At 43.7% G+C, this 576,716-nt stretch overlaps 3 protein-coding genes and 3 long non-coding RNA genes across 22 annotated transcripts in view; 1 reads left to right on the top strand and 5 right to left on the bottom strand.

The window, feature by feature from the left end:
- Positions 1 to 92,981: 92,981 nt before the first annotated feature.
- MAP3K21 (mitogen-activated protein kinase kinase kinase 21) lies at positions 92,982 to 155,330 on the bottom strand. Of its 2 annotated transcripts, none has more exons than XM_015079783.3 (10): positions 154,244 to 155,330; positions 136,800 to 136,980; positions 130,855 to 131,003; positions 129,820 to 129,995; positions 120,503 to 120,743; positions 112,852 to 112,974; positions 100,179 to 100,329; positions 99,716 to 99,813; positions 94,955 to 95,740; positions 92,982 to 93,658 (listed from the first exon to the last, which is right to left on the bottom strand). In XM_015079783.3, the coding sequence occupies exons 1-10, from the start codon at positions 155,064 to 155,066 to the stop codon at positions 93,258 to 93,260; spliced, it is 3,129 nt and encodes a 1,042-aa protein (XP_014935269.2). In that variant the 5' UTR covers positions 155,067 to 155,330; the 3' UTR covers positions 92,982 to 93,257. The 2 variants fall into 2 exon arrangements, with proteins under 2 accessions (XP_014935269.2, XP_014935270.2); XM_015079784.3 differs by having other exon boundaries at positions 92,982 to 93,655; positions 154,244 to 155,329.
- On the top strand, positions 154,219 to 481,092 carry PCNX2 (pecanex 2). 7 transcript variants are annotated; one of them, XM_053207265.1, is made up of 34 exons: positions 154,219 to 154,298; positions 208,907 to 209,112; positions 209,941 to 210,061; positions 211,032 to 211,068; positions 219,891 to 221,177; positions 225,690 to 225,837; positions 225,971 to 226,116; positions 228,160 to 228,253; positions 241,704 to 241,839; positions 254,484 to 254,629; positions 262,719 to 262,872; positions 262,959 to 262,991; positions 271,334 to 271,505; positions 279,623 to 279,733; positions 280,536 to 280,627; positions 315,224 to 315,333; positions 316,676 to 316,772; positions 330,335 to 330,427; positions 331,238 to 331,388; positions 353,611 to 353,752; positions 357,954 to 358,131; positions 389,123 to 389,231; positions 394,770 to 394,899; positions 418,494 to 418,552; positions 422,771 to 422,986; positions 443,427 to 443,680; positions 450,277 to 450,510; positions 451,954 to 452,066; positions 466,061 to 466,205; positions 466,714 to 466,944; positions 467,475 to 467,749; positions 468,613 to 468,797; positions 478,265 to 478,713; positions 480,164 to 481,092. In XM_053207265.1, the coding sequence occupies exons 2-34, from the start codon at positions 209,003 to 209,005 to the stop codon at positions 480,338 to 480,340; spliced, it is 6,135 nt and encodes a 2,044-aa protein (XP_053063240.1). In that variant the 5' UTR covers positions 154,219 to 154,298; positions 208,907 to 209,002; the 3' UTR covers positions 480,341 to 481,092. The 7 variants fall into 7 exon arrangements, with proteins under 7 accessions (XP_053063240.1, XP_053063241.1, XP_026902710.2 ...); XM_027046909.2 differs by lacking the exon at positions 154,219 to 154,298 and adding an exon at positions 180,944 to 181,331 and having other exon boundaries at positions 209,944 to 210,061; XM_027046910.2 differs by lacking the exon at positions 154,219 to 154,298 and adding an exon at positions 180,944 to 181,331 and having other exon boundaries at positions 357,954 to 358,035.
- LOC113595813 (uncharacterized) lies at positions 278,682 to 280,510 on the bottom strand. Of its 2 annotated transcripts, none has more exons than XR_008292142.1 (3): positions 280,205 to 280,510; positions 279,960 to 280,049; positions 278,682 to 279,696 (listed from the first exon to the last, which is right to left on the bottom strand). It is a non-coding gene; the product is annotated as an uncharacterized LOC113595813 (long non-coding RNA). The 2 variants fall into 2 exon arrangements; XR_008292143.1 differs by having other exon boundaries at positions 279,960 to 280,040.
- On the bottom strand, positions 480,232 to 517,873 carry NTPCR (nucleoside-triphosphatase, cancer-related). Of its 9 annotated transcripts, XR_008292139.1 has the most exons (9): positions 517,716 to 517,873; positions 513,082 to 513,244; positions 512,461 to 512,557; positions 494,789 to 494,998; positions 494,180 to 494,242; positions 486,199 to 486,303; positions 485,407 to 485,545; positions 484,726 to 484,994; positions 481,226 to 481,288 (listed from the first exon to the last, which is right to left on the bottom strand). XR_008292139.1 is itself a non-coding variant. In XM_027046913.2 (7 exons), the coding sequence occupies exons 1-6, from the start codon at positions 517,747 to 517,749 to the stop codon at positions 486,235 to 486,237; spliced, it is 636 nt and encodes a 211-aa protein (XP_026902714.1). In that variant the 5' UTR covers positions 517,750 to 517,873; the 3' UTR covers positions 480,232 to 480,367; positions 486,199 to 486,234. The 9 variants fall into 9 exon arrangements, 5 of the variants coding, with proteins under 5 accessions (XP_026902714.1, XP_053063243.1, XP_053063242.1 ...); XR_008292138.1 differs by lacking the exon at positions 485,407 to 485,545; XR_008292141.1 differs by lacking the exon at positions 494,180 to 494,242 and having other exon boundaries at positions 517,716 to 517,872.
- LOC128312626 (uncharacterized) lies at positions 508,509 to 512,448 on the bottom strand. The gene is made up of 2 exons (XR_008292145.1): positions 510,766 to 512,448; positions 508,509 to 509,115 (listed from the first exon to the last, which is right to left on the bottom strand). It is a non-coding gene; the product is annotated as an uncharacterized LOC128312626 (long non-coding RNA).
- Positions 517,874 to 560,445: 42,572 nt separating the features above from the next.
- The window catches only part of LOC128312636 (uncharacterized), a 16,587-nt gene continuing 316 nt past the window's right edge, over positions 560,446 to 576,716 (bottom strand). Inside the window, exons 1-3 of the long non-coding RNA XR_008292179.1 lie at positions 576,436 to 576,716; positions 570,297 to 570,466; positions 560,446 to 561,206 (exon numbers count right to left, since the gene is read on the bottom strand). The exon at positions 576,436 to 576,716 is cut by the window's right edge and continues 316 nt beyond it. This is a non-coding gene — a long non-coding RNA (uncharacterized LOC128312636). The remainder of the gene's footprint in view (positions 561,207 to 570,296; positions 570,467 to 576,435) is intronic.

Genomic DNA, 576,716 nt, shown 5'->3' with positions numbered 1-576,716 from the left:
TGTTTTATTGTTCATTCAAAACATGAAAATGTTTAGATTACTGTAAGAGGTTGTAAAGTATGGCAGGGACAGAAGATAATGATAGTTCTTACTGTTCATTATTTTCAATGTAACTGAGCTTTGAATAAGCCTATTGGGATTTTAAGATTTTATTTTTAAGTCATCTCTACATCCAACATGGGGCTCAAACTTACAACCCAGAGATCAAGAGTTGCATGCTTTACTGGAGGAGCCAGCCAGGTGCCCCAACCTATTGGGAATTTTTAATTTTTTTTAATTATTTTTTTATTTGAGAGAGAGAGAGAAAGAGAGAGAGAGAGAGAGAATGAGCAGGGGAGAGGGGCAGAGGGAGAGAGAGAGAATCCTAAGCAGGCTCTATACTCAGCACAAAGCCTGACCTGAGGCTCCATCTCATGACTTGAGCTGAAATCAAGAGTTGGACACTCAATTGACTGAGCCACCCAGGCGCCCCAACCTATTGGGATTTAAAAAAATTCTTTTCCACCCAAAATCTTACTTCATTACCTACCCCCTGCAGGGCACTATAAAAATCTCAGCGTGACTTTTAATACTCCATGAAGTGAATTGATACTTGTCTCTCCGGAGCAAAAATTAAAAGCAAGCTTAAAGAAAGCTATTTTTCTGGCACAGTTACAACCAAAATTAATGCACGGTTTTGCTTATACAAACCAAGTTTTTGTGGCAAATTCCATGCAAGATAATGAAAAAAAGAACGATGATAAAGATAGTGCAAAAAAGGAAAAGAGATAGCTGTGAGAAAACCTTAAGAGCATCTGACAGACAAATGTAATTTTCTAAATGCTGAGGATGGCTAGATTAAGGAAGTTTTAGGTTTACATTAATCTTGAGGAAATTTTTAGAGTGAAATTTTAAATACACAGATTGTGACCCACTAGAAAAGAAGTGTTTTCCTGGACTCTGTTCTGGGTCCAGTGAACAAGATGTTCTAAAATAACTGTATCTAAAAAAAAATAATAAAATAGAATAATTGTATTTCATTTTTTTAAGATTTATTTCTTTATTTTGAGAGAGAGAGCGAGAGATCAGGGAAGGGGCAGAGAGAGAGGGAGAGAAAAGAATCCCAAGCACATTTAGCACAGAGCCTGATACGGAGCTCGATCTCACAAACTATGAGATCACGACCTGAGCCACCCAGACGCCCCAACTGTATTTCTTTGTCATTAGAGTCAGGATAAATTAGACGTGTATCAAGGCTATCATGACTCGATTTCAATAAACTATTTGACAAAAAGCCTTGGGTTATCCCTCTGGGTAAGAAGTTGATAGGCACATGGAGGTCCCTTAGGTAGGGACACAGGCAGCTGTGTCCCTTAGGTAAACCACAAGTTAAAGAAACCTACCATCAGAGATGTTGTTTCATGGCTCCTTATTAGCCTGTCAGAAGTCTCCAGCAAAGCTTCTCTAGACTCCTTTCTAGGTCCTGTGCTCTTTACTATTTTTTTTTTGACCGAAGGCAAAGCAAAGTTAATAAATTTTCACATACATCAGTGTTTGATTGGGTATCTCCTAGGTTAAGTGCTACATTCAAAAGCCAAAATCAGGGCGCCTGGGTGGCTCAGTCGGTTAAGCATCTGACTTCAGCTCAGGTCATGAGCTCACCGCTTGTGGGATCAAGCCCTGCATTGGTCTCTGTGCTGACAGCTCGGAGCCTGGAGCCTGCTTTGGATTCTGTGTCTCCCTCTCTCTCTTCCCCTCCACTGCTCATGCTATGTCTTGCTCTGACTCTCAAAAATGAATAAATGTTAAAAAAATTTTTTTAAGCCAAAATCATCACAAGAAGAAGACTGAGGCCAATAATGTATTGTATAGAGAAGGTGAATCACTATGTTGTATGTATATACATATGTCACCTATACTCTGAAATACATACATACATACATACATATATACAGAAAATTAATACTTTGTACAAGCAGGTAAAGAACAAAATGAAAGCAATCAGTGTAGTCTACCATATCAAGAAACTGTGAATAAAAATTACATGATCAGATTAAAAAAAGAAGACCTATCCAAGGGACAAAAATTGAGACTATAGATCAACATCCTGGGCTCATAAACCTTAGCTGTAGCATTTTCCATTTTAAAGCTGGGTTTTTTTTTTTAAGAATTTATTTTTTCCTTTCTTAAAATTAAATGTAGTTAGTTAACATACCGTGCAATATTGGTTTTAGAAGTAGAATTCAGTGATTGATCACTTACATACAAGACCCAGTACTCATCACAAGTACCCGCCTTATTACCCATCACCCATCTAGCCCATCCCCCACCCACCTTCCTCCACCAACCCTCAGTTTGTTCTCTATCGCTACGAGTTTCTTGTGGTTTGTTTCCCTTTCTTTTCTTCCACCCCCAACTCCCTATATGTTCATATGTTTTGTTTCTTCAATTCCACATATGAGTGAAATCATATGGTATTTGTCTTTCTCTGACTTATTTCACTTAGCATAATACATCCTATCTCCATTCATTTCATTGCAAATGGTAATATAAATATATTTTTTCTTCTTTTTTTTTTACTGTCATTGTGTCCTTAGAATTTCCAGAATTTCACTATGAGATGCTCTAATGCCATTTATGGAGCATTATTTATAATGGCTGCTCTATCTCAGTCAATAAGATTCTGGTAAATTCACAATAAAATGCACTTAAAAGCTTGATTGCTAATGTAATCATATTTTAAAAACTCAAGAATTATGTAAGAGAGGGGTGAAAGGATAATTTGCATGAGAAGTCAAGATTAAGCATATTTTGCTTTATTCATTTTCTCTGGGTTTCTTAACAACTGTGGCAAGGGGAAAATTCATGGATTATATAGATGTTAATATCAATTTTTATGGGCACATGTATTTTTCAGGATAAGACAAACATTTTTATTTTTGGCACCAAACTCAGAGAGCAGCAATATATTGTATTAATTTCATTTAAAAGTTTTTAAGCAATATAACAGACCATGTGCATTCTTCTATTGAGATAAAATTGACATATGACATATTAGTTTTAGGCATACAACACAGTGATCCAATATTTGCCTATATTGCAAAGTGATCACCACAAGAAGTCTGGTTAGCATGCATCACCACACATAGTTACAAAATTTTTCTCTTGTTATGAGAACTTTTTTTTTTGTATCGTTTCTTTATTTTTGAGAGAGAGAGACAGACAGAGCATGAGCAGGGGAGGGGCAGAGAGAGAGGCAGACATAGAATCCAAAGCAGGCTCCAGGCTCTGAGCTGTCAGCACAGACACCAATGTGCAGTTCCAACCCACAAACGATGAGATCATGACCTGAGCTGAAGTCAGACGCTTGACCGACTGAGCCACCCAGGTGCCCCTGTTATGAGAACTTTTAAGATCTATTCTCTTACAACCTTGAGACATACAACACAGTATTATAAACTATACCCACAATGCTGTCCATTACATCCCCAGGACTTACTTATTTTATAACTAGAAGTTTGTATGCTTGACCCCCTTCACCCATTTTGCCACCGATCTGTTCGCCGTAGCTGTTAGTTTGTTTTTTTTGTTTTTTTAGATTCCATCTATAAGTGAGATCAAACGGTACTTGCCTTTCTCTGACTTAGTTCCCCTAGCATAATACTCTTAAAGTCATCCATATTGGCACAAATGGCAAGGTCTCTTTCAAAGGGACTTGGTTCTCTGTAATCAGCCTGTGCTATGTAGAGCGGCTATCTAAATTTTGCTATGATAAATTCTGGATACACATTCTTTTCTCCCCTGTTCTTTTCTTCCCAAAGACCATTTATCTTCTTTACTGTTATTTTGATTCTTTTTTTTTAAATGTTTACTTATTTTGAGAGAGAGAGGGAGAGAGAGAGAGAGAGAGAGAGAGAGAGAGAGAGAGAGAGAGAGAGAGAGGACATGAGCAGGGGAGGGGCAGAGAGGAAGAGAGAGAATCCCAAGCAGACTCCATGCTGTCTGTGCAGAGCCCAATGCCGAGCTAGAACCCACGAACCTGGAGATCATGACCCAAGCCGAGATCGAGAGCTGGACCCCTCCTACCCCGCCCATTATTTTTATTCTTAACAATACACTTCAATTATGGCATCCTTTTGGGAATCATATTTTAAAAGGCCGAAGAGGTACTTTATTTAAAAGAGTTATTGTTTTTGTTGTGTGCAGGAAGGATGAGAACTTTATATCTGAAAAAGAAACCTCTCTTTTTTTTGTTATTCCCTTGCCTCTGGGCACTTTGGGGTTTATTGTGCGCAGTGAGAGGGGCTTTGACTTTCCTGCCATGCCAATCGTCAGGTTAATGTTCAGTTCAGTGTTTCCCTCTCTGTCCAGAAAGGTATGTAGCCCGGGTATAAGAGCTTAATCTTTTTGGTTTTACTCTAAAGCCTTCTCTTTTTCATCCAAATTTATTTTCCTAACCAGCTGGGAAAAGCCGCAGGCTCTGTCCTTGAGAAACGCGTGGCCATATGCTGCTCATCTGCTCGTTGGAAGGGGGAGCGAGCTGCCACCATTGGGGGCTGGGATTCTGGCATCCTGCACGGGCCAAGAGAAAGCCACCTGGTATGAGCAGGAAAGGCCCCGTCCCCATGAGAGTTCACAGAAGGATCCCGGTCACTGCCTACTTGGGAGTCGTCCTTAGAACGGAGAACTTCTGAAATTCTTTTACTGACATCTGAACCTGATCCCCTTACTGTCTCTGCAGTGGCACTTCCCACTGTCAAATGAGGCCACTGTTCATGCACGCCCCTGATTTCTGAAACGACATCGCCACTGATGTGTAAGCGATGCCTTTGTGACCACGAAAAGGAGTGAAGAGATACACAGGTGACGGCTTATTCGTTTCATATTCTTTTCTCACCCGATGTTGAAATCATGTTTATTGAGTGCTTAGCATAGACTAGTTTCCTGCTAAATAGTTGTTTCCAGGGACACTTTATCCCCACAGCTGACACAACATGCCATGAACCTGAGGCGGGTCGAGCATCTTTTCTCATTTCCCTCTCTGGAGTAACAGAATCCTGGCTTTGGGAAGCAGCAGAAAGAAACTGAGCAGTTTTGAATACAAAATGCCTCCCAGGGATGTCTTTATTTCAATTTTCCCCTAATGAAGCCACTGGTAATGTTATAATATGTCACCCTTGAAAGAATCAATGAAGTTTCCTTTTCCTTCTGGAGCCTTAGGAATATGGAGATTTTTCAAAAGTCAGAGCACACTGTGGGATCTTAAAAGTAAGTCATTAGGCTTGCACCGGCTCACTTAATCAGACTGCCCCCTCCTGAATTATAGTCTGCGATTGACTAGAAAATGAAACTGGGCACTTTGAACAAGAAGGGCAGGATCAATACACTCATTTGTGTACCAAGCACTGAAATCAATATTTGCTTGCTCGAGTCTTTCAGTCCTGAAAATTATACCTATTTACCCTCTGCTTTCTTATTTCTCCTTCAATTGGATCTAGGCTTTACTAAGACTTGGACCCTACCATGTCATCACTGAAGAGAAGTTGGACCATATGCCCACAGCAGAACCACGAGATGCACAATCCAAATGACATCTCGGTCTTCAGTCCCTGATAATGCAGTGTGCACTTGCTTTGGCTATAATATCATGTTTTTTTATTTACCGTTTGGGGAAAGTTTTAATTAAGCAGTGGAAGAGTTATCTAGAATATCTACCGAACTGCCCAACATTTCAAGGGGATTGCTTGAAAATAAGAAAAGTAAGTCTTTGTCTCTTTAAACTTCCCACCCCCCAATTCCAAACATACAGTAATTTGAAAAGAAATATTTGTGCTTCTGCACACGTGCACGCACAAGCACATGTGCATGTGTGTTTCAAGGCATTATGGCTGGCTGGTTGCATGATCGACTCCCCTAGCATAAACAACCCATCCTGCTAAGCACCACATCTGTGGCATCTACTTTTGTTTGCAAGGGGAAAGAAGGAAGAGTTAGTGATGGGGACTCTCTGGGGACAAGGAACAGGGACAATGGAGGAGATAAGACTCATCGCATCTGTTCCCTTCTGCCCTTGGACTAGTTTCAGTGACTACAATTAGAAGGCTTGAGCCACTGGGGCACCTGGGTGGCTCAGTTGGGTAAGCATCTGACTCTTGATTTTGGCTCAGATCATGATCTCATGGTTCATGAGCTCGAGCCCCACATTGGTCTCTGGGCAGACAGCGTGGAACCTGCTTGGGATTTTCTCTCTCCCTCTCTCTGCCCCTCCCCTGCTTGTGCGCGCTCTCTCTCTCTCTCTCTCTCTGCCTGTCTCTCTCTCTCAAAATAAATAAATAAACATTAGGGGAAAAAAGAAGGCATGAGTCACTATGGTGAGCCAGCTCTTTTCATGGTAGATTCTTAGAAATTCTAGGGGCACCTGCGTGGCTCCAATTAAGGAGCTCTGGTTAAGTATCCGACTTCGGCATGGGTCATGATCTCAGAGTTTGTGGGTTCAAGCCCTGTGTCAGGCTCTGTGCTGACAGCTCAGAGCCTGGAGCCAACTTCAGATTCTGTGTCTCCCTCTCTGCTTTTCCCCCACTCGTATTCTCTTTCTCTCTCTCAAAAATTAATAAGCATTAAAAACTTAAAAAAAAAAAAAGAAATTCTGGGCAAGTCAGAGACTGAAGGAGCCACTTTCTCGTGTAGTGTATTTAAGACCAGGCATAAGCAGAGGTGGTTTGGGGCCTGTATGACATCAAGTATGGACATCAAGTATGGCAGGGAGATGGGAAGAGGGCGAACCCGGAAGTGGTCCAGCATCCCAAGGGGTGATATCATTCTCTTGGACTCTCTTAATTGGAACTGTGAAAAAACAAAACGGAGTAAATGTGAAGATCTACTTGGCTTTATGAAATGACTCATGAATCCCATCCAGCAAGTAGAGAGGGAGAGCTCCAATGAACTAAAGAACAGGTTTTTAAAGGCAAAGAGAGGGTATTAAAATAAAGAGGAAAGGAATTTATTAGCGAGGAGTGCATTGTTTAGGCAAGGTTGCTCTCCTAAGGGGAACGAAAGGAGTCTATGAGTAAATTTTCTAGTATCCACCATGGAGAAAATTCCATGTTGCCTGGGGCAAGGGTACATTCCCGGGGGGTTGCAACTGCGGTTAGGTTAGGTGTTAAGTCTTGATTTGCTGGCACCATTTGGGGCCCGTTGTTTTCTTTTTAACATCACCATGCACAGGAGCCCTGATGAGAAATTGTTAAGTGCATTCGTGGCCACTGACAGAGAAGAGAATCAACTTGCATACTTTATGAAGAGGCTGTAGGAGACCATCTAGTTTCCAGAACATATCAAATGTAACCCTGAAATCCTGGAAACAGTTAACTAGGAGTCACTGTAAAAAATTTTTCATGTGTATTTATTTATTTTGAGAGAGAGACAGAGTGTGCACAGGGAAGGGCAGAGAGAGAGAGAGGATCCCAAGCAGACCCCACACTGTCAGCGCGGAGCCCAACCCAGGGCTCAGTCCCACGAACCGTGAAATCATGACCTGAGCCAAGATCAGCCTGACTGACTCAGCCACCCAGGTGCCCCAGGATCTTATTTATTTATTTATTTATTTATTTATTTATTTAAATTGTATTTTAAAAATCTATATCCAAATTAGCATATAGTACAACAATTATTTCAGGAGTAGATTTCTCACTGCCCCTTATGCATTTAGCCCATCCCCCACTGACAATTCCTCCAGTAACCCTGATAGTTCTCCATATTTAAGAGACTCTATATTTTGTCCCCTTCCCTGTTTTTATATTATTTTTACTTCCCTTCCTTTATGTTCATCTGTTCTGTGTCTTAAAGTCCTCATATGAATGAAGTCATATGATATTTGTCTTTCTCTGACTAATTTTGCTTAGCATAATACCTGATAGTTCTATCCACGTAGTTGCAAATGGCAAGATTTCATTCTTTTTGATAGCTGAGTATATATACATTCATTCACTGTATATATAAATATACCACATCTTCTTTATCTATTCATCCATCGATGGACATTTGGGCTCTTTCCATGCTTTGGCTATTGTTGATAGTGCTGCTATAAACATGGGGGTGCATGGGCCCCTAGAAACAGCATACCTGTATCCCTTGGATAAATACTTAGTAGTGCAATTACTGGGTTGTAGGGTAGTTCTGTTTTTAATTTTTTGAGGAACCTCCATACTGTTTTCCAGAGTGGCTGCACCAGTTTGCATTCCCACCAGCAAGCAAAAGAGATCCTCTTTCTCTGCATCCTCGTCAAAATCTGTTGTTGCCTGAGTTGTTAATATTAGTCATTCTGACAGGTGTAAGGTGGTAACTAATTGTGGTTATGACTTGTATTTCCCAGATTATGAGTGATGTTGTTTCATGTGTTGGTTGGCCATCTGGATGTCTTCTTTAGAGAAGTGTCTATTCATGTCTTTTGCTCATTTCTTCACTGGATTATTTGTTTTTTGGGTGTTGAGTTTGATATTCTTCATAGATTTTGGATACCCTTTATCTGATATGTCGTTTGCAAATATTTTCTCCCATTCTGTTGGTTGCCTTTTAGTTTTGCTGATTGTTTCCTTTGCTGTGCAGAAGCTTTTTATTTTGATGAGGTCCCAATAGTTCATTTTTTCTTTTGTTTTCCTTGCCTCTGGAGATGTGTTGAATAAGAAGTTGCTGCGGCCAAGATCAAAGAGGTTTTTGCCTGCTTTCTCCTCGAGGATTTTGATGGCTTCCTGTCTTACGTTTAGGTCTTTCATCCATTTTGAGTTTATTTTTGTGTATGGTGTAAGAAAGTGGTCCAGGTTGATTCTTCTGCATGTCGCTGTCCAGTTTTCCCAGCACCATTTGCTGAAGAGAGTGTCTTTATTTCATTGGAGATTCTTTCCTGCTTTGTCAAAGATTAGTAGGTCCATTTCTGGGTTCTCTATTTTGTTCCATTAATCTGAGTGTCTGTTCTTATGCCAATACCATACTGTCTTAATGATTACAGCTTTGTAGTATAGCTTGAAGTCTGGGATTGTGAAGCTTCCTGCCTTGGTTTTCTTTTTCAAGATTGCCTTGTCTATTTAGGGTCTTTTCTGGTTCCATACAAATCTTAGGATTATTTGTTCTAGCTCTGTGAAGAATGCTGGTGTTATTTTGATAGGGATTGCATTGAATATGTAGACTGCTTTGGGTACTATCGACACTTTAACAATATTTGTTCTTCCTATCCAGGAGCATGCAATCTTTTTCCATTTTTTTTGTGTCTTCACCAATTTCTTTCATAAGCTTTCTGTAGTTTTCAGCGTATAGATTTTTCACCTCTTTGGTTAGATGTATTCCTAGGTATTTTATGGGTTTTGGTACAATTGTAAATGGGGTCAATTCCTTGATTTCTCTTTCTGTCGCTTCATTGTTGGTGTAGAGGAATGCAACCGATTTCTGTGCATGTGTTGATTTTATATCCTGCCACTTTGCTGAATTCATGAATCAATTCTAGCAGTTTTTTGGTGGAATCTTTTGGGTTTTCCATATAGAGTATCATGTCATCTGCGAAGAGTGAAAGTTTGACTGGCTGATTTGGATGACTTTTATTTCTTTGTGTTGTGGGATTGCAGAGGCTAAGACTTCCAATACTATGCTGACTAACAGTGGCAAGAGTGGATATCCCTGTCTTGTTCCTGACCTTAGGGGGAAAGCTCTCAGTTTTTCCCCATTGAGGATGATATTAGTGTTGGGTCCTTCATATATGGCTTTTATGATCTCGAGGTATGCTCCTTCTATCCCTACCTTCTTGAGGGTTTTTATCAAGAAAGGACGCTGTATTTTGTCAAATGCTTTCTCTGCATCAATTGAGAGGATCATATGGTTCTTGTCCTTTCTTTTATTGATGTGATGAATCACGTTAATTGTTTTGCAGATATTGAACCAACCCTGCATCCCAGGTATAAATCCCACTTGGTCGTGGTGAATAATTCGTTTGATGTATTGTTGGATCCGGTTGGCTAATATCTTGTTGAGGATTTTTGCATCCATGTTCATCAGGGAAATTGGTCTATAGTTCTCCTTTTTAGTGGGGTCTCTGTCTGGTTTTGGAATCAAGGTAATGCTGGCTTCATAGAAAGAGTTTGGAAGTTGTCCTTCCATTTCTACTTTTTGGAACAGTTTCAAGAGAATAGGTGTTAACTCTTCCTTAAATGTTTGGTAGAATTCCCCTGGAATGCCATCCGGCCCTGGACTCTTGTTTTTTGGCAGATTTTTGATTACTAATTCGATTTCCTTACTGGTTGTGGGTCTGTTCAAATTTTCTATTTCTTCCTGTTTCAGTTTCACTAGTTATATGTTTCTAGGAATTTGCCCACTTCTTCCCAATTGCCCATTTTATTGGCACATAATTGCTCATAATATTCTCTTATTATTGTTTTTATTTCTGCTGTGTTGGTTGTGATCTCTCCTCCTTCATTCTTGATTTTATTTATTTGGGTCCTTTCCTTTTTCGTTTTGATCCAACTGGCTAGTGGTTTCTCAATTTTGTTAATTCTTTCAAAGAACCAGCTTCTGGTTTCATTGATCTGTTCTATGTTTTATTGTGGTGGTGGTTTTTTGTTTTTTGTTTTGTTTTGTTTTGTTTTACTTTTGATAGCATTAATTTCTGCTCTAATCTTTATTATTTCCTGTCTTCTTCTGGTTTTGGGTTTTATGTGCTGTTCTTTTTCCAGCTCCTTAAGGCGTAAGGTTAGGTTGTGTATCTGAGATCTTTCTTCCTTGTTTAGGAAGGCCTGGATTGCTATATACTTTCCTCTTATGACCGCCTTTGCTGCGTCCCAGAGGTTTTGGGTTGTGGTGTTATCATTGTCATTGACTTCCATATACTTTTTAATTTCCTCTTTCACTTCCTGGTTAGCCCATTCATTCTTTGGTAGGATGTTCTTCATTCTCCAAGTATTTGTTACCTTTCCAAATTTTTTCTTGTGGTTGATTTCGAGGTTCATAGCATTGTGGTCTGAAAATATGCACGGTATGATCTTGATCTTTTTGTACTTGCTGAGGGCTGATTTGTGTCCCAGTATATGGTCTATTCTGGAGAACGTTCCATGTGCACTGGAGAAGAATGTATATTCTGCTGCTTTAGGATGAAATGTTCTGAATATATCTGTTAAGTCCATCTGGTCCAGTTTGTCATTCAAAGCCATTGTCTCCTTGTTGATTTCTTGATTAGATGATCTGTCCATAAGTGAGTGGGGTGTTGAAGTCTCCTACTATTATGGTATTACTATCGATGAGTTTCTTTATGTTTGTGATTGATTTATATATTTGGGTGCTCTCACATTTGGCACATAAATGTTTACAATTATTAGGTCTTCTTGGTCTATAGACCCCTTGATTATGATATAATGCCCTTCTGCATCTCTTGATACAGTGTTTATTTTAAAGTCTAGATTGTCTGATATAAGAATGGCTACATCGGCTTTCTTTTGTTGACCATTAGCATGCTCGATGGTTCTCCATCCCCTTAGTTTCAATCTGAAGGTGTCTTTAGGTCTAAAGTGGGTCTCTTGTAAACAGCATATAGATGGATCTTGTTTTCTTACCCATTCTGTTACCCTGTGTCTTTTGATTGGAGCATTGAGTCCATTGCCGTTTAGAGTGAGTACTGAAAGCTATGAATTTATTGCCATTATGATGTTTGTAGAGGTGGACTTTCTGTTGGTGTTCTGTGGTCCTTTCTAGTCTTTCTTGCTTTTGGTCTTTATCATTAGTTTTTTTTTTTTTCAACTTTTCTCCCCTCAGAGAGTCCCCTTTAAAATTTCTTGCAGGGCTGGTTTAGTGGTCACAAACTCCTTTAATTTTTGTTTGTCGGGAAACTTTTTAGCTCTCCTTCTATTTTGAATGACAGCCTTGCTGGATAAAGAATTCTTGGCTGCATGTTTTTCTGATTCAGCACCCTGGATATATCCCACCACTCCTTTCTGGCCTGCCACGTTTCCGTGGACAGGTCTGCTGCAAACCTGATCTGTCTTCCCTTGTAGGTTAGGGACTTTTTTTTCCCTTGTGCTTTCATGATTCTCTCCTGGCCTGAGTATTTTGTAAATTTGACTATGATATGCCTTGTTGATGGTCGGTTTTTGTTGAATCTAATGGGAATCCCCTGTGCTTCCTGGATCTTGATGTCTGTGTCTTTCCCCAGGTTAGGAAAGTTTTCTGCTATGATTTGCTCCCATAACCCTTCTACCCCTATTTCTCTCTCTTTCTCTTCTGGGACCCCTATGATTCTGATGTTGTTCCTTTTTAATGAGTCACTGATTTCTCTAATTCTTAAATTGTGCTGTTTTGCCTTAATCTCCCTCTTTTTTTTTTCTTGCTTCATTATTCTCCATAAGTTTGTGTTCTATATCGCTGATTCTCTGTTCTGCCTCACCCATCCTTGCCGCCGCAGAATGCATTTGAGATTGCAACTCTGTTATAGCAATTTTTATTTCATCCTGACTAGCTTTTACTTCTTTTATCTCTGCAGAAAGGGATTCTAATCTATTTATGACTCCAGCTAGTATTTTTATTATCATGATTCTAAATTCTGGTTCAGACATCTTGCTTGTATCTGTGTTGGTTAATTCCCAGCTATTGTTTCTTCCTGCTCTTTCTTTTGGGGTGAATTCCTTCCTTTTGTCATTTTGAAGTGAGATAAGGAATTAATGAGGTGAAAAAAATTAACATTAAAAATATTAAAATTTTAAAAATATAAAAATTAAAATTTAAAAATCAACACACACACACAAAATCAAATAAATGATGCTAGATCCTAGGTGTGTTTTGGTCTGGGTTTATAGATTAGCGAAAAAAAGGGAAAGATAAAAAAGGAAATTGTTGGAAAATTTGAAAAAATGAATACACTGAAGTAGACCAAAATGAAATGATGGAAGTAAAACGGAATTTGTAAAAAATGTAGTAGAAAACAATTAAAGAAAAATATTTTTGAGAAAAATTGAAAATAAAGATGAATTTTTTGTTTCTGTATTCAAGAAAAAGAAAAGAAACAAAAAAGAGAAAAAGAAAAAAGAAAATTGAATAGATGGACCAGGAACAGACTGAAAGGCGATTCAAATTACTTCTTTTTTTCTCCTAGACGTCAAACTATGAAGCGCTTTATCGTCCATAAACTAAGCAGGCGGCGAGATCTGTGTTCCTGAAGAGCAAGGTTGGCCCCGTTGGGCGGGGCTCAGTGTAAGGGCTCCGTTCTCCACTAGATGGCGTTGCTTAGCCTACTGGGGTGGGTGGTTGTGGCGCTTGTAGGCGCGCATGCGCCCCAGCGGGGAAAATGGCATCACCCGGCGACCCAGCGTCCAGTGTCAGAGTTTGTTCTCCCCGATCAGCAATCGCGCACCTGTCCTTTGTCTTGTGCTTCCGTCCACTCCCCGTCTTTATGCTGTCCGTGACCAAGCCCCAGGCAGCACCTCCCTCCTCAGTTTTATCTCAGATGCGGCTCCTTTGCCTGACCTCGTACCTCTGAGGGACTGCGGCTTTGACCCGTTCCGCCCCTCTGCGGGAGGGTCTCACCGAGCAATGGCCAGGCGCCGGCCACACCCAGGAACGTTTGCGGGTCCCTGCTGCTACCGACACCCAGAGACTGTGGCCGGGTGCCAGCCCGCCCCAGAAAAAGCTCGCGAGATAGTGGAGCAGCAGCGCCTCCGGGACTGTGGAAAATCACAACACACATCTGGCACCAGGCTTCACCCTCAGGGACCTTGTTCCAGCACCAGCGAATGTGCCTGTTCTCCCAGGTCCACTGGGGCCTTGCCTTTGGGGGACCCCCACAGCCTCGACCAGGAGTCCTCCCAGCGGGGGAACCGCCTCTCCCCGTGTGGCCCGAAGACGCCAGGACTTCACTCGGCTCCTGGGGATTCGCCCTTCCCACCAGAGCACCGCCAGGTATGGAGCTGCGGAGTTTCTGACTCTGCGCTCCCCCTCTTTAGAGTCTTAATGGAATTAAAAACCTCTCTTTCTCCCTTTTTAGCTCAGTCCCTGTGGCTGTTTCCACTTTTCCACTTTCTCTCCAGCTGCTTTTGGGGAGGGGTGCTTTTCCCATATTCCACCCCCCCCATCTCCGTCCTCTCTCTGCCTGCAAAAGCCCTGCCCTCAGCAGCTTCTCTCCCCCCAAGTTCACCTCTCCGCACCGCGTACCTGCTGAGTTCTGTGGTTCAGGTTGTGCAGATTGTTGTGTTCATCCTCAGATCGGTTTTCTCGGTGTGTAGGATGGTTTAGCGTCGGTCTGGCCGTCTTTCACGGACGCGAGACACACAACAAACTTCCATGCTGTTCCGCCATCTTGGCTCCTCCTCCCCCTCGGAGTCACTCTAAAAATGAGGGCGTCAGGGGCACGTGGGTGGCTTAGTCGCTGGAGTGCGTGAGGCTTGATGTCAGGGTTGCAAGTTCGAGCCCTGTGCTGGGGCAGAGATTATTGTTACAAAATTAAAAACCTTAAAGAAAAGAAGGGAAATGAGTGAGTTGCCTAAACAGAAGAAAGTTTGCAGTCATTGTGATTTTCCCATACATATGCATGGCCCGGGGAGACCAGGCAATCTTAGGAGACCAGGCAATACCTTCACGCAAACGTACATGTCCACTCACAGTTAAACACACAAAAATGCACGCATACCTGTAGGAATAGATTCATTTTTTTCATGTCTGCATTCATGGGCAAGTTTATTCTGAGTGGTTATTTTTATGTACATCGTTGCACTAGGAATTTCAGAGAATATGTGTAAAGTTGAAAATTGACTTCTGGTGCAATATGGCAAACAGACCACAGATGTTTATCTCCTTTCTCTACCAAAGCCCTGCTAACATGAAGGGAGCCAAACTTTCCAGGGTTGTTATCCCAAAAGAGTACCAATAACAGGAGGGGTAACAAAAGCCGAGGAAAGACTTGAACTTGGCTTTGGAATCCAGAGGGAGCACGGATGACTGGAGGTAGAGGAGGTTATATGGCAGTCCTTTTGGAGGGTGGCCCACTGGGGGAGAGGAGGTGAGCCCCCCACAGTGCTCATCAACTGGAGGGTCATGCAGGGAGCTTGGACTTACAGGGAGCTGTTGACTCTCACCAGGCCCTCACTGTAAGGAATCCTCTTTCTTCTCTGCACAGGATGAGTGCTGAATTTCTAGGAAAATTGCATTAGAGACACCAGGGACTCTGATGCCACGCAGAGAGGGATGCAGGTGAGACCACAGGCAGAACACAGAGGGGTCCAGTCAGAGTCTCCATGTGACTCTGTAAGAGTCTCACTGTCCTGCAAGAACCTCATGCCTTCCTCTCACTCTGCTCCCTAATGAGCAGCAGGCCAGAATATGCTGAGTGGCCCCTTGTGGGGAGAAAGTCTCCAGCCACTGTGACTTAACAGTCCCCCATGTGAGCTCCAGATCACCACCTGTCCTCCCCTAGGAAGCCCACCAGTTGAGAAGCGCCCCAAACACCTGGGGCTCCCAGTCAGCTTTTCGGGTCTCGCGCTTGAATGGGAGTGCAAACTTAAGGACCATGAACATTTGGGGGAGAAAAAGCCTCAAAGATAAAGGACAAAAACCCAACCACCAGCATAAACGAAGAAACTTGGAGAAGGCAGAGGCAGGATTGGCACAAAGAAAACAGAAACAAATTCTTCTGAGCACCCAGAGAAAATCATCAAAAGATGTGGTACCCCAGAAGATAAAAACAGTCTGCTAGGAAAACTCAGAGAACAATGAAGGAAAAGGCCTGTAGAAATGAATGCTCTAATGTCAAAAATGTCCTGCCAGCATGAGCCCGCAGGCCCCACAACTCCACATTAACTTGTTCTTGGTTACTGTCTCAGTTCCAAGTTCGACCTCTGGACCAAACACCATGCCACTGGGTGGGGGGCGGGGAGCCCACGCTGGGGCAGGGGAGCTTGGAAGGCGGTGCTTAATCTGGGGCCACTAGGGTTTCCGATTGGAGACTGATATTGCTATGCCTCTTCTTTTGCTGGTAATTCCAAAACACAGACATTCCAGATGCTTTATATAAGCTCCTGGGCCACTGTTTGAAAGTGTTAGATCTCTATAATAATGCTACCCCAGCTGAAATTAAAGCCACTCATCAAAAAATATCAATCAATCAATCAATCAATAAATAAAAGCTTTGATCTCATACCCTTACTTGTATTATTTACCTATTGCCACAATAATGCAGCCTAACAAATTCCTCAAAACAAATTCCTCAGGGTCACCTGGGTGGCTCAGTCGGTTAAGCATCCGACTTCGGCTCAGGTCATGATCTCACTGTCCGTGAGTTCGATCCCCACGTCGGGCTCTGTGCTGACAGCTCAGAGCCTGGAGCCTGTTTCAGATTCTGTGTCTCCCTCTCTCTCTGCTTCTCCCCTGTTCATGCTCTGTCTCTCTCTGTCTCAAAAATAAACAAACATTAAAAAAAAATTTTTTTTTTAATGTAGTGGCTTCAAACAACCCTCGTTCATTCTTGTGTTCAGCGGGCAGTGGTCGGGCTGGGCTGGCTCGGGGCTCCGGGTTCCAAGCTCTTCTGGGCTCAGGTCTGTTCCCTTGGCGTCTGAAACTCCTTTGAGCAGCCGACATCCGGGACAGAGGATCTGCTCCCCACCCTGCATTCTTGGCCCCAGGCTGAGGACACGGCTGAAGAATCCACTATGGGAGCACTCTTTATTGGAGCGCCAGAGTGGAAATCCAATGGAGCAGGCACATTTCATGTGTCTGCTCACATCTTTCCAACTAACTAACGCCTCACTGGAAAAGCAAGTGACAGGGCAACATCCAAACGCAGAGCGAATCCACTCACCTAGAGGCCATGGCAATGGCAAACATATGGATTTCAACGCTACTGCTACAAAGAATTGGGATCAAGGGTTTAATTTACTGCCATCGGCTCTATTGGCCCCAATTATTCACATACACCCCCCACATGGAAAATACCCTCACCTGCGTCACGGAGACCCACAAACGTCTCATCCAATCTCAGCATCTGATGCCACATATGGAGTCCAGGTACATACATGGGTCCCTCACACATGCCATATACCAACCATGATAGGACAGAAAGACCCCTGCAGTCAACACGTCCTTCTGAGGAGGGGAGGTTGGGGTGGGAGTGGGAAAAGCAGAGCAGTAACCAGCTTGCAGCCATTTAAATATCCGACTAGGGGGACACCGCCAGGGTCCGCAGCAGGGACTGCACCTCCTTTGACCAGCTTCTGTCCTTCGGGAGTGGCCCTTGAGGGCCACTGCTCCCCACGGCTCTTGGTTCTGTCTCTGAGCCTCCATTCGTTTCCACCGAGCACTTCGACTGCTGCAAAGACAGCTGGAGACTTTGCCTTTGTTTCTCCGTCTCAGTCACTTTCTGCCTGTGTGAAAGCTCTCCAGAGAAGCCGAATCAATGGTGCATATACATTATACTGCATGTAGTATAGTGTAGCATAAGATAGAGAGTATCTATATATACTAGAGTATACATAATGGTAAATTATATGTGTTATATGCTGTATGTGTGTGTGTAAGTATACATATATAGATGGAGATAGATTTTGTATAAGGGATTGGCTCACATGATCATGGAGGCTGATAAGTCCTAAGATCTGCAGTCAGCAAGCCAGAGACCCAGCACAGTCCATGGTGCAGCTCCATTTCAAATGTTGGCAGGCTTGAGACCCAGGAAAAGCCAATGTTTCAGTTCCAATCTGAAGGCAGAAAAAACCCCAATGACTTGGAGGTCCCAGATTGAAGGCAGTGAGGCAGGAGGAGTTTCCTTCTATTCATGGAGGATCAGTCGTTGGGGCCATTCAAGCCTTCAACTGATTGGATGAGGCCCACCCACATGGGGGTACGGGGTGGGAGGAGCAATCTGCTTTAGCGAGTCTACTCATTCAAATGTTGATCTCATCCAGAAAAAGATCACAGACACACCCAGAATAATGTGTTTGACCAAATGTGTGAACACCTCTTGACCCAGTCAAATTGATGCATAAATTTAATCATCACACTGCCTAGAGAAAGTTAGGGGTCACGAGGTCTTTTTGTATCTTTCTCAGCCTCAGTCTCTTTTTGTCCAGGCTGGCAGGATTTTTGCCAATGTGGCTCTTTCAAAATGTGGGTTTTCTGTGAAAGGGATTCCAGTCAACTACGTGTGGCAAAAGGCACACCCATAATGCTTTTCAACATATGCCTCTTTCCAGCCTTAATTACAGGTACTTTCAAGAAATCAGACTTCTGTGGAACCTTGTCTATAATCTTCCCACTCTTTCTAATCTTTCCTTTTGTCCAGTTGAAGGGACCTACTAGTGGCCGTTTTATTTTTATTTTTATTTATTTTTTTTAATGTTTATTTATTTCGGAGACAGAGCATGATTGGGGGAGGGGCAGAGAGAGAGAGGGAGACACGTATCAGAAGCAGGCTCCAGGCTCTGAGCTGTCAGCCCAGAGCCTGACACGGGGCTCCAACTCACAAACCGTGAGATCATGACCTGAGCTGAAGTTGGTCGCTCAACCGACTGAGCCACCCAGACGCCCCTACTAGTGGCCATTTTAAACCTCTCAGATGTCTTACCAAAGAGTCCCTCAGGCTGACTTTGAGTCACTCCAAAGCTGTGTCACATTAGTAGCACCCTAGATTTGGTCTTTGCCTTAAGGCTCTGTTATGATGGCCCCAGCCTTGACTTTGTGAGAAATTGTTTCATTTCATAACTCTGCCGCATGAGTCTAGACTCCCTAACATGCCTTTCACTTCTATTTGCAACTGAGAAGCTATTTTCCAAACACGTCTTCTCTTTCCTGTAGCGCCTTCCCATGTGCGTCCAATAGCAACCAATTCCTGCTTCCAATTTTACTTCCTGCAGACTTTCTCACCCAAGACTAAAAGTTCTGTAGGGACATTTTCTACTTTCCAAATTAACCACAAAGTAGTTTTATCGCATGCTTTCCCACTACATAATGTGAGTTACTATTTGGTCAGCCTCCTGTATAGTTGCCTTGGTTTTTACCATTCATTACCATTTTAATTCCACAAATTTTAGGTTCTTGTCAGGGCAACACCCCCTTTTTGGTATTGGTCAGAAATTACTGCAATAGCAAAATGTGAAAAGATCTCAAAAGTCACTGCAAAAGCAGTAATTTGCTTTTCTGGTGTCAGCTCTGTGGATTGGCTGGACCCCGGGCTCTGAGGCGTTCAAGTCCACGCCACACGTGTCTTGCAGTGACTTGCAGCCACCAGACATGTGGTCTGCTTCCTGTGTCACATTCTCAGATGCAGGCTGAGGGCAGGTGGGTACTTGAGGTGTAGTCTGCCCATGGCGGGCCACCCAAGTGCATGAATGCAAGTCCAAAGACACAAGCATATTTTATGCCTGTTTGAGCCATGTTCACTAGCATCTCCTTGGCCAAAGCAAGTCATGTGGCAAAATTCAGAGTTAGGGGCAGGGAAGTACACTCTGCCAACCTTGAAACCAGGGTGGATGTGACTGGATAATATTAACACGGGTGCCTGGAAAGGTGGGGCAAATAACTCAATCTACCTCAGTGCTGGAGAGATTTCCTCTCTCTGTCTCTGTCTGTGTGTCTCTCTCTGACTCTTTCTCTTTGGTAAGATTGTGAACTTAGGAGGTCCCGGACGACTGAATTTCAGCCCCCGGGGTTCCTGAGACAACCTTGCTGTTTTGTTTTGTTTGAAGTGTGATTATGCCAGACCAACTGAAATTTCCTCCCCCTATCACCACGGCTTCTCTTCCACCACGAATGGACCTTCAGGGCATGTGAACAAAAAACCAAGGAGTTTAATTCTATAATATTAAAAAATAACTTCTAATTGATAACATCCACCTGGTAAGCCCCTACTTTTCTTACGTCAGCCAAGATTCTAAACCCCACATTTTTAACCCTATTGATTGTTTCCAGGTGGTTCTGCCCTCATTCATGTTCATTCCATTGCGTTCCACAGGCTTCTCTGATGGACCCACAAGTGTCCCTCCTAGAGCCTCGGGCCATCCCAGCTTCTGAGTTATCTGTGTCCCATCCCGTGGGATGTGCGAGTTTGGCATTCTCTCAGACTGGGGACACTGTGGTTCCAATCCATCTGCTAGGTTCCTGAAAACCAGGAATCTTGTGTCCACAGGAATTGATGCTGGACAGTCATGTTGCCCCAAGTCACAGCTATCTGCCTCTGCTTCTGTCTGTCCACAAAACAACCCAGGCTAGATAGAAGAGTGCTCACCTATCACATTCTACTCAGTTCCGTGCAGGTGCCCCTCGAGGCCGGCTGCTCTTCTTTGGTTGTTTTTGTGCCTTGCCTTTGATAGACAATTATTCTGCTGGACGCTTGATGGCTAGGCCCGTCTCCCACCACTACCTTTAGTGGAGCCTTGATGTTGTCTCTGGATCCCAGGCCAGCTGCCTGGAATTTTACTGTATGCAGACAGATCTTAAAAAATCAAAATGGCTATCTAACTGAACCTCTAATATTTGACGCAACATATTTCGCAACTGTTCCTGAAATTCACCACACCCACTTTACCCCTGCCCTCTGGGTGGCCCACCTTCCATCCCTGTCAGTTTCCCAATAAGCCACACCTAGATCTCATTTTTCAAGTCCAATAGGTCCACAGTTGTTGACTCACTGCTTAAGGAAAGTCACTATTTACCTAGTGAAGGTCATAGTTTGCTTTCAACACTTCATGTCAGTTTTCAGAAATTTATTGAATTTCTTCAGTTGTTCTAGCTAAGGATTTTGGATTTTCTAAAGAGAAGGAGTTTGAAGACCCCCTTTTCCTGGAAACTAGCTAATTATGGCCCTAGAGCATTCAAGAACAAGCTTATAAACACAGTGTGTGGACTGAGGCAAACAGTGATAAGATCGTTACAGGAATGAAGACAGGCAGCCATCTGTACATCCCCAGTGGGAATGGAACAGTGACCTGAGTGGAGAAGAATAGATATTGCTTGGATGGTATTCAAATATTGTTTTGTGTCCAGAAGGCAAGCGTAGCTGGTGTCAGGTTAATTAAGCTCTGGGCTTTCCTGATTAGTAGGATGAGAATCAACGCATCAGCCCATTCTATTTTCCCCATTGAGTTCAGCATAGCAATTGACTTAGGTATCGTGGAACCAGAAGCTAATGCCATTTGGGCCATCTTGTTAAGAAAACAATTACAAAATTAAGTACAAAAGTGAATTTTTTTTTAATGCACAAAATTCGTAACAAATTACTGAGCCTAGAAAATTCAGGCCTTTTTCTTCTGAGCTCTCTTTATGAGAAACTTTTATAAAGAAATGCTTTCTCATTGCAACCTGGCTTTTCCTTCCCACCTAGAACATTCTGGGGCTCCCATCAGCTCCCATGAGTCATCAGCCTGGGCAAGGACAATCTCTGAAGCTTAAGATTCATAAATTTCACAGTAAATCTGCTTTTCGTCCAGAACACAAACATGATCAAGATACACCCACCGGGGTCCATGCCTTAACATCAGGGCTGGCTTTATGAGTGTACAACCTGCACAGCAACCCAGGGCTGGTGTTCAGAAGGATCCATGCTTTGGTTTAATGCTCTGCTGTCTATTACCATCTAGAAACTCTTAATTTTTTTCTTTCCATCAGTATTTGTAGGAGAAGTCGATGGGACAATGGAGCCTGCATGTAAGCAGGAGATAGATGTGTCCACCTGCCTCATGATGCCCCATGAGCACATAATTCCAGTGGACCTGTGCTCCTTGGGGGTTTAATGAGTCCCAAAATGAGTACAAGGGAAGGATGTTATGTTTATACCCAATAGAGCAAATAAGGACTCTGCCAGCCACAGAAGGCCATGTTTTCTGTTCAAATCAGAACCTCCTTTGAACATGGAGAAAATGCAATGGCATTCTAAGAAACACAAGTGATCAAGAAACATAATCCTTCTTAACGGTGTCATAGCTCCCCTGTATTAGCCAACCACTCATGCCAAAAAATGACAAAGAAGGAAAGGGAGAGATGGGGTAGATATAGTCCCTTTTCCTTTCTGTCTTAACTTACTCATCCATAAGCAATGTAGCGAGTGTTGGTAGAAAGTATGCTTACCAAGAAGTGAAAGAGAAAGAGTTGGGTGAATTTCCTGCATTGTTTCCACTGTTCTGGTAAGAAAAAAATACATATGTATATATGAGCTACAAAATATAAACTGTGTAATTTTGGTGATCTGCATTTAAAGCTGGCATTGCACAATGGACAGATGAAGGGTAAAATTCATGCTAATAACTCAAACTGAATTTTTATTACCTAGAATACCATTAAATAGCAAATAAAAAAATACTTTGAGAAAGACTAGAGGAGGAAGGAAAAAGCTTTATAATCTTACTACCTCTGGTGGCACTTTTTCCCTTTGGTTTTTGAACACAGGATCCCACATTTTTATTTTGCCCTACACCTTATAAATTTTATAGCCAGCCTGTTTCAAGTGGATGGGTACTGTTCATACAAAGACTTGTGAGTAAGATTCTGCATTTTTCCTTTTCAAATGCTTTGTCTATAGCAGTCAATAGGACAGCAGAAAGATTGTGATTTGCAATGAATTGGAAGAAATTGCCTTTTAGATCAAAGATAGTAAGAAAAATATGAAGACATGTTGGCATGTAATGTAGGGCTAATATTTATTGACTGCCAAGCTGGTTTATTTCTACCTCAATTTTCTAATGTTTTTTTTAAAGAGTTTATTTATTTATTTTGAGAGAGAGAGAGAGAGAGAGAGCAAGCAGGAGAGGGGCAGAGAAGGAGGGAGAGAACCCTAAGGAGGCTCCGTGCTGTCAGCGCAGAACCTGACATGGGACTTGAACACATGAAGCGTGAGGTCATGACCTGAGCTGAAATCAAGAACTGGATGCTTAACCAACTGAGCCACCCAGGCGCCCCATTTTTACCTCAGTTTTCTAACTCCTACTTTCCACGGAGTATTAGAACATAAATCCCTAAATTCGAATTTAAGTAGGTTTTATTTCTTTTACTAAGCTCATGCTTACTAAATAAATTACAGTGCATCTATATGATGCATAATTATCTAGAAATTAAACTGAAATTTCCAAAAATAGGTAATGACATGGAGGGCAAATTAGGATGGAAATTTCTAAATATAATGGGGGCAACTGGCTTGCTCAGTCAGAAGAGCATGTGACTCTTGATCTCAGGGTTGTAAAAGCCCCATGTTAGGTATAGAGATTAAATTAAAAAAAGAAATTTCGAAGTATAATGTCATCCTACCAAGAGAAAAATGTGTTTGCATAAAAAATATTGGAAGAAAAATATCAGAGTATTTTGCCTTCTGTAGCTTTCTATGTTTTAATGTACTCCCTAACGATCACCCATTCATTTTATAATCGGAAAGTATTTCAGCAGCTTCTTATACATTTCTGTGTTCTTGGTACTCAGCATACTACCTAAAACAAAGTGAGCATTCGATAATTAGCTGATGCACTTGAATCACCCTTAATTCATGAGTGAGAAGGCTCGAGCTCACCAAACTCTTGTAGATACTGGTAAAGTAGTGTCTTAATAGTGAGTCTCTATGTAAATATTCAAATACTCTCCCCATCTTTATAGAGTCTTTTGGTGGAAAATCTTGCCTTGATTTACATCTGAAAAAATGGATCCTATCAACTTTCTACTCTGTACCCCTAGAAAAAATTTCTCTCTATTGACCATCCCTCCTTCTTGCCCCTCTATCGCCAGCCTGCAGCCAGCTGGATTCATCTGGGATGTTATTCTATCAGGTGACCCCCTCTTTCCTGCACCGACTTCTCCACCATCTCCTCCTCAGGATATCCAACTTCTAGTATCTTTGCAAAATGGTACCTCTCCCCAGCCACTCCCTCACATTACTCCTTCCCACTAGGGGGAAACGTTCAGAAAGGAAGCATAGTCCGTATTTGGTGTCTCTACTTGCTCACCTCACTTTTCGCTCCTCGACTCGCTGCAATGTGACTTATGCTCCAACTTTCCATGGAAACAATTCTTGAAAAAGTCACCAGTGAGCCCATGGCTGCCCAAACTGAGAACTATGGGGAGAACCACATATCTTCTCCTGTCTTGCTCTTAGCACCTGCTGGGATGTTCTTCAAGTTCTCTGTCAGCATTGCCTGCTCTTCAGCTATCTCTGGTCTCATGCCTCTCAGTCTCCTTCACAAGCTGCCTTTTCTCTACCCACATGTTACATTACCAACTACATTTAAATTATACCACTAATACAGGCTTATAAACATACATGTTAAACAATGCAGATCAAGCTGATGTTCCTTCTAACAAACCACTTCAGTATCCCAGCCCGAGCCACCATCACTTTCTATGCCTCCCAGCTAGGGGAGGGAAGAGAGTCCATGGTTTTGAGGGACTCCCCTAGAGCTATTTCCAGAAATGAAACAACTATGAAAACATAAAATTAAGGGGTTAATAAGCATTTTCTCTTGTCTGGTCCTTCATCTCAAAATCTAACTCATCACTCTCTTGATTGCTGGATTGAGCCACAGACATATGGGTATGGTTCCCACTCCATTTATGTCACCTGGTTTTTAACAAGATGATTCTGTTCCTTTACAGTGGGTTTAAACACATCCATGCTAAGCCAAAAGATCTGTACCGGGTCTTTGGTGTTCAGGTTCTCTGTGAATTCATCATTCCTCTTAAAGCATTGTCCATTATCCACCCCTGGCCAACAGACAAATAACTAAAATAATCAAAAAGGAAACAGGGAACAGGTTTCTCCCATAATTGGAAGAATGCTGTGAGCAAGATGAATGATCTGGAGGGCCCGCTGCTGAGATTTATAGCAGGGAGACTGCAATTATTTAGAGAGAGAAATTGCATGTTTATAAAATCTGGGCAGACAGAGGTACAGAAGGTAGATGGCCCCCGCCTTTCACCCTGCATGCCCTGTGCACCCCTGCACTTTCCCTGGGGGCCCTCCTGCTTCTAATTACCACTGTGATGCTCAGCCTGCAATGACAGAGAACCACACAGTGACCTGTGTGACCGTTAATACCATGGTCACAGTGCCTCTTCTTTAGTAGTGGATTGCCTGGGTGGCTCAGTCGGTTAAGGTTCCGACAGCGGCTTAGGTCATGATCTCGCAGTTCATGGGTTCAAGTCCCGTGTTGGGCTCTGTGCTAACAGCTCAGAGCCTGGAGCCTGCTTCAGATTCTGTGTTTCTCTGCTCCCCACTCACGTTCTGTCTCTCTCTCTCTCTCTCTCTCTCTTTCTCAAAAAATGAATAAACATTAAAAAAAGGAAAAGATTGTTACAGTTCCCAAGATGGGGGGCAGGCCATGCCAGGGGGGAGGGGTGGGGAGGAGTCACACAGGGAAGCACCAGAATCCCTCAGGAGGCAGAAGGCAAGGGAGGCCTGTGGGCAAGAGTCTTTACTCTGGTTCCCATGGGAAGGAACAGGTGCAGCAGGGGGTGGGCGGGCCGGTTTGCATACTTTCAGGGCTCTGGGGCACAGGGGGTGTCCCCACGTGTCTGGTACCTGGCCCTGGGTGATGGGGGCAGGGGGATAGCGGTCCCACCTGTAGTGTGAAAGCCCAAAAGGGAGGTAGTTGGTGGCGTGGGGTCCAGATTGGTTACTTTGTATTTGAAAGACACATTCTCCCGTGATTTATTTACTATCTTTAGGAACTGGCTAATGCTGGGAGGGATGGTCTTTCCAGCATCGGCAAGTCCCCAGATGCCAAAGCATCAGAAAACAGAAAATTAAAGACATGGTTAATATACATCTCTTTCCTCAGGATGGTTTTACATCCAGCACCTTATTTTATTTCCCTGTCACTGGACATAGTTCAGGACTTTTCTGTACACTGCCCCCGACTCTGAAACTCAAAAATGAGCTTGAGCTCATCCCCACTCACAAAGGCCCCAGATTCCTTAATTTCTTAAAGGATCAGCTCTCATACCAAAGGGTGAGCTAGCTTTTTTTTTTTTAATCTTCATTTTTTTTTTGAGAGAGAGGGAGACAAAGTGCAGGCAGAGGAGGAACAGAGAGAGAAAGGGGGACACAGAATCCGAAGCAGGCTCCAGGCTCTGAGCTGTCAGCACAGAGCCTGACACGGGGCTCGAACTCATGAACCCTGAGTTCATGACCTGAGCCAAAGTTGGACCCTCAACTGACTGAGCCACCCAGGTGCCCCATAGCTAACTTTTGCTAATACACTCAAGAAATAAAATTCCTGGATATACCTTTACTATGGTCCAAATCAAGAAAAGATTTAATTCTTTGAGCTACCGTTTTGTTTTGTTTTGTTTTGAGCACCTACCAAGCTCTGCCCCAGGATATTTGTTTCTCTTTATAATACTGGACCAGATACAGATCTGAACTCTTTTGTTCCTTTTGTGCAGCTAAGCTAGGCAAACACTTAAAAGAAACTCTGCTAAATACGGAGGGAAAATATTTAGACACAGCTTAATCTTCCTTACACTTTAAAAAGCATCATTGTACACATTGTCTAATTTTATCTATCCTCACAAAACTTGGTGAAATAAACAGTTTCGTTATCTAAGCTTTACAGAAAAGGAAACTGCCCTTTAAGAGGTAAAGCGACATGCCAAAGATCACCCTCCTTAGCTGGTCAATATCACGATACGGGCACAAACCCAAGTGCTCATGAAATCCAGCCTTCTTTTGCAAAGAGGGCAAAAACAGTTGTTTTGGAGAATATTTCTGATTGACTCTTGTGTATCTCTAAGGAGAAAAGAGCATAAGAATTGGAAAAAGGGTTTTGAATCCAGAGAGACAAGGGTTCCAGTCCCAACCCCACCACTTGCTAAATGGGTGACTGACTGAGTTGCTTGTTCTGAGCCTCAGTTTCTTCATCTATAAAATGGAGATGCTGATGTGGTATTATCTAGTAGCATTGCTTTGAAGGTAATGTGCCCACAAAGATGTCTGGTACAAAATAAATGTGTGGTGAGGCTATTAAGGAATATTATTATTATTATTATACACAGAGAGGGTATAATTTCACAGGTGTTCATTTCAGTCTTCAACAGATATTTATTGAACTCCAACTATATGTGAGGAACAGAGAAAGGTTAAAGACAGACCATCTAGTAGATGGAGACTGACATTGAAACAAGCAAATACAATAAAGTGTCCTGGGTGTCCATGCCAGAGTGGTGATGGCCGTGGAGAGCCCACGGGACCTCAAGAGTGTCAGGAAAGCTTCTATAGAGGATGCGTACAGCTTTCAACCAGAGGACAAGGGCAGTAACTACTTTATAAATTTCCTTCCCTTAGTTTGATACATCATTGCTTAAAAGATAATAAAGTTGAGGGGTGCTTGGGTGACTTAATTGGTTGAGCGCCTGACTCTTGATCTCAGAGTCGTGAGTTCAAGCCCTGCATTGGGCTCTGTGCTGAGCATGAAGCCTACTTAAAAAAAAAAAAAAAAAAAAAAGATAAAGTTGAGGGCTGAAAGTGAATTTTTAAACAGCAAAATTAATTTGAAAAGAGACAAATTCACTGAGTTGTCACAGAATTGCCAAGGGCCCACATGAGTTATCAGTGCTGGAACTAGTGGTTGGAAACATGCATTTTTCAACCAATTTATTTTTGTTCCAAAGATAAAAATTCATGAAGATTTTGCCAGAGGCACATCGAGGAACATCTGAAAGCAAAACAATGCCAAAGTGAAGAAAGCCACTCTGTGGTAAATCTTCCCCAAATTAGCAACATCCCTTAGAAAATTCCAGAATTTGGACAAAAGCTACAAAAGCATAAGTTACTTGAGGAAAACTGCATAAAAGTTAGCAAGGAATAAAAAAAATGAATGCCTGAAGATATTTATTTTTACTGATTAATCCGTTTAGCCAACAGGTTTTTATTACTTATTGTTTTTTTTTTTTTAACTAAATTCTGTTCTCTGTCCATTGTGTACTGAGGAGAAAGGCAAGAAATGGCAAAGGCAGGGCAGAGGGATGGGAGAGCCAGAGATTGAGGAGAAGGGGGGAGGAGAGCAAGAAATTAGAAGAGGAACAGGAAAAAGCAGAAGGATGTATGCGATCCAGACAGTGAAGCAAAACTTATGGGAAATCCCACGTGCACACACCAACATACACACACTGACTAGTTGTACAATAGAAGCCAGGTGTCCTGTGGCCTGCAGATGTATTTCTCTTTGCACGTTTCACCTGGCATTTAAGTGGACACAGCTGTCCTCCCTGCCGCCTGGGCCTCCTGGCAGCTCTCACATAAAGTCCTGGGCACCTGTTGTCCTCACACAGTGTGGCCTAAGGCAGTGGGAGGACCATGGGGGGGGCAGTGGGGGGCAGCATGCTGTGTCCCCGGGCAGTAGGGGGCCATGGGGCCAATGGGGGGTAGTGTGCTGTGGCCTGGGGCAGTAGGAGGCCATGGGGGGCAGTGGGAGGCACTGAAGGGCAGTGGGGGACAGTGGAGGGCATCATGCTGACTCCCGCAGGCCAGGCCTCAGAACCAAATAAGGAGCAGCTCACTACTGACTCAAGAGTGCCCCAAGGACTTAGTCTCAAAAATTTCTCCTTGCCCCGTTTTACACACGGCAATTCCTGCTGACAGAAAAAGTATGCTAACAGAGCGAGCAAAACGCAGCAGGGTCGTATTTCTCCTTCCTTGCCTTTTGTGAACGGATGACAATCTGCAAACAAGGCCTCTGGCAAACGCGGGCGTGGCTGTCCGGATCCCTCACAGCATGGCAGGCCCGGTGGTGAGAGCCAAGCTTAGCTTGTGCATGTGGCCATCAAGTCCGTGTTGAGCCCTGCCACGAGCCAATTGCCAGAGCAAGAGCCGGAAGACTGGCCTCTTCACAAAAGTCAACGCGCCCATGGGGTGGATATGCGCTGAGGGTCAGCGGGTACAGGCGGGGTGGTGAGGGGAGGCTTCTCCCAGGACTGGGGAGCGGGGAGGCTGGTTTGGAGCTGGAAGGTGTGTTGTGAGTGCTCCCTGTGGGAGACCACAAGGGACTCGGCCATGGCCATGGCGGTGCCCCTGGGGGAGAGACTGGAAACGCATTAACGGTGGGGAAAGGAGCAGAGCTGTGACCACAAACCGAAAAGAAAGTTCAGATACTTAGGGTATCAGGTACCTCTTGCTGCGTAACAAGCCACCCCAGAATTGAGCGGCTGAGAACAGCGGGCCCTGACGTGCTCCTGGTTTGAGCTGGGCCCCTGTGTTCACTTGGGCGCTCAGCTAGGATGGGTTTGCATCTGCGCACTGTTTCTCTTCCCCGAGGTGGCCAGGCTGGTCTCGTTCCGATGGCGACGGCTTTGCCAGCACGGGGAGGGGAAGACCATCTTGGCGTCACTTCTGCTGTGTCCTAGCAGTTACAGTGAGTCACTGGGCCACCCAGACTGGACAGGTAGGCCAAGAGATTCATCAGTTCATGGCGGGAATGGCAAAGAATTTGGGATCGTTTCTAATCTACCACCAGGAGAAGGCTCACTTTCTCCCCTTGGGAGCAGCCTTCTTTCCTCAGGACGCAGCCTCCCACTTTTGAGAAGAGGAGAGGGGTCACGTCACATGTGAGGGGGGTTGCGGACCAGCCAGGACAGGCTCGACCACTGACCTTGGAGCCGCCAGCGTGCTCGAGAGCAGACGCCCTGGCCAGAGACTCTTCTGTGCTCCCTGGACCTGTAGGTCCTAAGCCAACTACTCTGTGAGCTGTTCAGCCCTCAAGGCTCTGGTCTGCTGTGACCCTTACTGGATTAGGTTGCCTGACTTCCTCATTGCTGAGCCCAGCTCAAAACTCCCCCAGGCCTCAAAGTGACTGATCTCCAGCCACAGGTGACTCCAACACCATCCCTGGCAAGCTGGCCAGGAGAACAGAACCTTGGTTTCTGTCTGTCTGCCCATCCAAGGCCCAACCTGCTTGATTTGCTTGTGGCCTCTTATCTATTCATGGATCCCCTCTGCTCCACACCAGTGTCCCCTACCCACACTCCTCCACTATTTCCCGTGCCTGCTGGGAACCCCAACTTCCAGCCCCCCATGTACACCTAACTCTCGTCTGTGGATTCCTCTCAGTCACAGCCTTCATCAGGCTGCTCCTTCTGTGAACACTTGTGATGCTTTTTACCATAACAGAGAAGAGCTTGAAGATGAAGGGAATTTCTTGTACAGGTGCTATAAAGAGAGCCCATTTTAAAACACCCCCCAGAGTAGAGGATGATCCATTTTCTAGAGCCAGAGTCCTTACATCATGCAAGATTTGATTGCCATTACTGATTTTTTTTTTTTTTTAAATTATTCAACTCTTTCTTCTGTGAGGATGAAGTTTAAAAGTGCATGGGGAGATTTTGAAAATTCTATTAAACTTAAAAGAGAAAACAAAAGAAAATTCAAAGTAGGATGAGTTCAAAGAGACATTTAGAGTCAAGGGATAAGGAGGGAGTTTTCTTCTGCTTTTTTTCAGCAACTCAGAAATAAGCTGTGTAATTTAAATGAATTTGGCAGTGAATGGAAATATAATCCTTTAAGTACTTATTTAAAACATTTCTAATCACTGGAGGCAAGTTAGTTTTTGAACCCAGCCTTTGAATAGGGAGATGAGGTGTAGTAATCATAGTGAATGTGTATTTTTCCTGAGTCAGGATCACGAGTATGAGTGTCAACTCACACTTGTGGCTGTGATGTAATCTATGTGTCCCTAAACTAGTTCATGAAATTTGATTAAACATGTGTATTCAGTAAATGGGCAAAATCAGGACTCATTTCAGGGAGAACATGAAGACTCTTCTGTTGAATCAAGTGCGTGGGTCCTTTCTCCCCCTTCTTGGGGATTGTTTTATTGCTCAAATGTCTGCCCTACCTCTTTCCTTTTATTTATGTATTTTGGTGTTTCTCCTGGGACTCAAAGAGGACAGGTTGGTGAAGACCGAGGCCTGGACATTACTCTACGTGGTGCCTCTCTAGCCTCTCTCTGAAATTAAATTACAAGTGTAAGCCAGTCCTCTTGTACCCTGCACTCTTGAGCCACAAGAAGGCACCAAATTATGCGTGTGTCTCATCCAGAGGTGGAGAGAATAAGGCATCACCATGGGTGTGGGTTTGCCACGAACGTGGGCCAACAAAAACAGGAACAGAATTCTGTCGTGTATTTGAAACATTTGCAAAAGAAGCTTATAGAAACAATGTCTCCCCCCCATCCCGCAGCTATATCCCCTTGAGGCCAGCAATCGGGGTTTATATTCACTTTGGATCCCCAGATGAACAGGGCCTAAGTCACTGATTCCATTGGGTACAAGTCCGGTCTCCTGCAGGGGGCGCTGCTCAGAGGTGTTTTGGTCCCATGAGCCGCTGCTCCCAGCAGGAGGCCGATGCTCAGGCTGGCTCAGCGGGATGCCACGGGATCCTGGATTCATCAGAGCCCATCACCCTGACCTCACCCACCTCGTATCAGCCATCTCATCTTGAGACATCTCCACACTCAATGCTTGGAAAATTCACTGGTCACATAAATGGGGGGTGCGGCAGCTTCTTAATTATAATTTCTCAAATGAATTAATTGGCTTTCAGGTTTTCGATATCAGTTTTTTGGGCTTAGTCGGTACGCGTCTGCGTCTAGAAAGAAGAGTGGCAAAATGAACTTTCTAAGCCTGCAGGCTGAAGGCAGGGTTTGGCAAGATTGCCAAGGAATGGAGGGCCACCGTGTGGAGCGTCTGGGGAAAGGCCAGGCAGTCTTTCTTCTCCGGTGACAAGGCTCACCAACGACCCAGGCAGAAGGGCAGAGTACATTTTTCTCCATGCTTCTGCTTCCCGTTCACGCGTGTGTGTGTTTTCCTATCCACTGTGCAGATTCCCCAAAGGCTTCAGTCACTCCTGACCGACCTTGTTAAATCTTGCACAACGCTCAGTGCAAAACGTGGGCTTCCGTCCTCGCGGAAGGAGAGCTCTTTTTCACCGGAAGCTAAATTTTTTATTTCTAGCTGTACTGATTTGAGAAATAAAATGTTCATACGCCTGGTAAATACAGTTAACAACAAACAGGAGCTGTGGTACACTTCCTGGGCGCACAGCTCAAAGTTAGGCACCAGCGGAGGCGAGGGTATGGGTACTGATGGTAGGCTCCTTGGTGGGAACTGGCTAGCAAGGTGGTACCCACTGCCCAGCTCCGCAGCAGCCAGACAGCCATCACACGGTCAAGTGTGATACTGGAAGCAACACCCTCAGGGCCTTTTTTTCCCCCTCTCAATTTGGGGAACTCCATGTATGTATGTATTTTTCATTTAAAAAGTTGAGTAATACGTGATTATTATGAACACATTAGTAATAGGAAACGTCTTCGGGCACCTGGGTGGCTCAGCCGATTGATTGAGCCTCCGACTTCAGCTCAGGTCATGATCTCGTGGTTCGTGGGTTTAGCCCCGTGTCGGGCTCTGTGCTGACAGCTCAGAGTCTGGGGTCTGCATTGGATTCTGTGTCTCCCTCCCTCGGTCCCTCCCCTGCTTGTGCTGTGTCTGTCTCTCTCTCAAAATAAATACACACCAAAAAAAAATTTTTTTAACTAAAAAATAATAGGAAACATCTAAACAAGATGAACATGGTCACCTGTCTCTCATGAAGAAACTTCCAGGTTAGGACAGAGAGACCTGCTTGTTCTTTTTGACAGCTGCATGGCACTCCCCGGGGGATCCTTGTTGTAAGGCACTGTGGAATCTTCTATCCAGAGCTCTGTTCCCTTCCCTTCATCACTGATCATGCCCCGCCCACCGTGGGAAGATGTCAGGGTACAGACCCACATGTGTGGATGGGACTGTGTGGCTTTGCCTGCAGGTTATGGGTTCACAGAACTCCTGTTCAGGGGTTCCTGCTGCTTCTGGCTGAAGTGGCCAAAGTCCTGCCCACAGTGACAGCTGAATTCATGGTTGGGGACCCCTAATTTTCCCCTTATCCTTCCCATTTTCCTTTCTTTCATTTTCACCTGTTTTTGTTTTGGTTTCTTATTCCTGCTTCCCACCAGCCCCATGGATCCTTACCAAGTCCTGAGGCCTCGAAGGCCGATGAAGGAGAGTCTTGTTTTTATCTCTACTGCCCTTTTAGGGGTCAGGTCTAGCTTCTGCCCAAAACTAATTTTGAAATCTTCCTAGGGTTGGGGTATGAGTAATTTAAACACAAAGGGAGACAAAAGATTTTATCTTGATCTGTTTTCAGTAAATGCATATAAAACACTCAGAATTTAGACATTTGGACACAGAGGAGGGCATAGCTTGGGCAAGTACAACGATAAGCAATTTTCAGATGTTAATTATAATTAAGTTTCCTCTTTACTGAAACCTTTACAAGCAACTTCTGTGAGATGAGATCAAATTTTCAGTAGACTTTTCAGGCCAAGTTTTTTTCATGTAAAAACATAATATTTTTCAGCTTACGTTATAGCTCCAGGGAAATAATTACCTTCAGCCAACAAGGTTAATGGACATCTCAAGATCTATTCATTTAATTCGAAGAAGATTTCAGCTGCTAATGCTGAGCTCTGTAGCCAATTATAACAAAGGGATATCGTTTACAATGGAAGTTCAGGTTTCTTTCAGTGTGATTAAATCTCCACTGCCATGACCTCCATCCTTACCCCAACTGTTGAACTCATCTCGTAGCCTAGAGGCAAATGACAGTTGGAAGAAGTTGTTTGTCACATTGCATTATCTTTGACGTTGGAGGAAAAGGAAGGCTCCTCAGATGGTGCCACTGTGGACTTGACCTTGCTCAGTGCAGGTGTTCAGACCTACATCCAGAGAGCTGATTAGGCAGTGGAAGAAGCAGGCATGTCAGAGGCCACTAGGACCCTGCCCTTGCAGACTGAGGAAGTCACTTTCTCTGCACCCACCCTGACTGACTGGGGACGAGAAACAGGTTGTGATAATCTCTCATGAATATAACATTCACTCCTTCTTTGGCTCAGGGGAGCTTTCGGAGGCCACAAACATGGGGGAAGATGCCAGAATATGGGGTCAGAATATGTGACGTGGAGTCCCAATTTGTCACTCACTGTCTGTGTGATTTGGGGGTGAAATATCTTTGAGTCTCATATTCCTCATTCTTGAAACTGATGAAAATGTGTGTTGTTTTGAAAGGAGCAAGAGAGATGAGCAAAATGAAAGTACTTGCTGCATTTTAAAAACACTTTGCAAATGTCAGATTTGTATAATTATTGCTAATGAAAACCTCCTCTGCCAACCATTCAAAGGCTGCTGACAACCTAGTGATATTTTTGTTTTTAATCGGGATCTTTCTGGCTGGAAGGCTGATTCCAAAGGGAAGCTAGTTTCCTCCCAGGAACAGGAGGTAGAAAATTAAGCTCATTGAATCTGTTGTGTCATGGGGAGTCAGATGCCATCCAGCTAGCACCTGTCTCATGAGGTACCCATCTCAAGGTTTCTTGTGGTGAATTTGATCTCAAGTATGTGTCTACTCATCAGGGTTAGGGATAAGGAGGCTTGACTTAAAAAAAGTTTCTAGCTGTTCCTAGAATGTTTACTTGAAACATTCAGACAGACACACACACACACACACACACACACACACACACACACACACACGCCCTAAATGTAAGAGAAATATACACATCAGGGAGAAAGAAATGAGCAATCAGATTTGTGCCAAAAGGCAGGGGCTCAGGTGACTGATTTAACCATCTCTTCCTTATATCCATTTCCCCCACCGGGGGAGTTTTCTATTTCTCTCACACATTTTATTTTTGGTGGAAAGATACTGCGTTGCCTCGGTGGGTGGCGGGCACGTTACCATTCTCGAACTTGGGGCTCTCAGTAGCCTATTATTTAGCAGAGGGAAGTTTTATTATGAGCGAAAGATGCAAAGCATGGGGAAAAACAAACACACGACCTAAATGGCAGCTTCTGGCAAGCTGTAGCTACACCTCTGTGTCCCATGGCCCCCCAGAACTTAAGTATTTGTTTAAGGAAACTTGGGCTTCAGTGAGAAAGAAGGAGAATTCTTGGATGCACTAGAGGGGGTAAGACCTCTGGGCACCCTCTGTCCCTCTGGGCACCCTCTGTCCCCCCACAGCTCCCGGCAAGGGATCACGGTGTGGGGAGAAGTCATAAGTAAGATGGCCAGAAGATTCCAGAGTGGAAACAGGCAGAGAGATGGAGAACTTGGACGTGAGATCTGAACATCTTGAACGCCACAGTCTACCATATTTACAATTTACGATGATGGTAATAAATGGGTGGTTCACATTTGCATGAACACGATTGAACTTAGTTCCAGTTCCTGTGTGTGATATTTGTGAAAAGGGTAATTTATTTGAAAGACTAAACCTATTTATTCTATCTCTGAAAATCCTAGTGAAGGCTTAAAATAAGAGGAAGATAGGAAGTATGATATCCCAAACTGCATAAACCGGCAATTAAAAATTGTCACCCAAATGGATAACTATACAAAAGGAACGATCAGTATTGAAAATATCAAAATAGCCTCCATTGGCTCCTTCAACGCATATTTCCCAAGCCCCCATTATGTGTCAAGGTCCAGGTATTTAAAGATGCTTACAAACTAGTTGGGGAAGACAGACAATTACGAGAGAATTCACAGGGTGTTCTGAGACGGGCAGGTCAGGGTTGGGAGACGAAGTGGGCTTGCAGGAGCAGTGGAAGCTTTCCAGAGGGGGAGGTTATCAATCCCATACTAAGGCAGATCTATTCAAGAGCCAGATTGTGATGGAGAAAGGAGCTCATGTCAGAAGGTAAGTCAACAACCATCCCCCTTCGGCAAGGAAGGCTTGCTAAGAAAGAGAAAGAACTGTGTGCTCAGTGAGTCAGCCAATTTACTTTCTGACTCAAGCTCCCTATCTTGTCCCAAAGCCATAACAGACTGTCCTAGACCAGCAGCTGCTCTGTGGGGCGTACTTTGAGCACCAGGCTAAAGGACAATTAAGAGTTATTCAGGGAGAAGGGAAGGAGCGGTGTCTTGGCAGAATGCAGCTCAGCAAGCGCCAAGCTCATTTTAAGGGAAGGAGGCATCAACAGAAAGAAATCTCATTCCCACCTCCATTGCCAACTCACACCAACCTCCTGTGAAAATCTTCCCCAGGAAACATTGTGCAGAACTCTGAGAGAAAAGAAGGCTTCTTCCTTAGCCTCTGAGGCCGAAAGGCTCAGTTCCTTCCAGGGAAACCTTGAGATAAAGAAGCACAGGACACCTTGCATTGGAAGAGAAACTTGACAAACCGAGCCCAACAGCGACACCTATGGGCGGCGCCCGGGTTTTGCACTTGGGAAAACTAGGTTCCTCTTATGTGTCCTCTGTTGAAGGAACAGAGAGGCAAGAAAGGTTTAGCTACTTTAGAAAGAAAGAGTAAGAAAAGAGGAGGATTGGAGTTGCCTTTGTCCACAGCCCTTATCTCTGAGACTAGACAGCTGCCGGGGGGTGGGGGGTGGGGGAGGGGTGGGGGTGAAGGAGGGGATTCCTGGAGGGGCTGCCCCACACCATCCTCACTGTGGCCGGAAATGCCCCCTGAGTGCTTTCCTTTGAATTAAGCAGGTTCTCTCTAATAATCACCTTTTAAAATCCAAATCTCCCTGCAAAAGGATAAAGCTAAGCTTGACTTAGTTTTCAATCAAAAGACTGAATGCACTCACTTTTGAGCTGTTTTCCTTGAGGAATAAAGAGATTTGCTCAAGGTGGGTTCACAGGCTCACTGAGACAAAAAGGGAAAGTCAGGAAGAAAAAACACAGCTAAAACAAACTTCATACACCCTGCATTGTGCCCAGAGCCAGTCCCAAGACGGTCGCCTGTGAACTCATCCTTATGAAGACTTAGCTATTTGCTTCTTTTTGCCTCTATAGAACCTGGGCATCCTTGGGATTCACAGAATACTTCTTCTCCAGATGTCAATAGGACTCACTTATGCCTTTTCCAAGAACATGTAGCTTCCAGTAATCTTTCTATTGTTTAGAGTTGTAAGAAACAGGACAAGTTACTTCCCTTTTCACTCCCCTGTTGGGATCATGCTCAGGAGGGAAAGGTTGGGCTCTGTGATGTTTTTGGGGCATGTGAGTGGTTGGAAAAAGCTTCTGCCTCCCTGGGCGATGGACACTTCCCACTTAGGTTTGGCAAGCAGTGGATGGAATATCAACCATTTTAAAAAAAATGTCGGGGCGCCTGGGTGGCTCAGTCGGTTAAGTGGCCGACTTCGGCTCAGGTCATGATTTCGTGGTCCGTGAGTTCAAGCCCCGCATCGGGCTCTGTGCTGACATCTCAGAGCCTGGAGCCTGTTTCAGATTCTGTGTATCCCTCTCTCTGACCCTCCCCGGTTCATGCTTTGTCTCTCTCTGTCTCAAAAATAAACGTTAAAAAAAAAAAAAAAAAAAAAAGAAATGTCAACTAGAGTAGAATGAACTGAGCTTTAAAGATAGCCCTGCTTCCCAGCCAGGAGGGTGCTTGGAAAATGCAGATACAGATACAGAAATGCCAGAATTCCACAAGGGAGTGAGACCTTCTTATCCCAGTGGGGTGAAGGAGGGCTCCTGGCAGATCAGGTGTTTGTACACATTAAGCTCTACCCAGGCTATAAAGAGACTTGCCTGGATGGTCCAACTAAGGAGCTGGATTTGTCCCCCAGGCCACAGAAATGAATGGCAGAGTTTTGTGGAAGAAGAAACACGTGGCATTGGTCGTTGTCCTTGGGTCTCCTGCTGTGTGCTCAGCACTGGCTGAACAATCTAAATATAGAAGGTCAGAGCGTCCAAGACCCCTTCCTCTGCCTTCAGTCAGGCATGGTTCTGACAGTTAGTTGCTGCTGCATGGAGCTTGGCTTCACTGAGTTGATCTTTCCCTAGAATATTTTACAGCTAAGGGTTTTCAATAATTTATCCTCCCTAAGTGCTAGGGGCTGTGGCAAACGCCTCATATACATTAACAAGTTAGGAAATTCAAGCTTTTGAAAATTTTCAATGTTGCCCAAGATAAATGAAGAAGTGATAGAGCTAGAATTCAGACGCCAGTCTTTCCTTCCGGAAACCCCACTGCTTAATCACCCTGCTCTGCCTCCAAAAGGCATAATTTTGGACATGCTGCCTCCTCTGCCTTTGGCCTAGCTCTCCCCTACAGAGGCTTCTCCTGACCCTTTGAGGACCATTTCCCTTTCCTACCTGTAGACGAGGCTCTGTGCTCTCCTACAATTCTTGCACCTCTGACCCTCTTGTGGATCCGCAAAGAAAAGTAATGATTCTAGGGTCCCAGCTGACACCCAGCACGTCAGAACCTTCTGGAGTTCGGGCTTCAGTATCTCTAACTGTAAATACTGTAGTCTGTAAACACATGAGGAATTACAAAATTCAACATAGGTTGATCACACAGCTATCTTCTTCCTCAACTTTCCCTCACTGGAGAATTTTTTTTCCTTTAATTTAGAAATAATGGCTTTTCTGGGGAAAAAAATCTCTAGATGAGAATCACTTACAGATGATAAGTTGGAAGTTCTAAGATTTTTCTTCTAATGGATACAAGTTATTATTAGGCCAATCTGCTATAATGGAAAAGGCTCCAGATAAGGAGATGGGAGGGGTTCTGAATCTCACCCCCTGCCCAGCTACCAACACACCTTTGGGCTCATGGCCAATTGCTTAAATCTTGTGAGGCTCCATTTTCTCAGCTGTATAATTTGAGGGATGTGTAGATGGTGTCTCAGGGTCTCTACCATTCTATTATCATAAACATCACAAATCAATAAGCATTTCAAAGCTCGGATAAGCGCATTTCTACTAGGTAAAGATTGTCCTATTTGCTCAATGGTAGCCATATTTCTTCTGAGAGTCTGTGGTATGCTAATAAGGGGGGAGTATTTTTTTCTCCACCTGGACACCTCAGTGTGTTTTTTAAAGCCGACAAGAAGAAAAAGGCACACATCGTGAGTAGCAAATGGATACCAGGCACTGTGTTAGGCACATAGCATTGTTTTCTCACTTCTAAGGAGAGGGGTGGAGAGGCCCATCTCTAATATAGTTGTTTACTGGGGGAGTAATTCCTGAGAGCGTGCAACATTATTTATGTTATTCGAGGTGCTAGAGAAACAACAGTAAATGAGAGACACAAAACCATGACATTTTATAAATACCGAGTGACTCCACAAATATTTATTGAATACCTCTCATATTCCAAACACTGCACTAGTTGTTGTAGATACCAGAGTGAACAGATTTCTTTTTTTTTTAATGTTTATTTATTTTTGACAGAGAGAGACAGAGCATGAGTGGGGGAGGGGCAGAGAGAGAGGGAGACACAGAATCTGAAGTAGGCTCCAGGCTCTGAGCTGCCAGCACTGAGCCGACGACATGGGGCTCGAACTCACGAATCACGAGACCATGACCTGAGCCGAAGTCAGACACCCAACCAACTGAGCCACGCAGGCATCCCCAGAATGAACAAATTTTTGACCTCATCACTTGCTTAGCTCAGCCAAGTAAAACAATGAATGGGCACTGTTTATAACATAAAAGTGCTCTGGAAATATCAAAGGCATCTATACTAGAGGGACCTTTACCCTCACCTGGTAAAATGTGAGTTAACCAAGATGCTCAAATCTGAAGTGATAGCTTTGCTTATTTATGTACAGGATTCTGCTATTGACCTGGCTACTCTTTAAACATAAATTTAGGTAAGTAATAATATCTATAGCGTCCCTATCTGTATATCCTCATTTTCTCCCTCTTCTTCTGTTACACATGAATTTCTTTTTTTTTTTTTAATTTTTTTTTTAACATTTTATTTATTTTGGAGACAGGGAGAGACAGAGCATGAACAGGGGAGGGTCAGAGAGAGGGAGACACAGAATCTGAAACAGGCTCCAGGCTCTGAGCTGTCAGCACAGAGCCTGACGTGGGGCTCGAACTCACGGACTGTGAGATACATGAATTTCTTTTTTAGATATCAATACACTTTGTCTTTTTTTGGTGAGAGATCACTGATACACTCAAGCCTAATTCTTTGAGATATAGGATTCCAAATAACTTTGGGTCGTCACTAGCAAAGTGTATTATAAGTTACCTGTAGGCAGAAAGGTCGAGAGAAGGCCATCATCCTACTTGATTCAGCTCAATTTGAAACTGTTGGAGAGTGATCGCACTTTATATTCTCCTCAATCTTTGCAAGAGTCTGGAAATGGACACAATCCAGTCAGATGGTTGATACGCCTGGAAACTTTCCAAGCTCAGACAGGTCTAGATATAAGCAATTACTGTTAAAAAAAAGAATGTCTTAGTCAGTTGTGAGAAAGCCATAGGTTCAGAGTGTTTCAGTAAATCACAGGAGTCTTAGTATCCTGACTTTCCCCAATCAACAAAAGAAAACAGTTAAAGGGGTTTGGTGTGGAAAATTCAAATAAGTACTGAAAACATAACATTAAGTTATATTTATTTCATTGCTTTTTTTTAAAGTTTATTTATTTTGAGAGAGAGGGAGAGGCAGCGAGAGGGAGAGAAAGAATCCCAAGCAGGCTCTGCACTGTCAGCACGGAGCCCAATGAGGGACTTGGTCTCACAAACTGCAAGACCATGACCTGAGCCTAAATGAAGAGTTGGATGGTCAACCGACTTAGCCACCCAGGCGTCCCTATTTATCTCATTACTTTTTATTGGAGGTTCTAAATTATAATTCATATTAAAATAACCAGTTATGAGAATTCTAAATTCAGGAGTAAGAGAGTTTGTACAGTTATCCTAATTAATCAGGTTGTGTCTCTTTTTACATTTGTCCAACAAACATTTACTGAGTGTCTGCTAAGAGACAGCCTCTCAGTCCCAGCTACAATGATGGATCAGATATGGGAAGAGAGTTAAAGCTTCACAGAGAAATGAATCCTTAAGCTGGATCTTGAGGGATGTGTAGGAGTTCATCAGAAGGGCAAGGTGTATTTGGGCAGCTGGAGAGGGGGGAGACAGAGGCAGGGGATGAAGGGGAGGTAGGGAAGGAGTCCAGGCAGAGGTAAGAGCCTGAACAGTGGCAACAACAATGAAACCACATTGTGTATCAAGGGAGCCACAAATCCCAGAGTTCAGGAGTGAGAAACCAGCAGGAGGCAAGGCTCAATACTCCTGGTGCCACTGGTAATGAAGGAGCCCCCACCAAATTCTGTACCTGAAGGGAGCCACTGACAAGTTTTAAACCAAAGGGATACAGGATAAGGTTATGTTTTCGGAAGGCTAATTGTATTAGACTATCACTATGAGCACTTCATTGTACCTGTGTATTAGCAGTTCACCGTATTAGCATTTCAGACCTCTCGTATCTCATGTTGAGTAATTTTCCCGTGGCGGTAACTTCTCTAACTCCCAACACCTGTGAGTGTAGGGCCTTATGCATTCCTTTCAAGTGGTTCACATCTTTAAGGTGCCCCAGAAAAAAACAAAACAAAACTGAACTTCACTATTTTAAACAACTCTGAGGCTAGGGGCACCTGGGTGGCTCAGTCGGTTGAGTGTCTGACTTCGACTCGGGTCATGATCTCACTGCTGGTGAGTTAGAGCCCTGCATCGGGCTCTGTGCTGACAGCTCAGAGCCTGGAGCCTGCTTTGGATTCTGTGTCTTCCTCTCTCTGCCCCTCCCCTGCTCGTGTGCTCTCTCTCTTCATATATATATATATAATATATATAATATATATATATATATTATATATTATATAATATAGATTATATATATGATATATAGAATATAATATATTTTATAATTATATATATAATATATACTATATATATTATATATATTTATATATTATATTATATATAATATATACATAGTATAATAGTATAATATATAATATTATATATAGTATAGTATAGTATATATAGTATAGTATAATATATAATATTATATATAATATAATATATATAATATAAATAATATATAATATATATTATAATATATTATATATTATAATATATGTAAATATATAATATAATATATAGTATATATAATATATATAGTATATATATAATATATACAGTATATATATTATATATATATAATATAAAGCATTTTAAAAATGTAAATAACTCTGAGACTTAATGTTTTTTGTGAAGGCAGAAGAGTCACCCACTTGATTTTTATCCACCTTATGAATATTGATTTGTTGAATGTGAATTAAAAAACAATGGAGTCATGTTTTCTGGTTTGAAAAGTTAATTACACATGTAAAATCTGTGCTAAACCATTGAGCGGACTTTACTCTAGCACGTGCTTTTAGCAAGTGAATTGATCTTTATTTTAAGTGGCATGGCCTGAGCTTGAAAAGTTTCTTTGGGGTAAGGGAATTAATTAGTCCAGACTGATAAATGAAATTGCTTAGGTCTGTCTCACTCTGGTGGATTTCGCTTCTGAGACACTGAAACTTGGGTTGGACCATGGCCATTTACTACATTTGTTTTTTGCTTTCAAAAGCCCAGTGATTCCCAAATGAGTGGATCTTGGCAACTAGTAAATGCCTTATCTATCTGGGGAAAATGCTGATAGCAAATTTCAGGCAATTTAAAATGATCTAATAAAAGGTTTTTCAGATGATCTGGCAAGGTGGTGCTCAGCATTGACAAACAAGGGCTTTCTTGTTCCACCAGGAGCCAGTGGGAACCTGGCCAACAAGAGATGCTCACTGGTGCCTGTTGGGTGAGCACAGATTGTCAGGAATCTGTATTTGGGCTCTGACAGTCTTTTGCTAACAGTGAAAGAATGTAGTATAATTCGGTAATTAAAGAAAGGAAATACTGTGAAATGAGACAAGAAAATACCGTGTTATCTTGGTTCTCAGCTAAAATTTGGGTTTTGATATTCTGTCAAACATGAGAACATTCCTGCTCCCAAATATTACTGGACAATGAAATTCCATGGATGGCCCTGATAACAAAAGATCTAACACTCATGTCATTGGCATTTGGAAGACAAGAAAGAGGGGGAGGCTGAACAAGTACTCAAAGAAATAATGGCTGCAAACTTCCCAAATTTTGCAATAGATGTGAGCCTCTGGATGCAAGAAGCCGAGCTGACACCAACAGGATAAACCCAGAGAAATGTGAGTCCAGACACATCATAAGGAAACTTCGAGAACAAAGATACAACATCTTGAAAGTGGTCAGAGAAAAAGCACACCTTCTCTAAAGAAGAAAACAATTCAAAAAGCCAATTTCTCACCAAATACCTGGAGGGCAGGAGGAAGTGATCCAGGCTTTGGCAAGTTCCAGAATCCTATATCCAGTGAAAACATCCTTTAGTAAGGAAGGGAAAATCAAGACATCCTCAAATGAAAGAATACTCAGAGAATGTGCCCAGTTGACCTCCCCTAGGAGAGGAGCTTCCCTAAGTAGAAAGGAAATGATAAAAGAAGGAAAGAAGGAGGCCAGCCAGCCAGGGCATTTTAACCAGTAACCAGACAAGCACAACACAAAATACTGTGCCCCACATCAGGCACATCAAGAAGGAAGAAAGAACATGGTAAGCCAAAATATAGATAAGTACAGTACACTTTCCTTCTCCTCTTTAGTTTTCCAGATTATGTTCGATGGTGTAAGGAAAAATTATAACACTATCTGATGTGGTTCTAAATGTATATGGGGCAATGTTTATAGCAATTATATCTAGGGGCACATAAGGAGATATAAAAGGTGGTGAGATTTCTATACCATGCTGAAATTGGTAAAATGACCATGCCAGTAGACTGTGATATATTATACCTGGAGGAAAAACTTAAAAAGTTATGCAAAGAGATATACTCAAAACACCATAAATATATAAAAAAATGGAGTTATAAAAAATATTTGATTAATACTCAAGAAGGCAGGAAAAAGAAAACTAGGGATACAAAAAACAGAGTACCGGGGTGCCTGGGTGGCTCAGTTGGTTAAACGTTCGACTCTTGATTTTGGCTCAGGTCATGATCTCAGGGTTCATGAGTTCAAGTCCTGCATTGGACTCTTTGCTGGCGGTGTGGAGCCTGCTTGGGATTCTCTTTATCCCTCCCTCTCTCTGCGCCTCTCCCACTCATGCTATCTCTTTCTCCCAAAATAAATAAACTTAAAAAAAAAATAACAGCATACAAAGATAATTATTATCAAAAAATAGACAATAACCAGTGTTGGTGAGCGTGAGGAAAAAAACTGGAACACTTTTGCTTTGCTGGTGGGAATGTAAAATGGTGCAGCCACTGTGCCAATGGTATGGCAGTTCCTCAGAAAATTAAACATAGAATTCTCTTACTTCTTGGTACATACCCCAAATTATTGAAATCAGGGGCTTGAGCAGATACTCCTACACCCAAGCATTATTCACAGCAGCCAAGAGGGGGAAGCAACCCAAGTGTCCATTGATGGATGGCTGAACGGATAAACAACACGGGATCCACACAAACAATGGGATATTAGCCCTAAGAAAGAAGGGAATTCTGACACAGGCTACAACATCAATGAGCCTTGAGGACATTACATGAAATGAAATAAGTCAACCACGAAAAGAAAAATACTGTATGATTCCACTTATAGGAGCTATCTAGAGTAATCGAGTTCATACAGATAGAGAGTAGAATGATGGTTTCCAGGGGCTAGAAGGAGAGGAGAAAGGGGGAGTTAGTCTTTAATGGATACAGAGTTTCAGTTGGGAAAGATGAAGAATTTCTGGAGATGGATGGGGATGATGGTTGCACAATAATGTGAATGTACTTAAAGCCACAGAACTGTATGCTTAAACATACAACATTTGAAGACAGATTGGCAGTGTGGATGAAAAACCATGACCAACTGTGTGCTGAAGTGAAGAAACGCACTTCAAATACAGTGATATAGGCAGGTTGAAAGCAAAAGGATGCAAACATAAATCAAAAGAAAGCAGGAGTGGCTACATAAATGTCAGATAAAGTAGACTTCCAAGCAAAGAAATTTACTGGAGACAGAGAGGGACATTTTATAATGATACAAGGATCGATGCACCAAGAAGACATAGCAGCCTTAAATGTATATGCACCAAATAACAGAACTAGAAAATACGTGAAGCTAATGCTGGTAGAAATGAAAGGAGGGGCACTTGGGTGGCTCAGCTCAGGTCATGATCTCACGGTCCAGTCTGTCAGTTCAAGTCCTGCCTCAGGCTCTGAGCTGACAGTTCAGAACCTGGAGGTGCTTCAAGTTCTGTCTCCCACTCTCTCTGTCCTTTCCTCTTCACACTCTGTCTTTCTCTCTCAAAAATAAATGAACATTAAAAAAATTTTTTAAAAGAAATGAAAGGAGAAATAGGCACATTTACAATCATAGTTACACACTTCAATGCCTTTCTCTCTACAGTTTATAGGAGGACAACACAGTAAGTCAGCAATAATGTAGCAGAGCTCAACAAAACCATCAGCAAACAGGAGCTATTTGGCATTTATAGAGCATTCCAATCAATAACAACAGAATACACATTCTTTATAAGTGGCCATGACATGTATACCAGTATATATCAATCACATCTGGGGCCATAAGACAGACTTCAAAAAATTTAAAAGAGTTTGAAATTTTACAGACTATATTGCCTGACCACAATGGAATCAAATTAGATATCTATTGACTTGTTTTTGATCAGCACATCAATTGATGCATTGATCTATTATTATACAGAAAGATGATGGGAAATTCCCAAAACTTGGCAACTAAATTTCATGCTTATATATAATTCATGGGTGATGAGTTATTGGAAGTTTCAAAGGAAATTAAAAAAAAACAAAAAGCAGTTGAGGGGCCCTGGGTGACTCAGTCAGTTAAGTGTCGGACTTTGGCTCAGGTCATGATCTCACAGTTCGTGAGTTTGAGCCCTATATCAGGCTCTGTGCTGACAGCTCAGAGCCTGGAGCCTGCTTCAGATTCTGTGTCTCCCTCTCTCTGCCCCTCCTGTGCTCATGCTCTGTCTCTCTCTCTTTCTCTCTCTCTATCAAAAAGAAATAAACATTAAAAAAAAAAAGTGGGAGAGTAGCCACAGACTACTCACCTGAGACACAGAGTGAAATAAGTAAATAAAGATGATTGCTAGAGGCACCATCATGATCAAATAAAGTGATAAATTTATTTTATTTCTCTAAGAGGCAGCAACTTTCACTCAAACATTTTTCTTTTATTTTTTCCCCTTAGGATAATGTATAAGCATTCTTCAAAGAAACAGAACCAATATGATATATAAAGTATAGATACAGATTTATAGAGAGAAATAGAGGAAGAGATTTATTATAGGGCATTTGAGGACACGATTATAGAAGCTGACAAGTCCTGAAGTCTACAGCTGGTACATTGAGAGACCCAGGAGGGCAGGTGTATAATTGCAGGTTGGGGCAGAAGGCCTGAGACCCAGCCGAGCTGATGTTACAAGCTTCAGGGCAAAGCAGGCTGGCCAGAGACCTAGGAAGAGCCCATGTTGCTGTTTGAATCCAAAGGCAGGAAAAACAATCTGTTCCAGCCTAAGGTGGGCGGGCAGGCAGGTGCGCCCTGTTACTTGGCATGAGGGTGAGCCTTTTTGTTCTATTCAGGCCTTAAGGGATTGGATGGGGACCACGCCCGTTAGTAGGGAGTCCACTTTACTCAGTTCACTGATTCCAATGGCTTACACATAAAAACAGCCTCACAGCAACACTCAGGCCAATATCTTGGCATTCCGAGGTCCTGCCAGGGTGAGAAAAGTGAACCATCATAGACCTGATAGATGGAAACTGAATATGGAAAGAGGGCCTGGCTGATGGAGCAAAGTCCTGAGAGAGGGGGGTCATAGTGGGGGGGTCAGTCTGTGAGGAGCAGGGCTGGTATGTCACCTGGGTGTGGGATGTGTGTAACATAGGGGTGGCGAGCCTAGCTTCAAGGACAATTAAGATCTCTTCATGTTTCAAAATGAATAACGTTACTACTTTTCGGGACGAAAACTCACTATGTTCATTCCTTTCTAGTGAAAAAGAAATGAAACTTTTTACCACTCACTTGCAGAATGACTACCACAATCACAAGTGAACTGTTAAATTTCGTAATTTTGTTCAGTCTCTGACAACTAAAGAAGAATCAACAAATTATCAGTCTCCCTGAGGCTGTGTCTTACATGCAGTCCTTTTCATTCAATGTGATTTAATTAAAATAAAAGTATTTATTTAATGAAATATTAAAATTTTTTTTAACGTTTATTTATTTTTGAGACAGAGAGAGACAGAGCATGAACAGGGGAGGGGCAGAGAGAGAGGGAGACACAGAATCCGAAGCAGGCTCCAGGCTCTGAGCTGTCAGCACAGAGCCCGACGCGGGGCTCGAACTCACGGACTGTGAGATCATGACCTGAGCCGAAGTCGGACGCTTAACCGACCAAGCCACCCAGACACCCCTATTTAATGAAATATTTAAAAGTGAAGCCTGAGTGTTCTACTGAAATTCATCCCTGAAGCAGACCCAGAGTTCATTGCTACCTTGGAGAAAGTTACTAACAAGAATTTGCAAAGTTCTTTACTTTTAAGGGTTTTTTTTAAGTTTATTTATTTATTTTGAGAGAGAGAGAGAGAGAGAGAGAGAGAAAGTGGGGGAGGGGCAGATAGGGAGAGGGAGAGAGAGAATTCCAAGCAGGCTTTGCACTGTCAGCACAGAGCCTGACGTGGGGCTCAAACTCATGAACTCACTGAGCTGAGTCGGACGCCGAACCAACTGAGCCACCCAGGTGCCCCAAAAGTTCTTTATTTTAAAGAAGCAACTCTGAAGCCTGCCTGTACAGGAGAGAAAGTTCATAAGAAAGATGACTTTATAAAATCCTCTCCAGGTATCCACATGGAATATGGCAGAACATTTTACTTTAAAATGGAGGACTCTTTCTAGCAATTAATCTTATGGTCTACTATCCTTTAAATATCTAGACTCACTTTTGAGCTCTATGCTGCAGTTAAGGGCATAATTATTCTGAGCATATTTTTTCTGAAGAGAATAATTTTAAGTTTGTCACATTTGAACACTTGACCTAGGTCATAAACATAAGCATCCAACACTCCTGTGTGTCTATTTGTTCTGTGTGGTTTGGTCTCCACTCATCCTATTTCATCAGATGCAGCAAGGGAATTTATTTGCAGGTGTCAGAATAACACACACTTGCTGGGTTAAGTAAAAGGGGAATGTATTGGATCACACAAACTGAAAATTCTGGAAGTAGTGCTACTTTTGGACATGGTTAGATTCAGAGCACCGATGATACACAATCAGGTCTCTGTTATGTTCATACCATGGCTCTGCCTTTCACTTTGGGCTTCATTTTGCACACAGGAGTAGCAGATGGCTCAGAAGTTCCAGCCCTGACATTGACTTTATTTTCAAGGCCAACAGGAAAAAGGAAACATCTCTCTCCTTGGGACTTTAGCAAGTCTCATGTCCCTTGGCCAGATTAGGTCACATGGCCATCTAGAGGTCATCACTGTGCCAGGAAAACGTGATGACCTCAGCCTGGGGGCAGTTTTACAGAGTCATGTGGATAGAAATGCCAAAGGGATCAAGTACAGAAGGCAGCTAAGTGGAAGGTGGGAAATAAAAGCAACAGATAAGTGCTTTGCCTGTGAACATCTGCCCCACCCCACCCCCACCCCCACTCCCCGTGAGGCTGGACCAGTTCACTGAAACTCACTCATGGTATCATTTCCTTTTAGCCTTATTATTCCAGGATAGTAGAAATTGAGAAACGCTTCTTAAAATCAAAATGATTTCATTTGTAAAGGGTGGTAGGTATGAGCCAGTGTCACCAAATCTTTAGTGGGGAATTTCAGAGAGCCTCCTTCCTTCCTCCTCTAACGGCCACCCTTCTGACTCAATGCCGGTGTCGCTGTGCCTTTGCCCTATTTTGTAAATAATATTATTTCATACCAGGGCACCTGGGTGGCTCAGTTGGTTAAGTGTCTGACTTTCGGTTTCAGCTCAGGTCATGATCTCATGGTCAAGCCCTGTGTGGAGCTCTGCACAGGCAGTGAAAAGCCTGCTGGGGATTCTTTCTCTCTCTCCCCCTCTCTCTGCCCCTTCCCCACTCTCACTGTCTCTCTCAAAATAAATAAACTTAAAAAAAATTCACACCTTGCCTCTTTTATTCTGATCTTCTATTGTACTAGTTTTTCCTAAACTTGTTATTGTATGTGTTTGTATGTGAAACTTTCTGCCCTTTTCCTGGATTATATATCACCCCTCCCTAGATCTGCTGAACCCTTCTCGAGGTCTGAATGGACAGTCAGGAGAAAATAAATCATTGTTCACCTATCTTAAGTCCTTCCAGCTTATCAAACAATAGCTCATCTGAGGGTTTTTGGTAAATGTCTACTAAAAGGTCTTACAGCACCTCGTGACGTAGGTAACATTCATGCCTGAAAGTCTGCCATAAAGCAATTATCCTGATTTTTACTTCCCTTCTCTATCTAGCTGTTTGGTATAAACAACAGTAACAAAGAGGTAATGAAGATCATTCAGGTCAATTTAGTAAATTAAAAACCTACAAGATTTGATTTTTAAAAAAAAATGCTTATTTGAGAGAGAGAGAGAGAGAGAGAGAGAGAGAGAGAGAGAGAGGAGAGGGGGACAGAGGATCTGAAGTGGGCTCTGCACTGATAGCAGAGAGCCCGATGTGAAGCTTGAACTCACATACTGCGAGATCATGATCAGAGCCAAAGTTGGACATTTAACAGACTGAGCCACCCAGGCACCTCAAGATTAAAATATTAAAAAAAAAAAGGTAATCAGGGTTTAGCTACTAATGCCCTAATGAAGAAATTTTAATTATTCTGAAAATCCTGAAATTGTCAGGATTTGTTCAGTCTTTCGACATCTCCCCACTCTCCACCACCCTTCCAAAATATGCCAAGGGATTTATTTACTTAATGCACTTAAAAATTTTTTATTTATCTTCTTCACATTCTTGTGGATTCTTACAATCCTTGAAATGAATGAGAATGTGTCAGGTTTTAAAAAAAACAAACAAGGACAGAAGGAATGCTAGATCAAACTTCCTTTTTATTCTTTTTTAGCATTTTGTTTTTTACCAATCCATTGTCCATTGTTTATCAAAGAAATTTTGAGTCATCAAATTTATTAAAGGTACGAATAGCTATGGACACAGTAGATAGCCATAACTATAAGAGTGTGCCCATCAATATAATAGCAATAAGTAGACAATTTGAGAGAATCTTCTCATGAGTGTGTATTATTTACTTATTAGTTTCATTATTTATTACACCAGCTCTCTTTATATAGAAAGGCACAATGGAAATGCCCCCTTTTCTCTTAAAATTCCACTTGAGGGACAGAGGCAAGCCTTGCTCATGCTCTTCTGTCAGCACCACTTTTCAAAGACTTTTCATTTTAAATGCTTTTCTTCTGTGCTTAATAGTTTTCCCTTTTCCACAACATTTTGAGTAGGGAAAAAATAGAGACAACCTCAACCTTAGTATCTAGCTTCGTTTTTCTAGAAGTGGTCAAACAGCTGGAGGAAAATAGAGGGAATTGGTGTTTTAAAAACTAACCCCAAAGCTTGGTAATCACACTTTGCAGTGTGATGGAGATAGCCCCAGAGCTCATTTTTTTCCATTATGATTGCTTCTGGAAGAGTCTTCTGTATCCTAAGTGTCTTCAGCCACTGGGGACTCTCTGAAGCTTTGATAAAGGGAATACTTTGCATACTAATTTGCTCAAGAGGGAAATTTTTGCTGGAAGCTAAGAAGTCGGGACTGAAGTTTCAGGGATCCAGGTTTGGTGTGGTTTTGTTTTCAATGGTGGCAAATTTCACATAACATAACATTTACCATCTTAACCATTCCGAAGTGTAGAATTCCGTAGTCTAAGTATACTGACAGCACTGTGCAATGATCGCCGTCATCCATTTTCAAAACTCATCACCCCAAACAGAAACTCTATACTCATTAAAAACTAACCCCCACTCCCTCACTCCCCCCAGCCCCTGCAGTCACCATTCTACTTTCTGTCTCTATGAGTTTGACTGTTCTAGGGACCTCATATAAGTGGAATTGTACAATCTTTGTCCTTCTGTGATGGGCTTATTTCCCTTAGCATCATGTCCTCCATGTTAATCCATGGTGTGGAATATATCAGAATTTCATTCCTTTTCAAAGCAAAATAATATTCCATTGTATGGATACACACATTTTGCTTATCCATTCACCTGTCAGTGCGTATTCGGGTTGCTTCTACCCATTGGCTCTTGTGAATTATGTTGCTATGAACACGAGTGTACAAATACCTCTTTCAGCCCCTGCTTTCATTCTTTTTCAATTCTTTTGGGCATCTGCCCAGAAGTGGGATTAACTGATGGATCATATCACAATTCCATTTGTAATTTTTGAGGCACCACCATACTGTTTTCCGTAACGGTTGCATCACATGCCCACTAGCAGTGCACAAGTGTGTCAATTTCTCCACATCAGTGCTCTTCTCATCAATGTTTATTATCTTCTGGGTTTGTTTGGTGGTGGTAGCTTTTTGTTGTTTTGTTTGTTTTTTAAAGTTTATTTATTTGGGGGGGAGGGGAGCACACACGTGTGTGCGCATGTGAGGGGAGGGACAGAGAAAGAGAGAGAGAGAGAGAGTCCTAAGCAGGGGATGTGGGGCTCAAACTCACATGAGATCATGACCCGAGCTGAAGTCTGGCTCTTAACCGACTGAGCCACCCAGGTGCCCTGTCTTCTATACTATAAGTAGTAATCCTAATGGGTATGAGATGTCAGCCTCACATATTGTACTATCAAATTTTGTATTGGGATTTTATGTATCACTCTTGTTTAAATATCCTATATTGTGATTATGATAGTAAAAGCTTAAAAGTCCAAATATTCTTTATGAAGTCAAAAGTATTCTGGAATGGCTATCACATAAAGAATAGGATCTCATAATCCATGCAAATTTGAATTATTCCATCACTGTCTGCATTGGACCACATTTGAGTAGAAATTTCTCTTAAATAACCTTACTTTTGAAAATTTCCTTAGAAATACAATAATCTATTTTTGTAACAAGTTCCAATTTTTAACAAGTATTTCCACCGGGAAAATTTGCAAAACGGCCATGTTAAATTTCAGTTCATTTAAAAATTATGCTCATCTAAAAATAAGATTATTAGTAGTACCAGTATAAATTTATTTAATATTACCTATTTTTTCAAAGCACCCTCACAAATATTATCAGAGTAAACCTCACAGCATCTTGTGAGTAAATTAGTGAAAGAATCATAATTTCCTTTTGTGATAAGGAATTCAAGACACTAGAATGGAAAGAGATTCATACAGATGGCCCTGCTAGTCAAGGTCAAAGCCTAAATTAGACCTAGAACTCACTTCTGTAATTATTTCATTCTTGGTTTTGTAATTTGTGAAATACAGTAAAACTGGTATATATGTCCAGTGGACTCAGCATAATGAGAAAATTTATATGAAGTTTTTAGAATGTGCATATTACTTGTGCTGTGTGCCTCACAAACAACGACTTAATAAATATAATTACAGTAATAATAATTATTATTACTTCAGCCTTATTTATACTACATGTATAATGCTATCACACGTAATTCTCTATACTAGTGTTGAAAAACATTATTTGACAAAAACCTCTAGAAGAAATGTATTTTACTTTATGATGCAATACACAATATATTTATATACCCCCGAAACATCTACATGAGAAAATACTAACTTTGCTACGTGAAATCACTCTGATACATTCTAGTCTATTCCATTCTTTTAAGGGCCAATGTAGACCCATAATGTAGGGGTTGCTGGAAAGCATTCTATACAGTGTCACACCATAAGTTTTGGATTGGTAGTCTTCTAACAAATATCAGGTGTTATAGAGTGCTCCCTCCCAAAGGTCCCAACTCAGTACCTTTTTTGGTTCTTCTTGAAATCGTTTCCAATGTCTCAAGTTCCAACTGAGTCCGGCGCCTTTTCCTGGGATGGTTTACCAATGGTGATTTCAAATGGTAAAGAACAGAGCAGAAAAACTCCAGAGGCCCCTTCCAGATGTGATGCCATGTAAGTTCCCACTTTTTCACAGTGAAGGAAAGCAGGAGGCTAAGTTTAGATTCAGACAAGGAAGGCTGGCTGGCATGCTTCATGGTCTCGATTGAAATTTAGCCTGTGTCTGGGTTGCTGTATTGGGAAAATGAAATGCTACTTGGAGTACATTCCATCTAAAAACCGTTAAAGCAAGGGGCGCCTGGGTGGCTCAGCTGGTTAAGTGTCTGACCCTTGATATCAGCTCAGGTCATGATCTCATGGTTTGTGGGTTTGAGCCCCCACAGTGAGCCCCACTCGGACTCCATGCTGGCAGTGTGGAGACTGTTTGGGATTCTCCCTCTCTCACTCTCTCTCTGTCCCTCCTCTGATCTCCCTCTCTCTCTCTCTCTCTCTCTCTCTCTCTCTCTCTCTCAAAATAAATAAACCTAAAAAACTTTTTTAAAAGTTATTAAATCAAGAGAACCTGAAAGAGCTCCTCCCTCAGTGATAAGTATTTTTTGGTTTTCTTTTTCTTACTTAGCCCCTACTCAACCTCCTAATGTTAGGATAGTACTTGTTCTTTGAGAAGTAACTGAGGGACCAAGATGTCTATTTCAGATATAGGAAAGCTGATGTCTGAGAATCTGCAAGTCTCCAGTGGGGCAGGAAGTAAAACTCTGAATTTGCACACAATTGGATGAATTTTGCAGTATATCCTATGCTAAGGCAACATGGTGCTACCTGATATCACCAAAAATAGATTTTTTAATTAAAAAAATTTTTTAAGTTTATTTATTTTGAGATAGAGTGAGTGGGGGAGGGGCAGAAAGAGAGAGAGAGAGAGAGAGAGAGAGAGAGAGAGGGAGAGAGAGAATCTTAAGCAGGCACTGCGCCATCATCACAGAGCCCAATGCGGGGCTCAAACTCACTAACTGTGAGATCATGACCTGAGCCAAAACCAAGAGTCAGACGCTTAACTGACTGAGCCACCCAGGTAACCCCATCAAAAATAGATTTTTAGACCTTTTGGAATACTGACAATGTTGGGGTTTTTTTTAAATTTTTTTTTCAACGTTTATTTATTTTTGGGACAGAAAGAGACAGAGCATGAACGGGGGAGGGGCAGAGAGAGAGGGAGACACAGAATCGGAAACAGGCTCCAGGCTCTAAGCCATCAGCCCAGAGCCCGACGCGGGGCTCGAACTCACGGACCGCGAGATCGTGACCTGGCTGAAGTAGGAAGCTTAACCGACTGCGCCACCCAGGCGCCCCGCCAATGTTGGTTTTGATGGGATTGTCTGAGAACCTAAAATAAACCCAAGTCCCGTTCTCTAACACCTGTGCCCCTCCCCTATATCTGCTCCTCTCATCTTGTGAGAAGAGAAGACATATTTTGTAAGAAAATAAATACTAAGCAACCACTAAGATAATTTCATACACCTAGATAAAATTGGGGCCCAAATGGTTGTATGCTATGTAGAATTTAAAAATGTTTTAAAACTACTACTTCTAACCTGACGTCGTCCAACAGGACATGGCTATGTGGTGATTTTATCTTCCAAAAACCATCTGGCATTTGTCCAAACTGTTTGTGTTCACAAGCAGAGTCTAACACTGAAAATTATGGCCAATTCTTTCTAGGAGATAGCTGTGATGCCAGTGGGCTTTTGAAGGAGAAAACATTATGCCTGATCTTAAGTGTCTGTGTTCAGAGAAGCAGTTAGGAATGATAGGGAAAAGAGGGAGTTTTGTTTCATTAGTGAAAATATAAATGGAATCCACCCATAGATTGGGTGTGTGTGTGTGGGTGTGTGTGTGTGTGTGTGTGTGTGTGGCATTTACTGCCACCTAACTAGTATTGAAGGTTCAAAGCATGCTCCCTGAAGTCCACTTAAGTCTTTCCAGGACAAAATTTAACTGTGTGGGTTCACAAACAGGTTGCACAGGAATCACCAGGGGATGTGGTATTTAGTTAAAAATGCAGATTCCCCATCGTAGCTGTAATCTTACTGAATTAGACTCTTGTGGGTAAAGTTACTGAATTTGCTTTTTTCCTCAAGGTCCTAAATAATTCTTATGAACCTTGAACTTGGAAAAATCCTGCTCTGGACACAATGACAGTAGTTTGGCCATCTGCCATCAGATACTGCTCTCATGAAGGTACCATAAGCTCATTTTCCACTACCTGGAGACACAACTCCCGGTGTCTCACAACACCTGTATGTAACACATACAGACACATTTGTACTTTTCCTAAAAATATATAACAGTTAGGGTGATAATATAAAAATCAGTTATTTTCTGAGATGGATACACTCAAGAGTTTTTATCACTTGTGATCCAGAAAGTCTAAGTTTTTCAGGCTGAACCTTAACTTTTTTGAATTTATGTGCTTAAACAGACTTTCAAAAATATTTTAAACTGTTGGAGCTCAGTTGGTTGAGTGTTGGACTCTGGATTTTGACTTAGATCATGATCTCATGGTTGTGGAGCCTGCTAAAGATTCTCTCTTTCCCTTTATAAAAAGAAGGAGGAAGAGGAGGAGGAGGAGGAGGAGGAGGAGGAGGAGGAAGAGGAGGAAGAGGAGAAGAAAGAAAGAAAGAAAGAAAGAAAGAAAGAAAGAAAGAAAGAAAGAAAGAAAGAAAGAAAGAAAAAGAATCTTTCTTTCCCTTTCCTTCTGCCCCTCCCCTTTTCATGTGCATGCTGGCATGCTCTCTCTCTCGCTCTCTCTCTCAAAAAATAAATAAATAAACAAGATCATTGTTATCCAGTACTGCTGTGATTTCTCCTTGTGTAAAGATACATAAAGGCGTGTATGGCAGAGAAAGCTTTGTACATGGTGGCATTCAAAAGTTATTAGTGCCTTCATTGCTGGTGACCAAGAAATACAGAGCGGTGGCTGCTTTGTATGAGCAAAATATTGTTGGTGCATACTGTACTGAATGATTTTAGAGCAATAAGAAACTCTGTTCCACTTTTTCTATTGCATTAATAAGGAAGGCATATTAATAAATTATTTTGTGAGAAGCAGACAAAACAAAAAAGTCTGTCCTACCTCCCATTTTCCCTTTATGCATTAAAATGGCACATGAAGGAAATAAAACTCCAACCTTCTTCATTCTTCTAATTGGGAAAAGGGCCAAGAACAGTTTACATGGCCCTTGGTACTTTGGGTAAAGAGTTTTTAGGAAGCTAAATTTAAAAATAAAATTGGAAGCATTTTTTTCAAAAGAAAACCTTTTTTTTAATTTTTTTTTCAACGTTTATTTATTTTTGGGACAGAGAGAGACAGAGCATGAACGGGGGAGGGGCAGAGAGAGGGAGACACAGAATCGGAAACAGGCTCCAGGCTCCGAGCCATCAGCCCAGAGCCTGACGCGGGGCTCGAACTCACGGACCGCGAGATCGTGACCTGGCTGAAGTCGGACGCTTAACCGACTGCGCCACCCAGGCGCCCCAGAAAACCTTTTTTTTAAATTTAAATCTGAGTTAGGGGTGCCTGGGTGGCGCAGTTGGTTAAGCATCTGACTTTGGATCAGGTCACTATCTCACAAGTGGTGAGTTGGAGCCCTGCACTGGGCTCTGTGCTGACAGCTTGGAGCCTGGAGCCTGCTTTGGATTCTGTGTCTCCCTCTCTCTCTGCCCCTCCCCCACTCACACTCTGTCTCTCTCTCTCTCTCAAAAACAAATCAACATTAAAAAAAATTTTTTTTTAAATCCAAGTTAGTTAACATATAGTGTAATAATGACTTCAGGAATAGAAATTAGTGATTCATCACTTACATATAACACCCAGTGCTCTCATCCCAACAAGTGCCCTCCTTAATGCCCATCACCCACTTAGCCCATCCCCCAACACAACACCCCACCAGCACCCCTCAGTTTGTTCTCTGTATTTAAGAGTCTCTTATGGTTTGTCTCCTCTGTTTTTATCTTATTTTTGCTTCACTTCCCCTATGTTCATCTATTTTGTTTCTTATTTAGAAAAAAAATTTTTTAATGTTTACTTATTTTTTGAGACAGAGAGAGACAGATCATGAGCAGGATAGGGGCAGAGACAGAGGGAGACACAGAATCTGAAACAAGCTCCAGGCTCCAAGCCGTCAGCACAGAGCCTGACTTGGGGCTCAAACTCACAAACCATGAGATTGTAACCTGAGCGGAAGCTGGACTCTTAACCAACTGAGCCACCCAGGCGCCCTTATTTTGTTCCTTAAATTTCACAGATGAGTGAAATCATATGATATTTGTCTTTCTCTGACTTATTTTGCTTAGCATAATACACTCTAGTTTCATCTATGTTGTTGCAAATGGCAAGATTTCATTCTTTTTGATCACCGAGTAATTAATATATATATATATATATATATATATATATATATATATATATATAAAATGCAATATGTATATATATATATATATATGTACACCACATCTTCTTTACCCATTCATTAGTCGATGGACATTCGGGCTCTTTCCATACTGTGGCTATTGTTGATAGTGCTGCTATAAACATCAGGGTGCATGTGCCCCTTTCAATGAGCACTCCTGTATCCTTTGGATAAATATCTTGTAGTGCAATTGCTGGGTCATAGGGTAGTTCTATTTTTAATTTTTTGAGGGACCTCAATACTGTTTTCCAGAATGGCTGCCTCAGTTTGCATTCCCACCAGGAGTGCAAAAGAGATCCTGTTTCTCTGCATCCTTGCCAGCATCTGTTGTTGCCTGAGTTGTTGATTTTAGCCATTCTGACAGGTGTGAGGTGGTATCGCATTGTTGTTTTGGTTTGTATTTCCCTGATGATGAGTGATGTTGAGTACCTTTTCATGTGTCAGTTAGCCATCTGGATGTCTTTGGAAAAGTGTCTATTCATGTCTTTTGCCCTATTCTTCCCTGGATTACTTGTTTTTTGGGTGTTGAGTCTGATAAGTTCTTTATAGATTTTGGATACTAACACTTTATCTGATATGTTATTTGCAAATATCCTCTCCCATTCTGTCAGTTGCCTTTTAGTTTTGATGATTGATTCCTTCACTGTGCAGCAGAAGCTTTTTATCTTGATGAGGTCCCAATAGTTCATTTTTGCCTTTGTTTCCCTTGCCTCTGGAGACATGTCAAGTAGGAAGTTGCTGTGGCTGAGGTCGAAGAGATTGTTGCCTCTTTTCTCCTCTAGGATTTTGATGGCTTCCTGTCTTATGTTTAAGTCTTTCATCCATTTTGAGTTTATTTTTGTGTAGGATATAAGAAAGTGGTCCAGGTTCAGTCTTCTGCAGGTGGCAGTCCAGTTTTCCCAACACTATTTGCTGAAGAGACTGTCTTTTTTCCATTGGATATTCTTTCCTATTTTGTCAAAGATAGGGGTGCCTGAGTGGCTCAGTCAGTTAAGCATCCAACTTCAGCTCAGGTCATGGGTTTGAGCCCCACATCAGGCTCTGTGCTGACAACTCAGAGCCTGGAGCCTGCTTCAAATTGTGTGTCTCCCTCTCCCTCTGCCCCTCCCCTGTTCACACTCTGTCTCTCTCAGAAATAAATAAACATTAAAAAAATATTAAAAAAAAAGATAGTTGGCCATATGTTTGTGGGTCCATTTCTGGGTCCTCTATTCTGTTCCATTGATCTCTGTGTCTGTTTTTCTGCCAGTACCATATTGTCATGATGAGCACAGCTTTGCAATACAGCCTGGAAGTCTGGAAATGTGATGCCTCCAGCTTTGGTTTTCTTTTTCAGGATTTCTTTGGCTATTCAGGGTCTTTTCTGGTTCCATACAAATTTTAGGATTGTTTGTTCTAGCTTTGTGAAGAATGCTGGTGTTATTTTAACAGGGATTGCATTGAATATGTAGATTGCTTTGGGTAGTATCAATATTTTAATGATACTTGTTCTTCTAATCCACGAGCATGGAATATTTTTCCATTTTTGGTATTTTCTTCTATTTCTTTCATAAGTTTTCTAAAGTCTTCAGTATATAGATTTTTCACCTCCTGGGTTAGGTTTATTCCTAGGTATTTTGTGTGTTTTGGTGCAATTATAAATGGGATCGATTCCTTGATTTCTCTTTCTGCTGCTTCATTATTGGTGTATAGAAATGGAACCGATTTCTCTACATTTATTTTATATCCTGGGACTTTGCTGAATTCATGGATCAGTTCTAGAAGGTTTTTTGTGGAGTATTTTGGGTTTTCCATAAAGAGTATCATATCGTCTGTGAAGAGTGAAAGTTTGACTTCCTCCTTGTTGATTTGGATGACTTTTATTTCTTTGTGTTGTCTGATTGCTGAGGCTAGGACTTCCAACACTATGTTGAATAACGATGGTGAGAGTGGGAATCCCTGTCTTGTTCCTGAACTTATGGGGAAAGCTCTCAGTTTTTCCTCACTGAGGATGACATTAGCAGTGGGACTTTCATTTATGGCCTTTATGATCTTGAGGTATGATCCTTCTGTCTCTACTTTCTTGAGGGTTTTTATCAAGAAAGGATGCTGTATTTTGTCAAATGCTTTCTCTGCATCTATTGAGAGGATGATGTGGTTCTTATCCTATCTTTTATTAATGTGATGTATCACATTGATTGATTAGTGGATATTGAACCAGCCCTGCATCCCAGGAATAAATCCCACTTGATCGTGGTGAATAATTTTTTTAATGTATTGTTGGATCTGATTTGCTAGTTTCTTGTTTAGAATTTTTGTATCCATGTTTATCAGGGAAATTGGTCTGTCATTCACCTTTTTAGTCAGGTCTTTGTCTGGTTTTGGAATCAAGGTAATTCTGGCCTTGTAGAATGAGTTTGGAAGTTTTCCTTCCATTTCTATTTTTTGAAACAGCTTCAAAGGAATAGGTGTTAATTCTTCTTTAAATGTTTGGTAGAATTCCCCTGGAAAGTCATCTGGCCCTAGACTCTTGTTTGTTGGGAGATTTTTATTACTAATTTAATTTCTTTACTGGTTATGGGTCTGTTCAAATTTTCAATTTCTTCCTGTTTCAGTTTTGGCACTTTATATGTTTCTAGGAATATGTCCATTTCTTCCAGACTGTGCAATTTGTTGGCATATAATTGCTCATAATATTCTCTTACTGTTTGTGTTTCTGTGGTGTTGGTTGTGATCTTTCCTCTTTCATTCATGATTTTATCTATTTGGGCCCTTTCCTTTTCTTTTTGATCAATCTGGCAGGGGGTTATCAATTTTGTTAATTCTTTCAAAGAACCAGCTCCTGGTGTCATTAATCTGTTCTACTGTTTGTTTTTATTTTATTTTAATATCATTGATTTCTTCCCTAATCTTTATTATTTCCCATATTCTTCTGGCTTGGGGCTTTATTTGCTGTTCTTTTTCCAGCTCTTTTAGTTGTAAAGTTAGGTTGTGTAATTGAGACCTTTATTCCTTCTTTAGGAAGGCATGGATTGCTATTTACTTCCCTCTTATGACTGCCTTTGTTGCATCTCAGAGGTTTTTGGCTGTCGTGTTTTCATTTTCATTGGCTTTCATGTACTTTTAAATTTCCTCTTTAATTTCTTGGGTAACCCATTAATTCTTCAGTAGGATGTTCTTGAGTCTCCAAGTATTCATGGTCTTTCCAAATTTTTTCTTGTGGTTGATTTCAAGTTTCATAGCGTTGTGGTCTGGAAATATGCAAGGCATTATCTTGATCTTTTTGTATTTGTTGAGGGTTGATTTGTGTCTCAGTGTGTGATCTATTCTGGATAACGTTCTATATGCACTAAGAGGAATGTGTATTTTGCTGCTTTAGTATGAAGTTTTTGAAATATATCTGTTAAGTCCATCCAGTCCAGTGTGTCATTTAAAGTCATTGTTTCCTTATTGATTTTCTGCTTACATGATCTGTCCATTGCTGTAAGGGGGTGTTCAAATCCCCTACTACTGTGGTATTATTATCAATGAGTTTCTTTATGTTTGTGATTAATTGATTTATATATTTGGATATTTCGCATTGGAGGCATAAATATTTATAATTGTTAGATCTTCATGGTGGATAGACTCCTTAATTATGATATAATGTCCTTCATCTCTTCTTACAGTCTTTATTTTAAAATATAGTTTATCTGATGTAAGTATGGCTATTCCTGCTCTCTTGAAGACCATTAACATGATAGATGGTTCTTTATCCTTTTACTTTCAGTCTGCAGTTGTCTTTAGGTCTAAAATGCATCTCTTGTAAGTAGTACATAGATGGGTCTTGTTTTCTTATCCATTCTAATACCCTATGTCTTATGATTGGAGCATTTAGTCCATTTACATTTACAGCGAGCACTGAAAGATAGGAATTTAATACCACTGTGTTGCCTGTAGAGTTGGGGTTTCTGGTGATGTTCTCTGGTCCTTTCTAGTCTTTGTTGCTTTTGCTCTGTTTTGTCTTTTCTCCACTAAAAGTGTCCCCCTTAAGATTTCTTGCAGGGCTGGTTTAGTTTTTGTTTGTCTAGGAAACTCTTTATCTTTCCTTCTTTTTTGAATGACAGTCTCGCTGATAAAGAATTCTTGGCTGCATATTTTTCCAATTCAGCACATTGAATATATCCTGAAACTCCTTTCCAGCCTGCCATGTTTCTGTGGATAGGCCTGTTGCAAACCTGATCTGTCTTTCTTTATAGGTTAAGTGTTTTTTTCCCCTTGCTGCTTTCATAATTCTTTCCTTGTCTATGTATTTTGTGAACTTGGCTATGATGTGCCTTGGTGATGGTCAGTTTTTGTTGAATCTAATGGGAGTTCTCTGTGCTTCTTGAATTTTGATGTCTGTGTCCTTCCCCAGATTAGGAAAGTTTTCTGCTATAATTTGCTCACATAAAACTTCTGCCCCTTTTTCTCTCTCTTCATCTTCTGGTACTCCTATGATTCAGATGTTATTCCTTTTTAATAAGTCACTGAGTTGTGTAAGTCTTATATCATGCTCTTTTGCCTTTGTTTCCCTTTTTTTCTCTGCTTCATTATTCTCCATAATTTTATCTTCTATATCGCTGGTGCACTGCTTCATCCATCCTTGCCATTGTGGCAACCATTTGAGATTACATCTGTGTCATAGCATTTTAAATTTTGGCTTGACTACAGGCCACAGAAAGGGATTATCTCTACAGAAAGGGATTCTCTGGTGTCTTCTATGCTTTGTTCAACCTCAGCTAGTTATTTTTATTATCATGGTTCTAAATTCTAGTTCAGACATCTTATTTATATCTGCGTTGATTAAATCTCTGGTGTTATTTCTTTCCGTTCTTTCTTCTGGGGTGAATTCCTTCATTTTGTCATTTTGGAGGAAGAAAAAGAATTAATAAAATAAAAAATTAAAATTAAAAAATTATAAACCAAACAAAAAATCAAATAAAGAAAGCTAGATCCTCAGTGTGTTTCAGTCTGCTGGTTGAAAGAAGCTTGATAGACAAGAGAAAAAAGGGAAAGGAAAGAAAAAAAGGTAAGAAAAATTAAAATTAAAAAAATATATAGAATCGAATAAAGAAGATGAAATATAACAAAAATTTAAAAAAATAAAAAATAAACTAAGAAAAATAAGATTTTCTCTTTCTGTATCCAAGAGAAAGATAAGAAAGAAAGAGAAAATAATTTAAGCAAAAACAGAAGAAAAGAAAACAAATAAATGGACCAGAAAACAGAATGAAACCCAAATGAAGTTACACCCAGTTTACCCTAGAAGTGAAACTATGAAAGCTTGTCTAGTCCGGACACTAAGCAGGTGGAGTGGTTTGTGCTGGTATTCTGGAAGATGTGCCTGGAGGGAGCGGTTGCGTGGAACTTGGTATAACAACTCTACTCTCCACTAGGTGGCGCTGCTTAGCTTATCGGGGTGGTGCGCATGCTCATGTGGCGCACATGTGGGAGAGGTGAAAATGGCTTCACACTAGTCTCTGGCGCAGGAACTACCTTCTCCCATAGACCCGTGATCAAGCACACCTCCTTTGTCTGAAGTCTCCATCCACTCCCCACCTCTTCCCTGTCCATGTCCAAGCTGTCCGCCTGTCAGGTGTCACCTCCCTTCAGTTTTATCTCAGATGGGGTTATGTTTCAAAACCCCACACTTCAGAGACCCCCATGTCTTGGACCTGTGCCAACTCTCTGGTGGAGGCTCCTGCTGAGCAATGGCCCGGTGCTGGCTTGCCCCAGAAAATATTCATTTGATCACACAGCGGCAGTGGTTTGAGATTATGGCAAATCATAACACATAGCCAGCACCATGTTTCATTGCACTCTGACACCTTTGTCCCAATACCAGCAAACATGGCTGCTCTCCAGGGTCCACTGGAACCTCTGCTTGTGGGGAGGATTATGGTCTCTACCAAATGCACTCCCAGCAGAGGAACCGCTTCTCCCCGTGTGGCACGTGGACCCCTCAGACCCTGCTGCGTGCTCCTGGGGATTCTCCTTATATCCTCACTGGAGCACCACCAGGCACTGAGCTCCAGAACTTCAAACTGTACTCCACTGTTTATAGAGTCCTGGTGGTATTGGAACCCTCTTCTTTCTCCCCATCAATAGTTTGGGGTAACAGATATTTTGTTCAGTCCCCTGCGAGTGTTTTCACTCTTGCTCTTTCTGTCCGCTACTTTCAGGGGGAATGCTTTTCTTGCATGATCCCAATGTGCCACAGTCTCCCCCCACCCCATCCTCTCTCTGCAAAAATGGCTCCCTACCCTCCGCATCTTTTCTCTCACCCAGTCCACCTCTCTGCACCATGTACCTGCTGAGTTCTGTGGCTCAAGTTATGCAGATTGTTGTGTTAATCCTCAGATCAATTCCTAGGTGTTCAAAATGGTTTGTTGCTGATATAGCTGGATTTCAGGGATGAGACAAACTCAGGGTCTCTATGCGGCTCCACTATCTTAACTCCTCCCAATATTGACTCACTTTTGGGTTTTTAATTGCCCGATAAATCCCCCAAGAGTTTTAAACAAGCAGTAGTTGATAGTATGAAAAATACTAGAAAGGAAACACCCAGGAGTGAATTTTTCTTGGTAACTTTTCATTATAATACACACACACACCTGCACACACATGTTTTTATATGAGGGAAATGCCATTTAGAGCAGTTGTTGTGAATGGGTCTGTTCTAATCACTAGTTTCTCTCAAGCATTATTTCAGAATGGCTACATACTATCTGATAAAAACATGTGCTGTGTGCTTCTATATAGGAATATTATTATTAAAGGGTAAATAAGTGAGATTAAGTAGAAACTTTTTTAGTGAAAAGTCCTTTTGATTAGGTTAAGGATCCAAGTAGTATGTCATAGTAGTTAGAATGAAGTGTCTTCAACAAAGCAATTTGCTTTCACTTCAAATTAAATAACACAGTTAAACCTTGAACAATGTGTGGGTTAGGAATGCTGAACTGACCCCCTCCATACAGTGGAAAATCCATGTATAACTTTTGGTCTCCCCAAAACTTAACTACTAATAGCCTACTGTTGACTGGAAGTCTTCCTGATAACCTGAACAGTTGCTTAACACATATTTTGTCTGTGGTATGTATTACATGCTGTATTCTTACAATAAAGTGAGCTTAAAAAAAAGAAAATGTTATTAAGAAAATCATAAGGAAGAGAAAATACATTTACAGTATAGTACTGTATTCATATAAAAAAATCCACGTGTAACTGAATCCAGTACAGTTCAAAACCGTCTTGTTCAAGGGTCAGCTGTATTTGTTTGGGATGCTGTTGTTTGAAGATCCTTGTGGATCTTTTATTTCATTGACATTCATATGTACAATGAGTAATGACTGGGAAGATATTATTATTCTGTCCTCAATAGTGTGTTGCTCAATAAATATTTGTTCAGTGAGTAAATAAAAAATACGTTGTTGGTACAACATGGGAGGTATAGTGGATAAAGTTGGGTACTGGTAGTGAGCTAAATCGCTGAGACAGATTATGAAATAATATTTTGTAAGTAAATTTAAAAATTAAAAACATCTTGTATCTTGAGTTTTATTTCCTCCAAACCTCACCATATTAACAGGGTGGAAAATGGGACTTTCACTCTTTGGGTAAGTTTCTTATATATTTAAAGAGTAATTTCATAGGCAATTAGAGAATGACCCAGATCTTGTTACTCACAGTCTGGTTCCCAGAACAGCAGCATTGGCTTCACCTGGGAGCTAGTTAACATGCAGAATCCCAGAATCCACCACTGACCTACTGAATTGAAATTTGCATTTTAATAAGATCTCCGGTGATTTATCTGCACATTAAAGCTGCATATAAAGAACGGCTGGCCTTAAAGTTTGGCATTGAAGAAGAAAGGAGATTAAAAACGGGGAGACCAATAATGAATATGTGAAAATAATACAGGTGCTATACATGTAGATTCAGAAGGCATAAGCCTAAAATGTCTTTGATTCAGCTTTTATTAAAATGAAGTTGAAGTCAAAGGCAGCAAGCTTCAAAAACAGGAATCTCGAAAGAATGAGATGCTTTGAAATATTGGAAAATATTGTGAGACCACAAAAGAATGAGAAGACCTTTAATATCTAAAATATTTGGAAAATACAGTTATGTAAAAAAAAAAATTACACACACACACACACACACACACACACACACACACACACACATTGCTGTGCTTCCAACCATGATGGGACAACAGGAACCTAATTTACCCTCCCGACGCGCACTTGAAATGTCCTCAAATATGAAACTCCTGTTTGTAGATATTGACCAATAAGTGGTATTGGTCTGTGATCCCTGACAGAAGGGAAATAAATTAAAGAAGTCTGTGATCCCTTGGGATTTTGCCTGGAGGTACACCCAAGACTGTAGAGCAGAAAGGTAGATCCCTATCATGACATAGTAATCTTTTTGAGTTTCAGAGGTGAAGAAAGGAGTTCATGGAGGCTGAGGTGGCAGGAAGTTGGAGGGCATTAAGCTAAAGAGGAGGGGGCTGTGCAAAAAAATAATAAAAGAGCTCCCAAATCACTTGAATCTTTGCTGAATACTAAGATATGCATGTTTGGGATGAAAATTCACCAAACCAGGCCAAGAGCAACCAGAGAAATGTGAAGCAGACTGTGGTGAGGAGTAGAAGAGATACAGAAATCAAGATGCTCCTCTCATACCTCGTTCCCCAAGTTTCTTAAATGGGGCACTAGAGAGGTATGAGAGAATGACCAGATCTGCTCATCTCTAGGGTCTCAAGCTACCTTGACTTCAAAATACATTCCTGAAAGTTAAATGGACTTTTCTTCTTGTCTCAGGCTTGGCTGGGGCCCAAAGGCAAATTACTGGCAGATTATTGGTCTATCAATTGCCAAAAGATGACCCCCTAAAAGAGTCTGTGAGTGGTGACCCCATTCCATACTTTAAGGGTATGTAAGGAGAAGCCTGGAGATGGTTGAGGTGAAGAGTTTATGGGGTGAGGCTTCCTTGGAAAGAGTTGAGGGTATTCTCTTCATCTTTTTTACCTGTCTTCTGTTGAGATCGGGATGGGGATGCTCCCCATTTTAAATGAGGGGGCGTTCAAAGATGTATGCAGCTTGACATGCATCCTTGAAGTTTGGGGACTGTGGGAAATAGTACTTATCTAAACACCAAATAATGGGAACCTGGCTGGAGCACTGTGCCTGGCTACAGGAGACAAAGTTTCATGTTCCATGAACCAGATATGAAACCTATAAATGAAACCTTCTGGAGCCATCTTGAAAGAGACTCTCCAAATGGATTCTTGGAGAGTTGGGAGTCCATAGCTGGAAACCAGGGATAGGCAGCAGTGCTCAGTCAAAGGAAGCTTCTCTGCTGCCAGCTGAATGCCATCAAAGGTCCAGCAGGGCTATCTCAGAGGAAGCCACAAGAGACTCCTATGATGAGAAGGTCAGCTTTAAATACTGCTATTCTAACCAGACAACCAGCGCTAATTACAAATGTGCCTATGGAGGAAACTGTCTCCTCCCTCCCCACTTGCCAGTCCTGTGGGGCCAGCAGGGGAATAGAGTGGGAGAAGTAAGCAAGGCTGGGGCAAGAGGAGGAAGCCATGCAGATCTCCCGCCTGGCGCGGTGCTGATCCGGGGGAAGGGCAAAACAGGTAATTGGTGAGAAATTTCAGAAAGACATTTTAATACTTAAAAAATAACAGCACAAGCATATGATAGGCACGAGATCCCACTGAGGGCTGGAAAAATGAGTTGAGAGAGGAGGCTGAAATGGTAAACTCTAAGAAAGAATGAAGTTGCTTCCTACTTACACTCCGGTTACTAATACACTAGAATTATCTTTGAGTTTCAAGTGAGGAATATGCTAAGAATAAGGATATTCATAAGATTTCAACAAAAGTAATGGAAAGCATCCAAAAATGCATGATCTATTGAAAATAACTTGCACACACACACATACATATATGTATGTGTGCATATATATACACATACATATATATATGTATGTATGTATGTCTGTGCGTGTGTATATATACATATATATGTGTGTATGTGTGTGTGTGTGTGTGTGTGTGTATATACATTTTTTTTGCTGCATAAAGGTGATTTTATTAAAGCACAGGGACAGAACCCATGGGCAGAAAGAGCTGCCCCACATAGCTTATATTTTCCACTACATTGTGCATTATCAAATTCTGTCCCCTCAAAGAAATTTATCTTTTGCTTCTAAACAATTAAAAGAAATATTTTTAAGACAAAAGTTCACATATTATTTACTAAACTCTCTGAAACTACAGATTAGACATGATAATAAAAATTATTTTCATATCAGCTTTGAAATGGAAATTGATACAGACTTTCAAATAAATTTTTTTCCTGAAACCTATTACCAATTACCATGTTTTCCCCCAGGGAAATGAACAAAATGTTCAAGACCCTGACTTCAATATAAAAAAATGTGGACAAGACTCTATCCATACATGACAATGGGAGGATTTTAAATATTTTATCTAAAGAATGAGAATTCTAGCAATTAGCCAAAATCAAAGTATTTGGAACCCATTGTAGTGAAATTTCAAAGAACAACATCCCAGATATCTGCAGGCTCTTATATACACATTTAGCTATTCAGCAGGAAACTTATGGTTGCATGAACTCTCAAAGATTCCTTCTGTAAAAAGAATATAAATTGCATGCCAGAAAACAATATTTCCCCTTAAGGGTCTGAGAAATGAAATTAAATACATTTTGGCCTTCAAAAACTTCCAGGAGTTATGTTACAGGCAAAAACTAGACAAAGGATGAGTTACCCACAGTGTGTGCATTTATTTTGTTATTATTATTATTTTTAATTTTTTAATGTTTATTTATTTTTGACAGAGAGAGAGAGAGAGAGAGACAGAGCATGAGCAGGGGAGGGGCAGAGAGAGAGGGAGACACAGAATCTGAAGCAGGTTCCAGGCTCCGAGCTGTCGAACTCACAGACCGCGAGATCATGACCTGAGCTAAAGTCGGACGCTCAACTGACTGAGCCACCCAGGTGCCCCAATTTTATTATTTTAATGTTTATTTATTTTTGAGAGAGAGAGAGAGAGAAAGAGCACGAGTGGGGGAGAGACAGAGACTGAGAGGGAGACACAGAATCTGAAGCAGGCTCCAGCCTCTGAGCTGTCAGTACAGAGCCCGAAGCAGGGCTGGAACTCACCAGCTGTGAGATCATGACCTGAGCCAAAGTGAGACGCTCAACCTACTGAGCCACCCAGGTGCCCCTGTGTGTGTTTATAAGAAAAAAATACTCATCATAGCCAAGCAGTTTCAACCTGATAGTTGCTAAGTAGCATCAGGAACTCAGACTCCAATGTTAGAAACGGTAATTGTGTGAGTCTGCACAGTGTATATAACCCAGTCAATAAAACAAGTGACAGAGGCTTAGCACATGGCTTCAGGTTGTAGTCTGAGGAAGCTTTGAGGGCTCTGCGTATTTTAGAGGGAGGAACCCCCGCTCCCGCCACCACCACCACCAACACGGGCCTGCCTGGTCCTCTGGCTCTGGTCTAGGACGTGTTGCCAGCTGGCCCACGCTCTGGGCTCTGTCTTGGTTAAACATGGACAACTTCCCAGAACAGCAACATCAGACAAGGCCAATCTGTGACCATGATGGATTGTGACTTAAAGAAGACTATTCCATAACCACACACAAACAGGCACATTGTTCAAGCCACAGAAATAGAACTCCTCCTGTGGCCTGTCAGCATGCACTCCAGAACAAAGCTCTGCTTCCTCAAACCCTCCCCATCACCAGGCCAGATGCCATCAAACCTTTCTAACCCCCCACAGTTCCTCCTGGGAGGCCTTCTCTCTCCCAGCCATGAGTCACAACCCCAGCTTGGTCAACTACAGGTGTGATCCTGGTCTTTGGCTGGAGGGCGGATCCGGACAGAGATGTCATTTACACTCGGTAAAACATGCCCAACTTAAGTACACCCACTTTCCATGAATTTGGCCAAATGGACACATCCATGTATCCACCACCAAAATAAAGATACAGAACATTTTCTGTCACTTTGTGCTGCTTCTCAGTCCAACCCCACAACAGCTCGAGGAACAGGGAACCTGACTTGCCACCTCTGGTCTAGAGTTTGGAGTCTATACCTTTCTCTGCCTGTTTTCTTCCTTTCAACATATGTTATTGCTAAAAAAAGACATGTTATCTCTTCCTTTCCAGCAGGTAAGGTTCTTACCTCCTTTCTTTGTCATACTGCACAAACTGAGATCTCTTAGGTAATACCAAATAGAAGTGTCCAGAGTGAACGTATTTGCATTTTTGCTGATCTCAGGCTGTCACCATTAACTGCAATGTTAGCTGTGGATTTTGCATAGACAGCCACCATCAGATGGAGGCATTCTCTTCCTCCTTTGCTTAGAGCTTTCACTATGAACAAGTGATGAACTTTGTCAAATGCTTTTTATATATCTATTGAGATGATCATATGGGGTGTACAGACTGTAATTCTATTAATATGGTAAATTACAGTCATCAATGTTTGAACGTTAAACCAACGTTCAAACCAACGTTTGAATTGGTTATTCAAAATAACCAATGTTTGCAATTCTAGGATAAATCCCTATTTGACATATTATCTTATTGTTATTTTGCTGGATTTGATTTGCTAATACAGTAAAAGCTTGGTTTGTGAGCATAATTCATTCTGGAAATTGTACATCAAATATTTCCCCATAAGAAATAGCAGAAATTCAGATGATTCATTCCACAACCCAAAAGTATTCCTATAAAAATGATTATAATACTGTAATATAATACAAAATAATAAAGAAAATATAAAATATAAAGAGAAATAAAGAAATTAACCTACACTTACCTTTGAAAACCTTTGTGGCTGGTGTGAGGGAGACTAAAGAAAGGGGGTTATTGTGTAGGATGATTTTCACTATCACTAACGGAATCACTGCTATCTATTGGCTCAATGAAATCTTTTTCTTTTTGCGCAATTTTAACAAGGAACCTCTCCAATGACACTTGCTTTTGCTTCCTTTTGAGGATTTTGTGGAAATATGACATTGCATTGTCATTAAATAGATTCATCGCTCACACTGCTACAGCCTTATTTGATGGTGCTTTTCTATAAAATTTTGCACTATTTCCCACATTGTCTACATCTCCCTAATCTCATTTGAAGTGAAGGATTCCTCTACCTTTTTCTCCTCCTCCTCCGTAGATGAGATGTAGATGTAGACTTCTTACAAAACTTGCAGTTTCAGTCATTTGTTCATACTTCTCAATGATTCCTTCTTAACTTCTACCGTAATCATCTCCTTCTTCTTACCGCCTTTCTTTTCAACCTTTTCCCTGCATTGGGGCCATTGTATACTCACATGGATATTGACTACAGTACGGAATTAATAAACTCTTCTCATATACTGTACTTCACGTAACTGTCAATAAGGCAGCAGAGGAAAAGGTCTATATCTGCAGACAGCCTGACCTAGAAGGAAGCAAAACATTCCTAAGCTTACTCTTGTCTGGAAAAGCAAAGGACTGTCCATAGGTGCTTTGAAGTGACAAAAAGTACACTAGTCCCAGTTGTGGGCACCTTCCAATGTTCTTAAAAGTCACTGATTTCTGCCAAATACCATGGCCTGAGACCAAGCATCTGAGCATAGGAGGTGATTACCCACAATCCTGCATTGAGAGAGAGACAGAGTTGGTTCTGTCTCTCAGAGCTCAGTTGTATTGGTTCAGTTGTGATCATGTGACATTAAGCATCACGTACTATTCGTATTACAAGACATTGCTTGTGTATCAAGTTAAAATTTATTAGAAATGTTTTCTTGTCTTGTGGAACACTTGCAGAACAAGTTACTCGCAATCCAAAGTTTTACTGTACTTTGTTAAAGATTTTTGTGCTGCTTTTAATGAGGAATATCAGTGTGCAATTTTCTTGTAAAGTCTTTGATTTTTGCATGACAGAATGCACATCTTTTATGTAAAATGAATTGAAAAATATTCTCTACTGCTCAGTGTTTTTAAAAAATATTTCCTAAAATATTTGATAAACTCACCAATAAAGACATCTGAATCCAGAGGTTATGTATGGGAAGATTTTAATCACAAATTAGATTTATTTAACTGATACAGGTCAGGTTTTCTATTTCTTCTTGAGTCAGTTTTGGTAATTGTGACTTTCAAAGAATTTGTCCATTTCATTTAGCCTGTTGAATTTATTCCCATACAGTAATCCATAATATTTTCCTATTATTGTTTTAATATCTCAGATCTATAATCTCCTAGGTCACTCATGATATTGGTAATTTTCTCATCTCACTTTTTAAATGATTCAGTAATTTTATTTATTTTTTGTTTTCAAAAATTAGCTTTGGTTTTATTGATTTTCCATATGTTATCCTTTTCTATTTCATTGATTTCCACCCTTTGACTATTGTGAATAATGCTGCCATGAGTATGGATGTGCAATATCTGTTCCAGTCCCTGTCCACAATTCTTTTTTTTTTAAATTTTTATGTTTATTTATTTTTGAGAGAGAGAGAGAGACAGAGACAGAGCATGAGTGGGGGAGGGGCAGAGAGAGAGGGAAACAGAATCTGAAGCAGGCTCCAGGCTCTGAGCTGTCAGCATAGAGCCTGACACGGGGCTTGAACTCACAAGCCGTGAGATCATGACCTGATCTGAAGTCAGATGCTTAACCACCTGAGCCACCCTGGTGCCCCAGCTGCTCTCAGTTCTTTTGGATAATCCCCAGAGGTGGAATTGGTGGATCATATGGTAATTCCACTTATTATTTTTTTAGGAACCACCATATAGTTTTCCATAACAGCTGCACCACATTACATTCCTCCCAGTCGTATGCAAGGCTTCCAGTTTCTTCACATTTGCACAAACGCTTCTTTTCTTCTTTTCTAGCCTCCCCCTCCTCCTCCTCTCCCTCCTTCTCCTTCTTCTCCTGCTGTTCCTCCCTCTCCTCCTCCTCCCCCCTGCTTCTTCTTCATACTAGTTATCCTAATTGATATAAAGTGAAATCTCACTCTGGTTTGGATTTATATTTCCCTAATGACATCTTTTCATGAACTTATTGGTCATTTGTTTATCTCCTTTGGAGAAACATCTCTTCAAGATTTGTATCCTTTTTTTAAACTTTTTTTTTTCTGCTGTTGTGTTGTAGGAGTTCTTTACATATTCTGGATATTAACCCCTTATCAGATATATGATTTGCAAATATTTTCCCCTATTATATGTGTTGCTTTTTCACTCTGTTGATAGTGTCTATTATGTATTTTTTAAGTTTATTTATTTATTTTGAGAGAGAGAGAGAGAGCGAGAGAGCATGAGCAGTGGAGGGGTAGAGAGAGAGGGAGAGAGAAAATCCCAAGCAGGCTTCATGCTCTCAGTGCAGAGCCTGATGTGAGATTATGACCTGAGCTGAAACCAAGAGTCAGATGCTTAACCAACTGAGCCACCCAGTCACCCCCATTATGTATTTTTTATACCTTTTATTTATAGTTTTATAATGCCCATGTTTTCCTTTAAGTCACTGAGCATATTTATATTTATAAAATCTTTTTAACACCCATATCTGCTAACTCAATCATCTCTGTCATTTATGCATCTGTTTCTATTGATTATTTTTTCTCCTGGTGATGGGCTGTGTTTTCCTGTTTCTTAGCATGTGTGTTAATTTGTTTCCTTTTGTTGGATTGTGGACATTGTGGATTTTATATTGCTAAACCCTGAATTTTGTTGTATTTCTAGAGTTTGGGGCTGTGTCCTGGCAGGTCTTCATGTGCAGATCACTCTGGTCCTTTGGAGACTTGTTTTTAAACATGGTTAGGGTGGCTCTACAGTAGCCTTTACCTTTAGCTAGTTCAGCTCCATAATTAAAGGATGGCCCTTCCTCCATCTCTACTGAATGTCTTTGTTTTCTGTAAGGTCTCTCCATTGTAGATGGTGGGAAAATAATTGAGTCCTAGCCTTAGTTCTCTGTGTGCCCTGGGGATGATTAGGCTTACAGCTCCCCAGCAATTGCTGCTTTCCCAGAAGTTGTTTTTAGTCTGACCTCATAGAGCTTTATTCTATGAGTGTGCAAACTTTGAAATTTAACCAAAAACTCAAGAGGAGTTTGGAGTCTACATGTAAATTAGCTTATTTTGTGCTTGGGAATAAACTGCTGACATCAGTGCAACTATACTTGAATTTCTCTTAATTGTTATACTGTTTGGGAGGATTATGATCATGTACTATATATTTTTAAAGTCAATTTTGGCATATCTTCTGATATAAAATTGCACCAGCGGGTTATTATTATGGCACATGTGCTTTATGCTTAAACCTTTGCTTGAGAAAAGTGAATATCTACACAACTCTTGTTCTCATTACAGTGAAAAGTCAGCTGATCAATGTAAAAGTATCCAAAGGATAGCTTCAGCACTTCCTGTAAGTTTTGGAGTTTCTTTTGGGCCTATCTTTTTTATTTATCATATGAGATATGTGCAATTATTAGATATTAGTAAGCCAATTTAAAGTAAAATAATTTCTATTATTCCTTTCTTAGGTGGCTAGGTTCATTAAAATGTATTCTGAGGGGCGCCTGGGTGGCTCAGTCGGTTAAGCGCCGACGTAAGCTTAGGTCATGATCTCATGGTTCGTGGGTTCAAGCCCCACATTGGGCTCTGTGCTGATAGCTCAGAGCCTGGAGTCTGTTTCTGATTCCGTGTCTCCCTCTCTCTTTGCCCCTCCCCTGCTTGCACTGTCTGTCTCTCTCAAAAATAAATAAATGTTGAAAAATTAAAAAGAATTAAAATAAAAAATGTATTCTGAGATTGCAAGGCTTACTTTTGGCAAAAAATTTCCATTTGCTGCCACCTATGTGTGAATGAAGATTTTCTCAATTTCTGTTCAACCAAAATAAACTATTGAGATAAATTATATACTATTACTAATAAAAATAGTGACTGACATTAAAACTCCAGCTTAAAATTTTGTGTTCTTTAAGGAAGAGTTACAGTTCTAGTCCATCGGTTTTATAACAAATAAATGTTGTAATTTTACATATCTAATATTTTTACTGATAAAAAAATTTTTTAATCTGTATTATCAAAGTTCTAAATAAGATTTCATTTAATAAAAGGTCTCATTGCTGAAACAAAAAAGTTACAAAATATGGAAACTTGGGACACCTGGGTGGCTCAGTCAGTTGAGTGCCCAACTCTTGATTTCGGCTCAGGGCATGATCCCAGGGTTGTGGGATCGAGCCCCACGTCAGATTCTGTCTTAAGCATAGAGCCTGCTTAAGATTCTCTCTCTCTCTCTCTCTCTCTCTCTCTCTGTCCATCTCCCCTGTTGGCACATTTTCCCTCTTTCTAAAATAAAAGAAAGAAAGAAAAAAAAGAAAATATGGAACCTCAGTTTATTTTCTTAGAAATCTCTAATTTCAGAAATCTGCATTTAACTTTTGACTAGCTAAAAACTTAACTACTAATAGCCTACTGTTGACCAGAAGCCTTATCGATAACAGAGTCAATTGACACATATTGTGTATATTATAGGTACTGTATGCTGTATTCTTACAATAAATTAAGCCAGAGAAAAGGAAATATTAAGAAAACCATAAATGAGAGAAAATACATTTACAGTACTGTACTGTTAAAAATCTGCATCTAAGTGGATGCACGCAGTTCACATCCATGTTGCTCAAGGATCAACTGTAATGTAACTCTACGGATCTCATTTTTTGTTATCACAAAACGCTCAGCTGAAATTAGGAGAAAAATAGCATTGATGGTTCAGAGTTACTAAAAGCAACTGTGCTGATGTCACGTAAATGCCTTCAGACAATAAAGATAGATAATTCCATAGAAATATATTACAGGGGCGCTTGGATGGCTCAGTCAGTTAAGTGTCTGACTTCAGCTCAGGTCATGATCTCATGGTTCATGAGTTGGAACCCCACGTAGCTCAATTGGTTAAACTTCCTACTTCGCCTCAGGTCATCATCTCGTGGTTTGTGAGTTCAAGCCCCATGTTGAGCTCTGTGCTGACCACTCAAAGCCTGGGGCCTGCTTCGGAATCTGTGTCTCCCTCTCTCTCTCTGCCCCTACCCCGCTAATGTTCTGTCTCTCTTTGTCTCTCAAAAAATAAATAAACGGTAAAAATCTTTAAAAAATGAAATATATTACAGATCAGAAAAGATACACTGATTATACATTATAATCAATATATCCTTATATGAAATCTAAGAAATAGCTGATGATCCATAAATGGACATCGGAGTTTCCCCAATTTTATCAAAATACTGTCTATATGTATACTTTTTCTGGGGGAAAGGGCCCATGGATTCCATCAGATACTCAGAGAAGGCAGTGCCCCTGAATGTTAGGTGTCATTCACTTTTTAACATTAAAGAGATAGCTTTCAAATAGGTATCGAGAATTATAAACTATGCATACCTATGACCCAGTAATTCCCATCCCTACCAATCTATCCAAAGGCAAGCATTCCATGTATGCAAAAGGATGTTTAATAATAATAACGGTTAACATTTATTGACAGTTCACTCTGTGCCAGCTACTGTGATACACATTTATATACGTTATCTCATTTAATCCTCACTAAACTGTATAAGCTAGGTACGGCTATTGTTAGATATCATTTTACAGACTAGGAAGACAAGGTTTTGGAGTTCATGAAGCTCACCCAAGGGCACCCATTTAGTTAGTGTGTAGTATTATGAAGATGTGAAGCCAGGCAATTTCATTTTACAACTGGACTTTAAACAATCACATGATGCTAAAAAAGGATGCTCATCAGATTGTCTTATGTAATGATAATTGGCAAATTATGATACAGCCATAGTAGAGAATACTATACAGCTATTAAAACTCATGTTGGGGGTGCCTGGGTGGCTCAGTCATTTGAGCCTCCAGCTCTTGATTTCGGCTCAGGTCATGATCTCACGACTCATGAGACTCTGCACTGACAGTGCAGAGCCTGCTTGGGATTCTCTCTCTCTCCCTCTCTCTCCTGCTCTTCCCCTGCTTGTACTCTCTCTTTCTCTCAAAATTAATGAATTAAAAAAAATGAAACTCATGTTTATTGGCAATGGAAATGTTCTTGTTGGAAGGCTGCCTGAAAAAGCAATTGCAGTATGTTTTGTATTTATATACCTGTTCGTGTACCTATACATAAGTGGAAAGAAAACTGGAAAATTCAGACTTACTGGTAGATTATCTCTGGGTGACATGACTGTGAATTATTTTCTTTCTGTTTTACCATGGGTTCCATGTTTTCTCGGTTAAACATGTATTTCTTTTGTAATTATGAAGAGCTTATTAAGCACTTGGGCTTTAGATTGCCAGTCAAGTCATAGAACACACCAACAGTGTTACTTCACAAATTCCTCCATCTCGGTGGACAGTTGGGAGGAGTGTGTACAAAATGGCACATTTAAAGTGTGGTTTATGCAACTCTGCCACTACCCAAAACTTCTGGGTTTAGAGAAAGAGTATGGGCATAGACCTTTAATAAGTGATGTCCAACACAGGAAAGTATGATTAACACATATAAGCCAATATTTATCTTTAAAAGAAGAAATGTATTTGGGGTGCTTGGGTGACTCAGTTGGTTGAGTGTCCGACTTTGGCTCAGGTCATGATCTCACGGTTTGTGAGTTCGAGCCCCACATCAGGCTCTGTGCTGAAAGCTCAGAGCCTGGAGCCTGCTTCAGATGCTGTGTCTCCTTCTCTCTCTCTCTCTCTCCCCTTCCTCTGCTCACTCACCCTCTATCTCTCAAGAATAACTAAACATTACAACAAAAAAGAAATGTATTTGTTGACTTTACATTTAATAGTGATAAAATTCTGCAGAACACATGATGGGATTAAAAGAGTTTATATAAGGTCAGATTCAGATCCATAGGACATGAGATGTTGGCCTAAGAAAATGGTGATGCCACCAGTTAAAACACCCTTGGACACCAACTTTAATAGGCTTTAACCCTGGACATGCTTCTAAAAAAATTTAACTTCCACAGAGAAAGGAACTACCTCTGCCCAGAACATTTCAGGATCATTGCAATAATTTAATGCACCAAAGAATATTATAAACACAGTGCCATGACTGAAGCCAACTGAGAGAGATTTCTACCATGATCTCCTTTATATTTTTATGATGCTTAAAAGGGATTAGAGTCTTTAAACTGTATGAAGTATTAGGGTATTCTTTATTTTTACTATTACTCTGTTAGTGAGAAAAATGTTAAAATTAAAGGTTTTTCAAATCACCCTTTCTGTTTCATATAACCACGAGACAATGAGCAGAGTCCAAGGCAAGTTGTTGTCTAGGGGGCCCCCTGTGTACCCTTCTTTTATTTTGGGTGCTACCTTCCTTTGAAGGTGAATCATTTTGCTAAGCTAAATGACTGTGGTGTTGGGTGTATGAGTTTATGTGTGTGTGTGTGTATGAGTGTGTATGTGTTGTGAGTGTGTCTATGAATGTGTGTTCTGTAAGTATAAGTGTGTGTTGTATTTATGTGTGAGTATGCATTATGTATTTAAGTGTGTGTTGTGTGTATATGTTGTATGAGTTTTGTATTTGTGTGTTGAGTTTGTATTTAAGTGTTGTAAGTGTGTGTTGTGAATGCCAAGTGTGTTGTATGTAGTATGTATTGTGTGTATGTTGTATGTTGTGTGTCTCAGGTGTGTAAGTGTGTACATGTTGTGTGTATAAGTATATTGTGTGTTGTATATACTTAAATGTGCGTGTGCGTGTGTGTGTGTGTGTGTGTGTTGTGTGCTCCTACAGTGCCCATTACAGAGGACACAGTATGTGGTTAGTTTGTATTAATTAAATGAGTATTAGGGTATTTTTTAATAATTGAAATATAATTAACATACAGTGTTCTATTAGTTTCAGGTATCCAATAGGGAACATTTCTTAAATAGATATTTTTAGATGGGTTTTAAGAAGGTATTTTTGATGAGTTTTAGATGGGTTTGAGCAGAGGGGAATTCTGTTTTTAGCCAGTGTCTAATGATGGTGGGACACCTACTTGAGACATTTTGGTTCAATTCTGCCTGGGCCCCTTTAAAATTTGGAGATTTGATGTACTCTGCAGCTGTAAAACTTCCTTGTCTCCTTACATGGAAGAGACATATTTAAAAAGATCACTTTATGGGGCGCCTGGGTGGCTCAGTCGGTTAAGTGTCCGACTTCGGCTCAGGTCATGATCTCGTGGTCTGTGAGTTCAAGCCCCACGTTGGGCTCTGTGCTGACAGCTCAGAGCCTGGAACCTACTTTGGATTCTGTGTCGCCCTCTCTCTCTGCCCATCCCCATTCATGCTCTGTCTCTGTCTCAAAAATAAATAAACATTAAAAAAATTTTTTTAAAGATCACTTTATAAAGATCATCTTCTTGTTCTTGCTCAACCATCACTAAAAAATCATTTTCCTTAGATCCCTTAATCTTGCCAGTACTTTCCCAAATCACATCCATTATTTTTCCTTTTTCTTCTCAGTGTATAAATTTGGTTACAATTTTTCAAAGAATCAAGCTATGTTAATTTTCCTTGTCTGTGAAATATTATGAATATAGTGCCATCTAGTGTGCAGAAAGCAGAAAATTCAATGCAAATAATTCAAACAGGATTCTTTAATTTTTGAAACAGGCTCTTTGACTTTGGGTGATACAGAGTTCGCAGGAAAAATTACCAAATTTGTTTGAATTTTGATTCATTTGAGTCACATCTCTTATAAACAACTACCTGTTTCAGAGAAAAAGACTTGGCTTATTGAAGATGTCAGTAAAGACAAACCATAAGACGTAGAGATTTTTCCAGTTTTTAGTTAGACCTTACACTCAACCATGGGTCACTATAACTCACATGATCAAACACATTTAAAAAATATCTTCTGCTCTTGTAGCAGAATCTTTTTTTGAATAAATATTTTCCTATAGACTTATGAAATAAAATTAGATACGTATTTCCTGCAGAAACCATTCCTTAATAGACTTAAGATTTTTTAGAGAGATACAAAAATGTGTTCTGACTTTTCAAAATTCAGAGTGAGAAAATTGTACCTCCTGGATCCTTATCAGTAGTGTATTTTCGGCAATCTCTACAGATGTGTCCTAGTGGTATCTCCTGCTACTAAACAAACAATGCTAGGCTGGACCATCACCAGGAGGAAGACCACAATCCACAGAGATCCATCGGCTCTTTGTAGGGAGTGGCAAGAGGCAGGATGGCCATCGAGTAAAAATAGTATTAGTTCCCTATTCTACAGTTATCGGGAAAGAGAACTTTTATATGTAGTTTGTGCCATTATGCCATATCTTTGCATTCTAGGAAAGAACAGAAAGGAGAAAAGGTAATAGATGGCAGTGGGCTTTGGGTCATGGTACTGTATTTCTCTGTTGGAGCCCCTTTGGGATTTTGTACGTAGACAGAACCCAACAGGGCTGTTTCTTCCAGTACAATGGATGAGCGTCCTCTTCCAGTTAGGAGTGCTAACGGTGCTGATGGCTCCCAGGAATGGGCCTATTCTCAGATAATACTAACCTAGAAAGTTTTCTTATGGGTCAGGGAAGATATTTGAGAAGCTGTGACATGACCTTCCTCTGCTTTCTACTGTCCAGGTCTTTTTAACACATGAGTTGTTTGGCCTCTTTGCTCTCTTTCCAGAAAGCTTTCTCCAGCTTGCTTCTCTTCACATGCTTCATCAGAGCCACTTAGCACCTTCTGCTATCACTAAAATTCAGATGACTCTGGAATTTCTCTCCAGCTCCAGCCTCTGTGTCCCAGCTCCCCCTCCCATTTGGATGTCTCTAGAGTTTTCTGCCACTCAGAACCGCAAACTGTGCATGTCCAAAAATCACTGTCAATGTTTCTAAGTGCCAATTCTCCTCTCTGTGCCTCAGTTCTGTGGATGTCCTGCAATCTCCCATGTGGCTAACTGCTCTGCCTCACCTGACCGCTTGCTCTTTGTTGACCTCTGCAAATGGTAGTCTCCAATTTGGAGATTGGAAACTTGCTCTCACATGCTCCTTTTACTCTTTGCTCTTGCTAGTATATCTGATAAAATCTTCTCTGTGACTCTAGCTATGCCCTCTATTTTACACACAACTGTCTTATTCAATATTTCAAAACGTGTTCCAGTCCATTACAGAATTAATTGTGTCTCCACAAATTCTTATGTTGAAACCTTAACACCCAGTATCCCTGAATGTGACTGTATTCGGAGATAGGGTCTTTGCAGAGGTTATCAGATCAAAAGGAGTCATTAGAGTGGGCCCTAATCCAGTATGATTGGTCCTTACTAAAAGAGGAAATTGAGTCACAGACATCTACAAAGGGAAGACCATATGAAGACACAGGAAGATCTACAAACCAAGTGGAAGCCTCAGAAGAAACCAACACTGCCGACAACTTGATCTCAGAATTCTGCCTCCATATAGACTTTATACTCAAGCTACAGCATCAACCCTTCCCTGGGTCTCTAGCCTGACAGCCTGTCTTGCAGAATTCAAACTGCCCAGCCCCAAGTCATGTGAGTTAATTCCTTAAAATAAATCTCATGTGTTTGTGTGTGTGTGTTGTGTGTGTGTGTGTGTGTGTGTGTGTGTGTGTGTGTATGTGTATTAGTTCTGGTTGTCTGGAGAACCCTAATACACATTCCAAATTAAAACTTATCATTGTGGTGATGATCAAGATGGTGGAGCAGCATGGGGACCCTCAGCTTGTCTTGTCCCCGAAATGCAGCTAGATCAGCACAAATCATGTTGCACACCTAGGAAATTGACCTGAGGATTAATACAGCATTCTGCATAACTTGATCCACAGAACTTGGATGTAATTTTTTCTTCCTCAAAAATGACAAAACGAAGGAATTCACTACAAAAGAAAGAACAGGAAGAAATGACAGCCAGGACCTTAATCAACACAGATATAAATAAAATGTCTGAACTAGAATTTAGAACTAGTAACAATAAGAATACTATTTGGGGTTGGAAAAAGCATGCAGCCCTTTTCTGTGGACATACAAAAGAAGTAAAATCTAGTTATGAAATTATGAAATTAAAAATAACAGAGATGCAATCTCAAATGGATGCTGCGCCAGCAAAATGGACAAAGCAGAGCAGTGAATCAGTGATATAGAAGACAAAATTGTGAAGAATAGTGAAGTAGGAAAAAAAGAGGGAAACAAAGGCAAAAGAGCATGATACAAGACTTAGAGAACTCAGTGACTTATTCAAAAGGAATAATATCTGAATCATAGGCATCCCAGAAGATGAAGAGAGAGAAAAAGGGGTAGAAAGTTTATGTGAGCAAATTATAGCAGAAACCTTTCCTAATCTGGGGAAGGACACAGACATCAAAATCCAAGAAGCATAGAGAACTCCCATTAGATTCAACAAAAACTGACCAACACCAAGGCATATCATAGTCAAGTTCACAAAATACACAGACAAGGAAAGAATTATGAAAGCAGGCAGGGAAAAAAGTCCTTAACCTATAAGGAAAGGCAGATCAGGTTTGCAGCAGACCTATCCCCAGAAACTTGTCAGACCAGAAAGGAATGGCAGGTTATATTCAACATACTGAATTAGAAAAATATGCAGCCAAGAATTCTTTATCCAGCAAGGCTGTCATTCAAAACATGAGAGATAAAGACCTTCCTAGACAAACAAAAACTAAAGGAGTTTGTGACCATTAAATCAGCCCTGCAAGAAATCTTAAGGGGGTTCTTTGAATGGAGAAATGAGGAAACAAAACAAAAAATACCAAAGGTAACAAAGACTAGAAAGGACCAGAGAACAACACCAATTCTACAGGCAACACAATGGCACTAAATTCATATCTTATGGTACTCACTCTAAATGTAAATGGACTAAACTCTCCAATCAAAAGACATAGGGTATCAGGATGGATGAGAAAACAAGATCCATCGAATATGCTGCTTATAAGAGACCCATTTTAGACCCAAAGATGTCTTCAGATTGAAACTAAGGGAATGGAGAACCATCTAGCATGCTAATGGTCCTCAAAAGAAAGCTGGAGTAGCCATACTTATATCAGACAATCTAGATTTTAAAATAAAGACTGTAACAAGAGATGAAGAAGGACTTTATATCATAATTATGGGAACTATCCACCAGGAAGATCTAACAATTATAAATATTTATGTCTCCAACGTGGAACAACCAAATATATAAATCAATTAATCACAAATGTAAAGAAACTCATTGATAATAACACCACAATAGTAGGGGATTTCAAAACCACATTTACAACAATAGACAGAACATCTAAGCATAAAATCAAGAAGGAAACAATGGCTTTGAGTAATACGCTGGACTGGATGGACTTAACAGATATATTCAGAAAATTTCACTCTAAAGCAGCAAAATACACATTCTTCTCGAATGCACATGTATATTCTCCAGAACAGATCACATACTGGGACACAAATCAACCCTCAACAAGTACAAAAAAATCGAGATCATACCATGAATATTTTCAGACCACAACGTTATGAAACTTGAAATCAACCACAAGAAAGAATTTGGAAAGACCATGAATACTTGGAGATTCAAGAACATCCTACTGAAGAATAAATGGGTTAATCAAAAAATTAAAGAGGAAATTTAAAAGTACATGGAAGCCAATGAAAAGGAAAACACGACAGCCCAAAACCTTTGGGATGCAGCAAAGGAGGTCATAAGAGGGAAGTAAATAGCAATCCATGCCTTCCCAAAGAAGGAAGAAAGGTCTCAAATACACAACCTAACCTTAAACCTAAAAGAGCTGGAAAAAGAACAGCAAATAAAGCCCAAAACCAACAGAGAAGGGAAATAATAAAGATTAGAGCAGAAATTGATGGGATCGGGGAAAAAAAAAAAAAAAAACAAAAAACAGTAGAACACATTAATGAAACCAGGAGCTGGTTCTTTGGAAGAATTAACAAAACTGATAAACCCCTAGCTAGATTGAAAGAGGAGAGATCACAACCAACACCACAGAAACACAAACAATAATAGGAGAATATTATGAGCAATTTTGTGCCAAGAAATTGTGCAATCTGGAAGAAATGGACAAATTCCCAGAAACATATAACTAGCAAAAATGAAACAGGAGGAAATAGAAAATTTGAACAGACACATAACCAGGAAAGAAATTGAATTAATAATTAAAAATCTCCCAACAAACAAGAGTCCAGGGCTGGATAGCTTTCCAGGAGAATTCTGCCAAACATTTAAAGAAGAGTTAACACTATTCTTTTGAAGCTGTTTCAAAAAACGGAAATGGAAGGAAAACTTCCAAACTCATTCTACGAGGCCAGCATTACCTTGATTCCAAAACCAGAGAAAGACCCCACTAAAAAGAAGAACTACAGACCAATTTCCCTGATGCACAGGAATGCAAAAATTCTCAACAAGATACTAGCAAACCAGATACAACAATACATTAAAAGAATTATTCACCATGATCAAGTGGGATTTGTTCCTGGGATGAAGGGTTGATTCGGTATCCACAAATCAATTAAAGTGATACATCACATTAACAAAAGAAATGATAAGAACCACATGATCCTCTCAATAGATGCAGGAAAAGCATTTGACAAAATACAGTATCCTTTCTTGATAAAAACCCTCAAGAAAGTTGGGATAGAAGGATCATACTTCAAGATCATAAAAGCCATATATGAAAGACCTACCACTAATGTCATCCTTAATGGGGAAAAACTGAGAGCTTTTCCCCTAAGGTCAGGAACATGACAACAATGTCCACTCTCACCATTGTTATTCAACATAGTGTTGGAAGTCTTAGCCTCAGCAATCAGACAACACAGAGAAATAAAAAGCATCCAAATTGGCAAGGAGGAAGTCAGATTTCATTCTTTGAAGACAACATGATGCTCTATGTGGAAAACCCAAAAGACCCCCCCCAAAAACTGCTAGAACTGATACATGAATTCAACAAAGTTTCAGGATATAAAATCAATGTACAGAAATCAGTTGCATTTCTGTACACCAATAATTAAGGAGCAGAAAGAAAAATCAAGGAATTGATCTCATTTACAATTTCACCAAAAAACACAAAATACCGAGGAATAAATATAACCACAGAGGTGAAAAATTTATACACACCAAAAAATAGAAAAATATTCCACGCTCATGAATTGGAAGAACAAATATCATTAAAATGTTGATACTACCCAAAGAAATCTACATATTCAATGCAATCACAATCAAAATAACACCAGCATTCTTCACAGAGCTAGAAATCCTAACATTTGTATGGAACCAGAAAAGATCCTGAATAGCCAAAGCAATCCTGAAAAAGAAAACCAAAGCTGGAGGAATCACAATTCTGAACTTCAAGCTGTATTACAAAGCTGTGATCAAGACAGTATGGTACTGACAGAAAAACAGACACAGAGCTCAATGGAACAGAATAGAGAACCTAGAAATGGATCCACAAACTATGTGGCCAACTAATCTTTGACAAAGCAGGAAAGAATATTCAGTGGGAAAATGACAGTCTCTTCAGTAAATGGTATTGGGAAAACTGGACAGTGACATATGGAAGAATGAACCTGGACCACTTTCTTGCACCATACACAAAAATAAACTCAAAATGTATGGAAGACCTAAACATAAGACAGGAAGCCATCAAAATCCTCGAGGAGAAAACAGGCAGCAGCCTCTTGGACCTTGGCCCCAGCAACTTGGCATGTCTCCGGAAGCAAGGGAAACAAAAGCAAAAATGAACTATTAGGACTTCATCAAGACAAAAACTTCTGCACAGTGAAGGAAACAATCAGCAAAACTAAAAGGCAACAGATGGAATGGGAGAATATATTTGAAAATGACAGATAAAGTGCTAGTATCCAAAATCTATCAAGAACTTATCAAACTTAACACCCAAGAAACAAATAATCCAGTGAAGAAAATGGGCAAAAGACATGAATGGTCACTTTTCAAAAGAAGACATCCAGATGGCTAACAGACACATGAGAAGATGCTCAACATCACTCATCATCAGGAAAATACATATCAAAACCACAATGAGATACCACTTCACACCTGTCAGAATGGCTAAACTTAACAAATCAGGCAACAACAGATGTTGGCAACGATGTGTAGAAAGAGGGAATCTTTGCATTGCTGGTGGGAAGGCAAAGTGGTGCAACCACTCTGGAAAACAGTATGGAGGTTCCTCAAAAAGTTAAAAATAGAACTATCCTACGATCCAGCAATTGCACTATTAGTTATTTACCTAAAGGATACAAGAATACAGATTCAAAGGGGTACATGTATCCCAATGTCTATAACAGCATTATCAACAATAGCCAAACTATGGAGAGAGTCCAAATGTCTATCAACTCTTAAATGGTTAAAGATGTGGTATATGTATATACATTGTGTGTGTTTGTGTGTATGTATGTATATGTATATATATATATGTGTGTGTGTGTGTGTATATATATATATGTATGTATACACAATGGTAAACACAATCACCATTGTTATTCAACATGGTATTGGAAGTGTGTGTGTGTGTGTGTACACACATATACATACAATGGAATATTACTCAGGTATCAAAAGAATGAAATCTTGCCATTTGCAATGACATGGATGGAGCTAGAATGTATTATGCCCAATGAAATAAGTCAGTTGGAAAAAGACAAATATCATATGACTTCACTCATATGTGGAAATTAAGATACAAAACAGATGAACATAAGGGAAGGGAAGCAAAAATAACATAAAAACAAGGAGGGGGACAAACATAAGAGGCTCTTAAATATAGAGAACAAATTGAGGGTTGGTGGAGAGAGGTGGGGGGGATGAGCTAAATGAACAAGGGGTATTAAGGTAGACACTTGTTGGGATGAGCCCTGGGTGTTATAAGTAAGTGATGCATCACCAAATTTTATTCCTGAAATCATTATTACAGCATATGTTAACTTAGATTTAAATTAAGAAAAATAAATAAAACCTATCATTGTGCCTTTATAATGCAGAATACACTGCCAAATCCTTAGACTAGTAGTCAAAGTCCTCCACAATAATGCCCCAAAGTTGCATTCCAACTATAGTTTATACTACTTTCTTTCAACTATCCTTTCATCAACATGTTAACCATAACATTTATTGAAAACCAACTATTTAACAGATAACAACCTTTTTTTTCCTGTGGTTTAAGAGCACAGACTAGACTCAGACTGGATTCAAATCCAGCAATTTCCTTGATCTCCCTAAGCTTCAGTTTCTTCATCTATAAAATGGGAATCATCCAATTATTCTACAAAGAGTTACTGAACAACTGTAGGTGACATAGGTACATTCATGACATTACTATTGTAGAATGGCTGTTAAGGCAAGTTCTCTAACTCCTAGGTGCTGGTGCTGTTTACTGAGAAGAAGGTTGAGGGAAAAGCAGATTTAGGAAAGGCAGTAGATCAAGAATGTTATTTGGGCCACGTCCTGGTTGAGATGCCCCTGAGACATCCGAGAGATGAGAAGTAAGCAGCAGAATATATATTAAATGGAGCTCTAAGATTAGGACAAGGCTGGAGACAGAAAATGGAGCATGAAGTGCCTTGAAATGCATTTAGGGCCATAGGATAAAAAAACATAGCTTTAGATGTGTGGTGTTACATGAGCCAACAGGAGAAAATGCTTCCAGAAGAGTTAGTGACCTGCTTTGTGAAATATAACCAGAGGTTCCACTTATAGGATGGCTGTATACGGAGCATACTGGTGACAACTACCTTAAAAAAGACTTAAAGTCTCTGGAAATTGTCTTAAGGGCATACAACAAATAAAGAAGTATTTATTCAAGAAGACTATACTAAATCTTGGTAAGAACAGTGAGAGTCTGTGACATCTGAGCTATGGCCTACAACCTCTGCCTCACCTCACCCCCACCCAGCTCAGCTTGGCAGAAGCTCCATTCCTATCAGATTTGGCCCAAGAGACAGGACTCCCTCCCAGTCAGCTCCCAATCAAAGCAGTGTATATTTCAATCAGAGGCACAGGACATCAGCATTTCACATCTTCTCCAACTCTGCGTTTAAGAGGCTAAATTCCTACTGAGTGTAAGTGAGAGGTGAAGGCTTCCCTTCTTCCACCCAGTTCCCACTCACAGGATGAGGCTCTACCCCAGTGAAAACACTGGATTCCAAAATGCTTTCACCCCACAAGTTCACTCGGAGAGCAGTCATTCTCTCTGGGAGAACCAAGCAAAGAAGATTGCAAGTTACTACTCCACCCAGTGCCCAGAATATGGCTCAGATATTTTGCTCAGGTCGGGAGGTGTGACACAAGAACAGAACTGCAAATCTTTCACCAAAGGGACTAATTTTATTTAAAAGAGTGTGGGGGAAGTTCAAGCATAAGAGCATTTTCAAAAACCATGGCTCCTCTTAATTAAGAGCAACAAGCTAAATCATAGGCCAGCTGTTTTACCAGAGAGAATCAGGCAAAAAGGCATCTAATAAGATCCCGCCTGGGATCAGAACACACTTTAAAGACTGGCCCACAAATTATCCCTGTCTGAAATTAATTGGAATAGACGGTGGAGAAATTTATGCCCCAGGCATAATAAAAAAATAATTGAGCAACCAGTCAGCAATCACTGGAGACTAACAACTGGGTGTAATACCAAATGAAGCACACAGCTTAACAGAGACCAGTGGAAGCGATGGTCAAAGGGAAGCATGCTAAAACTGTGTTATTGCAGGGTAGCTGTGTGCGTGCGCACTAAAGCTACACCTTCTGAGGAGTGACACCAAAGGCTTTGCACTGTAGGGGAAAAGAGACATTATTAAAATAGTCTGTCCAAATCCTTAAACAAACACACAAACAAAAACAACAAAAAGACCTGGATAGGGGGTGAGGGAAATCATTGTCCACGTTTGCTACAATGTATTCCCTAAAATGTCATTTTTAACAACAACAACAACAACAACAACAACAACAACAACAACAAATATGAGAGATACAAAGACACAGGGACGTGTGATCTATCTACTGGGGAGAAAGGAAGCAACAGAAATGGCCTCTGAAAGGTCCCAGATTTCAGACTGAACAAAAGACTTCACAGCTGTCCTTTTAAATATGTACAATGGACTAAGGGGAAGCACGTTTTAAAATAAAGGAAGGTATGATGATTCTTATCAAAAAGAGTATCAATAAAGACATACAATTATAAAAAAAGGAATCAAATGGAAACTATGGAGTTGAAAATGCAGTAACTAAAGCGAAAAATCACCAGAGGAGCTTGGTAGTAGATATGAACAGAAGAATGAGAGAATTTGAAGAGAGATCTATATATATTATGTAATCTGGAAAAAAAGAGAGATAGAGCATAAAGATGGAATGGAAAACCTCAGAGAAATGTGGGACACCATTATGTATACCAACATATGTGTAATGGGAGTACCAGAAGGAGAGAGGAAAAGGAGCCCCAAAATTACTTGAAGCAATTATAGCTGAAAACCCCAAATTTGCTGAACGCATTAACCTACACATCCAAGTAATCAAACAGACTCCTAGTGGATACACGGTCTAGAAAAAGATCTACATCATGATAAAAATGCTGAAAGCCAAGAACAAGGAGAAATCTGGAAAGCACCGAGAGAAAAATGACTCATTGGCCTCCCATAAGCTAATGACTGTGGGGAGGCTTCCTTCCTCCTTCCCTGAATCCCTCAGATTGGCTCTTCCAGTGCTAACAAAGCACCAACTACTTCACCTTTTACAACTCATTTCACTTGTACTCAGGGTTGGCCACATAGTCTGTGGAGCCCAGTGCAAACATGAGGGATCCCTGTTTTAAACTTGTTAAGGAATTCAAGATGGTTAACAGAGCATTACCGTGAAGCTCAGGAACTTCTGGGCACTGAGCCCTGAGTGGCACAATTCGCTCGCCCATGAAGCTGGTCCTGGTTAGTTTCTCATTGAACGTCTTTCTTGCTAGATCTGAAGAACCATGAAGGCAAGGTCCACACGTGGTGTCTCTCTTGTTCACCACTAAATCCTTTTAGTCTTTCCCAGAGCCTACCTCAGTAGCCACTCAATGAGGCTGTCAGCCTAAGGAAGCTCAATTCATCTTAACCTGCTTTGTTTGGATGTAAAAACATAGCTAATGTTTCCTCTACTGTATGGTAACTATTAATTTTTTTTTCATTTATAAAAGCTTCATCTTTCACTGTTGTTTAGCATGTTGGCCTTTTCAAAAGAGTATAGACAGCTTATGCCTAATTACTATACATTTATATTGCAGTTAAGTAATTCTATATTTATAGGCCCACTGAACAGAATATGCCATTTTTTTCTGAGTTGGCCTATTAGGTATGCATGTTTTGATACTTGTGGTTCCCTTTTATATTTACTTAAAAAGTTTCCCATTGCATTAACCGTTGGCTTTTTAAAAAAATTTATTTATTTAAATTCAAGTTAGTTAACATACAGTGTAGTATTGGTTTCAGTAAAACCCCGTGATTCATCTCTTACCTCTGACACCCAGTGTTCATCCCAGCAAGTGCCCTTTCTTAATGCCCATCCCCCATTTAGTCCATCCCTCCACCCACTTTCCTTCCAGCAACCCTCAGTTTGTTCTTTGCGTTTAAGAGTCTCTTATGGTTTGTCTCTTTGTTTTGATCTTACTTTGCTTTTAGGTACACATACATTTATAGGCTTCTGAACTTTTTGACGAAACATTACTATAGCTTTGGATTCCATTTACAAAGCTCACACTTCAGATGTCTACTCTGCACTATACGTATGGTTACAATAGGTGTGAACAGGGACTAGATACAGGTTGGGTCTTTGGAAATCTACTAAACTTCTCTGGGTCTATTTTATTCCTAATAGGGATACTACGACTTGCCTTACCAATTGTATTAAAGGTAATTACAGGAGGTGTCTCACATAGGCACCTAGGAGGGTCCTCACCACTTACATAGGCCACGGATGCCAAGTTTCTGTCCCTCTGATGTGGCAGGGCAATGCTTCGATCTGTATGAGATGTTATCTGCTTCATACTCCACCCAAGCTCTCATTGCTTAGCGAGAATTACCAGATGCTTCATGGTTCTTCAAATTTTTCTGATTTAAGCATGTTAGTAATGAATATGCCTCATTAACCACAATCCTGCAGCATCAACGGAGATTCAGTTCATACACTAATTCCACATTGCGAAGGCATGCCTTCTGAAAAGCTGGAGTTGCAAGTTCTCACAATGAAATGCAACTCTTCAATGCATGTGTAAATCTAACATATTTTAAGTAGAATATTTCATTATACTTTTTAAAAAGTATTTAATCCCATGACTCACTTAGTGATCTTCAGATCAGTGAATTTAGCAGGTTAATATCTGGCTTTATTAAACATTGATGAGCCTTATTAATGTACTTTTCCTTATTAAATACAAAATAAGCCATTACAAACTATAGTCAAAATTATCAGATCAAAGCCACTGAGCAAGTAGACTAGCTATAAAAAAAAAGTTTATTAAAAAAATAGACAACATATGTAAACATCTTTTTCAGTCACAAGGCTTCATAATACAGCATTTCAGGCTCAGGCCTTAAATTTCTGCAGTGGGAGCACCTTAAATGTTGACTAATAGTAATCAGCTTAATTTCTCTTTCAACGAGCTATTAAGTCTATATGAAAATAAATAACCAGATTCTGCTAAGTATAACAAAGACACATACAGAAAATCGTAAATATACAACAGATCTCAGCAAAAACCAACTCTTTGCAGTAACGTGACATTAAATCCTCGTATCGCAATTATCTCTGTAACGTATCTTCACTTCTAAATTCATCGTGATGTAAAGTTGACTGCAATGAAGCTAGATGGGAGCAGGAACAGAGTAGAAGGAAAAGACAGGACACCTGCCACTGCCCTTCACCCCTTACTCTCACACACACACACACACACACACACACACACACAAACGTGTGCACACACATAATGTTTTGGCAGAAGCAAAATTGAGAACAGAGTTTCTATGCTTTTTTTCATGTACTATTTCAGGCATGTATTTCCTTTACTTTTAGCTGGAAATTACATGCCCCCAAATGACTGACTACGAAGCAGCCAACCACAGTTTCAAATGTGATAAAGTCTTGAGGAAACCCGATTTTGATTACGTATTTCAACCACCTCCCAAAAGTGAAGCCAAATCATAGAATGGACCATAATTCAACAAAATGTGGATAAACACCTGAGATTTTGCTGCAAGAATTTTAAACACAAGAATGTTTTCCTTGGGGTTGAATGCACTTAGATTATTATAATCCTTTCATGCTCTGTTGACCGTCTGCTGGGGCATACCTGCCAAGTGACTATGATGTTCCCAAATGGCCAAATACCATTTTCTTTTTTTCTGCTCTAGGTGGATATTTTATCACAGCTGATTTAAACTTCTGTCATTACAGTTACCGGGTAAACCCTGACCCAGGTAAAATTTTAAATGAAATATCAAGTGATGTTTGCAATTTAGTGTTTCATTGTTTGCAAAATTTTAAGTATTTATTGTCATCCCAAATAGTCACATTCTAGTGATGGAAGGGAAGCATAATGAATGTACTAAAAGAAACCCAGACAAATATACAAGCTCCTGGATAGTCTTTTCTGTAGTTTAATAACTCAACGGTCTATTTGTATCATAGATGTAGTATTTTATAAAAGTGACTCCATTTAAAATCATTTAAAATCCTGATCTGCTACCCCAAATCCATTAAAAAACCCCTATCTGAAAATAATCTGTATTTGTCATTTGTACCATTATCAGCTTATCTTTTGATGTCTATCTACCATTTATCCACAACTACTGAAACATGAAATAACTATGCAATACTTAAATTCTAACAATGCTGCTTGCTGTTTCTTCTGACTATACTGGGGGTTATCAGAATAATCACATATTTAAACAGAAAAATAAAATTAAGTGACAGGACTGTTTCTGACACATGATATACAAGTCACCACTTAATTTTTAAAAATCCTACTACAAAACGGAATAGCTTTACACTCTGGACACCAACTACGTGGTGACTGATGGAAGAAGAAACTTTTCTACCGTAAGAGCTACAGCTTGGCCTCGCTCAGGTGGACATTATGTGGTCCTAGCCAAATGCCAATGACTGACCTTTTAAAAATCTGTCTTGGGGTTCTAATGGATAAGAAATTTTTTAAAGTTACATTCTGTACAATGTTTGCAAGTTACATTCAGTTAAGTTTCCTCAAAGAGAGAAATATTGCATAATTTATGTGAGATCTGGGCAGATCTATACATTACAAGCCTACGTTGAGTTCAGGGGATTTCACTGGGACCCTCTGTCTATTCCAGTCTTCAATATATCTCTTTAAATAGATACCTTTACTTACTAATACACATTATTCCTGTTGTTTTGTTGCACAAATAACAAGAAAGAGATGAAAAAGAGCAAAAAGAGAAGGCAAACAGGAAGAAAATGAAGGAGAAGGGACAAAAAGGGTACACTTCATTACAATTTGGGTGTTATAGACAAGGATATACATGAGGACAGAGAAAGCATTAAAATTATGCTCAAGGTAACTCTGCCCAGCATAGTTTTACATTGTTGCACATTTCTTGTTTTATTTGTGTGTGTGTGTGTGTGTGTGTGTGTGTGTGTGTGTGTGTTTCAGGTTACTAGGTAAGAATCCAGTGGGGAAAAAAATGATACATACCGCTAAGAGCAATCACATATATTTTTCTGCAAAGGTTGACATCCATTACTACTTTTAGTAACATGGCCACAGCTTTTGAAAACACAGCAGCATGAAACAGTTCAAAGGTAGACACATTGTTTTAATTTGTTCACCTTAAAAAAAAAAAAAAGGCTCAAACAAAGTAAGGCACTTAAGACAGAAATTCTTTCTCCAGTTGATATATGGATGGTCGGCTAGTTCTGCTCTTCATCCTGCACAAAGGCACCGTGCAGTCCCTGCTTTGGCCTTCGGCATCTGCGTCCAGTAGGGAAGGCACATGGGGTTTAGTTCTCTCCTGGGCAACGAGGGAACAGTTAGCAGTGGGTCCCGGACCATGCATGGCAGAGTCGGCCCCTGTGGGCTGAGACTCTGTTCGACTCCTGGAGGAGGGAGGGCGAGGCAGAGGCATGATGCTGACCGCTCTTTGTTTTTCGGGCGGGGCCTCCTTTGGCAGGTTACCGTGAGGCCCATGTGAGAGGTGAGGGATCCCCAGAACCCGCTCAGGTGGCAGGTAAGAGGCTCCGGGGGCTGGTAGGCGAGTTGTCCCAGCTGCTTGAGAAAGCAGAGACAGTGCACAATCAGAGGGACAGTGACTTCTAAAACAAGCAACATCCAGCCCAATAACCAGGCGGGCACATGGATTCGGTAATCACTTTCAAGTGAGCAGTAACAAAAAACCCTGGACATAAACCTTTTAGAAGGACTGGGATACAATGTTTGTTTGTTTATGAAAAAGCCCTGCCAGATTGTAAAGAGTGTTTCTACCAAGGAAACTCGACCCATAAACACAGCCACATCACTGTCACAGCACTGTGGTCAATCATTGCAACTGTTTCATAAACAGGAGAGGCTTCAAGATGGAGAAGACTAGAATAGACGTTTGTTTTTTTGTGTGTGTGTTTTTTAAATTATGGTTAATATGATGAACTTTCACTTTCAGATTATGATCTGAAAAAATGGATGACAACTGGGAGGCAGTTAGGTCCTACATGCTGGCCCTTCTCTTTCTTGTTCTGCACAACTGACTCATTACCACTCCAGCAAATAATTATTGGCTTATAATTAAAAGAAAAAGAATGCTTTCTCATGGGATTATTGTCCTAGGATTTCTCCTTGTGCAATTACAAACTACTAATACTCTACTGCATTACAGAAGGGCAATAAATGTATCTAAAGACAATGGACAATAAGCTGAAAAAAAAATCATGTCGGGGGTATAGTCCTTAAAAGAGCAGAGGAAAAGAAAAAGAATGAAAACCATTTCAGTTTTAATATACTTTATAACTAACCATACCATAACTTTTTACAACCTAAAGGGCATTTTTCATACACATGACCTCGCTTAGTACTCAAGACATATGTTTGTAATTATCTTTACATACAAAAGAAGCACAGCATGCTGTGCACCGTTTGACTCTTACCCTTGCTAAATTCAACCTGGTCGTCAACTGAGCAGTGAAGCCGGGGGACGCAGAAGAACACGTATCACAGGGGAGGCTGGGTGATCAGTTATGGGGTTCCAGCTCTCCCACTAATTACTGGTTCAGATCTGGGCAAATGACCTGTCCTCTATACTGTGAGGAGCTGGGGCAGTTATTCTCTACATGTTTGCTTGGTTTTAATTTGCTATTATATATATACGTTGCTGAAATCCAATCATGCTTTTCCTAGAATTCAAATGATAAAGTCAAACAAAAGAGGAGGGTAAAATTCAAAGATCTGTATTCACTGTGCAAACAAACTTGTAAGTGTAGCCACTTGAAAGATATACAATCAGATATCCAAGCGATTTGACATTCTAATCTCAACAGTGGTGTTCTGTACTTTGACCCAGCTAATGCAACCTACCTGGGGTCTGAGAAGCGTTTCCATCAGACAGGGTGCGTCTGTGATGCAATGCTTGTTCTTTCGAAGAAGGGTAATAAGGCACATTCCCACATGTCGGCTCTAAGAAAGGAGGAGGCAGGTTTTTCCACATCCTCTGATCAGTCTTGAGTCTTGGCGTGGAGGGCAGTCTGTGACTCCCTCCCCCGACGGCAGGGCAGAAATCTGGAGCGGGCATCTCAGGGTCACAGGTGATGTGGGTGCTGCCCTCAGACGCATCTTCACTGTCGGTCTGGAGCAAGCACTTCGTGGAGAGAGAGGGCATGGACAGAAGGCTCAGGGCGCTTGCTGGAGGGAAGACGGGTGGGTTGCCGGCCCCCTCGCCTGTAGACGGTGGCCTTGTAGAAGGACTTGCACTGCCTCGGGACTTGGGAGCCCGCTGGAAGATTCCCTCGCGTTTCTTCCTTTCTTCTTTGGGCAATGGTTCCTCAGCAGCCTGTGTTTTATTGAGCTCTCTGATATCCAGCCCCAGAGCCACGGACGCCAGCAGCATGGTGCAGCCATACAGGGCAGACTCTGTCTTCTTTCTCTGGGGGGATCTGCTCAGGCTATTCGTAGGGGTCACCTGAGGAGTGACAGCAGCAGGGTTCGTGGAGAATCCCTCCTCCCAGCTTCCAGGTTCCACTGGATTCTCTCTCTGGCCATCTTTCCAAAGAGGTAGATCCACATAGGCTTGACTAGGTGATTTTATTTGCTTTGGTTTTCTGTGTTCTGATCCGTCCAGGGAAAGTTTTGGCTCTTCAGAAACACCTAAATAAAGATATAAATAAATATACAGGGTAAGTACAATTTACAGTAAAAATTATTTAAACGATACTATAAAATAAAGCTATCTAATAAATATTCTAAGTCCAAGCACATGGAGTCTTTTCCATTGAGCAAACAGTTCATCCAGAAGGACCCTAAGGAAAGGGAGCCGGGGACACAGAACTCAAGGTTCCCCAGCAAGCACATCACCTGCTGTTCCTTATCCTTCAGGAAATGGCTCTTTGTTGGCACGGAAAATAAAATTAGTATGGAAAAAAGTCATCAAGATACAGAAATGCACACACATATACGTGGGCACTGTAATGTATCAGACACAGCGTGCCCTTTGCCTCCTCTGAACGTGTCCGGCCCCGTCATCCATGGCTCGCCTGTGTGTACAAGAACCACTAGGCCCTAGGGGCGCCTGGGTGGCGCAGTCGGTTAAGCGTCCGACTTCAGCCAGGTCACGATCTCGCGATCCGTGAGTTCGAGCCCCGCGTCGGGCTCTGGGCTGATGGCTCAGAGCCTGGAGCCTGCTTCCGATTTTGTGTCTCCCTCTCTCTCTGCCCCTCCCCCGTTTATGCTCTGTCTCTGTCTGTCCCAAAAATAAATAAACGTTGAAAAAAAAAAACCACTAGGCCACAGATCAGTGTGGAAACTGGAAACCTGCAAAAATGTGAACTCTGACCCACTCCAGACTCGGGAACCAGAAATTCTAAGGCTGACACCCAGGGGTCTGTGTTTTAACACGACTTTACTCAAGTTTGGGAGCCACTGGAACAGAGGAAGATTCTCCGAAGAGGTCCCACAGGGTAACAAATTGTTATCAGCTGAAGAGGAAGCGGTAATTGTTATTACTTGGGTGCTTAACAATGAATCAGCCAAGCGACAAACTCCTTAATCCACATTCAGAGCAATCCACAAAGAGGCTCCAGTGACTTTTCCAATATTATGTCCTATTATTCTTGCAACATGCTCTATATAGTCCAGACAAGTCAAGAGGCTAGCTTCTCCCAGTGATCCGGTGGTGCTCTTTCTATCACTGCCTTGCCTTCAGACAGCCTTCTTCCTCCGTCTGGCTTCCTTCCACATTCTACCACTGGCCCCAAGTTCCCGCTCACCTCAGAAAGCCCTCTCTCAAAGTACCACCTGATGCTAATGCAGCCTGACACGGCCCATGCCCCCCAACGTTCAGTCTCAGCTCCCTCCCCCACCCCACATCTTTCAGTTTCTGTACTTTTAGATCACAATCTGATGTGCATGCAAGCTGGTAAGCTTCTGACCACCTGTCTTTTTAAGTTTGGAGGAGTCTTCCCTGAATAGTACCTTCAAGTAGGCACGAAATGCATTTGGGCGAAACGAATATGTATTACATATATGCACAGTACATGTAACGGATAGCAAATGATCAACCCACAGTTTACAAAACAAAAGTGGGGGATGATACTGACAAGTGAAATTCATTGATTTAAAACTATACTGAGCGGGGCACCTGGGTGGTTCAGTTGGTTAAGCGTCCGCCTTCAGCTCAGGTCATGATCTTGCAGTTCGTGGGTTCGAGACCTGCATCAGGCTCTGTGCTGACAGCTTGGAGCCTGGAGCCTGCTTTGGATTCTGTGTATTCCTCTCTCTCTGACCCTCCCCTGATCACGCTCTGTCTCTTTCTCTCTCTCGCACACACGCGCGCGCTCTCAAAAATGAAATAAAACATTAAAAAAAAAGTATATTGAGAATTTCCTAATGTGTGTTCATGTGTACCTTTCCTGATAAGTAAAACATACTTTCCCCTGAAGTGGTCATGAACTTATACTGGTCCATCGTAATCTTCCCTTCTTATGACTGATGACAAGTATCTGTAGTCCCCAAACCAAGGTAAATATCTACCTAAGATCAAAATGTCCTTTTAGGGTTCATTTAGGCATTGGATAGATGGTGAATGCTTGGTGTGTTCCAGGCATTGGGAGTGGTGAACAAAACTGATGAATTCAGTGACATTCCAGTTTGGGAGTGAAACAGAACAGAAAAATTGTGGGCATCAAATGTAGACAAGTAAGAATTTCAGATAAGAGCTATGGATAAATAAGAATGGGTAATGAGACACCAGGATGGGGTGAGATGCTATTTCAGCGCAGCTGGAAGCAAAAGCTTTCAGGAAACATCTGAGCTGAGACACAAATGCTCAGAAGGACAGGACCACACAGAGGGGTGGTGGTGGGGGGCACAGATAGGACAGACAAGTGTAAGCCTTCTGTTCAATAACCCTTCATGTGAAGGGTGCTCTGGGTGGCTCGGTCGGTTGAGCATCCGACTTCAGCTCAGGTCATGATCTTGCAGTTTGTGGGTTCGAGCCCCGCATCGGACTCTGTGCTGACAGCTCGGAGCCTGGAGCCTGCTTCCGATTCTGTGTCTCCCTCTCTCTCTGCCCCTCCCCCACTCATGCTTTGTCTTTCTCTGTCTTTCAAAAATAAATAAACATTGAAAAAAAATTTTTTAAAAGTTTCAGAGGTAGGAAAATTGTTAGAGAGACTTCAGGGACTGTTATCACTAAAGAAAAGAAAATTGGTCTTTCTACCTGACAATCTAAGACAGCCCTTTGATGCTATAACCAAGTTAAAGCTGTTTCAGGAGAACACGGTGGTAAATTTCTTGAATTTATTATCCGTGCTGTGCTTAATTTTATAAGCAACTTATCACTCACCGCCCATGTTCAATCTTCCTCTTTTGCACTGTCATGAGGATGTGGTTTCAGCATAAATATCTGCACAAGTATATTTGGGTATATGCAGGACACATGTTCTGTCATTCCTGCATAAATGCTTCCTAGTCAGGTTCATGATTGTATTCTGACTCTTGCTGTAAGGGCAACAGGTTCTCCTCTTATTACACATTATGACTTATTGTCAAATACAGTTTGAGGACCAAGGAAGAACAATTAATTGTAATAAAACTGTTATTCCTATAGTATATTTTTCATTATTTGTGACTAAATAGAGAAGTCTTCCCTTTTTTTCTTAATTCTTTTATTTACCTACCTACCTACTTACTTACTTACTTACTTATTTATTTATTTATTTATTTATTTATTTATTTATTTATTTATGGAATGTTTTGACCCTCTTAATAAGTCCTCCAAAGGACTGGTGGAGAAAATACAAGGATATATTTGGCTGACTCCACTCCGTCTCTGTTAAGCTACCTCTTGAAGTTCACGTGAAGGGTTATTTTTTTTTTATTTAAAAAAAAATTTTTTTTACATTTATTTATTTTTGAGAGACAGAGCACAAATGGGGGAGGGGCAGAGAGAGAAGGAGACACAGAATCTGAAGCAGGCTCCAGGCCCCGAGCTGTCAGCACAGAGCCCGATGTGGGGACTCAAACCCATGAACCGCGAGATCATGCCCTGAGACCAAGTCGGCGCTTAACCAACTGAGCCACCCAGGCGCCCCCCTCTTAAACTTTTTAATATCTGAATTTTGAACAGGCATACTAAATACTGAAAATAACCATGATTCCCTTCAGTTAAATAGAGATTGCAATGCAATTCTCTCTAAGCAGTACTTTTCCACAGATAACCTGCTTGGTAAGATTTCATCATGTCAAGAGGTGGAGATACAGGCAGGAGATCACCCCTTAATCTTAGCAGAATTTCAGCATGTCTATATTTTCATATTTACTATATCCTATACGAAATTAATTTGAGTCTACAGAATTAATTAGGATACCACTTTTTTCTGGTAAACAACAAGAGTTACAAATTCCCAATAAACAATGTGGAGCCTCATTACTTTTCACCAAAAAGACTTCTAGGACAGAAAATAATTTATGAGTTTAAGTAAAGGTATACATAAGCAATGCTACTACTTGCTAACTTTCCCTATGCTACTTGAACGACCACATGGAACTATTAAAGCAGAGCTTCTAGAACATTCAGATGGGAAGTCTACCTCAAACAAATTCCATTTCCTGAAGCACATTTACCTGGCTGGTCCACAAATAACGAAGCCAACGGCATGGTTTTCTGATTCTTTAGTAAGAGAGTTGACCAAGGACTGTTGCCGTCTGAGAGAGGTCTTATTCTAAAGGAGAATGTAACAGAAACAAAATTAGGTTTTGATAGATATATGCTGATAAAATTTTTAAGTAGGAAACAGCACATTTGTAGTGTTTTGAAGGGCTAACAACGTACGAATAAAACCTTGAAATGGGACATAAAGTACATCGGAAATTTTTTTTTTAACTGCATAACTAAATAGTAACTAATTTAGTAGGATAAACTCATCCAGGAAATTAAATTAGTATTGGGTAGCTCTGTATTTTTCCAACTGCTTTTTGAAAGTGAAGTCTGGCCAAAGTGGTGTTACAAAAGGCACTGTATCTGTCACGGTATATATACGCTGAAGTACTCCCTCCCCCTGCCCCCACCACGATATCACACACATACCTTTCTTTGCACTCAGTTCTTTCTTTCATTTGAATTGAATTTGGTCCCCAGGTACAACCTTTTTTCTTGAAACTCCTTTTCACATCTTCAAACTCTTCTTGTCGACAGACAGTGTTCCTTCCCCAAGTTTTGTTGCTTTCATCCGAAGTCACTAGGCAGAGAGCATCACTCGTTTACCAATTAAAAAAAACTTAAGCCAATCAAACCAGTTGTACAGGTACCTTATGCAAAGCATGTTGGCAGTGGAGAAACATGAAAATGATAAAAATTATTTCTTTCAGCCCACTGACAGCAAACTTCCTTCTCTTAGCATAAAATTAGGGGGAAAAAAAAGTGAAATGAGTTAAAGAAAAGACAGGCTGAACTTAAGGAAAGAAAGTATATATTTTTAAATTGCAATTTAATCCCATTTTCCTAAGTCATTGCTGCTTTACTCTGGCCATCACGACAGCTTGGCTACAGTTGCCTTTTAAACCTCAGACTGGTTTTTAAATAAAAAAAAATTTTTTTTTAACGTTTATTCATTTTTGAGGGAGAGACAGAGCATGAGCAGGGGAGGGGCAGAGAGAGGGAGAGAGAGAATTTGAAACAGGCTACAGGCTCTGAGCTGTCAGCACAGAGCCCGATGCGGGGCTGGAACTCCCGAACCACGAGATCATGACCTGAGCCGAAGTTGGACGCTTAACCAACTGAACCACACATGCACCCCAAAATCTCAGATTAACAGTTGCCCCATCTTGCTTTTTTTCATGGCCTCACAGGGAGGTTTGTAGCCACATTTAATATCCACATTTTGCTGACACACTTCCATGCTATCCCTCTAGCCTTGAAGTGCACTTGCAACTGACTTGGAAACCACTGGGGGAAATGGTTGCTGTGACTGCACACTTGGGAAAACAATTCTGTAAGTAGATGTTTGAAAGCACAAAAGATGTTTTAAAGCATTATGACCTGTCTACAGAGTGGAATACTCTACGACCATAAAAAAAAAATGAGGTTCAGGGGCACCTGGGTAGCTCAGTTGGTTGAGCTTTGAACTCTTGATTTTGGCTCAGGTCATGATCCCAGGTTCGTGGGGTCAAACCCCATGTTGGGCTCTGGGATGAGCTTGAAGCCTGCTTAAGATTCTCTCTCTCTCCTCTTCTGCCCCTCTCCCCTACTTGCACTCTCTCTGTGTAAAAAAATGAGGTTCAGATAAAATTAATTATAATGTCTGTATTAAATATATAGAACCTATTTTATTGTTTTATTTTTTAAATTTTTTTTACATTTATTTATTTGTGAGAGACAGCATGAGCAGGGGAGGGGCAGAGAGAGAGGGAGAGACAGAATCAGAAGCAGGGTCCAGGCTCCAAGCTGTCAGCACAGAGCCTGACGCAGGGCTCGAACTCATGAACCATGAGATTGTGACCTGAGCCGAAGTCGGACGCTTAACTGACTGAGCCACCCAGGCGCCCCAGAACCGATTTTATTAAAAAGTATTTATGCATATGTGCATAAACACACATTATACTGAGAAGTTAATAAACATAGGTATCAAACTCTCATTTTATGCTCTCTATAAATATCTAGGTATATAAATATACAAATATATAGGTGTGTGTGTGTGTGTGTGTGTGTGTATATGATTTTTTTAAGTAGGCTTCATGGGCAGCATGGAACCCAACATGGGGCTTGAACTCACAACCCTGAGATGAAGACCTGAGCTGAGATCAAGAATCAGACGCTTAACTGACTAAGTGCCTCTAAGATATCAAACTTTTATTGAAGTGTTTACCTTTGAGGGAGATGACTGCTTATGGAAAGAGGGAAATTTAAGTTTTTGAGAATCATTTTTTTTAAATTGGAAGCATTATGGGAGATGTTTGATTTATTTTGTGGGTTTCAATATTTTCCACATTTAAAAATTTACGTATCTATGCGTACAGAGGTGTTTGTGTGTATGTGTGTATGTGACAATGTTGAACAAGTTGTTCACTCTTCTCATGAAGGGTCTCCCAGCAAAGTCCGAGGAGTGGGGGGCACTCCGCCGGCAGGTGGAGCAGGACTGTGGTTACCAGACTGCTACACGGGACTCACTCTCACCTGTACAGTTCCCCAGCCTGTGGCCCCAGCTTTAGCAACAACCTTAAGGCTTAAGTTCCCTCATCTTCCTCCTCCTTGTCTTGATTTGCTCTTCTGTTGTCTCTTCTGTTTCGACATTAACTGAACATTTACTGTCCTAAGAGGCTGGAAAGGGTATGGTGAAGAGTCCATGCTCTTGGAGATTGAATTCAGTGGCACAGCTTCATGGCCATTGAGTTAGGTCAAGTTTCATAAGCTCCCTGTGCCTCACTGGGGGAATCACAATAGTGTCTACTTAACGAGGCTGCTTTGAGAATTCAATGGGTTTACACACAGAAACAGCTCAGATTGGTGCTGGGCACAGCAAGTGCCCAGTGGAGGTTAACTGTTAATACAGTCATGCTAGGTGCTGGGTCCCAGGGTCTCTGCCCGTATGGAGTTTATGGTATGCTATTTCTGCCTCAATAACCCCTCATAGACTAGCCAATCCTAGATTCAGCTAGCAGAACTTTCTTGGTTTTTGTTAAGCGGATTGGTAAGTAGGACATGGTGGAATGAGGGAGGGTTACTGACATTTTCCACTTGTATCAACCATCTCTTTGGAAAAATAGTGCACTAATCTTACTATCTATTATTATATTCAGTTACTGAAAAACATGCCAAGGATGTACAATGGCAGCAGATTACTGGGACACAGGAAGCTATGTGGTGGACTGTTCCACCATTTGATTCTATTTGACAACACGGAAAAGGTGTGTTTTACTCTTGCTTTAAGATATACCCTGAAACTTACATTTGCAGAGGATTAGTGAATTTTCTTCCTTATTCCCAGAGAGAAGTGTGCCTGACATACAGTATCGTGTAACAATACCAGTCGTTAGAGTAAGCCAGAGGAAGTTATAGTAAGAAAATATTTTCTGCAAATATTAGATGGTGTTCTCTTTAGCAGAAAGTGATTCAATGCATGATGGTGACATACTCATGGTTTTATACAAAGTCAAATTTACATAGTATATTTTTATTTGGGTATTTACTTTGGTAGTCTTTAAACAATTTGGGGGTAATCTCTTTTATGTTCAGTTTCACTGAAATGATTCTCATCTCCCTCAATACCTATAATTATTCTTCCCTTCAATTTCAGAAGTTTTGGGCTTTTCTTCTTACAATGCTTTCACAACACATTTTTCTCAGGTTTACTCACATTTCCCCATCTCTGGTCCAGAGGAAACGTGCCAGATGACATCTCTAACTCACAGTGAAAGGAAGCCCATTCCTCTGAATTAGGTGGGCAGATCGACATACTTGATCCACCCAAAGGGAAAATCCTCGCAATGAATAATTGCTAATGCTATAAAAGGCAGACCACAGTGAGAGGCTCGAAGGCCACAAAGAGCTTCAGAGTAAGAATAATAATAAAAATAATGATCAAAACAACTGCCAGTACACACAGAGCTCTTACCACGTGTATACACTTGACCCTTTTAAACAACTATCGTCCCCAGTCTACAGAAACAGAATCTGAAGCACGATGAGGTTAAGAAACTTGTCCAAAACCACAGTGGAGTAGAGCCAGAGTTGGGATTCAGTCCCAGGCTGTGTGGCTCCAGAATCCATGCTCTTAACTGCCATGCTCTGCTAAGCTGGAAAGACAGGACATCCACACAAGCTAGTGACCAGAGAGGACACACAAACGAAGATAAGAGAAACAGCTGGGAACATCTGGGGTCAGAAACAAGAAGACGATGATTCAGGTCAAAGGATGTGAACAGAACACTTCTGCACATGGAACTGGTCCTGTTTGGAATATCTTCACTCAAATGCTTTCATCTGTTACTTTAGAGAATGGATGCTGAGGACCTTGGTGTTTGGGGGAAAGTGGGGATGTTCCCTGAGCTGGCTGTACTGCAACCCCATAGGGTTAGAACTTATTTGAAATCCCAAAAGTATTCAGTTTAACCAGTACAGGTCTTGGGCCTTGCCAGGCTTATCCAGGTATGACTTCCCCTCTTCCACGAGGCTTGTAATCACAACCAAGGAGTGTGAAGACAGGGACTCTGATTTGCCCTGGGTGGGAATGTGAAATGGCACTGCCACTCAGGAAGGCGGTTTGGTGGGGTCTTCTGGAACTATGCACGGGCACCATGTGAACCAGCAATCACACTCAGTGGTATTTATCTGAAGCAGTTGAAAACATGTCCATGTAAAATCCTGCACATGACTTTACAGAACCAACTAAAACTTGGAAGCAACAGAGATGGCTTTCAGCAGATGAGTAGGTAAAAATAAACTGTGATCTGACCAGATAATGGAACACCACTCTCTGAGCAGCACTAGGTGGAAATGAGCTGCTAAGCCAGGAAAAGCCAAGGGAGAAACTTGAATGCGCATGGCTAAATGAAAGAAGGCAATCTGGAAAGGCCACATACTGAAGGATTGCGACAGTAGGACATTCTGAGAAAGGCAAAGCTATGGAGACAGTAAAAGGACACTGCCAGGGATTGAGGGTGGAAGGGTGAATGGGTAGAGCACAGAGGACTTTTAAGGCAGTGAAGATACTATGATATTATAATGGTGGATACGTGTCATTGTGCATTCGTGCACACCCAGAACGCATAACACCAAGAGTGAACTCTAACGTACACTACAGACTCTGGGTGATGATGGTGATGTGTCAGTTCAGGTTCACGGAGTAGAACAAAGGCTTCACTGTAGTCATAGTGGGGGAGGCTGTGCGTGTGTGTGTGAGGTGGGGGTTTAGGGGAAATCTCTGTACCTTCCTCGCAATTTGGCTGTGAACCTAAAATTGCTAAATGTAAGTCTAAAAAAAAAAAAACAACCCAATATGAAAACATGGAAGAAGGCAGAGAAACAGCTGGGCAAAAACAGGGGTCATGACTTCTTGTTCCATTGCCCTTTCAACATGGCTATGAGGTCAGCCTTGCTATCCTTTTATGTTCCTTTAATTAAGCCCTTACTCTGGGCAAAAGCAAGGTACAAATTATGGCTTTATGAAAAATGCTTTCTCAGAAAGATGGGTTAGTTATGACAAAATGATGGCAACTTAAACTCTAAGATTATGCATTTATTCAGATTATTATACATTTATTTAGATCATTTCTCTTTAACTGTGAAGAGGCTAGTGTCCTGGGTTCCTGGGAGCTTTAACAGAAAAATCTTTGTTGGTGCCAGGTTTTCATTACAAAAAAACCAACCAATCAACCAACCAAACAAACAAAAAACAACAAAACAAAACAAAACAAAAACCCTAAAACAAAAAGAAATAAATTGATTGCAGACCTGATTAGGGAAAATATTCTTTCAGAATGCTTCTTCTCCAAAGAAGTATAGTAAGTAGCAAAGAATTAAGTTTGTTGGAGACAGCAGAAGATGCAAGTCGATTATTAAATAGGGTAACATAGGCTGATTACCAGATTCCTCACATGTATACATATAAAACACATTCTTGTTTTGCTTAGTTTACTATTTGGACTCACTTTTGAAAAGAGTCAGTAGTTTTATTTAATTCCGCTAAACTTTGATTTAGGGTCTAACTGAAAGCCCTATTTGTGCAAAGATGCCAGGCAAATTAGCTATATGTCTTCCCCCCACGCCCCCAGGCTGAACCTTCTTTCTAAAACCAAAACACTACATGATATTTTGAAGCACTTGGTTGGCTAACACAGACCAAATGAAAGTTGTATCTCAAAAAGCAAAAATTTTTTTCTTCACAAAACAAGGAAAGAAATGGAAGTAATCTTGAATTCCTGAATTTATTTTTCAAAATATCCATAAATATGCTACTGATATAATTAGGTTATGCAAATTTTACATACAGACATGTTTAGCAAAATGTCTCAAGGTATGGTATTCTACTCGGTGGCATGGGCAGATCACCAATTGCATAGAATCTAAAAACCTTTATTGTGAAAAGAAGAAGATAATTCTGCACAGCAAAGGAAACCATCAACAAAATGAAAAGGCAATCTATGGAATAGAAGAAAATATTTGCAAATCACATATCTGATAAAGGCTATTAATATCCAAAATGTATAAATAACTCATTTACCTCGATAACAAGAAACCAAATAATCCAATTGAAAAATGGGCGGATCTGAATACACATTTTCCCAAAGAAGGCATACAGACAACAGACAAATGAGAAACTGTTCAACATCACTCATCATCAGGAAAATGCAAATCAACACCACAGTGAGATGTCACCTCACACACCTTTCTATAAGACAAGAAATAATAAGTGTTGAGAAGGGTGTAGAGTAAATGAACCCTGTGCACTGTCAGGTGGGCATGTCAATTCGTGCAGCCACTGTGGAAACCAGTATGGAAGTGCCTCAAAAACTTAAAAATAGAAACACCAGAGTGTGACCAAGATGGCGACACAGGGTATACCTGACTTTGTTCCCCCTCAGAGGAAGATCAAACAGCTATAGGATGTGAGAATAAGACACCACCGAAAGAATCGTAGAATACAGGGGTGAGGCTGAAGCACCTCAGAAACTAAGACAGACTGCATCATAAGGGTAAGGGAAGCAGCTACACATTGAGCACACTGCCCCTGCCCCCCAGGCCAGCGCGGCACCTCAAAGAGAGGTCTCCTCTGACCTTCCAGTTCTTCTGGTGGACAAGAACCCAGAGGGGATAACAGCACCCTCCCCTCATTGTGGGTCACTTTTGCAGGTCACTTAATCTTATCTTGCACCGGGGGATTAGTGGGGAATCTGTAGGGCTCAACCACTAGGAATCTGTGGAGATGGGGTGGGGGAGGGGCTTGCAACAACCAGCATATGATCTTGGCAGACTGAGTTCATACTAGCAGGGCCCAAACAGTCGTCCCAACTGCCGGCTTCATTTATCTGCAGGACCGAGTTCTGTGGTGTGCACACGTGCCTGATTCACATTCTCGTTTCGTCAGCCCTAGGGCCCAGTTTGCCCCTGCCCAGGGAGGGAGCTGAATCATAGCTGCATTCACTGTAAAGAGGATCTTCCAAACCCCTCTGACCAGAAGGACTGGAGACAACTCCTGGAAGCTGTGTGGCTGGCAGAACTTGAGCCAAGAGGCAGGGAGATGGAACTGATACTTTGCAGAACAAAGCCAATGGCCTTGTTCAGTCAGGCAACTTGGGGTGTCTGTCCACTTGAGTTAAGACAAAAAAGAGCTTTACCACCCTTAGAGCTACTTCTGTTGTACTCAGGCAGTGAATCTAATTCATTTGCCTGCGCATCGCTGAATACATCCTTCAGCCAGTCCAACCAGACCATGGGAAGCTTCATAGCCCATTCAACGGGCCTATGTATAGTGACCATATGTTAGGCCAGAAAACAAGGCTTAGCAATACAAGAAAATCCTACCAAGTATCTTCTCTGACCACAGGGCAGAACAGAATCAGTAACAAAAGAAAAACTAGAAAATTCATCAATACATGAAAATTAAACAACACTCTCCTGAACAACCAACAGATCAAAGAATAAATTAAAGAGGGGAAAAAAAAATTTCTTGAGGCAAACAAAGATGAAATACAACACACCTGACCTTATGAGATACAGCTAAAGCAGTTCTAAGAGGGAAATTCATAGCAATAAATGCATACATTAAGAAGAAAGATCATAAATGGGGTGCCTGGGTGGCTCAGTCAGTTAAGCATCTGACTTTGTTAAGCTCAGGTCATGATCTCACGATTTGTGGGTTCGAGTCCCATGTTGGGCTCTGTGCTCACAGCTCAGAGCCTGGAGCCTGCTTCAGATTCTGTGTCTTCCTCTCTCTGTCCCCTACCCACTCACACTCTGTCTCACTCAAAAATAAATAAACATTAAAAAAATTATGTGTGTGTATATATATATATATATATATATATATATATATATATATACACACACACACATATATATATACACATATATATAAGTGTACATATATATATATATATTAAAAAAAGAAGATCCTAAATAAACAACCTAACTCTACACCCTAAGGAACCAGAAAGACAAAACAAACAAAAAAACCAGTGAGCCAAAAGTTAGCAGAAGAAAGGAAATAATGAAGATTAGAGCAGAAATAAATGAAATAGAGAACAACAACAACAAAAACACAATGGAAAAGATGAACCACACTAACAGTTGGTTCTTTGAAAAGGTAAACAAAATGAACACAACCTTAGCTAAACTAACCAAGAGAAAAAGAGAAAGAACGCAAACCAACAAAGTTATAAGTGAAAAAGGAGACATTAAAACTGATACCACAGAAATTCTAAGGATCATAAGAGGTACCAGGAACAACTATGTGTCAACAAAGTGGACAACCTAGAAGAAATGGAAAAATTCTTTAAAAATTTTTTTTTAATATTTATTTTTTTGTGTGAGAAAGAGAGCATGAGCAGGGGAGGGGCAGAGAGTGAGGGAGACACAGAATCCAAAGCAGGTTCCAGGCTCTGAGCTGTCAGCACAGAGCCCGACATGGGGCTCGAACTCACAGACTGCAAGATCATGACCTGAGCTGAAGTCGAACACTTAACCGACTGAGCCACCCAGGCGCCCAAGAGATGGAAAAATTCTTAAACTTACAACTTGCCAAGACTGAATCAGGAAGAAATAAAAAATCTGAATAGACCAATTATTAGTAAAGAGATTGAATTAGTCATCAAAAATATCCCAAAGAAGAAAAGTCCAGGACCAGATGGCTTCACTTGTGAATTTTACCAAACCATTAAGGAAAATTAACACCAGTCTTTCTCAAATTCTTCCAAAAAATCAAAGAGAATGGATCACTTCCAAACTCATTTTATTAGGCAATCTTTACTCTGATACCAAAACCAGAAAAGGATATTACTAGAAAAGAAAATTACGTGCCAATATCCCTGATCAATATAGACACATAAGTTCTTAATAAAATACCAGCAAACAAAATTCAGCAGCACATTAAAAGGGTCATTCACCATGATCAAGTGGGATTTATCCCTGGGATGCAAGGATAGTTCAACATACGCAAATCAATCAATGTGATACATCACATTAATAGAATGAAAGAAGAGAATCATATAGTCATCTCAACAGACACTGAAAAAGCATTTGACAAAATTCAATATCCATTCATGCCAAAAAGTCTTAACAAATTAGGAACAGAAGGAATGTACCTCAACACAACAAAGACCATGTATGATGAGCCCACCCTTAACATACTATATGATGAAAGGTTTAAAGCTTTTCCTCTAAGATCAGGAACAAGGTGCCCACTATCACCACTCCTATTCAACATAGTGGTGGAGTCCTAGCTAGAGTAATAGGCAAGAAAAAGAAATAAAAGGTATAAAAATTGGAAAGGAAGAAGTAAAATTCTTTCTATTTGCAGATGAGATGAAATTATATATAGAAAATCCTACAGATTGAAAGAAAAAACCTGTTAGACCTGATTAATGGATTCAGTAAAGTTTTAAGATACAAAATTAACATACAAAAACCAGTAGAGTTTCTATACACTAACAACACGTTTTCTGAAAAGGAAATATAGAAATCCCATTTACAATGGCATCAAAAACTTTAAAATACTTACGAATAAAACTAACAAAGGAGGTGAAAGATCTCTATTCTGAAAACTATAAGATATTGATGAAAGAAATCAGAGAAGACACAAATGAATGGAAATATCCTGTGTTCATGGATTTTAAGAACTAATATTGTTAAAATAGCAATACTACCAAAAGCCACCTATGGATTCAATGCAATCCTATCAAGATTCTGATGGCCTTTTTTACAGAAGTAGAAAAACCCCTCCTAAAATGTATATGGAATCACAAAAGACCCTAAATAGCTAAAGAAATCCTGAGAAAGCAGGAGGTACCACACTCCCTGATTTCACGCTATGCTATTAAGTTATAGTCATGAAAACAATACGGTACTGGCATAAAAACAGACAAATACACCAACAGAATAGAGCCCAGAAATAAATCAAACTACATATGGTCAACTAATACTTGAGAAGGGAGCCAAGAATACTCAATGGAGAAAAGACTCTTCAATAGATGGTTCTGGGATAATTGGATATTCACCTGCAAAAAAATAAAGCTGAAACCATATCTTATACCATTCATAAAAATTAACTCAAAGTAGATTAAAGAGTTACATATGAGACCTGAAACCATGCAACCCCTAGAAGAAAATATAAGAATAAAGCTTCTTGACATGGGTCTTGGTAATGATTTTTTGGCTATGACACCATAGGCACAAGCAACAAAACATAATCAAATTAAAAAATGTCTGCACAGCAAAAGAAACCATAAACCACCTAGTGGAAAGACAACTTATGGAATGGGAAAACAAATTTGCAAACCATACATCTGAGAAGGGGCTAGTCATCAAAGTATATTAACAAACCCATAAAACTCAATAGCAAAAAATCAAGTAACCAGATTTAAAAAATTGGCAAATGTCTTAAACAGACATTTTCCAAAGAAGACATATGAATGGCCAACAGGCACATGAAATGATGCTCAACGTTACCAATCGTTAGGGAAATGCAAATCAAAACCACAATGAGATATCGCCTCACACCTTTTAGAATGGCCACCCTTAAAAAGACATGAAAGAACAAAGACTGGCAGGGATATGGACTGCTGGCAGGACTGCAAGCTGGTGCAGCCACTGTGGAAAGCAGTATGGAGGTTCCTCAAAATATTAAAAATAGAATCGCCATTTTATCCAGTAATTCCACTTATGGGAATTTATCCAAAGGAAATGAAAACACTGAAAAGATACCTGCACCCTGATGTTCATAGCAGCATTATTTACAACAGCCTAAACATGGAAACAACCCAAGGGCCCATCGACAGATGAATGGATAAAGAAGAGGTGGTGCGTATATACAATGGAAGGTTACTCAGCCATAGAAAAGAAGGAGATCTTGCCATTTGCAACAACACGGATGGACCTAGAAATACTATCTGATCTCCCTTATATGTGGAATCTAAAAAAAAAAAAAAAATCATAGAAAAAGAGATCAGACTTGTAACCAGAGGTGGAGGGTGGAGGAAGGGGGAATTGGAGGCAGGTGGTCAAAAGGCATAAACTTTGAATTAAAAGATAAGTAAGTACTAAGGAGGTAATGTGCATGATGACTATAGCTACCATTGCCATATGATGTAAAGGAAAGCTGTTAGGAGAGTCAATCCTAATAGTTCTCATCACGAGGAGAAACATTTTTTACCTTTTTTTGTCTTTCTTTTCTTTTTATTGTTACCTATCGGAGAAGAAAGATGTGCAGTAAACCTATTGAGGTAATCAGTTCACAATATATGGAAGTCAAACCACCATGCTGTATGCCTTAAACTTATACAGTGATGTGTGTCAATTATTCCTCAATAAAACTGGAAAAAAAATAGAACTATCATATGATCCAGCAATTGCACTTCTGGGTATTTAGCTGAAGAAAACAAAAATACTAACTTGAAAATACACATGTGCCCCTATGTTCATGGCGGCATTATTTACAATAGCCAGGACGTGAAAACAACCTAAGTGTCCATCAACAGACGAATGGATAAGGAAGATGAGGTATATCTATCCAGAGGGATATTATTCAGCCAGAAAAAAGAATGAAATCTTGCCATTTGCAATAACATGGATGGGTCATGAGGGCGTTGTGCTAAGGGAGAGAAGGTAGACAGATAAATACTGTATGATCTTACTTATATGTGGAATCAAATTAAAAAAAGAAAAAAGAACTCATAAATACAAAGAACAGATTGGTGGTTGCCAGAGGCAGGGGGTGGATGAAATGGGTAAAGGGGGTCACAAGGCACAAACTTGCAGGTACAAAATAAATAAGTCCCGGGGGTGTCACGTAGAGCATGGGGACTATAGTTAATAATAAGGTATTGCATATTTGAAAGTTGCCAAGAGAGTCGATCTTAAGAGTTCTCATCATACGAAAAATAAAAATAAATTTTGTAACTATGTATGGTGACCAATGTTAGCCAGACTTATCGTGGTGATCATTTTGCAAAACATGTGACCCTTCAACAACATGGGTTTGAAATGTGTAGGTCTACTCACATGCTGATTTTTTTTTAATAAATACAGTACAGTCTGGTATATGTATGATTTTCTTAATATTTTTCTCTAGCTTACTTTATTATAAGAATACCATATATGATACATGTAACATGCAAAATATTTGTTGATTGACTCTTGATGTGATCAGTAAGACTTGTAGTCAACAGTAGGCTATTATCCATTAAGTTTCTGGGGAGCCAAAAGTTCTATGTGGATTTTCAACTGCACTGCGTGGTGGGTGGGTGTTCAGTGGCCCTAAACCTCATGTTGTTTAAGGATCAACTGTATATACAAATATTGAATACTTACGTCGTATACCTGGAACTAATATAATGTTACATATCAGTTATATCTCAATTCAAAAAAGAAAAAGAAAATTAGACTAAGAAATGTCAGACCAAATTTCGTTTTCTGAATGGTTGTGACATCTATGAATGTCACGTGTTCGTTACAAGGACCTGTAATAATACACCTCGGGCTGGATGGAATCCAAGTCGGTTCACGACGGAAATCCCCCCCAGGAGCCCCTGGGCTGGGGGAGAAAGCTTACGCTGTATCGCTCGAAGCCGAGGAATCACCGTGGGGCTACTAGGCGGACTGGAACCATTGCTGTTCAAGCTCCTCCGTTTGTCCAAGTTGGGAGAGGCCTGCACAGTGATTTTATGCTGGAAATCTGTGGGACATGGAAACAAGGAAGAATTAAGGTTTCGTGGTTTTTAAGTTCCATTCATGGCCACTTTCATCAGCACAAAGCAACAAAAGCAAAAATTGCCCAAGGGTAAGAAGGCAGGTATCTCTGGCTCTGTTGCTTGGTTTCCTTCTTCTCTTCCACTCAGGGTTCAAGTCAATAAATAATGACTCAGAGCCTACGATACATTAGGTACGGTCAGATACATACAGAACAATGAGACACTGAGTACTTGCAGAATCGAACCATCTTCTGGGAAGAAGAGTTACCTCTGTGTAGCCTGATATGGTTATAAACAAAATTAGAAGAGGAGACGCCTTGGACTTAAATGAGCCTTGGTTCTGTCACTAGCAAACTCTGGACCTCAGACGAGTCTGGACCTCAGACCTCTCTGAACTGGTCTCCTCAACTGTTAGACAGAAACAACCAACATTACACAGATTGCTGTGGTGATTAAAACAGAAAATGCAGTTAAACGCTAAGGCGGGGGGGGGGGGGTGGTTTCAGGACAAAACACTCCCCCCAATACTCCCCCCTTAACCTTATCACATTTCTTCACGACTGTCCACTCTTCATCAAATCTAGCATAAAAATACTCTGCTCTGTTTTTACGGGGTCTTCATTTCCTTAGGGAGGCTCCCCTGTTGTATAAAACGTACGTTAAATAATTGCTTTGCTTTTTTTCCCCCCTGGTAATCTGTCCTTGACAGTCTGATTTTCAGACCCAGACAGGGACCCTAAGAGGGTCAAGGAAAACTCCCCAACCCTGTCTCAGTTAAAAGCATTTTGTGGTCAACATACCCTACAAATCATAGTTAATCTGACCCAACCTTAATATGGGCAGCTGCCACGGAAGACTATGTTGACAATATGGGAATATACAGAAGGAGTAATGTGGCCAGAGGGAAGTGGAGGGTGTCTGGGAAAACTCTGTCAACTGTAAGAAAGTTATCAAAACCTTAGACCCAGGTAAAGGAAATTATTGGGTGTTCTTTCAGAGTGCACGGCTGAGCTTAACCTTTGACTTTCTCTTTACAGGGCTAATTTTTACAACTCCGTCGGGGCAGAGGTTAACTTGTAGATTCTATCTGGTGGCAACACCAACAATTTCTGTCTGGTGTGAAAGACAATCCCCAAGGTTCTGGTTACTGCCATCCTGGGCACTAACCAGATTTGTATTTAACCTAGCAATCTAACCCTAACGTCCCCTTATTAAATTGCCTGTACATACTTAGCTCCTCAAATTCTCAATGAAACCAATTGTAACTGGTTCTCTGGTTATTAATGAGTTGAATAAAAATCTTGGACACGTGTTCATTTCACATTTGAAAGAGAGCTATAATTTTCCTTTCTGAAAACTATACTTTATGCTTTATTTAAAAAAATTTTTTTTAATATTTTTGAGAGAGAGAGAGAGAGAGAGAGAGAGAGAGTGCAGGGGAGGGACAGAGAGAGAGGGAGATACAGAATCCGAAGCGGGCTCCAGGCTCTGAGCTGTCAGCACAGAGACACACGCGGGGCTCGAACTCACGAGCCGTGAGATCATGACCCGAGCCCAAGTCGGATGCTTAACCAACTGAGCCATCCAGGCGCCCCTATACTTTATGCTTTAAAGAACTTTAAAGAACCACCCAGTGTTTGGAATGAGGGGAAGCTGGAATTTGGTAGCCCAGACATCTATCCAATCATTCATGTTAGACGCCTGAAAATTTTTAATACTGTCTCCTCCCCCACCCTCCATATCCAATTAAACACAAAATAGCTTGTAAATTTGGGGTTACAGATTCATGTCAGAGCTATCGTTGAGAAATTTATATTCTGGCTTCTGGAAGCAGCCAACTCCACATCAGAATCCCAGCTTACCACTTCCCAGCCACGTGGATTTTCGAGAGGTGACTTAACCTCCTGGGGTCTCGATGTCTCCGTATACAAAACTGGATAATAAATAGTGATTCCTACTTTGTAGGACAGCATGAAAAATTAAATACAAAGAAGTACAGAAAATATTTAGCTCGGGGCTCCTGGCATAATACATGTTCAGTAGATACAGGTTAGTCATTCTTTTTGTTCTCTCCGTCTCTACGGCATCCATCATTCCACGCCGAACCTGCCACATTTTCTCTTGATCTTCCTGCACCTCTCCCCTGGGCCCCTCTCATCTAGCTCACAGCAGTCAGATGCATTTTAAAAACGTATGCCAGACCATGCCATTCCTCTGCTGAAAACCCTTCAAAGGCTTTGCTTTTTTTTTTTTTTTTTTTGAGAGAGAGAGAAAGAGCATGAACGGGAAGAAGGGCAGAGAGAGAGAGGGAGTCACAGAATCCAAAGCAGGCCCTGCACTGTCAGCACAGAGCCCGACGCCAGGTTCGAACTCACCAGCCATGAGATCATGACCTGAGATGGAGTCAGCGCTTAAGGGGCTGAGCCGCCCAGGCTCCCTTAAGTTATTTAAGTTCTTAAGTTACAGAGATCAAAATGCTAACACACTCGGGGTTCTTCGTGCCTCTAGCCTCATCCTGCCCTGTTCTCCTGTCATTTGCTATGGTTTGAACCAGGGGTCGGCAAACTTTTTCTGTCAAGTGCCACATAGGAAATGCATGGCCTCTGTCACAATTACTCACATCTGTTGATTTAGCAAGAAATCAATCATACAATAGACATAAATGTGTTCCAATACAACTTGCTTATGGAAATGGCAATTTAAATTTCCTGTAATGTTCACGTACCATGAAATATTGTTCTTATTCTTTTCAAGTATCTAAAAGTGCATGAGCCACTCTTAGCTTGTGGGCTGCACAGAACAGGTGTGGTAGGGTAGATTTGGCCCACAGTGTGCCGTTTGCTGAGCCCAGGACAAACCACACGGGTCTTTCTCAGTTCCTGGCAGGAACCAAGCCTTCTTTGCATGTGCTCTCTTCCTTCTCCCTCTGTATTCAGTCAAGTCTTATTTCAAGTCTCAATTTAAAATTTTTGCCAGGGCGCCTGCGTGGCTCAGTCGGTTAAGCGTCTGACTTCAGCTCAGGTCATGATCTCGTGGTTGGTGAGTTGGAGCCCTGTGTCGGGCTCTGTGCTGACAGCTCAGAGCCTGGAGCCTGCTTCAGATTCCGTGTCTCCCTCTCTCTCTGCGCCTCCCCCACTCACGAAAGTGGAGAAGGAGAGCTGTCAGACACGCTCTGTCTCTCTTTCTCAAAAATAAACATTAAAAAAAATAAAAATTTTTGTGAATCCTTTTATTTTCATTTTTTTTTAGAGAGAGAGAGAGAGAGAACACCTGGAGCAGAAGAGGGCCAGAGAGAGAGGAAGAGAGAGAACCTCAAGCAGGCTCCATACGAGGGGCTCGATCTCACAACCCTGGGATTGTGACCTGAGGCGAAATTAAGAGCTGGACGCTTAACCAACTGACCCATCCAGGTGCCCCCAAATCTCAACTTAAATGTTACTTCTTTAGGACAACTCTCTTGATCTTCGTAAAGCAGGTGACATCTTTCCACTACTCACTGTCATATGACTTTTCCCTCATAGCAGTTAATAATTTTATCAAGTAAAGTATTTAATTATTAGCTTAAGGTTCGCTCCCCTCCCAATACAGTGTCAGCTCTACGCTGGCAGGGGCCATATAGACTCCATCACAGTACGACCCCAGCGCAGGCTGGCGAAATGCCTCGCCCATGAAAGATACTCAGTAGATCTCTGCTGAATCAATATTTTATCTGTTTACGTTTATAAGTAATGTAAGGGCAGAGATCATGTTTTATTTTTTCGCAATCCCTATTACTTGATCATGGTAAATCCTCAAGTATTTGTTGAAGGCAAAAATGGTGTAAGGTTTTACAACAGAATCCAACTGGTGCTCACTTACAGTCAATTGCTGAAAAATACACAGCTGGGTGTAGGGTGGTTTGGAAGACAAAACAAGTGGAAACGAAGTAGCACATGGGAGGCTTCCTCCATCTACCAAGATCTGACCGGGCAGAGAGCAGTCTGAATAAAGAATAAAGATCGGATGTGAGAGAACAGTTCAGCAGGTGATTGGACTGATTGGCGAGTGGGGGAAGGTTAAGAGAAACAGTCTTACCCGTAGGTATGAAAGAGTTTATTTTAGACTGAAGTGCTTTATAAAGGTTCAGCTAGCCCCATGATACGTCAGAACACTGGAAGCGAATTCCCCACGAGTTTTGGAGAAGGAGGAGCCACCAGCCCAGAGCAGAGCAGACGGCGGCTGTGTTCTTGTAGCCCTCAGAACTAGAACCCAGAACCAGACCACAGCATGGGAACGATAAACCAGGTGGAACAAGGGATGGCCAGGTGACCAGCAGAGAACATCTGTAAGGCCAAGGAGGAGTAGCACAAGTACCAAACTGGATTTTAACAATACCTAAGATTCAGAGTGCTTCTGATCTCCTGGAAAAGTCTAAATAATTTCTCTCTCACAAAAAAAGGAGTCTAAGTTAAAAAAAATTTTTTTTAATGTTTATTCATTTTTGAAAGAGAGTGAGAGAGAGAGAGAGAGAGAACGTGGGGAGGGGCAGAGAGAGAGGGAGACACAGAAGGCAAAGCAGGCTCCAGGCTCTGAGCTGTCAGCACAGCGCCTGACGCAGGGCTCGAACCCACGAACCAGGAGATCATGACCTGAGCTGAAGCCAGACACTTAACTGACTGAGCCACCCAGGCACCCCTGGACTCTTTATGTCTTAAACATAAAGAAAATATTCTTTTTGTTTGTTTGTTTGTCTGTTTGTTTGAGAGAGAGGAGTGGAGAGAGGAGAGAGAATGAGAGAGAGAGAGAGAGAGAGAGAGAGAGAAAGAGAGAGAGAGAGACCGCACGCATGGGGAGGGGCAGAGGGTGGGAGAGAACCCAAGCAGGCTCCACATTCAGCATGGAGCCCCACTCTGGGCTCGATCTCACTACGGTGAGATCACGACCTGAGCCAAAATCAAAAGTCGGACATTCAACTGTCTCAGCTACTCAGGGGTCCCCCAAATATTATTATAAATACCCTTGTCCCTGTGAGTTGGGGAAAGGTTGACTTTGTCCCAGTTCTACATTTAGGAAAACTGGCTGATGTTCAGTTTTTCATCCTACTTGAGAGAATAATTTTCTCATGGCAGATTCTCATGAGGTCCCGAGACTTTTGAGTAAAACTATACTTGTGTTTTTATTGGCAATATAGATGTTTCATGACAGTATCAGTGGGAATAATCATTTGACCCTGCAAATAGTAGCATTTGCACACACACACACACACACACACACACACTCTCACATGTGCACACGTGAAGGAAGATGACTGTGGCCGGCTTTTGGCATTTCTGAAGTGGTTACAATTAGGATCCCATTGCTTTTGAAAGATACCGAATTTGAAGGCTTCAAACCTTCTTTGCCTTATTTTATAGGTTCTAAACATACAACTTTGGCCTGAGATAAACACAAGGCAGAGCACGTGGTACAAAGTGGTCACCATAGAAATACATCTACCGTGATCACTCGAAGATTCCAACAAGTTCCAAGAATTCACAAAGTACAGTTTATACTTTATGTAGGTGATATCGTCTACACTTTTGTGGATTATATCGTCTCATTTTATAAGCATCCACCCTTGTTTGGGGAGTGTCCATAAAGGACTGCCGGCGGAAGGGTTACGTTGGAGTTTTCTAGTGGTTAAGTCATCACAGCTATAAATAGTCATAAGATTAAAAGTTATCCTCAGTGATTCTGAAGGACAAAATTATGATGAGCTAATTTTTCACACTTAATAACAAGTTTTTGGAAGAGGGAGAGGCACAAATATTAAAGGTCAGTTTGTAGGAGTCTCCAATATGCTTCTGAGAAAATGTTTAAGCTAGTTACACATAGGGAAAATTTCCTGCAAAAGGGGTTCAAGCAATTTGTACGCTGAAAAGAAACTACCACTGCCATTTGAGCTGCTGTCTAGCAGATGTTTCTTCCTTAATAGTGTACCGCTAAACAGTACTAACATTTGGTAACTCAAAGAATTTTCTAGAAGACAACAAGTTCCTTGGAGGTGCAAATAATTGCTTTCTCTTCTATACTAAGCAAAATTCCTGGAGGAAATAAGTAACTATTGTTACAGTTATCATTTTTCTCTTTGGATCTTTGGATATGTATCCTACTTTGGGACACTATGCAAGTAAATTGTGTGTGTGTATGTGTACATGTGTGTGTATGTGTATATATGTACCTGTGTATATGTGTGTGGGGGGGGGGTGAAAAGTTGGGGGAATCTAAAGAGAATCAGTTTCCAGAGCAGTAACAATCTGACAACAATGTAGCAACACCTTGTGGCCAGAAGAGGTAAACCCCATGCTAAATTAAAGAAACAATTTCATTCTTTGAATATGGATTAGGACTATAGCAGATTTTTGGGGTATGTTTTAATGGGAAATCTTTTATTGAATGCCATAAGGCAAATAAATGTAGAACAAATTCTCAGAAAGGGAGAATGTAATCCAGGAACAATATAAATCTAGCAAAAATAGTCGAATATATTTGGTCTGCTTTGAGTGAAGACAAGATATCGCGGAAACACGATTTGAGATGAAAAGCAGGAGTGACAGTGACCTCAGGAATCCTGAGACGTTTGCTTTAATCACCTTACCACTGAAGAGTAAAGAATCACGGGAATGATTTAATTTTTTTCTTCCAAGTTTATTTTCCATCAGTTTCTCATTAGCCATGCCCCTCCCAAGTCCCCCAGGGAATCGGTGAATATTAATTAGCATAACCTAGTCGCAACACAGATAGAAGGCTGATAGAGCCAAGACCTGGAGAAATTCTGAATTTTTCTATCATCTACACTTGAAAGCAGAAGCCTCATCATAAATAAAACAGTTTCTTTTAAATTATGTGGGACCCACAAGACAGCACAGTCAGTGGTCCCCCAAGTTATACTTTGGCTAAAAAGCAAACATCCGAAGAGATCCTGAAAAAAGATCTTTTTTTCCTCCAGAGAGGTCAAAGGTAAAGGGAGGAAGGACCACACACAGCCTGCTTCCACTACATCAAACCAAATAATCAATAACGTATACTGTGTACTCACCATGGCCACACATCAGCGATTTTCTGACTGAGGGCATTGGCAATAATCCAAAAAGTCACATTATGTTGGGAGGCTTCCAGGAGTTTGTGATAAGTAATTTTATGAGACAATGTATACATACTTTATATAAAAGAAAAGTGTTGTTGGGGTACCCGGTGGCTCAGTCCGTTAAGCGTCTGGCTTCAGCTCAGGTCATGATCTTGCGGTTCATGAGTTCAAGCCCTGTGTCAGGCTCTGTGCCAACAGCTCAGAGCCTGGAGCCTGTTTCGGATTCTGTGTCTCCCTCTTTCTCTGACCCTCCCCCGTTCATGCTCTGTCTCTGTCTCAAAAATAAATAAATGTTAAAAAAAAAAAAAATCTCATCCTGCCGTCTCTTCCCGGGCTGGAGACAACAAAGAAGCCCATCACACAGATGACATTCAAACCTCTTGCGACACACGCAGAAGAGCGCATACCTGAAGGTAAGCTGATGCGATGTCCGTCTTTGAGCTTTAACCGACTCCGCCTGAACTTTCCCTTCCTCTTCTTGACGTTGGGCTTCTCCTGGTTTAACTGGAAGATCAAAATGTTGAGCTCCCGCTCCAGCACGTCGATCTCCCGCTCGGCCAGCTGCTGCTCCCGCCGCTTGAGCAGCGCCTCCTGGGACTTCTGCTGGAGGGCGGCCCGGGTCAGCTCCTCCTCGCGGGACCGCAGCTCCTGGGGCACAGAGCACGCGGTGTAAGCAAGAAGCGGGGGTGGCTCTTCTCCAGCTCAGCCCCCCCCCGCCCCGGTCCTCCCGGGGCAGCAGCCTTGGCAATCAGGACTGCAGGAGCTAAGACCTCCCAGGCCCAGCACTGACTCAGACGACCAGCAGTGTGCCTGCGCTCTGCGTCTCAGGGTCCCCAAAAGGCGTCACCAATTTTTCGAACCCAATTTTAACACTTCTCCCTCCTCATCGCTGGCCCTCACGATCATCTGACACGGAAAGTGTTCAGTAACATAGAGCAACAGAGGACAGAGGTGATCGACCCATTTCCCAAATAAAGCCAAACGGTAAGACTTGACTGATTGAAGGAGAATCATTCTACTCATGAAAGACCACAGTTCAGATTTCTCTACCTGGGAAGAACTTCGTTGGGTTATTTAAGGATTTGCTTAGGGGTTAAAACATCGTGGTGGAGACATTCCAGGAACAACAAAGCTAATGGGTCAGAAGGCAGCGGAAGGCCCAAGAGAAATGAAAATGAGCATCCCTGAAATTGTAAGTCCTTGGAAAATGAATTTTTCAGGACCCCATGGATGAATGAGAAGTATCACTTCTGACACAGATCGCATGAATTAGCTCATGAAGGCCGCTCTGTCACAATTAAAGTCTAACTTCCAAAACTTGGCTTTGGTTTCAGAATTATTTAGCTTCGTAGAAAGCCCATGAATTAAAGAATACAGTTAATCCTTGAAGAACACTGAGTTGGGAGCACTGACCCTCCCCACCCCCACCTCGCCATGGAAAATCCATATATAACTTCTGAGCCTCCAAAACATAACCACTAATAACAGCCTACTGTTGCTGAAAAGTCTTACCAACCACATAGTCAATTAACATGTATTTTGTAAGTTATATGTATTACAGAGTGTATTCTTACAATAAACGAAGCTATAGAAAAGAAAATGTTTAATAATAATGGAGAGACGATATATTTACAGTCCTGTACTGTATTTATTGAAAAAAGCCACATATAAGTGGACCCACATAGTTTAAACCTGTGTTGTTCAAAGACTGACTGTTCCTATTAGGAAAAAAGTACTCAATAGTAAAACCAAGAACTCTACCAAGTTTTAAAATCACACTTCCACTCTTATTTCATTTCTATAAAATGTTATGTGTGTCTTTTTTTTTTTTTTTAATGTTTACTTATTTTTGAGAGAGAGACAGAGTGTGAGCGGGAGAGGAGCAGAGAGAGAGGAAGACAGAATCGGAAGCAGGCTCCAGGCTCTGAGCTGTCAGCACAGAGCCCGACGCGGGGCTCGAACTCACGAGCGATGAGATCACGACCAGAGCCGAAGTCGGATGCCTACCCACAGAGCCACCCAGGTGCCCCTAAAACGTTCTCTTCTTTACCAGAGACATAAATGTTCCTTTTAGTGCTGAACTTCTTTCTCTTCTTGATTGCCCTGCTACTAAATCAAGCAGTCATACTGAAATCAAGGCACTTGCAAACTTTTATTTACACTGCTCCAGAAAATTTAATCTTAGACTGTCCTAACACCAGAAGCTTTGTTAGAAACTATAGATGCCAGCTCAGATGTAGCTTTGAGCTAGGAGCTGTGAGAGCTCTGAGGACTGGGCAAACATATCACACTTTATATAAGCAGCCACACTTGATACAGCCCATGTCAAGAATACTGATACAGAAAAAACAAAACAAAACAAAAAAACACTCTAAAATAGAGGCTCAAGGAAGAAGCCAGAGCTGAGGCATGGGATTAAAATGTCAACTCAAGTCTGCTAATCCCTTGGACTTTTTATAGAAGGGCTCAAGGAATACATGGAGGCTGTCAGTACAATTATCACAGAGGAAAAACAGAAGACCCTCATTCTGTAAATAAATATAATAATATCAAGAAGAGACTGAGGAGTTCTAAAAAAAACAAAAAAAATTATTTATTCAGATCAAACGAATTCTGAATTTATTGTTAATTTACAAAGCGGGCTGAAATTCACCTTTAAAACATTCTTAAAATTTGCTTTTTCTAAACAAAGCTCACAAAATTGCAAAAGATTTACTTAACACCGGTTGATATTCAAGTCACTTCTGCTAATATGTACCAGCTGATTCTTATTTATAAGCAGATCAGTATTTCTTCGTTACATTATGCCAGACGTAAATTACTATATACTACATGAAAGTAAAGGAAAACAAAGAAAATGCTACATATTAGAAAAAATTCTGAAATCTGTTATATAACTGATGGCTTTTTCCAACCAGTTTGTCCAAACTGGAGATCTTACCGTCGTGTATTTGGGGACAGAAGATACTTTCCAGTCAACTTTCAATGTCTAACTCATTACTGTCTGCCCTTTTGTTAAGATATTACTTTTCAGTGGTGTTGATATCAATCCAATTAGCTATTATGGAATGAAATGGCATAAGGTACAGATAAGGCCAGCAAATTCAATTAGGCTTTTTGTGTGTTACTACTACAATAATTGAAGAAGAAACCATTTTTAATTCTGGGTCCCGGGCGAAAATGTGGATCCCCTGGCCATGACTTTATAAATTAAAAACAAACAAACACTTGCCCGAGACTTAAGAGAAAAAAAATAAGATCAAAGAGAAAACAGCCAAAGTACTCTTCTTTCTGAATGCATTTTAAAACAGTCAAAAGTAAAAGAAAAAAAAAAGGCTGGAGTATTAGAACCCCTTCGAATACTTTGAAATTATGAAGCATACACAAAAATTCTTTTGGTTGCTGAGATTTCTAAGCAGTAATATTTGTTTAACTGCTTGGCACAGGCCAGTCTAGTAATGGCAAATCCAGATTCCTGGCAGATGTTAATCATTAATGGCGGTATGTCTTCCAATAGTGGTTCAAAAACAGGTGCATGGACCCAGTGCACAAAGACAGACACACAAAGATAAGAAGCCAGGAATTTAGGGAGGAACCGATATCCGTGGAGGCTACAGTTTACTGAGTAACGCAGAGCACAGCCAAGTTACTGACCATTAATTCCAAGTCTGACGCCTCCTACCTTAAGCAATCAGTGAACAAGAAAGGGAGATAGTGCACGTACACCCTGCACTCGACTCTGTCGAGAAAGACGCAAGAAGAAACCTTTGAGCAAAATCCAAGAACAAAAAAACCCCCCAAAAGCATTACAGATTCTCTTCAATTTTGAGTCAAAGGCTCGTAAGATACCATACATGTGGTATTTCAAGGAGCACTGCACAGATATCACATAAAAGGAGAAAGCAAGGACGCCATGAGAGGACAGCTCAAAAATGATTCCAAAGAATAATAAAGAAACTACTGTAAACCCCCACATGGAGAAAGGGAAGACACGCATTCTTGAAGGATGCTTTTTGACTTTTATACAATGTAAAGTAAGAATTAATTCACTGGATATCCTTCTATCTGGCAGTGTCATGGATAATTATCAATAATTTAAAATAAGTAAATTAGATAAAAATCATCGTTATTAATAACATCACCTCTAAATTTTAAATCCTGTGACTTCTTTTATTTTTCCCCTAAGTTCACTCCCATTCCCCAAAATCTTTTTTTTTTTTTTTTAATTTTTGCTATTAAACATCTACGAATTCCTGAAAACAATTTGGGGAAGTGTGAAAACAAAACAAAACAAAACAAATCAGTATTTTTCTCTACCATGTTAAGTGAACGAAATGTATTACAGTTTCCAAGAAACTATTAATAATATCGCGGAAAGTAATCCTTCGATGAAACACAAGATTTAAAAGCTAATCTGGCCGGTCATTTTCAAGCATTTTCCCGCTCAGAGGAGCCCAGTTTCCCGAACGACTGGGCCAGGGATTGGCAGCGGCTGTTAGAAGCTGCTCTGGCTCCAATCAAAGCCACCGCTTTCTTTGGCACTTGCCAAGTAATGGGCACTGCTCTGAGCCCTGTGCACACACCACCCCAGGGAGCCGGCAGCGTGACTGTGACCTTTAATGGGGAGGAGGCGAGCAGGGAAGGAAGAGCCCCGGGTCCAGCCAGCTGTCTGGCTCCAGTCGTAACCGCTTCGCTAGACTGCTTTGGATTTTGGCACTCTGCTAAAAACTTATATTAAAAAAAGGGAGGGGGAAGGAGTCTATCATTGTTTTTAGAATTCCATTTCGATATCCCCTTTCGTCTGTGTGGCTCCCTCGAGGGAAGGAAGCTGAATGCAGTCTACTGAGCCACCGTCTGCTCTAAGCGTCAGAAAGTTGTTGATTCCCAGACCACATTTTTTTATATTAAATATAATTTATTGTCAAATTGGTTTCCTTGTAAAACCCAGTGCTTATCCGAACAGGTGCCCTCTTCAGTGCCCATCACCCACTTTCTCCTCTCCCCCACCCCCCATCAACCCTCAGTTTGTTCTCAGTATCTAAGAGTCTCTTATGGTTTGCCTCTCTCCCTCTCTGTAATTTTTCCCCTTCCCCTCCCCCATGGTCTTCTGTTAAGTTTCTCAAGATCCACATATGAGTGAAAACATATAGTATCTGTCTTTCTCTGCCTGACTTATTTCACTTAGCATAATACCCTCCAGTTCCATCCACACTGCTGCAAATGGCCAGATTCCATTCTTTCAAATTTTCAATTTTCTCATTGCCAAGTAGTATTCCATTGTATATAGAAACCACATCTTCTTTATCCATTCATCAGTTGATGGACAGTTAGGCTCTTTCCATAATTTGTCTATTGTTGAAGGTACTGCTATAAACATTGGGGTACAAGTAAGTGCCCCTATACATTAGCATTCCTGTATCCCTTGGGTAAATTCCTAGTAGTGCTATTGCTGGGTCATAGGGTAGATCTATTTTTAATTTTTTGAGGAACCTCCACACTGTTTTCCAGAGCGGCTGCACCAGTTTGCATTCCCACCAACAGCGCAAGAGGGTTCCTGTTTCTCCAGACCACATTTTATTATTAAAAAAAATTCTTTTTAACATTTATTTATTATTGAGAGAGAGAGAGAAACACACACACACAGCATGAGCAGGGGAGGGGCAGAGAGAAGGGGAGATACAGAATCCAAAGCAGACTCCAGGGTCTGAGCTGTCAGCGCAGAGCCTAATGCAGGGCTTGAACTCACAAACTGCAAGATCATGACCTGAGCCGAAGTTGGTCACTCAACCAACTGAGCCACCCAGGCGCCCCACCAGACCACATTTTAATCCCTGGAGCTTTGACCCAAGAGGCCCTGCTTCCAAACTCTGCAACATGAACCCTCTGAGTTCTTCCAGTATTCCAGGGTAGCCCCTGCAATTACCATTCCCTTCTGCACCCCTTCTGTTCTTTGTCCAGACTTGATTTCCAGGTCCTCCTTCTGCCTTCCAGGCCATCTTCCTTGGGAGGCTCTTTAAAACCTGATGCCAACAGTCAAACCCACTGTCTAAGGCTGCATCTGCCGGTTTTGTATTTTCCAACTTACAAAATACTGAAAAATCTAAGAAGGGGCTGAATTACCTAAGTCTACTACTTGAAAAAAAAAAAATGACTTCAGGAAAAAATAAGTGACTTCAGCAGTTTACATATTTCTCTCTAACCTTTAATCACTTAAAATTAGGAAATATTTAAAATATACTACAATCACAGAGAACAGCAAATACCCATACACTCACTGTCAATATTTGACAGATGCTAAGGTTTTACCTCATCTGTTTCAGATCTGCTAAAGTCTCATGTGCAGCACGCTCTAAATTCTCTCCTCTCCCTCTTCTTGTCTGCGGTTCCTTGGTTGCCCCGTAACCCTCCCTCATCCAGACCTTCAGACTTTTGGTACATCTGAATGGCACTGGTTTATGTGTTTTACCAATTTCCATAAATGGTATCTAGCGTAACTATCCTTCTGCAACTCACTTTTTCCACTCAATTTTACATTTGAGATTTATCCTCGTTGCAACATGTAGCTAGAATTCATTCATTTTGACTGGTTTGAAGATTTCCAGTCCGAATCAATACTGACTATACTGAATCAATACACAGTAGTTTGGGCATGGATACTGAGGCCAATCCCAGGTTTTCACCATCACAAACCACGCTTCAGTGAACAACCAAAACTTCCCCGGGCACACATGTGGGTGTCCCTCAAGAATATGTAAGTAGAAGTTAAACAGCTGAGTTGTAAACCTCTTTGATGGCATATGATTCAGAACAGATTTCCAATACATACATCTAAATTCCCTGTTTCCCTTGAGTAATAATGGTGGTAATGATAATCGCTAGTATCACTCACCTACTAGAATACATTTCAGGTTAGAATACATTCAGGATATTAAGAAACTTTGCGTAGGTTAATGTAACGTACTTATTTACTATCTACCATGTGCTGAGTACTCTGTTCAATGCCATGGATGACAATGACCAAGAATAAGATAGTGTAGCTGACTAATATATTATCTAGCAGAAATGGCAAACCAAGAAGTCAGACTCAGCGCCAGCTGAGTGTGGGATGCTGTGACACACAGCTTATCCGGTGCATCTGGGTGAGGGGAGGGAGCTACAAAGGACTCACAGCCAAGGAGCCAGCAACTGTGAGGTGGGGCGAGAAGCTAAGGAGGGGACAGTATTCTGGACCCACAAGAGCATGTATCTGGAGACTGAAGGTCAAGAGTGTGGTGGCATCAGAGGAACTGAATGGAATTCAGGACGGATGGGACACAGTGAGGCTACATATGGAAGGACAAAGGAAATTAATAAGGGAAAGAAATTGGCTGCTGAAGAAGGATGCTCAGATTTGCATTGTAGAAGGGCCATTGGAGGTGAGGGGACCAACTGGGGGAGCAAGACTGGACGCAGGGCAACCAGGTGGGATGCTGTTGCAGTGACGCAGGTGGTAAAGCGAGGACAACAGGGATTAGGGGAGGGATTCCCACTGATGGTCTCTGTCACACAGGAGACCACCAGAAACATCTTCAAAGCCCTTGGAGGCCGGGTACCAATGAGAACAGTAATCTGTCCGTCAGAGAAAGAAGAAAGCAGAATGAAAGAAGATCGGGTGGGGGTGAGGGGTGGGTTCTGACTTCGGGGTTTGGCTGGAAAATGGTGCCAAGATCCACGTCTAGCCCCTTTTAAAAACTTGTCCATAAGATCCCAGACCCCTAGCCTGCCATTCTAAGGACCTCAAGAAAAGAGACTGTCGTAATTATCTTTGTATCCCAGGACTCTAACAATGCTCCCAGCACACAGTACATAGTCAGTACATGTTTGCTGGGAAAACACAAAAGAGAACATAACCTTGAAACTCACAACAGTTTCCCCATGGACACGGTTCTAAGTTGTATGTATTTTTTAGAAAACAATTTGCACGTTGGGGAGACCCTGTGACATGCCTGGGAGTGATTCCCAACTCAGTAAGACAACAGTAGACCTAAGCTTCTCAAAGACAGAATCTGGGCATGCGATGTCTTGGTGTCACGCACAGTATTATAAAAACCAGGTCAAGAAATGTTTATGCATGGGGCGCCTGGGTGGCTCAGTCGGTCAAGCGTCTGACTTCGGCTCAGGTCATGATCTCGCGGTCTGTGAGTTTGAGGCCCGCGTCGGGCTCTGTGCTGACCCCTCAGAGCCTGGAGCCTGTTTCAGATTCTGTGTTTCCCTCTCTCTCTGACCCTCCCCCGTTCATGCTCTGTCTCTCTCTGTCTCAAAAATAAATAAACGTTAAAAAAAAAAAAGAAATGTTTATGCACATATATTCAAACCACAGCTTGTTATTCCCTCTTTGCACTTGGGTTGACCATAGGCCTTTAGTATTACAGTCAATATAAAAGTCTAGACATGTAATACAGAGCCTCTCTGCCTAAGTCCAAGTTACTCTGGCATGAGGGAATGATTCTCAGCCATGTTTTAATGTTGTAAATTTGAATCAGCAAGTGGGCTCTTTATTTAGCAAAGCATTACTGCCCTCTTAAAAAAGAATTCTACTATTTTAGAATCACAAATGTATGAGGTATAAAAATTCCTTCCTGGACAACTGCATGGCTTTGTAAAGGTTATCAAAAACTTGCGATGTTGTACTTTAGCCCAGACATTTCTTGCACATACAAACAGAACTTAACCTCTCGGATAATTACACACTTTGGACGGGCAGAATAAGGCTTGATTCACCAAAATGCTCAAGTACTACAAAAGGGTCTTCAAAAAATTAGTGCTGAACCTATAGCACAGAATCGTGCTGTAAAGTTGGGGTTCTTAGGGACCGTGAAGTCACTGTGTCATCAAAGGAGACCATGCTAATTGCATTCACTTCCCAACCAGTCTGCCTTCCAATAGGGTATACCTTTACTTCTCCTAGTTCACTGTGTATGTGGTGGCATAAATGCAGCCTCAGGTATGTTTCACATAGATGTTTATTTAGTGCTTCTTAAAATAAACAAACCAACCGGAACTTAACTCATCATACTAAAAGGTTCAAAAATTATACTTTCCCAGTTTCTCCAGCAAAGCACTGCTTTGGAGATAAAAGGGTGTGTGTGTGTGTGTATGGGGGGGTGTCTAGCATAAGAAAGGCTTTAAAAGATATAGTCAAAAACTTTAAAAAGACACCTTTGTGACAACTGTGACATTTATAGAGTACTACATGACATCAAGGAATTACTGTTACTTTTTGAGATAATAATGGCAAGAAAGTTATTTCTAAAATTCTTACCAGTTAGAGATGCCTGTTTTAAGATTTAAGGGTAAAAGGACATGAATTGAGGATTTAATTTAAAGTATTCCGTTTTTTTTTTAAAAAGATGATAACGGGACTAAGAGATGTACAAAATGACAAAATACTGACAGTTACTAAAGCTGGTTAATTTATACCAAGGACTCAGTATGCTGTTCTCTCTTCTTTTAATTTTTTTTTTTCTTTTTTACTTTTGAAAATTTCCCTAACAAACGATTGTTTCTTTTCCAACGATACATTTTGAGGACATTTCTGTTTTGCTTCGTTTTAGTCGGAAGGTAAGAATCAGTAACTATTCACGTCTGAAAATCTTTTACAATAGTGCTAACCGTGTTCTTGACGCATGTTTTCCATAATCCTCGCAAATGTGGGTGTCTTCTGCAGTGACTGCATCTCTCTCACCTTTTCCTTTGTTCTCAGTTCATCAAACATTTGCTGAATTTCTAGCTTCCAGTCATCTTGCATGGAATGAAAAGATTCCTGAGGCAGGTCGGTCATAACTGCCTTTTCAATAGCAGTCAGTTGTTCAAGGATTAAGGGAAATGATGGACGAATGTGAGGGTCCTGTTGCCAGCACTCTAAAATAAACAAGAACCACATTAATTCCGTTTCTTAGCACAGCCCAGATTTTCAGCCCATGCTGATGGTGTCTACTGAAGATCTGAAAAATCAACTGATGACGACTTTGAAAATTTTATTTTACACAGCATCCAGGTCAGTGGCACGTGTACAATATTCGCTGTTAGGTAAGGCTCTTGTGGTTTCTCTGATACGACGTGAATACTGGATGTGTGCACTCCATGCTTCACCATGAACTGTGTGTCTCAGGGGCCTAAGCTGCCCGGCCGGTGATTTACAGGTACGGAGTTCTAGAACTTGGCCCAAGAAACCCGAAATCTCTAAAATGTTATAATCACACGAGAGGTTCTAAGAAATGGCCTCGTAATGAAGGAAGGTAACTAGCTGCCTACAAAAGGAGTCAGTTAATTTTTAAAAGCTAAACATCAAATAGATAAGGTCATGGCAAAACCACGCCGGTTAAGATCGTAAAACATTTTTGATCATTAGGTGGAATTTAAAAGAGCAGAATGGAGCCAACTAAATTCTGTCTTTGAACTTGAGTGCTGTACTTGGTGAAAACTTTATTACCATTCGGTTGGATTTTGTACATAAATGAGTCACTGATAAAACCGGATTGTTTTTTAAAAAGTGACTTAATCCATCAATGCTTTACCTGATGTCTCAGATTGAAGACAAGGTTTCGGATTCATAAAATGGTACAGTTGCTTAAAAGCATCTGAAAATTAGAATCACTGCTGTACCCAAAGTATCCAAAAGTACCCTTTTGGATACAAAATGCACAGATGTTCTCCTGAGCGGTTCCCCTTGCCTCCACAGACCCACAGAAACCGGAGCGGGGTGGGGGGGCACAGATACCTTTCATGAGCTTGGCAAATGGCTCAGGGCAGGTGGAAGGAATGGGCAAAGTGAGCTTATTGACGGCTACTCCGTAAGCCACGGCAAGCCCATCGATGCCACGGTAGGGGACTTCTCCCGTGAGCAGCTCCCACAGCAGGACTCCATAGCTGGAAAGCAAAATTGCCATGGAGTTAAATGGGTCAAAGGGTGTCTTTTTCTTCCAAACACAAGGGGTGGGATAAATGCATCTGAGCCCTCATTCAGCCCCGACTAAAAATCTTCCCTTCTGGGACGCCTGGGTGGCTCAGTCAGTAGAGCGTTGGACTCCCTTAATTTTATTTATTTTTTAACAACTGATCTCCCATTTTATTTAAGTTGTTATTTATTTTGAGAGAGAGAGAGAGAGAGAGAGAGAGAGAGAGAGAGAGAGAGAGAAAGAGAATCCCAAGCAGGCTCTGCACTGTCAGCACACAGCTCAATGTGGGGCTCGAACCCATGAACTGTGAGTTTATGACCTGAGTGAAAATCAAGACTCGGACGCTTAACGGACTGAGCCACCCAGGTACCCCTAGCGTCAGACTCTTGATTTTGGTTCAGGTCATGATCTCATGGTTTGTGGGTTCGAGCCCCATGTGGAGCTCCACGCTGGCTATGGGTCCTGCTTGAGATTCTCTCTCTCCCTCTCTCTCTGCCCCCACCCTCCCTCATGCACTCTCTCTCTTAAAAAAAAAAAAAAAAAAAAAAAAGAAGACCCTTCTCTTCCAACAAACCCTTTAGTGGCACGTATTCCAAGGTGCGAGGTGGGGTCTTCCAGTGAACCCCCTGTTTAAACACACACAGGCACACACCTTCCCAGAAATCAGTTATGCATTAATTATAGGAATTAAAACTATATAATGAATAGGAAGCATAGAAGCAGTACATAACTGAACTAAACGGATCCAGAACCAGGCCACACTTTGATGTGGTGTTTTGACGTTTCTCCTTCTATCTCATTTTTCCACACCAGGATTAAACCTCTTGAGGACTGTCATGTCACTGAAGACATTAGCCCCACAGAAATCTCACGTTATGCACCATAGGACTTAGATAGAACCATGTTGACTATTTTTAAATGGTTGTTTTGAAATTGTTCATCTTTCTGCCTCTCCCTTTATATCTTAAGAGTTGTGTTCCTAATATTTCTACCATATTGCTTAGAAGTAATGGACAAAAAACCAAAAAAAATCAGCATGGGCCTCCCGGTGCCCACTAGTGGGACAAAACATCTCTTTTTTGTAACTCTGTATCCATTAGTACCTTAGTTTCCTTTTATAATCTGCAAAACATGAAGTACAAATTAGCTTTTGTTAATACATGAAATATCAGCCACTCCAGACATCCCATTTGATTTTAAATCGAAACACACAGGCAGGTAAGGGATGGTCATGTTTTTTTTGTTTTTTTTTAATTCTACTAACATAACAAGTACGGTCCTATTTACTTTTCTAATCTTTGAAAAAATCATTACCTTTACATTTTAAAAAAACCATTTGAAATTTAGAGTGGTAACTTGATTCTCATTACTTATGTTTGTTGCTTATATATAATGTGTAGACATAGTTTTAAAGACAGCAGACAGAAGGTAGAAAAACATGCCTAAAGAAAAGACCACACAGCTCAGAACAGCACCAAAAAAGCATTTAACTTTGGCTTTGGACTTGCTTTCTGAGTCTCATTAGATTATTTTCTGATCTACAGAGATGCGGGGGACTCAGAGCATCACAAATATAATAGAACAAGCCCTTCATGAAGGCGTGGTCTGCAAAAAGCTGGAAACTCTCTGGACTCCAGGCTCAGATCATCCCGGATACAATAACCTCTCATTTACAGACTTCTCTGTTAGTGTCTATTGGACTCTAGACACTATACCGAAAACGTTCAGAATAAGAATGTAGCCATGGCGGAATGTGCCCAATCAATGGGGCCTTGGGCATCCTCCAGCTGACGTTCTACCAGCTCTAAGTAAAGATGTTTGAGTCCCGAGGCCCCTGAGTCCAGGGCTCTCTGAGGCCGAGGAACAGGGCACCAGTGAAAGACAATTGGATCCTGACTCAGCAGACTGGAGTCTGAGTTTCGGGAGTATCACTGCTTACTAGCTGTGTCTCCACTCACAAAGCCCTTAACAGCTGATTGTGAATTAGCTGATGTATAAAATAATAGCGATATCTGTTCTGCCATCCCAAAGTTGTTTTATATATTGTATATATATATATATATATACACTGTATATATATATATATATACTGTTTTACATATATATATATACAGTATATATATACTGTTTTATATTGAAAAAAGGGGATTATATAATACAGTGCTTGTAAATTATATAATGCCATAACTATTAGCAATTAAGTGGAAACCAGTATTTTCCAAAGGTAATGACCTGTTTGGTGCCTTAAAAATTATCTACATTATGATGCATTAGCAGAGATACTTTAATTCCAAGAAGAAGTAAATTTAATTTATAGACCAATCAACAAAAATCAAATCAGAACAGGAGACAAAAACAAAAACCTTAAAATAACTGGAAACTGTCTAAATTCAAAGCCACGTCTTGCTATTCTCATTACCACATAAGAAAACTAAAACAAACAAGAACAACAATATAACTTTGCTTCTTGGGAGTTTCCGCAAAGGAGTAATTCAAGACAGGTCCTTTTTCTGGAGAGCAGAGGGCTTATGTTAAGAATTGATGTCAAGAAATGGAACTATTTCAATGGGACTATCTTTAGAATGTAATGCATATGCTTCTGTCCGCTGCAAATGGGTAGGATACAGTATAAATAAGGCTGTCTCCTGAGAGTTCAATGGCCTGATGAGCCAGAGTGATGGTAGCAGGAGTCTGGCTCCCAGGCCTGGGATGTGAGTATACTACTACTTACCAGCTTTACAACCTTGAGGAGATTTCTTAACATCTCAGTGTCCTGGTTACCTATTCTGTGGAAGTGCAGTGATCGCAGGAGATATTGTGAAAATTCAATGACAACGTCTGTCTAAGTTACTTTCCGGTATAATAGCCAGTAAGGGGGAAGGACAGCGAGAGATGATCAATCCAGTCACTAGTTAACGTACTCGTCAATATGCTAGAATGCTAGTCTATTGCACAGACTTAAGTCATGTCTCTTGAATGAAATCATTTAAAAAATTTTTTTTTAGTATTTATTTTTGAGAGACAGAGAGAGAGAGACAAAGTACGAGTGGGGGAGGTGCAGAGAGAGAGGGAGACACAGAGTCTGAAGCAGGCTCCAGGCTCCGGGCCATCAGCACAGAGCCGGACGTGGGGCTCAAACTCACGGACCGGACCATGAGATCATGGCCTGAGCCGAAGTCGGACGCCTAACCGACAGAGCCACCCAGGCACCCCTGAATGAAATTATTTTTACAGGAATATTATAAAAGGAGATTCTAAGGCAAAGGAATGCGAAATTCAGAGAGGGGGCCTTCCCACCCCTCCGCATCCTGACATCCAAGGACTCAGAGTATGCTTGATGTATTAATGCATTCTGCAGGTGTGTGGGGATGTTTGGTTCCACAACTAGGTAGCTCTAGAGGTCAGCAGTTTCTAGTCCTTTCCGTAGCACTTCATGTTTTTCTTCCTATCACCTACTTTGTTTTCAGCTGCCAACTTTTACCAGCTTAGCATCCCTCTCCCTCTTCTAGCTAGCTGCTTTTATTGAAAATCAGATCATCGAACATGTAAAACAGAGTTAGAAATAAGCAGATTTTGAGAGAAGATGTGTCCAAGAAGTTTATGGACTCAAGGAGCCCTATTTTGGCTAGCTTTAGATTTTTTTCCTTTTCTTTTTGCTTATCTCTTGATTCTTCTCTGTTTACAATAGGTGAAAAGTTGCCATAAAGCATTTATACAGATAGTCCAGCATTTATACAGCTTGTAATCACAGAGTTTGTAAAAGAAGCACACAAAATGGAAGGGTTATAGTCTTAAGTAATGTTACTTTGAATATAAAATTGGTCCTTGATGTATGTATCAGTTTCTAGAGTCTTGAAGTACAATCTCCCACAAGAATCACCTGTTTCCCTGAAGTATTTTGGTATTATCGTATGGCCAAAAAACTACCGTGGGTCAATCAAGGAAAGCACATTTAATGTTTTGTAGGGAAACGTCTGCTCAGACTCCACCAGCAGAGAGTCTAATTTATTAAGTAAGGGATGAGACTCCAACACTTGTGTTTTCCAAAAACGGTCCTAAGACACTCTGGAACCCCAATGCAGTTGATAAATTTCTGAAAGGCCATAAGTAGAACAGTTAGGTCATACTGAAAATGCGGAGGATAAGCTCTAAAGAAATTTTCTTGGAACTTCTACCAACAGACGCTCTGCCACTAACGGGATGTGTGAATCGGAGAGAGGAATTTCTGCAGCATCCAGTGATGACGGGGGAAAACAACTTTTGTTGATCCCCAATTTGGAAGTCGGATCTGAGTTCTACTCGCGGTCTTGCTACCAAACAGATACAAACTCTTAGCAAGTGACCCTTCTCTCGGCCTGAGTTTTTTCTTGTGTAAAAAAACTGGAGTTTTAGTCACTTTGCAAACTACGAGGATGGCTGGAGTCAAAAAGTCCGAGAACAACAAGTGTTGGTGAGGATGTGGGGCCGTCGAGAGCCAGATACACTGATCGTGGGTGCAAATAGGTGGTTTTGGAAGTTGTCTGGGAGCTCCTCGAATGATGACCACACACGGAATTACCGCATGGTGCAGAGGCTTCCTGCCTAGGTACAGACCCAAGAGAACTGAAAACCTACGCCCTCACAACAACTCGTCCATGAATGTTCATAGCAGCCTTATTTGGAATCACTAAAGAGCGGAAACAACTCAAGCCCATCAACTGATTAACGGACAAACGAAATGTGGCAATACGCCCAATGGAATATTACTTGGCAATAAAGAAGGATATCCTGACTCATTCTCCAACTTGAACCTTGAAAACATGAGGTTAACCAAAAAAGCCAGTCACAAAGGACCACGGGGTCGTATGACTGCATCTATAGGAAATGCCCAGAATACGCAAATCTAAAGCTTTTACAAAACGTAGATTAGCAGTTGCCTGGGGCTGGGAGGGATGGGTGTGGGGAGTGATGGTTGCGCTGTGTAGGATTTCTTTTTCGGATTATGCAAATGTTCTCAAAATTGACTGTGGTGATGGATATACAATTCTATTAATATACTAAAAGCCACTGAACTGTACAGTTTAAATGGGCAGACTGTGTGACATGCAAATTATATCTAAAACAACTGCTACAAAACAGTAAAAAATCTAGAATTTTAATGCTAGCTACAGAAGATGCCCTTTAAATAAAGGCAAGTTAGCTCCTGGGCATCGTAGCTATTAAACATACTGATTTTTCTTTGTTGTTCTATTACTGATAATGTCTTCATGCCCCAATCAGACATAGCTGAATGCAGAATCTAACTAACCTGGGCTCCTATCTGGTCCAGCCCTCCATTCTCAAACTGGAAGCTTTCATCTTTAGATGATGCAATCTATAAAATGAAGGAGCAGATCTCGATTATTTTCTCAAACTCCTTCCATGCTACTCTTGTCTGTAAATCATGAGAAATCAAAATTTTACTTAAAAAAAAAAGTAACAATGTACTATTCTTTACTGACGAGCCTTACAAAATCTAGGCATTACTATTAGCTCAAGTTATAATCAGTTTTAATCAAACCTCGGATTTAACGAGAAGGTTCTCCTACCAAGTTATGAAGTCATGACCATAAAAAACCTCAAGTCACCTGTTCTGTTGCGATTACATCTTGACCCAAACCATGAAATCTTCAAAAAAGGCCTGTGTTCTCTGTTATGCTCAGGTGCTGAATACTTTGGGACTCATTTAAAGGAAGCATACCAACCAGTTTCTGCAGACGTCTGTGATCGCGCAAGACCTGGTGCTCACCTCCAGATGTCACTTCCCTTAGAAAACAAGGAGGACTTGATGACTTCCGGGGCCATCCAAGCGTAAGTGCCCGCGGCGCTCATTTTGGTAGTCCTGTGCCATTCTCTCGCTAACCCAAAGTCTGTGATCTTCAACGTTTTATTGCAGATGTTGTCATGCTCTATCTTCTCGAGCAGCAAAACTTAAAAAAAAGAAAAAAAAAGAATCAAAGGTGGAGTATTTTCACATTCTTCTAATTTTCTGATCCCAATGTTTCTTTGGTATTGAAGATACAACCTTCACCGCAGTCGGAAGATAAGTGAGAAATGGGCTTGTATTTTACCACCTTGCCTTACTTCCATCACCTATGTCATAGTTGCCTGCAGTGACAAATTGTTTATTTTTTTAATCCACAGGCACAACACAGCTTAGCACTCTTTATGAATGTTTCCTTTTATGAGAAAGTAAATGATTTCTAGGGGCAAGAAACATTTACTGAGGTATCACAGATAGGATCAGAAGTCTGTGAGAGTTCCGCCCCCCCAACCCTCCCCCCCCTTCAGAAAAGAATACACTGTTTTCTTCCTAGAAGGTAGGTCCTGATCTAAAGGCAGAGCCTCTACTGAATGTTTAAAAAAATTGTTTTAATGTTTTTATTTATTTTTGACACAGAGCATGGGGGGGGGGGGGATGGCAGAGAGAGAGGGAGACACAATTTGAAGCAGGCTCCAGGCTCCGAGCTGTCAGCACAGAGCCTGACCCAGGTCTCGAACTCACGGACCGCGAGATCATGACCTGAGCCGAAGTCAGACGCTCAACCGACTGAGCCACCCAGGTGCCCCATCTACTGAATGTATTAAAGAACACAGCAAACAGATGGACTGTCACCCTAAATCGTTACTAGCAAACACTATCTTATAGTAAATTTGCAAAATGCTTACAGGTTTTTAACTCCTAAAGATACTTGATGAACTGCGTTGCTTTACTGAAGCTCAAAATAGAGCAAAAAGTAAAAGCTTGAGATAAATATTATGCAGATGCTGCTTTTCCTAGCCCTCAGCCTCCTGTCAACATACAGAATGTACAGAGCAACTTCCAGGAGCTGAGGTCACTGCCAGAGTCGGTCCCTGAGCTCTCGTGTAACAGTAGCTAAAACAAACATGCTTCTCAGTCTCTCCCCACCTGCACCCTGTACACCCTGCCCTTTCAAGAACCTGGGGTTCTTCTCTCCCCCTGCTTGATTTCCCTCTGCCTATACCCATGCAGAAACGTTCCTGAGGTTTTCCATGTGACACTAACGTAGCTACTTACCCGGTTCCTCCTTCCCATCTGCTACAAGGGGAAGAGTTTAAACCTACTGTTTTTGCTAACTTATCTCATTCCTTAAAAACCTGCAATCTGCCTTGTAGCCCCACTGGTCTTTTTCCAAAGCACCCCCTCCACCCCCCCCACCCCCCCCCCACACCTTCTCCAATTCCCCTGCCACAGAATTACAATCGTCCTAACTGGCCAGGATAATGATCTACCAGCAGATTCACCTTCCTAAAGTGTCATAGCATTCCCTTATTTTTAAACCTTCCACACACAAACTCCCAATATAGGCAACAACGTGGATGAATCTCAAAACCATCACGCCAAGTGAAAGCAGTTGGACATGAAAGGTGACATACTATGATTCCATTCGTATTCTGGAAAAGGGACAGAAATCAGATCCGTGCCTGCGGAGGCTGATGGCATAGGCTTCACTGCTAAGCCCCACGAGAGAACTTTTTGGGGCCATGCCATTCTCTATCTTGGTGGTGGGGGTGGTCGTTGTCACAGGATGATACATATTTGTCAACTCCTTCAGAGGGTGAGTTTTACTGTATGTAAGTTACAGGGTAGTAAACCTGCATTAAACAAAAAGCAAAAACCAAAAACCAACTCCCATGATTCCCGATGACTCAGAGACAATGTCCACACTCCAACATGTGGGCCACCAGAGCTCTACCTCCGCACAGCAACCTACCTTTCAAACGACATCATCTTCCTCTGTATGTGTTTCCTCCACTTAAACTCCTCATCCAGCCCCCACAGGGTCCTCTTGGTGGAACCTTCCAAATACCTCTAAGCAAAGGAAAATTACTCCCCCACCCTTACTCACACGAACCTTGTGTTTCTATTACGGCCCTTATAAAACATAGGGTACTAGAAATATTTGTTTTCACCTCTGACTTCTCCACTTAGACTACTAGCTCTGAGAGAGCGAGTGTGTGAGTTAGAGAGTGAAACAAAAGAGAGGGAGTGAGAGACAGAAAGTTGGTAGGGAGAAGAGGAAGAGGGGGACAGACAAGCTCAATTCACATTCATACTGTTGTCTACACCGCGTCTGGTCTTCTTCAAGGCAGGTGCTTCACGTTTACAGACGAACAAAACACGCACATTGTTACAGATGCCCTTTGCAGGCGCCCTTCCCGCCTAACAGAAGCAACAACAAATAAGAGAGTCCCTAACAAGTGCTGAGTTTTCCCATACAGCTTGCACACATCCATTACTTCATTCAAGCCTCACAAAAATCCCAAGAGATGGGCCTTATCAGAGGATAGTGTTGAAAAAAAACCCAAAGCAACAGAACGAATCCATTTAAACAGTAATCCAAATTTCAGAGTAACCAGGGCATGGTGGGGGGCGGGGGGGTTGTTACTCAGGTTTTACCTTGAAAACCAAAATGAAAATAACTCCATTTCATCTTTTTTTTTTTTAAAAAGGACATTTGTGTAACATTGTTGCAACCATGTGCTAGCTCTTAAAGGGATAAAAGTAAACAAGTATGTATGGAGGTCTTTTAGAATCAACCATCCAAACAACACTGGAGACCAGCATAAGACATTCTTCTTTTTTGATTTGTAGAACATGATCATAAAGAGGACAATTCTCCCAAACAGTTACAAGAACAATGAACGTCTGCCAAGTACCTTCTATTCGTCAGATTCATTTACGGGTATTTTAATCATAAAATCCACACCCACAGTGCAATGGGTAGAATCTATTTATTATCCCTACTTTATAGATAAGGAGGCTGAGACACAGGTGTTGGGTAATCTGTCAGGTGGCTAAAGGAGCAGCAAAGCTCCAGCAGTCTGACCCAGAGAAACACACTTCTAACTACTAACCACATTGCTCAGGTGACAGCTTTTATCAATTTTTCACAAGAGCTTCCTTTATCCTTTAGAAAAATCTCTCTCCATTCAAGTGACCATTCTTTTCTTTCTGATTTCCCATCAGTGGCTAATGATCAACCAGGAAGCCAGAGGAAGAACGTGCACACTCTAGGACCAGACGGCTTGCTTTGGATTCTGCACTTTTGTTTCTTTGCCTGTCATGGGAATGGGGGCAGTAGGTACACCATAAGGTCGCAATAAGCAAGAGATGAGAACATCAGATGCTAAGAACACTGGAACATAGCATTTTGTAAAGATCTCACACACACACACACACACACACACACACACACACAGCCTTTATCAATGGGTTTGAAAGTGTTTTTAGTAACTTTTTCAAAATCACCTTCATGGACTTCAGGGAACCTCGACTCTTTTTCAAGACTTGAAATTTCACTTTGCAGTGAATTTGCATTTTATCTGCATATCATCAAATGTTTACAAAATTAAACAGTCCTAAAAGTCAAAGAGTTCATGCAAATGGAGAGAGCCAACACTAGATTTATTTTTTTAAGGGCTTTTATTTATTTTTTTTTATTTTTTATTTAAAAAAAATTTTTTTTTAACGTTTATTTATTTTTGAGACAGAGAGAGGCAGAGCATGAACGGGGGAGGGTCAGAGAGAGAGGGAGACACAGAATCGGAAGCAGGCTCCAGGCTCTGGGCCATCATCAGCCCAGAGCCCGACGTGGGGCTCGAACTCACGGACTGTGAGATTGTGACCTGAGCTGAAGTCGGACACTTAACTGACTGAGCCACCCAGGCGCCCCAAGGGCTTTTATTTTTGAGAGAGAGGAGGGGGGAGAGAGATAGAGAGAGAGCAGGTGTGGGGGGGAGGTGCGGGGCGGGGTTGGGGGGGGACAGAGGATCCCAAGTGGGCTCCGCGCTGACAGCAGAGAGCCCGATGCGTGGCTCTAACTCATGAATCATGAGATCATGACCTGACGGTGAGCAGCAAGACAAAAATTCTACCATTTTCCCTACTTTTAAATTCGATGTTGTACTATATAGTGAAGGATGGAAGGGTGGGGGAGAGACTCACTTCTGTTTGGAATAGCCTCTTATTCCTTCTGTCCATCTACACTGTACCTACTCTCAAGGTCCAGCTTCCAGAGGAAAATCTTCTAGAGCATCCTACAAGATAATGACCATTTCATCTTTCCAATCATCCATTATCCACATATCATGTTCTTCTGTCCATTATCTTTTCACCTGAGACTTATGGCCCTAACTTATGTGCAAAGCTACTGAATCCTAGGAAATGAATTTTATAGATTTCCCTTGTATCCCCCAATGTCACCTAACAAAGTACCCTCTACATTGAATGCTCAATGGACTAGCTGATATTAATGATAATTATCACCAGTGCTAATACGAAGACAATTGCCTACCATTTACAGAGCCTCTCCTATGTAGAGTCAGTTCATCTCTACACTACTCTAGGGAGTGGGAATCATTATCCTGAGTGTACAGTCTAGAAATGTTATCCAAGAGCACGCGCCTACAACACAGAGCCAGATCTCAGGTTCTGTCTGTGGGCTACTTCCCCAGTCTTCTGTGAAATCTTCTACTGAGAAAGCTACTGGTTGTAAGAAGGGGGCAAAACAACCAGAAATTTCATTTTGTAGACTGCTTAAGAGATGGGTTTTTTAATTTTCCTTCCTCCCACATCAGCTTAGGGTATATTTACTTCTCAGTCCTTATTCCCCACGAATATCAAGAAAAATAAATATCGGATCTCTTAAAACCCTCAATACTTCAACCACAGAAAGAAACCAAAAACCAAGTAAGTCAGTTACTTTATCAGCAGTATTTCATTTTTCCGCTTCTAATACTACTAATTTCACTTTTAAACAATGGTTATTCTTAGCACCAAAAAGACCCCAAATTAATAATCAAAATGGCTTGCAGTTCTATAAAACATTGGCTTCTAAGACATTTTCACACACGTCTTCACTTTTACAAACATCCACATAGGAAGGCACAAGGGAGCACTAATGAAAACGGGCATAAAGATGATTGTACCTTCCCAGACCCCAGGAAGGCTTGGCAACCCTTGAGAATAACTGAGAACAGTGAGAACCAAAAACAAAATATTTAGGGGCCACTGGGTGGCTCAGTCAGTTAAGCTTCCGACTTCCACTCAGGTCATGATCTCGTGGTTCGTGGGTTCGAGCCCCCTGTCGGGCTCTGTGCTGACAGCTCGGAGCCTGGAGCCTGCTTTGGATTCTCTGTCTCCCTCTCTCTCTGCCCCTCCCCGACTTGTGCTCTGTCTGTCTCTCTCTCTCAACATTAAATAAAATGTCAAAAAAATTAAGTATTTAAAACTGATTGCGTTCTAAGTAAATCTCAGGGCTGAATGTGCCCTGAGCAGCCTCTGTAGTGAAGGTTTGAGGGCACCTCCCCCCACCCGGACTCCAGTCCAAAGTCTCCATGGGAGCTAAGTGCCTCCACACTTTGAACAGAAAACAAGTTAAAATAACATTCTGAATGTCAAACGTTTAGACTTCCATGAAAGGCCCATTGTTCTGGATTCTGTTTCAGAGGTGTGCAGCAGAATTCCTGAAATTCCTTATCTTTTGGGCAAAGTGACCGAAACCAAAAATAGCCAGTGTCCCGACAGGTGGACTCGGGCACCTGGCCAGGTTTCAGCCTAAGGCCTCAAGGTTGGCGGCCAGCTTCCACTTCCTGCCATGCCCCGGGAAGGGTCTGGAGCACACCAGTCAGCCACCAGAAGAATGTACGGACCAGGCAAATAAATTTTGGCCCCAGAAATGGCAAATTCTTGTTAGTAACCTAGCGACGAGCATTTGAGCCCCCTTTTGTGAGACTTGAGTGAAGATTTTTGACCCTTGTTAGCCCTGTTCGTGAACAATCAGCCTTTACAACCTTGTACTTAGTCTACTTATTCGACCATGAGGCACTTGATTTTTTCCGGCTCCTTTGAAGTTTCACATTGCTATTTTCGGAATTATCGCATATAATGTATATTTTTTAAAAAGCAATTACACTGTATCCATTCTATTCTCTCACCACTTATGGGATTGCTGTGTCCAAATTCCATTTGAGCCAAATGGGGTAGTCTCAATTAATCTTTAACTAGAAATGTAGAATCAAAACAAAAGTCCTAAGAAAGAGAACAGGTTGACAAAAGCAAAGCGTGAAAGAATATAGCATTAATACACATTGCTTCTGTCAGCCTAGGGAAGGTGACTGAGAATTTCAAGTCTGAAACCGACCATCTATGAGGGATTAAGTGATGACTTTCTAAGCTTACCAAGTAGGACCACATCTGCACACATTTCTTTCCATCTATTCCCCCACTGGCACCTTTTCGCCTCCCCCAACACACACACCACTCAGCCACTCCTAGATCTGCGGAGGCAAATCTAAAATTTCCCCCTGGCCTTCAAGCCCCCTCTGGACCTCATCTGAAATGACCTTTCTAGTTCTTCTGGTGCCCTCTAAAATGAACCCCGCATCCTAACAATGCTGGGCACTGGTGCCCACCTCTGGAAAACACAGCACAGCACCCTAGCACCTGCTGTATGGAATGCCCTCCCCTACTCCCCTCCATAAAAACCACATGGGGCAGGCACCCCACTTTTTGCATAAGCATCAGGGCACCAGCACTGCCTTCCACTGGGAGACCACTTCCACGTCTATAACCCTTTTGGAATCTCCAATTCCCTTCTCTAAAAAAAAGAAAGAAAAAAAAAAGCACAACTCCCTCACTCTCCTCCTGCTCAGATCGCACAGGAGTCAGTAAGTAAGGGCCTTTGGGTTCTTCCTGCAAGACCTTAGCTAGAAGTTTCTACTTTCTAGTGCCGCTCTCGTTACACTTAAGGTCTTCTCGTACTTGTCCCTCTCCTCTCTCTGATGATATTATAAGTGACTGGAGGGTAGAATTTACACCTGGTTCACCTTATTTATTTATTTACTTATTTACTTATGCTGCACAGCAACTGGCATTTTTATATGCTCGGTAGGTATTTGTTAAATGAACGGCTACCTAGTGTAAGGGGGGAAATGAATGTGAGGGAGATGAACTATTACAAGCTTTCTCACGTGAGGTCAGCTGCTACTGCAGAAAACCAAGTCAACCTCCACACTCCCGGAACAGTATTAGGAAAGGAAGACTGTTCTACAGAGAATTACAACAGGACGGTTATTTGAATTCCTATCCGTCTGCAGCATTTGACACGGTTGATCGTCCTCCTCTGAAACGTGTTCTTCGCTGACCTCCGGCGCATCCCCTGCTCCCTGGGGCTCCCTTTCTTTGCCAGCCGCTCCTTTTTCTGGTTCCTGCTCATCTCCCTGATCTCTAATTACTGCAGACCTCCAGGACTAGGGTCTACTTCTATCTACTCACTCCCCAGATAATTTCAGCCCACCTCAGGGCTTTAAATACCATTTCCATGCAGATGACTCCCAAGTATTTACCTCTGCCCTGGCTGCAGCCAGTGAGGTCCTGTTACAAGGCGAGTCAGATCCCAGTTCTCAGTTGGAAACCCTCCAGGGTCATAGTAAAGTCAAAGGTCTTGGGAGACCTACACGACCCTGTCTCCACCCCCTCACGACCTACTGTTCTGCTCCAGTCCTCTCCTGCCACACTGGCCTCCTGCTTTAGGGATTTTGCAGGCTCTGTTCCCTCTGTGAGAGCATTCTTTTCCAGATGGCCCGTTTCCTCACTTTTTCAGGTTTTCCCGATAACCCACCTTTTCTGGAAGGCCTTCCTTACCCATCCAACCTAAAACTTCAACCTCTCACCTCAACAGATTCACCCTCTTCAAACTGAGGTTTATCAACTCTCCAGCATGCTACATCCTTTATGATTTATTATTTAACATCTGCGTTGTTTTACTGGAATGGAAGTTCCAGGAGTGGAGGAATGCGTTCCTGCTTTGCTCACTACTGAACAGCAAGAGCCTCTCGGAGAGTTCCTGGCATAGAGTCCACAATCAAGAAATAACTGCTGCATAAATGAGTGCGTTAGCTTACTGAATACAAGATAGACTTCTATAAAGAAGATGCAGATGTGGTCAGCGAAAATAGAGTTTCTCATTGCTCTGGTGCCCAATCCAAAAGCCACCGTACAACCCTTTTCCTGGACACATACGATACTCAGTTTGAATGAGAAAACTTCCTACATTTCATCATGTGAAAATCTAGCTCAGTGTTTGTGTCACCTTGGTCTTTTCACAAAGTAGGTGACAAAGCAAACGGAGGGAGGAATTCTTCCACCATATGCTACACTGACATATTAGTGAACAGAAAGTCACATATCTCATACTATTGGATGCAACGTTTGCAGAAAAGCAGAAACCCAATGCGCTCCTTCAAATCACCTTATGCCAGGAAGAACTCAAACATTCCTACGTGCAGTCAAGACTCTCCCCCAGATGGCACATGATTTGGTCTTTGGCCAATAGCTTAGAGAACTGGACTAGTAATGAAACCTGGTGGTGAAACGGTTACAATAGCAACACAGTTCTTCGTGCCTCCTCCTTGACCCTCAACTTATCAACCCAAGTTACAAGCAGACCTGCCACAGCACGCAGATGGCAGCACCTGTACAGAGAACAAAGCTCCAGACTGTGTCCTCCTACTGCTGGCTCGTCCCAATCAAGCAAATTAGCCAAATCTAAAAGACCCTCCCCCCAACCAAGATGAATAAACACATGACTACACGATACTATACACCGCAGAATGACTAATAATGATGTTAAGGTTGTAGAAAACTTTTAGGCATCAACGAGTTCATGCACAACAACTTTAGGAAGTATTTAAAGCACTCAAAGTGTTTCTAAGTAACATACAAAAACGAGTCTCCTCGCCAGCTTACACTTAGACTGTGTCTTACAGCTTACTTCCTCAACGCTTTGACATATGCCAGGAGTCAGCAAACTACACCCCATGGGCCAAGTCCAGCCCATGTACACAGCCCAATGTCTACTTTGTAAATAAAGTTTTATTGGAACAGAGCCACACTCATTTGTTTACATACTGTCTGTGGATGTTTTCAGCTACAACAGCAGAGCTGACCAACTGCAACAGAGACCTTAATATTTACTGTCTGGGGCTTCACAGGAAAAGTGTGCTGACCCCAGGAGTACACTATCTTGCTTTATCCTCACATCACCCTATTCAGGAAGTCAGTGCCCGTGAGCCCACAGTTGGTGAGCTGTGGAGTCAGGGCGCAGACCTCCGACACCACAGGGACACTATTTGTCACCCAACGTCAAAGGCCAAATGCTTAAAGATATTCCTTTCCCCAGAGACACAAGCCCAAAAGAAGCCACCCAGACTCTTACCCGGTGTCCTCTATGACCAACCATCCAATTTCATCAGACAGTGAACTGGATTTCAGATGCAGTGTGTATTCATGGAAGAATTTATAGATCAACCCAGAAAACCACCAAGAAGGAACCCACAAATCTGGCCCTTTGAACAATTTCCGAACTTGGTGCCGCATTGAAATCATCCGGAAGCCTTTTAAAAAACATACTGCTGCATCAAAAGCCCAGATTGATTAATGAATGGACAGAGTTAAATTTGTGTTAAAGCAAGTTAGTAAAACATTAATGGCAGGAGAGTGTATAAGTGCTCGCTTAAAGTTCCTTCAATTGCATATTTCAAGAGGTTTGAAATAAAATGGTAGAAGAAAATTCATTGCTTGTTCCCGACTACGGTCAACTAAATCAGAACATCCAAAAATGAGACAAGGGATTTTACTTTTTAAAAGCTCACAAGGAGCTTCTGATACCACATTTGGCGTGCGAACAGCTGCTCCAGAGTGCCATTCATTACCAACAGACCTGATCGTCTGGCCTAGAGGGTCTCAAAGTATGGTCCAGGGGCCCCTGGGCATCCTCACGGCGGCAAGAGATTGCAGAAGCCACAAAGTGGCTTCAAAAGCATAAAACAATGCCGCTCTCCTTTCTCAATTTGTCTTGGAAAATAAGAGGTCCCTCCCCCGCATTAAAAATGCTTTATTAAAATGTAATGGGTCTGCTATTCTTCTATTATTAAATATTTTTAAAAAATTTAATGTTTATTTTTGAGAGACAGAGAGACAGAACACAAGCAGGGGAGAGGCAGAGGCAGAGGGAGACACAGAATCCAAAGCAGGCTACAGGCTCCGAGCTGTCAGCACAGAGCCCAACACGGGACCCGAACTCGCGAGCCATGAGATCATGACCTGAGCCGGAGTTGGACACCTAACCTTGACTGAGCCACCCAAGCGCCCCTATTATTAAATATTTTTAAGTTTATCATTTCAGGTTTCTAACTTGGTAAATATCAGTAGCTATAACCCACGTAAACAACAGCTCTTTGGGGTCCTGATGATAAACACTTGAGAACTGTTCATCCAGGCAGTAGATGGAGAAGATAAATGCTCAAGTTCTGGGATCAGAGGCTCTGGATTCAACAAGGGACCTTGACAAAGGCAAGTAAACCCTGGCTTCAGTTTCTTCATCTGTAAAATGGGGACAGTCAAAAGGTTGCTGTGAGGCATAAATGAGAATCAGGTTTGGGCAGTGCCAGTACTTTGGATGCATTAGATAAGTGTGAGCCATCGTTCCTATTACGGCCATTGCTTAGTTGGTTTTTTTGTTTTGTTTTTTAACGTTTATTCATTTTTGACACAGAGAGAGAGAGAGAGAGAGAGAGAGAGAGAGAGAGAGGGAGAATGAGCAGGAGAGGGGCAGAGAGACAGGGAGACACAGAATCTGAAGCAGGCTCCAGGCTCTGAGCTGTCAGCACAGAGCCCGACGCGGGGCTCAAACTCACGACTCTGAGATCACGACTTGAGACGAAGCAGCATTTGAGATGATTTTAAAATTTTTTAACATTTATTCATTTTTGAGAGACAGAGCGTAAGTGGGAGAAGGGCAGAGAGGAAGGAAGACACAGAATCTGAAGCAGGTTCCAGGCTGCAGCACAGAGCCTGATGTGGGGCTCGAACCCATGGATCAGGAGATCATGACCTAAGCTGAAGTCAGATGCTTAACTGACTAAGCCACCCAGGCGCCCCAAGAGAGATTAATTTAAAAAAAAAAATTTTAACATTTATTCATTTTTGAGAGACAGAGAGAGACAGAGCACGAGTGGGGGAGGAGCAGAGAGACAGAGGGAGACACAGAATCCGAAGCAGGCTCCAGGCTCTGAGCTGTTAGCACAGTCTCACTGACCGCGAGATCATGACTTGAGCTGAAGTCAGACACCCAAATGACTGAGCCACCCAGGCACCCCGAGATGAATTTTTAAAAATAACTAAATTCATACTGATTGGAGGTCAACTGTAAAAATCTGCTTCAGGCTCCCAAATAAAACCAGCACAGTTCTGCCAGCCTGTGTAGGAACCCTTGCTCTGCCCCCTGACATTCCTTACTGAGGTGTTTCACCTGAGGGTTTGGGGACAGTCACTGATACTTGGAATGAAAATCATCAGCCTGGCATGGTAAATCTGGTCACTATTTCCTAACTCTAGTGAATCAGAGAGAGAAAATGCTCTCAACTAACTCACCAAATAAACAGTGATTATAAAAACTAGGCTCCAGTCATAAATGATAAACAATTTACGTCAAACCAGTGTCTAAGTATTTTAATTTTTACTGCCCTGCTGATAAGCTAGGATAGGACAGTCATAAAGCAAATTATCCCAGGCTCGTGTTTCTTTTTTCCGTACAAATGTTAACCTTTCAGCCGACCAGACCATGTTCTTCCTGAAAACCTTTAATGGCTGCCTCTTGTTAGTCTGTACGTGTTAGTATGGCATTCAAGGCCCTCACTCACTGCTGGCCACGTGCTGAATGCCTGTTTCCTTCCCATGAAACTCCTTGACTGCCCTTCATTCTAGCTGCACCTGACTACCCTTGGTTCCCTAAAAATGTCCTTTGTTTTCATGCCAGTTTTTCCACAAACGCCTTTGATGAGTAAAAGAAACATCAAACAGATTTCCTCCCCAGGACTCTGTCTGCATCCAAGAGAGGAATTCAGCAGACCGTATCAGAAATCTAGAAATTCAGGCTCAATGAGGTTATACAACTTGCCCAAGGTCACACGGCTCCTAAATGACAACACTGATAATCGAACCCAGGTCTGACGGAGGTGGAAGGCAATGCTCCCGCCAGTAGCTATGCTGTCCTGGTGAAGTTCAACCCTTGCGTGCAAACAGGGCTTTCAGACACCTTCTGAAATGGATGGAGTGGTCTTCCCTTCTCTTCTTTCCTTCACTAGGCTTTGATCCACTTGACAATGACTACAAGCATGATCTGATCAGATGCATAGAGTGGAGTCAGCCTGCATGATCCAGAACCAAATAACTGACACCCCCCCCCCAACCCTAACAGCTATAAAAAAATGAGTGCTGGCCTAGTTATTTTTTTTTATTAAAAAAAATTTTTTTTTAACGTTTACTCATTTTTGAGAGACAAAGAAAGACAGCATGAGCGGGGAAGGGGCAGAGAGAGGGAGACACAGAATCCAAAAGCAGGCTCCAGGCTCGTTGCTGACAGCACAGAGCCCGACATGGGGCTCGAACTCACGAATTGTGAGATCATGGCATGAGCCGGAGTCAGATGCTCAACCGACTGAGCCACCCAGGCGCCCCATGGCCTAGTTATTTTTAATATGCAAGTCTGAAAATGGTAGGGGAAGATGTGGGGACCCTTCATCATTGCTATTCTTCTAAAAATATATCCTTTACCTGGTTTTTTTTGTTTGTTTCAGAATGAGATTAGCCCTTGCCACCATTGGGGTATCTGTACTCATCTTCCTGCGCCCCTTGGAGTAGAAGGAGGCTGTGGCATGAAGCTACACGTCTGGAATAAAAGAACAGACAAGAGAAGGAAGAAGATGCGTGTCTTTTAACTGATAATAGCGTAATTAATAGCTCCTCCAAATCACTCTGATGAGCTATTTAAGCACCTTATCTGGAGATGACAGTTCCTATAATTTTCTCAAATAGTTCCTTTATTTACACCGTACTACTAATAAGAAAAACTAAAAAAAAAAAAAGAAAGAAAAGAAAAAAATTCCTTTTGTAGTTTGTTTTAGGGAGAGCTCTAAATTGCATTTGGTAATAAATCTAAGTATGTCCACTTATTGAATGTAAATGCCACTGTAGATAATATATGTAATAATGATTCCCCAGAAGGCTAAAAAAAAAAAAAAAATCAGGATAAAAAAAATCGCTGAAAAGTATAAAAGCAAGTAGCTACCAAAATTTGTGGCTCAGTTTCTCACGAGATATTTGTTTTCTGCTAAGAGCACCACCACCACAACTCGGTAAGCAGTATTAAAAAACGAACCGACAGACATAAATTATGCCACATAATCTTGTCTTCAATCCTGAATCACGCCAGAATAAACAAAACACAGACTCAATCCTAATAATTCAAACAATCCTCAGTAATTCGCATACTGTACTAATTTGTCTCCACTCCTCCTTGGTAACTTCCCTGAAAATGGCTTCCATTGGGTGAAACCAATGCCTTCTTTGGCAGGAGCAACCTCAACAGCCTCCGCGTAGGCCAATTTCAAGTCCATTTTCCGCAGCAGCGAGAGTCATCCTGTAAACACACCATCGGATCCCACCATTCCTCTGCACAGAATGCTTCCAGGCTCCAGACAGTCAGCACTCAGAGCGGAACCCCCCCATGGGTCACGGCCGCAAGCCCCACCATGCCTACCCCTGCTCGACCCTCGGCCTCAGCCTCCCGGTCTTCCCTCCTCTCCCTGAGAAGGGAGGCTCAGGGCTGCTTCAATCTCCCTTTGCCTGGATCTTTGCTTGACTCATGCTTCCTCCTCACATACGTCTCTGTGTCACTCCTCAGGGTGGCTTCCCTGGACCACCCGTCTGACTGACACCCTCCCCCTCCGCCCCATCACTGTCTGCTATCACCATGCTTAATCCTCTTGACTGTACTCACTCACATTTGCCACTGCATGGCTACCGTCCTTCTTTCTTGCTAGGCTGCGTCCTATGCCAGCAGGGATATTGTCATCGGGTTTGCCACTGTGTCCCTAGGGCCCAGTAGTGACTGGGGAAGGGGAGGGGGAGGGCTCAAGGTTTATTGAATAAACGCTCGATGATTTTTCTCCCTTCTCTGCATGGGTGGAAAACTGGCCAAGTTCATAGGAACCCCATGTTGCCTCATACTGTTCTCTAGTTGTTGCATACAGACTTGGCAAGGCATTTTCTACACGCTTTGCACCCCAGGAGTGACAGGGCCTAGCATGTTTTAACAACATGAATGATGCTTAAAATGTGCTAAATTTGGCTCAACTTTAAATCTTTGGCTGTTAGAAAAGGAACAAAGCAGTTGATTCCAACACAGCACAGCTAGGATTTCAACATAAACTCCACCTCAAATATATGATAAAACTTAAAAAGACCAATGAGAAAAGAGGAAATAAAAAATACCTAACAAAAGCCATGTCTTCCTATGACAAATTTAAACATTTGTTTTAAACAATAATTTCAACTAACTTGGTTCCAGGTAGTTTTACACTGGCTCTTTGTAGGCTCCAGAATGAAGATAAAATTCAATATTGATTTTTAAAACCTTGTTTACATTATCATTAACTCACTACCACCATTAGCAAATAACCAATTAAATTCAAACAAAACACACTGTAATAGAATTTCACGTTTGAGAACATTCAAACGTCTGAACAAGAAGTTATGGCTTCAGGGGTGCCTGGGTGGCTCAGTCAGTTAAACTCTTGGTTTTGGCTCAAGTCATGATCTCGTGATTTGTGAGTTCGAGCCCCACACTGGGCTCCATGCTGATAGTGCAGAGGCTGCTTGGGATTCTCTCTCTCTCTCTCTCTCTCTCTTCCCCTACCCTGCTTATGCTCATGCTCTCTCTTTCTCTTTCAAAGTAAATAAACTTAAAAAAAAAAAAAAAGTTATGGCTTCACAGATCACAAGAGAATTCCCAAAGTATCTGCATTTATTCATTGAATAAATAAGACCAGAAAGTGAGGATAAGGCAATGTGCTAGGCACTGTGATTTGCACATTTTGGGACCTATTAAAAATATCCACATTATAGTAATTTAAAAACTATAGCAGTGGTCCTACTGTAACAAGTACTTGGCTAGGCTAACGACCAAGTCAATCACATCTTTTTCAAAGTACAACAATTTAAAGCAAAGACAGCCTTGCCTGACAGTTACAGAAATTAAGATGCTCCAGGAAGTTTGGCAATTTATTCTGAGAGTGAAAATGCTTTCAAAAACTAAGTTGCAGCATATAACCACGTCCAAATGATACATCCACTCCTGTGCAGGAGTCTATGTGCCGCTGTTCAAGTTTCCTGCTGTCATTAAAAACCACTTAACCATGTTATTATTCCAGGGTCATGTTATTTCTTTTTACTACTTAATAGTATTAGCTCTATGAAAGATTTTAATTCATATAAAAAGGTTGGTGATTGGAACATGGATTATTCTCCCCATCTATGCTTTGACAAATACTAGCAAACGTACTCTACCTTTATGAACGGATTCATGAAGACCTCAAGCATCATCACCATCCAACAAGACAAGACAAAGTAAGCATAATGCAAAGTAATAGTTACAGGCCCTTTACTTTTTTGATCTAAGGATCAACCTAACCCAAACTGTTTGCCTGCGTTGGTAACTGACGCCCTGCAACAGGGTAAGTACGCCTGTAGAATGGCAGGTTCCACGTGTATCACAGAACCGCAGCAAATGCCCAGGCAGAGCAAGCAATGATGTTCTTTTTTGCTGTCCTTAAAACACCAGGTTTTGCAGAAAATAACCAGCAGATAAGGACTTGCAGGACATCACCGAGGAGAGAACTTATGGAACCCACAGACTGTGCACAGACACCTTGTTCTGTGGCAGCAGGTTAGACCTATCTATCCTTCAAGGAAAGCATATTCCAGGAAATAAGCACCAACTGGTAGTGAACGCTGTCAGGTTTGAAGCATTTACAAAAGTAAGTACATTGAAAATTGTGCTGTCTTTACTGTAACATGTAGTCCAAAAGTAAATAATCCTAGGTCCTCCATGTGACCTCTGTCCAAACTCAGAACACAAGACCACTGCCATTATTTCTATGCCATATCTTGTTTGAATTTGCTTCTGACACTTGAGTAGTTGCAAACTAGATTATAAGACTATAATTTGTATCGGGGGTTGGCAGGAGTCCTAAAAAAAAAAAAAAAAAAACTAAAACAAACTATCCAATGCTTGCCTGCAGGTACCAACACTTTAAATAGTCTGATTCCCATAATGAAAGTCGGATATTCGTCATTTTCAAATAACTTTCAGTGCGGAAGAATTCTGAATAGGAAAAAGAATCCACACACACATGAAACAAATAGATCATTTCTTCCTGTCACTCTTTTTTCTGCAGACTTGGGGAAGGACAATGTTTCCGTTTGGGTTAGCGCCTGTCCCAGCAGGTTTTACCAGGTTGAAAGACAGGCGGCTGCGGTAGGCCAATGCCAGTTCTGGCTGCGTCTTTAATCTTTCACAAGATTTCATCCCATCCTAAGAATATGAAGGGATCTTCAATGCTGAAGAACCAAGTTTCAACAGCGATCCCATTCCCAGTTTTATAAGGTGAAATTTCACAGGATTTGGGTTTAGCCCATTTGTCAGTTCTCTATGGACAGCTAGAAAAATCCATCTTGATTTATAAACAAAGTAAAGGACACAGGCCAGGTCTTCAGGATTTCAAGTACGTGTGCGAGGACAACGCGCTTGCTGGTAGCCTAAACGTGCATGATGGCACAAACCGGTGTTTATTTTCTGGAGACCTGTCATCAACACTCAAGCTACCAAACCAATGATAAAATCCCACTTCCTGTGCAGAAACGTCTGAACGAAAATCTTTGGAAATTGTCAAAGGACACGAAGCCATATTCAAAGTGGTAAAGAGCGACTTCAACTCAGCACTCGTAAAGCGGAAGGAAAGGAGGAGTTTGATGAAGCCGACAAGGAGGGCCATGGGTTCCCCAGGTTATGAGGCCCCGGTTTGCAGTTCCATAAAATGAGCCACTTATTGTACCTCAAGGCCAAACGGCACCGTGGGGTTTCCAGGAGATCCAGCTATTTAACAACTGTTTAGTCATCAAGCAAGACAGGAGGTGCTGCTGGAGCCTCCTTCCACCTGGTTCTACGCCCGGTGGCCCGCCCAGGGCTGGCACGCACAGTGGGCTCCGCCGAGCAAGGCTGCGTCTCCCGCCCCCCTCCCCGCCCACCACCTCCCCGGCCCACTTACTGTTGCTGGACTTGAGGTCCCGGTGCAGGATGGACACGACGGCCTCCTCGTGCAGGTAGAGCATGCCCCGCGCAATCTGCACAGCCCAGTTGACCAGCACGTGCGGGGGGATGCGGCGCGCGCGGCGCGCACCGGGCGCGCGCGGGTCCGGGGCGGCGTTGGCGGCGGCCAGCGCGCGGTTGAGCGCTCCGCCGCGGGCGAACTCGAGCACCAGGCAGAGGTGCGGCTGCTGCAGGCACACGCCGCGCAGCTCGATGATGTTGGGGTGCCGCAGCATGGCGAAGAGCCTCGCCTCCCGCCGCACGCTCTCGGCCGCCGCCGCCGCGTCCTGCTCCGGGTCGCGCCGCGCCGCCTTCACCGCCACCTCCTGGCCCTGCCAGGTGGCGCGGTACACCTGCCCGAAGCCGCCGGCACCGATGAGCTCCTTGAGCTCCAGCCGCTCGAAGTCGATGTGCACCGGCGAGCCGGGCCGCGGCGGCGGCGGCGGCGGCACGGGGCTGGCGGCCGGGCCGCACGGCGCCACGTAGTTGGCGGGGAAGATGCCCAGGCGCCGCTGCACCTGGCCGGCCCACCAGCCCTCGTCGCCCGACACGGAGGCGTCCTGGGACAGCACCTCCACCAGCTGGCCGCGCCGCAGGCTCAGCTCGTCCTCGCCGCGCGCCTCGTAGTCGTACAGAGCGGCCCATAGCCCCGCTCCCGCCGCGGCCGGGGCGGAGGCCGAGCCGCCGGAGGAGGCGGACGACGACGACGCGGAGCCGGCGGGGGCGCCCCGGACCGGGGACACCGGCCTGTCAGCCGCGCCCTCGGAGCCCGGCAAGGCCATGGGGGGCGGCCGGGAGGGCGACGGCGGAGCGGGGCGACGGGCTCAGCCTCCGGGGCGGCTGGGGGCGCGCATGGTCCGGCGAGGAGGAGGGGTCGGGACGCGGGGGTTCACGGGCCGACCACCCGTAGGCCCCGGCGTCGGTCCCCGTCCCGCCTGGGTCGCCTGTGCTGCTGCAGCGGTCCCCGCGGTGGCGGGCGCTGTAGCACCATGGTGGCGCGCTGGGCCTGCGGCGGGCCTGTGGCAGGCTGGGCCTAGCCGCGGCCTGGGCCCGCCCCTCCGGGCCCGCCCCGCCCCGCTCCGTCGGGACCCGCCCACCGCGCTGGCCCGCCACGCCCCCTCGCGGCCCGCCCAGACCCCGGGTTCGGGGCCGCCCCCGCCGCTGACGCTCGGGGGCTTGGGTGCGCCGCGCCCACTTGGCCCGGGAGGCGGAGCCGGCAGTGGTGCACGAGGTTTTCCAGAAAAGTCAAGCCAAGGGTAAGGCTTCGGGGAGGCCACAATTCTCCAAAAAGCAGTGCAGCGGCTGAGGAGGATCCGGGGCGCTGGGGCGTGACGCGAGGGACTAGGTCGCAGTTCTGGGAGAGTCACGGAGCATCTCAGAACAGGTCGCAGAACAAATCCGTATCAGCCTTGCCATATCAGTTCCCGGGCTGCGAGCATTGGAAATCCACCGCCCAGCCCAGAACTAACCAGATTACGGATCCCCCGCGCAGTGAGCTGCAGGTTGTAGAGGCCCCGAAGCTCGTTCTTCTTGACAGATAATCCCGCGTTTGCCTTTCTTTACTGGTCCCTCGAGTGGGAAAGAACCCTCTGTCCCCTGTGAACCCACAGGTTCGGGTTTAGGAAGCGTTGGCCAGACATATTCCCAGAAAAGGTGAATAGAGCGAGGGAGTCTGTGCCAGAGCTCCAGCCTTCACTGCTGTGCTGACTGTTCATTCACAGGTGTTTACTGGCGCTTCGCTCGGGACGAACTCTGTACAGAAACGTTCTGGGAAGCAGGGCCTCCACCCTTACCCGTTCGCTCTGTGCAGGAAAGGGTAAGCTCATAAGAGATGGAAAGTGAAGCTTTTATGTCTGAGGGCAGGGAGCATGTCAAGGGTAGCGATAAGGAGGAACTTTGAGATTTTCCTGTATGAACATACTTTTTTCTCTGTAATTTTTTCATTATTTAAGAAAATCATCTTCGAGAGTTTACTGGGTCAGAAGGGCTGTGGAAAGGAATAAAATGACGAGTTCTCATGAAATGGTCTGCCACTTTGAGACATAGCCTGCCTTCTCTCCCTGCCCAGACTCACAGAGACTCCCTTCTCTGCCCCATTACCCTCGCACCCCACCCCACCCCTGTTCTACCCCCCTTTTACAGTTTCTGTCCTGATGGTGACAGGCCTAGACAGACGTGGGTCTCCTGTCTCTCTTGATGGAGATGTGGGAAGAAACCTTCCAGGTGTCAATATTTCTCATTTAATGATTAACGAGCACTTACTCTGTCTAAGGCCCTATGCTAAAGATTGGAAGTTACAAAGCCCCTTCGCTAGAGAATGATAAGGGAATAAAGAAAGTTCCACAAGAGAAGAATAAACCAGTTGTCCTGGGCTCAAGGTGAAGAAGCACTTCCTGTTGCCTGGAGTCACTGGGGAATGCCTTGTGGTGTGTTATTTGAGCCGACTATGGCTGGGATTAACAGCAAAGAGGAACAAGGACATCTCAGGCCATGTGCACATAAACAAGAGAGAACAAATAAATACTGCGCTCAGGGCACTGCTAGAGGTCAAGAGGTTACTATGGCAAGCGATGAGACTAGAAAGAAGAAAGCCCAATTAACAAAAATTCTAAAGGAACGAGAGGGTCCTGTTGTAGGCCAGCCTGAAGTCTGCGTCCTTTACCACCAGCAAATGAAGAGACGATTTGGGTTTTAGGAGGATAGGGCATAATAATATCGCTATATATATATATAATGAGAAAGTCATGGTCTTTTCAATTATACTGTTACTGGCTGCGTGACTTTGAACACAGTCACTTTACTTCTCTGCAGCTCAGTTTCTTATCTGTAAAATGAGAATAATAACAAATAGTTCCTACCTCATAGGATGGTTGGGGAGACTGAAGGAGATAATGGATGTAAAGGTGTGGAAGGTGCTTAGCACATAGTAAGTGCCCAATAATAGTAATAGTCCTCTTATTATTAATATCCCTTTTTAAAAAAGAGAGCAAGCCAGTCTCTGGTCCCTTTGACAAATATAGTTTCTAATCGTTTTGGTTTTTTGAGTACTTACATTTATGGTTGTCTTCTATGTACGACTAGCATCATGGGTTTTCCATTTGCAGCACTGAAATTAAGATTCTTACCCAAACAAATTAAGCACACACACAAAAAAGGTCAACTCAAAAGGAAACATAATTAAAATAGTACAGTTGGCACATGGATATAGCAGATATCAAGAAAGTTGTACTGGAATGACCGAGGTTGGGAATACATGGCTGGGGGTGCTGGGGAGCCCTGATGTTTCAGGACAGAGCCGTGATGCGATTATATTGAAACTGTGTAAAGATGAGATTAGCAAACATGGAAGCAATAGGTGTGACTAGGGCAAGGTGAGAAGCAAGAGAACAAAGAGAGAGACCACTGAGACAGGAAAAGGGAGAATTGGGCAGGGGGGAGCTGGAACCCACCGCCCTGGCATCAGGAAAGAAACAGCCCAGTGCCAGACACAATATACAGAGAAGAATCAAAAGTGCTTCATGACCAATTACAGGCCCCCAGGACCTCATCCCAAACTCAGGGGTCCAGATAAGTGCCGGGGTTTAGAATTTTAGTGCCAGGTTTAGAATCTTAACAATATAGTACATATTTGAATACTAACTCTTTCAATTCGGGATGGGACAGCACTGCAAAATCAAACACATGGATATTTCTGCCCCAAAATGTAAAAAAACAAAAAACTCACCAAGTGAGATAAATAAAGTCCAAAAGAGCCTCATGTCATTTCATGTCAAGTTTTGTTGCCAAATGACTTCTAATGCCTCCTGACAAAGTTGGTTTTGGTTTTTTGGAGCTTCTCAGATTTTAGAATTGTGGATGAGGGCTTGTGGGAAGTGTTCAAGATAACTCCACCCAGGTTTCTAACTTAAGGAAGTAGGTGAAAGGTAATGATGTCAAATGACCTAGGAAATGGTTTTAGGGAGATGGTTATTCTTTGTTTGACGTGTTAAATTTGGGATGGTTTGGGGGTACTGAGTTTTACAGCTGGAATGTCAGAGAATGAGAAACTCAGAAAGGAGACCAGAGATGCAGGGAATTGAATTTTGGAAGTAATTCTCTAAGGTGATGTCTCACACTGTAGGGAACTATTCTAGGCCATGTAGGGAGCAGGGGGACCCCGTGTGTGCCTGTCTGAGCAGTGTGACAGTTTCATTTACCCTGGCAGGCTCCTCGTAACCTTCAGGGACTCTGCTACCTGCCAGGGCTCCCCCCTCCTCTCCAGTTCCAGACGGATGAGTCTGTGAAGCCTTCTAACTTGGCTAAACTGGAGATCCCTCTTGACTCACACACCTGATACTAACAGGAGTACTGAGTGATTATAAGTCTCAATACCACAGTCCAAAGAGTCTCCCTGTAGACCTCCTTGAACCACCAGCCGTGTGATCCCCTGGGACCTTTTCCCCATCTCGGACCTCTGAGCCGCAAACTGTCCTGATGGTGTCTGCCTGGACTGGATGATCCTAAAATTCATCACTTGTTACTTTTGTGTCTTTTTTCTTACCGCCCCCCCCCCTCAAATCTTTAGTTGGGGAAATAGCACTACCTAGAGATGTGTGCTATAACCATGCCCCCTCTGTCTAGCCCAGCACATTCTACCAGGAAGACCGTCATAACTCAAGAGCAGAGTGCTAAGACAGAACTTTGGTGACAAATACATGTAACTGGAAGCTGGTAAAAAGAAGAACCAAGGGAAAAAATTAAAAGGAATCAGACAAAGAGGGCAACACATTAGTGTTAGGGAAACCAGAGAATGGCTTTATGGAATTGTTCTCTTGAAAAGTTGTATCAGTCTGTGGTTGATTCGGGAAGGAGAATCAACCCTCAAGAATCATCTTCTCTTTGGAGAATCTTCCTCTAATTAATTATCACTACCCCCTTTATCGTAGGTCAGCTGTTCTCAAAGTATGGTCTGTGGGCCCCAAGAGATCCCTGAGACTGTTTCAGGGGGTCCACAAGGTCAAAATTATTTTCATAATTATACCAAAATATTTGCCTTTTTCACTGCGTTGACATTTGCACTGATGGTTAGTGCAGCGAATCAAGGCAGTGACACCAAACTGCACAAGTAGTGACTGTGTTCTTCAATGTCACACACTTGCAGTAAAAGAAAAAAATGCCAGGTTCACTTTGAAATGCCCTTGATAAAACAGTAAAAACTAGTAATTGTATTAAATCTTCACTTTTGAGTATAGGTCTTTAACATTCTCTGTGACATAATGGGAAATATATATAAATAATTCTGCTGCATACCCAAATATGATGGCCGTTTAAGAAAAAGCACTTCAGTGACCCTTTGATCACTTTTTTTCATCGATACCGTTTTTATTTGAAAGAATGAGTGATAAACAAATTGTAGTTATTCAGATTTGAATATTTGGAAGACATTTTCTAGAAAAGGAACACAGCAGGACTATTATCTCATGGAAAAACCACTGAAGGGATGTGTTGCCAATGATAAAATTGGAGCTTGCAAGAAAAATCAGGATTTTGCAAAACTTGTAGCTGTTTTCCTTAGCTCCATAACTTCCCAGGCACTTGAAGCGTTTTCTGATAGGGTTGGTAGTAATATTAAGAAATGTGATTTCTTGGTATTGTACAATGAAATAAGCCATCATTTGAAAGACCTGCTTAGCTCAGTGAGCCAGTATTTTCCCAAAGACCAATATCTTTTTGATATCACAAAACCATAAATGGAAAAAAGAGCATTCCATAATGATTTCAGATTCCACATTGTAACTTGTCTTTAAAAGACCACCACTTGTCCAGTTTGGGGATAGTATTACAGAATGTCCATGATTTCCCTGTAAAGGCTATGAAAAATACTTCTGTCTCAGGAAAGATTATTTGTTTAGGAGTTAGGGAGATGGAGAGAGAGATTAGTGTGGGAGACCTGTGTGATGGAACTATTCCGTATCTGAACTGGGATGCTGGTCACACAATTGTGCACATGTGAAAAAATGGCACAGAACTAAACACACACACACACACACACACAGATGAATGCATGTAAAACCTGAGACCCAAATAAGTTCGCTGGATTGTATCAGTGTTGATGTCCTTGTTGTGATATAGTATAGTTATGCTAGGGAAATTGGGAGAGAGGCACACAGGCTTTCTCCATATTATTTCTTACAATTGTGTGCAAATCTATAATTATCTCAAAATCAAAAGTTAAAAAAATACTTCTGTTTCTTCCAATCACTCATCTGTATGAGACTGGAATTTCTCCGTATGTTTCAACCAGCACAATATTTTGCAACAAGCTGAATGAAGAAGCACATAAGAGAATTTGGTGATCTCCTATTTAGCCAGGTAGAAAAAAGATCTACAAAAACCTGAAACAATGCCAGTCAACTTATTTATACGTTTTAGTTTGGGGAAAAACAATTTTTTTTCATAAAAATATGTTACATGTTACCCTATGATGGGTTTAATGTTCTTATTTTAAAATAAAGCTATAAATGCATATTTTACAATTTTCTTAGTTTTAATTCCACTATAGACATTACTGACAGTTAGAACACAAATACACCGAATATATACAGAAAGATACACAGAACCTCTTTGAGGTCTTCATAACTTGTAAGCATGTAAAGGGGTCCTGAGATTTGAAAAGTTTATAATTGTCCTAGATTAATGCGAGGATTTTTTAAAAAAAATCAGTTCTGCTGATTAGGCTTTTATTCAAATAGGGGCATAAGACCCTTTGCTCAATATCCTGGTATAGTGCTGGCTGGTACAGAGGAAGCTAGGACATTTCAGCAACATGGCAGTAAAGTCAATAAGTCTACAAAACGGAACAAACAAACAAACAAACAAAACCCTCACATTAAACCAGAAAATCTGGCTTTTTCTCATGGGCTTTGACCTAGACTTGAAGACAAAAAGCAGAGAGAGTAATGTTGACTCTCCTACCTGCTTTGACTTCCAGTTTCCCATTTGAAGGAACTTCGGTAGCAAATCACGGAAAATATCATCCCTTTCTTGGGAGGGGGGTGCCTAATCTACCCACTGGGTAGCCATGACCCAAGAGGAATCGATGTAGAGAAGGTTGCTGACATTTAAAATTCAGCTTCAGTAGATCTGAGATGTAGTCTGTGGTGAAAACCTTGAAGGCTGAAGAAGGATGGTGGTGAAAGTACATTTAGAGACCCTTTTGCCATCGAGGATCTTAGAGTCAAGGCTAACAGATATGAGGAAACAGCCATATTGAGAGAGGGCCAAATCTGTGGAATGTATGGTGTGGCAGAACAGTTGAAAGATGGTGGGGATCAGTGAGAGGCGAGGTTGTTTGCAAGGTGACCAGCTCTCCCAGGTTTCCAGACACAGGAAAGGGTGTTTTCTTGGGAAGAGCAGAGAAAGGAAGACAGATTAGAAAAAACGTTAAAGATGGGCCGTGGTGTCTGCGCATGACCAGAGGTGAGACACCCTGGAGAGGTGGGAAGGAGGGGTAAGGAAAATATGTTCCCTCATGAACTATGTGTGTGAATTCTTTTAAAAGTGGAAAAATATTTGGGATTAAAAAAAAGTCTCCCAGCATTTTTGGTTCTCTTTTCTCAGAACTTTATACTTCTAGATGTGAAATAAAGAACATTAGGAAGACGATTAACAGTGCAATTTAATTGCTCGTATCTGGTAGTGCACCAGTCTTGTTGAGACAGAAAGCGTTTTGATTGATATCCTGGAATTTTGCCAATGCCAGCTGTTGTGACTTACTTGGATTACATTTCGGAGATCTTTTGTGTGGTGCTTCACCAGTGTGCATCTGGTTTATTTTCCTATGCCAAAAATCAATTTCATCTGCCAACAAAAGATAAACGTTTTGCACAAGGTGGTTGGAGTTAAAATTTGGAATGGTCATTGCCAAGGCTCCTGGGCCTGTCCCATCTCAAAACATAGGGCTTTTTGAGCAAACCAAATTATGCATGTATGTGACAAATTATTGTAATTTTATTCTGGTATCGTCAGATTTCTTATTCATCTATCATGAATTATGCTACAGTTAAACCAAGTAATGGTACAAATAAGTTGCAGTTAAGACAGGAGAGAATACAGAGAGTGAATAGCCTCATCGTTCAATACCTGTTTTTTTTTTGTTTTTTGTTTTTTGTTTTTTTGAGTGTCAGGAAGTAATCAAGGTACTTGGGATATAAAAATGAACAGGACAAAGTTCTCTGTCATGATGAAGCTTATATTTTAGCATCAGTAGACGGGAAATAGAATAAATAAATTACATAGTCTATTAGGATTTGATAACTCCAGTATAACATAAAAAAAGAACACAGGAAAATATGGATCGGGAATGGGGCAAAGCCACAATGAGTAGGTGCATGATGTATTCAGTAGGGAGGTCAGGGTGGCCTTGTTGTTGAGAAGGTGAGATCGAACAAAACTTGGAAGGGATCAAGGAATTGGACACCAATTATCTGAAGACAGATCAGTTGAGCATATACTACAAGGGAGTTCACAGTACACTTTGACTTTCACGCTCTCATGAAGGCCCAGTTCATGGCTTCAAAATTGTCGTTGAGCAACCCACAAATGAATGTAGTGTGAGTGAAAAGGAGCATGAAGTACTTTGTGAATGTGCTGAGATGGTAAATTAGCATTTTTCTCTCGCATCTGGCTCTCTGGCTTCCTGTCCATGAGTTTAAAGATGCGGGGTTAAATAGTAATAATAGCAATATGGTGATGATAATGACATAGCAAACCATAACGAGGTAACATTTATTGGCCTGTATGGTCAGTGTTGAAGCTTTGGACTGAAGCTTTCAGTCTGTGTGTCAGGTTCCTAAACATTCTCAAAGTTTCAGCAGGCTTTCAGCTTTAGAGGAATCGTGATGTCTTAGAATTTCTGGCACTTTAATCACTGGACAAGGCTGGAGCCTTGCCTGTCCGTGCTTAAAGTTACAGATTACAGTCGGGGCTGCTCAAATGGACAATGAACGACTTCACTGAATAATACAACAATGTAAAAATCCAAGTCATTTCACACAGCCAAGGTCTTTTTTAAACCCTCAAAGATATCTCTTCTGAGGTAAAGCTACAAAGCTCGTGACCTTGGGCCTGAGATAGGAAGGTTTCCATTCCAGCCTGAGTAACCATTTTTGTACATTTTGTCCCACCAAAATTTGTTTTATTTGTGATTTACTGGACTCTTTTCAAATATAATGGCTAATTCTTCATAACCTGCTAGAAATATTAAACAGGGGACACAAAGAACAGAGATGATTTTTTAAAAAAAAAGATCTTTCGCTAAGATCATAGTGAAAAATATTTGCTGTTTACTTTTTATTATGTGCCAGCAGCTTGTTATGTACATTACAAAACATACAGTAAGTTCATGTTCTTGATCAGAATGTCTGATTCTTGGACTCATGGTCTGCTTTTGTGAGTTGACTTTTCTACTCTGAACAAACTGAGCCTCTTTTTTCTTACTCATTTTGAAAATGATGGTTTCCTGCTCATCAGATCTACTTTTGGTGTGTAAACTACCTAAACCAGCCTGGGATACACAACAAAAGCCTACAGACACTACTGATCCTGATAGTGACCTTGAGCTGCTTTTGCACTCGCCAATTTTTAAAATCTCTATATAAAGTTGGAAGACTGTTAAGAGTTTGATGAATATAGGGGCGCCTGGGTGGGTCAGTCGGTTAAGCCTCCGACCCCGGCTCAGGTCACGATCTCACCCTTTGTGACTTCAAGCCCCACATGGGGCTCTGTGCTGACAGCTCAGAGCTTAGAGCCTGCTTTGGATTCTTTGTCTCCCCCTCTCTCTGCCACCCCAGCCGCCTCTCAAAAATAAATAAGCATTAAAAAATTAGAAAAAAAAAAAAAGAGTTTGATGAATACCATGAGAATTAATGGAGTAACTAAACTAAGCAACTCTTTTGAAATTCTTCGAAGAAAAACACTAAATAAATCCAAGTGTTTCTTTCTAATTAATGCTTAAGCATAGGCTAATTCAGTACTGAACTATATAGTTTAGATTCCTCTCATGAAGTGAAGACTTACTCTCAGTCTTTTAAAACCTCTGCAGGGGTGCCTGGGTGGCTTAGTTGGTTAAGCGTCGGACTTCAGCTCAGGTCATGGACTCACGGTCTGCGAGTTCGAGCCCCGTGTCGCGCTCTGTGCTGACAGCTCGGAGCCTGGAGCCTGCTTCGGATTCTGTGTCTCCCTCTCTCTCCGCCCCTCCCCTGCTCATGCTCTGGCTCTCTCCGTCTCAAAAATAAATAAAAACATTAAAAAAAAAAAATCTCTGCAGAAATTTCTTCAGAACTCTTAAATTAACCCAGCTGACCTTCCCTCCTGTAAACACAAGTGTGGAACCTACCAGTTGTAACTACTCTGGTTTAATCCCTTCTTGTTGCTGCTCTTTCTCATGCCTCAATGTTAGTTTTATTGTCTGCAAAAATTTCCAGGGCCTAAAGCCACAGCATCTGCGTCATGATGTGGACTTCCTGATTTTAAGGGCGTTAGTGTTACCTTACTGGGTTGGTGCTGTTAGCCTGAAGGACCTGATGAATATAAAAGACTTTGAAGCCGGTCTTGTGCCAGATCAATGTAAAGTATTGTTTTGTGGTTGCTACTTAATCACAGGATTATTTGAAGTCTTTCTAATCTCTTCTAGTTGAGGGTTCAGTGAAGGAATACTTCCAGTAAGTATCTCTTTCAAGGGTGTTTTCTTATCTGATAATGCTCTTGGGCAAACTGGTTTTCTAGAATAACAGTAAGAATGCCCTTAAAAAAAAAGAGAGAAAAGAAAAGAAAAGAAAAAAGAAAAGAAACCTCAGCCTTTCAAACATTTGAAATTAAGCGTCTTGAAAAAATACTGACAAATTATGCTATTATTCAACAGGTAAAATCTGAGTCTCAGCTTCTACTTTTCCTGGATACTGGTTCTCTCTAATATTAACCTTTGTATGAGAAACCTTGTTGTTTTGTTTTTTGTTTTTTTCCCCTTCTTAGATGGATTCCAAGCCTGGTTTTTCAAGTGACATTAATATTCTTTTAGCAGTTTATTGTTCTTTTGATTAGACGCCACTGTCTTTTCACATTTTCCATATTTAGGATCCTAGAAATCTTCTGTGTGTGTTCTAATTATTTTTTGCATACATATTTTTTTATTTTTAATTTTTAAAAGTTTTTTAACGTTTACTTATTTTTGAGAGAGAGGGATAGAATGTGAGCAGGGAGGGGCAGAGAGAGAGGGAGACACAGAATCCGAAGGAGGCTCCAAGCTGTCACCACAGAGCCCTAGGGGGGCTCGAACTCATGAACCCTGAGATCATGACCTGAGCTGATGTTGGATGCTTAACCAACTGAACCACCCAGGTGCTCCGCATATGTATTTTTTAAAAATCATGTACATGAAAGGATACTTTGAAAAGCAAAATTTCTCTCCTACATGCCCTCCAACCCCTAGCCATCCATTTCTTTGCCTAAGGGTTAAATTTGTACCTCTCCAGGGATAGATTCATACACATATACACTTATTTATGCACTATTTTATATCTATTTTCACTTAATATATCTTAAATTTTTTTTAATGTTTATTTATTTTTGAGAGAGAGAGAGAAGAGACAACGTGAATAGGGGAGAGGCAGAGAGAGAGGGAGACACAGAATCTGAAACAGGCTCCAGGTTCTGAGCTGTCAACACAGAGCCAGATGTGGGGCTTGAACTCACAAACCGGGATATCGTGACCTGAGCCCAAGTCGGATGCTAAACTGTCTGAGACACCCAAGCACCCCTGCACTTAATATATCTTAGAGATCATGTCGTAGCAGAATTTTGAAAGTTGCTTTGTTCTCCCTAACGGCTACATAGTCCTCACTGTATACTGTACCTTAATGATGTCCTTTGATGGAAATTTAGGTTGCTTCCAATTTTCTATTGTCACGAAAAGTGCTGCAGGGACTATCCTTGTACATTTGCCATTCGCAGGAGTGCCAGCATACAAATAAGATAAGTTTCTAGGAGTGGCTCGCTGAACAAAAGGGTGTTCACTAGCTGTTTTGATAGATTTGACTAAATGGTCCTTCCTAGAGATTGTACCCCTTTGCATTGCCATCAGCAATGGGGTTCCCCACACCCTCCTCAATGCAGTGCAAAATGGAACTTTGCTCTTTGCAAAAAGCAAGGGAAGCTGATGAGGACCATTTGTTTTCCATAGTTTTTAACTGTATTTCTTATTGTGATTGAGACTGAACATCTTTTCAGATGTTTGAGTCATTTGAATTACCCTTTCTGTGAACTATCAGTTCTTTTTCCTTTACCCATTTCTGGTTGGCCTTTTGGTGTTGATTTTTAGGGGGTCTGTGTATGTTAAATGACTTATCTTTGTGTCTTAAATATGAAGTGAGAATTATAAATTAATTCAGTAAGAATTAATCTATGTGTAACATTGACTGTTTCAGAAGGAGGACAGTAGCCATTGATCATAGGTTACCATTGGGGCTCCTGTAAACACTTTTAGTAGCATAATTATTTGGAGCTGTAAAATTTTCTTTGAATAGTACTTTTTTTATTTTTTACTTTTTGAGAGAGGGAGAGCGTGCACACACACGTGAGAGGGAGAGGGGGCAGAGGAAGAGACAGAGAGAATCTTAAGCAGGCTCCGTGCTCAACACAGAGCCCAATGCGGGGCTCGATCCCACGACCCGGGGATCATGACCTGAGCCAAAATCAAGAGTCAGACACTCAACCGACTGAGCCACCCAAGCGCCCCCAACCCTACCTGTTTTTGTAACTGTTGGTCCTGATAGGCCATGTTTTTATTATTTTCTAGGTATTCTATTGTGGTGACCTTTACCTCTTTTTTTGAACCAACAGGATTTTAAGAAATCACTTTTGGAATTTCTAGATGATAGGGGTTGTGTGTTTTTTGTTTTTGTTTTTTCTAGATGGGTTGTTAGTTTCTACTTTTATTAAATTCTGATCAGAAAATATTATTTGTATTGTTCCTCTTCTTATTGATATTTTCTTTTCTGAGTATATGACCAGATTTTGTAAATGCCCTGTGAATGTCTGAAATGATGATATATTCTATATAAATGGGGTACATGGTTGATAAGTATCAGTTATGCTATTTATGCTTATTTTCTCATTTATAAATTTTTTTTTTGAGACAGAGAGAGACAGAGCATGAGCAGGGGAGGGGCAGGGAGAGAGGGAGACACAGAATCCGAAACAGGCTCCAGGCTCCGACCTGTCAGCACAGAGCCTGACACGGGGCTTGAACTCACGGACTGTGAGATCATGACCTGAGCTGAAGTCGGATGCTTAACCTACTGAGCCACCCAGATGCCCCTATTTTCTCATTTATAAAAGGGGGCATAATTGTAGCTTCTACCTTGAAGAGTAGTTTTGTAGACTAAATGAGTTAATGCATATAAAATGCTAATAATAGTGCCTGGCCCAAGGAGACTGTTGGGTGGAAACCATTACTATCTGTTATAAAATTCTGAGCTCTACCATAATAGTAGCAAAAACTTACACTGATCTTTTCCAAAGAATTTTGTAACCATGATGTCATCAACTTTTCACATTATATGATTCTGAAGAAAATTCTGAGGCTAATCTAATATTTTCCCTTAATAGGTGACTTTTTTTGGGGGGGGGGGTTTGGGTTTTTTTTGTTTTTGTTTTTGGCTAGGTTACCCAAAGATTCCTCATCTTTGAAGTTTGATAACTTTACTAGAACCTATCTCTTTTTAAAGATTACTATTTTAAGATACAGCACTCAGAGAGAGCAATTCATAAAACATATATACACAGCCTAATGAATTACTGTAAAGCAAACACCCTTGCAGTCATGACCCAGTTCAAGATACAGAACATTTCGACATCCCAGAAGCCCTCTGGGTGCCCTTTACCATCACAGCATCCTCAGTGCAAGTTACTTTTGCCAGCATTGGTAAACACCCCAAAGGAAAATGAATCCTCAGAATCTAAACTAACCCTTCACTATAGTGTAAAGGTGGCATATATTTTGGTTTGGTTTTATGTGTTTCTTCTTATTCTGCTTTATTGAGTATAGGGGCACTTGGGTGGCTCAGTTGGCTAAGCGTCTGACTTCAGCCCAGGTCATCATCTCATGGTTTGTGGGTTTGAGCCCTGCGTCAGGCTCTATGCTGACTGCTCAGAGCCTGGAACTTGCTTTGGATTCTGTGTCTTCCTCTCTCTCTGGCCCTCCCCTGCTCGTGTTCTCTCTGTCTCTCAAAAATAAATAAAACGTTAAAAAAATAAAAAATAAATAATCTGCTTGTTGAGTGTAACTGACATACCATACTGTTCACCCATTGAAAGTGCACAGTTCAGAGGTGTTTACTATGTTCACAAGTTGCGCAACCAACACCACTATCTAATTTTAGAACATTTAGTCTCCCTGAAAAGAAACCCTGTACCTATTAACGTTCAGTTCCCATTACCTGATCTCATACCCACAGCCCTCAGCAACCACTAATTCACTGTCTCTATATAGATTTGCTCATTCAGCACATTTCTTATCATTGGATCTGTGCTCGTACAACGTGCGGTGATCGGCTTCTTTCACTTGGTATAACAACACTGTGTCAAAGTTCATCAATGTTGTGACATGTGTCAGTACTTCCTTCTTTTTTATTGCCAAATAATATTGTATGGACATACCACATTGAGTCTATCCATTCATCTGTTAGTCAGCATTTGGTTTGTTTCCATTTTGTTGGTTATTAGGAATAATCCTGCTATGAACATTCATGTACAAGTTTTTACGTGGATATATGTTTTCATTCATCTTCAGTATAAGCCTAGGAGTGGAAGAGATGGGTTGTATGGTATTTAATGTTTAATACTGAGGAATTGCCAGACTGTTTTCCAAAGCAGCCGCACCATTTTGAATTCCCGCCAGGAGTGTATGAGTATTACAATTCCTCCACATCCTCACCAGCAGTTGTTACTGACTGCTCACAGCCTTTGGGCTTTACCTTCACTGTCTCTTTTTCCTACATTCAGGTAATCTGTAAAGAAAGGCTAGGCATCTTTTCTTTGGAACCAGTAGGAGATTCAAACCATGCAATCCTGTGCCTATATGCGGGGCCTGTCACCCTGGTCCCACTCCTTCCTCACAAAAAACCCAAAAGCATTCTCCTTTATCCACTCTCTCTTTTTAATTTATTTACTTAGAGAGAGAGAGAGAGAGAGAGAGAGAGAGAGAGAGAGAGACCAAGCAGGGGAGGGGCAGAGAGAGAGAGAGAGAGAGAGAGAGAGAGAATCCAAAGTAGGCACCACACTGCCAGGGCAGAGCTTGATGTGGAGCTCGAACTTACAAAGTGTGAGGTCATGACCTGAGCTGAAATCTAGAGTTGGACACTTAACCAACTTAGTCACCTAGGCACCCCTCCTTTCTCCACTCTCTTGAGCCCTTTACAGATTTGCTTGGGGAGACCTAAGGTTTTCTGCAGAAAACCTAATTAGAGAAGTAATAAAATTTTCATCCCTCTTGGTGTTTGTGAGGTATCATGAATCTGGACATCCAAAGCAAATTCTGGATGGAAGTCGCCACTGCCTAGACAGGATATCCACAACATATCCAGAAGTCAAGACTTATGTTTACTTGTTGATCTTCTGTGTAGTTACTCTTTCCATTACTGAAAGTACATTACTTAAGTCTCCAACTCATTGAATTGCCTATTTCTCTCTTTAATTCTGTCAGTCTTTATTTCCCATGTTATGCGGCTCTCTAGTTAGGTGCATATATTTTCATATTTGTTAAATCTTAATAAATTAATCCTTTATCATTATAAATGTTCTTTTTCTTAGTAACAGCTGTTGTCTCAAAGTCTATTTCATTTGATATTAGTATGGTCACTCAGACTCTCTTTGTTTGCATTTGTGTCTTTTTCAGTTCTTATTTTACACCTATTTGTACCTTAAAAAAACTTTTTTTATGTTTATTTATTTTTGAGAGAGAGAGACAGAGCGTGAGTGGGGGAGGGGTAGAGAGAGAGAGAGGCAGACACAGAATCTGAAGCAGGCTTCAGGCTCTGAGCTGTCAGTACAGCACTCGATGCAGGGCTCAAACTTATGAACTGTGGGATCATGACCTGAGCTGAAATCAGATGTTTAACCAACTGAGCCACCCAGGTGCCCCTGTAACTTTTTTTAAAAAGTTTATTTATTTATTTTGAGAGAGAGAGAGAGAGAAAAAGAGAGTGCAAGCATGATGGGGAACAGGCAGATAGAGAGGGACAGAGAAAATCCCAAGCAGGCTCTGCACTGTTAATGGGTCTCCATATCACGGGCTGTGAGATCATGACCCGAGCTGAAACCAAGAGTTGGACAATTAACCAACTGAGTCACTCAGGCGCCCCACCACCTATTTGTATCTTTGAATCAGGGTGTGTTCGGTAGCAACTTATCATTTGATTAATTCTTTTTAATCCATTCTGCCAATCTGCCTTTTGATTTCAGGCTTAATCGATTTGTGTTTAGTGTAATCACTGAGAAGGTAGGACTTATATCTGCCATTTTGTTATTTGTTTTTATATGTTCTGTCTTTTTTGTGTCTCTATTCCTCCATTACTGCCTCCTTTATTGCTAAGTGGATATTTTCTAGTATGACGTTTTAATTCCCTTATACTTTCTTTTACTGTAACTTTAAATTTTAGTTTGTTAGTAGTTATAGTAGCTGGCTCCCATATAACTCTGTTCCCTCCCACTTCTTTTATGCTGTTCTTTTCATACACATTTCATCTTTATAGTATCATAAGCTCTACATCACAGTTTTGTAATTCTTGCTTTATATAGTTGCCTTTGAAAATAGATGTGAGCGTGAAGAAATTATAAACAAAAGCATGTTTATAATGTTTTTATATTTACCTGTGTAGTCAGGTTTGCTGGTGTCCTTTATTTTTCTGTGTGGATTCGAGTTATTGTCTGGTGTCCTCTCACATCAGCCTAAAAGACACTCTTGTCTATACCTGCAGATCACTGGGCCTGGGATGCAGGAAGGATGGCAAGGGCCTCTGTTAAAATGTCACAGACCCCACTGTCTTACCTAAGTTCAATAGTTTCTCGTGGACAGAGGATTTGCTGTTCAGTCCATGGCTTTGGTTAATTTCCAGGGTTCTGAAATGATTGATGTTGCTTGTGCCTCTATTTTCATCAGTTTTGTGGGAGAGTGAGTTGACCAAAGTCCTTACTCTGGGAATGCGGATGTCGACTGCCTTAGGATCCCTGTTAATTTCAGGTTTTTTGTTCTTGGTCATTTTGGGGTAGGGGCCTGATGTGTCATTTTAATGTCCAAGAAAAATCCTCCTTTATCTCTGAAAATGTCTTTAAGTAATTTAGAATACACCTTGAGTTTCAGTGTTTCTCTTCTGTTCGTCGGGGCCACTAATTTGCACAGAAGTTCAAGAAAAAATAATTTAATAAATATGTCATATTCATTCACAAAACAGACGCACAGTACGCACTGACTTTCACAAGACATGAACAAACTAAACAGGTTGAAAAGTAGAACTGTCATTTTGGTGGATTTCAGGAGTACTGAATCCACCCTTTGTTTAAAGTCTTTGCCTCTTTAGGGGCGCCTGGGTAGCTCAGTCGGTTAAGCATCTGACTTCAGCTCGGGTCATGATCCCATGGTTCCTGAGTTCAAGCACCACATTGGGCTCTGTGCTAATAGCATGGAGCCTGCTGGGGATTCTCTGTTTCCCTCTCTGTCTTCCCCTCCCAAGCTCATTCTCTCTCTCTCAAAAAAAAAAAAAAAAGTCTTTGCCTCTTTAGAATAATGGCAGTGTACTGTATTTTACTGTATTGGCAGCAGTGTTCTAGCGCCACCTAGTGCTACAAAGAAGTAAGAGCTGCTCTGCTTTTTCTTTTCTTTTTTTTTCCTTCTTATCCTTCTTCCCCCCAACTCCTTTTCCTCAACTTTCTTCACAATAGAATAAAACCTACTCCATGATTATCAGATTTAATCACTGGACATTTATAGAACACCGAATCTTAAATGTGCATATCAATCAATTATTTATTTATTTATTATTATTTTTTAACATTTATTTATTTTTGAGAGACAGAGAGAGGGACAGAGAGCAAGCAGGGGAGGGGGTCAGAGAGAGGAGACACAGAACCCGAAGCAGGCTCCAGGCTCTGAGCTGTCAGCACGGAGCCGGTCGCGGGGCTTGAACCCGTGAACCATGAGATCATGACCTGAGCCGACGTTGGACACTCAACAGACTGAGCCACCTAGGCACCCCTATAAATCATTCTTTTAAAGCACACACAATGATTTACCAAACTGACCATATACTTTGTCATAAATCAAGTCTCAACAAATAATTGAAATCATTTAGAGTATGTTCTCTGGAATTAAATGGGAAATCATGAATTATTATAAAATTTCTCATATATATGTATACCAACATATCTCTAAAGCAATATATTTCTAAATAACCTATGGGTTATGGGAGTCCCAATGGAAACTAGAAAATATTTTGAACTGAACAATAATATGTGTATACAATATATATGTCCATATATATGCTCAAGAAAATGTATATAATAAATATATATATATAACGAATATATATACAAAATACATATATATACCACACACATACTATATATATATATATATATATATATATGTATATATATATATATATATATATAATTTGTAGAGTGCAACTAATACAATGGTTAGGGAAAAATTTATAGGTTTAACTGTATAGGTTTAGCTGTATGTAACTACATAGTTTCAACAATATATTAGGAATTGTGGCAAAAAAACAAATGAGCCAAGCATCTACCTCAAGACATTAGAAGAAGAACAAATTACGCTCAAATACAATAAAAGCCAGGAAAACAAATTGAGAACGTAAAATAACAAAATAGCAAAAATTTGATAGAGAAGATGAACACAGTCAAATGTTTGTTCTGGTTAATTTGATCAATCCCTGATGAGTGACCATGAAGGAGACAGGAGGCACAAATAATGGATTTCGGGAATGAAAAGGCACACATCATTGTGTATTTATGCCAGCTCTTAAAAATCACAAGAGCATGGTATTAACAGCTTTATGCTGACAAAGTAGAAAATTTAGACGAGATGGACAAACTTTTTCAAAATTCGATTTACCAAAAAGTCAAAAGAAGTGAAATATTCAAATAGACCTAAAATTGTCACCGGCATTGTATTCAAAATACATCTTAATTCTTCGTCTGGATGGGTTATTCTCTAGGCATGCTGTTTTGTGAGCTTGTAGACAGTAATGCTTTTTTATTTTCCTTTTCTTTTTCCATAGTTTGTTCCCATGTTCCATGACTTTCTCTGCCCTAGTATAGTCACTCATTTTAGTGAAGCACATTTCTGGTAGCTCTGAGAATGCGTACCCAAGAGTGTGGTAGACATTTGTGGTGCCCTGCAACACACAGATTAAGGTCACCCTCAAATGCCTGATTTTGGGATGTTAAACCATCCTTGAATTCCTGGGAAGAATCCTACAGAATTATGGTATCTAATATTTTTTTAATATGTTACTGGATTTAGAATGCCAATATTTTGTTGAGGATTTTGTTTTTGTTATAGGGGAATAACGAATATTCTGAGGTTTTCTTTTCTTGTCATGTCTTCATCTGTTTTGGAATCAGGGAAATACTTGCCCCATAGAATGAGTTCATAAGCATTCTTCCTTCTCTCTTTTCTGAAAAATGTTTGTATATGATAATCACAAGCTCTGTTAATAGCCAAAATTCTCTTCTCCTTTCCAATTTTTCCTCTTTCATAATGTCTTGTTATTTTGTTTTTAATCGATGCAATATTCCCTCAAATCTCATGGAGAATATGAATTCTAATGTTTAAGGACCTCTTATTATTTGCTTCAGGTGCCCTATTTTCATGGGGGCCATTTTCTTAGAGTGGTTAGCTTTTGAATCTTTAATTATTTTGGTAATTTAAAATTTTTTACTTTTTGCTCATAGTTATAAATGAGGCTCTTTAAATTAATGAGGATTAATCTCATAGGACTATGACAAATGCTATTAATCACTATTTCATTTCTCTGGCAGATACAACCTCTTCCCACTTGCCCACACTCAGAGCCTTCTCGGAGTCCAAAGAGTGTTCCATCCATAATAGTTAGTGAGTAAGAATGAGCCTCAACGGGGCCCATGAACTGACAGCAGACTGGCAGATGAAGAGCATGGACCGTTGAGCAGCATAAGGACCCCTTCACTAGGGTCAGTGGGCGGGCACACCAAGGTACAGGCTGCGTGGATGCCTCCATCAGCCTTTCTTTGCCCGGGGCTCTAGACTGCTCATGTTTGTTCACTCCTCTTTGGCGTAGCCATATTGTCATCCTCTGCTGGAGCAAATCCTCGGGGTGCTGATATCCATTTAGAGTTGCACTTGACAGGGGAAGCAGTGGGAAAGAGCCTCAGGCAGCCAAGGACATTAGGAATTTTACTGCTCTGCAAAGCCATCTTGCTGCACCTAACTCCACTGTTTATGTTGTGGTGACTCAAACACAGCTGAGTCACTGCCCTCTCTCCAGCTCTATTGCCTACATTAGGGGCTAGACAAACACACTTCACTTCGAAGGCCATTCCTACATGATGAGGAGCCTGGATATGCCTCTGGCCATGGAAAGGTGGTGTTCCAGCTCCCATATAAACTTTAGTATTTCAATTCCAATTAATCTCAGTTCCCTAATATTTCAGTTTTTACATTACTTTCCTCAGCCCTAGTCAATTGGATCGTGGCCCACACTGGGTGCCAATAAATAACGTACAAGAGTTCTACATGGAAAACTATAAAGTATTAGTGAAAGGTCTTAATAAATGAAGGGTTACATCTTGTTCATCATTGGAAAAGTTGAATGTTAAGAAGACGTCAAGGGGCACTGGGGTGGCTCAGTAGGTTAAGCGTCCGAATTTGGCTCAGTTATGATCTCACAGTTTGTGGGTTCGAGTCCCCGAGTTCTGTGCTGACAGCTCAGAGCCTGGAGCCTGCTTCGGCGTCTGTGTCTCCTCTCTGCCTCTCCCCAGCTTGTGCTTGCTCTCTCTTGCTCTCTCTCTCTCTCTCTCAAAAATAAATAATAAAAAAAATTAAGAAGATGTCAATTCTCTAAAAATTGACTAGTAGATTCAGTTATAATCCCAATAAAAATCCCATGCACAGGTGTGTGTGTGTGTGTGTGTGTGTGTGTGTGTGTGATAGGTATGTTGACATATGTTGACTTGCTGAGGAAACAGTATCAGCAGAAGCAGAAAGGCATGATGCAGCATGGTGTGTGCAAAGATATATAAGTAGTTTGGGTTTCCAGAGATGAGGTCATGGGGATTTGGTGAGGACAAGGCTCGGGGGGGCCCTTAACTGCTTTTTGTTTGTTTGTTTGTTTTTGCATGTGATCGAAAAACATTTAATAAGGGGTAGAGAGGTTGGATTTACGTTTTATGTAAATCACTTTGGCTTCCCCTTCACCTGCTCTACTCTTTATGCAGGTAACCACATTCCCCGGGCTTCCATGCACCATGAGTTACAGGTAGGTTTGGTCAATGGAAGGGAGAGGTAAAGATTGGAAGTCTGGAGAAGAGAAGTCAGGGCATTCATGTATCCCTACCCCCACTGTTGCCTGTTGTGGGATTTGTTGAGGCAGCTGTACATCCTCCAGGCTCCAACTCTCTCCAACCTGCACTGCCATGGCTCTGTCTCCTGCTGCCAATCCTTGGCTTCTCAGTTCGGACAGTACCACCTCCGGTCCTAGGAGCCCTGCTTCTGCCTTTGCTCATCTCCAGGGTCTTCATCATCCATCATTTCCTATCTCAGCTTTTCCCTTTGCCCTGTCAGATCATCTCTGCTTAAAAGCCAAGAGCTGCTCTTTTCTTTTCTTCCTGGATGGACATTAATTGACCTAGGGGGTTAAGTTGGAGAAACGAAAACCCATCAGGAAGCCACTGAGATAGTTCAAGTGAGAAATCCTCAGGACCTCACCCGAAGCAGTGGTTGTAGGGACAGAGCGAAATGTATCTAGTAATAGTCTCTTGGAGATAAAACTGATAAGACTTGATGATTGACTGGATGAGTTACTAAGAGAAAGAGGGATGGGAGAGAAGGGGGATCTAGGGTAGATTCCTGGTTCTTTTTAAAAATTATGTATTTATTTTGGCAGAGAGAGAGAGAGAGAGAGGGGCAGAGAGAGAGAATCCCAAGCAGGCTCCGCAGCGTCAGCACAGAGCCTGACGCAAGGCTCCATCCCACAAACTGTGAGATCATGGCCTGAGCCGAAATCAAGCGTCGGACACTCAACAGACTGAGCCACCCAGGTGCCTCCAAATCTCCAGTTCTAAGTGATTACGATCCAAAATACAGAAGGCACACTTTTCTCTGCCATCATGGTATGTGCGGTTGATTGTTCCTGGTCGTGTCTTCTCACAGGACTTTCAGGATCAAGCAATTCCTGGCCAAGAAACAAAAGCAGAATGGTCCCCATTCCCCAGGGGATTTGGATGAAAAGTGGTAATGAAATCAGGTGCAACTCCAGGAGGAAGCCCTGGATGGAGAAGAACCAAGCTGGGTCTGTGAGGGATCACACAGGAGATGGCACATATATTCATGCTGCAGGAGGGTCACATGCTCGTACCCTATCACACTGTAAACAGCGCCACCACCTGAACAATAGACATGTTTTATTGGGGAAATGATTTTCCTCTATTGCTATGCTTCTGGAAAAGTAGGTCAGTTCAGTAATAAATATGTGAGATCTTTTGTTTTTGTTTTGTTTTTAAAAAACAAACCAAAATACAGAAGGTGCAACAGGAGAATTCCCCATAAGGGAGAAGCCAGTGAGTGACACATGCTGAGTGTGAACAATGAGTGTGAACATGCTGAGGTTGGGGGGCCTCCGAGGGGATATAAATCTGAAGTTCAGGAAAGAAGTCAGGGCTGAATCTAAAGACTTCAGGTCATTAACACATGCATAATAGTTAAAGCCAGGAGAGTAGATTTAGGCTACCCAAGAAAATCAGAGTGGTGGAGAAGAGACATGCTTATTTTTTCCCCCTGTGTTTTTTGTTTTTTTAATTTTTTAACTGTTTATATTTATTTCTGAGACAGAGGGAGACAGAGCATGAGCAGTGGAGGGGCAGAGAGAGAGAGGCAGACACCAAATCCGAAGCAGGCTCCAGGCTCTGAGCTGTCAGCACAGAGCCCAACGCAGGCTCGAACCCACGAACCGTGAGATCATGACCTGAGCCCGAGGTGGACGCTTAACTGACCGAGCCACCCAGACGCCCATTCCCCCATATTAAAAGCCAGTTCGTTAAAAGGAGCGCTTTGCTGACACCTACCCCCAGGTCCTCTAGAGAGTTGCTTAGTTTGGTCGCTTCTTCTTCTTCAGAACATGCTCACTCTTATGAAAGAGAATGAATCCGGTATCTGCCCATGTCACTACCTTCGATCCTGGAGCTGAAGAAAGCAAGGATCACTCCTCTAACGACAATGTTCACTCTGTATTTGGCCTCTTCTGTGGCACTTGACACGATTAACCGTTTCCTTCTGGAGTTGCTCTTTCCCTCTGTAGTTACTTGGTGATAACAGGCCCTCCTTGGTCTCCTCTTCTCTTTCCTTCTTTCCGCCTGCTTTAACCCTTGTGATCCACAGCCCCCATGCTTCCTACTCCACACTCTTTTCCAGGAGTCTGTCACTCCCTTTCCTGGAATTCCCCAAGTCTGTGTCCCCACTTGAGACACCTCTGCTAAGCCCCAGAGACCATCGTCACACTACCCCCCCGCTAAGTCCCCAGGAAAATTGAGAGCCGTCGTTTTTTGGTTTTTGTTTTTCCCTGCTACACAGCCTAACATTCTCTAACTTGATTAATTTCACTGCATCATCACCCCACCCCCAAACAGAAAATTACTTTCTTTTAAAATAATTTTTAAAGTTTTATTTTATTTGGGAGACAGAGAAGGAGAGAGAGAAAGAGAATGGGGGAGGGGCAGACAGAGAATCCTCAACAGGTTCTGTACCACCAGTGCCGAACCTGATGTGGGGCTCGAACTCACAAAATCATGAGATCGTGACCTGAACCAAAGCCAAGAGTCAGATGCTGAACCGACTGAGTGTCCCAGGTGCCCTGGAAGTTACTTTATTCTTTTATCTCTACATTGAATTGGTTGCCAAGTCCTAAGTCACATTTAATCCCTCAATATCACATTCATTCTTGCTGTTCCAGGTATTCAACATTTCCCCCTGTACTGTTGTTTATGTCACATCCAGGCTTAAAGCATTTCAATGCCTGTCTATTGCCAAGGATAAATTTTTTAATATTTATTTACTTTTGAGAGAGAGAGAGAGAGACAGAGACAGAGACAGAGACAGGGCATGAGTGGGGGAGGATCAGAGAGAGAGGGAGACACAGAATCTGAAGCAGGCTCCAGGCTCTGAGCTGTCAGCACAGAGCCTGATGTGGGGCTTGAACCCATGAACTGTGAGATCATCACCTGAGCTGAAGTCGGATGCTTAACCGACTGAGCCACCCAGGCGCCCCACCAAAGATAAATTCTGAAGAACTTCAAATGATACATGAAACTGACCTTGCACCCTTGGGGGTTCTAGGGGGAAATCTGAAACTGACCCCCATACACGGAGGGCAAGGAGAGACCAAAGAAAGAGGCAGACCGCTCTAGATTGGTAGGTGGCGATTTTAATAAGCAAGGGAACTTATACACGTGGCTTGTCTTGGGTGGCTGTGAGATGGGTAGCTATCTGCACCTGCCCGCCTGAATCTTAAGTTTATCCACAGGCCTTAACCTGGTTCAGTTGTGTAAACGGTCCAGATGGTCTCAATAACACATTGCTCTCTCAAGTCTGCATTCTTGATGTGGGTCCTAGTGGAAAAATGGTGAATGAAACATATATTCCAAGTATGCGGGTGGGGTTGGGGTATGTGTGGGAGGGGTTAAGAGCCTCGGATAGCCCTGGCCCAGCCCTCAGGTCAATCAGGGATCACGTCCTTTTGGTGACCTCCCACGACAGGATACATGTATACAATTGTATATATTAGAGCACACAGAACATTTTGTTGCAAGTCTGTGTTGGTTTGCCTGAGTCCTCTTGTAGTCTGTGAACTCCTTCATGGTAAGAATTATATTTTATTGATGTTCCCTTTCTCAGTCTTCTGCAAAATGCCTGGTGCATAGAATGTGCTCAATAAATATTTGATGAACCAGGCAGACACAAATGAATAAGGGCACTCCCTTAGTGTGGGAACAGACCTGCTGCACGCCTCCGGGAGCCATGCACATGAAAGTGATCCTTTAGTGTGGGTCTTCCTGTGGAGTGGGTTGATTGATTCATTCATGAACTATTTATGGAGCACCTGGTAGGTTCCAAGCATTGAGCCATATAACAGGCATCCTCTTGGCTTTGAGACAACTATCATTCCAATACAAAAAGCAGAATTATTACATTTTGGCTAGTCATTCCTGCAGATGAATGCAGAGTCGATTAAAAAGTGGTTAAGGCTGACGGCATACACACTAGTGAGACTTTGGCTGTAACCCAGTGGGCTTTCATGTTCCAGACTTGCTCCTTAGGACAGACCTCATCTTATCTCATTTCAGCATAGGAAGGCTGGGATGCCCTTACTGGACCTGGCTAAGGCAGCCATGAGCAAATGCTGCTGCGCACCAGAACATGGCCAGGGCGCACACGGGTGCCCATATCAGAGACGAAATGTGATGTGTTTGGGGCAGATGACACAGGAAAGGCATATCTGAGGACCATGGAACCTTCCAATCCCTGCTCTTTCCCAAAGGCCCTAACACAGGGCTTCCTCTGCTTATTCCTAAGCAAGGCGAGTTCCCTTTTCTCTGTCTCTTGTCCAAAGCTTGCTTTCAGAAGACAATTTGAAATTTATCTACTATAAATTATAAAACAGTATAAGAACTAAAGATCACGAGTTCACTGGTACCTTCTAGTGGGCCTTCCTATCTAAACAGTATGGAAAGACTTAGACTAACGTTCTGAATAGTCGATTGATGACTGGGATTATATTCTAGGCATAATACAAAAAGACAAGTCTAACCGAAGCTCCTGAAATGATTCCAGGAAGATGGTCATCTTCGTGATGTGCCAAGTTGGACAACAGAGGGGACGAAGGGAAAAGGTCAGGGAGGGGAAAAGGTCAGTGCCAAAGGCACAGGCGGGGCTTAGGCTGACGACTAGAACGTCCGGGGGCCAGCAGTTAATTCAGGAGAATGAAACTGTGCCAGTGCTGGGGCGGGGCGGGGTGGGGGGCGGATTACAAGCAGTGATGTGTGACAGGATCTTGTGTTACATAAACCTTTTGGTGCAGGCAGCAAAAGGGGAAAAGGCAAAAGCGCGTGTTTTGGATGGTCTCTTCTGCACGAGAACATCTTTGATTTTTCAGCCCTTCTCGCCCGTGGTGAGACGATGGGTAGGAAAAGGAAGGGGCAGAGAGCAGAGCCAAGGCAGAGCGGCTGGAGGGGCTCAGGAATCCTTCCCCCCCGCAGGCGGGCCCGTGGAGGGACTCTGGGCGGGCGCTGGGCGGAGCCTCTGGAGCATCCTCTGAGCGGCCGCCTCTGAGCACCATGGGAAAATCCTTCCTCCCTCGGACATGGCGCCCACCTGCCCCGCGGCAGCAGCCGGCTCCGGCGCCGCGGTTCGCGGGTCCGGGCAGGAGAGCAGCTCGAGCTTCAGTCGCGGGGCGGAAGGGGGGGGAGGGGGCGGCGGCAGCGGTGGCGGCGGTGGCGCCGCCCGCGGGCCTGGGTGTTAGAGCCGAGGGCGCCCGGGGACCGGCGGGCGGAGCGCAGCGGGGCGCCGCCGGCCCCGGGGCGCAGCAGGCATGGTGTCCCAGGCGCTGCAGCTGCTCCGGCAGGGCGTGTGGGCCGCGCTCACCGGCGGCTGGTACCACGACCCGGAGCAGAGCAAGTTCACCAACAGCTGCCACCTCTACCTGTGGCTGTTCCTGCTGCTGCTGCCCCTGGCCTTGCACCTGGTGAGTGGGGAGGTTCGAGCCGGGGAGACGTGAGGGTGGAGGCAAGAGGGGAGAAAGCCACCCCAACCTGCGTGTCTGCCTCGTGATGGAAAGGGCTGGCAGCGATTCTTAAGGGATGGGATGAAGAAGTATAAACGTACCGTTATAAGATAAATAAGTCACGGGGTGCAATGTACGGCGTGGGGAACACAGTCGGTAATATTGTATTAACTTTGTAAGGTGACAGACGGTAACTGGACTTGCCGCGGTGACGGTTTCGCAGTGTATACAAATGTCGAATCACTCTGTTATACACCACGAACTAATATAGCATTGTACGTCAGTTATACCTCAACTGAAAAGAGAAAAGGTGGAATGAGGACGGCCCTCGGGATTTGGGGACAGAGGAAGTACAGGGAAAGGGGGACAGGGACTCGTTGGCAGGAAAAGAAGTAGAAAGGACTTTGGGGGCTCTGGGACTCATTAAGAATTGATGCTGACTGTCAGGATGAGTCAGACTCTGCTTGTGGCCGGGGGATGTTGAACCTGTTTTGTAGGTGGAAAATCCTAGGCCTTCTGGCTGGTTAGCTGGGCATGACGGCCAAAATGCAAAATGAAATGTTAAAAACAAACCTATTTCAGTTGTTGATCTTCTAATCCCCCTCCCCTCCTTTCCTGTTTTGCTTTGAGAAGGCAGGTTCAATGATCAAGTACTCAACTTTCGATTTCCACACCATTATGTAAAGAAATCTGTAGGAAGATATATTACTGGGTAAATCTAATGTAGTTTACGCTAAGCATTACAGCACCTAGTTGGGGCTTGCCACTTTAATAGGTTACCATAATTGAGCGCTTGCAGAATAACTACATCATGACCTTCTTGGGTAAATTAAATATACCTAATTGAAACAATGTTTCAATCTGAAGAGAAACTGTACAGATAAAGGGTTCCATGTCTTATTCAATGTTCTGTGCCAAGGATCTAATTTTGATAGCTCTGTTGAAAGACTTTATTCCTAAAATGAAATTTAATCATCTTCTCCCCTGCAAAAATCTTCAGTGAGTTTGCACAGCTGATGAATTCCAAGTTCAACATTAGAGGCTGTCCATGATCTGGCTCCTGTTTTCCTCTTTCTGGCGGTTTATCCAGAGGGTCAGAATTCTAACTCTGAAATCAGGCTGCCTGAGTTAAATTTTGGGTCCACCTCTTACCAGTACTATGACCTTGGGGAAGTTGCTTACATTATCTTATTTTTCATTTTCTTAGCTGTAAAATGAGAAAAACAATACTACCAGATGGACGGTGTTGTTTAGGGGCTTAAATGAGACACTGCACATACAGCCATCCATCTGTCTGGCTTGACCCAGGAATGGACACAGACCTGTTTTAAATTTCTGTTTTGCTGCAGAGTAGCTGCTTGGCGTGATGTTTAACCTATCTAAACCTTAGTTTTCTCAGCCTTAAAACGGATGTGATAATGATCATGTCTCAGGAAAAGCAAGTAAATTTTTGTATAAAAGGCATTGAGATGCAGAGGCTGATCCATGGATGCCCTTCAACATGTTAAGTTTCCTTCTTCTTCTGTGACCTTGTTCATCGTTTTTCCCTGGCCCGTAGGTCTTGATGTTTTCTCTTTGCCTGGAGGGGCAGCGTAGCTGGGTGATGAGGAACACAAACTTGGGTTCAATCTTGGTTCTTGTGCTTACTAGCTCTGTGAGCTTGAGCAAGCTCGAGCTTTCTGGTGTGTAAAGCAAGGATAATAGTACCCCCTTATAGGGCAAGGATATAGTACCCCCTTATAGTACCTTGCCCTTATAGGGCAAATATGAGGGTTGATTGAATGAATGAATGAAAATGCTTCTCAGTACCTGGCACATAGTGACTGTTCAATATGAGCTGGGCTTCCTCCCCCTCCCCCTGCCCTTTTCTCATCATTTACTTTCCATCATCTCTCCATCCTTCTCTGTCTCAGTTTCCCTGATTTCCATTCAGCTAGAATTAACTTCTCTTCTCCCTTGCCTTTACCCCATTCTGTATTTACTGTTGGTACAATAGCACATTTTGAATTCTGCTTTGCACTTAGTTGCTGGAACATGTACCTCTGCTTCTAGATCATGGGTTTTGATTTTGTCGATTCATCTTGCTTTTTCACAGTGCATCTAGCAAAGTGTCCTGCATTTGGTTAACCGTGATCTCATATATAATAAACTTGTGGCAATAAAATCAACCTGTATCTTTCTGTTCCATCCAACATTATATTGTCTACCTCACTGTATATTTTCAGTATTTCTGAAAATTAAAGCAATATATATTTCACCTCTAATCCCTCTCCTCAGCAACAACCACATTTACATGTAATGCATATTTCTATAGATTTTTTTTTTAGGTATGTGGGCTCATTTTTACATAACTCCTTATAAGATTTGATGTGTGCCTGTGATCAGAATCCTTAATTTCTATCTAATTATGCTTTATTGAGTAGCTTGACTCTAACTTGTATTTGTAAATAGGAAATTGCCCTTAATTAAGTTCCTCTTTAATGCTATTTTAAAATAATTTTTTTTTGGCTAGATCTCAAGAGTTTAGGAAGTAAAAAACTGATACCTTAAATAATCTTACTCTTATATTGGATTTTTTGGATCAGACCAGTTATACCAAAATTTTTGTATCTTTTTGCCAGTGTGCTTTGACCTATTATAGAATAATTTTATGTGAATGCATTTGTTGTCCTGCTACTTTTTAAATGTATCCTATCTTTTAAAAAATGCAGGTTATCCCTTTGTTTCTCTGATCTTCTGGTCTCTGAATGTGACCTTAGCAATAAAAGACCTTCCTTCCTCAGCAGAGGGTTCTGTGCTACTAAGTCTTGAGGTTTAAATATATTCTTCTGAGCTTCAGGGCTGCCTGGGGTTGCTAACATCTTTTTCAGTTTTTTCCGCTTACAGGAACTTAGTCCAAAAAAACTACCTGACTGCTCACTGATAGCAGGGGCTTATTTGAAGTTCTGTTATTTAAGGGGCCCTGAACTTTCCTGATTTTTGCAGTTTGAGTTGAAACATGTTTAACCAAGATAGTTCTACTGTAGGGAGAATCCATACCTTTCAATTTGATAGGGGCTTTGAGTATGTAAATTAAAACTTTATTATTAATTATTGAGGCAAACTTATCTCTGAGCCCTAGAGTTTCCTGAGGCCTGGTTGATAATGTGGAAACTAGATTATTTATTAGCATTTATAAGTTATTCACATCTTTTTGGGAAATGCTAAAAAATGCACAACTATAAACACGAAGCCACTTTGGATAATTTGGAAAGAGTTTTACTTTGATTTATTACTGATCTGATTTTCTTTCGGACGAACTGAAAGATGCATTTGTCGTTAGAGATATTTAGACTGTCACTTACTACACGGGGGCTTGTGCTTATTCTTGTGAGATAACAGACGGACATTCATGTGAAGCGTTAGAACAGGAATGCCCTGGGCGTGATGCTGACCCTGTTCTGGCGACACTAGGCCAGTGTCCAAAGGCATCTCTGCTCTACCCTCTACGAATTGTGTGATTGTGCAAGTCACTTCACTTCTCCAAGCCTCAGTTTCAGCCTCTGTCATAGGGGGAGTATGGGTTTCATTTTATAGATTCAGCAACTGAAATCCAGAGGGGAGTAGGTTACCTGCCTAAGGCCATATAGACTATAGGTGGTAAAATTCAGAATTTTCGCTGAGGTCGTGTTGTATCCCAGTCCTTGGCCTTTCCACAACACTGTGCGGCTGTTATGCCCAGAATTCGTGATCCCCAAAGACCACTAGGGAGCCGAGTCCGATGCAAAAGCAAAGAGCCTTTATTCGAGCTAGCTCGAGCTCAATCCCCTACCTGCACCGACGCAGCGGTGAGATACCAGGGGAAGAGAGCGAGTTTCAAAAGGACAAAGGTTTTATTGGGGCCTGGGGGCAGTTGGTGAGGTAATGGCTATGGCCTCGGCCGATTGGCTGGGGAAGGGTCCTGGGGAAGGGTCGAGTCCTGTTAGGCAGGTGAGGGGGGGGTTACTCAAGGGGAGGAGGTGTGGTCAAGGTGAAGGACACAGAACGAGATGGAGTCGGCTGGCGTAGGCCCGCCCTTTCACGGCCACATCTGCTACACAGGAGAGCATCTGAACTCCCTGAAGCAGTAGGCCCTCAAAAAGTGGCCTTCTGATTATCCTGGTGGTGGTAGGACCAACATGAGTAGAACAAGAGTTGAAGAGTGGAAAAAATGGGTTGGAAACTTGATATTCTTTAAGATCCGTTGGAGGGCAACATTGTGTAGGATTTTCACACCGAAAGTCTGTCTTTTATTTTAGGACTATAGCTTTATGTTCCCTTTCCTTTTCTTTTTGCCAGACTTGCTGTTTCCAGTTCTGCTTTTTAATTTAGTGTTAGAGACTTTCGTTGGTAGGAACCACTTCATTTCTAATTGCTATGATTACCCAGTGGGATTACCTACCTGGGAATGCAAGCTGGTGCAGCCACCCTGGAAAGCAGTATGGAGGCTCCTCAAAAAACGAAAAATAGAACGACCCTACGACCCAGCAATTGCACGACTAGGCATTTATCCACGTGATACAGGTGTGCTGTTTCGAAGGGACACGTGCACCCCCATGTTTCTAGCAGCACTGTCAACAATAGCCAAAGTATGGAAAGAGCCCCAATGTCCATCGATGGATGAATGGATAAAGATGTGGTATATATATATATACAGTGGAGTATTACTCGGCAGTCAAAAAGAGTGAAATCTTGCCATTTGCAACCACGTGGATGGAACTGGAGGGTGTTATGCTAAGTGAAATTAGTCAGAGAAAGACAAAAATCACATGACTTCACTCATATGAGGACTTTAGGAGACAAAATGGATGAACATAAGGGAAGGGAAACAAAAATAATATAAAAACAAGGAGGGGGACAAAACATAAGAGACTTATAAATATGGAGAACAAACAGAGGGTTCCTGGAGGGGGTGTGGGAGGGGGGATGGGCTAAATGGGTAAGGGACACTAATCTACTCCTGAAATCATTGTTGCCCTAGAGGCTAACTAATTTGGATGTAAATTTTAAAAAAATAAAATTAAAATAAAAAAATAATAAGATGATTTACCCAAGACCTCTAGGCTCATAGGTGGTAGAACTCCAAGTCTGATATTCTCCCTACCACCCACTTCCGTGGCTTCCTCTCAATAAGTAGCTATAGTCGGGATTCTTCTGTGACTGTGCTGCTCACTCATGGGCATCTGACCCAATGCAACCAGGAAAGGCAGAAGGAAAGACCTCTGCAAAGGTCAGACCATGCATTGCCTGAGGCTATTGTTCTCCATTCCAGCCCCAAGAACTCTTAAGAGATCAATGAAAACATACACTGGGAAATAAAAGAGGCAGGAGAAAAATTAAAAACAAAACACAATGAAACAAATGGGATTACCTATCATGTGCTAGTATCGCACTAGATAGCAAGTCAGCAAACCATGCCTGCTAGGGGGTCTTATTACACCTGGTGGGGGACTCTCCTATTGTAGTCTGTAGCCACTTGCCCATTTGGATACATAATTAGTTTCCCTGGGTTTTCTGTTTCTTTGTATCCCTCCTTCCACTCCCACCTCTAGCGTATCAAAGCCTTTGCATGAATTATGGGAAGATGGTGTGTTCAAAAAGCCACCTCTTCCTGGCTCAGGACTTGGGGACTAGACTCCAGCCACCATTGGATCCTGTCAGCTGGAGGCCTTTGTGCAAGATGCAGCTTGCCCAGCCTGACACAGCAGGCCTGGCCGCGTTGGCTTGATTGTTGTTACTTTGCTGGGCTACTTCACCGGCTGCTGTTCTCAAAGGTTCCCTCTCATGGTCAGTCCTAGCGTTTATATTAGATGTCCCTGAAAGAAAGGCTTTCTTTGCTGTTGGATCACATGGACCATACTTTCTGTTTTGGTGCTTTTACGTCCGGGGGCGTATTCATTCACACATTGAGATGCATGAACCTCTGTGCGTTCCCATAACTTAACTGGCATGTCTGAACTTCCTTCCTTCTGCCCTCACCTGCCTCCTGCCCTCACCTGCTTCCTGCCCTCACCGGCCTGAAACAGATTGGGGTTCAAGGTGAGGCAGCCAAATCTTGCGGATGGATGCTTAAAGGCATTCTTTCCTGGCCCTGGGCCTCCACAGAAGTGCAGACCCAAGCCTTCTGGATTCGGGCTCAACACCATTCCATGCAGTTGTCTTTAAAATCGTGCTGTTCCCAACGGCTGTTTGGACTATGTGTGCAAAGGTCTTGGCTTCCTGGCTCCATGAGGGCTTTGTTTTCTTGGCGTAAGCCCTTGGACTGGGGATGCCCCTCCATCCCTGGGGTAGCTCAGGGCAGTCATCTTCAGTCTCTCCTGAGTGATGATTGACACCTTCTGCAAAATTCCTCCTACTTATCCTGGCCTTCTGCCACTCAGACACATGGATGTTGTGGGCGGGTTGTGTTTTGTCTCTGTGGCAAAAGAACCAGCATCTGCCTGGTCCTGGGATGTCGGCCTCTGGAGCAGCCTCCAACAATAGTGCTTTCCCCCCCTTTCTTTCTGTTCTAGTATTTCAAGTTCGTGACTAATTTTCTGGTGGTTAAATTTATGTCTCCCAGCCCACCTCCACTTCCCTGAGAGCTTTTTGAGATTTCTCCCAATTAGTACCTAGTTATATTTGGATGCCACTCTCCTCAGATATTTTTTTTCCAATTGTAATGTCTAATACTTTAATGCCCTTGGTGTTATTTATTTATTTATTTATTTATGTATGTATGTATGTATGTATGTATGTGTAGGGAAGTTTATGCTTATCAAGTGACTGCTGTTCTCCTGGTTTTAACCTCTTGGTCCCTCAGATGGTTACTTTTAAGTATTACCCAACCATATTCCCATTTGTCTTTCCCACATCTTATAGAAGATAAAAAATGGGCTAGTTCTTAGTGGTACTCAGATTTTCCCCTTATTTTCTTTTTTTTTTTTAATGTTTATTTATTTTTGAGAGAGAGAGAGAGAGAGAGAGAGAGAGAGAGAGAGAACACAAGCAGGGAAGGGGCAGGGAAAGAGGGAGACACAGAATCTGAAGCAGGCTCCAGGCTCTGAGCTGTCAGCACAGAGCCCGACGGGGGGCTCGAACTCACGAACCGCGAGATCATGACCTGAGCCGAAGTCAGATGCTTAACTGACTGAACCCCCCCTGTCTCCTCCCTTGTTTTCTTTTGAATCTTTCCCCTGTAACATTTATTATATTATTATTATATAGTATCGGAATAGGCAGTAGCAACAGCCAACGCTCACCAACCACATCTAAGGTGGGCCCTCTTGTGAGAGCTTTGCCTGCACTCTGCCATCTTGTCCTCACAACCCAGAGAGGTGCTGCCATTATTCCCCTGTTACAGTTGATGGCATTGGCGCAGAGAAGGTGGTTAACATGCGTGAGGATGTGTGGCCAGTTGTGACCTAACCAGAGTGAGAGTCCCCACAGTCCGTACTCTTACCTCCCAGCCGTTGTTTCACAACATGGGCATGTATGTCCTACACGTTGTTATGAAGAGACACAAACACTGAAAATGTGCAAAAGACCATCTAATGAAAAGTTAATTTCTCTGGACTCTTGTCTACTATGTCATTCGAGGGGCTACCATCACACACGGTCTCTCGTGTGTTGTTCGGAGGATATTTTATATGCAGGCGGGTGGAGATTTGGTGTGAGGGGTACTGGTCTGAATCATAAAGCAGCCTTCTTTGTCCTCTGTTGCCCGTTTGGTTTGTTCTCTAGAGAGTTTGTTCTCTGCTCCTAGATAAAAGCAGTTGCAAACCCGGGATTTCAGCTCGCAAGTAATAAAAGTCCAACAAATAAAAAATAAAAGTTTGACACAGACTTGACTGAGATTGCAGAATGTCCAGTTCTGTCTGATAATCAAAGCTTCAACCACTCAGTCATCTCTACGGGCAGGAATGGGTACAAGGAAGGAGGGCTGTTTCCCACTACTCCTCCCTAACATGTTGGTCGATGTTTCTGACGTCTTTAGTCTTGATGAGCAGGAAAGCTCTTTGTTGACTGGCACAGTGGTAGGCCGGCTCTGGGACAAGGATGCACATGTCCCCAGCTGGACCTCTCTGGCGAGGCCCTTCCCCATGTCCTTCACAGACCCTGTTCTCCGTGCCGGTAGTTTGTCCCTTGTAGTTCCACGAGGAGAGCTGCCTCACCTCCGTCCCGCCTCCACAGTTTCTCAGAATGGGAAGTCCACTCCAGCGACTTCTGCAGGGCCTTTCTACACTGGCAGCCCTTTTGGACGTCATCTAAAGCAAACTCTTGCAGGCTCGAAATCATAGCCTCCTATGATTTCTCCTATGCCCTCTCCCAACAGACTCTGGGAGGGAAGGCCAACCTCAAGCGTAGGAACACCCCCCTCGTCCCTGATCAGAGCAGTGAGCCAACTGGTCTCTCATCTTTTAGCTCTTCTGGGAAGGAGTCAGACGCCAGTCTACTGTGCTTCCCACTTCCCCACCCAGATTGTGGGGGACCCACACTAAGTCTCTGAGTGGTCCCACTGAAGCCTTTCTGTCTTGATTATGGCAGGCAGAGATACAGGACTCACGGAATACCAATGTTCCCTCCAAATATCTTCACAAATCCTCTCATTCTGGATTGTATTGCACCCTCATTTTGAGGGAGAGATTTTGGAGTCCTCTCATTCATTTTCACGACCCATTTAGAAGTTTCTAGATTGACCCAGAAATTGGTTGGAATCTAATTTCTCTTCTATCTTGGCTTTTTGGTCAACACTTCCAAAGGAATATTTTGTTGTATACATAATGCAGTCATTTGTGTGTACGTATTCTTGTTTTCCCACTTCATGGAACATCTTGGAGATTGGTACATAAAAAGCTGCATCATTATTTTTAATGTTTACATAGTTTGAGTAAAGGGTAATTTGTTCAACCTGTCCCCTATGAACAATACTTAGGTTTTCATATGATCTTTAGCCTAATGCAAGTATTTGGCTATTTGTATTAAGTTTCATTGAGTATTTGAACACATGTGCACTCATCAGGATGTGCTAGTTTGTGCCGATGTAATAAATAACCTTAAAATCTCTTTGGCTTTATCAAGTTTGCTTTTTATTCACATTATATGTCCAACATGATCAGTAGGGGGTGGGGGACATGGTTAGCTGGGGTCCTGCTCGTTGTAAACATGTAGGCACCTAGGCTAATAGAACCTCCATTTTGGGTTGGCTGGGGGTCTGCTCACCCTGGCTGATCATTGCCAGTCACCGTGATGGAGGGAGAGAGAGTGAGGGTCAGGCGGTAGCTTTTGAAGCTCCTTCCTGGAAATGGCAAATACTTGCGCACTCAGATTTCTTAGTCAGGGCAAGTTGCATGGCCACACCCAACTCCAGAGGGAGAGGAAAGAGCAGTTGTATCATGTGTCCAGGAAGGAATTGGACATACTTGTTGGGCAGCACTTATGTCTATGATGGCAAACTAAGTGCCAGGGTTCTGATGGATTTGGGGAAAACTACAGGCAGAAGATAGATTGGTATTTCTCCTCATGAAGTTAGCAGATAAATGTTAATAGACATAAATAGAACAATGATAATTGTTATTATATGGCAAGTACAAGATGTTGTGTATAGTAAAGATGGGAGACCCTATCCTGACTTTGGTATTTAGAGAGGGCTTCCCCGAGGAAATGACTTCTGATCTGAGATTTGACAAATGCCTAAGGAGTTAGCCAAGCAAAAATGGGTAGACCATGAGGAGTTTGAATATATAATTCTCAGTACAGTGAGACACATGGATGTTGGGTTTTTTGTTTTGTTTGTTTGGTTTGGGGTGTGTGTGTGTGTGTGTGTGTGTGTGTGTGTGTGTTTTGGGTCAAATTGATATGATTTTTTTATTACCCAATTTTTATTTTTGAAAAATTTCTTGTGCATAAAAAAGTTGCAGAAATAGTGAATGAAAATATTTACCCTTCACTTAGATTCACCAGTTCTGGATATTTTCCGACATTGGCTTCATCGCTCTCTTTATATGTTTATATAGTTTTGATTCTGCTGTATCATTTCAGAATAACTTGCAGGCATCGAGACCTTTTCTTCCTAAAAACATCAGCTGGTATGTCTTAAGGAAAAGGACATTCTCCCACACAGTTATCACATGCAAAAGAAGTTTTATTGCTGTAATGCTGTTATCTAATGTATAATTCCGATCCAGTCTCCTGTGTTCCCAGTGGTGCCCTACATAACTAGGGATTTCTGTTTTGTTTTTCTGGAACCAAAATTTAATCAAGGATCATACATTGCTTCTAGTTTTCACGTCTCATAATTGCACTTTGTTCCAGAAGGAGTTCTTCCAGCCCTTTTGTTTTCTTTGGTGGCATTGAAAGTTGTTTTGCAGAATGTTCCTTAACTTAGATATTTTGGATCATTTCTCGAGACTGGATGTGTGATTATGCTTACTTTGGCATGAAATCTGCATAAGTAACGTATCCTTGTCCTGAATAACATTGTAGGCTCGCTTGTGATATCATCCCCCCCACTGTCGGGGCTGTTAAGTGTGGTCACTGGTTAGGGTGGTATCGCCTACGTTTCTCTATTATAAAGGTACCTATATTCCCCTTTGTATTTAATAAGTTACCTGTGAGGGGAGACCTAGAGGCTATATATAGTACTGTATTCCCCCAAAACTGTCACTTAATGATAGTAACATAAATTAATTCTTGCCTAAAATAATTATTGCAATGGTGGATGCAAAATAGTGATTTTCTATCTACTGGTATTCTTCTATAAGGAAAACCTTTCCCTTTTTCCCCTGCCCCTGTAGTTTTGTGGCGCTGGTTAGTCCGCCTAGATTCATGGTTTTTAATTCAATGGGTTAGAATCTATTCCTATGATCATTCTTACCGATATTCAAACTACACAAAATTTGGCAAGTAAGACCCTCTTTGAGCAGTTCTTTAATCCTTTGGCTATGTCCCCAGCAGGTTTTGAGCACTTTCTTGCTCTCTGGACCACCATGGTAGTCAGGCTTAGCTTATACTTTCCCAACCCAGCCCTGAAAAAAGCAGCCATTTTTCTACGGAGACTGGATCCTTTTAGTGGGGAATGGCTTCGGGAAGCAAGATTTAAGGCAACAGTAGTCGTGCTCATTACTACTGGATTGTCTTTGCTCTGGGTCCTTCCAGTAGACAGAGCTGGGAGAGCTTAGTTATCTGTCTGCCTATCCATCCATCCATCCATCCATCCATCCATCCATCTATTGAGAGTTTATTCTGAAAGTTTTAATCTGGTCCAAACCAAAGGACTCTAACTCTCCTTTACTCCTTCCATATTTGTATCTACTTTTTCCCACAAGGAGAGCTCTGGTTGCCAAACTATCATTTTCTCAGCCTTGAAATATACACAGGAAGTACTACTCCTATACCACCAGCAAACAAAATCTTTTAGTAAAGTTCAAGATTGCTTTTAGTTATTATTATTTTTTTATTTTTTTATTTATTATTATTTTTTTACATTTATTTATTTTTGAGAGACAGAGCACAAGTGGGGAAGGGGCAGAGAGAGAGGGAGACACAGAATCCGAAGCAGGCTCTAGGCTCTGAGCTGTCAGCACAGAGCCCCACATGGGGCTCGAACTCACAAACCGTGAGATCATGACCTGAGCCAAAGTCTGACGCTTAACCAACTGAACCACCCAGGCGCCTCTATTATTGTTATTTTTTAAAGAATACCCCAATAATGTGCTGTGAGTGTATTGTGTTCTAAAGTTACTTGGATTGATTCTTTGAAAAAAATTTCTTTAATTGAGGTTTAAAATTATATTAGTTTTAGGTGTACAACATAATGATTCAGTATTTGTACAGGATTCCTTCTTTGTTTTTATTTTCTGATTTGTTTTTGTGGTTATTCCGTGAGTTCCATATACATTTCGGTCCATCTGTGGGTACGTAATTCTGTTTTTTTCCCCCTTCGTCCTTGTTGATTTAATAATTTTTGGAAGTACAAAACATTGACATGGTTCAGAAAACACATGTAAAAGATACATTGTTTTTCTTTATTAAAATTTTTCCCTGGCTATTGAGTGGGAAGTGGATTGGAGAAAGAGCAGGAACAGAGGGGAGGTTCAGAGGCTTTTTTAGTAGTCCAGCCAAGAGATGGTGGCAGCATTAAGATGGAGAAATGTGAATGTATTTTGATAAGATTTAGTGGTAAGTTGGCTTGGGGGGGGTGGAGGAGTGAGGATGAGGGACGAATCAAACGTGGCACCTGGTTATCTAGTTTGAGCCCAGGTGCATGAGGTACCATTGCCTAAGATGAGAAAGGTAGGAGAGTACAGGTGGTGGAAAGGGTTGGGAAACCACACATCTAGGTTTAGATGTGTTAATTTGGAGTTTCCTTTCAGATGTAAAAGTGGAGATGTTCAACTGATAGTTGGATATAGGTGCGGGGAGCTTAAGGGATCAAGAATAGTTAGAGATAAGAATTTGAAAATCCTCCATGTAGAGATTATATTTACTGTCAAGGGACTGAGTGAGAACTCCAAGAGAGAATGTGTAGAAGGAGCAAAGATTTGATCTCCAACTCTTTACCTGACTGTGCAGGCAATAAAAACATTTGCCCTGTTGTTTTTTGTTTCTTCTCAAAATACCATATCTGAATTTACTATTCCGCGGTATTGATGAATGATGCATAGAGGATGCTGATGGTGATGACAAGTGAAACTAACATTTGGGTGCTTATTGCATATCGGAAGGTGAAGTCTAAGGAGCTCTACATACAGACATAGGGCAAAGAGGTAGTATGAGTGAGGCAAGGAAAAGGCTGGAGAGCATCTTGCATTAAATGTTTACTTTTAGAGACACTGACAAGATCATTTTCAGTGGCGTGCTGGAGCGTCGAAGCCACGTTGCTGTGGGTTTAAGAGGCAATGGGAGGTGAAAGAATGAAGAGAGCTGGTAAAGATGACTCTTCCATTCAGGAAGCAGAGAAATGGCACAGTATCTGGAGAGAGGTTTGGATTCAGGGAAAGCTTATCCTTCCACCAACTTTGCAAGAATCTTGAGGGTGGGGATGCGATTTGAATTCCCCTTGGTCCCTGGTGTGGTGCTTCGTGCACAGGGGATGATCAGACTGCTCTTTCCCCCGATGCAATCTAACTTGGTAAGAAAAGACACAGTTTTGGTTGTGCTGATACAGTTTGAGGCCAGGCCCAGTTCAATGGACTCACCGCAATGTTGTGGCCAGGATCCAGATCATTAAAAATGGAGTTTGAAAACCGAGGTGTGACTCTCTATATTGGATTTCCTTAAAGTTCGAATTGCTGTTGTTTCTAAGATGACATTTCTTTTATTATTTATGTGGCAATTATGTACTTTCGTGGCATTTGTGGAATAATCACAAACTTTTTTCTGCATCATGGGATACTTGCACTTTAAAAATACCATTGGATCAAATAAAATGATTTTACCTCATTTATTGATACTGAGTGATCTTATATATAGAGAGCAAATATAGAAGTTTTGGATTGTGAGTGACCTTGTACTTTTTTATATTGGCTCATGTGTGTGTTTTAATTCCTTCCTCCGAATCTTTACCATTTCAAAAGGAAATCCAGAGAACAGATGCTCATTTGCCACTGGCCTTCCTCACTCTTGAGAACATCTTCTTCCTTTCAAGACTACAACTAGATACTAAATAATTAGGGAAGAATAAAAATCCCTGAATATAAGAATTATCCCTGAGCCATCCCTGACACAAATAGTTTTCCAAGAAAACAACTGCCTTGGCTTATATCATAATTATTTTTTCCTTATTATGTATTATGATGAACACTCCTGATGCTTGATGCAGGCAATAAAAACATTTGCTCTGTTGCCATTAGCTCCATCTCAGAACACCAAATCTGAAGTTTTTATTTCGTGGTAAAATATGAAATGATGTGTAGATGAGGTTGATGATAATAAGTGACAGTAACATTTGAGTGCTTATTGCATTTCAGAAAATGTACTAAATAAAACAATTAACAATCCTGTTAGGAACTATTATACCCATTTCACAGAAAAAACTGAGATTTACACAGGCTACACAACTTCCCCAAGTTGCAAATTGTGAAATTGAGAAAAATTGAAAGCATGTAAACATACATTACTATCATAAGTATTCATTTATTCGCTGATAGTTTTGAGTGTTGGCTGGATAGCAGGCTGGGTGTTGGGAATATAATGGAGAACAAGTCAGGAGCTCAGACCTGGCTCCTGTCCTCATGGGACTTATCATCTTCACATGGCTCTTATGAATAAGTAAGAATAAATAAAAAAAATATAAACACCTTGAAAAGTGACATAAATAGAAAGCTGACGCAAAGAAATATACATACATCCATACATGTATCCAATAAACATGTGAATGGTTATTTTATTAAGAATCCAAGAAGTGCATATTAAAATAATGTGACTTTGGCATATCTAGGTAGCAGAGATGTAAAAGGTAACACCTAATGTACTTTAAATAAATAGCCCTTCTTAAAAATTTGGAGGCATGTATGGACTCCATACATGTGTCACTGAAGCACTGTTTGTTACAGCAAAAGACTAGAAACAGATCTTCATTGATAAGGAGCTGGTTGATGGAACTATGGGCATCCACATAGCAGAGTTCCATGGACTTATAAAAAAGTGGATAAGGAAGTAGGCTACTATAAGAATAATCTTGAGGACCTACTATTGTCGAAAAAAAGCAGAATCTATGTATAGACTAAAAGGGAGGAAGGAAAAATAAAGCATATATCCAGTTGCTAATGTTTCAAGAAGACACAATGAAAGGATACATTTTTAGAAAGTAATATATAAGGAAAGAACGGTAAAGAATGGGGTGATATATAGGTAAAGAATGGGGTGAAGGCAACAGAGCTGGAAATAAGAAATGAACTTGTTTCATAGTTAGGTGGCATACTAAAAAAATATTTCAAATGACTTTAAACACAGAGCTTCTAGGCCTACTGGGGTATAGCCTAGAGATAAAGGAACCACAAAGAAATCTTAAATTGAATTCAGTTATCTTAATGCCCTCAATAAAATGTTATATTATTATTTGAAATTTTTTGAAATTGAAATATTTTGAAATTGAATTATTTGAAATTGAAATATTATTATTTGAAATTATTTATTTGACATTTTATATTTATATGGGTAAATAAAATAAGAGATCCTGTTAATATTTTTAGGACTCAAGATTTTGACAATAAGAGAAAACATATAAATCAAATCACAAAAGTTACATAGAACCTTGTAATCTTTCATATGAATTGTAAATACCCATCTGAAGTCATGATTTATTTTTTTCTTAAAAAAATACATATTTTTTTTAGCTCTATTAAAACACCTAGAAGCAATGATAACCCAAGAAGAATGTGCGAATCTCCTGTTCACATTCTGGTCTCTAAATGCCATTTCCTTCTAAAAGGAACAAGCGCTCTTTGGAGAAATGACACATCCCCGGTCTGGGCTAGAAAATGTAGAAGAGGATTCTAAAGTCAAAGAAGCTATTGAAGAATACTAGAGTTATGTTAAAAGGATGTGGGGGCAAACTTGTAGGTGCTGGTCAAAGATGGGCCAATTTGAGCACCCATGAGATAGATCACAATATATTGATGTGCATTTAGGAGTGGGATGCATCCTATAGGAGGACCAGACATTAATGTCAGAATATGGGATCTATCCTGGATGCTGAAAGGGCTCGTCTCTATTCCCTGGAGTAGCTGCTGTGTTAGCAAGACTTGCTCCCAGACCTGCGAGTGGACTGTGGTTGGCTCCAGAATGGAAGAGAGTGGAGGGCGTCCACGTGCCCAAACTGCAAAGGATTGGAGAAGGAGAGCTGACTCTGAAAAAGAGATGAATGTCTACTCATATCTCTTGGTTGTCAGAAAACCTTCACTTCTTAGAAATCTCCACTTCCTCTTGCAGAAGTCACCCTGTATTCCCACCATCAGGCACAATTCTTGAAGACCTTTCCTTGCTGACTCATGAGATTGGGGACCATGTCCCCCTTCCCATCATGGTAGCAAACTGCCTGTCGAGGTGCTGGTTTCCTTGATGTGCCGTCTCTGCCATGGTATCCTTTCTCCCTCCACACCTCCCATACTTGTCATCTCAGGAATACCTTGTCAAGCAGCCCGGGGTGGAAACCCCAACCTTGCCATGAGTCAGCTACTTCTTGCGACTTCTCCCTGCACTTGGCTTTGTCAGCTCCTGAGGAAAGCACAGTTTGTCCTTGCCATTGTTTGGGAGCCTTGAAAATGAGGGAGACCAGGGCCTGACATAACTGCTGAAGCCAAGAAAGCGCACAGTGCTGACTGTGGGTCAGGCACTGCAGGATGTGCAAAGAGTGGCCTCAGCCCTTGCATTCAAGGAGCTTACAATTACCAGAAAGAGAGTCCATAAAAGTGAGATAAACTTCTATGAGTGGCACAAATAATAAGCTGATTTGGAAATCAGAGTGCTTAACACACGGTGTACCCTAAACCATTTACTCAGCAACTGATCAATAAAGAACGGTAAACATAACCAGTGATGTTGCAGAGAAAGGTGTATTCTGGCTTTCCTCATCCTGCATTTGTCATTCATTGCTTCTCAGTGTTCTGTGCTTGGCTTCATTTCCCCCTTTCTTCTGCAATGTGGGCCTTCTCAACAGTCTATCTCTGCATTTCATTGTCTTCTCTTTCCCTTGAGAGCCAAGCTACTCTGATGGCTTTGCCTGTTGTGTCTGTGTTAATGGCACATGCCCGGCACCCGCGATTCCCTAGATTCCTAGATTCCCTAGATTCCCTAGATTCCTAGATTCCCTAGATTCCCTAGATTCCCACTCCGGGTCCCATGTGATCTTTCTGGCATCATGCTCGAAGCCCAACTTCCCTGTGAGGCCTCCTAATGACAGCTCCCATTCTCTGTGATTTCTCCACCTTCTCTAACTGGACAACCTCATGCTCAGGTAGGACAGTTTATCTGAGTGAGACCTTCAGTTGTGCGCCATTCTGTATTATTTGTACACCACCCTGGTGTGATCATCTCATCTTACCACCTTGACAGTTTACTCTTTGAGGCCAGGTTGGTTTGGGGTTTTGCCTTCAGTGGAGGGCCCCACAGCATACCCTTGTTATGCAATGATCAAGAAGCTGCATGCTCAAGAGGGCCCTGATGTGAAAAGGTTTGGAACGAATCCACCAAGTGCTGGAGAGAGCTGCATAGGGCAGTGATGTGGTAAAAATGGGGCTTGGGAAGGGAAGCTGGGGAGTAGAGAGGGGAGATGAGCAAGCCAGCCCCCAGGGGCCTCCCAGCAGGGATGCGGCAGGTCTGAAAGGGCCCTGCCAACAGGCAGTGTCCTCCGGCTCTTTCCGTATTTCCATGTTCATCTCAATCCTTTCTCCACCAGCCCCTCCCCAGGGCAGCCAGCTGCACTGGCTTCTTCACATCTCTGAGGCCGCTTTATAGCTTTTGCACCTGTTCCCATGGCCTCACATCTCCCCACTCACCTCTCCAAGTTACCTCTAGTTCATTCTTCAGTGCTCAACTGAAATGCCAGTTTCACACAGGATTATTCCCTGGCACTCCAGACTACGTTAGGTCCCCTTGTTGGGCAAAAATAAATAAGTTAATTAATTTTGTAATTAGTTGTCATTAGGCTGTGCTAGAACAAAAGCTCCTTGAAGACAGACAGACGTGTGCGTGTTTGGTTCTTGGCTCCCTCCCCGGTGCCAAGCACAGCACTGGCACCACGTGTCTCCAGCACGTCCTTGTGAGGAGCTAAGTGAATAAGAGGTGGCAGCGTGGTCGCTCTTCTGGCCCAGCTAACTCTGCGGGGCTTCGAGCTGTTGCTTGCTCTGGGCAACAGACACTTGAGTGGATGTAATTTGACCTTGAGGAAATCTGGGAGAATCGGCGAGCGTTCTGAGGGACTGGTCCTGCTGAGCCTCTATTTTCAGGCAGAGGGACCTATGTGTTCATATTTCCCAGGTGGAAAATGCTGTGCTTAATCTCAAGTGCTATAAAATAATAATTACTTTTAAAAGTTGCGGTGAAACGCACATAACTTAAAACCTTTACCACCTTAATCATTTTTGAGAGTCGGGTTTCGGTAGTGTTGAGTATATTCACGTGGTTGTGCAACGAATCTCCAGAGCAGTTTTCGTCTTGCAAACCTGGAACTCTGTATTCGTTGAACAAAGTCTCCCCGGATCCCCCCTCTCCTGAGTGCCTGGTAAGCGCCATGTTACTTTCCCTTTCTGTGAATTTGATTCCTGTGTCATGTAAGCATAATCACACAGTACTTGTGTGTGTGTGTGTGTGTGTGTGTGTGTATGTGTGTATGTGTGTGTGATTGCTTATTTCCCTTAGCATAATGTCCCCTAGATTCATCTGGGTTGCAGCGTGTATCAAAATTTCCTACCATTTTAAAGGCCGAATACTATTTCACTGTATAAATGGGCCACATTTTGTTTATTCATCTTTCCACAGGCACTTGGGTTCCTTCCACGTCTCGTTATTGTGAATAATGCTGCTGGGAACATGGATGAGCAAATATCTCTTTGAGACCTTGCTTTCATTTTTTTTCTTTTTTGGGTGGAAATAGAATTGCTGGATCATATGGTTATTCTATTTTTAACTTTTGGAGGAACTGCCATACTGTTTTCTATAAATAATAACTTTTTAAGATAAAAAAAAATGTAGCAACTTACCATATGGTAGCTCCTTCCCAGTAGTCGTCCCCTTGCAGGATTATTCATTTATTCTGAGAATCCTGCCATCGATGCTGGTCGTCTCAGATGTTTCTTCGAGAGGCGTCTTTGGAGTTTCTCATGCTGACATAGGAGAGCAGGGGCCATAAGTTGTACTTTATATCATACTTTACAGGTTTTTGAGGTGATTTTGTGGAAAAAAGTCACAGTTTATGCGGGACAGCAGGCATCCACATGGATGGTTTCATTAAGCTCCACAACAGTCCTGAAGTAGGTCGGCCCCTTTCCGGTCTCCTCACCGCTCCATCCAGACTCCCGTGCACACTGGTGACCTTGTGGAGTGCAGACACCAGCTTTTCCCTTCCACACTTACACAGCCTTCTCCGCCCTTTCTTCATGGTGAAGATCGAATCCCTAAGCCTGTGGTGTGTGAGACCCTTCTTGTGGTACCGCTGTGCCCCCCGTGGAGTGTGCCATGTGTCTCTTCTTGGAAGGCTCTGTGGTTTCACGTGGGCTGCCTTGTGCCTGTCCTTCCTCAGTATCCTTCCCAGTTCTCATAGAGAGCAGCTTGCCCTGGAATGTTCTCCCCAGCTTCTCACCCCTGCCTCTTGGGCCAGGTGCACTGCAGTGGGCCAGAGTTACAGCACTGGGCGCTCCACCTTGTACCTGTCTCCTCCTCTATCTCGACTTTGAACTCTGTGAGCATAGGGACTAGGTTTCTATCTCTGTGTTTTGTGCAAGGTAATCACATATATATTTATGGGGCTAAGTAGTGGTTTTCAGTGAGCAGACCAAGTCTGCAACCCCTCCTGGGACATTTGGCAATGTCTGGAGACAATTTTGGTTTTCACACTGGAGGATTTGCTACTGGAACCGGGGACAGGGATGCCTCTACCTTCTGCGGTGCACAGGACAACTCCCACAACAGAGAATTACTCAGCCCAAGATGTCAATAGCATTGGGGTTGAGAAACTCTAGGCTCGAAGAAGGAGGTTGATCATTATATAATATCAGTGGGTGATGTCCGTGACTCTAGTGGCCTTCACTGCAGTGTGATATTGTCTACTCCTTATATTATTGTTAAGTAGGTCCACTTCTTCTAGACTGGGAGAGATAACTGCCCCCAAGAAGCATTGACAGTTTTTGTAAGGAGCATTTTGAGGTCCATCTCAATGACATTATCACAGTGGCATTTCAATTAAATGTCACGGTAGCATTTAAGGAGTGGGGGCCAGACATGCCGAACATATTGTGCAATGACTGATTGTAGTCTTTTCATATAGTTGATTTTGAAGAATATTGCTTAAGAATGAAGAAATGTAATATTTTGATTCATTGCATTTAAATATTAACTGAAACACACTTGAAATTTCATGACACTAAACATTTTTCCTATCATTTGGGTCTTGAGGGTACTTAAAATTCCTTATGAACAATGAAGGTACAAGTTTAGATTTATGTATCAAATATAGAATTGATCAGTTATAGTTTACATTTTGTAAACTTTCACATTATTAAATTCTTATTTTAATTTTAAATGTTTATTTATTTTGAGAGAGAGAGTGCGTCTATCTATCTCTAGATAGAAGGAGGAGAAGAGAGGAAGGGAGAGAGAATCCCAGTCCACGCTGACATCACAGAGCCCGAGGTGGTGCCCAATCCCACAAACTGTGAGATCCGGACCTGAACCCAAATCAAGAGTCAGACGCTTAACGGACTGAGCCAGATGCCCCTAAATTCTCATTTTAAATTCAAAATCACACATTTCTTTCTGTTAGGAAACAATGACATTGATATTCAATGAGATCCACACTCAATATCGGTACGGATTCCCGGTTGAGATTATCATTGCGTTGAGATTGACATCACTTTGCCTTCAATGAGTTTACTGATTGGTTCATCCTGTTGAGGTCAGTGAACATTAAACATGTAAATGAAATGTTACTTCTGACTGTGACCATCTGAAATGGAAAAGACAACATGTATCTAGATTTCTTGACTGTACTAGGCATTCATTGATTAAGCGGTCCACCACGAATATTCTTTTTTTAAAATAATTTTTTAATGAAAAATATTTTTTTAATGTTTATTTATTTTTGAGACAGAGACAGAGCATGAACGGGGGAGGGTCAGAAAAAGAGGGAGACACAGAATCTGAAGCAGGCTCCAGGCTCTGAGCTGTCAGCACAGAGCCTGACGCGGGGCTCGAACTCACGGACTGTGAGATCATGACCTGAGCCGAAGTTGGACACTTAATCGACTGAGCCACCCAGGTGCCCCCACCATGAATATTCTTTATGAGAAGAGGAGAGAGAGAGACCGAGGATTAGGTAATTGCAGATACCAGCTTTCTAAGTGGTTTTCAGAGCATTCCAGCCTACACAGATTCCCATTTTCATGCCCCTGCCTCAAATCTACCTCTGCAACCTTTGACTGTCTTTCCATCTTATCATTGCCTGTAGCATGGCCTTGACCATCCATACTTTTGCCACTTCTCTATCCAGTGTTTCCCCCAGGAAAGCCACACACAAAGGAAGAGGCCCAGGAGCTCAAAGAGCAGATCTGATAGACTGACAGCAGACCCCAAAACAGTCAAGTCGTAGGCCTAAGAGAACATGTTCCATTCGTCTTCCTCAGAAGGATAGAGATAGGAGTAAGGCTGTCTTAGGAGAACTGGTCAGATTTCTCGATTCCACGCACCTCATCATTTAAAAATATTGGCAAGGCTGGCCTACTTCTGAGGGTACCACAGGGAGGGCTCCCTCCATGTTCTGTCAGGAGTTTGACATGCTCGCTTGCCTTCTCACACATCTCTGCCTCTGGCCTTCTCGACCGCATGCCCGGTACCCACAGGACTGCTGAGCTCGTTCCCGTTTCTGTACAAAATCCGCAGTTCCAGGTTTTCTGAGAAAGTTTTAAATGGAGTTTTTGTTGTTTTCTCATAATGGAAATTCACGAAATAGGTAAAGGACTGTGATTCAGGAGGTGAAAACCTGTCAACTCCTTTGCATATTTAAATGCAGAGAAATGATTGTACTTCTCCATCTTGTGGCCTGATTTTCCCCTCCAAGGGAGTTACAGTTTCCTTAGATAGGACCCCAAATCCTACCTGAACGAAGTCATTGGAACTAATGCCCCGGCCCAACACTCTGCATTTGTGTATCAAATGAATGAATGAATGAATGAATGAATGAGGAATGGGCGGCCGGATGGACAAAGCTCTTCTGATTTGACAAAATCTCTTATCTCTGAAGCAGATAAGACACCTCAGTCTGCACCCTGTCTTTTGGGAATAACCTAGGGTCTTCGAATAGTCAAGCCCTGGTTAGGCTTCCGGAAACATGAAGTAGGAGCTTCTGAAGCCTGTGTCTGCCCCAGATGGCATGAATACCCACACTGGGCAGTTCCTTGCAGCCAGAGGGAATATACTGGCATACAACAGGACTGTCGAGCACTCCTTGATGGTATATAAATGGCAAGAACCAGTGCGAATGCTACGGTTGGGAGATTAATGCCTTATTTGTTAGGCCACAGATTCTGTGTAAAAATATTTTCTAAATTACTTGAAGCTTAACCTTAAAGCGGGAAAACCCAATTTACTTTAACTACAGTCATAGTTTTACATTCCCCTGCCTTCTCTGATAGTATATTGAGTATCGTTGAACATTCTCTTTGGACTTCTGGATATCTTATTATGTTTTTGTAGTGATGTCCCAGAGATGACTGAGTCGTGTTTGTGTCTCAAAAAACGACCATACAAGTGACATGCCTTTTCATAGTTTTTTTTTATACTTTTCCAACACTATGCTGTCATTTATTATGTTTTGCTAAGTTATTGTGGTTACTTCTATCCCCTCCTCCTCCCCCTCCACTTCCTCTGTCCTCCCGCCTCCCCCCTCCCACTTCTCTTCCTTCTCCTTCTTTCTCTTCTTCTCCTTCTTCTTTCCTATCCTGCCTTCTAATTTCTGTTATGGGCCGGGATACCAAATTTGTTAGACTTATTAGATGCCACGCAAATATGCCTAGAGTAAGAGTACAAAGCTTCCAACCCATTCTCTGAGTGAGTTGCCTTCCAGTCAAGGTCATAACCTTTATGTGTAGACTTGACGGCCCAATAAATAGCACCTCCTTTTTTCTGAGCCACTTGAGGGAGACAGGGAGTCAAACAGATGGAGTGTAGGGATCACCTTTATTACAAAGGAAGCTATTATTTGAACATGTGTTGTATCTGCAGGTAGGTAGACTTCCTAATTGTGAGCGGCGGCGTTATGGAGCCTCACCTAGCTGTCAGGAGTGGTTGGAAAGCATTGGGCCTCTCTGACTTGGGACTGATGCTGGAGACCTTGCAGTATGGAGAGAGGCCACCCCAACCCACACCTGCTTGGTCAGGGCTGGCCCCTGGGACAGAAGGGAAGGCATGTCCATTTCCCATTCCCCCAAATACTGGTCAGAAATCGCTGAGGAAGGAGTTAGAAGCACAGAGAGGTCAGCTGTGTTTCCTCTCCTGGAAACCATAGGAGTGGAGAGGAGTTTCTCTCTAACAGTTATGTGTTTTGACTGCCCAGAAGACATTTACACTTTTTTTTTTTCCTTCTGAGTCCTTGGTTCTCTGTCAGGTCATGGAAGTAGCTAGGTAAGTACCTTTCAGATTACAGGAGATATATGTACTTGTCACCTTGGACGTATAGCCCATTCTATGCTTCAGCTTCTTCATTTTTAAGGTGAAAAAAAATTATTTCCAGAAGCCTTCTTCAAAATTAGTTTGTGAAATTAGATCAATGAGGAATCTTTATAAGATATACATTAAAAAGGGTTGAACCCCCAAGAGTGCCCTTCTTTATGTCTGTACACTGAAACCCTCAGGAGTGGTTTATTCTCACTGGACACCGGCATGATTTATAGGTAGTCCTCACTCAGCAGATTATTGATCTCTCCAGGCTACTCAAGAAATGGAAAACAATAACCCGTTATCTTGAAGTTAAAAACCAGAGTGGTATAAAATGGCACAACTACTATAAAAACAGCACGGAGTTTCCTCCAAAAATGAAACAGAATTGCTGTATAATCCAGCAATTTCACTTCTGGATATATGTCCAAAGGGATTGCAAGCAGGGTCTTGAAGAAATATTTGCACACTTACGTTTAGAGCAGCACTATTCACAACTGAAGGGTAAACAACCCAAGTGTCCATCGACAGATAAATGGATAAACAAAATGTGTAATGAGTGATAATGCGATATTATTCAGCCTTATAAGGGAAAGAAATTCTGCCCCATGGTACAACATGGCTGAACTGAGGACATTATGCTAGGGGAAATAATCCAGTCACAAAAGGATAAATACCGTATGATTCCAATGATGAGGTATCTAAAAGAGTCAAATTCATAGAGACAAAAATAGAAAGTTGGTTGCCAGGACTGGGGGAGGGAGAAATGGGGAATTACTATTTAATGGGTATAAACTTTCAGTTTGGGAAGACGAAGAAGTTCCAGAGATGGTGGTGATGGTTGTACAACAACGTAAATGTACTTAATGTCACTGAACTGTACGCTTAAAAATGGTTAAGATGGTAAATTTTATATTACACATATTTTACCACAATAAAAGAAAAGTGGGTACACCCTGTGAGAGAGGCTGAGCTATGAACCTGAAGGAACAGCAGTGGCTTCCATCTGGGGGAACTGCGAGTGGTCTGGGTGTTCACTCAGACACATCTAGATGGCACCAAATTCCAAGAAATCCAGTTTTGTGAGCCGTGCGAATGACTACACTTGTAATTGCTTAGCTGGTAACAGCATGTTGTTTTTCATGAAATTTTGCCAGAAAAAGTTTGGTCAAATGAGTTCTTACACCTCTAGTTATCTTAATAATGTGTCAGAGAACCACATACAGCTTTTCTTTGGCCAAGGATATAATTTTGAAAAAGCATTGCCTCCTATTGGTAATCAGAATGTGTTAAAATGATAAGTTCATGGAAACAAGGAAAAAATTATTCAAAATCTGAATATACCTAATATGGAGGGAGGTGGGGGAAGTCTGATATAAATTAAAAGCCAATTAAAACTGATCATCCATGACACATCTCTTCCTAAGCCCTCCTTTTCTCCTTGCGTTCTTACTTGTAAGGACAGAAAATCCTACCTAGGAGCTGGGGATCTTTTGTTGATTGAGCATAATGATGTCATCAGTAAAATGGCCTAGGAAGTGATTTTCAGTGACGTCCCTGGAAATGTAGAATTGGAGGAGCCCCCGCAGAGCTTGATTATATGGCATCAAAAAGGGGATATTTGGGAGGATTCTAAGTTCTGTTTGCAGGGTCTACTGAAGGAAGAGATTTTAAAGGAGAGCAGGGTATTTTGGGAGGAAGAATGTGCCATCTGTAGCATATTGTAAAACCTTTTCTCTCTCCCTGGAAATTTTCAGTAAAATATCTGTCTTTCACTATGGCCTGGTGACGTCTATGGGCTTTTTGGGGATGTGACTAAGTGTCAGTGGTCCTTCATAGAGGATGAGACAAGGGCCTTTTCTCACCTGGGTTGCAAACTACATGCTAAACCTCATTGTAATTTCTTGCCTTCTCTTAACTTCAACACTGCCAAGCCAATGCTATAGTTCATATTTACGAAGGTAAACTAAAAAGTAATACCTCTTCTTATTGTGGCAAGCCACTTTTTTCCAAATGAATATTCTCCAATATCCATATGTAATCTTTTCTCTCTCACCTTTGCTAAGCATTCTCTTCTCAATGCCTGATGTTCCACCTCCCCCCATTTATTTCTAATATAATTTGAATGGAAGCTTTCTGGTGGAAATGGAACCCCCAGTATTAGGTTCCTAGTGTTAGCTGCCACAGCAGGCAAAACCCCTAATCTCAGTGGTCTAATGAATCACAGGGTTATTTCTCACTTCTAGTACATGTCTGTCTCGGGTCTGTTAGGGCCTTGTTCCAGAGTCACCCAGGTATCCAAGCAGAAGGAAGATCTGCCATCTTGCACATGGATCATCTGGAAAACATGGTCTCTGAGATTGCTTGCTAAAGAGAAGAGGGAGATGAGGGAGGCACCTAGCTCAAAATTGTCTAGGCTTAGAAGTGACACCTGCCACTTCTCTTCATAGTCCAGTGGTCAAAAGTAGTCACATGGCTCTAGCCTGACTGCAAGGGAGGCTGGGAAATGCAGGAGACCACATGGGGTACTTAGTGAGCACGAATTCTTTCTGTGGCCCCTTACTAATCAGAGTACTATGAAGCCCAAGTTACATTATAATTTAAACCACTTTTGAATATAATTTGTGTATGATAGTATGCTAATCTATTCTCAGGACATTTGTTGGGTTTTATTCTTTCTTTATCAGTTTCTTTAAACTCGCTGTCTAGCTTCAGCCTAAATTTTTTAGACCTGAAATACAGAGACATGTTACGAAAAAGTGCTGGGGACCATTAGTAGTCCCTGTCACTCTTTCTCTGTTTTTAAACTTCTATGTTGCTTGAGGTTCATACAGCTTCTCATCAGGAGGTATATGTGTAAATGTGAAACCTATCTGCCTCCAGGTGGGGAACCTGACTTTCCCTGTCTCCCTTATCTATCTATCTATCTATCTATCTATCTATCTATCTATCTATCTATCATCATCATCTATATTTGTTTTACTTAATCTTTAATTCACTTATTTATTAATTTATATTTATTTGTGGACTTTTTTTCCCATGGAGTAAAAGCAAGTCAGTGATGGTGAAAATTCTTCACTTTAGCTTTCCTTGTTGGTGATAGTTTTCCTCTTCCTTTATTCTTTTTGTTGGCTATGCTGTTTTGAAATGGTCTTACCTAGATGATGGACTATCATGGGACCATGGGGGGTTATTCAGGGGCTACTTGGGAGCAGACTTGGGATGGGCCATGTTGTCTACAGGCTCAGTCAGTTCCAGGTCAAAGGAGACACTATACTCATGACTGGATTTCTTGAGATCCTTCAGCAAGGTGCATTGATGAAAGGGTCTTGCTGTTTCTTGAGGCTGTCCTTGGTAGCATCTTGAGACACTCTAGGATCTATTTCAACCTCCAAAGATAAGAACGTAGTTTGGGAAGGACTAGAGAACCTGCAGTCGTCCATGGTCCTGGGAGAGAACTAGAAAGGTATGTGGGGGATCCTCCAGGGTGGGACAATTGCATGGATCCCAGTGATTCCTTCTGTTTCTTGAGGGGATTGGACAGAATTGAACTGACCTTCACCATGAACTCCATGCCCAGATCCTTTCACACTGATGTAAACACCCCTCTTACCCTTTTGTAGCTCCTTGCCTGCATCACACCGCTAGGGAAATCCATGGCCTGATGGTGTTAACCCAACAAGAGAGCAGGGAAGGAAGGAAGGGGCCATGACATTAATCTTTCTCCTTCCTTCTTTCTTCTGTTCTCAACAAGGCTTTCTGTGTTTTGTTGAAGGAAACAGCATCTCAAAGGCCTTTCTCTGGCCTTTGCTACAAGCAGATGCGTAGGAAGGTCAGTCAGATCAGGCTATGGAAAACAGCTAGCTCGTAGAGCATGGAAAGTCTCACTGTAACACACCTTCTGTTCTGTGGGATTCCTGCCTGCAGATGAAATGTTGGTCATTAGTGCCACTAGTATAAGTACCTGAGAAACAAGAAACACAAAATTTTTTAAGATAAAGAGATAGCAGCTCTTTTCCTCACGTATTGCAACCAGGAACAGTTGTAAAACTAATAAAATTTGAAATCTTGCCCAGTGTGTGTTTCATAAGTAGTCCCACAATGCTTTCAGATTTAAAACAAAAGATAATCCTCCAAACGGATACATTTTCTCTTTCTCTTCTCTTCTTTAGGCTTTTCCTCCAAATGCCATCACTGTATTTTTTTACTGCAGTTCAGTGACTATATTCTTCACCATAATCAAATTGGTCAGCTATCGCCTACACCTCATGTTTGATAAAGGAGAAGTAATTCAGCAGAGGCCCTCCAAAAAGAAAGAAAAGCCAAGTAAAGACAAAGAGGCCAACAAGGAACACATGACTAATCACAAAAATCAAAGGTAACATTTCTGTTGATGTGGCAGTTCATAATTTAAATGTTTCAGTGTTGGTGAAAATGTTTTCCATTTATTAGCTATTTGTGAAAATACACCAGTATAGGCAGACACAAATCTGTGCGTTTTTCTTCTATTGAACCATACACTTAAGCCTAAAATTGATACTGATAATCAAGACGGTTTAACTATTAACATGACCTTATACGATGCTCCACAGTTCATTTGCATTAGGCGTAACAGAGCAATTTTACTTCAGCATTTTTATCTCGCCATTTAAATGCTTAGTGCATGCCAGAGTATTTTCAAAAAGAACACTGGTGTTTATTAATATAGAAGTCATACGTTGCATGAAACTGAAATATTAAAAATGATTCTTGAGTGTCATTGTCACTTTTCTCGCCCTTATTTCTGATAGTTCCTTAGGAGAGCAGGTCTTATTTTTTTTCTAAATATTTTTTAATGTTTATTTATTTTTGAGAGACAGAGAGAGACAGAACATGAGCAGGGGAGGGGCAGAGAGAGGGGGAGACCCAGAATCCGAAGCGGGCTCCAGGCTCCGAGCTGTCAGCACAGAGCCTGACGTGGGGCTCGAACCCACAAACCTTGAGATCATGACCTGAGCCGAGTCGGACGCTTAACCGACTGAGCCACCCAGGCGCCCCGAGCATGTCTTATTTTAAAGTAATATTTATTATTCTCCCTTAAAAACAAAATTTGTACACAATGGCGATTACACAATGGGATCTAGGAAAGGGAATTGTTTGGGGACTGCTACCCAGTCATAGTTCTGTTTGATAACATCACTGCTCTTGTGTTTCTCACACGGGTTAGCAGCACCAGGCAGATTAACAATGGCAAAAAGGAAGAGCCTCACCGGAACCTCTCCACGCCTCCCCTCCGCTGCAGCTCCAGAGGGCAGAGCATAAACTCTCAGCACTCATCTGGGCCACTGGTCAGTGTGTGTTTTTCTGTTTCACACTGTTTTTGTTTGTAGTGTTGATCCTGCCTGGACGGGAATGTGCAGGGGTATTGCACGTTCAATACAGTTTAATACAATACAGTCAGTACTGCCCCCGTGCTGTGGCTGACCGCATCTCAGGGTGTGGAAATGACCCCTGGGGAGCCCTTGGACCCCGAGATAAACATCCAGTCTCATGCTGGAAGCACAGCATTGGCCTCCTCTGCCGGCTGCCCCACCTGCCGGGCCTGCCACTCTGGCCAGAAGAACCTGTCAGCAGACCTTGACCTCCTTCTCCTCTGCTCCTGTCTGTCATTCGTGTCCTCCCCTGGAATCAACTGCACTACCCCACATGTCCACATTGAATCACGCCTGTCTCTTGGGCAGTCACTAAATCCCCTTCGCTCCAGACTAACTTTATTGGGCTCTATTCGTGGGTAGCATACCGTAGCCCCTTTCTCTCTCTCCTTTTCACTTTCTTAATTATCAAATGCCCTTTAATCACAGTACGGTGGTCTTGCTTGGGCGTCTACACTTACCTAGATTTTGTATTCGTTTCTGCTCTCCATTTTATTAGACGCTTAAGCAGAGCAGACACTGTATAGTCTCGTCCCCACGTGCCAATTGGTTTTTTTTTTTTTAATTTTTTTTTAACATTTATTTATTTTTAAGACAGAGAGAGACAGAGCATGAATGGGGGAGGGTCAGAGAGAGGGAGACACAGAATCTGAAACAGGCTCCAGGCTCTGAGCGGTCAGCACAGAGACCGACGCGGGGTTCGAACTCACGGACCGCGAGATCGTGACCTGAGCCAAAGTTGGACGCTTAACCGACTGAGCCACCCAGGCGCCCCGCCACATGCCATTTGGGAAGACAGTAACGGCTGCTTCAGGGGTCCGATGACTGCCCAGAGATGGGCACCAAGCTGAGTCATGGATTGATTTTTGTTCTTGTGTTTGTCTAGGAGTTGCCGGCACAGGAAACAGTGGAAGATCTCAAAGGTAGAGTGTTCATTACTGCCATTTAATATTTCATCACAGCATTAGCTTCAGGGAAGTGAAAAAGAATTCTTGTAAAACAGAATGCCAGTGAATTAATTCAAAGTAAGAACTGTACCTAAGAAGGCATAGTTCTAGTTCAACTTCATTTCTCTCACTCTTACTTTTCATTATTTCTCATCAGAATTTGTGCATCATTTCTACATCTAAATTGTAGTATGTCATCGATCGTATGTCATTGTGCTTTTTTCAGTCTGCATTTATTTCATGCGGCTCAGAACAGCAGATAGAAAACAGGATCAATTCATCATTGATTTTCAAGCTTTTTATTGTAGTACTTCCATTGAAAAATGACAGAGGAAATTATAGAGTGTTCCATGGACTGCATTTCCTTCAAGTTATGAATTTTGTTTCTGGGAATTTTCTTTTAAGCCCCCAGATCTTTGTTTCACTTTTTTACAAAGATTTCATTTTCTTATGTTTTGATTGTTTTCAGAAAACTCAGAAAAGAGCTTTTGGAGGCCCGAATTAACTACTTCCTTTCTCTGCAATTCTATTTTTTTGTAGTACTACTACAAAGAGAAATTTATGCCCTATTTAAGTTTCGGAAGTAACATAAAATTTTATCTTTGGTAAAACAGCTGAAATTAGCACTTGGGTCTGAAAACCTGAAATGAAGTTTATTTTTTCACCACTCAGCTAAATTCCATGAGAATATGTAAGGGATTTTTCAAATTCTTTTTACTATGTTACTACTACGGAAAAGAAGTGAGTGTTAACTTAGGTTTCAAATATTTTAGTTACAGAGTTTCATTTGTATAATAATAACAGTGTTATTTTTGTTATTTTATGTTATACGATATTTATATATTATGTTATATATATTATATATATATAACATTATATATATAACATTATATATGTATATAACGTTATATATATATGTTATGTTATAACAATATGTTATACAAATATTTATTATTTGTATAATAATAACAGTTATTTTTGTTATTTTATGTCCATTTACACACACACACACACACACACACACACACACACACACACTTTTTTGTCATTTTAGGCTGCTTATTCCAGATCGAGCTTACTGTTGCTATTAATGCCATTACTTTATATTTTCAGTATTTGTTCTGGCCCTTTTTAACCTCACCATTCTAACTGAAACAATTCCTTCCTTCCTTCCTTCCTGGTAGTAGGAATTGCAGTAGAGACTTTGCATGTATGATGAATGAAATTCTGAGTCATAACAAGTAAAACGTACAGGTTATGTGGTTTTTTTTTAATTTTTTTTTAATCTTTATTTTTGAGAGACAGAGAGACAGAGCACGAGCAGGGGAGGGGCAGAGAGAGAGGGAGACACAGAATCCGAAGCAGGCTCCAGGCTCTGAGCTGTCAGCACAGAGCCTGACGCGAGGCTCGAACTCACGGACTGTGAGATCATGACCTGAGCTGAAGTCGGACACTCAACCTACCGAGCCACCCAGGCGCCCCCATACAGGTTATGTTTAGATCCACACCTGACTGCTAAATCCAATGTGTTTTCAACAACACTGCACTAAAGCAATTTTTTTTTCCTAGACCAATCTCATAATACACTACCCTAGTATTCAATTCTTTTTGTTGTTAAAAGGCATGGTAGTGTTGTTTATTTTTTTAACAGGTCTATTGAGATATAATTCAGATGCCGTGCAATCCACTCATTCTAAGTATCTAATTTAATGGCTTTTAGTATATTCATAGAGTTGCATATCCGTCATCATAATCAATTTTAGAATATTTTCCTTACCTTGAAGTGAAACCACGCTTAGCCACACTCCTCAATCTCCCCACGTTCTCCAGGCTCAGGCCACCACTAATCTTCTTTCTGTCTCTATGAATTTGCCCATTCTGGAAATTTCATACAGCGTGGTCTCTTGTGACTGGCTCCTTTCACTTAGCATAACGTTGCCAGGGTTTATCTATGTTGTAGCTTTGTATCATTGCTTCATTTCTTTTTATTGCCAAGTAATATTCCATTCAGTGGCTATACCACATTTTGTTTATCATTCATCAGTTGATGGACTTTGTGTTCTTTCCCCTTTTGGGCTGTTATAAATAATGCTTCAGTGAACATTCATTGGGCCAGTTTTTGTGTGGACATGTGTTTTCATTTTCTTGGATAAGTACCTAAGAGTGGCATTGCCGGGTCACGTAGTTACTCTGTTTCATCATTTGAGGATCTACCAGATTGTTTTAGAAACCAGGTGTATCAGTTTACATTCCCACCATCAATACATGAAGGTCACAATTTCTCCATGTCTTTCCTGACACTTGTGATTGTCTGTATGTTTGATTATAGCCATTCTAGTGAGTATGAAGGGTGTCTCACTTTGGCTTTGATTTACATGAAATTAGTTATTTTTCTAATGCCTAATGATATTGATGTTGTCACCATCATTATCCTTAGAGAAATGTCTATTCAAGTCCTTTGCCCAGTTTTTAAAATCTTTTAAAATGTTTATTCATTTATTTTTGAGAAAGAGAGAGAGAGGGAGAGGGAGAGGGAGAGAGAGAGGGAGAGAGGGAGAATCCCAAGCAGGCTCCATGCTGTCAGCACAGAGCCTGATGCGGGGCTCAAACTCCCAAACCGTGAGATCATGACCTGAGCCGAAACCAAGAGTCGGATGCTTAACTGACTGAGCCACCCAGGTGTCCCCTATTTGCCCAGTTTTTATTCAGATTGTCTTTCTATGGTAAGTTGTAAGAATTCTTTATATATTTTATTTTATTTTTTAACTTTTTTAACATTTATTTATTATTGAGAGACAGAGAGAAATAGAGTATGAGCATAGGAGGGGCAGAGAGAGGAGAAGACACAGAATCTGCAGGAGGCTCCAGGCTCCGAGCTGTCAGCACAGAGCCCGACATGGGGCTCGAACTCACAAACTGCGAGATCATGACCTGAGCTGAAGTCGGACGCTTAACCGACTAAGCCACCCAGATGCCCCCTTTATATATTTTTAGATACGAGTCCCTGATCAGATATAGTTGCAAATATTTTCTCCCAGTCTGTCGGTTGTCTTGTCACTTTGTTACTGGGGTCCTTTAAAATACTGAAGTTTTTAATTTTTATGAAGTCTACTTTATTGTTTTGTTGTTATTGTTGTTGCTTGGGCTTTTTGTGTCACATATAAGAAACCATTGCTGAATCCAAGTTCATGAAGATTTATTCCTGTTTTATTCTAAGAGTTTTATGGTTTTAGCTCTTATAATCAGGTCTGTGATCTGTTTTGAATCAATTTTTGTGTATGATGTGAGGTAGGGGTCCAACTTAATTCTTTTGCACGTGTTTTTTGTTGTCCTAGGATCATTTATTGAACAGACTGTTTGCTCCCCATTAACTTGTGTTGGCACCGTGCTGAAAATCAGTTGACCATACATGTAAACGTTTATGTTGGACTTTCAGTTCTATTCTTTTGGTCTATATATCTATCATTATGCCATTATCAGACCATATTGATTGTAGTAGCTGTGTAACAAGTTTTGAAACTGGGAACTGTGAGTCCTCTAACTTATTTTGGCTATCCTGGGTCTTCTACATTGCCATGTGAACCATCAATTTCTGCAAACAATACATCTGGGATATTGATAAGGATTTTATTAAATCTGTGGATAAATTGGGGAAGAATTGCCATCTTAACAATATTGCATTTTCCAGTCCATGAACTTGGGATGTCTTTCCATTTATTTAGTTCTTCTTTGAATTCTTTTGACAATGTTTTGTAGGTCTTCAGTGTATAAATCTGGTACTCTTGTTAAATGTATTCCTAAGTATTTTATTTTTTAAATACTCTTGTAACTGGGATTCTATTCTTAATTTAATTTTACCTTGTTTATTGGTAGTGTATGGAAATAGAATTGATTTTTGCACATTGATTTCATATTGTACAAACTTCCTAAATGTTTATTAGTTCTAATAGTTATTTAGTGGATTCCTTAGGATCTTCTATAAATAGAATGATATCATCTGTGAATTGAGATCCTTTGCTTTTCCTTTTCCAATCTGGTTGCCTCTTTTTTTTTTTTTTTTTTATTGACTAATTGCTCTGTCTGCAATTTCCAGTACAATGTTTATTGGATGTTATGAGAGTAGATATCATTGCCTTGTTTCTGATCATATGGGGAAAGCATTCAGTCTTTAACCTTTTTATATGATGTTAGATTTGGGTGTTTCATAAATAGCCTGTGTCAGGTTGAGGAAATTCTCTTCTAATCTCAGTTTGTTGAATATTTTTTATCATGAGAGGGTACTGGATTTTTGTCAATGCTTTTTCTGTATGTCTTGACATGATCATATAGCTTTGCCATAGTATCTTTCTTGATGAGTGTGTGTGTGTGTGTGTGTGTGTATTTAGTAATATAGTATGTTTTTTATAGTTAAAGTGTCAAGGATAGAAAACAAATGACTACTGGGTTAGATTTCATTGCTCAGCAATATCTTGGTAGAGTCATTTTAGGCCAACTATTTTTCTTAGTTTTCCAGGTAGGAAATTTATTATTGTCATTTTTACTCAGGATTAAGCAGGCACTGAGGTATGACGTGCTGATGTGTTCCCAAAGACCCATTTATAGGCCATGGTATGGCTTTATTCATTTATGTACAATAAGCGGTAGTTACCAACTTTCTTCCCTTGGCTTTCATAATAGCACACTTTCCTGACTGACTTCCTTCTCAATGTCCTTTGATTTATCCTCCTCTGTTGTTTGACATGGAAAGGCTGGAGTACCCTTGGTCTTGGGCCCCTTTCTCTTCTCTAGATACCAGGTCTTCCTTGGCGATCTCACATCTAGCTTTAAATACCATCTGTGAAATGATGGTGAGTAAATCTGTTCCTCCGATTTTGACCTCCATCTGGATTTCTGTCCCAGGCATCCCGTTGCCTACACCTATTTTCCTCCCGGATCAGGTGTCTAATAGTCAAATTAAATGGATCACCACCAGATCTCTCAGTTGATGTCTCTAAATCTGTATCTCCTCTGGTTTTGTCCTTATCAGTAAACAGTCCCACCACCAGTCCTGTTATCAAAGCTTTAAAGTCAAGGAGTTTTCCTTGGTTTCTCTTCCCCCACTGCTGTTAGCTTCAGTCCATCAGCAAGTCCTGTCAGTTCGACTCCAAAACATATTTCAAATTTATCTCTTTCTCTCCATGTCCACCACTACCGCCCTAGTCCAAAACACTGTCATTCATCAACTGCAGCAGCCTCTTCCCTGGTCTCTCTTCCAATTTTATCATACCTCACCACAGTCTATCCCTCATGCAGCAGGCAGGGTTATTTTTAAAAACCTCATTCAGATCATGTGCCCCTTGAAAAACTTCTGCTGGATTCACATTATTCTCAGCATAAAATCCACGTGCCACACTTTGGCTTATATTTTGGACCCTGCCAGCCTTGTGGATCTCTCTTCTTCTCATGCTCCCTTTGCTTTTCTACTCCAGCTTCATGGAGTTTCTTTCTCTTCCTCAAACATGCCACGCAAGTTCCCATCACGGGGTCTTTGCACTAAATCCTTATTTGCTTTAAAACCTAGTGTGCTCTTTCCTCTCGTCTGGTACATCAGGAAATGGTCCTGTGGACATACAAATCTGTGCGGTCACAATTGTGTGGTGTGGAAAGTAAGGAAACAAAAATGCATTATGAATGTTTTTTATAGACCCAACCCAAGACCCCGTTCCTCAGGCCCTGCCTGGTGGTTTGGATTCCTCCTGCAATATTTGTATTCATTTTCAACAGTGCACTTGATATGTGCAGTCATGGAAAGCGTCTCTGATGAGACCACATTCAAGTTTAGAGCTGAATGGCAAAGTAAAGGAGCCATACATACAAGATAGAGAGGCAATGTGAGGGAGTAGAAGAGTATCAGGTCAGGACTCAGGGGATCTGGGCTCTAGTCGTAGATCTGTCAGTAGTGTGGCAAACTTGGACATGTTTCTAGACACTTCCGTTCTTCTATTTCCATGACAAGGCATCTACTCTGTAGAATAGGATAACCTGCATAGCGTTGCTACAAAGTCAAATAATTTTCACTATCATCATCAACCAACATTCATGAGTGTGGATAAGATAATAGGTTGGTTTCTTTGGAGGATTCAGTGAGCATAAATTGTGGTTGTTTTTCTAGAACACCATGCAGCCCAGTTAGGAAGGTAATTTAAATGTACATTTAAAAAGAGCTACAGTTTAAAAAGTGTATGGTAAATAAAGTTTAGTCCTACAGACATTAATTGCTTAAGGATTTCAGAAGAGAGCTTATTTCTGGTTTAGGCGATCATGGAAAGTTACATGTTGGAGGAGGTTATGAAAAAAGCCTTGAATGGGGTCTCCAGTGGGCGAGGAGAAAGAACAGTCCAGATGGGAGAGATAGGCCCCGAGTTTGTACTAGAGTCAAAGAAAGTCTTCTGACTACAACAGTGTAGTGACTCAATTCTTTCTACCAGAGTGTCCTTGGAGGGAGGGGAGGGGGTATATATTCCACCTGCTCCAGAGGGTCATAGGCTGAATCAGCCTATGGCAAGGATTAAAAAAATACATGTTATGTCTTAAAATGTTTCATTCTTTTTCATCATATGCTCATTTGTTTACATAATAAGGTAATATTTTATATTACTTTAAGAGTTGTATTTTTTTTTTCCTCTAATATTTGAGTAAATGACAAGTTGCTTATCCTGGCTTTCCTGTGGCTTTGCAGACCCTCGCAATAGACCCCTTGAGCTCCTAGAGAACACTCTTCATGATAGAAGTGAAGGAAAACTGAGGTATTGATTGATTGAATGACCATAAGGCTGGGCAAGAAAGAGAAACCAAAGTATTACCCGAGGGTTTCAAGCTTAAGAGGCTTAGGGAATGGTAGGGTCGTTAACAGATATAGGAAGCTGGGAGGATAGAGCTCACTCAGTCACCATCGTAAGTATTGCAGATACAATTTAGAAATGTTTTGGGGCGCCTGGGTGGCTCAGTCGGTTGGGCGTCTGGCTTTGGCTCAGGTCATGATTTCGCGGTCTGTGAGTTCGAACCCCGCGTTGGGCTCTGGGCTGACAGCTCAGAGCCTGGAGCCTGTTTCGGATTCTGTGTCTCCCTCTCTCTCTGACCCTCCCCTGCTCATCCTCTGTCTCTCTCTGTCTCAAAAATAAACAAATGTTTAAAAAAAATTAAAAAAAAAAAGAAATGTTTCGAAAATTTATGAATCACATCAGAAGTGTGAGGTTATCATTGTCCTCAGACCAAGGTGCTAACAAGCCCAGTGCTAAGCCCTTGGCCTACTATTTTCTGCATCTATCCTTCTAGATCCTCATGGCGGCCTTAAGAGTTTGGTATAATTATTCCCATTTTACAGGTAAGAGGTTGAAGACAAGAGCAGTGTTTCTCCACTGGGGGGCTGTCCTCCCCAGGGAATGTTTGACAGTGTCTGGGGGCATTTTCCATTGTCATGATTGAGGGCACAGTTGCTCCTGACATCAAGTAGGCACAGGCCAGGGATGTTGCTAAACATCTCACAATGCAGAGGACAGCCCCCACTGCAAAGATTTATCTGGTCCCAAGTGAGAACAGCACCACAGTTGAGGATCTGGGTTTAAAAAAATGTTTTTTAATGTTTGTTTATTTTTGAGAGTGTGGGGGAGGGACACAGAGAGAGGGAGACACAGAATCCAAAGCAGGCTGCAGGCTCTGAGCTGTCAGCACAGAGCCCGACGCGGGACCTGAACCCTCAAATCGGGAGATCGTGACCTGAGTTGAAATCAGATGCTCAACCAACTGAGCTACCCAGGCATCCTGAGGATCTTGGTTTAGAAGGATTAAGTACCTTGCCCAAGGTAACAGATTAAGGATTAAGTACCTTGCCCAAGTACCTTGCCCAAGGTAGCTAGTAAGTAGCAGAGCCAGGACCTTCCTGACAATAAGTCCCAAACATGTTGCTTAAAACATATCAGTGTGCCTCCCAAGGTCACAAAACAGCAAAATCTAAAAGTATGAATTATTATTTTTAAATACTGAGATTTTAAAAACAATTTCAGAGTGGAGGTGATATTTTAAAAATAAGCATCCAGCAATAGCACTATTAGGAATTTATCCAAAGGATACAGGAATGCTGATTCATAGGGGCACACGGTCCCCTATGTTTATAGCAGTGCTTTCAACAATAGCCAAATTATGGAAAGAGCTTAAGTGTCCATTAACTGATGAATGGATAAAGAAGATGTGGTTTATATACGTAATGGAATACTACTTGGCAATAAGAAAGAATGAAATCTGGCTATTTGCAGCAACGTGGATGGAACTGGAGGGTATTATGCTAAGTGAAATAAGTCAGTCAGCGAAAGACAGATATGTTTTCACTCATATGTGGGATTTGAGAAACTTAACAGAAGACCATGGGAGAAGAGAAGGGGAAAACATAGTTTCAAACAGAGAGAGAGGCAGACCATGAGACTCTTAAACACAGAGAACAAATGGAGGTTGTTGGGGGGGGGAGCAAGGGAGAGGGGAAAATGGGTGTTGGGCATTGAGGAGGGCACTTGTTGGGATGACGCTGGGTGTTGTACATAAGCGATGAATCATGGGAATCTACTCCCAAAGCCAAGAGTGCACTGCATACACTGTATGTGAGCTAACTTGACAATAAATTATATTACAAAAATAAAAGAACAAAAATAAGCATCCAACCACACCGGTTGCTAGGGCTGCTTTTCTCGCTTTGCATTACGAGGTCTCGCCCCGGGACGGCTCTCACCTGTTTCGGGAGCTAAGAAAGTGCCTGTGGTTTATTTCAGGTGTCATTCTCTCAGAAGACCAACCTGTAGCACCTGTGTTATCTACCTCACCTGGTGTCAGAACAGGAAGTAAAGTGTGCGCGCCGGAAACCACGACCACGCCAGCGATCCCCAGGAAACCAGCTGTGGCAGGAAGTCCAGCCAGCGACGAAGGGAAAGAGAGGGGAGGCAGGCGGCAGCCCCCGCTCCGCCACAGGTCCGAGGGCGGCTTAGTGGAGAAAGAAGCCTCGAAGAAGTTGCCACACCTGTCTCTGTCTCAGTACGACTTACTAGAAACCGATGTCTCTTTCCAGCCTTGGGGGAGTGAGAATTCAGTCCTGAGTCCCGAACCGGCGAATTACGCCTCGGGCTCCTTAAGGGACCGGTGGCAAAGGGAGTCCCCTCCAGACAGCCTGAGCAGTAGCTGCCCTCAGTGCAACACTGTAATCGCCAGACCTGCACGTGCGTCACCGGGTGCCTCCCGGCAGGCGGACCCGCCCTTGAAGCAGGAAGTGGACTACTCAGACAGCGAGGTAGCTGTCACTCTCATTGATACTTCTCAACCTGGAGACCCACTGAGTCTGCATGAACCCATTAAAATTGTCATCACCATGAGCAGTACTCCGAACTCCATGACAGACTTGGAAAGTTCGCTCCACCTAAAGGTGATTGGCACTGAGAGAGCTGGCTTCACGTCTGACGCTGAGCCGGCTGCCCCGGGGGTGGCCAGTCCTCCCAACCCGGAGCAGATAAGAATTCCTGTCATCACACTGGAGCTCTCTGAGGATGGGGCAGGAGGCGCCGTGTGTCCCGAAGGCAGTGGAGGTGACAGGAGTCCCGAGAGATTGATGGTGGAGGCATCATCCAATCAGTGTTCTGGCTACGAATCTGGGGAAGGAGGAAATGCCACAAAGGATGGCAGTCCTTCCCCCACAGGAGACCGCTGTGAAGCAACCCCCCCATTCACGCCTCACGCGGCCCCTGAGGCGGAGGGGGGAAAGGAAGGCCAGGCTAACCTTGACCCATCATCTTGTAAAACCAGCTATGAGAAGAGACACGCCCGGGTTCTCAGCGTGGACAGTGGTACAGATGTCTTGAGCAAAAGTTCCGCAGAAATTATTAGCGATAAAGAAAAAACAATACCAACTTCCAAATCTGACCTGGAGGCTAAGGAAGGACAAATACCAAATGAATCCAACTTCCTCGAATTTGTCTCCCTATTAGAGTCAATCAACACTTCCAAGCTGGCGGCGTCCAACCAAAGGAACGGCTCAGTGGAGCAGAACAAAGACAGTGGGCTTCTCGGAGGTACGATTCCACATAATTTCCGTTGTGCTGATGCAAAGAAGGCAATACATGTGTGCATTACCTTCTGTGATTTGGTTTTGCGAATGGCAGGATATCGGACCATTGCTGCTTGGTGTTATTGATAATTGCTGAGTGTGCCAATACTAGTGTGCTGAGCACCTATCAACATGGGCTTACTCCAGCAGGAAATTTAAGGCCTAGGAATGAATGTTCGGCTTCCCTAGAAGGCCGTGATGTTTATTTCCGAGGAAATAAGCAATTATATTTTATCACAGTGGCCAGAACTCACAGTAGATTTCTGTCTCTTTAAGAATAGATGCATTCTGGGAAAGCTGATTGTAAACTACATTTCTGTGAAATGAATCCACTTTTCTGTTGAGTTCCACTATAAAATCCTACGTGCAGGGCTCCTTAATTATCCCAATTTGTAAACATAATTATAACAAACACACAGCTCTTAATTTATGTCAAGTACTGTCCTAAGCCCTTTACATGTATTAACAGGCATGACCGTACATTGTCATCTGCCCCAGACGGTCCTCGTTTATGCTTTTTTGCCACCATAATTAGTAATAGAACCGCTTTTCACTCTCAAAAGTGTTCCCAGTTTGAATAATAAATTATACAGTTACTCTCATCTTAACTCATTTACTCATCATGTAACCTTATTTAAACAGCCACATGTGGCTGGCTACCGTATCGGATAGCGTAGATCTGTACATGTGTGTCTTCCCAGGAAGCTGTGTGTATGGTGGACAGAGCCCTGGCTTTGGGACCTCAGAACCCAGGGGCAAATTTTGGTTTTGCAGTGCCAGCTGGGTGAGATTGGACAATTTACTAAATCCATCGGAGTCACAGTTTCTTCAATAAAGCAGGAGTAACAATATGTTGCAGATTTACTGTGAGGATTCAATTAGGAAAATGGGTGAAAAGTCTTGCTGCGTGATCAATTTCAGCCTTTTATTCTGATTCCCCCCTCAGGCCACGTGTAAGGTTTATTTGATTTGTCTACTTAAGTTTCTGTTCTTAAATTTGTCAGCTAACCACATTCAATCTGAACCAATCTGAACAGTATTAAATTGGAAATCTAGGGGTGTGCAAAGAAATATGGATGCTACTTGGTTTTCTACGGAAAGGAAGGGGCTTGGTTTCAGGAATCTGCAGGTGTGGCAGGGAGGGAGGAGTGGATTATTTACCTGTTTCAGGAAAGGACAGGGTTTGTTTTTGTTTTTTTAAAATGTATATTTATGTGTGTGAGAGAGAGGGAGAGACAGAGCATGAACAGGGGAGGGTCAGAGAGAGAGGGAGACACAGAATCTGAAACAGGCTCCAGGCTCTGAGCTGTCCGCACAGAGCCCAACGTGGGGCTCGAACTCAGGAACAGCGAGATCATGACTGGAGCTGAAGCTTGATGCTCAACTGACTGAGCCACCCAAGTGCCCGACAGAGGTTTTCAATTGAAGGATGAACGAGCAGGACGTAATTCTTTTAGTTCTTGGAAGGTGAGAACTCAAGGTGGCAAATTAGATGCTCTTTCACTTCTATCTTGGAGATCAGTGATATCTTCTTGCTCCTCTATCAATAATAATTTGTTATGTGCTGTTATCTAAAAACAGAAATAGAGTATATTTCTAACACAACATGACAGTGTTTAATGATACCAGCAGCCTAGGCAACGTGCCCTCATCTTTCTCCTGCTTGATAGCGAAACAGTGCTTGAGCTTTACGTGATTGTCAAAAGATACAAGATTTCCCAGTTCTCTCTATGATACTCTTCTTTCCAACCCAGGCCCTTTCCGCAAAGGGCTTTATGATTATCTTCAGGGCTTGGGGGTGTCCTAAGGTTCAAGGCTACGGAAAACCGCACATGTATCAAAAGCCTTTTAAAACCATGGTTTTGTTTTGTTTTGGGGCAGCTTAATTTAACTTTGTGGAAGTAAACAAAGACCACTCAAATGAGAAGAAGCAAAGGCTATTATTCAGAGCTTGCTACAGCAAGGGAGTCTGTCGGCCACCATCACCTGTGTTTTGGTAGAGACTCAAAGGCAGGTGGAGGAGTGGGAAAGCTTTGTAGTGGGGAAAAGGGAAGGCTTCAGGTGTGCTCCGACTGGAGGCTGCGGATACTGGAGGCAGGCTACTTAGAGCAGCCTGTGTGATTGGTTAGGGGGGCATGTTTGGCTCTCTCTGGCTGGAAGCAGGGACAAAAATTAGGGAAGCTCTCAGTAATTAGTTGAGTCCTGGCCATTTGGGGCCGATTCTTACAGAGGTTATCGTTTGGCTTCCTGGACTGTTTGCTAGAAATAATCATCTGACTTCCTACAAGTCATACATAGGACTTGTCCATAGCATGTTGGCTTTCTGGACTGGTTGCTGTAGATTGTGGGTCAGAGTTCTATTTCTATATGTATCTTGTGCAGCCACCACCTGTGTCGTATTCAATCACTTCTAGAATTTCTAACAAGATAATTATGAATGTATGTAGAGATGCTTTTTGAAGAGTGATCCAAAGTATGGAAAAATTGAAACAACCTAAATTTACAACAATAGGGCTCTAGTTCAATAAGTTATGCTGTATCGATGCAATATTATATAACTACCATTTCTAGATGGTCAAGAAGAATATCTGATGTCATTAAATATTTATAATACTTTAACGTAAATATAACAGTTATAAAATCATATCTGTATTACAACTTAATTTTTGTGGAAAAAAAAAGTGTATATGCCTAGAAGAAAAGACAGGTATGGTACGTATGTATCAAACTGACTCCTGTGGCAGCGTGGTAGGGTTAAGAGTGATTTAAAATTTCTTTTCTCTGGTTTTATTAATTTTTTTTTCAACGTTTATTTATTTTTTTTGGGGACAGAGAGAGACAGAGCATGAACGGGGGAGGGGCCGAGAGAGAGGGAGACACAGAATCGGAAACAGGCTCCAGGCTCTGAGCCATCAGCCCAGAGCCCGACGCGGGGCTTGAACTCACGGACCCCGCGAGATCGTGACCTGGCTGAAGTCGGACGCTCAACCGACTGCGCCACCCAGGCGCCCCATCTCTGGTTTTAATTATACACAATTATGTGCACTGTTTTTATAGACAGAAAATTCCTGTCAATATGTTATTTTAAAGGGAAAAAGGAAAACAAATAGTCTGTATGTTGACATATGTAATGTACCCATTTAAGAGAAGGAGAGACTAAACTATGAGAAAGAGACACGAATAAATAGAAGATACGTGCAGCATGAGGGGTAGAGCTGTCTACATTTGCCTTTCTGCAATTTTGTATGCGATATGATCACTGGCTAACGCTACTTGTTATGATAGCACTTTCTCACAAGCGTGTCTCTTGAAAACTGAAAGCTTCTATCTTGACGAGCTGTCAAATGAAAGGCAAACATTGTTGGATCCAAGAAATTCTAATGGCAGTTTCACAAATGTGCCGGGAATGTTTATCTTCAGGACTCACATAGAAGCCAGCAGTGTTTCTCTAATTGCTTGAAGTCCAAGGATGAAAATCTTTGTTGTATACATAATCGTGTGATTTATACTGCAGGGAAGCTAACATAATTTTACTTTTTGAGGGCCCAGGCAGATCTTAGTGGGCTTGTGTTGAAAGGCATGTGTTGAAAGGACCTGTAGGTTCAAACCACTCACTTGTGTTCTTCTCTTAGACAACAATTTACTCAGAAGAACATAACTCTTGACATCTTTGGTCTTGGGAATACAGTGGTTTTTATAACCCTAAAACTGGCCGTTGGGGTATATCCTCAGAAAAGGAGGGGCTGACCCTTAGGGGTGGATTCCATTGTGCATCATGGTATAAGCTAAGGCCCTTATTTTGGTCAATTATTTAAAGAGGATTGCAAAAACTCACAGAATCTTTTCGTGCCTATTGATTTCAGCATTCTTATTCACCTGAAATTATTCTCAGGGCAAGGAGCAGGTGTAGTATCTCACTGTGTCTTCCAGGGTGCCAAGTACAGAGTGCAAAGTCGACTATGTAATGAATATCCACTTTATGAAGGGACTAAGTCTACCTTTACCTTGAAAATCTAGAGGTGGAGAATGAGTGAGAAGGAATGACTGATAAGATTTTAAAGCGGTAAATGGGACGTTGCTCCAAAGTAGTCAGGTTTGTTTACGTAATTATTTTTTCATCTGATGCTGTCCATTTATGAGTTATGAACCTTTCAGGCCCGAGTAATCGAAATGGGTGATTTTCAATCAGCTGAGCCAGTGGTCACTGGGGTTATTTCAAGGGATTCCCTGAACCTAGAGTAGGTGATGTCCATAGATAGCTCAGTAACCTGCCTCTAACATATAAACTGTTTTTCAAATATACCTAGGTACTGTCATAATTGGTAAAAATAAAATTGATCAAAACACATTCTGAATTCATAGGAGCTGTGTAGATTTTCTGTCTATTCTTGTTTCAGTTTTGGTAACTTATTTCCAAGGGCTTTCACATTAATTTCTTATTTAACATTATGTTAACACATCAAATGATGTTTTTCAGATACCTGCTCCCAGGAGAAAAGGGAGGAAATCCAGGAACGTGAAAAGCCTAATGGACACAGTTCCAAACAAGGAAAACCAGATGTGCAAAGTCAAGACCACACTAGCACCAGCCCTGTGTTCACCGAGCCTGCCAAGATCACGACCCTGTGAGTCTAACTTACTTAGCTTCATGTTGGGGCAAAGTGTGAAGCAGCCTCAGTTAGTGGCTGCTTCTGTTAATGGTTTGTTAAGGATAAGGAGGAGTTCCTAATAGTTCTTGAAACTTTTATGTATGTTAAGTTTCCAGGGCAATAGACAAAGACAGATAATCTACAGGGTAACTTCCCAGCAAGACAGCTCCGTCTTGCAAGTTATCAGTGGGCCTGAAACATCTGTGCAAGATGAGATGTCTGTGGATGCTATGCATGTCTTCATCGATGAACACGGTAAGTCCTTAGAGCTTTTTACTAACGAGGAAGAAGGGATAAGGCTAGTGGCTTTCTCATGCCCGTGTGGTCTCTTAGCCTCAGTACTAGACTTTGGAACAGGAAGACTTAGTCCTACGATTTTCTCACGTAGAATGTTCTTGACTTAGTCCTACGATTTGCTCACATAGAATGTTCTTAGAGCAGAGTGTGCTCCTTCCTGCCTCAGGGCCTTTGCACATAGCATGTCCCTGTACATAGCCCACAATGTGCTATTTATCCTTCATATCTTAATTCTAAAGAAAGTTCTTCAGGGAAACCTTTTCTAGGCTCCCCAGACTTAGTCAGATTCCTCTGCTTTTTGCTCTTAACCCCCTGTCCTTTTCCTTCTTTGATACTATTATAACTTCTAATTATTTATTGACCTATAATAATTTGATTAATGGTATTTTCCCCCTCACAACTGTGAACTTTAGGAAAGCAGTGCCTAGTACCTAGTAAATATTTATTGGATGTATGTTGAAAATCTGACCTTGATATATATTTTTAGTGTCTTGTCATAAAAAGGATTTAAAATAGAAAAAGAAAGAAAAAAATAAAGAGAAGGAAGGAAGAGAGGAAGAGAGGGAAGAAAGAAAGGAAGGAAAGGGAAGGGAAGGGAAGGAGGAAGGAAATAATGTTAAGTGGCAAGTTCAAAGTTCTGTAGATAAGTGATATAGGCCCTTGTTTTTTGAGGATGGGTTTTTGGCTTAAGACATCAATTAATGTTTTTTATACATCAATTAATGTTTGTTATTTTACTCTCAAAAGAATCCTGGTTTGGATAATGAATAATATGGTTACCCTATCTAGAGATCAATCCTTTGTGGTCTGAAGTGCTTTTGCATCTACAGACAGATAAAGAAGTCTTTTACACTTTAAAGAACAACATTAACACTTATATCAAAGCCTCCAGGGGGGCTGCGGTCTTCCTTATAAATGTAGCTCTTGGTGAGAGGAACCTTCAAGTTGAGGTCCTGTCCTTCAGTCTACCTTCCAGCTGCTTATAACACAGTTAATTATGCTCCCGTGTTACCTGAAGAAGGTACACCTCAAACCTATTCTGCAGAGAGACCATTTCCATTTACAAAGTGAACTGATTTTCACACCTCAATACCCGGAACCTCTTTAGCAGACTAATTTAACTCTGCAAATTAATTCCATCTCTTGCCATCTCATTACTAGGCTGACACACTAGGCAGTGCTCTGTGCCCCTGCTCATCTGCGAATTCTGAGGTGGGGATGGTCTCATGACCTCCACGAAACAAAACCACAGGCTTGATAAGCCTCTTTTAGCACATGATACAAAGACACATGGGCCTGGTATGTTTCATCATACTGACACATGATGAAAATAGACAAAACGATGAACTGAAAACAGTTGACCCTTGCCCAACAGAGCTTTGAACTGCACAGGTTCTCCTTATACGTGGTTTTGTTTGATTGTTTGTTTCTTTTGGTTTTTTGGGATGAATACGGTGCAGTACCGGAAATGTATTTTCTCTTCCTTTTGACTTTCTTAATAGCATTTTCTTTTCTCAGGCTTACTTTATTATACAAATACAGTATATAAAACATATCACATTCAAAATGTGTGTTAGCTGACTTTGTGTTATGGGTAAGGCTTTCCCCGTTAATTAGTGGTTGAGTTTTTAAGTAGGGAGTTAGAGCCATATGTGGATGTCCAACTGTGTGGGTGGTCGGTGCCCCGAACACCTAAGTTGTCCAAGGGTCAAATGTATATAAAAGTGAATTAAGAGATGGTGCAAATTAATTGATCAAAAGCAATTAAGTAATAGGTAACCGAGGCAAACTTGTCTCAGCATATTATTAGAGAGGTATGTCAAGAAGATTTTTTTAGTTACACATTCTGTGGGAAAATACAAAGAATGGACCTAGATTACCAACAATTATTATTAAAACAGTCCAAAATGAGTTCCTTCTGACTTGAAAAATGTATAAGCTGGAATGGTCATATACGAATACTTGTCTAATATTCTTTGCTGAAATTTCATGATTTTCTAGGGGAAATTAGATCCTGTTATTTAAAGTCCGGAAATCAGAAAGAAGGCCCTTTACAGTATCAGCCATCAAATTATGACAGTTTCTCTCGTGCTCGGTAAGTGGAGGTCTGGTTTCTGGTGTGGGAGCTGTCGTGTTGCTGGGGGACATGTAAATTAGCCTGACTGCAAATGAAGTGAGGATCCTGGTGTAGAATGAATGTGTTAATCCGTTTGTAGGTGTCAAAGCATGTGGGTTTTGTGTGCGAGAAAAAGAAAATCTGATATCGCAGAAAAATAAAAAATAAACTGAGCCATTTTTGCAGTAGCCACGTCCAAAAATGAATGTAACATGTAAATATCAATAGAGAGGAATCCTGTGCAAACAATAGTGCTGCCTTCTGGTAGGACGACGGTGCAACACAAGAACTTGTTCTTAAATTTGTCCTGAGGAATGGACCAGAAATGTAGTTAGTTCTCACCTGCAGTAATGGAAGCAAGCTCTTTTGTCGATTGATAATCTAAACATCTTTCTTATTTTCCTCCCTTCAGTATGTATTGAATAACTTCCTAAATTATATTCTAAATGATGTTAATTAAGTTCGATATTGAATTAGCTTGTGCATCTGGAACATACCCGGATTCATGGGCAAGCCGTAAATCTTACTAATGGCAGACGGAATTCATTGTTCATTCTGGACTTCAAGATTCTTTGAGGATAATTCACGTGGACACACCTCAGTTGTCTGCTCTTAGTGCGGAAGTACATTTATCATGTACGTTCCTTTAGAATTGCATGTATATTTGAAGATTTATGGGAGTCCTTTGTGGTGTGATTAGAATGCCTTAGGCGTCACGCCTGGAGAGTTCAAAGGGAGTTACAGGAACCTTAATTCCAGATCCTGCGGTTCAGTGCTCCTTCCCAGGGTCAAAGTTTCCTGCACAGGTGTGCATGGGAAATCCAAGGAGGAGCCCCACGTGGGCCGAGAAGGAAGACTGTCTGTGTCCTTGCGGTCTGGTCTCCAGGTGGAATTTTGTTGTGTACCAGCCTTTTAGGCTGTTTCCTCATTGTTGCCACTGCTGCTTAAGAATGCTGGTGTCAGCCATTCCAGCAGAGTTGATGGGTACTGTAGGTGGTGACTCTCCCAGGCCACGCTGTCCCAACTGGGCCCCGACCCTGAAGCAGCCTGCTGTATCCAGAGTCACTCCTGCAGGGAAACACGCATATTCTCCATCGCTGGCAGGCCTTCCACTCTTCCTCTGTCTCCCTCAGGTGCCTGCGTTCTGGTCAAAATAGACAGAAGGGTGCCTGGGTGGCTCAACCGGTTGGACTTGATTTCGGCTCAGGTCATGATCTCAGAGTCTTGGATCGAGCCCCACATCAGGCTCTGCGCTAAGTGTGGAGTCTGCTGAAGATTCTCTCTCCCTCTCCCTCTCTCCCCCCAGTTTGTGTGCTCTCTCTCTTTCTCTCTAAAATACAAACAAAAACAAAAACAAACAAACAAAAACCCAAAAAAGCCTGGAAAACAAAATTCTTCTCTAGCCAAAAGACACACAAAGTCCCCGTGCAAATGGAGGCCCAGGAGAAGAGGGAGGTTAGATGCACTCACCTCAGCCCCCGCCTCCAGGACATTCGTTACAGTGGCTTGATGGACATAGGCATCTAAGATGGCAGGTCCCTCAGACCAAATACTCAATTCTGCGAGAACACAGCCTGGAAAGCTGTCACATTATTCTGCAGTCCTCCGTTGCAAGCTGTAGTGTTTTCAAACTAAATTTAAAACAATTACAAGCCCCTTATTTTATCCCAAAATAAAGCTACCAGACTTTCTTATTTTTATTTTCCTGGGCAAATGTGCTTTACTTTCCCGCTCCGTAAAGGCTTTGATTGCCTTTGCCGGTAATGCCCGTTAGAATAAAGTCGCGTATCCAGAGCCTGAAAAAGTTAAAAATGTACAGTGTGCAAATAAGAACCAGAGAGAATGCTTGCAAGGTTTCCAGTAGGCTCCTCCTCCTTAGGTTTTGCCTCATGCAGAGCCACCCGCGAACTCGAGTTTTCCCCATTCATTGCCCTCTCTTTATTAAATTTCCCACAAGTCTTGCTTTCTTTCATCTCCCCTGCGTTTCCCCTCCCGACTAGAGCTGTTTATTGTATAACCTGCCCTCTATTTCTAGAGCTGTCAAGGCTTCGGTGTGCCACAGGGCACTGACTCGGAGCGAGAGAGCTTCCGGCCAGGTGTGGTTGCTAGGGCTGCTGAATGTGTGTGTGCTGAGCGCCCCCGAGAAGCCCTTGGACAGTCTCAGGTCTCAGTCCTTCCTGAGCACTGCCGTTTTGGCTACATACAACAGTTAGACCCCCTTCCTACTACACCTGAGAGAATCTGAGTCAAAAGGCCTCCTCACCGTGGGAATTTGGGGTCATGTAACTGAGACATCTTGCAGACGTCTTCAGGGGTGTGGTTTCTCCTTCTCCATCTCTCTCCTGTTCCTGCGTTTTGACACCCCTCTCAAATACTGAACTCTGGTGGTCAGAAGATGCCTGTAGTAGCCCCGGGTCTTATGTCTTCTCTCAATCGAGTCCAGCAAGGACAACATGCTTCTCTCCCATAAACCCCAATATAAGAGTCTCATTGAGTAGGATTTGGTCCTGACTGGGCCACGTTCCCTGAGCCCAGTCACCAAGGCAAGTACTTGGCTTAGCTCTACGATCATGTATAGAGGTGCAGTCAAAGGTTCCCTCTGAGAAAGGTTGGGGGTGGCTCTTTAGAGGTAAATTTGGAGCAGGGTGGATGGAGGCGGGGCAGCAAAAATCAACAGATGACCCCCGAGGATTCTCTGTTTCTGGTAAAAGTCATTCGATTAAACTAATTACTGAGCTTCTCTAAGGAGAATAATGATCAAGTTTTGTAAAAACAGCGTTCCCCTTCAAGAAAAGCTTTATATTATTTCCCTGGTCATCACTAACATTTCTTGTGTGCAAACATGCCAATGGAGAGCTCTTGGCCCACCACCTCCCATGCTAAGTTCTAAGTCTTTGACCACCTGCCCTATCCCCAAGGTAATTTGGCAGCGAATTGGTTTTAAGAGCTGTACGAAAGAATGGCACATAGCCATGCATATCTTCTTGTGCTTCACAGATAAAATGGAATAGGATACATGTTTGCTCTCACATGTACAGACCATTGCTTGAGAATATTCATGTTCTCTACACTGCCTGTGCTTTGAAATAAGTTAGTTGTTCAGAAGGGACTTTGTTACGGGGTGTTATGGCAATTCAATGGCCCGTTTGGGCATAAGGGATGTACAGTGCTTCCTGTTTAATGCATGAGAACAAAACTCAAGTCGCTTCACTTAGCAAAATTATAGCGTTGAAGTGGCTCCCTCGGCTGTTCTAGAAAAGTGGAGAAGGGGCTGCCATCTGTTCAACTCATGCTCAGGAAAAACGGCTGAGTGCTATGCAGAGTCCCGTGATCTTCTGGACTTAAACTGCTCTCTGACGGGCTTATGCTGGATATTCAAACAGTCTCACAGTCCTCCCCAGACTTGGGGACAGTGGAAACTATGCCATCCATCATGGGAGACTCGTTTCTTTGGGTTCGTTATAAGCCTTGGCTTTCATGGAAATTCGTGATGTAGTGATGATTCGGGTATCTTTGGATTGATGGTATGAAGGGAAAACTTCTGTAAATAGGATAAAAGCAAGCAGGTTCAACTGAAATATTTTAGTCCCTACGTTAACGGACTACTGTGTGTTGGGGTGTGCACGAGGGCGAGTGTCCTCTGTCTCTAATGTAAAGAATGATACCAGAGCAGGCGCCGCCTGGGTGGCTCAGTCGGTTGAGCGTCCAACTTTGGCTCAGGTCGTGATCTTACAGATGGTTTGCGGGGTTGAGCCCCACATCGGGCTTCGTGCTGACAGCTCAGAGCCTGGAGCCTGCTTCGGATTCTGTGTCCTCTCTTTCTCTGTCCCTCCCCTGCTCTCACCTCCCCCCCCCCCCCCCCCGTCTGTCTCAAAAATAAGTTACAAAACATTAAAAAAAAAAATTAAAAAAAAAAAAAAAGAATGATACCAGAGCAAAGGCAGCTGATCAAGTACAAGGCCAGCAGGTCAGGATTTTGCAAACTTGGAAGGGCCGGTAACGCCTTGCACCTGTGTTCCAACACACCTGCAGGCTTTCTGTGGGAAGCAACATTATGGCATTTCCAGGCCCCAAAGGATCACTTCCCTGTAATAATTCTGGCCATGGCTGCCACCACTTGTTAAATACGTATTGTGTGCGAAGCACTCTGCTAAGTCATCAGTTGTCCAATTGTCAACATGACGTGTGAGATTTGCTTCATTTCACAGAAAAGGAAATAAGACTGAGAAACATGCTCAACCTTCAGTGGCTAGCAAGTGGGCTCAGGACACTTGGGTCTTCGTCCCTGGTCCTCTGCCTCAACAGGGGCCACAGACTCAGAGCCCCGTGGCTCCCAGGCAGGTAGTGTAGACGGGGGAAGCAGGCCAGTGTCACATGTTAGGAGTGGCGGCTCCCACAGGCCCCTGGAGGGCATTTATCTACTTAGGCCAACTCAGGAAGCCCGGCCCGACTGGATTTTCCAGTACTTTCCACGAGGAGCTAAAAATCCACATTTATTTGTAAAGTTCTCTTTTGTTTAATGTCTCCAGTTTGAATTGGTTTGAAATACCACAGGCGACAGATGACACGTGCGTGGTTACTGTGGCCTGTGGACTACTGGTTGTCCAGTCCTGCTCTGAAGCCCGGGCCTTCACCCCACGCCCCGAGACCTCCTGTGGAGCAGCCCTGCCTGCAAACACACGCCTTACAGAGATGCCCTTACGTGGTCCCCACCGCCCGGGCAGGCGTGCACTGAGCCTGCTCCCCCGCACCCCTGCGCAGCCCTGCCCCTCATCCCTCCTCTCTGCGAAGCCCACGCTGGCCAACCTTCAGCCCTTCCTCTCTAAGTGTCTGTCCTTCTTTACCTCAATTGCCCTCCTCCATTCAGTCCTGCCCTTTGGAATAATCCCCTGTCAAAGCACAAATTGCGATCTGCCTCTCTGTACTTCTTTATCTTACCAATCGCTTCTGTGCAAACGAATCCGCTGCTCCATGTCAGAGGGGGGCTTATCACATTCTCCCTGGTACCTCATTTACTTGTGTAGGACTCCCGTCCCCCCTAGACTGTACTTGTCTAGAGAAAAGTGCCTCCGACCAGTGCCTTTAGAGCCCTCACTTAGCCCTCTGTAGATAGATGTTAAGTAAATTCTGAATTGAATCAAGTCGGATCATTGGAAGTGACACAGAGAGCCCAGCTGGAGTTCGGACAGTGCTCAGACCAGGTGGGCATTCAGCGAGAGGAGGTGACAAGCTGAATAGGAGAAGCGGAGTCAGGTCACAGGGGCCGTGAAGCCTCGTCGAGGAGTTCGCGCTGTGTTCTACCTGTAGCAGCAGGAGCAATTCGACCTATTTGTAGACAGAAGCAATCCGGTGAACGTGGGATCATCAAGACAACATCAGCACAAACTCCCTCACCCTGTGGCGCTTGGAGTGAAAGAGCCAGAAACCCTAGCAGTTTGCCTGGTCATTTGATTACAGATTTGATTACCTTTTCCTTCTCGTAAGTGGGGAAATGGACCCAAAAAAGCCCCCAAACGGAAACTAAAAACAAACAAACAAATAAATAAATAAATAAAATACAACCCTGCAGAATGACTATTCAAACCGCTGGACACAGAAATCAGAGATTGCAGCTGACGTTAGATTTTCCTGTCTTGTGTTCTACTCATTCACGACTACATAGTTCTCTGTGTCCGCATGGATGGGGCTGTAATGGGGCATCGGGTTTAGCACTGAGTAGCCTGCGCACGAGTGTCAGTCTTAGGCTGATCCAGGCTTCAGTTCCAACACTCACATGGACTTTTTGGTTGACATTGAACAACTTGCTTAGCCATCTTAAGTATCCATTTACTAATCCATAAATAGAAATGATATGGTAATTAATTCACCAGGTGGCTTTAAAAGTTAAACATAACAGGCATATATAGCACTTAGGACAGTACCTGCCACAAGGGTATTGTTAGTATCTGCAAACAGAAGCAGTGGGGCCAGGGGCTAAACTTCACCGTGGCCTGATAGGGCAAAGCATCCTGACTTTACCTGGGTGGAGGCCTTCCCTCCAGTGCTTTTATGAGTTACTTTATGAGATTTTTAAGGCGGCTAAGTACTTTGCATGCTCTCTGTCAACCTGTTGAGTTCCAACATTTTGGCCTCTGTGGTAATTTTAGAATAGGTACTTTAATATTGTATCCTTGGCTTTTAATGCCATTAAATGTTGAGTTCTCACTACAGTAAATATAAACTTTGGTTTTGAACTTGGAAGGATTCCTAGTTAGGACTGTTGCTAAGCCATTCAGCCATGGAAGATATTGGAAAAGCAGCTTTTTCCCTGTAAGGCAACTTCAGTGGCTGGGATTGCCTCCAACTAGGCCATTAAACCATGGATCCTTATTATTGGCAAGAAAGCCATTCGTCTCTGCCATTGTTAAGTCCAGTTGCCACGTGACAGTTTTATATCCCGACTCCCAAGCATGAATAGGGAATTGTTTGGGGTGTAATTTCCATGTCTCTTTGGAGGATTCCTGGAGGAAACCAGGAGAGGAAACAAATTTCCCTCCTTGGCCCCACTGTCATTGTGGGAACCAGCGCATTTCTCATTAACTGCCAAAGAAATGTAAGCAGCATTTTCCGGTTGTACAATAGCTGTCCGTAAAGCAGGTACCTTTGGTAACACTCTCTAACATAGCCCTGCTCTCCCCAGACACTAGGATGAGGGAACTCTGGCTTGAATTGCAGCATTTAGAATTGCTATTTAAAAAACTTTCAGAGGACAAACTCATTACCCAGCACCTAGGATTGATTCAGTAGCTGAGAGCCTAACATGAGCTAATCTACCTAGAAAGATGTAGTTACGAGTCTGCCCAGACAATCAAAGTTGATGTAGGCTCTCTGCTTAGGAAGTTGAAGTGTGTCTTGTGTCTAAAAAGTTCATTGCAGACTGAACTTTTTAAATTTCCTCTGTAGATCTTGCAAGTAAAGCTTGATAGGTTCTTTGTTCAGCAAAGATTTACATTTCTTTTGTCTATAAATTCTTCCAAGTAACATAGCAGAGCTTTCTTCTGTGAAAGATCTACCACCGTGTTTCAGTATTAATCTAGCTTTTCCAGTGTCAGAAGCAGTCGGATGAAAATGCATGCAAAATGCATATTGTCCGATGTCCAGTGAAATCTGATGGAAAGACATAGTATTTTCTTTCATTTTGAGTCTCTGTTACTCAAAAAGTAGGCATAGTAGTCCACTGAATGGAAGACTCATTCTAGAGCATACTAGTTTATAGGATTTTTATTGGGGGATTTTTTTTTTATTTAAGAAAAAAATTTTTTAATGTTTATTTTTGAGACAGAGACAGAGCATGAGTGGGGGAGGGGCAGAGAGAGAGGGAGACACAGAATCCGAAACAGGGTCCAGGCCCAGGGCTGGAGCACAGAGCCCGACGCGGGGCTCGAACTCACAAACCATGAGATCATGACCTAAGCTGAAGTCAGACACTTAACGCACTGAGCCACCCAGGTGTCCCCGGGGGCCTTTTTGTACTTCAACTTGTTTTTAATTGAAAGAGTAGAGTAGTTTGGGTAATAGTGTGCTGATTTATCTGGATTCACTTATATCTGGCTTTTATTTGCTTATGAATCGTTGTAGTACATATCAAAGCAGATATTGTTCTGTTTATAAACTAGGTGTATTTTTGGATGCTGCTGAATCTCTAAACCCAGTGAGTACTTTGCTTCAAAGGTGGATCAAAGCCCTGTGCTTAGTCTTTCTTGCTTCTTCAGAACTCTTTTCTGTTGATATTACCAGCCCTTCTGACCCTTACCTCAGTAAAACTTCCCTTACTCATTGGGATCAATTCTGAGGAAAGCCCTTTCAAGCCACAATGAATGTACCTGGTTCCCAAAGAAGGCAAGGAGCAGAAAGTTGCACAAAAGAATTATCTCTTTTAGAACCCTCTGTTTTACATTAGTCAGAAGAAATATTGATCCCTGGTTTGGAAAAGCTGAGCTGGAGTATCAGGCATTGAAGTTAGTCAATTAGGTCTTCAAAACGTGGAGAAACATGTGAATTCCCCCAATGTTGGATATGCTCAGTGCTATGTTCCATTCAAGCACAAGTTGAAAATGTCAATTCTAACTATAAATCTTTGAGAGTTTGCATATAGCTGCATTACTATGTTGACTTGTATAGTGGAGAGTTATGTGTGTACTGCTTTATTTTTAAATTAAAAAAAATTTTTTTTTCAACGTTTATTTATTTTTTGGGGGACAGAGAGAGACAGAGCATGAACGGGGGAGGGGCAGAGAGAGAGGGAGACACAGAATCCGAAGCAGGCTCCAGGCTCCGAGCCATCAGCCCAGAGCCTGACGCAGGGCTCGAACTCCCGGATCGCGAGATCGTGACCTGGCTGAAGTCGGACGCTTAACCGACTGCGCCACCCAGGCGCCCCACAGATATATATTTTTAATGTTTTTTATTTATTTCTGAGAGAGACAGAGCATGAGCAGGGGAGGGGCAGAGAGAGAGGGAGACACAGAATCGGAAACAGGCTCCAGGCTCCGAGCCATCAGCCCAGAGCCCGACGCGGGGCTCAAACTCACGGACCGCGAGATCGCGACCTGGCTGAAGTCGGACGCTTGCCACCCAGGCGCCCCTGTACTGCTTTAAATAAAACAAACAAACTTTGGGGGGATCTAGGTGCCTTTGATCACATTGAGGTGGAAGTGATCTGGAGGAAGCACAGAAGCATCCAGAGTTTCAAACTCTTTGAAGAGTTTCTGCCATTTCCAAGTTTCTATCCCTCCGTCTTTTGTTTTTTTAGTTCTTATCTCTGATCCTTCCACTCTGGTCCTTGTTTCACTTTTCTGGACACTCGAGAGAGAGATGAAGTTTTCATCCAGGCACAGAGTCATAAAGGTGGAAGGGTTAGGAGGTTGATTCTAGAGACTTCTGTTCCGAGGCACCTGCTCTGACTCCTTGGGAAGGCCTGCCACACTGTTTTGGTGGCCATAGCCCCAACTGCCACACGGTGGCAGTAGATGCCGTGCCTGAGGCCCTGTCTCCCTCCTTTTGCTCACGTGCACAGATGGATTTTACTGTCCTGTGAGAGCTGTTTGCAGACTCTCAATCTAGAATCCCCGTTAAAGTTCCAAATAAAGGTTATCGTTTTTAAAACAAGGCTGCTTTATTTAATTATCCTACATACCAAGCACGTTGCTTGGCTGTGAGTTCCATTTTCAGGCTGCCCCTCTGGGTGACTTGTTGCCCCCATGTGTCCCCCGGGGGGGAGGTCTGAAGAACAAGAAGGACCGGGAGAGAGAAGGGTCCTCTTTCTCTAGATGGTGGGCCATAATTTTGAGATCCGGGAAAGACGAAGAATTTCAGGAATTCTTTTTTTCCACGGTGATGGGAAAATGTAGAAGAAGCACATGTATTTTCATTATTTGTTGCTTGCAGAGTCTAAATGAATGAAAGCCGGGGAGTACAATATGGTGGAATGTTGTCCCCATCAATCTGAGACTCAGCTCTGCCCATACAAGAGTCACCATTCTGGCCCAGACTAGCACCTAGCCCCTGGTCCACCTTTATATCCTCCTACTGGCTGCTTCTTTGGTAGTTTCTGTCACCAGCCACTCTTTCTATTATTGTCCTGAGCCCAATCTAATTTAAGTCAATTCAGCGACTCCATCACCCAGAACCAAACTAATGTGCCAGCGATTAACCAGAGAGAAGGTGATCAAGACCAGACCTGCAGGTATTGCCCTCTGATAGTTCAGAGTGTAGTTTTATTACAGGTTTGGAATATTGCTGTTTCAGGGAAGGAAATATCTCTTAAAACTCAGCCTTTTTTTTTCACATTATGTTTATTCACGTGAGGGGAAATTTCCAGCCTTAAGTTAAGAAAACAGAGACGTTTTAGATGATTGCAGAGCCCACGGTGCACAGTTAAACAAGGGCCAAAAAGCAGTGGATTGTCTGAGAAGAGTAGAAGAATAAGTCTGAGAAGAAGCAGAAGGTAAGCAGGCGTTCTTTAAAGACTGGTAGGAAGACTTCTGTCCGCTCCGTGATTTTTGTGACATCACAGCCTCTTTGGTTCTTGATTGGGAAGCTGGTGCACATCCATCATGACTACAACATCAGGACCCCAGAGAACAACATTTAAGCAAGGGGAGAAATCTCTTCCAGTTGAGCAGTGCCGACTGTAACATTTAATCATCTCTTCCTGGCCAGATCGGAAGCCCGTATACACGTGTGATACAGGTTTTCTGGTGAGGCCACACCGGTCATAAAGCTAGGACAAGGATCTTTTTTAATATCATCATGCTTTGTTTAGAATACTCAACTTTTATGAAAGAAGTTAATGAAGAGGGAACTTAATAAGCTGTTGGAGTCTGTTTTTTTTATAAAATAAAGAGGATTGAGTGTGAGTTGAGAGCAAGACACTCTTCCCCCATTCATGCTAACAGAAACAATTGGAGGTAATGTTATTTGTATGAAATGCATTGGGGTCATGTTGCTGTTTCATATGAGAATAAACAAAGTCGGGTCCCATATCCATAGAAGGAAATAAATAAGGTATGGTTAAGTGTCTAATACGTGGGAGACACCATTTAGTGGTTTACATATCTAGTCTGATTTGATTCTCACAACCCCTGTGCAGGAGATATCTTCCCTATTTTCTAGGTGAGGATTGGAGATAGGACGACAAAGGCTTGTAGTCACAGATAGTAATTAGTAGAGCAATAATCCAAGCCTCGTTCCGCTTAATTCTAGAACTTATCCGAAAGATTTTTGAAAAGAAAACCAAACCCTAGATTTTAACATGAGATTTTCAAGTGGCTTCAATAAAAAAAAAATAATGTTATTTGTTGTTATTATTACTTTACTGCCGGAAACATGCTAAGTAATCTGCAGATATGAAGCTGAGGTGTGTTGACCTCAGCTTTGTATCATGTTTCCTGGCACGAAGCAGCAGCAACGGGAGGCTGGCTCTAACAGCCAGTCCTTAGTTCATTTCAGTTGGCAACAGAGGGCGCTATTCACTTTCTAAGATTTTCTCAAAGAAGCACACGTGTCCATCCGGCTCCTGCCTGTTTACAGTCATCACTTACATTATTGACAGTGCAATCAGATGAATCTTTTGATTTTTGTGAAGTTCTGGCACTTGCCAGAGTCTGCTGGCATTTGCTGAGATTTAGATTTCCCCAAATTTGTACGAGCGAGGCACTCTCGATCCTGTTGTGTTCGGCTATGCAACAACATGATTACAGGACGCGGTAGTTTCTGTACAAAGCAAGAAAGTCTGAGTGCACGTTGCCTTTATAAATCTAACTGCTTTTTTTCTTTTTTCTGTTAGTTAAAAGATGTTACACCTCTACCCCAGACAGGAAGCACAAGCACAGTGTATGCAACAGTCATCCAAATAACGGAAGGATAGGATTTTTAAGTTTGAAGCTCCATGTACTTCGCGCTTTGCTCCTTCACTCCTGACTTTAACATACGGCGTTTCCTGAATGGTTCTTTATCAGAGTGCCTCTACTGAATGCACCATCAAGTAGTCATAAATGATGTCTGAAAATGTAGAGAGATGCGCGTGTATGTATGTACAGTGGAACTATTTTATTTATTTTTAAAATATGTTTAAGGTTCTTTATTTTGAGAGAGAGAGAGAGCATGAACAGGAGAGAAGCAGAGAGAGAGGGAGAGAATCCCAAGCAGGCTCCACACTGTCAGCTGTCTCGAACTCACGAACCATGAGATCATGACCTGAGCTGAAATCAAGAGTCAGACACTTAACCGACTGAGCCACCCAGGCGCCCTTGGTGGAACTCTTTTAAATGCTGTTCCGATAGAATAAGTATTTATGTGTTTATGAATGCAGTAGTAGGGACTACTAAGGGAAAAGAAGGGCCCACAAACTCGCCAGAGAGTTTATAATGAAATGTGAGGCTAGAAATCGGAAAGGCGTCACGTTAGTGCGGCGTCTGCGTTCTTGAGGCAGTTTGGGCTGCAAGTTCCATAAGACCCCAAATCACAGCGGATTAGACAGGAAGTCCAAAGTCCTGATCAGTGCAGGTTTGGTCAGTGCAGTGATTCGATGTCATCATCGAGAAACGAGTTTCTTTCCGTCTCTCAGCTTTGCTGTCCTCAGGCTCATCCCCCGTGATGACGCTTTGGCTGCTGCAGCCCCGAAGTTTTCTTGTTACCTTTTAAGAAGTAGAGAAGCTTGTGCCGAGTTCCCTGATACCCTCAGCAGTGTCCCCTTTGCTCCACGGTAGCCTCTGAGAATATGTTCTTGGGGCGCCTGGGCGGCCCAGTCGGTTAGGCGTCTGTCTTGTGATTTCGGCTCAGGTCACGATCTCACAGTTTATGAGTTTGCCCCACATCGCCCCCCTGTCAGGGCAGAGCCTACTTGGGGATTCTCTCTCTCTCTCTCCCTGTCTCTGCCCTTCCTGTGTACTTTCACCTTATCTCTCTCTCAAAATAATTAATAAATTTAAAAACTTAAAAAAAAGTATATGTATAAAAATAGAATGTGTTCTTCCTTCTTCCTTCCCAAAGCAAGGCACTGACTGGGGTGAATGGGGTTTCAGTGATCCGGCGTATTACCCCTGGGGCTAGGGAGGGACCCGGTCTCTCTTCTGAAGCCATGGTCTTGGATGAGTGAATAAATGGAGCTCTGTTAGCAGGAATTCCGTCAGAAATGACTGTGGGGTGGGCAGTCAGCATTGTCCTCTCAGTTTTCGGCACCCTGCTAGAAAAGCAGATGGAAAAATACGTCCCAGTTTGTGCTTTCTGAGCCAAAGGAAAGATGCCAGGCTTGAGATTTACGAAAGACTTCTTTAAATTTATGTCTTGTCAACCCGTACGTGATTAAAGACGATAAGACTCTAATGTAGATTATGGCTATTCTAGTAGTGTCCTCTTTTCCAATTATGGAGGCATTTCTTGCACCTGACGCGCACTTTCTTTGCTCTGGGTGGGGGTGGGAGGCGAGGGGATGCGGAGCGTGTTAGGGGTTGGAGGAGGTAGCAGAGACGGCAGGTTGTCCGTGTTCCTTCCTGATTGCTGTCTTTGGAATTATCCAGACCGCCACTTACTGTTTTCACAAAATATGAAGGCAGAAACTATTGCTACCCCCTGCCCATCCATCGGATACGTAGAAAATTAAGGTTGGCGTCTCTTAGAACACCAGGCATCTACCTACCTACCCCATGGCACGCGGCAGATCTGGACAGCCTGAGTAATTTGCATGTGTGCAAGATGATTGCCCTTCTGCCCGAAGAGAGCATTGCATATACAAAATCCCAGCCCTGAACTGCATATGCAAATCTGTAAAGGTTGTAAAGGCTTATTGGCTACCTGCCCTGGGGACCCCTGGTGTCCTCGTGTTCGGGTATAATAACAGATGACTTCCACACTTCCAGGTGACCAGAGCTTTTCTTTTGCCCCTCCTCAGAGACATACAGATCAGCTCCTCCAGTACCACGACTTCTGAGAGTCAGGATCCTTCTTCTGGGGACCCTGCGGTCAGTGCGCTTCAACAACAGCTGTTGCTAATGGTGGCTCGGAGGACCCAATCGGAAACCCCGCGGGTACGTTCCAGCCTCCCTGTTTGCGAATGTTCCAGAAGCAGGGATCTTGAAACCTGTTTCGTGGTCAGATTACCTAATGGAATTAGTCGGGTCTTGTCCTGAATTTTACATTGCTAGGTTGTGGGTATATCACTGCATGGTAGTCTATTGAGCGAACGTGGAAAAAAAGCCATTTAAATAACAGGTATCCTTCGCTGACACTAACAGAATTGCCATTGCCTTAATGCTCTTCCAAGTGCATTAGAAATTCATGTACCTTGATCTTTGGTTGCCAGGATGCACAGACCCCACAAGGGCTTACTTGGTTAGGATGCCTTTTTCTCACCATAGTTGGAAAATACCTGGATTTTTATTAATTTATGATGGCCTCTTATTAAACATTCAGAGATCCTTAAAGAGAAACTTGACTTCTTGAAGAGAGACTTTATTCTTAGAGCAAATGGCATTATCATCCAGGGGCTGAAAAGATGAAGCCTTCAGTTATCTTACCAAGGGACAACTTACTAATGTTCATTCGCTTATCTGGTGCACCTTGAGTATGACTCTGGGAGAGGCAGAGCAAAGACTTCACAGCAAAAATCACACGGGATGTAAGACGTACCACCAGACGTAAACTGAGAGCTACAGATTCAAGCAGGGCATTTCAGACAGAGAGGCTGGCGAAGGCTCCTTAGGAAGAAGGGACACCCGGGCCAGACCTTGAAGGAGAGTGACTTTCCATTGGTACAGGCTGCTGGCAAGTTAGTGGACCTTCCTGGCAATGTTTTGATGTCTCGTAGACAACCTCACCCATGAAAAAAATAATTCCATTTTGTATTTGTTTTCCTGATTGCTTAACTAAATTTTTCCAAAAAGATGCTTGATAACACAGCGGGTTGAAATCGGTCAGGCGTGTGGGGAACAAAAGGTCACGTTATGTTGTCACTGACCGCACACTGCTCTGGAGTCCTTATTCCTGCTGCCTGGGTAGGGAGGACTGAGAGGTGCCAAGCAAGCAGAATGAGCCCTTCCAGGTGCCTGGGTGGCTCAATCAGTTAAACACCGACTCTCATTTTGGCTCAGGCTGTGATCGCATGGTTCGGGAGTTCAAGCCCCACATCAGGCTCTGTGCTGACAGCAAGGATACTGGTTGGGATTCTCTCTCTCTCCCTCTCTCTTTGCCCGTCCCCTGTTCACTCTCTCCCTCTCTCTCAAAATAAGTAAATAAAATGAAAAAAAAAAAAAAAAAAAGAAAAAAGAATCAGCCCTTCCGGGCTTGAAGGAGTTTCTGTGGGAACAAGCATTCAGCTAATTCAAAACCTCAGTCTTCAGGGATTTCTTCCCTTCTGTGTATTCAGTCTCACCTCCGTCTCCTCCTTTCCAGGGCTTCTGGGTACAGGAAGGAGTTTTCCTGGCCCCCAGGAGGCCAGTGGAGGTGAGAGTCACGTCTGCTCATGGCTCAGATGCCTGGCCCCATCCTGGTCACCGGGTGTGCTGGTGGTACCTATGGGGAATGGCGGCTCCTGCCCAGTTAGGGTGCGGTACTGGGGTCTGCGGACCCTGCCGTGAGCCCCCAGCTCTGGGCCCGGGCTTCAGTTGCATTCTCTCTGCTCTGTGCTCAGCCCCCAGTTACCAGTACTAGTTTCCATCACAAGCTAAAGTATGTCGGGGGGCCCCGCAGAATGTGTGTTTTCTCTGAGAAACATCTGCTTTCCTTGACACAGACCTGGGGACACTCCAGCGCCCTGCCTCTAGAATGTCAGTGTTGTATCTCCAAGGAGAGGGAGTTATAGTTATATGAAAACATCCACATGGGGGCGCTTGGGTGGCTCATTTGGTTAAGCGTCTGACTCTTGGTTTCAGCGCAGGTCACGATCTCACGGTTCATGGGTTTGAGCCCCACATCGAGCTCCACACTGGCAGTGCGGAGCCTGCTTGGGATTCTTTCTCTCCCTCTCTTTCTGCCTGTCCCCCACCCAGTGCTCTTGCTCTCAAAATAAATAAACTTAAAAAAAAATCCACATAGTTTAGGAAGAAGTGAATGTCATTTGTTGCATGGATAGTGGAGCCCCAGGGAAACTAGGAACTTTGGATTATCAGAAATGCAAACCCACTGATTTGATATCTCAAAAACAGCGCAGGAAGAGCAGAAACTGGGAAATAACTGACTATTACATAGATAAATCAGAAAGAGTCACACTGTTCTTTACATTTAAAATTCTCTAAGTGGCATGATTATGTATATGAGTGTATAAAAAGCTGAATTATATTTAGTGTTACATTGTTAATTACTTAACCAAATTCAGTGGCAAACTTCAGTCATCTTAACTTTTAACATTTTAAGTAAAATGTAAAAACTTTAAAGTTTTACTATATGGAGGTAGAGAAGTGGAAAAATGGAGATTGCTATCCAGGCTCATATTTAGATGCTGAGGAAATATTTACAAAGGTCTCCTATCAGAAACGAATTTTCACTTCTACTGCTTAGTTTTCTAAATTTAATTGATGTCACCAATTAGGTTTTGGCCACAAATGAAAAATTAAGTCTGTTTCCTGCTCATTCTCCCAAACACATGTAGTGAAGGGTTACGCTCTATCAGCTCTGTGCCAGGGGCAGGTGCACAGGGGCGAAAAGACTCAGCCCCTGCCTTTGAGGAGTTTAGACACTGGTCAACCGGTTCAGCTATGCATGGTAGAGGTTATGGTCAGGACGGGCTCAGGGGCTGTGGACACAGGCCGGGACACAGGAGACTAGGGAGGCTTCCTTGGTGAGGTCACAGCTCAGCTGCGATGCAGAGGAAAAGCTGAAGCGGGGCAGACATGGCCGGGACAAAGGCTTGGCTGGAAAGCAGGTGTGCTCCTGGTCCTGGCTCAGAGGCATCGGGGCAACGACATGAGGAGTTGTGCTTAGACAAGTGCAGCAAGAATAAGCAGGAAACAGGGCTCTGAAGATGAGACTATTTAGTGACTTCCCTTGCCCCATCTGCCCTCCCTCTGTCCTTCTCGCTTGGCTGCTCGGTGCTCAAGAGCAACTTGTGTACTGGGAGCTCCCTCCCCCGCAACCTTATGCAAATTCCTCTCATTCCAATAAGGGACCTTTTCTACAGGCTCCAGTGGTGTCCAGGAGCTAGGCCCACACCAGAGAAAAGACTCGGGAGTTCTTCCCTGGCACAAATAAAATGAATGAGGTAGCCCTGCAAGGGGAGTTCTCAGGACTGGCCAGCTTCTTTCTGTATGAGGCAGGCCAGGGAACGGGTTCTGTTCCATCACTCTGGCTGCAGGGCTTAGCTCCTGACCACAAAGAGAAGGACCAAGCTTGGGGCACATGGGGAGCTGGTGAACTCTCCTCTGTGCTCTAGATTAGCACTGAGGGGCTGTGAGTGTTCTCAGTCACAGACTCTCATGCATCCATGGTGTAAATTGGTACTTCTCTGTGCTTCAGTTTATCCATTATGTATTTCTAAGCACATTGGCAACAGTCTACCTTGACTTGAAAATTTTGCATTGTTCTGTAACGTTACATAAGCATTTGAGGCATCAGCGTGTAAACATCTTTATTACACTGCTGGTTGAGAGCAAGCCCAGGCCACTGGTAGACAGTGTTAGATCCTTGGGAGTATAGCATTTTCTGCTTCTTTTTATCTTCACTTGGATCTGGCTTCAAACCCGTTCGCCCTGCCCCACGTTAAGAAATGAGCTAGTATCGGGGCGCCTGGGTGGCTCAGTCGGTTGAGCGTCCGACTTTGGCTCAGGTCATGATCTCACGGTCCGTGAGTTTGAGCCCCGCGTCAGGCTCTGTGCTGACTGCTCAGAGCCTGGAGCCTGTTTCAGATTCTGTGTCTCCCTCTCTCTCTGACCCCCCCCCCCCCCATTCATGCTCTCTCTCTCTCTGTAACGTTTTTAAAACATTAAAAAAATTTTTAAAAAAATGAGCTAGTACTGTATATGAGAGTACTCTGTAAACTGAGGCTTTGTGGAAGTCTATAGGATTGGCATCATCATCATTATTATTACTAGGGGTAGCATGAGAGCCGTATTTCATTGGTCCTAAACTGATCAGTGAGCATTGCAAAGATGCTTGCAGCACTGGATCTGGGGGACGGGTGCTCGAGGTTAACATAAATGTAGCATTGCCATCACAGTTTGCTATCATTAAAGGATTAATGAAAATGGAAACTTTCACCTTTTACCCTGTATACCACTTGTATTTTTTCCCCACAATGATGTGCTCTTGAATTGCTATTTTTTAAAATTTAAAACATCTCCAAAAGGTAAAAACATATTCCTAGATGTCTAATTTGCATGAAGTGTTATATATAATATTTTATAAACAATCCTGTCTACAAGAATATTGACATTTCCTAACAGATGAGACGGATGAGACACCAATTATAATACCTTAACATAGTCACCGATCAGCTTACATATTCATTTATTTGAAAGTGTATTTTGACTTAAGAGATGAATATTTGCATACTCCTCATGTATCATGTTCAGAAGTTTATTTTTTTTTTCAAATGTAAGAATATACATGATTCGTTATGATTTCTGGAATTTTGGCTGCTAAATAGAGCCACTGTTATAATAGTATCCCGTGTGTGTTTTATACTTTTTTGTCCCTCGAAGTGTTGTTCATATCTAGATTTAACCAGCATTCCATCAGCAGATTAGGAACACTAGGTATGTGCAGGGCATGCGTTTGGTACCTCAGTACATCTCACATTTGGGATCACATTATCTTTGTAGGACACCTTGGAGGTTAGGTAATATTTAACCTTGGATTTGCCATAGGTGGAAACCAGTGCAGAAGGTCCTGGTATTTGGGGTGTTGACTGCACCCCTCCCAGCCCAGCACTCCTTTCCCTTGTCCCTTGGTCACTGCTGGGATTTCGAGTTCTGCCCACCCCCTCCCCAGCAGCCTCTGCCACAATTTCTGGTAAGCCCACCTGTGCCACCAGAGTCCCTTTCCGCTTCCCAGCTCTGGGTGTGACGGCTCTTAGGAAGGGCACTTGGTGTCGCACAGGACTAACTTCCTGTGGATCTTCTTCGTTCCTCCACCACTCAGGAGCTGTCACGACACTTCCGCCCTTCAGAGGAGGCCTCCGGTTTAAATTCACCTGTGTCTGTTCTGACGTCGACATGTAGACCCGGTCACTTACTCTCCTCCACGTAACACGCCCTCATTTATAGTTTAGCTTTTATTAAGCACAGTTCATGCTCGAGGTCATAAATCTGACTCTAAAATTCCTTTAAATAACAAATTATATGACATCCGTTATTACCCATCTTAATTATTTTTGTCAGTGTCCCTTTTCCGATGGCTTCCCCTTCAAATTGGTGTTTTTAATTCGTTTCTTCACGATTGGACTCAGACGTGTCGTCTCTTGAAGTGTTTTGCTGTGCAGATGGCTCTCACCTTACCAAGTGAGCTCTGCCTGAGCTATGGATTCACCTGGGTTCCCCTAAGTGAGATTGCAGAAAGAAACCAGGCTTTTGCCTCTCACGGTCCTCTTCCTAGAGAAGGATCTTGGGGGAAGTGATCTGACCTCTCAGAGCCTCAGTTTCTCACATTTTAAATAGGGATAATAACACCTCTGTGGAGAATTTCTTGTAAGGTTTTGACGATTAGAGATAATATATGGCAAAATTATGCCATATAATCAGTGGCAATGATTAACATCATCAAAATTCTTAATAATTATATGGAACTCTTGAAGGTGCCATTATTTTAAGTTATTTATTTATTTATTTTGAGAAAGAGAGAGAGAGAGAGAGAGACTGGGAGAGGGGCAGAGAGAAGGAGAGAGAGAGAATCCCAAGCAGGTTCTGTATTGTTGGCACAGGGCCTGAGGTGGGGCCCAGTCCCACAAACCATGAAATCATGACCTGAGCTGAAATTAAGTGTCAGATGCTTAACCAAGCTGAGCCACTCAGGTGCCCCAGAAGATGAAATTATTTGAACAGTAGAACTTTTCAGGTGTCTTGGGGGAGAGGGGTAGACCTTTACATTCTTAAATATTTTAATATTACCAAAAAGTATTTCTGGAATGTATTATATACATACTTGCCTACCTTCTTAAGCTGAATATGCTAATCATCACTTAAGTTGCTCTTGATAATTCAGACTCATGAAGGGAGCCTTGACTTAAATACAGATCCATATGGGGAAGGTGAGCAGTGCACTTACCTTGCTTCTTCAAAAGGGCTTGTGTTCAACTTATGCCCCGCCCTCCCTATTTTTGATAATTTCTTTTTTGAAATAGTAGAATAAACCTTGCTTGTCTGATCTCCCGGGAAATGTGACGTGGTGGTTCTTTGGCAAGGCTTAATTAATGAATCAGAGCCAGAAATAGCGTTTTGGCCAGTGCGTCTGTGCCTTCACATAAATCAGAGACATGGAACGCCTTCTCCATGTCCACTGTGAGTCCTACCCCAGCCAGTCCTGTCATTGCTGATGCTGTCCGGGAGCTCTGCCCTAGACCCCCTCACTCCATACTCTCTCAGACATTACCCATCTTACACCCTCCCATGCCTCATTTCTCGCTCTTTTTCTAAATATCTAGACATAGAGACGTTTCTACTTGCGTGTGTCACCATGTTCTCATGGCTGGTTTGCTTGTCTGCTCCCTGGGGAGTTGTTTAACCCCCCCCCCCCCCCTTTAAGCTAGCCACTCTGTCTTGTTATCCTTTGAATTCTCAGCATGTATTACATATAGGATCCAGCCTCTGTAATCCGTACAATAAGTATTTGTTGGATGAGAGAATAAATGAATGATTGAAATGATGAGAGAAATTTAAATTTGAAATTTGTACCAGAAAACAGGCTGAGAATAATTGCTATAATCCACTGAAGTGTTTAGCTCTGAGGTTCCTTGGTATCTAAGGCAAAAAATGAAATTCCACGAAGCTTAGTTTCTCATAAAGGAAGTTGTTATGGGCTGATTTGTACCTCAGAACATGACTGTTTGGGGAGATAGGCTATTTAAAGAAGTAATTAAGTTAAAAAGAGGTCATTAGGGTCAAGCCCTAATCCAATATGGCTGGTATCCATTTTTTTTAGGTTTATTTATTTATTTTGAGAGAGAGAGAGAGCACACAAGTTGACTGGGGGGGGGGGGGGGGGGCGTGCAGAGAGAGAGCAAGAGAATCCCAAGCAGGCTGCGTACTGCCAGCCCAGAGTCCAATGTGGGACTCAAACCCATGAACCCTGAGATCATGACCTGAGGCAAAGTCAAGAGCCAGCCGCTTAACTGACTGAGCCACCCAGGTGCCCCAGGCAGTATCCTTCTAAGCAGAGAGGATCAGGATGCAGCTACACTTGGAGGAAAGACCATGTAAAGACACAGAGAGAAGACGGCCATTAATAAGCAAAGGAGAAAGGCCTCAGGAGAAACCAATCCTCGATCACAGACTTCCAGCCTTCAGAACATCTCCGTTGTTTCAGCCACCCAGTCTGTGGCACTTTGTTATAACCACCCTAGCGAACTGACATAGAAGCCAAATCATTTTTTCTTTGCATTAAATTCTGAGATTCTTTTAAACAAGGATTTTTATTTAAGCAGCAATGAATAGCACAATATGCCAGAATCTTTAATAACTTCTGCAAAAGGTAGACATAATCGTCATGTGATTTCTTTTATACTGACCTTCCCTAACAGCAAAGCGTATATAATATTAAACCCCAACTTAAGGACAGTATTTTTCTTATAATTCAGAAAACTGCTATCCTCTGTGCTGCTGCTTGCCCTTGACCTGTTTCCCCATTGTACGTGAATTCCCAGACCACAAAACAGTAAACTGTGGTAACCCTGTGCACATATTTCTTACTGGAATTTTTTGTCCGTGGAGCATAAAGGAAAAGGATGCCCTTTGTTGGGGAAGGTTTACTGTAAAGCACAAATCCATTGTCATCAACAGAAGAAGCTCTTCCTGCTGACATGACACCAGGCAGTTTCCACTAAGCTCTCTCTCATGTTGGAATAGAATCCCAGACACAAGCAGCACCTACAGTCTCCACTTTCCTGTAATAGTACAGCCAGTCCGTCCTGTATGCGGCCACCCTGTATACTGCCTTCATGATGGACCAGCTGTCCCTGGCAGGGCCTTTTGAATTAATATTTTATGATCTGAATAACTTCATGTTCCATAGCTGAGTCAGTGAATTAGCATCTGGGAACAAAGAGGTGGTAAAATTGGCCTCCTCGGAGAGCTCTGCTGTGGGCTCCAGTGAAGCAGGTGCACTGCCCATATGCGTGCCAGGCACTTTGACACCAGTGACTTTCACTGAATTAGGAAAAAAAATCGGCCCAAGTATAACCTTCTGCTTTATAACTCAAGGAGAAATGTGTGCGACCTTTCAATAGCAGCTCCCCCTCCAAGGCTGTCTTCTTTACTGTCCTCATCCCTTTCCTGGTCTCGGCCCTTCTTACCAGTCTCCTGTGTCTTATGGGAGTCAGCCTACAGGAAATTACAGCCTATCTTAAATCCTGTTTGGAAGAATACAGAGCCAAAGCAAACAAATAAAAGTACAGATTAGAATGAGCTAGCACTTTCACTTCTGGGTATATATCCAAAAGAATTAAAGCAGGGACTCAAACAGATATTTCCACGCCCATGCTCATAGCAGTGTTCTTACCAATAGCCAGGGGGTGGAAGCGACCCAAGTGTCCATCGACAGATGAACACATAAACAAAATGTGGTACATCCTTACAATGGAATATTCAACCTTAAAGAGGGAGGAAGTCTGACACAGGCTACAACATAGATGAACCTCGAGGACATTATGCTAAATGAAATAAGCCAATCACAAAAGGACAAATACTGTATGATTCCACTTACTGGCGGTACCTACAGTAGTCAAAAACATAGACAGAAAGCAGGAAGGTGGTTATCGGGCTGGGCGCAGAATGGGGAGTCAGTATTTAATAGAGATGGAGTTTCAGTTTGGGAAGATGGAAGAGTTCTAGAGATCTGTTGTATAACAATATAGACATCGTTAATACTACTGAATGGTACACTTACAAATGGTTAAGATGGTAAATTCTGTGTTGTTGCTTTTTTTTTTTTTTTAAGCACAATTGCAAAAAAACAAAAACAAAAACAGGCTAGAAATAGAAGATCTACAGGGAACTGGGGCGTCCAGAAAAGGCTTCCTGAAAAGCAATGGCCAACAGCAAAGGAGATCGATGGGGGCTTTGTCTTTAATGGCCTCTGCACAGAGAATGGCAAACAGCACGATGTGGCAAGTCTAACAGGAGCCTCTCCACTTAATCTGGGACTCCAAGAAGCCACATCCTACTCTTAGGACTAACTAAACACACTCTGTCAACACCATCCCCACTAAGGGGACTGCATAGAAAACTGCCTGCCTCAAACTTAGGTGTGGGTTTGCAGCCCTTATTCATCCTGGATCACATGGCTGATCCAAACACCTCACACAAAGAGTTTATGTTAAGATGGTGCCAGCTTGGTATTGCATTCTCGTGCCTAGCAGAAACAAAGGCGAATTTTAATCCTGAAGAACACAGCTTTAATATTGCTGTCAAGGAATTCATTCAAATAAAGATCCAAGGAAAATACGATTAAGTGAAAAGTTATAAAACATATTAGAAAACATGAGACCATGAATAAGAGCCAGCAAAGTCAACAGAAAGCAGAAACAGACTCTCAGTGGATTTAGAAGTCGTAATGATCAGATTCAGAATATGGATTAAGAATGTTTCACGTGTATAAAAGAAATAAAAGAAGGGATTGCAAATGTCAGAAGCAAAAGGCCACCTAATGACCAAACAGATCTGAAAAAGCACCAGATACTAGAAATGACCCATATATAATAAAAATAAAACTTTAAGGGATTTAATGGGAGATTTGACACGTAAGATTTGAAACAATTATATACGTGTAGCACCGAGAGATGAAGAGGTAAATAGGAAAGAAGGTTAAGAAGCGTGGAGGTCAGGGGCATCTGGGTGGCTCAGTCGGTTAAGCATCTGACTCTTGATTTCAACTCAGGTCACGATCTTACCATTCGTGGGTTCGAGCTCCATGTCTGGCTCTGCGCTGACTGTGCAGAGCCTGCTTGGGATTCCTTCCCTCTCTCCCTTTCTCTCTGCCCCTTCCCTGTTCTCTCCTTCTCTCTCTCTCTCTAAATAAATAAACATTAAAAAAAAAGAAATTTATTAAAAAAAAAAAACAAAAACGAAAGAAGCATGGAGGTCAGGACAAGAAGGTTTACTGTTCTCCTTGTCAGAGTTCCAGAGGAGATGAAGGGAAGAGCAACAAAGCAAATATAATTTAAAATTTAAAGTTTAAGATAACCCACAGATATAGGCATTAGTGCCTTGGCAAACTGGTGAGGAAGGGACAAACATTTTAGTAAATGGCGCTGTGACAATAGTGTTCTTTATGGGAAAGAAAACAGACCGTTATCTCATATCATGTACAGAAACCCCTGGCAGATGCATAACTTAAATGTGAAAGCCAAAAGTATATAATTTTAAGTACAATTATATAATCAAATACCCTTACGACTCTGGGTAGAAAGGGATTTGATAAACAAGGTACCAAAAGTGCAAAACTTTTGTACTGTACAGGAAAAAATGGATAAATGAGATTTCACTTAAATTAAGAACACCTGTTTATCAGTAACACCATAAGGAAAGTGAAAAGACAAGCCATAAACTGGGAAAATATCTGTAACACACATGATTAAGGTCTTGACCATATGGGTACATATATGCATATATATACACACACACGCACACATAGACACATAGAAGCTACTAAAAGACAAACAAGCAGCCAAAGACTAAAAGTGGACGAAGATGCTCAACTTCATTGATAATGAGGGAAATGCAAATTAGAATAAATTTGAAATATTTTATATGCCAGATTAGCAACAACTAAAAAGTACCTGATGCTATCAAACGTTGGTGAGGATGGGGAGCGACACGATGTTTGTCTGCTCTTAGTGGGAGTACAGACTGATAGAATCACTTTAGAAATCTTATTTTTCCAAGGTGTTTTCTAGTAAATTGAACGTTTCCATATCCAGTAATTGCATTTGTGCGCTTTCTGGAAGCGTCCATTTGCTTCCTAGTAAAGCTGAACGTGTGGTACAGCTGAACATTTGCATTCTTAGCAATTCCATTCCTAAGTGTATGTTAGGTGTCTGTTCTAAAGAAATCCTTGCACATATGTACCAGGAGACATTTCCAAAAATGTTCATAGCAGTGTAATAGTAAAAAAAAATTTTTTTTTGAAAAAAAAAAAGACCCTAAATATCCAACAGTAAAGCAGATAAGTAAATTATGGCATGTCCGTATAATGCAATATTATTCAACTGTGAAAATAGATGCCACAGCTGTAAAACAGCATGGATCAGGCTCAGGAACATAATGTGGAATGGAGGGGAACAAAGGCAAGTTGCAGAAGCATACATAGGCTGTGGTTTCATATCCACGAGGTTCAAAAACATAAACAGTATAGAAGTTGTGGATGTAATAAGCAGAGTAAAACAGAAGAAAACAAAAGGAATGATAAACACAAAACTCAGGACAGTGATGATCCCTGAAGGAATAGGGAAGGAGAGGTGTCCACGGTGTGGCCCCCAGGGAACTTCTATGCTAGTGGTAATGCCCTTTTTGTTATACTGGGTGATAGCCACACAGCTATTCACTGAATTGGGGTTCGTGGGTTTTTTTTAATACTCTACATACATTTAAAAGATATGTATTTGCATTGATTCAATATTGAACGAAACTATTCATGTTTAAAAAGCGTGGTACCCTAGGGGCACCTGGGTGGCTCAGTTGGCTAAGCATCTGACTCTTGATTTTGTGTCAGGTCATGATCTCACGGTTTCTGGGATTTAGTCCCATGTCGGGCCCTGGCATGCATTCAGCATCTGGTTTTGAGTCTGTGAGACAGCTGAAGGTCTAAGAGGGGTTTTCTCACAGGCAATAGGATGCCACAGACTGAGTCCACCGTATGCTTTTTTATTTTCCTATTCCCAACCTTGTGCCAGGCTCAGAAGAGTTACTCATTAAGTATGTTAGACGAATCAATGAAGAGGAATTTTCTTTTCAGAATTAAATTCTTCTCCACAAGATTAGAGCCAACCAGACATGAATCTGGGCTTAAAACGTTTTGAATCTGGAATTAAATTTTCCTCTGTCTCTATTTTATTGGTTTAGGTTTTTTCTCTAGATATTTCTGTTTTTTCTTGTATCAGGCCTCCCCAATGACCTACAAAATTGGCAATGAAAATTTTTTTACTCTTAGTGAAATTTAAATATTTATTCCGATGTTGCATTAAATAACATATCTTTAAAAAATGAAGCCATTTAAGATGTTTAGTTGAATTCTGATCTTTTATGAGAAGTATTTTCATGGCAGTTTCTTGGCCTTAATTAACATCAGCGTTTTGATGGGAGTAGCATCAATTTAATGGAACGTTATAATGGAATGGAAGTGTGTCGGTAAGAAAGACCCTTTTTGTTGATCATTATCTTTCTCTTAGAGTACCCTTTTTAATGAAATATGTTGGTTTACATTTCAGAATTTGAACATCTGCTTTCTATACTGTTTTATTATGAGGTACGTTTATGACAATAACATGTCAGTATGAAACCCTTTCTCTGTCGTTTCTTTTGGTGTGTAAAAGCATCTGAGCCAGGATCTGGAAGACTCGTCATGTTCTTCAACACAAGGAAAATTTAACCGAGAGCAGTTTTACAAGTTTATCATTTTCCCTGGCAAGTGGATTAAAGTCTGGTATGATCGACTTACCTTGTTGGCGTTACTTGATCGGTAAGCCACCGAGCATGCGAACGTACGGAGAAAAGACACAATGGGGGCATAACAGGGCACTCACATGCTTATAAAAAAGAAATTGCCACTTGCTAAGGTTCTCTGGAACATTTTCAAGATGGATGCCTTTTGTGCTGCAAACCCAAAGGCGAAGCTGTGAGATCTTGACCACTGGAGAAATTGTAATTTAGCAATTACAGTAGGAGATTAGAGAATTGGGGGAACACGGTTCAGATTTAAGGTTGGCTCTGGGGACAGTATTATGTGTTGGTCTATTCACGGTTTGCCACATTTTTGTAGGAGGGCTTGGGGTTCATGGGTAGTGTGGGGCCTGGCTGACTGGATGCGGGCAGGGGGAGAGGAGGGCAGATGGAGCCCTGTGATTTCTAGCTTTTCTCCTCAACAGCTGAGGCTACGTCTCACTCTTGTCTGAGATACACTAATTGGAACATTAATCTCTCCTTTAAACCCTTTATTCTTTCTTGTCTCTTCTTTCCATTGTTTGTCAAGATGAACCAAACACAGGGTTGGAGATGCAGTCGCTGGGCGGGGAGGGAGAAGAGGGAGGGAGAAGGTCCAGTTAGTTAAAGCACGGTGGAGACGGGGCCAGGTTGGGAACTTCCCATGTCCATCCCTGCCCCCGACCTCACGATATACAAAGGACGGGATTTTCATCTTCAGGGGCTGTGCAGTTCTGATGGGAGTGTTGGTTTGAAAATTGAAGATGGCTTGAGGCACCTGGGAGGCTCAGTCAGTTAAGCGTCGGACTTTGGCTCAGGTCACCATCTCACGGTTTGTGAGTTTGAGCCCTGCATCAGGCTCTCTGCTGTCAGTGCAGAGCCCGCCTCGGACCCTCTCTCTCTGCTGCTCCTTTACTCTCTCTTTCTCTCTCAAAAATAAATAAACATTTAAAAAAGAAAAGAAGATTCAAGATGCCTTTACTGACACTGTCATCAGCAAATGTGGAGTTTCACAGTTAAATGCCAGCCAGTGGGGGCAGCGGGAAAGCTGATTGCCTGCCATCCTATGGTTGGTCCCTCCGGTGACTGATTGTTATAGTAATGTCTTACCAAAAAACTATAGTCATGCAAAATTACAACAGTAAATTTCAGGACCCACAAGTCAGGGAATGGAGTTATAATGGTTTTTCTAACAACACTACGTCACCCCAGAGGCACACACTTAAGATGAACGTTTCAAACGTAACTGGAATCATCCAAAATAACACATCCTGTTAGATGAGTTAGTTTTAGGGGTTTTTTTTGAAATATTAATTTTTTTTCTGTTTAAAAGGAATTGCTGAAAGTTGGACTACCTCGTGTTAGCCCTTCATATTAAAAACAAATGTTTCTGTACATTTCTAGGTGTACATTATTCAGATGCACTCAGTGGCAACAGATTAACTGAAAATCTAATTAAGGTCTGGAAAAGGATGATGAGGATTATTACAGTTTTAAAAAGTTTACAGTTTTATAGTTTTAATCGCTTCTGTTGCAGTGGGTTTGAATTCAGTGTTAAGGGATTTGTAGAGACAGCATTACGTCCTTAGGCATGGGTCGCTCAGCTGGTACAGGGAGCCCCTGGGGATCAAGCCCCGTGCCACCACTTACTAGTGCTGTGATCTAAGGATGACTGTGAAACCTCCCTGTTGCTCAGCTTCCTGTCTGCTAAATGGGGATCATCTATATACAGGGAGATTATGAGGTTTAAATAAAATTAGCTATGGAAGGTGTCCTTTAAATATTAGCTGCTGTTGCTGTTATTATGACCTGAAATGTGGCCCAGAACCCAGAAAGAAGAAAAATAAATAAAAATAAAATAAAATTAGGGTAGCCAAAGTAGATGCTGTCAAGTCCAGACACATTTAGGCCCTTAATTCGTAGGGGAAATCGTCCTGTTTTCAGAGCCCATATCAGCCTACTTTCAGGCATCTCCCAGCACACGTGGGGATCTGGTTTTCCAGTTCACGGTCAATTAAGAGGGGAGATCAGACGACATGAGGCCCGAGCTGACAGCAAGGACAGAGGAAGAAAAGCCCAAACACTAACCTAGAAAAACCAAGCAGCTTGGGACCTTTGCAGGGAGAGTGTATTCCCCAAACAGGACCGTGGACCAGAATCCCCTGGGAGCTTTGTGACAATAACAGATTCTAGGAGTGAGAAGTCACCACTTCAGCATGGCCTTGAGTACAGTGTAGGGCTGTATTATGGCATCCCTTGCCAGCTCACCTTCTTTGTGAGGACAGTTATGATCTGAAAGGCCTGTTTAAGAAAGCAGCAACTTACACAATACATTTTTTATGATGATTGTAAAGTTCCAAAAGGCACCAATAAATTACCTTTTGACATTCATTGGGGGACATTATATTTAAAATCCCCCATGGGTTAATGAACTTGAGTTGCCAAATTAAAGTTTATAAGGAAGTTATGCATAATAAAAAACAAACCGTAAGGGTTGAGCAGGAAGTCGAAGAAATTGGTGAATTAAAAGCACTGAAATTGAGCTAATCATTGCTATAAACTCTCATAGCTTAAGGCTTTCTGCTTCATAATTTTCAACTTTACTCTGGAACTCAGGCTGATTTTCCTTGAAAATACTTCCTTATTCTCTGATTGTACCTTCACAGTTCCTGTGATTGCAACATCTCCTATTTGCTTTTGGTTTGGCATTCATTCTACTCAGGTGTTTTTGGACTTGTCCTTAATCTCCTTTATTTTCTCTTATACATTTTTTATTCTGCTATTACCCCATCTTGCAAAACACATAGGTTTTATTTTCATTTCTCTAGTTACGATCTAAAATAAAATAAAAAGCTAAAATAAAAAGCTGCCCATCTGGGCATCGTTTTATTCATTTTTTCATTAATTCAACAAATTTAGTAAAAGGAAAAACCACCCAAACCCCAGGCACCTGCTCCATGCGAGGCTCTGCACTGGGCACTGGGAACAGAACAGTGAGTGGAACAGGTGTGGTCCCTACCCTCACGGGGCTTGTATTCTACTACATGAGACAGGCTGAAATAGCAGAGCGGAATAGGTGCCTTGAAGGACACACATAAAAGCCTGGGGTAGAGGAAAGTGGGGGACAAGGGACACCATGTCAGAACAGGTGGTTGCAGAAGTGTTTCCTGAGGAGGAAACATGCAAACCGAGATAGATATAAGGCAAGGAGGCAGCCCCGTAACAAGTAGGGGGAGAATCGTTCATGCTCTTCAAACAATCTCATTGTCAGTGTCGCCATTTTGAGAACACGCTCTCATCTCTCCCATCCTTGAAAGTCCTCTTGGCCCACTTTCCCGCCAACCACTGTCCGGTATCTCTGTGCTCTTTTGCAGCAAAACTCCGTGAAGAGCTGCCTGTGCTAGTTTTGTCTTCTCTCTTCTCTCATTTTCTTATAAACCCATATGTTTGCTCCCCGACTCCAACACTGCACTTGTCAAGGTCACTGTTGACTTCACTGGTCAGTCATCATTTTACTAGACCCATTTACCACCTTTGACAGAGTCGATCCTCCTCCTTGGTATGCTTCCTCTCTTGGCTTCCAGGATCCAGCCCTCTCTTGGTTTTCCTTCTGCCTAGCTGGTTACTGCTTCACAGGACAGTCACCCGTGCAGGTAGCCTCTGCCTCCTGACCCCCTTGATGTTGGGTGCTTCACGGCCCTTGGTCTCGGTCTCCTTTCTTTCTCTGTCTACCCTCTTTTCTTTAGTGATTGCATTTAGTCTCCTGGCTTTAAATACCGCCGAGGTGCCGACAACTAAGATTTGGACCTACCTCCTGAATTGCAGACTCGTCTCTCCATCTACCAGCCTGACATCTCATGACCACAGTCCAAAACTGAGTTCTTTACCACTGCCTCGTCTCCCGTCTGCTCCACCAGCTGTCTTTCCCACCTCAGCTGACGACAACCCCATCCTTCTAATTTCTCAGGTTAAACATCTTGGAGACAACCTTGTATCTTCTTTTCTTTTACACCCTCAGTCAACCTCTCATAGGGAATCATGTTCACTGTTTCTCCAGATGTATCTGCTACATCTTCCCACCTTTCATGTGACCACCCTTGTCTGAGCTACCTTCGTCTCTTCATCAGGGCCATTGCAATAGCATCTCCTGCCTCTACCTGTTCTCCCTGTGCACTGGTTTTTTTTTTTTTTTTAAGTTTATTTATTTATTTGGAGAGAGATGGGGCGGGGAGGGGCAGAGAGGGAGAGAGAGAATCCCGAGCAGGCTCTGCACTGTCAGCACAGAGCCTGATGTGGGGCTCGATCCCACGAACCATGAGATCACGACCTGAGTAGAAATCAAGAGTCAGACGCTTAACCAATGGAGCCACCTAGGTGCCCCCCTCCCTGTACAATATTGTAACATGCTGTTCTGCTGACCACCCTGCAGTGCCCCCCATTTCACTCATGAATGAAAGCCAAAGTGCTCAGAATGCCTCAGAGTCCCCATGATCCAGCCACTGCTTTGCTCTCTGACCTCACTTCCTGCTACTGCCATGGACTCTTTCCCACCCACACTGGCCTTCCTGCCATTCTTCACCAAGCCAGGCATTCCTCCAGCCTTGAGGCCTTGGCATTGTCTGTTCCCTCTCCTCTCCTCTCAGATATCCGCGTGGCCAACCCCCTCGCCTTCCAAGTAGCACTTCTCTGTGGGGCTTAGCCCGACCTTCCTGCGTAAAATTACACCAGTTCCCCACCCCCACCCCACAGTTCTTCTCACCTTGTTCTGATCATTTTTTGATTGCGGGAATCATCCTCAAATGCTGTATAATATCCTTATGCTGTGTGCGTATTACTTATTTCATGCCATGGCCCTCTGGAAGGAAAGCTCCAGAAGTTCTGCTCCCTGATGTATTCCAAGCCTCTGGAGCAGTGCTGAGCCCTCTTGAGTGACCAAACAAATCAACCTCCCTTCGCAAACCAGCTCCCCTTCCCAACTTCTGCCGTTGATGTTGCCATGATCCTTTCTTCCCCACATTGAAATCTCGAGATCTTCTTTGTTCTTTCAGCCAACCTTCACTGTGCACAATCCATTCCTTTCTGCCCTGCTCTGTGCTGTGTCTTGACATCACCTTGCCTCTCCAGTTTTCCGCTGCCCTCTCAGGCCCTCGTTCCTTCTCCCCTGGAGTGTTGTTTATCCCACTCTGCTCTATTTCCTCTCTAGTGCATCTTGTCAGCCTCTGCCAGATAAATCTTTCTGACTTATCTGCACTGCCTCAATCACAGAACTCCTTGCCCAGTGAGTAAACTTTTTAACCCAATATTGAAATATAGATGCATAAGGAGCCGTGAGAGTGGAGTCATGGGGTGCTGGGGCAGAGGAATGGAGTCGTGCTGGGGGAGAAACCGGTGGTGGGGGGGAATATTTTTCAGGAACATTATTTCTCCCCCTAAATAGGAAAAATGTCTGTTCATTTAACTGAAATTTTTGATTTAAAAAAATTTTCCTAAGCTTTAGATATCTTTAAGTATACATCGAAATGTTATGAGCACACTAAAAAATACATAACGGATTTTATGGACCTGAACTAACAAAATATATTCAGCTCTATAAAAAGCACATAATGGAAAACAACAAAAAAAAAATCCCATAAATTTTCCTTTCCACCAAAGGAGGAATCTTGGTCCCCCCAGGAGTTGTTTTTCTTTTAACTTTCAACTTGAGCATGATAATATCTGAGTTCTTCACATTTCTATGCGTCTTGATTCTATACATCTCAAGTGCCTGATTAAAAAATAAGCAAAAGGTATGAACAGACACCTCACCAAAGGAGATATACAGGTAGCAAATAAGCATATGCAGTGACATTCCACATCGTATCATTGGGGAATTGCAAAGGTAAACAATAGTGATATGCACTGCACCCCTATTAGCATGGCCAAATCCAAAGCACCAACCACACCAAGTGTAGCCGAGGATGTGGAACAGTAGGAACTCCCTTCATAGTTAGAGGGAATCCAAGATGGCAAGTCCATTTTGGAAGATAGCTTGGTGGCTTCTTGCAAAACTGAACATGTTCTTACCATGGGACCCAGCAGTCATGCTCCTTGGTGCAAATGAGTTGAAAGCTTAGGCTAACACAAAAACCTACATATGGATGTTTATAGAAGCTTTATTCATAGTTGCCAAAACTTGGAAACAACCAAGATGTTCTTCAATAGGTGAATGGGTAAACCATGGTACATCCATACACCATATGGATGCATTCCATATACTAAAATAGTATTCAGTGATAAAAAGAAATGAGCTATCAAGCCATATAAAGATATGAAGGAAGCTTGAATGCATCTTACTAAGTGAGAGAAACTGACCTGAAAAGGCTACCCGCTGTATGATTCCAACTATATGACATTCTGGAAAGGAAAATCTGTGGAGACATAAAAAGATCAGTGGTTGCCAGAGGTTGGGGGAAAGCAGGGTGAGTAGGCAGAAAAAGATTTTTAGGGCAGTAAAAATAGTCTACATGATACTGTAATGGTGGATACATTTCACTACACATTTCTCCAAACCCATAGAATGTACAACACCAAGAATGAACCATAGTGTAGACTCCTGACTTTGGTTGATAACAATGTGTCGATGTTGGTTGGTCGATAGTAACAAATGTACCACTCTGGTGGGGGATGTCGATGGGGGGGGGGGGGCAGGTGTGTGTGTGTGTGTGTGTGTGTGTGCACGCGTGCGTGTTTGTGGGGTGGGCTATGCGAGAACTCTTTGTACTTTCCCTCACTTTTGCTGTGAATCTGAAACTGCTCTTACAAAATAAAGTATATTAATTTGGAAAAACACAGGAGTGCCTGCTTGCCAGGAGTATAGTAGATGCCTGTCCCATTCTGAAAATCATTTAATGGGACAGATCGGTATGTTCCTGGGCGACAATTGGCGAGGTAAAAAAATATGCGTATCATTCTTGGGCTTCCTGGATGACTCGGCTGAGCATCCGACTCTTGATTTCAGTTTAGGTCATGATCTCACGGTTCATGAGTTCAAGCCCCGTGTTGGGCTCTGTGCTGAGCGTGGAGCCTGCCTCTCTCTCTCTCTCTCTCTCTCTCTCTCTCTCTCTCTTTCCATCTGCCCCTCTCCCCCACTCATGCTCTCTCTCTCTCTTTCAAAATAAATAAATAAACATTAAAAAAACCAATATGCTCAGCTTTCTTGGGAATGACCCATCTGAACTCCTGACGTTGTGGCCACACCATTCTCCCTTGCTCCATTTCAGCCTCTTCCACCCATCACTATGCCCTCCCATGTAAAGACTCCTCCCATAGAAGCCTTTCACCTCTAAAGTCATAGTCCCAGCCACTGACCATCCTCAAACGTTGCCAATGCCAAGCTATACCAAGCACTTGGGCCCGTCCGCTTTCTCCTGTCTAGCAGCCTCCTCTGCCCTTGTTGCCTCCCCCATTCTACTTAGCCTCCAAGATCCAGCCTTCATCCCCTTGTCTCAGCACCTTAAAGCTCCCTTACCCTGTCTACCTTCACACCCAGCGACAGCATGCCCACCTCCGGATGAGCCCATCTCTGCATCTCACACCTCTTATGCAAAGGTCCCTCACAGTCCCAGTGAGACTGTGGTCACAACACATCTCTGTCAGACCCTCTTACACATCAGCTCTCTGGCTCCTGAAACTGGGAAGCGGATTCTGGCTGAGGAGATTGTATCTAGGAGGGATTTCCTGCTTCAGCCAGGTGATCATGCACCTCCTCTGCCTCCCCCCACCTCCCGCCCGCCACACTTAAAGGAACCAGCACAGCTCTTTGTCTGAAAGACATTTCACTATCATAGGTGGAATAGTTAATTGTTCTCCCCCAAGGAAACCCAGTTTAGTGATAAAAGACACTCATGGAGTTATATTTCATTTCTTCCAATAACAGAAGTTTGGGATTAAAATAGGGATTTTGCTTATAAAATACAAGAATAATGAAACAAAGAAAGAAGCCTTAAAATGCTGTTACCACAAAGGCATGCTTCAAAAGCTTAAAAAGCCAAACTATTCTGTTCATGTCAGTCATTTTACAAGCATTCAGGTATTATCTTTTACGAACAGACTCACTTTTTACTTCCTTGGTTCTTATTTATTTTCCCCAGAACTGAAGATGTCAAGGAAAATGTGCTGGCAGTTTTACTCATTGTCCTGGTTTCCCTACTCGGATTTCTGACCTTGAACCAAGGCTTTTGCAAAGACATGTGGGTGCTCCTCTTCTGCCTTGTCATGGCCAGCTGCCAGTATTCCCTGTTAAAGGCAAGACCACATCTAATTCTTACCATCACTAATGTATCCTTGAAATCATGAGATGATGACACAGACACTTCTGATTTGTGTTCTAGAGCGTTCAGCCTGACCCCGCCTCGCCAATACACGTAAGTTTCGAATAACAGGCAAGTAGCTTGTCTCGTCTGCTTGTGTTGAAGAGAGGGGAACAAAATCTGTCCAAGAGGCAAACTATATATCAATGTGCATCTATTGAATACATACATGGAAATATGAACGCATGGTTGCCGATTTCAGGCTAGATCTGAGAGCGTGGTGTGAGTGGCAGTGGTGGGGGGGTGTACAGGGTGGCGAGGGTCTTTTCTATCCCGCTGGACTCATGTCAGAGTAGACCATGCAGCCCAGTGTGGGAAGGCCGGGCTCTGCAGTCAGACTGCCTGCTTTTGTTTCCTGGTTCCTGCGCTTGAACGTTGAACTCGGAAGAAGATACATGTACTTGCCATGTCTCTGTTTCTCTGTTTCTCTGCATGCAAATAAGGATGATAAAAATGCCTGTCGGGATTAAATAATCTATTTAAATTCCTTAAAACGGTGCCTGGAACATAGACATTGCTTAGTAAGTGGGAGCTATCGTTATTGGTAATATCAGTTGTGTAAGCATGAACCATTATTCTCTTTACATGAAGCTGATCTCCTCCTAGTCCACATTTTCGAGAGTATTGTTACTTTTCTCCCACATGATTTTGGGCTCATTTAGAACTGAGACGCTGGGTTCACCGATACTGACCTGTTGGTGCTCCGGCATCCTTCCGTGAGCTCTGAATCACACATAGCTTCCTCTGACCCAGCTGCCCTTCCCTTGCAGGATGCTAAGTGACAGGGTCCGGCACTGTCCCCGCAGGTACCCTGGCTACCACATGCCTTTGGTCTAATCCCCTGCCCGGTGGACCTCTCAGCTCTTAGAGGGCTTTCTCTTCTTTGTTAGGGTGAGCTGTGGGCCCCCAAGAAAACCGGAGAAAGGAAGCTTGATCTTAGCTCCATTGTGCTTTTAAAAAATTCATATCCAGGATTTAGGACTGCTTTTAAATCTGTGATAGCTCATGTTTAGCTCATAGTAATTAAGAAAAGCTTATAATTGGACGATCACATGGCAAACGTTGCTATCTTGTTAAATTCCTCTGTTCCCCGTAATTGGTTTACATATAATACATCTTCTTTTTATTCCAGAGTCTGAATGTCAAGATGAGTAGAAGCAGCATAATTAGGGTATTAAGATGTATTGTTGTGATTATCGTCAGAAATCTGGGTTAGCTGGAGTGAGCAGAGATGTGGAACTCTGAAATTTTTTGTTCGAGCCCACCCTAGATGCCACGTCCTCCCCTTCTGCTTCAGTAAATAAACCCTCCTTTCGAGTGATGACACCTCAGTGTCACCGTTTTTCTGGGTGACTTGGGGGAGGGGTGTTACGTGCTGTTAAACATTCATTTCCCGCATGTACCTTCAGCAATAATGCAGACCATGCTAGTAAAGGTGGATGGTGAATACAGCTGCATAATCCCTGTGGATTTGTCAAGTCTGTTAGCAACAACCCTATGTCATCGCTCCAAGTTGGAGTTACATTGTCTATGTTGGTCTAGCTCCTCGAGGACTCAGTCAAGTAGCTATTCCTTTCCCCAAGCAAGCGTGTCATAGTGAGGGAGTTAAGAAATGACTTCTCTTGCTGTCATAGTAAGACATAGCCAGACACCTGTTTATTCATTCTTGTACACCGATTTCTAAGTAGATTAGTCCCTGATTTGATTTGGCTTTTTTTTTTTTTTTAACAGTTCTGGTGGGGAGAGAAAATATGGTAGCTGCAAAATGTTTCCTCTTGCAATCTGACTGAACCATGTGGGCATTTAGAAGGCAAATTTATTGTCTCCAGTTTATAAATGTGGAGACCTTAGAAAGGAGATGGTCAGGGGAGCTGACCAAGGCTGGGCGCAGAGATGGCTCTCAAGCCTGCTGCCGACGCCAGCCCTGGTCATCAGATGGACCAAAGGGCTTTCCAGAAATGACATTGTTTTGTACATTGTAGGGGGAGGGGTCATTAATAAATTCAGACACATCTTGCTCTGAGAATGATTGACCGACTTTTCTTTTCTTTTTTTTTTTTTTTTTTGTTTCCTTCTGGAGAACACAGGTGGCAGATTTTGAGCAAGTTGTTAAAACCAGAAGATAGCAAAATAGAAGTCACAGTTTTGCATAACACTGTATATTTCAGATGTAAATGCAGAATTAATGACGTGCTAATAGATACGGTACAGTAGACCCTGAGCCTGGAAGAGATGTGTCTGGTTATAAAAGAAAACAGGTCTAGCAGAGCTTAAAAAGTGATGGTTCAGGTGGATACTGGCAGCATCTGAGGATCAGACTGTCAATAAAGCAGTGGATGGGCGAGGAAGCTTTTCACTGGCGTACCCAGATCTGTGCACAGGTCTAACCAACAGTAACCACTGATGATCACCCGGGAAGCAAAATTCAGTAGGATACGTTAAGGGGCAGCAGAAAACTGGCATCTCCTGCACAGAGCCAGACTCAGTTGTCTTTCCCAGCAGCAGCAGCAGGGATTCTGAGTTGGGGTGGCTGAGGCAGCGTCTGGGAATCTGCATTCACCGCCCTCCCTCCCCCCGACGGGGGATGACAGTGGTGGTGATCTCAAATGATACATGACAAACGCTGGGTAGCATGCAGATTTAGGGATTTGAATCCAGCCTGACCATGTACAAAGTATGAGATCTTGGGCAAGTTAGTTCTCTGCATCTCAGGTTTTTCGTCTGTGAGAGAGGAAATCATGACAGAGGAGCATAAGGGGATTGGACAAGATAAGGTGCTCAGGTGCTCAGCACAGTATCCGGTAGTACGGTGGAAGCACTTGACGAATCTTAGCAACTTTTTTACGGCTGAGCTGTGAAGGAGAGCAGCCTCAGTTGGATTTGGTGAAGAGCGGATTGGACAATACGTGTAATGAGCCCGGCGCAGGGCCTCGAGTGACTCAGTCCTCTGTAAACGTTTCTTTCCTTGTCTCCTTCCACTCGACGTAGTTATCGTTTCGTTGCTTACAGTACCAACTCCAAAGAGCAAGGGCTGTATCTTGTTATGTGTTCTCCTCGGTGAACTACGGCAACTATATGGTGAGAACATTTGGTACCACTTCCTGTTATATACAAAATCATCGGGAATGATTTTTGTGAATACTCTTCCGATCTTGGAACAGCTTTAGAGGTACAGAGCGCTTGGGAAGATAGTACAGAGAGTTCCCACATACCCCACACCCAGTTCCCCTACTTGTTAATTACCTCTTGCATCAAATTGTGACATTTCTCGCAATTAGTGAGCCAATATTGATACATTGTTAGTAACCAAAGTCCATATTTTACTCAGAGTTCCTTAGTTTTAACCTGATGTGCCTTTTCTGTTTGAGGATCTCATCGAGAATAGCACATTATGTTTAGTTATCATGACAGCTTCTCAGACTTTCCTTATTTTTTGATGAGCTGGACAGTTTTGAGGAGTATTGGTCAGGGATTTTGGTCAGTATTGGTCAGTCGGGATTATCTGATGTCTATTTTATGATTAGACTGGGGTTATAGAATTTTGGGAGCAAGACCATTGAGGGGAAAAGCCATTTTCATCACATCACATTGAGGCTATGTACTGTCTATGTGACTTAACCGCTGTTGGTGTTGACCTTGATCACCTAGGTGGGGGTAGTGTCTGTCAGAGGAATGATATTAAATGACCTATAAAAATTTTTCTCAGTACTCAATCTTAGAAATAAGAAGGTCAGCTGAGTCTTAGTGGTTCTCGACTGAAAATTAAATTAGGTTTATCTCGTCAGTTGTGTATTTCCTTTGCTCAAAAAAAATAGTATTCTTTAAAGCATGAGCCACTCCAAATTGCCTTCTCTGAATTCTTTTATACTTAATTTCTGCCATGAAATCAGGGCAGAACTTAAGCGATCACCCTTCCCTCTGTCGGTCACTGTCATTGAGGGAAATGCTGAGGTAGTGGGAAACCATAAAATGGAAGGGTGGCAGAGTGGATGGCACGTTGGGCACCATTTGATGTCCATTTCACTGCCTCTTTGGTTGGACAACTGCATTGACCCATTTGTCAAGATTCACAGACGGGAAAGCTAAGAAGTTGGCCCCAAAATATATCATTCTGTGAAATTAAATTATAAACTAAATTAAATTATAAACTAAGCTTACAGAAACTCTTTTACCTATGTCTTTTTAATTTTTAAAGTAACTTGTCAAATTTCTACCATATTTAGACTCCAGTAGCATCTTATTTTATTATTTGTTTCATTTTTAGAGAGAGAAGGAGCAGGGGAGGGGCAGAGTGACAGAGAGATTCCTAAGCAGGCTCCACGCTCAGCATGGAGTTTGAAGCTGGGGTCGATCCTACGACCCTGGGATCATGATCTTAGCTGAAGCCAAGAGTTGGACACCCAACCGACTGAGGCACCCAGGGGCCCCTGAAGTAGCATTTTAATAGTCATCTGTTAGGAATTATTTGACCTTTTGGTTGCTGCTTATCGCCTCTACCGCCTTCTCTAAAATGTTTTGGATCCTTATATATACCCCAGTATGAGTCATGGAATACTTACTGGCTCCGGTTTTACTGGGGCTCTTCTCTCTGTAGGGCAGTGGCTGCCTGGTCCCCAGCTTTCCCCCTTTTGCTCCACATCCAATGTGGACTGAAGTATATAGTTAAAAATGCTCAGGCATTTGCTAATGCTGATTTGCTAATGCTAAAGTGAGAAAAAACCCATCACCAGGCACAAACAGATATCTGAGTAAACAGATTGGTACCATCGTAACGAACTATGAAACAACCAACTCCTATTTTTTTTTTTTTAATTTCTTTTAATGTTTATTTATTTTTGAGACAGAGAGAGACAGCATGAACGGGGGAGGGTCAGAGAGACAGGGAGACACAGTATCTGAAGCAGGCTCCAGGCTCTGAGCTGTCAGCACAGAGCCTGACACGGGGCTCGAACTCCCGGACCGTGAGATCATGACCCGAGCCGAAGTCGGACGCTCAACCGACTGAGCCACCCAGGCGCCCCCAGCCAACTCCTATTTTAACGATGGGGGTTCATGTCAGTGAACAGTGCCCCAGAGCAGTGGACAGAGTATGCCGTTAATGTTCTATACCCTCTCCACCCTCTAGAGTTCAAAGTCTTTTTTTTTTTTTGATACAATTTATTGTCAAGTTGACTAACATAGAGTGTGTGCAGTGTGCTCTTGGCTTCGAGAGTAGATTCCTGTGATTCATCACTACATAGAACACCCAGTGCTCATCCCAACAAGTGCCCTCCTCGATGCCCATCACCCATTTTCCCCTCTTCTCCATCAACCTCAGTTTGTTCTCAGTATTTATGGTTTGCCTCCCTCTCTGTTTGTAACTATTTTTTCCCCTTCCCTTCCCCCATGGTCTTCTGTTAAGTTTCTCAAGATCCACGTATAAGTGAAAACCTGTGACATCTGTCTTTCTCGGACTGACTTATTTCACTTAGCATAATACCCTCCAGTTCCATCCACATTGTTGCAAATGGCACGATTTCATTCTTTCTCATTGCCAAGTAGTGTTCCATTGTGTATATAAACCACATCTTCTTTATCCATTCCTCAGCTGATGGACATTTGGGCTGAACACCCCAAAACTATTACTAATGCTTCTCCTCATGCTCCCTGTATATCTGCTTCACACGAGTGACGTTCACATTATGTGTTTCAAGAATGACGATTATGAATGAACGTTAGTGAAGTCAGGCTGAGTCCTGGGGCCTGGACCCAGTGCCCAATGGGCTCCTCTGCCCGGTTGTTGTCGGGAGTCAGCACGCAGTGGCCAGGCGGCCGGGAGGCCAGTGCCCACCCAGCCTCCAAATCCTTGCTTTGCCACATTGCTTTCTGTGTGGGAAGCCGGGGGTAAATTTCGTAATTTCGCAAAAAATTATTATTGAAACTTAGGCCGCAGATTACCCTTGGCAAAATGAGAATAGTAAGTACTTCTTGGCGCATCCCGAGGACTGGCCATGTGGGTAGAATGGTGCCTGGGGCACAGGAAAGGCGGGACAAATGTTAGCTCTTGGTGCCCTGGCCATTCACACCGGCCCAAAAAAATACCAGGTCCTGAATGTGGCCAGACGGGAACGTGTGCAGACTCTGCAGGTATGAGGTGCTCTCTCTCCTGCCCTGCGGACTGAGGGCGCACAGAGCCCAGGGCTGGCACCTGCGGCCAGCTGAGATGGGGTGGTCGCAGCGTGATCTGGTTAACAGGGTTAACAGCCCAGATTTACTCAACACCGAGGCCCAGCTGCACCCCAGGTTCTCTGATACCCCGTCTTCCCTTATAATAAACACCTTTTATGTTTGTCTTAATAACTCTGAAGCCTTTGACTAGCCCCCTGTCTAGCTATGGGGATGATTCGAATGGCCTTGTCCCCTTAGCCACGTGCACCACGACTCTCCAGAGGTGGGGTCCCCGGAGGTGTTGATTCTCTGGCTTCACCCTTCCAGAAGCTGCCCTGGCCCAGACCTCGTACACGTGGGTGGGGCTGGTGGGAAATCAGACGCATGCGCAGACAGCCTCCAGGATGCCCCACAGCTGATGTCATGGGAGCTTCCCCAGGGCATTTTCAAGTTGAAACCACATGGCTGGCGTGGGGTGGGGGGGAGGGCGGGGAAGGATAGTTGGAGGAGTTGCAAAAAAGACTGATCAGACTTGACCTGGTGGAACTAGTGGAATTTTTTCTCTTGAAAAAAAGAAAAAGCAATCCTTGGGGGGTCTGATGATCGATTTGCATGGGAAAGAAGGAATTGGAGAGCAAAGGAATTTTATTAGGGGACTTTCTTAGGAATGAAGGAAAATAAAAGTCATGTCTGTGCCACCTGTTAGGGTCACGCTTAGAACGGTTTGGGGACCCAGAACATGCAGTGAGGTGAGACACTGGTGGATGATGAGGGCAGGCTGTTTGTGAGGGAGCCAGCCTTACGTTTTGTTTCATAAATTACCATTACAAGGAAGCATTCCCCTGCCCATTAACAAAGTTTGACTTGCCAGATTTAAGATGCTATCACAGACTTGTTCAAGGCCAGACTTTCAATTCCTAGAAAATGTATTTTTAAACCTTTTAGGAAAAGGAAGAATCGGGAAAAGTGGGAGGTCGCTCTTTAATTATATCTCCTGTATGGTGTCACTTTGAGGAAGGTCTTGTGTGTTTGTATACCAAGTACCTATCTGTAGCAACCAGAGTTATTTTGCTTTTCACTTGATAAGAAATGCATTACAATCTCACTTAGGCTTTAGTTTTGACTCTTTTTTTTTTTTTTAATGCAGAGAAAGTATTTCCATACCCACTAATCTATGACCCAGTTGGATTCAAAAGGAAATTTCATAAGAGTGCAAATGTTCCTTCAAGACTGAGGCTGGATTCAGGGCCAAACATAGCCAGCCCCCACGGACAGCCTGTGTTTTCTTTCCTATTAAAAGATGGTCTCAGAATAGGACCATCTCTATTATAGAAGCAGTGGCAATTTAAATTGCATTTCTAAATATAACACGTTCAAGGCAGTGACTTTAAAAATTCACATCCAAAGCCATATCACTTTATCTTTACTTTTTCCACCCAAAGTAGTTCATGAATTGCAAAGAATATTCTCCCCCTAATTCATTTTTGGTGGTGTTTTGAGCCTTATGAATTGTGCACTGATTTGTGACATGTAAATTCTTCATTGGCTTTGCCCTGGAAAGTTTGGTGTTCTATCTTTCCCATAATTTTCCTATCCATTCAAGGAGAAGAATAAACATGTTTCTACTTCTCCTCATAACAACATTTTGAGGGCCAAGATGAGATCTGTTAAGCTTTTGGTCCTCCTCAAAGGAAAATGTATATAAATGGTGAGTTTTTAAAAATTGGATTATTCCCCCGCTCCACACTAAGACATTTTCTGCAATCTCTGTGGGTATAACTTTGTATCTGTATTGCCTTGCTTTTTAAGACAGAGAAATCAAAGCCCACAACTTATAATTCTATTTCTTAATAGTAGTGGGGCTCCAGTTGGACCACATAGGGCAAATAATGGCTTATATTAGTTTTGCATTTGAAATGAACAATACAAATGGAAGTTTCACTGTTAGGGGATCACTGATTAGATCTAGATTGTATCTAAGGATGGTAATTAAATTTTCAGCTAAATCTTGTTGAGTCTGAGAGGCATAACATTCTTTTTGATATTCTTCTCCTTAATTGTCAGAACAAGCATCAGAGTTTTTTTTTTTTCTCTTTTCCTGGTGATTTGTGTATATGAATTATGCTGGGAGAGGGGGGAGAATGTTTTATGGTATAAGTTGTATGATATGATATAAATTTCTGACTATGAGATTTTTGTCATTTAATCCAAATAATAGGTACCATTCAGATATTGTGTTTGTTTTCTAGGGACACAACCAAATCATAACATATAGCAGACCAATCTATTTTTGTGTGCTGTGTGGCCTTATTTTGCTTCTTGACACAGGGGCCAAAGCCCGGCACCCTCCCACTTACGTTGTCTATGGCCTGAAGCTCTTCTCTCCAAGGTCCCTCCAATCAGCTAGGGACCTATTAATAGGTGAGTGAATTTGGGGATTGTGGGGAAGGATATAGAGGTGGGAGGATATGTCTCCCCTTTGTATTCTGAATCGCTAGTTGGAGAAACCTCCTTATTTGATTACTGGATGAAGAGAGATGCATCTCTCTTTTGGCTTGTATACCTTTAGAAGCTGGAGCCCCAGAGCATTCAATGGCAGAATCATTCTAAAGCATTGTGGTATCAATGACACAGAAGTTGTAATACTGTAATACCTTTTTTTTTTTTAATGTCTATTTTTGAGAGAGAGAGAGAGAGAGAGACAGAGTGTGAGCTGGAGAGAGGCAAAGAGAGAGGGAGACACAGAATCTGAAGCAGGCTCCAAGGCTCCGAGCTGTCAGCAAAGAGTTGGATGCGGGGTTTGAACTCATGAACCGTGAGCTCATGAGCAGAGCAAAAGTTGGACCCTTAAGGGACTGAGCCACCCTGGCGCCCTGCAACACTGTAATATCTGAAGGCTGGTTGCTGTGGTGCCTGGTGTGAGGCATCAGTGGGGCTCCCCAGGGTGAGGGTGTTTTGCCACCTGGGTGGCCGTCCCAGGTGGGACTGACATTGTCACATGGCACATGGCACATGGCACAGACATTCTAGTAACGCTTGAGTGTGTATGGTTCTCCATCGAGGTAGAGTCCTGGGCATGCTGGTCACCCAGTCTGTCCCTGGTACTCTGTGCACACCTTTAGGTCCAGACGGAGTTTCGTGTGATGTGCCCCATTTACACGGGAAGCCTGCACAGTCTGATGGTTTCGAGCCCAACCTCTAGAGCCGGGTGCCTGGCCGTTTGAATTCTAGCTCTGCCACGTTACTAGTTATGTGACCTGGAGAAAAATTCTTTTGTGCTGTGGGGACAAAAATGGTAGTCACCTCAGGGGTTGGTTCAAGTTTGAAATGTGTCCGTGAATTTAAACATACAGAAGAGGGCTGGGCACCGGGTATTAGCGATTATCATCATCCTTCTGTGAAGAGGCTGCCCCAGTGTCTCCTGCAGCTCTGAGGGCTTGCCTCGTAATGCCCTGAGAATTCTTGCGATGACCTCCAGGGGTTGACACACACACCAGCCTGTGACTGGCTGTGATCACGTTGCCCAAATGGATTGGTAAAGGGCAACGATCGGAGATATCAGCCCCTGGATCTATTGCTTTCCAGTTGGATGTCTTACTCAGGAGGAGCTTTTCAAAGCCATAGGTCCCATATCATTCTTTCTCTGGCCCCCATGACAGCTTCCTGAGTCTCTCTAGTGGACTGGAAAGGGCCCTCCACTATGGCATATCTTCGTGCTCCTTGTAGGTGACACCAAGGTAGACATTGCACCCTCCGACTTGCCTTCTCAATCACCATCTCCCCACTCCCTCTTCCTGCTGTGTTGGTAGCAAACTATTCACTCCCCCATACCCAGCCCCAGATAAGCCCACCTTTGTGCCCACAACATCTCTCTTCCTGTTACATACACACACGCATGCACACACTCTGAGAAAGACTTCAGTTACTTTTATCTTCTTATAAATGTGCTCTCCCATCTCCCTCCCGACATTAGCTGCAATGGAAAGTGCAGCGTTTGAGTGGATGCAGATGCCCAGTCACGGTTGTGCATGCTGGAGACCGTCCTTTCCTGTTTCTTCTTAGCCCACGGCAGCGCTGGGGTCCAGAGCTCAACGGCACAGGAGGGCCTGGGGATTAGAGGTGGAGAGGGCATGACAGCATTTTGGAAGATGTTCAAGAAACAGGTGTCTGTGTCAAAATGTTGCCTTCCCTCTCTGCACCGCACACTCAATCTTGGGCACCTCATGACCCTCTTTTCCTAGGGTCTCGAGCACGGGTTAGTGCTGATAGAGTTCCACCTCTTACAAATCCTTGTGACCTGATCTGGAACCCTAACTACCCTGGCACACCTCTTCATCTCATGCTCATGTCTTGTGTTCCTCTTCTGTGGCGCCCCAACCCCCTTGACCATGCTAGTTGATGGTCCATTCCCCTAAACATGGTCCCGTCTTCTATCCCCCCAAGCCATACCTTTCAGAGCACCAAACCCATTGTGTGGTCATCGGCTGTACTTGTGATATTTGACTAACGTCTGCTCCCTCACTAGCTTGTATGCTGCTGGATTCAATCCGGGCATGGCGGAGGCCACGCCTCCTTTCTCACCCTGAATCCCTGGCACCCTGCCCTGTGTCTGGTAAATACAGGCACTAAAGAAATGTTTGTTGAGTGGATGAACGAATGAACACAGGGAAAGCTTACATAGTCCTTTTTGGCCTGTTCAGCTCAGACTTTCAGTAAGTAGGGACTTCATAAGCACCCCCTGAAGATGATCTGTAGAAAGAGGAAGAAATTCTTTTTCTGTACATGGGCGTCTCCACCATTTCTCTCTATTTAATTTGCTACTATAAACAAGCCAATGGCATTGCAATAAATGTGGTTGTCTTGGCATAGCAAATTTGCCCTGGCATCAGAATGTGAAACGTTATCAGGGCCCCAAAAGTAAGACCTTAATGTACTTGGTGAGATTTTACTTTTAGCAGAAACCCTTGTTCTCAAATAAGCTACTGGCTATGTATATTCTCATGTTATTTTTCTTCAGACCAATTCCATTGAGGAGTGGAGATGGGGCAGGGAATGTGGCATTTCGCATCTTTCTATCTGGAATTCCCTTTCCCTCATGAGAGCTTTTCCTTAATACATGTTTTTTTGTCTGCTTGTCAACAGTGACAGGGAAAAATAGTGATAAATAATCCAGCAAGCCAACTAAATGACTTCTGGGATAAAGAAAAAGGGAAAACTAGAACAATAGCAATCCCTACGGAGTGAATGTGTTAAACACACTAATTTGCACCGAGAAGGAAAAGATTGTGGAACAGATTTAGAACTGGGAATGAGAGGAAGGGGATAGAGGTATATACTGTTTTTCTGACTCGATGCGGGAAAGCGAGGGCAATTCTTCTTCATGGAACCTCTCCACCTTCTGTCCCTCATTAGCAAGGGATCTGAGTGGATAATGACTGCTGCCATTGTTAAGTTCAGAAACCAACAGGGAGAGAAGAAAAAATCAGGAGGAAACAAAAGGTTATTGGGAGAAAAAGGAGTGTGTGTTTTCCGATAGCTGCCATAACAAAGCACCCCAATTGGGTCCCTGAGAACATCAGGGATGTCTTGTCTCATAGTTCTGGAGGCCAGGAGTCTAAAATCTCTGAAGGCACGAGGGAAGGGCCTGTCCCAGGCCTCCCTCCTTGGCTCATAGATGGCCTTGTCCCTGTGTCTGTCCACTTCATCTTCCCTCTGTGTGTGTCTGTCTCGGTGTCCAAATGTCCAAATTCCCCTTTTTTATAAGAATGTCAAGGTTATTAGATCAGGGCCACCCAGACGCCCCTCATGGCTCATGGGATTGAGCCCCACATCAGGCTCTGTGCTGACAGCATAGCACGGATTCTGCTTGGGATTCTCTCTCTCCCTCTCTCTCTCTCTCTGCCCCTCCCTTGCCCCCTCTCTCAAATTAAATAAATACATTTAAAAAGAAAAAGGACAGGAGAGAAATAGGAACTTAGCCCACGTGACCTTGTTTTCCATCAGGTGGTCTAAAGGTGCTGTCTGCTTCTCGTGCTGTGATGCTCCTCTGGCTGGTGCTGGGAAAGGTGACATGGTTCTTAGAATCATGCCTTCTTGCCAATATTTCTGTTACCTGCTGCCACTCCTGCTTTCTGCTCAACACCATGAACCCATCAGAGGGAGGAGAGGCGGCCAGGGGAGGGGAGCTGGAAAGGGGCGGGGAACTGACCCTGCCTCCTCTGCCTCCCAGGGCAGAAGGGGTTGAATGTGAGCCAGTGGTGGGAGATGAGTCAGGTGGAAATTGAGTGGGTAGGGAAGATGGAGAGGCTGCTTATCTTATTTAATGCAAAGAGAGGAGCATCTCAAAGGCAAGCCTCTCAATTATGTAATAGAACAATGCAAGAAGGTGGGATGTACGTTGCCAGGAGGCAGGGAACTTGGGGACATAAGAAAGACAGAGTTGGTGGCAGGGACTTGTTGCTTTTATAGGCTGGGGCTGGGGTTGGGGGATGGTGAGTTAAAGACATAGAAACACTGAGGGTAATATTCTTATATAATTTTCCCCTCTAAGACCCCTCATAGATATTCAGCATATCCCTGTGGGCACTTCTCTTTCATTATAAGGGACAATTCTTTCTTTTTATTTTCGGGAGGGAGGTGAAGGGACCTCTGAGTATCCCTTGCCTGTGCTCAGTCAGACATGGAGACCTCTGGGCTGGAATTTTTAATACTTTCCATTCGGGTGACTTCAGCAAAAGCCGGCGAGGGAGGCTGTCTTTGTAATTATCCCCCTGATGAGGAAGCCAAAAGGTCTTCAGTGTCTTAGTATCGTACTTCAAAAGAAGCAGGAGCAAAGCTAGAGTGTGCCCTGAGATGGGGTTGGGGGGGCAGGAGAACGAGAAGAAATGCTTGGGTGCTGGAGGTACAGGCGATGGTGATTTCACCGTTGTTGTAGCTGTAATTAGTAGTCATGGCCAGGAATACGGCTCCCTGCAAGAAACACCTGTAAGATGGTTTGGCCTAGAGGGGTGCAGTGGTACTGCGGGGTTACCTGGTGAAGCGAGGCGTTCCGGATGCGGAAGGGGCTCAGGCAAGATGAGGTGGCTGTCGTTTGTAGCACGACCCCATGCACTGCATGGATCCCTTTCAGATCTGAGTTTTCTGTTTTCCGTTAGTCCTTCAGACCACAACCCCCAGCCTACAACAATGCATCTCCAGTAATGCCACCCTTGGAAGTAGATGGAGGTTTTGTGATGAGTTACTGGAATGTACCCCTCTCCTCTGTCCGGTGACACCTCACATTTGTCTTCTCTGTGTGTCTTCTACAAAGGCTGTTTCTGGGGCTCAGTATAGTCCATCCTCAGGACAATTAGTTAACACACAGATACTTGAAGACACGCAACATACACATTCACATCAACTGTGTAGGTTTCAGGTTTATTTCCATGTTATTTTCATTCTGTGTGTTCTCTCTCTCGAATTAAACCTAATAGTAGTATGATAGAATAGTAACGAGTATCATTATTCACATTAAAAAAAAAGAAGCTACAATGTTTTTATTTATAAATGTTGCTTGCCAAGAAATGGGACTGTACCAGAAGTTTCTGCATTTATGGTAATTATTAGGGAAAATGAGGAGTAGGGAAGAAGTGAGAGAAAATTATAGACCCTCTCAGTGGTATGCTAAGAAAAAAACCTGTTCACAGGGAAAATTGCCAGTAGCCACAGGGACTTTTTCTTTTACATTTGGAAAAAGGACAAAATAACCTCAGCAACTTCAGGCGTATTTTTTTAATTGTTCTAATGCAAAAACCATTTAGCTCCTTTTTAAATATATATATATTTTTTATTTTAGAGTGAGAGAGAGAGTGAGTGGGAGAGGAGGCAGAGGGGGAGAGAGAGAGAGAGAGAGAGAGAGAGAGAGAGAATCCCAAGCAGGTTCCTCACTGACGTGGGGCTCAATCCCACAACCCTGGGATCATGACCTGAGTTGAAATCAAGGCGCCCTGGCTGCTTCTTTATTCTTTATTTCTAGGACATCGGGACACCTAGATGACGTTATTGGGTGCAATACTAGCTAAGTTAAAGCTAGGAACCTACACTGTCACTTTACTGAGATTTCCGAGTATACTTCTCATATTGCCTTAATGTAGCAGTAATGTGTTTATGCATTTGTTTCTTTGCACAGGCATTTTGTCAAATATTAAAACTCTACTTTTTTATGGCACATATTAGCATATAAGCCTTTATTCCAAGAGGTATTTATTTTTTCACTTGTAAAAAAAAATAATGTTTCCACATAAAGAACTCTGTTATATCCTCAAGGACTTCTGTCTTTTGTATTCAGGATAATAAAGACTTTAAAGCAAACATGAAAAAAAAAAAAGGCCATCTCATGTGGCCTGACACATGAGATGTGTGGGCTCCCCACCTTGCTCTCCTTCCACCTTCCTGGCTTTGATTGTAAAGAGTAATGATTTCCTTCTCTCATACATCCTGGGAAGGATCTAGACACTGGGCTCCATGTGGACTGCTGTCCTTCCACTGTGGCCAGGAAACTCGGGTTCTGCACGCACGGCCACAGCATCTCTGGCCAAGGCTCCCCGGTGTCTCCCACCATCGTAGTGCCCTCAGACCATGATTCACTGGCTCCAGTCCTTTTTGCTTCCATAGTTGTGGTTTCATTGCCTCATGTATTTCTAATAGAGAATACTTCTTTTTGAGAGAGAGAGTGTGAGCAGGGGAAGTGCAGAGAGAGGAGGGAAGACAGAGAGAATCCCAAGTAGGCTCCATGCTGTCAGCACAGAGCCTGACATGGGGATTGAACCCACAGACCCTGACATCTGACCTGAGCCAAAGTCAGATGCTTGACTCCTTAAATATTGTTTCACGCCCGTACTTTTCCCTGGAAGTTCTTCATTCTTGGTGTGGTTTTTGCCACATGCACAGCGCTTGAGAAGGTGAACTAATGCAATCTCATCACACCTTCCCTCTGCCCCTATCCTGGCCATGGGGAGTGCAGCTTAGTGTGCAATCTTCAGTGGTGGGTTTGAGTCTCAGAGTTCAGAAAAATGTTAGTTCACTTGAAATTATGTGGATTTAAATTTTGATGCCTATAACTATGCTCTATAATTAAATTTCTCTTTATTTCATATGTCTCCCCCATATCTTTGAGTTCCGTTCACAAGTGAAAAAAATGGTGTCTTATACAATTATGTTTAGTAGGTCACTATTTGTGTCTTATTGCATACTTTGGTTGAGAAGTGCATTACTCGCAGATGCTCTAGGTTTTTACAATATCGTTGAAATCTTGCCACAGAAAACATTACAGCAAAATCACCATGTGTAGCAAAACATGGTTCCAACTGCAAAAGAGTTGAAACAGTTCCCCGGTATTATTGTAGAGGGGATTGTCCCATACTTACTTTTAAGCCACTACTAGCAAGAGCATGGGACCGTACAGATACTCTCGTTTCTACAATTTCACAATGGAAAGTTTACATTTCTGATTTTTCAGAAATAGCTGAAACCCCCCCCCCCCACCATCCCCACTCCCACTGTTGACTGTGGTTTATGCACGGTGTTAGCACATAGTTCCAACGTTTGGGCATATGGGATTTCAAATCAAATTTCCTTAGTTTTATTAAGGCTTACCAGTATCGAACTACATTGACATGCTACTCAATAAACTGAGACAGAAGACAGATGTATTATAGCAGAAGGAATGGGAGATTCTGTGTTTCTATGAAAGCCAACTTACAAAGACTTGAGCAAGAGAGGATAATAGGGAAGTAGCTGTGAAACGCAGCTCTGGTACGTCTTATTTCCTCTAACAAATGATCTGGGGGACAGGTGGAGTCCTGGCATGTGGATGTTTTATCCAGCTGCACTGTTACAATTTTGGGACGGAACACGGTCCTCTGGCCAGGCAGGGCTACCTTCATGTCCCAGATGCTCCAGTGTCCGGGGAGTCAGTCCCTTCAGTGCCCCACCATCACCTGTGGTGGTGTCTTAATCACCACCCTCCCTTGTTCCTCTGCGAACCTGGAGTTCCCACTGAACTCGAATCTGTGGTTGGCATTTAGATGTGGTGATGCTCAGCACGTCAAGTGCACCAGGGGACAGAGGCACAAAGTGAGGAGCCCCCAGCTCCGATGTTTGCACCCCCTGCCCCCATGCAGGGAGGGACCCGCCCACCTACCACCCTTTAGGTTTGCCTATTTCTGGAGTTTCCCAGATTCTTCCTCCCATTCTCATGCCCCCCACAGGCAAAGCTGCTCTTGCAAACTGTGGACTGGTCCACTGCCTCCCTCACCACCTGAGGTATCTCCTGGGTCCTCGTCTAGGCCTCTTCCCCGGACACGGCCCCTTGTTACTTCTGCAGGCATGTGTCCACTCGGCCTGCAGACCTTCCTTCTATGGGTGCAAGGAGTCCAGTGTTGCCTCCAGGACGCGGGCAGGGCGGGCCGGGTGCTGGAACGGGAGCAGGCGGGATTGCCTCGGGGACCTGGTGACCATTGGCCGCACACTTACCGTCAACTTTGTCTGTTCACTTCCAGTATTTTTATATTGCTTCCCTGCGATTTCCCTCCTTGGGCTCTTCCCGCAGATCGACACTTTCTGCGTTTACCTTCTGGAACAGATTGACATGCTGTTTTTTGGAGGTTCTGGTAGGTCATTGACATCCTACTCTTCCTGTAAAGGAGTCTGAAGTTCCGATAAGGGCTGAGTGGAGTGAGAGTCCGGACAGCTAGGTTTTCTTTGTCATGAGCACTAAACGGCTTCATGCGTGCACCTGGACAGACAGGGGACCCGTGTCTCCGCCTGTGTGGACCCTCCCTTGGCGTGGCACTTTAGATTCCCACTGAGGTGGATAAAACCTCGCCTAATCCTTACCTGGAGACTTTGTGCCAGTTGCTTAACTTTAAAGTTCATGCTTCTCTAAATGGAAATGAACATGTGGATCTCCTAGGGGTTCTGTAAAAACTAAATGAAATTGTACATGAAGCACTTGGGCGTTGCTGGTGATCAGTACTATGACCACCTCATTACACACACACACACACACACACACACACACACACACACACACACATACGTGCTAGCGTTGCTTGTTCATTACACTCATCTCTCTCTCTGACCCCCTTCTGTGGAAACCTTCACCCGCGAGGTTTATCGTGGCCAGCAGCTTTCAACTGTAAACAAGGAGGTCTCCCTACGTCCTCATGGGGCCTGTTCACGCAGTCTTCTAGGAATGGTGCCCCCAGTTCTCTCTAAATGCTTTCCTCCTGCATGTTTAGTAAGTGGTCTGTCTTTCTCGTAGTAACAGTCATCCAGTGCTTTTGCCCGCCCCCTCGGACTTCCTCTTTGCCCCCCTCCACCCCCGGCAGACATCTTGTATTCCAGACCCGCCACCGTCTCCTCGCGTCGTTACATTTATTGACCACGAGACCGTTGGTGTTTGTGTTTCAGCCGTTTCCGGGATGATGTCGGCTGTTTACAGCGTGGCCCGGAGTGCTGCCTCCGCTGCCCTGCTCCACGTGCTCTGCTTCAGCGCCGTGAAGGTAGGCGTGAGGACCCAGGGCCTCTGCCCTTCTCCCCCCATTCAGTAAACCAACTGGGGGTTCAGGCGGATCTGAGCACATCAGGAGAGGCAGGGCCCCGAGGGTGGGGCCTCGGTGGCGTTAGAAGACATCTTAAGATACCTGATTGCTAGGAATCACAGAGCCACGTGGTCTCATCCCGCTCTGCACCTGCCCCTCTGGCCTCCTTACTGACCCCTGGGCCTCTGCCTAGCATGGCGGTCAACGGGACCTGTCGGGTTGACCCTCCCCGCTTTCTGAAGTATGGCTCAAAAGGCAGTAAAGAGATCCAATGGCGTAAAGCTATGTGGACGGAGAACAGGAGAGGGTACGACAGCAACATGGTTTTAAAATCTAGAAAACAGAGGACCCGTAGACTTCTCCAGATGGAGAAAGTTGAAGCTCAGGAGGGCAGCAAGGGAGGCCCTCGAGGATGAAAACACAAGATGAGCATTGACCTCAGGAAAACAGAAAGTTGTGTCTGAAAACCAGAGGTAATTACTATGCATGCAGTGGCTCAGCTGTGAATAATTCTTTGTATTTGTGGCGACTGGAATGAGTTATATGGGGAAGGGAAGTGCGTGTGTGAGCGAGTTTGTGTGAGTGTGACCATCAGGGCTGCCTTTTTTTTCTTTTTGATTTTTTTAATGTTTATTTATTTTTGATAGAGAGAGACACAGAGCATGAGCGGGGGAGGGGCAGAGAGAGAGGGAGACACAGAATCCGAAGCAGGCTCCAGGCCCTGAGCTGTCAGCACACAGCCCGACGTGGGGCTCGAACTCACGAACCGCGAGATCATGAGCTGAGCCGCAGTCGGACGCTTAACCGGCTGAGCCACCCAGGTGCCCCTGGGCTGTCTTAATCCTGTCCCCCACACTGGAAAGCCAGCAAATAAAATCTAAGATAGAAAAAGATCACGAAATAACAGGGGCGCCTGGGTGGTTCAGTCAGTTAAGTTCCCAACTTCGGCTCAGGTCGTGATCTCACGGTTCGTGTGTTCAAGTGCGCTGGGCTCTGTGCCGACAACTCCGAGCTGAAGCCTGCTTCAGTTTGTGTCTCCCTCTTCCTACCCCTCCCCTGCTCATGCTCTGCCTCTATCTCTGAAAAATAAATAAAACATTAAAAAAAAAAGAAATAACAAAATAATATGTCACCTGGAAATATGGAGAAACATGGGCGAAGAAGCACAAGCTGCCTTCAGACAGCAGGAATTTGGGCCATGAGGTGGTGTAGACAGGGAACACTCCTGCTCATTTTCACTATTATAGAATTGTAGAGTGCCCATAAAGTCTGAAGACAGTAATACACGTAATGTCGGGGGCATCTTCGTTCAGGAAAATTTAATTAATATTACACACATTTGTTGACTTTATGGACATCCCACATTTAATGTTTTAAACAACAGGTACGTCTGATAAAATAGAAATTTAATGTGAAAGAGAAGGTAAAAATAATGCATGTTCCATAGGGTTTTTAAGATCTATCAAATGACACTTCTTAGCCAACTCTTTCAAAAGAGTAACTTACAGTCTTATTAAATGCATCATTGTGGGCGGCAGAAAGGTCATTGTTTATTCCCACTTGTGGAAGACGGGGAGTGCGACATGATCCTCTCCCAGGGCATTCCCATGGATTTGTCTGTGACCCTCAATGGCCTGATTTCCTCCCTCACTCCTTCCATCCCTTTCGTATAGGTAGTTTCTTTCGCATAGAAAAAGGGGAGGAGGAAGATTCCTTCTTCTAATGCACAAAGGTAACTTACGTGCTGGTGGGGACACTGTCACCACGTTTACACCATCATGTAGAACAGTCATTACAGAAGGAATCAATGTTTCTGGTGTTCTTTCTTTTGAAATACATTCTTCTATTCTGTCACGGTTTTATTCAGGAAAAGTACATGGATTATTTTCTGAGTCCTTGTACTTCTGAGGATCTCTTCCTGCTGCCTTTTGTAAAACATCTGTCTGTAAAACTCGGGGGTCACAAGCTCTTGCACACAGGACCCTTTGTTTATTACTTACTCTGTTGTGTTTCGGTGTCTGTTTACATATATATTTTTCACGCATTTTAATTTTTTATTGTTTTGTATTTTAATTTTTTAAGAGTATTTTTAATTTTTTTGTTCTTGGTGTTTAGTTTTCAGTTTAATTCCAGTTAGTTAACGTACAGTGCTATGTTAGTTTCACGTGTGCAATTTAGTGATTCAACATTTCCACACAACACTTGGTACTCATCACAGCAAGGGCACTCCTTAATCCACACACACACACACACACACACACACACACACACCCCACATATTTATCCATTCATTGATCAGTGGACACTTGGGCTGATTCCATAGTTTGGCCATTGTAGATAATACTACTACAAACCTAGGGGTACATGCATCCCTTTGAATTAGTGTTTTTATATTCTTTGCATAAATACCCAGTAGTGTGATTGCTGGACTGTAGGGTTGTTCTATTTTTAATTTTTCGAGGAACCCCCATCCTGTTCTCCACAGTCACTACACCAGTTTGCATCCCGACCAACCGTGTACAAGGGTTCCTTTCTCTCCACATCCTCGCCAACACCTGTTGTTTTTTGTTTCCATACATTTAAGAGATCTGATTTACTGGGATATAAATTCTATACTGTAAAAATTACCTTTTTAATATATACACTTAGGTAAGTTTTGATGGATGTATGTAGTCATGTAACTAACACCACACTCAAGTTGAGCGATGTTTGCACCAACTCCAAGGTTCCCTGGTACCCCTTCATAAGCCACCCTCTTCTTCCTACTGTAACCTTTGGCTATGACTGAATTGATTTCTGTGGTTATAACTTATAAAACACAACTTCATACGATAAAATTCATGGGTTTTAAATATATAATTATATGAGTTTTGATGACTGTATATAATCAAATATCATCAAAATATTATTTATTATGAATTCTTTAATAATATCACAATACACACATCACAATCATGATATAGAACAATTCCACTTCCGCCGAGTGTTCTCTATGCTCCTTTGTAGTCCTTTCTCTCCCATGCCCAGGTTTCTGCCACTGCTGATCTGCTTTCTGTCATTCCAGTCTTGCTTTTTCTCGAATCTCAAATAAATGGAATTATACAACATGTAGCTTTCTGAGAGTTTGACTTCTTTCACTTAGCAGAATGCTTTTGAGATCCTACCATGTTGTTATACATGTCAGTAGTTTTTCTTTTTTATCACCGAGTAGTATTTCTGTGGTTATTTCCAGTTTTTGAAAATTATAGATAAAACTTTTTTTTAAGAATAATTTTTTTAATGTTTATTTACCTTTAAGAGAGAGAGAGAAAGAGTGCGCCATATGAGCGGGGTGGGAGGCATGGGGCACAGAGAGAAAGGGAGACAGAATCTGAAGCAGGCTCTAGGCTCCTAGCTGACAGCACAGAGCCTGATGCGGGGCTTGAACCCACGAACCCTTAGATCATGATCTGAGCCAAAGTCAGATGCTTAACTGACTGAGCCTCCCAGGCACCCCAAATTACAGATAAAACTTCTATAAACATTTGTGTACAGGTATTAGTGTGGATATGTGTTTTTATTATTCTTAGTAAATACTTAGGAGTGGTATTGCTGGGTCAAGTGGTTAATCAATGTTTAACTTCATAAGAAACTGCCAAGCTATTGTTCAAAGTGTGCACCATTTTTGATCCCTTCAGAGTCTTTGAGATTTCCAAGTGTTCCAGATTCTTTCTAGCACTTAAAATTTGTAATAGTTTTTAAAAATAGTACTCATCCCAGTATGAACTAGTATCTGATTGTGGCTATAATTTGCATTTCTCTAATAATGACTGTTGTCAAGTATGTGCCATACTTTAGCTTGCTACTTGTGTATCTTTTCTGGTGAAAAATCTGTTAAAGTCTTTTGCCCATTTAAAAAATTGCATTATATGTTCTTACTGAGATATAAGAGGTTTTTTTTTTTTTTACATGCTATGAATACCAGTCCTTTATCAAATATATAGTGTACATATATTTTTTTCTAGTCCTTGGCTTGTCTTTTCATTTGATTAACAGCATTTATCAAAGAGTAGACATTTTAATTATAAGGAAATCCGATTTGTCAATTACTTATTTTATGGTTTGCACTTCTTATGTCCTATCTAAAAAATATTTGTCTAACACAAGGTCACAAACATTTTTTTCCTAGAAGTTTTATAGTTGCAGCTTTTACATTTAGATCTCTGACCCACTTTGAGTTGATTTTTGTGTATGAGATGAGGTAAAGATTGAGATTCACTGACACGATTGTTGAAAAGACTAACATTTCCCCCATTGAATTACCTTGGAAGCTTTGTCAAAAGACAATTACTGGCTTCTGGTTTCTGGTCCAGTATGTGAAGGGTTGGAAAGTTGTTACTTTATCCTAACACTAAGTAAATAGTTGAACAAATTTAAAAAAATCAACAACTCTTTTTGGATCCATCAGAGAAGGCAAGAAGCAAGCAAATCACTGCTTCCTAAATTGGAGAGACAGACAGGTAGATACAGGGGATCACAAGCTCCTGCAGCAGGAACCTCCATGGGAATGAGTACAAAGGTGGGAAAACCTGAACCATAATCAAGGAATTGCCGAAGGCTCAGTCTGGGCAAGTCTGAGAGTTAATATCTCCCAGGGGGTCCACTTCTCCAGGAGGCTGCACAATTTTGTGAGTTTTACCTCCAGGAGTTTGGAACAGGTTCTCACAGTGAATATTGAAGAAAAATCCCAAAATCCAACTCTTGCTTTTAGTAGGTGGAGGGGAAGAGTAAACATTCTCTTCTTAACAAGAAGAGCATTCTCTTCTTAACAAGGCCTGACCTCATGATTTCCCCACAGCCTAAACTACTGGGATTTTTAAGAGCCTAACTGACTTAGAGGAAGGGAAATGCCAAACTCCAGTTGGCTCTAACCTTCCATGTGGGCGAAAGGAAATACCAACTCCAGTCCAGCCCCACCATTCTGTCTTACCTAAGCAGCACTCAGAAACACTTATGAAGTTCATAGTCCAGAGGCACAGGCTCACTAAAAAGCTGAGCAGTAATCATAGGACTATAAAATACTTCTCCCCCATGCCTTAACATCACATCACTAAAGACCTGTTTACCACAGTTCCTTTTACCCAGTGTGTCATGTCTGGCTATCAAGAAAAAAAATTACAAGGCATACTAAAAGCCATAAAACACAGTTGGAATGGATAGAGCAAACATCAGAATCAGGTTTAGATATAGCAGAGATGTGGGAATTATCAGATGGGGAATGTAAAACAATTATGATTAATATGCTAAAGGATGAAGTAGACAGTATGCAAGGACAGATGGACAGTATAAGCAGAGAGATGGAAATTTTCAAGAAGAATCAAAAGGAAATGCTGGTGAAAGAAAACAACACTGTAATAGAAACAAAGAATGCTTTTAATGGACATAGCTGAGGAAAGAATCTCTGAGCTTAAGGCTATGTCAGTGGAAACTTCCAGAATGAAAAAAGCAAAGAGAAAAAGACTGAAGACAACAAAATATCCAAGGACTGTGGAACAACTACAAAAGATGAAACATACGTGTAATGAAAATGTCAGAAGGAGAAGAAAGAGAAAAAGGAGTAGAAAAATATACTTTGAAGCATTAATGACTGAGAATTTCTCCAAATTAGTGTCAGACACCAAGCCACAAATTCAGGAAACTCAAAAAACACCAAGCAGATGAATTCAAAACATCAACAAAAACAACAAAAACTAAACCAGTGCATATCATTCAAAATGCTAAAAACCAAAGATCAAAGAAAAAATCTTGAAGGAAACTGGAGGAAGAATTATCTTACCTTTGGAGGAGCAAAGATAAGAATTGTATGTGGTTTCTGCTCAGGAGCTGTTACAGACTGAGTTGTTTTCCCCAAATTCAACTGTTGAAATCCTAATGGGCTTTGGGGAGATAATTCAGTTTAGATGAGGTCCAGAGGGTGGGGCCCTCATGATGGGACTAGTGCCCCTGTAAGAAGAGAAATCGCTGCTGTGTGAAGACACAGAGAGCAAGTGGCCATCTGCAAACCCAGAAGGGAGCCTGTACCAGCATCTGACCATGCTGGCACCATAATCCGTGGCCTCCTGACTTCAGAACTGTGAGAAATAAATTTATGGTGTTTAAGACATCATGCTTAGTAATACACACACTGTATTTTGCTATGGCAGCCTAAGCTGACTCATGACAGGAAACAACTCAAGCAAAACAAGAGTGGAGGGAAATAGTTAAGGTATTGAGAAAGAAAAAAAAAAACCCACCACGCTATAATTCTGTACCCTGAAAAATGATCCTTCAGAAGTGATTTGTTGAAGGAGATTTGTTGCCAGTAGACCTGCCTTGCAAGACATGTTAAAAGAAGTTCTTCAGAGAAAAGAAGAATAATGTAGGACTGGCACTCAGAACGACATAAAGGAGGGAAGATTATCAGGGAAGGAATAAGTGAGGGAGAAATAAATATTTCCGTTTTTTCTATTTATTGCAATCACATAATCAAATAAATATAAGTGTACAGTTATTTTTTTTAATTTTTTTTTAACGTTTATTTATTTTTGAGACAGAGAGAGACAGAGCATGAACAGGGGAGGGGCAGAGAGAGAGGGAGACACAGAATCTGAAACAGGCTCCAGGCTCTGAGCTGTCAGCACAGAGCCCCACGCGGGGCTCGAACTCACGGACTGCGAGATCATGACCTGAGCCGAAGTCGGACGCCCAACTGACCAAGCCACCCAGGCGCCCCTAAGTGTATAGTTATTATGAGTACTTGCATTACCCATAAAGTGGCACAGTGTTATTTGAAAGTGGGCTTGACTTAATTATAAATGGATATTGCACATTCTAGGGCAACGACTAAAAGAGCATTAAAAAAGAGGTATAACTGATATGTTAATAAAGGAGAGAAAATGAAATCATATGAAATCAATTAAAACTACAAAAGGCAGAAAAAGAGTGAAAGACAAAAACAGGAACAAAGACCAAGGGCAATGAATAAGGAACAGTAACAAATATAGCAAGTATTAATCCAACTATATCAATAATCACGGTACACACTAATGGTGCAAATGCACTGATTGAAAGGCAGAGATTGTCAGAGAGGATCAAAGAACGAGACCCACCTATATATCGTCCAGAAGTAATCCACTTTAAATATACAGACACATACATCTTGGAGGTAAATGGATGGAGAAATATGTACCTTGCTAAAACTAATAAAAAGAAAGCAAAAATATAGGGTGCCTGGGGGCTCAGTCCGTTGAGTGTCTGATTCTTGTTCTCAGCTCAGGTCATGATCCCAGGGTTGTGGGATCAAGCCCTGTGTCAGGCTCTGCGCTGATTGTGGAGCCTGCTTAAGATTCTCTCTCTCTCTCTCTCTCTCTCTCTCTCTCTCTCTCTCTCTCTCTCTCCCTCTCTCTCCCTCTCTCTTCCTCCCTCTCCCTCTCTCTCCCTCTCTCTCCCCCTCCCCCCTCCCCCTCTCTGTCTCCCTCTCCCTCTCATTTTCTGTCTCCTCCTTCCTCTGCCCTTCTCCCCTGCTCTTGCTCTCCCTCTAAAAAAATAAAGAAAGAAAAAAGAAGAGAATGGCTGTATTGATTTCATACTGCAGAGCAATAGAGTGGACTTCAGAGCAAGAGAAGTTTTCAGAGATAAAGAGGAGCATTACATAATATTCAAAGGATCAGCTCTCCAAGAAGACATAACAATCCTGAGCGTGTATGTACCTAACAGCAGAATATCAAAATATTTGAAGGGGAAACTGATAAAATTATAAGGAGAAAAAGATGAATCCACTATTGTAATAGGAGACTTGAATACCTCTCTATCATAAATGGACAGATCCAGAAGGCAGAAAATCAGTAAGGGCGTAGATGAACTCTACAGAATCATTAATCAACGGAATATATTGACAATGTGTAGACTTCTTCATCCAACAATAGCAGAATACACATTCTTCTCAAACTCACAGGAAATATTCACTAAGGCAGACCACATCTTAGGCCATAAAACACATGTTAACACATTTAAGAATAGAAAGCATACTGTGTCTGCTTTCAGACCACAATGGAATTAAAAATTCCAAAATATATGGAGATTAAACAACACACTTCTTTTTTTTTAATGTTTATTCATTTTTGAAAGACAGAGACAGAGGACAAGCAGGGGTGGGGTGGAGAGAGAGGGGGACACAGAATCCGAAGCAGGCTTCAGGCTCCGAGCTGTCAGCACAGAGCCCGAGGCGGGGCTCAAACTCATGAACCGCGAGATCGTGACCTGAGCCAAAGTCAGATGCTCAACCAACTGAGCCACTCAGATGCTCCTAAACAACACACTTCTAAGTAGCACATGGATCAAAGGAGAAATCTCAAGAAGAATCTAAATAATATTTTGAATGAAATGAAAATGAAAATGCAACTTATCAAATTAAGTAGGATTCAGCAAAAGCAATGCTTAGGGTCAAATGTAGCATGAAATGTATATATTAGAAAAGAAAAAAGATCTAAAATCAATAATCTAAACTTCCACCTTAGGAAACTAGAAGAAGAAGAGCAAATTAATTCTGAAGTAAACAAAAGAAAATAAATAATAAAAGTTAGAACAAAAAAATCAATGGCATTGAAAAATGGAAATTGATAGAGAAAATATATAAAACAAAGAGCTGGTTTTTAAAAAAAAAAGATTGATAAAATTAATAAGCCTGCACCCTGGCCAATTAAAAAAAAGGGAGGAGATGCAAATTACTAATTATAGAAATAAATGAGGGGATATCCACTATAGATTCCATGGACACTAAAAGGATGATAAAGTAGTATTGTGAATAACTTAGTCTAGATAACGTAGATGAAATGGGCCAATTCCTAGAAAGATGTAACCCACCAAAGACGCGTCCAAGGAAAATGATTATCTGATTAGGATTGCATTTATTAAAGAAATTGAATCAATAATTAACAAACTTTCAAAACAAAAAGCACCAGGCTCAAAGAGGTTCACTGTTGAATTCTACCAAACATTTAGTGAAGAAATTATACCAATTCTCCACCATCTGTTTTAGAAGGTAGAGGCAAAAGGAATACTTCTTAATACATTCTATGAGATCAGAATTACTCTAACACTTAAACCAAAGACATTACATGAAAAGAAGACTACAGATTAATGTCATGAACAGATGCAAAAAATCCTCAACAGAGTATTACCCAGTCATATCCAACAATGTATAAAAAAAATTATATACCATGACCAAATGGAATTTATCTGAGGTATGCAAGGCTTGTTCAATATTCAAAAATCAAATAATGTAATCAATCACATCAACAGGCTAAAGAAGAAAAATCACATGATCATATCAACAGATGCAGAAAAAATCATTTGAAAACATCCAGCAACCATTCGTGATAAAAACTGCCAGAAAACTAGAATTAGTGGAGAATTTCCTTAACTTGATCTAAGAACTTCTACAAAATACCTATGGCTCACATTGTAATGGTGAGAAACTAGTTTTCCCACTAATATCAGGAAGAAGGCAAGGATGTCCTTCCTCTCTTACTATTCCTTCTCAACCTATATTGGACGCCCTGCCTAATGCAATAAGATAAGAAAAGGAAATAAAGGTGTACTGCTTGGTAAGGAAGAAATAAAACTGTGTCTTCAGAGATGTCATGATTTTCTATGTGGAAAATTAAAAAATTGATGACAAAAAACTCCCTAGAACTAATAAGTGGTTTAGCAATATTGGAGGATACAAGGTTAATATGTAAAAGTTATTCACTTCCCTATATATCAGCAATAAACAAGTGGAATTTGAAACTAAAAGCACATAACAAGAAGATATTACTACACAGCTATCAGAATGGTCCAAATCCAGAACACTAACAACACCAAATGCTGGTAAGGATGTGCAGCAACAAGAACTCTGATTCATTCTAGCAGGGTTGGAAAATTGTGTAGCCATTTTAGAAAACAGTTTGGCAGTTTCTTTCAAAGTAAACATGTTTGTATTATACGTGTGTTTGACACTATCATTAAGTGGTATTGTATAATTGAAGTTTCTGATTGTTCATTGATAATATATACACTTATTGTTGTATATTTAGGGCAGTATCTTGGAACCTTGTTAAATACTTATTCTAGTAGCTTTTTTGTAGCTTATTTTTTTAAATTTAATTTTATTTTTTTAAATTTACATCCAAGTTAGCACATAGTGCAGTGATTTTAGGAGTAGAATCCAGTGTTTCATCCCCTATGTATACCACCCAGTGCTCATCCCAGCAAGTGTTCTCCTTAATGTCCCTTGCCCATTTAGCCCATCCCCTACCCACAAAACCCACAACAACCCTCAGTTTGTTCTCTGTATTTAAGCGTCTCTTCTGTTATTTTCCTCTCCCTGTTTTTATATTTTTGCTTCCCTTCCTTTATGTTTATCTGTTTTGTAGGTGTGAGGTGGTGTGTCATTGTGGTCTTGATTTGTATTTCCCTGGTGATGAGTACGCTGAGCATTTGTTCGTGTGCCTATTAGCCATCTAGATGTCTTCTCTGGAAAAGTGTCTGTTCATGTCCTGTGCCCATTTCTTCGCTGGATTGTTTTTTTGGGTGTTGAGTTTGGTAAGTTCTTGATAGATTTTGGATACTAACCCTTTATCTGATATGTCATTTGCACATATATTCTCTCATTCCATCGGTTGCCTTTTAGTTTTGCTGATTGATTCCTTTGCTGTGTAGAAGCTTTTTATCTTGATGATCATTTTTGCTTTTATTTCTCTTGCCTCTAGTTCATTTTTGCTTTTATTTCCCTTGCCTCCAGAGACGTGTTGAGTAAGAAGTTGCTGTGGCCGAAGCAAGCAGGTTTTTGCTTGCTTTCTCCTCTAGGATTTTGATGGCTTTCTGTCTTATCTTTAGATCTTTCATCCATTTTGAGTTTATTTTTGTGTAGGGTGTAGTAAAGTGTTCCAGGTTCATTCTTCTGCATGTCTCTGTCCAGTTTTCCCTAACACCATTTGCTGCTGTCTTTATTCCATTGCTTTGTCAAAGATTAGTTGGCCACATAGTTTGTGGATCCATTTCTGGGTTCTCTATTCTGTTCCATTGATCTATGTGTCTGTTTTTGTGTCAGTACCATAATGTCTTGATGATTACAGCTTTGTAATACAGCTTGAAGTTCAGAATTGTCGTTCCTCCAGCTTTGGTTTTCTTTTTCAGGATTGCTTTGTCTATTCAGGGTCTTTTCTGGCTCCATACAAATTTTAGGATTGTTTGTTCTAGCTCTATGAAGAATGCTGGTGTTATTTTAATAGGGATTGCATTGAATATGTAGATTGCTTTGGGTAGCATGGACGTTTAAAAATATTTGTTCTTCCAATCCATGAACATGGAATGTATTTCTATTTGTTTGTGTCTTCTTCAGTTTCTTTCATAAGCTTCCTATAGTTTTCAGTGTATAGCTTTTGCACCTCTTTGGTTAGGTTTATTCCTAGGTATTTTATGGGTTTTGGTGCTGTTGTAAATAGGATCGATTCTTTGGCTTCTCTTTCTGCTGTTTCATTATTGGTGTATAGAAATGCAACCGATTTCTGTGCATTGATTTTATATCCTGCAACTTTGCTGAATTTGTGGAGCAGTTCTAGCAGTTTTTTGGTGGAATCTTTTGGGTTTTTCCATACAGAGTATCATGTCGTCTGCGAAGAGTGAAAGTTTGACCTCCTCCTTTCCAATTAGGATGGCTTTTATTTCTTTGTGTTGTCTGAGTATTGAGGCTAGGACTTCCAATACTATGTTGAAAAACAGTGCCGAGAGTTGACAACCCTGTTGTGTACCTGACCTTAGAGGAAACGCTCTCAGTTTTTCCCCATTAAGGATGATATTAGTGGTGGGTCTTTCGTAGATGGCTTTTATGATCTTGAGGTATTATCCTTCTATCCATACTTTCTTGAGGGGTCTTATCAAGAAAGGATGCTGTATTTTGTCAAAAGCTTTTTCTGTGTCTATTGAGAGGGTCGTGTGGTTCTTATTCTTTCTTTTATTAATGTGATCGATTTCACTTTGATTGATTTGCAGATATTGAACCAGCCCTGCATCCCAGGAATAAATCCCACTTGATCTTGGTGAATAATTCTTTTAATGTATTGTTGGATCTGGCTGGCTAGTATCTTGTTAAGAATTTTTCCATCCATGTTCATCAGGGAAATTGGTCTGTAGTTCTCCTTTTTAGTGAGGTCTTTGGTTTTGGACTCAAGGTAATGCTGGCCTCATAGAATGAGTTTGGAAGTTTTCCTTCCATTTCTTTTCTTCTTTTTCTTTTCTTTTCTTTTTTTTTTTTTTCTTTTTGGAACAGCTTCAAAAGAGTAGGTATTAATTCTTCTTTAAATGTTTGGTAGAATTACCCTGGAAAGCCATCTGGTCCTGGACTCTTGTTTTTTGGGAGATTTTTTGATTACTGATTTGATTTCTTTACTGGTTATGGGTCTGTTCAAGTTTTCTATTTCTTTCTGTTTCAGTTTTGGTAGTTTATATGTCTCTAGGGATTTGTCCATTTCTTCCAGGTTGCCCAATTTATTGACATATAATTGCTCATAATATTGTGTTATTATTGTTTGTATTTCTTCAGTGTTGGTTGTGATCTCTCCTCTTTCATTCTTGATTTTATTTATTTGGGTCCTTTCCTATTTATTTTTGATCAAACTGGCTTGGGGCCTGTCAGTTTCGTTAATTCTTTCAAAGAATCAGCTACTGATTTCATTGATCTCTTCTACTATTTTTTGTTTGTTTATTGGTTTTGTTTTGTTTTATTTCAATAGCATTGATTTCTGTTCTAATCTTCATTATTTGCAATCTTCTGCTGGTTTTGGGTTTTCTTTTCTGTTCTTTTTCCAGCTCATTAAGGTGTAAGGTTAGATTGTGTATCTGAGAACTTTTTTCCTTCTTTAGGAAGGCCTGAATTGCTATATATTTCCCTCTTATGACCACTTGCAGCTGCATCCCAGAGGTTTTGGGCTGTCATGTTATCACTTTCATCGGCCTTCATGTACTTTTTAATTTCCTCTTTAAGTTTTTGGTTAGCCCATTTATTCTTTTTTCCTTATTGTTTATTTATTTTTGAGAGACAGCAAGAGAGACAGAGACAGAGACAGAGAGAGAGAGAGAGAGAGAGAGAGAGCATGAGTGAGGGAGGGGCAGGGAGAGAGGGAGACACAGGATCTGAAGCAGGCTCCAGGCTCTGAGCTGTCAGCACAGAGCCTGATGTGGAGCTCGAACCCATGAACTGTGAGATCATGACCTGAGCTGAAGTTGGACATTTAGCCAACTGAGCCACCCAGGCACCCCAACCCATTCATTTTTTAGTAGGATGTTCTTTTAATCTCCAAGTATTCGTTTTCTTTCCAATTTTTATCTTGTGGTTGATTTTGAGTTTCATAGCATTGTGGTCTGAAAATATGCACAGTATGATCTAGATCTTTTTGGACTTGTTGAGGGCCAATTTGTGTCCCAGTATGTGATCTATTCTGGAGAATGTTCCATTTGCACTTGAGAACATGTATTCTGCTGCTTTAGGATGAAATGTTCTGAATATATCTGTTCATCCAGTCCAGTGTGTCATTTAAGGTTATTGTTTCCTTGTTGATCTTCTGCTTAGATGATCTGTCCATGCTGTAAGTGGGGTGTTGAAGTCCCCTAATATGGTATTACTATCAATGAGGTTCTTTGTGATAAATCGGTATCTATATTTGGGTTTGTCCACGTTGGAGGCATAAATGTTTACAATTGTTAGTTCTTTGTGGTGGATAGACTCCTTAATGCCCTTTAATGGTATAATGCCCTTTATTTCTTGTTACAGTCTTTATTTTAAAATCTCGATTGTCTGATATAATGGCTACTCCAGCTTTCTTTTGGTGACCATTACCATGATAGTTGGTTCTCCATCCCCTTACTTTCAATCTGAAGGTGTCTTTAGGTCTAAAGTGTGTCTCTTGTAAACAGCATATAGGTGGATCTTGTTTTCTTATCCATTCTGATACCCTATGTCTTTTGAGTGGAGTGTTTAGTCCATTGACATTTAGAGCGAGTACTGAAAGTTAGGAATTTAGTGCCATTGTGTTGCCTGTAGATTTGGATTTTCTGGTGGTGTTCTCTAGTCCTTTCTAGTCTTTGTTGCTTTTGGTATTTTTTTGTTTTGTTTTGTCTTTTGTCCCCTCAGAGAGTCCCCCTTAAAATTTCTTGCAGGGCTGGTTTAGTGGTCACTAACTCCTTTAGTTTTTGTTAGTCTGGGAAACTCCTTATCTCACTTTCTGTTTTGAATGACAGCCTTGCTGGATAAAGAATTCCTGGCTGTGTATTTTTCCAATTCAGCACGTTGAGTATATCCCACCACTCCTTTCTGGCCTGCCGAGTTTCTGTGGATAGGTCTGCTGCGAGCCTGATCTGTCTTCCCTTATAGGCTAAGGACTTTTTTTCCCCCCTTTATGCTTTCATAATTCTTTCCTTGTCTGTGTCTTCTGTGAATTTGACTATGATATGCCTTGTTGATGCTTGGTTTTTATTGACTCTAATGGGAGTTCTCTGTGCTTCTTGGATTTTTATGTCTGTGTCTTTCCCCAAGTTAGGAAACTTTCCCACTATGATTTGCTCACATAAACCTTCTACCCCTTTTTCTCCCTCTTTATCTTCTGGGACTCCTGATTCTGATGTTACTCCTTTTTAGAGTCACCATTTTCTCTAATTCTTATATCATGCTCTTTTGCCTTCATTTCCCTCTTTTTTCCTGCTTCATAATTCTCCATAGCTTTGTCTTATATTGCTTGTATTGCTCTGCTTCACCCATCCTTGCTGCAGTGGGATCCATTCGAGATTGCATCTCAGTTATAGCATTTTTTACTTCATCCTGACTAGATTTTACTTCTTTTATCTCCACAGAAAGGGATTCTATGCTTTTTTTCAACCCCAGTTAGTATTCTTTTTTTTTTTATTTTTTTTTAATGTTTATTTATTTTTGAGACAGAGAGAGACAGAGCATGAATGGGGGAGGGGCAGACAGAGAGGGAGACACAGAATCGGAAGCAGGCTCCAGGCTCTGAGCCATCAGCCCAGAGCCTGATGCGGGGCTCGAACTCACGAACCGTGAGATCATGACCTGAGCTGAGGTCGGACGCTCAACCGACTGAGCCACCCAGGCGCCCCAACCCCAGTTAGTATTCTTATTATCATGATTTTAAATTCTAGTTCAGACATCTTGCTTATATCTGTGTTGATTAAGCCCCTGGCTGTCATTTCTTCCTGTTCTTTCTTTTGGGGTGAATTGCTTCATTTTGTCATTTTGGATGACGAAAAAGAATAAAATTAAATATTGAAAACACTACAAAAAATCAAATAAAAGAAGCTAGATCCTAGGTATGTTTTGGTCTGGTTGTTGAAAGAAGCTTGACAGAAAAGAGAAAAAAGGGAAAGAAAATAAAGGGAAAAAAATAAGAAAACATTTAAAAATTTTTTTAAAAAGTATACAATAAAATAGAATAAAATTAAATGATGAAAGTAAAATAGAATTAAAAAATTACAATAAAATAAAAAATATATAGTAAAAAAAATTAAAAACAATTTTTTAAGTAATGTAAAGAAAAACATTTTTTTTCTTTCTGTATCTAAGAAAAGAAAAAGAAAAGAAAAAAAAAGAATAGATGGACCTGTGAACAGAATGAAATCCGAAAAAAATTACATCCAGTTTCCTCTAGAGGTCTAACCTTGAAGCACTTTATAATCCTGCACTAAGCAGGGGGAGAGACTTGTGGTGGTCCTCTAGGGCCTGAGCTTGGTTGGCACAATTGGACAGGGCTTGGTGTAACAGCTCCATTCTCCACTAGGTGGTGCTTCTTAGCTTAATGGGGTGGATCAGTGTGGTGCGCGCGCAGGAGAGGTGAAATGGCATCACCCAGATTCCCAGTCTCTGGCACTAGAACTCTGCACTCTCACCGACCAACAATCAAGAACCCCTCCTTTGTCTCTGGTTTCTGTCCACTCCTCACTTCTACATTGTCCGGGTCTAAGCCATCAGCCTGTTAGGCGATACCTGCCTCCTGAATTATGTCTCATATGGGGCTGTGTTTCTAAACCCCTCGCTTCTGAGATCCCCTCGGCTTGGACCCGCTCCTACCCTCTGGGGGAGTGTCTTGCCAGGCATTTGCCAGGTGCCGGCTTGGCCCCCGAACGTTCCCGCTGTTGCGCTGTTGCAGAGGTTCAGAGATTGTGGCCGGGTGCACACTTGCCCCAGAAAAGTTCCTGCAATCACACAGTGGCAGAAGTTTAGAAATTATGGCAAAACACAGCACACAGTCAGCACCAGGTTTCACTGCACCCTGGTGTCTTTGTTCCAATCCCAGCAATTGTGGCTGTTTTTCGGGGTCTGCTGGGACCTTTGCCTGTGGGGAGGCTGTTAGGCCTCTACCAAATGCCCGTCTAGCAGAAGAACCACTTCTCCCTCTGTGCCCCGCAGAGCCCTCTGACCTTGCTGCCTGCCACTGAGGATTTGCCCTTCCCACCAGAGCACCTCCAGATATCAAGCTGTGGAATTTCCAACTGTGCTCTCCCCTATTTATAGAGTCCTAATGGTATTGAAACCCTCTCCTTTCTTCTTTCTCCCTTTCTTGTTCAGTCACTTGTGGGTGTTTCCACTCTCCCTTTTTCTCCAGCTACTTTTGGGGAAAGTGATTTTCCTTCACTCTCCCCTCTTTCTCTTTCTCTGTCTTCTCTCCCCCCAAAACAGCTCCCTCTGTGGCTTCTCTCTTCCCCAGTTCACCTCTCTGTGCTGTGTACCTGCCAAGTTCTGTGACTCAAGTTATGCAGATCAATCCTCAGATTAATTTTCTAGGTGTGCAAAATGGTTTGGTGCTGATCTAGCTTCATTTCAGGGTTAAGAGAAGCTGAGAACTTCCATGCTGCTCCACCATCTTGGCCCCTCCCTTTTTGTGGCTTCTTTGAGATTTTATATATAGATGGCCGTGTTGTCCGTGAATAAAGACAGTTTTATTTCTTTCTCCAATCCATATACCTCTGATTTCTTTTTCTTGCTTTATTGCCCTGGCAAAAATCTCAGGAGGAATGTGATTAGAACTGCTGAAATCAGATATTCTTGCCTTGTTCCCAATCTTAGGGGAAAAACATTTAGTTTTTCTTTCAGTATTAAGTGTAATGTTAGCTGTGGAATTCCTTTTTATCAGACTGAGCAATTTCCTTTAGATTCCTAGTTTGCTGGGAGTTTTTATCATTAATAGATATTAAATTTGCCATATGCTTTTCCTGCATCTACTGAGGAGATCATATTAATTTTTCTTTTAATCTGTTGATAAGATGAATTGTACTGACTTTTGAATGTTGAATTGATCTTGCATTTGAAAAATGAACACCAGTTGGTCATGATATATTATACATTTTATACATTGCTCAATTTTATTTACTAATATTTTGTTGAGAAATATTGTATCTATGATCACGAAGTTTCTAGTTTTTGAGCATTCTTTTCTAGTGATGCTTTGTCTTGTTATATTATAGGGTAATGACCTCATAAAATGAGTTGGAATGTATTTTCTTTCTTTTATATTAAAAGAGTTTGTATAGAATTGGTATTATTCATTTAAGAAGTGTTTGGTAGAACTCTTAGGTGAAGCCATGTGGGCCTGGAGTTTTCTTCATGGGAGGATTTTAAACTAAAATTCAATAAATATAGAGTTATTCAAATTATCTATTATTGAAATAGTTGTGTTCTTCAAAGAATTTGTCCATTTTCTCTATATTTTCTAATTATTCACATTAATTTATTCATAGTATTCTTTATTGTCTTTTCAATGCTTATAGTGTTTACAGTGATGTCTCCCCTTTTATTCTTTTAAAAAAATTTTTTTAATGTTTATTTATTTTTTGAGACAGAGAGAGACAGAGCCTGAATGGGGGAGGGTCAGAGAGAGAGGGAGACACAGAATCTGAAACAGGCTCCAGGCTGTGAGCTGTCAGCACAGAGCCCGATGTGGGGCTCGAACTCACAGACCGTGAGATCATGACCTGAGCCACGCAGGCACCCCTCTTTTATTCTTTTTTTAAAAAATGTTTATTTACTTATTTTGAGAGAGAAAGAGGAAGAGGAAGAGGAAGAGGAAGAGAAAGAATGCTAGCTGGGGAGGGACAGAGAGAGGGAGCTGGAGAATCCCAACCAGACTCCATACAGTCAGTGCAGAGCCCAATGTGGGGCTCAATCCCATGAACCATTAGATCGTGACCTGGGCCAAAATCAAGAGTTGGATGCTTAACCGACTGAGCCACCCAGATGCCCCCATCATAGTTATTTCGTAGTTGAGATTTTTATAAATTCTCTGGTGTTTTCTCATTGTCAAGAGTATGAGCCATATTATTGTGGATTTATGCCTCTGAAGTGGAGGTATCACTCTTTCCTATTTCATTTTGAGAACAAGAATGAGACCAACTTGAATGTTTCCTGAATTCTTATAGAATTCTTTCTTATTTTCCAAAGTTTTGGAGAAAAGCAATAGACTGAGTAGACTTGATTATCTTGGGTTAGGTTTTCTGGATGTCATGCCTAGTCTCACTTTTCATACTGAAGACTTACAAATGGGAAAAGTTTCCCTCTCTTCCTTTTTGATTAATGACATTGATTTTATTTATGTGACCTGTTTTTTCCTTTAGTGTTTCATTGATTTTTTTTTTGTTTGTCTTCCATTTTGCTCATTCTTTTGTTATGGATTTCCTCTCTGTATTTTCCCTTTGTTATCTGGTTCAGTTTCTAGAGTTTGTCATGGCTAAAGCAACAACAACAACAAAGAGCTTACTTTGACCTAGAAACTACTAATTATTTTACATGCTTTCTGTAATCTATACAGCATCCCTGTGAGCCCAGTACTATTGACATCCTGATTTTACTGAAGCTTATAACATGGTGTTCATTATTCCTTCTTCATAATTGCTTATTTACTTTTAGCCTGTTTGTATACTTTTTAATCTTTTTTGGATCAGATCCTCTCTAAACAATGCCTTTCTTTCTTCCTTTCTTTCTTTGAAGTAAATACATTTCAGAAAGCGTCCTTAAGTGGTTCCTTTAGAGAAATATCTGACTTTAAATGTGTTTTTTTCTTTGCCTTATATTTTATCTTTTCTTCACAGTGTTTTCTTTGACAACCTACTATTGTCTCTATTCAACCCACAGACTTGTTTGTGGCCTCTATCATGTTTAAGATTTGTTTAGAACCAACATTTAAAATTAGGTCACTTGATATAAAAGTATGATTCTCCTACTTTTCTTAACTAATTTGAAGCTCTGGCAATACTGGACCCACATTCCCACATGGTAACAACCTGCTGAAACCGAACAGGGAGTCACAACCACCCCAGACTCACAGATCTCATCACGCCCTGCTGTCATCTCTTACACCTGACGCCCCTATTGTATTTATTCACCTGTCTGCTCAGGTGGGCATTAGATTTTGTGATCTCTGTCTTTATAACCAGGTAGGAATTGAGCTGATTTCTGTCAGAAAATTTTAAGGCTCCCTGAGCAATATTTCCAGAGGTAACTCAGGTCGAAAATACAGAAAGAGAAGAAAACAAAATGAAATGTCTTCTAGTAACATAGTACCAGTTCAGGTATGATTTGCCCTGGTAAACTGTCCTGCTGATGGAGTTTTGGGTAGTTACATCAGGAGGTTTCATCACAAGCAGTAGACACCCAGGGCAGTGCTTATCTCCACTTCACACTCTTTAACGTCCTCATCAGTGAACTGGCCAAATAAAACCTGCTGCTTCCAAGATGGGGGCGGGGGTGGTGGTGGTCTGCAAATACTGCCCGTCCACCAACGTGCAAGTCCAAGTGTCAGGTAGCCTCTCAGCCCCATGGCTGACCTCAACTCAATCTCTCCCATCTCTGATTTAGGTGATGTCAGAGGGGGATTATCAAGATCTTTTCCTGTTTACTTCCCTCAATACCCTACTGACTCTATTTCTCTCAAGAGAAGAGTGGGAGTTGGGGTCATGTGTCAACCACCAAACCTTTTTTCCAGTGTAATTGCCTCTATAAGGGGGGATTTGGCATAATTCCTTAGAGCCTGTGGCTTATGCACAGGAACTTCTCTGGTTCCTAGTGTGGATTTATGCTTTCCCCCTCCTTTTTTTCTTATTTGAGAGAGAGAGAGAGCGCGCGAGCATGAGTGACGGAGAAGGGAAGAGGGAGAGAGAATTTTCAGCAGGCTCCATACTCAGTGCAGAGCCCAACATGGGGCTCAGTCCTACCACGCCGGGATCATGAGCTGAACAGAAATCAAGAGTTGGATGCTCAACCGACTGAGCCACTCAGGTGCCCCTTTTCCCTTTTTGAATATTTTATTAGACATCATGGGAGGGGGAAAGCTAGTCCTCTGTTTTTAATGCCATTTTGACCAGGACCCCACACTTTTATACCCTTCTTTGCAGCCCTGATTAGCAAAAAACACCTGATGTACATATAATTTTGTTTGTTTGATGGAAATGGAAAATGCAAGTTTTCTGTAACTGGCGCAGGAGCTGGAAAGTTCACAGCCTGCTAGTCAACATGTATTTATTTCTTTAGAAATCACTCTGCCAGGTACTATAGAGATAGGAAAGAAGTTAGTTCAAAGATGGTGATAAGATCAAAGTTAGTTCAAAGGTGGATGATCAGAAAAGAGAAAGTTGGTCAGCACAGCCTTCAAACGTTTTGTCTTTGGCCTTAAGAACTTCGCCATATGCAGTTGAGCACATGAACCATTTTCATCAGAGTTAGGAATGAATGACCATGGCAGATGGGCAAGGTGGTAAGGAGATTAACCTACTAATGGTAAATGAGAGAGAAGACTGGATATCTTGGCAGTAATCATAGTTATTGAAAACGTTGAACATAAGGCTGAAAATGCATGTTTTTGATACATTGGGCATGTTGTGCATCCTAAGAATAGTGGTTTCATGAAGGGAACTTACAGAAAAAAAGTCATCCACCCCAAGATTTGAGTGCCATAGATGAGCTTATGGGCCCAGTGGTGATGGAAAAAAAGGCATTAAAACACTCCACCAGTTGACTTCCCAAATAACCTTATGAGTGGTCAGATCAAAATCATAAGTTCCTGATTCTTCATCAGCTGAGTTATGCTAGCTATCTCTCTGTTAAACCACAGCAGCTTGCTCTAAATCTTTGACTTATGGCAAACCGTTGTCTTATGCCTCATGCTTTTGAGCACGGACGCCTCATTTGATACTGAAAAATAACTCATTGACAATAGAATTGTGGTTGAATCTATGGAAGACAGAATATTCTTCCAACATCAGGATGCTTTCTGCAAAGGAGCAGCTCATGGGACTTCTTAGATTAATTTCTAAAGGACAAGTTGTATGCTCTGAAAAACCCATTTCATTTGACAAGTGCTGAAGGCTCATTATTACCAGTTCAAATATTATCAAAAGTAATTTATACTCTTGGGATTGTTAAATGACTTTTCCTTGCAAAATTCTTAGAGGGTTTCAGAAACCGTTGAAGAATGTGGCATTCACAAAGATGGGATTTTTTTTTTTTGGTTTTTACCTAGTTGTGATTCATTTGTTATCATTCCTTCACCTCCTCAAGTCTGACTCCTTCCTATCAGACATTACTAACCAATCACAGCGTTGTTCTTACTGAGGTCAGTAGAGCCACGGGCTGCCCAGACAGGGCTCAAGGCAGTCAGCGCCAAGTGATCAAAACTGGCGCAAGGGACAAAATCCATTTACAATCCTGGGCAGAGACTGTTGTTTATTTCCGTTTCCCTTTCTGTTTATGGCATGCTATAAGCATAAATAACCGTTGGATGAGAGTAAATAATTGCATTTCGAAAGCACGCTGCTAACTGTGTAAGGGGAATGAACACTTCAAAGGCTCTGGGATTTACTTACGTGTTGAAACGGGCTTTTTACCATTTGGAACCGGGGCTACTTTGGAAAGGTTTATTTCATTTTAGAGGTATTGACTTCCCTTGCTCAGCGCAGAACAAGCATCTCTTGTGATAAATTGCGGCTATTGTTATAGAATCTTAATAGTCCGTCTATACAGTATTTTGAAAACAGCTTTTGGTAAAAACAGAGCAATTTGTGTTTCTCCCTTCTTGCTTGTAAGTCCTGAGTTTTCTAATGGTCACAGATCAACTCTCCACTTTAAAATGCAGCACCTGTTAAGTGCTGTGAATTGAAAGGAGGTGGTTAGCAAATTTGCAAGGGAGTCGTTAGGAAAAAAGAAAAGTTCACCCGTCTTCAGCCCAACACGCTTACCCAGAGCTGTGATTCCACTTCTTGTTTAACGATGCTTTTGTTTATGCCTTTTATGCTTACTCTTTGCATTGCTGGGATTGATTTTTTTTTTCCTTTTATCTCTGTGATAGATTGATGAGCCCTTGTGAACAATTTCAACATGTCACTTGCCTTGCCAGGGATATATTTCTTTATGTGGATCTTGATATATACTTATGTCCTTGATTTTATATTATTTTATTTTGATAGCAGATTGAGGGACTTTGAGTTAATTTTGCTTTCTGGAATATGAATTAGGGGACAAATTTGATTCCTCCTTCAATTCCATATTCTCTTTGAATCAGCCAACCTGGTGGCAAGTATATAAATGGACTCTTCATTGACTTACATATTTGAGAGTGATAGACAGAAACAACCAGAATATTTGCTCTCTGGAGAAATGGCACAGTAGTTAATTAGCTGGGTTTTCTGTATGTCTGGGTAAACCATGATTTCTGGTTTTTATTATCCTTTACAAAGAGATTCTAGTTTATTGATGGCATGGGGATCCAGAGATTCAGAGGTTGAGGCACATTATTATAATTTAATGTTTCCTAGCACCATTAACAACTGCTTGTGGGAGAGGTTTTCCCATAGTTTTCTAGGGTTGCAACTAAAACAATGACGTTTCCCCTGCATTCAGGATTGAAAATTGCATTGTAGATGTAAAACAAACTCATAGTTCTAAAATAGTTTTAGTTTTGAAATGGGCCTCAGATGTCCCCTAGTCCAACCCCTTCCTTTTATTATTTAATATGAGGAAATGTGGATCCTTAGAGAGATTAAATGCCTTCCTCAACATCACACATCACAGATCCCAGGTCTTGCATCTTTAAAAAAATTTTTTTTAATGTATGTTTATTTATTTTATTTATTTTTGAGAGAGAGAGAGAGCGCGCGCGCGTGAGCAGGGGAGGAGCAGGTAGAGAGGGAGACACAGAATCCGAAGCAGGCTTCAGCCATCAGTGCAGAGTCCGACACAGGGCTCGAACCCACGAACCTGAGATCATGACCTGAGCCGAAGTCGGACGCTTAACCGACTGAGCCACCCAGGCGCCCCGATCTTGTATTCTCTTATGTCTGTGCCATCCTCTTTAGCACATGTGAAGTGTAAATAGATTTCCTAGACAAAAGAACAATGCACAGGCTTATGAGATACCTTCAGGTCTATGGGACTTTAATTTTCAAAATCAATTCCTAAGTGTTTTCTCATTTGCCCTTTATTATAGCCCTGCGTGATACATGAGGAAGATAATAGCATTTCTATATTCTGGGTGGTAAATGTGAAGCAGAGAGTGCTGAAGTTATTTGCCCAAGGGCATGTGGCTAATTCACATTGTTGGGTTTTTTTTTTTTTCAATTGTAAAGTGGATTAGAAATAACTGCCTCATATAAAAGTTGTCAGAAGTAAGTGAAATTAGATGGGTAATGTATATAAAGTGCCTAGCTCAAGGGTTCTCATTAAATGGTGTGGTGGGCAGAATTCTAAAGTTGCCCCAAGACCCCTGCCCCCTGGTGTGCCTGATCCCATTTCCAGCCCTGTGAATAGGACAGGGTGTGATTAGGTTACATTACCTGCAAAGTTGAAAGGGATTTTGCCTATGTAATTAAGTCCCCCTGATCAGCTAACTAAATCAAAAAGGAGGTAATCTGGATGAGTCTGATCTAATCAGACAGTCAGCCAAGTCCCTTCAAAGAAGATCTCAAGGTCAGAGCCAGAAGAAGCCGGGAGACTCCCCCGTCCCGGCCCTGTGGCTTTGGAGAAGTAAACAGCCATGTTGTGAACTGCTAACAGAGAGAGCCCCAAGTCAAGGACCTGAGAATGGCCTCTCCCAAGCGAAAGTGAACCTCAGCAGAGAGCCAACAGGGAAATGAAGACATTGGTCATGTAGCTTCAAGGAACTGAATTCTGCCAACGCTAGTGAGCTTGGAAGGAGACCCCGAGTCTCAGGTAAGATCGCAGCCCGACCCACACCGTGATTACAGCCTGGGGAGACCCCAGACAGAGGATCTGGCCGTGCTGCCTGAAGACTTCTGACCCATGGACCCCATGCAATCATAAGCTTATGTTTCAGGTACTGAGTTTGTGGCAGCCTGTTACACTGCAGTAGAAAACTAATACGAGGGAACTATTGTTAGCATAAGTAGTTGATGGTTAGGATGATGATTAACCTAATGGTGATAATGTTTAATAGTAAGTTTGAAAATGAAATCCAAGTTGTAATTTGCCTTTTATTACACTGGACTTTGGATTATGTTTTTGGTTAGAATCAAGTCACTTCTAGCTGCAAGGGAGGGGAAATCACAAGCCTTTTAGCTGTCTGAACAACCAGTAAGGAGGTTATTGCTTGTGGGGAAGAAGGGAGAAATACGTGTTTATTGCTTAGGTAGTCAGCTAGTGCTTTCTGTCACACTGCCCTTCCTAGGAAGTTAAAAAAAAAGTTTAATTGGTCTGTAAACCCAGTTCCCACTGGATTGTCATGACCCTCAAACTTAGGTTGGATGACTTTGACAGTGGCCCTTTGACTCCGATTTGGGGAAAACTGGAGGAAGAATAATGATAGTTCAGTTGTTCAAAATGGAATTGCAATAGTCAAGTGGAGATCCGGCCTGAGGTTTCGGTCGTAGGCACAGAGTATGGAATGGTCAAGTCCAGGAAAGGCAGTGAAATGAGTATTGGTAGGATTCAGTGAGGGTCCAGCTTGGAGTGATGGGGAGACGGGAGGGTGTGTGGAAAAGAAAATGTGAGGCCTGGAGTGTGGATCCTAGGGATCCGAGTAGACATGGAAGACTGTGTTTGTCCCGGCCATGCCAGGAGGAGGATATTTTTCTCTCTTGGGACATTCTGTGGGCAATGTTGTGTTTTTGGTGCTCACACATTAGTTATTGCTTCTGTATGTAATCAGTTCTATGTGGAAAATACAGATACCATAACAGCTAGTAAAATGTAAGCCTCTGTTTTCTCGTATTTAAAATGAGCAACACTTAACTTTAAGGTGTGCTGAGAACTAAATGTGATAATACATGTGAAGTGTGCCATCAGGTCATTGCTCAGTACCTAAGAACTATTGCTGTGGCTTTGATTGTGTGCGTGTATATTTTAGCATTTCCCAGTTTGACCATGAGCCCCTCAGAATCACAGACTGTCGTTTATATTCACTTCTTTTTATATCCGATGCAAAGTCACTGTTACTTAAAAGGAATTCCGTAAATGTTTGGAATGAATAAATATAGGTAACAGAGAAGAAGGGTATGAGAAGGAAAGTAAATGTCAGTATTTTTCAGAAAACATACATATTTGTGTGTGTGTGTGTGTGTGTGTGTGTGTGTGTTATTTATATTTATCTATGTTGATATGGATAGGTTTGGATGAATGGCACCTGTCAGTCAGTCTGGCTAGCTCATGATCTCATGTTTCCTTATGCCTGTTCCTAAAACTATAATATTTTCTCCCCCCCCCCCCGCCCATTTTATTTAAATTCAAGTTGGCTAACATATAGTATGGTATTGCTTTCATGAGTAGAATTTAGTGACTCATCACTTGCACAAAACACCCAGGGCTCATCCCAACAAGTGTCCTCCTTAATGCCCATCCCCATCTAGCCCATCCCCCACCCACCTCCCTCTAGTAACCCTGTTTGTTCTCTGTTTGGCTCTTATGGTTTGTCTCCCTCTCGGTTTTTATCTTATCTTATTTTTCCTCCCCTTCGCCTATGTTCATCTGTTTTGTTTCTTAAATTCCAATATTTTCTTGAATCACAAACACATAATGTTTTTCACCAAAATGAAAAAGAATGTGAAATAAGAAAAATCTACGTTTAGTAGACAGTGAAGTCTGACTTGTCATATTTGTTAGTATGATCATTTATTTATTTACTCAGCACACAGTGACTACCTACTAGGAATCAGACTCAGTGGGGGGCTCTGGGCGGGAGGGGACACCGAGTGTTCAAGATAGGAGAAGGATATCAACAGGGGATGCTGTGGGCTTAGCTCCAGTCTGGAGGGGCGGGGCGGGGGGAGGGGGAGCCCAGAGTATGTCCCGGGCAGGCTCACGAGTGCCTGTCTCATGGTGGCCCGTGAGCCATATGAATAGAGCACACAGTGCCAGATAGCTGATCTTACTGCATTTCTGGAACGTTAGGGGCACAGAGTTCCTTTTACTTCAAGATGAGATTCTTGTCAAAAATAGACCTAGAAAAATAGGACTGATATCAGAGTCAAAGTGTTATGATCTAATTCTTATTTTAGGAAGTATGAAAGCCTGGATCTTGCAACTGCCCTGATATTTAGTGAACTAAGAAAAATTCATTCATTTTTCCTTAAAAAAGAAAGCGTGTGAGCCTGAAATGAAGGGCTTAGCAGAGTGAGAACCTGGCCTGTTTGCATTCATTTTATAACTAAGCCCTCCATCTTCTCTGTAAATTCCATTGTAGAGATGTCTAACATTCCCGGGGAATAAAAAAAAGGCTGAAAGCCAAGACTCCCTTCAGAGAGAAGCTGAAGCTCCCTGTGCATTTCATCAAAAGAATTCCCAAATGCATGTGAAATCTACCACAGAACTGTAGGACTATTAGACAGTTTTATTTCTACCTCATAAAAATATTTCAAAACCTGTGGGAGTTTTAGGAAACCAGCACTCATCAATCCGTATCATTCCCAATTCAGGCGCCCTTGAGACACATCTCCAAGCAATTAGGGATGTTAATTTTGAAGCAAACTGTCACATGGTATATACTTCATTATCAGTGAGTGATAGATTGTTTAAAACCTTATCTCACTCAAAATCTTTATATGTATATATATATATATATATATATATATATATATATATGTATTGTGTGTCCATGTACATATGTGTGATTGTGTCTGTGAGTATAATAAAAGTAACATTTATAAAATAAAATTCAGGACTAATACCCATCTGTTTAAAATAGAGAAGTTTATGTAGAGAAGTCCATTAGCAATGTGAGTCTGTACTTCCTCTCTTCCCTTCTGCTTCTCTTCCTGGAAATGCAGCTGAGCTCATCTGCAGAAAAAAAACACAGTGCATTTGGTGGTTTTCTTTCAAAAGCCCTCTTCAGGTTAGTTGTGCTTTTCTCCCTCAAATGTCAATATTCTCGTCTCTATCCCCAATAAAGAGTAAAGTAAAAACTTCTTCAGACCCATTTCTTTTCTTACTGTATCTCTGACTTGACAAGCTCAGATCCTTCTAGAAATGTGGCTCCGAATGCTCCCGATGCTGAGGAAAGCCACCATCCGTCTGGCCTTTGCTCGTCTGTAGGGCAGGGCAGGATAAGGCCGGGTGGGGCAGGGCAGTCCTGCCTGCGAGACTAGGCAGGGAGAGAAAGGCGGGCCCCGGGGGGTGGACACAGGGGGTGTCATTAGCAAGGGGACAGGAGAAAGGAATAAAAATGGGACAAAGGTAGTTTATCTCGTTGACCCCCCATCTTAATTCTGTAAAATAATTCTGAAGAGTTTCTTCTTATGTTCAATTTGTTTATTTAGTTGTGTGTGTGTGTGTGTGTGTGTGTGTGTGTGTGTGCGTGCGCGCGCGCGCGTGTGTGTGTGTGTGTGGTAGATTGTGGAGCTGTTAAGCAGGACCATGTTCTGTGCAAGAAAAGCAAAAGGAAAGCTTTCAGTAAGCTTCTCTTCCTTCCTTCCCTTCCAGGCACGCTTATGCCTTCACTCTCCAAGGAGAATACCTGTGTTTTAAAGTAATGTGTGTAAAGGACAGGCTGATGTTTCCCCAGCTGTAACTTGCTGTAATCATCAGTGTCAGGAAGTTCTTCCTTAAATCATATTCACGTTCCACCGCTGATGCCGAAACGCATTTCCTCTGGTTTGATCTTCAATCAATGGCACCCAGATGCCTCTCTTCCCAGCGTCGAGAATTATGGGATGACAGACCCATAAAGGTCATTTCCCTTCCATGCATTTCCTCCGAGCTTCACTATTTCCCCTTCTTTAATCCATCCCTGTAATCTTCTGTGTATCTTTACAGTGACACCCAGCCGTACCCATCCTGCAGCGTGACCAGGTCCCTGCCTGGGAGCCGGTCCGTGCAGCCTGGAAACATGGCACCCCTCCATGGCTTGGAGCCCAGTCCACTCACGTTCATTCCTTGTTGCCTTTTGCACCCCAGTTCCTTTCTCGGTCCTCCATGAGCTCCCCTGAGCTCCTCCCAGAGCACTTTTCTAGGCGCTTGTGGTATTGTGTGTTACAGCCAGCCCTGAACCAGGCAGTTACCTCAAGAGATGTCCAGCACTGTTGACTGGGGGATGAATAAATGAATAAAACAGCCTGTAAAGCCAGGAACTTATGATCGATAGTGATTGTGCAAAGCATACTAACCATTTTTATGGGAGGTGTGAGAAATGCTTGTATTTTGCACAGTTAGCAGTATAAACGTTTAGGGTAATGGAGCATACCGAGCCCTGAACTAGGGGCTTCCTCCTAGTCTTGCCGCCTTGGGTAAGTCTTTTCCCTTCTTCTTGTCTTCTTACTTGATCAATACCTTGAAGGGGTGAGTCTGGCTCAGCTCTGAGATCTCATCCAGATCTAAAATAATTTTTCCCGAAGATGGCATGGTTTTGCATATTTTGGCACTCTGCACATGAAAGAGTAACTCATGTTGATATCCAAGTTACTGAGTAGCTCTGTGTATATAGTGAGAGTGAGCTAGAGCAAGAGAGGAATCTGTATCTATTTTTTTTATCTATTACTGTTGCCAATACGAACAGGGTTAAGCCCTGGAGTAGAGAGCCAAGGGAGATCCAAGCAGTCTGCGTTTTGCAATCTGTCCAAGTGCAGGGACACCCAGGTTCTGAGACACAATTGTGTGAAGATATGAGGTTGAGGCAGAAAACATGCAAATCAGTGCCTGGAATATGAATACTTCTTGCCATCCCACCCTTGTTCTGGGAAGAGCACTTATGCCATTCTGGCATCTCTCTCCTTTTACTCTGTTGAAGGGAATATTCATTCCTTCCATCCCACCCCTGTGGCCACACTGCCATTTGTTTATGTCTGACAGTTTAGCCTGAAGTCATTAGTTATGCTTAAAAGAAATCACATGTATGGAGGAGTGAATACAGATGTTTACTGCCACAGGACCAGAAGGAACGGAATAGCTTCAAGTCATAGAGTGACCCGTCAGTTCAGACCGTGAAGCTTGGGATGCTAGTGTCGCATCTTGGCAAGGTCAGATTCATTTCTTGCAGAGGGGTTCCTCTTTTTCTTGTAGAAACAGAAGGATAAACGGGATCTACAAAATCTCATTGTTCTTTTTGCCTCCTGGAGAACGACTGAAGGTCAATTTTAATTTTTTCAGAAAATACGATTTTACTGCTGTTCTCAGTCCTGTTATGTATCTGTTATGGTCTGAATGTCCATGTTCCCCCCAATTTCATGTGTTGAAATCCTAGCCTTCAGGGTAATGGTATTAGGAGGTGGGGGCTTCGGGAGATGCTTAGGTCATGAGGCTGGAGCCCTCGTGAGCGGGCCTAATGCTCTTATAAGGGAAGCCCGAGAAACCCCCTCACCCCTTACAGCAAGAAGGAGCCAGCTCTGAAGGGAAAGTAGGTTTTCTCCAGATACCAAATATGTCGGCATCTGGATCTTGGACTTCCCAGCCTGCAGAACTGTGAGCAATACATTTCTGCTCTTTATGAGTCTACAATATTTTGTTAGAGCAGCGCGACTGGACCGTGACAGTGACTTCGTAAAACCTATAGTAAAAGCAGACATTTATTGAGCATTTTATGCGGGCCACTCCAAGTACTTCAGACGTAGTATTTCATATACTATTTGCAACAACCCTAGGGGGCGTGCCCTGTGAAATTCTCTTAGATAAGGAGACCGAGGCTTAGTGGCTTGCCCAGTGTCTTAGTGTAAATAATCAGCACAATTAGGACCAAAGTGGCAGCCCGATGCCAGAGTCCATGCTTTCAATGACTGTTGTGCCCTGCAGAAGAGGGACCTCCTGTGTACTTGTAGGTACCTAAAAAGATCTGTGTCGTTCCCCTCCTTCGGTCAGCATTATATAGTAAGGAAGCAACAGTTGCTCAGATACAGTGCATTGGTTCTACACATAGTTATTAAATGTCTTTCAGGGCCAGGGGCCTGCACAAGGTGCTCAGAATATGCTGGGCTAAAGCAGATGAGTTCCTGCTGTCAACGGGCCAGGCCCAGTGGGGGGATCAGAGGGCAATCAAACAGTCACTTACACAGATGCGCAATCACAGACTGGGTCAAATGCTGGGACGTAGAAGGAACGGGGACATGGCTGACCTCCTACGCCACTGTTTCTGACTTGATATTTTAACCTTCCACTTGGTTTTGTACCAACTGCTGTTTCAGCGGGTGAAAAGGGAGGGTCCCTTATACTGACCTTTTATGTTTGCACTGGAGAGATTTAATTAAGTACAGAACAAATGAGATTAGGTAAGGGGTAGGGGGCAGATAAAGTAGGTAAACTTAATTGTTTAAATAGATTTCGTCCAGATTTAACTGTCTGTGAAGACCATCCATCACGGGTGCTCCTTCTTTTCCAGTTACTTAGAGACTAACGTTGACATACCCCTTGGCAGTGAGCAAGGCTGTTTCAGATCAGGGCATTACAGGGGACATTGTCAAGAAAGGGGACATTGTCACCTTTCACAGAGGAGGAAGCTGAGCCATGGAGAAGTGAGGGACCTTCCGCAGAATCACGTCTTCCAGGAAGTGATGAGCTGGCATCATCCCTCCAGTGCTTGCTTGTCCCTTGACCTTTCCTCTCTGTTCCATGCAGTGACGATTATTTCCATGGTCATGGCTACTAAATCCTTCTCAGAGTGTTTCTTTCCCCCAGCATTTTTTATGGGCCGCATGTAAAAGGAATGCCTGTACCATCACAAAATTGTGAATGAAATACATAGCATAGGCAAGTGCAGAGGAATCAATGGAAGGAAATGGAATTTAGCAGGTTTTTCCCTTTCGGAAAACTTTTTGTTGTTGGTTTTGGTGACAGCCGAATATAAAGCCCCAGGTGGGCGGCCAGAGCAGGGAGCCGAGGAGGACACATGGAGTACACACACAGGTACCCAAAAAGCCGAGAGCTTGGCCTGTCCAAAAGGCTCTGCAGGGAAGGGACCACGTTCTCCTGTGTTTCTTCTGTGCAATTAAAAGCCCCTCCCTTGACTCCCGGGAGCCTCTGCTTCCTGCTCTGTGAGTACCTGGCCCCTCACTGTCAAGTTGCCTGTCCCACCTTACTGCAGGATTCTCCCTCCCCGGGGCCTCATGTCTGCCCTCCTCACGAGCGTGCACCTCGATGCCTGGCACATAGTCGGGCGGGGGGGGGGGGGGGGGCGATGAATGTTTCATGGGTGGACTCTTAGGGAAGAAGAAAACTCTCAAAGTTCAGAATAACTTTTCTGTCACTGGGGCCGCTGTTTGAAGGAAAAATGAGCGATAAGGTCAAAGAATCCCCTTTTCTCCGCTAGTCCAATCATGCCGGTGGCACTTTACTGCCAGGTCCACATTTGATCTAAGCTACTTAATTTCTTCACCCTCTTTTCTTGCTGAAGATTCTTTCCCACACAGGTCATAGAAGAGGGGCCGATGTAATCATGAAAACTGAAACCTTGCAGTCCCTCACTCACAGAGCCATTGATGTGCTGACATTTGTGCCCAGAATGGGGGAACTAGAGATGAAAGGCCACCCCCCTCGGAGTCTGCTCTAAGCATAACTGTATTCAGTGGCTCTGAGATGAGGGAGCGAGTCCTACCCATGGCCACAAATAACAGAAGTGAGATATCTTAAGTGTTGACGTGGAAGTATTTAAAGGTGTTTTTGATACACGGAGGAGGGCTCCAGTCTGCCTGGGAAGCAGGGAGGCAGCACCAAGCAGGTGGGACTTGTTATACTGGGTGCTGAAGCATGAGTAGGAGTTTGCCAGGTAGAGGAGAGTGGAGTAGGGTCAGAGCACGAGAGCCCTTTGTACAGACGGAGCCCTGTGTGTGAAGGCAGTAGGAAGGAAGCAACATAGCTTTATGACTTCGCTGCTGTGCATATTCTAAATGGGAGGAATGAGGCTGCAAACATGGGCTAGGGTCAGATCCTAATTGGCTTATGTAGCCTCCTGTGGAGTAGATTTATTAGGCAATGAGGAATCATTGAAAAATACTGAGTGAAGGCCATAGTGCGATGTGCTCTTTTAGGTGAGGAGGATGATTCTCTTGTTATGTGGAAGACACATTGTGGGGTCTGGGGAGTCGGGTGTTTGATCCCCCCATTATGAAGCTATCAGCAGTAGAGCTGGAGGGAGAGAGACAGCAGAGGCTTACCCAGTGGGATGTCAGGAAAGGAAGGGAGGCCTGGGCAGGTGTTGGACGATGTGAAAATCAGCTGACTGGGGACCGTGGAGAGGAAGCATCTCTTAGGATAGCCAGCTTTCTGGCTCAGGGCGCTGGGCGTCAGTCACCAAGTAGGGGCTGCATTGAACCCTCTTGTGTCAAAAGCTTTAAAAAATGGCCCAGGGCGCAGACGCGTACCCTTTGCAGCCACCCTTGAGTTTGTATTCTTTTCCTTTTCTAAAGAAGAGGAAACGAACCCAGCGCTCAAAGATGTTGAGTAACTCAGCCAAGGCCTCACAGCTCACGTGTGGCAGCGCTGGGGTTCAAAGCTAAGTTCGCCCAGCTGGAATCCCACCCTGTGCAAAGCTGCTGCCCCCACGGGGAGGTGCCCCACGTGGAGGAAGCTAATGGGTCCCTTGCGAGGCCGGGGTGCGCTGAAGGAGGGGATAGAGATAGTGGGGGGGGGGGGCTTTTTTTTAATTTTTTCAGATGTCAGCAGAAGCATTTCTATAGGCAGGGCGGAAGGAGACAGCGGAAGGAGAGGATACCTTTCCTCCATCTAGGGGATGCGGTGCAGTCAGGGGACTCTGTGGGTGCGAGGGCGGGGCTGGCGTTAGGACCCAGGCAGTGCCACCCTCCCTCGGACACAGGAATCAGGGCTTTGCGGAAAGGAAACTCCAAAGGGAACAGTGAGGAACAGAGGCCCCGGGCTCCCGGGCAGGGCAAGTCTGTGGGGTGGGCATCTGCAGGGAATCAGGGAATCTGCCTCGGTGCCTTCAGGACGCTGGGAAAGTCAGAGCCTCACGGAGGCGCTGGTCCGTGAGGCTTGCGGGGGAGGAACCGGTCAGCATCGTCTCCGGCCTGTCCAGCTGCGGCTCAGCGGCTCCCCCAGGGTTGCTGTCTTCATTTCCCTTCCAGATGCTTCTAGACCCTCACTATGGGTGGAGAGGAAGCAGTGCAGCTTAACTTCCAGGAAGGCGAGGCCTGTGGACTCGAAACCGCTCCCTCCACCAAGGGCCAGGCGATAGCTTGGCCTTCACATCTCAGCTGTCCCAGATAGGAAAGGAACACAGCTGAATCGTTCGTTTGTGTATTTTATTTTACGCACAATGATCAACTCAGCCTTGTTGAGTTAAAAAGGATCAGCGTCTTGAGAGAAAAGCATTGCAGTCTGGGTCTCGATTCAGCTTTTGGAAGGCACTGGTAGATTCTGTCAGTGGTCCCTGAAAGGCTGAAGGTTTCTTTGTGTATGTTTGTGTTGGAGAGGGTGCCAGGGATGGGCGGAAAGAGAGCTGGGTCCCGGGTCCCCACTCCGCTCACAGTGGGAACACATAAGGCCTATGCTCTTTTCTTCCACCCTGAGGACAGCGTATTGATTACTGGTGTCTGTGTTTCTATCACATCAAAGCTGACTACCTGGCTCCTTTCGTTTAAAACCATTTTCTTCTCTTTCTCGAGGACTGTCTTTAATTTGTCATTCAGTCCACTAGTTGATCTCTTAAGCCGTGTTTCCATGTCTTGTACCTTTTACACCATTGATTACATAAACACTAGGAAATACAGTTCTTGTCATTATCATTAGAAATGAATTCAGAAGGGGCAACACATGATTAACGTTCATCTTCTGAGTCCTAAATTTCAGGAAAGATTGAGTAAAAAATATTCTCAGGAAAGATGAACGAAATATACTCTCATAAACATGTACACGTAGTTTGAGACGCCCCCACTCCTGCCCTGGCATGTGTCAGAATCGGAGTTGGTTTCCATGTTGGCCATCAGGTGCCGGTGACGATCCCGGGACACCGTGCCCATCTGGCTGGACCGTGGGGATGCGTGCCTCCGTGTTCTATAGAGAGCGAGTTGATTTTTGCACCACTCCTTGGAATGACTTGGCATCTGATGTCTTTTCCTCAGGAACCGTGGAGCACTCAGCACATCCCAGCGCTGTTTTCAGCCTTCTGTGGCCTCCTGGTCGCGCTTTCCTACCATCTGAGCCGGCAGAGCAGTGACCCCTCTGTGCTCCTGTGAGTAACACGCACCGCTGTGCCTGGTTCCCGTGGCCCTCGCCTTGTCACAGGGGCGAGAGGGCCATGGCTCGCATGGTGGCTGGACTCCTGTGCTGTTCACACAGCCAACCACCCGGCGAGGACGGGAGAGGTGCAGGACCGGCCAAACACTAATGGAAATCAAGCACCAACTTTTAGCGAACATTTAGCCTCTGCTCTTGCTTTTGGAGTAAAACGCACGGCGCCAGGGACACAGGGCTGTTAGCTCCCAAGTGCTGCTTTTGAGTTTCCTTTGGGTGAATTGTGTGGGCAGCTCCCACCTCAACAAGGACCCTTTCCGGGCCCGTGAAGCAGAATCGCTAGGTGGTTACCCTGTGGAGACTTGATGGGCATCTCTGCAAGGTTTGCAGTTCGTTCTGTTGTTTTTTGTTCCAAACAGGGCCGTGCCCACATTTTAAAATATATTTAATAGTAATCTTTAGTCACTTGAAATAATACTTTCCTACCTTCCCTTTAATTGTGCCTTTTATTATTTTTACTTGAAATGTACTATCTTCCCTTTAAATTGTGCCTTTTATTATTATTTTTTTAAAAAATTTATTTGGGGGAGAGAGAGAGTATGCAGGGGAGGGGTGGAGAGAGAGAGGGGGACAGAGAATCCCAAGCAGGTTCCACACTGTCAGCACAGAGCCCGATGCAGGACCCAAACTCATGAATCGTGAGATCAATACCTGAGCCGAAATCAAGAGTCGGATGCTTCACTGACTGAGCCACCCAGGCGCCTCTAATTGTGTCTTTTAAATCTTTGATAAATTTGCACTTGGGAAGTAGAAACACTTCCTGGGATGCTAGAGTTTCAGATAGCAATCATCTCATGTCATTTTCCCAAATGTTTGATTTTGACCATAACCGTGTGGGGGCCAGAGAAACCATTGTTTTAGGCTGCCACATGCGGCAAAATAAAAGACGCGGGAAATGGGCAAAAGTTACATGTGGTTTGTGCAGTTTTTCACGTCAAATATTTTACTGAAGTGTTGAGTTTTGCTGCCATTTTTATGTGGGGAGGAAGCCCCGATGGGCTGACACAGAGAAGCTCTGTGAGCTTCGCCGTTGGCAATCAGCTGCCCATTCCTCTTGAGGTCCTTGACTCCTTTAATTAGGAGGGAATCTGAGAATCAAAACATTAGATTTGCGATCACCTGAATACACGCCTCTTCCTCTTTATTATGAATTAATTAAAGGAGCGAGCCCTTGCTTTGGTCATCTGGGAGTGAGAGGTCTCAGGTGAGGCTATTTACCTCGAACGTTGTGACAGGCACATACTTTAAAGAGTATAACCTGTGCGTTTGTTCGTTTCCAGGTCCTTCATTCATTGTAGATTGCTTCCTAAATTTCTACATCAGAACCTGGAAGAGTTGGCCGCCGACCCTCTTCCTAAGAAGATGAAAGGCTCGGTGGTGAGATATTTGTGTTGCATAATGTACATGAGGATTTTGCTTAACCTGGCCTGGCACGTGCTGGCAAAGCTCAGGTTCTCAGCGGGGCCCTGGCTAGGCGGGAATGACAGCCACTGGTGCAGGGAGAGGTGCCTTGTCTTGGTCTACAGTTGGCACATGGACTGTTGAGCCACCTGGCAGGTGTGGACCTTTGACAGCCCCTCGAAGGCAGATGCTATATATGCCACGGTCACTCCATTGGTCCTCAGCTGATGGCAGTTTGCTCGGCTCTTTGAATGAAACGAGTTCGGTCAATGCTGCCCCCTGCTGGCGCCAGGCAGCAGGCCAGCTGCATACAAATAAAAGTTCATCTGCCAAGCTGGTTTCTAATGGGCTCCACACAGCCCTCTCCACACCTTCTGGCCTCAGCCTCATGCTGAGCTCAGAGTGCGCTTCCCACGTTCAGGGCTGACACTTGCACAGCCCTTGTGAGGAGTCCTTGGGTTTTAAGACTTACATCTGGGATGTTGGAGAGAGGAGCGACTCTATGGGATGGAGCGTGTGAGGGGAGAAGGAAAGAGGTAAAGAAGGAAGAACAGAACACAGAGACTTTAGAAGAAGGATGCTCTTTTCTGTTCGCCGGGAAAATGGCTTGGGGTGGTTTCAAACATCATCTGAGGAGGTGTAGCGTCTTTGGTATCATCTTCCAAACGTTACCACTTTCAAAAGCAATGCTCATTTGTTGTGTAATCTGCCATTCGAGTGTTGAGCTTGGGGTGATCTGCTGGCTGGAAGTCATGCCTTTCCTATGTTTTTGAGGAACGACGGATCAATGGAAAAGCGGCAAATGACCCATTGATTGCAGGCGCCTCCAGCCAGGAGATGCGTCTCATTTGTCTTGGCCTCCACGGTGCCAAGCGCCTGATGCTGACAACTGCCGTTGAATTTAGATGAGATTCAATTGCAATCCGCAATTTCAAGACAATGTGCAGGACTCAGGCAACAGGATAACATTTAAAAACTTCACACCTAGCCCCCTGTGCCTTTGAGTGTGGGTGCAGTTCAAGCCAACACATTGAGGAACCAAAGCACAGTCACTGTGACTAAGGACGTGGTTCATGAATTTGACAAGCAGAGGTATGTTTACAAGCAGGGCAGGAGGTAAAGCAGCTGGGGCCAATAGGATGGCAGCTAAAAAGGGAGGACTACATTGACACTGAAACATCGCATCAGCAACCTGATCCCTGACATCTACACCAGGAGATTTACAGGATCAAACTTGACATTCCTAGGTCAGCTGCCATAAAGTCCTGGAATGGCCCGATGTCTCCCCCAAAGGTTTCCTATAGGTATCTGAGAAAAACTGTTCTCCCCAAATGTTCCCTGATTTCATGGAATCAGGAGGATGCTTTCTGATTTGTTGCCTTGAAAACAACGTATGGACAACGAAGAAATCCACCAAGAAGGTTGCTTTGCAGAGGCTGACAGCATTTCCTTAGATGTGATGGGCTAGGAGTTGCCTTCCCCAGTTTTCATACACTTTGAAACGCTCTGTATAGTGAAGCGCACATAACCTGTAGGTGATTTAATGTGACCTGTGTTCTCTCTGAAAAGTCTTCCGGTCTAATGAGAATATTTTAATAGGACTACCACATTTAGATTTTAGAGTTTGGTGTATAAAACCTTTTGTGCCCAAGTGCAAGATTTCTCTCTTTGTCTCTGATTTTATTTCTCTGTGTCTGTCTGGCTCTCTCTTTTTCGCTCCCTCTTTTCTTAAATTTCACTTTGTATGAGAAGTCCCTAAGGAGCCTCCTTAGATCAGGTTTCCAGCCCTTCCTCCTATTCCGATTCATTTGGCCTGTGCCAGGGCCTGGGGATCTGCATGTTTACAAGGCTGTCCCCACAGACGGGTCTTCCAGGGACCTTGATCGAGAACTAGAGATACCTAGAGCTCCATCAGTGGGCTTCCACATTTCCATATGATCATTGCCAGCTATGCACTCAGTTAGTAACAACGTGAACTTTCCACTCCTGGTTTAGTTTCTTCTTATCCCTCTGCCTCATGAGCTTGGTCTATTTCTTTCTTTCTTTTTTTTTTTAAGTTTTTTTTTTTATGTTTATTTGTTTTTGAGCGAGAGACAGAGCATGAGCAGGGGAGGGGCAGAGAGAAGGAGACACAGAATCTGAGGCAGGCTCCAGGCTCTGAGCTGTCAGCACAGAGCCCGATGTGGGGCTCCAACTCACGAACCACGAGATCATGACCTGAGCCGAAGTCAGACGCTCAACCGACTGAGCTGCGCCCAGGCGCCCCTTGGTCTTTGTTTCTATCCTCACTCATCCTCCTCAATCCCTATACTCTTCACCCATTCAGATATGCTACTTCCACTGTATCTATTTTTCTCAGTTCCTAGAAACAAAAAATAGACCACCAACAAAACAAACAACTACCTCATTCTTATTTGTGCAATTCAAACAACTTCTTTGTAACCACTGGTTGTATCATCTAGGTTTCTCTAGCACCATGCTGTCTATATTTACTGTGTGTGTAGTTTGGAACCAGCGCTTTTTAAAAAATTTTTATTTATTTTATTATTTATTTTTGAGAGAGAGAGAGGAAGAACGAGTGAGTGGTGGAGGGGCAGAGGGAGAGGGAGAGATTAGAGCCTGACATGGGGTTCATGCTCATGAACTGTGAGATCGTGACCTGAGCCGAAATCAAGAGCCGGAAGCTTAACCAGCTGAGCCATCCAGTGCCCCGGGATGAGGCCTTCTTCAGCTTCTTTTTTAGGGTTGGAGCATGAAGTACTACATAAGATGTCACAATGGATTTTAAATATTCAATGTACTAAGCCCCAATATATTAATTAGTTAAATATGCATAGAATCAACATTAAAATAGGGAGCCAAAACCTTAATATTATTGAATATTGTTTTGGAAGTTCTGGCTTGTGTTAAGTCCTAAAAGAAAAAAAAAAGTAGATTGCATTATTGTATACATTTAGGTGCACAGCAAAGTTTTTAAATATCGATCATGATCAGTATAAGAATTCACAAATACCCCTAGAGACAAAGAAACTTAGAAAAACAAGAGCATTCTAACACATCAGAAATAACTTTAGAAAATATAATGAGACCATAATCCCACTCACAATGGCAACAAAATACATGAATTGATAATAGGAAAGATTTTACCAAGTAATGTCAGAAATAAAGAAAACCACAGCAGTCTATTAAAATGCAAATGAGCTTCTGAATAAGTGGTGATAAATAGACATAACCTGATTTTGGATAGGAAGGTCGAGATTTATTAAATGTCAATTCTTCCTAATAAATTTATAGGTTTAATATAGTTCAAAACAGTTCCAGAGGAATTATATTCACAACTTGGGGAAATGATTCTAGGATTCACTTAGAAGAATAGCCATTAATAATAGCTTTAAAAAATCTGAAAAAGAAGAATAAGAAAGAGGAACTTAGCACTTTGGGATTTAAGAGTATATTATAAAGATTGAGTAATCGGAAGAAAAAAAAAATGAGACTGATCCAAGAGTGGAGAATGGGATTAGTGAATCAGTAAAACACAGAAAGGAGACAAATTATTTATAGGAATGTATTATGTGAAAATTACATGTCACAATCAAGAATTGATTAATCAGTGTATGGTGCTGAGGTAATTGTTTAGCAGTGGGAGGGATAAAAAGGGATTTTATGTGCTGATCCCTCACCAGAAAGAAAAAGAAAGATCAAACGAGACTTTTCCATCTCTCACGTTATGGCAGGCTGACTTATTATAGCCAAACTCTCTGCTGATTAAAACTGAAAATTCTGAACAAAATACAAAAAAAAAGTCCTTCTTGTATGTGAAAAAAAAGTGACAAAAGATAAGGAATTATCAAGTCAAAGTCTGAGTGAACAGGGAGACCTGGAGGAAGCAGAGCAGGAAACTGCTTTTGCCTCAAGAGCACCTGCCCAACCAGGGGATCTTGAGCCTCAGTGTTCAGCCCTCAAACGGCGGGGAAGAGAAAAGAAAGCCCAAAACTGCCAAGATGGGTGTGCAGTGGGGACCCATTGAGTCACCCACCCTCAGTGGGAGGATGAACCAGAAGGAATCAGTTGCATCCTCCGCAGTGCCTGGAGAATGCAAGGTACTGGCCTCGGTGCTGAACACAATGGCCCTGGATCCCTGGGATGTTGTAGTCTGCTCCGCTGTGGGCTTTCAGTCCACATTCTGACACCCCTAACCCCTAGATTTATGTAGTGAATTTGAAGCGGCCCCCAACTAGGAACACCTCATGGCAAAATGAAACACAAATCCTCTCTAGAGGATCCTTTCCTCCTAGGTCTCCATGTGTTCCCCAACCCATTTTTCTAAGGGAAATGAGCAGCTCTCGCTAAAAAAATGTAAAAACTACACAAGGAAACAAGGAACCAGCAGAAACAAGTCTTCAAGTACTTGAAGCACTTGAACTACCAGACACATTTTAAAACTACTTAATGTGTTTAAAGGAATAAGAGGTAAAACTTACAGACAATAGAAAATACTAAAATTATCCAGCATGTTTGAAAGAGAACCAAATAGACCTTTCTAAATGAACAAACAAAAAAATGGCAAAAAATGAAGCAGTTGAAGTAAACACACACACACACACACACACACACACACACACACACGAGATTAGACACCTCTGGTGAGAGAATTAGTGAACTACAAGACAGAAGAAAGTACCCAGGATGCAACACTAATAGACAAAAAAATTAGGAAATACATCAGAAAGACAAAGACAGGTGACACAGACTAAGAAGATCTAAAATATATGTAATCAGAATTCCAGAAAAACGGGAGTGACTGGAGCCTAATCAATGTCTGATGAGATGATATCTGAAAATTTGCCGGAATTGATGGAAGACACTGATCTAGGGACTCAAGAATGCCAGTGAATCACATGCAGGGTAAAACAAGGAAGAGAGAATCCACACAGGACAAACCTTAGTGAAAATGCAGATATCAAAGACACAGACCATCTTAAAGCAATTAAACAAAAGAATGGATTACATTCAAGTGAATGATGAATGGAAAGCTCCCTTACCAAAACCATCATAGAAGCCAGAAGTTTGATGTATTCAATGTCCTATACAGAAAGTATCTGCCAGGGTAGAATTCTATGCCCAGTGAAAAGATCTTTAATTTTTTTTTTTTTAATGTTTGTTTATTTAGAGAGAGCGAGACAGCGTGAGCAGAGGTGGGGCAGAAAGAGAGGGAGAGAGAGAAAGAATCCCAAGCAGGCTCTGTGCTGGTGCCCCCAGTGAAAATATCATTAAAGAACCAGGGACAAAATAAAAATATTTTACGTAAACAGAAGCCGAGAGACTTTCGCTAAATGTCGTTCTGAGTGATGTTCTTCAGATGGTCTCAGACAGAAAGTCTAATTTGCAAGAAAGAACAAGGAGAAAAAAAAAGTGGCAGATACATTGGTAAATTTCAGCAAACATTAGCCGTACAAAACCATACAAGGGTAACACAAAACTCTGGATGGAAGGAGAAATGGACTCCAAGACTTAAAAATTCTTCGTAATGTCCCGGAGGCAAATAAAGATCCTGATTAAGACCGGTAAGTCAAGTATGCTTATTGGAATGCTTATTGGAAGTATGCTTATTGGAATGTTCAGTGTAACTGCTGAAGGAGTAGAAACACAGTGTGTAACTTCCTACTCACTACAGAGGGAGGAACAGAATGACGAAACAACAAAATGGCTCTTCATAAGTAACAAAATAGAACAGGCCTCCTCTGTGATGCTCTGCTTAAAAGTCAGTTCCAGAAGGGTTATAAGCCTAAATAGGAGATTACAAAACCTGAGAGTGCTTAGAATCATAATAGAGGAAATTATCTTTATGATACCTCCAGGGTAGGGGAGAATTTTTTAAATAAAAACAACACAAAATTGAAGTTCACTAAAATTATGACCTTTGACTTATCAAATAATGCCCAAAAAGAAGACTTAAAAAAATAAGCCACAGAATGGGAAATAATGTTTAAAATAGGTATAGTAGATAAAGCACCAGTGTAGAGACGAATACACAATTACTATAAATCAACAAGAAAGCCATATACGTCGATTAAAAATGGCCAAAAAGGCGGCACCTGGGCGGCTCAGTCGGTTAAGCGTCCGACTTCGGCTCGGGTCATGATCTCGCGGTTTGTGAGTTCGAGCCCCGCGTTGGGCTCTGTGCTGACAGTGCGGAGCCTGGAGTCTGCTTCAGATTCTTTGTCTCCCTCTGTCTCCACTCCACTCCTGCTTGTGCTCTGTCTCTCTCTGTCTTTCAAAAATGAATAAACATTTAAAAAAAAAAAATGGCCAAAAGGCTTGCACATGCACTTCACAAGAGAGGAAATAAAAGTAGCCAAAAACATGAATATGTATGTAAGCTAATTAATAATCAGGAACCTCCACACTAAAAGCACACTGTGTTACCATTTCACACTTGCCAGACTGACAAAAAATTAAAAGTTCCCACAGTGTTAAGTGTAGAGCAAGGGAACTCTTATGAACTGCTGGTGGTGGTGTGAATCACTGTGTATATTTTGGAAACAGTTTGGGATCATAAGGTTGAAGATGCATATATACTGCAGCCAGCAATTTTACTCTTAGATTTTTATCCCAGAGCAAATCTTGCACATTTATACCAGAACACACACGTAGGATTGTTCCTTTTAGCAATAATTCCTAAGAGCCCTAAACTGAAGCCGCTAGAAATTCTACCAACAGTGCAATGACTAGTGTGCAGCAGAACAGATCTTACTGGAGCCATATGCAATGGCACGGGTGAGTCTTGACCATGTAATGTGGAGCAAAGGAAGCCACACACAAAAATGTCTCGTATAGTGCCATCCATTGGGTAAAAATAGACAGACAATTCCATATGGAAGTCGCAAAATCATTCTTGTTTAAAAAGCAAGAAACTTATTTTCACCGGAGTCAGGATCGTTAATGCGGAACCCCAAGAGGGGATAGAAAGGTTTGTGATCAGAGAGCCGCATAAAGGGATTTCTTAGGACTAGAAATGCTAGATTTCTTGAACCAGTTGGTAGTAACTGAGATGCTTACTTTATAATTATTTTTTATCTATCTTCTATCTATCTATCTATCTATCTATCTATCTATCTATCTATCTATCTTTAAGTTTAATTACTTATTTTGAGACAGAGAGAGCAAGGGAGAGGCAGAGAGAGAGAGAGGGAGAGAGAATCCCAAGCAGGCTCTGCACTGTTAGCAAGGAGCCTGACCCAGGGCTCATTCCCACGAACCATGAGATCATGACTTGAGCTGAAACCAAGAGTTGGACACTCAACCAACTGAGCCATCCAGGCGCCCTTTATAATTATTTTTTAAATTATATTTATCTATTTTATGCACTTTTTTGTATTCCTGGCTTACAATTTTAAAAATGTAAAAGAAATTTTCCCAAAAAGGTATGAAATAAAATCAAACATTTATTCAAATTCTAGAAAGGGGATGATTTTCCAGACTTGGAATCTATAAAATGAAAATAAATAAAACACACACACATACACACACACAGATGTGAGTCCATAAAACTTTTATACTTCTATATGTTTAATTAATTAAATTAATTAATTTAAACATAATAAAATTAAATAATTTGGTAAAATATTCAATACAAATTTGATAAAAGTTAAATATCTTTCTTCTACCAACAACTCACACTTTAATTGTTAAAACTCTATAAGCAGATGATATCAGTATATGTATTTCACTTTAGGGACAAAATATTTCGAAGTAATTGTGAGGACCATATTTACCCTTCTTATAAAGAAAGAAATACAGATTAAAGTAAGAGAGTTGTTTTGTTTTGTTTTGTTTTTTGTTTTTTGTTGTTGTTGTTGTTTTTGTCCACTCAATCAGCACAGGATAAATTAATGATATTGCCAACTGGGACAAGATGAGATTTCTTAGACATTGTTTGTATTTGTGTAAATTATTACAATCATCTGGAAAAGCATAATTTATCAAGAATTCTAAAATTCATCACCTATAATATAATAAGTCGATTTATCAGAGGTGGTCTAAAGGATGAATTTAAAATATGAAAAAAAGATTTAGGTACATCAAGATCATGACTGCAGCATAATTCATCATGGTAAAAAATGGAAGATAACCCAGAACCTAACAGTCGGGGAATGCTTGCACTAAATACAGCATATTCCCTTTCAGTCATGAATTTAATGTTTTAAGTTTCCATTATGGCACTGTTTGTATGTGTACATCTATGGGTCATCACAAGATGGAAAATTAGTTCGCTGGTAAGTGACTATTAGTAAGTCTATACAATAATATACATATACGTAGTGCTTACAAAAGAAAGTACAGTTGAAAAAGATAAAAAATTATATGCACACTTAGACCTGCATAAGCTATGCATAGGTAATACGTATGATGTATATATGTATATGTATGATGTATAATCATAATATACATCATGATTACAGCTAGAACCATGCCTCAGCATTCGCAGGCAAAAATACTGAACCAGAAAGCATAAAAATGCTAATATTGTTAGTGTCAGGATGCAATGATCATGAATGATCTATTCCCTTTCTTCTCTGTGTCCTAGAGTGCTGCAATATTATGTTATCCTATAGTGGAAATGTTAATTCATACTAAAAATTTGCAGAGACCGTCTAAATTTTCATTTTTCTCAGATGTTTCATACTCTAATTTTTATTTGTTTATTTAAAAAATTAATGTTTATTTGTTTTTGAGAGAGAGAGAGAGAGAAACAGAGCACGAGTGGGGAGGGGCAAAAAGAGAGGGAGACACAGAATCTGAAGCAGGCTCCAGGCTCTGAGCTGTCAGCACAGAACCTGACACAGAGCTCGAACCCCCGAACTCCGAGATCATGACCTGAGCCAAAGTCTGACACTTAACCAACTGATCTACCCAGGCGCCCTGTATAATGTGTATTTAAATGAGCAAAAATTATTTAGTAAGAAACCCAAAATTAAAAACTTTTTACAGTGTTTCAGGCTACTTTCATAGGAGACAACAACAATCTCTGATGACTAGGTGTTTTCAAGATTCCTTTTCAAAAATAATATTTTCACATTTGCTGCACTGTACTGCATTTAAAGACACCCATGAAACAGTAGTGCTTGTAAGAATTATAGTTGTGTATTAGTAAGTAGCGTTGTGTCACTGAAAAAATATGTTTATAAAAATCTGCTGCATTTCGGGGTACCTGGGTGGCTCAGTCAGTTAAGTGTCCGACTTCACCTCAGGTCATGATCTTGCAGTTTGTGAGTTCAAGCCCCACATCGGGCTCTGTGCTGACAGCTCAGAGCCTGGAGCCCATTTCAGATTCTGTGTCTCCCTCTCTCTCTGCCCCTCCCCTGCTCACACTCTGTGCGTGTGTGTGTGTGTGTGTGTGTGTGTGTGTCTCCCTCTCAAAAATAAACAAACATAAAAAATTAAAAAAAAATCTGCATTTCATACTCTTTGTAAAGGCACATGTATAAAAATTTCTAAGGAAAAGTACATTTTCAGGAATACAATTTTTGGAGCAGCATAATATCTGGGTTTTGGTGGCTGTAGGGAAAGAGGGAACCTTTTCTTTTTCTTTTGCTAATGTTACTTTCACCAGTATTCACACAGTGGTCTGTGGTTTCATTAATTAGCACTAGCTTGAAAAGCTCAATAATCACCATTTGCCACTGCCTTTGCTGAAGAGTCTGCTCAAAACTTTGCCGGTTTGCAGCTGGGAGGGGGATGGGGGAATTGTTTGGCTTCTTGCTATTGGTTTGTGAAGCTTTTATGTATTGCAGATGCAGTTTGTGTTTTGCAACTACTTTTCTCAGTCTTGGCTTGCCTTTTCATTTTATAACAATGTATTTTGAAGAACAGCTGGTTTAAATGTTCATGAACTCCAATTGAATAACTGTTTTTTTCCCTTTAAAGTTCCACTTTTCAGTGTTTTGCTTGGGAAAGCTTTGCTAAACCCAAGGTCACTGAGATTTCCTCTTATGTCTTGAGAAATGTAACAGTTTGTTACGTTTATAATGCACGTTGACTTAGGTTTTATGTGTGATGTGAAGTAAATGTCAAGGTGTTTTTTTGTTTTGTTTTGTTTTCTGTTTTTTTTCCCCATTCCATTTGTGGAAAGAATTATCCTTCCCCTCATTTAGAGGAAAGGTGTTTTTTCACATTGTCACTTTTGTTTAAAATCCATTGACTGTGTATGTTTTCGCCTATGTCTGGGCTCTTTGTTCTGTTCTCTTGATCAAGATGTATACTTTATGCGAATACCATCAAGGCCTGATTCCTGCAGCTTTGTAATAAGTCTTCAAATCAGATATTGTATATCCTCCAACTTTGTTCTTCCTTTTCAAAGTTGTTTTTGCCTCTTCTAGATCTATTGCATTTCCAAGTAAATTTATATTGCATTCTAGGGAAGGAAATAAACCACTGAGATGTTGCAGATCAGTGGTTGTCTCCAGACAGAGGAGAAAAGGGGGTGTAGGTTAGAAAAGGTCGGGAGAGGAAACTTTAGGGCACCATGGCTGTGCTACTTATTTTCATTGTGGTTGTGGTTTTCATGGGGATATCCACGTGTCAAAACTCATCAAATGGTACACTTTATGTATGTGCAGGGGTTTTGTATGTCAGTCACACCTCAAGAAAGTTGTTCAAAATAACAATAGAGGGGCATCTGGGTGGCTCAGTTGGTTAAGCCTCAGACTTTGGCTCAAGTCATGATCTAGTGGTTCTTGAGTTCAAGCCCCATGTCGGGCTCTGTGCTGACAGCTCAGAGCCTGGAGCCTGCTTCAGATTCTGTGTCTCCCTCTCTCTCTGCCCCTCCCCTGCTCATGTTCTGTCTCTGTCTGTCTGTCTGTCTCTCTCTCAAAAATAAACATAAAAAAATGTTTTTAATTTAAAAAAAAAGAATAAAGCTAACAATACAGGGGCACCTGGGTGGCTCAGTCTTGATTTCAGCTCAGGTCGTGATTCCAGGGTTGTGGGATTGAGCCCCACATCAGGCTCCATGATGAGCATGGAACCTGCTTAACATTCTCTCTTTCTCTCTCTCTGCCCCTCCCCCGCTCCTGCACAGGTGTGCGCTCTCTTTCTCTCTCTCTGTTTCTCTCCCTCTCCCTCTCTCTCTCTCCCTCTCTTTCTCTCTCTCTCTAACTTAAAAAAATAAAAACAATACAGGAAAGAAATGGGCAGGAGGAACATTTTTGTAAATAAAGACTAAAATCAGTAGAATTCCTATATATCATCCAACTGTGAAAAAAATACCAATAATCAGAGCTCATTCTCTTGCTTTAAGAAACCTAGAAATGTAAGCCTCCTCCCCTCACCAGCTGCCCTCATGGCCCACTATTTTGCCTTTAGGCAAGAATGGTTGGTCAGTTATAGATAAGACTTACTTTTCAATTAGAATATTTGGGAAAATGTTTATCTTCCTTTCGGATAAGGATTCAGTAATTAGAATAAATTCTTTAATGTTTATTTTTGAGAGAGAGGAAGAGGGGCAAACACACACACACATGCACACACACACTCAAGTGGCGGAGGGGGAGAGAGGGGGACAGAAGATCCGAAGCAGGCTCCACACTGACAGCACAGAGCCCGATGTGGGGCTTGAACTCATGGAACCGGGAGATCATGACCTGAGCTGAAGTTGGATACTTAACCGACTGAGCCATCCAAGTGCCTAAGCATTCACAGTTATTTATTTATTTATTTATTTATTTATTTATTCATTCATTCATTCATTCATTCATTTAAACATGAAATTTATTGGCAAATTGGTTTCCATACAAGCATTCAGTAATTTTTAAATGACATAAAACCATGTCAGTATAGAAGAGGAAGGAAAAATTCACTTATCTTCATAGCCTAAAGAGTCAGTGAGTTATAGATCTTTCCTCTGGGAAGGCCTGGCCTTGTGTAAATCTTTGAATGCAAGGAGATACCTGAATTTTGTCCATTTATTCATAGTAAAGTTTTGATGAAAATCCCGTGATTATAAAAGTTTTATGAGGATTCCGACTAAAAAATCATTGTGATTTGCCCTGCCCAAAAAATCAGGGGGATTCTTACCATTTTCTTTTACCATATTATTCTTACCATCACTAAGAATAAATCTAGAATTTAGTTTATCACGATACAATTGCTCCCATATTTAATGCCTGCACATGAATTGTAAAACAACTTTAGCAGATAATTGATGAATTGATGCTGGGACTGTTATCTCTTCCCTGTATGATTAGTTGCTTTAACCAAGCCATGTTGACTTTTCCATCAGATGGTTCCAGGTCATTATTGCTCCATTTAAACTGCCTTTCTGACTCCTTCCTATCACTTTGGGTGTTAATTCAGTCAGAAAGCCAGTAGCGTGATTTGCAAGAACTCCACATTTTCATTTTAAAAACCAGAAAAGAAAAAAAAAAATGGGTTGTAGGGAAACAGACATACAGAGATACAGGTTTCTGGTGGATAAACAATTATTTAAGAGGCATAATTCCCTTTCAATATGAGATATTGATATATTTATAATGATGGTTTAGAGTTTTCAGGTAACTGTGTGACATCTCAAAATGTTCAATAATTGTGAACTGTAGTGAACTGGCCTCTGTAGATAGAAAAAAATGTGATGGTCCTTTATATCTCTAAGATGCATCTTAGTCCATTCTCCATATAGCTGCAGGATTAATGATGTTCTTTGGCCTAACTTTGCTTTGTTTTCCCGAGACCCTGCTCACGCCACAATTTTATGCGAAGGGAAGTTATCAGCAACTTACTAACATTTCATTTTCTGCATATGTGCCAATAGTATGTGTATATTTAAATTATTTGGAGGTGGCCTTAACCCAATCTGACTGGTGAATTAAAATGTGAAATCTGTTCTGGACCAAAGAAATAAGCAGGGATGCCCGGGTGGCTCGGTCGATTAAGCGTCTAACTTCGGCTCGGGTCATGATCTCGCAGTTCGTGGGCTGGAGCCCCGCGTTGGGCTCTGTGCTGACAGCTCGGAGCCTGGAGCCTGCTTTGGATTCTGTGGCTACCTCTCTCTGTGTTCCTCACCCGCCTGTGCTCTGTCTCCCTCTCTCTCAAAACATGAACAGTAAAAAAATGTTTTTTTAAAAAAGAAATAAGCAAATGTGTCAGAGGCTTCTGTTTGGCCAACAGCATGCATATAAGCATGCTAAAGCCGAGTAGCGATCATGAGCACTTCACCCTCCTTCATCAGACCATGACATCTTGTCTTTGGCCTGTGTTTGTAGGGAAGAACCTTATGCCTCCTACACACGTGGAACGCTTTTTTTTCTGCCGTGGTTAGCAGACGTAGGCTAACCTCACAGTGTGCATTCCCCATTCCCCACCCTTTGCCTTGTTCTTCCTGGTGGTCCACCCAGGGTGTGCCCCTGGGAACATACCAGGTAGGTGATGTGTTTGAAAAGTGGGTTATCCAGAGTCGGTATCTGTCTCCTGACTTACCTGGTGACTACAGAGTTACGGAGAGAAACAAAGAGCAGACTTTACAGTTGGTTCTCTCTTTGCAGAAGGATATCTTAAAATCGGATCTCATTATCTGCTCAGTGGCTGCCGTTCTGTCATTTGCAATCAGTGCCAGCACTGTGTTCCTGTCCTTGCGAGTATGTATCCCTTCGGCTTTATACTCCCCTGCCTCCTTATTCTCCCTAATAACAGAGCCGGCTGTGGGACTCCAGGGCATCGTCAGGGTAGTAGAGCCAGGAGAGGAAAACACAACACCAGCTGAGAGGTTTAAGGAACGTGGCTATTGTGCTGTGAAGAATTACGTCCCAGATGAGATTTGGTTCACACGGCAAATGGGTTCAAGTGTTTTATCCCTTGTCCTCCGGCATCTGGGGAGCTGTGTTATTTGCTAGAGTAACAGCGCATGTCCTAGAACCCCGCAGTGGTAAGACAGGCCCACAGCTCACTGCCAGGAGCAGGACTGAAGGCATTACCAAATCAGGAGGGAGACTGAGGTCCCCAAGCCAGAAGGCATTCGGGAACATGGTTTTCAGGTAGAAAAACAAAAGTGGAGAGCTCTAGGTGGGGATTCTGGCTGGAGGTTCCAACAGACAGTTACTGTCTCCATATAAAAGTATTACACACTTAGGAGCTCTCTTTCCAACAAGGAAAGTCTATTAGCTACGTTTGTTACTCTCCGCCTCTTCTTTTAAAAACAACAGTAACAAAATCTAAAGGGCAGAGTTCCCTTGGCCTCTGAACTTAGTAGGCCAGCTCTCCACCCCCTACTTAGGGGCTCCCAGTACAGGGTGGTTTTGTATGGAAGAAATTTTCAGAAACAAGCCCAGGGTTGCCTCTCTGTTCCGTTAGAGGGAAGAGGGAAGGCCAGCAGTGTTACGTGATATTCATGGACACCCCTCCCCTGTCCTGCGAGGCTAAACCGTGACATTTGTCCTCTTGTATCACAGCCATTTCTCAGTGTCGTGCTGTTTGCCCTGGCTGGCTCGGTGGGGTTTGTGACCCATTACATGCTTCCTCAGCTCCGCAAGCACCATCCGTGGATGTGGATTTCACACCCCGTTCTTAAAAACAAAGAATATCAGCAGCGGGAAGTGAGAGGTCAGTAATCTATCCCTCGTTAAAAAAAAAAAAACAAAACAAAAAACGATGTAGTGGAAGGTATCTGTTACAGCAGAGAGCGTGTGCAACCAACGTGAATGTGCTGAATGCCACAGGACTGCACACTTAAGGACCGTTACAATGGCAGATGTTACATTATATCTATTTTACCACAATAAAAAAAAAAAGGAGAGCGTGTACCTTAGAGAATGCAATATCGCCCCCAGAACGAGAAAGTTGAAGGGGAGTGAATTAGAACTGTGTTTTATAAAAATAGTAAGCGGTTGTTAGTAGTGGGGAAAATTAATTACCATTATTCAGACCTGAAGATTATGCTGTTCCAGCTTGAGTTGACCCGGGACCAGGAAGAACATCACTTTACTGCCTTCCCATCCTCCAAAGTGTTTGGGGGGGGAGTGGGGCAGGGATGTAGCCCAAACCTCTGAATCTTTAGGACCTCTGACCCCTTGAATTTTGCTTCACTTGACCCACACCCATACTTGATGGACTCAGCTGTTCTCAGGGCTGTTTCCGGTCACAGTCATGCAACAGCCTGGTAATCCAGGCCGTGCCACTAGCTTCTAGATAAGAAGTCTCTCAGGAATTTCTCTCGTAGCTCTTCCCTTGCTCTGTGATCCCACAGATGGCGGAAGGATTGGATTTATCCCCATTTTCAAACACATTGAAGTTACAGGTCACAGACCGTAGCTGTCGTTTATAACCAGCTAGTGCTGGTAATTCTGCGCAGAACGTTGTAGCCCGTTGTAACGCCTCTGTTGTAGAGGGAGATATCTCATTGTCACCCTGTCCAGGCACAGGGGTATGTGAGCAGAGCCAAGACTGGCTGACCTGCAGGGATGCATTGGACTCCCCAGATTAGTTAGCAGTAACTTTGGTGGACTGGTATGACGAAGGGAAAGGGGGGCGAGATAATTTCAAAATGAAGAAGCGAAAGAATCACTTCAGGTGCTGTCGAGAGCATTTCTTCAAGGAACATCTCTGGGTGGGTATGTGGAGCTGCCTTAATCTGAAACAGCCAGATCAGGAAAATTGTAGATTGTTTAGTGGAAAAATACGGCATCGAGGGTCTGCTGCGCATATAGGGTTCAGGAGGTGGAGAAGGGTCACCTGACTGCTCTGCCCTCAGAGACTTGGTTTTCTCAACATGCAACAGGGGCAGCCAGTTTAAGGGTCCAGCTTAATATATTTGTGCTATACAGACACACACACACACACACATATTTTAAACGTTCTGTTACATTCTAGGTGCTACTTAAATGCATAGTATTTTAAACCTGCATGGGCCATTTTTAACAATTTATTTATTTTGGCGGGGGGGGGGGGAGAGCATGTGCACAAGCGGGGGAGGGGCAGAGAGAGAGGGGAGACACAGAATCCAAAGCAGGCTTCAGGCTCTGAGCTGTCAGCACAGAGCCCGACACGGGGCTTGAACTCATGAGCTGTGAGATCATGACCTGAGCCGAAGTCGTATGCCCAACTGACTGAGCCACCCAGGAGCCCCTTCATGACCTTTTCAGCACATGATTCAAGCCCAGGTAACGTGAACGTGTTTGTATGTTGATGTCTCCTCTTTGAGGGATGAGTGAGCAGGCGGGCCTGGGCGTCTGTCCTGTAACGGGGGGCTGGGGGTTCACGTCTGTTAGCACAGGCTCAGGCAGAAGCTCTGTGGCTGTTTCTCCCTTGCCTGCATGAGCTGTTTATAAGCCACCTGAAATCTAGCCAAGAGTAATAGACTTGACAAATTAGGTATATAATGAAGAACAGATTGCATTTCAAAATTACGTGTGTTAGAAGGAAAATCCAAATATTTAAAATATGATGGTATGAACTCGTTGAAAAGCTATTACTCATTTTGGTATCATCCAGATCCCGACTTTCCTTGCCTCTTCTTCCTGGCCTTCTGCCTTTTAGGTCTTTTGCTCTTTATGTCTCCTACTAACAAGAAAAAACATGCCCAGGAAATTCAGACCAACTGTATACCTTTTTTTTTTTTTTAATGTTTATTTATTCTTGAGACAGAGACAGAGCGTGAACGGGGGGGTGGGGGGGGCAGAGAGAGAGGGAGACACAGAATCCGAAACAGGCTCCAGGCTCTGAGCTGTCAGCACAGAGCCCGACGCGGGGCTCAAACCCACGAACTGTGAGATCATGACCTGAGCCGAAGTCAGAAGCCCAACTGACTGAGCCACCCAGGCGCCCCAAACCGTATACCTTTTAATGTGAAAACTGTGCTCAAATCTTCTCATTGGATCACAGAATACTATTACTGGAAGAGAAGGTCGAGCAGAGCAGGGCGGCAGGTCTGTGCCCTACCACTGGAGTCCCCTAATCCCTCGGCAGACACCGCTGAGAACAAGCCTAAACCTGGACCAGAGGCAGACACTGAATAGGCATGGGAGATGAGATGTATGTACTCTCCCTGTCTCAGAGTTTGTAGAATCCCGCCCCACCCTTTACCTAGGAGGAAGCTGAAGCCCACAGACCTCAAGGGTCCCAGCAAGTCTGTGGCCAGTGAGTGACCAGAAAGAACCCAGGGCATCTTACTCCGGTGGGGTGCTCTTTCTGCTCGCCCGTCAGCTCTTGGTCTAGCAGGCTGATTGTGTGCAGTTCATATGCGGCCCTTAGACGACATGTTGCTGCCGTCATTGTTGCCCAGCAGGGCCACGTCGCTGTGGTAGGTCCTGCAAAATCCGACAGGCTGTAGTCTAATGCCAGCTCTGCGAAGCTTGCTTTCATCCCTGGATTGAGACAGACTCACCACACTGAATTCTGGGCCTTCTCGTGGTTTCTCAAATACACCCCATTCTCTGACCGTCCCCCTTGCTGTTCCCTTTGCCTGTGATGCTTTTTCAAGCATCACTGGACTCGCGCCACCCACTCATCTTTCAGGTCTCTGTTTAAAAGTCAGTCCCTCCAGGAGCACCCTGGTGGCTCAGTTGGTTGAGCATCCGACTCTTGATTTTGGCTCAGGTCACGAGCTCACCGTTCGTGGGCTGGAGCCCCGCATCAGGCTCAGCAGGAATTTCTCTTTCCTTCCATCTCTCTCTGCCCATCCTGTTCTCTCTCTCTCAAAACAAACAAACAAACAAACAAACAAACAAATAACAAACTCAAAAATCAAACCCTCCAGAAGTCTTTCCCTGACCACCTGGAGTAGGACTAACTTCCTGACTGTGCCCGTGAACCGCCCTTTCCATAACATTCTCTGCAGTGACTGTGAGCGACATATCCACTGGCTCATGCTGGTCCTTCACTGCTCCCCATGGTGCTGGGCACAGAAGTGTCTCTCCTGAACTGCACTGCACTGAGATGTCATCAGCCCTCTGTTTGCTAGAACAGACTTCAGCCTTGCTGGGTATACTTTCTCTCAGTTTACTTTCCTTTCTGCATACCTCTGATACATAATTTTACTTGCGATACAAAATTACTCGGAGATACAAAATAAATTTTGATACAAAATTTTGATACAAAATTACGGCTCAAGTTGAGGCCTGTAAATTGAAATGTATTGTTTAGCCAATTCAGTTCTTCACTTTCGAGACTAATTTAAGTAAACTTTATCCCATACTAGTCCCAACAAGATGTTTCACCAATATTGGAGCTAAAAGAATAAAGTTTTATCACTCATAGTACAGTTGAGCCATAGTGGTGATGTCGTTGTAACCGACATATTAATGGGTATGTAAGGTGGTTTTTTTCCTTCTCTATCCCCCACTAGTCTAAGTGAATCATGCTGAAAATAACAAGATAACTAAGTAGACAGCACCACAGATGACATAATGTTAGTCAAGTATGGAGCTTCTAAGACCGAATGTTTAAGGAGCATTGTATTTTTAGAAAATAAAACAAATTATCCTGAATTATGATGGTAATTCCAGACAAATGACTTCATTGATAGGCCACTGTTGTAAAAGAGTCAGAAGTTGGATCTACTTGAAAACTTGATTTATTTAATGTCACTAAATACCTATCTTTCAATAACTAATTTGAACATAAAGAGACTAAATGCTACAATCAAAAGACATAGGGTGACAGAATGGATAAAAACAACAAGACCCGTCTATCTGCTGCCTCCAGGAGACCCAGGTGAAAGACACCAGCAGATTGAAAGTGAGGGGGTGAAGAAACATCTGTCTTGTAAATGGATGTCAAAAGAAAGCCAGAGTAGCAATACTTACATTGGGCAGAATAGGCTTTAAAACAAAGACTGTAACAAGAGACAAAGAAGGGCATTATATCACAATAAAGGGGACAATCCAATGGGAAGACGTAACAATTATAAATATTTACACATCCAACCTAGGAGCACCCAACTGCATAAAAGAGTTAATAACAAACATAAAGGAACTAATCAGGAATAACACAATGATAGTAGGGGACTTCAACACCCTACTTACAGCAAGGGACAGATCATTTAAATAGAACATCAACAAGGAAACAATGGTTTTGAACAACACGTTGGAGCAGATGGATTTAACAGGTATTTTCAGAACATCCCATCCTAAACCAGCAGAATACACATCCTTTTCAAGTGCACACAGAGCGTTCTCCAGAATAGATCATATATTAGCCCACAAAACCAGCCTCAACAAATTAAGGAAGATTGAAGTCCTACCATGCGTCTTTTCCGACACAGCACCATACAACTATGAGTCAACCGCAAGAAATAATTTGGAAAGACCACAAATACATAGGGGTTAAATAACATGCTACAAAATAATGAATGGGTCAAGCAAATCAAAGAAGAAATTAAAAAGTACGTGGAAACAAATGAAAATGGAAACACAATGGTGCAAAACCTCTGAGATACAGCAAAAGTGGTTCTAAGAGGGAACTTTGTAGCAATACAGGCCTATCTCAAGAAGCAAGAAAACTCTCTAATAAACAACATAACCTTACACCTGAAGGAGCTAGAAAAAGGACAACAAACAAAACTTAAAACAAGCAGAAGGAAGGAAATAATTAAGATAAGAGCAGAAATAAATGATATCAAACTAAACACACACACACATACACACACACAATAGAGCAGGTCAGTGAAACTAGGAGCTGGTTCTCTGAAAACAAAAATCAATATAATTTACAATCTTCTAGCCAGACTTCTCATGAAAAAGAAGAAAGGACTCAAAGTCACAAATGAGGGAGGAAAAATAACAACCAATAATCACAGAAATACAAATAAAATAATAAGAGAATATTATGAAAAACTATGTACCAACAAATTGGACAACCTAGAAGAAATGGATACATTCCTAGAAACATAAAAACTACCAAAATTGAAACAGGAAGATAGAAAATTTGAACAGACCTATAACCAGCAAATAAATGGAATCAGTAATCAAAAAACTCCCAACAAGCAAAAGTCTAGGACCAGATGGCTTCACAAGTGAGTTCTACCAAACATTTAAAGAGGAGTTAATAACCATTCTCAAACTATTCCAAAAAGAGAAAAAGAAGGAAAACTTCAAAATTCATTGTATGAGGCCAACATTACCCTGATACAAAACTAGATAAAAAAAAGAGAACTATAAGCCAATATCCCTGATGCACATACATGCAAAAATCCTCAACAAAATACTAGCAAACCAAATTCAACAATGCATTAAAGAAAACATTCACCATGGTTAAGTGGGATTTGTTCCAAAGTCATTCAGTATTCGCAAATTGATCAATGTGCTACATCCCATCAATAAGAGAAAGGATAAGAACCATGTGATCATTTCAATAGACACAGGAAAAGCATTTGACAAAGTACAACATCCATTCATGATAAAACCCTCAACAAAGTAGGTTTAGAGGGAACATAGCTCACTGTAATAAAGGCCATTTATTAAAAAAACCACAGCTAATATCATCCTTAATGGAAGGAACTGAGAGTTTTTTCCCCTAAGGTCAGGAACAAGACCAGGATGTCCACTCTTAACACTTTTATTCAGCATAGTACTGGAAGTCCTAGGCACAGCAATCAGATAACACAAAGAAATAAGAGGCATCCACGTCGGCAAGGAAGAAGTAAACTTTCACTATTTGCAGATGACATGATACTATATACAGAAAACCAGAAAGACCCACCCACCCCCCCCCCAAAAAAAACCTGCTAGGACTGATAAACTAATTCAATAAAGTTGCAATTATACAAAATCGGTGTATGGAAATCTGCCGTGTTCATATACACTAATGATGAAACTGCAGAAAGAGAAATTAAGAAAAACAATCCCATTTACATCTGCACCAAAAATAATAAGATACCTGGGAATAAGCCTAACCAAAGAGGTGAAAGACCTGTACTCTGAAACTATAAAACACTGACGAAAGAAATTCAAGAGGACACAAAGAAATGGAAAGACATACCATGCTCACGGATTGGGAGATCAAATATTGCTAAAATGTCTACACTACCCAAAGCAATCTACACATGTAATGCAATCCCTATCAGAATACCACCAGCATTTTCCACAGAACTTATAACAAATAAGTCTGAAACTTGTATGGAACCACAAAAGACCTCGAATAGCCAAAGCAACCTTGAAAAGGAAGAGCAAAGCTGGAGGCATCACAATTCTGGACTTCAAGTTATGTGACAAAGCTGTAATAATCAAAACAGTATGGTGCTGGCACAAAAACAGACACATAGATCACTAGAACAGAATAGAAAACCCAGAAATAAACCCATAATTATATGGTCAATTAATCTTTGACAAAGCAGGAGAGAATATCAAATGGGAAAAAAGACAGTCTCTTCAACAAATGGTGTTGAGAAAACTGGACAGCTACATGCAAAAGGAAGAAACTGGACTGCTTTCTTACACCATACAGAAAAAATTAATTAAAAAGTGGATTAAATACCTACCTACATGTGGGACCTGAAATCATTAAAATCCTGGAAGAGAGCACAGGCAGTAACCTCTTTGACATCTGTCATAGGAACTTTTTCTCAGGCAAGAGAAACAAAAGCTAAGCTAAACTATTGGGATCACATCAAAATAAAAAGCTTCTGCACAGTGAAAGAAACAATCAACAAAACTAAAAGGCAACCTACAGAATGGGAGAGGAGATTTGCAAATAACATATCTGATAAAGGGTTAGTATGCAAAATATATATAGAACTTCTAAAACTCAACACCCCAAAACAGAATAATACAATTACAACATAGGCAAAAAACACAAACAGACATTTCTCCAAAGAAGACATCCAGATGGCCAACAGACACATGAAAAGGTGCTCAACATCACTTATCATCAAGAAAATGCAAATCAAAACCACAATGAGCTATCACTTCACACCTATCAGAATGGCTAAAATCAACAACTCAAGGGACAACTGGTGTTGGTAAGGATATGGAGAAAAAGAAACACTTGTGCACTGTTGGTGGGAATGCAGACTGGTACAGCCAATATGGAAAACAGTGTGGAGTTCCCCCAAGTCACACTACTGGGTATTTATCCAAAGAATACAAAAACACGAATTCAAAGGGATACATGAACTCCTATGTTTATGTCAGCATTATTTACCTTAACCAAATTATGGAATCAGCCCAAGTATCTATCAATAGGTGAATGGAAATAGAAAGATGTTACATATATATATATATATATATATATATATATATATATATATATATGCGCCTATATATATATGTATGTGTGTTATATATATAGATAGATGCTATATCTATAGATATAGATATAGATAATGGAATTCAGTCAAAAAGGAATGAGATCTTGCCATTTGCGATGACACGGATGGATCTAGAGAGTGTTTTGTTAAGTGAAATGCATCAGTCAGAGGAAGACAAATACCATGATTTCATTCATATGTGGAATTTAGGAAGCAAAACAAATGAGCAAACGGGGGAAAAAAGAGAGACAAATTAAGAAACAGACTCTTAATGATGGAGAACAAACTGATGGCTACCAGAGGGGAGATGGGGGGGGATGGGGGAAACAGGTGATGGGGATGAAGGAGGGCACTTGTTGTGATGAGCACAGGGTGATGTATGGAAGTGTTGAATCACTATATTGTATATCTGAAACTAATATAGCACTGTATGGTAACCAACCTGAATTAAAATAAAAATTAAATATGACAAAAAATCGTTTTATCTAAGAACTTTCAAAAGGAATCGTGTCATTTAGGAAAGGAATAATTGAGTTGGGTCATAATTTCATATGGTCCTCCAAGAAGAAATTTCCCTAATATTATCATTCTTGGCTCTTACGAGTTTAAGAAAAATTGAAGTACTCTGATTTGATGACCATACTCCTACTGTAAAAGTGGGTTTTAATGGGGTTTAAAGCGATTGAGATAGAGAATTAATTCCATTATTGACATTCACTTGTTTATTCATTCAGAAAATGCTTATGAATATACTGTTCATTAAAAATAGAATCACTGGGGCACCTGCGTGGCTAAGTCAGTTAAGTGTCCGACTTCAGCTCAGGTCATGATCTCATAGTTTGTGAGTTCGAGCCCCGTGTCAGACTCTGTGCTGACAGCTCGGAGCCTGGAGCCTGCTTTGGACTCTGTATCTTCCTCTCTCTCTGCCCTCCCTTTGCTCATGCTCTGTCTCTGTCTCTCTCTCTCTCTCAAAAAATGAATAAACATTAAAAAAATTTTTTTAAATAGAATTACTGAGTTCCTACCTGACACCAAGCCTGTGAACCAGTGAGACAGGATGACGAAGATGTGGTTTCTGTTATCAAAGAGTTTCTGACCTATTAAGCAAACCTACGGCTGTGCCAGAATGGAAGAGCTATGACTGCTACATACACACTGATGTGGGGTCAACACTATGTGCAGCCTTGCAGGAAATTCAAAGAAGTAGAAAGCCCAGAGCCTAAGTGAAGGGGCTACGATTATTCATGGGTTACGTTTTTCCAACTGCTTGGACATAATATATAAAATGGAAAAATGTATGAATTTTAGAACTAAATGTTGAATTAATCTCTGGTGCACAGTAGGTGTTCAATACCATTGGTTGAACGAACAGATGAATGATCAGTGCTCTGTAAATTCATCGAAAGAAGACTTCCCTGTAGGCTGACAGGAAAAAGCCTTGTAAGGTAAAGGCTGGTTTGAAGGACTCGAGTGTACATGTGGATGGTAAACTATATACAAACAGGCCCATCCCTCTGCAAAAAAATGGTTTCCTAAAAAGCTTAAGCTATAATTTTTGGATGTACTAGAATAAATGGGCAAAAGATGATAGAAATTAGAAATTATAAACAACACCAGTAGAGAACTTCACTGAAACTGTAATTAAAAAAAAATTCACTCTATGGAGCGCCTGGGTGGCGCAGTCGGTTAAGCGTCCGACTTCAGCCAGGTCACGATCTCGCGGTCCGTGAGTTCGAGCCCCGCGTCAGGCTCTGGGCTGATGGCTCAGAGCCTGGACCCTGTTTCCGATTCTGTGTTTCCCTCTCTCTCTGCCCCTCCCCTGTTCATGCTCTGTCTCTCTCTGTCCCAAAAATAAATAAACGTTGAAAAAAAATTAAAAAAAAAATTCACTCTAATGAAACTAATTCATGAACCAGTCCCGATTTTGTCATTCTTAAGTGAGACTTACTTTGCATTTTAGCAAATCTTGCCTGTGATTTGCAGATAGACTGGTTTCAACATGTGGGAGACCTGGTTCTGAGAGATATTTCTTTTTCTAATGTGTTTTGCATTTATAACAAGGTAATAACCTAGATTAAAAATCAAACAGTACGAGTTGTAATGAAAAGCAGCAGACTCTTGTCAACTTTTTGCCATGTCTGATTCTCCCTCTCCATGAAAAAGTCCTTTCTATCCTTTAGGTATTTCTTCTGGTCCTTACCATAATTCTTCGAAGTGAGGTGCATGTTCTCCTGTGTCTTGATATTTCAGATTTGCCTATCTACTGACTTCCTGTTCTGAATAAGGATTCCTCTCTTTTATCTTCCCTCGTACGTTAACATCTTCCCTTTCTCCTTCCTCACGGTATGGTTTTAATATTCTCTGAACAAATACTCAGGGTTTTGTTTTTCTGCTAAGTCTATGGTTGTTCTATTGTCGTTCGCTTCTGGCCCAGTAGTGTACCATGATTATCTTTCCTTTCTTGTTCAGATTTCTGTTTTCGTACTTGCTAACCTTTCCAATAGCTATGGAAAACGTCTCTCAGTTCAGTTTTCCCTTCAGGCAAACCTGCCAGGTGATCTACTGGTTCCCATCTCCCTAGAGTCCCTCCCGGAACCTGCTCCAATTGTTCCTTGCCGTCAGTCACTTTAGGAGGCTTTGTATATCTCCAAGCATTTATTTCCATTCTACTCTGTACTTTGTACTAATGGAGAGTTTGTATTATGGAGCCACTAAGGAGGCAAACGCTTCTGTAAGAATTCCAAGGTAATGTCTCCTGTCGCCCAGCTTCTGCTGCTGCTGTTGGAAAGTCTGATGACTTTCTGACCCCTCCCCCCCACTCCAGTCCTTTATATGTGACTGGATTTTCCCCTGCGGGAAGCTCTTGGAACATTAAGGAGGGAATTAAAGTGTCATGGCCCAGAGAATGGGGTCAGATTTTGGCTCTGTCACATATTAATTGTGCTTAACCATCATGATTCAATTTTGTCATTTATAATTGGGGGTTCCTACAAGAAAGATTTGTTGGGGGATGAAACGAATCAAGATAATAAGAATAGAATATTGGCATAGCCCTTGGCAGGCAGAATGCATTCAGTAAGTATATACATCTCCTCCTCCTGTTCCCCAGAGTTAAATTCAATCATTGCGCACCTTGCTTTGTGCCTCATTTCATCCATTGTGGTAGATGGCTGGTGGCCCTTTATCATTTGGATATATATGTTCAATGGTTTTGAAATTTTTATCAATAGGTGATCGTACTGCCTGAATGACCTCGTTCACAGAATTTCCATGGTGATTAAATCAAACCCAATAATCTATGTAAAAGTCCTTTGTGGCATGACAGGCATTGTTTGATTTCAAAACATAAAGGCTGTGTTGGGGTCTTTGGGAAGGTCTCGTCTTTGTATGCGTGACGAGGAGACGCTATAGCTCTGGGAAGAAGAGCTTACCTCTTCTTCTTCTTACCTCTTACCTCTTCCTTTTTTGGCCCGCATAACAGGTTGCTAACATCAGGTGGTAGTGAGAGACCTGAAAAGCCCTTCAAAGCCTCTTTAGTTCAAAGTGACTAAAATAGTTTGGAGCATGAACTGAACTAGTGTCAGCTGAGTACCAGTCCCCTTTGCTATGATGCTTGCATAGGACAGTGCATTCCAGCGAAATGGCTTAGAGCTGATGTGTCAAAAAATAGCCTGTCAGCTGGAAGCCTGCCTTATTAATTATTCCCTCTGTTGTTATTCTCCTCATGTACCTTCTCTTCCCCTCCTTTTCTTCCCCCCTCTGCCAGGCACTGCTTCATTTCACTCTCCCGCTCTGTTCTCCTTCTAGTCAACTGGGGAACTTCTCTCTCTGTGTCAGTCTGGAGGTGGCTGGAGTGGAACCAGGTTCACACTGCGGCAGGAGAAAAAGGAGGGTGGGATTCAGTTGCCTTTGCTCAAAGGGGAGCGAGGCAACAGGAGGCCTGGGGAAGCACAGGCCAGTGCTGGCCAGCCTCAAGAAGGAGAGGGTCTGGGGACAGAGCTCAATGGTCAGCTGCCAACCTCAGCTTTCGAGCAAGCCACAGGGTGTTTACCCAAGTGCCCGGTGGGGTTCTTCTAGACTGCGGATACATCGAAAACAATGTGGACATAAAACGAATGGCCAGTAATTGGAGAAGTGTAAAAAAAAAAAACACCTAACACTAAAAATCAAGAGGCCTAAATATGCATGTGATGTATGCAGGATGGAATGTGGCAGCTTTGGGCTCTTGCGGCCCAGTGTGCATAGAAGCGCAGAATCAGGCCATTGGGAGGAATGATGTTAGTTCTCAGCTGCAGTGGGTGAGGTCACTATGATGAGTGCTGACTTAGTCTCCCTGTTGTGCATGCACTGGGGTCTTATCTGAAGCGCTTAACCCACAGAGTGCTCTATGATAGGAAAATATATGGAGATGCCCGTGGAACAACGGAAATGGTGTTTTAAAGCGATCGTGTAACTTACGCCTTCCTTACAAGTGCATACTCCTCATAGGTTACTAGATCGCTTTAAAACATACAAATCACTCTTCCCTTGGGGAAGAAATTACGATTTTGCAGATTAGACATTCACTGAGTACCTGCATTGTACTAGGCACTGTGTTTGGTGTTGAGAATGCAAAAATTGGTAAGAGCATAATCCTTGCTTTTGACAAGACGGCTGTTCTAACAAGAAACATCTTCCCTCCTGTGCTCCTAGTGAGAACATTTGAAAGTTGCTCTTAATGCTTTTCACATGAAAATTTTTTGGCCTAACCTTCTTCATGTGAAAAATTAATAAATGATTTCAATAGTATTTTAGTTTTAAATACTATGATTTTGTATTAGCAGAGGACCTTTCTATCAAGAGGAGAAAGCACATTATTGCATTGATTGTCCCGAGAGCCTCTCTATCCCTTTGAGGAGATGTGAAGGATGCATTTTTATTCCCACTGAATTAATGAAAAAAAAAATCAGCGGGAAGTTTTGGGAAAATGAGCTAAACACTTTTAAAAATTGAGTTAGACTTTGTATCAAATTAAATTCCAGATGGATTAAAGATTTAAAAAAAATTTTTTTAAAGGAGGAAAAGAAGAAAGAAAGAACCAGAATAGCACTGCAAGAAAATATAGGTCAAGTTATATAATCTTGGTTGGGAAGAGAACAATAATTTTCCTAGCATGACCCCGAAGTCAAAAACCACTGAAGAAACCACGAAAAATTTTATTCTCTGAAAAATGTCAGTTTTAATACTCTGATTCCTGAATGTTGCTCTTTACTACCTTGTGTTTCTTTGAGAGGTTTTACCAGGGTGTTGACCCTGGTAATAGTTACTGAGTCATTCAAAAATAATGCTAGAACCTATCACAGGCCAGGGACTGTGCAGAATGTTGGGGGAAGCACTGGGTGGCAAGGCCTCACCCTGGGGTGAACCTTCTGAGACAAGAAGTGCGCTATGGCCAGGAGTGAAACTCGAACCCTGCACGGCAGGCATTGCCACACCACAGAAACCCCGGCCTTTCCTCAGACTCTGTTGTTCTCGGTGTCTGCTTTAGTTAAATGAACTATGAATGAATTCATCGGTGATGTGGCCTGAATCTCCTGAGCGGCTCCTGTGGACAGCGTCCAGGCTAAATGCCCAAGCATGCTGGAGAAAAACAGCCTCGCCCCCTGGCTGTAGTAGAGAGGTGGACCTTCGTCCCACAGATTAATATACACGTACAGGGTTTGAAGTACAGTGAAGGGAAGGGGTATAAAGGGATCCTGAGCTAGATCTGAAAGATCAAGAAAGGCTTCTTTGAGGAGGCTGACATCTAATTGGAGGCTTGGAAGATAAAGAGGGGAGTTAACCCTTAAACTGGAGGAAGAGGGTTCCAGGCAGGAGAAGGCCCATGGGCACATCCTGTACTGACTAATGGGAATGGAAAAGTCACGAGGACCTTGGCTTTATCCTAAGCGGAATTACAGGGCTTTGAGCAACAGGGGAATGTGATTTGCTTTATGTTTAAGGATGATTACTTACCTTCTTCAAGCTACTGGCTTTGGAAGCGAAGCCTTTTCTAGAGAATAAACCATGGCGTGTACATGATAGTGCTAAGGACTTTGCGATGTGGGATTCGGCCCAGCAAGAAAGATGACAAGGAGAAGCCCTCGTAGGGAAAAGCGATTGCCTCTAATGAGGGGATGCCACCAGCCTGGACGTGGTGATTCCATTTTGCGGGGCGTCTCCGCCTTAGATGCCTCAGGGTGATGGGGCTGCTTGAACCGAGTGGCAGCTGTCTGGAAATGTTTGTGAACACGCCTGGCCCCTGTGAAGGCGAGAAGTCATGCATCCTTGCAGCCGAAGTGGCAATTCAAGGTTTGAACTGGACGAAATTGTCTCCCTAAAGATAAAAACACCCCAAAGGTTTTTGATTCGCTTTTAATTATCAAGAAGGACTTCTTTTAGTAACGTAAGCCTCTAAATAAAACAACCTGAAAGGCCTTGGAGAAAATTTAAAGCACCCAATTGTAGTAAGTTGTATATAACTTGTAAATGGCATAGTTAGTTTGCATTCTTTTCCTCACGGGCCTAATATTCCAGGGAAGAGAGAAATACTAATGCTCAAGGAAGGTCTTTTATGGTCTCTGTGCATATTCAGGGCATTGCCAAAGGACAGTTATAAAATACCATTGCAAAGATTTTCTTTCCCACATGACTTTCTATGAATACTGAGGCAGTTTGGGGCCCTAAGAAACATGTTTCTCATGCTAGTGCATTTGTAAGCTTTGCCTTTCATTAGCTTTTCGTGGCCACCCCATAAGAAAAGATTCAGTGTCGTCTTTTAGAATTCAGAATTCTGGAATTACATTGCTGTTTTAGTTTCCTCCCGTGTAATTATTCTTCTTCCTTTCTGCTTCCCCTCCACTCCCAAACATAAACATTCAGTATGAGTTCGACTTGTCTGTTAAGAGTTTTCTACCATCCAGAGATTGTAACGTTTCGTTGGAATAAATTCCCAAGCTTGCTAGGAGGATAGAGATAAGGAACATTTACGGGGAAATTGATTTTCTTTCAACATAAAGGATTAGCAGAACCTGGAGTCAAAAGTTTGGAGTTGGTGATGCTGCTGTTATTCCTGTATGTTTATTGTAACCCCCTTTCCACATCCTTCTCCACCCCCGCTTTGGCTGGATGTCCTGACACCAGTCAGGGAAGCCGTGCCTTGGGATAAATCTTCACCTAGAATGTTTTCCTCTTAATGTACAGTCCGTAAACCTGTGCTTGCCGGTGCGTGCAGACAGTATAAAGCACATCCTCTGGCCTCTCATCCAGAGATTCAGAATCGGTGGGTTGCCCATGGGAAGAGCCGGGATATCTAGTCACATGCCTCAAAGCTGTGCCTGTGCTGTAGTTTCCACACACATCCCTCCCTTCCAGGTACCACAGAGGGTTAAATCTCACAGAATCAATACCTCTGCTCTCCAATATTTGGAAAGGCACGGATGGTAAATTCAGATCTTACTGGTGATTTCTGTACATGTTTTTTGAAATTCATTGCTTTGTGTGTTTCTGCGATGGAGAAACAAATTCTTATGGAAAACCCATATTTGTTATCACTATCTGCCGTAAATCCTTGCAAGGACTGCAGTGAAATTGTGTCCCTGCCCTCCAATCAGCCCCACTCACTGGAAAACATCATGGGCTGATAGCAAATGTGACAAGCGTTTGAAAGCCTGGATCGCACTCCCCCATCCACATGGCACTAGCATTCTACAGTGACGAGCTGTGGATGTTTCTTTTAATTCAGATGTTTTTCTAACAGCCCTGCAGCATGAGGTTGGCTTATATTTCCTTAATTTACATATTTTTGCAGGAATCTAGCTAAGGTTGTCATGTTTCTCTGAATTGGTGACAATTGTTGATAGAACTCTGTAAATGTATTTTTATAAGCAGGCTGAATTGAATTGCATTTGATGTGACGGCCCCAATCTGACACTGTTGACTTCATATAAATTGAGAAATCAGAAAAAATAATGTGCATAGAAGGAAACCTAAACGTACCCGATTGGACTTTAGGAGAGACTAAAATAGGAAATATTGCTTAATGTGTTATAGTTAGAAAGTTTTTTGTTTTGTATTCAAAGAGTAATTCCAAGAGGCTGCTTTTTGTTTGATTTAACGATCCAGAGTTCCCTTGAACACTAAAAATGATAAGATAATAGGTGAACGTTTACAGAACTCTAAGCCGACAGAGGCATAGCGTCTACTCTTGACAAACCCACAGTCTAGTGGGGAGATTAATATTTAAATGAATGCTCCATGGTGTAACAGGTACTATAATTAAAGAATTCACAGTGCATAGTGATGGCACAAAGGAATGATGTATTCTGCTTGAAAACTAAAGCTAGTAATACAGAATGCTGGTTCAGTGTCTTGCAGAAGCTTCATGGGTCCTTGCTATATGGCAGCATGGTGGACCACCGGCGGTGAGGAGATGGCAGGGTCTGCCCAGCACAGGCAGAAAGGGGGGCATGTGTTGTTTCTAAAGAATTTTAAAACAATAATAATGCCAATTACAATTTGGACTCCTTTTTTACTTTCACCTTGTGCCAACGGTTCTAAACACTGTCAGTGATTAGACCTTTCCCCTGGGATGGACACTCCCGAGTGCACAGCCCTGGAAAACGGCCGGTAGCAACTGTACTGGGAATGGTCAGGGACATGGGGGGCGGGCAAGACCAGGAGTTCCTCAAGCAGGAAATACAGAAGGACATTCCAGGAAGGCACCCAGCACATATAAAGGCATAGACAGCAGTGAGGTTCAATGCCGTGTGGAAGGAAATAGACACTTCGAATATGGGGCGCCTGGGTGGCTCAGTCAGTGAAGCATCTGACTCTTGATCTTGGCTCAGGTTATGATCTCAAAGATCGAGCCCCGCGTTGGGCTCTGTGCTGACACTGTGGAGCCTGCTTGGGATTCTCTTTCTTTCTGCCCCTCCCAACTCATGCTTTCTCTCTCTGAAAATAAATAAACAAACAAACAAACATTTAAAAAAAGAAATTATTTTCAATAAACTGTGATGGTCAGTTATCCACATGGGAAAAAAATCGGTTTCAATCCCTATCTCACACCATACAGAATCAATTCCAGATAGCTTGCAGATCTAAATGTGAAAGGTAAAACAATAACGTCTCAAGGGAAAACATGAGAATGTGCTCACGATCTTTGTCTTTTAAACACAGTACAAAGGGGCACCTGGGTGGCTCAGTAGGTGAAGCATCCGACTTTGGCTCAGGTCATGACCTCACGGTTCATGAGCGAGCTCCACATCAGGCTCTGTGCTGACAGCTCAGAGCCTGGAGGCTGCTTCGGATTCTGTGTCTCCCTGTCTCTCTGTTCTTCTCCTGTTCGTGCTCTGTCTCTCTCAAAAATAAATAAAGATTAAAAAAATAAAATGAGCAGAGCACCAAAGACTCCAAAAGGAAAAAAAAAATGAGAAATTGGAACGTATTAAAATTAAGTATTTCTTTTCTACAAAAGAGACTATTAAGAGAGTGATAAACAACCCATAAAATGGGAGATCTTTCTGATGCATATATCTGAGTAAAGACTCATACCTAAGGTATATAAAGAACTCCTAGAAGTCAGTAAAGAAAAGACATCTCATCCTAGAAATCAGTAAGGAAAAGACGTTACTCCAGGAGGAAAAAGAACCAGGCAATGCACATGGAGAGCCACACTTCACAAAAGTGTGTATCCAAATGGCCAAATGGTGTAAACACATGAAAAGGTACTTAACTGCATTAGTCATCAGAGAAATGCAAAATAAAACCATAACATGATACCGCTCTACACCCACAGCATAGTTAAAATGAAAGAGAGAGAAAATGTTTTGGCAAGGATGTGAACAAACAGAAGGAACTCTTTGCACTGTTTGTGGGAGTGTAAATTGGCTCCATACCTTTGGAAAATCTCCTAGAGCTTCCTACACACACTTAATAACCTAGCAATTCTGTAGCTAGATATATACCCCGGAAGCGTACCCATGTTTACCAAAAGGCCTGTCCAAGAATGTTCATGGCGGCACTCTACATGACAGCTCTAAACTGGAAACAACGTGAACGCTCATGTACAGCAGCTTTGAAAAACAACCTGTGTCTATTCATATAGTAGATTATTGTACAGCAGTGAGAACGGGCAGATGATGATTACACACAAAGATGTGGCTGAATCTCAAGGAGAGTGTTGGGAAAACGATACAAAAGGACAGTAGGCAGATGGAACAGTGGTGTTTGGGGTTAGGGCACTGGTTACCTTGGGGGCAGTTACTGGAAGAGACACGGGGTGCTTCAAGAGGGTTTCTTCTTCCTCTAGGTGCTAGGGACACGGCCGTACGTGTATGGTATGTGCAGGTTTCTGTATATGAAAGAGTTCAGTGAAAACGTTTTTGAAAAATCCAGCATGGCTGCTTCAGGTCGCCAGTTAAGTGAGTGTAGAACTGATGATCGTGACCAGAGAGTTACAAAGTGGCAGGTATAGAAGATCTGACGCCGTTCCAGACCCACTGGGTCTGCTTCTGCATTTCCCCCAGGTGATTTATTTGCATGTCTCGACGTTTGAGAATCACAGATCTAGGACAGCGTCTTTCTGCCTTGCCCCCAGGTAGTTCCAACATGCAGCTGTGGTTAGGATGACTCCGAGGTATATTGCCTGCATGGCTAAATGAATGCAGGTGTCATTAGATAAGATAAAGAATGTTCAAGGAAGAGCAGGTGTGTGGAGGCTGACAAGTTCAGTTTTGACATGTATTTGGGGATTCCTTGGGGACATCAGGTGAAGCCATCCATTGAGTATTTAGATCTGGAGGCCAGGAGACAGATAGAAGATTGAGAATTACAGATGGGAGTGTCCTCAGCATGGATGGAATCATTAAAGTTAAGGGTGTTGAAAATGAGAAAAAATAATACAGAGGTCCAAGGAGAGCAAATGACCAAATAAGGGAAAAGGGGTTTGCAGGGAAAATGGGAAAAGTAGTTATCAGAGGTTTGAGTGCAAGCAGGAGCAGGTGGCATGGGGAAACTAAGGAAAGAGAGTTTTCTGCGGAAGGCAGGACCAGCGATGTTTTATGCCCAGAAAGGTCTAGTAAGGTAGACTGAGAAGGATCAATTATTTGTCCTTTGGGAGGTCACAGGTGGCTGCTCCATACACAGTTCTGGCCAGGGGTAGCTGCAAATATCCAGGCGCAGAAGTTTCAGCAGTAAATAGGAGACAGGGGCCTGGGATGGTCAGACATTCACAGCCTTTTCAAGAAGCTGTGCAAAAAAGGGCAGAGGGAGCGAGGTGTAGAGTGGAAAGCAAGTTTTCAATTTGGCAAAGACTGGAATATTGCCACTTGCCAACAGGAAAGAGCTACTCTGGGGAGTGACCCCTGAACCAGCCATCAGGAAAGAACGGGACTCAGAGCTTCAGTGGACGCTCAACGTGAGGAGGACCCAGCAGGTGGATGTAACTATGAATACATTCGTAGCTGACAGGTGGGAAGATGAGTTGTTGGAGTCTCATAGCCTCAGTTTTCTCTAGAAGTAAGGTTCCTGTCATTTGCCTAAAGGGATGGGGGAGACATCATAAAAATTTGTCTTTCCTAATTTTCATATACTTTCACAAAAGATGAGAACCCTGTTGTCGGCATGTAGAATATATAATAATATACCTAGATTTCATTAATTATATGTAAAAAAAAAAAACACCTTAATTCCCTATGAAACAGCCCATTTTCAAATCTATACCGGAAAACACTGTGCATTCACCATTAAGAATACCCGAAGTTAAATTCCTACCCAACATCCTTGCTGTTTTTTTAATTATTGAAGTAGAGTTGACATACAGTGTTACATTAGTTTCAGGTACGTGACACAGACAATGCCATATATTACGCTGCGCTCACCATGGGAAGTGTGGCTACCATCTGTCACCCTACAAAGTTATTACAACATTACGGACTATATTCCCTATGCTGTACTTTTCATCCCCATGACTTATCTGTTTTACAGCTGAAAGTTTGTACGTCTTCACCTATTTTGCCCATGCCCCACCCACCTCCACTCTGTTTAGGTAGAGTTTTTTCTCTGTATTTAAGAGTCTGTGTCTGTTTTTGTTCATTTGTTATGTCTTCTAGATTCTACGTATAAGTGAAATCGTATGGTATTTGTCTTTCTCTGTCTGACTTTTCTCTAGGTCCATCCATGTTGTTGCAAATGGCAAAATCTCATTCTTCTTTAGGGCTGAGCAACATTCCATTGCGTATACATACCTTTTAAATTGAAGTGTAACTAACATGCAGCGTTATACTAGTTTCGGGTGTACAATACCGTGATTCAGCAGTTGTTTACATTACTCAGTGCTCATCATGATAAGTGTACTCTTAATCCCCATCACCTATCACCCATTCCCCCACCCACCTCCCCTATGGTAACCATCAGTTTGTTCTCTGCATTTAAGAGTCTGATTTTGGGGGGCACCTACGTGGCTTGGTCAGTTAAGCATCCGACTCTGGATTTCGGCCCGGGTCATGATCTCTTGGTTCGTGAGTTTGAGCCCCGAATCTGACTCTGCGCTGACAGCATGGAGCCTGATTGGAATTCTCTCTCTCTGCCCCTCCCCTGCTTGTGGGCGTGCACACACACACGCACACTCTCTCTCTCTCAAAATGAATAAACTAAAAAAAGAAGAGTCTAATTTTTTTGTTTCTTTGTTTTGTTTCTTAAATTCTACCTGTGAGTGAAGTCATGTGCTATTTGTCTTTCTTTGACTGATTTATTCTACTTAGTGTTAATACACTCTAGCTCCATCCATGTTGTTGCAGATGGCAAGATCTCATTCTTTTTTTATGGCTGAGTAATATTCTGTTACACACACACACACACACACACACACACACACACACACCCCACGTCGTCTTTATCCATTCATCAGTGGATGGACTCTTGAGCTGCTTCCATTTCTTGGCTACCGTAATTAATGCTGCAGTAAACACAGGGCTGCATATATCTTTTCAAATCAGTGTGTTCCTTTTCCTTGGGTCATTACCCAGTCTTCCTCCCTGTTTCATGTATCATTAACGTTTCTTCTTATTTTTATCTTGATGATTTCTCGTTGCGTCTCTCTTCTACTGATGAATCCCTGGGATATTTGTTCTTATTTCTTGTCCATGTCATGAGGTATTCCCACTGTGTCTGTCCTCCCCATTCTTTGTGAATCAGATTCCTGAATGCTGATCTCTTCTCATATTTTTAATCGAATGATAAGTGTGAGTGCGACCTGCTCTTCATGAGTGGATTCTCGTGTAATCCAAATAATGTAACAACGACATGGCCCTCTTGTTTGTTTTGTTTTGTTTTGTTTTTTACTATAGGTTATTGAGGTGTAAGTTTGGTAATATAAATGGCTGAGGAATGTGATTCCAGAAGTTCGATGGAGTCAGCTTTGCCCTCTGGGGGTTTGGCCTCTGAGACTTGGTGGAGAGACTGAGTCCCCGGCATGTCTGATTCATTTTCCTGGCTGTTTGGCTGGTGGATTGGGGACCGTCTCAGCCTCACAGTTAGTAGCAGAGAGACTCAGGAGGGAATGAGATGGACCTACCTGTGGGCCCTGGGCTGAACCAGGAGTGCTCTCCTCATGGAAGCAGGGGAGAGCTTGGCTCCGTACGTCACTCCTGTGTCAGGGATGTGTGTTCTCCTCTCCGCCTGATGCTGTGGCCTAAGGGAGTTTGTGCTCTGACCACCGGACCAGCCAGCCACCCCTCCTCCTTCTCAGAAAGAAAAGTAGCCAGAGGGGGGTGACAGGCACTGCAAGTGTACATCGTACATGACCCCATCCCGAGGGGGAGCAGAGTCTTTTCCTGCCCTGAGTGGCGGGAAAGAGGGGCAACCACTTCCCCAGCAGCTGACTCAGAGGGTGGGCAGGGCGCACAAGCCGAGGCTCAGAAAGATTGAGTTAACAGTTCACCGTCACGCACCAGTGGTTGGTAGAGTCTGAATGAAAACCCAGACTGGTCTGACTCAAAACCTTAGCCCTCGTGGGAAGAGACGTCACTCCCCGTGGTGCTCCTGTTGTCACAAGGGTTCTCAAGAATGTAATACATTCATAACGATGGGGCCTGGGGATCAGCTTTCTCTTATGTGTATGTATGTCCTGGGGATTTGATTGTTGATTTAAAGATTAAGAAGAGGGAGAAGAAAGCCCAGCCTTGGAAGCGTCCCCAGCTGAAGAGGAGATGGGCCCAGGAGATTGTTTTTCAACCCTTCATCCCTCACTGTCCACCCATACTTCCTCTGAGAGACCTTGATACAGGACCACTTACTTCCTGGGTCCCAGGAATAATTCCATATGGGAAAATCACCTGACTTGAAGAATTGGGACCCTGGTCTATATTACCGTATGTTATTATTTATGAACTATGTAGAAACAAAGCTAAGGATTGCCTGGAAAGCAAATTGGTGTATCCTGTCTAGAATCTGGAGTTCTGAGTGAGCAGCTTTTGAATGAAAAGGGGGGACATTCCTTCTTATTACATGTACTTAAAGAAAAATAACTTGATCAGTTCTAAATGGTTTTTGTGTTTCTTTCAGATATCACCCATCTAATGTGGTTTGAAAGACTCTATGTCTGGCTTCAGTGTTTTGAAAAATACATCCTGTACCCAGCAATAATTCTGAATGCCCTCACTATTGATGCATTTTCAATAAGCAATTACCGGAGACTCGGTACCCAGTAAGTGGATAACAGTTTATTCTCGTAATGATTTCGATCACAATGATTTCAAAATCGGGTGGATTTTCTCTAAACAGGCTACAGTAGTACAACATCTACTAGTTTACTGGCCGCGTAAAAGTAAGCCACAGTGGTCTTTTACTCAAACTCGCTGGAGGAACTTGATGGTTATTACAGAGTGGGCTGAAAATGAAGTTAGATCTGCTTGAAGTGATGTTGCAAATAAACGACAGTCGGTTTGAAAAAGCTCCTGCAAGAACTTAGTGAGCTTTAATGAGATGACAGAAGCACAGTGTGGTTCCAGGGGTTCCTGAACCCCCTGGAAAGTTCTTAGCATCATGCTCAGAGCTTTATGAACCGCCTCATGTCATTTCATTTAGCAAATACTCTATCGTTTTGTGCTTGAGGGAGGGGAGATTAATCACTGTCAGTGCTCTCTCTGCATTTATCGGGAGAAGCCTCACAATTAAAAAAAAAACACGGAGCACAGCGTCATCATGCCGTCAAGATGCCCATGTTTTTGCAAAGCATTAACAACACACAGTTGGGTTATTAGTTTCATACATAAAATTAACTCTGAATTTGCAAATGGAAATCCTTCTCGATAATCTGTGGATTTGCTGCTCTGACAGAAGGTTGAAGTGCCTGGTCAAGTAAGTTCGAGTAGGAGAATGAGAAAGACATCCTTTCCCAGATTTGCTTATTAAGTCATGTTGCTTAAACATTATGTGCCCAAGTCAATTCTTGTGCATAATCCCAAGCATACTAATTTAAACCTGCTCTTCCTTTCAGGGGGTGATGGGGACAAATTAATTAACATTTGCCAAAGATTGAGCAAGCTGAGATAAAAGACATTTGAACACTCTGTTGGACATTGAGTGGATTCATAGTCACACAAAGCAGACACTGAATGAAATGGTCATATAACCTTCCTGTCTTTATCAGACTCTGCCTTCCTTCCAGTTCAGACCTGTCATGGCTAGGCCAGGCCAAGTTGTGCCCTTTGGTATTTAAAATCCTGGACTTCAGATCCAGGGATGAAAATCAGTCTCACTGGATAAAGAACACAGACAGTGAGACTGTAGTAGCCCTCTTGCCCAGTTTGGGGGGACCCAGTCCCAGAGATGACTCCTTATCCAGAACCTCAAGTGCTTTCTCTAGTGGTAGGTGTTTCTGGTATGGCACAATGTTGGCTAACCCTGCCGCCCTCCCGGAACAAGGCCGCATCTTGGTTTCTAGAACGAGGGCTTACAATCAGAACTAAAGTAGCAAAGAGGGTACCAGTGCTGCCCCCGGGGGTAACGAGCTGAAGGACTTAAAGTTTGCTCGCTTTCCAACCTCAGGACTGGGACCTTAAGCTAAGCCTGCAGGTTGAGGCCCTCCAGTTCTGGCTGTTGGCAGAGGCTGGACACAAGGGTTGGGAATCAGGCAGAGTCAAAGAGTTTGGAGAGAGTCCAGTTTCAAGTAATAATACTCTCTACCCCCTATAATGTTTTTTCCAGACACGAATATCAGAAAGTAGCACCTTAGCAATGTCCCTCCAAATAGTCTCAAATCCAAGATGACACCAACAGAACTATTCTTCTTAGAACCAAAAGCTGACAATTCCTTCATATTCTTGAGGCATCCAAATGAAGCCTTGAAAGTAATTTTAGGGTGCCTGGGTGGCTCAGTCAGTTAAGTGTCCAACTCTTGGTTTTTGGGTCAGGTCATGATCTCACAGTTTCGTGAGTTCGAGCCCCACATCGGGCTCTGTGCTGACAGCATGAAGCCTGCTCATTATTCTCTCTCTCTCTCTCTCTCTCTCTCTCTCTCTCTCTCTGCCCCTCCTCTGCCCACACTGTCTCTGTTTCTCTCAAAATAAATAAATAAGCTCAAAAATTTTTTTAAATAATAATTTCAAGTACCCCCATTAGACCAGCTGTTCTAAAATAAGACAGCAGGAGTCTGTATGTCAGTATCACCCAGAAACCTGTTTCTAACTATAGAATCCCCCGGCCTACCTGCACTGAGAACCACTGTACCTGATAGTTAGGCAGTGAACTCCTCAGCAACAGGCATGACTTATTTGACTTTAAATACTACCCCCCCTAGTAAATGGTAGAAGGCTAGGTAGATGGGTGATCAAGCCGGGACTGGTAAATGGATGAATGGGTGAATTGTGATATCTTGTTAGGTATTTATATTTCCCAGCCTGATCTAAATGGATGCTTTGCAGCTGTCCCAGGCTGTGTTCACTGACTGCTACATAAGCCTTTATTAAACCTTCAGCTGAGCCTACAATAGTCTCTGAACTATTTTAACTGTGATCATTACTCTTGTAGTGTTATAAAGGCCATAAAATTCAGTCCTTAAGATCTCCCATAGTGTTAACCAGTCATCATTGATAAGCAAAAAATTAATGCTCTTCGTTTTAACCGTATCACAGAGAACACAAAGTTAAGAGTTGACCCTCACTTAGATTTGGCCTGAATAACCCCCAAAATCATCAGTCTCCTGTGAAAACCCAAATAAGAATACCCCTAACCTTAAGATGCCTTGTCATTGGGCATAGACATTCTTGTATCCTGGGCTGTTGTCAAAGGCAGCTGGACCCAAAGTCATGTCTTTATACTGTATTTTCATCAGGAAATAGAAGGAAAAGAAAGGTGGGTTCTGGAGCAGTGCGCAACTTTGCTGCAGGAACCCTGAGGGTTTTATGTTGAAGTTACATGAAAACATTCCCACTCAGCCCAAATCTGTATGTAATTAAGGACTAGTTTTCTTCAGATGAGCCTTGAGCAAATCTCACTGGGTGCATCCTCAGGCAAAGTGAAAACAATTGTAGCCCTCGGTCTGAAGGCGTATGAAATATCACATCAAGGCAAATGGAATTGCCAACATTATTAGATCTTTTTGACAACAAAAATGACAGTGTTGCACCTGATAGGTGCAAAGACTTTAAAAGCATTTTTCGAATGCCCTCATCCTGGGACAAGATAATAATAATGCTGAAAAGGGTCCAGAGCCCGGGGATCCCTCTAGGCTGAGGGAAATTGAGGCATAGCTCCAGTTTTCTGTATTTAGCCAGGGGGAAAAAAACCTCTCTAAGTGCAGCCATTCACTGGAAAGTATTCCCATCTCTGCCTTTCTTTTGAGTTTGCAAGTAGGATTTTATTACAGTGGGACGGTGCAGGAATCTGCCCAAAATGCGCAAAGCCTTCCTTCAGAAAGACAGACTCCTCCAGGAAGTGGCTGTTTGCTCTGTCAGGATATTCTTAGCTGTTATCATTAACTTTCCAAGCTTAAGGTAGTTAGATTATTCATTGTTGGCTTCAGCATCTGCTGGAATTGTTCGTATAACACATGCTCCCTATACAGGTTAATAACCTGACTCCCCAGACAAGAGCATCCAGGAGCCCAGGCCTTGAAGCAAAGTCCTGGTTATCTCCTTGCTGGACTGCTTTGATGAGTTCCTTAACTAAAAAGGCCAATGCCATGGGGGAAAAATGTCAATGGTATCATTTTCAGCAGGAAAAAAAAAAAGTGTGTGGGGTGGGGGGAGTCCAAAGAGCTTACATTTACCAGGGAGGTAAATATGCTGAAAAATATTAGAAATTAACATGTAAAGGCAAAAAGGTCTGTGATGAGATACCGGGGTTTTATTTCTTTTCCGAATTTAATATTAGCTACTATTATATCACTGCTTCAGTAAGATTCTTTCATAATAAAAAAGCATACACTGAGCAGACGCAAAGAGGGACAGCATGCTGTTTCCTCACTCGCCATCAAACTTTCTGCGGAACCTGTCGCTGCAGGAGTCCTTCAGATAAGCTCCAAGGGAGCTCTGTGTCCTTGCTGAGGGACAGGGGACCGTGAAGATCATGTGGCAGGAAGGAGCTTCTTCTCAAGGCCAAGGGTCTGTGCTTGAGAGTCCCTTGGGACTGAGTTTCAATCCTCACTCCACCCTGCCCCCCCCCATGAGATCTTAGACAAGGGACCCAAACTCTAACAGCCCGTTTTGCTCCTCTGACAAATGTGGATAATGACAGAGCCTCCCCCCACACCGTCCTCCGCCCCTGTGTCCCCCTTCCCCACCAGTCTTGGCTTTTCATGCCTGTAAAGTGCACCGTGCACAGTAAATGCTCAAGAAACATTAGCTATTGTGACTCACCTGGTACTTTGCCGTCCTTGACCGCTTCCTTTCTTTCCTTTCCAACAGCTGGGACATTTTCCTGATGATCGTTGCCGGCATGAAGCTGCTAAGGACCTCCTTCTGTAACCCCGCTCATCAGTTTATTCACGTGAGCTTCACTGCGATCTTTTTCCATTTTGACTACAAAGATCTGTCAGAGAGTTTCTTACTGGATTTCTTCATGGTGTCCATTGTGTTCAGCAAGGCAAGTTAGTTCTCCATTTTGTTCATTTTCAAATGTAAAAGGGGTGTTTCTCACCATAGGTTTCAAGAGCTGTAAACATTTTCCTTTAAAGAAAATTGTGGAGTGAAATTAAATTGAATTACATATGCGTGTCACGCTCCTGCTACCACTTGAGGGACATTTCCCCGTGGAATACAAATATGCCACGTAATTTGCCAAAAATCACTAATTACAATGAATTAGCCATTTACTGTTGCTTGAAATTTTGAAATTTTATGATCTTTGCATCTGTTAGCAATCTCATTACAGAACTTCCCTAGACCTCAAAATGCTCTGAATTAAAGATTAGCAGCCAGACAGATTTTTTTTTTTAAATTAGCTAGCATTTGAGGTAAAACTTGTGACCTGGTATCCAAGAACCAGGTCTCTTGGATTATTTTCATTCTTCTTTGCTCGTGTTAGGTCAAGATACACAGGCAATGAGAAATCCTAATCATAGTTCAGGCAAAATAGGGGGATGGAATCGGATGTCGAACATGGCGGGGGGGCGGGGGGGGGTGTTGGATAAAATCCGCTGGATCCTCACCTGAGTGTATTCTGAGCACCTGGCAAAGCCAGGGTTTGTAAACAGAAATGAAAAGGAATTTGGAACAACTCCTGGTAAATAAACTGACCATCTCACTTCACATCGGGCTTCCTCACACGCTGTCTTTAACACGGTGGCCGCCGGTGTCTGCCCTCAGCTTGACTTAACCAGCCCCTCCCCTGCTTTTGGTTAATAATTTTTTAATTTTAAGATCTTTTTTCCTGAACTTCATCTTTTACCTCTTTTTGAATCCATTCTGTTAAATGTTTCTCTTTCTTACTTACCGTTTTCTTCTACCTTTCTCTTTGCTTATTTTAGGTAACAAAATTTCAAAACTCTCATATTGTCCTAAAGATGCCCTGTGAGTAATTGTCCTCACCCTATCAGACGTGCGCTTATAACTCAGGCTGAACTCTGATTTTTCAGCTGCCCGAGTCCCTTCTTGTGTCGTTTGTCACATGCTCTGTGCTATTATTACTTTTGCAGCCTACATCTTATTCCAGAACCCTGGTCTTGGTCCTTTTCCCACAAACATTTCTTCTGTGTTTGAGTTCTGTTTGGTGTTGATAAAGTTATCCCAATTTTCTCGCGGTTCAAATCACAGGCTTCCATATTCTGTTTTCCTTCACTATGTATAAATTGCCTTTATTTCACATAATAAATGTAAAACTATATCCTATGATCTTTAAAGCATTTTAGAAGTTATTATACATAACTTTACCACTTGCAGGGGGTAAGAGCTTATAATCAGATGCAAAGTGTGTCAGGATGTATTGAATTCCCGGCTCTGGCATTGTTTCTGTTTTGACATGGTGTTATTTACATGCCTTTCTGACCCGCGGTTTCTGATAAAATTGAAAGTAAGGATAGCAGTCTCGCCCGGGCATTGAGAGGATTGAAAGAAGTCTTTAAGTAAGATGTGCTTTCCAAATGCAAGGCAGAATTTGTAGAGCCATTGTAAGTAGAAAAACAGAAGTTATGCACTGTTTAGTGTGGGAAGGAGCGTGGCTGGTTTTCCACACTGAGCTCCACTTAAGAATCTCTCTGTAAAGTGAGACGCCCCAGGTGAACACAGGCATGACAGAGAGGAGTGAGGGTCTCACTGTAAAAGTCTTAAGGGCCTGGCTTCTAAGTGATTGTACATCCACAGCAGGAACAGTGATTTTCACTTCCTGGAGCACAGGCAGCCCTCCCCCACTGACACTTGGTGTCATCCTGTGCATCGTGAGCAGCGTGGGACAGGACACAGTCTGAAACTAACTCCGTGCAAACTTAGCGGCTGCAAGCATTTGACTTTCACTTGCCATAATCTTTTTGAAGTCACAGTTCAAACACTAATAAAGTCAGACAGAACTATAGGAGCCGCATTCCTATTTTCTCTAATTGTGGGAACATTAGCACATGTAATTTCAATAGTTTGCTTTTAGGCTGGGGATAAGAACAAAAGCTAGAAAAATCAGCATACTCTATAGCGAGTCAGTCCTGAAACATCCCTAACTCCCTCTGATGCTTGCTCACGCTTGATCTTGAGAGAGCTGGGAAGAGCCCATTGTCTGGACTGAGAAACAAAATAAAAATAGGTCGTTAAAGAGACAGCATTGGAGATCTTCCTGGGGAAAAAAAAAAAAGCCAGCAGAAATTAGTGACAGAAGACAGTGGTGGCGATGAGCGGGACCCACAGTTAATGTTTCCGGTAAATATCCTGCCTGTAATTCCCAACTGATGCTTTCTCTTCTTTCTCATCATTTAAATATACCTTTAAAAAAAATTGTGCCCCAAGGTCTGGAAGGTGGATGTTGGCTAGTCTCTGCAGCCTGCCAGACCTAGTGAAAAATGAAAAACAGGACATAATGAGTTCCAGAGTCCAGTGGGAAAGAATTAGCACCGGCCAAGCATTGACAGGAGGGTGGGGCATTCACAGTTACGGCATCCTGGGCTCCTGGGGAATGGCCAGAGGGGGATATCCCATATCCCCTCTCGAGATGTGTGGTATTCCAAGCCTACACCCAGGTGGTGCATCACCTTTGAGATGTCAGGCCATCCTCCCCCGCTCCCTTGTATTCTCCGTCCCCTCCCTCTTTCAGTCCAGCCCCATCAGTCAGCGTTTCCTTTCAAGAATTAACCGCTGTAATTAATTTGTCGCATTTCTGGGGCATCTAGGTCCTTGGCGGGGCAGAAGGCATACTCCAAGTACGGGTACTCAGTTATGACAGGATCAAAGACAACAAAGCTGCTTTTGTGCTCTCTCACTGGTCTTGAAAAAGTTCCTAGAAACCACTCTGCCTTGACATTTCTAGTAATGCTTAGTTGTAGAAGTAGGACTTTACAGAATCCTGACAGGATAATTCTGCCAGCATTTGCAGAATGCATTGACTACGAAATTCTACAGGCCATTTGTTCAGCATGGGAGGTAGCTCTCTTACCATCTAGCAAATTAACACTAATGGGTGAAGTTGCTTTTGTATGAAGCTACATGAATAATCACACCGGGGCCATGAGTGTGGCTCTGTTACAGATGACTGCAACTGCCATTCAAATGATTTGGAACCAGAGTTTCTAAATGACATTTCCCTTTTTTTTTCTGTATGTATATGTAGGTAGAAAGTCTTGCATTAAAATGGAACCTCTTGTTTGGGAATGCATGCTTTTACGGAAGCATTTGTTCAGAAAACTTTGTTCAACAAAGTAATTGTTCACTTATTTAACATCCCTTAAGCATTATTAAGCATTGTACTAAGGCATAAAGATTACTAATGATACGAAAGGTAGCACATCTTTATTTGGTACTTTCCATGGGTCAGGTGCTGTTTTCAGCACTTTATACATATTGATGCGCTCGGTCCTTTATGGTAAGATACTGTTCCTGGTACAGACGAGCAGAGGCACAGAATTTAAGTTAGTCGTCAAAACATCTCGTAGGTATAGAATGGTAGCGCAGGATTCTTCTCTGAGGCTGCGTTTTGTGACACGGCCTCCCCTGCTTGGGGACTCTGGAAAGAAGGCACAAAGGTAAGGAGATAATTACAGTAAATGTGATAAGGAAGGTGGCCATGGCAGAGAATTTCGAGAGGGCACATAAAGTGTACCCAGTCCCACCCAGGAGAATCAGAAACAATGATGCTCACCTTGAGCTTTGAAGAAGGGGGGAGAGAGTCAGGCAAGGAAGGCAGGGAAAAGTGAGCTGCATCAAGGGAACAGCATGTGCAAAGGCACAGAAGCAAGAGAGAGTTTGGCATGTTCCGGGATCCGCAAGACCCTTGGCAAGCGTGAACACATGGCGGGGGCGAGTGGTGAGGGATGAAGCAGCGGGTGTCCCAGGTCAGATGGCAAAAGGTCCGGCAGGCTATGTGTCAGGGTTTGGACTTCACTCCTACTGTGGCTGAAGGTTGTTAAGTAAGGAGTAGCAGGATCAGAATTACATGTTAGAAACGTCTCTTTGTGGGAGTTGATAAAAGATGAGAAAGCATGGATTTTGGAAATTGGGTAGGAGAGGATCGCAGTAATGCAGGCGACTCATAGTGACAGCTCGAACTGCAGTGGCAGAAGTGAGACAGAGAGAAGGGGACACGTTCCAGGAGGGTCTGGGAGGTGGACCTGGTAAATTTAGTGACCACTAGGATGCAGTGGACTTTGGGAGGAAGAGCCACCACTGGGAGCTCTCAGATCGCCACTCTAGTAACTAGTGCTGTCACTAACTAGATTAGCGGGGAAAATAATCTTGGTTCTAGATGTGCTGAATTGTGTAATGAGAAGCGATGAGGACCCAAACTAATTAACCCTGGGAACGGGATTTTTTTCCATTTAAATATTTTAATTTGCATAACTAATGCATAAATGCATGCTCATTGTAATAAAATTAGAAAACCAATGGAAAAATACAGAGCAAGTCTGTCTTATACAACATTCATCACTTCTTAACCCCCCTCCTCTCCCTAATGATGGTAAACATTTCAGAATAATTCCTTCCATTCTGTTTTCCTAAAAATTCACACACACACACAGAGATACACAGATTTAAAGAGGATCATTCTTTACACATTTTTTACCTTGTTACTTAAAAACATATCTCAGAGACTTCCATGACTATCCATCTAATGTGGCGTCTTCTGTTTGATGCCTTCATAGTATTCCATAGCGCATATCATAATTTGACTAGCCATTCCCCTATGATAAACATTTAGTTTGTTTATAGATTTTTTCTGTAGTAGTTGGGACTGATTTGTTCACAGATTCCATAAATCTACATGAAACTGGCTTCATGACAAAAGGGAATCAAACTGTTCACATAACCAGTTGGGTGATCCAGAGGCTTAAATGATGGCCTTGAAATTCTGTTGTTGTTGTTATTTCTCCTTCTTGTCCTCATGCTGGCTGTCCATCTCTACTCTGCTGGCTTCATTCTTAGATTGTGTCTATCCATGTGGTGTAACTATGGTCGCCAACAGTTCTAGGTTCACAGCATTCTTATACCTAAAAATCCCAGAAAGAAGAGAAAGCATCTTTCCTAATGATTTCAGCCAAAGTCTTAGGGAAGAGTCTCATTGACTCCTTTGGTGTCATGTGTTCATTCATGAACCAGGGGCAGTGGCCAGAGGGATGTGAGTTCCCTAGTTAATGAAGCCTAGACTTCTTGCCCATACCTCCCTTGAATCCTAACCAAACTGTAGGGACTAGGAGCCAGGGACAGAAGAAAACGAGGCTAGACAGGAAGTGTCTGATGCTACTGCATTTGACTACACGAGATCAAAACTAACTGCTGGTGTTAGGAAACACACAAGTGTCTGTGAAACAGATTCCCACGATGGGAATTGCCAGGTCAATAGCATATGCATATAAGAATCTCAATAGAGAATCCTTCCAAAAGATTTACATTCCTTCCAACAGGGGTGACCAGAGTTCAAGAAATAGGTATGAGAAGTGACACTCTCGAAACAAGATCAAGTACGGCATATAATGGTAAGCAGGAAAGGAAACGGGACTTGTCAGGTTTATTGATCTTTTTCATAACTCTGGAATCTTCAGTAAGGTCATCTTGCAATTTCCTCTCTACTAGACGAGACTAACTCCTGTAATAACATCAACCCATAGGGCCTGGAGCGTTCTTTATGGCCCGACAATGCCCTGTCTTCAAGGAAATGAAGTCTGCTGTGATAAAGCTTTCAAATCCTCTGCAACTTTCTGTAGGAAATCTATCTGGATCACATACTAGCAGCCTGGTTGTCATTTAAAAGGATAGATGAGTAAGAAATGGTAAGAGAGAAAAAGAGAATGGTGATGAGTGGGAAGAATGATCACAGCGCAGGAGAAACTCTATACTCAACTAAATTATAGTGGGTGGTTGGTTGGTTCACTGAAAAACGTAAGCAGGAAATTATAATAAATGATACCTGCCTACCTTATAATTTGATTAAAGTACAAAACTTGTATATGAACTCTTATTGCCAGTCTTTTGAAGCCTTATCTTTGAGTAGGAATCTACAGAATAAGGACTATTTGCTCTTACTGCATGAACCATGCCCAGAATGTGTTTTCTAGGATGTTCAGTGCCCATTTCTGTTTCTTAAATTCTACTTGAAGTGAGAAGTGAAAGTTACCTCTGAACGTCTGAGAGCAGTTCACATTTCTTTTTTCCCAAATCTCCTCTCATTCGCACCTAAGTACACAACAGTATTTTTAGAGAGGTCTTCTTCAAGCTCTCGGCATTCAACTTTACTGTGATAGAAACACCCTGTTCTGTACCTGCTCATATTGTTTGTTCTCATATTGCATCAGTTTATGCAATATTTAATTGAGTAAAAAGATCATTATACTGACAAGTAAAACTGATACGGCCTGGGCAACCAGCATAAAGACCTGTTGTTGATCATTCAACTCCAGTGGGGGGATTGATCAGGAGTGTACTGGCCTTCAGTGGTCATTGGGTTGTGGGACTCACCAGTAAGTTTTACAGTGCAAATATAAATGTCAATCAGTCTGAAAGTCAATTAGGCAGGTTTTTGAAAGCAAGGGTCTCCTTTGGTAAGATACGTAGGGTAGAGCCATATTTGCTTTGCTATTGAGTCATCTGTGTTCTTCGAGGTGCTGTACCCAAACTGAAGTTAAGGAGACATGTAGGATCTCAGCATACGACATAGAGAATTTGATTCAGCAATTATTATTTAGTGCTGCCTGAGGAAGGGAGGTGCTCCCGCAGAAAGAAATGCCCTCACAGAGCTTAGCCTGTTGGGAGAGATGGATTAATTACAAACAACGGAGAGTTAAGTTTCCTCATCAGGCACCCTAAGATTCTGACTGCTTTCTCGGCTCCCTACTCAGACATGAACCTTTGAAAATACACACCCGGTGCCTATGAGTTTTCGCCACCCGCTGCCACCACTTCGGTGCCAGCCACCCTCTCCCTCCCCTGCGTTACGGTAGCAGCCTTCTAACAGGCCTCTCTGCCTCCACCCCTGCTGCTACAGCCCCTTCTCAACAGAGGGGCCAGAGGGTTTGTTTTATATAAACTTACTTTGGAATAATTTTAGATTCATAGAGAAGATGTAAAGGTAGTGGAGTTCCCACACACCCCATACTCAGTGTCACCTGTTATTAACATTTGACATTAGTCTACCACATTTGTCCCAATTAAGGAGCCAAGGTTGATTTGTTTTCATCAACTGAAGTGCATACTCAGTTCACATTTCTTTAGTTTTTCTGTAAGGTGTCCTTTTTCTTTTCCACCCGAGACTCCACCCACACTGCACTTAGTTGCCCCGTCTCCTCCTTAGGCTCCTCTTGGCAGTGATAGTTCTGTTGTTTCGCTCGTGAAGTTAACGGTTTTGAGGAGTATTGGTTGGGTATATTGTGACATGTCTTTCTGTTAGAATTTGGGTGATGCTTTTCTGCTTTTGAGACCTGAGTTACGGGTTTGCGGAAGGCAGATGACAGAGGTAAAGTGTCATTCTCATCACATCACATCAAGGATTCATGCTAGCAACATGACTTAACATTTGATGTTGACCTTCACCTGGGCGAGGTAGTATTTGTCAGGCTTTTCCATGTAAAGTTATCCTTTTGTGAGTCTTTCTATATTCCTTGGAGGAAAATCACTATGTGTAGTTCACATTCAAGGAGTGGGAAGTTGTATTCTACTTCCTTCATGGGAATGGAAGAAATAATAAATTGTTTGATTTATTTTGAAAATTATTTGATTTTGCTGCATGAGAGATTTGTCTATCTCTCATCTACCTATCTACCTATTTTTATATCAGAATGGACTTGTAGATATTTATTTCATACTTTGGGTAATAATACAATATTGCTTTACCCATCTTGTTGCTCTTTGGTTATTTGGAGCTCTTTCGGTCGGCTTTTGTGTCACTTTGACATAATCCCACTGTGTGTGTGTGTGTGTGTGTGTGTGTGTTAGCACTTTCTTACTTTCCCCCACTGTAAGATGTAAGATGTTTTTGCATATGTCCCACCCCAGTCCTAAAATTTGCCATTTCTCCAAGGGGGGCCTGCTTTCTTTTATTAGGGAATGGTATTTAGAAACCAAAATCAGGAACCCAAGTGTGCTTGTTGATACTTGAGTGTCATTGATTTCAGGCACTCTCAGCCAACAGAGCAAGGGAATATATGTGTGTATACCCATGTATAGACACATATCTAGAAATAATTCTGCATGTAACCACTTGTGTCTACATTAAGTGAGAGTTCTTACTGATATCTCCAAGTTGAATCCATTACCACAGGGGTCATTCCAGCCAGTCGCCCTTGCTTACTGTTACTTCCCACTCCATCAGTGAGAAACCTGACTTCTACCATCTGTTGTACATTTAGTTAACTGTTTAGTTCTAGTGTGTGTGTATAGTCATTTCATAATTGCCAACCTGTGGCCCCATGGGAAACAATCTTATCAACTAGAGCACAGTGCTCAAGTGCAATGTAGTTCCTTTTTGCCTTTAGTCTTACAGATTCCACTCATTTTCAAAGTTACTTGAGTCAGCACCTTGTTCCTCCATCTCCCTTGGTGAGGTTATTCCATACATTTATACCGTAGTTACATTGTTTTGTCACTGTCGGCATTCCATTTGGAGATCTCCAACCTCCTAGATGATTATTAAAAATTTTGCATACATTAAGTTTTCTCATGTGATAAATTTCTGTGGAATTTAACAAATCTATAATTGCATGCATACATTATTAGGGTATCTTACAAAATAATTTGCCCTAAAAAATCCCGTGTGCTTCATCGATTCATCCGTCTCTCCCCTTCTCAAAACTCTGGCAACCATTGATATGTTTACCACTGCTTTGGTTTTGTCTTTTTCAGCATATCATATAATTGGAATCATATGCCTTTTCACATGGGCTTCGTCCACTTAGCAGTATACATTAATGATTTATCTGTGGCTTTGCATGGCTTTGGCTTGAGAGCTCGTTCCTTTTTATTGTTGAATAGTATTCTGTTGTATGGATGTTTATCCGCTCACCTGTTGGAAGAAATCTTGGTTTTTCTAGTTTTTGGTGATTATGAATAAAGCTGCTATGAACATTTGTCTGCAGGTTTTGTGTAGACTTAATTTTCAGTTAAGACGGATAAACATCTGATAGCCAAATTAATGGCAAAAGTATGTCTAGTTTTGTAAGAAACTGCCAAATTATCTTCCAAAGTGCTGTCTACTGTTCTGCATTTTTGCTACAGTGGATGAGAGTTCTTATTGTTCCTCTACCTCACATAATTTATGCTGTCAGTTTTGGGGGTTTTAGCAATTCTAGTAGGTATTTATAGTGCCATCTCCTTTTCATTTTCATTTCCCTAAAGACAAGTGCTGTCGGTGTTGTCATATACTTATTTGCCAACTGTATATCTTCTTTGTTGGAGTGTCCAGATTTTTTTGCCCGTTTTAAAATTGGTTTATTTTCTTATTGTCGAGTGTAAGAGTTCTTTGCATATTGTGGCTACAAGCCCTTTATTAGATATATGTTCTCTGGGCTTGTCTTTTCATAGTGTGGTTTTTAGATCTTCTGTGGTGTTCCTCTAGGGTAGAAGAGGTTATTTACTAAATTTTTCTTGCCCTGCTAGGCTGCCCTTTTCCTGGTCATTTGGCTAGAGAAAGCAGACTTTTTTTTTTTTTTTTAAATTTTGGGCTTTTTTGGTTTATGTCTCTTGACATTTCTGAGTTGCTGGCTTGCTTAGCTCTAAATTTGCGAAATGCGTGGTCAAAAGAAAATCCAGGGCGGGGGGGAGGGGGGGGCGCCTGGGTGGCTCAGTCGGTTAAACGTCCGACTTCGACTCAGGTCCTGATCTCGCGGTCCGTGAGTTCAAGCCCCGCATCGGACTTTGGGCTGATGGCTCGGAGCCTGGAGCCTGCTTCCGATTCTGTGTCTCCCTCTCTCTCTGCCCCTCCCCCGTTCATGCTCTGTCTCTCTCTGTCTCAAAAATAAATAAATGTAAAAAAAAAAAATTAAAAAGAAAAAAAAGAGAAAATCCAGGGAACTCAATACCATTTATTTCCCCAGATCCCAGGGCCCTTAGCTGGTTTCCCCCTTTCTCTCCAACTTTCAGAGTCTTCTTAGGTTTATTTAGTAAGCCATTTTCAAGATTTTCAGTTGTATTTAACAGGAGCAATAGAGAAAGATATGTACTTCCTGCTCCCCAAAGTGGAAGCCTATGATGTACACTTTAAACTAATCTAAATCCATCATCAAATGATGCTATAATGCTTCACTTTCTAACTCAGGTACCTTTTAACAGAATATTTTCAACTTTTCCTTCCTGTCCTTCCAACACAGTAGTTATTCATTTCTTTATCCATATTTTAAAATCACCAAATGCATTATTCCTATTATTTCTTTAAACAAAAAATTATATTTTATATCACTTGTAAAATAACAATACTAAATATTTTACTTTACCTTCACTTCTTTCTTTATATAGATTTAAGTTTCTGACCTGTATCATTTTCCTTCAGCATGAAGAAATTTTAACATTTCTTGCAGGGAAGGTCAGCTGGTAATGGATTTCCTCAGGTTTTGTTTACAGAATCTTTATTTTTTCCCCTTCAATTTTGGAGAATACTTTTGTTGGATGTACAGTTCCAGGTTGGCAGGGTTTTTTCTATCAACACTTCAATAAATATTTCACTCCACTTTCTCCATGCTTGCATGAATTCTAATGAGAAATCTGTTCGAATTTCTTTGTTCTTCTATATGTAAGGTCTTTTTTCTTCTGGATTTCAAGATTTTTCTCCTTTTTAGCTTTCTGAAGCTTGACTATGACATGCCTAGGGATGTGTGTGTGTGTGTGTCCAATCTTGCTTGGTTCTTTGAGTTTTCTGGGTTTGTGTTTTGGTATCTGTCATTAATTTTGGAAGTTCTTGGCTGTTATTCAAATATTTCTTCCACTCTTTCTTCTTCCTCTGGTATTACAATCACACATATATTACACCTTTTCTTATTGTCCGGCAGTTCTTAGATATTTTCTTTTTGTTTCGTTTTGTTTTTCTGTTTCCATTTCAGTTAGGGAAATTTCTATCGACGTATCTTCAAACTCACTGATTCTTTCCTTGACCATATCCTGTCTATTGATGAGTCTGATAAAGGCATTCCTTTTTGCTGTGATCGTGTTTTTAATTTCTAACGTTTCCTTTACCCTTTCTTAAAGTTTCCATTTCTTTGTTGATACTAGACACCTGTTCTTGCATGCTATCTACTTTTCCACTAGAGCTCCAAACGTATTAATCAGTTATTTTTTATTCCCTGTGTGACCATTCCAACATTTGTGTCCTATCTGAGTCTGGTTCTGGTTCTTGCTTTGCCTCTTCTGACTGTTTTTCCTCGCCTTTTGGCACACCCTTAATTTTTTGTTGAAAGCAGGACATGTTGTATCACGCAATAGAAACTGAGGTGCATATGCCTTTAGTGTGAGGATTTCTGTTAATCCGATTGGGAGAGGGACTATGTTTCATGTTTGCTGTAACTGTAGGTCCCAGATGCTTCAACTTCTTCTAATGTCCTTGTTTTTGTCTCTTCTTGATTTTTGACTTCACTAAAATCTCAGAGAGAGTTGTGTCTTGTGTTATTTTAGCAGTAACCTAGTGTTACTATACTGGATCATTGTTGGTGTGTTGGTAAGGTATGGAGCGGGTGGGCGGGGGTGGGGAGAGTATTCTATTATCTTCCGATTAAATCTCAGTCTCTTATTGGACCTGTGTCTCTGGGCTGGGATCTTCATAAGTGTTTCCAGAATGGTGTAGCTTTTTTTCCTCCCAGTGCACTATACTCCCTTTGCTGGTAGTAGCATTCTTAATCTATTTCTTTAAAGCCCTGACTCTGTTGCTGTGTTTTTTCCTCTTTTAGGTGAGGTAAGCTGGAGAGGGAGGGATTCCCTCCCCCTAACTCGGATAAGGCTCAGGCAAAGCCCTGTGCCCTTCTGCTTGGGCCATTGTGTTTCACAGTGGTTAATCTCCTCCCCCTGCCAGATCCCTGAAGAGATTTTTCTTGGCTCTCCATCACGAGGACCTATTGAGATTTCTGGGGTAGAAAAGAGGGAGGGCCCCCTAAGACTGTGGCGCCTGGGTGTTTCTAACTCTCATGCTGATCCACACTCAGCCTCTAGCAGTTTGCTAGAATCACCATGAAGTGTTCCTACCAGTTTCATGGCTCTAGAAGTTTCTGCCCCAGATGAGCAGGGCTCAATGAATCTTTCAGAGAGGCAGCTTTCCCTGTGACATCAGTTGTCTGATGGGTCGAGAAGACATTGCGTTTCAGTTTGCTTAGCCTTCTCTTGTGGCAAAAGTGGGAATGACAGCTCTTAATCTTTTTTCATTGTTGGAGCTGAAACTAGAAGTCTCTCAAGTTTTTCTTTTAAAGCACACCCCGGATCTTGTCCCTGCTCAGAACCGTGACGTGGCTCCCCATCTCTTGCACAGTGAAAGCCAGATCCCTGGGACTAGCCCGCAGACCAATGCCAGCTGGGTCCCCATCACTGCTCTGACCTCTTTTTCTCCTCTCCTCCTGTTTAACCCAGCTCGCCTTGTTTTTCCTCCACCGTGCGAAGCATGCTCTCGTGGGGACCCCTCGTTCTAGCTGCTTCTCTGGTCTAAAAATGCTCCTTCCCACGTGTCCGCTGGACTCACCCCACCAGATCTGTCCGGGCTTTGCTCAGATTTCACCTTCTCAGTCAGCCCCACCATCGTATTGCAGCTCGGCCTGCTCTGTCTACCCTCCGCCAGCCCCCCCACCCCAGGCCTTTTATGTGGAACTTTTGGTGAGAGCGTCCACCACCTTCTAGCTGGCTCTGTCATTGGCTTGTTTATCATTTTATTACCCCTCCCACTGGAATGTAAATTCCATGAAGGCAAAGATCTTTGCCTGTTTTGTGTACTGATACGTCCCAATTTCCAGATCAGGGTCAGGCGTGCAGTGGTGTAGGATAAACATCTGTGTAATGTTGAAAGTTGCCCTTGTGCACCAGCTGTCTAGTAAGTCACCCACAGTCACTCTCTCTGAGAGTGACTTAGGAGTGCGGGTCGCACTTGAACTTGGTCCCAGGCCCACTTTGCCCAAGGCCAGGAGTACAGAATGGTTTGCAGGCAGTTGACAAAGCCACCGTCCAGGCTCTCGGGGACACATGTTCACTTGCAGTGGCCACCCCAGGATGGCTCAGGAGAAAATTGTCACAAGCTCTGCCCTGCATCTGGAAACAAAGAACGTGGTCCAATATGTTCGGGTTCCCAAAGAAATTGGAAATTCCTCAAGTGGTAGAACCATGGGGACATTTATTTGTTCCCTACTTCCCGCAACATCTAACAAAACGCAGGGTCGCCCTGATTACCCAAGCTGTATCCTTTGAAATCAGTTGAGAGGTGAGAAATGGAAAAGCTGGTTTTTGAAAAATGAAGTCTAAGCTTGGACGTGGCGATCGGATGACATTTTATTGTTCTAGAGAGATGATGATTCACAGTGCAGGGGCAGAGGAGTGTGTGGGAGGAGAAAAGGTTATTTAGACTGAGCATATGGGTCACTCCGAGTTCCCTCCTCAGGCTTTTCCTGGTATATATTTTCATTTTCTTGGTTTCCTATAAATCCTGTTTAGCTGTGTCACTGTTGCCTGCCGTCCTGTTCACACTGGGGAGCTAACACATGGCCAGCATCGCTGTCCGCTCTGCTGTGAGTGAGTTGCTTTGTGCTCTATAGTCGGCAGAGCCCCTTTTGCAAAACTGAGGGGTAAATCACCCTGCATGTAGCTGTAGATCTTCCCCAGTGGTGAGAAACTGGTGTCATCCAACTGGCCAGCCCTTTACTGTGTCCTGTAACTTCCGGGAAGGGCCTGAGCAGCCCCAAACATCCTTTGCTTGAGATTTACAGCCTAACACATCAACTTTCTTGGCTTCCACTCCCCAGCACACCGCCCACACATCAAGGAGCAGAGTTTCCCTTAACTCAAACCATGCAAGTTACTGTAATTTATCTCCTGGGAAGAGCTAGGGAGCTGAAATGTTCATCTCCTCTGAACCTCTGCCTTCAAAATAGGGATGAGTTTTGCCTCCCCATTTGGGACCTCCAGCCTGGTATGCAAGAGAGAGACCTTCCCCCCCCCCACCCCCTTCAGGCTTCCTACATTCTCATGTAAAAGAATGCTATAAAAAACACTTGGATTTAGTATGGTTCAGAGATCTGCATAGTTAAGAGTGTCCCTGTTGATATGTTAAATAAGTATTTACAAGGCTCTTATTTATTTGTTTGTTTGTTTGTTTATTTATTTATTTATTTATTTATTTATTTATTTATTTATTATTTTTGATAGAGTGAGTGAGCCAGGGGCAGAGGGAGGGAAGGAGAGAGAGAATGCCACCAGGGGCAGAGAGAGACAGAGAGGGAAAGAGGGAATGAGAGAGAGAATCCCCTGAAGGCTCCACACTGTCAGTGTAGAGCCCAAAGAGGGGCTCAAACTCACAAACTGTGAGATCTTGACCTGAGCCAAAGTCAGATGCTGAACTGACTGAGCCACCCAAGCGCCCCCAGGCTCCCATTTATTTAAAGTCTGCAGCTTTCTCCCCTGAAGAAGGCTGTTCCCTGGCTCAGTGTTGCAGCCCCTCCCATCAGGGCAGTGGTGATGTGTCTTTGTGTAGACAGATTCTTGAAGAGCCACGGCTGATGAGTCTTCCTAGGAATAGGGAAGTGATGTGTGCTGAAGGCACGCAAAACCTACTTGAGTAGCTCCAGAGGATTCAGGAGATGTGATGATTCTAGACTCCCTTCACTGACAGAATTCTGAAAACCTCCCTTACTTGGTGGGGAGCAGTGCCCTCCTTAAAGCCCTCCTTAAAATGCTTCCCAGAGGGAGAGCTTAATTTGGTTGAGTCAGGCAATATTTTCCTTACAAGGCTGACAATCCTTTACTGGCTGGGGGCTTCTGGTTCTACAGGATTACACATGAACCTGTGGATTCCAAATAGTGTCTTTTACCAGGTGTCCATACTGAGGACAAGAACTTCAAGGTCACAGACTTACTTTCCTTCCTTCTTTCCTTCCTTCCTCCCTCCCTCCCTCCCTCCCTCCCTCCCTCCCTCCCTCCTTTCTTTCTTTCTTTCTTTCTTTCTTTCTTTCTTTCTTTCTTTTCTTTTCTTTTCTTTTCTTTTCTTTTCTTTTCTTTTCTTTTCTTTCTTTTCTTTCTTTCTTTCTTTCTTTCTTTCTTTCTTTCTTTCCTTGAACTGCCAGTTTTGGAAATACTTTGATGGACCAAACCACAATGCTTCTGCCTGAAGGAAGGGTCCTGATGATTCTGAGATGGTTGCCATGTAAGTTTAAAATCTCCAGAAAGAAAAGGAGAGTGAATTGCTCCTCTTATAAGGAAAATCTGTGGCTGTTGCAAAGATCTGGCATGTGAATGGAAGCAACAAGAAAATTTCCACTGAACGCATGCCAGCTATAGTCGCGGGTTATATATCACTTGATGAGTTGGGGAACCTCCTGAAGCTTTCATTGACTCATTGTTTCACTTTCTGAAAAGCAGTTACTGCACATACATCCACTGTGTGCCTATATTACTTACCTGCCGGAAGGTGAGTCTACAACATAAAGAATACTCAGTGCCTGCTGCCAATGTGTATACACTCCAGTGGGGGACAAAGGAGATAAAAACATGTAAGAAGTACCTTTGAAACAATCTCGAAAGGGCAATAAACAAAGTAACATATTTGTTGAGCACTTAATACATGCTGAGTCCTACAATAAAAACTTACCTGGATTATCTCATTTAATCTGCGCAATACATTTCTGAGATACGTAGCATTATCGTATCCACTTTGCAGATGAGAAAACTAAGGCTCAGTGGAGCGAAACTTGCCAAAGATCACGCAGCTAGTGAGAGGCAGAGCTGGGGTGGGAACTCGGGTCTGTATGACCGCCAAGCCCACACTTGAAACCAGGATGCTGTGCCTCTACTTTGTGTGTGATTTGAAGTTAGAAGCCACAGATAGAGGAGACCTCCAGAGGGAGCAACTAGTTAAGGCAATGGGGGGAAAGGTCACAGGAAGCACTTTGGAGAGATGTCACTGTGAACTACTTTTTAATTCCATTTTACTTCTGTTGACTTGTTATTTATGGCCCTCATTGTAACTCCTTGCTCCTACATTAAAAATGCAAACCTTATGGGGCGCCTGGGTGGCGCAGTCGGTTAAGCATCCGACTTCAGCCAGGTCACGATCTCGCGGTCCGTGAGTTCGAGCCCCGCGTCAGGCTCTGGGCTGATGGCTCAGAGCCTGGAGCCTGTTTCCGATTCTGTGTCTCCCTCTCTCTCTGCCCCTCCCCCGTTCATGCTCTGTCTCTCTCTGTCCCAAAAAATAAATAAAAAACGTTGAAAGAAAAAATTAAAAAAAAAAATGCAAACCTTTAATTCATCGCAATGTACTTTCGAATAATAATATACCACTTCATGTGTAGCGTAAGGAATTTCAATTGTTTCCCTTCCCATTCTCTGTGCTCTTGTCGTGCATTAATTTTACATATGTGATAAATATGCAACATGCATTTAATTTTACATGTGTGATAAACACGTAAATAAATGGGAGCCAGTAATTTTGCTTTAGAGCAAAATTGCTCCTTTAGAGCAATTGGAAATAAGAAAAAATTTATTTTATTGCCACTTATTCCATTTCTGATGCTCTATTTCTTTGCATAGATCCAGGTTTCCAAACTATATCATATTTCTTGCACCTGAACTTCCTTGAAGTGTTCTTGGAGTATGGGTCTATTGGCCATGAACTTGGTCAGTTCTGTTTGTCTGAGAAAGTATTTCTCTTTCATTTTTGAAAGATATTCTCACTGGGTATAGGATTCCAACTTGACAGTCCTACCTGCCCCCCCCCCCCACCGCCCTTAAAAATATCATTCCTTTCAGCACTTAGTACTTAAAAAATGTCACATCATTACCATCTACCTTACATGGTTTCTACTGTAAGTCTCCTGTAATTTTTACTGTGGTTTTTGTGTGTGTGTGTGTAATGTGTCTTTTTGTCGTTATTGTTGCCTCCAAGATTTTCTCTTTGTTGTTTTCAGCAGATTCAATAGGTCATGCCTAGTTGTTGTGTGAGTGTTTGTCCTCCGTGTCATCTGAGCTTGGCGTCTGTCATTATTCTGAACATTTCTTGGCCGTTACTTCTTCAAATACTTCTTTTGTCCTCCTGTTCCCTTTCTGAGGTTCAAACTATGCATATGTTAGATAGTTTGATATTGTTATGCAGCTTTTAAATACTCAGTAATATTTCCTTTTAAGTTTTTATTTTAATTCCAGTTAGTTAACATACAGTGTTGCATTGGTTGCAGGTGTACAATATAGGGATTCCACAGTTCTGTACAACACCTGGTACTCATAATGCCAAGTGCATTCCTTAATCCCCATCTCCCACCCACCTCTGCTCAGGTGACCATCAGTTGGTTCTCTACAGTTAAGAGTCTGTTTCTTAATTTCTCTCTCTCTCTCTTTTGTTTCCCCTTTGCTCATTTGTTTTGTTTCTTAAATTCCACATAGGAGTGAAGTCATGTGGTATTTGTCTTTCTCTGACTGACTTATTTCATTTAGCATAATACCGTCTAGCTCCATCCACGTCATTGCAAATGGCAAGATTTTGTGCTTTTTTTATGGCTAGGTAATATTCCATTGTATTTATGTACCACATCTTTTTTTAAAGTTTATTTATCTTGAAATAGAGAGCAGGGGAGGGGCAGAGAGAGAGAAAGAGAGAGCGAGAGAGAATCTCAAGGAGGCTCCGCACTGTCCGTGCAGAGCCCAATGCAAGACTCGAACTCATGAACTGTGAGATCATGACCTAAGCCAAAATCAAGACTTGGATGCTTAACTGACTGAGCCACCCAGGCCCCCATCACATCTTTTTTTATCCGTTCTTTGATGGATGGATACTCAGGCTGCTTCCATAAAGTGACTATTGTAAATGATGCTGGTATAAACATAGGGGTGCATGTATCCTTTTGAATTAGTGTTTTTGTATTCTTTGGGTAAATATCCAGTAGTGCAATTACTGGATCATAGGGTAGTTCTATTTTTAACTTTTTGAGGAACCTTCATACTGTTTTCCACAGTCACTACACCAGTTTGCATTCCTACCAACAGTGCACTAGTGTTCCCTTCGCTCCACATCCTCTCCAACACCTGTTGTTTCTTTGGTTGTTGGTTTTAGCCATTCTGACAGGTGTGAGCTGGGATCTCATTGTGGTTTTGATTTGCATTTCCCTGATGATGAATGAGGGTGAGCATCTTTTCGTGTGTCTGTTGGCCATCTGGATGTCTTCTTTGGAAAAGTGTCTATTCATGTCTTTTGCCTATTTCTTCACTGGGTTATTTGGTTTTTGGGTGTTGACTTTGATAAGTTCTTTTTACATTTCCAATACTAACCCTTTTTCTGATATGTCATTTGCAAATATAGGTTTCCCATTCCTTAGATTGCCTTTTAGTTTTGTTGATTGTTTCCTTTGCAGAGAAGCTTTTTATTTTGATGTAGTTCCAATAGTTTATCTTTGCTTTTGTTTCTTTTGCTTTGGGAGACATATCTAGAAAAAGCTTGCTACAGCCAATGTCAATGAAGTTACTGCCTGTGGGATTTTTATGGCTTCAGGTCTCACATTTAGGTCTTTCATCCATTTTCAATTTACTTTTGGGTATAGTGTAAGAGTACTTTCTTTTTTGAATTCATTCAGTTTTATCTTTGTGTTTCAGTTTAGGTCATTTCTGTTGACCTGTCTTCAAGTTCATCGATTGTTCCTTTGACTCTGTTAGTGTGATGAGCTTGTTGAAAGCATTCAATGTCTCTGTTATGGTGTTTCCATTTCTATCATTTCCATTTGAGTCTTTCTTTTATAGTTTCCATCCCTTTGCTGAAATTACCCATCTAATCCTTCATATTGTACACTTTTGCTGTCAGAGCCCTTAACATATTCATCATAGTTCTTTCAACTTTCCTATCAGATAGTTCCAGCCTAAATGTCATAGCTGACTCTTGCTCTGTTACTTTGTCTTTTAGGAGTGCATTTTTTTTCTTCCCTTTTTGTATACCTCATAATTTTTTTGGTTGAAAGTAGACATCTTGTGGAGGACCATAGAGAATAAAGTAAATAGTTTTTATGCCTGGAACTGAGCATGCCTTTCCTTCTGGTAGAGATTTAGTGCAGAGCTATGCCTGCTGTCTGTATCTCAGACCCCGTTTACTCTGCCCTCAGTTATCATGTGCAGAGGGGAGTGTCACAGTCTGCCATAGTCTGTCATAGTCTCACACCCCGCTCTGTATGTGGCTAGGGGCCCATTGCAGACCATATACCACCCCAGAGGTCAAAGTCCAGTGAGTGCACTGGATTAACAGCCACTCCACTGGCTTTGTATGATGTCTCAGATGAGTGGATGAAACTTTCTCCAGCTGTGGTTTTTTTTTTTTAATGTTTATTTTTTGAGAGAGAGAGAGAGAGAGAGAGAGAGAGAGAGAGAGAGCACAAGTGGGAGAGAGGCACGGAGAGATGGAGACACAGAATCCAAAGCAGGTTCTAGGCTCTGACCTGTCAGCCCAGAGCCGGATGCAGGGCTGGAACTCATGGACCACGAGATCATGACCTGAGCCGAAATCGGACACTTAACCAACTGAGCCACCCAGGTGCCCGTCCAGCTGTGGTTTTAAATTAACTTTTGCAACCTAGATGTCTATCAGTAGTGTAATGATTCGATAGATTGTCTGGCCAAGCAATGGAGTGTTAGGCAGCTAGTTAGGTGTTAGGTAGAGTAGTTTGTACTGATGTTGGACATATGAGGTAGAGGCATCAAGTTTCAGAGGAGTGGATATTGTTAATCCAATTTATTTTTATTTTTATTTATTTTAAAGTTTATTTATTTATTTTGAGAGATTGAGTGCGTGTGTGTGCATGCAAGCAGGGGAAGGGGCAGAGAGAGAGAGGTAGAGCGAGAATCCCAAGCAGGCTCTGTGTTGTTAGCACGGAGCCCAACATGGGACTCAGTCCCACAAACGAGATCATGATCTGAGCCAAAATTAAGAGTTGGACGCTTAACCGACTGAGCTGCCCAGGCACCCCTTAATCCAATATAAATATAAATATAAATAAATATATATATATATACATATGTGTATGTATGTATATATACATACATATACATATATATGTGTGTGTATATATATATACATACATATACATATATATGTGTGTGTATATATAAATATATATATATTTATATATACACATGTGCATTTGTACATATGCATGTATAGAAAATGCCAAGAAGGATAACTCCTCAGCCATCATTAACTGGTAGTTAGATCAGAATGAGACGGGTAACCAAACTTTTTTGCTTACACTTTATGTAATTCTGAACTACTTGGTATTTGAAAAATAAATTTTTAATGTTTACTTATTTTTGAGAGAGAGAGACAGACAGACAGACAGAGTCAGAGTGTGAGCAGAGGAGGGGCAGAGAAAGAGGGGGACGCAGAATCGGAAGCAGGCTCCAGGCTCTGAGCTGTCAGCACAGAGCCTGACATGGGGCTCAAACCCACAAACCATGAGATCATGACCTGAGCCGAAGTTGGACGCTTAACCCACTGAGCCACCCAGGTGCCCCTGAACTACTTGGTACTTTTAAAGTGAGACTGTATTATTACATTTTTATTAAAAGCAGCATAAATTTTGAAAGTCTAGGTGCTTAAAGCAGAAAGCTTTCATTATATGGAGCATCACTGTATGAATCACCTTGTTTCTTTGTGCACTAGACTGAGGGAATGTTCGTATGAGTATAAAATCTCAGGAGAGTACATTAGATGTACTGGAGGCACGCGGTGGATGGCTTGGGCAGGAACGCATTCAAATTGCCAGAGCAAAGCTGCCTCACAGCTGCATGTAAGACTATTATTTGCTTCTCGTATTAAAATGCTACATGTGTCCAGGCAGCACCCTGTGTCCTGATAGAGGCTTTTGAACTTGTTCCTTGCACCGTCTTCCTAAAGGCAGTATTTGCCACCCATGGAATTGTGGTGGACCTTCGAGAGGAAGGAAGCCCCCTTAAATCAAACAATCCAAGAAACTGCCTTTTCTGAAATAAAATCCAAAACAAAGACCGAAAAACTCTATCCTATATGGAATAATTGAATGAAGGCTCCCACAATAAATGGAAAGGACTAAGGAATGGAAAAGGAAGGTGGGATGTCTGCATAAACTACCATATTTCTACTGCTTCACTCCAAGGTCAGTTTGCTTAAAGAACAAAGGTCACCCTCTCAGTGGTTACTCTCATCATCTCCTGTTTCTTCCACCTTGAGTTGGTCCTTGTCTCCCTCTTCAGGGACGCACTGCCCCAGCTACCTGCACCCTCACTCCTGCTGTCCACCAGAAGCAGAAACACACACAACCCGTAGATGCTGGGTTACAGTCAATTCCCAGTTCCCAGGGGTCTTGACAAGACCTTTTAGTTTTGTGCATTCATAGCTCTTGGTAGCTTATAAAATTTCAATGTGCCATGGTGACTTCGTTTGCATTTGTGGATACCCTAATTAGCAGTTATGAAATATGACTAATACTTTCTTTCATGTTCTCCTAGGGGTCTGAATTTATCTGGCTGCATAAAGTTGGCTAATCAAAGCATCAGGGCATTTTCGTTTAGTAGCTGCACATTCATTTGCCTAAGTAGCCAACCCCTGCTGGGTACTCTCATCCTGCATCACTTGTATTTCTCTCCTCAGTTAAACAATTTTCCAAACTGCACTTAATAGATGATAAACTATAAACTAGTTTTAGTCTCCCTTAATGGTTCTCTTTTCACTTTTCTGGTGGAGGCTAATCAAATTCATCTCATTTGATACCTCTTGCCTGAGTAATTCTGATATTTTACGTTTTACTGTTAAGTGTGGTGTTGAATGTAATATGGCACTGATGTCCTTTATCAGGTTTAAGAAGAGCTCTTTTATTACTAGATTAGAAGGGATTCGATTCAATAAGTGTTGAATTTATTTTTTAACATCCTTCCTGTACTAATTGAGCATCATATGGTCTTTTGGTTTTAACTTTCTTCATGTTGTGAATTATATTCACATTTTTCTAATCTTAAACTGTTAGAAGATGAAATTTGATCGGGATTATTTTTAAACATTTATAGATTCATTTTGTAAATATCTTATTAAGGAGTTCTATATGTATATTCATAGATAAGAACATCTATATTTTCCTTTCTTGTGATATTCTTATTCATTTTTTTGTATTAAAAATATCCTCCCAATATAAACCTTGTGATTTTCCTAAGATGCACATTGTAAGGCTATATCTTTTCCTCTACAAAGCGCTTTAGCTGAGCCCCACAAATTATGATTGGTCCTACTGCTTTTGTCATTCATTTTTAATTTTTTTTATGTTTTATTTTTTATATTTGAGAGAGAGACAGAGCATTAGCAGGGAAGGGGTAGAGACAGAGGGAGACACAGAATCCAAAGCAGGCTCCAGGCTCCGAGCTGTCTGCACAGAGCCCCACGCGGGGTTCAAACTCACAAACCGTGAGATCATGACCTGAGCTGAAGTCGGACACTTAACCGACTGAGCCACCCAGGCGCCCGTTGTCAATCATTTTTAAGTATTTTCTATGTGTTGCCATTTATTTTTAATTTATCGGTATTGGTTTTTTTGATGTTATGTCTGTCAACTCTTTTAAGTGTACATATGCTTGAACATTATATTTGTCTCTTTCAGTCGGATGCAGGATTCTAATACACATATCTCTTAGACAAAGCTTATGAATTCTGTTAGTCAAATGTTTTATATGCTTTTTTACTTGTCTACTTAAACTATCATTTTCTGAGATGCATGTCCTAAAAGTCTCCCCTTCTGATTGTAGATTTGTAATCTTGTAATTCTGTTCATTTTGATTTTAGATATTTTGAAACTATTTGGCTAAGTGAATTCATTCCAATTATGTCATCTTCCTGGAACTGTTCTCTTTTATCATGATGTACTGATCTTTTTCCTTTTTTGAGTGAAAGCCAGTTTTGTCTAATATTAATATAGTGAAGCAAGTTTTCTTTTGATTGGGGTTTACTTGGTATCTTTATTTTTTCCCACCCTTTTACCTAAAAGGTTCTAAGTCATTTTAATATTTCTTATAAAAGCAAGACTTTTCTTTTTAATACAGATGGAGAATCCCTATATTTGAATATTTAATCAGTGATTACTGATATGTTTGTACTATTTTCTGTCCTATTTTTTGTTTCATATGTATGCTTCTTCTTTGTCCCCTCACCCCTTCTTTCTGGCCTTCCATTGAATGGAATAGACTTTTTTTTAAATTCCTTTTCTCCTCTAGTGTTTTGGAAGTTGAATATTGTGTTTCTGGTCCTTTAATGCAATGAATTTCAATGTGTGGTTCCCAAGTAAGCAGCGTCGCCATCACCTGGGAAGTTATTCTTGGGCTCCACCCTAAACCTACTGAGTCAGAACCTCTGCCCGTGGGAACCAGAATCTTTGTTTTACAGGCTCTCTGGGTGATTCTAACACACAGCAAAGATCGAAAACTTAAGTGGTTTAGAGGTTACTCTTAAATTACTAATAAGCACATGTGATTAGCATATAAAATTAATTAAAATCTCTTCCCTGCTCTCAAACAATCCAAAGATTCAACACTTTAATGCCAGATTCTCCTCTCATATCTTAAATATTTATGATATCAGTACTTGACTACACCTTCAAGTGAGTTACTATCTTTATGACTAATTGTACAATTAATTCCAATATTGACATTCTAACATTTTAGCAGTTTCTTTTCTCACCATTATTCTTGTATGTTCTATCTTCCTTCAGGGTTGAATTGTCTTCTTACTGAAGCACATTCTTTACTTGTTTTTTTTTTTTTTTTTTTTTTTTTTTTTTTTTTTTTTTGCAAAGCTCTAGGAGTAATCAATTCTCTCAGTCTTTGTCTGAAAAGGTCTTTGTTTCCACCTCGCACTTAAATGACACTGAAGTTCTGTAAAAATTCTAACCCGATAGTTACTCTTAACACCTAAAAACATTATTTCATTTCTTTTGGCATGTATTTTTGCTAATGAGCAGTCTGCTATTATCCACAATTTTTTGCAGGTAATCTGTAAAAAAGATTTTTCTTTTTGATTTTGATGTTATGCATTTTCACTATCACATGCAACAAGGAGTGGGTTCTCTTCATTTATTCTGTATGGGACTTGATGGGCTTCTTCAATCAAGGACTCATGTTTTCCTCAGTTCTGGAAAATTCTGAGCCATTTGCCCTTCAGATATTTTTCTTGCCCCTTTCTCTCTGCACTTTCTGAAACTCCAGTTGGATGTATGTTATGTCTTCTTATTCTGTCATGTATGTTTCTTACCTTTCCAATTAAAAAAAAAATCTTTTAATCTCTCTGTGCTTTGTCTAGGAAACTTACTCAGGTCTTCCATTTCTCTACTTTCTGTTTTGCTGTAACTAATCTGCTTTTAAACCACCTCCCGGGGCTCTTTATTTTAATGACTTCATTTTCTGCTCCTACAACTGATACTTCTTTCTTTTTCAATTCCACTTGTGCATTATTCATATTATGTAACTCTTTTATTATTGTTTACTTTTATGTTGGATCTTTGCTCATTCATTTAGATTGTTTTACATCAGTGCATTGCATAAAATTCTTGGGGTGCTAATAATTTGGTAGTTTATAATTTTCAGTGTGGACTGATCTTCAGGGACTGATCTTTGTTGTTTTGTCTGTGGGGGGCCCATATCTTCTGGTTGTGGAAGTGTCCCTGAAGACTGTGGGTGCGTTTACTTTTGCAAGAAAGTGTTGTCATCCTCCCCTACTTTTTATGTTGTAGCCACTTGGTTTGGTATTCCCATGCTTCTGGAATAGTTTAAACTTCAATTCCACTCCCCTGCATTGTGACGGCTAAGGTTTTGGTGTATTGTGGACATTGTGGATGGCAGAATTTTATCTACTGTACACGAGGTAGAAGGCAAGCTGTTTTTGCTGTTTCCAAGCACTGATAGGTTGGGTTTTTCCAATTCACTTTTTTTGTGTGTGCATGGCAGCCCTTCAATAATCCAAGCTCTCAACTCCCAAGGCCCACAGCATCTACCTTTGTATCGTCTTGGGGTCACTCCAGGGTCAGTTCATCTTATTATTCTCATTTTTAAACTCCCCTTTTGGTTCTGACTGTTGGAGGCTTTCCCTTCTTTTGGCTTCAATTATTAATTACATTTTTCCATACAATCTCTTAGATTATTTATATTATTTTTACAGTGGGCTGGTAAGCTTTGTGCATTACCATGCTCCCTGAAGCACTGTAATATTTTGCTAAACTGTGTGCTATTTAATAAGCTCCCAACACACATTGTAGATAGAGGTACAACTAGTTTCTGACCTTCTGAAATTCAGTTTTGGAATCAGTTATAATGCTGCCTGAATATGTTTGTTTGACTTACAAAATTCTAACTCCTATAATCAGCCTTTGTTTGAGACTATTTATGTTTCAAAGGCAATGAACCTGTATTTGAGTATCATATTTGCTGTTACCAATCTGTTACTCTGTAAAATGGTGTTCCATCTCCCCCCAAAATGTGGTATCCCACATTTGAGGTGTCACTGGCTTTACTTTTTCCATTCCTTCTTGAATACTTTTCTACTCCTCACATCACCACCTGTGCCTCAAAAATGTCTGATCGTTTTCCCCAATTCTTTTGTTCCCCAGTGCTTTTAATTCCTCAGCTGGGCTCCTCCCTGAATTCATCAACTTGCTTGCCTTAAACCTCCAGATGTCTTCCCATTTCTCTGCCTCCTTCCCAAGCACTCAAGAGCCGCTACTCCCTCTGTTTTCTCTCATTCTTTTTTTTTTTAATTTTTTTTAATCTTTATTTATTTTTGAGAGAGAGAGAGAGACAGAGAGTGCTAGCTGGGGAGGAGCAGAAGAGAGGGAGACACAGCATCCAAAGTAAGCTCCAGGCTCCAAGCTGTCAGCACAGAGCCCGACATGGGGCTTGAACTTATGAACCATGAGATCATTACCTGAGCTGAAGTTGAACACTTAACCGTCGCCCAGGTGCCCCTATTTTCTCTCATTCTGACCTCAGGACACCTTTAACTCAGCAGCTGGTTTCTGGCACTCCGTTCAGCTTTGCATGTCTGCTCAGAGTCAGGCATTAATAATCACAAGTTGCATATCTTTCTAAGAATGAAACTAGCTGAATCTGACAACAAAATGCAAAAAGAAAAAAGAAAAGAAAAAAAGGAAGAAAGAAAGAAAAGAAAGAAAGAAAGAAAGAAAGAAAGAAAGAAAGAAAGAAAGAAAGAAAGAAAGAAAAGAAAGGAAGAAAGAAAAAGAAAAGGAAAGAGGTAAGTGATAGAACTAATCTGGGGGATTGAAAGGCTAAGGTTAGGATTAGCAATGGGAGAAAAAATGGTGGCTGGGATTGGGAAGAAAAATTCCACTTCATTCAAATGGAATAGCATATGTGTAGCTCCCAAAGATAATGCTCAATACCGAAATGTTCAAAAAGTGTGAGTTATTTTGTTGGCAGGGAAGGAGTCCCCTGAAGAAAGATGGCATACATCTTATTTCCGAACGTAGCAGCAAGGAAATGGGTTGGGCCATCTTTCTTTAGTGACTGTTCTTAGGAGAGCTTGTGAATTTATGCAGTTTGGGTTTCCTGTCTATACTGGAGGTAAACCAGCATTGTCTACACCTAATTGAAAAGATACTTCCACAAAGGGTCATTGAAAGTGAGACTGTTTATGGTGTCTTCCTTTGGCCAACAACCAGAATCATGCCGGTGTGATTTGTGTTTGCTCTTTTCCTAGTGTTTTCGGGGGAAAAGACCCAAATGATTTTGTTTTCTCTTCTAGTCCTACTTGGGTAGCTTGTGAAGTTCATTGTGCTTTAATAGGGCTGAGATTTAAGATCGTGGAAGCAGAACATTAGAAGTGGGATAAGCTTCATAAAAACAGAGGCCTTGAGCTGCCCGTGGAGATGTGCTTTTGTAGCTAATCTAAACGGGATTTCTATCTAAAGCTCTTTGGGCAGTGGTAGGCTGTATGTGGCAGTGCTTACTAGAAAGGTGTTAGTATCGCTCTTCCCCTTGAAGCAGTCGTGTCTTGATTGTTTCATGATTTTATACACAGTGGCCCAATAGGGTGTAAACTGCCTCTTCATACATGCTTGTCATTAAGGAGCGATACGTAGGCTTCCTTTTGCACTTAGACACCATCAGCTTCCGAATACCCACAGATTTTCCGATTCTTGCCCTTGATGTCACTCTTGAAGAGGAGGACAAAGTGTAAAGGGAAAATATGAGGTTGGGTCTTTCTAACCTGGACGCACCTCTCCACACGTCTGGAAAGAAAACACAGAAGCCGTGTCCATCCTCTCGGATCTGTGCATTCCAGAAGTGCAGGGAACCCCCAAGCCTGCCTTTGTGTGATCTACTTGCTGCCAGGCTTGTTGGGGGCTATCCTATCTTACTCATTGGGCATGTATACTGAAAGGAACATTCCAGGATGGATCGGAGTTCTTTGTCACCATGCACACGGGGAAGAGGTCCCTGATAGGGGCCGTAGCCACATTTGTTGTGTCCACGCGTGTGACCCTGCCCCTTTCCTGTCAGCGGGAAAGCCAGGGTAGAGAAGCCGTTCTCTGCTCCTTCACGTCAGCCAGGTTTTCCCTCTGCCGTATTTAAGAAGGGCTCCCAGCCTCCAGGAAACATCGTTAGGTTCTCGGGCAGAGAACCGGGCAGGAACTTTGACCTCCCGATTTCACATGGGCCAGTGACTGAGCACCCATGTGGCCTCTCGGAGTCTGGTTTCCTCCTCTGGAAACTAGGAAGACCTAGACTTGAGAAATCTCAAGAAGCTTAGTGAGGAAGGGGGGTCCTAGAATTTCCTGATTGTGAGCTAAGTACATCCTCAAGACAAAACATCTGCTTGTCCTAACATTTATTTGTCAAATTCTTATATTGCACTTACAATTGCCAGGTAGTGTTCTAAAGCCCTGAACAAAAATGAAGTCATTTAATCGTCAGATGACATTGTAAAGATGCCCACAGCAGATGCCAGCTAGGATTCAAACTCAGGCAGCCTGTCCTCAAGCCTGTGCTCTTAAACATTACACTGTGTTGACGGCTGACCCTTCTACATTGTGTGCTTTTTCTGTTGGGCTTTGCAGAGGAGATTAAATTACTGTGTCGGGGAGGAATCATAGGTATACAAAGAACTGGCATTCAGGGATTCTTGCTTCTTCAATGAGAATAGCAATGTCTATTTTATGAGCTGCATATTGAAAATCTTTCACAGAACTTGTATTTTATTCTTCATGATGTTAATGAAAAACACCGAGGCATAGACACAGGAAAGGAGCAAAGATACCTGGGGCCTCAGCTGCAATTAGAGCGTGAACGTGCATGTGCCTGATTACTGGTTTTGCTTATATGTAAATACAAGTCGCTGTGCTAAGCAAAAAATAATTGTAATAGATTCATTGAATCATAATGCAGCAAAGTTTCACTCAGAGCTTTAAACTTGCAGATGAGCCGTTCCCTGGGGCTGCCTGTGTGATTGTAGTTGCCATGCCTGACCTACTTATCAGCTTTTCACAAGGTGGCTTAAAAGCCTCCCAGGATATAGTCATACACCGAAAACCCTACAGGAGTAACTCTCTATAACCCCTGATTCATTGTTAGGGTATCTGGGGGGTCACACATCACATGAGATCATCTTGTCCGTGCTTGTAGTTTTCACCTAGGCGTGAGTCACTAGGTTAATTCTGAATAACCAGACTAAGAATCCTTGACAACGGAGTAACGAGAGGGTTTCAAATCCAGCGGCATTTTGCCTGATGGAATTTGGTTAGCGTATAGGAGCAAGTTAAGACAAGACGGCCCGGTACCACTCCTCAGGACTTTGGCTTTTGATGTAATCTAGTGTCGGGTGTCCTGTGCTGAGCGTCTGCCTCTTGGTAATTAGCACATTCCTCCTCCGGTTGGGTTCATGGCGGGGATGAAAGGAAATGATAGCGGCCTTTAAAGAAAACACTCTCTTTTGAAACAGAAATGAGTCAAGGGTTTGAGTCTGTGTTAGAACCTTCTGTCTCACTGTGTACCAGGCATCTATTGACTGGTGGCAAATCAGGTGGTGGGTAGAAGACTACTTTGTGCACCTAAGAGATGCTACCTCAAGCAGACAGCGGAATAAACCGCTGTCCTCCCAACGGTCAGAATGTCTAAGTCACTGTGCCGTCCCATCCAGAGTGGATTCAGGAAGCTTCCACCAACCCCAGGGTCAAAACTAAAGTGGGCTTTGTGGACTTGGAAGCCAGCTGCGATCAGCCCTCTGCAGTCGACACACGTGAGCAAGCGTAAAGAAAGTGAAAAGTTATCAGCAAAAACCAGACGTCCGAGTTTCTTCCCCAGATTCATATTCCTTTACAGGTATTCATGTGCAAGCCCATCAGCTTTCTCCTCCATTTGTCCTTCTCTCTTTTGCCCCCCCCCCCCACTTTCTCTATTTCGTTCCTGCCCCTCTCGCTCTCCCCGCCCCCACTCGGTGGCCCTCCCTCATCCTTTTCTGCACCTCCGCTGCGTCGTCGCTGGGTCTGTGGACACACCGAGACCAGGGTTTTGGCTCCTCACCGGGTACCTCTCACCCCTTCAGGACTCCGTGTTTGCTGTGCCTTCGACAGGACTTTTACCCTTGGTTCATCTTCCGCAGACTGTCCGACAGTACTTAAGTCTGCCCGGGAGTTAGTCTCCAGCACCAGGGGGTTTGTGAGAGAACAGGGAGACAAGAGAGGCGGCAGGAAGATTTGGAGAGGACTGTCATGAGCCTTGTCTGTCTTATTCCACTTTCATGGAACAATTCAGAGCAACCTCATCTTTTGGTTCCAAAATCACAAGGTTGGCCTTTTGCTGGAATGCCAAATTATCTTGGTTCTTTGAATCTTTCCTTAATGGCCCTACTTCCCAACCTTGGCCTTCCTTTCATTGTAGTCTTCTGCTGTCCTACGTAACACCTGTTGAGCCTAATAAAGAATTCTGGCTTTTTCTTCTCTTTTCACATCCTGGCCCTGGTGAATGTATTTTATTATCTCATGTGCTAGCCAGTCTGGGAACAAACGCCATCGTGCCATTTGAAGCCTGCATTATGGACAAAGAGTGTATAGATGTGGAGTTTGGGGGAACAGGCTGGTAGGATACTTCCCACATGTGGAAGCAACAGAAGTAGAATTCTGCATCTGGGATTCATCAGTTACTTCTTAACACGAAGCAGCGGTTCCCTAGCCAGGCCCCTCCATTCCTGTCCATCCTCGTCACAGCTTCTGAATCTCTAGTCGAAACCTCTGAGCATGTTTCTCCTTTGTGTTCATTCCCAGTCCGCATACGGCAACTTCCCAGTACTCAGTTTGGCTTGTGCTGGCTTGTCAAGTGAACGCGACAGCTTCCATATCCTTTCCCGGCTTTCTAAAGCCCTTTGTACCGGGCAATTCAGTGGCACGGAACTATTTTCTCCAGCAAGAGCCACTGAAGAGTTTTAAGTCAAACTTAATACCCAAAAGCTCCAGTGGTGTCCATGATGATAGGTTTTTGTATGACTCTCCTCCTCAAGACCCAATAGGAAGGATGGAACACCAAACTGAGTGAGTGTTCCTCCGGGAAAGGCAGAGGCACACACATACACCACACCTGTCGGCTGGAGTAATTACCCTGGAGACGTGAACCACTCGGATCATCTTGTTGCTGTTTTAGAATTTCCTGAAACAGCTGCCTTGCGTTAAGGACAAAGGAAGGTCAGAGCAAGACAAGGAACAGCAGCCTCGCTGCCCCCTCCTCGCTGTAGGTGACCTTGACTCGGCTCCCACCCTGGTTGTCAACGCTGATGAATCTTTTTCTTCTTCTGCTTACAGCTCGAGGACCTGCTTCACAAGCTACAGTTCGTCATGACATACGTGGCTCCTTGGCAGATGGCTTGGGGTTCTTCATTTCACGTGTTTGCTCAGCTCTTTGCAGTCCCTCGTATCCTTTCTGCTTCTATTTTCACCCGCGAGCTGAGATTCACATTTTACGGATGCAAGCTTTTCATTGAACCCTGGCAATAAAAAGATTTGAAAGTCTTTAAGATTACATTTTAATGGGGACATGGGGAGGCACTTTGGATTCCCCTCAGGCCACTTAGCCTTAAAAGATGTTTCTTAATTTTGAACTCTTCCTGCTTCTTAATGCATTTCCAGGATTATTTTTTTTATTTTGATTCTTTCATTTCCCACACCCAGATCTGCGTTAAGATATCCTGTCTTTTAAATGGAAAGTCACTGCTTAAATAGTTCAGTTAACTTGTGCAAAATTGTGCAAATCGATTTGCTATTATTAAACACTGTGGATAGAGCTGATGTATCTGATATACTGTTATAGGTTATATAACGTTATGTTGTGATAGAGTTTGGTAATCACATACCTGAATAATATTCAAAAACTCAGAATTAGATATAAGTAGCAATACCCAAAGTCTCCTAAAGACTAAAAAAATAATTTATGATTTTGTTTTGTAGCTGCCCTTAGCCAAGAAGCATAGTTTTATTGTTCGTAGCTTCATTTGGTTTCCTTGTATGTTTTTAATTGTTTCCATAATGATAATTAGTTTTAATTTACTTCAAAATGAATTTGAGATGCTCCTTCTAAAGATTACTTTGACACGGGGCACCTGGGTGGCTCAGTCGGTTGAGCGTCCCACTTTGGCTCAGGTCATGATCTTGCGGTTCACGAGTTCGAGCCCCGCATAGGTCTCTGTGCTGACCTGGTCTGAGCCTGCTTTGGATGCTGTCTCTCCCTTTCTCTCCACTCCTCTCCCACTCGCTTTCTGCTTTGCTCTCTCTCTCTCTCTCTCAAAAAAATGAATAAACATTAAAAAAATTTTTTTAATTAAAAAAAAAGATCACTTTGACACAGATAGCTAAATTGTGTGTGTATGTGGAGAGAGAGAGAGAGAGATTAATAAAAAATACTCTTGAAGAGAGACATTAAACAAGAATATCCTTGACTTGGGCCTAAAATTTGCCCTCAAATGTTTTCCTTTCCACCTAGTTTATACTTCGTAGCCTTGTACTTTGCACGATGTGTTTCAGGGATTACTTGTATCAGAATCCAGGAGGGGCTTATTAAATAATGAAATCCCTGAGCCCAGCACATACTTTTCAAATCACATTTCAGGGGGTGCATCCTGGAATGTCCATCTTCAAAAGCCTGACCAGGATTCTTATCCCACTGGCCTGTGTCACCTGCATTTCCGGAGCTTCCTCTCAGACGACATTCGCACAAGGCTCATTAAGACGATTCATAAACAGTCTCTGGGACCTGACCTTCGTGTGCAGGGATGGAAACATAGTTGGGATAATCATTAAGTGATAATATATTCTAGATTTTTAAAAATGCCCTTTTCCAGACTCCTTTGTTCAAAAGCATCTTTTTAAGCATGCCAAGAGCTGGCCTTACAAGGCACATTGTTCTGTGTTCCTATTCTTAGACCTGCATTGATATTTCTGGAGTGTTTCAAGGTTATTTGGTGGAACAAGCTAAGGAAAAAAAATGCAAAAGTGGGAGCTTTTACACCACTTTTTTTCCCCTTTAACTCCAATCATTTTCTGTAATACCAGTAATTTTAGTTTTTCTAAAGAGTCCTTTGAAACAAAGACAGTGAAATGAAAGAGTGAGGTGATTTGATTTCTGAAGCATGCCTACGGCATCCTATCTAGAGTTTAAAGCCTATTTATTAAATAAAAATTGTCAGGCGATGCAAATTTGCGGTTAAGGAGTTGCACTAGGAATTTGAAACTTGAAGTTATGATTCCCAATTTTATCCTAACTCTGGTCTCATGTAGATCTGTAGCATTTCCTGTGCCTATTTATGCCTTGTTAAGGGCATTCTGTGATGCTAATTACTCCTTGTGGTTTCGTGGATGAATTAAGACCCTTCTGGGAACCATAACTTTCAATTACCTGACCTGTTTGTGTGTTGAGGGTTCACACACAAGCACTTCATATCTGGCACTTAATATCTCCTGGAAGAATAAAAGTAGTGTGAGTATCTACCTCAGATTGCACAGGGTGCGTCTTAAATCTAAGTGCTTTCTTGATGGGCGAACTTGTTCTCAAAGAAGTAGAACATGTTTGAGATGTAGGTTTCATTGGGCATTTGGTAGCTCTGTTTTAGAACGCTCAATTGATCCCCATGCTGAGTTCCTAAAAGTGTCCCGGAGAGTGACATCCGCTTCCTCCCTTCTCCTGAGATACAGACCTTCCAAGTGATGGCGGAGCCTGACCGCTGCAGTTGTGTGACAGCTTCAGGGCTTTTAGCTCCCCCCCCCCCCCCCCCCCCCCCCCCGCCCTTATCCAAGGGCACCTTCCCATCCCTGACCAGTTGTAAAGGTGGATATTTGTTGCTGGGAAGCCAACATCATACTGTTCCAAATACAATGAGATAAATAGCTCAGAAAAGCATATATATATATATATATATATATATATATATATATATATATGCCTTCAAGACAAGGCTATGAGCAGGGCAACTAAGTGGCTCAGTAAGTAGGGTGTCTGACTCTTGATTTGGGCTCAGGTCATGATCTCACTGTTTGTGAGTTCAAGCCCCTCCTCGGGCTCCACTCTGACAATGTGGAGTCTGCTTGTGATTCTGTCTCCCTCTCTCTCTCTGCCCCCTCCCCCGCTGGCGCGCGCGCTCTCTCTCTCTCTCTCTCTCTCTCTCTCTTAAAAATAACATAAAAAATTAAAAAAGACAAGGCTATGAGGTTCCTAAACAGCAGCCCTGGCTCTTGACTAATTTTGAATTGTTAATTGTTTTATCACCCTATTAAGAAGCTGTGGGTTCAATCCTGGCTCCAAGAAGGGACTAATTTGCTCCATTTTGGAATGGAATTAGCGTTCAGGCCAGCAGGGCACTGTTTAGTAAATTGCTTTTTCCAGTACTAGCATGCTTTCTCCCTTGGTAGCCTCTCTTAGTTTCTGAGCTTGTAACCTCCAGAGACAGAGAAGAATGCTCACCCTTTTCCTATGTATAGAGACTATGCAAGACCATTGTCTTCTAGTAATTAGACCCATCCAGCCTATTTCTGTTAAATGTGTGTATTGGGAAGGCTGCTTTCTGTTTGGTATATCCTTTTGAGCTTCAAATGATTTGTTTTTAACTTTAAGGATTGACATAGATGTTTTCTTTTTAATTTTTTTAAGTTTATTTCAAGAGAGAGACAGCACAAGTTGGGGAGGGGCAGAGAGAGAGGGAGAGAGAGAGAGAATCCCAAGCAGATTCTGCACTCAGTTGGGGGTTCGGACCCACAAACCGTGAGATCATGACCTGAGCTGAAGTCAGACGCTTAACCGACTGAGCCATCCAGGTGCCCAGGTATTAAATGTCCACAAATATAAGCTTTTGATGGAATCACCACCTCTCCCTTGGTAAGAAACAGAGAAAGTTCCACGTGCCTGCTCTCGAAGTCAGTTTCTTGGCATTGCCTTACCAGCTATGGTCACAGGCTTTCATATTTGCCCCGAGTGTGCTGTATTTCTTTATTGATCTTCCCTAAATAAAATAACCTATTCACTGCTGCCCTACCTCTGGCCTGTTCAACTTTATTTCCTTCCCCACCACACTGAACTTGATTTACAGTCTCACACTGCTTTCCTTGCTTCATTTCTGGATAATTGTTTCTGGCATTTAAAAAAAATGGACAACGTAATCTTGGGGGAAACTCATAGAGTTGAAAAGAACAGTGCCAGCCTGGCTAGCATTCTACCCAGCCCCAGCTCCACTGGTCTTTGTCCTGGCTTTTCTTCAAACCCCCCCCCCCCCCCCAGCGCCCTCTGTCGCCTAAGGGTGTAAACTTAACCCCTTCTGCACTCCTGTCTTCCTTACCTCAGAGAAATCTCCCCGTGACTCTGCCTTCTTACATTTTTTCAGGACCTCTACACCAGGACCTCCGCCATGCAGTTCCCTTTTCTTCCTGTGACAAGGGGCATGGTTAATTTGGTGTGTTTTGTGACTGAGGTGTTTAGTTATTTTCAGCTCTCCAGTGAAGAGGAAGCTGATGGGTGTTAATGGCTATCTAGGTAGCTCCATTGTTCAGTAGCTCTCCAATGGAACCTAGGTCAACATAAAAGGAATTTCATTTAATTTGAAGCACAATAGAGACCTTTTGGATACCAAAACAACTCAGCACCAGAATGGATTATTAATGGGGGATATGTCATTTCACTCCCAGAGATGTTTGGAAGTAAATAGCGAGTTGAAAAAAATAAAAGGAAGACACACTCCTTCCTGAAGCAAAACTCGGATGCTTAAGTCTATGAAAATGCATGGGGAAGGGTCTGTGACAGAGAGAGGCCATCCTTTTCTGGATTTACTTGTCAGTGGGCGGTAAGGTCTCCTACGGCCCCCGCTCCCCCATCACATGGCTGATGGCACATGAAGGCATTTAGATGCCTGGGTCACTTCTACGTTCTGGCTGGCGATGACATAGCAACTTTCTGTCTGTGCGAGGCGTTTCTTTCTTTGTGCCAGAACCTTTTGAACACAGGTTAAAGAAATAAGACCTTCATTTGTGTAGCAGTGAGAAAACCCCCTTCCAGGTGGGGAGATCAGCCCTGTAGTGGGATGCTCCAAGCCCCCAGCCACAGGGACAAGGGACAAGGAACAGTGTGCCTATGTAAGGCACCACGCTGGCTTCTGCCACCCCCACTACGGGTCCCCTCTGTTGCCCTGCACCGCAGGGACATGTGATTGGCAGCTGGGAGCAGCCTTCCAATGATGGGGAGAGACTGGGGAGGGACCAGCCCTTGTGGCACCTTCCTCAGATTTCTAGGGATCAGTGAATTGGTCTTACTCCAAAAAAGACAGCAGTACTAATTTTCATATTAAACAATTATACTTCTGATCACCCAGGATGTGTAAAAGTTGAGTCCCTCCAGTAAATGAGAAATACATACAGGGTGCAAAATGCTGTGACTTCATGGGCACACAGTTTTAGCTACAAACCAGATGTGACTTGAATTGAGCCATTGGTATTCACTATATCATAAAGAATATGTATATTTTTTTGGATAGTGGGGAAAGATTCCTGGAGAAACAGAGATGCTACCTTCTCTAACAACGCTATTTATTTCTTTTAAAAAGTGGAATTTAATTTTAATTATTTACGAAGCCCCTTAATACCTTAGCAAATGTAGCACAGTGTGTTTCGTGCAGCTAATGATATCCTGGTAAAAAGAAAGTGTTCTCTTCAAACCTTCGATATTAAATCACAGTGAGACCGCTGGGGGTTTTACGAGAATCATTTGGTTTTCATGCTGGTGAAATCAGACCTAGCGGGATACTATTGAAAGTTTTATATCTCCAACTATGTACATAAGAGAGATCCAGTATATGGCCTCCTTCCTTTCCTTGGCGAGAAAACGGCTTTACTATAAACGGGTCGAAATCTGAAATAATATTTAGACACAGAACACTGAAAAACTTTTTTTTCTTTTGCCTTAACTCAGAACGCTCAGATTCTGCCATGCTTCTCTTCCAGACGATGGCCACCTCAATCTTTTCGACCCCTCTGAGTCCATTCCTCGGGAGTGTCATTTTCATCACCTCGTACGTTAGGCCGGTGAGATTCTGGGAGAAAAACTACAAGTAAGACCCTGAAGCCGATGCTAACTTGCTTTGCTAGAATGTGTGCTTCGGGCCGCTCCCGGGCCTTCCTCCTTGTCAGGGCTCAGGCCTCATGCTTCGCAGGCTGGGGGCTGCACGGGTCCCCCGGGGGCTCCCTGAGTTCATCACTCAGCACGGGGGCCTTCCGGGCTCTGGACTAAACATGCCCGACGGCAGATTTGCAGCTGGGCGCTAGTCCAGGCTCCACGAGTTGTGAAGGCAAAATGGGTTCTCACGGCCGGGTATTTAGCAATTGCCCCTCGGGAAGGTTGTTGGGGGCGCTGACGTCATCCCCTTTGCCTGGCAGAGGTGGTCCCTGGCTGGCACGTGTGAGTATCCTTCATACGCCCGTCCTGTGCAGGTGTGCACGTGTCACAGCTCAATATTAAGGTGAACAGCAATGTTCTGAGCGCCGTTAAACTCGTAGAAGATGATTTATGTACTTTTTCTTGACTCTTTGGACAGGCCGGTCGTAAATTTCCTCCAGCGAACAATGATGGAGTGGGGCGGCGGAGTTATTTCTTAAGTGAAGGGGAGTGCTTTTCAAGAGCTCCTGAGGATTTGGGGGCGGGGTCAGGGGGGAGTCTGAGGGAAGGAACCTAGAACGGGTGGCAGAGGAGAAAGCTGGCAAGCCAGCCCATCCCTGCCCTCAGCTGGGGCAGAGGAGGCCGACTTCCGTTTCAGAACGCCTTCCCCTAACTTAGAGCAGCACCTTCGCTGATCCCTACAAACCCCAATCCACCCTCCATAGTATGTCTCCATTTTGCACGACTCTGGCATTTTACACTGTGCTCTTTGTACCTTAGACAAGACACCAGTGACTTAGGAGGTCTGTGGTTTCCCTTTCTCCCCTTAGACAGTTTCCGCGACCGTAAAATGCACCCCCTTGTGGGACAGGCAGTAGGGTCTGGTGAATAAATCTCAGCCTGGGGCACCGGCCCGCCAGGGCACACACCTCACCTCCACCACTTAACGCTGGCCCCCTCAGGCCTCTCTCTCCTCTTCTGTCAAATGGGGGCAGAATGATAGGATCTACTTCACAGACTTGCCGTGAGGAGAAAATACACATAAAGCACCTAGAACAGGGCCCGGTGGAAACCAAGTCCCCTGTGAGCCTGCGTTGCTGGGATTCCTCTCTGACGGCTCCGCGTGGACGTCCCTGTCCCCGCCTGGCCCACGCTAACAGGTGTTTACCGTGACTGAGTACAGCACATCCAGGAAGCTCATGTTTGGGGTGCCCTGGGGGAAAGCTAATCGGACCTGAGCCCTCCATGTGGGGCCACGGAGAGGTAGGGAGACCCCTTGGGTGCCCGGCAGGCTCCTCGTAGTCTAAGAGAGGTGGGCTGTTCTCAGTACAACAAATACCTGTGTGAAATTTTGCACATAAGCAAGAGTCCTCTTTCGTGTGTGTTTCAGGAGAGATCGTGCCTATTGACAGAGCCAGAGGGTAGAAGAAAACGGCCATCACTGGCTTGTTACTTTAAGTCTCTCTCTTTTTTTTTTTTAAATTTTGTAAATGTTTCTTTATTTTTGAGAGAGAGAGAGACACAGAACACGAGCATGGGAGGGGAGAGAGAGAGAGGGAGACACAGAATTCGAAGCAGGTTCCAGGCTCTGAGCTGTCAGCATGGAGCCGGATGCGGGGCTCAAACCCATGAACCGCGAGATCAATGCCCTGAGACCAAGTGAGACGCTCAACTGACTGAGCCACCAGGTGCCCCACTTTAAGTTTCTTTAGGGGAAAACAATTCGGGGTATCTTTTTAGAGCTCTGGAAACCACATTTCTGGAAAGTGGAGACACCTGTAAACAAGAGGGCTGGCAACGTCTGTGCTGTTAACCGCGCAGGAGAGTGCAAGATACTTTCAACTTGATCCCTTTTTGTCTCCTATGCTCAGATCAGTTAGGAGCCAGCCTTTCCGGCCTGGAATCTGACGTGAGCAAGACGCATCCCGGTTGAGCTGGGAAGGGTTTTAAGCTCCCGCGGTAGGGAATGGAGAGTCTTTGTGGGAGTGGTTTTATTGCAGGGAAACGTCCTAACAACTGTGCAGAGCAAGGCTTGTGTTTTCTCACCTGCAGGATTCATGATACTCGAATTGTCTGCCTATGTGGGTTACTTAACTGGAGGGGCTTCAGGAGCAGGGTTAACATGTCCTTACTCACTGTCACAAATAATTGATTCTGCTGTGATCCATTCTGTTAGTAGTGTTATGGGGGACGGGTCTATCTTTGGTCGGCCTGGTCTTTGGGTGGGGAAGGGTCATCAGGGTCTGCGGGGTATGTCTAAGGATATCCAGCCTTTACTAGGTCTCTCGGGAGGAGCCAAGTTGGAGACTATGTTCAGACCCGCTGGGGGAAAAAGTTCCTGATGCAAAATCCAGTCTTGTCCCCTGTGTTAAGCATCAGGCTACAGAGTCCCGGGTCCGGCTGCTTCGAAGATCAGTGATGGAATTCAGGACAGTGAGAGGTGGGTATCAGGAAAGGAAGTGCCAGGAAATCTCATCTGGATCCCAGCAAATACTCTGGAAAGCTCATTCTCACTATCTTAAACTGTAGGTTTTCATTTCAAATGCTAATGCCTTCTTGTGTTCTTGTTTGAGAGCTTCTACACAGCTGCTTCCTTGCCTTCTTTTCAGTCTGGTACAGAGGGGGGCTTGGTGACAGGCTCATGGATTATGTTGAATTGTTCACCACATGTCCCCTCACTTTCAAAGGCCGATGACAGACACTCTCCTCTGGAGATTGGGCGGGTCATGCTGCCAGTGGGCACGCACGCACGCCGCCCCCAGCCCGGGGTGTGGCGAGGACAGTCCCCTCTCCTGGCCTTCCTCTCCCTTGCCCCCCACCCTGCTGGCTTTGGTCTCTGCCAGTCTGCAGTGAGCCCAGCACTGCAATGAAACCATTCTAATACCCTAAGGAACCGGTAAGTCTATCACCAGCCACCTGGTAACTAGGACCAGTCTGGTTTCCCCGGCCTGGGCTGTCCTGAAATCCACAGGCTTCCCGTTCCCCGACACGCTCCTCCCTGGGGGCACATGACAAATGTGCCCTCTGCCCTCCTGCCTCCCCAGCTCTCTAGGGGATTCTGCAACCATCGCACCAGGTTCCATACTGTCTCAAAAGCCTGTGGTGGCTCTCACAGGTGCCAGGTGGACCAGCCAGGTCTGGCAAGAAGCCGTGCACCTGCACCGGCCCATACGTCAGCCCTGGCGGCCACGCGCGGCTAATGAGCCTTGAAAACGGGGCTAACGTGGCTGAGGAACTGAATTTTTACTTCTGTTTAATTTCAATTAATTGAAATTTCAGAGGCTACCACACTGGATGGCACAGATACAGACCCTCCCCGAGTCTGAATCTCAGTTTCAAGTTTATTTCCCAACACATTCTGGCATACCTCACATATTGTGGACTCTTCATCGCTCGCCTTGCCGCGGGCTGCGTCCTTCGTGGACTGTCCTCCCCTCCCCCTACTTCTCCACTTCCCATCCACAAGCACCCAGATTCACAGAGGGGTATCGTGTTCCAGCTCTTGATGAGTATGCAGTAAGGTTCAGGATGGCCTTTAGGATGAGAGGTATCGTAGCAGCCGTCTGTGCAAGATGCATTTGCTCTGTGGCCATCAGCGAATTCTACCCAGGATTGACAGAGGCTGTATTTGTCTCCAAGTCTGGACTTGTTTTTTTTTTATCTTTGTGTCCCTACGGAGCCATGCACGTAGTAGGTGTTCTCTATTTCTTAAATGAATTGAGTCCCACGCTATTGTGTGAGAGAGAAAGGAAATCTTAACCTGGGTTTTTTTATCTGCCGTTGTTAGAAAGTTCTCTGTTAAACTGATGTTCCCTTGACTAATAAGGGCTTTAAAATCTGTCTTGATGAGCTCTGCCTGGTGTCTCCACTTGAATTACAGGCAATGACAATAAATGCACTATAATAGTGCCTTGTGTGTATAAATCCCCTATGTCAGAGTATTTTAAAAGCTTTAGAAACACATTCTGATATTATGATAGATCACCCTTCTCTTTATATATAAACAATCCCTAAATAACCAATCTTTGTCATTAATGTGAAACAAATGTTTAGGCTAGAAAGTATTGACTCATGTTTTTGCTTATCTCAGCAAATATCTTGGACCTAAAGGAGTTGACTGTTTTCAGTCCCAAAGAATGAAAGGTTGTATTAACAATGATTTTGTTTGGATATATCAAAAGTCTTGTATAAAATGTAAAATGCCATAGCCACGAGGAAACACATATAATAGCTACCTGAAAGGCAAGTATGGCTTTCACGGTTGTTACATTTCTATCATATTCTCCAGATTGGTTTTATTTTTTTTTTAATGTCTTATCTATTTATTTTTGAGAGAGAGAGAGCACAAGTGGGGGAGAGGGGGCAGAGAGAGGGAGACAGAGAATCCAAAGCAGGCTCCAGGCTCTGAGCTGTCAGCAAAGAGCCCAACATGGGGCTGGAACTCACGAACTGTGAGATCATGACCAGAGCCAAAGTTGGATGCTTAACTGACTGAGCCACCCAGGCGCCCCATATCATATTCTCCAGATTGATTTTAAAATATTAAATCATTCTGGGCATTATCCTTCTCAACAAATAAGCATTAAGCATCTATGTGAGGGCACCATGCTAGGCTTTAACTAATAGTAGTCACCATGTGATTGGTCTGCAAAAACATCAACTCTGTATTCTGTGCCCTTGGTCCCACCCTCGTTAGCAAGATGGTCAGCACTACTTAATTCTCAGCCCTTCCTGAGACGGTGTTAATACATCTGAAAGTGTGAGCTTTGTAGTCAGACTTCCATTAAAACCCCAGCCCATATGTTTGGTTAGGTGTTTGACTCTGGGAAATTATTCAGTCTGTGAGCCTCAGTTAACTCATCTGTAAAATGGGTTGACTGTCTCTCTGTGCCTCCCAGAAGTCATATATACCAAATGAGACATGGTTCACTGTGGTAAATGGATAGGTTATTTCTGTGTACAGCAATTTTATCCTTAATCCTGTCCTCATTTTGTTGTCCTTCCCTGTATTTCTGTCTTCTCTCATTCACCTTTTAATTCAATCATGTCTAGACGTGTTCTTTATGTCCTTGCAACCTATGGGAAATCCTTTCTGAAATGGCAGAACACAATTAGACCAACCAGTGTAAGGACACAGGTCTAGACCATGTAACATCAAATCCACAGCGTGCTGTGAGATGCCCCTTAAATATGAGTCTTCACCCTTAATGCTGTGTTTATTTTGATGCCTTAGCCGTGTCAGAGCCTGGTTCTGTTCTTTGAGCAACATAGCTGCCTTAGTGGATAAACAGCATCTCTAAAGCATCCCTATTTTGTGGTTTATCAAATGACAGTCTGTATGACCCAGATATTTGAGCTGGTCTCCGTGGGCTCCCGGGCATCTTACTGTGTTATGTCCCAGGCCCTTCGTGAGTCTGTAATACAAGTGAGGCTGGCACGGACCCTTCGAATTACACAGTCACCTCTGTGCTACCCACAGAAGTGAGTCCTCCGGTCTCTTCCGCTCTGGGAGGAGAACCCCCTGTGCCTTCGTAGGCGGCCCTTGTGAGCTTCGTCGGCCTCAGCTGTGGGCTCCTCACTGTGCTGGGTCTGTTCCTCCTGTCCTCACCTGGACACTGCGATCACCCGGGTGCACCTGCTGCTGCTGGAGCCGGTGGCATTCTCCTGCCTCCCGCATGTCCCGTCCTTCACCACCTTGAAGACGTTTCTCTCCCTGCACCGCCCTCTTTATCGAGCTGAACAGCTCTATTTTTTTTGAAATGGTCTGTACCTCGGGCATCCTGGCCTCCCTCATCCAGATGTTTCCTGGGTTGTCTCCAACCCTCCCTTCTAGGCCGTTCCAGATGTCCTCTCCTCGGCCCTCAGTAGATGTCACTTCCTGCGAGCCAGATGTTCAGTTCTCAGTTACGCCTTCTCAAATTTGAGACCTCTCAATGTCGGGGCGCCTGGGTGGCTCATTCGGTTGTGTCTGACTCTTGGTTTTGGCTCAGCTCATGATCTCATAAAAATAAAACCTCTCAAAAATTTTTAATGTTTATTTATTTTTGAGAGAGAGAGAAAGGGAGAGAGAGAGAACTTGAGTTGGGGAGGGGCAGAGAGAGGGAGAGAGAGAATCTCAAGCAGGCTCCGTGCTGTCAGCACAGAGCCTGACACCGGGCTTGAACTCACAAACTACGAGATCATGACCTGAGACAGAAATCAGGAGTCGGACGCTTAACTGACTGAGCCACCCAGGCGCCCAAACGCCTGTCAATGACTTTACTAAAGTATTGCCGAGCCAGGCCTTCATCATGCCGATCGCGTGTGTGTATTATAATGAAAATCAGAAGTTTGCATTTCCTCTACCAGCTCTTGACCCATTGGCTTTAACATTCTAGTCCGTAAAGGTCCATTTCAGTCATGCCGCCCAGCGTCTCCCAGCCCCTTCGCCTGTGCTCTCCGCAGACCTGCCTCCTTCTGTGTCTTCAGTCATGATTTCTTAATGACGATGAGCAGGACAGAGCCGCGCGTGCCTGACTTGGGTAAGGCAGTCCGAAAAAGAAGTTCTCGACATCACCCTTTATTGTTTACCTTCCCACAATGGAGAGTCTTTTTCCGGATGTTCCCTGCCCACCGGGGTATTTTAAGCATGGTTTGCGAGATCCTTGGGCAAAGCACGGAGCTTCTCCAACGGCCATCTTTTTCTCAGATGCCAAGCAGAAAGCTTATTTGGCTTACGGGGTTAATGGCAAAAGGCAGCACTATAATTAAACGTTGCAGTTCTGCAGGGGAGGGAGTTACATCTCTCAGCTTGCAATTAGGCTATTCCACCGTTTATGTGGGTGTGTTTACAAAGTGCCCGGACAAATTGAGATAAAAGTCTTGACGCTCCGTTATCAGGTGTCTTAGGGCTACTAGAACGCTCATAGCCATACCTCAGCATGTGTTGGGCTCGGGTATAGTATGATGAATGGTAACGATAGAGAGAGTACAGTAGGGTGGTACTGGGGGGGTAACAGTGGTATTCCTCATTTTTGTAGTTACTGAACACCTGCTCACATTCCCAAATGCATTCGTTCTAGCCCCTTCCTACCCGTTCTGGAAGGAGAATTTCATTGTCCTCATTTCACAGACCAGAGAAAGGAGACCCAGAGAGTTAAAGAACTTGCCCCAGGTCACAGAGCAAGTCAGTGGCTGAGCCAAGACATTAAACCAGGCCTGGTCGTGTGCCAGGCCCTGAGCACTTTCCGTTATGTTCCAAAGCCTCTCAAATGCCTCCCACGTTAAAAAAAAAAAATTAGTGAATGCCAGTTAAAACGTTTGCCGGCGACGGGAGAGAGGTGCTGTCACAAGAGCCATGTTCTGTGGAGGAGGAAGGAAGGGCAGTGGTAGTCCAGGCACCGAGGCCGCTTTACTGTGCGTGTCCTGCTCCGGAAATGGCTTCTTTCGGTCCTGGAGCCACAGCATGGCGTTTCTCAGCAGGGCCACCTCCTTCACGGCCCTGGCCGTGTGCTGTCGCCCGGCTGGCTCTCGGCAGCTCCAGAGCCCGACCAGGGAGGCATGGGGGTCCCTCTCAGACTGAGAAATCTGTGATCACCAACAATGTTGGTGGGGGCGGGGCGGTGGGTGCATTGGGGTCAGAACAGAAACGGGGCTTCGATGACCTTTGTGGGCCATGAGCGACCACCTGCAGTCCTGAATAAAACCTCAGGCCCAGAAAGGGAGTCAGACTAATTAATTCAGATGCAGTTTGCTGTGAAAGGATCAAAAAGTGCCCTCACTTTTCCTCGGAGCTAGTGGTAGGTCTTTGGGGATCTTTCTCCACAGAAGGGACGACACAAGGTTGTCGGGGTGCATATAGAAATGTGAGAATTTTGAGTAGTTTAAAAATGCTTAGGGGTCACTTGGAGATGGATGCATAAAAGAGACGTGCTTAGGGATTAACACGGCTCAGCCACCGCAGAGACTGTGGGTGCCGGGACTTACAGATACAGTCAGGATAAGAATATGGGCCAAGTCCCAAGCTTTCCAAAAGGAATAGAAGCAAGGAGATACCAGCAAGAGCCATTCTTAATTATGGATGGATGAAATGAAGGGGCCAAGGCAGACTGAGAAGCCAAAAGGAGTTCAAGAGTTTAGTGTCAGTAGAACTCAGGCAAATGGCTGGGAACTGAGAACCCACAGGAGGCAGTGCCTGCCTCAGATTTCATTTTCCTCTGGTAAAACTCAGCTCTGCATATGACGTTTCTCTGGACTTTAGGCCTCAGGTAAGAAACAGATAAGCAAGGAGACTGTGGCCAAAGGGCCCAGGCAGTAGAAAGGTAAGGCGTGACACCCAGAGTCCTAGAGATCTGTTGTTTCTGCCTGGCCTGAGTTCTGGGGCTCCAGGGCAGGGAGACATGCAGGGAAGGCTGACCCCTCTCTCCCCCCAGCCTTGGTGGTGTGGGACATAAGCCTCATGCCGCTGGCAGCCTTCTCGTCCCCACAAAGCGAGACGGGCCTGAGAATTCAGCAAACGCAAGAAGAATGCAGGGCCGAGGGACTCCGAGAATGTTCCCGATGACAACCCTAGCCCCTGAGTCCAGCTGGGCCCGATCGAGTGTTCAGTGATGTGAGCCAGTGAATTCCATATTTTGCTTAAGCCATTTCCAGTTAGGTTTTCTGTCACTGGAAATCAAAAGTCTCCTCATAAAAGCAAGGGATGGCTTTTATCAAAGGAATCCTTCCCCTCTACCTTTTATTTTGGGGCTGTGTGACAGCATGAAGGTGAGGCCTTTATGGCCATAATTCTGTGGTTCTAACTAGCCTAGAAACCAGAGAAGGTACCAGGCATCCCTTATTGTGCCTCCAGGATGGGGCGGCAGACCAGGAGTCTCGGCTTTCTCTGGCTTCGTGGCTGACATGCCCCGTGTTTTAGGCCAGGTGTCCCACGTCCCTTCTCTGCCTCAGATTTTTTCCACTGGAATTTCTGGTCTGTGTCTGAGTGCTGTTATGTCTGAGAAACTAAATGATGAACTTGGCCCCATCCCGCTGTTTTGCTGGCGGATGAGAAAGGGGGTAAGGGTTGACACTTCAGGTGTGGTGATGAGCTATTATGCAAATATATTCCAGAAGGATGACGCTTTTGAGGAACTCCAGGGTGGCGAATTTCTCAAATAGCCCTGGTTCGAACTTATTATTCATTATGCCGTGGTGCATAATTTTACTCCGGGTTCTGTTACATTTTGCTGAGCAGTTAAAGAATTTGAGAAGTGCAGAGGAGTGCAGGGTAGTGAAGTTGACCATGTGCCTGCAGGAAGGCGTCCAACATGCCCACCTGCTTCCCGGCCGTCTGGGACTGCTGACTCTACACTTCAAGGTCACCCAGGAGCGAGGCTTTGTGACTGAGTCAGGTTGATGGATGGTTGCAGGGGGGTGTAAGTCTATTACAGCATGAGGGCAGGGCCCTTTTCTCTGCACCGCAGCAAGTGAGGGCAGGGGGGTCCTGTCTCAGCTCTTAGGGAAGTGTTGGAGACTGGACTGATTTCTTCCAAACAAAGGAAGGCAGGAAATATCCAGCTCTTAAATCCACATTAAATGGCAAACTCTTTTACCACCTTGGATCAAATATACGTAGCGCAGGAGATTTATAGTGCATATATCCAAGGCATCTGCACAGAGCAGGCCCACCCTCCAACGCCAAGAGCCCTGAGCACGTCGGAAGGTCTGTCCTGTGATCGGCCAGTGCTCAAAGTGGACGTCATTGGCTGTGGCCAGTGTGTTCTCATTCCTCCCGTGACTGACGGAGTCAGCTGCGGGCAGGCCGGTTTGGGTCCCGGAGAATGTGTGCATTTGAGGCTCTAGGTGAAAACTCATTCATTGGCATTCTAGTGATCCGGTGGGGCGCCTTGAATCTTATTACTCTGAGCATATTTCCAGGACTGACTTTAATCCTGCTTTACTGAGAGCCAAGAGACCTGGCCCAGGCTTAGCATACGGCTGCTGCTTCTTGATACACAGGGTTCCAGCTGATTAATGAACTTAGTACACAGCGTGAACATAGAAGCTATATTCTTTTATTCCTGTCACTTTGGGAACATTCCACCATCATCCCCACTCGTAGGGTTTATAGTACTTTCTCATGGCTGGATTGCTGTGTTTACTTCTCTCTGTAAACAGTTCAGGAGATTGATGCTTCCCTTCAAGATTTTGAAAAATGGCCAGTAATGGAAAAATAATCACATACATGAGAATTAGAAAAAAAAAATCTATTATCTGATAAAAAAAATAAGGGCATTTTAATGTATTATATTCCTTTTCCATTCGTGATGCCTTCCTATATTACATGAAAGGAAGTATTTGTTTTAGAGATCGTATAGTTGGACCTTATTTTCCTAGTGCCGGGGAAGGCTTTGGAGAGACGATACTTTGAAGTTTGGGGGATGGAAGGAGAGGAAGTTCTTAATGGGTTTTAAAGAAAATTGGGTAGGAAATGAAGTTTTTAAAAAGCAGTTTTGAAGAGCAGTCCAGAATGACTTTTTCTGTGTGAAGTTAGCATGGGTAAAGAACAGCCACGAGGGAGGAGGTTTTCTTAGCATTGTCAAAGAATTTGTTTTGGTTTGAAAAGACTTGTGCACCCCTAGGTTTATGGCGACATTTACAATAACTAAGATATGAAAGCAACCCAAGTGTCCATTGGTAAATGAATGGATAAAGAAGATGTGGCCTGTGTGTGTGTGTGTGTGTGTACATAAGTACAATGGAATATTACTTGACCATAAAAAAGAATGATGTCTTGCCATTTACAACAACATGGATGGACCCAGAGGGTATTATGCTAAGTGAGATAAGTCAGACAGGGAAAGACAAATATCATGTGAGTTCTCTTATATGTGGACTCTAAGAAACAAAAGAGAGGAACAAGCAAAAAAAAAAAAAAAAACAAATTGTCTCGTAAATACAGAGAACAAACTGGTGGTCGCCAGAGAAGAGGCGGAGTGGGGGGAATGGGTGAAATAAGGTGAAGGAGATTAAAAGGTATGAATTTCCAGTTATAAAATAAATAGGTTGCGAGGATATAAAGTACAGCGTAGGGAATATAGTCAATAATATTGTAATAATGCCATAGAGTGACCGTACCTCAGTGTGGGGAGCATTGTACAACGTATAGCATTGTCGAATCACTGCATGGTACACCTGAAGCTAATATAACGTATGTCAACTATGCTTGAATAAATAATAATAAAAATAATTTGGGGAAAGGCTGGGGCCAAGGCGGGACAGCTGGGAGAGTTGAATGAGCTGATGATCTGTTGCCTATTGTTCCTGTGCTCCTTGAGCCAAAATTGTACACAATCTATTTTAGTATTTGAAAAATCGATTTGGAAAACGTTTTCAGGGTAAACTTTACCATTCCTTTTTTCTCCATGACAGAAAAATCTATACCCAAATGTCTTGATGCAGTGATATCAGAACCATTTTCTATTTACCCATCGTCACTTGTTCCCTTGGGTAACTGGCCTGTTACAAGGCAAAAGCGATTCTTTGTTTAGTTCTGCGGAGGTTGGCAGGCAGAGATGCAGCTCTGTATTTCAGTGTTCTACCCAGAGTCCTGTGCAATGTTTAGTTGCCTTGAGAAAATGGGGGATCAGAAGAATTAAGCGATTCTCTCCTTTACGCCCCTCAAATAGTTTAATAAGTCTTAGCCCAAGTAGGAAACAGAAATCAGGCTTATTGACTTCAAATTGCAGTTTTATTCTTGCGTTTTTAAGATGGAGTTGTGAGCCATGCACAGTGTCATGGTCCGGAAGTGAATAAAACAACAAAGGAAAGGTGAGGTCCATCTCAGCGGGAAACTTGCTGGTGTGCTTTTATTAAGCGCCGCCTCCCTTGGTGACAAAATGGCACCGTGTGTCAGTGGCTTCACATCCGGAGAATGTGTCTTCCCAGGATGCTGCCGCTCCTGAGGCAAGTGGCCATGCAAACAGGGGACCTGAGCTAATTCATCAGGGTTGTGTGTGTCCCTGAGCAAATAGCTGTCGACTCTTGCTGAGGGTTATGGTGTCTTTTTTGCTGTGTGGGGAGCTTGTCTTAATCCCAAATCTGTGCATACCACTGGTCACCAATGGAAAAAAAGTACACGGGTCTTCATCCCAGGAGAAATTTCACCCACCACTCTAAAACGCTGTCCCATGGATGACGTTGGGCCTCTTGCTACCAGAAGGATACAAAAGAAGTCCAAATCTTAAATCAAGCATGTTAAACTTGGGGAAAAACCAGCACCTTCTTGCTAATTTAATCCTTATGAGTCAGTTATAATCCTCTGCATCTCAATTTATTCAAGCCTCCCTTTGGCTGACTCTTTGCCCAACTGCATGCAACCTGAATTTTTTTTTATTGCTGTTTTTATTAGTTGCATTTGCAGAATGAGAAGAAACACTTTTCACCTCCTAAATATTTATGACCTTCCAGTGAGTGAACAGTTGGACTTCATATCCTGTATTTGAAATGCTGGATAATCTTGGATTCTTCTGGCTGAAATGGGAGAAGCAGTCCTAATTGGAAATGTAAGCGAGTTAAGATCAGAAATACAATTTCACCTGAATGCGTGATTATAGTAACGAAATTCAGGCCTGCTGTCATCTATGGAGATTTTTTATTTAGACTTTTTTTTGTTTTTGTTTTTTTAGCTAGTTACAGATTCATGTACAGTTGAGAGAAGTAATACAGAGGGATATCCTATATATCCTTTACCCAGTGTGCAGATGCTAACATCTTGCAAAACTATCACAAACCAGGTTATTGATGTTGATACAGTCAAGATATCGAGCTTTTCCGCCGCCACAGAGATTTCTCCTGTTGGCCTTTCTTTTATAAGTACACATTCTTTTATAAGCACCCCTTCCCCTCCTTAATTCCTGTCAACTACTAATCCATCCTCCAGCTCCATAATTTTGTCATTTCAAGAATGTTCTATGACTGGAATCATACGGTATTTAGCCTTGTGGGATCAGCTGTTTTCACTCACCCCAATTCAGCGGAGATTCATTCAGGTCATTGTATGTGTCCGTAGTTTGCCCCTTTTGAATGCCGAGTGTATGGATATGCCACAGTCTCTAACAACTCACTCATCGAAGGACGTCTGTGTTGTTTTCGGTTTGGTGCCATTATGAACAAAGCTGCTATGGACATTCGTCTGCAGGTTTTTGTGTGTGAACATAAGTCTTCATTTCTCTGGGATAATTGCCCAGGAATCCAATTGCTGGGTCATACGGTAGTTTTTTAGGAAACTGCCAAAATGCTTTTTCAGAGGAGCTATACCATTTTACAACCCGACCGGCAATGTATGAGAGATCCAGTTTTCTGTAGCTTTGGCAGGTATCTTCACTATTTTTTATTTTAGCCATTCTGATAGGTATATAGTGATATCTCATACTGGTTTTAATGTACATTTCCCTAATGACTTAATGGTGTTGAACGTCTTTTCCTGAGCTTATTTTCCATTGGCATAACCTCATCAGGGAAATGTTTGTTCATGTCTTGTTCACGTTTTCTAACTGGATTTTTTTTTTTTAATTTTGGGGTTGTGAGAGTTCTTTATATATTCTGGATACTATTACTTTGCTAGGTATGTGGTTTGAAAATATTTTCTCCTTGCATTGTGGCTTTTTATCCTCTTAACAGAGTATTTTGTAAGCAAAAGTTTTGAAAAAGCTGTTCTTATCAAGTGCACATGGACTATTCTTCAGGAAAGACCATATGCCAGGCCATAAAACAAATCTCAGTAAATGTAAAAGGATTGAAATTCTACAATATATGTTCTCCAACCACAATGGAATGAAAACTCTAAATCAACAGCAAGAGGAAACCTGGAAAATCGCCAAATATGTATCAAATAAAACACTCTTAAACAACCAATGGGTCAAAGAAGAAATCACAAGAGAAACATAAAATATATTTTGTGATGGATGAAAAAGAAAACATAACACATCAAAAATTTATGGAGTGTAGCAAAAGCAGTACTCAGAGGGAAATTCATACCTGTAAATGCTTACATTAAAAAATAAGAAAAATCTCAAAACAAGATGCTAATCTTCCACCTTAAGCAACTGGAAAAAGAAAAGCAAACTAGACCCAGAGCAAGCAGACAGCAGGAAATAATATGGGAACAAATGAAATGGAGACTAGAAAAACAATAGAGAGAATAGATGACACCCAAAATTGGTTCTTTGTAAAGATCCACAAAATTAAATAAACCTTTACCTGGAATGACCAAGAAAAAAAAAAGGCAGAAGACAAATTACCGTAGTCACAAATAAAAGTAATGGCACTACTACCAACCTTACATAAATGAAAAGGTTAAAGAGTGTTCTATAAAACATTGTATACAAACAGATTCGCCTAGATGAACTGCGGGAATTTGTAGAAACACACAAACTACCAAAATTGACTGAAAAAGAAATAGAACATCTGAATACATCTCTAAGGAGAATGGATTAGTAAAAACAAAGAAACAAAACAAAAATACTCCTACCAAAGAGAAGCCTAGAACCAGTTGGTTTCAATGGTTAATTCCATAAAATGTTTTTAGAAGGATTAACATCAGTCCTTCTCAAATCTCCCAAAATATAGTGGGGGATGGAATGGTTTCTAAATCATTCTAAGGAGCCAATATTACTCTGACACCAAAGCCAAACAAAGTCATCACAAGAAGAGAAAACCTTAGATTAACATCCCTTATGAATAGAGATGCAAAATCCTCAAAGAGTACTAACAAATCACATTCTGCAGCCCATTAAAAGGATTTTATACCATGAGTGAGATTTATCTCAGGAATGCAAGAGTGGTTCAATATATAAAAATCAATGAAATATACTTTATCAGTAGAATGAAGAAAAAACTGCATCTCAATTGATGCAGAAAAATTACTTGACAAAATACAACATCATTTTTATGATAAAAACACTCAACAACTAGGTTTAAAAGGGAAGGTCTGATAAAGGGTATTAATGAAACAATTCACATTAACATTGTACTTTATGAAATACTAAAATCTTCCTCACTAAGATAAAGAACGAGGCAAGAATGTCCCCCTCACAATTTCTATTCAACATTGGACTGGAAGTTCTAGACAGAGCAATTAGGCAAAACAAAACAAAACAAAAAAAAGCACCCAAATTGGAAAGAAGTAAAATTAGTTCTATTCACAGAGGACATGATCTTATGTACTGGAAATCCTAAAGAATTATATACACACACAAAAACTATTAGAGCTAATGGCTGAATTTAGCAAATCTGGAAGAAACAAGTTAAACATACAAAAATCAGTTGTTTTTCTATACACTAGCAATGAGAAATCTGAAAGTAAAATTAAGAAAACAATTCAATTTACATTAGTATACCAGGAACAAAATACTTCGGAGTCAATTTAGTGGAAAACTAAAGTGGGAGTGGAAAACATGAACACTTGAAAACCAGAAACATCGCTGAAAGAAATTAAAGAAGACAAATAAATGGAAAGACATCCCATGTTCATCAATTTGAAGACTCAAGAAGGCAGTAAACCTGAAATTGGCCTACAGATTCAATTAATTCCTGTCAAAATTACAACTGCCCTTTTTTGTGTAAAAAGGCAGTTTATCCTAAAATTCCTATGGAATTGTTAGAGCTCGTTTTATTACTTTCATTAGCATACAAGCCCTGTATATGTATTATTATATTTAACAAAACCTATGTATTTCCTCTTCTTTTGAATGGTTATAAATGTAGTTTTTAAAATTTGGTATCTATCGTTTGTACATAGAAATAAATTTCTTTTTTTTTAAGTTTATTTATTTTGAGAGAGACAGAGACAGTGCAAGTGGGGGAAGGGCAGAGAGAGAGAGAGAGAGAGAGAGAGAGAGAGAGAGAGAATCCTAAGCAGGCTCCACACTGCCAGTGCAGAGCCCAACACGGGACTCAAATTCACAAAACCACGAGATCATGACCTGAGCCGAAACCAAGAGTCAGACACTTAACCGACTGAGCCACCCAGGTGCCCGGTAAATTTCCTTTTTGTATCTTTATCTTCTACCCTGAAACCCAACTGAACTCACTTACTAGGTCTAGGTTTTTGTTTTGTTTGTGTTATTTTTTGTAGATTCTTTGGAAATTTCTGTGTCCATAATCATGTCATCAGCAAATATGTAATGTTTAATTTCTTTCTTTCCCAACTGTATGCCTTTTATTTGCTTTTCTTGTCTCAGTGCAGTGGCTAGAGCTTCCAGCACTCTATTGAATAAGAGTTATTAAAGTGGAAATCCTTGCATTGTTCCCCATCATATGGGGAGAGCATTCAGTCTTTCACCGTTGAGTACAATGTTAGCTGTAGCTCTTTAGTAGATGGTCTTTATCAAGTGAAGAAGTTCCTGTCTATTCCTATTTTCCTGAGTTTGTTTTCCCTTAATCATGAATCGGTATTGGGTTTTGTCAACTGTTTCTTCTGCATCAGTTGTGATTTTCCGTCTTTAGCCTGTGAGTATGATGGTTTACATTGACTGATTCTCATATAGTAAACCTGACTTACATTCCTGGAATTGGTGTGTAATTTTATTGTTTTTGCATTCTGTCTTTTTCAGGCTTTGGTATCAGGGTAATACTAGCTTCATAAAGTAAATTGAGAACTATCTCTTCCTCTTGCAATTTCTGGAGGAGATTGTATATAACACAGATGTTAGGTCTTTTTTAAACATGTGTTAGAATTCTCCAGTAAAACCATCAGTGCTTGGGTAATTGTTCTTGAGGAGTTTTTAGATTATCAAATAAATTTCCTTAATAGAGAGCTATTCAAATTATCTATTTCCTAATGGGTGAGTTGAAGCAATTAGTATTTCCTGAGGAACTGGTCCATTTCATCTAAGTTACAAAATTTGTGCATATAAAGTTGTTTGTAATATTTCCCACTATCCTTTTGATATATGCAGGTTTGGCAGTATATTATATCAGTAACTTGTGTTTTTTCTCTCTCTCTCTCTCTTTTTGAGGGTTGTGGTCAAGCTTCCTAGAGATTTGTTAATGTAATTGATATTTTCAAAGAACCAGCTCTTTATTCTTTGTTTTTCTCAATTATTTGTTTTCAATATCACTGTTTTTTTTCCTTATGCTTTTTATGGGTTTATTTTGCTTGTTTTTCTAGATTCTTTTTTTAAAGTTTATTTAGTTTGAGGGAGAGAGAGTGCAAGCGGGGGAGGGGCAGAGAAAGGGAGAGAGAGAGAGAGAGAGAGAGAGAGAGAGAGAGAGAGAGAGAGAATCCCAAGCAGGCTCCATGCTGTCAGTATGGAACCTGATGCAGGGCTCAATCCCACAAACTGTGAGATCATGACCTCAGCCAAATCAAGAGTCAGACACTTAACCGACTGAGCCACCCAGGCACCCCATTTCTTCTAGATTCTTGAGGTAGAAATTAGATTATTAATTTGAACTTTTCTTCTTTTGTTATGTATATATTTAGTGATATAAATGTCCCTTTCACTACTGTTTAGCTATTTTCCACCAATTTTGATATGTTATGTTTTCATTTTCTTTCAATTTAATTTGTTTTCATTTCCATTAAAACTTTACCATTGACACAGATTATTTGGAATTGTGTTGTTTAGTTTCCAAGTGTCTGAATATTTTCTTGTTACCTTTCAGTTATTGATTTCTAGCTTGAGTAATTTGGAACTCAAAATAACAGTTGGAAAATACACTTGGTATAATTTCAGTTTTAAAAAATTTGTTGAGATAGGCTTATGTCCCAGATTATGTTCTGTCTTGGTATGTGCTCACTGGGCACTTGAAAAGAATATGTATTCTATTGTTATTGGGTTGAGTGTTCAATAAATGTTGGTCAGATACTGTTGGCTCACAGTATTATTGAGTTCTATATGCTTGCTTATTTAAAAAAAAATTTTTTTTTTCAACGTTTATTTATTTTGGGACAGAGAGACAGAGCATGAATGGGGGAGGGGCAGAGAGAGAGGGAGACACAGAATCGGAAACAGGCTCCAGGCTCTGAGCCATCAGCCCAGAGCCTGACGCGGGGCTCGAACTCCCGGACCGCGAGATCGTGACCTGGCTGAAGTCGGACGCTTAACCGACTGCGCCACCCAGGCGCCCCTATGCTTGCTTATTTTATGTCTAGTTTTTCTATCAAATTTTAAGAGATGGGTGTGGAAGTTTCCAACTCGAATTGCGGATTTGTCTTCTCTTCCATCAGTCTTTGGCAACTCCATTATTCGCTGAATGCATATTTAGGATTAATGTATTTTCTTTGTGGGATAAATGTTTTTATCATTTTGTCTCTGGTAAATTTCCTTGGTATTGAGTCTACTTTATACTTTATCTGATATTAACATAACCATTTCTGCTTTCCTTTGATTAATGTTTGCAAAATATCTTTTTCCATTCTCTTACTTTTAACTGACCTATGTCACTATATTTAAAGTATGTTTCTTGTGGACAGCATATAGCTGGGTAGTGTTTTTAAATCTCCTTTGCCAATCTCTGTCTTGCTATATTTAGGTCATTTATGTTTAATGTAGTTATAACTTAATTTGCCATTCAATTTTTTGGTTTCTGTTTGCTCTGTAATTTCTGTTTGTTTTCTCCCTGACTTCTTGTGTGTTTGCTCAGCACCTTTAGAATTCTATACGATTTATTCATCAAATAAGTTTTGATTGTATTAATTAGTGATTGCTCTAGGCATTATATTATATAAAATGACTTATCAAAGTCTACTAGTGTTGTCATTTTACCAGTTCAAGTGAAATGCAGAAACCTTACCTCCCTCTCATGCTCTCTTACTCTCCCTTATTTCTAACATAATGTTATATTTTCTTTACATACATTTAGAACCACAGACGGTTTTGTAATTTTTGCTTGAACCATAAAATATAATTTAGAAGACACATAATGAGAAAGGATGTCCGTTGCATTTGCTCATAGTTCTGCTTACCGCGTTGTTTCCTTTCCTCTGATGTTCCAAGTTTCATTCTTTTAATGTCTTTTCTTTTTAGAGAACTTCCCTTGACTTACTATTTTAGGGTAGATCTCCTGTTGATACGTTATCTTAGTTTTCCTTCATCTGAGAATGTCTCAGATTATTCTTCCTTGTAGAGGGATATTTTCACTGGATATAGGATACCGAGTTGTCAGTTCATTTCTTTCAGCACCTGAAAAATGCTATGTCATTTCCTTCTGACCTCCATGCTTCCTAATAAGAAACCCACTGTCATTCACATTGTTTTCCCCCATAGGTGAGTTCTTTTCACTCTCACTGCTTCCAAGACTTTGTCTTTGGTTTTAGGAGCTTGACTGTGATGTGTCTTGGTGTGAACGTCTTTGAATGTATCTGCAATTTCTCCTCTTCTTATGGGACTCGGATAACTAGGATGTTAAATCTTTTGTGATAATTCCACAGGTCTCTGAGACTTCTTGTTCTGTTTCAGTCTGTTTTCTCTCAGTTGTTCCGATTACGTAATATCTATTGTTCCATCTCCCAGTTCATTGATTCTTTTTTCTCTGTCTCTTGCATTCTGCTATTGAATCCTTCCATTGGGTTTTTTATTTTGTATATGTATTTTGTATTATTTTGTATATACTTCTATTGTATATTTTTACTTAGAAAATTTCTATTTGGTTCTTCTTTGTATCTTCTATTTCTTTGCGGACTTTCTATTTTTGTGCTGAGATTCTCTTTTTCCATTTGTTTCAAAAGTATTCTTAATTGCTCATTGAAGAATTTTATGAAGACTAATTCTAAATCTTTGTCAGATAATTCTTTCATTTCTGTTATTTCAGTGTTGGCATCTATGAATTGTCTTTTTTGACTCTTTTTGAGATCTTCCTGTTATTATGACAAGTAATTTCCTATTGAAATCTGGACATTCTGGGTATTATGTTATTTGATTCGAGATATTATTTAAACCTTCTGTCTCAGCTGGCTTTCTCTGACACCATTCTTGCAGGAGAAAGGGAGCAAGGCTTTGTCACCTCTGGGTGGAGTTACAAGGCAAAGCCCAGGCCCATCAAAGGTGGCTGTATTGACAAGACCCCCTACCTTTAATTTGGGATCTCCAACAGCTACTCCCTAAGGGCCTAGGAACCAGAACTAAACCAGACCTCCCAGCTGGTAGCAAAGGTGGAAGCCACCTGAATGTCTGTCCTCAGTCAGAGCCCACTCTGCCAGCTGTACAACCCTGTGTCCTCAGGAAATTTCTTTCATGCCAAGTCATTCTGAAGCACATAGTGACAGACAGGCAGACAGAAGAGCAGTGGCTGGCTTTGAGAGAACTAATATGATTGTCAGTGGCAGCAAAAATGACAGATGCAAAACAGACCCGAATGAACCTTGTACATCTATCCAACTTGAAAGGTGACAGTGTCCTTCTATTTAAGCTCTGGCTACCTTCACATTGTCTAGGTTTCTGTAAAGCCTTCCTGTCCCATGAACAGAACTACAGTCCATCCACAACTCCATTCTGGGTTTGCTGTGTGAACAGACACCCGTCAAACTTCTTCAGCCGGTCACACTTCCCCATCAAAAAACAGGAACACTTCTCCCATAAATAGTCCGTGTGTGCTGCCAAATGGGAATTTGAAGCAACATAATTAAATTGCCGTTAAATTATTTAAGTGCCTCGGGTGAAACCGTATAGGAGAGAAGGTGCTCGACTCAGGGAGACACATCGGGAGGTGAGAAAGCAAAATTTGAAGGGAGGAAACTCGCTTTGTTATCTGCATTCCGTATTAACAGAAGGGAAGAGGCTTCAGAGTAAGTCACCCTATCTGGAAAGGCCTGTTACTAGACTCTTGGCCTGTGGCCCTTAGGACGATGTTGCCTAGCAATGAACAGGGACTCGCCAGGCAGTTGCTAGAAAGAGTATGTGCAGATGCACACATAACATGTACCAGCATACTGTACTCCCCTTGAGATTGGGGCGTGAGATACAAGTCCCCGTTTTCTCTTTAAGCAACAGGATTGATGTTTATGCAATTGGACAGTTAAGGCAGAAATCCAATTACTGAGCTAATTAGCACCTTTGAGTGGTAAGCACCAAATGTGCAGGAGGAAAGCACTGGAGAAAAGCTCAAATTACCCACTATGGCTGACAGTTCACCTTCTGAGAGAGTCTGGTGGAGAGTCAGAGGCCCTGGGGTCCACAGGCAGCTTAGCGTAGTTATTGCAGATCGGAATTTAGCACTCTGCGTTCTATAGCCTTTTGAAAAGATAGCTTTCCAGTTAACATAGTTTTAGAAGGTGTTTTAATTCCCTAAGGAGTTCGGTAAATGACTTTCTTTTGGCTCAGTCCCACTTTAAAAATTGTTTATTCTGCTGCTGAAAATTCCATTTGTCCTAGGTCTTCAGGTGAAATTAAAATTCCATTTAGGGACTAACTCTGCCGACATGGGATTTGGGCCTTCATTAGAGAGAATTTGGTTGTTTGCTTTATTTTTTCGCCACCCTGGGCTCTTTTACTTTCAATGCTGATCTAAGGGTATTTGGAAGGAAAACCAAAGCAGTAGTAGAACAGGGTGGTGGGGTTAACAGCCTTTTCGAGATGCAGCAGAATATTTTTTTCTCCCCAACCCATGTGTAGAATCTATCCCACAAAGCTCAAGCAGGATCGTGCCTAGATGGTTCTCGAATATCTGAGACATACGAGGAAAAGTTTTTCTTAGTTCCGTCTCAGTATTTTGTATCTGTTCTGATTCCCAAGAGACACGTTCACAGCCGAAGTCTGTATTCTGAGGTTTCTTCTTAAGCACGATTACTTAACAAGTGTTTGTCCTGTATTAAACCATACTCGGGACGTCAGCGATCACATTTAAGTATAATCTAGCGGCAGCTAGTCTCCTTTCTTAGCAGGAGTCATGAGAGGAAAAAATAACTTTAAAAACAGCATTAGTTTGGACTCTTCATTCGTTCATGCCAGTGGTAAGCAAGCGTGTGTCCTCGTGCTACTTAGGGTCTGGCCATAAGAGGCCGCTATTATCAAATCATCACACAAAGAAATATATGATGTGGTAGAGCCAGCCCACCTGGGTTCACATCCAGGTTCTATCGCATATTAGCTCTGTGACCTTGGGCACTGAGTCTCGGGTTCCTTCTCAGAGGGAACGGATATAATCACGGTACCTACCTACGAGGGTAGTCGTAAGCATATGAGTTACTGCATGTAAAGTACTTACACAAGGAAGCGTTACGGAAATGTTAGCTGTCATCATTGTTAGTAACATTAACCATGACAGGTGCCCCGAAGGAGAGGTACGATGTGTGAAGGAGCATATGACACACGAGTCTCACCTAGAGCAGGGGTCGAGAAGACTTCTCAGAGAGCAATACTTGGGCCGGACGTGCAGCACCAGAGGAGTCTGGGAGGAGAGTGGGCGGGTCAGAAAAGACTCCCAGGTGGAGGACACAACAGCTGCAGAGGATCCAAGGGAGGGCAGGGTGACAGGAATAGGAAGTCAGGGCATGCTGAAGACGTAGAAAAAGGTTAGCATGGTTGCAACAGAGAAAGCAAAGGGCAGAGCGACAGCAAAAGCAGGGGCCAGCCACGCTAAAGATCAGTTTTTTCACACATGTTAGCAGAACCCTCGTTATGTTCAAACTTGTCCGTAAGCCTATGTTCAGTGATAGATTTCTAGTGAAAGCCCTTTCTTAATGGCTCAGGTTTAACCATATGAAATTGTCATTTTTGTACATCATGAACAGTTAAATATCCAAGTTCACGTGGCTGATGTCAATCTCTTGTTTCATCTTTCAAAGGACGATGAGACCACCAGTGAATACCTAGAATAAAAAGACAAAGCAGGTCAGACACAGTCTCTCTGAGCACGGCAGACTGGGCTTTTAGAGTCAGAAGTGGGTTGGTGCCATCCGCACAGGAGTTACATGGGGACAGTTGTTGATCGGTGAAAAGTCTGCAGTGAGTCCATCCCTCGCTGGCTGGCTTTCAGGAGCAAGGGGTCACATGGGTTGGCTGGCTTACAAAAGCTGTGAACGGAGGAGCTGTCATAACGGAAGAGATTTAAATCTGGTTCTGATGGCCATTAGTTGCCATAGCTACCGGCAATATGTCTTCTTCCAAGCTTGTAAGAGCTGAGTTTATTCTTGTGGTTGGACCTGAGAAAGGCCCATAAGAATGCGCCCAGCTCTTGCAAGCAGGTGGTGGAGACACTGACTACCTCCCACAATTTTCTGGGACCAACTTGAAAAGAAAGATGCCTCTGTGTGCGCTGCTTTCAAATTCAGAAAGCGAGTGACACTCCGTTGGCAGTCCAAGGGCTTGCTTCTGTTTTATGGATCTGGTGCTCAACACCGAGAAGGCGCAAGGCCAGTCTCCCAGTCCTGAGATGTAATCGTCTCTCCCCTCCGCGTGTGTCTTGTACTTTTCCCTTCTTTATCACGAGAGCCCGCTCCCTCCCTGCAGCACTGTCACATTCAAGCAATCACCCTAACAGGTGAGTTCCGTGACCCCTACATTCCCCACCACACAGCCAGTTCTGTAGACCAACTCCCATTTGTAGTGACCTCACCGTGACTTCTGGCCCTTCTGTGGTCCCTTCTAGCACACGGCGTGTGGATAACTCCAACACGAGACTGGTGGTCCAAATTGAAAAGGATCCAGGTAAGAAGATATCTTCTTTCTCTCTTTTTAAACGATGTATTTATTCTGTTACATAGATGGATTCCTTCAGTCCAAACAGGGGGGATGACTCCTCACTCTTTGTAATCATTGTGGAGGTAAGGTAGGTCTTGGTAAATACGCTGCCTGGAAAGATAAAACTATACAAGTAGACGGACCAAGCATCCTGATTTGGTTTGGAAATGTTCCTCTCCATCATTTAGAACCGATTTGGTACCTGTCTGGTATTGAGTGACTCTGCCAATTAAGACACTTTAGTTCGTGTGTGACAAAAGTCAAATACAGACTCTAAACCTTGCTATTGGTCTTGTAGCCAAAAATTCTCAGGAAAACCGTCAGCATTGTGATATCCTCCAAGGCAAACCGTTCCAGGACCTGATTCCGAAGTTTTCAGAAACTTTGTTCAACACGAAGCTACGGAAGGATTTACCTGCTAGGAAATTGTGTTGCTTTTTCCTTTCTGTAACCTATTTCTTTTTGAACCATTCTACCTTTCTCCTCACCTCAGAACTCTCTCCCCTCTGCCAGACATTTTGTCCAGGAAGAATTGTATGATGCCATGATCTATATTTGAACTGCATGCACACGATTCATTTGAAATTGTAATTTGAAATTTGAAAATACCTGGAGAGAGAAGTTTATGTTTTGTTGACCTAAAGTTCAACTTGTCAGTACGGTTTGGTGGGGGCGGGTGGGCTACAAATATCTCTGATGCGCATCTGTGGGACTCTATGACCTGGCAGGGCCATTGCTATTAGGCCTATGGATGGTTTCACAAGTGCATCGTGCCTCTAGTTATTCACAATGGCTGTCTCATTTTAATCAAATTATGCAGATGTGTGGTCAAGGTGTTCTAAAAAGATCTCCACTTTAGTGGTTTAAATTGTTCTGTTTTATTTCAATATCAAACAGTTTGAACAATTAAGCAAAAGTTAATTCTCTCATTCAGGCCTTTCCTTTAAAAGTGGCAGAGACTCAAAAAAAATCTCTAATTAGTGTCTCGGGTTGCATGCTGATTCATCACTGAAAATGAATAGACTCTCAGGTCAGGCAGGCTTAATCTGCATAGAAGATTAAGCATACTGATACCTCATTAGATTACATGACATGACTCAGCCCACAGAATAGTTTATTCCTCTCCATTAATCATAATTAGGTTATAAATGCACTAATTTCAATTCGGCCTTCAACAGTCATGAATGCCCAGCAAGGATAGTCATAATTTGATGGTGTTACCTTATAGATTTCTTACAGGTGGATCAGCTCTTCCTTGTAGGGGTACACCTGGGGCCAATCTTCATCTTCCTGTGCCCCCAATCACATTTCCTTTCCCCCGGGTATGGAGCTGGGAGCTCTGTTCAGCTCTGCAGTCTGTATCTTGAACTTCTCTAACTCTGCCTGCACTCCAGTAGACGATCTAGAAGGGAGCCTTAAGTTTTGCTTTTAGGCATTTCCTCTGTGGGGCAACTCTGCTTTCCTGACTTTCCAGAGCCAGAATCTACTCCCAAACATGAGATACTCCTGAATCTTGAACAAGTTTCTGTCCTTCATCATGAGAGATCTGATAGAGGGAGTGAACGGGAGATGAAAGGAAATACACCATGAACCCCCAATTCCACACGCCCCCTCCCCCAACATTTCATCATTCCTTTTTTCCTGTAGCCTTCCTTCACTCCTCTCTGGGAGTCTTCATCCACCCAATTAGAATGAATGAAATTAAACAAGCCACAAGCTACAGCTGACAATGGCGAGTCATGGCAAGGGTGCAGAACAATTAGATTGGGGGTATCCACCCCCAATCACTGCGGGGGTGGGGGCGGATACAAACATGGTGCAGCCACTCTGAGAACCGCGGCCCCGCTCCTGGGTATCTTACCCAAGAGAAACAAAAACTTGTGTTCACATAAACTTCCACTCATGAATATTTTGGAGGGATTTGCTCATAATCCCCCCAAACTGGAAATAAGCCAAGGGTCCTCCAACTGATGAATGGATGCAAAAGCCTTAGTAGATGCATACCACGGAATACTACTCAACACTGAACCAGAACAGATCGCTGCTCTGAACGACAACGTGGAGGAATCCCAAATGCATGATTCTCCTTGGTGGTTCCGTGCCTGTGCATTTATTAAGTCTCATAGGATTACACACTAAAAAAGATAAATTTTACTCTATGGAAGTTATTCCTCAATAAAGCTGAGTTTTATATATATGTATAAAATTTAAGAGTAATAAATTGTGTTAATATATCTATGTGTATATAATGTGTAAAAATATATCAGTATATAAGATATAATACTAGCAGTAATCGTTTATATTATAGAATATATATGTGTATGTATATGTATGTGTGTGTGTGTGTGTGTGTGTGTGTGTGCATGTAAATTGATGGTGTTTATTGTCTGTAAATGATTCCTCAGTGACTTTGATTTCCAAAAGCCCTTGGAGTCACTTGACAGGTGTGTTCTTAAAAACAAAATTTTTTTAAAGAAGCTGTCCATCATTCAACAGATTATTTAGCTGATCCCTATTGCACGATAGCACTTTGCCAATATTGGGACACAAAAATAAGCAAATTCAGACATGGATCTGTCTTCCTTCACTTCATGTCTTCTTCTTTTTTTAAGTGTATTTATTTACTTAGAGACACAGAGAGAGAAAGAATCCTAAGCAGGCTCCACACTGTCAGCCTGATGTGGGGCTCGAACTCACAAACCATGAGATCATGACCTGAGCTGAAATCTAGAGCTCATGTCTTCTTCACTTCGCTTTCTCCACCTCCCTGGAGAAATCAGAGGTGAACCAAGTGACCGTATCCACATACACACACAAACACCGGAAGTCAGATTCCATTGGTGACAAGTGCTACCGAGCAGAAGACCATAGTGCTGAAAGCCCATCGTAGGGGGTTTGGCCCAGTGAAGTGGTCGGTGGGGGCTTCCCGGAGGTGGTGATTGAGAGAAGATCCGAAGAATAGTAAGTGTGAAAAAGCCAGAGAGCAAAGAAAGACACGCCTAGGCGGAGAGATCGGAATCTACAAAGGCCCAGGCTGCAAGGGACAAGGGACTCTACTGAAAGAAGTTCAGTGCTGAGCAGAAGGGAGAAGGGAGGAGGAAGTTTGTGTGAAGTGAAGAAGGAGATTGAAGTAGGGAGCAGATCCCACATGCCTCTCGTGTGCCCCTATGTCCTAGGTTTGCTCCTGGCTTATACCAGTGACTGTCCTCGCTTTAAAGATACCTGGGAATGCTAAATTATGTGGGAGCCCGGTATAGGCAGTGAGAAGAAGCCTTGTTTCCATCTTAAGGGCATTGGGGAACCACTAAGGTCCTCAAGTTATGGGGTGGAGGGGTCCTAAGTAGCACATTCAGCTTCTCAACTTGAAGAGCTCATTCTGGCTGTGGTGTAGAGAATAGACTGGGTGGCAGGTCCCAGTGAAGATACACTGGCGAGTCTTATGACTAGCGTGGCTGTCCGCTTGAGAAATAATGTAGCTTGCAATAGGGTAGGGGTAATGCAAATGGAGAGAGGTGGAAAGATGCAAAAACTATTTGCAGTGAGGTGCTTGGGTGGCGCAGTTGGTTGAGCATCCGACTCTTGATCTTAGCTCGGGTCAGGAGCTCACGGTTTGTGGGTTTGAGCCCTGCGTTGGGCTCCGTGGTGACGGCTCAGAGCCTGCTTGGGATTCTGTCTCTCCCTCTCTCTGCACCTCCCTCAAAATGAAGAAATAAACTTAGGGAAAAAAAAAACTATTTGAAGAAAGTAAGATTGAGAGGCTGGGGTGTGAAGGAGTGGGAATGGAGATCCCTGGGTGATGGCTGACCGGGTGGTGGTCTCATTTACTGAGACGGTCAACAGAAGGGGGCCTGACTTGGGCCCGTGGAAGGTGAGGAGCATTGGAGACACATGGAAACAGATGTCCAGTAAGCACGTGGGACAGGTCTAGTGCATAGACAAGAGACCTCAGCTGGAGGTGTGAATCTGTCAATCATCTGCATTCAGACAGTGATTTTAATGCATTTGTGTAGGTAAGATTGCCCGGAAGGAAAATAAAGGGAAAAAATAAGAGGGTCTCGCAAAATCGACAAAAACGGGCAAAGTATCTAAAAAGCCTGATTTACCCTTAATCAAATGACAGCTCACTGATTCCTAGGTCTGATAGAAGCAAGTACCCACTGATCATATTTCTTGTTCTCCCTTTAGGGAATGATGACAATAATCTTAATTCCATCTTTTATGAGCACCTGACAAGGGCCCTGCAGGAGTCCCTCTGTGGAGACTTAGTTCTCGGCCGATGGGGTAACTACAGCTCTGGCGATTGCTTTATTTTGGCTTCAGACTACCTCAACGCTTTTGTTCACCTGATTGAAATCGGAAATGGTCTTGTCACCTTTCAACTTCGAGGACTGGAATTTCGAGGTAAGAATCTCCTCATTGTGGAAGCTGTTGGAAGCCGGTTGCCTAAACTTATTATTGTGCAAAGCTTTAATAAGAGGTCACCATGGGGGTGCCAGGTGGCTCAGTCGCTTGAGCAGCCGACTCTTGATTTTGGCTCAAGTCACGATCTCACGGTTACATGGGTTCGAGCCCCACGTCAGGCTCTGTGCTTACCATGTGTGGAGACTGCCTGGAATTCTCCCTCTCTCTCGGCCCCTCTCCTGCTTGCATTCTCTCTGTCTCTCTCAAAAGAAACAAATAAACAAACAAACAAACTTAGAACAAAAAGTCACCATGAAAGAGGAAGAAGTTAGTGCCTGTCTTACAGGTTGAGAATTAGGGAACTGGTTCCAACTGCCTTTATTTATGTATTCTGATATAAATAAATCCCAGTCATCTGAGAGAGTAATGAAGTGAAACATGTCATCTGGTGTAAACCCTTGGAGTGGCAAGTTAGATCTTTGGTTTAAATTTTTCCGGAAAGAAACTCACAAGTGACGGGAGGCCGCAGAACATGCATGGGCTCCGTGTGGAGTCAGCCAGAAACAGAACCTGGTTCTGTGGGTTTCCGGTGCTGTGATCTGTAGTGGACCATCTTTCGGTGCCTGAACTTTCCTTTTCCACTGCCAAACAATAAGAAGAAGGATGGCTGCCTCTATAAAGTTGTGTGACTTCAATGAGATCATGTATATGAGGGCTCTATGTGGATGCTTACTGCTTTGCGGTTAATGAGCCGACCTGATCTGGAAAGTGCGACCCCAGTTTGTCCATTAATCTGACGCTGGAGCTGTGCGGTGGAGTGTGCAGCAATTAGCATAACCCCTGTGTTCATGTTTCTGCCTCCTGTGTCCTTTGTTCACCCCCCTCATCCAATGCATGTCTTTCTGACGCCTCCTCCATGTCAGGCCAAGTTCTAATGCTGGAGATGCAACGGGTCCGTGACCTGAAGGACTCTTGCCCTTGCGATGTTTACCTTCAGTGGGAGATGTGGAAAGCGAACAAGGAAACAGATGAGCAGACTAATCACAACTAGTGGAAGCACGACGAAGGAAGGAAATGGGACCGCCGACCTAATTCACGCTTAGGAGATTGTTCTGGTAGCTGTGTGCAGACTGTCCTCCAGGGGGGGCAAAAGCAGAAACAGGAAGGCCATTGAAGAGTGTCTTGTCACCCAGCCAGGAGAAGAAGTTGGAGACAGAGAAGCTCAGGGCGCTTTGGAGGTGGAAAGGGCTGGACTCAGTGTTGGGGGGTCCGGGGAAAGGAGGCTCAGCCCGCTCCCCGGGTTCCAGCTTGAGTGCCTGGGTGGACAGAGGCGCATTTACGGAGACTGGGAAACCTAAATGAAGAACAGGACTTTTGGGTTTGGGAGTGTAATCGAGAGCTCCATTTTGGATATTTATTTTTTAAATGCTCATGATTCACCTAAGTGAATTTCTCAAGTAGCTAATGGGACACGCGAGCCTTCTGTTCATTCAGGAGACATTTACCAAGGGCCGGGCTAGGTGCCATGACTACATAAATGAAGGGCCCCACCTTAAGCAGCTCGGAGCCTTACTGACTAGAGACTCCTCCTGAGCGACCACCGTCCAGGGATTTGAGTGTCGTGGCAGCTCTGTGCATGGGGCGCTGTGGGGACCAGAGCAGGGCACTGGGATCAGACTGGAGTCTGGGTCAGCAGAGGAGAGGCTGTAGTTGGAAGGGAGAGGCAGGCAGAGGTACGATGATAAAGAGGCACAAAATAGCCAGATGTGGTTTCCAGATGGTTTGGGAGATAATGCTGGAAAGGTGAGTAGGAGCCAGGTTACCACCTTCCAGAACTTCCGAGTGATGAAAAGATACCTTATAGCCAAGAACAAAGTGCCATTATTTTACATCTTTAACACAATTACCTAATCCTTTAACCAAGTCTTTTGGTTCTAAGCATTAGTTTTCCTATACAAATTTGTACAAAAGACTTTTTTTTTTTTTTTTTTAGAGTGGTGGGTTCTGTGGTTGAGGCACGTTTTCTGTGCATCCTTAAAAACTTGAGGAATCTAATTCAGGGAGCTTATTTTGGAAAAGGTTATGGGGCCGAGGGAGTAGTGATCAGATTCTGCAGAACAAACAGAGAAGCAGTGTGTCCCTGAAATTTTACACAAACGCCAGAAAATGCCACAGGAGGTGGTGGAAACTGTCTCTGTACAGTCATGCAACAGACTTGTCTCTAGTGAGAGCTTTTGGGTTTTCCTGGACTTCAAAGGAAGGATTTTTCAAGTTCACATAGTTGAACCTGAGTTAATAGTCTCTATTACAAGTTCCATGCAGCTTGCAGCTTCTTTTGGCAAACTGACCTGGTGTTTGAGTTTAAGGGCTTCGAAGTCAACTGGACTTTAGAAGCATGTAGCACTTTGTCTGCTCCCCCCACATATCGCAAATGGGCGTGCTTCTTGATCCACCACCCTGAATGTTTGGGCTTCACCTCATGTCATTTTTGAGGGTGTAACCAACTGCCTCAAGACTTCATGGTTTCAGACGACGAGGATGTCTTCTTTCTCACGGTTGTGAGGGTGGCTGGTAGTTCTGTCACTCTCATGCTGGGTTACTCGTACGGCTGCATTCAGCCAGAAGATGAACCAGGCTGGAAGGTCCAAGGTGCCACATCCAGATCAGGCTACCAGCTCTGGCCCCCTGGCTGTCCTCCAGGTGCTGCTCAGTGACGGGTGGGCCGGACCAAGTGTGGTCTGGGTGTCTGCGAGGCCCCTCATGGCCCAGTCTTTGGGACAGGCAGCACGTCACTGCCATCATGTTCTATTGGCCAAAGCCATCCCCAAGGACAGCTCCAATACATGTGGCCCTAACGTTGGATGAGTCACTGGGGGCCAATCTCATAACAACACACCAGACTCCTGAAACTACCTCAGAGGAAATACAGAAGGAGGCTCAGAGCCGCCATACGTGGTCGAGCACGAGACAGAGGCCATTGTGTTAGGTGAGGCTGCCCAAGAGTGTCTCCCTAGGTGATTTGTCTTCTTGCCAACCACAGATGAAATGTAACCTGCCTATAAGAATGGCCTAAGTATAATAATGTCTTGAGAACAAATTACCAGTTAATCTGCCCCAATACCACTCACTGCTGTACAATACATTTTCTTTGACCTAGTTATGCTGTAGTCTGGAACACAGTACTATTAAGAGAGCATGACAGAATCAAAGTTATGCTTTAGTTGCAGGAGGAATCCAGTTGACCTAAAATGACTCTTCTCTTTTATATCTCTTTGCAATGTATGCTACAGTATTCCCAGGGAAGATCTTGTTTTCTTTCTCCTCCTTGAGTATTTTTCTAAGACATCCCTTCAGTATTTCCTTTTTTTCTTCCAATTCCCTATTTTCCCAAGTAGCAGGCTTTATTTGGGTCAAATTTGACCTACTTCAGTACAACCCGGGGCAGTCCGAATACTGGTTCTCCTTTCAGAAGCACACTGCAGCTCTTAGTGGAGACGTGAGCCGCTCATGTCACGGACTGACTCTCAGGAAATGAATAATGCACCCCGGAGGAAGAGGAAGATAACCTCCCACAGCCAGGGAGCAAGAGATCCACCTGTCTGTTTCTCACTGCAGAGGATGCATTTGTATCACTAGGAGTTTTTAGTTGCAAGCAACTAAAGAAATCAACTCCAGCTAACTCAACCGGGAGAAGGGTTTATTGAAAGATATTACACAGGGCGCAGACTTTCTGAGAAGCCTGGAGAAGCAGGCTTGGTGGCTGTAGGTCAGGAGCCATGTCCAAAATCACACCACAGTGCTGATCCCACGAAGCAGTCACATCTTGGCTGGGGGATCCGGGCACTCCCCTTATTTTATCGACACCATGACCCCAGATGCTGGATGCTACTGTAGCTATGGCTTCTGTCCCCCAAATGTGGATGAATATGTCCCCTGAGCCAGCTTCTTTGTGTCACCAGCTCATTAGTCAAAATCTGGGATACATCTGATGGGTGAAGCTGGGACCATATGCACCCCCCTCTAGATGCAAGGGAGGCTGGGAAAGAGAGTGTCTAAGTTCTCAGTTCTTAGAGGGGAGATGGTCACTGCCTCTCACCAAGACTCATCATATGAGTACATTGGTTGAAGTCATGCTAGCAGCTGTCATGGTTAAGCCCCGCATCTCAGTGGCTGACACAGTAGATGCCTCTGTTGCACTCACATTGGGTCCGATCAGTGAGCAGAGCTGGTAGGGGTTGGGGGTGCTTCCCTTCTGCACCATCAAGGGTCCTGGCTAATAGAAGCTCTGCCTGTTCCCCAACGCATCACTTTTGAGGTCACTCTGGGCTTCAATATCAAGCTGGCAGACAGTGGAGGATTGCCTGGAAGACTGCTGTGGGACAGGTCTAAGTCTGGAATATATCATTTGCTCCTACATCCTATTGCTTAGAAGTGACATAGCTGTAAGAGAAGTCAGGATATGTCTAGCTGAGTACCCAGGAGAAAAAGTAAAAACACTTGGTGAACAGTGAGCCAGTCTGGTGTATTGGGTAATTTTCCAAACATAAGACAGAGGTTTAGATCCAGAGTAGCCCAAGAGAATAATTAAGATCCATGGCACATTCTATTTCTGTTGGCTGGTACCATAGGGAATGATTGAAATCGATTCAAATCAAGAATACAAATAAGGAAGCCACATTTTTCTATCCAACTCTTTTTGGCTCATGCATCCGAGAATAGAAGTAAATTCTTTTCTTGTTCTTACAGAAACAAGGTAGTGGTGCCTCTGCTGCTCTCAGGTTTATGAGTATTATTTGCATCTACCCAACCAGGGAGCCTCTCAGGAAACCATTCAAGACTTGACAGATTAATCGTTGGCTTTAAATCAAAGTCAAGGTAACAGGTAATGCACTTTAGAAAGCCAACAGCGTGAGGGGCACCGTGTTCAAGATTTTTCAAAAGAAATGGAATCTATCAGACTTTAAGTCCCATTTAACCATCATTCAAGTAGGTGGACACAGAAAAAGGGAAAAGTGAGGGTTGATAATCTATTCAATCCGTTTCTGTTCTCCTTTAGCCCTCCAGGTGACCCAGGCTGACGGGTTCACCCATTTCTGTTAGAAGGGGAGAAAAATGAAGGAGGAGTCACAGTGTTCCAAACAAAATAAGTCAGGTGATGTAAAGATACTGTCTGATGAGGGGAAGAACCAGGAGGAGGAGCCAAAAGAAAAAGGCACTGGAGGGAGTCTTTTAGGAGATGCATGTGAGCTCCGAGCTAGGGAGAGAGCACTGGCCTGTGAAAGTGACATCCACCCTCAGAATGGCCACAGTCCCACTGCTTCCTCCCACTTAATAGTGGGAAAGCCAGGCTCCAGAAGATGAATGCTATCTGCAGGCTCACAGCTAGTTAGTGCTGGAACTAGGCAAACCCCGTGGCTCTCTATCTCTTAACCAGAACTTCTCTTTCTGCCTGACCCTTTTACCTTCTTCTTTCCTTTTTCCTTTGGGATATTTGTTTGGATTTGCACTGTAATGCTTATTTAGTTTGTAAAACACTCAGTAAAGTGGGGTAGAATGCCTTCAATCGCTGGCACATCCTTTCAGAAGCTCCACATTATTTTTCTGGTTGCAAAAAAAAAAAAAAAGCAACTTAAAAACCCCACTTTATCTCAGGATATTTAACAGAGCATCACAAATGACTTGGCCTCTCCAATTTTTGACTCCATTATCAGAGCCTCCGTGTGATTTCTAAGTTCCTAGTGTCTTTCCAGCTCTGACAGCCCATCAGGTCAGGAGATGCAAAATACTTATACCATATGATACACTTGGGGGAAATTTGAACCTCTCCTCTCTGCTGGAGTCAGAGTATAAGTCTCTCCCAGGGAGCAGGTGCTGTTGGCGGGCATCCCAGGCTTGAGACCATGGCTGGTGTCAAGAGGGAGGATGAGCAGTTGTTGACTTCTTGCTAACACGGTGCCTCACAGGGGAGTTTGACACGCCTGAGCATTCATGCACCAGCTAGCGATAGGATTGGGCGTCAGAAACACCACCACAACAGTGAAGCAGAGTGGAGGGATTTCAGGCTAAGGGAAGAGGGGAGCTTGCTCTGATGGCAAGTGCTAGAATCCCCAGGGCTGAGAGGATGGAACCCATGCTAGCACATCTAGAGTAACAGGAGAGGAGAGAGAACATATGGCTCAGATGCATGTAAGAGATGGGTCGACAGATGGAAGGATGGATGGAGTGGGGAAATACAGTTGGCCTGTATGAAGAGCCCACTTGAGGTGAGGGGTCATGATTTTCAAGAAAGACCTGTTGTAGTTGCTCGTGTTTTTTTTTTTTTTTCTAAGCCACATTCAGCTTCATGGGTGCAGGTATAGAGCAGTAGAGTTGGCCTTCATCAGGACTGAGACTGGGTTGACTGAGTGCCAGAAAGTAAAACGAAGACAAGGAAACTGACAGTGTATGAAAGGGTGCGACGATGTCTGCAGTGCCTGGCCATGTAATGCAGACTAAGAGATAAACAGGCAAGGGTGGGAGAGGGGTGGGAAGCAGGACCTGGTGAAGGGCTTTCTGGATCTCAGAAAGGTGTCAGAGTTGTGGAAGTTGTGATACTAGAGGAAAATAAGCTGGAGAGATAGGAGGTGGTTGCGGAAGAGTAGGATGTTTGAAACGAACATTCATCGAAGGCAAACAGTCTTTGGTGATTATAGTCTAAGATCACGGCCATGGGAGTGAGTGGCTGAGGTCGAGTGAACGCGATCATTAGAGGAGTGGGAGTTGGGGGCCAGGATACTGCAGTCTCAAGAGTGGTTGGTCAGAAGTGTGCTGGGGAGTGACAGTGACCCCGAGCCAGCATCCCCCCTCAAGGACTCGGAGTGACCTAGAGGGCCACGGAAGAAGGCAACGAAGGAGAATGGTGCGGGGTAGACAGAGACAGCAGCCCTGGGAAGCAGGAGGACCTCCTCCACCTGCTCAGACCCAGGAGCAACAAGAGTACAGCAGAACAGTCGTCCCCACCAGAGGGCAGGGCGAGCCAGCTTTCCAACAGGGCACGAAGGAGAAGAGAACATTCAGAGAAGTTGGGGAATAGACAGTGAGTTCCCGAGGGCACAGCGACAAGATCTCAAGAGTGTGTGGCCTGGTGGCAGTGGGGCGGTAGTTAAGATCGGGCCAGAAAATGTGATTTACACAGTAGTATGGAAACCAGGCTACGGGGGGCCCTGGGTTCCCCACGGCAAATGACACAAACCGTCGTAAAGGCACACTCCCTCAAGGGTGATGAGGCGGATCCTACCATCTAAGACTGGGCCACATGCATGGGAAGTTTTGAGGCTGCTGAGATGAAATGTAGTTACGCGTGCAGCTTTCATTATCCCCATGAGTATAGGATTGCTACATTTTTATCACAGCAAGAGCCAGGTTTTTCCAGAAACCTTCTTACGGCGTGTCTTAGGAAATATTTAAGTGTCATTTGATAAAGTGGGTTTTTGGGAAGCCCTAGAAAAATGGTATTAGAAATGCACGATGTGATGTGGACACTTACCTTTTCTATTAGTTGCCTAACTACAGTTTTCTGTCACATCACTATGTTTTCAGTATTTCTTTAGAATGAATGATATGGCATTTGAATATATTTTATATTTTGTATGCACATTCCCGTGGTATCACATCCTTCTGGTGTTTGCTCATACAGTAGTAGCTCATGCAAAACACAACCAATAGTATAGATTACTCTGTCCTCTTATCTGGAGCAAAGTCGTGATGAAAATTATGTTTGTTTTGAGGTGTTTGTATGTATAGATCATGAATCTTGGGGATCAGGACGTTACCATGATGTGTAGATACGTGGCCACATGTGGTAGATGGTCAATAAATGTCTCCTGGTAATTAAAATCATAAGTGGTAATTGAAAAACCAAAGCTTATTTTCAGTATCCTTGCAAAATTGATATATGCAGCTCTTTATTCATGCAGGCTGTGAAATATTGTTTGAACCAATTTCTGTTAGATGGTGAGACTCTCAAAGGCTGAAACTCCTTGCCTTATTCATGGCCATCCCCCCGTGTGTTGACTGGCTCACGTAGGATGCCCAATAAATATTGGTTGAGTGAGAAAGTAGAGGCAGTCTAAGTGTTCCTGAGCACGAGTTCTTTGCCAGATACCATACTAAGCACTTCACCTCTCAAGCTCAGTATATTCCAGAATATTTCTTATAATAACTCTATAAAGTGAGCAAGTGTTATTATCCCTATTTGAGACATTAAAAGATATTGGGAGAATGAGGCTCCAGGCTCCACGGTCACCAGTGGTAGAGGAGGGTAAGCATCCCTGGATGGGGATGTCCCCTAAGTAGGCCACACTGCCTTGGAGGGAATGGAGGGAGGGAGGCAAGAAGGAAGGAAGGAAAGAATTTTCTAAAAATTCTCTCTGGTTGTTGAAACTTAAAAGTTTTACCTGAAAGGGGTCTTAAATACTAATATGGCATCACCACTGTTAGCAGCTCAGTTTCTGGAATGATCTACTGCCTTAGCAACTGTGAAACCCAGATGGCTCTTGCCGAATGAATGTAGAAAGCAAAGGCATAGTGATCAGGATGTAGCCACACATTACCATCAGATCTGGAAAACATCAGAAAATGGGATTTATGTTCCTGTTTGTGTGAGATGTTATCAGCCATCTCATAGTCTGGCTAACACCCCATAATCACTGGCCTGTGGGGACATTTTTAAAATATCTGTGTAACCTAATCTTATCTAAAGTTAATGCAACCCAAACCTTTCTCCTTAGTGGCGACGCCACAGAGAGCCATAGCTGTCCCACTAATCTTGAAACTCTCTAGAATTCTTTCTTCTCTATGGCAACATTCGGGTCATTAGCGAGTCCTTAGTTCTAACATCTACATGGCTCAAGTAGTCTATTAAATCCCTTGGTTCCAAACTTTACCCCTAAAATAATAGGTTCTCCATTCAGAATTCCTAAACACATATTTTTCTTCATTGCAAATTATGTGACATGTGAGTGAGAGAGACAAAGCCATGCTTGTCTAGATAGCAAGTCTGGGAAGAAAAGAGGCTTTGCTGTTGAACGTGAAAAGAGTCTGCATATTTAGAAAAAAAATGTAACGTTTATTATATTTTTGAGAGAGAGACAGAGACAGAGCGTGAGCAGGGGTGGGGGTGGGGGGGCAGAGAGAGAGGGAGATACAGAACCCAAAGCAGATTCCAGGCTCTGAGCTGTCAGCGCAGAGCCCAACGCAGGGCTCAAACCCACCAACCATGAGATCATGACATGAGTGAGAAGTCAGAGGCTCAACCGACTGAGCCACCCAGGGGCCCCTGCATATTTTTTTTAAGTTTATTTATTTTGAGAGAGACAGAAGCAGTGCCAGCGGAGGAGGGGCAGAGAGAGAGGGAAACCGAGAATCTCAAGCAGGTTCCGCACTGTCAGCGTGGAGCCCGACGTGGGGCTCAAACCCACAACTGCGAGATCATGACCTGAGTGGAAATCAAGAGTCGGACACTTAAGTGACTGAGCCACCTAGGCGCACCGCATTGTTTTAACGACGCTCAAAAATAAGTTTGTGGAAGAAAAGTACAATAATACAACTCAGAATGAAATATGAATGAGAGAATGACTCTTACCTGTGTAAGGTCAAGTGCACTGGTGTCCTGTAAATGGGGCAAGAATGGAAGAAAAGCCATATCATTCACAGAGATCATGATTATGTATGTCAAGTTTTCTCGTACCTGTGCTTCAAACCTGCCCAATATAAGTTACCATGTACACGAAGTGCTTTTGGGTGCATTTCATTTTCTCCTATAGGCCGGTAGGAAAAAAGTAAATTCAGAGAAACTTTTGCTCATAATCTGTTAAACCTTATTAGACAGTGTATGCTAAGGGGAAAATACGGATTTTAAATTCAAAAGGCCAGACCCTTCCACTGGAGAGGCTGCTTTGGAGACCCAGCGTTGTTATTTGTATAAAAAAGGAGAAATTACACCTGCATAGCCAGGTTAATGTGTGCCATAAGTGAGATGCTATCACTTTTCAATGTGATTAACATTACATAAGCAGATGATGTTTTGAAATCAAAATTCTCTGAGAGAAAACAATGCTGCTTCATTGAAAGGTATTCCACTGCTTTTAAAATCCAGCTGGCCAGACAGGTCATAAGAAAAATTTTATCGGTATGGATCTGTCTTAAAACAAATTGAGTCTCCTTGGAATATAAAATGGTTACAGTAAAAACCTCTGTTGTGCCCACAAAATCAAACATGTATAAATTATTCTAACACATTTCCCCCTACTGTACCCTGGGCCAATACACTTCTTCTAGATTCTCTGTGTGATCCTTGAAATGTGGTCGACTGCAGTGCTGTTGAAGGCCTGGAATTGGGGACTAGGAGAGAAATTGTCCTGCAAAATAATACAGAGCTAAAACCCCTCAGTGTCTCAGGAGACCAATTCTACTCCTTGATTTCCTTCTGCTGTGTGACCTTGGTCATGTCTCATATTCTATTTCTCCATCTTTAAGTTTGGATTAATTTCCAGGGGGTGATTATCAAATGGATGTGAGGCCATCAGGAAATGGGATGTATAATAAGTCAGCTTTATAAATAAACATGTTAATCATTGTAATGATTATTTCTTCCCAGACATTTAATCTGGTGAAGTCTAGCAGATATAGAAGCCTCCTCCTAGGGCAAATAGCTGGGGACAGATGTACCTTTAAGCTCCTGTTCCAGAATTCTGTCTGGGAGAATTAGCGTGGGGTGGAGGAGGGGCTGGAGGGGCATCTCCATGCCTTTCCCGAAAAAACAAACAAACCCCACTCTACGACTTCCGTGAAAATGACAATAATTCACAAACTTTAAAATGCCTTCTCTTGTATTATTTCTTTGGGTCACATCACGGCCCTTGATATAACCCACTGGCGAGAGGCAGTGATCGTTTAGATTTCCAGCCTTCATGTTGTGGATGCTCTCTCCCCCGTCGGCATCTCTGTCACCGTGTGTGTGACCCACTAACAGAAGCACACCGAGGAGGGTGCTTCTCCAAAGCTCAAGGACAGCTGGCTGGGGCCGAGCCCTGCCTCACACATCTTGTGTCTCCAACACACGACATGCATGCGTGAGGTCCAAACGTCCATGGAAGGGATCTGCTCTGAGCTCAGCTTTTTTTTTTTTTTAATTTTTTTTTAATGTTTATTTTTGAGACAGAGAGAGACAGAGCGTGAATGGGGGAGGGTCAGAGAGAGGGAGACACAGAATCCGAAACAGGCTCCAGGCTCTGAGCTGTCAGCACAGAGCCCGACGCGGGGCTCGAACTCACGGACCGCGAGATCATGACCTGAGCCGAAGTCGGCCGCTCAACCGACTGAGCCACCCAGGCGCCCCTCTGAGCTCAGCTTTAACCATTTTCTGGTGTTCTCCTCCTTCTGTGGCCCTGGGCAATTCGGTAACGATCTTAACTACGACCTCTGAAGGGAATACAGTTTATAAAATCCACACACACATCCCAAAGTGTGCGTCTGAAAGCCCACCTGCAGCTTGAATCAAAAGCCCTGGCTAAAACCTGTGTCTGCCTAATTGTAGTCCACTCCATGGCCAGGGACTGATTCTCTCCGTCAGTCCCCTCCTGGTGGCCTCATTGCACACATACGTAAAACGCCGGCCCAGTGTCTGGCACGCAGGTCCAATGAAGGCAGTGGCCATATGAAAACACAGCACAAAGAAATGTCTAGCAAAGTTATTTTAAAACACTGTCACTGGATAGCCCTAAACATAATAATGCTAATACACGCGGTTTTCTGGGGAATCCAGTTAGTTCGATTCTTTGGGACAGCTGAGTGGTGTTTCTCAAAATACTCCTATCAGATAAAGGAGGAAAACTGGAGGGCCAGGAGGCCCAATCTTTACAATATGTTGTGCATTTAGACTTTGCTGTGCATGTTGTAAAGCAAGCTGACATTTTCTTTCAGTGCAGCTTTCCCACTGCAGGGAACCGTTTTTTTGTTAATTTATTTATTTTAGAGAGAGCACAAGTGGGTATGAGGAGAGGGAGAGAGAGAGAGAGAGAGAGAGAGAGAGAGAGAGAGAGAGAAGGAGAATCCCAAGCAGGCTCTGCCCTGTCAGCATAGAGCCTGATGCAGGGATCAAACTCACAAACTGTGAGATCATGACCTGAGCTGAAGTCAGACACTTAACCGACTGAGCCACCCAGGCGCCTCTGCAGGGGACTGTTTTTAATGTGTCCCCTTCACATAGTAGCTGGGCCTCTCCTTCATTTCCTCTGACCTCCTGGTAAACAGCCTCTTCCTTAGCTCCTGTCCCCATCACTTTTCACCTGAATGGGACTGTGGGTAGCTGACTTCCCGGCCCCAGCCCCTTCTTTGCTCCCCCAAAGCTGCAGGGGAATCTTCCTTAACTGCAACTTTACTCGTGTTTTCCTGAGACTCAAAAGTCCCCACTGCCTGCCTGTTACCTACAAGATTAAGTTCATGCATCTCCGTGAGAGTCAGGTTTCCATTCGAGCCGGCCTGCCCTGAGTCCCCTCTCCTCTGGCCCAGGCTTCTGGGCCTGGATGGCACCTTCCCCACAGGGTTCTCTGGAATGGAAGCGGGGACACTTTGGGTGGATTTTGGTTATCGAACCTTCTGTTTCAGCCAGCCATTCTCTTTGGCTTCCCGACCATTCCAAGAGGATGTCAGCTCTACCTCTAGCCTGGCTGGACCACGAAAGAGGGGGCCTGCGCAGACCGACCACACAGACTATCTCCATTCGTAGGCTTAAGTCACTGCTGCTCAGTCCACAATAATTTTCAGAACTGGGTGGAAAAAAACGATCCATAGCAAGGATTTCCTCAAAGGGATAAAGTTCTCCTGCCCTCAAGACTCTCTAAACTCTGCCCTTGGGAGACACGAGACCTCTAGAGAACCACATTCTAAGGTCGAATTGGTTCAGCCAATTGGTTCAGCCCCCTACAGAAATGCTTTCTCTTTGTTGTGCTTTGGCCATATTAGAACAGCTCGTACTTTCTGGGCAATTCTCTTAAGGATAGTGTTCACCATGTTGCACCATGTACCTTTTATTAGGGTCCTGGGAACATTCTCTTTCTGGTGTCTTCGCTTGAAATAGCCAAGATCCTGCCAAGCAATTATTTTGTTGTTGTCTTAAGGACACAAGAAACTATTCAAGGTCTTCTAGAAAGCCCCAGGGAAGTCTGTGGCCTACCTATAGTAAATATATAGGGTATCACAGAATGCAGCTAGGGTCTCTTGACATTATTCTTTCTGGCTTCATCATATTTTTTCTTGTCCCCAATTTTACTTAAATGTTATCATTTGCACGCCTTTTTAAATTAACTTCATTCCTTTCGGGAATTAAGTGTGAATAAATAAGCCAGGCCTGGCCTGTCGCTGGTACGTGTGGCAAACAGCACTGAAAGGGGAACACTGCTTGCTCACTGGGGGAACCAGCAAAGGGAGGAAGGAAGGGTCAGTGGTCAGGAGGGCTGCCCGGTACGGCAGCAAGGGCTGCCCCACATTGTGGCCACATGCAGGAAATTGCGACATACCCTGTGGCGAGACATCTGGGACCTTCTAGATACATTTTCAGTTCAAAAAATTAATTTCCACTGCTTTAATTAGGCATTCTCATCTGTCAGCACTCAGGCTCTAAGACACTCTAATAATTTAAATTTAAAAATTATTTGATGAAGGCGTTCCTGTGTCTCACTGACTTAGACCATGAGAACATCACAACATAAAAGGTGCCAAGGGTCAGTTTCAGTGGAAACACCGGACAGAAACGGCCAGCCAGGTCCTCCCTCACTGACACCAATGGTGCAGGTCACGGCGTCGGGGCAGTTGACTCTTGGTGTTCCCTTTGGAGGCAACGTGCTCCAAACCCGGTGAGCCTCTCGGAGGAGAATATATGGTCTTGCTTTGCATTTGAGCAGCAGAGTAGTGCATGTACAGAATGACTGGGTTTTTTAATTTTTGTATTCTTTTGCAGTGTGATCCTGACTATGAATCTTTTGTTCCTAAAAGGAGGTACAGAGGCCTACCTTAACTGAGTGTTTATCAAAAACCTTTGGCAATTAGGGTGTCCCTGTCGAACAGCCGTCCCTCATGGCACACTGTTTCCTCAACTGTCTTTGTCAGTGCCGAGATGCACCCGTGTTCCTCATGGTGTGGGACTTTACTACTCACATGATAGAAATCGAAACTCCTCATTTTATTGTGTGTACACACACACACACACACACAAACACACACACACACTGAAACACACACACCTTCCAGTTTGTTTGATGTAAGGGGGAAAAACGCCTTACATTCAGCCCAATGTAAAGGGGAAAAAAAAAACCCTTACATTCAGCTCAACATGGTAAATGCCAGACCTGGATGGAGAAGTATGGAGAAAGAAATTGTAAAGAAATGCAGATTTTTGAAGCATGTCATTTGACCGGTTTTGCTAACCTATTGGAGGTGAAAATCCTCCTTTATGCTTCTTCCTTGTGGAGTCTAAGCAATCTCACTTTGTTCACTGAAAGAGGGTTTCTTCCCGAATTACATTATTACTTGCAGAAAACCAGTGTTGTCTCTGTGCCATTTAGTAGGATGAGACATCTCCCACCCCCGGAGTCTAGTGCCTGCACGTCCAAGGGTCCCGGTGGGCGGATCAGTTAGGACACTGTGGCCATTACTCACTCTGGAGGCCCCGGAGCATGCAGTGTGAATTACTCATTGCTGATAATTCATGTATGTATTTCTATACATCTGTACCAGAGGGAATAAAAGCTTTTTATTGCAGCATGAGCTAAGAGACCCTTGAAAGGTTTTAAAAAGGAGTGCTTTCAGCTAAAACTCAAAGCAGTGAGGTCTTGGGGAAAGACAAATGGAGTCAAAGATGTGGGATCAGCCCTTCACTGTTACACTTCATGTAACACTGCCTGCTTGCTTTCCCCATCCTGATCTTGAGTACTGTTTCATTGACTGTTATCCCAACAGTTCTGTATGTACATTATTACTTGAAGGTTGTAGTTTCCCATTTCTGACTTGTTATGACCATCTCATTTATGGGTTCTGTGGAGAGGCTTAGTACAAACATTGATTTTCTTTGTCTGCCAAACACTCCATATAATCTGCCGTGCGTTCTCTCAATAGAGTTTCCCTTGCCTGTGCATGCAGTGACCTGGATAAAAATCTTCCCTTCATTTATCCATTCAGGCATTGCACCAACTACTCTGTCGGCACCTACTAAGTGGCAGGCACTGTAAATAATGATAAGGATGTTGGAAAAAATGAATGGTATGGGAATGGATGTCAGGAAAGTGTTTATGTGTGAATTCAGTCTCAAAAGATGTGTAAAAGGATTCGGAGACTTACCGTTTTGGCCATGACTGAGTAACCAGTACTGGACTGTACTTCCTGCCATAAACAATTATGAAACTAGGAAAAATACCTTAATCAACTGCTTTCAGATATTGAACAGACCGTGCAAGCCTCTGATCAACAAGAGGAAGGAGAGACACAAGTAAGCTCCATAATTACCCTTGCTTTCTTCCTGGAGACCCTTTCTTATCTGCAGTATGGGGGTTGGGGGCAACACCCAAATAGAGGACAGTTGTCTTGCTGAGCTACGGAGGCAGAATCAGAGTTCTCAGCTGCTAAGGTTGCTGGGTTTTGTGGGTCAGAGTATCAGAAAGAAATGAATTTCACAAGGAAGGCACTGTAAAAATCTGTACAGGGATCCTCTTTAGTAATTGGATGAATATTAACCTGCTGACTGTTAGAGGCAAGTCCTGACAGAGAATAGTAACTGTGGAGGTCTGAACTAAATAGAAAATATGGAGGCTGTAAGGTGCCGAGATGTAGAAATTCCAATCATCCAGCAGAGACACCTTATTGAACATCCCAGGAATTGAACCAAGACCCCAGAAAGACCAAGCTTTAGGAGTAGAGATATTATCACCCCACAGGTCTACTCTAGACACTCTAAAAACAAGTTAAGAGACTCTTAAATACAGATAACAAACTGAGGGTTGCTGGTGGGGTGTTGGGTGGGGGGGATGCACTAAAGGGGTGAGGCGCAATAAGGAGGACACTTGTTGGGATGGGCACTGGGTGTTACATGTAAGTGATGAATCGCTAAATTCTATTCCTGAAATCGCTATTACACTATATGTTAACTAACTTGGATTTAAATTTTTAAAAAAGTTTCAAAAGGATCAAGCTGGCAGGCTGATGTGCAAATAAATTAACTACTTAACAGAACAAAACTCTTTGAAAAGACCAAAAAACAAACAAACAAACAAACAAAAGAAGTCCAGACTGTCAACACTATAGCATCAACAATATCCAGCATATAATAAAAGTTTCTAGATATGAAAATAAGCAGAAAAAGTGGTCCATAACCAGGAAAAGAAAACAATAAATAGAAACACACCCAAAGATGTTGGAGGTAACAGAAAAGAAGTTTCAAACAGATATTAATATGCTTAGGAATTCAGAGGAAAAATTATCATAATGAGTGAACTGATGGAGACTATCATAGGAAAGAGCCAGAAAGTCTAAAAATAAAATCCAATGTCTGAAATGAAAAATTCAGAGGATGGAAGAAAAGATCAATGAACTTGAAGACAAGGCAATAGAAGCTGTCCAAACTGAGGCAAATAATAAAAGGTTAAAGAAAATAGAAACTCAGTGATCTATGGGGACAATATCAAGCATTCTAATATATGTGTAAAATTGGAATCCAAAAGGAAAAGTGATAAATAGGGGCAGAAAAAAACTGAAAAAATATTCTTCAGAAACTTTCAAAATTTGATGGAAAATATCAATCCATAAATCCCAGGAGCTCAGCACACCCCAAGCCAGATAAACACAAAGAAAACCAAACCTAAGCACATAATCCTCAGACTGGTGAAAATTAAAGAAAGAAAAATCAAAGAGCATCTGAGATTTTTCTATAATCATTTTGTCAAGATCATGAGAAAGTTTGAAAAACACTTTACAGACAGGGGAAAAGCATGTGAATTATTAAAATATCCTAAGAAGTAATGCAAGTCAGAACACAGTGCAATGATATTTTTTAAGGGCCGAAAGAAAACTATCAACCCAGGATTCTACAGCTAAGGAAAATATCCTTCAAAATTGAAGGCAAAATTTACATATTTCCAGAAAAACAAAAGTTGACATGATTACCAGCTAACCTCCACTGTAACAAATGTTAAAGGTAATCCTTCAGTTTGAAAGCAAATGATAACATAGAAAATCGATTCTACATAAAACAATGAAGATTGCCAGAAATGGCAAATATGTTAGCAAAGATGTTCTTTTCTTTTTAAAAACTTTACTGTTTAGAGCAGAATAACGACGGTCTATTATGGGGGTTAAATATACGTTAAAGTAAAATGTTTGACAGCAATAATGGCAAGGACATGAAGGAGTCAATATACCATTTTAATAATCTCACAACATTACAGGAAGAGTGGTATGAAATCCATCTATTGCAGATTGCAAGAAGATGAAAACGCACATTGTAATCCCTAGCCAAAATAAAGATATTTTATAATGATTGAAGAGTCAATTGATCATGAAGATAAAAGTCTCAAATGGCATACACCTAATAACAGAGGTTTAAGGAATAAAAACTAGGTGAGTTAAAAAATAGTTGAACTGAAGGAAAATTAAAAACACCAGTATAAAAAATGTATGGGATACAACCAAAGCAATGTGTAGAGAAAAATTTACAGCTCTAAAGGTTTATAATAGCAAAGAAGAAAGGTTTAAATCAATGATCTAAGCAAGGAGTTGGCAAACTATGGCTATGAGCTTAGAATGGCTTTTATATTAAAGGGAGGGAGATGGAGAAGGAGGGAAAGAAGAGAAAGAGAGGGGACGAGGAGGCAGCAGTAATATAGACCATATGTGGCCCCAAAATCTTAAAATATTTACTCTCTGACCTTTTACAAAATACAAATTGGCAACTCCTAACCTACACTTTGACCTGAAGAAACTAGAAAAAGAAGATGAAATAAAACCCGAAGCAAATAAAAGAAGAAAATTTAAAAACAAATGAGAGCAGGAAATCTATGGATCATAAAATAAACAATGGAGGAAAATAATCATGAAATCAAATATTGATTCTGAGGAAATACCTATAAAATTGAAGAAAAAAAAAAAACTACCCAGACTGATCCAGAAAAAAAAAAAGATAAAACACAGATTATCAAGATCAGGAATTAAGGAGGGGGCATTACTACAGATCTTAAAGCATTATAATAATAAGGACATTTTATAAATTTGACAAGTTAGGTGAAATTAAAAACTCATTGAAAAATATAACTTTCCAAATTTGACACCAGAAGAAACAGAAAATCTGAATAGACCTATATGTGCTAAAGCAATTGAATTCATAAGGAAAAACAAAACAAAACAAAAACAAAACATCTTGGCCACAGAGAGAACTCTAGAATCCCTGTCACCATTAATCATGTAAACTGTATTAAACTCTGTTACACATGTAAGCAAGGATTATGACCAATATTGCCTTAACTCTTTCGGAAAATAGAAGAGAAAACACTTCCTATGCAATAAATGGCCAAAAATAGAATAAAGTCATAAAGATTCTTAAACTCCCCAAAAGTGTTACCTACAGTAACTGTCCCTGCTTTTTTCTCTCCCCTACTGTTGGCTTCAAGCAGGCATCTCCTCCCCCGCTCATCATTACACTGACACCTCTCTTGCAGAGATAATCATTCACTTCTGTATGGCCAAATCTCACAGTTAATTCCTCAGGTAATTTGACCTATAAGCATCATTTAACATAGCTGAGGTTCCCTCTTCCTTGAAACTCTTTTTTTCTTTTTTAACTTGCCTTTTGCTTCTTTCTGGTTTTCTTTTGACCTCACAGGCCACTTCTAGTCAATCATTTTTTTGGGAGAATCTCACCTCCCCCAGCCTCTGAATGGAACGCTCAGAGCTCAGCTCTCAGACCTGTCCTTTCTCCCCAGATTACTTTAAATCGCCCCTATATCCTGATAATTCTCTCAGATGTTATGAATTTCTGCCAGAACCCTTCCCCTGAACTCCAGATTTCTTAATCCAACTGTCTACTTGACATCTCTATTTTGATTAATAGTGAACAGCTAAAACTTCACATATGGAAGAAAAACTTCCTGATCTTCCCCTCAGCCCACCCAAAGGCTGCTCGCCCTGCAATCTTCTCCATCTCCGTGGACAGTCTTTTCACTTTTCACCTTGCTCAGGTCAGAAAACTTCACACCATTCTTCATGAATCTTTTCAACATCTCCCATCCAAATTGGTTCCCAAATCCTAACAGACTACCTTCAGAGAGATCCAGATGTGATCATTTCTCCATACTTTCCCCAATGGCCTTTATCCAGATCGCCACTGTGTCATGTGTGTTAACTAACAGCCTCCTAACTGATGTCCTGGCTCCCACCCCTGCTTCTTCTATAGTCCGTTCCCTGGACAGCAGCCAGCATGATCTCCTCCAACAGAAGTCAAACCACATTTCTCCTAAGCTAAAAACATCCAAGGGTTCTGAGGGACCACTCCGAGTAGGATCTTTCGCTTTTCCTGTTTCTGGTTCCTATGATCCGTGCAACTACCAGAGTACTTGTAAAATACGCTAGCATGTATTCACAAAGTGTGCAGCTGGTTTTTTGAAACTAGATGCAGGATATTCCATTTATTCCTGTTAGTTTTTCAGCATGTTAGTTTCAGTCCACCATCCTGTCTGCTGAGATCGTTTTAGGTCACAACTCTGCACTCCAGACAGTGCCAGTAACTTATGTCGTTGGCACACTGTGTATGTTCCCCTTTAAATCATTGACAAAAACGTTGAGCGCCCCCCCCCAACATCCCTGCTCTCAGTCATGTGAGGTGAGGTGGCATGCGTGGTCTGCCCTTATGGTTAGGCAACGGAGCTCTTCCAGAAAAGAAGCAGGGAGCTTTTCAGAGCTGATGTGCTGAAAAACACATCAGCACGCACCTACTTGCTCTCAGACATCTCCACCTGCCACCTTTGTTTAGCCTCCTCTCTGCTCAGCTGTGACCTGCAGGCTTCTGGTAAAGGTAGCTCAAGAGTATAACTGTACTGCCTTTCAACTTGGTGTCCATGAGCACCGTGCAAGTCTGTCTCCTCTCTCTCTCTCTCTCTCTCTCTCTCTCTCTCACACACACACACACACACACACACACATGAATGGGGAGGAGCTGAGAATCAGAATGGATACGAATGAAGAAAAGAGTTAGTGACGATGAGAACGGTGACTTATTTGGGAATTTAAGAATTAAACAATCCTCCTGATTCCCAGACTTTCTTCGGTGTCTTCCCCTCCAGGGAAGGCCGGGGAAAATCCATTGTGAACAAAGGTTAACCCAGTGACTCCTTGTATAACTTCCATCTTGTTTGTGCTCTGCCAGGAACCTACTGCCAGCAGAGAGAGGTCGAGGCCATCATGGAAGGTGATGAGGACGACAGAGGCTGTTGCTGCTGTAAACCGGGCCACCTGCCGCACCTGTTGTCCTGCAATGCTGCATTCAACCTCCGCTGGCTCACCTGGGAGATCACACGAACACAGTACATCCTGGAGGGCTACAGCATCATAGACAACAACGCAGCCACCATGCTACAGGTTTTTGACCTGCGTAGGATCCTCATCCGATACTACATCAAGGTATCGCTGCTCTGGGCCCCGGGACACTTGTCTGAGTAATCATTCGGGGCTGGCTCAAGAGGCTCCCAAAGAGATTTGCAAAAGACTAGATGCTGAAGCTTCTCCTCATCTTCTGAATCTGAGACCCAGCTAGGTTTGGGAACCACTGGTTTTGCGAAAAATCCTCAAGGGCTTTGAGGTAACCTGGAGCTCACGCTTTGAGTCACATCCTAAGCGTGGCCACTAATAGACAGTTCCTTTCCTTCCCTAAATCTGTGTCTTCCTTTCTAACACAGCACAGCTATGGTGATGATGGTGACGATAAATTGAAATGTCCTGGAAATATCACCAAACCTCAGCATTTACGTGTGACAAGTTACCGATTTAGATGTTCTGCAATTTCCACCCTAGAACCAGAATTATTTCTTGAGCCTAAAATAAAAACTCAAAAGTATAGCGAAATGATCCAGTTAGGATTAGTTATGACGGCCTTTCTTCCTCACTCGTTTGGGACTAATGACATAGTTTTCCTGTTGCTCTGGGGCCACGTCTGCCTAACCCATATTCAACCTCAGAAAATGTGCCAGTTTGGAGTGAAGTGTCCTGGGAAACAAATATGAACCTTGAGCGAGAGTGCAGAGGGACAGTCGAGTCTAATGGGGAGGGGGGGCGGGGACAGTCTTTGCACGGGCTTCTGTTCAGAGGGAGCACTTTGCATGGTGGGAACCCCGGGTCCTGGTCCTCACAAGGGTCCACATTTTAATGGCATTTAAAACGAGGATGCTCAACCGTCTGAGATCCCAGACTCCCTGCCAGCTGAGGCTGTGAGAGGTGGCCCAGCAGAAATGAGGAAATACAAAGTAGGCAGATAACACAGGTGCCTGAAGCTTCAGGAGTCTCAACCAACTAAAAGAAAGACGTTTAGAAATTTGGAATAGCTACCGAGGAGAGCCCCACGTGTGCGTCAATACTGCTCAAGTTTACAGGAAATAGAAGACAGACTGTAAAGAGTTCAGAAGGTTAAATAATTCTTGAGCATCACACCCCAAGGCAGGTGTAATGAGAAATGTTCGTGAGACCCTTTTCTGTGCGGAATATTCAAAACAGATTTAGTGGTTCGTATTCACCACCTTCATGTGTGCCGAAGGGGTGCAGGAATTTACAGCCCCGCCTCACGCAAAACTGTGGCTGTTTTGCCCAGCCTTGCATACATCGGGGAAGATTGGGGAAAGCACATCAGGGAGTGGTGACCTCCTGCCTCATGATTCCACCGTCTGCTCCCTTGGCCATTATAAACTGCGCTGCAAGACGTCTTTCATACAGAGTCAGCCCTGGGCAGACTCGGCGTCCCAACTGGGGGTAGAGTTGGGGGGTCACGAGATAACCGTGGCACGCTGGCGCGAGAAGTGTGTTTCTGTCACACGTGAATGAAGAACAGAGGGGTTCTGTTCTGTGGGTCTGTTCCAGGAAGTCCTAGGGACCCAGGTTCCTTCCAGCTGCCAGCCCGACCATTTTAAGTGACTCCCTCCCTTCATGTTCCAAGAGGTAAGCCCCAGGCTCCAGTGGATGGAGGAGAGGACACAGGAAACGAAGACCAAGGGCGTGCACCAGCGGTCCCCTCGAAATGCTCCTGGAAGCTGCCACATTACATTCCTGGTGTCTCCCAGGGGCCGGAAGGTTGTCCTGTGCCAGCAGTGAGGGGTTAGGAAAGTGCATTCTGAGCCACCTTGAACCCAGACAGAAACCATCTGGAACTTTCCACCGTTGTTTCTGGTAGAGTTTCCACACTGCCACCCATCTCCCCCTTTGCACACGCATTCTGGTACCCCCCGCCCCCACCCCTGCCAGACTTCCTCTTCCTGCCCTTCTCTCCTCATGCTCCCTGTGCTCACAAGCTCCCTTGGGGCCCTTGCCCGGCGTTCACCTCACCTGCATCTTCCGGCAACTCCCTCAGCACGGGAGCCACGCACGCCTGACTCCTCTTTGGGTCCCCAGCGTTCGGTGTGGCGACCTGTGTGTTGAGGTATCCAGGGAATTTTTTGGACTGAATGAACAAAGGTCCCAGGTAATGCGGATCTGGGGTCCGGGCCACAGAGTCCGGGCGGATGAGATCCAGATGTGTTCAACACTGAGCCACATCTCTGTGAATCGGGAGCTCCCCATAAACAGCCTTCCCGTGAGCGAGACTTGTGGGCAGACCCAGCCGCACATGATGGAGCCAGCAGGCCGCCACGAGTGAGAGAAGAGAGAGGGAAAGGATGAGGTGCCCTTTCAGGCTCTCCCCTCTCGGCTTTTCCAGAGGCCTTGGGGGCACCACTCCGGGACCTGCTTTTCGAGGCCCCCCTCCCTTGAGCTGGTAATTGGATGGATACTCACTTTCCTCTTCTCCTGCCTCCCAATCCCCCGTATGTTTTCTAAAATGACAGTTTACCAGTTTCCTGATAAACAAGTCCAGGATAATGTGCAAGCAGCCGAGGCTGAAGGAGCTCCCCCCGCCCCACCCCTGCCCAGGACCTGCCAGATAATATTTAGTTTGTGGGAAAACAACGCCCTTAACTCTGTTTTCCAAGAGCGGGGGGAGGGTCAGGTGGGGTAGGAGAGGCACCCCTGGCGGGGCGCTGCTCGCGAGCTGGGGGCAGACCCCTGGCACCAGGCTCCCCGAGTCAGCCGGCTAATCAGAGACTTGCATGTCCTACCCAGAAATTCTGACTCCGTGGGCCTGGGGAGGGGCCCTAGCCCCCGTATTTTTAAACTCATCTCCCAAGTGATTTGATACACAACTAAGCTTGGGCACCACTACGGACATATTTGTGCTCAACAGAAACAGAATTCTCTTAAATTCCAAAATAGTGCTCAGGAGGGGCCCAGGTCGGGTGGCAGGTCGGTTAGTTTTCAGTAGCATCAACGGGCCTGTTCATGCGGGGCTCTCTCTGCCTGCGGCACTCAGTGCTTGTCCGCCCTGTGCTGTGGGGTAGCTCAGAACTTGCCCCCGTCCCCCCACCCCCTCCCCGTGGAGCTAGTTAAAGAAAATCTGAGGCGTGCCCAGTGGCTATCAGAACAGAAGAAACAGCATTTGAGGGTAAAAACCTTGGTTACTCGGGGGAACAAGACTGCCTTTGTTATTCTGAATTGCTCAAAGTTTCAAGAGTTGGGTTTCATTCTTTTTATCGTCATTATTGTTATTTTTATTGGGCAGGCAAATCAGAAAGGAAGAAAGGCATGGAGTATTTCCATTACACAAAAGGATTTCTTTCTTTTTTTTAATCTCCTAATAAACTGGGTCAGCTCCCCCACCCTGTAGGAATATACTTGAAATCATTTCCTTCATGACGACTGGAGGGTTTTCTCTGGTGCCTCCTCCAGCTCCCCGCCACTTATTTGTGTTGAAAACCCTCGGAGCAGTCAAGGAATCCGCTTTCTGCCAGGGCCTGGTTTTCCTGCTGCCGTCTTTCCTGTCCAAGCCTTTCAGAAAGGAGATGCGCTTATCGCTGGCCTTGCAGAATGAGAAGCGGAAGACCGCACGTGTGGGTCTGCTTGCCAGGGCCCCCTTCCTAGAACGAGCTGTCTGATAGAATATGCTGATCTACAATGAAAATGAGAAACCAGGAGAATCCCCCCTGGAGGAGCCAGATACGGTGGATGAATTCAGAAGGGGTCTCGCTTTCCACATGGTTCTATGCCGTCCATTCATTCTCCCTGTCCTTACTTACCGGGTCGACTTAGTGTCGTATCCGTTTCATCCTGACAGATTCGGAAGGATTTCACACTGTTCGTTGACTCTGTCTCCCTGACAGGATTTCTGCCTCCGCGAAATGGAAATGGAGTATGGTTTGCCACCGTTGGGTGTGTTGTGTTTTCTCCGGGGCGAGGGGAGCGGGTTCCCCTCGTGCACTGGGGAGCCGAGCCGGGGCAGCACTGGGAAGTCAACACTGCAAGGTTCTGCCAGACCTGGAGGAGGAAGTTTCAACCTCTGGGATTCAAACTCCTCATTAACTATGCTGACTTCATCGGTCGAGGGGGTTATTTTCATTCCTCCCTAGAAATGAACGAAAAAGTAAACGCCCTCCAAGTTTTGTTTGTTGTTCCTATCTGGTACATGGGATTGGGACATATTGGGGAAAGACCAGACCAGATGTTTGCTAGAGCCAGATGTTCAGACGGACCCAATTTCTTCGTACCCTTTGTGATCGTCAGCTGAGACACCTTGCCTCTGGCCAGTCACAGATCCTCCTGTGCTTGTAACTTTGGGTCAGCTGTTTAAACCCCCCACATTCATAAAAGCTTTAAATTATCCTGCCAGCAAGTCGGTCGTAGAAAACCCTCCAGATCCAGGGGCCTCTGGGTGGCTGTTGGTTAAGCGTCCAACTTCTGCTCGGGTCGTGATCTCAGGGTTCGTGAGTTCAAGCCCTGCTTGTGCTGACAGCTCAGAGCCTGGAGCCTGCTTCAGATTCTGTGTCTCCCTTTCTCTCTGTCCCTCTCCGGCTTGAACTCTGTCTCTCTGTCTCTCTCAAAAATAAACATTAAAGAAAAAAACCCTCCAGATTCAGAACTGACATTTTTGAATATTGGAAGGCACTCTGGTGGCCGCCACAGACTCAGCGGTCTCCCGGCCCCACATGCCTTCTGTTCCCTCACCCCTACCCCTCACCCCTCACCTGGGCTGCTAGCACGGACTCCCTGAGCCTCAAGCCCCTGGATGGGTAAGTCCTAGATCCAAGGACTTATATGCCAGATAGAAGTCGTGTGCCAGGCCACGTGCTGAGTTCTTTATACTCATTGTCTTGTTTGAAATCTCCGAAAGATGAAGAGAAGCGGACTTTACTCGCGCCTCTGTCCTTTCTGCCTCCCACTCAGCCTCCTGTGGCCTCCTCCTCCTTCCTTCCCGCTCTGTCCCCTCCCTCCTTATACTGAAGGGACTTCTCAAGGCTGACGGGGTTGTCCTGGGTGCAGTGCCGCAGGAACGACAGAGCGTGTGAACCACGGACTTCCTTGTCCCCGCTCCACCACTTTGGGGTCGGGTCGGGGAGGCTTACAGAGAATATGCCCCAAAGAAGGCAGGCCACACGCCGTGAGCTGTACTCAGATTAGCCTTCCAGAAGTCCAGGCTGCCGTCGGTCCTAACAGCCGAGAACGGTTGAGTCCGGCCTTTGCCGTCATTTGGCCCGAATCCACGGATCCCGTGCGTCCACCCACTCACCTGCTCAAACTCCTCAGATAACCCGGAACCGGACACTCGTCAGCAAGCTCCAACCTTGGTGCTCCGGATCTCATGTCCCAGCCGGAGGGAGGGAAGAGCAGGAGAGAGGGCAGGAGCCTGCCTGGAAAAGTGTGTCTCTGCCCGCTCAGTCACGGGGGTCAAGCCACCTACGCCCTGGCCAGGTCCGGGCCGTGTGGTTTCCTTCCTGCCTTCTCCCTTGGGAAGAATGTCTTTTTATAATCAGAGGGCCACGGGGCTTGGGGCCACGGGAGCGTGCATCGCTGCCTCTTTTGCACCAGACGCCGCCCTTCCCTGTTGCGGCGATTCCCAGGTGACATACAAGCCACGTTCCCGGGGCCGCCCCAGCCTCAGTGGCACTGAGTACCCCTTCCGGTTGCCTGCGATGATAAAGGGTACAGAAGGCTATAATGAAGGTATACTACCACCTGCTGCCGATGCACCCACATCCGAGTTGGATTTTCGTTTTCTCTGCGACAGTTTGACTTCTCCAGGCCGGGCGCTAGCCTTTCTGAAGGACGCATTCATTCGCAAACTGCAAGATGGCTTTCAGTAAAGCTGTGACTTAGAAGAAGAAAGCCCGAGGGTGGCATTTTCCCCAGTTGGGGTATTCCTCAGTGGAGTGTCTGATGGAGGGGAAAACACGGGTTATTTTGAAGGCATCACAGATGTCCACTGTCTGGGCACCCCGGATTACGTGTGCATGTGTGTTTCAACAATTCTACATCATAAGTACTTTCCATAAGAGTTTTGTTGTTTTTGGGGGCGCCTGGGTGGCTCAGTCGGTTGAACGTCTGATTTCAGTTCAGGTCATGATCTCGAGGTCTGTGAGTTCGAGGCCCATATCGGGCTCTCTGCTGACAGCTCTGAGCCTGGAGCCCGCTTCAGATTCTGTGTCTCCCTCTCTCTCTGCCCCTACCCCCCCCCCCCACCAAAATCAATAAACATTAAAAAAACGTTTTTTGAGAATTTTGTTGTTTTTGTTCATTAAACAGTCTTTGGCTGGGGTCTCGGGAGAGGGTCTGCCCCAGTGTCTTTCAGCAGGATCAGCCACCCGTGGCCTCCACAGGAGCCTGTGGTAACCCAAGGGTGTTCTCGTGTGTCTCTCTCTGAAGGGGTAGGGCTGGCTGTCATTCTTCCTCACCATGGAAATTCTGTTCTGGTACATTCTGTTAGCATCCTGTTCTTCCCACTTCCCTCATCCCTGTGGTGACCCTTAAGACAGGACACTTTAGAATGTCTCAAGTAAGTCCTAAGCATTAAACCTGGCAGGAAATGCCATGAAACCAAGTATGTCTCATACTTCCCTGACATTGATTTACTTTATGAAATACAATAAATAAGAAGTCTTTGTGTCTTTCCAACGGCTCTAAGGGCTCAAAATCTTGCTTTCTGTCTGCAGAGCATCATATACTATATGGTAACGTCCCCCAAACTTCTCTTGTGGATCAAAAACGAATCACTTCTGAAGTCCCTGCAGCCTTTTGCGAAGTGGCATTACATTGAGCGTGACCTCGCAATGTTCAACATTAACACCGATGATGACTACGTCCCGTGTCTCCAGGGGATAACACGAGCCAGCTACTGTAACGTTTATCTAGAATGGATTCAGTACTGTGCGCGGAAAAGACAAGAGGTAGGTCAGGGAGGTGGGGGCTGGAGGTACTGAATTAAATTTAAAAAACAAGGAGCATTTATCAAGTCCGTCTCTTATACTGTATGGTAGACAGAACATTAGCATCTGGATAAATGTTTATTTAACACTTAGACAAAATTAAAAGGAAGAATTCACATACCACGTTCTCCAATAGAGGAGCCTTGAAAGTATATTTCTCTCTATACTGTGCTCAGGGTTAGCACCGTTTTAAGCGTCTGTCATAGCTTTGAAAGTCTGGAAACTTCTTTGTTTAGAGCTGTTTGTGGAGCTTTCTGTACAAAAGATATCTCTGCTGAAATCCGGAGGATTTGCCGAACGTATTGAATTGTGGCCCTGCAACCGATCTGTTTAGCCATCAAGATGGCCCATCTCACTCCGCAGTCGTGTTTCTTGGGCATTATCACCCACATGCCGAGGACACTTCCGGAGATGAATGCAGCGTCTCAGAAATGAAACCAAGGACAACAACAGCTTCTAGAAAGAAGAGGAGGAGGGTCGGCCAGGAGGAGGAGCTGGGGGAGGAGCAAGGGAGGGAGTCAGTTGACTTTGCTTCCTGGGATTTGAGAAGCCGAATCCATGTGCTGTTGATAGAGACAGTAGATCCAAAATGAATACACCCCCCTTAGTAGTGATGAAGTATGCCAGCGGACATGAGGGGACAAACCAAGTTACAACACTAACCCAGGGCCTCAACCTTTCCGCGAGTGATTAAAAACAGGGCGCGGAAGGAGCAGGTGGTAGAATCTGCCTTCCCAGGTGCAGCAGAGAGAATGTGTGCTGATATCTTAACCCTTGCTTAGCCTCTTCAGGTGGCTGAGGTGTGCAAAGAATCTACGGGTATTCCGAGCTATCACCGCGGTGTTCCTCTTTCCTCATGTGGTTCCTGAAATTGTTTCATTTGCCCTGCAAAAAGATATTTCGGCTCTTTCTTCTGCCTCTTCCCCGCCCCTCTTTTTAAGCTGACTTTGGATGACCCCTTGAATCTAGCTGTTGATTGTGGACTTAATGGTCAGTTCAGTGGGCTCCTTGTTATAGGGAGAACAGAAAACCCTCACCTGCACGTGATAGACACGTCTTGCCCCTGCATTGGACGGTGCTAAGGTGGGCATTCATCTGAATGTAAGCCCTGACCCTCTTCTCCTGAAGCCCCATATTCAAAACTCCAGAGAATTAGGTCAACAGGCACATGTTAGTCCCATCTCTCCTCTAGAGTAGCTTCCTCATTTCAATTTTTTTTTTCCAAGTCCAAGCACGAGAGAAACTCTGCAGGAAGCAGAGAGTCCCCCAACCCTGGGGTGTTCTAGTCAACTCGGTGACCACAATGGCTGACGGACAACACCCCTGACACTCTACCTTTATGATTCTGTGTCCTGGCCTATTGGAACCCGTGTGAGAGTTGAATTAACATCCTTGCTCTTTCAGCCTTCCAAGAACCTGGACAGCGATGAGGACTCTCCTCTAGTGACCCTGTCCTTTGCCCTGTGCATCCTGGGGAGGCGAGCTCTGGGAACGGCAGCTCACAACATGGCCCTCAGGTACCTGCAGAAACAGTACCGGCACCAACGGTGTTTCTGAGTGATTTTTGTCAATCATTTTCTTTATTTTAAAGTTACGGATAGTTCCTTCTGTAATAAATTCTGCTGGGTCCAAAAGAAGGCTTTCTTGAGCACTGTGACCTTTTGGAGTTCTGCATTTGGAAATGCCACTAATACAGAACAGCCAAAACCCCAGGATTATGGGTACAGGGCCTTCTGTGTTACAAGCCATGGATTTGCTGAAAAGATGAAATGACACCATTTATAGGAACTTCCTAGCCTGGTCTCTAGCAAAATTAATGCTTAATAAAAACGTTCGTTCCCTTTCCCCGTTTTTCCTGCAAAAGGAAATCATCACATCTGTGCTCCAGTGTAGACCGCACCCTGCCCTGTCTCTGCGGGGCTTTGATTAACTGGATGTCCCCTCAGCTGTGTTTTCAAACTCTGTTTCTACCAGATCTTCCTGCTCTGTTTGTAAATAGCTCAAGGTTCTCTCCTTTTTTAAAAAAATTGACCTAGGGGCGCCTGGGTGGCTCAGTCGGTTGAGCGTCCGACTTCAGCTCAGGTCGTGATCTCACAGTTTGTGGGTTCGAGCCCGCATCAGGCTCTGTGCTAACCGTTTGCTCAGAGTCTGGAGCCTGCTTCAGATTCTGTGTCTCCTTCTCTCTCTGCCCCTCCCCTGCTCACGCTTTGTCTCACTCTGTTTCTCAAAAATAAATAAATGTGAAAAAATTTTTAAAAATTGACCTATAATTGACATACAACATACATATATATATATATATATATATATATATATATATATATATATATATATATATAAATAATTGGAACCCAAAAGGGTTCTTTTGGTATTCAGCTGGAGCGAGTATAGACTGGATTACAAGCTTCTGAACGGCAAAAGCCACTCATGTATTGGTTTAACAACCTTCACAGCCTCTGCACTAAGTAAGTCGAGGGGGACTTGCTGACGGTTCCCGAATGCCCTTCTGCAGGCGACGGCTGTGAGCCCTTACCACTGGAAAGTTCTGGAAGGGTGTCATCAGTTTTGGTGTGTGACTTGGTGAGGGGTGAAGTGGTATGGTGGGCACATCTCCTCATTTCTCTCTGGACGCCGTAGCCTTGAGTCACGCACAGGAAAAGGTAAACACCGAAGTAGAGCTATTCTCACAACTCCCACATCTCTGAATTTTACGATGTTCTTCACAGGTGAGAAATGCTAACTGACCATTTTGATGTGGAGTTAGAACTTGTTATAGGGAATACCCTGGGGAGGAGCTGACTGGCTTCTCCCGCCTGACTCAGCCTCATGCTGTAGACCCCGACAGTTTCCTCTGGGGTCGTCTGGGGCCAAATTTGATGATTGAAAGCCTAGCAGAAAGCTTGTGTGGGGGCTTCATAAAACAGGATGATGTGGCTGCTGCAAGGGGCTCTTCGCTAAATAGAGAGTGCGGTTGGGGAAAGGCTTCAGAAGATTCTGGAATCACAAAATGCGTCTTCAGATAGTCATAGCCTCCAGGCAGCTGATCTTCTGTTTGACCCATTTGAAGTCGGTTTAAAAAAATAATAATAATAAATTCCGAATTTTCTTTGCAAACTGCAAATAAAATGCCTCAAGGATTTATTCTTTTAGTTCCTCCCTAAGCTACTTTCAAAGACTTCTTCCATCTTGCTCTTTGTGTGACTTGTTCAGATATTCCCCATCCAGGTGTTTCTTGCTTGGTCTGCTTTATTTATTTCTTCCTTGATTAAAGCACCAGGCTCACCAGCTGCTTGTTTTAAACCCGGTTTTGATGAGATTTTCTTTGTTTCAAACAATTTGTCCTACTCCCGCATCAGCTCTGCTTATAGTGATGAGATAAATCTGGGAACCATATTCTCGGTACTCTGGGGGAAGATTGGATTATCTGGGACCAGTTCCTTTTACTAAGAGGTCCCCTACCATAGCCAAATCCTGCAGCATACTTCCAATGCCATCTCTGATGACTAAAGGCAACTGACACTGCCCTGGGCCAACGGCTTTGGGGGCCTGATGACATTGAAGTTCTGACTTCATCGGGTGTGTCATGGGGAGTGGGGAGGGACGCAGTATGAGGGGAGGCTGGACCGTGGCAGGGCCCCCACCTCTACCTCAGCCGAACAGCTGTGCTCTACACTGTATATGCTAGAATCCAGTAAATGGTTTTTCTTGCAAAAAAAAAAAAAAAGATTCCACAGCTCAAGAAAAATGTTTAAGTGTAATTTTTTATAGATAGAGTCAAATTGCTGTCCAGTATTGCTGCCCCAGTTTGTAATCCAGCCAAGAGCGCTTGGCCATATCCTCACTAATGCCGGATATTCAATCTTTAATTTTTCTGGTCTCCTGGGTGAAAAATTATCTCATTCTCATTTTAATTTGCATTTCCATTATTCATAGTGAGGGTAAGGATCATTTTACATATTTATTGGTGACGTATTTTTTTTCTGTCAATTTCCCACTGCCCATGTATATGCTTTACCCATTTTTATTAGGCTCTTAATGATATTTAGAAGGTATTCTCATATTAAGATATTAATATTTATTGGGGCACCTGGGTAGCTCAGTCGGTTAAGCATCCAACTTTTGGCTTCAGCTCAGGTCATGATCTCATGGTTCATGAGATCGAGCCCTAGCCCTAGCATCAGGCACATGGAGCCTGCTTGGGATTCTCTCTCTCTTTCTCCCTCTCTCTCTCTCTCTGCCTCTCCTCCTGCTCACACATGTGCGCACTCTCTGAAAACAAATAAATAAATAAACATTAAAAAAAAACTTTAAGGGGTGCCTGGGTGGCTCAGTCGGTTAAGCATCTGACTCTTGATTTCAGCTCAGGTCATGATCTCACAGTTCATGGGATCAAACCCTGCATCAGGCTCCATGCTGACAGTGCAGGGCCTGCTTGAGATTCTCTCTCTCTCCCTCTCTCTCTCTCAAAATAAACTTTAAAAAAAAAACTTTAAAAAGATATTTATATATGTTAAAAATATTTTCTATCAAGGTGCACTTGACAGATTTTTACCTACGGCACACTTTTTAAAAATTTTAATTTATAATTTCTGGATTTTGTGTCTTTCTTAAAATTGTTTTTTTTTTTTATTTCCAGGATATAAAAATAGTATCCTCCATTTTTCTCTGATACTTGTATATTTTTACCATTTTCCATTGAGTTTTTGCATCCTGTCAAGTCTTAGGATTTGATTTTACTCTTCCTACCTTCTTACATTTTTATGGATTCTGTCAGAGGATACGAGACTCCTGGGTCAGAGACAAAGGACTTTGCTTCTCGTAGCGCAGTGGCAGCATGAGCATTAGTGTGTTACTTTCAGTTCCCCTTGCCCCCAAGGCCCACAGGGGTGATGCAGATCCTGTTTTCCCTGAGCAGAGATGTTCATTGAGCTTAGGGAACCAGCCTTTTCTTAGCGGAAAAAGTTGTCATTTCATCCCTCAAGGATGCTCGCCGAAAACACAGCCCTGGGGAATGGCCTGGGCCAACAAGTAGTAGTATGTGTTGGAGAATGAGCCCCCTCGACTACTGGCTCACAACAAATTCACATATATTGTCATACATGATGAGAGATAGGGATCCATTTTCTTCCCCCAAATGGATAGCTGATAGTCCAATACCGTTTGCTAAGTAGTTTCTCAATCATCTCAATCGTGATTTGGTCACTTAAAAACACCACTAACTTAAAATACCACTTTTGCCGTATGATACGTTCTACATTCCCAGTCATAGGCGGTATGCTTCTGGATTTACACTTCTGTTTAAAGTGATCGATCTCTCTAATAACAAAACCGTTTGGTTTACTAGAGTGATACGAAGTTTTGATATCTGATAAGGCTAGTCCTCCTGTTTTTACTTTTTTCTTGCTGTTTTGTCGTGGATGCTATTCTCGCTCATGTTCTCCTCAGGTGAAATTCAGAATTACATTTTATAATAACCTCTGCTGGAATTTTGATGGATATTGTCTGGAATTTACAGACTGAGGAAGAAAATAAACAGCAGTCAGTAACATGGTGCATCTTTGTGATCATTCAGTTTTTTAAATGCCTTTTGGTAAAATTTTCTTTTTCTTTGAGATTTGTAATCTCTGGATGGATTATTTTGGATATTTTATAGGTTTATTGTGATTAGGAATAGAATCTTTCCTGTCACATTTTTAATTGGTCACTGCTGATACACAGGAAAGTGATTTATCTTTTTTATTTAAAAAAATTTTTTAATGTTTATTTTTTAAGAAAGACAGTGTGAGCGAGGGAGGGCCAGAGAGAGAGGGAGACACAGAATCTGAAGCAGGCTCCAGGCTCTGAGCCATCAACACAGAGCCTGATGCGGGGCTCGAACTCACGAACCGTGAGATCATGACCTGAGCTGAAGTCGGGCGCTTAACCGACTGAGCCATCCAGGTGCCCCAGTGATTTTTTTAAATTTGATCTTATTTTGGGTGCCTTTACTGAACTCTATTATAAACATAATATGCCAATTAATTCTCTTTGATTTTCTGGTGGAAAGACATATCTGCAAATAATGACAATTCTGGCATTCCCCCACCCCCCCAATATTTATCCTCAATCCTTTTTCTTATTACATTGGCTGTGACCCCCAGTGCAGTGTTCAAGTGGGCATCTGTGTTAGTTTCCTATTACTGCTATAACGAATTACCACCAACTTGGTGGGTTAAAGCAACAGAAGTTAATAATTACCCTACGGTTTTGGAGATCAAAAGTCCAAAATGGCGTTCACTCGGCTACAGTCAGGATGTCTGCAGGGCTGTGTTCCTTCCGGAGGCTCTGACGGGAGAATCCATTGCGTATTCTAGAGGCTGCCCTTCCTCCATCTTTCCAGCTGGGAGTGCAGCATCTTTCAATCTCTCTCTGACTCCAACTCTGCTTCTCCTGCTTCCTCCTTTCACTCACAAGGATCCCTCTGAGTACATTGGGCTCACCCAGATAGTCCAGGATAATCTCCCCTTCTCAAAATTCTTAATTTAATCACATCTGCAAGATTTCCTTCCAGTGTTTAAGGTAACATATTCACGTGTTGCAGGTGGTAGGATATGGACATCTTTGGGGGCCCGTTATTCCGCCTACAACAGCATCCTTGCCTTAATCCAGATGTTTCAGGGAACGAGAGTAATATTTTAGCAGTAAAAAGTAAGGTTTGTTGCAGGCTTCCAACCGACCATTTTATCAAGCCAGGGAGTTTCCTCCTCTTCCTAGATTGCTAGATAAAGCTTTTATCAGGAAAGGATGCTGAATTATTTTAAAATGTGGGGTCAGGCATCAGATGATCTTCTTCTCCTTGAAACTATTAACGTAATGACTTACATTCATAGAGGTCTTCATGCTGAAATAGCCTGCAAATTCTAGGATAACCTCTATTTGGTCATGATATATTATTCTTCTTATACAATTATGGGTTCAACTTGCTAATATTTTATTTACTATATAGTTACATGTACGTTCAAAGTGTGAGTGGCCCATGACCTTCATGTGTGCATCTGAGCATGCACACAATATACTCTTGCATAATTTTTTAAAAATATTTTTAAAATGTATTTGTTTTGAGAGAGACAGAGAACATGAGTGGAGGAGGGACAGAGAGAGAGGGAGACGCAGAATCCGAAGCAGGCTCCAGGCCCCAAGCTGTCAGCACAGAGCCTGACGCGGGGCTCGAACCCACAAGCCGCAAGATCATGACCTGAGCCGAAGTCGGACACTTAACCCACTGAGCCACCCAGGGGCCCCTCTTGCATAATTTTAAAATCAGGAATATTCCCTTAGGTGTACTTTATGCACAGGTCATTCTCACATATTTAATGTTAAAGAGCTAACAGATGATTTTTGAACCCTGACGCCCCAGATGGGTCTTTTTTTTTTTTTTAATTTTTTTTTTTAACGTTTATTTTACTCTTGAGACAGAGACAGAGCATGAACGGGGGAGGGTCAGAGAGAGGGAGACACAGATTCGGAAGCAGGCTCCAGGCTCTGAGCCATCAGCCCAGAGCCCGGGCTCGAACTCACGGACCGTGAGATCGTGACCTGGGCTGAAGTCGGACGCTTAACCGACTGAGCCACCCAGGCGCCCCCCAGATGGGTCTTATACAGCAGCCTAGCATAAGTCACAAGCTCTACTTTATTTGATAGATTTAGTGGGGACATATTTTTGACTTTACAACAGTGACACAGCTCTGATGGACAGTCCTTGAGAAATAAAAATATATACATGCAAAGTTAGGGAGAATGACTAAATTGAGAATGATGCCTGGGAGAAGAGAAGCTCCATGGAGCGGGGCTGTCTGGAGGCCAGGCCCAGCCATCCGGGGTGGGTGTGGGGATCCTAGAAGTGGGAGCCAGCATCTGGGTCTTGGCTGTGCGCTGAGTGACTTTGGACAAAACCTTTGCCCCCTCTGTGGTCGCCCTTCTGCCTGTGTCAGGTTTAACGTGGAGTCTGAGACCCCCTCCCCCTTTCCCCATTGACCTTCTTGGATCTGTCCTCCCTGAGACTGGACCCCTCCAATCACCACCCTTTACTGGGGGGCTCAGATCCCTGGGGGACTGGAGTTCCCTTCCTCACCTCCTTCTGGAAACTTAAGGGTATTTTTGCGCAAACTCCCACAGAGTTTGGGGGAAATCTAACAGGAAAGGGATAAACCTTCAGCTGTTTTCTTAGTCCCTCCACTCAGCTGCCATTGGTTTGGCTCTTAAAGAGCCAGGCCCCCTTTTCTCACTGCCATCCAGCAGTGAGGCTTTCTACCTATTGGAGGAGACTTTGGGGCTGAGAAGGGGGAATCCCAGCCAAACTGGGGTTTCATGTAGCCCCTTTGCAGCTGTTGGAGTCGTCCAAGGGCCTCCCCTCAGCTGGGTCTGGGAGGGCTCTAGGGGGCTAGGAGCTGTGTTGCCTGGGTTCTGTCCCCTCACTCTACATCAGACACTTTATTGCTGGACCTTAGTGGGGTAGGCTTGCCCCTGCTCTTCCAGAGCCTAGAAGGGAAGACTGGAGGGCTTCCTGGAGGAGGCTGTGGAATGGGGAGGAGAAAGAGGCCAGCAGCAAGCCTTTGCACATTGGGGTGGGGGCTGGCGACTGGCGAAACCTTAAATGAGGCGCTGAATACAAGCGAGCAAAGACCACAAAAAATACAATGTCTTAAAATGTTGATGTGTTTTGGAGATAGAATGGGTTAGTGTGGATGTTCCAAGTAAACCCTGGTAATTTTTTGAGATTTGGTGTTTGAGACCTATCTTCTTTGAAGAACTGGGTCTCCCACTGCAGAAAGGCACACATACATCAAAGGATGCCTTCACAGGAAGTCAAAATAGTTTCCTTCACAGGAAGTCGAAATAGTTTCCCTGGCCCCAAGCTAAGAGATAGCTTGACGATGGTCTTTAAGTACATGGAAGGCGGCAAGTGGAGCTTGGCAGGTGCTCCGTTTATAGAGATAAAGGCAAAAAGATGGTGGCATTTTATAGCAGCACCATGTCTGCCTGAGGAAGAAATTGTACTGGCTCTTGGGAGCAGACTAGCGTTCCAAGAGGATAGAGAACCCCAAGATCAGCGTAGTCATGAAAAACAGTAGGCAAATAAGCCAGCCGTAGGTGCGCTATGTCAAGCCCTGTGCTGGAGGCCATTAAAATCGGGTCATCCAGCTGAAATCAGAATCTTGGAGCCTGTAGAAAACATGTAAGTTTGAAGCATATGAAAGAATTTATAGCCCAGAAAAAGAAGCAAGCATTCCTGGGACCTTAAACTGTAATACTGCTCGGGGAGGTCTTCTGCCCTGGCCTGGTGTATGGGTTTCACTCTGTGGCCAGCTTCGTAGCTTCTCTGATGGCTGGACTTCTTTAGGAGACACCCAGATTCTCTGGTCCCCTGAGCCCCAAATCTCAAGATTACTTGGGCAGATCGATCAGAACATAGAACATAGGCCCCAGGTCCCATCACAAACCACCCACTGAGGATCTCCAGGAACTGGGTCAGGACATCTCTGGTTGATTTTGAACAGCTGCCCTGTGGCTGACTCCTCGGGTCCTCGGGGCCAGGCTTGGGAAACACTGGCACGGGACAATGACAGTTGACCCCATCGATAGGGAGGCTGGAGGGAGCACAGAACTATCGGGTGTTCAAACGTCATGAAGTCAAATGTGTTTTTGAAAAGCTTCTCGTCAAAGCTTGCCGTTGACTTATTTCTCGCTTGGGAATTACTATTCCACAATTTGTTTGGAATTTATTTGAAACAGCAACACTGGAGGCCGCACACTTGCTCTCCAGTTATTAGGCGGGATTCTGCGGTGTGAACATCCTTCTGTTTGTATCTGAAGCTTATGCTGAAATGAGGATAATGGCAGCAGTGAACGTTTACAATGTGCTTGCTCTGTATGTACTGGGGGCGGTGCTCAGCACTTGACACGAGTTTATGTCAAGTAAAAAGGCTTGACGGAGGATGAGGCAGTACGGTTATTGGCCCCATTTTACAGCTGGAAAAACCAACGTGCGGAGAAGTGACCAGCGTGGTGATTCACCACGGTGGAGTCTTGCCCAGTCTCCAGACTCCTGCTGCTGACGCTGCTCTCTGCCACCGCTAATTCTGTCCCCTCTGCAGGAATTCCTCAGGTCGCCCCCATCCGTGTGGATGTTTCCCTGGGGCAGCTGGGCTACCCCATGGCACCCACCTTTCCCTCCTCACACCCCTAAGCTCCCTTTGTTGACGGCTTTTCCTCCACAGGCCTGTGTTGTGGAGAGCTGCCGATGGGACTCACGGCCCCCGAAGCTCACTGTGGTCGGTGCTCAGGGTTGCGCCTCCCTCTGCGCCACCCCCTGCCCCGTCCTGCTGGCCCAGGGCCCTTTCCTGTGGGATTTGCCGCCACCTTGTGCTCAGGGCGCCCCACCCCACCCCCATCCCGCGCTCTTGGACATGTCCTCTGTTTCGTTCAGGACTCAGGCATGGGTCCCAGAGGACAGATGAATGCGGGGCACTGGGGTGTATTTGTCCCCTCCCCCCACTGACACATGTCCACTGTCCTCAAACCATACTTGTGCACCCAGTCCCCCATGTGAAGAGACCCTAGCAAGCCCCCACCTGGCCCCCACATATACCTGGACAAGCTTGATCCTAAGGATAAACACAGAACGAAAGAGACGATAATGAGGACAAGGGACTTGCCAATAACAACAAGTATCAGAGCCAAAATTGAAGCTTAGGCATCCCTCCAGCCCTTCTGGGCCATATGCTGCCCCTCTGTGCAGTACCTGAACTCTAACTTTTTTTTTGATTAAGTATTTATTTATTTCTTGGGAGACAGAGAGACGAGGGGAAGAGAGAGAGAGGGAGACACAGAATCTGAAGCAGGTTCCAGGCTCTGAGCTGTCAGCACAGAGCCTGACGCGGGGCTCGAACTCTCAACCAGGAGATCAATGACCTGGGTCGAAGTCGGACACCCAACCGACTGAGCCACCCAGGCGCCCCTGTGTGGTACCTGAACTCTAAAACCAAGTAAAGCACGTTGGCCCTACCTGAGGGACACCACTGCTTTCTTTCGGGGCGCTCTTTACCAGGTGGGAGGTAGCTGGGATCCAAACCACGGGTTGGTCTGATTCCAGAGCCGGTAGACTAGCTTCCTGGGTAAAGAATCCATGAAGGAATTATAAATACGCCATCGATGCGGGGCGTGTGCTGAATGTATACACTAATTTAAACTTTTGAAAAAGGCTGGTGACTGACCTCAGGATGGTGAGGTGTGGGGGGAGTACAGAGGTTAGTTCATTCGAGCACACATCTTCCAGTTACACACTCTCAAAGCAAGTCTGGGTTCCTGGCCAGGTGGGTAGCTGGAGGGGAGCCGTGGCTTTGCTCCCACGCGTCCTCAGCGCGATGAGCTGTTGAACATTTGTTCCCGCCTGCCTCTTTCTCGTCCTTGCTGGCCTGTTTCCTCTTACAGAAGAGGGTTATAATAATCGAAATTGTGCAGGCATCCACAGAAATGAGACGAGGTGATGGGATGAAGAGCGCTTAGTAATCCACAAACCAGCAGAACAATGGAAATCGTCCCCATCTTTCTGTCTCACTGGGCAACTGGACCATGTTTGTTTGTTCTTGTCGGGAGGGGGGGGGATCTTTAGCAGGAGAACGTGGCCAGGGGTGATGGAATCAGCCGTGATGCCAGTGCGTGTGGCCAAATAGCACGGAGGGAAGAAAGCGCCCGTAAGGTGTGCTTTGCTCTCCGTGTGGACGCGCTCTCTGGGTCTGGAATACCGAGCGAGGCAAACAGGCGGGGCTCCTTCCGCAGCCCCGTGACTAATCAGCAAGCATCGGAAGCCCAGCCTGCAAATCACACTTAATTGTTCGCATATGTTCTCCAAGCTCTCCGTTTATGGCGAAGGTACCAGAAGGGTCTTCGCCGTGCTGATCTGTAAACACGTAGTGCAGGGGCCTGTTTGGAAATGGGCTCAAGTGAACAAATCAGTCGTTGTTCTGGGGAGCCCACTGTGAGTCCTGCAGAAACGACCCCAGCCTTAAAGCCGTCTCCCTCGCTAAAATGCATCAAGGCTGGATCCCAGATAATGACCCCATTGTCCAAAACTGAAAATCCGCGAACTCCAGCGGTCCTGTTTCCCCGAAAGAGCAGCCTTCTCGGCTCAGCAGAGGTACCGTGAGCGTCTGGGCTGCGTGGTTCCTTCTTGTGGGGACCAGCCCGTGCCTCGCGGCCGTGAACCTGCCTGACTTCTTCCCACGAGACACCACAGCACGCCAGCACCCCCGACCTGGTTGTAACACACGAGGACGTCTCCAGATGTCCCCCAGGGGCCCAGATTGCCTGCAGTTGAGAACCAGTGAGCGAGGGTGCAGGTGAGAGCTGGGCTGGTCCAGTCAGTGTGAGCAAAAGTGGGGCTTAGAGGGGAGGATAAAGGAACTTCGGGCTAGAGCAGAGCCAAGAGGATGCCTCTGTGAATAAAGAAAGCCAAGTTCCAAGACGGTGCAAACAGCCTTTGCTTCAACTGGCCATCCTCAAATTGTCCTTGTAAGGCGATGGCGGAGGATGCTGAAATGGGCCGGACCACTTAAAGCGTAAGCCTTGGGCCCGGCGTGAGGTAGAGTATCAGCAGCAAGGACAACAGGAGTTTGGACGAGCGGAAGATCACTGAGACCCAGCCTTGCGGTCGCTGGCGTCTGCTGGGATGGCAGAGTCCCTGTGAGGCAGAGGCTGGGACATCTGCGCACGTTGGCTCACACACGTGCATGAATGCACATGTAGTGAAAACGGAAAACTCGTTACTCTAGTCCCCGCCCTGCGGAGCGGGGATCCAGCTCTGCCGGAGAGTGGCTCAGGGCCAAGCGGGAAGCGGTGCAGACCCGGCCCCTCTGATGGAGTCAGGTGCAGGGGCAGGACCAGACATTTGCTCTCGGGTCGAGAGGTATGGTGTTACAACCTCAGCCACATATACAGGTCTTTTCCATTAAAAAGAAGATGCGCTCAGGTACCAGCTACTCGCCGTCGTGAGAAGGAATAATATTTTTCTAGTGGGGTTTCTATTGAGATTTTGGCATGTCTTTAGGGCCACGGAAGCTGGTGCTTTATGTTGGCACCACGGCCTTGGTTGTGTGCGTGTGGGTGCGCGTCTTTAACACACGGCCATACACGTGTCAGGTTTCTTCTGGAACCTGTTCTGACCTGTCCCTGGCCTCACCCCACACAGCTGGACACAGCAACCCCCGCGCTGGCGATTGCCCGGCCAACAGATTCTGTGACAGGACAGGATGATCCCAGGTGGGGGGGGGGGGGGGGGAGGACCACAGGGGGATGGGGGGGTGGCTGTTTATCCCCATGAAGGTCAACCTTGACTGACTGTCTACTCCAGCTGTTGGCCTGGTCGGGGGGCGGGGGGCGGGGGCTCGTCATCTCTCAGCGGAATCTGAAAAAGACAAAGCCCTATGACGGTCCAAATCAGAAACATGCTGCAGGCCTCCTGGAGACCTCGTGCTCTCTGACCCCTCCCCCAAAAGCCCTCCCCCCGCTCGATACATCCCTCTGCCTCCCTCCCCTTCATTCTCTGGAGGATAAAAGGCAGGTAATGAAACACCTTTCTTTTAGGATGCCTTTACCTTTAAGGTGCGAGGGATAAGACCCCCCAATCCGGGGAAATGCCGGTTCAGGCTTTGCCTTCTGCATTGAGAATCACTGGAAAAGAACAGCCTTACGTGCCACAATGTCATTTTTCTCCAAAAAGAGAAATGACGAGTAAAGCATCTGTTGTTGGGGGCCTTCCCGCTTTCCGTCCTGATAAGTAAGCAGCCTGTGGCTGTCATGTACATGCTCCGGGAAACAAGATGCTGGCGCCTTGAACTCCCTGCTCTGCTCTTTTCTCTGCAGACGCTGCTCTGGGTGTCTGGGCGAGCCCCATAATCTTCCTTTGCCGCCACCCCCATCCCTGCGTCTGGAGGAGTGTTTTCTCTTCCCGGGTGTGTAGGCAGCCTTTCCGGGATAAAACCCACCCATGTTCTGCCATCTAGCTGTTCCTTTGCAGGGCTTAGCTCTCATCTGGTGACGGGGGCATTTTCAGCGGTTTTCAGCTGAGAGCAGAGAGTACTCGTCACTCTAAAACTTGTGCTCGGCCCTGCTGTCCTGTGCCTCCCCCGTCGGTGCCTCCCAGGTGCCCACTGAGCCCACAGCCCCGAGGAAGTCTTTGTTCTGTGAAGGGAGAGCCTTTCGGGAAGGCTTGCCTCCTGGAACTCTTTCTGGAAGGTTCTGGGCTCCTTCAAGCCACAGCACCCCAAGCCCCCACCTGCCTAGACCATGGCTGCTTCCGTTTCCCACAGTCTGCTCTGACTCGAAGCCACGGCGTCCCTCTCAAGAGGGTTCCAGAAGGAAATTAATGCGAGCGGTACATTTTGCAACGAAATGCTAAAATAGCAATCAGTGGAACTATTTCCCTGACGTGCAGGTCTAATGTGCTGCGTTGAATCAAAAGTCTTGCTCAGTGAGCCAACTCATTAAATCCTTATGAGCGGCCATCCTCAGAGATTTTCCTTCTCACACATTCTCCTGCTCATTCTGTCCCAGTTCAGCCCTATCAGGACTGCTGTTTCTTGTACTTGCCTCGTAACTACCTCTCAGGGATGTGAGAGGCCAGGGTCGTTCGCGGTGGCTGTGATGGAGGATGTGAGTGGAAATAAAGGAGAGAGGAAGAACACCTCTTCCTGTCCCCATTATGTGGGACCCATCGCCTTTCCCAAACCCGGGTTCCTGACGTTCATCCAAGACGTAAAGGACCCAGACCATGAAAGATTTCCCTTGGGCAAGCCATGTGTTCTGGGTCCAGGCAATTCTCAATTATGTGCAGGAAATGGAAGCAGAGCAGGAAAAGCTCAGAAACGTGAAAACCTGGATAATCCTGAAAAACCCTTTGGCCGTTCATTCTAACCCTCCCCCGTATTCCATTTCCAGCAGCCATTCACAAAAGGGCGAGCCTGGGGAACGGGAGTGCTCAGACAATCCAAATGACCGATTCGGGATTCCGACGGGTGTTGTTGCTTTCTCTGCATCCTGTGGTAGAATCCAGTTTTTATTATGAGTGACCTAACCTGGAGGAGACCTTGAGAAACGCAAAGGAGAATGGTCCCCAGGTGGCCCTGTCAGTCACCCCCCGAGAAGGTCACCGCTGGGCCTCCTGGAATAGAGCACCTGCATGTGGGGGCTCGCGGTGACCACGGCCTGCACCATCACACTCAGACATCAAGCACGAGTGGCTTGGGGTGGCTCCCACAGCTACTGAGGCTGGCCACGACCCCGGCTGTCGGGGTGGGGGTGCGGGTCTGGGCGCAGGCTCTGGCCGGGCAGTGGTACACTCTGGGCTGCTCAGGCTTTTAAAGGCTGGAAGGTCCTTCTTGGCATGACAGATAGGAGGCTCGGACCTTGCTCAAAGCAACAGGTTTCTGAACACTGTTCAGTGGGAACAAACAGTAATTTGGACTTTGCTTTTCAGCCTGGACTCTTTCCTGTATGGCCTTCACACCCTCTTCAAAGGTGACTTTAGAATAACAGCACGAGACGAGTGGGTATTTGCCGACATGGACCTTCTGCATAAAGTTGTCGCCCCGGCCATCAGGATGTCCCTGAAGCTTCACCAGGTAAAAACCAAAACAACAATCCATTTTTTATAAAAGGATAAGCCTGAAACATGGTGGGGGACAAAGCCTTTTTCAAAAACATGGTCCCTTTTCTTGGCATGACGTTTATGAGCGGGCATGTAACTAAGCATCGAGGCCGTCCAGATATTCTTGACCTCAGCGGTGGTGATTGGTCTGCAAGAGCTGCTGGGGGGTGGTGATGTCCCGCTAGGACAGAGAAGGGGAGCTGGCCACCGAAAATGACATCTCAGAAGTACCCAAACTGTATTGCAAAGGCAGAGAAACCTAAGGCTGAAAGCCGTTTCCCTAGGCACGTTCCAGCGGTTAGGACAATGGGACGAGGACGTGTCCTCTACCCCGTCGGGATTCGGAAGGAGTGTGGGAAGAGAGTCCACGCGGAGTGGACTTGGCCCTTTGGGTCACCGGCTGAGTCACCATGTGGTCACTCACCCACGGATCAGCTCGCTGGTCTTCCCCGAGCCCGCACATGGACCTCTTTCCCCCCCAGGACCAGTTCACTTGCCCCGATGAATATGAAGACCCAGGGGTCCTCTATGAGGCCATCCAGTCCTTCGAGAAGAAAGTCGTGATCTGCCACGAGGGCGACCCGGCCTGGAGGGGCGCCGTGCTGTCCAACAAGGAGGAGCTGCTCACCCTGCGTCACGTGGTGGACGAGGGCACTGACGAGTACAAGGTCATCATGCTCCACAGGACCTTCCTGAGCTTCAAGGTGATCAAGGTACAGTGGCCCTACCTCCCGGCTGGCACCAGCGGTCACGTCTCAGGGACACAGTCTCGGAGGAGCAGAGGTGGGCAAAGGGGCCCGGGTCCCTCGAGCCTGTGAGAACCAGTGTGTCCACAAGGGCTTTGGCGAGGAGTCCTGGTAGACACGCGTGTAGATGAGGGTCAGGATCTGCCTTGTTTTTAAACACTTTTCTAGTTCGCCAAAGTTCCAGAACTTTCTGTAATAACCTATCCCTGGACCTGGGGGCTTTCTTACCAGTGTTTCTTTTCTTCGTATAGCTTCGAACCACTGGACCAAAGCAACAGCTTTCTTATTCGCCCTGTTTCCCCATGAAAGTGGCATCATACCCATCTTACAGGACTGCCCGCGGCTCTGGCTTGACTGCGAAAACAGCTTTAGGCCAAAGTCCTGTGGTCACAGATACTCAGACCCATAGCCCCGGTCGCTCTCCGTAGGTTAAAATCAACAGACTGAAAACACATGCCACCATCTGCTTTTCTCTCCGTTCCTTCCCCCACCTGCAGGTTAACAAAGAATGTGTCCGCGGCCTCTGGGCCGGGCAGCAGCAAGAGCTCATATTCCTTCGCAACCGCAACCCGGAGCGCGGAAGCATCCAGAACAACAAGCAGGTCCTCCGAAACTTGATTAACTCCTCCTGTGACCAGCCCTTGGGGTACCCCATGTACGTCTCCCCACTAACCACGTCCTATCTAGGGACCCACAGGCAGCTGCAGAGTGTCTGGAGCGGCCCTGTCACTTTGGACGGCATCAGGACGTGGTTCCGAACCAAGTGGTTAAGGTAGGTCTTTGCCACCAAGGCCTTCATCCAGACGTTGGGGGAGGGTGGCGGGGAGAGCTCCCCCACTTCTGGTTAGAGTTTCACTGTTGTGTGATTAAAACCGCTATTCCCGTGTGGCCTAACAGATCATTTGTTTCCCTGAGCAGTCTCGGATGACGAATCAGGGAAACCTCATGCAGATGAGAATCTGTGTCCCTCGCACTTGCTGAGGCTGAGGTCTGGCTGGCGTTCGTGCACGGCGTTCACGCACAGCGTTTGTGCAGGGCATTCGTCACAGCGTTCATAAACCACGTTCGTGCACAGGGTTCGCGCACGGCGTTCGCGCGCAGCGTTCGTGCACGGCGATCAGGCAGAGCATTTGTACGCAGCGTTTGTAAACAACGTTCGGGCACAGCACTCATGCACAGAGTTCGTGCACGGCGCTCGTGCAGAGTGGCACGGGTTATGAGTCTGCAGGAGTAGCTGTTGTACATCTGTTACGGGGCCGGGGCCTGAACTCCCCCAGCACACGGCTTCCAACCAATAAGCCTTTCTGCTTGGGATAATGTCCCTGGTTAGCTGGGATGAATTCTAGGCGGTTTGGCCCAAGTATGGCAGAGCTCCAGATCTCAGGCCTCGAAGCCCAGGGTTCTTTCAGAAGGTCAAGGCTGCAGCATGTGGATCCCGATGTGTCATTCATTTCTCAGGCACTGGCATCTGGGGAGCAGACCCCTCCCCCGCTCCCCTGCATCCCAAGTGTGGTGCTCACCTGTAGAGTGTGGTCTTTTTTAATCCTGATTTCCACAGGGGTGTGGTGGGGCTTTGGGGGGGGGGGCGGGTAGAAATGTCTGGTGAGGGCCCTTGAAGTCCCTCTCTCCCGACAGGATGCGGAAGGGCTGTAACGCCGGCCAGCATGGTACAGGCAACATCGAAGACGTGGATGGGAGGGCTGCCCCGTCTGCAGGAGGCGGCCGCGCTCCGGGCGGCGAGAGCCAGGAGAGCAGCACCGAGCAGCCCAGAAAAGATGGGACCCACCACTGGTCACCACACGAAGGGACACAGAGGACAGGTGGGTGCAGCGGGCCTCATGGTTACTGATCAAGGCTCCTCTGGTCCCCGTGACCGACACCACGGGTTATGCTGTCATTCTAGCCTCGGAGAACTCCTTCTTACAAAAAGAAAAAATCAGGATTGGGCCACAGGATGCCCTAAATTTACTGACTCTTGAAGGTTCTACCCAGGAAAACCTCTGGTGGACTCAGCTTTTTTTTTTTTTTTTTTTTTAAGTTTATTTATTTTGAGAGAGCACACAAGTTGGGGAGGGGCAGAGAGAGAGGGAGGGAGGGAATCCCAAACAGGTTTCGCACTGTCAGCAAGAGCCCAACAAGGGGCTCGAACCCACAAACCGTGAGATCATGACCTGAGCCGAAATCAAGAGTTGGATGCCTAACCGACAGAGCCACCCAGACGCCCCTATTAGAACTCAACTTTTATCCTTTATCCATATCCTATTACCTTAGCCAGCCATCTGTCTGTCTGTCCATCTGTCCCCCCTCTTACTCACTTGGTGGCCATCGGATCGTGTGCCTACTGTGTGTGGCTGTGCTGTAGCTACCGATCCAGGCTGGCATGTGCCTCCTTCCGGGAGTGGAGCCTCATTTGTCTCTGCATCTGTGGGGTGCACAGACAGGCCTCCTGCCCCCCCTTTCCTGCTTCTCTCTGGTTCCTGCCTCCACCCCCCCGCCACGTACACCTGCCATTTCAGACGACAAGAAACGAGGCGGAAAAGGGTGCCGGCAGACCTGATGGACGAGGTGCACTGGTCCATGCCTGGGGAGAGTTTAAAGTTTAGAATCGCTTTGCAACCGATGCCCACCTAGTGAGGCTCACCCAGGTGGATGAGGTTCTGAAGCCCGCTCCCCTGGGGAGAGTGTAGGAGAGGCGGCACCGAGGGCTCGAGAGGACACGCCAGGTGGCTTCAGGACGGGCAGCTGCTGCGTCCTAGCTCCTGCCCACACATCGGTGCTCGGCTTTGCCCTTCACAACCTGTTAAGCTGTTTCACCTTTTGGCCTTGGCGCTTCCTTACCATCCAGAAGCCTTCGCTAAACACCTCTCTGTGCATGTCCCACAGGCCAGCTCTGTACGGAGGGAGTTAGCAAGGGACGGTCCCTGCCTCCTGGAAGTGCCCCAAGCAAGGCTGAGGATTTGACTGAAACAGTGAGGGTTTACATAAACACAGGCAAGGTGGTAGGTAGATAGACAGATGACAGGAAGGAATGAAGGAGGAAGAAGAAAGAGAAAGAAAGAAAGAAAGAAAGAAAAGAAAGAAAAGAAAGAGAAAGAAAAGGAAGGAAGGAAAGAAAGAGAAAGAAAGAAAGAAAGAAAGAAAGAAAGAAAGAAAGAAAAGGAAGGAAGGAAAGAAAGAAAGAAAGAGAAAGAAAGAAAGAAAGAAAGAAAGAAAGAAAGAAAGAAAAGGAAGGAAGGAAAGAAAGAAAGAAAGAAAGAGAAAGAAAGAAAGAAAGAAAGAAAAGAAAGAGAAAGAAAAGGAAGGAAGGAAAGAAAGAGAAAGAAAGAAAGAAAGAAAGAAAGAAAGAAAGAAAGAAAGAAAAGGAAGGAAGGAAAGAAAGAAAGAAAGAAAGAGAAAGAAAGAAAGAAAGAAAGAAAGAAAGAAAGAAAGAAAGAAAATAGTATAATACATATAGGGAGGGACACCTGAGTGTCTTAGTTAAGCGTCCAGCTCTTGATTTCAGCTCAGATCATGATCTCAGGGTTCATGAGTTCAAGCCCCGCTTTGGGCTCTGCACTGATGGTTAGGTGCCTGCTTGGGATTCTCTCTCACCCTCTCTCTGCCCCTCCCCTGCTTGTGCGCTCTCTCTCTTTCTCAAAATAAATAAACTTAAAGAAAAATACACATACATAGGGAGGGGCGGGGGGAGAGATGACTGATAGATGACAGAGATGGATAAGCCCGAGAGACGGAAAGGTAGAAGATGGGAAGGAAGAAGATGGGGAGAGAGAGGGAGATGGGTGGATAGGCAGAGTGGCTGGCGTTAGCTGCTCAGAGGGGACAGAACCCCCGCCCCTTGACTGAAGCCATCCTCCCTGAACGCTGAGTGAGCGGTGCCCCTGCCTGGCCCGAGGCCTCAGTGTGTGGCTCGCTCTCAGGCTGGGACTTTCTTACTGCTTGGTTGACCCTTGTTGTTACTGAATGAGGAATGTTAAGGTTCAAGATCACCGAAGTGATTTTCCAGATGGGAACGTGCAAGGTGGCTTCCACATGGAGAAGAGCCTGCGTGTTTGTCCAGGTGGCTCGTCTGCAGCGGAGAAAGTCTGGGGCCGGGGGATCTGGCGGGAGGAAGGCCGGGTGTGCTGGACGAGCCTCGGGCCCAGTGAGACTCCTCCTCTTCGTAAGGAGTAAAAGGGTGCCTGCTGTGCTGGGCCCGGCAGAGGCTAGAGTTCCTCCCTCTCCTCACAGCCCAGACGCCGTGGGTCGTGAGTGTTCTTCCCATTTACAGCCAGAGGCCAGCAGCGGGGAGCAAATACAGACTTTGGGGGCAGATGTTACAGCAGGATCTTCCAGAGGCCAAACCAGCTGTTAAGTTTTCCTTATTGCTTCTCAAAACTGCTCCTGCCAAGGTCACTTCTGGCTTTCCATGTTCTCCAAGGTGCCTGGGCTCCCAGCCCTCATGACTGTCAGCCCCCCACCCCGCCCCCCCCGCCCCCCGAGGCTGCCTCAGGCTCCCAGACCAGCGGTCGTCCTGTTCAGGGGCCTGAGGGGGCCCATCGCCAGGCCCCAGCGGCTTTGAAGCCACCCGCCCCGGGTGTATCAGGACATCCCTGCTGCGGTGACAGATCTTAATAAGTAACAATCGTTGTGCCCGACCCTCACCTGTGTGCTTTCCAAGTGCAAATTCACTAGTCTCACCGTGACCCAAAGAGAGAGCCCCTCCCCATACTCACCTTGCAGCTGAGGGGACGGGGCATGAAGTCACATCACTGCCCAGAGTCACGCAGCCGGGACTCAGACCCAGAAGCTGCCATCCTAACCACCAGGCACGGTCCCTGCACTCTGGCCCTGGGGTGCTGTGTCACGTCATCAAGTGCCGCCCTCGTCCCCAAGCCCGGGCACGAGCCGATGGGGCCGCCGGCCTGCACCTGCCCCAGCCCTCCGTCTGTGCTGCTGGCCGCGTCCCTGCCCTGAGTTTGTCCTGTCCCCTGGCTGGCGAGTCTCCTCTCACACCTGGTCTCCCTTGTGACCCATGAGCAGGCAAAGCTGACACTCCGTTCCTCCCCAAGCGGCCAGCCGGGCTTCCTTTATGTCCCCGCTTGGGGGTGGGGGCACAGGGGGGAACCCGTGCTGACATGCCTGCAGAGGAGGAGTCACTGCCCCGCTGCAGGGGGTCAGAGGACCCAGAGTGGGGAGGATGGGCCAGCCCGCCCCTCCCCTCCCCTCCCCTCCCCACCTCACAGGAGGCACTTCTCTTGCTCTCTTTGGCCCTTCCCGCAGCCCTGATGACTCCTGGCAGCCAGAGCGGTGTCCTTTGAACTCAAGGCAGGTCAAGGCATTCTTCAGCTGAATCTCGGTGTCACGGCCTCCCTTCCCACCAGCGGCAAAGCTGGAGCCCTTTGCCAGGGCAGCTATCACAAAGTACCACGCACGAAATGGCTTGCCCCAGAGAAACGGTTGTGTCCCAGTTCGGGATGCTGGAAGCCGGTGATCAAGGCGATCAAGGTGCCGGGAGGTCTGCTTCCTCCCGAGGGCTGTGGGAGGATGTTCGCCAGGCCTCTCCCAGCTTCTGGGGTCTGCTGGCCGGCTTTGGCATTCCTTACCTTGTAGACACATCACCCCCTCTCTCTGCCTCTGTCTGCACGTGGTGCTCTCCCTGGGACACCTCCCGGGTCTGCATCCGAATCCCCCCTCTCTTTGAGGACGCCAGTCCCGCGGGAGGAAGGCCCCCCGGTATGACCTCATGGGACAAATTACACCTGTAACCGCCCTATTCCCAAGTAAGGTCACATTCTGAGGTGCTAGGCGTTAGGACTTGAGTGTGTGGATCTGGGGGGCACGCTTCTGCCCTCGCCTGGCCTGCATGGCTCCCCGTGACGGACCATCTCCCCGATACCTACTTTCCGCCCTCTGGCCGGCTCACGTTGCCCTGGTCCCTGGGCCTCCTCGCTGACCCTCGTCACGCAGGCTCCCCCTCAGGACCTCTGCGCTCCTGCTTCCTCTGGCTCCAACATGCTTCTCCCCACGTCGCGGGTCCCCCGCTCACTCGCCCAGCCTCTCATCAAATGCCGCCTGCCAGAGAGGCCCCAGCAGGCCGGTCACACAGCACCGCCCCCACTCTGCCCTGCCACCACCGTGTCAGGGACCGGGAGCTGTCCACTGTCCCCGGCCTGCGACAGCACAGCGCAGTGGGTGCTGGGTGTGGCCGGCCCTAACTTCTGCAGGGGACGGACAGATGGCCCCCGCCCCATCTCCCCCAGCGAGGGGCCCTCGTGCATGTGTGTAGGCCTCCTGTACCCCATGCGCGTCTGTACCCCATCTGTACCCTGCTGACAGCGGCAGGAAGGCCCGCCGTCCACCCCGGGAGGCGGGGGCGCCTGGGGCTGTGGTCTGAGCTCTGGGTCTGGGCGGAGACTCCCGAGTGCCAGGCGCCCAGCACAGGGCCCCGCAGGAGCGTGTGGGGGCTCGGCCTGTCCCTGGTTTCCTGGCCCTGTGGGGGGAGGTGTGGCCGCAGGAGCGCCTGGGTGAGGCCCCTCTAAACTGCCAGGCTAGGTGGCCGCTCAGGTCTGTGGTGGTCCTGTGCTCAGGTCTGTGGTGGCCCTGTGCTCAGCGGTCACTGAATGAACGAGTGGATGGTTGCCCCCAAGCTCTGAAAGCTGAGTTCGGCCGTTCGCACCGAGGCTTCCCTTTAGGGCCAGACGCTGGGTCATATTCCCAAGTGGGACCTCAGCGGTAGCTGGTGTCTGTCCGTCACGGCCGCGAGCACTGGCGCCAAGAGCCGCTCACCCTGCTGGCTTGTCCCGGGTGCCCCAAGCCCCCTGCCAGAATCCCACCAGGGCCCGGCTCTGCACCTTCAGAAAGTTCTCCGGGAAACCTCTCCTGGTGGACACTCTCCTGGTGACGCCTTGGGGACAGGGCCCTGCCCACACCAAACTGGCACAGTCCTGGGAAGAAGGGGGACCCCGGAGGGCAGCCGAGGGCCACCCCTTGGGTCCCCTGTGGGCTACCGCCCACCCCTAGAGCATCCGGGGTGTCTCTTGGGAGGCAGTAGGAGCCCCAGCTGGTTCACCGAAGAGCTCGAGTTCTGCAGAGAGGTTACCTCCTCCAACCATTCGGGTTAGCGTCCCCAAGGGGGCCCGGGAGCTGAGGGAAGCTGGCCCTCCGGCCCTCGCCCCCCTCCAAGCTCTGGCTGATGCAGAAACTGCCCAGCGTCCCCACCCTCCCCTTGGCAGCTGCCCAGGGTTCTGCCTCGTGTGAGGGCTCCCGGGGTGAGTCCTCCCTTCCTAATGCTCACCTGGGAGCGTCACAGGCGGTGGCGTGAGCAAAGCGTCCATTCTGGGGGGGGCGGGGGGTCACAGGGTGGGGATGGAAGCCACAACTGCACTCGGAGGGATGCGGCGTGTGAGACGGTGTCCTTGAAAGTAGCATCTGGGACCCCCAGGAGCTCCTCAGCACAGCAGGGGAATAATCTGGAGGCAGGCTGGCGTGCAGGTCCCCTGAAAGAAATCTAGAGAGGCCCAAAGTGGGTACGCGAGAGGGACAGGTTGCCTCCCCCACACTCGGGACACAGACGCCTCTCCCTCCTGCCCCCCTGGAAAAGGTAAACGTCACCTTGTTTTTACTACTACTGTGGTTGAAGCCATACAGGGACATCTGCCATCTTGTGTTGACATTCTCTGCACCTGCTCACCCTCTGTGTGAAGTACAAGGACAGGACCGTCGTCTCTGATCTCCCCGTCCCTCGGCAGGTAGAAACACACCCCACCTCGTAAGCGGCGTGCCGGAGCCCCAGGCCCCGGAGGACCAGGGAGGTGAGGGCTTCCTGAGGCTCCGTGCCGCGGACCCTTGGCACCCGATGAACAGCAGTGTCCACAGGTGTCCGCGGGGTGACAGGACAGCCACACCCAGCTGGCCCTCCAAAGACCGGGACCCCTTACGCCCACCCGCTCCTTGACGGGTGCGGACGGCACGGGCACTCGGGGAGGGTTTCTGACTCGGGCAGGGTCAGGGGACGTTCTCCATTCCCGAGGCCCCGTGTATACCGGCCCCTGGGGTCCCAGGGACAGAAGGCCCCGAGAAGGAGCCCCTGGTGGGAAGGGGCAGCCCCAGCTGGCCGGCCGGCCCTGCCCTGGGGAGCCCAGACCTGCTGCAGCCGGTGGTGCCCTGACGAAGCCACCTGCCCACCCTTCCAGTAGGCCGGCGCCCCCCACCCCGCCCCCACTGTGCTGCCGCGGAGACCCTGGGTTTCATCTCAGCCACAGCCCTCTCTGGCCTCCCCGTCTCCCCCCCAGGCGAATCAAACTCCTGTGCCCACACGAGTGGAGACCAGGGCTCCCAGAAAGGGAGCCTGCCCAGCCAGTGGACGTTAAAGGCTGTCCGCCGGTCAAGGGGAGGGGATTCCCATGCCCAGATCTCTGTCCTTGGCTCGGAAAGTCCCTGCCCCAGCGCCCCACCCCAGAGGCCACCCTCCAGTGCATGGTGAGGGCCCAGCCTGCCTGCAGGGGCACATCCGGGGGTCTCAGCCTCTAGGGCAAAGTACTAAGCTTCTCCAGTGGTTCTAATGGCCGAGGTCAAGAAGCCGTGTCCCCACTCGAAACTTTCCGGGGCCAACCCTGTTCCTCATCAGGGATTTACGACGCTCTAGGGTCTCGGTGTGAGGTCAGTCCTACCGGAGGGTCCCTGCCGTCCCTTACTGCCAGTCAGCGTGCTGTGTGCTGAGCCTTTGGGAACAGCGCAGCCATCGTCCCTTCAGGGGGGCGGGGAGGATGGCGGCCAGTGCCGTGCACACCGTAGAGCAAACAGTTACCACCCGTGGGCTGAGCGCCGTGCGGGAGGGAGGCCCCGGGGGTCGAGGTGGAGGGCCTGACTCTCTGGAAGGGCACGACAGAGCAGCTTAGCCAAGTGGCAGTGATGGAACGGTCGGAAGGGTGAATGTGAGCCAAATTCTAAGGACAGGGATCTTGTTTTACGGTGCCCAAGGCTCGATTCCCGTAACCGGGGACCCAGCCGCTCCTTCCCCTGGGCCCTGCCTCTCGGTTCTCAGCCGAGTGTCCCAATCCCGGTCCTTGCCAGACTCCCGGAGGACTGACCCCTGTCCCCAGCCCGCCACACTGTGTCTGCTGCCCCCCTGCCCCCCATGTGCCCCGCACTCACTATACGGTCTCGATCACGGCCCGACGGCCTGCAGTCTTCTTGCCACACCAAGAAGTAGACATCCCAGCTGGAAGGGGACTGGTCGCTGTGGTGGAGGCTGGTGGCCTACTTGTGGGACGGCAGTTAGGAATTCATAACTAATCTGAATCCCAGACTGGACAGGAAGGCTATGCTAATAGGAGGCGTCCCAGAACCTGTCAGATAACCATCAAGGATGGAGGAATGGTGCCAACATGATGAACCGAGGAGGGTAATTTCTATGGTATTTCAACCCGGGTTCTAAGGAGGTTTGCCCTACAAACGCTCCTCATTTGATAATGGAGAACTGGCAAAGTAAGTAAAATTGGAAAATAATTACCCTGAGCGGCACAGATGAATTTAGCACGATTTGCTTACTTGTTCCACTTGCAGAATTAATTAAAAAAAAATTAAGAGCAGCAATAACAACCACAAAAGGCAACAAGAGTAAAGCGATGAGATGCGGGGAGGCACGTTATCTTGCACAGAACACAGACCATTCCTCTTGGACGGACAGATGGGTCTTCGTCCCTTTGTTTCTGGGGCCCGCTGATGAGTTCCCCCACCGAGCACGGGTGGTCTGCTACCCAGCCATCAAAATCACTGACTTGTGGATGAATGTAGGGTATTTTTGGACAGCAATCAGCATTACGGTATAAATCACAAACAGATGTTTGGCCTTGTCAGACTGAACAGACTACCAAATCACCGTCTTTGCTAATTCGCATTCGTCAGGGTCCCTTTTCTCCCCGTTTTTCCCTCCGAGAGGGTAACTTAGCTCTTGGGTGTGGGTGGATCAGATGGGCGCCGGCCCCGGGTTGAGAGCGCCAGGCCAGGGGCTGCCCACGCTCCTCCCAGTCCTGTGGGACTCTGAGCGGCACCGTGGGTGGGTCCCTCCAGCAGGTGGGCAGGAGCGACCAGGTGGGGACACCTGTGGAGACGGGCACCCCCCCCCCCCCATCCTGCTGTCTACACTGCACTGGATCCACATGAGGCAGAGGGCCCTTGCAGCCAAAAAGAGGCAGAGTGGAGGCGGGGCTGGCGGGGACCCCTGGAATCTCTGTATTAATATGGTCCCTAAGGCACTCTCTCTCAAGGACATGTCTCTTCTCGGGGCCTCCTATACACATAACGTAAGGATTTTAGAATCGCCAGATGCACAATTACTAACTTGGACATTTGGGGTGAGGTGGAACATGAGAAAATGCACGGGACAGTCCTCAGGGGGCCACCCCTTCAGCCCCTCTGTTTTTACCGACTGAATGTCTACAATGTCGCGGCTTCGGGAGACATGTCGATAAGGCAGTTGGTAGAACCGTGTGTGAGGTCAACTATCTGCTCCCTTCAAAATGATAGTTCAGAATTAGAGCCTAGCAATTGTTGATGCTTAAGCGACTCAGTGTCCTGGCGAGCACACGCCTTCCTCCCCCTGCTTCCCTATAAAACTGCCAGCGGTCGCGTCCTTCTCCCAGAGACGTGGGCAGGACCAAGCCTTTGGGGCAGTCGGAACCCTTCTGTCGAGAATGGCCTTGTGTCCGCAAGCCTCAGCAGGAGCCCTGAGCCCAGGCGCGGCCGGCACGAGGGAGTTGGGGGCCACGCGCATGTCAATGTGGGCCTGGGCCTGGCCAGTCACACCTGTGAAGACTTCTTCTTAATGACCTTGATTTTAGGGGAAAACTTTTGTAGAAAACGAAGGCTGAGGCAGGTGGCTCAACCATTCCCCCCCGCACCTTTTGAGGCAACTAAAAATGACACAAGCCTGCATGTTTCTTCCCTTTATCGCTGCTTATCAGATGAGCATAGGAACCAAGGTCCTGACGCAGGAACCGAATTGGATTTGCTTGCTAGGGTCAAATTACACTGTCAAGTGACACATCCCAGGGTGCCTGGGTCTGGAGCTTCCGGAAACGCAGGACTCGCGTCGATCACCCTGACCCCCGCTCCCCGTGGCAACACTTCCACTCGCCCGGGGGCTGCCGGGGGCTCTTGGCTCAAGCCACGTCCTCAGGGTCCCGGGAGGGGCCGTCCCGACCTTGGCCACAGTGGACCAACCCGGGGCCCAGCTGCCCGTCTCGCCGCACAGACCTTGATGTTGGTAAGCACCTGCTGTGGCAGCCGGTTCTGCTTTCTTTTACAGGCGGGAGGAAAGGCCGGAGCCAGTCTGTCCAAGCACACGAGGCATTGAGCCAAAGGCCGCCCGGGCTGAGCTCATCGGGCCCCATCCTAGAGAGCCACCCGGCCTTCCTGCAGACGTCCACGTCGGTCCACGAGCTGGCCCAGAGGCTCTCGGGCAGCCGGCTGTCCCTGCACACCTCAGCCGCGTCCCTGCACTCGCAGCCCCCACCGGTCACCACCACGGGCCACCTGAGCGTCCGCGAGCGGGCCGAGGCGCTGATCAGGTCCAGTCTGGGCTCGTCCACCAGCTCCACCCTGAGCTTCCTCTTCGGCAAGAGGAGTTTCTCGAGCGCTCTGGTCATTTCTGGACTCTCTGCCGCGGAGGGGGGCAACACCAGCGACACCCAGTCATCCAGCAGCGTCAACATCGTCATGGGCCCCTCGGCCCGGGCCGCCAGCCAGGCCACACGGGTAAGGGGCTCGGCCGGCGGGCCAGGGTGGGGGTGCGGGCCCCCGCGTCTGCCATCGCCTCGTCCACGGGGGCCCCAGACAGGAGGTGTTCTGGCCGTGCGCGGAGGCAGACGAGACGCACGGCACACGTCCCGCAGGTGAGGACACACGGCAGGCAGTACGGAGGCTGCGAGACACCGGAGCTGGGCTGAACTGCTCTCCTTAGCCCCGAACCCGGGATGCGAGCGGGTCCACTTCCCCCCCCAGAGCAGGAACACGTTCTCCTTCGTTCCCTGTTCACGCCAGTCTGGCCCGAGGGAGGGGGAAGAACACACCTCAACACCGGCGTCAGACTACGGTCCGTTCTTTCCGCCGGATTCAATCTGAAAGCTGCCGTGGTGTGGCCTTCTGCGCATGTATTTAAATGCTAGGAAACGAGAGGTTGAGGGACTCCCCCTAAGCAAACGGCTCCTTACGCAGAGCTCCAGGCGAGCGGACATGAGGCGAACACTTGCGCTTCGTAAGAGAGAAAGTGAGTGAAAACGGACACTCCCCACCCAGCGGTCGGGAGGCGAGGACGGGAGGCACAGGGCGCACTTGGGTGTCACAGTGCAGGTCTCCCGAACTCCTTCTGGGTGTTCACACATTCTCCTGCTCTAAAAAGCACGGGAGTCACGGCCTGCCCCTCTCTGGTTGGGGGACTTGTCTGCAGCGGGCTGATGGGGGCCACGCCATGGGAAGGTGCCCTTCCCACCCCTGGGTCCACGGTCGGCAGGAACCCCCTCCGCGGGGCCGTGGGGCTGCGGCAGTGGTGGGGTTGTGGGCCTCCTGGAGCCCCAGGCCACACCGCCAAGGGCAAGGAGGCTGGCTCCTGCAGGAGCTGTAACTAGGTTTAGTTAGGTCACTAAGGTCTAATCAAGCTTCCCTCATAAAAATGCACAGTAACAGACTTTTCTCCGACCGCTCAATCTGTTTAAGATGCCGTCTGTGGGTGTGGTTCTGGGATTCTGGCAAATTCAGTTTCCCTCTTTCCAACAGGACAGCTGGGCCCTTGGCACTCTTTGCACCCAGGGTAAATAACCATCCGTATGATGGTTCAGGGGCAAACCTGCCGCATTGAGCGTTCCTGCCAGGCGGGAAGTGTGTGTATGGGGGGGAACGCTGGCCAGAACCCAGGAAATCCAGGCACACAGTGACCTCTCCCCCGAGGGCCCGTGTTCCCAGCATGGCCACATGACCTGGGGAAAGGTCCCCGTGTGCAGAGCCCCTAGCCGCCCCCCCCCACCCCCCGGCACATTGGACCCCTGGTTTCCTTCCTTCCCCACCGAAGCCAGAACCCTGGGGCCCCCGCATCTGACCTGGGAGCTGTCGCGTTGGCGGGTTAGGTCGGCCCCTGCGGCGGCGGGTGGGGATTCGAAGCGGCGGTAGGTAACATTTGCTGAGACCCCTGCCTCTCCTTTCTCTCTGGAAGCACCTCTCTGAGCCGTGTGAACCCACCGAGGCCACCGAGCAGGGGCAGCAGCTTCGCGACCGCCGTCTGGCCGAGGCCATGGCAGAGAACGGGGGGCTGATGTGCAGGAGAGCAAGCCAGGAGGACATGGGCCTGGACGACACGGCTTCCCAGCAAAGTGCGTCCGATGAGCAGTAGGGGGGCAGGGCTGGCCAGGAGCCCCTCCTGTGGAAAAACGAGGGCTGCTGTAGCCAACAGTGACTTTACCTCGGGTTCTGGAAGAGTCTCACGTGAGGATAAAACACGGGGCAGCACACCCCCTTCCCCCGACACTGCTCCAAGCCACCCCTGGAGCCCCCCAGACGTGGGACGCACAACACACTTTCCAGAATTTGAAAATTCTAACAAAAAGCCATGTAATATCTTAAATAGAGTAAGTAGAGCGCATAAATAACTCTTTCCTGCCCTGAAGAAACTAAGACAAGTGCATGTTAATAATTGGCATTTTATACATTACCGTTACCACGTTAAAGGGACAGCAGCACCCATCGTACCATCCGCTGGTCAAACACAGTAGGGTTCAATCTACGCATAAAGAAAACCTCACTTCTTTATAGTATTTATGCAGACGTCAAGTATAAGCCAGCGGCGGCTTTTCTGCAAGAAACGTGGTAGTGCATGAAGTCGGGTCTAAAGTATCCCGTGAGAGATCCAGCGACGCTAGCGACCCAAGTGTAGAAATCTAGGCCTGTGGGGGGAGCACGGAAAGCCATTTGGAATCCCATGACGCTCAGCTGTAGTCCCCGGCTTCCCACAACCAGGCCTGTCTCGCCCGGCGCTCCCATACGCTCACAGGAATGTTCGCTGGTTTTCCGAGCCGAGCGATCCTTCCCGGGTCACCGAACACTTGCACACACCTTCGTTTTTGGAATTAAAATGTTTACAGTTACTGTTGTGTCCGGTTGCTTGAATTCTGCTGTAGCCTTTATTGTGAGAATGACATTTGGGCAAATTCTGGGACTTTGCCCACCTGAAGACCCCCTACCGGGTAAAGCAGAAACCCGGTTCCTTGTGGATGTAAGGGGTGGGGAGGGGGGGCGAGGGGGTCCATGAAGAGTATCATCCCCGGCCTGTGGTTCATCCCTTCTGGAAAGGAAAGAGTTAGAAATACTCATTTTGGAAACAGTTCTGCAAGTTTCTTCAAGGAATCTAGGATTTGGAAGTGTGGGGAGTAGGGGAGGGCATGGTGAAATCCCCCCCCCCCCCCCGTAAGTGGATGGTAATACTTTTTCTTTTTTCAAAATAAGAATTGCCAATTAATAATAGGTAGGCTCTGTAAGCAGAGGCACAGTACATTGTTCTCACATCAGTGATCCCTGGAGATGCAAAGTTGGCTATTGATTTAAATGCAGGTGATTGTCTAATGAGAGGCTGATAGAACCTTACTGTAGTTCTCCAAATTGGCCAAACCAAACTTGGCTGGCAGTCCCTGAAATCCTCTTGGGCCACTTTACAGCCAAGCCCTCAGGACTAAATGCCCGGCCCTGAGCTGTGAGCGTGGCCTCCCCACAAAGGGCATCTCCATGAATTCCGTAAGAAAAACGACAGATGCCCAGTAGCAGCCTGATGTGAGCTGACCACGCAGTGGGCATCCAGAAGCAAGCGACGCAGAAAGCCATTGTGTGCCACAGAAAATGAATCTCCTGGGGCACCTGGGTGGCTCGGTCGGCTAAGCGTCCGGCTTTGGCTCTCAGGTCATGATCTCACGGTTGGTGGGTTCGAGCCCCGCGTCGGGCTCTGTGCTGACAGCTCAGAGCCCGGAGCCTGCTTTGGATTCTGGGTCTCCCCCTCTCTCTGCCCCTCCCCCGCTCACATTCGGTCTCTCAAAAATAAATAAACGTTAAGAAAAAAAAATAAGGAAATGAATCTCCTGAAAATAAGAAAATGAATCTCCTGACGGTGGAGAGACACGTCAATGTAAACGAGAAGCCGAGAGCTCCCGCTGCTCCTGTGCGCTGTTCTGCTGGTGCTTCGGGAGCGGCTTCCCTAACTGCAGACTCGGCCGCTTATCCCGGTTCTCAGCGCAGAGGGAGCAGAGCAGCTTGGTTATGGTTTGTCAACAACAGCGAAGGCCAAAGTCCTCGGATCCGAACGCAAGCGTGCGTTGTCTGCGGGAGTAGAATCCTCCGGGCGTGCATGGCAGGAGTGCGTACATGTACACACGCTTACGTGCGCGGGCGTGCGTGCCCACAAAGGGAGAGATGGGGTCGGACCCCTTCCTGGACCCTGCAGGCCGGTGGGCAATGCAGCCACGCTTTTCCTCTACGTTGTGGCGAACCACCTTTCCGATTTCGACGCGCATCAGAGAATTCCTTGCAAGACAATGGATTAGCCCCCATTTAAAGGCGATATTCCTAAAGTGACATCTCCTGCAGAAGTCTTTTAAATGCGCTGCCAGCATACAACCAAAGGGTTATGTTTTTGGACACTGAACGAAACGGTTTTTCCTCTAAAGAGTTTTGATATAAATCGTGTGGCTGACCGGGCAGTATTGATTCTAAATCAATGGGTTTGCACTGTGTGCTGAAACCATCTGTCTGGCAGGTAGTTTTCTAAAATCACTCGATGCTCCGGCGTCTCCTTGCCCGTAAAGCGTGCAGCGCAGCCCTTGTGTCCTCAGCCCCTCTCAGGCCTCCTCCACCGTCCAGTGGTTTGGTCCAAGTCATTACATTCTGGGGACACAGCACCCACCATGAGCGCACACACACACTCACACACACACCCACGTGTGCAATCTTCCCAGATGCAACCTTCGTGAATTCCAAGACGGGAAGAGAGAGAGGGGAAAGGGCCATTCCACTTTTTCTGGGCCACCATCGCCCCCTACCCCGCCCTGGATGACCTGGGGACTGGGAATGGAGGGGGCCTCTGGACTTGCAATTGTGCTGGGAGCTCTGACAGATGAGGGCCCATGAACTTGAGAGACTCGTCCATCCCTGCACATGCGCATATTCAGAGGTAGGGGGGAAAAAGGTTTTTTTTAAAACGCTGTACCGTAAGTGGCTGGTGGTGCGGTCAACTCATTCTCCACATCCGTTCTGCTCTGTCCCGTCCAACCATGTTATTCCAGCTGAAACTCTTCACACAATCAGTACACCTGTCCATTTTGTGTTTTCAAAGTGAACTCTTCCTTCAAGTCTGGCCCCCGACCCAACTATCTGTTAGGTGTCTGGATTTGAAGAGTAGGCATTTCAAACCCAGATATGAACGGGAGCTCCCGACGTCAGCCCGTCCCTGCCACCGCACCCCTTCCTCTCCCAGAGTGCCTCGTCTCGGGTAGTGGCACCGGTACGGGTGGACCCGCGCCCTCGGCTTCCCCTCCAGTCCTGGCCTGTGCTCGGTACATGGGCCTCCAGGGGTGTTCTGCCTCAGCATCTCTTGAACGCTCAGAATGCGCCTTCTACGGGCTGTGCGCAGTCAGTCGTGGGTTAGAGTCATTTGTGAAGTCATCTGATCTGATACCACAGACTGGGGGGGGGGGGGGGGGCGGGACAGCAAATGCTGATTTCTCACGGTCCTGGAGGCTGGGAGGCCCAAGATCGAGGCGCCAGCAGATTCAGTGCCTGGTGAGGGCCTGCCTCCCGGTTCACAGATGGCCATCTCGCGGTGTCCCCGCGAGGCAGAGGGGAGAGCCCTCCCTGATCTCTTATAAGCGCCCTAATTTCATTCACGAGGGCTCCACCCTCACGACCGGATCCCCTCCCCAAGGCCTCCCGCCTAACACCATCGCACTGGGACTTAGATTTCAACATAAGAATCTGGGGGGGATGCAGACATTCAGACCACAGCATTATCCTTTATTAAACTTCTTAAAACACAGGGATAGCTTCTGATATCTTCATATGTGCCCCTGATCATCCTGACAAATTATTCAAGGTCCCTGCCAGAGCCACCACGAAATGCTCTTCCAGTTTATAGCTGCCAGTTTATCCCAGCAAAACGTCAGCTCCGAGATCTGGGGGCACACGATGCACAGAAAAGGACAGAAAGCTTCAACAGGGACACAGTGGGAGGAGTGGAAAGACATTGGGCTTTGGAGCCACACAGACTTGGTTCAAACTCTGTATCTGCCAATAAAGGCACGTTTCTTTACCATTAAAGAGGAAGCACGCAGAAGCTCGCATCCCCTCTACGTGTTGGGGGCCGTCCCGAATCTGTTCTGCACACTGGGTACCTCCGAGGACCCTGCTTCACTCACCCTCCACAGCCCATCTGGTTTCAGCTCTCAGTGCCCGCAAACTAGTGATTTTACCTTCTTGCGAGAAATTTCACTAGCTTTCCTTCTCAGACACAATCAGTGTACTATATAGTCATGACTGAAAACACAGAGCTCAGGACAAGCAGCAGAGAGGAGAACGTCCCTTCGCACTTTGACAGACAGGCCCCTCCTGCAGGGCCAGTAAAGGCTCCATGTGATGGGCTCCCTCTGGCCAGGGCGGACCGGCTGCACCAGGCCTGTGTGGGGTCCGTCTTCAGGGGCACGTAGGTGACGCTTCCCCAGCCTGTTCCCTTTCTCAGTTTACCTGAGGCCGCGCGGGGATCCTCAGGACTGTGGGCATTGGCGAGTAGGTCTGAGGCAGCGGCCAGGCTCCTGGGGATTGAGGAAGCCTCTGCTGCTTGAGTCAGTGGCGTGGCCATCCGGACACACGGAGGTGCATAGACCACACCCGCGTGTGGCCCTCCTTCGGGCCTGGCGAGCCTGGCGCAGGTCACGCACAGCCTGTCAGACGCCCTGAACAGCCCAACCGGGCATGGGCAGCGGGACAGAGATGCCCTCGTCCCCACTCTGGATCTGTAATAAGAGATTAGTTCATAAGCTTGTAGGCCTTTCAGCTGTGACCCCTCAAAGGCTCAGCACATCCAGACCAAGCTTCGGGAGGCTCCCCGAAAGAGAGGATCCTGACCAAAGAGCCCGTCACGAGCCACCGACCACTGTCCCGGCTCAGAGACGCAAGTGCTTCCCATACTGTCCACTGCGCCCAGTGCCCAGGACCCCTCACTCCGCACGCCCAGGCAGGGCCACCGTTCCAGACAGGGGCACGCCTGGCATCCGTGCCAGCTGGGTCTGGAGCTAAGGCTGGCTGCTCAAGTATCCTGGAGATTCACGGATCTGCACCAGAAAGGACCCAAAAGCACCGTGCGGTCTCCGCAGTACCGTCAACCATCTGCCACCTTTTCCACAGCCGCCCCGCGACAGGCTGAACCTGATCTTTCCACACCATTCTCAACAGCCCCAGCTCCCGGCACCGGGCCCTCCCCAGGGGATCACACGGACGGCTGCTGCCGGCTTCCTTCCACGCTGTGGCATCGCCTTTCTTGGACGATACTCGTTTCCCCCTTATTCTGGAAGGGAAATGGGGCACGGAACGGTTTAAGGCCACGTCTAAGTTGATGTGGCCAGAGTGGGGGCTCCGACCCGAACCCACAGGCCTGAGTACAGAATGAAGACCTGCCTCCCACACAGGGCTCACGTGTTTGCACCAACACATTTATTTTTATTTTATTAAGCAATAAGCAAACAGACGATGAGATGGGCGGGGAGGACTGAAACTGGCCTTTCCCTGAACTATTTTTACAAACCAAGTAACTGGTGTCCCTTGAAACCACAGCTCCAACTGGAGTGGGGTCTGAGTTCGGGACGTGCAAAATCGATTAGGTAGCGGCCGCTCCTCTCCCCCTTCCCTGGAACACGCTTAGGAACTTCAGTGGGGGCGAGTTCCAGCTAATACCCCGAAAGCCATTTCTCATTCCATAATTTACCAGAATCATACGCGTAACTGCGAGGGGAGCTAAAGAGGCCCCCTCAGCATAAATAAGCTGCGGCGGACCGTTCATCGTGGGGCGCCGGTCGGGCATTAAGGCTAACTGATCTTTTGGACATTTTTTGGAGAACAGCTGTCAGGCTTTCTCCGGAAAAGCCCACAAGGCTTCCGAAGCCGGAAGGCTAAGTCCTTGCCAGGCAGGGCCCCGAAGAGGCTCCGCGTGAACCAGCACACCTCTTCAAGCGCACGAAGCAGGGACGCGAGCCGTCTTCACTGCCTGCCGCTCTGCACACACGTCACGATGTCTGGCAGAAGGCGGCTCCTATTCTCCTTGGTGACCTGTGGGGGAAGTAAGACAAGGCTTCAGAGTCCCTTCCTTTTCCTCAATCCTCTGACAGGCAGTGCTCTACGGGGAGAGCCTGGGAAGGGGAGGCAGGTTTCGTAAAACCCCGGCCGGGAGGGCTGTGAGGACGGGACACGCGAGGTCGAACGCCACCCCCTCTTCTGCAAAGCGACAGCTCAGACAGGGGAAGTGGTTCTAACCACGAGGGGCTGGGAGCTGACCCCCTCGAGGGGCTCTGGGTAGGTGTCAATGCAGGTGGGACGCAGCCCCTGTGTGATCTGACCTGAGCCAGGAGAGCCGCCTACGAGGAGCCCACCGAGAGCAGCCGAACCTGAACTCTGGGAAGTCCCAGAGGTCAGTAATCTACTCGTCTCTCCACATGGAAAAGCTGAGCCTGGCGAGCAGCCTCTGACGTCAGTCAACTCCCCATCTGCAGGATGGGGAAGCTAAGTCCGGGGGGTGCCGGGACCACACTGAGCCCTCGGAGGTAGCTGGGGACACAGCAGAGGCTAGACCTTGATCCCCCCACTCCGGCTGCATCCTCTGTAATTCGCATCTTTCCACAAAGGAACCGGGAGTTCATTCACACTTTACCCGGTGATCTGTTTTCATTTTCCTTTCCTTTACTGCTGTGGTCCCAATGAGTCCAAGAAAAGCATTTAGACGCCCCTTCCTGGGTGGGGGGTTGGACGGTGGGCGGTCCAACCAGGACGGTGGTAGGGGCAGGGCCACCTCCTCAGCCGTCACCTGTGTGTGCCTTCTGCTCGGCCCCCACACGCACCCACTCAACATCGATGGGGTGGCGACCAGAAACTGAGTAAGGTACCGGGGACACAGAGAGGACTCCGATAGGGACTTGACCTCATGGAGCTGGCAGAGCAGAACAGAGGGACAGACGTGGACAGTGAGCGCACTGGTGGTAAAGGGTCCGGGAGAGAAACTCTGGAGAGGCGCACGGGAGCTGCGGCGGGGCGAGAAAAGACTTCCGTGGACTGAATTTTGACCGGTGGACATGGGAGAAGGTCCCCCAGACAAAGACGCAAGCAAAGAATCGCAGAAAGAGGAAGTGAGTGCATCTGGAGAGCCAGCAGGCTCAGGGCCGGCAGACCCGGAGACCGGACTGCCCACTGCACGAGTCCACACCCGCCCATGTCTAATGGACCACCTGGCACAGAGCAGGCGCTAAATGAACGTGTGATGGAGACGCATGGCGGGCTTCATCCCCGTGGTTCCCCAGCACCCACTCACCCGCCTCGAAGAGCACTGTGACCTTCCTCTGGGAGACGACGTCATCTAGGAAACTGGCTCTCGGCCAACGAGTTCCAGCTGGGCCTGAAGAGCCTCCCGAGAGCCCGAGTCCTGAAAGGACTGAGTCAAGCAGCAAACGGCGAGGCCACCACCTCTAACACTAAGTCCAAGGACACGGTGCACTGGTCCTTGCCCTGTTGCTCTGGTCTGTGGTCCCAGGAGGACCATCAGCTCTGCTCCGGCTTGAGGAGAAACTGCCACACAGCCTTGCAAGGCCTTCTGTTGCTGTTTTTGCTTAAATGAGCCAAGTCCCTCTCTGCTGTTTGCATTCAAGGAAGTCTGCTGATGTAAACGGAGGAAAGGGGGAGACAGTGGTGGGAACTGGCAGGCTCATCAGGGGGCTTCGTAACCCCACTGTGCTAGTGGAGAGGGGCCATTAGATCCCTTCCTCCCCGCTGACTTCACCAGGAACTACCCTAGGCTCTGCCCTCAGAGTGTTTGAGAGTTTACCGTGTGCCTCAGAGGGCAGAATACAGGGGCATTTGGGGCTACTTCCCCTAGAAATGTAAGATTTTTAACACAGGAGACGTGGAGCTGGGAGAGGAGGGACGGAAAGGAAAGACAGAGGGAAGGAAAGTACAGGAGACGTGGGGGGGGGAGGAGGAGAGGGAGGGGGAGGAAAGGAAGAGACCACTTGGACCAGAGGGAAAGAATTAATGCCAGCTTTGCATGGGTGAGAAAGAAGGGGCAACTAGGGCACTGCTCGCTCCACGCACCCCTGCCTCAACTATCCCCTGGGTTCTCTAGCCAGTCACCGAAAGGAGTGCACGGTCATGGGCATTCGATCCCCCACTTGTACAGGGGACAGTCCCACTGCTGCTCGGTTGTAAATGCGAGCTGCAGTGAGGAGAGCATGGAGGGTGGGTGGGGGCAGAATCCACATCTGCAGGGAGGCTGGGGCAGGAGCGGACACTCCATCCCTACTCTGTAAATCCCCAGGCTTTCAAGAGGGCGCTCGGGGGGGGGGGGGGGGGGGGGCGGGGGGGTGGCCTGGGAAGGAAGGCTGAGAAGGTGGGAAGCCCCATGACCCCAGGTGCCGGGTCTGCGTGGAGGCTAGCTAGTTAGGCGGCACAGCCAGGGCGGCCAGAGCAGGGGGATCTAACAGGCGTGGGGCTTCAGAGGGAATAAAAAGGAGCGCTTACAGGCCACGCAGGCACAGTTCTGTATGTCTGGGCAATGCCTCACCATCTACTTCGTACGGCCATGATCACATGGCCACCCTGGTCTCAGGACCCAGCTCGCAAGGCCCCATCTGGTCTCGGTTCAACTTCACGCCAGGCCTCCGGTCGGCGAGCACGCCCCAGCTCCATCGCCCAGGTGTGAGTGAGCCCCCGCCCCACCCGGGCCCTCCGTGGGAGCTGTCAGTGGTAAGGGTGTCACAGCAGGGGCGGAGGCGGTGTGTCCCACATTCTGAGGGCACGCTCCAAGCCCTAGTTCCATAGAAAAAAATAAACACTGGAAAAGATTCATTTTGAGAATGTTTTTGTGTTAAAAATGTAACGAATGCAAAAAACGACATTAATATTTTGCTACCCCCCCTTGATTGCCCTAAGATTGTTTCTGAAAATTTCACAGTAAGGGGTCTATATGAAACTGTCTACAGTGTTCAGTTACTACTGTTACATTCCTTGTGCGTTGAAGACGGGCTCTCAAATGTGAGAACAAGTAAAAATCATCTGTCAGCCTCAGGGGCCCTCCCCTGCACGCACAATCCTTGTCTTGTATTCAACCACCAGAAGGCTGGCCGCAGAAAGCCCTTACCGAGGAGATAGCACTAGGCGCAGAAGAGAACGAGCTGAGGAAGAACGCAGGAAGGAAGCCCCTGCACTCTCCACCCCACTGCACTGCAGCCTCAAGAGAAAGGAAGCCAAGTGAGACCTGAGCCCTCTGCCTTGTCTGGTGGCCCTTGATGAAGATCAGACCCTAAGTTCCCTGGGGACAGGGGCATCTCATTCATCCTATGTCTGGCACATGGTGGGGGTGGGGGGTGCCCAGTAAATGTTTACTGCATTCTGAGCTGAGCAGGGTCTTTGAAACACAGCTGAGCGATAACATAAAGATTGTGAAGACTCTGACCGTCTTAAGCATCCACGTTGCTCTGTGTGTGCTGCCTCCAGGGGCCACGGAAGGGCCTGAGAGCGACCAGTCAACAACCTGGGCACCCGGACATCAGCGAAGCTGTGAATATTCAGATACAGGAACAGGCAGCAGGGAAAATGCCCCTCACTGCACATACGTTATCTTCCTTGAACCTGTGGGAAAGACCCTGACAAGTTCCTAGTAAGCAACGGATTACAGAAAGAAATTTGACAATGCTTGTTATCATAAGTTAACACACATCCAAAGTTATTACTAGCCTGTTTCATGTTGTGTCTTTATGTTACTGAACCTAAAATTAGGATTATTCCTGAATCCAATCCCTTTCGCTCTACTTTTTTCATGACGGTTAAAGTTTCCAAGCCAAGAATTATTTTCACGTTGTATCAAGTAAGACTTTGCCTGCCTTGAGTTTACAAGACTTCCTTCTGTATTTTCTTCCGAGAACTATAGTTTAGTTCTTAAATTTAGGCCTAGGATCCTACTCTGAGTTAATTCTGGTAGATGATGTAAGGGTCCAACTGCCTTCTGTGCATGAGGATGTCCAGTTTTCCAGCACTGGATGCAGTTTGCTGAAAAACAATTCTTTCCTCATTACGTTGTCTCAGCACGCTTGCTGAAAATGAACTGATCCTCGACGTAAGGATTGATTTCTGGACTTTTAGTTCTATTCTACTGATCTATGTGTCCAGCCTTCGGCCAGGACCGTACTGTCTCGATCACTGAAGGTTGTAGTAAGTTTCAAAATCAGGAAATAGGAGTCCTCCAACATCTTCTTTCTCAAGACTGTTTCAGTGGGGTCCTTCCCATCTCCACGTGAATTTCAGGACTGGCTTGTCAACTTCTACAAACACTCTGCCTGACTTTCCACCCAGAGGTTAACAGATATTCTCTCACTCCTGTATCTGTAGGAGTCCACAGGCCGGGAGGGCAGCAGCAAATTCCAAGTGAGACTAACATGCTTTATGCCCTGCTTGGTGAAAACACCCACCAAGGAACAAGAAGAGGTCTAAGAATTTCCAAAATGGAAGGAAGTCGGGACCTACTTCGTTATTCTTGTGATCTTACAATCCACAAATAAAAATTAAAAGCATAAAAACTGCTTTATGGGAAAAAAGACAAGCGTAAAAGGCTCTGAATTCAGGATAGTGGAATAGATTTTAGTTATAGCAATACTTTATAAAGTAGAAAACCAAATAATTTCTAGGAACCTGATTTTTTTTTTTTTTTTTTTTTTAGCAAAATCATCTGAACCACCCCATCAACAAAGGAAACAGTACGGCATTATGCTAACACTCAGGCTTGGAAGCGAGACAGACAGAGCCTTGAACCCTAGCTCTGCAGCCTACTGAGACCTTGGACATGCTATGCAGCCTTGATAAAATAAAGGTTACGTGACACACCCACTGGGGTACTGTGAAGTCTGCACTGGTGGGTCTACAGTACTGGGCACAGCACCCAAGTCCAGTGCTCAGTGACTGATGGCCACATCGGCATCTAAATGAATGTTCCAGGCTCCAGCTGCCTCTTCTGTCCCGTCAGCAAATAACATTCCCAGCGTTTCCATCAAGCAGATATTTCAAAGGAAATCAAAAGAAATATGCTTTCTAAATGCCTCTAAGACAACCAAACTCGTGCGTGCACGTGCACACGTGTGTATGTGTGTGTGTACATGTGTATGTGTGTGGCACTTCCACTGGAAGTGACGAGCAGGGATAAAATCTTTTCTTCACGTTACTAGAGAACTAGGAAAACAGTGCACACAGCTCTTTCTAGTAATCTTGATCCATGGAGATCTTCCTCTCTTGCCTCTGCAGCATTAATGTAATTACACTCAAATAAGCAACTATGAAATAAATTAAAAACATTTTTCAGTGGCCACACTTAGAGACCAGTAAACTCTACAAGACATGAAAAAAAAAATTTAACCAAACTTCCTAAAGAGAAACCTAACAGGAAGGCGACCGTCAATACCCACACCACGACAGAAGTTTCTAAATTACCAACACCATCCTCCAATGACAGGGGTGTTAGATCTTTTATTATAGTACCGCAAGTCCCTGAGGCTCTGTTCTTCCTCGCCACCCCCCCCCCTCAAGTCTGCTCTGTTGGGCAATTTCTATTGTTCTACCTCCAGGTTTACCATTTTTTTCCTCTGTTGTCTCCATTCTGCTGGGGAGTCCCGCCAGAGACTTACCTCATTCAGTTATTGTAGTTCCACAATTTTTATTTGACTCTTCTTTATGTCTCCCATAGCTCTGCTAGACCTTTCCATTTCTTCATCGAGACTTTCTATTTTTCTTGTATTTCAAATGTGTTGGCAATTGATCACGGAAGCGTTTTTGTGACGGCTGCTTTAAAACCTCGGCCCTGTGATTCTAACGTTCACGTCACCTTGCCGTTGGCACGTGTTGATGTTTTCACTCAAGCTGCTTTTCCCGGTTCCTGGCAGCACAAGCGATTTTCAGTTGTGTCTGTGGTGCTGTCCCCTGGCCGAGCTTCCTAGCTGGCGTGCCACCTTCTTTCCACCATTCAGGTCTCCTTACGTTTGTTTTATGTGTAACGTCCAACAGTTTCAGCTACAGCTCACAGGAGGAACAGGGAGAAGTGTGTCTATTCCACCGTATCTAGAACTGGAAGTTTCCAGGTGTCTTTCTGAAAGGCAGTGCTGTTTGCCTGATGCTACTAAGAATAAGTCTAGACGGGGCGCCGGCATGGCTCAAGCTCGTTAAGCGTCCGACTCTTGATTTCATCTCCGGTCACAACCTCATGGTTGGTGGGTTTGAGCCCTGTGTTGGGCTCTGCACCGACAGTGTGGAGCCTGTGTGGGATTCTCTCTCCCTCTCTCTCTCTGCCCTGCCCTGCTCATGTGTTTGTTCTCTCTCCCTCTCTCTCTCAAAATAAATGAATAAACTTAAAAAAAGAAAAGAAAAGAACAAGTCCCTACAATAGGAGTAACATCAAGGGGCGTACTTTCCCCCATGAGTTCAGTCCCATCTCCACGGTCCTGACATGCGCAGCTGTTCGCAAGGAGAGGCTGCCCTCCCTACCTTACACAACCTACTGCCTTACCCGGAATGTTCTTCCTTCTTGTCCTTCTTCTCTCCACTTCCTCCCTCAAAACCCCACAAGAACCACTTCCTTCAGGACACCTCTCCCCCCCGCCTTCTGCTCACAGAATTCTCTCCCTTCTCTGCTTCCAGATCTTGACTGTCACATCATCTATCTTTCTTGAGGGAAGGGGACATGCTTCACGTGTGCTGTCGGACTAAGTGCTGGACACAGAGGCTGCTCTCAAACACGGATTCGGGGAACTCTATTGCGTGTCAGAAACAGAAAGGATGCCAGAAATATCTAATCCAAGCCCTAAGTTTGCACATATGGAAAATGAGATTCTTCATATAAAACGGGAACACAAAGATCACACAAACCCCAAAGGAACACAAGAAAGAGAAGAATAACGGGGTACGTAAGCCCCTACGTCTCGCATAATTAACCAAAAGCTAATCATTTTATTTACACATCATTAGGAGCAATGATTACCTTGCCCAGAGAATAATTTCCAGTTTTAGAGGAGAAGATGTGGTATTATTTTAAGATACGATGTTCTCCTCTGGACATCAGGGCCACCTCCCCTGATCCCACTCACGGCTCGTAGACCCCGCTGGTCTGCAGACGGCCAGTCTCTGGACCAGCTACTCCCCACCTTCCCGCCTGGAAGCCGCCTGGCCTGAGAACCACTCGTCTTTCATCATCTCTCACTGTTCACTGCCTCTATTTCCACAGGAACTTTAGAAACACAACCACGAACTCACTTGGAGGCCACGTAAAGTAAGAGACAGAGAGAAAGAACAGCACGAAACTGAAGACGAGGGCCCCAACTTTACAGATGTCGCGGAGCACGTGGCCTCGCGGGGCCGTCCGCTCACCTGTGAGCTCCTCCGAGAGGCTCCCTGGCTAGACCCGTCTCCCCAGCCACCTCCAGCCCAACGACCGCGCCGCCCTGCCTTATCTTCTCCACACTTAGCAACATCCGCGTGGCCGAGCTGTGCACCGGCGCTGCTGCGGTCCGGCCCCCGCCTCAGCAAGTCCACTCCGGGGGGCAGGGACGTGGTCTCGTTCAGCATCGCAACCTCGCTCACGGTGGAACCCGGTCGATACTTACTAAATGAAGGAAAGGAGCAAGGACTGCACCAAGTTTTCCAAGTCTGGCTGCTCTGACCCTGACATGTGTCTCCTGCCCCCACAGTACCCCTGGAGACTGTGGTGACGGCACGCAGACGGCCCGCTAGGACCAGCGGGCCACGGCGGAGGCACGGCAGCCAGCGACATCCGGCGCTTGTGGTACCTGGCAGCCGGAGCTCGCCTCCCACTCTGGCTGGTGGGGTGGCCCTGCCAGCCTCCTTGTTCCGGGACCCTCGCGGAGCCTGGGTTGAAACGGGGGATGGGGGTGGGGAGAGCAGGTACGGGCAGAGCCCGGCGGAGACGCGGCTCTCGCCGACACAAAGGTGGCACGGCACAAGACAGCATCTAAGGACACAGACAAAGGGCTGTCAGGGGCCCGTATGTCGGCTCCGACATCGCCATGGGATAGCGTGACAGCACCGGTCCTCCCTCCCACGTGCCGCACCGCAGAACCCCGACAGCCCCCCGGTAGCCCCCCGGGAGCCTGTCAGGGCAGACTCTGCAGGCGTGCTGTCCGTGTGGCCAAAGGGACTGAAGAAACGAATCTTTCATTTGATTGAAACATAAACAGTGACAGGCGGCTGATGGCCAGCGCACTGGCCAGCGCAGAGAGCGCACTTCCGTCATCGCGGAAACTCCCGGTGGACAGCGCTGCTCTGTGGCAGACGGAGGCCACGGGGACATGTGTCCTTTCATCCGTGACACGTATGACTTAAGTTCTGTAAGTTCCTAGAAAATCAGACTCACCTGGATCTAGCCTAAGGCGGGGGGGGGGGGGGGGGGAGCGGGGGGCGGGGAGAGATGGTCTTTCAGAGCAAAGGCACACCTCAGAGCCACCCTGCTGAGGTCACCCGCTCCACTGTCACAGACGCAGGGACCGGTTGTACTCACACTGAACACCTGAACGTCGTTCCTGTTTCTTATCTCTTCCACGAGGGCCAGCGGCTTCCCTTTAGGCACCGGGATTGTGCCCAGGACTACGGTCCCCGGCGTGGACAGCGTCTGGCGGACAGCCTGGATGAAAGGCTGACTGAAGAGCTCCATTTTCCCAATCTCATCGATGACACACACTCTCTGCCCCGGGCCGCTGCCGGGACCTGCCTGAAGACAACAAAGACGCCAGGGTCACCTGAGGCAAAGGGCCCAGGGGTCCCGCTCCCCAGCCACTCACCAGCTAAGCCATCCCAGGGCGAGTCAGTTAAGCCCCGGAAGGCAGAAGATCGTCTCCACGGGACACTTAACTGGCAAACGGATCTGGAAGAGCTCCCTTGGAAACCACAGCAACCAGAAAATTCAGTTCCCTAAGCCACCCAGGTTCCTGGCAATTTTCTCTCTTCTAGAATGGTTCCAATAATAACCAAGCTCTGTATTTATATCCACCCAGGAAAGAAGCAGCACCCACACGCCTCAGGTTTAAACGAAACGAGACAGCAAGTCTGGGAGCCCTTATTAATAATACTGGCCTCTTTTTTTCGGTTTTGAGCTGTGTGAGATTCCCCGTCTACTGGGAGGAGGAAACCGCTGCAGGCAGAGGCCGGTGTGTATCATAATCTGCACTATAAGGGGTGGTGGAAAGAAGGGAAAGTTAAAAGGACAGGAGTCTAGGTTAAAAGAAAAAAGTGAGCAGGGCTGTGCCCTTTAAACCTCAGATTCCCTTCCTAATGACTTCACTGCGTTCCTTCCTGGAAAGCCCCTCTCGGAACAGGTGTGGCGGCCAGCCTCCACGGGCCCTACTGCCTCCCAGCTCCTGGGACTCCTGTGTCCAGTCCCCCGCCACAGGGTTCCAGCATTGGTCCCCGCGACCATCCCTGAGACGAGGCAGAACGCACTGCTTCTACCGTGGTCTCAATCTCTCTCTCTCTGGGATGGCTCGCTGCCGTCTTGTGAGCACACTCAGGCAGCTGATGGCCAAGTCCACGTGGGAAGGAACCGAGGTCTCGCTGCAACCCTGAGAGTGAGCTGGGAGGCGAATCCTCCCCAGTCAAGCGGCAGATGACTGCAACCTCATGACAGATGGGAGCCCGGACCTCCCAGCTGAGCCATTCCTGGATTCCTGACCCAGAAAAACTGTGTGAGGTGATGTCCGTGGTGTTAAACCCCAAAATTCTGGGGTAACGTGTTACACAGCAACACTAATGATCACTGATAATGATCACTCATAAACATGTCCTCTCTGGAAAGCCTTCCCAGAGAAAGCTATGAACAGTCCTTCCACAGCGGGGACACAACACAGATTAGCACTTCAGTGAATGCTGAGTGACAAATACGTTTTATATATCCTGGTATAAATGATTATTTTCCTCTATGCAAAGCTGATTTACAAAGTACTTTTCACTATAGTTCTTAGACTCCTTAAATAATGACGTCAATACGTTCTCAGAATGCGGGGCTGAGTTAAACTAGATTTAGCTCAACTGCCAACCCTGAAGCCAGAGTACAGTGCGGTCGGTGGGGGGGGGGGGGGGGGGCAGTGGTCCCCACGAGAGACGGGACTGGGGGGAAGATCCCGAAGCCTGCATGGTACACAGAGGACGGTGGAGTCTATCCAACAGATGAGAGATTCCAGCCAGGGAGGACCACAGGTTGTGCCCAAAAGGCCGCTAACTGTGTGGAACCTGGAAGACAAGTTAGGCATCTTCTGGAATAGACGACATGAGATTTGGGGTCTAATCCTAGGCAGTTATTGAAGGCAAGCATTAGGGAAGTGGTTTTCAAACTTTTATGTAAGTGGTACTTTTATTCTTTTCTGACTTAATATCACATACATATTTTCCCACTCAGTTTATTAGCAGGAAGACCAGGAAGGGGTACATCCAAGAGAGGGTCTGTATCCTTAAACTCCTGTGTTTTTAAGGCATTTCATTTTTACCTCTCAATTGCACCCACTTGTGTGTGTGCGCATGTGTGCGTGTGTGCGTGCGTGCGTGTGTTTGCGCGCGCGCAACCTGTTTCCCGCTCTTAGAGGCAGGGACCAGGCCCCATGCATCTTTTTCTTTCCCATGGAATTGAGTGATGCAAAGTTGAGCTGAGGCAGCTAGTGTTGCCCTCCAGCGACGGGGTGAGGGCGTCTGTGGAATCAATCGCTAATTTCCAAATTTCTCCTTCAAAAACGAGTGCCCAATTTGGGAGACATTTTAAAAGCTGGCAGCTACCTTCTCATTAGCATAAAAACAGACACCCCACAAGGGCAAGCCGTCCCAATGGCCTGACTCTTACCAAGGAATATTTGAGGCATTCTGCTGCCTCCAGAGACCAAGAATAACTGCAGAGGTCATCCTTCCACAGGCATCTAGAAGCCAAACAGGGTGCTATCCTGGCCCATCAAAATGAGAGTTTGAAAGCAGTCAATTCAGAGAAAGAGAAACAACAAGATGTGTGTGCCCGTGTACATGTAAATATGCAGGCGGCACGTACATATGCACGTGGGCACATACGCGAATATATGAGTAGGTATAAACATAAAGCACAAGGCTCTCCAACCACCTTTCCTCAGATTCCCTACAACGTTCACCAACGGGAGCTCAACGGCATTATTTAAGCTTCCGCACAAAGATACCTGGACACACATGCATACGCTATGTTGTACCAACCGGAAATGTTCGTTTTCAAACCTCAGTTTACAGGAAATCCTTATTCTGTCTAGAATTAGGGACTTTTATCACCCAGAAACTGTAAGAATCTCGAAAAGAAGTCTGGGATTTTTGACGAAAAAATGTTCAGTTATTCATGCTCAGTTGAGAGATATTAGAAACTCAGAAGCCCGTAAACACCGTTTTTTCTAAATAACGTGAACATTTAGCCAAGCCTGTGATAAAGGAAGCACTATCATATTCACGATTGTTTTTTTATATAAACTCAAGCAACTTTAGAGGGAAACAAGAACAAACCAGTGAGCACACATAAAACCCTGCCGGCACCAGGGCCCGGGTCTGAAAACTACCAGCAGCCTCCCCAGCCCTCCCCAGCGCGGCTGCGAAAGTGATAATGGGCCCCTGGAGCATCACCTCTGAAGGTGTGCAGTAAGGAGCTCATGAAGAACTTCCGGCGGCTTCGCACCTGGCGTCTTTTTTCTTCCCACACCTTCTCTCCACACAGGACGAAAGAGGAGGCAGGGCTGTGGACGCTACCCGGCAGCTCCTGCACCACTCGCCACTCCCCTCCCCCCCAACTCACCACCCCTCTCCTCCCCTGCCCGCTCCCCACTCCTCTTCCCTGGGCCACTTACCACCCCTCTCCCCACACTCACCACCCCTCTCCAGCCCCCCTACTTACCACCCCTCTCCCACACTCACCATCCCTATCTCGGGCCGACTGTATATTTTCACTGTCACAAAGAGGTAGAAACACTGGTTTCTGCAAGGCATATCAGTTCTTGGGGTGTTCTGAGAGAAAGGATACTTCCTTGGGACAGAGTCGTAATATTGACCAGCCAGTGGTAAGGGAAGCCATGAAAAATTTTATAACTCGGCTTACACTCAGCTAGTTTGCTTTCTGGAAAGATTAAATCAGTTTGGAGCAACAAGATATCTGTGTACCAGCTACGCCAGAGACCTAAAAATTGTGTGACTTTTTTCAGTTTCTTGTTTAATCTTTAAAAGCACTTTTAAGAACACAAATGAAAACGTAAACCTAAATAAAATAGGCAATTTCATTTAACCAGAGTACTATATTGAAAAAAAGTGGATTTGTCTTACTGTGAATGATTTACTTCATTAAGTATTTCTGGAGGTATGAACTTATTATTTTCTTTACTATCAGACCCCCAGCCTGGCCTCTGAGCTGGCCTGTCTGGGACCGCGAGTATCAAAGTCGCAGGAGGGAACTGGGGAGCGCGTGGCAGTCGTCAGGGGCAGAATGACAACCCTGAGCCCCCCAAACAGCCACGGTCCCGGGAAGCCAGAGAGGCAAATGGTGGGAACAGTGGCCCAGACAAGCCAGCCCACAGCTCAAGTTATCAGCTAAAAGTGAAGGGCTCCGACTAGACTTTTATGTGGGCTTATTCCGCGCCTAAAGTTTCAAAATCCCTTAGCAGTCTCGTGGCACTCGACCGTGTGTCCCCAGGGAGGAAATCACAGGCTGGCGGCCAGGACAAGATGTCTAGACTGCCTGACGCACCCTGCAGCCCAGCCCTTCTCTACTGGGGCGTGCCCTGGGCAGGAGCTGTCCCTGCCCTGGTGCCAGACGTTCCCACCCCAGGGCCCAGGGCTCCAGGCTCCTCCGGGGTGTCCTAACTGGCCTCTCTGGGGCTCACCCACTCGAGCGCCTGTCTGCAGAGCACCAGACCGGCGCCCTCAGGATCTTCCACCATCCGGGGCCTGAAACAGCATCCGCCGGCTGACAGCCAGCCCAGTGGATCGGGAACCTGCTACGCCTCGTGATCCCACCCAGCGCCTCGGGACCAGCCTGGGCATCTGAGCTGGTGGGTGTCCGTGACAGATTTCCAGCTGGCTCCGGCCCCGGGGCCCTGGCACGCACAAATCAGACTGCCGAGGGGAGGCCCTTCCCCAGGTTCTGCCTCCCATCACTCCACTCGCCTTCTCACCAGAAACAATCAGAACTATCCCTACGTCTGCCCCTCCTAGCGGCCCGGGACTAACACACTTTACAGGGAACTCCGCGTTCAGTCCTAGAAACTTCGTGTAGCAGGTCTCTGCAGCCCTGTTTTAGGATGAGGAACAGTGAGACAAAGTCACTGAGCTCCCAAGTGAGAGCCGGGTGTCAACCCCAAGACCACCTGATGCCAAAGCTCCCCTCCATACCCCACGTGCAATACCACCCACACGTCTTCTCAGTGTGAATAAGGAAAGAAATCGAAGAAAGGAACCAAAGGAAATGGAAGGGAAGAACGGAAGGAATCCATCTAACTGTAAGGAAAATACTTTTGCCTCCAATGAGAACCAAGGGCACTGTACTTTCTAGGGGCTACAGAGGCAGAGCCCCAGACCCGTTTTGGGAGTAATCATTACTCTCAATTACTCCAAAAGAACGACACACTCAGGGTCTCAGAACAAGTAACGCCACCAACAGCCTTTTATCCAGGATACAGAGTGGCCTGCTTTGGCAGGCGGTAAGATGTGACCTGCAGGGGAAGGGCCCTCCGCCCTCCACCTCTCTCCCTCGCACTCAGCGAGAGAGGACCAGGTACCCCCCACGTGCTAACTCCTGCCACTTCCTTATCAGCTGTGTTTCTACTAACTACGTTTTTAGAAACTCCTCTTGCTTAGTAAAATCCTCAGTCAACATTTAAATTTGATTCAAGCTTAGGATCTTTTTTTTTTTTTTAAGATTTATTTATTTATTTTGAGAGAAAGAGAGCATGAGCAGGGGTGAGGCAGAGAAAGGGAGAGAGAGAATCCCAAGCAGGTTCTGCACTGTTAGCACAGGGGCTTCTACTCTTGAGCTAGGAGATCATGACCTGAGCTGAAATCAAAATCAGACGCTCAACCGCCTGAGCCACCTGGGTGCCCCATCAGGTTTAGTATCTTTGCGGTCTGACATCCTTTTATTAGAAATTACGTAGGAGAGAGAAAGCTGAATGACTTGGCTACAGTGGAACAGTGATGACTTCTTTTATAACTCATGAGGAGACTGGACAGAAGTAGAGAAGGGCAGAGGTGATGAGGAAAAATCAACCATTATGGCTTTTGTAATTCAGCTTTCGAATGAACAATGATTGTATGCTTAATTACTGCTCACCTTGGTACAGAAAATATTTCAAAAGGCAGCAGTTAAATTGGCTTCCCAGTCAAAGTCTAGAGTGAAAATTATTATTTTCAGATAATCCAATAAAGTTAAAAGAAATCAGAATTAACTAGGAGAAATTTTGATGAGGAGGATGTGCACGGCCTTAACATGTCTCCCCACTCGACGCGAATTAATTTCAAAGGAAAAAAGAGTAAATACACATTGGGAGTTTGGACGATTCTTTGCTCAGGTAACCAAAACCGACATCACCAAACATGGCGCGCCTCGAGAGCAGACGCCGGAGAAAGGCACGGCACCAGTCATGCAGTCTTCCGACGGAAGCTGTCACAAAGAAACACCAGAAAAGCTCCAAAGAGGAATGTCCTGTGAAAGTAGGACCTTTTCTCTGAATATGCCAATGTCATACATGACGAAGGATGACCTGAGAAGACGTTCCAGATTAAAGGAGCTCGTGGAGATATGACAACTAAATGTAATACCGGACCCTGGCCCAGACGGAAAAAGGTTACAAAGGACAGCCCTAAGGCAACTGACGAAACGGCAGAGGAATGTAGATTATTAGTATTTTCTTGGTGTAAAATTTACTTAGGTTGAGAACTATACTGATTATGCAAGACTATGTCCTTATTCTCAGGAAAACTGTACTGAACATTTAGAAGCGAAGCCCCCCGATGACTGCAACATACTCTCAAATGGTTCCCCCCACAAGTTTGTGTTTGTACGAACACACACGGGCGCACACGTGGGGAGAGAGGGTGAGCGCACACAGGGCAAATGTTAACGACAGGTGATTCTGGATAACAAGTATATAGGTGGTCCTGCATTATTCTTATCCTGCTCATTTTCTCTACGAGGAACATTACATCCCAATACAACTGACAAAAATTAGAATCAATACAAAAAAAAGAGAACGCTCACACTCAGGTTTTCTCAGTCTAAGCGTCAAGCAAGGCACAACCCACCGCGGGTGAGCTTCCTTCCGAAGGAGGCAGGGCCTCGGACTGACGCGTGCCGGACGACACGGCCAGTGGCGAGTGCCGCAAACGGGGCAAGGCGGATGGGGGAAAGGCAGAAAGGCAACAGTTTACGCAACTTCTGCCCCAGGCCCGCTCAGGGAGCACTCTGCCGTGCCTCTTGGGAGCAGGTGGCAGAAGGAACTGCACGGAGGCAGAGAAGCCCAAGGCAGCCCAAGGTGCCCGCTCGGCACCTACGTCGCAGAGGCTCACCAAGACCGGCAGTGACAAGTAACCGAGTGTCAGACCCTGTCCGGGGGCATCAGGGAGGCTGCCGGGGAAGGTCACAGAGAAGACGCGACCACCAGTTGACCCGTGAGCTGGACCCAAGTGGTGGGAGGCTCCTCACCCCATCCCGTCCTTGGGATGAGCCCTCCACTTGCCTTTCTCGCTCCCAGAGGCCGCTCCAAGGACGCAGCCCTGAGACACTGACGTGGTGTCCACAACACCTGCACAATATACCTGCCTGAACCCAGTCAAGGCGTCTCTCTCTCGCTCTCTAAACTCTTAAGATCTGGCAGGTGGGGGCAGGGACCCTTTCATGTTGCCGGTCCAGGGCAGGCCTTGCACAGAAGTTCCCTCCGCCGATTACAACTGCCCACCTACCAGCCTCGGATGGGCGCCTGCCTCTTTTTGGCTCTCCCTCTGCCCTGCCAACGAAGGGGGCCGGTTTCACATCTCCCCTGGGGACCCCTGACAGGGATGCGGCCCCACAGAGATTACCAGGAAGGGCTGCCATGACAAATCCTACAAGGTAAACCGCAGAGCCGACCTCACACTGAACCTCCAGCTCCTTTTCTGATTTTGTTTCACTGCAGCCATGTTTTCACTGACGATTTTAAAATTAATTTTTATGTTGGCGCCAGACAGCTTTTTATTTCTCTGGTGATCTTGCAGTGCCTATGTATGATCATGAGGTACAGAAATAGAAAGTGAGGAGGAACAAAGAAAAAATGTCACATTTGCTAACAATGAAGGAAATTCAAAAGCAAGGCTTGGGCTCCTGTCAACCTTTCAGGAACGGATCCTGACTAGAAATGGATTCTTCTAAATTCTCTCTAAAGCCTACTGGCCTGAAACACTAAGTGGCAATTCCAGGTCAAGTGGTAACAAAATAACCTTTCCCCAGACAGGAATCCTCTGACCTTCAAAGGAAGTTTCAAAGATCTGAAGCAGAATCTCATTTCAGAATCAAAAGCAGATCCTGCTTTTGAAAACAAATCTACACCAAAAGCCTCACTTTGATCAAAACGGGTTCGACTATGATTTTCCTTGGGTGTTCTGGTTCTAGCTTCTTAGACCTTTCATGGATCTTAATTACAAAGAACATGGTGCAGCCTAGAAAACCAGGCTTTGAGTAGATGGTGTTTGTTATTTAAAACCTTAGAATCTATTACCTTTTTGTGTGAGTAGGAGATATATTGGGAGCCAATACAATGCTAAATCCTACATTGCAACAAATTCTAATAAAGCATTCAGTGTGGCTGTCAAAGAGACCATTATGGAAAAGGCCAGCATTAGCCTGTTAGCTGTGATCAATAAAAAACTGGCAAAAAAAATCCTAACTACAGAAGCATCGGAAAATAGAAGAAACCTCTAAATAACCTTACCAAAAAACAAAGTTTTTTTTTTTTTTAAACTAAGAAATGGAAAGCCAGAGATACCAGGTTTTCAGCTCTGGGGAGTAAACGTTGTCTGAAAACTTAAGATATCCTTTTCTATCCAAATGACTCATTTTATATAGTTCTAATCACTCCATATGAGACTTTAAAAAAAATTTTTTTTTAATATTTATTTTTGAGAGAGAGAGAAACAGACAGAGTGCGAGTGGGGGAGGGGCAGAGACAGCAGGAAACAAAGAATCCGAAACAGGCTCCAGGCTCGGAGCTGTCAGCACAGAGCCCGACGCGGGGCTCGAACTCATGGACCGCGAGACTGTGACCTGAACCGAAGTCGGCCGGTCAACCGACGGAGCCACCCAGGTGCCCCCACATGAGACTTTTTGCGATGGATAATAGTCTTACTTCCACCATTCAGGCTAGCTCTACCACTAATAAGCTGTGTGCCTTGGGGGAATTTAAATTTCTGTCCCATCTTAGTTTCCTCCTCTGTAAAACAGGAACAGAGTATTATTCTGGGGAGTAAATGAGTTAGCGGCTGCTGCAGAGTTTGTGCTCGGTAACTGTTAACCACTTCCTCCACCACCACCACCATTACCATCAACACTACTAGGATTCGGAAAAATGGACAGACAAGAATGGATAAGACAACTTTTTAAACGATAAGACAGCGTGGCAACTAAAACAGTGTGCTACTGATGTAAGGCTCAAACAGGCAAAAGAACAGATGACTGTAAAACATTATACACACACACACACACACACACATTTCTTAATATAATTAACAAGGCATAATAAATGAATGACAACTGGGTTATTTAACAAATGGCTTTGGTAAACCGGCTAAGCATTTGGAAGAAAAGCAATTGAGAGTCTCATTGTATTTTACACTCAAAGTAAATCCAGACGGATTAAAAACATAAATGTTTAAAAAAAAAAAAAGGTACTACAGAAGAAACAAATTCCAAATTAACTCGGAAAACGGAGGACAGACTTTCTCAATATGAAAAGAATGAAAGAAAGAAAGATCACCAAAGTGAAAAACTGAGAAAAACGCAATCGATAAATATAAATAAAAAGGTCATCTGCCTTATGAAAGATATTTTTAAGGCAAAAGGAAAAGAATGGTTAGAGGAATAAACAAAAACAATTAGATTAAAAAAGTACACAATAAACTAACAAACATTTGACCTCATTAGCAACTTAACAACATGAATCCAAGCAAAGAAGTGTTGGAAAGAAGGATGGAAAACTGAAGACCAGCAGAGTGCCAGGTGTTGGCGAAGGAGCAAGGAGACCAACACGCCCACATGCTGGGGGGTGTGTGTGTGTGTGCGCGCGCACATGCACAAAGGGCCACAAGTGTCACGGGAACACCCCAGCAGCACGCAGAGAGCCTCAGAAGTTCACAACCCCCCAATCCAGGATGTCCACCCTCAGATCCTCCCCCAGGGAAACAACCAGGGCTGGAGAGAAGGCTGGTGTACAAAGGGTTAACATCTGACACTTGAGGGGATAATGCTGAAGTCAAAGGTGAAAATCCACACTATGAAATACTGCGCAATCATTAAATGATCACAGTTGTGAAGGTGATCCTGTTGGAAGGCCATTCCCATGTCACTCAGTCATAATAAGGGGAAAAACCCAATCGTACAAAACGATACGAAGTGTTTTCCCCCATTATGGAATGATGGAACAAATCAAGTACAAAGAAGGAAGAAACGAAATACACTAACAGTGGTTAACCCAGTGAGAAGATTAGGAGTTATTCCTATTTTCTTCTTTATTTTTTTAGGATTTTTTTTTTATTTTTTTTTTTAACGTTTATTTATTTTTTATTTTTGAGAGAGACCGAGCATGAGCAGGGGAGGGACAAAGAGTAAGAGAGGGAGCCATAGATTCTGCAGCAGGCTCCGGGCTCTGAGCTGTCAGCACAGAGCCCGTACGCGGGGCTCGAACCCACAAGCTGTGAGATCATGACCTGAAGTCGGACGCTCAACTGACTGAGCCACCCAGGCGCCCCATTTTAGGTTTATTTTTACTTATTTTTTGAGAGAGAGCGAGAGAGCGCGACTGTGAAAGCAGGGGAAGGGCAGAGAGACAGGGAGAGAAAGAATCCCAAGCAGGCACTGTGCTGTAAGCCCCGAGCCCAATGCGGGGCTCGAACTAACCAACCATGAGATCATGACCTGAGCTGAACTAAAGAGACGCTTTAACTGACCGAGCCAACCAGGTGCCCCTTCTTCATTTCTGTTTCATATTTTTTACAAATCTGCTACCTTGAGTAGGGAGAACGTTAAAACTCAGGAAAACAATAAACATGGTCAAATAAGGGAAAGAAGCCACCGGTGGAATGACAAAAAGAATCAACGATATTCAACCCTACATAGGACTTTCTAAAACCCTTACTGAGTCTACAGTGTTTCCCCGTCTTACTGTATTCTCCTTTATTAACCACGTGTGCCCATGAGAGTCCATCAGTCTCCACTCCGGCCTAAGGAAATGAAGCAAGCCGGGGCTGGGGTCACATCTGTGCCTCCCCCTCCAGCCCTGCCCCGGCCTCCAGCAGCTCTTAGGCTCCAGCTCGGTTCTTACCTCCCCGCTCAGAGCAGGCACACCCCTACCAGCCCCGAGGATTATTTCCCTTATGCTTTTCATTAGACACAACTCAAAAATATTTGTCATCCACAAATTTCTTACATGTAGGAGGCACTTCATAGATAATTCTTAATGTACAGTGAGAGTTAGTGTTTCCTGACATCCCGGGCACTATAAACTAACGGGCTGTCTGTATCAAGGTTTCCACCTGACTAAATGTGCTTTCAGGTTATGTTAGTTGCCCATACTATCTCTTTATATTCTTATTTCTGTCATGTAATTACCTTTGTACTCTTTTTTTTTTTTTTTTTTTTTTTGAGACAGAGAGAGACAGAGCATGAATGGGGGAGGGTCAGAGAGAGAGGGAGACACAGAATCTGAAGCAGGCTCCAGGCTCCGAGCTGTCAGCACAGAGCCCGACGCGGGGCTCGAACTTACAGACCGTGAGATCATGACCTGAGCCGAAGCTGGAAGCTCAACCAACTGAGCCACCCAGGTGCCCCATCTTTCATTCTTTTTTTTAAGTTTGAAGGCAAAACATTAATTCCTTTTTCTTTCTTCATCCCAACAAAACATATATATGAGATGGGAGAAAAATGTGTACTTCAGAAAAAAAAATCTGTGACCTCGACTAGATAAGAACCTGCAGCCTGGGAAGTCTTCCCAAAACAAAGATGTCTGGGTTTGGTAATCAAAGTATCAAAAATTGGGAGATGTCTGCTTTCCTTTGTTTTTTAATTAAAAAAGAGAGACTCAAGCTCTTACTGCAGTCAGCGTATGACTTCTTATATAATCTTGCAGACAGACGCCAAGCACGTATGTGCGCACCGCTCTCCCAGGATTCAGTCTGTTCTAAGCAAGGTTAAGTAAAAATCAATTCTCTGTATTGATCCAGTGCCCAAAGCCAGAGTCTTCAACAGGAATTTCATTTGAAGTGCGTCACTTGCCCTTTGATCATTTAAGTAGAGGGTATGCATCTGGTGGGAAAAGAACTAAAGAGAAAAATATCCTGTTCTCTGACTGCTCCCACCAATACAGTGGCCACAACAGACCCAGGACGGGACCAAGGGAAGGTTCCAAAAGGCAGGAGGTGAGGGGAGCCAGCGAGGGGGAGGAAGCCCAGGAGAAGGAGGGTCCTGAGGAGCAGCAGCCCCCTAGCAAACCAGAGCGCAAGACCCCACCAGCCCTCTGAAATCAGAACTACCCTCCGCAGGCTAGAGTTAAAATTTTCAGCAGCCTCGGCCAACTACCAAAGCCCCCAACTGCACATTTTAGCCAAGCCCCAAATGTCAAAACAGAGCAGACAGGCAAAGAGAAGAGTGCACCAACCAAAGAAAACGGCCAGGGCTGAGAGCCAAAGGCTGGCATGACACCGGCCCCAGCACGTGTGGGGGACACGTGGCTGGGGAACGGTGACAGGAGGTCGGAGGTTAGCGGGCCAGATGGCAAAAAGCCCACCAGGCCAAGCGAAAGACCCTGGATTCTACTGCTGGCATAACAGATGCCTCTGGAAGGTTCAGACCTGCCTCGGGAGCCCAAGTCTGCACCATCCAATTTCCGTAAAAGTACATCAAAGCAGTAAGTCTATCACAAATTAAATGAAACTCACAGTCTACTAGGCCCTGATCGTGTGGTCCCACCCCCCTTACCAACCACACCTTGTTCTTTACCTACTCCCGCCCCAGGGCAGTGGGGCCTCAGTTTATCTCTTTCCATCATCTGTAGTATTCTCCATAGAACCTCCCACCCCGCCCCCCCCAACAGGCCCGTAGTCTCCCTCTGAAGTGACGGTGCCTCCCCATCTTCCATTTCAGTTACACGTCACCTCCGCAGAGCTCCACCCTGGTCACCTGATCTAGTCAGCTCCTGGCACCTCACACAGCACCCCACTTGTCACCTTCACGGTGTTTATGACAACTGTCCACTTGCTTGTTCAATGTCTACAGTTCCCACTCGACTGAGTCTGGAGAAAGGAGAAAACATGTCTGTTTTGCTCACAAGTGTATAGCTAGGATTTGATAAATATTTGATGAATGAATTTAAAAAAGTAATATATACTCCAAAGGCAAAAACAGGTTTGACTAAATTGACACATCTTTTCCTGGCCAAAAAAAAAAAGGAGGGGGGGGTGCGAGGGAACTTAAATAACTAACATAAGGCGTGAAAAGAAGGGAAAACACACTGATCTCACAAAATAAATAAGATTATAAGGGAATATACGAACAACTGTATGCCCACAAATTAGGTAAGTAAAACAAGTTACTAAATGACACAGATTACCACAACTGACTCAACAAGAAATAAAAACTCAGCACCTCTATACAAGTAGAGACTGAATTCGTAATTAAAGAGCTTCCCCTGAAGAAAAGCCCAAGCCACAGGGCTTCACTGGTAAAGTATATCAAACATCCAAAGAAAAAATTAATACCAATATTTCACAAACTCTTCTAAAACTCAGAAGAGGAAGGAACACGTCCCAACTTATTCTGAGGTCAGTATTATTCTGATACCAAACTCAGACAAAGATATCACAAGAAAGCTACAGACCACACCCCTAATGAATACAGACGTGGAAACCGTCAACAAAATATTTGCAAACATATAAAAATCCAGCAACATATAAAAGGATTTGCATATAATCCTTTTGAATCCATCAAATATAAAAACAATCACACATCATGACCAAGAGGGATTTATTTCAAGAACCAAGGCTGGTTTAACATTCAAAAATCAATTAACATAATACACTCTATTAATACGATAAAGGATAAAAACCACATCATCACCTCTGTAGATGCAGAAAAAGGATCTGACAAAACCCAACACTTCTTCGTTGTAAAACACTCAACAAACTAGGAATAAAAAGGGACTTCCTCAACCCGGTAATGGCCATCTGCAAGTAACCCAAAGACAACATCATACTTTATGATAAAAGATTAAATGCTTTCTCCCTACAATCAGGAACAAGATGAGTATGTCCCATTCAACAGTGAGCTGAGGGTTCTAACCAGGGCAATTAGGCAAGAAAATGAAATAAAAGACATCCAAAGTAGAAATGAAAAAGTAAAACTATCTCTATTTGCAGATGACATGATTTTCCACAAAGAAAATTCTAAGGAATTCACTGGAAAACTCAGAACTAATAAACAAATTCAGCAAGGTGACAGGATACAAAACCGATCAATAAACAAAAATCACTTGTACTTCTATACATTAGTAATAATTCCAAAAATGAAATTAAGAAAATGGTTCTATTTACAATAGCACCCCAAAGTGTAAAATACTAAGATATAAAATTTTTTAAAAAGAAGTATAAGACATGTAGGCTAGAAACTACAAAACAATATAGGTAAATGGAAAGAGATCTCATGTGGATGGATCAAAAGACTTTATATTATTAAGGTGGCAATACTCCCCAAATTCATCTACGGATTCAATACAACCCAATCAGAATCCAAACTTCAGTAAGACAGAGTACTACTGACCTAAGAATAGAGTGAACTGACATAAGGATAAACGGAATCGAATTTGGAGTCCAAGGTTAATCCCTACATTCATGGTCAACTGACTTCAACAAGAGTGTCACGACAATTAAATGGAAAGAGAACAGTCTTCAACAAATGGTACTGAACCGACTGGATATTTATATGCAAAAGGAGGAATTTGGATAACACCATATACAAAAATTACTTTGGACTACACGCCTGTATGTAACAGTAAAACTACAGAACTCCTAGAAGAACACATAGGAGTTAAACTTTACGAAATTATGTCAGGCAAAGTCTTCTTTGCTACAACACCAAAAGCACATACAACGTAAGAAAAACAGATAAACTGGACTTCTCAAAAACATTCATATTTCAAATGACACCATAAAGAAAGGGAAGATATCTACAGAATGAAAGAATATACTTGCAAATCATATAACTGATAACAGACTGGTATCCAGGACTTATAAAAAAATCTTAGGGGTGCCTAGGTGGCTCAGCTGGTTGAGTGGACGTCCGACTTCAGCTCAGGTCATGGTCTCGCTGCTAGTGAGTTCAAGCACCACGTCGGGCTCTGTGCTGGCAGCTCAGAGCCCGGAGCCTGCTTCAGATTCTATGTCTCCCCTTCTCTCTACCCCTCCCCCACTTGTGCTCTGTCTCTCTCTCTCTCTCAAAAATAAATAAACACTTAAAAATTTTTTTCAAAAAATCTTAGGGGCGCTTGGGTGGCTCCATCGGCTCAGGTCATGATCTAATGGTTTGTGAGTTTGAGCCCTGAGTCAGGCTCTGTGCTAACAGTGTGGAGCCTGCTTGGGATTCTCTCTCTGCCTCTCCCTAACATGCGTGCATGCTCTCTCTCTCAAAATAAACTTAAAAAAAAAAAAAAAATCGCCCAACTCAAGTAGTAAAAAGAGAACTGAGCCAATTTACAAATGGGCAAAGCAAATGAATAAACATATCTCAAAAACAAAAGATACACAGATGGCCAATAAGGACATGAAAAGATGCTCATCATCACTAGTCATCAGGGAAATACAAATCAAAATCACAATATGACAATGCTTCACACCTACTAGAATGGATGAAATTAAAAAAGACCATAACTGGTGTTGACAAAGATGTGAAGAAACTGGAATCCTCACCCACTGCTGGTGGAAATGTGAAGCTGGCCAGGAAAAGTCTGCTAATTCCTCAAAAAGATTTATACAGAATTACCACCTGACCTGGCATCTCCAGTCCTAAGTGTGTGCCCAAGAGAAGTGAAAACAGACATCTGCCCAAACACTTGTACACGAATGTTCAGAGCAGCATTATTCACAATAACCAAAAAGTGGAAGCATCAACAGATGGGTAGATCAACCAAATGTGGTATATCCACATAATGGACTATTATTTGACCATGAAAAGGAATGATATGTGCTACAGTGTGGATAAACCTTGAAAACATTATGCTAAGTTAAATAAGCTAGTTACAAAACACCACATATTATATGATTCCCTTCTCACGAAATGCCCAGAACAGGCAAACTGGCAGGCAAAGAAAGGTAGGGCAGGGGTTGCCAGGGGCTGGGAGAGACACAGGAATGAAGAATGACTGCTTAATGGGTGTGGGGTTTCCTTCTGAAACGATGGAAATGTTCTAAAATTAGATCGTGATGACTGGCTGCATGATCGTATGAATATACTAGAAAAAGATGAATTGTGTATTTTATTTTCTTTCTTTTTTTTTATCTTAATGTTTATTTTTGAGAGAGAGAGAGAGACACAGCACAAGCAGAGGAGAGGCAGAGAAAGAGGGAGACACAGAATCCGAAGCAGGCTCCAGGCTCTGAGCTGTCAGCACAGAGCCCAACACGGCGCACGAACCCATGGACCACAAGATCATGACCTGAGCCGAAGTCGGATGTTTAACTGACTGAGCCACCCAGGCGCCCCGTGAATTGTGTATTTTAAATGAGTGAAGTGTATGGTATATGAATTATATCTCAATACGCTGTTTAAAAAACAAAAACAAAAAAACAAAACAAAACAAAACAAAATAAAAAACAGGTAATACAGTGATATACGGTATATCACAGATGGTCCCGGACTTAACGATGGTTCAACTTATGATTTTCCAACTTTATGGCGGTGTGAAAGCAATATGGATGCACCAGAAACCATAAGTCAAAAAAATGGGTTTTTTTGAGAGATAGCGAGCACCTGTGTGCCAAGCTGGGGAGGGGCAGAGGGAGAAGGAGAGAGAGAATCCCGAGCAGGGTCCATGCCTGGCAGAGCCCAATGCGGGGCCTGATCTCACAACTGTGAAATAATGACCTGAGCTGAAATCCAAAGTAAGACGCTTTAACTGGCTGAGCCACCCAGGCGCCCCCAGAGGTCAACTTTTAAATTCTGACTTTTTCCTGGGCCAGCGGTGGCATGCAGGATCCTCTCTCCCGATGCTGGGCAGGAGAAGCAAGTCCCACCCCCCAGGCAACCACAGGCTCATGAAGGTAAACAACCAATACACTGACAACCATTCTGCACCCACACAGCCATTATGTATTTCCCTTTCTGTACAATATTCAACATATTACATGAGATATTCAATATTTTATTACAAAATAGGCTTTGTGTTACATGATCTTGCCAACCGTAGGCTGAGGTGAAGAGTTCTGAACATGTTTAAGGTCAGCTGGTTAGTAGATTAGATGTATTACATGTGTTTTCCACTTACCATACTTTCAACTTATGATGGGTTTATAAGGAGGTAACCCCTCGTAAGCCGAGGAAGACGTGTAATATGGTAGTATTTCTATAATGACATCTTCCCTTCCTAAATGTTTGTTGTGCTGTGAAAACAGGGTTAAGATATAAATAGGAGGAAGGCAAAGGAAAAACTTAACCTTGGGAGCCTTGGGAGCTGGGCACCAGAGTTCTCCCAGTATAAAATATTTCCATGGGCTAAATTTGGGTGAGGAGGAATTTATTTGTAGTTCATAGTGACATCAAATTACGGTGCATACCTTCTTTACAGCTCAGTCACTTGAAAACTTTTAAATTGTAAAATGCAAAACTGGCCGCTCCTTAGGAGCAAAACCACTCTGTTCCCAGGAGCACAAAGAAGAGATGGGCTCAAGAAGCAGAAATCACACACTTACGTTCCTCAAGACCGGAAGTGCCAACTGCTCGAAGGAAGTCAGATCCACCACATACTGCCCAACTCGGCACTCGCGTTTTCCAGGTGGAGGCTCTGAGCTGAATAAAGAAACAGTGCATTTGTTGAAAAGACCCCTGTATTGATTTCTGGTTTGCAGCTACGCCATTGAGCCTCTGGCCCTTCGACGTATGCTAAATCACCGAGACATCACCTACACAAAACGCGGTAGTATGCAAAGCTAACCTGATGCCGTGCCGTCTCCTGAGAACAGGGTTTCCAACAAGTATGCCCACCACGCCACCGCCACCAGCCCTGGAAGTTACCCCTGGGGGTGCCGATCCCCAAGCTACAGGGAGGCAGCGCCCCAACTATCTTGGAAAAGTAGCACAAGAAACAGGATGACGAATTACAAAATGATAAAAATTTAGTACTCAGTGGAGTAAGTTTTAAGTGAAATATGCTATCTTTGTACTTTCTTTTTCATATTGTGGTTTCAAAGTCTGTTTTCTTTCTTTGAGAAATCCGCAAAGGCCCAAGATTCTTCAAGATAGGGATCAGAGATTATTTGGCTCGATCCTGTGCCCAGGGAGAATAAAACATCATAGAAATGAAATGTCAGTACCCAATTCTAGACAAAACTCCCCGCGTGCCGGATAAGGTGACAACGTCGAATCCTATTCTTCTCCCTGCCTGTCTGACTTCTTCTGTGTAAAATCCATCAATAGGCACACCAGAGGATTTTAAAACCTCACTGGCTTTCTGGATCAATGTTGTTTTCCCAACTCCTGAAAGAAAAACAAAAAAACAACAAAAAATCCATTAGGAACCACCCCCTTGCTGGAGGGAACAGCACTCAGGGCCTGAGAGCAATCACAGTGGGAGAGAGAAATGGGCTGCAAAGGAATTTTATGAATATTAATTCATTTTCGTTTTGATTGTTCCAGGTGTTAAAACTTTTCAATTTCAAGCATACTAAAAATATGAATGGGATCTTAAAGTTTTATTTTGAAATTCTGAAACATTAATTTTGTCACACATACCATCCCAGAACCAACTGAGCGGCTTACTGGTGACAGCAGAGTGCCATCCGCACCCTCTGAGACAAGCTTCTGGAACTAAGTTTACTCTCTTCCTTGGGTGGCCACGCTCTCACCAGGACGCAAAACTGGTCATGCTTGGGTCGAAGGCTGGGCACTTTAAACTAGGATTTCAGGGGCGCCTGGGTGGCGCAGTCGGTTAAGCGTCCGACTTCAGCCAGGTCACGATCTCGCGGTCCGTGAGTTCGAGCCCCGCGTCGGGCTCTGGGCTGATGGCTCACAGCCTGGAGCCTGTTTCCGATTCTGTGTCTCCCTCTCTCTCTGCCTGTACCCGTTCATGCTCTGTCTCTCTCTGTCCCAAAAATAAATAAAAAACGTTGAAAAAAAATTAAAAATAAATAAATAAATAAATAAACTAGGATTTCAACCTTCCCAACACTCTGGACCTACGCTTACCCGCGAAAATCCCTTCACTCCTCCATGGACTTAACATTGCTGTGTCTCCCAGAAGAGCGTCCCTTACATCCCACTACCACCACCAGAAATGGCAATCTTCAAACTTTCTCACAAGAGCGATCCGATCAGGTCGGCAGCCCCTTCTATGACCTCCTCCGCTGTTCTCCCGGTCCCTCTGGCTTGCCCCCCAACGCCTTCCCCACTTACAACCTATCACCTCCACCCCCATCCACCTGGCCTGTTAACTACTCGGGTGTGTTTACAGGTACCAACAGGGAATCACCGACACCGTGGAGCCAGGCACGTTATCTAGCAGGCTTCAGAAGCATTTCCTGGGTTCCATCCTGACAACGACCCTCTCAGGCAGTTACCGTTCTTGTCCCTACTTTACAGATGAGGCCCAGAGGGGATGGGTGAGTTACCCGGGGTTACACAATTAGTAAGGACCATATAATTTAACAGGGGCCTTTGTGTGTATCCATGACTTGCTCCATAGACATTTAAGTCAGTGGCATCACGGTTATCAAAAATGGAAAAAATGGCAATCCTCCGGCAAGCCTGCAATAGACTATTCTGAGATCCCACAGGGTTGTAAAGTCATATTATTTCTATGGCTGCCTCCTCAGAGTCATCAGGGTTCCCCAAGAAACCTTTTAAGCTTGTATGAGATAAACCATGAACTGTTACTCAATAAACCCCTCCTCCTAATTCACACTAACAAACGATGGCGGCTGGCCTTCTGGCCCAGGAACACCAACCCAAGGGGATCCCAGCCACGTGCTCACTGGGGCTGGAGGAGAAACCGTGTAGGGTTTTCATCCCAGCTCTGTGCCCCAGTACCTGCTGTTTAGCAAAGTCCCGGCAGAACCTGTTTAATACGGGCCAGTGGCATTGGTGGATATGTAAGTTGGTACTTTTCCGAAGGGCGACTTCAACGTGCCTTCCGCAGCACACAGCAATTCTGTGTCGAGGAATTCACCTTTAGCAAGAGTCTGACGACAGTACAAAGATACGTGGAATAGGGGTTTTACGTCAGTTTTCATGATAATAGCAAAATACAGAGAGCAACCTATATGGTGACCAGTAAGGGAGTGGTGGGTTACGGTCTCATGTATATAGCGACATACAAATACGCAGGAATGCCATACAGGCCTTACAGAGAATACTGTTTACCTATCTTTATTAGCACAGAAAACCGACCGCAATATGGCAATGATAAACGGAGAAAAAGCACGTTAAGACACAGCAGGCATATATATATCGCATTATCCTATTATGCTTTTAAAAAAAAAAAAGTGAAGTGTATTATCTACAGGAAATGTTGAGACGGAAATGGAAAAGTTTACAGCACTTATTTCTGTGTGTTGTAATTCCATGTGATTGTCACCTTCTTCTCTAAAACTTTGATTTTTTTTTTTTTCTGGTCTAATAGTAAGTGGGTATTACTCTTAACGTAAGAAAAAAAAAATACTACATTTTGAAGAAGATAACGTGGGGCAGCTGTGACAAAAGGGGACGCTTTGTGTCCTGCATGTTGGGCAGAACACCGGTGCTGGCTCAAGCCCCTTCCTGATCAGCTCTAAAAAATCATCTTTCAGTTAATTTTTCATCTCCATCAATCAAGCTACTACCCTAGAGCTGTCTACACGAAGAGGTAACCTATGCTGAAGGAGACCCCAAAATGACGGCTCCATACCACACACAGGCAAGAAGGGCAGGTCAGAAAGCTCCAGAAACCTTTTGGTTCTACTTCTCTCATAAAGCTGACCCTGAGATAAAAGATTCAAGGGCAGGAAGTTTAATTTGGAACGTGACCCCCAAGACTCCAAGGGAAGTAACTGCATTATCACGCAAGTTACCTCCATGGATAGCTAATCCCACTGGGGAACTCTGGGAGACAGTTTTGGGCACGTGACTCAGTTTTCCTGCCTGAGGGCTGAGGAAGTAGAGAGTTTATCCACCGACTCCCGTCTCTCATGGGTTGGAGGCTGCTCCTGGGGGACAGGAATTCCTTGGCCCGTCGGGCCTGCTCTGCACACAGGTACAGAATCTAGAGAAATCAGAGAATCAGAGAAAGCCCTCTAAGATGGGTCACAGGTTGGACAGCTGGGAAAAACATTAAGTGTCAAGGAGACGCAAGCAGAGCACTGAGCATATACAACAAAACGTGACCTCTTTGAAAAGACACATTACCTGATGATCTGAATATGTAGACTAGATTTAGATAGCAGGCAGAATTTGAGACTAAGTTGATGAGAGAAAGAAACTATGAAAAAAACCAGACAGTAACTCCAAAGGGGGGGGGGGGGGGCGGGGAGAGGACTTGTGTGTAAAAGGAAAAGAAAGTTATAGATTACTAACTACATGGCTCTTCTGTGATTCGTGTTTACCTGTACTGGGCTAATCAAAATTACACTATAACTGCATTAGGAAGATGGAGAGAAAGAGAAGGTGAGCGGTTTTTAGGACAGGCTTAGGCAAGCTATCTTGTAGAATCATTTGTCTTTCAACTGTGTGTACATGGAACTTTTATAAAAAAAGGGGGACAGGAAGAAGAACCAGCATTGATCTGGCCCACCTCTCTGTCCCCAGCCACCTCCAGGAGCCAGGCAGATCCTATCACAACAACAGATGACTTCTGTTATGAAACACATAGATGTCTTGAGGCCAGCCTGCTGAGAGAACAGCATTCCCAGATTCAAATAAAGGACTGACGAATCAATTTTCAGAAGACAGTCTTTTGCAGTATTAGGGAGTACTCTGGATGTTAGAAATCTCTCAAACCGGTCTCCTCACAGCGCCTCCATTGCCTGGTAAAAAGAACATTCCGGAGTCCACAATGCTAAGTATGCCCTTTGCTACTTGGGCAACACATAACCACTAAAATAAAGCGAAAGAGGGTTCTAGGCCCAGAATGACAATCTGTGATACCGGAGCTCTCAGTTCACTTAAACATTAGGCACACCTTGCAAAGGAGCTGACGAAATAAATCACTTTCTCTGCTCCAATCAACCCATCTTTCTGCCTTGGCCCATCTGATGCTGCCACCACCTTCCTGAGTGACGCCGGATACACGTGCGGGGCCTTGGGTTTAAAAAGCGCCTCCTCCAGCTTCACGTGAACGCACACTCTCCCATCAGGATCCCGTAGGGTTGAGGGATGTGCCCAAAGCCACAGACACAGGATCTGGGAGGGGCTTCCTGGAGGCACCGAGTCCCCCGGCCTCACCCTTGCAGGCAACTGGGGAGTGGGAAGTCTCATCTTCAGTTTCACTAAGGTTCAGGAGAAAACCCCGCGCTTCCTCTCATTACAGATGGTAGGCCAGAGCCACCGTAGCGGCGGCACGTGTGACCATCCACAGAAACCGGGCACCTTCCCGTCAATCACGGCCGCGGCGGGCATCCTGCAATACCGTGTGCGCGCATCACTGAGCTCAACACTGCGCCCTTACGCTTGCTGCCGTGGGACCCCCCGCCCCCCTTTAATGCCTTCGTAAAGAAGCCCACATACTACCAAACCACAGCTCTTTTTCTTACCAGCCTTGGCCTCATTTCTAGCCCTGTCTTTTGTACTTAAAATCACGTTCTCTGGGAAGGGGTCACGGAGCCCGTAACATTCACTGGGGACTTTAGGGACCAGCTGCCAGAACCCTGGAGCCTGCCGCCCCTTCCCAAGTACACGGGAACGCCCCCCACCTCCCGCCTACCCCGGCTGCCCACCCCCCCCCCCCCCCGCCCAAAAGCGGAGACCCGGGCGGGGTTACCTGGGGGCCCCGTGAGGAACACGTGCCGGGCCATTCCGGTGGGCCCGAGTGGAGGTCGCGGCCCGGGTCAGGGTCGGGGTCGCGGTGCAGGTTCCGCCCCCAGCGTGCGCCGGGCCCCGCCTCCGCCGACCGGAAGCACCGCCCCCGCGGCCGCGCAGGCGCCTCAGCGCCGCCCACCCAACCCTCAGCCCGCGGCCTTGCTCGCGCATGCGCCTTGGGCTCTTGATCTCCGTACGCAGTGGAGACGTCCGCGGTCGGGAGTGGGGCGGTTAGGACTTTTTCGGCCGCTTGTCCTTGATCGTAGATTTCCGGCTCACGGGGCGGGGGGTGGGTCTCCAAAGGAGACGTGCGTGAGAATGCCTATTACTAAACTGGTGCTGTGCTAGGTGAGCGCCGTGGTCCAAGTCCTGCCGCTGACGTCCGGACCTGCAAGCTGAAATTACCCCAACCCTCCTGGAAGTTTGGTCTCAGAAACCTTCCGCAGAGGGAGGAGGCTTTGCTACCGATTCGAACTCTTTGCGCAGCGTCGTCTACCATAGCTGCGCGTAGAATTACCTGATAAAACGTGCTTGATGCCTGGGCTCCACTTCCAGAAAATTCGGAGTGTTTGGTCTTGGGTGTGTCCTGAGGATCTGGATCTTTTTTTGTTTTTTGTTTTTTGTTTTTTTGAACTCCCCAGCAATTTCCAACGTTCCCTGGGGTTGAGAACCACTTGTTTATAGACAGACCTCCCGGCCCCCGTCATTGCATATGAAGACCAGAAATTGGTCTTTCTTACCTCCATACCGTAATGGAAACCAACGCAAGACCCCGCCGGAGGATCTCATTGCGCAAAGAATTAAGTGGCTTTCCCCCCACTCACTTGACCACTTGAAGTGTTTCAACCAGCGAAATGAAGTGGCAATGGCCTTGGGCCAAATTTACCTGTAAACTCTTTCAGCCTGATATGTGTACGGTTTGACTTGTGATCAATCATTCTCCATCCTGGCTGAGAAAGCAATTTCACTGAGTGCTCAACTTAATTGGTCTGTGCCCACACAGGACCTCCAGGGCTCCCCTTAGCCTGCTATATACATCAGTCAGATGGCCTCAGTATTTTAGCTATTTAAAAAGTAATCATCTAAAAAGTAAGATTTGCACAGTGTAGCTGCTACCATCATTTTGGCAACATTTACAAAGCCGCATCGCTGGTAATGTAGGGCTTTCCACCTACATTTATCTTTAACCTCATGCAAATTGGAATCAAGACCAGCTGATGCAGCCAAGGAAACCCATAGTAGTAGTTTCCAAAAGAAAGGAAACATGTACACAGTCATAAATACACTCTTGTTTTTTTACCAAAAATATTTCATGCTACCAAAACACTTGTAAACATTAATTGCTAATTAATGTAAAAATCCCCAGCACTGAACAACAGTTTATAATTTGCAAGGATCCCCAGGAGTTGGATTATTTTCTTTTGATGGTATACGTGGCATTCTGGTAGCTATTCGCGGGCATCAGTTTAGGTAGCTCAAGGAGCATACAGACTCCAGATGTAGGGAACTGCTGTCTCAGAGAACAAAAAGAAAATTCTTCTGTAGTTGGATGTGGGCTTTTTTTTACATTAAAAGCCATTTATTTGGGTGGCAATTACATGGTGTCTTAACCTCATGAGAATTCATTGATCTGAGTCTTTGGTAAAGTTTCCTCTGTGTTATACATCAATAACAGATGAAATACCTTATATTAGAGAATAATTAGGAACACATTTTAGAATAAATATGTTATTCAAGTATTGTGCTGAGATTAACTTTTGCTTACGATTGAACCATGGTATAATTGTATATGTTTAAATTTTCTATGATTTCAAAATCCTAAAAGTCCTTAACACAGGTTTTTTGGTTGGTTTTTATACCTCTGCTTTGCCAGGACTGTCTTAGTTTCAAAACTGTCCTTGGAACCCCTTCTGTTCTGGAAAACCAGGATGGCTGGTCATTCTATGGTTAAAGGACAGAGGAGCATTTTAAAGCAAAACAAAGAGCTTTGTCAGAGTAAGTGCTGTAGGTTGAATCCTTGTGTCCTCCCCACATCCAAATGTTGAAAACTAATGCCCAAAGTGATGGCCTCAGTGGAGCACCTAGGTGGTTGTTAGATGAGCATCCAACTCTTGATTTCAGCTCAGGTCATGATGCCCAGGGTTGTGGGATTGAGCCCTGTGTAGGGCTCTATGCCTTAAAAGTCTCTCTTTCTCCCTCGGCCCCTCTCCCAGCTCATGCTTTCTCTCTCTCCAATTAAAAAACAACAAAGTGATGGTGTTAGGAGGTGGGGCCTTTGAGAAGTGATGAGGCCACGAAGGTGGGGCCCTCATGGATGGGACCAGTGCCCTCATCAGAGGCCCCAGAGAGATCCTTAGCCCCTGCCACCGTGTGAGGATACGAGAGTCTACAACCCAGAAAAGCATCCCCCCCCCCCCATCCGTGGCACTCAGATCTGACTTCCAGCCTCCAGAGCTGTGAGAAATAAATTTGTTATTTAGAAGTCATCCAGTCTGTGTTTTGTGATAGCAGCCGGCACAGACTAAAGCACTACACGAGTTGCTTTCTCCTTTAATAGTTCGGTTGTTCTGAATATAGGATCTTCTTCCTGAAGAAATGATCTTGTCAGTAAATAACTAGAAAGCCTACATAAAGGTTTGTATGTGAAGCCTGATCTGTTGGTACTGGGGGCCTAGTCACTATGTGGAAGCTGGGACGACTTTACACCCTCAGCACGTCCAGATGCTCCCCCCACATCACACACACACACACACACACACACACACACACACACACACTCTCCATCTCTCTTTTGTGCACAGCACCCCCCCCCCCCCATTGTCGAGTGGTATGGCCCTGGCCTGGACACAGAACAAAGTCCCGAGTACAGGAAAACTGAGACCAGAACAGAGATTATGGCCATGGGGGATGTGAAAAGAGGGAAGTAGGAAAAACAAAAGTGATAACAGTGTTTTGCCTCCCAGCATTTGTTTCCCCACGTGGAAACAGCCCCCAAACCATCCTTTTCCGTCCTCCTGTATTAAAAAGAGTGGATGTCCTCCCCAACCCAAGTTCCTGGGGAGCACGTGACCCAGGCCTGGCCAATGACAACGGTGCATCTTCCTGGCTCAGTGATTGGTTCCAGGAAGCACATGGGCCGCAAGCACCTGAACCGGAGGCTTTAGGTGACTTCTTCCTCTTCCTTTTAAGCGCCTCTTTCCTTGCTCCTCGGGATTGAGGACAGCCATCAGCCAGTGTGACTGAGGCAGAGGGACAAGGGGAGGGGTGAGAACCCCTCCTTCTCTCCCCAGTCGCTTCCTATGCAACAACACAAGCTCAAACGTCACTGCTCTGGGAATGCTTTTCTGATTGTCCTGGCCCCTCCCCACAGCGCCCTCAGCACCCCACAATGTGACACCACAAAGATCTGTTCATATCCGCCTTTTCTCCTGCCACCCAGCTATGAATTCCTCAAAAGGCAAGACCCTAATGGATCTTTTCTCATCCACCTCTTTGTTCACCGAATGTACCCACAGCACGTTCATCCACCCGCTGCGTGCCAGGGACCGTTCTAGGGGCTGGGGGACACGGCGGTGAAAAAAACAGAGTCTGCCCTGGTATAGGTCATGGTGTAGTGGGGAGAGACACACAAATACACAAGAAAACGTAGAGATACGATGCCACATGTTGGTAAGCCCATGGAGGAAAAACAAAAAGACGGGGAATGCAAAGGGTGTGCAATTTTATGGAGGGCGATCGAGGGAGATGTCCCTGAGAAGATACCACCTGAGCAGAGCTCTCTGAAGGAAGTGAGCCTTGTGGAAGTCTGGGAGATGGCAGTGTAGAAAGACAGATCAGTGTGTACAAAGGTCCTGAGGCAGGAGTGCATCAGCAAGCCGGTGTGGCTGGAGAAGATGGCTACTGTAACAATCCAGACGAGAGATGATCCTGTGTTGGTAAATGCCACACAGCACAGCACCAGCCTGTCGGGGGGAAGTGGAGCCATAGCAGACGGGCAGGAGAGTCACACAGGCTTTCCCAGTCTTCAACAGTCATGCTCGGGTCTTTGCAGCCACAGGACTTTGCTCCACCAACAGATTGGGCAGGGTACTCACCCACGAGGATTCCCTTTCCAATGCAGACAATGGAGGTTGGTTCGTGTGACGTACTGAGTACTGGGACAGCAAAACCCCACCAGACATTCCCGGTCACAGCCCTGCGGTTCCCCATCAGCGTCACACACACTGTCCCTTCCACCTCTCTTTGCCAAGGTCACCTGAAGTTACAGCGGGTGGCTGGGAAAATTGGCTCTGAGGAGCCTCTAGGTGAAGCAGCTGTCCTACCTGTTGTGGACAGAATTGTCAAATAACTCCCCAGATTCCCTGCCCCCCAAACCGCGTGCACCGTGCAGACGCGTTATGTTAAATCGCCTTCAATTGACCCTATGCCAGCAAGGAAACGGGGCCTCACTCCTACAACCTCAAAGACCTGGACTCTGCTGACAGCAAGGATGAGCTCTGGAATTTCCCCCGGAGTCCCCAGATGAGAACTCAGCCCGGCTGAGCAGAAGACCCAGTTATGTTTGTGGCTGGCCTTCTGACCTCCAGAACTGTCAGCTTATAAGGGGTGGGATTGTAAGTTGTTAAGTTTGTGGTAATTTGTGACAACAGCGATGGAAACCGATAGACCAGTCACACATTTGCACGTGCGCACGTAACCCGCATCCCCATCCCAGAACCTTCCAGGTCAGCTTCAGTCCCGGGCTCTGGTACTCTGCTACTTATATTTGGAGCGATACTGGGGACATAGACTGTACCTTTCGACTGGATAGTTGTTAAAGGATTTGTGAACATATTTTAAAACTACCTTAAAATAGACCTCTCGCGAGCTAAGCACTTGACATATATTAACCCCCTGAATTTTTATACTCCCTGTGGAGCAGAGATTCTCACACCCACCCCACCCTCACTTTATAGATACATCAAGCCTCAGAGGAACTGAGTAACCTGCCCAACCAAAGTCAGAAAACTGTTCGGTATGAAGAGTGAGACCAGAACCAGATTTGATACATTGATTCCTTTTCCATCATCCCCTCTCAACACCATGCTAGGTCTGAAAGCTAGTGAATGGGACTGGATATATGAAGTGTTAACCTGTGACAAACAAGTAATGGGGGGCATTTTCAGGCAGATTCTGTTCTTACTCCCTCTCAGAAACAACCCCCACTGGCTAGTGAAACAAAGATCCTGGATTCTTGATTTTGGTCACCCCAGTGTGAGATGGGGCATATTTTCATAGAGATGGGGATAGACAGAACTTCTATTTTTTTTTAACTAAAAAAAATTTTAATGTTTATTATTTTTGAGAAAGACAGCAATCAGAGGGAGGGGCAGAGAGAGAGAGAGAGAGAGAGAGAGAGGAAGATGCAGAATCGGAAGCAGGCTCCATGCTCTGAGCTGTCAACACAGGGCCCGACGCGGGGCTCAAACTCACGAACCATGAGATCATGGCCTGAACCGAAGTCGAATGCTTAACAGACTGAGCCACCCAGGCACCCCAGACAGAACTTGTTCTGCCTGAAGACCCCTACCTCTCAGTCCTTATTTCATGATGATGCAGCAAACTGAGTCAATCAAGAGCAGAGTAGGGAGTTATCAGAAGAAACTCAATACCTGACCCTGTTCACTGCTCCACAGACCCTCACATTTGAACAGCTGAGAATAGTTAGCTTCTAGGCTTCCCAGCAAGATACTAAGAATGCCTTCATACCACTTTGGTGCAGGAGACTAGAAATGATGGCATTGCTGCATGGGAGGACTAGCCCAACCTTGAGTTTCCTGGGGTTCCTTCTTGGTACGGAAGAAATGCAAAATGTTTGCACACACCCAGAAGAATCATATGCTCTCTGTCACAGGGCCTTTGCATATGCTACTTCTTCTGTTTCAAAGGCTCTCTGTCTTACCATCTTCCCCTAACTACCATTTATTTATCATTCCTGATCCCTCAGAACATGCCACGTGTCCCTGATACAACTCCTTTAGCCTCCTGAACTTACAGTTCATTTTTCTTACCCTAGTCATTACTGAATAATTAGTGATTTAAATTTATTGAATGACTTTCTCCTGCGCTAGAATGAAAGCTTATGAGAGAGGGAACTGAACCAGGCTTACTCACCACTCTATTCCCACTATCTAGGTGTTCAGTTAATCTTCCTAAATAAATCAATCTCTAACTCAGTAGTTTATTTTCCAGCGGAACACTTTTGAAAGTCCTCCTTTATGGTAGAGATACTTGGGAAGGAAATACAAATGAACAGCAGCAGCCCTCTGCTCACAAATGAAGACATACAATGTCAATGTCGTCAACTGTATTTATCACTTCTACTTAGAGAGTGCTCAGCAGGTGTTCTAGGGTAACAAAAGATGTATATGATAGGGTCTTTGCCCTAAAAATACAAATAATCTACTCTGGAAACCACACCAACACGTACAACACAATTAGATAGTGACAAGTATGAAACTCAACACTCTGGACACTCAACACTCTGGACACTATTCGTGTGGCTACAGACAAACGAACGAACTAACAAGCAAAACTAGAAAAGCACAAGTGTTGACGAGGATGTGGAGAAACGGGAACCACTCTACACTGTCGGTGGGAATGTAAAATGGTTCGGCCACTGTGGAAAACAGTACGGCAGTTCCTCCAAAATTAGGATTATCACATAATCCAGTGATTCAATTTCTGGGTATATATCTAAGAGAATTGAAAGCAGAGACTTAAAGAGGTATTTACACAGCCATGTTCACAGCAGCATCGTTCAAAATCGCCAAAACGTGGGAGCAAGTCAAGTGTCCACTAATGAACGAATGGATCAACAAAGTGGTCTACCATGCAATGGAATGTCACTCAGCCTTAAAAAGGAAGGAAGTTCTGACATGTGCTATGAGGTGGAGGAACCTCGAGGACATCGTGCTACATGAAGGAAGGCAGGCATGAAAAGACAAACATAATCGTCCCTGGACAACACAGTGGGTAGTGGTGCCAACCCCGTGAGCTGGTGAGTATCCATGTATGACTTTTGACTCCCCCAAAACTTAACTACTAATAGCTTCCTAGGGACCAGCAGCCTTATCAGTAGCATAAAGTCTATTAACACCTACCTCATATGTTGTCTGTATTACCTACTGTATTGTTACACTAAAGTAAGCTGGAGGAAAGAAAACGTTATTAAGAAAATCATAAGGAAGAGAAATCCATTTGTAATACTGTACCATAAAAAATCCGCGTGTAAGTGAGCCTACACAATTCAAACCTGGGTTGTTCAACCATCGGCTGTATTGTATGATTCTACTTATATGAGGTCCCTAGAAGAGTCAAATTCATAAAGACAGAAAGTAGAATTGTGGCTGCCAGGGGTTGGAGGAGGGGGAAATGGAAGATACTGTTCCATGGAGACAGATTTTGAGTTTTGCAAGATGGAAAGGGTTCTGCGCATGGATGGTGGTGATGGCTGAAAAGACACCGTGAATGTAATTAGTGTCATGGAACTGTAACGCTTAAAAATGTTTAAGGGGATGCTTGGGTGGCTCAGTCAGTTGAGTGTCTGACTCTTGGCTTCGGCTCAGGTAATGATCTCATGGTTGGTGTGTTCGAACCCCACATCCGGCCCTTCACTGACACCAAAGAGCCTGTTTGAGATTCCCTCTCCCTCTCTCTCTCTGCCCCTCTCCTCTCTCTCTCTCTCTCTCTCTCTCTCTCTCTCTCTCTCACACACACACACACAAATAAACAAACCTTAAAGAAAGAACAGAAAAAAGAAAACAAGGGTTAAGATTTTACTGAATTAAAACTTAAAAAATCATTATATGGAAAATCAGCGGAAGAAAAGAGATCCGTAAAGCCTGGAGTGTTCAGAGAGGGGCCTCTGAGCTGGGCTGCAAAGGACGCATCCCTGATGGGGTAAGGACGGGAAGGTGAGGCAAGCCAGGAGGGAGATCTTCACTGTTGCCAATAACTCCGAGGTCCAAAGGCCGGTCTTTTACCTGGGAAGGGCTTTCACTGTAGCTGGAATCCTGGCAAACTGGTACCTGAACTGGAAGGCTGGTGCAGATCCTTGAGAGGGATGGCTCTGGGCCTCCTAATATGGCCCCACAGGCCTGAGTAGGATAAAGACACGCGGGTCGCCTCTTTGTCGCTAGCAAACGGTCCCAGCTGGAGACTTCCGGCACGCAGAGCTGATAGACCCGGGTTTCTGCTCCTTTCTTAAGGCGCCCTCAAGTCAGAGTGGCTGACCGAGGGCTTTGGAGGACCACCCTCCCAATCAGGCCGACTGTAATGTGGGAGGGGGAGGGGGCAAAGAACAGGACTACATGGGGTGGCGGTCCTTGAGCCCGTAGGTAGCAGGAGAGCTGGGCGGCCCGGTGCCGTGTCACTTTCAGGCGGTCACGCCCCACCCCGCTCACATGCGGCCCCCACCCCACCCCAGATGAGCAGCCTCCCCGCACTCCCGCAGACCTGAAGCTTGGTGGTGGGGACCCTTACCCGCAGGGCGGGACACCCCAGACCCGCACAAGCAAAAAACGCGGCCTTCCAGCCCGGCTTGCCGCTCTGCCCCAGGCGCACCAGTCACCCCCCCGGGTGTGACCGCTTTTCGTAGAAATAAACACTCGGAACCGTGAAAGGAGCCCCAAACTGGGAATGCAAGTCGCTGAGCTGAGACCAGATTGTTAATCTTACCCTCGGCAAGCCGTTCAGCTTCCCTGGGCCTCTGCGTCCATCACTGAAAAATAAAAATAAAATTCCTGCCCGGCAGGACGCTCACGTGTGCTCTTAAGAATGAAGTGAAATTATTTATGGAGAAACTCTGAGAAAGCGTCAAGTCGATCAGAGGCCCGTGACTTGAAGGAGAACGGGCCACATGCGTAACTGGCACCTTCTCTTAGGATTTGTAATTTCCCCCCCCCGCAGAAGCAGTTCTTAGACTTGTTTTTATACCCCAGGGTTGCCTGGGTTTTTTTTTTTCTTAAATTCTCATTATGTACAATTTCAAACATGTAAAAATACAGACAGAGTAGAATCAAAGGCCCCGTGGACCCAAAGCCAGCTTTAGCAATTATCAACACATGGCTGATATTATTTCCTCTGCCATCTACCCACCCTCTTCCTGTCTCCTCTTCAACCCACTCCGGATTTTTCCAAGCCAACTATCAGACATCATATGATTTCATTAATAAATGTGTGCATATGCCTTTCTAAAATATTAGGATACTTGGGAAGACATAACCACAATGCCATTACCACATCTAAAATATTATTTCTGGGTATCATCAAATACCAGGTTGGTGTTCACATTGCCCTAATGAGCTCATTAACTTATTTTTGGTTTGTCTCAGATCTCCGGATATCTGTTAAGGTTCACACGTTGTAATTAGTGGAAACATCTTGTATGCCTTTCACAGAAAGGACCCCTTCCATCCATTGCTCCTTCTGTTTTTGTTGAAGACACTACTGGTTCGTCCTATACCTTTTTCCAGTCTGGGTTTTGTGGACGTGTGATGGCACTGTTGAGCCCGCTCTTCTGTGCCCTGTGTTCCTTCTAGATTGGTGTTCCGTCAAGAGAACCCAGCCTACCCCTGGGACGCCACTGACTCTCCTTGTGTCCAGATGGAAGTCAGGTTTGCGGAGTTTAATCTTCCTCATATAGCAACTCCTCTTCCTCCTCCTCATCAGATGTGAGGTTTATTAAGCTCACCTCCTATGTGCCAGGCACTGTGCTGAGCTCTTATGGGCACTATCGCATTCTGTTTTCCCAAGTTCAACATTCATTTTAGCCATTTTATGCCTCCAGATATGCTGCAGCCTCCGGGACCAGACCAGGCCAGCACTCCTGAGCTGTCCCTGGGCCCTCCTTGAGTCCCCCCTGCCCCACCCCATAAATCCATGAAGCCAAGGAAGAAGCTGGCATTGCAGACCGCAGCAAAGATACCAGAAACCCGCTCCTCATAATGAGCCTCCAAATCACAGGCACCCAGAGCCAACCCTGCCTCGGGGCATATGAGATTATAAAGTCTTCTTGTCATTTAAATCATTTGGAATCAGAAAAATTTTAACTGATGGGATAGAAAGATACTATCAACTAATGTGAAGCAAAACAACAGCATAGGATATTACAAGGATAATGCAATCACAACCGTATAGAAATAAAGTGAAATTCAAGATGGCTAGGTGAACAAATGGTGGGGAAGAAGAAATCCAAAATGTTAACCGCGATGCGGGTGAGCGGTGGGAAAACAAGTTCATTTTCATCATTATCTTTCTCCATATTTGGTGCTTTCCAAAATCGTGAATAACATTCTTGAAAATGTACACATATACACCCCGCCCCCATACCAGCACATACAATGTTGTGGGATTCGGGCACAGCCAGGAATTAAGACCCCAATTCCCCACAAGCACCCTGAGGTTCAGAAAGGACATCATCTGGCTTGTTCTAAGGCGTAACTTGAGAATTCGATTTTATTTCACTGTTTGCAGGTGCTTCGCTGAAATCCAAATGTATCGTGCTGTGTTTAGATCTGTCATGCGCTGTGGTTCGCTTGCTGCTCCGAAAATGGCTTGTACAGAACTGTTTGGCACAGCTATAACCCTCTGCAGGGACTCGGTGAAGTGACCCGGGAAAGCAGCTGTAAGTTTACAGGTGACACCGGACAGGCAGGAGGAGCAAGCCGTGGGCAGCTGCTGCTTGGAAGAATTGCTCCACTCTGGGCTAGACTCTGGGGGTGCTGTGCGCCCATGGCCTGCGCCGCCCCTGCACAGCCAGGAGCTCCTTAGAAAGGACTTGGTCATAGATTCCGCAAATGCTGAGGACCTGAAGCCACTAGTACCTCTGCCCTGTAAGTTCTGAGGGAGCACCAAAATTAGGTGACTTGTCCCAGCAACACTGCAATGGAACCCAAAATTTCAAATTAGGAAGTCATGTTTTCTGTAGTCCCTATGGAAATTCAGGGGACAAGGGCCCCCTCAATTTGAGCCCACCCAGGGGGCTCAGAGTCGGGGGAAGGGGCTAGAGAAAAGAGGTCGCCCGCGTCTGGGGATGCAGTGTTGGGTGATGAGAGGTGCATGGCCCCTGGGTTTGCAGTGTGCCTGGGATTGCTAGAAAATACAGGTAGACAGCGTGTATGTTTTTCAGCCATTTAATATTCGCGATGTTCTTCAGCCAAAAACATTCTTGTTCCTCTGAAATTCAGATGAAGTAAGCATCCTATATTTTTCTTGGCTAAATCTGGAAATTCTAAGGGTGTTGTGTCACTAATTGTGCCCTGGCAAGTGTCCCCTCCCTACCCCTCTCCTTGGTAGCATGACCAACTTGGACCAGAAAGCCCCTATGGGGTCCCTGGCTCTCAAATTCTGTTTCCAAGATACAAAAGGGAGAAGGAAAAGTGAAACCTGAGGCTTAGAATATCTATGAAGGCAAAAAAAGAAAAAAGAAAAAGAAAAAAAAATGACAGATGGTAAGTGACAGGAAATTTACCCAATATCTCCACAGTACCAAACTGATCCAATTTTCTGGATTTTTCTCTTTTCATTTAGTAATTTGAGTGTTTGTAGACTTAACAAGGTCAAAAGGCAAGGTTAGTATCAAAATATCAAAGGGGGCTCGCATCAAATATTTATGAACGAATCGTTCACTTTATTGTTATCAATTATGATGAAAAAGTGGAAATAATTGAAATGTCCTAAAATAAAGGTATGTTTACATAAATTATGACAGAGTCATACTATAGAATATTATATTTTATGTAGCCAGGAAAAATTTCTGCTTATGAAGAATTTTAATTAGCATAGGAAAATATGTTAAATGTTTAAAATAAAGGAATCAATACTATATAAAGTCTAAAGCATAGATGTATATTTTATGTATGCACAGAAATAAGCCTAAAGGTGAATGATTTAGACCTTGGTATTGGTTACCTCTGAATAGTTGGATTTCCAATGATTTGTATTCTTCTCACTTATAGTTTTCTGTATCTTCTGTTTTCTACAAAATCATGTATCACTTTTTCTTGGGGTCCCTGGGTGGGCTCAAATGTATCACTTTTTTTTTTAAGTTTATTTATTTTAAGAGAGGAGGGGGAGGGGAAGATTGAGAAGAGAGAGAGAGAGAGAGAGAGAACGAATCCCAAGCAGGCTCTGCACTGTCAGCACAAAGCGAGAAGCCAGGCTCAAACCCATGAACTGTGAGATCATGAACTGAGCCAAAACCAAGAATCGGACGCTTAACCAATGAGCCCACCCCAGACGCCCCTCACTTTTATAATCAGAGAATATTGACATTCTGTAAGTGGAGAACTCTTTGACAAGAAATGGACATTGGTCCATCTACATAGGTGTCAGTGTATAAACCGCTTGTTGATATATATATACATAGATGTGTGTGTGTGTGTGTATATATACACACATATATGTGTGTGTATATATATGTGTGTGTGTATATATATATACACATACACATCTATGTATATATGTATATATATATTAATGTTTATTTATTTTTGAGAGAGAGAGAGAGAGAGAGAAAGACAGGGCGTGAGCAGGGGAGGGGCAGAGAGAGAGGGAGACACAGGATCTGAAGCAGGCTCCAGGCTCTGAGCTGTCAGCACAGAGCCTGATGTGTGGCTCACACTCACTGAGCTGAGGTCAGATGCTTAACCAACTGAGCCACCCAGGTGTCCCTAAGTATCAGTGTGTAAACAGCTTGTTAATATATTTTTATTTAAAAAAAAATCTGTTTTTGCTTTGATTCCTTTTTTTTTTTTACCTTTCCTTTCTGAGATTTCAATCACATGCATATTTATAATAGCTGTTTTTTTTTAAATTTAATTTATTTTTTAATTTACATCTAAGTTAGTTAGCATATAGTGCAACAATAATTTCAGGAGTAGATTCCTTAATGCCCCTTACCCATTTAGCCCATCCCCCTCCCACAACCCCCTCCAGTAACCCTCTGTTTGTTATCCATATTTAAGAGTTTCTTATGTTTTGTCCCCCTCCCTGTTTTTATATTATTTTTGTTTCCCTTCCCTTATGTTCATCTGTTTTGTATCTTAAAGTCCTCATATGAGTGAAGTCATATGATTTTTGTCTTTCTCTGACTAATTTCTCTTAGCATAATACCCTCTAGTTCCACCCATGTAGTGGCAAATGGCAAGATTTCATTCTTTTTGATTGATTGCTGAGAAATACTCCATATGTATGTATATATATATATATATATATATATATATATATATATATATATATCTCACATCTTCTTTATCCATTCATCCATCGATGGACATTTGGGCTCTTTCCATACTTTGGCTATTGTCAATAGTGCTGCTATAAACATTGGGGTGCATGTGCCCCTTCGAAACAGCATACTTGTATCGCTTGGATAAATACCTAGTAGTTCAATTGCTGGGTTGTAGGGTAGTTCTATTTTCAATTTTTTGAGGAACCTCCATACTGTTTTCCAGAGTGGCTGCACCAGCTTGCATTCCCGTCAGCAGTGCAAGAGAGCTTTCTCTGAATCCACGCCAACATCTGTTGCTGCCTGAGTTGTTAATGTTAGCCGTTCTGACAGGTGTGAGGGGGTATCTCATTGTGGTTTTGATTTGTATTTCCCTGATGATGAGTGATGTTGAGCATTTTTTCACGTGTCAATTGGCCATCTGGATGTCTTCTTTGGAGAAGTGTCTATTCATGTCTTTTGCCCATTTCCTCACTGGATTGTTTTTTTTTTTGGGGGGTGTTGAGTTTGATAAGTTCTTTATACATTTTGGATACTCATCCTTTATCTGATATGTCATTTGCAGATATCTTCTCTCATTCCATCTGTTGCCTTTTATTTTTGCTGATTGTTTCCTTCACTGTGCAGAAGCTTCATTTTTGCTTTTGTTTCTCTTGCCTCTGGAGACGTGTTGAGTAAGAAGTTGCTGTGGCCAAGGTCAAAGAGGTTTTTGCCTGCTTTCTCCTTGAGGATTTTGATGGCTTCCTATTTTACATTGAGGTCTTTCTTCAATTTTGAGTTTATTTTTGGGTATGGTGTAAGAAAGTGGTCCAGGTTCATTCTTCTGCATGTCGCTGTCCAGTTTTCCCAGCACCACTTGCTGAAGAGACTGTCTTTATTCCATTGGAGATTCTTTCCTGCTTTGTCAAAGATTAGTTGGCCATACATTTGTGGGTCCATTTCTGGGCTCTCTATTCTGTTCCACTGATGTGAGTGTCTGTTTTTGTGCCATGTTAATACATTTTTAATTCTAAATTAAATCCTTTAAATTTGAAATCCTTTAAATCTTTAATTCTAAAATTCTTTAAATCCTAAATAATCCTTTAAATTCTAAAATAACCACTAAGAAACAGATTGAGAACTGGAAATGCAGTTACTGAGACATAAATCTACATTTGGGGGCCAAATCTTTCTCTTTGGTTATTACAAAATTTCATGATCATTCACGCTTCCTGTCATTTTCCACCCCCAGAAATAAATGAGGTCTACAGTAAGCGATTGGCCTTCTGTGTATCTGGCTGAGTCTTTACAACCACGGAGAATCCGGTGTGGGGGAGGAGGTGTCATTTCAGATGCGTGGAGGGTTAGGGAAAGCCTCTGTAGACACATGTGAGCAAAGCTCTGAAGAAAGCAAGGAAGCCAGCTACGCAGGTGTCTGAGGGAAAAGCATTTCCAGTAGAAGGAATAGCAATGCAAAGTCTTTGAGCGTAAGCTGACGGGAGAGTAGTGGAAGCGGATTATAAAACACTATGTAATTTAAAAGAGTGCAGACACTTAACAAATTAAAATTCAAAACAGAAATTCAGGGTAATATAACCGTGCTTATTTGCACAAAATGATTACAATAATTTTTCAAAAGTTAACTCATACCTCACCATGGGTTTATTATCCAGGGTTCTCCAGAGAAACAGAACAGAATTACGTGGTTATGGAGGCTGGTAAGTTAAAAAAAAATCTTCTGGGTAGGCCAACAGGCTGGAGACCCAGGGAAGAGGTAATATGACAGTTCAAGTCTGAAGGTCATCAGGCAGGAGAATTCCGTCTTACTTAGCGTACCTCGGTTTTTGTTCTATTCAGGCCGTCAACTGATTGGGTGGGGCCCACCCACCTTATGAAGGAGAATCTGCTTTAGTCAATATCCACTGGTTTAAATGTTAATCTCAGCCCTAAACCACCCTCACAAAAATATCCAGATAATTTTTGGCCAAACAGCCGGGCCCTATGGTTCAGCCATGTTGACACATATAACCTTAACCATCACAGTGGGTGATGTGGTCTGGTCACGATTTAAAGTTGGCTGTTCTGATTTAGTTGTATGATGTCTGTCTTCATCAAGTCTTACCAGTGCCTTGCTGTGACTGTGCCTCGGGAGATCATTGGAGGCCAGAGCCAAATGGTCTTCCTGTGCCCTTTTGTGAAGGGCCCTTCACTCTCTCTCAGATACACACACACACACACACGCATGCACACATGCACGCTCACCTGCTCTCACTGAGGGCCCAGCCCAAGCAGAGGAGTGAACTCAATGCTTTCTCTGTGGCCTCGAGGGACCTTCTCACTGCCACACAATTACTGCCCTTGTTCCCTTGTGGATATTTCCTCTTTTAGCAAATTCTATCCTCTCTATTTAAAGATGACCCCATTAATCATGTTACCTTCTGTATCCGATACAGTGTGGTCATAGAAACCACACTTCTGAGGGGGACACAGAATAAGGGAATCAGGGTTAGAGCTATTCAGCCTGACACCCCCAGAGTTCGGTTAGACTGGTGTCAGGAAGGGAGCAAGGACAAGCACAAGGGCACGGGTACTCTGCAGCCTGTTTCTTGCCATCTCCAACCTCAGTGATATGGGTGACCTGGGGGGAGAGGCCGGCACCCTTACCTCGGAATCCGGGCCTGGAGAAGCTGAAGGAGGAGCTGTGACAGGAGTGAGGGGAGCTCACAGTCCAGGCGCACCCCCAGCAACAGGGGGAGCTGGTAGATGAGCGACGATGCCCAGCGCTGACCCCGTGCCCGGTGAGGCGAACTGATCCTCGGGAGGCAAAACACACACACACAGCTGCTGCTTTACTCCTGCCTTCAAATCCTGCCGGAGAGGTTTCCCGAGGCCGAAGCTAACCCAGAAGAACGGAGGGGGGATGGAAATTCTGGAAAATGTAATGCCAGCGTGGTTAAGGTGACACAGCCCAAAGTCGTCACAGCCTCCCCCATGTGAACACGCCATCCACGGACACTGCGCTTTGCCAGATGTCACCTCCCAGTCAAGACGATTGCCAGCTCAGGTCTCCGCCTAGCATAATGCAGCAATCTCTATAGTAAGATTGAGACAAAAGAGGGTGGGCTAACCCTGTATCCACCTTTGCGTGAGCATCCTTTTCTAGCTGGGCCACGCTCGCCCTCCGGTGCCCTGTAACTAACTGGTCTTGAGATCAGGGTCGCCCACAATTAGCGCTTATTATGTTCGCTGGTTGGGGAATGAAAGAGAGAAAGGAGCCATGGTTAATGTACACACATTCAAATAAAGAAAGAACGCTCAAACGGTTACAGTCTTTATTTCTTCAATTGGTCACGTGGCCGTAGCTAGCTGTATTTATAACTGCCTTTTTTTACTACCCATTCCAAATTCCTTTTGTCCTCAGCAAGCACCTCTGCTGGCTGTGATTCCTTGCCTGGTGAAGTGACCCAAACCTTCATGTGCTTCATTTCAGAAGGTTCTGGTCGTTAGGAATTCTGCTACGGTGGGTTGCTGGTTTTCCACTGATACTGCCCAAGGTCATACATTCCTGACATATGTCTCCTCCTCCCCCATCCCCAGGGGGTAATAACAATCTAATTTTTCCTTGATAGTCAGGATCCATCAATCTAATCAGTACAGCAATCCCCTTCTTTGCCGATGGATTCACTGGCAGGGGGAGCCCAAAGTGACCAGTGGGCTTTCCATGGTAAGATTTAAAAAAAAAAAGTTTATTTATTTATTTTGAGAGAGACACAGAGTGTGCAAGCAGGGGAGGGGCAGGGAGAGAGAGGAGGAGAGAGAGAATCCCAAGCAGGCTCTGCACCGTTCTCACAGAGCCCGACTTGGGGCTCGATCTCACAAACCATGAGATCATGACCTTAGCCAAAATCAAGAGTCAGATGCTTAATTGGCTGAGCCACCCAGGCACCCCCTACCTTCCATTTTAATGGAACCACTGATGTGTCTCCTTCTGGAAGCACTAACCCTTTGAGAATAGTTCTCTTGACCAGCAGAGCCCAAAGTCATGGTGATGGAAGAAAACATATGTCATTAGGGATGATGATGAGAGGAGCCACTTCTGTTTCCACCCCCCTGAATTCTGGCTGTAGACAACAGCATCATATTTTGTTGGTTGATTTAGAAAGTATATTACACACTCCATGCACCCAGCTGACACTGTAACTGTGTTTCCAAATGGCTCTTTATCGTTCCATGAAGCCAGGCACTTGGAGTTATGGGAAACGGAGTAAAAGCAACAAATTCCACAAGAGTGAAACTGTTGCTGCAGTTCATTGATTGAAAAGTGAGTCCCTTGATCAGAAGCAATGCTGGGTAGAACAGTATGATAGAGAATGAGCCTCTCCATAATTCCATTTGATTTGTTTGCTTGCATGGCTCACAGAACTCAGAAGGATACATACTAGGTTATCAGTTCACATAAAAGGATATGACTCTGGAACAACCAGATAGAAGAGACGCACAGCACAAGGTCTGGGGAAATGTGTGTGGAGCTTCCACACTCTGAGTGCCACCGTCCCCAAATCGCCACATCTTCACCAACCCAGAAGTTCTCTGAACGCTCTCCTTTTGGGTTTTTATGGCAGCTTCACTATAGGCATCGTTGATTAGATCATTGGCCGTTGGTTTTTGCACTTGATCTCCAGCCCCTCTTGCCTGCCCAGAGGTCAATAAGGTGGGACTGAAAGTTTCAACCTTTTACTCACCTGATTGGCTCCCCTGGCAACCAGCCTCCCTGTTTAGGTGCTTTCTAAAAGTCTCAATGTTAACATAACAAAAGACACCCGTATCGCTCTTGTAAATTAGGAAATTCCAAGGGTTTGGCCAGCTCTGTGCCAGAAATGGGAACAAAGACCTAATACATAGTTTTTATTATAAATCACACTATCACGGGGGACAAACGTGGCAGCTTATTCTTCATCTTGGAAGGGAGATCTCAACAAAATCCAAATCACTGATCTCCTAGAAATTTAACTAAGGGGATGATACCCGTCTGATTTTTGTGGGACTCATTTCCTATCTTTTGTTTTTTATTAAGGTATCTAGAGCAATGGCTGTTAATAACTGAAGGCTCGGAGATTTAACCCTACTCGTAAGCTAATGAGTCACCTGCCACAGTTTCTTTCTTTTTTTTTTTTTAATTTTTTTAAGTTTATTTGTTATTCTTGAGAGATAGAGACAGAGCATGAGCAGGGGAGGGGCAGAGAGAGGAGGAGACACAGAATCTGAAGCAAGCTCCAGGCTCTGAGCTGTCATCACACGGTGCTCGAACTGATGAGCCGTGAGATCATGACCTGAGCCGAAGCTGGACGCTTAACCGACTGAGCCACCCAGGCGCCCCTCACCTGCCACAGTTTCATGGGTGCTGGTAGAAGTCAGGAGATTCCTAGATCAGAGACAAAGGACTTTGTTATTCAGAGCAATAACAGTGAGGAGAATATCAGCATTTCTTGTACTAGTTCCCCAAGCTCAAGTTCCTACAAAGCGACACAAAGAGGACATGTGACACCTGTTCACAGAGCAGTTGCCATGACGGAAAAACTGTGAATTTAGGCAAGCTGGATCTTTTATAATGGACAGTAAGTGTGTCTGCCCTTTGCTCCAGAGGGAAGACATTATCATTATGCTGTCCTGTAAACATGCCCAACCTCTGGTCCAAGCCTAGTCATTACACGAATTTCCTTGAAAGACAGTTCAGAATAAAAACCGTCAGTGCCTCTGCTTGCAAGACATGTAGAAAGGTGAAATACATTATCTCCGATGTTTGCTTCTTTTGTTCACCAGGGAGAAATCAGCATGATATCTCTAATATAATGAACTGGCAGGATGTCCCGTGTGACGGAAAGGTGTTTACAATATGACTTGGGACAGGAGAGTGGGTATCGCTCTGAGATAGGACGGTTGAGATGTGTTTCTAAACCCTGCCAGTTGAAAGTAAATGGCTTCTTGTGGTTTTTCCTAACAGGTGTAGAGAAAAAGCATTCGCCGGATCAGCAGCCAAATACATTTGTAGGCGATGTATTGATTCAATACAGCAAAAGAACCACATCTGCAATAATAGCTGTGATTGGAGTCACAGCAGGACCAGGTTTGTGAAAATCCGTCTTCATTTTCCCGGACTCATCCGTCTTCTATCCAAGCCAAATAGGTAAGCAGGATGGGGACATGTCAGAATCACTACCCTCGCATCTTTCAAGACCTCGATTAGGTGGCAGTGATCTCTGAAATCTCTCCCTGAATGTACTTTTGCTTTTAGTTGACTGTTTGGTTCAGTCGAGGCTGCTTTAGTGGCTTCTTTTCGGCCCTTTTTCACTCGAACATCTTTACTCCAGAGATCAGGGAACCGACACGGGGAGTTTGCCTGTCACCCAGTGTGCTGCAATTATGCATTCCAAACTGAGGAAATCACCAAAGGGTGGGTTCGGGGCCCACTGGGTCCACTATAAGATGGGCTTACATCAAAACCGAGCTGGTCACCTGATCTTCATAAGTACTAGTTCTGACTAGTGGAGTAGAGGGGTGTTTTTGGCTCCAGAAATGAGTTTCGGTTCAGAACCAAGGTCTTGAATATCCCCGAGAGGCCGGATTATTTACCTTCCCCCCATACACAATCACTCTGGTAAATGGCCACAGTCCTTCTGGAGGAAGGTTTACAGTTTGCTATGTAGCATGGTCCTTCCTCTAGAGGGCTTAGCCTCCCTTTCGTTTGAGGGGATCTGTGGGCAAGGGCTAGGGTGAGTCAAGAGAGAGACTTGTGCACAGAATTTAAGGAGGTGATTATCCCCCCCACCTCCCCCACCCCCCCCAGGGTCCTGCGGGAACCTGTTCTGCATTTGCATAACCCCCAGAGTGAGCGCCTCCTTAAATCTAAGACCTTAAACTTGGTCTTTCTTGCCTCCCTCCAGTCTCAGCCCTGGCTGGACTTGAGCTGAGTCAAGTCTGAGAACCGGTGGAGAGACGGTAAGACTGTCTTGTGGTGACTCAGTTCAGACTTCCGTTCACCAGACACAGAGCTTTTCTGCTTATAGAAATTAAGACTTTAATACGTGCCCAACTATTTCAGTTCAGGGACACCATGACCAACTCTAAAGACATTGCAGGACGGACTATTCTGATTACTGAATGCTCTGATTACTGCAGAGCTTTGGTCTGCTGTCCATCACCACGAGTCATTGTCTGTGACTCAGTGCTACTGCCTAACCCCAACATCCCAGGGCTCCGAAATCTCCACCAAATGTAGGGAATCTAGTTCAGTGACAACAGTTGTCACTGGCATTTCTGGCCCAAAGATAATGTCACCACCACATCCTCTCTAACAAAAGTGTCAAGTGATATAGGAAGCTCGACCTGACGGACGTCCCGGAAGGTACAAATGAACGGTCTGCAAACCCACAGCATTTTGTGCAAGTGGAAAGATGACTCCTGGCTTTGTCGCACAGTCCCCACTCGTAAAGCATGTCAAATTTGCAGCTGAACGGTATTGCCACACTGACATTTGACACAGAGAGCGCTGTCTCCTTGTCTGGCTGTACTGGTTTCCAGGACAGGCCAAGCCTGGCTGGGTGGGGGACAGCAAGTGCCCATGGTGGCACCCAGGGGGCATCCCAGCGCCCTTGATCCCAAGACCAGTTGACAAGATGGCAAAACACCGAGTCCTGTTTGGTTCAGACTCTCGGGGAGTCTTGGGCATATGTTGGGGGGGGCCCATTTGTATCAACCCAGCTACAAACGCTAGAGAAAACAAAAGGAAGAAGAAGGAACACAGGATGACACTACACAGGGCTCAGAAATAATTAGCTCTATGATTTCTATTTCAAAGACATTCTCAGAACCACTTTTATACCAAGGAAGATGGCAGAAATCTGCACTTTGGCTCCAAATCTCTTTTTGGACAAAATAACCACTTTCAAACTCCCCTTTGTACATTTTCAGGGCTAACCTAGTTCTCTTCTGTGCCGTTTGATTTGTTCCAGTGCTCTCTCTGGATTTCAGAGTAACTGAGCATCTGTGTGGGTTTATATGGATATAAATTACTCTTAAGCCACTCATGGACTTAAAGAATGGAGCCCTTTTTTTAGAAAACTTGAAGTATTTCACTGAACTCCCTCATCGTCTCTTACTGTAATTTAAAATACAAACAAACTTATAATTAATGCTTTTCTTGCTCGATTTAAAACATGTTTGGTTAAATTGCAAATTTTGAATGTGTACATTTCGCCTACTAGGTCTTACAAATAAGTGGTCGTTTAATTACACAAACAAAGAGACTATTTTAAGTTGCAAAGAAAATTACTCTTTTCCTTTCTTCTTATCTCAAATAGAGAAGCTATTTGCCTGTTTCTTCCTTCCACTAATTCATTCTCCTGGAAGCTCTTTGACCTGCTTTTGTAAGTCCCAAAGACTTGGGGAGAAGTTTAAAAGTGATAAATAACTTTCATGATACACGGTTTGCTCAAATTCTTTATGGTTTCCATTTTGAAACCAGAGGCTTCCAGTATCACTGCAGAAACTGGACCTGTTTTGTGTTGGGTTTTAATGTTTATTTATTCTTGAAAGGAAGAGCGAGTGGGGGAGAGGCAGAGAGAGAGAGGGAGAATCTGAAGCAGGCTCCAGGCTCCTAAGCCTTCAGCACAGAGCCCGACGCGGGGCTCGAGCCCACGGACCGCGAGACCACGACCCGAGCTGATGTCAGATGCTCAACTGACTGAGCCGCCCAGGCGTCCCTTCTTTATCCTTATTTAAATTTAAATTGTAGTTAGTTAATATACAGTGTAATATTGGTTTCAGAAGTAGAATTCAGCGATTCATCACTTACATACAACACCCAGGGCTCATCACAAGTCCTTCACCCATCTAACTGAGATCGTTTATTTTTAAAAACAAAGGCTCATCACAAGTCCTTCACCCATCTAACTGAGATCCTTTGTTTTAAAAACAAAGGATCATTTATTTTAAAAAGGCTTTGATCAGTTTTGACAAATGCATGGCAGAGAGCATTTTTATCACCTCAAGAAGCTCTCTTGTGCCCTGTCCCAGAAAGCCAATGCCTCACACACACCAAACAACCTCTGATCTGATTTCTGCCAAAATAGTTTAGTCTTTTCTCTTTAGAATACCATGTGGTGTATATTTGTGTGTGCATTTGACTCTACTCACTTATCATATCCATGCTGTTGGTTCCTTGAGTTATGACCAGGGAGGCCCATCTCTAGAAACTCAGCTACAAAGCTAGAGAAAACAAAATGAGGAAGAAGGGGCACAGGCTGACACGGTACAAGGTATGGAAATAAAGAGCTCTATGAATTTATTTCAAGGAGTTTTTTATTAGTTCCTTTTTTTCTGAATAGTATTATATAGTCTATTATATCGCTATACCAGGGTTTGTTTATGCGTTGATAGACATCTGAGTTATTTCCAACTTCAGGGAATTACAAAAAAAAACCACCCTGTAAACATTCATGTATCTGTCTTTGTGTGGATATGTGTTTTAATTGCCCTTGAGTATATACTGAGGAGTGAAATGACTGGGCCATATGGTAGGTATACGCTAAATTCACGAGAAATTGCCAAATAACCAATGTGGTTGTAAAATTTTACATGGCTATTGGAAACGAATGATAGTTCTAATTGCTGCACATCTTTGCCAACGCTTGGTATTGTCAGGTCTTTTTAAAAAAATGTTGTCCAGGGGCGCCTGGGTGACTCAGTCGTTTTAAGTGTCCAACTTCTGCTCAGGTCATGATCCCACAGCTCATAGGTTCGAGCCCCGCGTTGGACTCCGCACTGTTGGTGTGGAACTTGCTTGGGATTCTTTCTCTCTCCCTCTCTCTCTGCCCCTCCCTGACTCACACTTTCTCTCTCTCTCTCAGAATAAATAAATAAGCTTAAAAAAATAAAGGAAAGAATCTGCCAGTGCAGCGTCGCTGAATGTAGACAGCTCCTAGCTGCCTACAGCTCTCTATCTGCATAAAAAGCTGAAGAGACTTTGAAGGAGGATTTTGATCATGCAGATTTATCTCCTCAAATGATGACTTTAAGGGTCAAGGGCTCTTACCTAAGGGTGACGCTTCTTCATTCCTGGCTGAATGTGTGATCCAGAGATTAGTAGAAAGCATCAGACAGAAAACGGAGGACAGGGGCACCTGGGTGGCTCAGTTGGTTGAGCGTCCAACTTCGGCTCAGGTCATGATCTCACGGTTCGTGGGTTCAAGCCCCGCTTCGGACTCTCTGCTGACAGCTCAGAGCCTGGAGCCCGCTTCGGATTCTAGGTCTCCCTCTCTCTCTGCCTCTCCCCTGTTCACGCTCTGTCTCTCTCTCTCTCTCTCTCAAAAAAATAAACATGTTAAAAAAAAAAAAAAGAAAATGGAGGACAGAGAGCGTGGGTTTGTTGACCTGATATAAGACCTTGGAAAGGGTAGAAAATGGTATTTTTGAGTAGAAAATGGCATTATCTTCCTTTCATGTATTACTCTAATTTGGCTTCCCAGGGACTTTTAGCAAATATTATATATTAAAGTAATATAATGAATTTGCAAATAAAAACTTAAAATACAATCATTTTCAAACACCACGCTTCTAGCTAAATCACTCTTTACACGGGATGTACTCTGTCCACTTATATTTGGTTATCTATTCTGGGTGATCCACACCAGAATCCAACCCAGTTTTCCAGTGAATGTGCCGAGGTATTCCCTCCTCTCCTCTGCTATATGGCGGACGTGGCTCCGATGACCGGGTGACGTCCTGTACTTGCATCCCCTGGGTGCTGCTGGGAGATGGGTCCCACGCCCAGCTCGACTCCATTCTCCTAGAGATACAGCTAGGGCCCCGCTAGATTCCGGGGAAGGCTTGTACATGCAGAAGACCTTTCTACCACTGTGTTTCTCCAAATGGGTGCACATATTTTTAAGGGGGCTTAGGGAAAGGACAGCTAACAAACTGAGCACCTACTATAGGCCTGGCATGGGCCTAAATGTCTGACACTTAGGACAGTGCCTTAACTCATGCCGTCCTCACACCAAAGTCCTAGGAGATGGGTGCCATTATTGTCTCCTCTCACACTGGAGGAAACAGGCCACTGTCTACCTCCCCGTGGTTTTGAATAATTAGCCCTGGGCTCTTCCTTCTGCATTCTCACATAGCAGAAGTCACTTGTGTTTTTGTTTCTCCCCCCTACAACAGAAACCACTTAGACTGCCATGAACCAAGCGTCTGGTTAGTGAAGCACAATCTTTTCTCAAGGCGGGGGATCTTGCTTTCACTCACTGCATGGCGACATCATTCTTGGTCTGGCTGTATTTTAGGAGGCAGGATCAGAGATATTTGCAGCGTGATTCCAAAGCCTTGACCTTCGGCGTCCCAACTTGCACGATACATTCCCGATGAAGCTTCAATCAGGGAATTCGGTTCTTCAAACAAACAAAAAAAAATCATTTAAAGAATTTATACCATACATCAGCTCCATCCTCCTTGGGTAGTATATTCATTGTGCCATTATCCTATTTCCCTCTGTTGTCACGAACTTTGCTGATGGCTCGACTTCTACTTTTGGCTCCTGCATGACCTTGGCAAGGCCTCACACCTCCATGCATCTCAAGTTTCCTCACCTGTAAAATGAGAAAACCCTCTGCTCCTTTGCACGGCCGCTAAGGCTGCATTAGGACGCTGTCGGTTCTTTAAGCTGCTGAGAGAGATAAAAATGCCCGATGAGTGTTAAATGGCAAGCAGCTCTGAGCTTGTCATGCTGAAGAGCTCAAGACTCTTCATTAGCTCCCCTCCGCCCTTTTGACAGAGTCAAAACTCTTGGCATTCTTACAAGGCCCTCAGCCACTGACCCGCTCAGCCTCTGGCCTCATCTTTCACTCAGCTCTCTGAAACAACCTTTGAGCTTCTGCAACATCACCTGGGTCCCCTCCCCCAGGCTCTGGAACCTTCCACACACTCTGCTATCTGGTCAGAATCCCCTCTCCTCTGTCCACGTTTTTAAACACTATGGTTTTTGTTTTTTTTTTCCCAAAAATGTCTAATGTTTATTTACTTTTGAGAGAGAGAGAGCGTGAGCCGGGGAGCGGCAGACAGAGAGAGGGAGACACAGAACTCGAAGCAGGCTCCAGGCTCTGAGCATAGAGCCTGACACAGGGCTCGAACCCACGGACCGGGAGATCATGACATGAGTTGAAGTCGGACGCTTAACTGACTGAGCCATCCAGGCACCCCTCCTCTGTCCATGTTTGAGGGACCGCCTCCTATTCACTGGGCTCAGCCTTGATGTCACTTCTCCGGGATTTGTTCACCCCAGGTCCGGCACAGTGCCTATAAACAGTGTTTTCACAGCCACTTTACTCTCCTATATGCCTTCACTTGGCCATGGATTCCAATGATCTTTATTGAATCCCCTGCACCTATACATGGCTGGGGCTCCATAAATGTTATTGAATTATAGAATGAATACAGGAATGAGTGTAATTTCAGGAAAGGGCGGGCCGTTGCAATTTCTCCCAAGAGAGAAAAAGACGAGAGCTCCATAAATGGACTCCTTAAGTGTCCATTTTTGTGAGCCTGGCAAACTATCTGGAAGGAAAGGAGGAGGCTCGGGGCAGAAGTGAAGGGAAACTGAATCATAACATGCATGGCAGCGAAACTAGGAATCCAGTGGATATTTGTCTGAATGCCAAGGGCAGACTGAGCTGCGGTCCACTGTGTAGGCCGTGCCGTGTGGCAGGAGATCGTTCGGTGGGAAAGCCATGCGGTCACACGCGTGAACCTGAAAGATGGCGGACACCTGAGAACAAGGCCATCCCATCATCCATCATGTGGTTTCTTTGGTTTGGACTGGATCCTATCATAAAGGAATCATTGTCGGTGACAGTCAGGTGGCCCTTTGCTCCTTAACAAGACTGATAAAACCTTACTTGTTCACAAGACAGGAGGCTACACAGAAATGAATACCATCTCGCGAAGTTCAAGCCAAATTCTTTCCACCAGGAGAGCCTCTCCTGCAAAGCTGTGCCCAGTCCGACCAGTCCCTCCCTCCCTTATTCGCTTAACAAATCGCTGTGCTTGACTATCTCTTCTCGAAATATCATTTCAGCCTTCATTCTTAAGTCACTAATCCGTTCATATTTTAGTTGGCCACTCGGTGATAAGGGAGTTGATTTAAAATTATAATCACCTCTGGGGCGCCTGGGTGGCTCAGCTGGTTGAGCGTCTGACTCCAGCTCAGGTCATGATCTCATGACTTGTGGGTTCAAGCCCTGCAACAAGCTCTGTGCTGACAGCTCAGAGCCTGAAGCCTGCTTCGGATTCTGTGTCTCCCATTCTCTCTCTCTGCCCCTCCCCCACTGCATTCTCTCTCTCTCTCTCTCTCTCTCTCTCACTCTCAAAAATAAACATTTAAAATAAAATAAAATAAAATAAAATAAAATAAAATAAAATAAAATAAAATAAAATAAAGTAAAATAAAATAATAACAATCACCTCTTGAGAGTAAGCATTGCCCAGACTTTTGCTTCTTGCCCGCAGGAGAGTCTCGGTAAATATTTATTGATCTGATTCAGTTGATTCCTCTCTCTGGCTCAGCACATATGGGTCACAATGGACAGCCCTTTTTCATCTCACTGTTTGGCTTTTTAACAGCCCTTTCTTAAATGAGTCCATTTGCCTGTGTAAAGTGAGGAAAGCTGGGTGGGCGTGAAGAATTTGGCCATTCCCACCCCCTCTCCATGGTCTGGCCATGGGCCCTGCCCGAGTGGCCTCATGTGGTTGAGTTTTGCCAGCTCACTTCAAAGGTCTAGACTTGGGAACAAAAGGCACAAGAGGCCTAGCAGGACGATCCTGCAACGTAGCTGAACGTAAATGCATCTGAGAATGAGGCACAGATTCCCCCCCTCGGCACAGCATGGTGCTTCGAGGGCCCTTGGTGCACTTGAAGAAACCCCAGACCCCTTCCTTAGAGCTTTGATGTGCCAGTGTAACTAATACACAGCAGGGCACCGCACCCTGGTTTGCATTTAAGCCGTCCTGTTGAATTTGAGCAAAAGTCTCTTTCCAGGAAAATTAAACAGTAACCACATCACAGGGAAGTCCTCAAGTAGCAGCAAACATCTGTTGCGAGCGGAGTGACAAGCACATGGCCCTAATGGCCCACAGCCCCCGCCGAAGAAGTGCAGATGTCTATTATAAAGGCAGAATTTTGTTTGCAAGATGCTTTTGGTCTGGACTTGTTCTTTGGCTCATGTTAAATGGGGAACTTAGCAACCCATTGAAAGAAGCCACTTTGTCTCTACCCTGTAGGGCCAAATTGTTCCCTTGCTCTTTCTGGCTTCCTGACTGATGAAGTATGTCTTGGTCTATCTCAGTTGGTTAAGTGGAGCATCGGAAGCATGACCAGCAGCGCACATGCCAGGCCTCCTGTTGCCAGTGGGGCGGTGCAGTCTTTAAATAAAGCCCAGAGTTGGGAGTTCAGACCTGGGTTCTAGTCCCTGCATGGCCGCCGTGAGCTTGTGTGGTCCTGGGTAAGTCATGACTCTGGCTGCATGTGGATTCACATCCATAAAAACCAGCAGTGGGACCCAGTGGTGTCTGTGATTTCTTCCAGCCCTACCATGTGGCATTTCCCTCCTCGGCATGTGTCTGGGCTGGAGAATTATTAAATTTAAGAAAACCTCATTTAAGATGGCGCCAGGAAACCAGAAGGGGGAGCTCTCACGCCTCAAGTCTTGTCCTTGTCAATTGCAGACCCACCAGAAAGTAACATACCTTGCATTCCCAGCAGGAAAAAGCTTATACTTGACTACCCCAGCAGGGGAGAGAAAGATTTTCTCCACCACCCAGCAACAGCCCAGCCAATGACAGACTGCCACAACTCAGCCAGTGAGAAGCTACTACTACGCTTCTAGCTCCCAGTTTATTCCAATGGACTTTGTGTTTATAACAGCCCTTCCCTAGCCCCCCTCTTTCCTCTTGTTTGTTTTGCAGGCTTGCCTGTGGCTTTGGCACGCTTTGCACATCCCAAATGGCGATTCTCTGCTCTTCTCAAATAAGCCCGTTTTTGCTGGTGAAATAATGGACAGTTTTATTTTTCACATCAACGTCAGCAAATTTCAACCTCATTCACCCCACTGCGGTATGGCGTCTGTCCATCCAGAGGTAACACAGAGCTGCAGCAATTATCTGGGACCTTTAGTAAACTTGTTAAATTTTAGTCAGCAAAGAGCGTTAATCAGGCCCCAGAAGCTCGCTCTGAATGGTCTGGTTTTACTGCCTGTCTTGGAGATATTCACAAGGTATTTTTCAGATACATTTCCCTTGTGTGGTGTAGCCTCTGGGAGCAACTCCAGAGCAACAAAAGTAGATGTTACAAAAATGTTGTTATTCCAATGCATTGCAGTTTTTCTGCAACCATGCATGAGGCACATCCCAGAAATACAGAAAGGAACGAAGCAGAAGAATTTTCCCATCTGCTCCATCCTTGCTCATGCAGACATAGCCAAGTAAAAGACTCTGTGACCTCCCACCCCAGATACTCTCGATATCCGTGTTGCTGGGGTAAATGCATGTCCACATCCGCTGGTCCTAAACCAAGGGTGAAAATGTTTGAAATCTCAGCCCCTTGAAGATTCTGCTGGGGTCCTTTAATGACCCAAGCAATATTTAGCGGGTAGTTTCCATTAAAATGGAAGGTGGTGGTTTGTAGTCATTTTTTCATCGGCTACCACAAATTCCAAGGCTCCCCTGATGTTCTTGCTTTTGGAGATTCTAATTACAGTGTCTGCATTTGGGAGATTCTGATTGCAGTGTCTGCCTTTCCTAACACCCTTGAAGAGTCTTTGGGGCCTAAAGGTGACATCGAGGTCAAATCTTTTTGCTGCCATGAGCCCAGTCAGGGAGTCAAGGAGGAATTGCTCACATGGCACCGGTTCTTCCCTCCTTTCTGATCTGTATTTTGATTTAGTGAACGGCTTGGAAGTTAAGGATGGTCTTGATTATTACTACCAGCTTCCAGAGACCGAAATGGTGGCTGTAACCCAGTCCACATTGGCCAAGAAAAGAGAGGGCGAGATGGCACACCCTTAGGTTGATCTCTGGTGAATTCTTTTGTTAAGTTTATTTATTTATTTTGAGAGAGAGAGAGAGAGAGAGAGAGAGAAAGCATGAGTGGGGGAGGGGCAGAGAAAGAATGAGAAAGAGAGAATCCCAAGCAGGCTCCGCACTGTCAGCACAGAGCCCAACACGGGGCTCGAACCCACAAACTGTGAGATTGTGACCTGAGCCAAAATCAAGAGTTGGATGCTTAACTGATGGAGCCTCCCAGGTGCCTCCGGTCTGTGTTGAATTCTAACCTCATTGACACCCGACACCATGTCTGTACCTGGCTTAACAAGTGACAACGGTGACTTAATCAGTGTCGCAGAGTCTGATCCCATCACCAAGAGGCACTCTTCTTTTGGAAGAGCGTTCCTCCAGCTCTCCCTCGACCTGACGGTCAATGTCATCTTCGGCACCTTCATAGCCACAATAGGGAAAGAGATATCAACTTGCGTAGCCTAGCAAGCCTTGGATGGGGGACGAGGGCTGGAAAGTTCCATGTCCTTACTTGCTCTTGCTCCAGGCCTACCACCCACTCTCGGCAGACAATCAGAGCTGCGTGAGTCAGGTTCTCCCCTAAGCCTGAGGGACTGAAGTAGCAATTTACTACATGGAAGTAAATTAGCTCTGGAAGAGCTAATGAACGCCTACCATTGCTTGACTCTACTTCCTGATGCAGCCTTCCACCCTGTCGTATCTGACTCATGACCTGTCAAGTGCTCTCACATAGCACATTTTAAATAAATGGTTCCTTATTACCAAGGCAGATGCAAGTTTTCCGAGCAAGGAGAGCAAATACTCTGGTGAGTGCTAGTCACCTTGCTTCAAACGCAAATGGAATACACAATGGATCATTGGATTGGCAGATTTTGCCATCGTTAGGTCAAAAATGCGGATTTATTTGGCCGATTAAATCTAATACCACTCAAGTCAGGAAATTTGAAAAAGCAGCTTTCTACCTGACTAAGTCATCAGGCAAGTTGATTCAAAACAAGCGAATTCCCACTCCTCGGTCGTCACATACAGGATTCCTTTGAGAATTAGATACGTCGTCCCTCAACATCTCTAGTAAAATTCTAAACTCTTGAAGTTGGGCGGCTAGTTTTGTTTGTGCAGAAGTCTTGGAACTTCTCGCCGATCGCGCCATACCTCAGAGGTGCTCAAAATTAGTTACAGAATGAACAAAAGTGGCACCAGTTTCGCTAACTGGAGTCAATGAAGGCAATGAGTGATTAGAGGTCCGGCCTCATTCACGGATATCCTAGACAGTAACCGACATGATGTATGTATTAGTCAGGCTTCTCCAGAGAAACAGACCCGCCAGGAGGTGTGTAGACGGGTTTATTTTAAGGAATTGGCTCATGTGACTGGGAGGGCTGGCAAGTCTGGGATCTGTGAAGCAGACCAGCAGGCTGGAGACCCAGGGGATGTTTTGAAGCTGCCTGGATCCGAAGACCCTCCGGGGGCAGGATTTCTTCTTCCTCGGAGAACCTCAGTCTTTCCTCTCAAAGCCTTCAGCGGATCGGACAGGGTCCACCAGGATCCATCTGCTTTACTCGAAGCCAACGGATTTAAATATTGATGTCATCTAAAAAAAAAAATGCCTTCGCAGCAACATCTGGAGTTTTGCCAGAGCTATCTGATGCCACAGCCTGGCTAAGCTGACAGCTGGAATCAACCATCAACACGTGCTCCGGGTTGCAGGGTGGAATGCTTAGATGAGAAGGATCTCTCCGCCAACGACAAAGCGTCCGCCTTCAGAGCAGTGGTTCTCAAACCTTAATGTACATCAGAAGGACCAGGAAGCATAATAAAGATGCAGATTTCTGGGCCCCCCCCAACACAGTCTTCCTCAGAAGCTTGCAGCTGGGGTCCACACACCGAAGCATTCCGGGATACTCTGATAAAGAAAGACACTTCTGCAAGGTATGCCCGGTGGAACGCCACGCCATAGAGTCATTTTGTTATCTTAGTGACCTCTCAAGCCGCCCACTGGGTGGCTTAAAAAGCAGAAAGTTATTGTCTCACAGTTCTGGAGGTCAAACGTTCAAGGCCAAGATGTCAGCAAGGTCAGTATCCTTTGAGGGCTGTGAGGGAAGGAGCTCTCTTGGGTGAGAGAAGCATCGCTCTGATTTGTCTTCATTGTCACAGGACATTCTCGTGTGTGTGTGTGTGTGTGTGTGTGTGTGTGTCCAAGTTTTCTCTTTTTATAAGGACATACATCATATCCCAGTAGTGCCTGCTGTAATAACCTCTTCTTAACTAACGACATCTGCAATGACCCTGTTTTCAAATATGGTCACATTCTGAGGGGGTTAGGTCTTTAACATAGGAGGTTTTTGGAGAGAGAGGGACACACTTCAATCCGTAACAATAATAATCATGTTGGACCAATTACCCTAAGCTGTGTCCAATAAATATTGGAAACCACATCTGTAGGAGATGACACAAAGAAAGGATTAAAGGTCCCTCCGTGGTGTAGGGTGTGGGGTGTGGAGTTCTCTATCATCTCTTTAGATTCTTTGTTTGGATTGTTTCTTTGAGGTCTTAGTCATCCCAGAGCTAGGTACTACGAGAAAACCCTAGAGTCCTTCTCTAAAGATATTTCCCATGCAAGATGTGTACGGATTAGGCCAGTCCTGCTCTAAATCTTAGAGACAAACTCTTCCCTCTTTTTCCTGGAAACGCCCTTCCTACATTCGTCCTTGGCACATCAACAAGCTTGCAAACAGAGGTGGAGAAAGGTGCCAACGTGGTCTGAATGTCCTAGGCGGCGTGAAAAGAGAAAAATCAAATACAGGTTTAGAGATTGAGAGGAAACAAAATCAATATGTCATTGCTCACAGGGAACACGATTGTGCATGTAGGAAACCCAAAGGCAACTACAGCTAAAATACCAGAATTGAGAGAGAATTTAGCAAGGTCAGTGAATGTAACATCAATTGTCTTTCTGCAATAAGCAATTTGAAAATAAACCTGTAAAAATGATATAATTTCTAGCAGGATCAAAGCATCACAGACCTAGGAATAAATGTAATGAAAGATGACATGACCCCACATTATTAGGGGAAATTAATGAGGATCTAAATAAGTGGAGAAACAAACCAAGTTCAAGAAGCAGAAGATGCACTATTGTAAATAGGTGAACTTTTTCCAAAAAAAATTTTTTTTTCCTTGCAGAACGGAAGTAATCTGGAACAACATTACAATAGGATTTTGTGAAATTTTGCCAACTTCTAAAATTTGTCTGAAAATACATTTGGCCAATAATAGTTAAGGCAATCTCGGGGAAGAACAAAGTAGAATTCTCCCCGCTGGGTTTTGAGAATCACTGGGGACCACAGGAAGTTAGGAGGGTGGTATTCAGGCAAGGAGAGACAAACACACTGACAGACCAGGGAAGAGAATGCAGAAACCGACCCACTCATACGTGGACACTTGGTTTACGGCCAGATGCCGTTGCAGAGCGCTGGGGAAAGGGTGGTCTTTTCAATAAATGGTGAAGGATCAAATACATATCTCTGTGGGAAAAGGGGAACTTGATTCCGATCTCACATCCCACACAGAAATCAGCTCCAGGTGAATTTTAGAACTCAATATGAAAGTTAAAACAATAAAATTTCCACAAGCTAACATAGGAAAATATCATCAGCACATCAAGATATGGAAAGATTTGTCAGGCAGGGTACAAAAAAACCAAAAACAAATGAAAACAAAACCCCAGACCAGAACAAAATCCCACCAACCATAAAGAAGAGATGGAGAAATTATAATGACTACACTAAAATCCAAAACTTCTATTTATCAAAGACACAATTAAAAAAAAATATATGACAAGGCCAGCCATCTAGCAAGAGAATATAACTGCAACAAAGTGTTCTCCTCCGGAGGTTATTAAATAATTAAGGAAAAAGATAGTCTGCTGAGTACAAAAATAGGGAAGCGCCTTGAACAGGTAACTCATAAAAGAAGATCTCCGAATGGCTAATAAAGATTTGAGAAATTGTTCAACCTTATTAGTAATCCGGAAAGTGCAGATTAAGACTATAGCAAGATGCCTTTACACACTGCCATTTATTTTTTTTTTTAATTTTTAAATGTTTATTTTTGAGAAAGACAGCCTGAACGGGGGAGGGGCGGAGAGAGGGTGACAGATCAGAACCGTGCTCTGCACTGACAGCAGACAGCCTGATGCGGGGCTTGAACTCATGAACCTTGAGATCATGACCTGAGCTGAAGTCGGACTCTCAACCGACTGAGCCACCCAGGTGCCCCACACCGCCATTTAGACATTCAAAATGGTAAAGACAGATGGTACCAAGTATTTGCCAAGATATGGAGCAACTCAAACTCTCACGTGCTATCAATTGGGAGGGTAAGTTGGTACAACCCTTGGACACGATTTAGCATTATTCACTGAAGTTTGATAAGCTCATGACCAATGCCAGCAATTCCGTGCGTGTGTGCATGTGTGTGTGTGTGTAAAGCCTTGTCAAAGAATCATCATGGTAATGCGACTAGCACTGGCCAAGAGCTAAAACAACCTAAAGGTTTGTCAATGAAATAGCCAGATAAATAACCTCTGGTACATATTTGTACAATGAAATACCATAATGCAGTGCGAATAAACAAACATTTGTTGCTACGTTTAACAACATGGAAGAATTTCAGTTTTTATGTCGAGTGAAACGAATGAAGTGAAAGTCTTCGTAGAGTAGAATGCCATTTATGTGAAGTTCAAAAGCAGGCAAAATTAAACTCTGGTGTTTGAGTCAGAATTGCTGCTACCTTTGGAGAGGAGAGGAAGGCAGGGCTGGTGAGGGACTCTTGGTTTTATTTCTTGATATGGGTGGTGGTGGCAAGGTGTATTAAATTGGATCTTACTCATCCAGCCCCATATTATGGTAGCATGTTACACTTTCACAAAAAGAACTTCTAAATTCCTTAGATTATTTGGTAGAAAAAAGTTGAGGAAACCTGAAATAGCAAATAAAATAACAAAGAAACTGTAAAAATAGAAAAAGCTTTGAAAGCTGAAAGACTAATCTTGAGACCCACATCCAAGCACTAAGAGTTTCAGAAAAAGGTTTCAGAGGAAAAATGGAGGAGGGAATTATCCAAGAAATAATCCAATATGACTCCCAAGAACTGAAATTCAAAGTAGCCTCCTGATGCCCACTTAAACGGATGAAAAAAGTAACTACACCAAGGCACATCATTTCGGAATACTGCGGACAGAGAGTAGACACGAAAATCTTTCAAAGAGAAAGTTGGGGAATGGTTGCCACAAGTCCATGAACCTTAAATTTTGTTTTAAATTTTTTAACATTTATTTATTTTCCAGGAAGAGAGAGAGAGCGTGTGAGCAGGGGAGGGGCAGAGAGAGAGGGAGACACAGAATCTGAAACAGGCTCCAGGCTCTGAACTGTCAGCACAGAGCCAGACGCGGGGCTCGACCTCACCAACCGCCAGATCATGACCTGAGTTGAAGAAGTCGGACACTTAACCGACTGAGCCACCCAGGCGCCCCAATGTTTATTTATTTATTTTGAGAGAGAGAGAGAGAGAGAGTGCACGAGCAGGGGAGGGGCAGAGAGAGAGGGAGAGAGAGAATCCCAAGCAGACTCTGCACTGCCAGCCCAGAGCCTGATGCGGGGCTCGAACCCACGAACCGAGAGATCATGACCTGAGCCAAAACCGAGAGTTGGACACCTAACTGACTCATCCACCCAGGTACCCCAAGCCCCTGTTCCTTTATTAGTGCTGAGCCAAACCATTGCAGTAGACTTTGATGGAAATCCTGTTAAAGCAATCTATTTTTAATCTTAGCATCTCGTGGAGGTCTGCTTTAGGCATGCGACTCAGCATACGGCTGGAAGCCCGCCCCCGCGGTCTTCCTTGCTGCGGAAGTACGGATGTTTTCTGCAAGTTTGCAAAGACCACCATCTGCATTCTTGGGTGTGGCTTGCTGCTTTCATTTTCCACAATCCCTTTCTTCTTCCCCAGCGCTGTCTCAATGCTTTTCTTCTTGTGTGCAGCCTCCTGCCTTTGTTTGGTTTCTGCACCAAGTGCCAACCTCAGGTGGGTGGTCTTTTCTTCCTCTTCAGTGGTCTTTTCCGGGCCCCAGTCTCGCAATTTCATCATGTCCCCCATGAGGACATGTCATGGTGCCTCTTCCCTAACTCTTGTGTCTCTCGGGGGTCCTCCAGTTTGGCCGAGCTTCCTCTGGATCTGGCTCATCTTCCTACAACCCCAAGTCGGTCCAGTGGAGGGGGGGAAAGTCTTCCAGTAGTGCTGGCCCCACAGTCCAGCTGCGGCGGTAAAGACCTTTTTAGACATACGAGATCTCAGAAGACAAAGACGAAAAAAACCCAACACAGCAGAAAACCCTCCCTTGTGCATTTCCTTGAGAAGCATCACATGTACTCGTTGAAAACAGAGAAATAAATCCAGGAGAAAGATGTTGACTTCATAGAGTGGGAATCCAGCAAGAGAGAAATGAAGCACTCAGCAGGAAACGCCAAAGAGCGATCACGAGCCGCTGGTTTTAAGAGCAGACTCCGAGAGCAACCTCGGCACGTGGGCAGGATGGCCAAGGGGTCCAGAAGGAAGGTCTCCGAGAAAAAGAATGAAACTGATAGATTGCCTCTTTTACAGTATTCAGGCCGATGTATACATCCAGCAGTGATATTTACTACCCCCGGGGAAAGCATAATTTGTGCAAGGAAGGAAGCATAATCAGAGTTCGATAAACAGCTAAGCTGCAAATATTTACGGGTTCATCATATAAACACAAAGTCTGAAGATTATTATGCAACGGAATTGGGTAGAAGGGCACATGAATGTGGAAGGCGGTGGCATTCTCCTGGGGAAAGTGGCCCATCTCCTTACCAAAGCCACAGCTGAACCAGCAAGAGTCCTTCACACTCAGCATCCAGCCATGCAGCGTTTTTAAGCGGCTAGAGGACAGATGTTATTGAGCCACCTACCCTTGGTAAATGGAATCTGGGCAGCCTTGAAACCCAGCTCTAAACTTCCCTCTGAATCCCCTTCCCACCCTGTGAGTCTCCTCTTCTGACATCAGGCTATGAGCTATGAGACGGTGAGAATTCATCTTTTCTCTTTGCTTTCACCTTCCCAAATCTACACTCCTGCTTTACTTGCACGAATTGTACACTCAGTGCCGACACCTTTTACAAATGTCCTTTACTAGGTAAATGTGCATACATCCTGGGTGTTCTTTGTTCTTCGTTTGAGAGATTCTATTTCGTGAACTCTTCCCAAGTACGGCCAGGTAAATGAATGAAGCTGTTCTTCTTACTGTCACCCAACAGCCGTGAGAGCAAGAGAGGAGCCCAATTTTGCTGGAATCTGAAGGTGACTGGGGTGTGGTTTCTGCTCCTTCTTACTGAAAGTAGTTGTTAACTGTTTTCTGACTCAGTTTACCATTCCTTTTCTCTGATAGGTTTGGAGTTCTTCAAGGGCATAAACATTATTTTATTCATCTTTAGTTTTCCCTTTAATGCCTACCAAATTGCCCATAATGCAGCAACTGCTCAAAAATATTTCTTTATGACTTGGCAAATTAATTGAGTAAAGTCAGTCCCCTGCGGAGTAACATGACTATAACCCTCCACCCCCACACCATGTTCTGAAGGGCAGAATCTGAGGGTTCCCTTGTCTTTTGCTGATTAAGTTCTCTATTGATTTTTGCCCTTCCTTAACTCTATGCCACGTACGTTCTCTGTTGATTTATTTGTTCCCTCCATGCTCTGGGTCCCATTCATTCCTTTGAAAATTGCCTCAAAGCTGTGGTCCCCAGGCCTGTGGTAATAGCTCCCATTATATAAAAGGATATCGTAAAAGTACCTAAAAATGTTTAGAACAATAACAGTTTAAATTCCCACCCATTAAATATTAAATAAATAAAGCATGTTTAATTTGGGTGGAGGGAACTGGAGAGGAAGTTACAGAATCAAATAAACAGCAGGATGTTGCAACTTCCAGAAAGTTGGGAAACGCTTGCCCCAGAGGACCAGAAATAAACCCGTGTCCTTTTATTAGGACTGGGCCCAACAGTCTGTAGCAGATCCTGATAGAAATAAATCTTGTTAAGGCAATATTTATTTTGCAATTGTTTTTAGCAATCCTAAATTGGCTTTAATGTGGTTGCAGTTGTCCATTCACGGTCCGCTAGGATTTTGTCACAGCGGTTTAAAAGCAAAGCAAATGGGACGCCTGAGTGGCTCATTTGGTGAAGCATCTGACTTGGGTTCAGGGCGTGATCTCATAGATCATGGGTTCGAGTCCCGTGTCGGGCTCTGTGCTGACAGCTCAGAGCCCGGAGCCTGCTTTGGATTCTGTCTCCCTCTCTGTCTGTCCCTCCCCTGCACACACTCTGTCTCTCTCACTCTCTCTCAAAAATCAATAAACATTGAAAAAATTTTTCAAGAAGCGGCCTCACGGTTCAAGCGGTCATTGTAACAATACCCAGAAGAGTTCCAAAATTCAGTTAGTTTGACGCCAACAAAAGGTTCCTGGAAAATGACTGAACTTTTTTCTACCATATCTGAAAATTTGGAAACCATCCTTCCTATTGTTCTTCGTCTGTGGTGACACTCAAGAGTAGATCAGGATCCACTTTTTCTCTGTTGTCAACATCTGCAATAAAACAACATCGTTTATCTCCTCTGCAGTTTTTATTGATCGATTGACTATTTTCTATTATTATTATTATTTTTTTAAGTAGGCTTCTTGCCCAGCATGGAGCCCAATGAGGGGCTTGAATTCACCACCCTGAATCAAGACCTGAGCTGAGATCGAGTCGGACACGTAATCGACGGAGCCACCCAGGCACCCCCAATTATTTTTATTTTTGGAAGTGTCTCCCACTCTCCCAAACTCCATTATCTGAGAACTTTAGAGCTGCTGCTGCTGCCACCACTCACACAGCAGTGGGACCAGTGCCGCCATTGGCTACATGCTACGTGCATCACAGAAGACCCACTGAGGCACGGACAGTCTCTTCCCGGGCTCGACCACAGTCCCTGCCTCCGGATGTCATTCTAGGTCTTCTGGATATAATCCGAGGAATAGAATACAATCAATCTAAATTACTTAAAAATTTAAGCCACTTTTGTAGCGCCTCTTTCAATGACTCTGTTGACCTTCGTATCATATTATAACATAATCAACAAATTGGTTGGGCTCAGGTAACCCAGTTTCACTAGTATTATGCTGAACACAGTTTTCTCTTTTTAAAAGTTGAGTTTAATCCATCAATAAGTCGGCTGGTATGTAGAAAGAGATGATTGTTTTAGATGATTGCGTCTTCTGGATCCTTCCATGGTTTAAGATGTCTTCCTGTTAACCTCACACAGTTTGGCTGTACATAGCGTTCCCTAGTAGCTCTGTTGTTCTGGAAGGGAATGATGAAGTCCTTTGCAGACAGGACTTTTATTCTGTTTCCTCAGGTATTCTGGGCTGGATATATAAATATTTTTTACTTTATGCCTGAAATTCAAATTCTTCCCCTTTCCTTTATTTTTCTCTAGTACTCAGTAAGCCTTTTGATACTGGTAAGCCTTTCCTTTGTTCTGAAAGCTTTCTTCGAATCATTCATTGTCTCTTTTCTTACGTTTACTCTCTTTTCTTCTTCTGGGATTCCTCTGCATAGCTTGCATTTTACTCTTCAGCTCTGTATTAGTTTTTTCCTTTCTGCGGGTATGTGTACTGGTGGTGTTTCTCCTTCTGGGTTTCTAGTCACTTAGTTGATGTTCTACAACAGCATACCAGCGTTGCGCCACCTTCCCTGGGGTTCTCTGTGTCGCCGTCATACTTACCGTCTCCATTCAGCGTTTTATGATTTTAAAAAGTTGTCTTCTCTAGGTTTACAGATGGAAAGTTCTGTTACGTCTTTTGAAAATTCGCATTTGAAAATTTCCAACTTTTTTCTTGTGTCTCTTACAAGTGGCATCTTCAGAAAACTTTATTTCTAACTCCTGGGAACGTGCCTCTGCACTTTAACTGCATTATCTCTCAGGGTGTCGGGTGGGTTTTCCACTCGGTCACCCTGAGAGAAAGGTCTACGTTTGTTCAAGTCCCTGTCTACACGTGTGAGGCGCCACGTTCAAAATCATTAGGCCCAGATACGGGGAGGAAGGAAGAGATACATTTTTCTAGAATTTTCCTTTGTCAGGTCAGAGACTTGAAAATGGAAAAGAAGGAAGGACCTAGAAATTGAACCATTTGGTACAGGAGTCAGAAATTAACTGAGATACCATCCTTCAATTTCCCAACTTCATCCTTATGAAATTCAGCGATAAGGTGTCTCAACTCGGGCCACTGTTGACTGAGAACAAGGCCACTCTCAGAGAGAATGAGGTAGGTGTACAGGGAAAGCAGGGAAAGCGGTCAGGAGGCCACTGCAGCAACCCATCCTGAAGAGGCACAGGTAAAGGGAGTGATCCGATTCTGGATATACTTTGCCATGATTTTTTTTAATGTTCATTAATTTATTTTTGAGAGAGAGTGAGAACACGCACACGAATGGGGGAAGGGCAGAGAGGTAGAGAGAACCCCAAGCAAGCTCCGCACTGTCAGCATAGAGCTCGACATGGGGCTTGATCTTACAAACTGTGATATCATGACCTGAGGTGAGACCAAGAGTCGGACACTTAACTGACTGGGCCACCCAGGTGCCCCCGATTCTGGATATAATTTGAAACAGAATAGACAGGATTTGCTCATGTCTGGGGAGTGGAGAATGGGAAAATGGAGACTCTAGAATTATTTATCTGAGCAACCTGAAGAATGAATTTGCCATTTGCCAAGATGGGGAAGGACTATGGGAGAGAACACGTTTATGGAGAAAAATCAGAAGAGTCTGGCTTTGAACATGGCAAATTTGACAGGTTTATAGACCCTCCGGGGAAATGTCAAGTACGTGGGTGTGGAATTCAGAAGGCAGGTCCAAGATGGAACCATAAATAGGGATGCCTTCCTTCCATATATACCTTTATTATTTTTTTATTATTAAAAAAACTTTTAATGTTTACTTACTGAGAGCAAGAGAGAATCCCAAGCAGGCTCTTTCCTGTCAGTGCAGAGCAACCTGACAAGGGGCTCAATCTCATGAATCGTGAGGTTGTGACCTGAGCTGAAATCAAGAGTGGGACACTTAACTGACTGAGCCACCCAGGTGCCCCCTGTATATGCCTTTAAAGCCAGGGGACAGGAAGTGAGCGTAGAAAGGACAAAGGAATCTTTCTTTAAATGGCTCTAACAGGGGACTCTCCTAGACAGCCAGTGCTTAGAAGTTGGGAAAAGGAGGGGAAACCAGCAACTGTGAGAGGCCAAGAAGCAACGGGGGACCACGAGACATAGTGTCCTCGAGGCCCAGGAAAGAAAGCTTTTTCAGAAGGCAGAAGCCATCAGAGACAGACCGGTTACCCTGTGGAGAGCGGTCAGGGTACATGGTGAGACACCGAGGGGGGAGGTGGGGGAAGCGGCAGGTGCTGTCCCCGCTCTGAGGCATGGAGCTGGAAAGGGAGGCCAAGAAAAGACTGGCAGTGGGGAGAGGCCGAGGCCCCAGTGTGCTTCCTGCAGTCCCTGCCGTCAACATAAGAGCTGTGGAGGACATTACAGATGGCAGCCAGGTGCGTATTGAGAGCAGGGATGACTGAAAACGCGTGTCCTTGGAACAGAGGGCTTGGGGCTCTGCACCTGGGACACACAGAAGGGGGCAAAGGCCGGCCAAGTGGTGCTTTCACAGAGACACGTGTGGACGTTCTCTTCTGTTCCTCCATTTTCTCAGGGAAATGGAAAGGAGGACAAGGAGAGGGGAGGGGCTGAGGGAGGCGGAAGAGGGAGGGTGTGGGCCCCTCGAGTTCTGATGCTCCCTCAGTCCCTCCTTTGCGAGCTTGTCTTTGCTTCTTTATTAAAAACAGTCTTTATGAGCTGAGTCTTCACCGGGTGATGATTTCCAGAAAGTTCCCGCTCGCTCATGTACTTTGCAAATGCTGCCACTTAATGAGTTAACGGACTTACTCCTGACGTGGCCGATGTGTGCTGTGCTTTTGTGATGAGAGTGGTATTTGGAGCCCTAGTTGGAGGAAGAATCCATTCAATTCGGTAAGTCAGCTCAGCAACTGTTCACAGAGTGCCACGTGCTGGGCACCCCGGCCCTGCGTCCCGCTACGGGCCACCCCGCACACAGTGCTTTCCTTTGCTTTTCTGTGGTGTGGTTAAACCCCCTGGGAGCAGTAGCTGTCACCATGCTCTTCACTATACTTTCTGCTCAGCCAACATCTACCCAGGTCACCTGGGCTCCAGGGACAGAGGCAAGAATACCCTGTTGTCATGTGTGCTTTGGAGGACCATTGGCCTCTGGGGCGGTGGGGGTGGGGGGGGAAGGAGAGAAAGAAAGGAAATCGGCTTAGGTGACTTCTCCCCATTTTGTTCCTGGCTGGTTTTCTAGTGGGTGGGAGGCTTCACGTCATGGCTCCAAGAGAAATAGAGCTTCAGGGGCACCTGGGTGGCTCAGTCAGTTAAGCTTTGAACTCTTGGTTTCAGCTCAGGTCATGATCTCACGGTTCGTGGGTTCAGGCCCTGCATGGGGCTCTATGCTGACAGGGAGAAGCCTGCTTGGGATTCTCTCTCTCCCTCTCTCTCTCTGCCCCTACCCAACTCGTGCTCCCTCTTGCTCTCTCTCTCTCAAAATAAATGTAAAAAAAGAGAGAAATAGAGCTTCCACTGCTCTCTATATTAAAGCCTCGATGACAAATTTAGTCAGAGACTTAAAAAGCACCATTTAAAAAACTAGACTGTAGAGACATGATTCGTGTCGTTTTGTACTTACGACTGACTGCCTGCTGCCATGCAGAAAGCACAAAACAGTCTAAAAATGACAGTTTTAGAAAAAGCTACCCTTTTTTTTTTCAATGTTTTATTTATTTTTGAGAGGGACAGAGTGTGAGTTGGGGAGGGGCAGAGAGAGAGGGAGACACAGAATCCGAAGCAGGCTCCGGGCTCCGAGCTGTTGGTACAGAGCCTGATGGAGGGCTCGAACTCACGAGGCGTGAGATCATGACCTAGCCGAAGTCGGATGCCTAACTGACTGAGCCACCCAGGCACCCCTAGAAAAAAGCTTTCCTTGATAATATATCCTGTTCTTCATCGCTGAGGTCTGAAGGTTGGGGCATTTGAATTTTTTTTTTTTTTTTTTGAGTAATGGTGAGATCGGGCCCAGGGGGGAGAGGAGAGGAAGGTAGGGGGAGGGGGGAGGGACAGAAAGAGGAGAAAAACAAGTTGGTCTGTTCGATTAGGGACAAAACTTTTTGGAAGAGCTGCAAAGAGAAAAAAAAAATGGAAATAATACAAGAGCTGTCGGAAAATGGACTCATCTTGAATTATTAGCAATCATTTAATTTCCTAGTGAAATAACCGTAGTGCAGCCGCCATCATGACTGATACTATTAAGAGGAAAGGAAATATTTAACTTGTAGGCTCCATGCACACTATTTAAAGTTGCCTTTTTAAGTCCAATAACAAAAGGCTGGCAGGAGCAAATTAAAGTACCGGGGCGGGGCAGGGGGGAGAAAAAGAAAATCCAATTTGTGGCTAGATTTTCCACAGAATGATTCTTCTTCCCTATCACCACTCCCCCATCCCCCACCCTGATTTTTTTTTTTTTTTTTTTTTTTTTTTTTTTAAAGAGCATGCTGCTCCCACCCAGGTTTATTCCAAATTCAGCTGTGGTTTTCATCCATTTCAATGTAGATTCCTGAAATGCAAGTTATTCAGCATTAACGAAGAACAAGAAATCCCGGCCCCCAAATTATCTATGAAATCGCCTTCCCCAAGAGTGCATGGCGTTTGAGGTGTAATAACAAAATGGAGCAAGTCCGTCTTACCTGGCCATCGTCGCCTTGGTTAAGAATCGTCGCATGTGAACTTGGGGATTTACCAGCGCGGAGGAAAACCCTGTCACAAAGGCCGTGGGCATCCGCATCCCTCCTGTCGCTCAGCACTGGGTTTCCAGCAACTCCGCATGCACCTGCTGGGGCCAGAGTTGCTCCAGGCCTGAGGGTGGTGGGAGGAGATTCGGAACTGATTGACACGTCCCTCTTTCCCAGAGGCTCATGGGGTAGGAGGGGAGAATGACACAGGTGGCAGTGATCACAAAGCAACAGTGATACAGACTTCAGGGGACCGAAGGCACGGTGGGGAGACAGTTCCAACAGGTCTCCTGGAGGAAGCACATCTGAGTAGGGCTTTGAGATGTTCGCGGGTCTTTCTCAAGGAGGAGCTCAGGGAAGAAGTTTTGCGGCTCTGGAATAGCCATATTTCCTAGTTTCTGTAACTTGATGCTTTGATGTCTGGGGCCTTGCTGCCCCTGGAGGGACCGTCCCACAGGTAACAAATGACTCAGCCGGGAGCAGGCCTTTCAAAGGCCAACCAGCCAAGCCAGAGCCCCCACCACAACCATGTCCTCCGTGGGGCTCTCGCTGTCCCCCTAATTATCCAGGGCCAGGTACCAGACGACTGGGGACAGCCCTATGCCCGGAGCCCTGAAATTTTTCGAAGCAGCCAGTCCTCAGCGGCTCGCCCTGCTTCGTTTGCTCCTTCTCACAGAAACCACAATACAGCCTCTTGTCCACGTTTTCTCTTTGCTTCGTCCACTCCTGTCCACCCCGGAGCTTCCCCATGTGGCTCCCTGTGGTGTGTTGTGTCTCCTTGTGGGAGCCGTAACAAACCCTCTTTTCTTTCTTTTTTCTTTTCTTTTCTTTTCTTCTTTTCTTTTCTTTTCTCTTTCTCTTTTCTTTTCTTTTCTTTTCTCTTCTTTTCTTTCCTTTACTTTTTTCTTTCCTTTTCTTTTTTCTTTTCTTTTCTCTTTTCTTTTTTTTCTCTTTTCTTTTTTCTTTTCTTTCCTTTTCTTTTCTTTCTTTTTCTTTTCTTTTCTCTTTTCTCTCTTCTCTTCTCTTCCCTTCCCTTCCCTTCCCTTCCCTTCCCTTCCCTTCTCTTTCCTTTCCTATGTTTATTTACTTGTTTTGAGATAGACACACGCAGTGCAGAGCCTGATGTGGGGCTCAATCCCACGACCGTGAGATCATGGCCTGAGATGAAACCAAGAGTCAGACGCCCAACCGACTGAACCACCCAGGTGCCCCCAAACTCTCTTTTCAATGGCAGGCATCTCCTGATCTGTTAGACTTGCCAGACCTGAGTAATAATAGAAACTACACTTTAAGGGGTGCCTGGGTGGCTCAGTGGGTTGAAAGTCCAACTTCGGCTCAGGTCATGATCTCGTGGTCCGTGAGTTCGAGCCCTGCGTTGGGCTCTGTGCTAACAGCTCAGAGCCTGGAGCCTGCTTCGGATTCTGTGTCTCCCTCTCTCTCTGCCCCTCCCCCACTCATGCTTTGTCTCTCTCTCTCTCTCTCTCTCTCTCTCTCTGTCAAAAATAAATAAACATTAAGAAACTACACTTTAAAATACTTTCCTAACGGGCACCTGGGTGGCTCAGTTGGTTAAGCGTCCGACTTCAGCTCAGGTCATGATCTCTCAGTTCATGAGTTTGAGCCCCACGTCAGGCTCTCTGCTGTCAGCTGAGAGCCTGGAGCCTGCTTCAGATCGTGTGTTTCCCTCTCTTTCTGTCCCTCCCCCGCTCGCGCTCGCTCCTTAAAAAATAAATAAACATTAAAAAATAAATAAAATAAAATAAAATAAAATAAAATAAAATACCTTCCGTAGAATGCACAGGACCGCAGACACAAATACAGTAGAGAAGATTTCTCTTCCCTCTCTCTGAGGGAAGACGCAGCTCTGAGCACCGTCTGCTATAGTGGTCCTGAGAACTAACTGCCCAGAGGCCCCCCTACCTGCTCTCAGGCTGCTGCCCCTTCTTTCCAGCACCTTGTGTTTGTCATCTGTGCTGCAAGGGCTTTATTAAATCATCAAAGAAAAGGTGAATGCACTTAAAGAGAAAAACATTTTCACTTTATCAGGCAGTCAAACAAATGTGCTATAGGTTAGGATGCTTCTGGGCAGAAACCCTTACTTAACCCATTTAACTATTTTATTTTATTTTGTTTTGTTTTATTTTATTTTGTCTTATCTTATTTTAATGTCTATTTTAACCTATAATTATGTGCTCACTTATCAGAAAGTCCAGAGAACTGAGTATTGGGGGCAGGGAGGCCAGGAGGGGGCTTCAGGATTGTTTGATGTGGCAGGCCCAGCTATGTCCCTCCCTCCTCCTGGTGGCCCTTGGCTGGTGGCCGCATGGCTGCAGCTGTCCCTGATATGATAGCCAGACCCAACAGCACCAGGTGGGAAAAAGCTATCCCCTCACTCTTTGTTTTAAGAGAGGTCTGTAATGTTTATTTATTTATTGAGAAAGAGAGAGAAGGAGAGAGAGAAAGTATGAGCGGCGGGCGGGCAGGGAGAGAGTGAGACACAGAATCCAAAGCAGCACAGAGCCTGACGCGGGGCTCGAACCCAGGAACGGGGACATCATGACGTGAACTGAAGTCAGATGTTAAACCCACTGAGTCACCCAGGCGCCCCCTAAAAGCTCTCTCCCTTTTGTTTTAATGAATTCTCATGTATCAATCTTTATGAACGTTTTATCTTTCACATTTCTTAAATTTATTTTTCTTTTCTATTTTTTTTTATTTGAGGACAGTTGACACACAGTGCTACATTAATTTCCGGTGTATTACATAGTGATTCCACAAGTTTATAAAGAACTATATACCCTCTCTTTTCCAAATTCTGTCCCAGGAGAGGGATCCCCACCCGAGAATTTTCCCTCTCCTCTCATTGGCCAGACTGGGTCACATGCCCACTCTTGACTCAACCCCAGGCAACGGGAAATGACATCACTGCCCTCACACCCGGCTGGTCTTTCTTTGGAGGTGGGGGTGGGACCTGCCATCTCAGGAGGAGGCTGAGTGGGGAACCGTAGACAACGGAGCAAAACTGAAGTTCTGACTGGAAAGAAGAAAAGACAAAATTGATGCTGCGAATGAACTAACAGTATGTACAGACAGGCCAATTACGACGGTGTGACTCGTAATGAAAACAATCCGTTCTGTTATTTTGAGAACAGTGGTCCCCGAACTCGGCTTCTCCAGTTCAGTTGAACATCCGCCCCAGAACGTGCTGACTCAGCAGGTCGGAGGCGAGCTCAGGAGTCCACTTCCTGCGTGGTCCCGGGGTACAGCCAGATGTCCAGCCACGGGTGGGCTTTGTACCAGAACAACCTGGGTCTCCTGACTGCCACCACCCCCCTGTGCAAACACGGACAGGCCTGTCAGCTCTGCCAGCCCTTCACAAGGCACACACCTCTCGAAAGGTCCTCTGTGCGGTGCAAGATGCTGGGGTTGGGGCAGGCAGCCAGGCAGACGTGGGCCTTCAGGGAGCCTCTGCCCGGTGAGAAGACATTGGCCACTCAAGTGCCATACTACCAGGGGACCCTGAGTCAGGATGCATGCGGGAGCAGGTACTAGAAGACCCTACTACACTATCTTGAACGCGGAGGGATAGTCTCTATTTTCCTTGCCCATTAAGCTTGGAAGAAAGCTATTTGAAGCTAGTGCAGCTGTTAGACCACGGCCACCACACACACAGATTCTCTTTATCTTTCTGGTCACCCCCCTGGACACCCCAGTAGGAACAATGATGTGCAGGTGAACCCAGCCTTGTCTCCTTGACATACATACGCATACAGCAAATAATATTCAGTGTGATTTTGGTGCACAATGTACTTCCTTCATCCCAGTTGTGAGTAGATTCAAGCACAAGCACAGCTACACCCCCAATTAAGAACTTAAATAAGACAGAAGTTTATCTCTCTCACACATTAAGCCTCAAAGTAGGTGGCCCAAATCCGATTTTTCCTCTCCTTCCTAAAATCCCCAGTGATCCACATTCCTCCTATATTTGTTGCTTTATCAAATGTGGCCTTTAATCCCAAAGGCACTTCATGGTCCAACATGGCTGCTCCAGCACCAGTCATCACATCACAAGCTCATTCCAGATAGCAGGAGCATGGAAGGGAAGAAGAGCACGCCTTGGCATCTTAAGGACCTTTTCCAGAAGTCACATCACTCTTGTGTATACTCCATTGGCCAGAATCCAGTCACATGGCCACACCGAGCAGCAAAGGACACCACAGAATGTAGTTTTTTACTCTGAGTAGCCACATGGATTAGGATGAAGCTCAGTTGTTCTGTTGCTAAAAGAAGGGGACAGCTAGCAGGCCCTGCCTCCCCTTCTCACCAGTCACTGAGATGTCTAGTGAGATGTGACGCAGTCCAGTGCAGTCCTTCCAACCTCCTATGTCTCCTCATCCCAGCTCTGGGGCTCAGTGATTCTCCTGTGTTCTCCGGGGAACCCTGTCCATGCAGGTGGGCACTGAAATGACATTTTCCTGTATTTTCAAGAGAGAAGAGAGTGGGAACTTGGGGTTTTTCACCTGTTCCTTTCCAGCCCCCAGCTCCCTGTTAGCAGCAGACACGTAATGCCCGGAAGTGTTGAGCTGGCTTGGAGGACCCCAGAAAGGGCAGGTTCTGGTGATTTCTATTTCTAAAGTAGCAGCATAGAGTAGATTCTTTCTTTGCTTTTCTGTGCTTCCTCTCTCCAAAGTGAAAGCTGTACTTGTTGCTTGTTACCAGGAAATGGTTTCCTGTCTTCTGCTTTCCTCTGTCTCTGTAGTTTTAACAGCGGGAATGGTGACATGGGCTGCTCTGACTTTTGACAGGAAGAGAGTAGCTTCTAGGTGGCCGGGCACCTGAAACAGGCCGTCTTGCTTGGCTGGAGTGTTGGGCTCTGTGGCCCTCCGCCGGCTCAGGTAGTCAGACGTCCCTTGATAGCTTGTAAATTTGCTCTCTAATTCGTAGGCGTGTGTTATATATGCTCTATAGCCCTGACACCCCCCACTTGGCTTTCGAGAATCAGCAGGGCAGACTTGAAATTCCATACGGAACTGAAAAGGACACCGTTGCACCAACAAGGAAGTAGACTGAGTTTCCAAGTTCAGCAGTGACGCCGCCTTTGTACAGAGATTGCCGGAGTGCCACACCACAGGGCCACGCTGGGCCACGGCAGGCTGGCCGCTCACGCTACTTGTCAGTGGGTGATAGAAACTTTCTCTATTCCTGATTTCTTTCTTTCTTTTTTCCTTCCTTCCTTCCTTCCTTCCTTTTTCTTTCTCTTTCTTTCCTTCTTTCTTTCTTCCTTTCTTTTTTTTCTTTCTCTTTCCTTTCTTTTTCTTCTTTCTCTTTCCTTTCTTTTTCTTTTTCTTCCTTCCTTCCTTCCTTTCTTTTCTTTCTTTCCTTCTTTCTTTTTTCTTTCTTCCTTCCTTTCTTTCTTTTTCTTCCTTCCTTCCTTCCTTTCTTTCTTTTCTTTCTTTCCTTCTTTCTTCTTCCTTCCTTTCTCTTTCTTTCTTTCTTTCTTTCTTTCTTTCTTTCTTCTTCTTCCTTCCTTTCTTTTTCTTTCTTTCTTTTCTTTCTTTCTTTCTTTTTTCTTTCTTCCTTCCTTTCTTTTTCTTTTTTTTTCTTTTTCTTTCTTTCTTTCTTTTCTTTCTTTCTTTCTTTTCTTTATTTCTTTCCTTCTTTCTTTTTTCTTTCTTCCTTCCTTTTTCTTTCTTTCTTTTTTCTTTCTTTCTTTTCTTTCTCTCCTTTTTCTTTCTTTCTTTCTTTCTTTCTTTCTTTCTTTCTTTCTTTCTTTCTTTCTTATTTTTAAACTTAAATTCCAGTGAATTAACATATAGTGCAATAATGATTTCGGGATAGACTCCAGTGATTCACCCCCTACATATAACACCCAGTGCTCATCCAAACAAGTGTCCTCCTTAATGCCCCTTGTCCATTTAGCCCGTCCCCCCACCCAACACCCCGTCAGCAACCCTCAGTTTGTTCTCTGTTTTTAAGAGTCTCTTATGGTTTATCTCCCTCTCTGGTTTTATCTTATTTTCGTGTCTCTTCCCTTATGTTCATCTGTTTTGTATCTTAAATTCCACATATGAGTGAAGTCATACGATATTTGTCTTTCTCTGACTGACTTGTTTCACTTAGCATAATACAGTCTAGTTCCATCCACGTTGTCACAAATGGCATGATTTCATACTTTTTGATCACCGAGTAATATTCCATTAAATATATAATATATATTCTATACATTCTTGTGTGTGTATATATATATATATATATGCGCCACATCTTTATCCATTCATCAGTTGATGGACATTTAGGTTCTCTCTATTCTTTGATACGTTCTCTCTATACGTTTTGGGTTCTCTCTATATGTTGATAGCGCTGCTATAAACATGGGGGTGCATGTGTCCCTTTGAATCAGCACTCCTGTATCCTTTGCACAAATACCTACTAGTGCAATTGCTGGGTCATAGGGTAGTTCTCTTTTAAACTTTTTGAGGATCCTTCATCCTATTGTTCAGAGCAGCTGCGCCAGTTTGCATTCCCACCGGCAGTCAAAAGGGTTCCTCTTTCTCCCGCATCCTCGCCGACATCTGTCATTGCCGGAGTTGTTAATGTTAGCCGAACACCGAGTGGGGCGGTGGGGTGGGTCTAACCCCCTCCAGGAGAGGCAGCCCTTCGAAGGACCCAAGGGAGGAGGGGCTGGAAGACCCCCCAATCCCGGGACTAATTGTGGTCCCCAACCCTGTGCCCCCAGGGGTGCCTTTTAAGTGGCTCCAATAGCTGCAAGCCTAGAGGCCTTACATTCTCTCTCCTTGAGTGAGGAAGGGGACTGAAGGTCAAAGCTCTGAATTCTAGCTCTGGTAAATTCATAACAGGTTCTGTAAGAAAATCCTTTTTCCTCTCCAAAATTGTCACCGGGTGAAGAGAAAACATCCTGCTCTTTTCTTACAGCCTAGATTTTCCCAAGAGATTTGAAGCCTTTGTTTTCAGGTTTTGTGTTGCTGCATCTCGGTGGAGAAAGACCTTGCGGACGACATTTCTGCCATTTCCGAAGGCTTCTATGTCGATTCCCTGAAAACCATGTCATTTAACTTCCTATCAGCCTTTGTTGCCAGAACTGCCTCTTCGTGTGGTGATCACATGTTCTGAACGCCAAATCAGGATTTGGTATCTATTACATGTTTGGATGACGAATCGTTGATAAGTAGAGACTCATCTGGAAAGCCTGGGACGTTTGGTTGACAGATCTCTTGGGCCCAGCTAGCCACCACCGTGTTGTTTTGGGCTCTGCCCTGGGGCGTGAGTAACAGTAACAGGTTCTGTGTACTTGCCATGTTCCAGATGAGTGAGCTACATGTTTTAAAGACAGCTCTTTGACAGAAATGTTGTTACTGACTTCGTACCTGCGACGTGGAAGCGTGACCTGCGTGCCACATTGACCCTCCCTTCATTTTTCTCTAATTTAAAGGCAGGCAGCAAACAGAGCAAGCTTCCCATACCCCCTTGCAGCTAGGAATGACTATGTGACATCCTGACTAATGCGATACAAGCATTGCTGAAATTTCTTCTCCTCTGGAGAAAATCATGAAGCGTTGTCTTTCTTTTTTTAAAAAATGTTTTATTTATTTTTGAGAAAGAGAGCAGAGAAAGGGAGACACAGAATCCGAAGCAGGCTCCAGGCTCCGAGCTGTCAGCACAGAGCCCGACGTGGGGCTTGAACCCACAAACCATGAGATCGTGACCTGAGCTGAAGTCAGACGCTTAATCCACTGAGCCACCCAGGAGCCCCGAAGACTTTACCTTTTCTGTCTTCTCCTACCTGGACTGCAGACACAAAGCCTGGAGGGGCGTCATGAGAATGAAGGTTACAAATCAAAGACGGTGGAAAAGGAAGTTAGAGCCTGAGTCCGTGATGCTGCTGAACCACATCTCCAGCCCTGTGCTGCACTCCCTGGGACTTCTGGTCATGTGATGTGAATAACACCCTTTCTGTGTAAGCCTGGAGGAACTTAATGTTCTGTTTAAGCTGCAGCTAAATCGTAGCAAATACATAACTCATTTTCACAGAAGGAGACCAGGGTTCAAAAGGTTGTCTCTTGCTCCATCCACCTAGCCCCCCAGTGATAATGTTGGGGGTCCGACTCCGGTGCCTGCATTGAACCAGCACATGCTTTTCCCCCTTAAGAACTCGAAATCTGGACTTATCCAGGGGCTCAGGAGCCTCCCGAGGCAACCTTAGCAATTCCCACCCTATTTTCCCACAGTCCTGTGACATCAACCTCCCGGAGGATGCACAGTCCAGAACCTTCTGGGATTGGGTGGGAAGATCTCTCCCTCTTGGCGAGCTTCAGAGAAAGCACATGTCCCCAGTCCCATGGAGAATCTCCCTTTTCCCTTTGCTAATCCTGTGTGCACACTTGTGTGTGGCCTTCAGGTGAATGTCTCTCTCAAAAGAACCCTTGCTATCTTTTCAGTGAGCCTGAACCCTTGCTGATGATCTTTCTACGCTCCTTGAAATAGGGCAGCGTATTCACATCCTCTGGGGCCTGTCTTTTCGGGTCCTATCAGTGGTTGAGCTGAGGAGGCCCATCTACGTCACAACAGACCTCCAGGGTTCCTGACCTCCCGTCCTATGTCCCTGGCCATCCCAGTACTTACATCAGGAGTTTGGTGAAGAACCTGTCCACACACAATATCTTCTCTGTAAAGGCCCTTGGGAAAAACACATTTCGAAGTCTGATGGTAGGAAGAAACGTTTTTCTCCCAAGGAACTGGCTGAATTTTATCTCACGGACACTGAGACTCGTATAATGGGTTATATTTTCCTGACTGATTTCTCTAAAAGGAAACTCTGTGCCCACATTAGTGTTTCACTGATTCTTTTTGTTTTTATTTTCCTTCACTTTGATTTCTTTTAATGTTTATTCATTTTTTTTTTTTTTTTTGAGATAGAGAGGGAGCACAAGCAGGGGAGGGGCAGAGAGAGAGGGAGACACACAATCTGAGGCAGGCTCCAGGCTCTGAGCTGTCAACACAGAGCCTCATGCAGGGCTCGAACTCACGAACATCAAGAACATGACCTGAGCCAAAGGTGGAGGCTTAACTGTTGACTGAGCCACCCAGGAGCCCCTTGATTTATTTTTAAAATTGTTTCATATACGTATATTTTCCGAGGCCACCTGAAATCCCCTTTTCGTGAGAGTGGTATGTAAATACATACATTTCTACTCACCTCAGGAAATCAGATGCCCCTTTTTCCCATGCCAACTTTCCCCCAACATAGAGGAGTCTCCTGGCATCATCCAAAATCTAACGGGCAGTGACAGCTTGTCCATTGCTCACACGGACTGAAGCCTGTATCAGCTGAGAGTTCTGGATCTAAGAAAAGAAATCTGAGGACCCCTGTCAACAAGAAAGATGGACACAAGGTTTCTCAAATGCAATTAAGTGTTTTGACAGGCAATTATTTTTTCCATTCAACCTAACCTAAACATTCACGGCTTGGCCGTTGGTTCGCAGGTTAGCGCTCTTATCAGTAGAGTGCTGGCCCCTCTGACACCTTGCATCTCTGGCCACTCGGGCCAGGAGATTAGAGACAGAATCAGGAGGGTTGCCAAGCCGGACTGCTACAGCCTGAGCCCAGGAGAGGCTGACAGAGTCCCCATCTTTGCCAAGTGGCCCTGCCATTGAAGTGGGTTTTCAAATGTGTGATGGAGACCCCAGGATTTTAGGAGTGGGTCTAAATGCTAACTGAGGGAAGAGATGATATGAACAGAGATCTTGATCTGGTTCCCATCACCCATTGTCTTATTTCAAGAGCATCTCAGCTTTCCATTGTAAATGGGACCGTGTTCTACATAGTGAAATGATGTTGTAGGAGTTCCCTGGGTTTTTTTTCTAATGTGGTGGGTTATTTATTTAGGTATGAATGCTTGGGGCAATATTTTAAGATGCTCTTTGTGTCTTAGGCTCATGAAACTCACCTTGAGTGGAAAATATTGCCAAGGAGCACTCCCTTGTCCTTAAGGAGGACTTGTAATATTGTGGTAAATTGCATGTGGCTTGGTAGCTCCTTCCATCAGGAGATGGAGCCTTCCTCCACCCCTTCCGTCTGGGCTAGTCATGTGGCCCTCTTTGGCCAACAGGACAATAGCAAATGTGACAGAAGCAAAGACTTGAAAAATATCCTTTCTGAAAAGAGCCTTTCTGTACCATGTTTAATAAGCCCAAGCTAGTGGATGATAAGGGATGTCAATCACAGCCCCTTCATTTCTGTTGCCTCGTCCCCAGGAGCCCACCCCCAGCAACTGAATCCTGAATAGCAGTGGACAGATCACTAACATCGGAGTGGGTCCAGCTAAGTCCAACAGAGAGGAACCAACGGCCAAACCCAACCCACGTTGGCAAGCCACACCATGTGCTGATAGATGGTGACTGTTTGAACAGCTGAGCGTTGGAGTAGTTCGTTACGTAGAAAAGGTTGACCAGTTAAAATATTCAGGCTGCCATGTGGAAAAGAAAATTGCGGCATAAATTTTTTTAACCCCGTGCGATAGGCTACCTTGGCTGTCCTCACTGAAACACATAAAATGTCCAGGCTGGTGTCCAGCACAAAGACGTAATATTTAAACATTATTTAAATTATTGGGTCTCCTCTCTGTCATTCATGGGCTCGTCCAACAGCATAATGCTTCGGTAGAGTTTTTCCTAAATTTTTTGGTGATAAAACACACATCGTAAAATTTGCCATCTTAACCATTTCTAAATGTATATATAGTTCGATGTGCTAAATACATCCATAATGTTGTACAATCATCGCCACTCTCCACCTACAGCATTATTTTCATCGTGTAAAACTGAAACTGTGTACACATGAAACAACAACTCCTCATTCCCTTTGCCCCAGATCTCTGGCACCCACCATTCTGTTTTCTGTCTCTACAGTTGGCTCTAAGTACCTCATGTAAGTGGAATCATACTGTATTTGCTTTTGGGTGTGTGTGACTGGCTTGTTTCACTTAGCATAGTGTCCTCAAGATTCACCGGTGCTGCAGCATGTCAGAATTTCCCTCCGTTTAGAGGCTGAGTAATATTTCATTGTGTATATTCTACGTTTTGCTTCTCTACTTAGTGACAGCGGATGCTTAGGTTGCTTTCACATTTTCATTACTGTGAATAATGCTGTGTGAACGTGCGTGCAAATCTCTCTTCAAGACCTGTTTTCCGTGCTTTTGAGTATTTATCCACAAGAGGAATTGCCAGATCATATGGGAGTTCTATTTTTAATTGTTTGAGGAAATGTCATACTATTTTCCACAGCAGCTGTACCATTTTACATTTGCATCAACAGTGCACAAAGCTTCTACCTTCTCCATATCCTCACCAATACCGTGGCTGACCTGAGGTGTTCTTTTTTTTTGATCGTAGGCGTCCTAGTGGGTGTAAGGTGGTATCTCATTGTAGTTTTGATTGGCGTTTCCCTGATAATTAGTGATGTTGAGCATCTTTTCATGGGCTTATTGGCCAAATGGAGAAATATTCTTTTGAGAATGTCTATTCGCGTCCTTTGTACATTTTCTCATTGAGTTTTAGAGGAGTTTAAAAAAAATATTCTAGATATTAATTCCTTACCATATGATTTGCAAATATTTTGTCCAATTTGATGAGTTGACAGATGTCGGTTGACATTGTCTATTGGTACACAAAATTTCTACATTTTGATGAACTCTAATTTGTCTATTTTTTTTGGTTGCTTGTGCCTTTGGTATGATATCCAATAAATCATAACAAAGATAAAGTCATGAAACTTTTGTCCTATGTTTTATTCTAAGATTTTTATGGTTTTAAGGTCTCACCTTTAGGTTTTTAGTCTGTTTTGAATTAATTTTTATATGTGGCATTAAGTAAGGGTCCAACTTCATTCTTTTGCATGTGAATATCCAGTTTTCCCAGTACCATTTGCTGATAAGATTGTTCTTTCTCCATTTAATGGTCTTGTCACACATATCACAAATCACTTGACCATATATACAAGGGTTCGTTTTTGGACTTTCAGTCCTAGATCATTTGTCTACACATCTGGCTTTATTCCAGTATCACACTTCTTTGATTACTATAGCTTTGTAGTAAGTTTTGAAGTCAAGAAGCATGAGTCCCCCAGCTTTGTCCTCTTTGTAAAGATCGTTTGGGCTACCGGGTTCCCTTGAGATTCCATGTGAATTTTAGAATGTGTTTTTCTATTTCTTCATAAAACACCTTTGAGATTTTGATAGAGTTTGCCCTGAATCTGCAGATCACTTTTGGTAGTGTCAACATCTTAACATTATTAAGTCTTCCAGTCCATGAACCTGGGATATGTTTCCATTTATTTACATCTTCTTTAATATTTTTCAGCAATGTTTTATAGATTTTATGGTACAAGTTTTCACCTCCCTTGGTTCATTTTTAAGCGTGTTATTCTTTTTGATGCTATTACAAATGGAGTTTTTATAATTTTCTTTTCAGATGCTGCTGAATTTGTGTGGCTTATTGAGGATTTTCTTCATCAGCGCTCCTAAGATATATTTGTAGGTTTCTTTCTTTCTTTCTTTCTTTCTTTCTTTCTTTCTTTCTTTCTTTCTTTCTTTCTTTTGCAGTGACTTTGGCGTTGGTATCAGAGTAATTCTGGCCTCATAGAATCAGTCAGGAAGCGTTCTCTTCAATTTATTGGAAAAGCTTGAGAAGGATTGGTGTTAATTCTTCTTTAACGATTTGGTAGAATTCACCAGAGAAGCCCTCTGGTCCAGGGCTTTTCTTTTTGAGGAGATTTTTGATTACTGACTCAATTTCCTTACTAGTTATAGGTTCATTCAGATTTTATATTTCTTCATAATTCAGACTTGGTAGGTTTTGTGTCTCTAGGAATTTGTCCATTTCATCTAAGGTATCCAATTTGATGGTGTATAGTTGTTTATAGTACCCTCTTATGATCCTTTTTATTTCTGTAGAATTGGTAGTAATGTCCTCACTTTCATTTCTTTTTTTTTTTAATTTTTTTTTTAACGTTTATTTATTTTTGAGACAGAGAGAGAAAGAGCATGAATGGGGGAGGGTTAGAGAGAGGGAGACACAAAATCTGAAACAGGCTCCAGGCTCTGAGCTGTCAGCACAGAGCCCGATGCGGGGCTCGAACTCACGGACCGTGAGATCATGACCCGAGCCGAAGTCGGCCGCTCAACCGACTGAGCCACCCAGGCGCCCCCTCACTTTGATTTCTGATTTTAGTGATTTGAGCCTTCCCTCTTTTTCCTTAGCCCTTTAATCTAAAGGTTTGTAAATATTGTTGATCTTTTCAAAGAAGCAGTGTTTGGTTTTGTTGATTCTTTCTGTTGTTTTCTATTCTCTATATCATTTTTCTCTGTTCTAATCTTTATTGTTTCTTTCCTTCTGCTAGCTTCAGGTTTACTTTGTTCTTTTTCTATTCCTTAAGTTGTATAGTTAGGTTGTTGATTTGAGATGTTCCCTTTTTTACTGTAAGCTTTTATAGTTATAATAAAAGCTGTGTCCCATAAGTTCTGGCATGTTGTATTTCTGTTTCCATTTGTTTCTTAGTGTTTTCCAATTTCCTTTGTGATTTCTTTCTTGTACTATTGGTTGTTCAAGAATGTGTTATTTAAATTTGCACAAGTTTGTGAATTTTCCAGTTTTCCTTTTGGTTTTATTTCTGACTTCATCCCATTTTAGTCCAAGAAAACTCTTTACATGATATCTATCTTTTAAGATCTATTGAGACTGAGTTTGTGGTCGAACATATGGTCTATCCTGGAAACTGTCCCATGGGCTCCTGAGAAAAATATGCAAACTTTTGTTGGGTAGAGTGTTCGGGATACATCTGTTAGATATAGCTGGTTTCTTGTTAAGTCCTCTGTTTTCCTACTTACCCGTTTGCTTGTTCTGTCCATTATTGAGAATGGTTGGGGTATGGGAGGCTCCAATCATTGGAGAACTATCTGTTTCTCCCCTCGACACTATCAGCTTTTGCTTCCTATATTTTGATGGCATCGTTATTAGGCACATAAATGTTTATGTAGTCATATATTTTCTTGCTATGTTGAACCTTTTATTGATATAAAATACCCTTCCTCTGTCTCATAAAAGTTTTCAGTGTAAAGTCTGTCTGTTATTAATAGTTCCACTGTGTTCACACATCATTTTATTGGCTCTCCACTTTTTCCTTTAGTTTTTTGTTATACAGTTATTTTAAAGTCTTTGTGTAGTATGTCTGCCATCAGGTCATTTTCCGGGACATTTTCTAGTGATTTATTGTTTCTCCTTTGAATAGGTCATACCTGTTTTTTGTTTTGCTTTTGTGTGTATGCTTCGTGATATTTTATTGTTTTAAACGGTACACTTGGATCTAATAACTTGTTAACCTTAGAAATCAGATTCTTTCCCTTCTCTGGGGTTTGCAGTTTTTTGTTTGTCGTATTTAATTGTCGTAGGGTGTATCTGTGCCAAGGGTCAGCCTGAGATATAAACTTAAGGTCTTCTTAGGTCCTTTCTGAGCCTGCTTTTTGTCCTGCATCGCCATTTTCTAATTTTCCCCACATATGGAGTTGCTTTTGAATGCCCTAGTCTTTAATGACTGGCTCCTGAAAGGTGAAAAAGAGGAAAATGAAGAGAGGGAGAAATGCACTCTTTCAATTCCCTGGAGGTCACTTCAGGGGGAGGAGGAAGGCCTCGCAACAGGAAAGGGAGGAACAAGGACTGTCTGCCTCCTTGTCTGCACCTCTGTGATTGGGAGCAACAACCAGCAATCAGCACACAGACAACACCCCCCCGCTCCGGTTTGGGAGGATGGGGTTCTTTTTCCCTCACTGCTGGCTCCTCCAAACTGAGAGCGGATCCTGGAACACAATGTACTATTCCAGCCTCGGGGCTGGGATGGAGGGGTGGGGGGATGGGGGAGCAGAGGGGTAGGGAGGCTGGGAGTATGGGGGTGGGGGTTGGAGATAGGTAGTGGCTACTGTGTGAAGAGCCGAAATTGACCAAAATTAACTGCAATTTACCCCCCAAGCCTTCCCCAGGAAGTTGCAAGCCTTCCATAGACTCCAGGGTTCCAAAATAGTCACAGCAGACAGATTCAGCCAGTGTAATTGTCTAGGCGGGGAGACAGATTTCCTGGTGTTTCTTAATCTGCCATCTTCCCATAATCCTCTCCCAGCAGAGTTTTAATATTGGCTGTAAACTCTGAACAAGTGGTTACAACCTTTTGAGCTGTGTTTATGTTTCCATTTGTTACAAAATTACATAGCGCCACAGTCTCCCTTGGTTCCCATCAATCCAAGAAGTTTGGGAAGAGGCGGCTAATTTTCCGCCCAGAAAATTCTTACCTTTTCAAGGACCGGAGCCAGATTGCCTGATAATTCAAACGTCACTCCACGATTTATTAGCTGTGTAGACTTGGGAGCAAATTACTATCTCTGTGCCTGTGTTTTCTCGTTTGTAAAATGGGAATAACACAAGTAACTCCCTTACACAGTTGTCTTGAGGATTAAAAGAGATAAAGCAGTCAAAGCTTGCCATCTAAAAAAAAAAAATAAAAAATTCAGTCATGTGAAATACAGGCCAAAGTGTTTGCAAGGTTAATAAAATGACAGGGAAGTCTGTGCAC

Source organism: Acinonyx jubatus, chromosome D2 (assembly GCF_027475565.1).
Source record: "Acinonyx jubatus isolate Ajub_Pintada_27869175 chromosome D2, VMU_Ajub_asm_v1.0, whole genome shotgun sequence".
Taxonomy (NCBI): Eukaryota; Metazoa; Chordata; class Mammalia; order Carnivora; family Felidae; genus Acinonyx; species Acinonyx jubatus.
Note: the sequence above shows the minus strand (reverse complement) of the source record. Positions and strands in the feature narration are given on the sequence as shown.

What these genes read in the sequence shown, in the direction of transcription:
- MAP3K21 (XM_015079783.3), bottom strand. Translation starts at nt 155,066, where the DNA reads ATGGCCTTGCCGGGCTCCGAGGGCGCGGCTGACAGGCCGGTGTCCCCG. An exon ending in GGACCTCAAGTCCAGCAACA is followed by an intron (nt 136,981 to 154,243) that starts GTAAGTGGGCCG and finishes CTTTTTTTTAAG; the next exon opens with TTTTGCTGCTCGAGAAGATA. An exon ending in AACTGAGAACAAAGGAAAAG is followed by an intron (nt 120,744 to 129,819) that starts GTGAGAGAGATG and finishes TCTGTGCCCCAG; the next exon opens with GAGCTGCGGTCCCGCGAGGA.
- PCNX2 (XM_027046907.2), top strand. Translation starts at nt 181,179, where the DNA reads ATGGTGTCCCAGGCGCTGCAGCTGCTCCGGCAGGGCGTGTGGGCCGCG. An exon ending in TGTCTTCATCGATGAACACG is followed by an intron (nt 226,117 to 228,159) that starts GTAAGTCCTTAG and finishes ATGATTTTCTAG; the next exon opens with GGGAAATTAGATCCTGTTAT. An exon ending in TCTGCTTCAGCGCCGTGAAG is followed by an intron (nt 280,628 to 315,223) that starts GTAGGCGTGAGG and finishes TCTTTTCCTCAG; the next exon opens with GAACCGTGGAGCACTCAGCA.
- NTPCR (XM_027046913.2), bottom strand. Translation starts at nt 517,749, where the DNA reads ATGGCCCGGCACGTGTTCCTCACGGGGCCCCCAG. An exon ending in CACTTCCGGTCTTGAGGAAC is followed by an intron (nt 494,999 to 512,460) that starts GTAAGTGTGTGA and finishes TGTTGTCTTCAG; the next exon opens with GCAGGTCCCGGCAGCGGCCC. An exon ending in GTCTCCGCCGGGCTCTGCCC is followed by an intron (nt 486,304 to 494,179) that starts GTACCTGCTCTC and finishes CTTCCCCCACAG; the next exon opens with GTCACCAAGGAGAATAGGAG.